The sequence below is a fragment of the Diadema setosum genome, chromosome 1 (genome assembly GCF_964275005.1).
Source record: "Diadema setosum chromosome 1, eeDiaSeto1, whole genome shotgun sequence".
NCBI lineage: Eukaryota > Metazoa > Echinodermata > Echinoidea > Diadematoida > Diadematidae > Diadema > Diadema setosum.
In genome coordinates, this window is record NC_092685.1 from 42390034 (window position 1) to 42896815 (window position 506782).

General features: G+C 38.1%; 15 protein-coding genes across 15 annotated transcripts; 7 read left to right on the top strand and 8 right to left on the bottom strand.

Moving 5' to 3' along the window:
• Positions 1-44143: 44143 nt before the first annotated feature.
• LOC140230763 (fatty acid-binding protein, intestinal-like) lies at positions 44144-46666 on the bottom strand. The gene is made up of 3 exons (XM_072310905.1): positions 46539-46666; positions 45838-46111; positions 44144-44643 (listed from the first exon to the last, which is right to left on the bottom strand). Exons 2-3 carry the CDS (start codon positions 46081-46083, stop codon positions 44500-44502), a joined length of 390 nt encoding a protein of 129 aa, XP_072167006.1. The 5' UTR covers positions 46084-46111; positions 46539-46666; the 3' UTR covers positions 44144-44499.
• A 26214-nt stretch (positions 46667-72880) lies between these two features.
• On the top strand, positions 72881-83484 carry LOC140230774 (fatty acid-binding protein 1, liver-like). Its single transcript, XM_072310916.1, has 3 exons — positions 72881-73020; positions 80411-80677; positions 82103-83484. The coding sequence occupies exons 2-3, from the start codon at positions 80429-80431 to the stop codon at positions 82247-82249; spliced, it is 396 nt and encodes a 131-aa protein (XP_072167017.1). The 5' UTR covers positions 72881-73020; positions 80411-80428; the 3' UTR covers positions 82250-83484.
• Positions 83485-90642: 7158 nt separating this feature from the next.
• Positions 90643-91108, top strand: LOC140230784 (fatty acid-binding protein 2, liver-like). Its single transcript, XM_072310926.1, has one exon. The coding sequence runs from the start codon at positions 90643-90645 to the stop codon at positions 91033-91035; it is 393 nt and encodes a 130-aa protein (XP_072167027.1). The 3' UTR covers positions 91036-91108.
• Positions 91109-111600: 20492 nt separating this feature from the next.
• On the bottom strand, positions 111601-126293 carry LOC140236238 (amino acid transporter heavy chain SLC3A1-like). The gene is made up of 10 exons (XM_072316205.1): positions 125745-126293; positions 121810-121995; positions 119403-119548; positions 118494-118619; positions 117838-118110; positions 117161-117270; positions 116323-116527; positions 115841-116008; positions 115137-115250; positions 111601-112667 (listed from the first exon to the last, which is right to left on the bottom strand). The coding sequence occupies exons 1-10, from the start codon at positions 126130-126132 to the stop codon at positions 112308-112310; spliced, it is 2076 nt and encodes a 691-aa protein (XP_072172306.1). The 5' UTR covers positions 126133-126293; the 3' UTR covers positions 111601-112307.
• A 7862-nt stretch (positions 126294-134155) lies between these two features.
• LOC140230793 (amino acid transporter heavy chain SLC3A1-like) lies at positions 134156-154593 on the bottom strand. The gene is made up of 12 exons (XM_072310934.1): positions 154357-154593; positions 147479-147709; positions 146705-146884; positions 145314-145438; positions 143053-143178; positions 142554-142694; positions 141847-141962; positions 140672-140885; positions 139643-139828; positions 138663-138800; positions 136854-136970; positions 134156-135068 (listed from the first exon to the last, which is right to left on the bottom strand). Exons 1-12 carry the CDS (start codon positions 154511-154513, stop codon positions 134772-134774), a joined length of 2028 nt encoding a protein of 675 aa, XP_072167035.1. The 5' UTR covers positions 154514-154593; the 3' UTR covers positions 134156-134771.
• Positions 154594-159643: 5050 nt separating this feature from the next.
• On the top strand, positions 159644-191285 carry LOC140230802 (methylmalonate-semialdehyde/malonate-semialdehyde dehydrogenase [acylating], mitochondrial-like). Its single transcript, XM_072310947.1, has 13 exons — positions 159644-159795; positions 161560-161604; positions 163252-163326; positions 163628-163789; positions 177429-177507; positions 179281-179404; positions 181170-181200; positions 182133-182280; positions 183989-184170; positions 186108-186237; positions 187366-187547; positions 188380-188559; positions 188965-191285. The coding sequence occupies exons 1-13, from the start codon at positions 159751-159753 to the stop codon at positions 189163-189165; spliced, it is 1584 nt and encodes a 527-aa protein (XP_072167048.1). The 5' UTR covers positions 159644-159750; the 3' UTR covers positions 189166-191285.
• Positions 191286-192446: 1161 nt separating this feature from the next.
• On the bottom strand, positions 192447-202731 carry LOC140236249 (26S proteasome non-ATPase regulatory subunit 8-like). The gene is made up of 7 exons (XM_072316215.1): positions 202614-202731; positions 199673-199745; positions 198435-198537; positions 197554-197647; positions 196195-196293; positions 195616-195801; positions 192447-194727 (listed from the first exon to the last, which is right to left on the bottom strand). The coding sequence occupies exons 1-7, from the start codon at positions 202719-202721 to the stop codon at positions 194596-194598; spliced, it is 795 nt and encodes a 264-aa protein (XP_072172316.1). The 5' UTR covers positions 202722-202731; the 3' UTR covers positions 192447-194595.
• Positions 202732-202918: 187 nt separating this feature from the next.
• LOC140236260 (protein FAM98A-like) lies at positions 202919-219186 on the top strand. Its single transcript, XM_072316223.1, has 11 exons — positions 202919-203093; positions 207120-207268; positions 210050-210184; positions 210790-210872; positions 211326-211517; positions 212250-212366; positions 212904-213003; positions 213828-213910; positions 214618-214708; positions 215642-215671; positions 216254-219186. Exons 1-11 carry the CDS (start codon positions 203038-203040, stop codon positions 216685-216687), a joined length of 1470 nt encoding a protein of 489 aa, XP_072172324.1. The 5' UTR covers positions 202919-203037; the 3' UTR covers positions 216688-219186.
• Positions 219187-223778: 4592 nt separating this feature from the next.
• Positions 223779-358027, top strand: LOC140230814 (ras guanyl-releasing protein 3-like). Its single transcript, XM_072310957.1, has 17 exons — positions 223779-224046; positions 299288-299440; positions 300651-300756; positions 317383-317493; positions 334821-334952; positions 335857-336007; positions 336667-336840; positions 339850-339966; positions 340854-340951; positions 341126-341127; positions 349471-349646; positions 350944-351024; positions 352301-352405; positions 354954-355069; positions 355864-356285; positions 356989-357323; positions 357779-358027. Exons 1-17 carry the CDS (start codon positions 224040-224042, stop codon positions 357947-357949), a joined length of 2457 nt encoding a protein of 818 aa, XP_072167058.1. The 5' UTR covers positions 223779-224039; the 3' UTR covers positions 357950-358027.
• A 9277-nt stretch (positions 358028-367304) lies between these two features.
• Positions 367305-376376, bottom strand: LOC140237814 (DNA polymerase eta-like). Its single transcript, XM_072317779.1, has 10 exons — positions 376243-376376; positions 374671-374805; positions 373622-373836; positions 372849-373000; positions 372064-372167; positions 371511-371630; positions 370408-370531; positions 369874-369939; positions 369259-369428; positions 367305-368601 (listed from the first exon to the last, which is right to left on the bottom strand). Exons 1-10 carry the CDS (start codon positions 376374-376376, stop codon positions 367305-367307), a joined length of 2517 nt encoding a protein of 838 aa, XP_072173880.1.
• A 2190-nt stretch (positions 376377-378566) lies between these two features.
• Positions 378567-386839, bottom strand: LOC140230824 (uncharacterized). Its single transcript, XM_072310969.1, has 6 exons — positions 386711-386839; positions 384707-384810; positions 384167-384226; positions 383547-383715; positions 382095-382780; positions 378567-380909 (listed from the first exon to the last, which is right to left on the bottom strand). The coding sequence occupies exons 1-6, from the start codon at positions 386766-386768 to the stop codon at positions 380829-380831; spliced, it is 1158 nt and encodes a 385-aa protein (XP_072167070.1). The 5' UTR covers positions 386769-386839; the 3' UTR covers positions 378567-380828.
• Positions 386840-392827: 5988 nt separating this feature from the next.
• Positions 392828-405339, top strand: LOC140230834 (uncharacterized). The gene is made up of 5 exons (XM_072310979.1): positions 392828-393521; positions 395874-396063; positions 397021-397123; positions 401150-401327; positions 405051-405339. Exons 1-5 carry the CDS (start codon positions 393019-393021, stop codon positions 405286-405288), a joined length of 1212 nt encoding a protein of 403 aa, XP_072167080.1. The 5' UTR covers positions 392828-393018; the 3' UTR covers positions 405289-405339.
• A 4657-nt stretch (positions 405340-409996) lies between these two features.
• LOC140230842 (lysosome-associated membrane glycoprotein 5-like) lies at positions 409997-430712 on the top strand. Its single transcript, XM_072310992.1, has 7 exons — positions 409997-410033; positions 418160-418287; positions 422072-422242; positions 423023-423160; positions 424595-424688; positions 426649-426843; positions 430549-430712. The coding sequence occupies exons 1-7, from the start codon at positions 409997-409999 to the stop codon at positions 430710-430712; spliced, it is 927 nt and encodes a 308-aa protein (XP_072167093.1).
• A 42341-nt stretch (positions 430713-473053) lies between these two features.
• On the bottom strand, positions 473054-489891 carry LOC140230853 (blastula protease 10-like). The gene is made up of 9 exons (XM_072311003.1): positions 489825-489891; positions 489257-489377; positions 488396-488465; positions 487350-487544; positions 486514-486655; positions 485537-485650; positions 480969-481066; positions 477775-477899; positions 473054-473200 (listed from the first exon to the last, which is right to left on the bottom strand). Exons 4-9 carry the CDS (start codon positions 487503-487505, stop codon positions 473077-473079), a joined length of 759 nt encoding a protein of 252 aa, XP_072167104.1. The 5' UTR covers positions 487506-487544; positions 488396-488465; positions 489257-489377; positions 489825-489891; the 3' UTR covers positions 473054-473076.
• A 2482-nt stretch (positions 489892-492373) lies between these two features.
• On the bottom strand, positions 492374-505118 carry LOC140232195 (uncharacterized). The gene is made up of 10 exons (XM_072312336.1): positions 505044-505118; positions 499106-499120; positions 498148-498201; positions 497363-497377; positions 496781-496795; positions 496178-496189; positions 495413-495463; positions 494631-494648; positions 493565-493579; positions 492374-492415 (listed from the first exon to the last, which is right to left on the bottom strand). Exons 1-10 carry the CDS (start codon positions 505116-505118, stop codon positions 492374-492376), a joined length of 312 nt encoding a protein of 103 aa, XP_072168437.1.
• Positions 505119-506782: the final 1664 nt, after the last annotated feature.

Below are 506782 nucleotides of genomic sequence, written 5' to 3' on the forward strand. Positions count from 1 at the left end.
GGCATGCCAGAGGGGTATGCTCCTCCTCGAGTTATTATTTACATTCATAGTCAGCCAAGTTCTTTGATCCTGAGATCCTATCCACATTCAAATATTGATGGTGTCATGCCTGACTAGGTAGGGTAATCAAATAGTCTTAAGGTAAAGACCACTGCACAAAGGGGGGGGGGGGGGGGGTGTTGAGAGAGAAAAAGTGTGTTACATATGTGTGTACTATAAGGGGAAAAAAATAAAACCTAGACTAAGGAGCCAAAATCAGTCTGTACATATATCCATTATCATTTGTAATTCTCTGTCATCTCCAGTTGCAGAAGGGCATTGTTACAAGAACAATATGAGCAGGATAGAGTAACATGACCTTTTGACATTCAGACTCACAGAGGATACTTGATGACAATTCTTTTTTTTTTTTCTTTCTTTCTTTTTTTCTTGAAGCAGACATTGATGTCAGGATCACAGTGGTCTGAATTTGAAGACTAGTGCAAAGAAGACCAGAAGATATTGATGAGGCTAATTAGTGACTGATACTCTCAACTATGCTATCATGATGCAGTATCAGTACGTGATTGTGAGCATGTGTGTACAGGTGTGTGTGTGTGTCTAGCTGTCTGTATGTGTGAAAAAGAATATGAGATTTAATTTTGTGCTTTTAAGCCATGATAGTGGACTTCATAGAAAAGAAAACTGTTGCAGCCATCAGAATCAAATTCCAAAATTCCGTTATGCAACGAAATAATGCAGTAAACCACAAGTCAATAAGTATGGAAAGTCTCCTTAAATGATGCAGAAAATACAACATAATACATAATGCCATATAAATCAAATACACACACAGTTTTACAGTGCATAAATTGAGATTCAATTTCACCATACCATGGAATGTAGTTATACCTCTATAGTAGTCAGCTATAGCTGACATGAATTGTTTCGTGATGAGAAGATTCCACTGGTCAGGTTTGGTCAAATAATTTGTATTTGTGTTCGAGTCCACTTGACAAATAAGTCTTCAGTTCTCTTTGCCCTGCCTATTCTTCTTTCGTGAGGTTTTCTAAAATGCCAATAATGCATGAACTTTGGCAGAAGAAATCAATTTGTCTTCCCACACCTTCGAAAATTGTCAATTTGTTTTAAATTCAAAAGATCCTTGACTGGTTGTGCCATGTGGGTGCAAGAAGGTACATGGGGTGAACCATACACATAGTCTTTGACCCGTTGAGGACGAGTCCAGTATACCCGGGCAAGTGTCTAATGGGAAATGCATGTTGTAGCAAATTCAGCCCGTCCTCAACGGGTTAATGGTACCAGTGGTGAATTGCTCAAAAAGCCCTATAAGCCCTATCCACAATCAAACTGAGTGTTATGATTCAATTTCCACCAAAAGCTACTAGTGTGGAAGTTATGTGAATATAAAGGAACAATACAAAAAAAAAAAATGTACCATGGTTGCAATTTGGCACCGCGATCTATAGGTAGCAAACATTCTTTCATATGAAATAAAGATTTTTTTTTTCACAATTTTTGATGAAAGAGAAACACAGGTTATCCCAAATTCCACAGGTGAAAAGCAAGTGATCATAATTTATAACTTCATGTAATTAAATAAAGTTACTGTGATCAGAAAATTTGGAAAACAAGACTTATACTGCAAAGAACACATATAAACAAGGAGTGTTTTACTTGACAGTTCACAAAATTAGTACCGGTATTTTCCTACTTTGTTATACATGCAAGTCTATGTGATATGCCTGAATGCATGGAAATACTTTATAGTTGCTAACTTCAAACAGTATCTCCCTAGTTTTTCTTCACTGAAATTCCCTGCACAAAAAAAAAAAAAAAAAAAAAAAAATCTCTGCAAGGAGCTCCAATTTTGCATATCAGTTTTAGGTACAAATGTGATTTAACAGCCAAGAAAACTTTTAAGATCCAATTGGTACAAAAGAGTACTGTGCATTCCTGTTGAAGGTATTACAAATTTTCTTTACCATTTTCAAATGGAAAAGACTGACAAAACTCACATGTTCATTTACAATTAACAATTATATGAACTCCCTCGTGTGAAAAAAACAAAGTAGAAATGTCGCTATGGCGACTGATGCCTCCGCCATAATGCATGATTCTCCCAATAGGCATGTAGTACAATGTCTTCACAATGCATGTGTGATCCATGACAGTTTCACATAACTGGCAAAATATTGAAATGACAGGTTTGTCAGAAATGTCTTGAACTGGGTTTGCTATAATTTTCTAAGAGTGCAGGTACACATATTTGGGGAATTTTGGGGAAGTTTACATGTATGCATTGAGTAATTTCCAAGGTATGAAGAAAGAGTGTGATGACGGTACAAAATAGTTTTTTTTTTTTTTTTTTTTTTGGGGGGGGGTATTGAAACCTGGCCTTTGACCCTTAACCTTTGACCTTTGACCTTCTGGCTGGAAATTTCCCAGAGAATCTCCATTAGGTAATGCATGTATTAAGTTTTGAAACTAATAATGCAAGCATTGCATATACTAGTATATGAGGGAAATAGTAAAATTGTGAGGAGTTGACCTTGACCTTTTACCCCCTGACTATTGACCCATGACCCCTAAATTCCCTAGATAATCCCTGCCAGACAGTACATGCATATGTACCAAGTTCCACGAAGATACATTGAACCATTTGTGAGAAAAGTGATATTGCAACATTTTCACCTAACCTTTGACCTTTTGACCTTTGACCTTATGACATGAAACTCTCTCTGGAGAATCTTTACGCAGTAGTACATGTCCACACCAAGTTTCAAGAAAATACCTTCGGGCATTGCATAGATATGGGGGAAATTGCAACATTTGTAGCATTTGACCTTGACCTTTTGACCTTGACCTTTTGACCTTTGACCTCTTGCCAATGTCACTAAAATATACTCAACTAATTGTCCCATCATACATCATCCTTGGACCAAGTTTGGTGAAAGCTGCTTCATCCAGTTTTGAGTTATCACGTAAACAGATAAATTTTAGGATTTGACCTTGATCTTTGACCTTTGACTTCTATCCGATTTCACTGAAAAACTTATCAAGTAATTGTCCCATCATACATCATCCTCCAACAAAGTTTGGTGAAATTTGCTCCACCCAGTCTTGAGTTATCGCGTAAACGGATACAATTGATCAAGGAAGCTGAATCTAAAAGTATAGTAAAATAGAAAGTATCTTTCTGCAATTTCATGTGAACTACATGTATGTGCATGAGCGTTTTTGTGACACGTGTTTGTGTGATTGAATGTGTGTGTGTGTGTGTGCGTGTGTATGTGTGCTTGTGTTGCATCTGTCCTATGTAAATATGTTACTATTATACTTGTTGTTAATATGCTTAAACTTTAGTATGTTTTGTTTTAAATGTTTATCCGGGACCCCTTTTTTACAAGCTCTGCTTCTTTTGGGGTCCCAAACCATTCATTATTCTTCATGCTGTATCCTTTTGTAAAATGTCAAATGTTTAATGAATTGGTTTAATAAAACTTGAAACTTGAAACTTGAATTTCATGATTTGACCTTGACCTTTGACCTTTAACCGAATTCAACCAAAATCTAATCAAGTAATTGCCCCATCATACTTCATACTTGGACCATGTTTGGTAAAATTCCAGTAAATATTACTCAAGTTATTGTGTAAACGAAAGCGGACAGACGGACGGACGGACAACCCGAAAACATAATGCCTCCGGCACCACTTCATGGCGGAGGCATAAAAAAGTAGCATGAACTATTGCTGCTGAACTGTTGCTCATGAACAAGGAGTGCACAAACAGCAGTACGTTCTTGCAGCCCTTTGCTAATCTCTCTGCTGCCCTCTCTTGTCCAAATACATGACAACTGACTACCAGTATCAACGGTGATATGTCACTTGGTCTACTCCCACTTTGCCTAATAGCCATTTAGTCTCAACCCACATGGTCTAGTCCTGTTTCATCTACAACAAGTTCATCTATAAATTAATGACCATTTAGTCCAATTGCCACTTAGCCTCATTACCAGTTGGTCTACTCCAGATGGGCTATGCCCATTTCATCTAATACCCACAGCTTACTAGACAAAATGAAAAAAAAAAATTCAAGGAGTCAAAATTGCAATTAGACCATCTGGTCATTAAACAAAATGAAAATTAGCCAAACTGGGCATTAGACGAAGTGAGGATTAGACCAAATGGGCATTAATAGACGAAATTGATAGTAGACCAAATAAGTTTAGCCATAGTGGTATTAGACGAACTGGGAAGTAGACCATCTGATATCAGACCAAGTGGATATAAACTGTACCAACTACAACTGTGCTGAAGGCTTCACCTAAGCAGTAAAACAATCAAGCCAAGGCAGAATGTTCATTATATCACAAATCGTAAATTAACATGATATTCCAATTAACTAAGACTGAACTCCCCCCCCCCCCCTCATTTCTCCCATTTTTCATTTGTTTGAATGCACTTCTCTGTTTGCATCATTTTCATATACTGGTTAATCATATCAGATCATATACAAATTTAGAATCATGATTCATGCATGATCAGTATCAAAATTTTCTTTATAAAAGTCTGACATCTACAGACTTGTCCTATGCCAGTGGATTGTATTAAAATAAAAGGAATAGGAAAGTGCATATAGCGAGGCCTTGCAGTAAATTCTATTATCACTCTCAATCTAATCTGAGATTATGAAAGAAAAGAACAGCTATTTGAAAATGACTAATGATGTAGATTGCTTTGCTATTTTCCACACAAAGGCACCTGATCCTTGCTGTTTTATCTGGATTTGATGCACAGCAGCTTGTGATAGAAAGGCAATAGCCTCAATCAATTTAGAATGATTGGTTCTCACACAGGTTCATGTAATAAAGAACTGCAAAATTCATCACGCACTGAATTCATTGAAACGTACTCACTGCTCTAATGAGATCGAATCCATCAAACTTCCATTCTCATTTCAAAGAGGCTATATGATTGTGCTTCCTAAAATTGCACCCTTCATTGCATTATTCCCATTTTTCTTCCTAAAAGAATGATATCTAATAAGCATATACACAGAAACACCTGTAACAGTCAACTCATGCATAACTGATGAATTCATTCATGGCCAGTCAGACTTGAAAATCACTTGATTCAAGATATAGCATCTTTCTGGTTATCCTAAATTTGATGCATTCTCAGTCAATATAGTATACGAATAATTTATGAGTTGTGAATGCATTGGGCACGAATATCGCACGAAGCGCGAGATAAGCCATTGGTCTATTCAACAAGGCACGTAGCGCCGCATTGAATAGACCAGTGACGAATCTCACGAGTGCCATATTACGCCTGTAATAGATAAAAACAAATATACTTGAACTTGACGATTAATCCTAAATGTTTATCAATACATTCTGACCATACATGAATACTTATCCCCTTTCTAAGAACTGGAAAAATCTATATAAAAATTGAGAACAATGCAATGGAGGTGACTACAAGCATAAAGAGTTAATGGTAACAATAAAGACAAAAACATCAAGCTATCATGATAATCACACATGAAATGAAGCTTTGTGTGATATCGATGAAATCTAATGCACGAGGCTAGGATATATTTCCACAAATTGAAGCTGTCTTCTATATTTTGTGTTTGAAAATCAAGTGCAATCACCCCTAGCACTCAGGGGGGCATTTCATGAAGCATTTTGCCAGACAACTTAGTCACACAAATTTGCTGTCAGCCAATCAGACGCAAGGATTTCAGTAGCATTTAACAGTTTGTCAGACGACATATCTGACAAAACGCTGCATGAAATGCCCCCCAGATGGGTAAATACCCTTGTAATTATGGCATTAAAAAAAAATAAATAATAAAAAAAAAATACTCTGAAAATCGGAACAATCTAAAGCTTCGCTGACCCAATAACACTTGATTACAGCATGCTTCACTGCACGGCTGCACACATGCCATTAATCAAGAGGGCTCCCTCACGCAGCTGAAAACAAGCAGGTTGCTGCAGTGAATGTGATCACAGCATTGTCTCGTTAGTTCTTAAGGCTGTCATGAATTAAAAAGATAAAGGAAGAAATGAGCATTGCCATATCCCAACAGAACAACATCATCAAAAGCCAAGTGAGAATGTAACAACAAGAATACCAAAAAATAACTGGAAGTTACACATATAGAGAAATTATCAAACGTTAATGTCATGATCTAGTACTTATCAAAAATTTCTCCCAAAAATGATATTGCAGGGAGAATGCATCATGGTGTGCATAGATTTTGGGGAAATTCTGTTAGCGCTTAAGAACAAATATTTGCTAGTCTTATCTATCACTGCACGTCATAAACAGGAGAGATACCATGATTCCACACTTATGGTAGAATGATACCATGATTCCACAATAACATCTAAATCAGGTATACAATCTGTCCAGAATACAAATATGTGAATTGATAGAATCACATTTTAAAAGGATGATAATCCAGGCATGAACCTCTACAGACAAAAAAAAAAAAAAAAAATCCATTCTAGACTTTTCAACAACAACAAAAATAAAATCTTTTTGTAATCATTATGGTTGTATGTCTCTACTCCATATAGATATGCCCAGGAAACATATGAAGAGTTTTATCTCAAAATGAGCTAAATCCATTCTTATTAAGTTGAGATATTTGTGATAAAAGCTGCTAAAAAAAAGACAATACTACGAAAATACAGCATATTTTTGATCATAACTTCTAAAGATATTCCTTGTTACGTCACAAGTTAGGTATTACTGGAAAGGTTTAATTTTGCTCTATCTGATGATGGACTTACATTGAAATGTTTATAAAATGCCACTTAGCTCATTTTGCAATAAAACTCTTTCATATTGCCAAAAAAAAAAAAAAAATCATATCTATCCGCATACAATGAATGAGAGCGGAGGGCCTTTGTCTGACACAGCCAGGCTTCCAGAGCGTCACTCTATGCAATGCATTCATACACTGGTGTCGCACAGAGTCAAGGGCTTAAGGCTAAATATAGAATATTTGAGCAGCTGCAAACTGGCTTCTGGCATCCCTTGACTGTGTTTCTGGTGGTTTGATCAAACATCATTGATCAGCACACTCAATATTTATTACAAGAGAGGTGGCTTACATCAAAATGGTTTATATAATTATGTACATGCCACTTCTTGAGCCAATATGGCTCTGAATGGAAATCAAACTCTTTTCATCTAATAATCTCTAATTATTGTACATACATAATTTACATGTGGAATAATATAATAAGAATAATATGCATCTAGCATAAAGTCAAATATGTTTATGATAATAACTGACAAACATATATCTATAACACTCCACTGTAAATTGTACGTACTAATAAAGTAGTATATTTTGAACTAAGATCATTCTGAAGTGTATGTAGTATATGACTCTTCTCTTTTTTCTTTTTTTTTTTTGCCTTATTGTTATCAGATCCATAATTTGCATTATTTGGCTAGATGTCAAATGATTAAGGAAAGTTCTGAAACAACTGCCAAAGAATGCAACTTTTTAATTTCAGAAAATAATGGAACATGATGTATATGATTTTACATTAAAAAAACAACAACAAATATAAGATATGTTGTTATAGGTCTAAGAGAATTTCAAGGTAGCCTGGATGCAAAGCTGAATGAGGTTTGCCTCACAGCATTCTACACCTGTTTCCATGGAGACAACAAGCTACTCTAGTAATGTCAATAGACATAGGAGGGAAGTGTGTACAAACTACAATTTGTACCTTGTTAGCTCACTCAGAGAGCTGGTCTATTTACCACAATGGTTTTACCTGGTCATAAGATAAGAGCCCTACTTCCACAGGAGTGATATAATGACACATTTTATGATCCCAACTTCCAACTAGATACATGTATCTTGGAAACTTGGTGACAACAAAGTCAAGAAGCTGTTACTGGCTGTATACCAGAGGCTGCTGTAAACAACACTGTCAGGGAATCTCTCTCATTCAAATCTCTTACAGTCATGATCTTTCCTACTGTAATCTTTTTGATTGATGCTCAAAAACTAGTGTCATGTTTCCTAACCATGCAAAATGATGATGGGGGGGGGGGGGGGAGGGTTGCTGGAGATCCAGAAAGGAAATGACTACTCATACATATTCATGTCCTAATCTTAATAAAAATAAACAAAAAACCTTACTGGTATCTACTACACTCTGACATCGCCATGATAAATTGGCATAGTGTAATGATTCTCGCTATGAATTCATACTGCACTGCTTTTCACACATTACAATTTGTCACCATCTGACACATTTGGGCATCAGCCTTTTTATCTCTATATATTCTATATATTTATATGATTTGCTATCAAGCTTTGACAGTACTTGAATGGAAAAATAACCACAATCTGACATTTTTTTTTTTCATTGTCTGATACAGTTGGCAACTGAAAATCATCAAAGCTCAGACACTAGTCTACAGTCACACAGCCAGCAAAAATCCTGTTGATGTGGGTGACTCCGATGACATTTTACAGTCAGTAACCAGTAATTATACACAGAATCGATGGATGACCACAATTTTTTAATGATAATAAGATGAAAAAACACAATGTGAATCCTCCAAGTAAACTATTACAATTATGTAAAAGTTTTTGATACTTGAATTGCTGGTGTTCTAAATGTTCTGGAAATTGTTGTAAAAAGGAAGAAAAAGTTCATAAATTCACTTTTATATTTCTACTCAGTGACATATCTGTATCCAGTTGAGTGTACTTTTCAATTTCTGAAATTCACCTGCTCAAGCCAGTAAGTACAAGTACAATGTATTGTATGATAATGCGCTTGGCAACATTTATTCATCTATGTATATGTTTGTATTTATACGCATATTTACAGACAAATTTCCAACTCTTTTCTCATTACCACATCTCACTGCATGACAAGTGGGCCTAAAATTGACTTGAATATTCAAGCTCTAAAACTGTGTTTGCTGAAAGGCACACTTATCTGAAAGACAAACTTCCACAACGAGTGTAAGACAGATGAAGTATTTATCATGCAGTTCATTGAGATGGTCTCCAGATCTTGTTGTGTGTGGCAACATTGTTTGCAGAACGGTTTCCCAGCCACTTGCTCCATTCCACCGTTGCATCAATGACAGAAGTTTTGTAGAGGGTCACATACTCTACCGATATCAAGGTGGAGCGAGATGAAGATTGTGATGGGACAATTTTCTTGCTCACAGCAACTATTTCATATTTTCCATGAAAGACGTGTGCAATTTCACATCAGATTAAAGTCAACTTTAACTGATAGTAAAATCAGAAAACTAATGGTTGAATTGCACTAGGATTGGAGTTAGAATAACAAACTTTTTTTTATAATCTTTACAAATTTTTTCACTGTGGACATTTTGACATTTCCTTGGGAATCTAGTACAGATTATGATATGATCCTGCATTTGCAATAAAGTTTACTGTTTTGGCTATAGTGTACTGGAATGACCTAATAAATGCATTATGGGAGTTTACTCTGCACAAGCAGTCAAAAAATCAATTGTTACTCATTTTATTTGCATGTTTGCATGAACCATTTGATATACAGTTGTATTGTATACGCTGTTATTTTCATGTACAGACATTTTCGCGAATGACAAGGCCATACAGTGTAGACATTTTCGCGAGATGTTGTTTTTGCGAACTGACGCCGACGCTTATGTTAATGCACTATTAACAGGGCGCATGGAGACATTTTCGTGTGTTGTTAAATTCGCGATCCAACGTTCTGTGATTTGCGAAAATAACAGCTTCAATGAGTGTTTTTTTTTTTTCTTTCAAATTCATTTGACATATTTCACAGAATGCATGCACTGCAGGTATAGATATGCCATGTGGTAGACACAAACACAAATACATGTACCTTTGAAGTTCAATATACACTGTGAACAAACATTGAATCAACAGCTTCCATGCTGTATAAAGTTTATGCCTACACTAATGAAGGAGAGAGTTCTAATGAGTGCTTCCTATTAAGTACGTGAGATCTTGTCCAAGTTTGTTGTCACGGTAAACAAACATAGTAACCAGGAACCGAGCCAGCTGCAGTGAGGTGCCCAAAGCCATTGAGTTCGCCCCAAAGGAGGTGCAATAAAAAGCACTGCATCCACTGGTGAGGGTACATGTAACAGAGTTTATGAGTCACCCCCACACACTTTTTACAGAGCGACTGCTTAATTTGCTTTGGCAATGATTAAAGACGTAAGATGCTTAATAATCGCAGCATAGAATAAGTTCTACTGATATAAACTCATTTGCTAGGTTCATACATTCTAGTAGAAGACACATTGCATTCATAACTTAAGAAGCCTTGGGTCTAGACTTTACAGTGCTCTGAAACATAAAATCAGCTTTATTATTTCATTAGCTTAAAAAAATAACAGAAGTACAGTTGTACATCATTCTCCTTCACAGTTGAGCTGCATGACATTGTAGTATTGATAGAAACATTGACTGCCCCATCTTTGAATAATCACACTAAATCACCAAAAATAACGATAAAAAATGCACACAGAATCAATATTTAGACATGATAAATGATAAGAAAATGCTTACTTGTTGCAGTGTGAGTATCAACGCTAAATAATGCACATTAATTACTAGACACATGATGGTCTTTTGAAAGAGATTTACAGATTGTACATGCTGAAAGCATGAAGCTACAAAGCTACTTTTTTCATGTGTTGGGATGCAAGGAATTTGAAGGAAATAGACCTACAATGTTTCATTCCCTCTATTTCCTGATTCACCAATGTCACTGCTCACTGGACAAGCTGAGGGAACATGCTTTGATAATGACATGTCTGTATAAACATGTGACCCACTTAAGCCAATGAAGCAATCCCTTTGTTAGCTTCATTTCCAGGCTATGATTTTTATCTATTTATTTTTTCCTGCCAAGTTCACCTCCTTTGGTCTTGAGGCTTCTTGCAACCCTTTATTTCTCTCTCTTTATCAATACTTCAAATTAATAAATACATTAATCACACATTGGAAATACTCCTTTCGAAATGACTCTATCACCTTAATGATATGCATCCTGTGGAAGTAGTACAACCTGAAGACTATTTTCCGGAGCAGGTGTATGGGTACAGAACACAGCTAGCGGCCTGGAAGGAAGACTAACTCTGAAATGTCAATCCGCTACAGACGGCAACTCATAAAGCAGAGCGCATCCCCCACACACATGCTACCTCATAATTTCTCGCTGCTTCTCCTGCATTAATACAGAGAATGCATCAAAACTAGGCAAGGCATCTTCTACACACACACACAAACAAACGCACACACACAACACACAAACATCACTCAAGTTCTCATCCAACATATGGCAAGCACATCGTAATTTATCAACGTTCTTGTAGATCTTGGTTGGGACCTTTCCTCTCTGTAATACCTCCCCCCCCCCCCTTTCTTGTACAGTTAGTGTGTTTAAGTCATTATCACCATAATAAGACTACAACCACAAAGCAGTATGCCTACAATATACAGATTAGTCTGGCTGAGACAGTGTATGACAATGAAAAATTTGCCTGAGATTTTTACTTTAACATTTGTGATGACGACAGCGATAAACATACATGTTGTATTACATTCCATTGCTGTCATATCTCCTTGCAACTGACCAGACATTGATAGTTAAGACACTGGCACAAGAAAGATGATGTATATCTGCCACTGATACACACACTTTTTCATGATAATACTGTCAGTTGATAAAGGAGAGATGATAACCCATTCCCTGCAAATTATGGCATTCTCACACACTTTGTACAGATTCCATCAGATTTCAATAGGCATGGGACAATTCCATATATGCACCATTTGGGCAGTGCGAATCCCTTTTTATTTCTCAACCCCAAAATGAAACTATTGGCAGCACATACTGTATGAATCATGTGTGCAGGTGACTCCCATCATAACAACATCCTTGGGACCAGCAATTTTCTTTTGTTTTATCAAAATTTCATTTTAGCTGAACAAATAAAGTAAATAAAGATATGTTGATAATAATTCTAGGATCTGAAATTTACTTCGTTGTCACAAAATTTTACTATAACTGTATTTGTTGTATAAAGTGCACTGTATTACTACTCACATTAAATACATACTGTATTAGTTGTGTAAAGTGCACTGTATTACTACTCACATTAAATACATACTGTATTACTCTCAACTGAGGAATCACACCTGTGTAATGGTCGAAATGTACAGCATAAGACTTGCAGTCTTTGATACATTCAATTTTTTCACTTGTCACCGATATATCTGAAGACACTAAAATCATTGAATGAGAAAAAACTGACCTCCTCATAAGGATTCACAGAAGTTTAAGAATTAACAAAGGCTGCTACTCGGAGATATTTTGAGACATTTTGCATGAACTTTTCTAAGGTCATTCTACTAAAGTACAGCATACAAAATATTTTCTTTTAAATTTTCCACAATTAAAAAAAAAAATTATTTCCAATTCAAGATGATTTGCATTTTGGTAGACCAATATAGTGTACAATAAGTATCATACAAGAAGTAGCATCAAGTACCATGACCAAGACAGCATACTTGTGATCTGAAAGTGTATGTCCCAGTTTCTGGCGACTTACAGTAACATTCAACCAGAAAACATAACTTTTTTTAATCATTCATCTGTATTTTTTAAGCAGTCTTTAGTATACCACTGTTTCATTTAAAAACAGTTTTCTCCCACATAGTAAGAATTATTCTCGTGACACAAATCACTTTAGAATACAGAGATATAGAATTACTTTGCTTTGTCCTGATGGCTGTCTGGTATTTCCCTTTAATTCTATGGAAGGGGATTTCTCAGCAGGCCTGGCCAAGTCCATGGCAGCTAAAACCATAACATGCCACAGAAATCTCTATGAGATAACAGTCCTTCCTTGGGACTGACATGATGGTATTATTGCTTCAGTGCAAGAAGGCCCTTAGTGTACAATGTACCATGTATAGTATGTATCATCGGAGGTAATGCCCTTTTGCTCCTCTATCTCACAGTCAGTATTTAACAATGTAAAGTCTACCTGTCCATTTTCTACAGGTCCTACAGCGGGAAAATGATTACAGTGATAGATCATGTCAGATCAAGTGCATGTTTCGCTTTTAGATTCTGAGAACCCATATGTCCCTTTTCCAAAAATATCTGCTCCAGACAATATGAAGTATGGTGAGATCTCCAGTGACGACTATTAGACACTGTGTGCACTGTAATGCATTCAGGATAACCACTGATGGATGACAGTGTCAATTCCAAGGAGGAAATTCATCCTGTTTGTGAAAATTACACACACTGTCACAAATGTACACACAAGTAGTTATGTACATGTATCAAGGCTGTATGCATGGTTGTTTAATGTGTATGTACACAGGGTGACCAGATTAATGGAGAACATTCTATATGATATAGATATAGTACATACAGGCTGACCAGATCAGTGGAGAATTTTCTATGTGGTATACAATGTAGCTACAGTACATGTATGCATGTGACAGGAAATACATTATAGCTCACTCAATCTAGAATGATTTAACCCATTCCAGAAAATTCTAGGAAGTGCTGGCTGAGTGAGGCGCTGCCCTTGTAACCCAATGTGATTGGTAGTTAATTTTGGCAATGATGTTATGCACATATTAGGCAGTGAGTCATCCAGGATTCCTGGAATTTGGACTTGCTAGTATGTTCAGGTATGTGGCCCCAGGTTGGAGAAAATTACAGAATGTACTAGAAAGGGGTGAATGGATAGTATATAAGCTGGAGAAATTCTGCAGTAGGCAGAGTACCCAACACCTCTGCTCTGAGAGTTACGTCACTTCTGGCTCTGAAGCGACTTGTTATAGTCAGTCCTGTGTTACCTGCTGACCTGCTATACAAACTGTGTTTGTGGAGATAAGGCCTGGGAGACATTTTGCCTGCAGAGAATTAATTTGCCTACATTGGAGAGAGACTCCATATTTTAGGGTCAACAGACATTATTACGGCAAAGCTGTGACGGGCTGGATTCCTTGCTGGACATTATAAAGTGAATCATCATTCAACGCATCAACTGGACGTGGTCGTCATAACATTTGGATTCTGCCCGTTTCCTGTGGATTCCGCACGTTTCGCTGTGGACGTACATATCGTGGAATTTACCCCGGATCTATAACGTGGATTATTGCAACCCGTGCCTCTGGATTTACGTCGGAGGAATCATTCATCGGTGCATCAAGGACCATTCATCTGTGCATCGAACATCGTAGTTAGACATCACCAAGGGACTATATAACATCGTGATTACGATTTGGGCTGTAATGCGTGTAAGTGATTTTATTACTGATTTATAATTGTTTCTCTTGATCATTATTGTACTGATGTGAAAACCGATTACGAGTCTGTACCCACAATATCACTGTTAATAAACCGCCTGAACATTAGTTGATTGTTTCTTTTGTGCGATCATTCTCAGAGTGATTTTTGGTCGTAACAACACACACAAAGAATATGGCAGATATCACTCATATTTGAAAGACAAAGATCCTCTTACATTTTCATAGTTCATACATTTTTTCATTTTTCTTTGTCTTTTATCCATATATTCACTAGATTAAAGTGGCATATCTTTCACAACGTAAAATGCACCAAAAATAGTATAGGTCATTGCATAATTTATAGTAGAGTACAATCAAATTAAATAACAAAAATTTCTTTGAGATACATATGTAGGAAATAAAGGTATCAAAAAAAAATTGATGCAATCAAGTTCTATTTCCCAAAACAGCAATATCAATAACAATGGTAACCAAATTCTCACAATCCTGCATTCACGTGGCTTCCACAGAAATATTTGGCAAGTGATTTCATTCTCTTTTTAGTGGATCGACAAATAAACAAATTATGTATTTCATATCAAATCGTTCTAGAGTTGTAATGATTATAAAAGCAATGATTCCTTAAATGCAGGGTTTCAATTGTCAGATCAATAGATTAAATCGTTGGCTCAGAATGATAAGGGCATTGACTTGCTACTAATCGAGGCAACTTAACACCCTTCTCATTCTCAGCCGACAAAACGTATCTAATCATAATATTGTACTCTCACATAAAAAGAACAATATTGAGCTAAAATCTTCAACGCAACTTCAAACTCAGCTTTTTCATTAGATGTCTGATTTGAAACAAAATAAAAATTTCACAAAATCATAATTTTCTTGATATCGCTGAGGTTTAGAATAGCGTCAACTCGAATACAGATTGAACTTTCCCTTTAAACAAATTGCAGAGCACAGATTTGCTTTGTAGCCCCTTTATATGCTTTCAGAGCACATGTGTGGCAACCAGACTCCATTGTTGGCTGGCAGGGCAGGTGAAACATTATCTCTTGAGTGCTTGCCAAGATGAGTTGGTTTCCCCTGACTTGCAACTGTTTTGGGTCACTTTACCCGCCTCCTTATTCTCTCTGGTAATGATTACTCATAAGGATTGCTCAACAGTGCAAATGCTCAACAGTACAATTTTGCAAGACTGTGGTCTTAAGAAGACCCTCCCCCCCCAAAAAAAAAAAAAAAAAAATAGAGAGATAGAGAGAAAAGAAATGCCTATCACTTTAGACACCCCTTGCAGTGGCAGGAGTCTTCACACATATAATTAATGTTAACTAGCCATTTCCTTCATACACAGAATTCGCTTGTTTGCACTGATACTGCAGCACACAACCCAAACTTAATTTTGTACCATGAGCCACAGGGTAGTAAAACTTTCTTTCAACACTGTTAACACTTTGATATCACATCTTAGTGGGGAGATTATGAGTAATTTCACTGTTTAGAAATCTAGCACCAGTAATCAATATGTCATTTGCCAATCACAATTTCCCTCCATAATGCTTGTAGGGTATTCTACAACAACTACCTAGATTCCTGAATATTACTGTAAAATGAGGAATGTTCCCACGCATTTTAATTTTGCAAATTTTGCGAGTGCCAACATTCGCGAAATTAAAATGCACACGAAAGTTCTTGCCTACACAATATGCATTGGACGTCAGTGGCAATTCGCGAAAATTTCATGCTGCGAGAAAGGTCGTCAGCTCCAATTCGCGAAATTTTCATGCTGCAAATATATCATGTTTTACAGTATTGCGTTTCCACTTCAGTGCTGCTCATATGAACTTTATTCATTGACAGCAAGAATCATTTAACTTAGAGAGAAAAAAATTGATTGAAATATAACAATGCAGACGGAGAGTTAAAAATAGGAATGTACCAAGCCACATGTTGTACCATTCATAAATTATAATTCTAGTAAACAGGCATAATATTTTAGTCACACACATTATCCCTTTGAACACATGTGCACTAAACCACAGCAGGATGCAGAAATGAGTCAAATTGTCCTAGGTAATATTCAATGAACGTACGCAATTCAATGCATCAGAAATATGCTATTACTGGCAACTATCTGCAATAACCAACACCAAAATTTCACATGAAAATGTCACATAAGATGAAGAACATCGCAGGTTGTCACTCAATACTTTCAGATCCCATGAATATAGACAAAGTAGAGCTCTGCACCGGTCAGTGAAATCTTGATGGCTTTGATTATTCAATTGCCATTCCTCACTGTTGTACAGCAGGTAAGAGATGTGCTTGATATTGGAAACACATTACTGACCATGCCACTGATGGCACCGATATAGAATGCATGGGACAGTGCACACACAGCTTGCAAGCTGCAGGAATCTTAAATGTCATCTTCTGAGATGCAACCAACATCACATTAGGTCATCACCATCTCCCCCCCCCCCCCAACCATCTCACGCACTCCAGTCAAGTTTATGACCCATCACTGTTGGATGAGGGGAAAGCACCCTATGGAGGATGTTATTGCAAACAGCAACCATTTGACAAATACGATAGATCAATGAGCAGTTTGAACAAATATTAGAGAAATCGTAATGGCTGTTTAAATGCAAGTGTGGTATTAAACTACAACGGTGTCCCATGAGAAGTATTAACCCATTGGGGACGGACTGATTTTGCTACAACACGCATTTCCCATTGACACCTGCCCGAGTATACTCGGGACTCGTCCTCAACGGGTTAATGCAGTGATTGTTATGTTGCTTGCCTAAGTCTCATTACATGATTTGAGACAAGAGACAGATTAAACGTCCCAAATGCAACATTTTCCTCTTGGTTCTGCTGTAGATTCATCACAGCCTATCTTCCCAGAAAAAGGAAATCAGACTCTTTAAAAAAAGTTTGAAGTTGGTCATTTTGTTTACATTTATATATGCACTGAACATAATTATATTGCATAATGGGCATGTCAAAATGCTGACATTTTTTCTTCTCTGCCTAGGCATACCAGTATCTGTAATACAGCCTTCCTTCTTTAAAGTTTTTTTTTTCCAAGTTACACTTACACTGTACATTATTTCTCACCATTGCACACTATTTTTGTTTCTTATTTTTTATTTGACAATGTACACATTCTTTGCAACACTAAAACATTATTAACAGAGATAATTCATGAAATAAACATAAATATTATAAAATCATCACTCATCTACATTTTTTTTTTCATTCCATTACATCCATCTCTTGATTGATTACAAATTGGTGCTTAAATGTTAATTCAAAGGCAATTTTCACTCACCTAATTAATGATAGTACTGATTTACACTGGATGTTATATCAGTTTTCACAAATCAAGCAGTTCAAGGTTGCTCCCACACCATACATCCACCTCTCTCTCTCTCCTGCTCTCCCTCTCTCTCTCTCTCTCTCTCTCTCTCTCTTTCTCCCTCCCTCCCTCCATCTTTTCCTTCTGTGATCAACAGCGTGCTACATTGTATCACCATTCTTGCATTTAATTGCTCATATCCTCAAACATTACAGTCCATACCAGCATTTCCTTTACAACACATTTACACATACGACAGGTGGAATGATTATCGTGATGGAGACATACGAACATATGCACTAATTTATGCTAAAGAAAAATATATGAGAAGTTGAGGTCTACCAGTAAGACTTCTTTCCAATGATATCAGATATCTTTGTAAATGGATACCTAACTCATAAAAACATAGACCCCACTGAGCAAATGACTTGAAACAATCAAAAGCTTGCAAGACTTGAAGTTACTATGGCAACAGGTAAACAGAAGACAATCAACAGTCAGCACTTCAGCTCTTGTTGCCGTGGTGGAAATTTTGTAACTTACACAGTACATACCTTAATGAAAAGTGACCCAGAGTATGTTGAAACTGCTCCTGAAGAATACACTAATGTCACACAAGCAGACGATATCATTTTATTCAAGTATTTTGTATTTGATTCGCAGTCCATGACAATTTGATAATAAAGAATTCTTATTTATTTTATAGCAGCCCATTTATGTTAGTGCCAGGTGGCATGATTCTTGCATTTGAATCTTGCAAGTCATCTGTATTTTAGGCATTTTAAGTTCGATCACTGAGTTAATAAATCAATCTCATCTTCTTGTTTCTCTTTGCAGTCACATACACATGGGATTATTTCCTTTATCCTACATCATAGCAGATAAACTAATCCTACAACACACAAAGAAAAGCATTATATTATTTAAGAAGTGTGCCCAGTTCTTGTTGTGATCCAACCAGAATTGATGTGATCAAAAACTTTGACAGATTTTTTCATGCTAATTTGCACCATAGGAAAAATTTTGATAGACTCACTTAAAGGGTGTGTACAGTTCTGGTCGAGGTGATGATTTAGCTTTTAACGTTTTGAGAGATTTTCAGAAACCACTCTATGAGATGTCAAAGAGCATGCAATTCTAAGGGGTATCAAAAGTTTATTTGATGAAAATTGGTTTTGAAATGGCCGAGATATCCAAAAACAAGGTGAAACAAAGAGATCCTAATAAAGTTGTGGCCTGTAGTCTTTTATCCTTATCACTTTTTTGAAAACCAATTTTCTTCAAATAAACGTTGAATCCTTCTTAAAATTACATGCTCTTTCATATTTCATAAGAGGTTTCTCATTATCTCACTCAGGAATGTAAAAAACATGAATCCCCACCTCAACCAGTTCTGTACAGCCCCTTTAAGGCTTTGAAAAGCAGATTTTGTAAGAATATGCACTTCAAAGTTATTAAAAAAAAAGGATGTGTGTCTGCATTCAAAAGGAAGTGTCAATACACAGGGATATAATTATCATCTAAGCAAATTTCCACATTTGCCACCAATACATAATTTCAATTAAACCATTGAGGATGAGTCCCCAGTATACTCGGGCAGGTGTCTATGGGAAATGCATGCTGTAGCAAAATCAAACCATCCTCAAAGCTTAAAGGGACTGTACAGTTCTGGTTGAGGTGGGGACCCATGTTCTGAACATTCCTAAGTGAGATAATGAGAAACCTCTTATGAAATATGAAAGAGCATGTAATTCTCAGAAGGACTCAACGTCTATTTGATGATAATTGGTTTTCAAATGGCTGAGATATCCAAAAAAGTGATGATAATAATAAAAGGCGACAGGCCACGCCTTTATTAGGATCTCTTTGTTTCACCTTGTTTTTGGATATCTCAGCCATTTCAAAACCGATTTTCATCAAATAAACTTTTGATGCCTCTTGGAATTGCATGCTCTTTGACGTCTCATAGAGTGGTTTCTGAATATTTTGCAAAACATTAAAAGCTAAATCTCCACCTCAATCAGAACTGTACACACCCTTTAAATACGAATACAACTCCTAGAAGCATACAAATCGCATAGCAGTAGATATCTTCTGTGAATCTCCCCCACTTACCATTCTTCCTTCTATCTCTCTTCCTCCCTCTCTCTTTCCCATACTCTCCCTATCCCCCCCCCCCCCCCCCCTCCCACTCTATCTTTCTGTCTATTTGTTTACATATCCTGTCTGGATGTCTGTCTGTCCAGGTATCTTTCTATACGTCTATGCGTTAGTATGTTTACTTGTCCATGAAATGTGTATATTTATGACAGTCTGAAGGTGACCATCCATGTCTTGCTATATCAATCAGATATTCTTCCTTCTTTTCCTTTCTCCATGGGTCAGAAAAGATCTTCCTTCGTAACCAACTCACAGTCTGAACACTTAGAGAGACACCTCTCCAGTTCTGCTCTAGACAGAGAGAGTATCATCACCATCATCATCATCATCATCATCATTATTATTTCAGTTGGCACAAATATGCCCTGCTGTAACATGGAAGAGCTCATGTTAACCTTCCCTATATGTATCTGTTGCCAAATAGGATGCAGCCAGGCAACAAAGTCCTGTGTATTTCTTAATGTTTTCATTTCAAAGTTGTTATTGGTCTACCTGGCCTCCTTTCACCTTCCTTCCACTTTCCCTTGAATATGAGAGAATATATATTAAATGATGATAAAACAATTCCAAAAAGGCAGATAGTGTACAATCCTTAATTGGATTAAAGCACACAAACAAACATATACAGCTGTAGGTACAAGGTAGTGGAGTAGGTTTATACTGTATCATGTCCCATTACATCAAAGAGCCATGTGCAGTCTAAAGCATTTAGATATTCTTGGGTTGGTTCAATGGAGTCAAAATAACATTGAAAATGTAGGAATTTCTGGCTTTTCACCATGGGTTGGATGTCTGATAACAATGAACCTACATTTGGCGGTTGAACCCTGCAATAACCACCAGCAATGAAACTGTACAGCATATCACGGTATATAAATCAAAGGGGGGGGGGGTCCTATAGGAGGCTTAATTATGTATCTAGAGTATGGATTATTTGCCACCAAACAAAAGGTGCCCACACAATGCATTCATGAATGTCTTTTCCTAGCCCATGCCCTCGCTGCGGGGCTTCTTTTGTGCACCATTATGTACAGCTGCTGAACGTGCCGACACCAATAGAAACATACATCATCACCAAGCGTCCCTTCCTTCCACAAGTCATTACTGTCTGGATTACAATGATACAAAGCAGGAGGTATATCAGTATCAGAGCTGTAAACTCTTTTGAACACAACACAACACACATATGCATAGGCAGAACAGTCTGAATGTTTATATATAAATGTTTTCTCCAGTCTACTTGATGTAATACATTGTATATATGAATTATAATCCATTTTGTATACACCAATGGCATGTAAAATGTATACATGTACATGAAAAGTTCAGGATAGTATGCTGGAAAGTAATTAAGTTTCTGTGAGTCCTATTCATCAAACACTCTCAAAAGAGGTTAATCAACATTTTAAATGTTGTCACTCCTCCAAACTTTTTGTAAACATTGAATTTAACACTCATAATGTTGGGTTTACTATTTCTGAAATGGTAGTTCATCATTTTGAGTGTTAGATCTTTCATTTAACAAAATGTTGGAGGAGTGACAATATTTAGAATGTTCATTAACCATCTCATTTTTACAGTAAATCATCACTCATGTACAGAAACACATTGTGCATGATATGCCAAACACGCACTGTACACTTATCATCCTTTCAAAATAAATAGCAGATTCTTTTGAACAAGTGACATTCTTTTTTGCAGTGTATTTGTCACAGAAGTCCTACAGCATCAAGCTCTTATTTAGCTTTATGACTGAAACTTCAACACAGCCATCAACACTTGTTCTCATATACGGCGCAATGTATCTGTGAAAACCTGCTACTGTATTATGTGTATAGATACCCACTCTATTTACACCTGTGGATGAAGTATTGATCATAATATTTTTTTTTCCAGGTAGCTGCTATGTGTTTGAACAAATATTTGACAAGAGCCTTGACTGGAGGCAGAGTCATAAGACCTTGGAATTTGCACACCATTTGTGTACAATCTTGCACCTTGAAGTAGAGATACATTGTAGTTTTACTGATATAAAATTGACAGAGTAAATATATCTAGACCAGCCCACACATCATTCATTATCAAGACTTATTATTTGCACATGTGCAAATGTAATTGAATTACAGGCCTTCGTTCCAACAGGGAGCCAGTTTATTTAATTTTGAGGATAGTGCTTCAATAACTGTACAGAGGAAAACTTTAGAACATTTTTTAAACAAAGTTCTTTTTTTTTTTTGCAAGTAAAATACAGGTTGTATCAGAAATTGTTTGTATGCAAGGCTCGACATTAGCGGTGGCCCAGTGGCCCAGGGCCACTCATAATCTATATTGGGCCACCAGATTTTCAAAAAGGCTGTCTTTTGGTGGCTTGATTGGGCAACTAAAATTCAGAGTAGATTCTTATATGTCCTTTTATTTCTGGCCACTGCATTTCTTTTTTGGGCCACCAAAATTTCAAATTCAAAGATTTCAGTTGCCCACAAGGGCCACCAGACAACAACAACAACAACAACAAAAAGTTAGTATAGAGCCCTGGTATATGAAGTCTTCCTGATGAACACTCTCACCAAAGGCAAGCCTAAAGCAAACCAACAATAGACTTGATATGGATGATACATTCTGAATGTAATTTGTAGAATTTGACAACAAATATCTCAGTTCACAAAGAAGAGTACACACTTAAGTTGATATTGGTCTGTAGTGGTATAAAACTTGCTGCGACTTGAGTGCATTACAGATGAATTATAAACATCCATGAAACTTTCATTAAAAAAAAAAAAAAAGTGTGCATGATTTCAGACAGAGTAGGTAGATCTAGACCTTTAAGAAGTCCCAAGCTGGAGGCATGCCGGTTTAGCTGTCTATTCATATTTAGGGTGAACTCAGACCTGCTTTGTGACACGTTTGCATGACGCATTCTCACATGGACAGTTGTTCCTGTCTCAACTCTCACTATTCTGAACAAAATAAAACATTCAGGCCTCTCGCAGGCAATCACATAGTATCTGCCAGAAAAACAAGCTGTAGATTTAGTCATACCACGACTGAAGTTAAGCATGGGAAATTTAGAATCATTCAAAAATTCATACCTGTACATAGTATTGTAATGTGGATGGGAGCAGCATATACTTGATGTGTTAGGGGCAGAGGAATTCTGTGCTGTTCTCAGACAGCAGTTGCAAAGTAATGCTTCATCATATTACGTCACATACAAACTCTATTTGTATGTTCCCCCATAAATAAAGTGATCAATACACTAAATGGAATGTATATACATGATTAATAATTGTTCGGCTTGGGTTCAGTCACACCCTTTATACGTGTAGATGGCTTGGCAAAGCAATTTAGTGTGGTGCACTGTCTCTCTTATCACCAGTCATGTTCACACACACCACCAAAATTAACATCATTCAGGAATCAATCATTGCAATATGATGCTTCAGAATGCATTAACCAGTCTACCTTTATTTAAAAAAGAACAAAAAAATCTTGATAATTTATCTAGAACAGTGTGTCTGAATGGCGATGGAAATAAAATGTTGTTGTTGTTGTTGTTGTTGTTGTTGTTGTTGCTTTTTTAAAACACTGTAATGCACCTTGCCACCCTACAGTAGGTCTAGATTGAGGTGGCCGGAGGGAGGCATGCTCTGGTCACTGTTTAGACACGCACAGTTAGAAAATGTAAAGTGTTTTACTTGCAACTGAATTAGGATTTTGTTTTTGTTTTTTTGCCAGATGTGAATGCTAGTGAATGAAATATTGATTTATGCAATGCAATTCAAAAACTTTTAAATCTTGTGTGTGAATAGGGTCTAGTGTATACTGGGGGGGGGGGGGGGGTGGGGTGGAGAATGATTGAACCTGTGCCCTAAATTAACCACAAGAGAGCCGAGAGCTAATGATACCACTGGGAGGAGAAAAAAAAATTACCTCTGAGGTCTGTGTAGACAGGGCTTAACAGATGAAAGGAGATGGATGGATTAAATATTCTTGAAGAATATGATAAATTATTCAGTTGAAGAGTCGAAGATTTACAGACCTAAAAACATCGCCAGAACTCGACAGGTTTTAGCTTACTACGTATCCCATAAATGGACAAAAAAGATATAGAATGAAACAAGATGTAACTACATCTGATTAAATGAAAATGAGCTATGAGAGTTCATCATTTGATCAGAATACATCATATCATTTCATTTTACATGACACTGCCAAAATTTCAAAAGCTTTTCATTCTATTTTGATCGCATGTTATGGATTGTAGTGTTTTCATTGTATAAAATTACTCACAGTTTGTTATTCCAAACATCAGCTCCGTAACATATGACATTCACTCTGTACCCTGGTTTGTGTTAAATTATCACACTCCTGTATACACCTTATATTTTGCAAACTATAATTTATTTGTATTCAGTGAATTAGAACTTGTTGGACAATTTTACTAGTGGTTGAATTCATGATCAAGAAACACAATGAAAATTGAGAAAGAAGTAATATCCCTTTTCATGAGAAAAGTTTATTCCTCACCATGGAGATGATGTACTACATCTGTGTTACAGGAGGCAATATCTTTATAAGTGGTCAATATCACAAATATTTGATGACATGCAACATCCACAAACTTAAGCTCACCATGAAATATTCTGTGAATACAGTATTTAATTTCATGGAGCTGTCCATATTTCATCAATTGATATCACAACTGAAGATTTAATTCAATCTTCTCTAATACTGAACTTTGTTTGGATAAAAATTAATTATTTAAAGAGAATTGAACAAATGAACTTGATGATCATTATGGAATTTTTTTCATTACACAATAAAATTGAATGGACTCTAAATTTCCTTTATGACCACGATATCATTAGCACGAACACACATATTGGCATGTACAAGATGTAGCTGATGAGGCACATTGTGACCTAAGATGAGAGCAAACATGATGGAGCCAATGGAAGGCTCTCGTTTGTAAATGACAAACGTCAGGAGCGTGGCGAGCGATATTGATTTTGGTGATTGCCCGTGGAAGCGGTTCCGCATTTCAAATTTAGAGAACCAATTACCAGTTTGTAAAGCACTCGAGGCTTGATGTGCGTCCACACCACTGAAGCCATTGTGATGTACATGTAACCGCCCTATCTTGGGAGAAATACATTATTACTAATGAATATGATCCATTATTTCTCTCTTTTTCCCATTACACACACACACACACCACACCCTCTCTCTTTCTCTCTCCCTTTATTACATAATGTCACACAAAAATAGTGCCTACTACTTTACTGCATCAGCAATGATTAAATTATGAATACATGAATAGTGATGGCAACCTCATCATGGAAAATAGCATCACAGATATTAAAGTAGGAAGGAAAAATTCTCCCATTATCATCTTATCTATATGAATTGAAATATCATCAGGCAATTACTATAGATTCAGATCACTCTGCAAACAGTCAGTTTCCAAAAAGTGATGAATATATATCAATAATGTATTAGTAAATTTAAAGTATTGTAAAACAGGAAATTTGTGCATGCATAAAACTTTCACAAATGGTAAAAGTAAAAAGCATGCTTTTTTTTTTTTTTTGTCTACACAATGCATTGAATGTCACTGGCAATTTGCAAAAGTTACATGCCAAGGAAAAGGCCGTTGGCTCCAATTCATGAAAGTTTCATGTCACGAATGGTTCTGGTCTTACAGTATGGAATAATATTACTTTTTTTTTTAAAGGCAAGTAAAATTTGTACATTAAATGCAATAAGATATTTTGATGCTGATAGAAATGAGGCAGAGAAGATGACATATCAAATAAGTAAATCAAATCCTCCTCCATCTCAGAAACAAGCAAAAACAACATCAAACCAAAGAAATGATACATGGAGGAGAGGGAACCATGGCAGGGATGCAAAGCTGACCTCACAAGGTCAAATTCAATCCAGGTATGTAGCAGGTTGTCTCTGCCTCCCTAATTCTGGATGCCATGGGTGCTCTCTAGCATCCCACAAAGGTGCAGGGATCAACCATGTCTATTAGAAGATGATACTGATACCTCAGTTAAGATGAGGTTTCAAGACTCTAGGCAGATGATGGGAGGTAGGTGGGTTGGAGACCCCATTCATGATTAGAAATTAGGAGTGGTATTACTGCAGGATCAGTAATGAGAACTGTGAAAAGACAGAAAAAATAAGATGTGCTAGGCCATATACTCGTAGAGGCTCTCAATCATTTTTTTTTTTAATCACTGCTTGGATGTCTGCCATCAGTAGTCTAACAATGATCCTAATGACTTAATACACAGAGTATCACATGAAGGCATGGTCCAGTTAACATCTGTTCTTTAAATCTGGAGGTCATCTCATTTTGTCATGGAATCCAGTAACACTTGGCCTCTATAGAGCAGGAAGAGCGCATGGGCTGTGCACTGCAGAAAGAGGACTCTAATCTTTATGTTATGAACAGGGTCCTATTCCCACAGGGACTTGTACATAATTTTATCGCAACACTGAGTGATTCCACAGCCTGTGGGTTTCATCTATTGACAGTAGAGGAAAGAGGAGGGGAGGTGTAATATGAGCTGAAAATCAATTTTTACTTGCTGAAAAGTCAATTGTCAGGATCCAGGAGGTACCTTTCATCAGAATTCATATTGCTTTTTGGAATGCCAACATCATATCATTTATTGCCCTGACATTAAACATTCTTATAATATGGCATACTGCAAGACATCAGATAAATCACAAAATGTTTTGAGTGAAGAGTTGATGCAGCTGAACTTTGAGGAAATGTTCATGGATCATTAAATACCACAAAAGTACCAGGACATACCGTAGGAACTAACTATAGCAATTAAATGGAGAAATTTCATGTCTTGGTTGTAAATGCACTGTCATTTTTTTTTTTTCACTGTTTGGGTCCACAAAAACAGAACTAAAGTACTGTAGGGCCTTTATGTCATTTATTTCAATGAGTATGATACTTTCCAATAGGAACTTTCAAAAAGACAATTTTTTGAGCTGTTAATTCTGCTATTGAGAACCACAGTGACAGAGTGAAATATATCAAAGAATCATCCCTTTTCCATATAGAAAAGATTAGGGATTTCCCAACCTGGGGACTATATAGGCCTACTGTGGATTTGTGTCAAGGGCAACATTATTATTTTACAACTAGTTGACTTTGCAAATGTCAAAAAAAAACACACCAATAAACAAACAAAAAAATGCACATCTCAAAACATTGGAGTACATTGTGATGTCATTCCTGAAATGAACCAATGTCTACATTTATGTATATTTCGTCACTACTTCCTGTCAAAACCTGTATAATATCAGTTATATTTCTTCCATCCACCATCTATGATAGATCATGCAGTATCTAACCAAGTATACACCTCGGATCTACAATACTATGATAGATGATGCAGTATCTAACCAAGTATTCACCTCAAATTTCTGAGGGGGAAAAAAAATCATCATTGCTTCAAACCATGCATTTCACATTGCACAGCCTCACACATCCACAACTATTGATTTTCACACACTGACATACTTTCTTGATATAAAAGCCTATCACTGTCCCAGTGGTCATGCCATGGTATGTATGTCAAACAAGTCAATGGCAATATTGTACAAGAACTTTGCAACTTTTTTTTTTTTTTTTTTTTTTTTTTTTCAGTCCAGCTTGCTACAAAGTACAATCAAACAAAATAAAATAGACCTGGCAAAACAAAACTGTTGATCTTGACAGAGTGTAAGTTGTCTATCTGATGTAGACCAGGCTATTATACAAGACAAGTGAAGGCCAAATCCTGCAGGGTCCAGCTGGTATTCTTGCATTCTTTGCTGCAAGGACACTTATTGCCTGTGACCTTACATGACCTCCCTCACACAGTGATTTACTACTTCATTGACCTTTCTCTCTCTCTCTCTCTCTCCCCATGTCTCTCTTCCATTAATGACAGCAAATCAACGATACACATACACCCTTATTTGGACGCAAGAAGTTGATTCATCCCTGTATCCATAAAGCTACAATGTAGCTTCATGCTGTATCTATAGCTTTTCTGAGGAGCTGCAGTTTGGGATTATCACAAGTAACACAAGTTGCTAGGTTACCAAGGGAATGGCTATGAAATGGCAATAATGGTCTTCGTAGTATTCTTCCTCCTCCTTTTTTTTTTATTTGCACTGCAATGGGAGTGGGTTAAACCATGGACCTACTGTAGGTCCATGGTTAAACAAACTGAAACAAAGTACAGTCATTAACTCTTCAACTTACCATATAATGGAATATTGTTGTAACCATAATTGATGGAATATCGTAGTAACACATTCTCAGCCTGTAGGCCTAAAGTAAACCCCATAAAAATTCACATGAACTGTTCTTTGAACTGCACTTACTGACACTTTGTATTTGGAAATTATTTTTATGATCACCTTGTATTGAGTTTTAGATAACTACACAAAATGCACATTAGTCGTAGACAGGCTACTCTGTGGTGCTTTCTTTCATATTAAGCTGTTGCAATTCAAATACTGTTATCCTGTTATCCTTGACCTTGAACTTGAAACTGTTATTCTGTTCTTGTCTCAGTTCATCCTGCAGATGTTCCACCAAGTGGATATGTACTTTTTAAGTTATAGGGTTGCTGCTGGAAAAAAAAAATGGCCAAGTCTAAATTCACATGCAGTGCGAACATAGAACTGAGACAAAAATAGTATGCTGATGATGAGATAGGCCCGTCCCACAAGGATGTGAAGTTGCAGGCTGACATGGTTTCACAGTTGAACAGATCCACAACCACATTAGAAATAGGTGTACAATCCTTAAAAAGGCTGTCTGGATCAATACCGACATGCATCACAATAGACGTAATGCATCAGTGATAAACAAATATCACCAGTCTGCTTCTCCATTCAAATTGGCAAGATCGCGTCTGCGATCAAGAACTCATAAAGCAATTACAACTGTGAGAACTCATTTGGGTGTCCACATTTCACACAAGCAAGGTGAAAACAGAACAAGAAAAAAAAATGCAGTTTATAGCGCAGGATTTATATGGTATAGCTTTAGTGTTTGTTTTTCTTGTCACTCAATAAAAGTGTCATGCCTACAGGAAGGCACATGTGTGAGTGGTTTGTGTTTAGTTTAAATGCTGATCATGTTTCATGACAACAGTTTCTAATAGTATGTTATAGTTGTCCCTGTTCTAGTCCTCAAAAGAGTGTTTTTTCCCCCCTTCCTCTACAAAGATAGTATTTGCAACCAACAAAATAGAACTGATAGTAACTATGCACAAGATATTTCAATTATTCTTAACAAGAAAATACATCTTTCAATAAAAATAATGAAATCAAAATAACACCTTTTGCAGCAGTAAACTCAAACTCACTGTTTGAAATTCAAGTGAATGAATACAAAAATACTATCTTCAAATCTAAGTGTTTGAAACAAGTGCTGACTAATTTCACTGATGTGAAACAAGTACATATTGTAATATTGGACTTCTGCGTTATATCCTTGATGCAAAATCAAAATCCTAACATGATCACATCTTTCAATGTAGCACTTTATTGTTTTATGTGTTGTCACAGTTATATATGATGGAAAATTTAAAACAGCAAAAAAAAAAAATAATAATGTAGTACTACACTGATCAATAACTCATGTACATAATGTTGTACTGTAAAGTACAAGTTGAATCATTAGCCTACATTATTAACACCCTCAGTAACATAAGACTGAAATGTAGTGCATACAAGGGTGTACACATCATGTACACATCAAACTCGTCATTACTCTCATTCATACATTTAAGTCTGAAACCAAGCTAGGTAAAATCTGCACCTTACCATCATAATATATTATGCACACATTGTACAATATAAGAAATGGAGCATTGGGACCATAAAATAAGCACATCTTGGCATATATGGAAGAAAATAGAAAACCAAAAAAATATGTTTCATAAAACAATTGGTCTGGTCACAGAAACACTATTATACTGTATCAAGTCACGTTTGGATCTCTTTTCAAACTGCTGGTGTCCGTCGGGTGCCACTGTCTAACAGAACACATGCCATGTTAATCTCTGTTATAATTATTTTAAAAAAAGAATAACATTATGAAGTAATATAATTATCACCACTCACCTGCAAGTTTTCTGATGGTGCTGGCTATCTCAGCATTTCGCAGTCCTGTAAAGCCTTGCGGACTCCCAAAACCGCGGTTCAGTTTCCGAGAAGCCATGTCACATAATCCTCATCACTTTTAAATCCAAGTGCAGTGGCTATCCCGTCCCACAGAGGGAAAATATATATTCCAAAGGGTCAATGAATAGATTGTGAAACAGAATCGTAGTTTGCAATCGCTGCGTGCCGAGTCACACTTCTTGACATCAAAGGATCACATATTTCTCCCACTGTGTTCCTCATGATGTTGGAATGATCACAACTAAAACATGTACCAGCGAAAGGGAAGAAAATGAAAACATGATGGCTTAAGTTAAATCTTCGAACTAAAATCAAAATCATATCAAAAGTTGTATACATCTCTTTTGAATAACACTCGACATGGAACCTTTTTCTTTGGTCAGTAATTCCCCTTCATTTCAGCATATTTTTTTTTTAATCTTCATCCAAAGGACAAGAAAGAATTTCCTGACATAGGTTTAATTCAGATGGTGTAATAACACTAATGACATCTGACTTATGATACAACAGGGATGTACAATGTAGGTGACAAAACAATCAAATTTTTCCCTCCCTCTTACCTCCACAGATGAGAAAACAGGTATAGTTCGAGCGAGCAAACAAGCTTTTACCTCAAAACTCGACCTTATGAATACAAAGGCACAACTATGCTCTCTCTGCATTCAGTACACGGGCATTAACTCACCCTGAACAATGGGGGAGAGAAAATCGCTCAAACAGGCTAAAATCAATGAAACATGTCCCATTTCTTGCACAAACAAAGGGGGGGGGGGGTTAGGGCACTCTTTCTCCCTGGGGCTTTCGTCCAGCATAACTTCACTTGAACACTGACTTTTTTAGTTAGTAGGTAATCTGTGTAAAACCCCACTAAAGCTGACTCGTCATGTACACATTTTGTTTAATATCCATATTCTGTATCAGGTACTGTAAAAGTGGAAATTTTCGCGCATTTCGTGCAACCAGAAACTAGCGCGAATATAAAGTAAAAGCACACAAATATTTTTGTCTACCATATGATCCTGTACTTGGCTTATGTTGATTTCGTGGAATTAAAGACACATGAAACTCTTCTTACCCGGGCAAGCACGAAAAATTAGTCGCGCAAAAATATCCACTTTTACAGTATCTCTTTTTGATTATCTGGGTTTCATCAAATGCCATTATACTTTCAGTCTATCTTATACAGAAATTCCAGTAACACTAATAAACTTGGCTAATGGCATGATCGTCAAAGTTTAAGCCTTTAAAGAAACCAAAATGTTTTATTAGCTTTCATGGTTTGATAATGCAACACTCTGTGCACAGTCAGAATAAAATTATACACCCTGTAAGTGTCAGAGTTGTTAACTCCACTTTACAGCTGTACATCAGAACTGTTCCCCACAGCCAGATTATCTCAGACAGCTTAAAAACTAATCCACATTTAATAATACAACATACTAAAACTAAGAAGCCAGCATGCTGAAAATAATTATGGCTTAACTAGCTCTTATATTTCTCTCTATCTTAGGCATTTATCTCTCAGGGTCCCACTATTGTTAGGACCTAGTCTGGGGTACTCGTGTGAGTACAGTGACACCTGTATGACTTCAGATCAGTCTTTGTTCCAAGAAATCAATAAAAGAATGAGGTCTAGGGTCTGTTGTCTGACCTATAGGTTTTGTGAAACCAAATTCTCTGTGTTCTAGAAACTGATCTGGTGCAACCAGATGAAAAACCAGAAAGGCATATAAAATGTAGTCATCATTCATGGCTATGTCATAATGTCCAGCTACAAAGTGTATAGATTAACTTATCATATACTGTATATGCATGGATATATGCCTATAAAGAGAGAGAGAGATAATATAGGTAGACAGAAAGAGACAGGTAGAAATATATGTCTAGCTACAGTCTAGAAACTAGAGAGATGATACAGTAGTTGATATACACACATAGTAAAATGATAAAGGGGGGGGGGGAGGTTTCCTCCCTGGGTACACAAAACAAATGCACAATGTAGTAATTAATCTCAAACTGTGAGTGTTGGGAGTTTTAGCCCATTCAAATTAAATTTCAATTGTTACTAGACCCGGAATTTGTCAAGACTGACAAATTAGGTGATCCGATTTTTTTTTTAATCAATGATTCGAGTCCTGATCACAATAGGCATGACCATAAGGTTTCATCCTTGTTTAGAGACATTGGCCGTGTGATATTTGGATTCTCATTTAGAAAAGGGAGTGAGACCTGCCATCTTTGGTACCGAATTCCGTATACACTAACGGAAATACAGAATGAAGTATATTTGACCTTTGACCTCACTTTGCACACCCAAAATGGCGTCTAAGCAAAAAGTGATTATTTTATGAAATGATTCTTGTAACATGGTCTTTGCGTGTGCAAAATATGGGAAAGATAGGACATGTATTCACCAAGATACTGGATGAAACATTTATGACCTTTGACCCTAATTTACATACCCAAGATGGTGTCCGATCAAGTAGTTGTTATTTTATGAAATAATGTACGTGACATGTACTAAACATGTGCAAAATATGGGATTGATAGCCATTGTTGTTGTTCATCTATTGCACAGAAAGTAGAAAGAAAGAAAAATAAAGAAAAAATTATGTTATTTTATAGAAATTTGAAGGAGAAGCATAAAAAATCAGAAAAAGATAAAGTAAGGAAAGGGAGATTAAGATTAACTAAAGAAAAAGAAGAAAAAAAGTGTTTAAAAAAATTTAAAAAAATATTGGCAGGGGTGAGCCTCGAACCAGGGACCTTAGGATTACGAGTCGGATGCGCTACGCAATGACCTATTTCATTCTCCATAGGCCCTGTGTATTAAGCAAAATGACGCTGCATCGAAGCCTCGTGCCATTTTCAACCAAGTTTTTCGACGTGATGCCGACATCGTATGAAAAAATGGAGGGCACATTTACGATAGCCCAAAGTCTCAGCTACAACATACTAAAATCTGGGAGAAATTCACCGAAGCATAAGTGAGCTAGTGCTCGGAAAAGAGAGTCATGTCAATTTTCACTGCCAGAAAAACTGCTCTCCCATAGAGATAACACGTACACTGGTCAAATTTGACAATATTACTTTCAATCCATTTTTACGAGGTGATGCCGTCATCCAATCAATATATTAATGAAAGATCATATAATAAGCTACAACATACTGAAATCTGGGTGTAAATTGGCAAAGGATAAGTGAGATACGCTTGAGTGAACTTGAAATTTGATGACGTCATTTTGAAAATTTACTTTTTTTACTTTATTATTGATATTTGATATCTTTTAATCATTTTTCCAGCATCGCCAACCCATGAAATAACATATTTAACTCATCAGCTTTCAGAATATGTAAAGAAAATGGGGGGTCACCGTCCATCCTGACGAGTAAAATCGGATTTAAAATTGGCGTTTTTTTGGCATCGTTGCACTGTATATCGCCATTGACGCGCGCGCGGAATTTCAACTTTGACGGGCCCGTATGACGTCATATTAAGTCGGATTGACTTGAAACTTGGTAGAAATATTCCTTGACATTTCAGGCATCCGATAAATGTAAAAAAACGGGAAATTTCTATTGCATATGAGCTGTGTGTGCGAATATGTGCGCGCGCGTACGCGTCCGTCCAATTTTTTCAATTTTTCAAAAAATGCTCCAAATGGTCTGAAACGTGTGTAAAAAAAATTTTGAGCTCGATTTGAGCATACAAATATTTCAACGCGCGCGTTTTGAGATTAAAATGAATTTTGAGAATATGAGTAGAATTCACTTGACTTGAAATATGTGTGACGTAAATTTCATTGAAGAATTCCATTCTATTAATGAGATATGCATGAAAATGTGTTTTCATATAATGACGTCATAGTGACGTCACGGTCGACTGATCACTATGATTTTACTTGCGCTGTCGTCTTTGCGACATGATACATATATGGTATAAGTTTGACATTGAGAGGCAATGCACTTTCTGAGCTAACCTCTGCACAAATTTTGTCCAGAAATAAAGAAGATTAAAAAGAAGAACAAAGAATCAGTACAGATACAGAAGGTGATCCGAGAGGATACTCGGATCACCTAATTATCACTATTATACTCACATAGGGCCTACTACTGATGAAACAAAACACAGATACAGAAATACACTTTAAAATTAGACCCCCTTGATGAATTTAGAATGTTGCTACTGTTGCTACTGATTTGAACTGTAAAGTGTGCGAGCAAATTTGTTCACTTTCAAATATTTCATTTGTCCTGATAACTGCCTCTTATATTAACTGGGTGACTAGGAAATACTACAAAAATATATAAATAATACTCTTACAGTATGGCAAAATTAAAGACCAATCGAACGGAAAACGTGCCACGATTGCAAGATCACAATTTTAGGACAGGGCAATAACATTCGGAAGACAGCAAGAGCATAAACGACCTTGTATAAATTCTACAAGAAATTGAACTCACCGGTTTTCTCGGTAATATCTTCCTTGTGTTTTATGATGCGCCAAAACTGTATTATCCTAAAAATGAATATGTAATGATTCCACGCGAAAATGATAATCCTTTGCAACTGAATAAATACGTAAAATCATTTGTAGCTATAACATCATCTCAAATCATCACGATGAAATGCAAAACACTCAACGCTGATGACGAGCCTGATTGTACTGATGGATAATGCAGCTAGTCTAGCCGGATCATCCTCACCGCATCTTCCCCGCGGCCCGGCACTCACGCTGCGACAAGCGCTCGCTGTGTGAGAAGGCCTCCCTGTAGAAAATCGCGCGTGCGACAGAGATGCCAATAATTATATTATGCTGTGTATCGTACTCTACAGTCACACACACACAACACAAAAATTATCACACACAGCGGAAGCATGCTACATCGCGCATCGCATCGCATTTGACAAGCCTTGTTTACAAATTCGCGCTTCATGTCGAGTTTTAGTCGGAAGGTAGCGCCCTTTACGAATGCGTTGCAAACATTGTTGACATTTTTGTCGTTTATATAGACATAAAAATAGATGGTGTAGGCCTAAATCTCGGACTATTCAAATAACTATAACGTTTGCTGATTCAGGTTCTATAGGTAATGAAATGTAAAATGAAGTGCTTTATTGATATATGCAGCGATAAGACTATTTCCAGCTTCAAAATGAATGAAAAAGAGTGTAACTGAATCCATAAAACGATGATCTAGATCATTGTGAGTAATTTTACTTATCATTATGTACCTGCATACAGCCATGGCGCCACCAAAAAAAAAAACAAAAAAAAAACAAACAAACAAACAAACAAACACCCAGTGGGCTTTATCATTATTGTTATTATACATGAATTGTTATATTTATTTATTATCATCATTATCATTTAATATTCATTACATTATCATTTATGTATTTTACTATCATCATTATTAGGACCTATAATTATTCTCATTGAATGTCATAATCAAGATTCAATATTCAAATTTGTTTTAATTTCCATCAAATAAACAAAGAAATTATATACAATGTATATGCACAGGATATTTGTAATAATTGCAGAATGTGATTTAACAAAGTACATATGAAAATAAGTAGCAGATTAAAAAAAAAACACAATTATATCTTTGCTAATGTATACATAAAGCGTATATTACGTCTACAAGTTAACTAAGGATGGGGATGGAAATGGAGGGTCCCACTAAGACGCGAAGCTTGTACGTTATGGGACCCTCAGAAAATACAAAAGACAGCGATACAAAACAAAATAAAACGAACCAATGTCAACTGACATGAAATCAAAATAATTGGGAAGAAAAAAAAAAGAAAGAAAAAAGAAAAAAAGGGGGAGGGGAAACTACAGGACGTGCCATCGTGGACGCAAGCAAACTGGATTCCATAATATTAAAGTAGTGATGAAATACAACCTGGATTGAATATAATGCAATTTTTTTTTTATTTTTTTTTTTTTTTTTATTTTTTTTTTTTTTTAATCCGTAATTGTACCGGTATGAATGCAGGAGAAGGAGAGAATAGACGCATTGGTATATACGGAACAATAACAGGAACATGTATAAGGAGGACTTGTGTTTTTTTTTTTTTTAAATCATAATTGTTTGATGTTCAAAGAAATGATGACTTGACTGAGATGGTAAAACGAACCTAACTCGGTTGAATGTTATAAGATTTCAATAAAAACAATTTTGATTTATTCTTGAAGGACTTCAAAGATTGAGCTGTTATAATATTGTTATGAAGTGAATTCCAGTACTTTGGCCCATCGTAGATGAATGTGTTGTGAGCCAGCAAAGTTCTCTAAAAACGCAAATGGAAATTATTGATTGCCTTGTTGGATAATTGTGAACGGATTGATTTCTTTGAAACATTGTTTCAAATATATTTGGGAGATTAAATTGTCGTAAGTAAGAAGCAGATACAAATCATTAATTTCCAGTATCTTATGCTAAAGAAAATAGCGGATCAGTATGGGGCAAAATGCAGTATGACATATGATACGGAGTGATTTCTTTTGTAATAAAACTAATTTAACTCTCTAAAAAAAGAAGAGTGAAAATGTTCACTCTTGAAGGAGTGAAAAACAGAAAAGAGTGAGTTTCGAGTGAAACAGGAGTGAATTTTGGAGTGACCTCAGGGATCACTCCAAAATCTTCGAGTGATCCATGAGGTCACTCCAAAATCAGTGAAAATGAACATTTTCACTCAAAATTCACTCCAATTTCACTCAAAACTCACTCTTTTCTGTTATTCACTCTTTCATTTCCACTCTTTTTTTTTAGAGAGTAAAAGTGATTTTCTCTCTCTCTCCTTTTGTTCGTTCTCTCTCCTTTCGTTCTTTAAAACAACAACATATTAAGGATGAACATAATGCAAGCAGAGACGATAAAGGAAAACAAAATTTAAGCTTATTAATACCAATATTACGTGAAATAATTTTACATATACTGTCAATATGAAATTTCCATGAAAGCTTATTATCGACTGTTATTCCAAGAAATTTTACATGGGAAACATTTTCGAGTGGAGTATCATCAAAAACAATATCAACAGGTAATGCCTCAGTAGAATTGCTAAAAAGCATATATTTTGTTATTTGAAGATTAAGAGATAACTTCTTTGCTTTTATACACTCAGCAACATTTTCTAATAAATTTATTGTATTTACAAGGGTAAGAGGATTTTTATGCGAAAAACATAAATTTGAGTCATCTGCAAAGAGAATAAAAGAAAGAACATATTGATGATCTACATTTTTAATATGTAAACATTAAACAAAAGTGGACCTAATAAACTTCCCTGCGGAACCCCGCATTTAATATTTAACGTTTGTGAATTACAACCATTAAAAAAAAAAAAAAACCACACACACACAAACATATTGCTTCCTGTTCGTGAGGTAGCTCCTTGAACCACTCCAAGGCCTTCCCACGCACGCCATAATGATGTAATTTGTTAAGTAAAATGTCATGATTAATGGTGTCAAAGGCCTTGGAGAAGTCCAGGAACAAACCTATCAGATGAGAAGATTTGTCGATAGCATGTGCCACTTTATATAAAACTCAATAATGCATGTGTATATAGTGCTATGTTCCTCCCTAAATCCAAACTGAGAATTTGAAAATATATTATTGGATTTAAAAAAGAAAATAATAGTTCTTTTATAAATATTTTTTCAAGAATTTTTGACAATGCACTTAACAAAGAAATTGGTCGATAATTATGTACACCTAATTTGTCTCCTTTTTAAACAAAGGGATGACTTTTGCTGTTTTCACACTTTCGGGGACGGTGCCGTTAAAAAGCGATAAATTAAATATATGAGCTAAAGGATCCGCAATTGACGATATTACCCCCTTCAAAAGATCATCATTATGTTCATCATTATCATTATTATGGGCTATTTCTTGAAGTGATCGAGTCTCAAATAATATGAATTTCATGCAAATGGGGATACTCTTCAATTTCTGCTGACTGTATCATAACTCAAGTAAACTTATGGATTCCTGAAAACTCATAAGAAAATAATGAATCCACTCAAGAGTCAAGCTGTCATATTTCATAAACAATACATGAATAGAACATAAAACAAAAGAGTACTATATCATCTGTGAATTTCAAAATCAATAGGCCATGCAAAAACTTCAAGACTGATGATTATGTCCAAAGCCCTCCCCCCCCCCCCCCCCCCAAGATGTAGTTAAACAGTGATTTTACCTCGGTACGCATGGAATAAATCATGAGCTGGATTGCGTTATCCGATATAGGCCTACTGTACCAGTCAGTAGGCTCTCATGTGTAAGATTGGTAACTTGCAGTAATATCATGTGAAATTTGCGTCAATACAAGTACAAGACAGTAGCTGAGTGCAACTCATAAGGGTGGGATTTCACGGAGCACGCGAACGATTTGCGAAGGACGCGAATGACAAAATCCAACATTCGGAAAAGTTTTTCTCCGAATGTTTTCCGACAATGAAGCCGAAAACTATTCTTGCGAAATTTGTGCGAAGTTTCCACGACGTATGTGCGAATGTCGTGTGTATCATTGCTAAAGTACAGCATGTTACGTACACGAAGAACACGCGACGGAAATGCGAACAACGAAAAATTTTCAATAATCATGGGAGAAAATGTACCCAAGGAGAGGTGGAAGCTGTCTTCAGTTGATTTTTTTTCTTTGTTCTGTTTCTCCTTTCTTTTTCTCTCATTTCTCTATCGCGTGCTTGCCTACATTTTTTTTTCCTGTTTAGGACCTATCTCCACTAGTAAAGCATTTGATTTTTTTAGCAGTTCCTCCCACACATAATCTCTATAGTTCAAATGAAATTTTACATACTTGATATTAATTTTTAGTGTATTCTGCGATTTTTTTTTGTATATTATATCAAACATTAAAGTTTTCTTTCTCTTTGCTAGTTTTTAATTTCTTTTATTACTATAGTTGTTAATAATTCTTTGATGTTTAGATGTATTCTACGATTTTTATCTGTAGATAACGTATAAGTCATACATCCCCCAAAGTGCGGTAAACGTTCGCGAGAATGTCTCAAAAGGTACGCGAACAGTTTGCGATTACGTCGTAAAATGATCGGAAAAACTTCGCAGATTTCGCGTAACATACGCGAGACATTCTCCAAAGTTTCGGAGTCTGTTTGGGGTTTCACGAACATTTTGCGAATATCGCGCGTGTCTTGCGAAGGTCTTGCGCCTATGACGAAGCTTTAAAGACACTTTCGAGAACAATTCACGAGCAAATCCCGACTAAGTGTGCGGAAAAGGTTCGCAAAAAATTTCAAACTTTTTTGAAATTCTCGCCGAAGTAAAAACGACATTCGCGAACAATTGACGACGCTTCCGAACCCTCACGTTTGTTTGGCGATCTTTTGCAGACTAAAATGCGAATGCTGGATTTTGCCATTCGCGTCATTCGCAAATCGTTCGCGTGCTCCGTGAAATCCCACCCTTACGGAGAACCCTCAGGCTGATGTATGTCTTAAAGTCCGAATATTTTCTTTATCTTCTCTTTTAATTCCATCTTCTTGCTGATCTGAAAGGGATGTAGGCCCTAATGATTAGCTTCGTCTTCTCTTCACTGTGCATGTGTTATGTGAAAATCATATAAGTTATTCTGCAATGATGATATTAGAAGTACAAATCGGCTAAAAATGATAACAGAATTCCAATGGCACAATATGCCTTCACTGAGTTTTCTTCTCACCTCTTTGACAGACCTTGAAATACCTCGGATCGATGCCAGGGTACTTATTGAAACAGCGCCATCTATCGAAGAGTTTAACTTACTTTGTTGTCGATTACTGTACCAGGGGGGTGTTTCATAAAGCTGTTCGTAAAGTTACGAACGACTTACGAGCGACTGGTGATCAGTTCTTGTGCTAAATTATGGAAATTCTGATAAGTGTAGCACATCAGAACTGATCACCAGTCGCTCGTAAGTTGTTCGTAACTTTACGAACAGCTTTATGAAACACCCCTCAGTTCCGTGCCCACCGCTTTTGTGTTTTACTGTGTTCGTTTAAATTGGTTTATTTACTTCATCGCATCAAACGTACGCTTGATACTGAGTAATTGCATGTTTTATCACCAATGCTTAGGTGTTCATGTAGATACAACAATGTACTGGTGAGTGAAGTGATATGTTTGACATTTACATATCTACAAACCCGTTACAAACGATTCGGTAAAAGCTTTTAAAAACACCGGCGATGAAAATATCAATGGTGAATTCATGCTTATGTTATATCAGTAAAGTGGGGTAAGATACTCCATATCGTCAACGTAATACGGACAGGCTGAATAAATATCCATGGAAATGGATGATCCTTGTAAATACGACATTTTAACTGTTATTCTATGACTTTTACTTTTCATATTTCAAGCTCTGACGGAACCTCTCCTGCCTTTTTTCTCCTTATCTCTGGCATTATTGTCTCTAACATTTTATTATAACACTCTTTAGACAGAGCTCAAGGAGTCACGTTTTACTTCGACAAGTTTCTGGTGCATCATAATCATGCTTTCTTGATAACTCTTGTAAGGACATAAAGAATTACACAACTATTCAATGAGTCCATCATTTTTTAATGATATCTTTCGTCCTGTCAAACGTCTGCTCGACACTCTTGTGCGAAGATTGGGGCATTTCAACAATTCATAGGGTATAAGTGAGCATTCGCTGATTACGGATGAGTCAATGCTTACTGTTGTAGGGACTCTATACCATTGCAGAGCATTATTGAGTTCAAAGACGCCCTCTACGGACGTAATTATTTCGCCAACATGCCTCGGTGAGTGTCGTCAACGGCCTGGATCTTAACACGGGTAAATAATTCCCCATAGAGACGTGTGTTAAAATTCAAATTGCAAAAAATTCTGTAAAATAGCTGGAAGAAATGAGGCGTTTTATCTTCACTATACCTGTATAAGTGAGCTATACCCTGTCATCCATCAAATTTCCAAGGCAGGTTCTTCGGCTCAAACTCTGTCCAAGGGTCCGCAAAGCCAGACTACGTGTTCTTGTCACTCAAAAAATCACCTATTTTTCGTACACACACCCAATGAAATATAGTCCCTTCAAATTCCATGAGAAAAGCTTTTATCTTCTAACCAAAATGCAGTTTGTAGAGGAATTCATACTCAATATCTGCAGCTATTCAGTTTTATGCCAAACTTTGCATTAGTGATTTTTAATTAATTTTTTTCTTCATTTATTTTGGTATCTTTGGTACGAATTTGTGAAGGGTATAAGTATAACGTTGCCATGTTTTGAATCGATTGCGTTCATTTTATAAAGGAATTCAATCCATGGAGTTGGCTTGTTTCGTCTAAATCTGTACTTGTGTTGGAGATGCAGGTGTGAAATCAATCTCTTAATGATCATCGGCACACGTTAATTCGCTTCGTCTCCTCCCTCCACTCTCTTTCTCCCAAGTATACAATACACACGATACCACGCAGAGTCACCCACACACGAAACAAACACAAAACACACTCTATTCAACATATCAGGTAGACAGTGAATAATCAAAACAGGCGACTTTGGGACGAAATTTCATTACACCCGAACAAATAAAGCAATAATGTAAATAATAATTCTGGAACCCAAATGTTTACTTCATTGTGACGAAATTTCGTTGTAATTGCGTTTATTATAAAGGAAGTGCACTGTACACACACAAGCTTCTAGGATGATGTGTACATACCAAAAGAGTGTCATCGGGTAGAGAAGGTGATTTTCACATTGATGGTATCTATAGCTACCTTTTCGCTGCGTTTTATTTTGTATATTGTAAAGAAGATGCATGTTATGTGTAGAGCTAAACAATATGCATCACCCATTGCAAAGACGACTATGTGAACCGCGGGCTGTGTTCTTCCCTTCCCTTTCCCCACCACTCTCTCTGCTCCCCTCCATCTATCTCCCTTGTTCTTCTCCCCTTTCTCCTCACCCCGTCTCTCTCCCTTTCTCCAGGCCAGTTCATAGTTAGCAATGGTTTGCAATGGTTTATTGCCACATATGGGGTGTTGCAAGAAAGTTGCAATCAATTGCAAATAATTGCTAATTTTGAAACAACCATTCTGATTGGCTCAGGGTCTGCCCTATTAAGAAGACATGCATGCAACAATGATTTTGATTGGCCAGTGACAATCAGTTGCAAGTTGCAATTGATTGCAACTTTCTTGAAACATCCCCTTAGTCTATTTGTCAGATGGTTTAGTTCCCAGTTCGTCTAACACAACTGCGGCTAAACTCATTTGGTTTACCATCAATTTCGTCTAATGCCCGTTTGGTCTACTTCTCACTTGGTCTAATGCCCAGTTTGGCTAATTGTAATTCCGTCTAATGACCAGATGGTCTTATTGCTATTTTTGTGTCCTTGGATATTTTCCATTTTGTCTAGTAAGCTGTGGGTATTAGACGAAATGGACATAGCCCATCTGGAAGTAGACCAACTGGTAAAGAGGCTAAGTGGCAATGTGGACTTAATGGTCATTGGACAAACTGGTTGTAGACGAAATGGGACTAGCTGTGTGGGTTGAGACTAACTGGCTATTAGACGAAGTGGGAGTAGACCAAGTGAGATCACCGTTTGCAATAACCTCTGAACCACAGACTCTTTCAAACGTGGATTAATCTTTTATTAGAGGAATAATTTTTTTTACTTAGAAGAGTGAATGGCTTTGTTTAAGTTTGCTGAAAAGAAGACATGTTCACCTGTTCATACATTCCGATAATCACGCACCTAGTTCATTCATATCTGAATATTATTATGTGTAATGTAGTTATCGTGAAGCCCTATCCAGGTTTTTAAATGACTCAATAATAAATAAAGATCAATTTCTAAAGAAGTTCTGCAATGACCTTTGATTATGTACGCGCTCAGATTGTAACTGTGTACTGACTTATTCGTCATTCCTCTTGACAACTCTAACGTTCCTACACATACACGTGCACATGCACAGACCTATACTGACTCATATTCTTCACGCACACACTGTGTAATACGAGAGAGTTTGATTCCGCCAGGTTTGCATTATGCAGACGCGACAGCTGATGTAAATAATCATGCTGCTCAATTCCCTCCATCTGGTTCCACGTCAAAAAAAAAAAAAAAAAAAAAAAAAAAAAAATGCGTGGTTAATTCCTGTATTCTGTATCGACAATACTTGCCCTATGCATTTTACAGTGTATATCGAAGTATATCTTGTATATCGAAGCACGTGTTCCTACCTGTACGTTTTGTATACCGATAGCTTGCACTGTGATTTGAGGCTATGTTGCTGAACTGTATACTATTATAATAGCGTGATTTGGATAAACACGAAATGGATCAAACACTCAACTGGCCTGAGGATTACTGACTTTGTACACCTTTAGCTATCACAATGTAAGCTGCCCCTCTTTTGATCCTCCTCCCTTTTTCTTCCTTTCTTTTTCTGTCTATCATCCTATGAAACCTATACGAAACCTAAGAACCTAATAATACAATATACGCATATGTATTTTGTAAATAGATCAAAATAAAATAAAATCAAACATTAAAGCGTACATTAAAGTGTACGTGTATCAATCAAAGAATGATAATGCGCTGTGCATGTCTGTGTGTGGTTTTGAGGACATGGTTATAGGTAGACTGTATCTGATTATACGCACAATGAAAAAATGGTCAAGGAATGGCAAACTGTATTCGTGTTGAAATGCAGCTTATACCCAACGCTTCATTGTTTTGACTATTGTATTTTAGCAATTAAGCCAATAATCTTACCACTGTGTGATGTCTTTCTTGTTTGATCGTAAGTAATAATACATCACTGCACACTCACCAGAGTGGACAGCTGACATGATATATTATATATTAAATATGAATATGTATATGTATATATATATATATATATATATATATATATATATATATGTATATATATATATATACACTATGCAGAGAGAGTTTCAGTATTTCAATGACAGACGAAAGCAAAAAAAAAAAAAACCAAATCACTCGTTTTGTTGTGATTATATGAAACTCGTTGTTTAACGAGCAAAATTTATTTCTATTTCTATTTACAAACGGTCCATGTCATTCGGTCACGTGGGTTTTTGTTGCTGATGAGGATGACGGCGCTGGTGCTATAAGTATCAATATTGAAAATCAACCAATTTTGCTGACACTCGTTGATGGTTGATGGTCTCGACTGAAGTGGAGACAACTGCCGGATCTATAAAGTGGATCAGTGGCTGACATTAAGAGCCCATGCCACAGTAACTACAGCGTGGGTGCTATAATGTCGATCTGACTGGAATATGATAATTTTTTTCGACAATGATAATCTAAAGAGTCTTTGTGGATGTTCGCGCTCCAACCCGACGACAACGATTTACGCCTTGTTGAAGTAGAACTTGGCCACGGTGCCGTGGACGTCGACGGTGGAGACGAGCTGGTCGCCCACGAGCTCACGGATGAGCTTGGCGCCCTTCTCGCCGGTGAGAACCAGGCGGTCGCCATCCCATGCTGCGCTCACCTAGAGAGGAACAAACATAGAATCAAAATTTAGACAGAATAAAGGGAGGCCTCACAAATATCTTCAGTGTCATGACATAGTACCATCGGTTGAGATGTATGATTATCCTGATTGCTTTCTGGCAAACAGTAAAGTATTGCATGACTCATTATTATCAAATCTGTTAGATGCAGACCAGTTTGATGAAGTTAATCAGTGAGATGCGTGTCAATGCATGACATAGATTGCGTACAACGGGCTGAGCACATAAAAATGTTGATTGACATTCATATGAGAGTTCCATGCCATGCTGGAGAGTAATAAGCCTGAGACCTTCTAATACAATCATACAGTCAGCCCTACTTTCTCACCACACCGCCACAGTTCCAATACGCGGAACGAGCACTCCGAGTACCGAGCCAAATAAAAAACAAACAAACACCGAACCATTGCACCTTGTATCATCACTAAAGGATCACTGACAGCACAAGCGCCAGCATCAATACTATAGCACTCATTATTATAATTTTCAGTGGTGTCAACACCAGCATAATCACCAGGGCTACCATTCATTTTGTACCAGCTCGTTTACCACCGGCACCTTCAGCCAAATTATACTCCGAGTATTACGGACACTAACGCAACACAATCGTCATCGCGTTTTAGGTGTAATCATCACCAGGACATCAAGCCTCAACGCAAATGATACCAGCCACAACGCAGCGGACATCGGTAACAACACATATCAGTACCTGTCCCACAAGCCCTAACAAGGCAACCTCCAGTTAGTCCTACCAGATACTATTACCACTTTCAAATCAGCACAAACACCACCATTCCCATAAACCCAAGCCTAGCATTACTGCAGCCAACCTCAACAGAACCATCACAAGCCCTGCCACTACCAGCACCACCGGTCTCGAAACCACCATCACCACCAGTCCCAACAAAGGTAACGCCATCCTTCACACAACCATGTACCTGGGCACTACTGTCTCCAACACATACCACCAGTGCAATTGCAATCGCAGGCATACAGACAATGTTATTGGAGCCATCAACAGCGCAACCGATTTTAGACCACTATCGGTATAACTTATCGATGCAACCGCCGACATCACAAACAGCATTGCAACTTCGAGCAACCACCACAAACAATGACAGCCGCAGCCATCACACTGATCGGATCTGGTTGTCGAATTGCTTTGGGCTCACCTTGAGGGTCATGGTGCCCATCATCAGCTCGGTCTCGAAGGTGGAGCCCACGGTGAAGGTGGTCTCGCGGGCGCCGCGCTGAGCCACGGTGTTGATGGTGAAGTTGTCGCCATCCTGCTTGATGTTCATGGTGAGACCGCTGATCTGCGCGGGCGGGCGCTTGTCGGCGGGGATCTGGAGCTTGTCGAGGACGGTATCGAGGGAATCGTGCTTGGCCAGAGCCCAGTTTCCGGTGAAGTTAGGCATGATTGTTTGATGATGGGATTATTGACGGCTGGTGACGAGGAAGAAGAAAAAAAAAGTACCGGTAAATAAAAAATGCGATTTCAGTTTTAGCCCTAACACACTTTTCATCTGCCCATAATCATCAGCAGACGACTATTCAGTTCACCCACAAATCTTAGTACAACAGTATAGCCTCCTTAGCTTCCACTGTACATCATAGTTCTTATAGCAAGTGAATTTCAGTCTAGCGATTGCAATTTAACATGAAGTACTCTCAAAAAAGTGAGAAAAAATAGATTGACGTGATGTGAATATCAAATCTATCGCGAACAATAAAGTAGTGCAACTAAGCAAAGCCTTGATATAAACAGAAACCCACAATCTTCGTTAAACGATATAGTTAATGAAAAACTCTAGCTCAGAGTTAAGAAGTCTAGAGTAAGTTTCTTCCAAGGTTGACGAAAGACTCTTCTCACCTGGCGAGAAATGAGAGACCGATGTACAGACACGAGGACCGTTTGTAGCAGCAGTGGGACGAGACTGAGTTGGTGTTTCTTTTTATCCTACCTAATCTTATTTAGATTCTTGATAAAAAGCGATACTGTATAGCCCTTCGCATCTCATTAAAAAAAGGGGGTATAGCGAGGTACTGGTTAAACTGTATACCGTGGTCTTGTGATGTTTTTGCTTGGCACCTGTTTGAGTATAAAGTTCAATATTTGCCGTTCGTGATGTCTGATTGGATGAGAGCAGGTCATATCGCCTGTGACGTGACCCTCTCCAGAGCGTCGGCTTAGGTGTATGCGACGCATGGTGTGAACCTTTGAGCAGCTAGTGATTAATTTGACGCTGTAATAGCTATCTCCCTGTCAAGTACTGTATGTGATTTTCAAACATACATAGAGCTACTTTCTGAATATTGTCAGGCAATCTTCTTCATCGCGATGTCACGCCCTCACTCTTAGTCGTCATGAATGACAGGCAGATAACTTTCAACGTTGATATAGTGTACTGCCCACGAATCGACAGATCATCGTGCTATCTTATTCTTAGCTCAGCCCTTCAGCTTCATCAAATCAGTTCTCGCAGAAATCAAATATTGACAGACATGTCTGAGTCATAAAGACACAAGCAGTTTGAACAAACGGGTATACTAATTTTAAAAGAGAAAAAGGTGGTCTCATGTGGCAGTTATAATTGTAGCTATAATCATGGACCTACTATAAGTCCATGCTATAATCTTGATAGCGAGAATTGGATGCTTGAAAGTGACATTGTAATGTATGTGGCTGTAGGTGGACATTATGACAGAGGGTAATAAAATCAGGGTGATACGTCTAAAATGTATAGCAGACTACCCACGTATCAACGTAGGCTTTCGGCATTATGTCGTTGTAAAATCCTTATTGACTGTATACGCATGGTGTTCATTCTACACTTGGCGACCACATTAGGTAATTTCGAAATGAGAAACAAACGTAGTCTTTAATTCTCGTCAGAATCCAACTAATGCAGATTTTGTGTGTAATAATCTGATTATTGGTTTGTCCCACCTGGGCATTGTTTCGGAAATCTTCAAGTAGGCCTATCAGGGATCAGGCTTACGAAGAGAAGTGAGCACTCAAATTAACACGATAGCAAACGAGAGATCAAGATAATCAGAATACGCGCAATGGATGTATTTTTATTGTCCACGGCCATTTTACACACACACACACACACACACACACACACACACACACACACACACACACACACTCACACACACTAAAAACACACACATTGGTGCAGATTCATGTCATCTATAGGAAACTGATCACCAGATCAAAAAGTGCTAAAGTGGTAACGATATGCACTTCAAGAGTCGTCGTGTGTATTATGTTTTGATCGAAATTATTTAAGGTGAGAATGTGTTGTAGTTTGGAAAAGCATTCAGTGTTACACAAAATCTTGTGGAGAGGTGAGATGTGGCTTACGTTCTAGAATGGTGCCTTATTGCCACCATCAGCTCTGGCTTCAGCCAAAAGGGGAAATTTCAGAACAATATTCTGTTATTATAATGTCTAATGTTTAGACATTATAATTCTGCTATTATAATGTCTAAAAATCCTTAATTCTAAAATCAATTCATTCATTCATTCAAATATCACTCTCTTCTATTCGCTTTAAAATTTATCGCTCTGCTCACTTTTTATCCGGTAAGTAATTCACTTTAAGTGTGATAGTGTATGGCGATGATTTAAGCATAACTCATAGTAACAACACTCGAGCAATGGTTTTTGTATATGGGGAAATATGTAATAGGATGCTAGAAGCAAGATATCTTAATTCACTGCTTCCCCAGTTATCAATAAATTCAGTGAAAGATGGTGATTGAATATGTATCAGAGTGAGGGAGAGAGGCAGTCATAACAAGCATTACTGATAACAAGAACAGAACAAAACAAGAGGAGAAATATAAGAAGGGACATTTAAGGATTAGTTACCCTTAGCCAATCTCAGAATTTCGTTTTAGGGACTGGATTATTAAAATGATGAATTCGCACGTATTATAGCACTATCCACGGCTTTTGAGAAGAGGCATTCGTGGTACATGAATGATAGCTATATACACGCTTTGCCGCCTCTTCGCCCCCCCCCCCCTTTCCATTACACATCTTCACCACTGATAGAGGTGTGGTACCCCCTTCCTCTCACACACAGTCTGTCAAAACTCGTTGACGAACATTTCTCTTTCATTATTCTTTTAACACCATTATACAGGGTGTAAACCAGATATGCAGTCGATCGACGATAAACTCCATTTACACGCACGGTATGTCTCGGTTGCTCAGCAGCAATGGTATCACTCCAACATTATCAGGACAACGACCATGTCAATGTTTTATCAGTTTAACTAGGTGGGCTTCCACAATTTAAATGAAATATAAAATAACAGTCATGCGTGGATAAGTTCCTCTTCTGCCCCCCCCCCCCCCCCCCCCGCCATTCGCATAGCTTCGGAAGCCCATACAGGGTATGTTTTCTTCAGCTATTTTTATGGTTTAGGTGATGTCGATGTTCACTGGCATTCTTTGGACGTTGATCAGGACTGCCCACTCACGTCGTTTATCTGGATCAACCATGTAACAATCTGAAATGGAGACATTCATTTTAAACGACTTTTTAAACTTTCTAAACTTTCTTCCGAGTGGATAAGCGCGGGAGGAGTTTTCTTGTATTATAATTCCTCGTATAGTTTGATAGAAACATCGAAATTTTCACATGATACGGTGGTTCTCCTGCAAATCAATTGTAAGTTTGCTGATGAATTGAAGTCGTAAGTTGTAATGAGAGCCTTCATGCAGAAATTTGTAAACGTTTGTGAATTTACGTATAAATATTTGTAATTTGATTATTCTAGCAGTTGATTTTTGTCCTTTAATAATATAAGTTACATTATCGACTTAATGAGTTTATCTGTAACCCTTTGACAAGTTATAATTTGTATTTTAAAGCGCTTCGTATAGATGTTGATTCTTTTGACTCTCATCAACATAATCAAGATCAATACTTTCTCTCTGAAATATGGATTTAGTAAAGTAAGCAGGAAACGTTAGAGAATATTTCGCGTTGCTCAAAACCCAGAAACAATGTTACATGAAGTCAATTTACTCTTTGTGCAAGCTTGCTCACTCACGATATCCCTTCACGTGAATGTATGGTTACAGTACAAAAGTACAATACAGGGTAGCACCGTTTTAGGGGGTGAAAGGTACTCTTTTGTGGACATGTTTGCCCTTCATGGTGGGAAGGTATCGAAAGTATCATATTATATTCACGGTGTAAAGCAGGCCAGGCAAAACAGATTGCACAATGAAATCAGAACAAGATAGAGAGGATGAAGGAGAGATAGAGAGGAAAAAGAGAAGAGAAAGAAAAGAAGAAGAGAGAGGGATGGGAAGAGAGATGGGGGGAAGAGAGATATCATTCCTCTTTTTATTGTGATCCTTGTTCCGCAGGTGCACACCACGAGCTAGATACCCACGAGTCATACCGACCGCGAGTCACACATCCCCACGAGTTATACAGCTCATCCACGAGTCATGAATACAGCCCACGAGCTGATGCCCACGTGCTCGACATCAAGTTAAATAGACCCACGAGCTTTATGATAGGCCTAGTAGGTCCAGACACTAGGCCTTATAATTGCCTTTAGTGTCTAGCTCCTGAACCCGTTTTACTTGGTACTCAATGCAATTTTAACACTTCAAATTCAGATCTCATGAATTTGGGTTCTTTATGCATGTATGTAGGACGAGGCTCGGGTAATTGAGCGTCCTACTTTTTAGGAACAACCTCTCTTATAAAAGTATATGAATAAAGTTTGAGCACAGATAAGTGAACAAGCCCATTGTTGGAGGGAAAAGCCCATTGTTGTCTTGAGATCAGTTAGGCCTACTTTGTGTTTAGTTTACTTCTTCATCCTTAGAATAAAAGGACGTCTTTGGTCGTGTGTCTCATTTAGCAACATACATGGATCACTTATCTCCTACGTTAACATTTATTGGGAGGTTGCCATAGTAAGGATGAAGACAAGGGAACTTTATTGAGCACCTCAGTAATTGTACCAACTACACTGGAATACAGAAAAGAAGACACACCCTTCCATCTGGCTAATGTATATCAACTTATAGTCTACCTTTGTGCAGACCTTACTTAATCTGCAGTTAAATCAAATATTATTGAAGTAAGTGTATCATAAAACCTTGTAGCTCCATAATGGAACTTTGTGTAAAACTTCAGCACAGGACTGGCATATACTTATCACTGTGTTTTAAGCAACTATACTAATCACCGTATCTACGTTAATGCTATTGCTTGTCGATCCTGAATCAGTTCAAGGAACCACATTAGCATTGGGCAAACTTTGTTCCAATCTGGTGTGGACTTTTTAGACTAATCAACCACATTCAGGGTTACTGGGATAGACTGGTCGATCGCATTCGGTGACCGATACTCCAACTCCTCACTAAAATAGCGCGTCCCAGGTTAAGAATCGCTTATCACCCATGTCGAAGTTCTGTTTGCGCGTCGTCTTATCGAAGGGTTTGTAGGGAACTTCAAACACTCATATTTATTCAACAGGGACTCAAGTGCGAGTAGATAATTGCGTCCTTTATCACCAATACTATATCATCACTTCAGTCTGGAAGTCATAACGATAGAGACAGCCTATCGCGCTTGTTTGCAGCTCTAATCGTTCATGCTAAATTTCCATATCGATGATTTCTAGATTTTACGAGAGATTGATTTGTCTGTTTCCGATAAGCAGTCATGAAACGTGCCAAAGTGTGGTTCGCACACTCAAACGCGACACTTCGCAAAGATCATAAATTTATTCAATAATCACGTTCATCAAACTGATGAGGAAAAAAAAAACAGAGACCGAAAAAAAAAGATATGAGTCATACTGGAGATTCTAATGTGTTCCATGTTGTTATGCACTTGACTGATGAGATAATCACGAGTTGCTGCAGTCTTGCTTATCAAATCCAATGATATGAAAGATCATCTCTCTCCCTGCCTCTTTCTTTCCCTTTCTATCTATCTATCTTTCTTCCTTTCTATCTATCTACATCTTATACCTTTCTTTCTTTCTTTCTATCTATCTCTCTATCTATCTTTATCTACAGCTATCTATCAATCTATTTATCTATCTATCACATCTATCTATCTATCTATCTATCTCTCTATCTATTCATCTATATACTACCTTTCTTTCTTTCTTTCTATCTATCTACATCTTATACCTTTCTTTCTTTCTTTCTTTCTTTCTTTCTTTCTTTCTTTCTGTCTATCTCTCTATCTATCTTTATTTATCTATCAATCTATTTATCTATCTATCTATCTATCTATCTATCTATCTATCTATCTATCTATCTATCTATCTATATATATATATATATATATCATCTATATACTACCTTTCTCTCTTCCTTTCTTACTTAAATTCTTTCTCCCTCTGCATGCTCTGACAGATCAAGCGTCAGTGTTCTGCCACGGAGAGAATACCTGTATCTACGAATAATGATATAGTCCTCATAGTACTTTCATGAATGACATTGTTAAGAGACCAGTCTGCCCCCCCCCCCAAAAAAAAAATGTACACTATAAGTCTTTCATTATTAGTAACATTATCTGACATTTTTCGAAGGTGGGGGGGGGGGGGGAGGGAGGATGATATCTCACCCCTACCCCACAGCAATTTTTTCACGTATATAGGAGAGTTCATCCTCTTGCTCTCCCCATCATAAAAATAGGAGATACTTTAAAATGTTACGTCATGCGTGTACTGCACAGCTGTAATCCAACCCCTACAGAAGACAAACTAAACATTTGACCATCATAATCATTCTGTGGTAATTTGCTGTGGGTGATTATCACACCATTAACATTCTTCTTTAATCCTCTATTCTATTTGCGCTTCGTAATCCGACATAATTACGAACAAGCGAAAAAGAGTGCACCACTGAAGTGTGTTTGACAAAATAATCAGAAAGTAGTGCATATCTGGCATATTAGGGTGTTTTATTGCCAGCTTTTTACAGCTTCTCATAATCTGACAAATATGATCCCATTTATGTGAACTTCTGATGGCACAGTAATGGCGAATCCATCTCCATCAAAATCAAATTAGTCTGCTCACGGTGATCGGGTCGAGCATAAATAGCCTAGTGCCTGATGCAAATTGCGCAAATTTGTCCAGACCCCATAAAACACTTCTGTATCTATTGCAGTTGGTTTACACAGGTGCAAACTCTGCGTTCTGTTCTTGTTTGACATGGTAAAGGCATTCACAGTAGCCTATATATACAGTATATTATATATATATATATATACATATACGTATATAACTCTCTGCAACCACCAAACCTTCAACGTCTTCAAAAACATCTAAACACTCACTTGTTTCATTAATAATTCAATTGTAAAGCACAATTGAACATGTACATGGAGAATGCATGCGCTTTATTATGTTACACCAAGGAGGTACATTGTACTATATAGGCCAGCTCGCCTAGTACCTCCTTGGTTACACGACATCCACACCTAACCAAGATGCCCTCAATCTGGCATTTACACTTCTGCAAGACGATTTTATACAGTTGAAAGTTAAAATAGATAGGTAGATAGGTAGATAGATAGATAGATAGATAGATAGATAGATAGATAGATAGATAGGTAGGTAGATATGATAGATAGATAGATAGATAGATAGATAGATAGATAGATAGATAGATAGATAGATAGATAGATAGATAAATGAATATATACATATATATATATATATATATATATATATATATATATATATATATATATATATATATCTATATATATAAATGAATAGATAGATAAATAAATAAACAAATAAATGAATGAATGAATAAATAAATAAAGGAGTAGATAAATAAAAATTGTAGATACCATAAAAACAAAACAAATTTTGAAAAAAAAAAGTGTTAAACCATATTGGTATATGGAACTTGTTATACTTGTTATGGGTTTTTTTTTCAATGCATGAATATTGTTGTTCTTGTAATGACACGTGTAAAGCCCGTACGAGTCTGTGCCGGCCAGCTTGTGCAACCACTTATGGGTCTTAACTAATGTAAGTTTGGTGAATGAAAGCTATATAATGAACTTTGATACCATCATCGGCTAATTATGTGCTGCTACCTTAAGGACGTTGATAAAAATTTGCATCACGAATACAAAGAGATGTTGTTCAGTCACGTTTTATCTGGAGCGAAGATACATCCGCAATTACGGTCAGAATGACAAGATTAACTTTTAATCCTTTACTCAATGTGATCTATACATCGAACGGCGATTGAGTTAAAGGAGCTATGCAGTGTAAATGTGACTTGTATACTGATTTATAATACCCTACTCAGCATTTATGTGGCCATAAGAATAATGTAGATAAGTACCATATATTTTATACTAATATTTCTGCTATTTTTTTTTCACGTTATTTGAATACACCCATAAAAAAACCTTCCAACCAAGGTTCTGCCACTGACGTCATCTGTCAATCATTGCTAAAGTTAGACGCTATGATTAACAAAAGACATCGGAAGACACTTCCCTCATAATCAGGCATGTAGCTTGCATGATTCCCTGCGATGTCTTTGGTCAATCATAATAGTACTTTTGATTGCAGTGATCGTCAGATGATATGTCACTGACAGAATCTTGGTTTGGAGTGCTTCTTTTGTGTTCGTGTCCATGTAATATGAAGAAAAACAGTAGAAACATTATCATAAGTTATATGACACGTATTCAGATATCCATTCACTCACTGTGATCTATCGAACGGCGATTGAGTTAAAGAAGCTATGCAGTGTAAATGCATGTTGACTTGTATACTGATTCATAATACCCTGCTCAGCACTTACGTGGCCAACAGAATTATGTAGATAAGTTCCATATATTTCATAGTAATATTTCTATTATTTTGGCCATATATGCTTATTCTTTTTTGTTGGGGGGGGGGGCAATAAATCGATACAAATCAACATGCATTTGGACTCTATAGTTCCTTTAATTAAAAAAGGACCTCGTATACGAGGTCATCATTCTAAATGTGTTGCGATCATCTCATTGTTTTGTCACAAGATGGAATTTGGTCTATTCTTATCGGAAGTGAAGCTACCAGATATGGTGGCCCCCGGACTCTTAAATCATCGTGATATCTCACACTTCAAGCTGTTATATTATTCTAGCGATGATTGGTCTTATCAGACGGGCCAAGGGAGGTGTGCTTGTGATTTGGAGTTGATTAATAATTGTTCCAATAGGTTTGATTTACAGTTAAAACAAAATCTATAAGAAATAAAGGTGAAGAAAGTGGATCACTGCCTGGACTTCGATATGATGTGTCACTGAGCATTATATACGTAATATAATTCTGTCCATGCATATACACTGGCTCGTACAGAGCAACGAGGAAAACGCTGTATAGAAATGTGATTGTAACGATAGTTTCCTTGAATATTACTTTGCGTGTTTGCGTGTGTGTACGCTAGTCACTGTTTAAAATCTTGTCAAAGATCCATGTCGTAATAATCCCAAATCAGAAAAGGACCGCCTGTATCAATCACATCATCTGCAGCTTATATTCACAGAAATTCCTGAAGTTCACTAGTGACGTTGATAACGAATTGACTGATATGATAATTCAGGACATTACACTCGCTTAGACTTATAGACCTAAATGTCAAATAGATAAAAAAGTAACATTTCAATAACGTGTTCATAGATTGGGAACAGAGTTAATTTGAGAGCTATTTACAATAAATTTGGACTGTAAAAATTTTCTCTCCGTTCCTCCCTGTTTCCCTGGAAACTAGTGTTTGGAGTGGACGGGAGTATGCTAATAGTTGAACAACCTTTAAAAATCAATGTTGCAGCGCATCAATTTCTTAGCCTGTTAGTAGCACCTGTTTTTCCCAGAGAATGTCTTTTATTGGTGAAATGAATATTCCCCGTATACATCTGAGAGACACGTCTGAAACAACTACAGCATGCAGTAAGAGCTTTGGCCGGTTTAATTAACCCTCACAGGACCTTAACACGGGATTACATTTGACAATATAAACAAGCAGACTGTCAATGGTAATCACAGGGTTTAAATGCACAAGATTTAAAAAAAGGGCAACAACGGAGGTCTCCTAGACGTAGCAACGCACAAAGTTCTACCCTAATTTGTCGGCTTGATTATTTCTTCCTTCGGTTAACGATTGTAATGAGCCCATGTCGGAACATAACATTGATTAAAGAGAGGATGCAGTTATTGGCTAATGCAAACCATTCACCCAGCGCGAGTTAATCATTAAAACCGTTATTAAAACCGGTTGACATAAAACAAACAATTAGTTATCTCGTTCACGACGAACTTCGTTGGCTCTGGTTGTCCGGGTACATACGGATCACTTTGGTGGAATACAGCGCCCATGCAATACACACATGCAATGCCATTACATCGTCACATGTACTGGAGTAAATTTATCTCTGACATGCAAGATGGTAAAAAGAAGATCGGACCTCTCTCAAACTACTAGTATCCGGATTTCGATGATTGACTTTGGATATGCATCTTAACAAATAAGCCGAAGCACTGGGCAGATTATAAAACAAATTGTGAACAAATCCAAGCTTGTTGTTTACCCCCTAGCTAGCACATAATATACGTCGTTGCATAGTGATGATGGTGCGAAATCACAATGCTTGAGATGAAAGGACAAACACCAAAATGTAGAGATTCAACTAGTAGTAAATGTTCTTGATATTCTTTTATTTCTTTTGACTATCATAATTAACAGAAGCAGCAAGAAAACAAAAGAACGAACAAACAAACTTGATACTTCCGCTAACTTGACGTGCATACTGTGATGATCCGTGTAATTGAAATTTTCTATTCATAGACCGTTAGTCTACCTCAAAGTGAAGAAGAAGAGAAGATGAAATGAATAATGGCAAGAAGATAGAGACCCAAGAAGACATTAAATCAGGATTTTTTTTCTGCATGAGAAAGCCGTTAGTAGTGTAATCGAATCTAGGCACCCTAGGTGTTGTGTGCCCGCCATTTTGTACATTAGTCTCAAAACCACATCACTTATATTTCACCCTTCCACGGTATGAATTCTGTACCCAAGATGGTACAGCTGTAGACCTGGCCCAAAATTGTCAAGGAATCACTTGGACTGGGCTTGGAAATGTTGCGAAGATTTTGTAGGTGGTGCCGCATCACGGGAGCAGTTCGCTCCACAGAGCAGAGTGTCGCATGGAATGGCAGTTAGCATAGCGCCATCTGCGATGAAAATAATTCGACCATTCCACTGATCTACCGACCTCGCTGATCCACTAGATCAACCTTAATAATATTCTGCTAATATTCTGCATTTTGTCTGTTATTTCATGTTTGCAACCACGTGTGATGCGAAAGCAGGATCTTCTATTCAGTACAGTGCATGCATTATGGAACACACACACACGCAATATCATGGCGTCCAGTGGTGCCAAAACCAAATCAATTAAATACCCAGCGACAATCAAAATGGCACAAATCATATTATGGTGCATCTATGTCGCATGATGAGCTTATATTTTGGTGCTCCCTTTATACCAAGGCGCTTCCAACATTATACCATAATCATCCTAACTACCATGGTGCCTCCGTTATGCCATGATACACCTACTAACTTTCCCACGATGTGCTCATACTTTGGTGCTCCCTTTACACCACGGTGCATCCACCGAACCACGCAGCGCTTCCATCGTACCACCATCGTCCTCTTCTCTAACTACCTTGGTGACTCAAGCAAACACGGCACTCCATTCACATGATAATGCTCTTAACATACCACTATGTCACCGAATAGTTCTACCATGTACCCATGTATAGTAAGGGTACTAGGTCTCGCGCAGGGACCTAATGATCGCGCATAGCGTAACTGCGTATAGCAAGCGATATTACGCGTAGGACTAAGCGCAAAATTTGCCGATACGCCCATGGAATAAACATACCTGACTTACCGCTCAACATGAGAAGGAAGCAGGTAAGAAATTTTGATTTCCAACAAATTTTCCACTAAATTTCCAATTTTTTACCTTGTACAAACCTACCTTCCCTTAAAATCTGTTCTAAGGATGTTGTAGCCTAGACGTGTCGTCTCGCTTGTCTCGTTCGTAGTCGATAGAATTCGTAATTTGTTCGATCGATCATTTACCACGTGACGTCATCATACACAAGAACAATGTATGCTGCCAGCTACGCTGAAATACTGTTAATAAATGTTGTTTTAAGTCATATTTTAACACAACGATTATAATATTACAAAGGAATAAATATTTCAGTCTATCGAAGTTGAAGTGTGATTTCAATTTGAATTTGCTTGTGATTTCTTGCGCTAACTTGTGATATATTTGTGACAGGGGAGGGCCATAATGATACTGAAGAAAACAAATTAGATGAGAGTGTGACAAATGGGTGACGAAAATGAGAGGGTGACGAATGGGTAAGCACACACACAAACACACACACACACACACACAAAGTATATGTTCATATTTTACTTTTTTCCATTTTATATTACGTGTATATTATTGGTTAAAGTGATTAGAAATATTGTAAGAAAACTTTATAAATGAAAATCATTAACGATTTTATGAAAATATCAATGATAAAAATAATGATAATAAGAATGATAAAACGATGATGGTGGTGGAAGTAATAATAATAATGAAAATGATAATGATGATGATGATTACTGTATGATGATCGATGATGGTGGTGGTGATAATAGTAATAATGATGATAATAATAATAACAATAATAATAATGATAATGATTATAATAATAACACATATAATAATAATAATAATAACAATAATATACACAAGTTAGGTAAAACTGCTGTTGCTTATAACAGGGACAAATTTAATATCAAGTGAAAAAATATTCTACGAAAGCCGGAGCACGTTACAGCCGCAGAGGGGCAGACACTTTCACGCATGAAACTACAGAGGGCAGCTGCGCGATCTTTACATACCCCGAGAAATTGAACGCATAAAAAAAAGTCCGACATACAAACGGCGACAGCGCACTACTCCGTCATCGTATCATCAGGAGATTCTGGGAGGTGATTTTTCTGCTTTTTCGTGATATTCATTGAGAAATTCAGGTACGATTATAGAATAACTTCTATTATAAGAGCATTTCAAATTTACGTGCGCGATATCTAGACCCCTCAACCTACTCCAAGATTCCGAAACTTGCTTATTCTACTGTATACCAGACTGCATTTTACCCGAATCATGTCATCTTATATAGGGGCCTATTATAATGAAGTCAACTTGACTGACTTCGGGTTGGAATTGCACTTTAGTGCTCTTTCAATATTCTGACGAGGTTTTAATACTTGTTGGTACTTTTTATTATCTGCGTTTTGTTTGTGTGTGTTTGTTGGGGTGTATGTATGTGTGTGTATGTGTATGAGGAAATATGTATGGTTTTGTACACGCAGTATCATACAGGTGACAAAGCGATAATTGAATGATGTGTGTGTATGTGTGTGTGTGTGTGTGTGTGTGTGTGTGTGTGTGTGTGTGTGTTTATTATCAATCCTAATCTTTTTTTTTTTTAATAACAAGGATTATTTGTGTAAAGGAAAAATGATTTTTTTTTTTGGTGAAAATTTGTATAGGAAGAATATTTATTTAGTAAAGCAAATTTTGGAAAAAGATCGTATGAGATATATATAGTTAAAGTTTGGAAAATAGGGGAGGTTGTTGTAAGAAGATAAAAATTTGAGGGAAATATATATGATTTTTATTCTGTTGATAAAGAGGAATATAATGTTTCTTTGAAAAATTGAAAATGTAATTTTATTGAAAGATGTTTTATTTAGAAAGGTGTATGAACTCTTAGTTACAAATTTACAGCAATCGTATATTTTACGAATGAAAGATGGCCAAAATGATTATTTGTTTTCGAAAAAGGAAATTACACATATATTTTTAAGAACAAGAATAACAACACTTCTAACAAAACTTAGGGAATTTCAGTATAAATTATTACATGGAGTTGTTTATACAAAGGAAAATCTTTTTGAGTTTGGTTTTGTTGCAAATAACCAGTGTTCTTTTTGTGAGCAATCGGTAGAAACATTTAAACATTTATTTTGGGATTGTGTGTATGTTAAGAATTTGTGGCAGAAAGTGATAGATAGGTTTGAGATGGCAGATCTTCGAAATATAGAGTGGAGAGGTGTTCATTTTGGTGCTATGGGAAGGGATCCAAAAGTAAAATGTTATAATACAATAATTTTCATTTTGAAATATATTATTTTTAGATCTAATAGGTCGGAGGGAAAAATTAGTACTTTTGAGGAAATTTGTAAAAGAATAATAAGTTTTCGGGATGAAGAAAAAGAAATTGCTTTAAAAAGAAATAAGTTGGGATTACATTTGCTAAAATGGGAAAATGTTTCTGAAACAAGAGCTTAAGTATTATTTTGTTTTGTTTTTCTTATTTAGTACAGTGTAGTTATCAGTGGTGAAGGCAATATAATGTGTTATTGGCCGCGTGCGGGGAGGGTAAGTTTTTGTTGGCACAAAGTTATAGGATTTTATCAGCAGTTAGGAGTTTGATGAGTTTTGTTTGATGAATTTGAATGTGAATTTGGAGCGGTATTTGGGTGCGGGCGGACGATGCTTTTCTGCATACGGTCCATTACACGCTTGTATGTTTTGCGTATCAATCAACATTTGGAAGTCGTTTTCATTAGGAAGGAAGGTGGTATCGCTTCGGGTTTGTTTGTGTGTGGTGTGTATGTGTGTATGTGTGTTGGTGTTTATGTGTGTGGTGGTTGTGGGTGTATGTGTTTGGTGGTTGTGGGTGTGGGTGTGGGGTAGGTTTTAGTGAATCGGGGTTGGTGGGGATGGGGATTTGATTTTCAATGAAATGATTTCATTCTAATTTTGTATAACGTATGTTGTTGCTTTTTTATGTATATACCCTTGTGAGTGTGAGTAACATGATTCAGTATAGTCAAAGAATATATATATATATATATATGTTTTGTACATGTCAATACCTTCTCGTGACGAAATGGTCAGTAGGATTGATGTATAATCGAGTTGTTATGTTGAAGAGGGATGATTGGCAGTATAAGTTGATAAATGGATTTGTGTTTTGAATGGCATTTGTACCGTTTTATGTTCATGTTACACCCAAAATGGGTTGATTTATGAATGATTTGAATGAAATCAATAAAATATCATTGAAAAAAAAGTGTGTGTGTGTTTAAATCAGCTTATTTGCATATTACTTAATGTCATGCCCATGTCAGTGGATAGCATCTCATAAGTTGCCATGATTGTGACCCATGCTTCCTCTCCAATGATTCTTCCTTCTCTCTCTAACTGCCTTTCCCAATTATTAATGTCTCTTGCTATTTTGTCCGTCTTTGTCTCCTAAATCGTTTGTGTGCCTGTGTATGGGCATGTGCTTTTGTGTGCTTCCATTACTGTACCTTTATTTTCTTTTGTAAGTTCAATTCATTGAGTGGCCTACATCACTCTCTACAAGCTTGCCTTGATACGTGGGCCTCTCTTTTCTGTAACATAATGATTTCAAACAAGCAATCTCATATTGATTACTCACTTGCTTATTTTCTTTTTTTTTTCGCTTCCAGAAATGTATGCTTGTATACTTTGTAATACATGTACATTGATTTGTTGTAATTGTCGTACAAGTACTTAAAAAAAAAAAGAAGGTGATACATGTATTGGGAACATCACAAATTTGATTTGAATTTGCATTTGAAAATGTGGGAAAACGTACAGCCTGGAGAGTAGGCTAAAAAAAAAAAAGAGAAAAAAAGAAAACGAAAATGAGGTGCTGATGGTGATAGAGGGGACTGACAAACACGGGGTGCCTGGCAAGTCAACACGCACCCGTCTCACACCCCCGTTCTGTTGATTCACCCGTTTAAAGTGCAATTAAGGTGCCAGTCGACCGTAGAGCAATGTGGATTTTGATTCAACCATACAGTTTCATCACAAGTTCACATGCAACACCTAATCAAACATGTTCGACGAGAAATTCAGTCGAACATAATCCCGTAACATAATCATTCAATTACGTGTTGCGAGTCGATCACTTTCAAAAACAACCGAAAGGCGATGAAACAGCTAAATAAAATCCTGGCGATTCAAAGCAATTATGAATATGTCAAAACAAAATTAATAATCGTCACAATAGTCCCATTTCTTGTTCTTGATAAGGAATACTAAAGCTTGGACCACGTCCAAAGTAAAAATACCTTACGTTATCAGAGCTGTGCGACGTTGTGATTTTTTTTTTGTTTTTTTTTTTGTTTTTGTTTTTTGTTTTTAACGCATGGGATGGAGATATATGGAATGTATTGTTTCCACCGGGAGAGGGCTCTGTCACTTACGGCTGGTGGTCGCAAGGCGGAGTGCACATAATTTTATTTGGCACTAGGATATCAAGCAAAATATTATAAAGTAAGCAACAGTATAATGAAAGAAACCCTGTCAGCAATCAATATCTATGTATCCATCGATGGTATGTAAAATTCCAGCATGTTTCTCTACATACTATTAAAATTTCTATTCCATTTAATCTGTATAAACAATGATAAATTACACAAAGAATTTTATTATTACAGTTAAACCTCCGAGGGAAACAAAAAGTTCCAAATAACAGGTGTTTATGACTAATAATCATAGTTATGATAATTACACTTTTAATATATACTTTATTTCAGTGGTTTTGACACACATAAGTAGTCTTAACATGAAGGGCGCAGCTAAATAGTAAGCTTTAATCTGGACAGCATTGCATCGTGTCAAATCCAGTGGAAGCAAAAGATTGTTACCTTGCGCAATAATCCTCATGAAACGCGAGTGTTGAGTCCCGACTACGGAAACTGTATCACTTTGTATATGACTCATTTTCATGTTGGGTTCACTTTCAGACAACCATTACCAACTGAGGGCAACCATGTTGTTCTTTTCTTAATGATGCATTCATGTAACTTTGTAATTGCCCTACGGCAAAGTATTAGCTCAATACTACGTTTGGTTTGTCGGAAGAGGGACCCGTCCTACACCTTCCACTTGTGATTATCATTGTCTTTGATTTTTTACTTTGCACTGCGTAGATAGAAACATAGATAGATAGATAGATGTATATAGATAGATTAATAGATAGATACATATGAATACATATACATATGCACATACATACATATACATACATACATACAGAGAGATCGATAGATAGATGGATAGATAGATAGATAGATAGATAGATAGATAGATAGATAGATGGACAGACATGGAAAGACAGATGGATCTATAGATGTATGAATAAATAGATATCTTGGATAAATTTTGAAGAGAATAAATAAGATAGAATGTGTGTATATGCGTCTTTGTGAGAGATAAATTTCATTTCATTTCATTTCATTTTATTTCCACAACTTGCACAACTAGTAAAAAAAAAAAGAACAATAAGAGGATAACATGGTAATCATAATTATGCAATACAGAGTGTGGATGAAGAAGCAAAGGCCATTGACTTGTCAAGGCGTCTCCCTAGTAAAAGGTAACAATTATGATTAAGACTAAGACAAAACAGTACGGAACAAAACAAAAAATATTAATATGATTATTATTATAGGGCCTATTGGCATCAATAATAAGTGGTCTATTGCAGGAAGGCATTATTGCATATAATTGTATATGATTTTACAATACATTCTTTATGTTTTCTCTTGAATGAAGGCATAGATACAATCTTGTACATATAAGGAGAGAGGGGGAGAAGAAGGTAGGGAGATGTAACAATCAATAAGTATTGATAAGTGCTTGATTCCACGTAATTATAATTATTTTATTTCTGCATAATGTTTGGAAGGAAAGATTCCATTTCGCCGATTTAAATTCAGAAAAGTGGCTGCTGGTGAGATGACTAAAGAATACCTCACCTAATACGTGGATTCATGTCAGCACTGAGCAAGTGAATTCTGGGCCTCTGAAAAAGTGAGAAAATTGCGGCGCTCATTGTCTAAATGGCTGTCAACTGGAGGAAAACCCAGCCCGCCCGAGGCGTGTGTTGCCAAGGGATCTACCCAGCTCACATAACGTCTGGCTACCCTGGGAAGATTTAGACACACTTTGTTGTTGTTGTTTTCCTCTTATGTATATCTATATCTTCCTCTCTCCTTTCTCTCTCTTACTATACCTCTCTCTCCTTCCCTGTCTATATTTCTCTTTTTTTCTTTCTCTTTTTCTCTCTCCATTTCCTCTTTGTGTGTTTTGTTCCCATCACGTCTAAAAGTTTTTTTTCCCCTTCTACTTCGTCTCAGCGAACAATGACGAATCCGATCTTGATTTCCGCCGCCTCCCACGTGAGAAAAAGGACAATTATTTCTTAGCCGAGGGAGTTCTTTGCAGACGTATAGGGAAGAATTCTTGGTTCGTACTGTTGGTACTATTCAAAGAGGATGAAAAAAAAAAGAAGGAGAGGGCTTTTCACTTAATGAAAATGAGATGAAATATGTGGATGGACAGGATAGCTAGCGAGCCGTAATAAGGGTGGTTATAAGGATGATGTTCGTTATTATGAAGGTTCGGTCATCCGAAGATGACCTATAGGGTTCGTTAATCCGAAAATAAAACGATAATGCCATGCGCACTAACGAACCTTCGGAACTGCGAACCATATTTCATTTTCTAATCAACAAACCTTGGGAATAACAAACTTTATTTTACTTTCGCAATTACGAACCAGGGAATTCGGAATTAAGAATCATAATTATCTCATTTTCGGATAAACGAGTCTTCGGAATAACGGACTGTAACCGTTGCATAGATAGATAGACAGACACACAGACAGACAGACAGACAGACAGACAGACAGACAGACACATTGCCATAAATATATGATACCGTATAAAGATAGACCAATAAATTACTCGATGAAAATATCAGGCGGATGGTGTATGGAAAGTGAGAACATTGTCGTGCTTGTAAGGCAGTACGTGTGATACTGATATCAATGTGACTGGTAGTATCTATTCTCGTGACTTTTGTTCCAGAATTTCCGATGGCCTTGTCATTTCCGGGATATTAGATATGAGATAAATTATAAGATGATATGCATTGAATCCATAAAATCATACAGAGAAAAAAAAAACCGGGTTACTACTTGTCTCTGTACCAGAAATCATGTGATCGGCTGCAGAACATTATGACGCGCCATGTGCACAAAAGAGAGGAAGTTCATTTTATCCATCTTTCCAGTCAGTCTTAAGCCCCGTTTACACCGAGCACGGTACGGGCAACACTTCGGGTTTTGCTATACATTGTATTAATATGGTACACCAAAAGGAACCATGTCTGGTTCTGTTGAAAAAAAAAAAAAAGAATCAGTAATTCGGTACAAAATCACCAAAAAAATGTTATTCTTATGTCACAATCAAGAGCAACAAAATCAACAGTAGGAGATTAATTTTGTAACAAATATTAGAGGGGAAGTGATATTTCAACAGAACCAGACATGGTTTATTTTTGTGCATTATAACAAAAACCCGGCCCGTTGCCCGTGCCGTATACTCGGTGTGAACGGGCATTTACACAGCTAATCGTTTCTTTCTCTTAAAATCAATCATTCAAAAGGGAGTCTTGGTTTGAAATAAAAAAGAATAATGGTTCTCGCAGTCGGAAGTTATTACATTTATAATGTTACAAGCCTGTCTATTCGATTGAAGATCGGACATTTTACAGAGTATGTAGGCCTATAAGCGTGTTTCCTTGTTTGGCGACTGTGAGGCGCCTGACATTGCACGAGGTGACTGATAGACAATGCTCAACGACACGTAATATCAATTCATCCTGATAATGGATTGTTAGGCTTCTTGATATGTGTAGTCTTCTTTTTTTTTTTTGGGGGGGGGGGGGAGGGCGTTTAAAGTCCATCGTCTTGTAAGGTGAATTCAAAAGAATACGGTGATAGATTTTGGCTTTGAGCTCGAAATTCACGTGCTTTTTGAGGAACTGCCCATTGCATGAAATGAATACGCTGGCATTTTATTTATTTATTTATTTATTTACTTACTTATTTATTTATTTATTTATTTATTTATTTATTTATTTATTTATTTATTCATTTATTTATCTATTTATTTATTTATTCATTTATTTATTTATCTATCTATTTATTTATTTACTTGTTTATTATTTTTTGTTTTAAGGGGGTATTTTTTTTTTTAGGCTTGAGCAATTCATTACCAACTACCTACTGTCATTAGGGTTATGTTCCATGTGAGATGGAATACCCTTATGTTATATATAGTTAACCATTAAATAAGATGAGTACATAGCCTACATACATGGGTAAATGTGAATGAACAAAAGCGAAAAACAAAATGATGATGAATGAATAAATAGATAAATGAATGGATAAATAAATGAATAAATAAATAAATGAATAAATAAATAGATAAACAAATAGCAATTAGTAAATAAAATAAAAGAATTGATAGAATAAAAAACAAATCAAGACTATGAGCGAATATATGAACTCATGATTACAGGAAGAAATGAATCAAGGAATAAAATGACTGTAATTATGTATTTCATGCTGCAAACAGATGACAAATCAATAAGTTACTAAATAGTTTAAGATTTGAAAATGAATAAAATGATGAATAAACAGGTCAACAACAAACACTTGAATAATCAGTTCAGATATGAATACATTACAGAGGAGTAGCGGATATATATTTTTACTATATCAATTCTGACCACTGAATCACCTCTTATACACGTAAAACTTGATTATATCGAAGAAGCCTTTACGATTGATTACTGTTCGTTATTCCAAAGATTCCGTTTTCCGAAGGTTCGTAATTCCTAAAATGAATATGATACAAATTGTACTATGTACTATTGAAAAAGAGAGACCAAGTAAAAGACAAGCTTGTAGAGATGTGGGCCACTCAATAAACTGGACTTACAAAAAGAAAAGAAAAGAAAAGGCAATGGCAAACAATCGTGATATCTGTTTGCCATCAAAGTTTCTCAAGGGAACGGAGAGGGGAAGGACAGGGGAGGGGTAAAGGATTTCCCCCCTCAGCTTCCCTGGATTCTCTCCTCCTTAACCGTTTACATGAATTCCCATGCCTGAGTCATGACCAAGAGCATAGTATGATAAAAGTTCGTTAAGTTCTTGTTACAGTGGGGCAGTCTGATCTATAACATTAAAAGTATCACTCCGTGTTGAAGTGATCTTCAGTGAAAATAGGGATGCACGTCACGAGTTCGACACACACGAATCATACAGCCCACGAGTTATACAGTCCACGAGTTATGCAGCCCACGAGTCGTTACAGCAGACGAGTCATACCGCCCATGAGTTCGACACTAAGCAAATAAGGCCCATGAGTCCGACACTAGGCAAACAGGCCCACGGGATCGACACTCTAGGCCCCATAGTGTAATGTTGGTCTCCTGGATCTTATTTGGCCAAGTGTCAAAGTCGTAGGTATTTTTTGCTTAGTGTCGAACTCGTGGGCCTTGTTTTGCAGCACCTTTCTAAAAAGACTCAAAGCGCCTCAATAATTTCAACAAAATTCAAGAAATCAGCAGAATTTACTGAACGAAACAAAGGAGAGAAAGGATGACAAAATAAACAAAAAATATAACAGCTTTTGAACTATGATGCTATGGCTTCATTTATTTTTTTACTTGTTCTAATTCCCTGCGAAAAGGAAGATTTGTGAACAAGACATAATGTCATCGCGAGAGGGGGACGTCTCTTCATCTGATCTTGAAGTCTTTGTTTTTAATGACAGTGACCACTTCGCTGAAACATGTGAAACAGAAAAATTTACTACAACTTTACTTTTGTTGGATTACATTAAGTCTTACACTGATCCGTTTGATTTTTAAGCCATCATTTTGACCATATCAAATCATGCCAATTTTTATGTATCCATGCGTTGAAGACGATAAATCACGGCAAACTCCGATATAGCGCACACTGTGCGCAATAACAGTGCCCATGACCTTTTTTTCCCACTTTTATGTTTCAGATGATTTACGATGTAACTGCTTGACTACGTAAGACACCGTAAACAGCATTTTACATCTTTTTCTCCATTCTGATCAAGAACTAAAAAAAATAAAGCCATCTCATCCATTGTCTTTTATCAATTCACTTTTCATATTTCTTCCACATGTCTTGCTCCTTCTTTTAGTTACTCTTTAAAAGAAAATAATAAATTTCACCCACAAACGGTAAGTTATGTCGACACATCAGAAGACCGTCAGGAGTTCATTGACCACGCAGACGCAGTTTTCAGCATACATTTAAGCATAAATGTTTATAATGCACAATGATTTTTTTCATTTATAGTTTTATAGAAAATGCTCTGATTTATACCATATCCAACATTGCATCTTATTTCATTTATTTACATATTTCGTAAGATGAATATTATTGATTTAATCCAACACAATGCATCTGAGTAATCCAACTGGACACGATGATTATAAGTGGGATGAAATGGGAAGCAAAGAAAAGAAGAAAAATGAAAGAAAAGAAGCAGTGTTGGACAAGCAAACATTAATAATGACGTTGCCTTAATCAAGTCAAGCATAGTCTTTTATCAAAACCCACAATATTGATCTCTACATTGAGAATGTATGGTAATCCCTGTAGCTAAGTGAAAACACAATATGACGATCTTGCCCAATAACCTCGCATCCCGCTGGGTACCATATGAGCAGCCTAATGACTCGACTTTTCCATAATGGGGTGACCACGAGGTTAATGAGAAGCCGAGACGTCATGAGCCAGCACATAGTTTTTACTTCACAACATGACGCCATTTTGTTCTTGAACTGACCTAGCCTTCGATCAAGACCCCTTCTCTATATCAAGTTCAGGAGAGGCAAGCACAGGGTCGTCACCCGAGATGGGACTCAACCGCGCTCGGCTTCTGCTCTCTCACGACTGTCAGGATGTGAGCGCCTTTGAAAAAAGGCTAGAACTGATCCAATTTGAGGAGTTCATTCTGTCCATGATTAATGAGCGGCTGTCTCGTTGCAAACATTGTCCTTAAAGTGTTCATCTTATATCTCATTGATGTAATGTGCACTACATTTTTGACAAAATACAGAGGTGGAAAGAAAGCTGAGAAGATATTTAGTTTCTCGGACAGTCGAGTCAAATAGCGAGAACTAAAGCTGGGTGGATACTGATTGTTATTGTTAGGCCACTAATATTGTCTTTGTAAAAGAAATTTCCCAACTGACCACCCAAACAAACACCAACAAGACAAAACAAATCACGGCTCCCCCCAGAAACGATAATACACAGTGGATGACCAATGGCATACCATGAAATTGATTTTTTTTTTTTTGGTTTTGTTTTGAAGAAGAACAGATTTTTCTTTTGGATCTCCACTTAGTTTCAGAATGGTATTTATAAGTTTATATTGGCGTCAACACATTAATTCCAATGTGTGTCGTAATTCACTACCGCACAAGTTAATATGCAATAAATCAAGGGGTAAACAAAATGCCTGTATAATGTTGGCCTTTGTTAAAAAGTTTTCTTGTTTTACGTACCCATGATTCTGTGTGTAAGTGTGTGCTGTTCTCTTTGGCTTAATCCTACCGTATGAATATATTCATACGGTAGGATCTTACACCATTCATCATGGTGTAAGAGAAATGAAAAAAAAAATTGTATCACTTTGGATTATGTCAACTTTTTCTTTTCTTTCTTTGTGATGATGGAAATAAATAAACTATTGAATTGAATTATTCGAAGTTCACGTTATTGATTTCATGTCGGTGTGTTTTGCTCCTTCAGTTTTGTATAAAAGGGAATTACAAGATATATCGAAACTGGAAAACCTTTTTCATGGTGTTGCATTTCGTAGACTTCAATACTTTTAAATCATCATTATTACCCCCTTTTTTTTTACAGTTGTTTACATCATATCTTAAAATATCTTTATTCCTTGCGCGAACCACATACCATATACAAGGAGCATGAAGATTTTAGAACGTCGTGTAAGTAACGGGTTGGTTAGACACTCTTTCAGGCTAATTTGCCAAAGGCTGTTATGGCTTAGCGAACACCCCTTAGCAAGTATTAGTATGCCTGCTTCAAATCTAAGGAATAAAATATGCCTGTACAGATATACCACTAACCCCATGCCTGGAGATATTCAAGCTAAACCACAACCCTGTGCATGTATATCGTATGTACCCCAACGTTCTTCTCCGTAGATGGCACCTCATCTTTCCATTTTTCATTTTAAAATCAATTCATTTAGAATTTTCTGCGTCGAACATAATTATATTCCAAATGAAATACAGTCATTTTTAAAGAACAAGAAGGAGTACTATCAGTACATTCGAACATAACATAAAATTTACGTTTACAATAGACGGATAACAGATTGAAAGAACGAAAGAAAGAAAAAAACCCACCACAGATTTTGAGCCTATTCAGGAAAATGGAACAAAAAAAAAAATGATCTGACTGAATTATGAAAGAATGTATTGTGTGATGTGAATGCAGAAGGCTGTCGTTAAATAAGCAAATAACTTGAATGAAAGACAGCCTGAAAGAAGAAATAAAACCTATAGAACGTACATCATGTGTACATAGAGAAAAAGACGCTAAATTTTGGTTTTATTGTGACATTCATGGTTTTTCTGCCTGTTTGATTGGTATTTTACGATGTTTTCCATAACAACGGTAATTCAAAACGAAGTGAATTTGAAGCTAAGAAATGCTTCTTCTGTTCGGAATAATCCTGTTATTTTGTTGTCCATCTCCCCGTGTCTTCGGTTTATATTTCGACACAGAGTAAATTTATTCATAATTATGTTTATAACTAACCCTCCATTTTGCTAACATAGGACTCGGCTATGACCCAGGTAAGTTCACCGTCTCAATTATAGTCAAGTATAGACACTCGTATGACGCCCTGTACCTCCACCCGGCCACTGACGCGAGCGGGAACTTTTTCTTTTGATTTCCACTGAGATGCTGCACCAGACAAGGTTCAAAGAAAAGTCATTTTCATAATTTTCCTCGCTTCTACTTTAATTACTCTACGCGGCCGCAGCTGGCAAGTTCGCTGTCGACAGCTGCGAAACAGGTTGCCGTGAATCAACGTGACTCGGGCCTATCGGGGACGCTGCGAATTAAAGGAGCAACTCTCACGCGCAACTTGCCAATTGAATATGTTTTGGGGCGTGAATCTTGAGCCTGGAGGTGAAACGATGTTCGGTTTGGATGAAATGGACTTTAAGAAACCTTAAAAAGAGCGCAACCTTTTTCACTTTATGACTCGGTGGAATCGAACGTAACCTTTTCTGCTCAATATATGTGAACTCTACAACGAATACAAGCGGCATGTGCTGAAAAGGATGAATGGCGGTCGTTTTTAACTTCAGAGGTGGTACATCATTGGTTTGCGCACCTAGAAGCAGCATTCAGTCGCAAAAAAAAAATAAATGAATCAATATAAAAATACAGGCAGAGGGACAGATGAGAGACATACACACAAACACCTTTCATACCAAATTTGTATTGATATTACCAGGCGGGGCTGCTGTTTGATCTTTCACGGTAAACAACAACACTGTGCAATACACCAAGCTTAACAATTTCCTTTTGATACCAGAGCAGAGCAGAGCTTACCTAAAATTCTTGAAGGAAAGGGAGACCCATGATCTGGAATGATGAACTTTAAAACAACTATTCAGGGAATCCAGATCAATCAATTATAAGTTAACTTCTTCAATCATCATCATCATTTTCATTCTCTTTGTATACCGAGTAGAATAAAAGACAAAGTCCCCATGAAATTGGTAAAAGTTAAATATAATTTGAACAGGTGCATAGAAAGGTCCCCCCCCCCGAAATATTTTGTAGAATCACTCCTTTAAATTATTTTTTTTTTCTGCAGAGGAAGAAGACAAAGGGAGCTCTAGCTAACCATGATCACCGCAGCAGCACCGCAGCGAGATAGACCTCAGGCTGGTTTTCGTCACCTTCGTCACCTTCGTCACCCCTCGTCGTCAGGAGACGATCCGAACGGAAGAACATGATTTAACATTAAAACAATCAAATTTCAGTGCTCCAAGAGCATGAGGAATGAGCCAGGAAGGAGGGGGGGGGGGGGGGGGGTGAAGACCACGAGAAAGAGAGGGAAGAGCATCAAAATGAAACGGAAGATGAAACAGAGTATAGCCACGAAACAATAAGACTCGAACTAGAAAGTAAATCATCTTGCACACCGAAACGTTGCATTGAAACACTTAAATATCAGCACATTTTTTATCTTTTATGTTCACGCATTCTTGAATATACGCATACTATACATGCAAACATAGTACATAGTTTTCTACATGAATATTATGTGTAATTAGCATACACACACGCGCGCGCGCGCGCGCGCACACACACACACACACATGACTCTCACACTTTTATTCTGCATCAGGGACAAGTGACTGACCGCGCCTCTGTGGAAGGACGAAACATCAGGCAGTATCTGTCTCACTTTTGAGGACAATCAGCAAGTTTCAAAAACTTAAGTATGTATTTTTGTGTCTGAAGTATCATATTGTTGCAAATTCCTAAGTTATAACTCTTCCTTTGATGGGTTTAATATTAAAGAGCAAAAGGATATTGAATGTTTTATAGCTTTATATCTTTTTCTTTTTGCATGTCATGTTTCGTACACATACATTCTTTCTTGAAAATGAAAATAAATAAATGAATGAATGAAATATAATCAATAAAACACGATAGAGAAAGGGGTTTTAAAAACTCCCCTCGGTCGTCAAGTGATACAAACCCAACTAGGTATGCAGACGAAGAACAACCAAAAAAAAAAAAAAAAAAAAAAAAAACACCAAGAAACCCAAGAGCGACTTCATACGCCCACACAAACATAACATGCACATTATACACACATGTATCTTGCTCCCTCTTCCTCCAACTACCCCAGACTCAATACACTCAATTTTCCAGGGTAGTTAGCCACATTTCCCCGGGCACACGAAAGAAAACGCCTCTGAAAGGATCAATCCCCTCCCTCACTCCTATCCCCCCCCCCCCAATTTCCCTTTACACTTACACCCTTCATTATTTGTAGTGAAGCATTCGTCACTCCGTCCCCCGTCTATGAACGCGCGCGCGTTAATTCCTTCTCCAGCCGACGTCTTGTCTTGCAGGAGGAAACCACTTCTCACGGCTCAGTCTCGCCCGCAGCCCTCGCCTAGCTAGGTCACACCGTCCGCATCTCGGATAAACGCTTTCTCCGCCAAATCATTTCCCAGGTATGTCACTCTGTTTTTGTTTTCGTTTTGTTTTTGTTTTTTATGACTCTATCTCTCTTCCCGTCACACATCTGCATTTGATGATTTTGGTTTTTTTTTTTTTTTTTGTGACTAACCATCAAAGAATCATGTCTTGCTCAGTGATCTTTTATTCTTTAAGTATTAGATCTCCTGCTCTCAGCAACATAATCATCAACATCTCAAATAGAGCGACACTTTCCGTCTTCTCGAATGCGAAATGCGTGTGCATTTGCACATTTTAAGAGACGTTTGAATCAATGCTTGAATGCATAGAGAACAACCTAGTAAGCTGAAATTGTGTGCTCAAATGCATATTCCCAACTATAATAAATTTTAGTGTAGTATGGCCTTTGTATTCGAGAACGTGCGGATCGGTCATTTTATTTCATATTCATCTTCTTTTCACATTCGAACATGACTGAGATTTATATGGTACTACATAGTGCTGGAATGAAATACTATCGGGTGAAGAAAGTGCTCCATATATCCGTAATCCGCGACAAAGTGCTATTATTACGACCAAAAAAAAAAACAAAAAGAAAAGTCGTTCAATTGACAATTTTTGTCGCGGAGATCCGAGAATGCTTGTGACTGCTGTGATGATATTCATAGTTTCATAGCATAACGACAATGGCACGGTTTTAGACTAACAACTTCAATATGTCAAAACAAAAATAATACAGAAAGGGGTAAACACTGACATAATGCAGGGGCGGATCCACGAATTCCGTAAAGGGGAGGCGCCTTTACAAAATTAAAGGGGGCGCACCTGCTCCCCCCCCCCATTTTTCTATTTATTTCTTTTGTTTTAGCAAAAAATACAGAGGGGGCGCGCGCCCGGTGCGCCCCCTCTGGATCCGCCTCTTGTAGTCTCTCATAGCAGTTTTCTTTGGAGCTCAACAACACCATTATCTTGAAGGAAAGTGTTACAGTGGGTGCTTTATTTATCCAGGGAGGTGTACTTCCCTGGTTTATCAACGAGTGAATATTCCACAGGAATATCAGGATAGCCAGGAATGACAGAAGGAGGCTTCGTCGGATACACTGTACGTAGATGTTGTCACGTATGAGAAACACAAACGAGAAACACATACACTCGACTAGACACGTCTTTAGATCACGACCTAGACTCTCATACTTATGGGGGAGACCACCCAGTGACGAGGTGGAGATATATAGGACCATGTTAAAGGTCTTGTGTAACTGCGGATAACATGTTTTTCCACCTTTCCAGGGCCCTATTACATTGTAGCATCATGAACCGAAACTACGTGTATAAAGTTTTGCGAGAAATCTTTTAAAAAGGTCGAATTTTAGCCGGAACGGGTCAGTTGTGGTTTTCCAGAGTCCTTCTAACCTAAAATCGCGAAGTGCATTCTTTCAAATTCAGCGAGATAATATTCTTTCGTCGTAGAGTCAAAAACCTCAAACATGATTAATTTTAACTAAGGAAAAATTTTATCCAGGGGTGGGCATCTTTGAGCAGAGTTTTACAGTAGAACCAACCCCTTGAAAATTTCGTGATTTAAATCAAACAAATTCGTTTATTCCCTTATCTCCCTTTAGCAAATGATCTTGGAAATGTTCATTTTAAAGTGCCAATAGAAGTCTTATTGACGCCCTTCGAAGCACTAGCAACGTTCAATTCTTTGACACGAAGAGGCATGCATCAGATAAGGTTTTATATATCCTAAAACGAACTGACTAGAAACATTGAAAGCTCTTAAATACGAGAAAACACGAGGAAACTGAGTTTTGTTTCTCCGTGTCGAAAATGCGGTTCGAATTTCTCCACATCTCGTTAAATCATAACATTACTTTGAAACCATTTCACTTGCCATTATTGTGGGGGAGGGGGGGGGGGGGGGTGGAGGGATTCAGAAGACTTTAAGCTGTGAAAAGGCTCCGTGATTTTGCGATAAATCATTGCCAAGTTCTTCTAATGTACTTCTTCTCACATCTTATCTTATCTGACATGTTATGATGGATGAGATTAGTTCTGATGGTAAAATGGGGGTGTACATTTCACAAGACGTATAAATATTTATACGTCTGAATTGTTTTCTGTGCAATGTGAGAGGAGACAGAGAGAAGACATATTAGCCAAGGATGTTATGTCTGAAGAAACAAGCTAGATAAACAGGAGAATGCAGTTTTCAGGTTCAAAACCCGTTTCCGCGATAACCTTAGTGTTTTGAAAGAATATATTATGAGGGCATGGCATAGGACTGCGTACAAATCTTGACAAACTTTAGACTGAGCATGCGGGTCTGATGATAAGTTGAAATGAAAGCCTGGGATGAGTCGTACTCGAGGACATTCGATCATTCTGACCGACGCTTCGAACGCATTCCCATTATGACCTTGGAATGATAACTTCCTGTCGGTCAGCATCAATTTTCTAATACCTGTTTCCACTGACCTCGAGGTCAGTGTCTGTGTCCCATCATCCTCTTCCGGCCTGAAGACTACGAGCGCCATCTTGCGACGTACATTATGAAATCGTTTGATCAACAGAGCAAACTGCCGAGAGGAAGAGTCATTTTGTGTAGATTTTTACCACACATATTCTCAAGGGCATGCAGTATCTAATGATTTGTTCGGTTCAGAAATGCATTGTTAGGATGGTGTTGCTTACAGGCTCCATCAATTGCATCTTTTTTTTTTTTTTTTTTTTTTTTTAGTACAGCTTGATTCTTTTACGTGACGTCCATGCGGTTGATCATGTCATAAACGCTGCCCTCCCTAGAACATTAACTAAAACTGACAAGAACAACAAAACAACAACAACAACAACAACAACAACAAACAAACCCAACATGTTAACAACCAAACAAACCCTCAAACCAGCACCCATAATATACACACATGTCTTCACTTTACATGTATTCTGCTAAAAATGAAACTCACCAGTCCTGGCGGATACCTTTTTGCTTTTCTTTCTCAAGAATCGGAAGTGAAAGATATCCTTAATTCCTTGGCTTTGCAAAGGTTGGGCTTTACCTCATTTTGTTTGAATAAGTCGCGCCGATGTGACGCGGCACTTGCATATAATAGATGAGATTATCATGTTGCCTGCTCCTTCCGCCGCAGTAATCCGGAAATGTCGGTAGATTCACAAAATGCAGACAATATTGATTAAAGGCTGGTTTGCTGACGATATGCTGACACCAAATAGATTATAATAGGTTCTCGAATTAACTTTCTCGCATAAGACATGATTTAAAAAAAAAAAAAATCACTCAAGACTTGTGGACTGAAATTGGATTTCACACTACAGTCATAGTGTAATTATTTTTTTTTCCCGGTAATTATTATAGATAAGATTTGCTTCATTTTCATTTTGATAGGTAATCACGACATTCGATCCTCTATGTGAGCTGTTCCTGTTCTCTTTTGTTCCATCTTTATGAATGCTCGGGACTATACTGTAATTTTCCCTGTAATATATATATATATATATATATATATATATATATATATATATATATATATATATATGTATACAGAGTTGTTATTATTGTCATGATGATGATGATGATGATGATAATGATCATTATCATCATTTTTTTTTTCATCAGCACCATCATCATTACAAGCATAAAGACTCCATCGGACCAAAAAGCATACAACTTATGCTGAAGGGTGTCTACGTGGCCATAGAATATGAAATTCTTTTTCTTTAACGCCTTTTCAAAATATGATGGAAGCATTGCTTTCAGACATTTTCCGGCCATAAGCCAACTTTCTTGTCGAAGTTTTAATCAGGAAATAAGTGCAATGTCTTCTTACATGTAATCAGTTATTCTGAAGAGAGAGAGAGAGAGAGAGAGAGAGAGAGAGAACCAGAATATACACAAACACAACTAACTGCGTAATAAAAGAGGGCTTTTAAAAGCGCTCTAAAGTTCTGACGATATGATGATGAGAAACTATGATGAGAAACGAATACACAATGAAGGAGTCTGTTCCGTCCATACTTCTAGTCACATTCCCGTAAATATATAGGTAATGCAGGCATGTGTTGACGTAATGGGGTGGTATGTTTGATCAGAATGTTTTACCAGGCAAAATACAGCGACGGGTTTAAATTTGCCATCGTCCTTTGCAAGAATAAAGTGTCATGCTAAAAACAGCTGTCTATAATCACCACTACATGGCAGATGAATGTTGTTGTACTCTTTCATGGCTCAGACAATGGAAGAATGTGGACAGAAGACCATTTCAAAAAGCATTGGATTAGTCATCCTTTGTCCCATGGGCAACCCCTTGTTTGCCAATGTTCCGAAATTTCACACATTTTTCACACATGCGAGTGGTTCTGGGATCAAATCACTCTCCTCGGGACTCCCTCAATCGCCACTCTAACCCCCCCCCCCCCCCTTATAACCCTCCTCTCGGTAAATATTGCCACCAGCTAGTTTCATAAAAAGTCATGGGGAGAAAACTCCGTTTCGTTTTTAGCTCACCTGAGCCAAAGGCTCAAGTGAGCTATTGCGATCGCCCTTCGTCCGGCGTGCGTCGTGCGTCGTGCGTCGTGCGTCGTGCGTCGTGCGTCGTCCGTCGTGCGTCGTCCGTCGTGCGTCGTCCGTCGTGCGTAAACTTTTACATTTTTATCTTCTTCTTGAAAACCCCAAGACCGATTTTCATCAAACTTGGCAGGTAGCATCCCTAGGGGGTTAGGAACTCAATTTGTTAAAATGGGCACCATGCCCCACCCAGGGGGCCCCCAGGGGGGCCCAAACCCCCCAAAATTAAGGAATCTGTAAAAATCTTCTTCTCTAGAACCAGAAGTGATAGAGCTAAGTTAATACTATGAGTTAGTACATTGATGACTGTAGTTTCAAGTTTGTTCATGGCAGAATCAGGGGTGCCCCCCTTGGGACCCAGGGGAGGGGGGTGGGGAGGGGTCCTAATGGGGCCTAAATTATACATTTTCATCTTCTTCTTGAGAACCCCATGACCAATTTTCACCAAACTTGGCAGGTAGTATCCCTAGGGTGTTAGGATCTCAATTTGTTAAAATGGGCACCATGCCCCACCCAGGGGCCCCAGCGGGGCCAAACCCCCCAAAATGAAGGAATCTTTAAAAATCTTCTCTAGAATCAGAAGTTATAGAGCTAAGTACTATGAGTGAGTACATTAATGACTGTAGTTTCAAGTTTGTTCATAGCAAATCCAGGGGTGCCCCTCTTGGGGGCAGGGGGGGGGGGGTTGGGAAGGTCCAAATGGGGGCCTGAATTGTACATTTTCATCTTCTTCCTGAAAACCTCATGATGGATTTTCGTCAAACTTGGCAGGTAGCATCCCTAGGGGGTCAGGATCTCAATTTATCAAAATGGGCACCATGCCCCACCCAGAGGGCCCCAGGGGGCCCCCAATCCCCCCAAATGAAGGAATCTTTAAAAATTTCGGCCCTTATTGTACATTTTCATCTTCTACTTGAGAAGCCTGGTCAAATTTTAGTAGAGCTGTGAATAATTTAGATTAGTGACTGCGTGAAAAGTGAACTTGCGATACTCAGGTGAGCGCTAGACCCGCGGGTCTCTTGTTTTTTTTCCTTTTTTTTTTTCTTTTGCGGCAGACTTCCCCATGAATCATCCACTTAAAGAGAAACCTCCATTTTATATTCGTATTTGTTAAAAAGACTCAACTGTGAATGGCACTGCGGTCGATGACATGAACGTCGTCGAGATGAAGATTTTTAAAGAAGGAGGAGAAGGAAACGACGAAGAAATGTAAAAGACCGCAAGTGTACCCATTCAAGAAAACTTTTTTCAGGAATTAGAATCTGCATAAACACAAAAATGAATACAAAATTATAGATAATTTTTGCCAGTCGTTCAAGACAATTTTTTTCTTTGCTACTCTTCGAAGTAACAATGTAGCAAGAGTAACTAATGAAGGGCAGAGGGCATAGTCAGTAAATCTTTTACCAAAGCATAATTCTTATCATAATCTTCGATGCACACATTTATGAATATGGGAAGTATTATAGGATGACATCATGGTATTGTAACGGCCGATACATATACTGTTTAACGGAATCGTCGTCACGAAATTTCAACATTATCATAGTTATAGAACGTCTCAAGTCTCAATTTTCATCCAACTTCTGTTTTCTTTCTTTGATTTACCCTTTGTGAAAGTAAACGTGGATATGGGATTGATGTCATATATTAAAAAAAAAAAAATCGAGACGCTCTTTATTTACGTTCAATGCCAACATTTTATTACTATGCCCTTTGAGTGCGGTCATTTCCCTTCGAGGCGGGCGGTCTTAATTCCTACCATTCAGAGAGGAAACGAATGTTAGCAGAGACATGCAGCCTTGAGTAAAGTCTGTTGCTGTTATTAAATATATATATATAAATCAAAATCCTCAACTTCCCCTACAGACATTTGTGCAAAAACGAATATTCTGAAATGAGGTTTAGCCCACACTGTAGAAATTTCACTTGTAAATATATGAAGCCATTTGTGTGAATATGATTATCACCAAATCGTCAACGGTTTTTAAAGCTCCGATGGCATAGTTCATTTAGGTTACTTTTCACACTTTACATTAGAAAGTTTATTGGCGTTTTAACTTTGACTTATTTCTCGAACCTCCTATCAGTTCTCTGTTTGAATTTTAAGTGAGCATGTGTGCAAACATCAAAATTAAAAAGAGAGAAAAAAGGCTGTCATGCGTTCGGTTGTAGTCAATGTTTCTCGATTCTTTTACGAATTTCGATAAAGAAAATAACAAAAAACATGTTTTTTTCCAACAATTAAGAAATATTTATTTTGCATGCCAGTATCTTGATTTTCTAAGGGATATCTAATGTAACCAAACAGAAAAAAAAAAAAAAAAAAAGGACTTAACCAAAATGAACAATCAAGTATAAAGGAGCAGACGAGGATGTAGACAAAGTTGTAATCTGTGTCTTGCCCGCGTAAAATTCTGAATGTTACTCACACACAGACACAGTCTCAAACACACACAAAAGAGAGACACACACAATCCCATGCCGGTACAGACACTAACTGTGTAAGACACTGAGATGACTTCTGATAAAAACCTAATACATTATAACTCCCCGAACGAAAACGGTTATAACGAAATTCTCGTTAGAACGTAGTAAAAATTCAGTTCCTAAAATCATCATCTACATGTCTTCTATTATGTACTTTACTGTTCGGGTATAACTAAATTTCCTTATAACGAAAGAAACTGTCAATTATAGAAACTTCCTTGAGTAACGGGAGTCGCCTGTTTTATATCGGGAATGCTACTAGCTACACTTTCATCTTGTATGGATAGCACTTTGAAGTGGATCGGACATCTGTAACAAACATGTTGTTGACCTGAAATCTCTTCCGAAAGGTAACAATCCCAGTCAAGATGCCGGCCGACTTCAGCGGAACGTGGAGCATCGACAAGCACGACAGCTTCGACGCCCTGCTCGACCTCCTCGCCGTGCCCGCCGAGAAGCGACCGCCCTTCCCCATCACCCAGCTCACGGTGGAGATCACCCAGAACGGCGACAACATGCACATTAAGAGCACCACGGCGCAGGGCTGCAACGACTACAGCTTCGACGTCGGCTCGGAGTTCGAGACCAACCTCGTCGTCTGGATGCCTAAAATGAAGGTGGGTTAATTTCCCCGAACTGGAAACATTAAAGGGTATGTTGGATGACCCAAATGTATAATGTGGATTGAGTGAAATGCAGCGATATTAGTAGATCACATCAGTGAAAGTTTGAGGGAAGTCTGACAGTCCACTCAAAAGTTGTGAATTTTTAAATTTTCAGTGCGTCCTCTGCTGGATTTGAAGACTACATCACTTTGCGATGTCAGAGCAGGACGATGTACAGAAAATATAAACGTAGAATTAAACGTGTTATTTTCATATTTCTAGCAAAATGAAAGAGCACTTGATCCGCCTATTTCAGAAAGCAGGAGGTGCAATTATGGTGTCAGTAACATGTAGAGGAAATATGTACTTTTTATTAAAAAAATGGTATTTAGTGAAATTCTCCTCGTATTTTCTCTAGATCTTTGTCCTGCAACGATGTCAGAAACTGTTTTAGTCTTCTAATCCAGCGATGGAGGCACTGCAGTGCAACATCAGAAATTTTTAACTTTTAAATGGATTGTCCGATTTTCCTCAAATTTTCACTGATGCGTTCTACTGATATTGCTGCATTCGCTCAATCCAAATGTATGTTTGAGTGAACTTGTCCTTTATAGCTAGGATTGTTCACCCTGAAAGGAATTTAGATTTCACATATTATCATTATGATAATAATTTGTGAGAATCAAATGGGGACCATTATAAGTCATATAGAGTGAGCACTGTTGTGTCAGAAATCATGTTCAGTCGTATGGTTGTGACATCAATTTGACAGAAGAAAATAAAATCTAGCTTGTTTCTGTCATGTCATTACTGTGTTCCATTTCTTGGAAAAAGAACAGTGTTTTCGGATGATGAGTTTCCGCAACGTTTTTGGATGACGGAGTCAAAAGACAGGAAATGTTCCCTTTGACTACATTATAGACTTAACAACTTCTTGGAACTTTGTGGCTGCTGCTATTCCACGTCAAATGCACGGTGCTACTTTTCACTACAATCATTCTATCCGCTTCCTTACCACATAGTCTTATGACAAGTCTTTGGAGATGATTATTAGAGGAAATGCCCGAAGGTTTCTTGGGTGTGTATGCGGCCCTGAAAAGGGCCCACTCACACTCTCGACGTGACGGCATTACAAGCATGTTCTTGCTGTTTTCAAGATAATGAATGAACATGCTTGCCGAAACGTCGAGAGTGGGTCTTTCAGGGCCACAACATACCCAAGAAAGAATACGTTGTGCACTACCACACATCGTTCTAGCCTTCTAAGATTTCATCGGAATAAATGCCAGCTTCAGTTATTGGTCTTATTTGCTTCAGTCGTTTTTTTCTTTTTTTATATCATTCTTGGTCGTTATGCTTTAGACAAAAGCTGCATCCAAACGTCACTCATAAAGCTTCATCACTCATAAAACTAATGATCTGTCCTGTGTGTTACAGGTGACATCGGCTTGGGAAGGTGACTCGGTAGTGCTGACCAACGAGCAAGGATTCAAGCTGAGCCGGTCACTGGAAGGTGGTCAGATGGTGACCACGATGGGCAAGGGCGACACCACGGCCAAAGTGTATTTCAACAAGACGTCCTAAAGAGCATACACAAGGAGTTAGCTGTCCATGTTGTCTGTGCCCCGTCCATGCCTGTATGTAAATAATTCGCGAACACGGCTACAAGTTGAGTATCCTGGAAGAAGTCCTGCCCTCTATACGCACCGACTACACAGTTAGCACGATTAGAATAGAATCCGTTCATGTCCAACATTGCCTTAATGGCAATAACGATAAATAAACCAAATATTACGTTAGACTTGTGTCTTTATATGGCACATTTTGACGTATGGAAACCAAGATAGAGCTCATTGATGTTTTCATAGTGGAAACTATTATTAACCATTACTCTATATGCGAACATGGATGCATGTGTAACGAACTGTACTTTCTCCAGTTAGCATGGAGTATAAACATTTGCTTCTGTTTTTTTCTGCCACATTGAACACGTCAACAACACATTTCTTGATGTAATATGTACATACACGATAGTGAGGATAATGTATGACGTAATAGATATAGAGGCTTAAACAATATGTACATGTATATATTTTTCGGGTTGGGGAACTAAGATCATTTCCTTTCTTGAAATTTCGGCTGTTTTGGGGGAAATCGACAAAATATTGATACCCCTGAACTGTCGAATTGTCATGATTGAAAACTATTGCACATGCTGATAGAGACAACAATTTTCGAGCAATCCTGATGGAACATTTCATAAAATTTTAATTAAAAAAAATCACACTTATATAAAGAAGAACCAATATATTCCGTCCTATGAATTTCTCCTGACCCGGTCTCGCTCAAATATGTGTTACTTCCGTTATACTACACTTTGTGTGTTTTGAGTGTTGATTGACACAGGTATTCCCAAAGCATTGTGCTCACTGTCCAAAGTCCCTGGCACGGAAGGGTAAAGCCACACCCACTCTCCCCACCCACTCTCCCCACCCACCTTCCCTCCCTGGTCCTTATTGTTTTAAGAATAATGGTGTCCAGTTCTTCCTCAAGTGCAAAAATCTGATTAAACAAGCTATGTGTCATGGTTTTAACATGTTTGTGTTAGTGTAGTGTGAAAGTGTTTGTGTAGGAGACTGTTTTGCAACTTCGAAGTCAGTTGAAGGTCGAATTCTGATTTTAGTTAAAGATATATTAAATATATCGATCCCTTTATTCTTTAAGGGTATCTGTTTTGTCATGTTTATAAGAAAAAAAAATGAGTCCCCTGTGTCAAAAGGTAGATATTCCCTGCTCAATAAATGACAGTGGTGCACCATAGAAAATCGTGTTTTATCATTATTTTTTTGCTTTCATCTGTCTTGAAGACTCTAAAAATAATTTACTAGAAATATTCTTATTTCAGTTTCATGCTCGGTTTTTTTTTTTACAGACGCACAGAAAAATTCCGGATGAATTGAATGAATGAATGAACGAATGAATGAATGAATGAATGAATGAATGAATGAATGAATGAATGAATGAATGAATGAATAAATGAATGGCTGGATGAATGAATGAATTTAATGAATGGAATGAATTGAATGAATGAATGAATGAACGAATAAATGAATGAATAAATGAATGAATTAATTAATGAATGAACGAATGAATGAACGAATGAATGGCTGGATGAATGAATGAATTTAATGAATGGAATGAATTGAATGAATGAATTTTACTGTGTATGAGACTGCAGTGAAGAAATTTACAGCTGTGCTGCTTTCATTATCCTGTCATCATGTCTGACTTATAATTCCAAAAAACAGAAATGAAATCGAAAAAAAAAAATCACATTGTCAGCTACTACTAAAGGCACCCAAACACATCCAATCCTCGAAAGATATACAAGTAAAATGAGTAAATACCACTGATTCACAATGTAATGAACTTTGAATTTCGATATCAATTCCACTGCACTCTGATGGCAATGTCATGGGCATCACTATTCTTGGACCAAAGAACTGAACTGAATCGACAGACTTAAATCCATAATCACGTCAGCTCAAATTAGTAAGAAAAACACAACCAAAAGGCGAATTTCACTTAACGTTCAATACATGAACTGAATGAACTAACAAAGTAATACGGATGATGACGATGCAAGAAGGTTTAACTCAACAGGATTTATAAGTCGACAAACTGATAAATATTTCACCATGTTAATAAAAGAAAAGCAAAAAAGAAAACACCAGAATGATTCGTGCGCTACCTAAAATTCTTGGTTGATCTAACACGGCAATCGCAAAGTAATGTAAAAACATTATTCATTTCTACAGACGGGTACTACAGACCTATAATGCTCTAGGTAAAAGGACAAGGGCATGCTTTCCAACACAAGGCCAACAATAGTGTGGGAGTTAATTTCTCGTCAAACATATCCATAAAAACCATGTACTATGGTACTTCACCGAGTGAAATTACATTACAAGACAGCAATAAAATTATGCGGGTTTGCGCGAAACGATCATTATGCCATGAAAAAGGCAGACATGGACGCGTGTAGTAAATTCACGTACTTAGAATCGACGATCGCGAATTCATGTTTTCAGAATTAATCAGTAGAGAGTTAGTGCTCGAGCTCTCTATTAATTGGTTAAAAGCGTTGAAGGTCAAATAAAGTCATTAATCAATCCTAGCGTTACGCTTTCTGCTGCGTCCTAATCGTTATCGCTCCTGCCTGCAATGTCAAATTAAAAGTCTGAAAACAAATTATTAGTTTAACATCAACGTATGTTCTCCCACCTAGTCTTCCATGTCATTTCAGCTGAAATTCTGTCTTATTTTTATTTTATTTTAATTTCTGATTCTCAAATCATGATTAGTTCCAAAGAGAAAGGCATATCTTACAAGAGGAGAATGGTGCCCTGAAGTCGCTGTCACGACAAAAATCGTTACACTGCTCCCAGTGGCCAAGCAGCTTATTGCAATCCAAATATAGAATTGAACAGCAAGGGAAGATAACTGTTGTTCTGTAAAGTAAACATTGCCTTTGGGAGCATAGCTTTTCTTTATTCAGTCATTCATTTACTATTTTTATTTTCAAACAAAAATATACATGGATAATACAAACTAGATGATAGCATATTTCTTGTTACATAGTACATGTATCACATGATACTGTAATGTATCTCGTTTCAGTAAAGACTAATGGAAATAAAAATTGAGGGGCTACGAAAAAGCGAACTTGAATAGTGCAGTCCCCTCACTTATTTTGCTTGTACATTCCAGAATCCAGAGGCATTGTGTTTTAATCCATCAGGGACAGACAGACAGACAGATAGACAGACAGACAGACAGGTAGATAGATAGACAGACAGATTGAGAAAGAAAGACAAAAAGACAGAACAAAAATCATCAAGAATAAGGAAAGTCACTCAAAAGAATAACTTTTATCTGAACAATTGCGCTTTGCAATGTTATAGGCATTCATCATATCTCAGTATAGGCTTGAAAATAGTGACATGGAAAATGATATTTTGAATTCGACATCGATGAAAATAATGAAGTTTTTGTCATTTTGTCTATTTTTGTCTTTTACCCATGTCGCAATGCACGTAACCAATAGGATAAAGAGCCAATTGAAATCTTTAGCAGATTAGTCTTGGTCGAGACTAATGCCGGTGACGACAACCCGGATGTTAATCTTCCTCTTCCCGGTCACAAATGTAGCTTGGGTGTCGGATAAAAAATTCATCGCCTGACATTGCATGCAGCACACACACAGTTGACGACCCATAATACCATAGCTCGATCAAAACACACTGCCACCATCCCCTTGACATCCAACTATCCCAGCCGCCGGCGCTCTGTCAACTGGCCCGAGCTCGCATCCCATATCATTGACGCCCTGCGGAGCTGGCTGCCTTCATCAAGGTTTATCCGCCACGCCTATAATTGAAGCACGGAGGGTCCGTAGAGGCTTTGAGAAGAAAACGACGAAGAAGAAGATAAGGGAGGTCCCTTGCTTCACTTGCATCCCCTCTGGATCAATAGTCTGACACAATTGTCATCGGTGAGTATAACATTTCACAATAATTGCAGTCCCGTCTTCTAGTGAAAAATGCATTAATCCACCCTACACATCGCAGTGCACATAATGATGGATGCATGTGTGGGAATGGAGCTGGAGTGCGTTATGCATAATCATGAAGAATCAAAAGATACTAGTACAACATGCATTTCTTTGCCTATTTTCTACCGCGTTGCGAACTCACGTAAGTACACTATTCAAAGCCGCACACTCATGAAGAATCAAAAGATACTAGTACAACATGCATTTCTTTGCCTATTTTCTACCGCGTTGCGAACTCACGTAAGTACACTATTCAAAGCCGCACACTGCAGCTATTCTTGTTTATACTAGTGGCAGATATCCTTCTAAATGCTCCCTATCTACATCTATCTCTACCGATTCCTATACTCTTCTCAAGCTGCAGCTTTTCAGTAAGTCCCATCACATTTTGTCACTGTTTGTCATTATCATCCTTTAAGCGTAAACTCAGACAGCATGTATTGAATAGCTACAACACACAAGTGCACTAACATTCCTTTTTATTATGCTCATGGCTGTTCTGTTATACTACTCGGTTGTTGCCATGTGAACAGACTTATGCATATATACATTTAGTTACATGCTCTCTCAAATTCCTGCCCATCGGTGTTTTTCCTTCCACTTCTAGTAAGACCTTTGGTCGTGTCGCATAGCGTCCACAGTTTCCCCTTCTTTCTTTCTTTCCTTTTTTTTTTTTCATGCGGCATTGCAGCTGGCTGGTATATCACATATAGGAATTGCAATTGTTCATGTTTTCCATTTTTCGAATCTTTCCCCGTGTCTACGGAAGCCGGAATGTTTAAACCCTAACATTATGTCGTATTCACAACATCACTCCCATGTCAAAATTGCTATTAGAGCAACTGCTATAGTGTGCAGCATGTGGTTGCTTGTTCTCATTTTATCACACACATACATATAATATATATGTGAGAAGAATCTTCTGTACCCCCGAATATTAATAGTAATTCTCTTTTGTTTATCCTTACTTTTTGTCTTTAATTTTTCCCGTGCTCCTCATCCTGTACCCCACACTAGGCTTTTGTTGGGACCTACACTCAACAAGCTTTGCTTTTTAGTAGGTTCCATCGTATTTCTCTTTGCATCCTTTACTTTGATTGAAAATGACACATCGACCGCTATGTATTATGTTTGTATTCCTATGTCTTTATGTATGTATCCAAGCTGGACATTCTGTTTTGTTATATCATGTATTCTTCAACGAGAAATACGAAAATAAAATTGGAATTGAAATTGAAGCATTTCTGTAACATTTTCACTTGTATTTAAATGGTGATACATTGACCGTTATGTTGTATATTTACTTATATTTCATTTGTACATCCAAGCTGAATATCGTATCTCATTTCGTTATTTTTATATAATCTTCATTAGAAATATATGAAATCAAAGAAATAAGAAATACATGAGATCACAATCAAAATACATGGTTGACGCTATAAGACGAAAATCATCCCGAAATAATGATTCATGAACAAGCGCAAGTTTCTCAAAATGATGTCGTTCCTTTCTGTCCAGTGAAAGTCCATACTGTGGTGCAAAATTACTTTTAAAACAAAATCTTTTTGTAAAAAGTAACGAAATTTGAAACATAAAACTGGACTAAACTAGCGTATGCAACTTGTCACGATGACTTATTTTAATTAAATTCAATTCAAAATTTTAAATCCCAGTGTAATTTCAATATTAACACTGGGATATTCAGAGATAACATGCGAAAAGCTACAGCACAGCAAATTAATCAGAAAATCAGAAACATTTTGCAATAATCATGTAACTGAAACTAAAAGTATGTACACTCTTTATATCAACGCGATGTTTAGTCAGCATTATGGATAGTTATGTAGAATTCAAGATTCACCGGATTTTGCCTTCGATGTTAATGTACTTAGATAAAGGATAATGCGAATTGCCATGTTTGTTTTACCTGGTAATTCTGCGGGTCTCTGGTCGGGCTTTCAATAACCTATTACCGTAGGAAGCGCTAACGTTTCCGCCGGCTGATAAGAAAACATGAACGCGGAATTGGTTGAAAGGCAGCAGTGTAACAAACACAGGATTTATGGACGGAGCTGACCCGAATAGCCTTATCGTTTTCGACAGTCATTGTCAAACGAGAAATTTATGGTTGATTGAGGTTCGGTCGTAGAGACAATAGGAATACAGCACGAAGAGTGGAGACAATAAAGTATTTATTGTTGAAAACTAAACATGGCAAGTAATGGCGGGGGTGAGAATGATCGTCTGAACAACTAGAGAGAAGGATATCATATAATTATTATGGGAAATTAAAAACCGACAGCTACAAACCTAGTGGAGTACAGATTCAGTTAAAGGGATCGTGTAGTTTTGGTTGAGACCTAATTTCAGGTTTCTAACATTTTTGGTGAGATAATGAGAAACCTCTTATGAAATATGAAAGAGCATGTAATTTCATGCGGAATTCAATGTTTATTTGATGAAAATTGGTTTTGAAATGGATGAGATATCCAAAACAGAGCGATTCTAATAAAGTGTGGGACCCACCTTTTATTACGATTGCTTTGTTTTACTTGGCTTTTGGATGTTTCAGTCATTCCAAACCCGATTTTCATCAAATAAACTTTGAATTCCTCTTAAAATGGTATGCTCTGTACTATATCATACATGTTTTCTTGGTATCTCGCAAAAAGTTAAAAGCCCAATTCTCATCTCCACCAATACTGTACCATCCCCTTAAGCCGAATGAAAAACACTATTAACTGATGTAACAACAAAATCAACCGCAACTTCATAACTTTTAGGTAAATTCCATTCCATGTTGTAGGTGACTTTACCTACAAGAGTGAAATCATACAAACAGTACAGTAAAATATTTTTGTGTTTATTTTTTTATTCAAAATTGGACATTAATACAAAAACAAGATGTTGGACTCGAATGCTTTGCAAGTTTTCACGAAACGCCATTTTGATCGAAATCTTGGAACATGCTAATTTATAGATGAGGCTTGCACAACAGTATAAATTAGATCACGTTTCGTCGAAGTTTGAAATACAATACAATCCTTTCCAGTTGAAGTTCCTCCATAATGCTACTCTATAAAAAAAAAAAAACTCTACAAGAATATTTGTGTATATATCAGTGTCATTTCCACGGAAAGACGTGTGAGGCAGTGACATCTTCACCTCACCTCATTTGTAATTGATCACGTGACTCTCATTATCCCTGTCGTAATACCGCTTCGTGAAGATACGAACAAAACGTTTTCTTGCAGGGGTCGCGGGACGGTTTTTTTTTTTTTCAGTGTGTATATTGTATATGTGTGTAGTTTGTGTGTGTGTATGTGTGTGTGTGAATGTGTGTGTGTGTGTATGTGTGTATGTGTGTATGTGTGTGTGCGTGTGTGTGTGTGTGTCTCCGGGCAGAACCCTGTTATGAGAGAGTCATATGTTTAATCGTTGTCGGCGGCGTATGTGTGTGTGTGTGGGGGGGGGGGGGGAGGGGGGGGGGGGACCCTGTCTTTTAATTTCCGATTTTTATAAACAATTATTAAGTTTCATCTCTTCTGTTTGTTCGACTGTACTGTATACATTTCAAAGTCAACTCGAACATAAAGTGGAATTTCTCTTTCAAAATTATATATAGATATTATATTTCCAAGCATTATTGCCTTCTTTTTAATTTGCCAATAGATCTTACCATTGCTTTATCAACATTTTTCAAATGCGTCACAGGTGAAAAGAGACCGACTCAAAAGAGATCACACACACGTACACACTTTAAAAAAAATTTATATTTTTTATAATTCAAATTTCGTTGAATGATTTAGAAATCATTTGCACGATGAAACAATTTCACACAAATAAAAAACAAAATAAGTGCAACATGTAATGTGCTCATTGGTGCTGTTGATCACATAAACGCCTATTATGATCGTGTGTATACTATATACATACAACTAAACCATGTGACAAAATATGTTTGATAACCCTTACGTCATGATTTGTTTTTATCGATCGAAATCTCGGGGTCTGTGTCTGTTTTTGTTTGTTTGCTTGTGTCTGTGTATGCATGTGCATGTGTGTGGTAGCATGACGTGGCTGTAGTGTGCAGATTGTCTATTGTAACCGCATGATGTGAGCCTTTTTAAGACGGGAAAGGGAAAACTATCAACTCTAGTGTAAAACGAAAATGCAAAGGGAAAATTTTCCAGTCATATTCCAGCGCTTGCAAGCCCACACGTTCAGACCGATCAGTGAAAAGAAGAGGTTAAAAAAAAAAAAAAAAGAGAGAAAGATTTTTTTTTTTTTTTCAGTAATGCTATAGTGATAATACGTAACATTGGGTGTAATTTGATATTTAACCTCAGACACATCCCCCATCATGCCGGTCGACTTCTCGGGCTCGTGGACGATCGATCATCACGATGACTTCTCGGCGATGCTGGAGAAGCTCCAGGTGCCCGCCGATCAGCGACCACCGGCCACAATCTCCCAACTCGACGTCGAGATCAAGCAGGACGGCGACAACTTCACGATCACCAACAAGTCGCCGGCGGGGACAAAGGAGCACAGCTTCACCGTGGGCGAGTCCTTCAAGCTCGTCATGATGGGTAACATGCCCGAGGTCGACGTCAGCTCTTCCTGGGACGGCGACCGCCTGGTCTTCACCGACAACCGCGGCGTCAAGCTCACCCGCGAGATCGTCGACGGCCAGATCGTGTCAACCTTTTCCATGGGAGACTCGTCAGTCAAACTGTACTTCAAGAGGGTCTAACTATGGGCCGTGTTTAATCGATTGCTGTTAAATGTATCAGAAATAGTTAATCCTTACGTATACGCTGCGAGAGAATGAGAGCATGTCGTAAAATTTTTGTATTGAACCAGTATAATGTTATGTATACAACTTTGTCTTTCCGTTGAAGAAATTTGAATCTGAAGAAGTTGAATTGGTACTACGTGCATATTATTTCCTCAAAGTTGTAGTACGGCTTGCTAATATACCTTAAAACATTTTCAGGATATTATACACCTTATGATAGACAAAACTCTGTACTTTGACAACAACAGCGATGGATACAGTGGTATGTAAAGTGGCAGCTACAGAAGAAACAAGACTTGCACGCAAAGTGATAGATACGTCTGCAACCGCAGTGATAAACGTATACCATAATATTATGAATGAATTAAAAAAAACATGAGGGGGATATAGCCTCCTATAGAGATTCAACCTGCATTAAAACACAAACCCTAAAATTCGTATGAGTAGTAGAACCTTCGAGAAAACAATGGATCAATCTATGATCAATAAAGTACCGAGGTAAACGTGAACGTACCATGGCTTGAACAAGAAAAACAAACAAACAAACAAACAAACAAACTAACTAACAAACTAATTAACTATCTAACAAATTGTTTAAACTTGCCATGTGTATCAAGTTGTAACATTAGGCATATGTGGAACAAGGATGGTGACGAGAGACTCTGGTTAGCTGAGTGATGACCGGATCGGTAAGCAGATTGGGCGCAGTCTGGCGTAGCACATTATTTGCACTGAAATAGGAGGTCCCGAATTCGAAACCTACCTGGTGCTCTCGCCCTTGTTCTGCTTCCACTTGGTCTAATGTCCAGTGCCCGTTTGGTCTTATCCCACATGACTAATTCCGTTTCGTCGACAAGCAGTTCGTCTAACATATGGTCTAATTACCGATCAGACCATGCCCATTTTTTGTCACATCCAACTGATCGTTATTACCACTCAGCCTCGTTTTAGTAGCCGAGATGGCATTAGACCATAATTAGGTAAGAATGACAATTAGCCAAAACTGATAGTAGACCAAGTTAGCGATTATTAAAATCAAATGGTCAGTAGACCAAATAAACTGCAAATGGGTTTAGTCGTATCGGTGTCAGACAATCTGGGAATTAGACCAGCTGGTTCAATTTATTAGACCTCAGATCTGTACGAAACTATCGATCGTTATACATAGAGGACAGTGATTAGACTAATAGTGACTCAACCTCTATTTAAGATGACCGCCTTTATCAAGGGTTATCTAAACCTGGGTATGTAGCAATATGATAATAATGTAGTAGCAATAATAAGACATCATGAGGAAATTATACATACACTGATATATTGCTGCACTAGCTATTAATGTCATATCATATTGATAAAGGTAGTACATGAAATTATGATGATAGCATCAAATGGTGATATGACTACAATAGCAATAACAAATGATAAGTATTAATGTTGATGATGAATATATTGATGTTGATAAAATGAAACGGCGATTATGATTTTAATTGTGCATTGCTGACATTGTCATAATCATCATAATAATGTAATTACAATACTGCCAATACCCACTTTAAATTATATACAACCATGTACGATGCACAACTACTATCACTGAAATTTTTAAACAGTGCCCATCACGGAGATTCTATGTAATTGACAAAATGTAGATTCTATTCGAATTGCGATGGGGGGAGTGGATCGGGAAAAGGATGATACACATAATAATTATATGTACTATGTGACTCTGGTTAATCTATAATTTACGTTTAAATGTCTGCATGTTTAAGCATATTGTGAAAAGTGGAACAGTAAAAAAAAAACAAAAACAAAAATGGGAACAGCAACACTGTTGATACACATAGCCTTCACTCAAGGGAACATTATGGGATCCTCAATCTGGGCCCCGTCTTATAAAGACTTGTGATTGATTCAAATCAATCAAAACTTTACGATCGAATGCAAATCCATTTTATAACAAAGTTATGATTGGAATTAAGACGGAGAACTGCAATCAATCAATCACAGGTTGCGATTGATTGCAGCTTTCAAGAGATTTGTTATTGATTGGTTTCTATCACAAGTTTTATAAGACAGGGCCCTGGAGTATGACATTTTGTTCACCATCCATGTCGATATTGCGCAAATAAGGCGTTACCATGTTATTGCGTATAGAGCAGTAGTGAATTCAAGAGACGTTTGCATTAACATTGACCCCCCAAAAAAAAAAAAAAAAAATGACCGTCATCACACTATGTAGGAAACTATAAAGGAATGGTCATTCTGCCATAATGATGTTAACAGGGAATGCAAAGTACTTCCCGAGCCTTGGCGCAAACAGTGAAGAGTTCAAATTTTACAATATTTATGAATATGGGGATGTTAACCCCTCCATTCGTCACCTTATTTCTGTTTGCATGTAGATTATGTTTGGTTTATTTATAATTCGTGTTGTCATTCTCAGCTCATTCACCGCGGTTAAGAATTCACTGTTGTTGTTGTTTTTTTTTCTTTAATTTGAGATGTCTGAATTTCTCTGGTCACATTTTAACATTATTCCATAATCAAATGGTGTTCCGAAACCTTGACATCTCAACTTTTTAGAAATGGCGCCATCAACAAACAAACAAACAAACAAACAAACAAACAAACAAACAAACAAACAAACAAATCCGGATGATGTCTAAAATCTGACAATGACAGTGAATGAGGGCCTCCTTGATGTTCTCTGATGTCATTATTTAGACTAGCTTGTTCTTTTCTTTTTTTTTTTACGAATTCATGTTTTCTTCCACTGAACACGGCAACGAGCTGTATAAAATGTATGCATTCCAGTCCTTGGAATTCCAGATTACGTTCAGTTAGTCGTTGCTACGTTGGTATCTTTCGACAAGCTTCTGGTTGTCAGGGTAAACCTTTGACGTATAGAACAACTAGGTGAAAATCGCAATCAATGATAAACGTATCTTTGAATGCGTGGATGTTCCTATAGCCCTACTGCCTGGATAAGCTGTGTGTATGCGTAATTTTCCTCGCTATGTTATTCTGGGTTATAAAAATGTCTTTCAAACAAGATTGCATGACTTGTTGGCATACGTTAGGCAAGACTTTGTCTCTCTCCCTCTATTTCTTCCTCTTCCTTTCTTTCTCTCTCGTTCTCTCCTCTCTCTCTCTCTCTCTCTCTCCATCTCCCCTCTCTCTCCATCTCTCTCTCTCTCTCTCTCTCTCTCTCTCTCTCTCATGTTCTCTCTGACAGGATTTGAAACTTTGCGTGACTATCCATCAAGTTGATGAGCTGATGTTCGCATTATTATGTGACCTATAATAGCCTGAAATGTTGTATGAGGGAAGGAAGTTCGGCTACTGTCCCAAAAGGGTATAAGCCTATATAGCATTGTAAAGATTTTGATGTGAACGCGACTGTGGTTGAATTAAGTTGTTTTGCAAACCATTTGAGCATAACAATAAAAGGATGTGATGGTTCTACTGTAGATCCTGGTCCTATAATGTTATTGTGTTATGACTTAGCATGAACTGACATTTTTTTGTTGTTGTTGTTGAAATAATATGGCAATTCGAACTGATACATTAATAACACAAGATTTTAATAATATATTTAAGGTAACACGATTACGTTTAAATGCAGCGTTGATAATATTCAATTTTTTCACGCATGTTGAAATCGTTAGACTGAAGGAAGCGGAAATCCTCCTGGTCTGATGAGGAAGGTGAATTATCGTTCGAGAGCTGGAGGGATCTGTGTAACATGTAGGATCTGGAATTGTAAGCATGAGAACTAACTGTTCTGCTAGTGAATTGCCACATTTGCCATAAGCAATCCATGATGGAAAGAAAATTGTGTGAAACACCGAAGTCATTTGGAACGGGAATAAAACCCTAAATTTGATATGAATTGAGTTAATGCGACAACATCAGTAGAACACAAAAGTTTGAGGAAAATCGGACAATCCGATCCAAAGTTATACGAATTTTTAAAGTTTCGATGCTATCATATCCCTGGATAATGAGGAGACTACAACAGTTCGCGACGCCATGCTTGATGCATGGATAACGACATAATATACATAAAGAGGATTTCACACAATTCATTTCTTTTATATTATCGTTGTCCTTGCATGACGTCACGAACTGTTGTAGTCTCCTCATCCAGCAATGGCGGCACCAAAATCTTAAAAACTGACAATTTATTTTTTTTTCATTTCTTTTTTTTTAACGGATTGTCCTCAAATTTTACTGATGTGTTCTTCTAATATTGCTGCCTTCATACTCTCAGTCCCAAGGGCGTACCGAGGGGGGGGGGGGGGGGGTGTTTTGGGTGTTCAAACACCCCCCTTTGCCAAAAGGGGGGTGTTTAACGTGTTCAAACACCCCCCTTGGGCAAAAGGGAGGTGTTTGAGCTATTCAACACCCCTCTTCAGCAATGCTTAGATGTTGACAAATGAAACAAAAGCTTTTATTTCCATTTTGAATTCCGCCTTTCCTTTCTTTTGCGTTCATTTTCTCTCTCTCTCTCTCTCTCTCTCTCTCTCTTCCTTGTTTTAATGTTTGTGTGGATGATGATACATTATGGAGTTACATAATATCATACGCACTTAAGAACTCGTGTAACAGTATACAAATGATGCACAGGATAGAGTGCATTAGTGTAGGCGTAGTGCACTCGAGGGTATTTACAATTGTGAAACATGCACGAGGCGAAGCCGAGTGCATGTTGCACTACATTGTAAATACCCGAGAGTGAGCTACGCCTACACTAACGCCACGAAATAATCCTGTGCATCATTTGTTTTATAAAATGGGTCGAAAATTCGAAAACTAACATCATTTTTCAGCGTTTTTCACGTACCTTTGTGGGTCAAGACGTCCGAAGATGTTCGTCCCAAACTTTTACGCACGTCGCACTCGCGGAAGTCCCGCACATACAGTATTTCCCGAATGGGGGGTTGGGTTTCCGGACACCCGCATGAAAACTTACTTATTTTACATAGAATATGCACCCTTTACCTTAAAGACTTGATATAGACTCCTCATATAGGCCTACTAGACAACATACTCTGAAAACGGCGTGAGAATTAACCTGCTAAATCGTTGGATTTGCTCTTCAAAGTGACTCCATGTACGCGTCCGGTCCCATAACGCTTGGTCTACTGTACTGTACAAAGTGTACGTATATGTATAGTATAGTACAGTATACGTACGTACGCCACATATGTTATGCACAAGGGAAGACAGGCCGGCCGGCCGGCAGCCCGAACTAGAAGTTGTTTACAGGATTGACAGCGCGTACGCGTATGCATGCAATTCATCAAAGGAGCCGCCGCGCGCACAGACGATCGGCAATCTACCATAGGATTACAGGCAGTGCAATAGTACTGAAGTAAAGGAAGGAGGTGTGTCTCATTTCAGAGCTTCCTATTGGCTACATTCTTGAACCCATTTTATAATACGTGTTAATACTACGTTACTACACCGCGCGTGAAGCTGACGCGCAAACAGTAGACATTCCCGATCCCTGCTTTGCTTCCTGACAGAATTGCGAAGATACATTGCGCATAATGTTCACCGTTTACCGGTATTATACCGTACGCGGTACCGTAAATTGTGTATGATGCGTAATATTATGTGTGTACAATGCATGCTGCGCTGCAGCCTATTATAGGCACATTGCATGCTAAGTCAATAGTATCAACTACCAACAGTGGCGTATCTGGGGGGGGGGGGCAAGGGGGCACGTGAAAAAAAAAAACGAGAAAACAAAAAAAAAAAAGAAGAAGAAGAAAGAAATCTCGCCCGGACGGGGGGGGGGGGGGGGGGGGGGGGGGAAGGAGAATGGGGGGGGGGGGCAGAAAACCAAATCAAACAAGATAAAAACAAAACAGGAATTCCATGAATTCCATGTTTTGTAACGCTGAAATATAAAAATTTTCGGCTCGCTCGCTGCGCCCGCTCGCCAAAATTTATCAAAAAAAACAAAAAAAAAAACAAGAAGAACAAAACGTAATGATGACGTGGAAATATAAAAATTTCGGCTCACTCACTCGTAGTAATTCAGAGTATTTTTCCAAGTCCTTAGTTCGTTGGCATAAATGGTTATCTATGAAGCCGTCACTATATCTTGATTAGAATATTGTAAGATTTAATAACCAAAAAATGACAAGAATTCCATGTTTTGTAAGGTGAAATACAAAAATTGTCGGCTCGCTCGCTGCGCTCGCTCGCCAAAATTTATCAAAATTTAACAGATTTTATATCACCCTCAAAAAAAAAACCCTTTTAAGTGCTCGAAAAAGCATATCAAGTGGACTTTTTTTAAGTCCCTACCGGGATGGGATTGGGGTTGAACACTGTTGGTATAAATCGTTATCTATAAGACCTTCACTATATCTTGATTAGAATTGTCATTCGAAGATTTAATAACCAAAAATGACAAGAATTCCATGTTTTGTAAGCTGAAATTTTACAAAAATTTTCGGCTCGCTCGCTGCACTCGCTCGCCAAAATTCTTCAATATCTATAACATTTAAAACACCCTCAAAAGACCCATAAGTGCTTGAAAAAGCACATCATGTGGAGTTTTTTTACCGGGATTGGGGTTGGACACTGTTGGTACAAATCGTTATCTATAAGGCCGTCACTATGATTAGAATTGTAATTCGAAGATTTAATAACCAAAAATGACAAGAATTCCATGTTTTGTAAGCTGAAATTCAAAAATTTTCGGCTCGCTCGCTGCACTCGCTCGCCAAAATTCTTCAATATCTATAACATTTAAAACACCCTCAAAAGACCCCTCTTCAGTGCTTCAAAAAGCATTTATCATGAGGACTTTTTTAAAGTCCCTACCGGGATGGGGTTGGGGTTGAATACTTTTTCAGAAATTAGGGGCGCAATTTTCGCGCTTGCCACGGGCGCCGTTTTCCCTAGATACGCCACTGACTACCAAGTACAGTCAGTATTGTAGCCTACTGGAAGCGGCAAGCTCTGGAAGCTCTGGGAGTAGCAAGTTACTTGCTACTCAATGTAATTAGTAATAGCACATGGACTTGGTTAACCTTTAGTAATAGTAGATATGAATCTTTTCAATGACTGAAAGTTAAAACTGAAAGATAACTGAGTGTGAGTCTACAAATTGTGGTTGGATGACTTTATTGCGCCTAAAATTCATTAGAATATCTAGGTCTAGGAACAGTGGCGTAACTACGGGGGCATGGGGGGGGGGGTACGTGCCCCCCCCCCCCCCATCCGCTGATTAAGAAAAAAAGAAAAAAAAAGAAAGAAAAAAAACTACGAAAATGGTAATTCAAGGGTTAGTAAACTGCTTTTGAAATCGATATGAAAGGATGATCAAGAAAAAAAAAGATATTTTTCTAAGATTTCTTTTAACCATATAATTAAAGAGGTATAACATTGTTCAAAAAGCCCGGAAACGACAAAAGATTGTGATTCAGCGTGATTCCTGGTTGCCATTTTGAATACAAGCAGGATGTGCGCAGTGTACTCAGAATATCGGAATGGCAAAAAGAGTCGCTGCAATGTTGCGCAATGTTTGATAGGTTGTACACATTTGCTATCAAAGCTCGATCATTGATTTTGCAGTGTTGCTTTACATACTAGTCTATATTAAAATGCCTTGCATTGCCAATAATAAGACTTGACCTTGGCTATTTCCTAACTTTTCCATCTATATGAAGCACACACACTCACAAACACAAACAAATTAGGGGATGCTCTATATAAAGTGCAGATTTTGGACATCCTTCTCCCGCTTGGTCACTTCGACGCCCCCTCGCTTGTCATACCTCCCCCAATCATGAACATAAACCGACACCCTTGACTACCAGTGGCGGATCCAGGGGGCGCACCGGGCGTCCCCTCCCTCCAATGCGAAAAAATATACATGTAGCTACAAACGACAGTTTTTGGACGGTAAAATGTAAAAATTTTCAAGCTCTCTCGCTTCGCTCGCTCGCATTTTAACTGTTATGCCATTCTCCTGATGTTACTGCCAGGAATTGCCAGCAGTTGCGCCCGGTGCGCCCCCCCCCCCCCCCGAATTTCCAAAGCGAAAAAATATAGCTACAAACGGCAGTTTGGGGACTGTAAAATGTCAAAATTTTCAAGCTCGCTCGCTTCGCTCGCTCGCATTAATCGTTATGCAATTCTCCTGATGTTGCTGTCAGTAATTGCCAGCAGTTGCGCCCGGTGCGCCCCCTCCCCTTAATTTCTAAAGCGAAAAAATATAGCTACAAACGGCAGTTTGGGGTAATGTCAAAATTAATTTTCAAGCTCGCTCGCTTCGCTCGCTCGCATTTTATCGTATGTTGCTGTCAGTAATTGCCAGCAGTTGCGCCCGGTGCGCCCCCTCCCCTTAATTTCTAAGGCGAAAAAATATAGCTACAAACGGCAGTTTTGGGACTGTAAAATGTCAACATTTTCAAGCTCGCTCGCTTCGCTCGCTCGCATTTAATCGTTATGCAATTCTCCTGATGTTGCTGTCAGTAATTGCCAGCAGTTGCGCCCGGTGCGCCCCCTCCCCTTAATTTCTAAAGCGAAAAAATATAGCTACAAACGGCAGTTTGGGGTAATGTCAAAATTTTCAAGCTCGCTCGCTTCGCTCGCTCGCATTTTATCGTTATGCAATTCTCCTGATGTTGCTGTCAGTAATTGCCAGCAGTTGCGCCCGGTGCGCCCCCTCCCCTTAATTTCTAAAGCGAAAAAATATAGCTACAAACGGCAGTTTTGGGACTGTAAAATGTCAAAATTTTCAAGCTCGCTCGCTTCGCTCGCTCGCATTTAATCGTTATGCAATTCTCCTGATGTTGCTGTCAGTAATTGCCAGCAGTTGCGCCCGGTGCTCCCCCTCCCCTTAATTTCTAAAGCGAAAAAATATAGCTACAAACGGCAGTTTGGGGTAATGTCAAAATTTTCAAGCTCGCTCGCTTCGCTCGCTCGCATTTTATCGTTATGCAATTCTCCTGATGTTGCTGTCAGTAATTGCCAGCAGTTGCGCCCGGTGCGCCCCCTCCCCTTAATTTCTAAGGCGAAAAAATATAGCTACAAACGGCAGTTTTGGGACTGTAAAATGTCAACATTTTCAAGCTCGCTCGCTTCGCTCGTTCGCATTTAATCGTTATGCAATTCTCCTGATGTTGCTGTCAGTAATTGCCAGCAGTTGCGCCCGGTGCACCCCCTCCCCTTAATTTCTAAAGCGAAAAAATATAGCTGTCAACGGCAGTTTGGGAACTTAAAATGTCAAAATTTTCAAGCTCGCTCGCTTCGCTCGCTCGCATTTAATCGCTATGCCATTCTCCTGATGTTACTGCCAGCAACTGCCAGCAGTTGCACCCGGTGCAACCACCTTAATTTCCAAAGCAAATACATATATATATATATATACATACATACATATATTATTATATATAGCTATACAAACGGCAGTTTGGGGACTGTAAAATGTCAAAATTTTCAAGCTCGCTCGCTCCGCTCGCTCGCATTGAATTGTACAGTTATGCAATTCTGATAATGCTTCCATGAGGTGCCCCCCTCCCCATGTCTTGACCCACGGCAGCCACTGAACACCCCCCTTGAAAAAATCCTGGGTACGCCTATGCTCAGTCCACATACATATTTGCCTTCCATTCTTTTCTAACAGCATGGACACAGTGTCTCACAGTATGTTCACACAATAGTCGATTCCCTGAAGACACTGTGCTGAACAGAAGGTGAATATGTAATACAGTCCTGAATTTTGACCCAGTGTGTTTGCAGAGCCGGCCAGGTGAGCACACCGTATAATGTAGGACGCTGTGTTTCATCCGGCATGGCAGGTAGAACACGATAGAAGTGTCATTTGACACTAGAGTTAAGACACCATTTTTCAAAAAAAAAAAACAAAAAAATCAGAAATACTGTAATTTTAACATAAAGACAGTAATTACAGAAGTAAAGACACTATCTTTTTTTTATTATAGCGATGATGTTGACTCTTCAGCTCATTTTATCCCTTGATTGTGACCAATAACTACTATCATGGCCGGCGGCACGGAGGGGGGGGGGGGGGGCTCGGGCCTCCTCCCCCCACTTTTTGTGCACCATACAAAGGAATACATAAGGTGTCATCACTTTGGCCCCCCCCCCCCCACTTTTTTTTTTTTAAAACCCGGAAGTGCAAGTGGCACTAAAAAGAAATAGATTGAGATTTTGAAGTGTGAGCGCGGTAAGGTTATGTTTTTCCGCTGAAACCCGGAAGTGGGCCCCCACTTTTGAAAACGCTCCGCCGGCCCTATCAGATATATTTAGTGAAAACATTAGGAACTGTAGCATTCCACAACGTTTTTCTTCTTTTCTTAATACAGTGTATCCACGAAAGTTTGTCCAGGCGGTTTGATTGTATTCTCCAAATAATAATCTGGCTTCCCGATTGGCTGGCTACCCAGTGGCTACAGCCTAGCAAGAATTGCTGTCAAGACATCTTCTATCAAATGAGACCCTGGAATGGGATCTGTTGTCCTTGTGTCGAATGGCACTTTCTTGTTTTCCACGTGAAAGTGCGATTATTTGACAACTTACTTTTCGAATTGCTCTCATCAAGATTTTTTTTCATTACATCCTACAATATTTGATATAAAAAGTCGTTATCCAGAAAGGCTTTTTCGTTTTTAGGTGTTAAGAGTGGAGATCGACATCTTCTACACATGCAGCCTCAATGTCACGTGATGGGGGTATCGGAGACTCCAACCCCAAGCACCTTCTGATCTGGCCATTCTCCCGCCTGAAACCCCTAGCAAACGGGAGACTCCAATTTGATGTGCGCTTCGCGCACATCACGAACGTGAAGCGCGAAGTTCTCGCGGCCGGAGTCCAAGCTCTAGGGTTCTAACTCGTGCTATCTAAGGCTTATTTTTCAACATACGATGACACTAAGTAAGAAATCATTTCAAGCGGGAGACACAGAGCCAGGGCGGGAGAACGGGAATTTTGCAAAAATGGGCTTTCGGCGGGAGATCTCCCGTCGAAAGCTGGAGAGTTGGAGTCTCTGGGGTATTCTGGTGTCTTGATAACATTTTGAATATCGAATGTACCATTAGTACTGTACAGTGTACCTTCATTACATTCGTGTAATGTAATTTTGTGGGAAGCGCGATGGGGAGATCTCGATTGTATCAGAGAATCCGTGAGCAACAGCGCCACCAACGATCAACTACAGAGATCAGTAGTGGGTACGCCGTGTACTCAAAACTTCTGAAGTTGGTGTAGTACACCGTCCGTTATTCATGGTGAAGAATTAATTGATCATGTTTAGTGACATCTATCACACGTCGCTTGCCTCTTTCTACATAAACCCATTTGTACATGTACTTCGTTGTTGGTTTTATGTGAGTTGATGTGTACAGTATGTATCTATGTGTGTATGTGTGTGTGTATGCGTCTTTCTTCTGTTTTGAACCGGAGCTGCCGTTCAAATTTCTGTGACATTATAAATGTACTAGCAGCACCCGTGGAAATCCACGGGTGTGAGGGGTTTAATTTTTTTTTTTCTCTTATGTATACGATTTTGCACATTTTTATCGATGAAATAAAAAGAAAAGTTTTCTGGTTCTTTCGTTACTTGTGCTCTCTTCTACCCATGACCACCATCCCCCTACTCACAGTTTTCACCCTCGCAGAACAAACAAACAAACAAACAAACATTCAGGGAAAAATCACCAAAAAACGCTTATGAGATTCTCTGAAAGTTCTGCCCACAGATTCTTCCCGTCTGAACGGGGAGACGTATATATTGACAATATGACTTTGATATTAATTATACCCCCTGCTCTTGCATCCATGCAGGCACCCGAGGGAATCCACTGCTGGTCTCAAGGCCTAGCATTTTTTTTTTTTTCATTCCTATTTCTTTTCCCACGTTATGAGAGAAAAATATAATATATTTGATCGTCTTCAATTGCTCCCTCCTTGTTTTTAATCACCAAAACTTGCTTTGATAGATCATAGAACCATCCGTTTATCTGCTTCAGACTATACATCATCATTATTATTATCATACATGTATTATTATTCTCATTAGGTCCCTATTGTTATATTGCTATTATAATTATTATTGTTATTTGGGGAGGGGGATCATAGTCATTATGTTTTGTAAGTATTAGGCACCCGTGGGAATCCACGGATCTCAGGGCTTCGTATTTTTCTTTAATGTTCTTCAACCACGTTATGAGAGAAGAAATATACAAAGAATATTTTCGTCTTCATTTGCTTCCTCATTTCTGTTTTCATAATCAAAACTTGGTTTGATGGATCTAGAACCACCCGTTTATCTCATTGATACTGTTCATTGTTTTTATTATTATAATAATTAGCATGATCATTACTATTATTATTGTTGTTATTGTTATTGTTATTTTGTGGGAGGGGAGATCATGGTGATTCGGTTTTATTATTATATTATATTATTCATTAACATGGGGATGAATCAAGGGAATTAAGGAAAAATTTTTTTATCGGTCAAGGATAGTGAATATCCTTTTGTTTCCGTCATGTCAAGGTTACTCTACGACTGATGGACGTTTCAAATAGTTTCATTGTCATTGCTATTTCATTTTAAACATCAAAACAATCCAGTACCTGTCTGTGTCTCTTCCGCCCACTCTTAAGTTATGGATCATAACACCCCCTCCCCATTCATTTGCATTGGCCTATTGTATTACAATTGTATTATCATTATTTCAGTGTATATTATTGTTATTGTTATCATCATTATTATTATTATTACTAACATTATTATTATCATTTAGGGGAGAGGAGAGAGTTAAGTCTTAATATAGGGATGATCAACCAAGGGAGGCGAAAATGTTAATTTGTTAAGAATTGTAAAAATCTGTTTCCCCCATTTTTCTGCTCTTGATAAAAAGCTTTTCTGAAGACAGTCCTGCGCAAACTGTCCAAAACTGGTTCACTGCACTAACATACGTAATCTTGTGCTGAGTAGGACTACTTCATATAGGCCTATAGACCCCTAGTGTTTTTGTTACTATTGTGCTGAGAGAAATAAAATATTTTCGTCTTCGTTTGCTCTCTTCTTTCTGTTTCTATCACCAAACTTTGGTTTGATGGATCATAGAACCACCCATTTATCTGCTTCAGACTGTACATTTTTATTATCATTATTATCATAATCATTAATGTTCTTCTTCTTCTGCTTCAGACTGTACATTATCATCATTATTGTTATTATTAGTATTATAACTATCAGTATTATTATTACTATTATTATTATTATCATGATTATTATTATACCATCCTTATAATCATTGTTATATTTGGGGAGGGGGAGATCAGAGTCATTAGGTTTAATAAGTAGGCACCCGTGGGAATCCATGGGTCCCAGGGCCTCGTATTTTTTCTTTGTTTCTTTTCCCACGTTATGGGAGAAAGAAGAAAATTTTTGTCGTCATTTGCTCCCTCTTTTTTATTTTTATCACCAAAACTTGGTTTGATGCACCATAGAACCACATTTGATGTCCACTTGTAACTTCAAAAATTGGCGGTCAGCAAAGCGAGGGTTTCCCCCGCGTCCGCTCGTCTCATGAATATTCATGTTTTACAGCAGCCATGCAGTAAACGAATGAACACCGACGCGTGTACTCTGATATGGAATGGTACGATCGGCAAGGACAAAATTTAAGTGGATCACCGTCCTGAACAGTCTGAGTACAATGATACCCGACTTGAGGGTAAACTAAATGACGGAACTGAGCTGCATAATATCCTGCAGTTGTGCAAAATACAATAAAATAACAACATTCGTTGTTTTCATTTGGGCACGCCAATGGCGAACGTCACTGCACGTAAATGCCCTTGTACGTTACGACCGCGCCGTGTATTATACCATATGAAAGTCCATATCACGGGCACGCAGATAGTGTTTCGTGTAACCATCGTCAATACATACACAGGCGCAGGCCACACAATGGCATACCGTACCCACCCGAGAGTACATCACAGAACTCAAGTTCTGTGGAGTACATTGTGTGCGTGCGTGCGTGTCCGCAGGAAGATGACAGAGATTTCGCTGCACGCCATCATCTTTAGTATCCCCACTGTCTCTGCCAGCTAAAAGATGGACGATCGAGAAAGCAGGAGTCCAGCGCAGGATCGGTGAATATTTAAACCAAAGACGCTTAATAAATAAGACACGAAAGTGCGCGCTAATCCTGTACAAAACAAATGGACAGCGCGCGGTCTTCAAGCGTATACGCACATCACCTGAGACGCGCTGCCTTGACGCTTGATAAACAACAGCAGCGGCTTCAGGGACAGCGCGTCTCAGGTGATGTGTGATTATGCGTAATCATCTACTATCTGTAGTAGATGATTACGTATATTTAGGCACAACATTCAATTATAATAATACATTTAAAAAAGCGCAGATGAAACAGTTGAATCAAGCCAAAAGAGATATGTATAGTTTGTTATTAAAATCACAGTCATTGGATCTACCTATTGATATACTGTTAGAATTATTTGACCAACTTGTCATTCCAGTTCTTCTCTATGGCAGCGAAATCTGGGGGTTTGAAGTTATACGTGACCTCGAAATATTTCATGTCAAGTTTTGTAAACAGATTTTGAAATTACATAAGTCAACGGCAAATTGTATGGTGTTAGGCGAACTAGGTAGATACAGTCTTGACAAATATATTATCAATAGAATGATCAATTTTTGGAATAATTTAGAACACTATGGAGAAAATAAACTTTCGGGAATGATATATAGAGTTTTGAAAGTTTTGTATAATGAAAATGTATATCAGTGTTTGTGGCTGAAAAAAATAAAAACTACCATTGATATGTTGGGAATGTCAGATTTGTGGTTTAAATGCGAAACAACAAATAGTACTTGGATAAAATGTTCAATTGATCAACGTTTGAAAGATTGTTTGTCTCAAAACTGGTACTCTGCTATGTATAATAATCCTCAATGCATTAACTACAGAATCTTTAAAAAGTCTCTTCAATTAGAAAAATTTATTATTGATCTTCCTAAAAAATATCGAATACGTTTTTGTAGATTCCGCTGCCAAAATCATCGTCTTCCTATAGTTACAGGGAGATATGAGAATGTTAAGAGAAGTAAAAGAGTATGCAAACTTTGTCAATCACAACTAATTGGAGATGAATTCCATTATTTGTTTGTTTGTCCGGCTTTTTCCACGGAGAGAAAATTGTATCTAGACAGCAACTTCACAAAAAGGCCAAATACTCTCAAAATGGAAAAATTATTTAATACAACCAACTTAGGCACACTTTTAAATCTGGCTAAATATTGCAATACCATAATGCTTCGTTTTAAATCTTCTTTAGTCATGTAATTAATCAAAATAGTTTGACTAATCATCAAGCAATTGTAATTTGTAATACTTTGTAATACTTTGTCGTGTATATATTGTATAAAATTTTACAATTATTGTTATTTTTTGTTTTCTGTTGCTGCTGGTGCCCTGTTACGCATCATTGTTTTACTGTTAAAGTTCACCTTTAGATGTATTGATATGCCAAATAATTTCACATTATTTCTTATCTAAGGTTATACAAATTGGTTTTCGATATACATAATGTTTTCCTCTATGTGTAAATATGTTTTATACTTCAGTGTAAATATGTTTCATCGTATTACTGTGTAAATTAGTTTCAAACTGGATTAAATGTAAATATGTGTAATAGTGTAAAAGTGTTTAAAAAGAAAAATCTGCATCAAAGTGTAAATATGTTTCATGTTAATAATTATGTTGAAATTGCGTTCTCCAATACCCTAATGGGGTGACATGAGAATAAAATTACTGTCATTACTGTCATTACTGTCATTACTGCCTGAGACGCGCTGTCTTTGCAGATGTTTTTTTTTTTTTGATTGTGAGATCATGTTGTTGCCAAATTTTTACCTCCACGAAATAATCCTTATTACTCTAAAATCTTGTTCTTCAAAATAATCCCCTTAATCGAAAAAAAGCTACGACTATAATTTTCAAATCTTTTTAAGATAATAAAAACACCATTACCTTTGGAAGTGAGTGATGTTCCTAGGTGTACTGAGTTTGTACTTAGCTCTCTTTTGTATCGTCATGTAGGGTAGCCATTTTGTGTCCATCTTTATCGCGCGCCTTCGTATCTTATATCTCTACTATCTTTGATTTAAACGCTCGGCTCTGACGTCACGCACAAAAATGCATTATGCATCTATCTCATTATTTTTTCTTTTTCGTCCTCGACGCCGACACGGAGGCGGAGAGTGGACGAAACCCGCGCCATTCGATGCAGGATACTCTCCCGCGACCGACGGCACCGGTCGCAGCTGCCCGGAGCCGACGGCTCGGGAGGAGATAGACAATCCAGCAACGCCGGAATAAAACAGGAAATACATAAGGCCGCGACAACAACAACAACTTCGCGTAATATAGATTAGTACAGTCAAACTCGGATACCTCGAATTCGTCGGGACTGAAGAAAATGGTTCGACGTACGCGAATTTCGAGGTACGCGTACGTCGAATTTTCTTCGACTTATCCGATGTTTATCGATGTTCGACGTTTATCGATGTTCAACATGGTGTCTGTTATAGTGCCTACTGATTGTTTGCATGCTTGTCAATTTGGATTGAATCAACTTTTATATGAATGAATTGAGTGAAAATCGGAAATGAAATCAAAATCTCAGAAATAAAGATTTTGGTGGCCCGATCGCGCCACCAAAAAAAAAAAAAAAAAAAAAAAAAAAATCGGATGTTTGCCTTTACTTTTGAAAATGAACAGCGGTAACAATCGGCTACGTAAGGTGCTAAAATAAATGTCAGGGGTTTGCGTTTAATTGTGGTAATGAATGACGGCAATATTCGACTCGGTATGATACTAAAATAAATGTCGGATGTTTGCTCATACTTTTGGAAATGAATAACGATAAGACTCAGCCCCGTATGGTGCAAAAACTAATGTTAGATATTTGATTTTGCGTTCGGAAATGAATAAGGATAACATTCGGCTCCGGAAGACGCTGAAATAAATGTCGAATTTTTGCTATGACGTTCGGAAATGAAAAACAACAACATTCAACTCCGTACGATGGTTAAATAAATGTCGGATGTTTCCTTATACTTTCGAAAGTAAATAGCAATAGCATTCGGCTCCGGAAGATGCTAAAATAGATGTCAGATGATCGTTTTTATGTTCGGAAGAAAATAGCAGTAATATTCTGCTCCATCATGTCCATATGATGCTAAAATAACTGTCTGATGTTTGCTTTTAAATTTCGAAATGAATAACAGTAACATTCAGCTGCGTTTAATGGTAAAATTAATGTTTGATGTTTGCTTTGACGTTCGGAAAAGAGTAACAATAATATTCCACTCCTGACAATGATGAAATAAATGCTGGATGTTTGCTTTTACGTTCGAAAGTAAATTGCAATAACATTTAGCTCCGGAAGATGCTAAAATAAATGTCGAATGTTTGCTTTGATGTTCTGAAGTGAATAACAATAATATTCAACTCCGTACGCTGATAAGATAAATGCCGGATGTGTGCTTTTACGTTCGAAAGTAAATGTCAATAGCATTCAGCTCCGGAAGATGATAATCATGTCGAATGATTGCTTTTACGTTTGGCATGTTTGGAAGTGAACAGCAGTAACATTCTGCCCCATACGATGTTAAAAAAATATTGGATATTTGCTACGGTACATTTCGAAATAGATATCAGTAACATTCAGCTATACGTTTCATGGTCCAAAATGTCTGATGTCTGCTTTGACGTTCAAAAATGAAAAACAGTAACATTCGGCTCCATGCGATGATAAAATAATTGTCAGATGATTCATTTCACTTTCGGAAGTGGACAGCAGTAACATTCGGCTCCGTTCGATAATGAAATATATGTCGGATGTTTGAAATGAATAACGGTAATATTCTGCTCCGTACGATGCAAGAATAAATAACAGATTGTTGCTTTAACATTTGGAAATGATTAATGGTATTAATCCGCTCAGTTAGATGCTAAAACAAATAGCGAATGTTTGCTTTCACGTTTGGAAATGGATTAGGATAGTATTCAGCTCCGTAAGATTCTAAAATGAATGTCGGTTGTTTGCTTTTACATCTAAAAATGAATAACGGTAACTTTCGGCTTTTTACAATGCTAAAACAAATGTCGGATGCTAACAAATGTCCGCAAATGCTCCCATTTTCTCATTTCAAACGTAAGTTTTGACCTCCTCAATATAATGGGCATCAACTTTTTAAATAATCTCTACGCCTATTTGTCAAATCTTTAAACACAGAGTAAGATGATTGAATTTTCTATTCATTTCTTTTAGACATGGGCATCTGTATCACTTCAATAATGCTTAATAATAATTTGTCTCTGTTTAGTAGGACCGATTTAGTTTTTGTAATGTTTTTCCTGATTTTTTTTTTTGTTACCAGATTTTACTTTCGACCACTAGAAAATAAAAATCAATGATATTGGTGGCCCGATAAAACTTATAAGTGCGGAACCCTGTGTATTCTATTCTTCATTGTGATCGGCCTATACTTCCAGATTTTCATAATCGCATTGCTGGGGGAAAAAAAAAAAGTTTCAGTGCTTGCGTTCTCGGGGAAGTAAACTTCGTGAAAGGCAAAAAAAAAAAAACAGTTTAAAAAAAGGCACTACGAGGGAGATTGATGTTTTGACAGTGGAGCGTGATTAATGGCAAAGATATAACTGTCAACGTAAGCAGGTGCGCCCCGACGGTTAAGAAATCTACGCGCACGGTATGACTGTCTCGATCAAAAATCAAAACACAGTGGTTAAAGAAAAGCAAATGATGGGGCAGCGCGTAGTGCTATCGTAAAGCACTCCATTGGCACGGGTGCTATGTGCATACCATGTACGTGTGTTGGTAGGTGTTGGGGATTTTCCTTGTCAGCTGTGTATCGGGTATTTCTTCTTGGGCGCGCGATTGTTCTGGGTCTCAGAATATTTACAATCGAGTGTGAAAACATTTGTGACATGTCTTCGCTGTCCACGCGCGCTTAATCGGAGATGCTGAGTGATGTTTGCAATTTCAATTCGAGCAACATGCTGGGAAAAACAATAAGTTAATTAAGATCGGGACATTAGATTTCCCTTCGAGGTAACCGAACTTCGAGTTATCTTTGTTCGAGCTACGCGAATTTTAATACACGGAAACTCCATAGGAACAATCGGGACTTTCATTTTGCCCCCGAGGTAAGTGATATTCGGCTTATCCGACGTCGAGGTATCCGAGTTTGACTGTATGTACAGTGGATTCTCATTATGAGGAAGTTCTGGGAACTGGTAGTTTTCTTTTGTTTTATCAAAATTTTGTTGTAACCGAACAAGTGAACAATAAGGGACATAGAGGTGATAATGTTGCGGCCTGAATTTCTATTTCGGTTTAACCGGAATTTCATAGTAACAGTGTTCGTTACAACAGGAGTGCACTGTACAATGTATATCCCGGGATGATATTGTGGTTTGTTGAAAAAATTGGCAATAAAAATTTTCAGGTAATTTTGATACATAGAAAAAGCAAAATGTGTGTAGACTTGAGAAAAAAAAAAAACCAAACACAAACAAATCTGAAATCAGATTTACATCTTCAGATGATCATGCCCGACACCCTTATCACTTCATTTTTTTTTTTTCAAAGTTTCTCTTGATAAGGGAATTTGCACACTGTGCAAGTTTTGCTTTTATGCAACTTGTCTGTGAAAATCTGTTGAACAAAAACCAAGCACCACAATAATACACTTGCCCAGAATATTGAATGTAAAAAAAAAAAAGAGACACTCACACCAATCGTGCTGTAGTAGCATTGTTCATATTTCACACAGATTGTGATCAGTTTTATGTAAATGTTAAACTTCAGTTACTTGAGTGGGATATTCAAGTTCACTTCATTCATCCAGTCTCAATTTCACTGTAAAAATTGTAAGCAGCACATGTGACAATCACACAACACAAATCCCTACACCACCCCCCCCCCCCCTTCTCTTCTTCCCTCACTGACACAAAGTACAGGCGGCTTGATGTAAGACAACCTGTGCTCTGAAATTGTGAATATGCAGCACCAACATCAATACACAAACACAGGGACACACACACACATTACTAGCAAACACATTCAGAAACATTCTGTCAACCTTACCTATGTGGAAATCTATTTGGACTGAAGGAATAGCTTCTACTTGCAAAAAAATTTGACTTTGAGGTAATAAAATCAATAGAATATTTAAGAGAAGAGGACTTGGTAAGACTTTCGACCTGTACTTTCACACCAATACACAGTACATACACTCGTGATGGCAACAGGAAATCCGTGCAAGATGCATCATGATAAAAATACACGCACACACACACACAAACACAACACACAAACACAAAACTCTACAAATTTCACTATCCACTCTCAGAGGCAAATCAATAAACACACACACACAAAAAGGAAGTCGATGATACATTCTGATTAAGTCAACTTCAGGGGTCTTTTTACTTGAATGTTTTAAATACATGTCAAACAACTCATACACATTTGGGGCTACAAACAATTAATTTCCACACACACATTTTGTTCCTATCTCTCAATGGGCTCTACTTATCTTAACCAAAGACGGGACCAGTTAACGAGCATCTAAGAAAATTATCCCCAACACCAATATGTGAATTGCCAGGAACGAGAACAATTTTGACAGGGGGTGGGTGCAGTGCAGAATGTCACCTCTATCTAAGACAAAGTTTGAGCTCTATGCCACAGAACAGAAAAAACGTGATATAAACTCGAGAGTGTAATTCACATCCTCTTTTTTACATGACCTCATTCTGTGGAGTCGTGTAGAAAACCCTCAGTATTTTTCTATGCTAATCTCAGAAGCTTGTAAGGTCTAATCAAGAGGATCAGAAGCTACACTGTTTGCTGACTTCTCTTACAGTGGTGTAATTATTTTTCTCCCCATCCTATCCTCTTGCCTTCTCTGACATTCTCTTGCCAGTTTTTCTTCTTTTTTTAATCAAACAAAGGCCACATCAAAGTGGAATTTAAGGCTTTCCAGTTCCATTTAAAGCTTTACTGGGAAAAAAAAGACAAACCTAAAACATTCCACTAAGAGTAGACATTTTGCAGGCACAAAAATAGAAATAAATGAATAAATAAACATGGCATCTGCAAAGATCTTTTTATATTTCTATAAGGACGCCCTCTCCTGATGGGATCTTTACACTGGACAGCTCAACTGTCTTGCTGTCGCTGTCCACCGTCGAGCCGGAACTACGTAGTAGGACCCTCCCGTGAGTGATGGATTTCTCGCCCGCCATCATCTCAAAGTCTATAGCGGCTTCCGACGCGCCAAAGTTGGCCACGACCAGGTAGCCTGGCCATTCGGGGAACTGGCGGCGGTACGCGTACACGGACTCCGAGACGTGCATCATGTCGTAATCCCCGGCCGTCATGGAAGGCTCTTTGTGGATTTCAGCCAGCTTTTTGTAGACGGCGAGAGAGGACATTTTCACTCCCTCTTCCTTCTCCTTGTCTTGTGTCTGTGAGAGATGAAAGTGGACATTGTCTTCATCTCACTCATTTGCACATGTATGGCTGCAATATTCTCACTTTTTGTTTTTAACTTCAATTCTCCCTATCACATATAGCCAATATCAAGCGATATCACCTCGCAATACCGATATCTGATAGAACACTCTTGGGATGTACACTTTCGGTTTTGCGGTTTTCCCACATCACGTCCTTCGGCTATGGATATTTTCCATAATTTTGTTGTTTTGCATCATCGTCCCAGCATTGGGCCGCTTCAAAGTAGAATCCCATTCATCAAATGTAAAGTTACTAATTAGAAAATAACTCTATTATTTGACAGATTATAAGACTGTGAATACTAGTACTTCAGCATTCAATGTGCATAAAAGTGTACACTTACACATCCAGCATTTAACTTGAAGTTTATATTCCACGAATTACAGGTTAAAACTAGAAATGTCGCTTTGGCGACTGGTATGCCTCCGCCATAATGCATGATTTTCCCAATAGGTCTAGATAGTACATGTGGACAATGTGTGATTACATTTTCACAAAATTGGCAAAATATTGAAATGACAAGTTTGTCACAAATGTGTTGAATGTTCACCTTCCTTGACCTAGGTTTAATTGGATGAATAGGAGAGCATGTATCTAGGGATTTAAGGACTTTAACTCGACTTTGACCCATTCATACATTTAGGCATTGAGTTATTTTCAAGGTACAGGTGTGGAGAAAAAGTGCAATTTCTGAATTGAATAGTAAATTGTTACCATTTTCATCTGGCCCTTGACCCTAAAATTCGTAAGATAATCACTTTCAGGTAGAACATGCATAATATGTACTAAGTTTCAAGATAACTTGAGCCACTTCCGAGATATGGAGGAAAAAGTTAGTTCAGCACTTTCACTTGATCTTTGACCTTTGAGGTAAAAAAAGAAGAAAAAAAAAAACTTTCCAGAGAATTTCTATTAGGTTACACATGTATGCATACACCAAGTGTAAAAAAAAATAACCCTGCTGGCATCGCATGATAGGAGGGAAATAGTAAAATTTTGAAGTGTTGCACTTGACCTTTGACCCCTGACCTTTGACCCCATGAACCCTACATTCTCTAGATAATCACTTCCACTCAGTATATGTATATACTATGTTCCATGAAGATACCTTGAACAATTTTCCAAGGTATGGAGAAAAAAAAAAGTTTTAATATTTTTACTTGACCTTTTGACCTTTGACCTTTGACTTCATGACCCAAACTTTCACCAGAGAATCTTAATTGGGTAATACATGTATACACTAAGTTTCAAGAAAATATCTTCAGGCATTCAATAGATATGGTAGAAATAGTGAAATTCTATGTATTTGACCCTGACCTTTTGACCTTTGACCTCATGACCCAAACTTTCACCAGAGAATCTTAATTGGGTAATACATGTATACACTACGTTTCAAGAAAATATCTTCAGGCATTCAATAGATATGGTGGAAATAGTGAAATTTTATGTATTTGACCTTGACCTTTTGACCTTGAGCATGTGCACCCAAAAGTTGATAGGCACAACTTCACCCCCTAATACACATACATGCCAAGTTTCATTAGGATACCTCAACGGGTTTTGGTAGTTACCTTGTCCACAAAATTCATTACGGACGGACGGAAGGACAGACGGACGGACAACCCGAAAACATAATGCCTCCGGCACCACTTCGTGGCGGAGGCATAAAAATTAAGAGCGCCACACGAGTTCAGATTCGGAGAGCTACATGCGATAGGGAGAATTGCACACACTCTGCAGCAGTAATCTCGCACGTACAGGACAATGAAGGGCTCAAAACCAGTGGTGGCCTGGGGCCACTAAAGATTGGTGTTGTGCTACCGAATTTTTCTCTTGATGGTCTGGGGCCTTTAAAGATTGGTGTCGTGGTACCAAATTTCTCTTATGGTGGCCAAATCGGGCATCTAAGACTCAAAATGGATTGTTAATTTTGCTTTGATGGAGCCACTACATCTTTTTTGGTGTCATCACCACTTCAAATGTAAAAGTTTAAGTGCCATGAACAAGCCACCAGACAAATAAATTGGTGTCGAGCCCTGCAATGCACTATGGGCCATTCCTCTTCCAATGAACATGGTTATCATGAAATTTGTTACATCAAAGTAAAATTTCACGTCCAAAAATCATCATGGTGAAAAATTTCCTTTGGTTATAAAAAATATTGATACAATGAAAGAAAACTGCTGGTCCCGAGGACTTTCTTAAAACACAACTCGCTGCAGGAACAACAGCAACTGACATAGATATCGGGACAGTGTATTTAACGACACATGATGAAATAAAGCAAACAATACTCTTCATTAATATGCTTTCAGTAAAGCAAAATTACATATCACCAAACGTCAAGCAGGTAAAATCACTGCCTAACAGTGTCGACAAAAATCATTGGAGAAAAACGAAGGCGGTCACTTGGAACCTACCTCAACACTGTACATCTGGTCCGAGGGTAATGGCAACCAGGCTGTGCCATTAGTGAAGTTTCCAGTGGGGGTGTTGGCCCAGTACATAGGGCCACGTTGCGGGTAACTTGATGCCTGATACCGGTGGAAGGAGATGTAAGAGAAGGTGTAAGATTACCCGATATTGGATTCGAATTGAGGGCAGAAACAAACACAAACTAAAAAAAAAAAAAAAAAAAAACAACTACTAAAACCTGGCTAACAAGAATGCGAGTACAGCCATCCAAAACAGAATTTGCCCGGCTCAGAAAGTGATAAATCACAATAAATATCTACCATCATAAGTTGCTTGAATGCTGGAAGGAGTATGTCAAGCCATACATGGCCCAAATTTTGTGCTGTGTGTCACAGCAGTGAAAACATAAAACAAAAAATATGCAAAAAAATTTATATGTCTCTGTGTAGGATCAAAACTCATAATTTATTGACACATTGTCTGATTTTTGTGAAACTTTAATCACATGTCCTGATACTACTACATCAAAGATTTGAAGTATATTCCCCTTCATTCAAACTAACATACTCCTATGCTCATAAACCATACAAAACAAAACAAAACAAAACAAAACAGAACAAAACATAACACAACACACACACACTAATTGATTTCCAGTCTTTTGAGATGCATGCACAGATCATGCACAGATTGATGGCAGATATCTTACCGTATCTAGTGACGCCTCTGAGCCGCTGAGGGTCAGGTCTGGGGTTCCCAGCTCTTCACCGTAGTACGTCACAGGGGTGCCTGGCAGGGTCAGGAGGACAAAGTTCAGCAGACGGGCAAACTTCTCGCCGGCACGGGTAGCAACACGGGACATATCCTCATCTCCAGTCTAAGGAGGGAAAGAACCAAGTGGAAAGAACACTCCTTTGTTTGTTTAGTTGTTTCTTCTTCATTTCTTCAATACTTTTATCACATTTGCTCCAATGAAATGCAACATATGAGGTGCTTTTTTAAGCTTTCATGTTTTCCAACCCGCCTCTCTCTTTGAGGAATCATTTGGAAAGGTTTCCTGTGATAGCAAGCTGGGACTTTTTTCTCTCTTTTTTTTGTTTTTCAAATCTTTACTTGCTCTAGTTCACACCCCCGAGAATATTGCGTTGATACTCCCCTAGTGCTCAAAAAACCAGCACAGCATACACTTACCATCCAGATGTTCCATCGGTTTTCAAAAGCCTCTTCTTTGGCCTCCAACCACTTGGCAACAGCTCTTTGGACCGACTCGCCGGTGGGAGGGCCATCAATGGACTTGGCAAAGCCACTGGTCATGACCAGGTCTGCCTCACGGGAGCCGTTGCCGTACTGAAGGACTGCGTTGCTGGGTTCTTGCTCGGTGACCGTTACCAGGACCCTGCGGATGGGACCACACACAGAAATATGGGATTAACAACAGGAAAGAGACATCAAAAATTTTTCACTTCTACTGCGGACATATGTTGACCTTCAGCCCGAATCAGCCCCCAACCCCCTCGATTTATCATAGCCATAAAAGCCTGACTTGTTTCGGATTAAAATCATGAATTCCGCACAGAATTACAAACAAATTTCCGATAAAGAATATCGCCAACCTGAAGCCAAAGAGAAACTTCCATCTGCTAAAATTGCTTGCAAATTCAAGGCAGTTACAAACTGAAAAACTGAACAAGCAAGGGGGCTTCTGAATACTCTGCAACCAAAATAATTATCTTTGAACATGAAATGACTCGAAAGAAAGAGTTTTTTTTTTTTCTTACCTCATGGAGAAACATCATAATAGCAATGCCTCAACATCTTTTAAGGCACGTACATAAAATATTAACACCAAACCACAAAAATGTGATGAATTTCACAAAGAACATGGTTTTGTTGACCCCCTTCCATAATGCTTTCTGTCTGTCAGTCTGTGTGTGTGTGTGTGTGTGGGGGGGCACGTGAAACAGACAAAGAAACACACACATAGACACACAAAAACAGACTGCTGGAAAGGCAGCCAGCTATGCCGTACCTGTATTTTCCAAGGTAGCTGTTGTCATTGAAGGTATCTCTCCAGCTGCGCAGAAGCATGTGCAGTCTGTCCTGGTCTGATGAGCAGCCACTTCCGACACACGAGTATTGCTGAGATAAAGAGAAGGAAATCCAACATGATCATTATTTGGTCCGTCTTTTTTGCCATTCTTTTTCTTTTAAGCAGCAAAATGAAAAAAATTTGTATTAGCAGAACTTCCTGACAATTTCGTGAGCGGTTCAATTTGTGATCATGGAGCACAACACTGAATGGAGAAATGTATGCGGGCACATCACGTTCACGTCAGGATCAGTACAGTTACTGTTTTTGTGTGCTTTTAAATTTGCAAATAGCACCAGACGGATACATGTAAAATGACTTCTCACCAAAGGCAGACCATTTAAAAAACACTTCATGAGATCTTTGTGATGAAGCACACATTTTTGTTTTACTGCATCTCAACAATTCAAAGCAGACTGCCAAAACATTGTTTCCACGTGTATGTTTGTTTCATTTTTCCATCTGAGAAGATGAATGGATAAGCCATATTTAGCTGCAGAGCTGGTCTTCCATGAGATCCAATTTGATGTGAGGTTAGACCAGTGAGAGACCACTTCACTGGGTTATGCACCCTTTTCACCCTATGCACTTTTCGATGAATGAATGGATGCACTTACCGGAGACATGGATTCTCCAGGATTGCTGGGCGTTGGCTCTGGGGTAGGTTCTGCACTAGGTTCTGAGCTAGGTTCTGCACTAGGTTCTACACTGGGTGTTGGCTCTGTAGAAGGCTCCGAACTGGGCTCTGGGCTGCTGGAGGCAGTGGTGTCATTGACCTGGCGACGGCGACGAGTCACAACGGCGGTAGCATCGTCAGTCTCAAAGATGTAGTCCACTCCGTCGAAGACCATCCCGTCTATTTCACGTCTCAGCCAGAAGTCGATTGCCTCCTGTGAAATTTGTGTGAGAAGTGCATCTTCAGAATGAAAGCAGCTATCACGGAAGAATGATCAATGCACACATCTGTTCTTTGCATCATGTTCAAAATGTGAAGTTCCAACTGATTGGAGGTAGAAGTATCAATCATACAGCGTGGTTTGTATAACGTAAGTGCTTGCACGTTTGGAGTTCTATAATGTTAGCTGGTGAGCTAAATACAAAATAGTATTTACTCCTATATATAGTCACAATAATGTTTCTTTTTAACTGAGAGCTAGAGCTTAGCAAATGTTGCCTTGACATCTGACACATATCTACAAAAGAAAATTTATGATTGGAAGAGCTGACAAATAAGCGAAGTGAACTGTCACCAGCATGGAACAGCTTTACTTACCGTGATGGCAAGTGCGACGTTGGCATTGTTGTAGTTGAGGTCAGGCTGGGAAGAATGGAGATAGTGGTAATAGCACTGCCCCCTCACTGAGTCATAGGTCCATGCAGAGTCACCATACTTGTTCAGCTGTATGTGGGGTGATGGAGAAAAAAAGTTGGGGGTGGGGTGGGGAAGGAGAGAATCCATTAAAGTGCATTCTAACACCCAACGAACTAAACCAAGTCACTTTTTAGCAATTATGACTACCGGTACTGCATTATTAAACGACATAGCACGGCTGATGTGAAATTATAACTACATTGCTACAATTAAGTACTCTTGCATGACTTACTTTCTCAGCTGAACAGTTAGACAGATGTGACTGACCATACACAAGATATGGTAGTTGCATATTTTTTAAAACCTCAGTCATTTGCTAATGTCATACAAGTAGTAATACATAATAAAGATGGTGGCACTGTGCAAGCTGCTTTATCAGGCTATTGGAAAGATGCCTTCTATGGTCGGATCAAGAATGGCCGTAGCATTAAGAGAACTAATTTTTACATGCACACTACATGAACATCACTTCCAGTTTGCACTTTGTTTTGTTTCATACGCATATCTTGTCATTCCCAGCACACCACCCCTATTACTCTACTGCATTTTATAGTGTACTAGAAGGCGCTGACTTCACTGTCACCACCCCCCACATATTTCTTTATGCGTGGGTTATCCATTCAAGGTTCGAGAAAGAGCTATGCACTACACATATTTCCCAGTTCTGATTTGCCCCTGTGCTATGACTGAGCACCCTCTGTGCCAACCCAATTGCCTTCCCCAATGCCCTACTTTAATAAATATAAAATAAAATAAATATAAAAAAAGAACACACCAGGACATTTTCAATTGTACGCTCCCAAGACATACCCATTCGTTTGGTGGGTTGGTACCGTCTCCGCAGTCTTTCCAGATGTAGTAGTCGCTGTAGTTGCCCGTCTTGTTCTGGCTTTTCAAGAACCACGGGTGCTTGTTGCTGGAGTGGTTGGGCACAAACTCCAGCACGACCTTCAGTTCTGTGGGAAAAATAGAACATCGAATTGACAGAATTGAAACAATTGCTCTCGGGGCGATTAAATTAAATTCCACTTACTACGCTACCATATAGACTCATGCTGTTCCTTTTGGCCTGCTATGTTCCTGCTTTTTAACAGTCTGCATGGAATATAAAGTTAGATTACATGTACTTTTGTGAATGCCAAGGCAGCGCAAATTCAAAGACTCATATTGTCAAGATGTTTGTTGGATTTCCATCAGCATGGTAATGAAATATTCCCAGAGACTGAGAAAGTTGCATGTAATTTGATCTACTGGCAATGGCAGACAGTGTCAAATGCTGTTAGTGGTGACCGCTGAATATTTCTTTTAAATCATTTTTTTTTTTATTGCTCTCATGCAGCTTTCGAAAATAACATTTTGCTGCCAAGATACATGCTCACTGTATTATCATTTCTTTTTTCATTGAATTTTAATTTTCCAGTATGTGCAAGCACAATGCAAATTACAGCTACATGGAAATGACAACGTTGATTATCTACATTTCAAATCATATCAGTCGTATGAAGGTTGCAAGTGATTATATTTCTGGACTGCAGAAGGTCTCGCTGCATTTCCGTGACCTTTGTGCACTAATCTCGTTAAGCAGCGTTATCTGCTGAGCCTCCCTGCTGCTAAGCTACATGTTCGTTCCCATAATGTCAGGAAATGGGAATGGGAAGACAAAGGGGCAATGCTGATTCGATTAACGACCTTCTTCTGCTCTACGAGGCCAGCAAATGACATCATCCCCGAATATCCGCACTGTGTGAGTTTACCACAGTAGCAAATTGACAAATTCTTAACAAGATTGTTATATTTCATTTATATATACATATAGATATATATATATTGTGGTGGTTTCCAAGCTACACAAAAACATAAAGACAAAACAATATCATGATCCTCCCCAAGTAGTAGATAAGTCATACGGCTGTAACTACAGCGGACAGTCTTGTCATGTTTCATCAACTTTCACAGTAAATCTTCATCGGGTACAGCAGGAGTGAAGTGCCTGAAATTCTCCTGATTCCATTACGGGCATTGTATGCAAATATTTCCCGGTATCAGTTGCCTGGAGAGAGGCACACACAATGCCGAACTCTGCCCCCCAAAATAATGAAAGTCTACACCATGGGGAGTCATACTGTCAAAGTGGTCTCCATAACCCTTTTCCTAAAGCTGGGTGAGTTTAGTTGGAGGCCAAAGGAAGCAGATAATGGGCTACTAAAACAACAGATGGAGGAACTTATCCAGATGGTTTTTGGCATGAGTGCTTTTTGTTCTTCTGCGCTTTGTTCCATTGTCTGTTTTACATAAATGGGTAGGGCCCATGGGTTAAACAAATACAGCCTTCCACAATCTCTTATCACCATGCACAATGCAACTGTGTTATCAAGTTTAAACACAAACAGTTTAATATGTCAATAACAGGTTCAAAGGAATTAAAAAGGGTAGGCACTGCTCCCCCTTCAACCACAGTACTTAACTGCATTGAATCCAATTTCCAGAACTGCCTTCAGCCAGACTATATTTTAAAGACTGATACTATTGTTTATAAGTGCAATTTATCTTGAGAAGACAATACTTAATAAATAATAATAATTAAAGATAATAATATTAAATAAAATCATGAAATAAAATAACCCCAAAAAATTCCAAATGTCTTATTGAAATAAAAAAAACCCCAAAATTCCAAATGTCTAATGCTATGTTACAATGAAGTGAATGCCCTTTTTCTCCTTGATAAACACATGTCATGCCCTAACCCTGTAAAAAAAAAAAAAAAAAGCAAAACACACAAGATAGAATGGTAGCATAGTGTATACTTGTACATGTATAACAAACAACATGCCAGTTGTGAGGCCTAAATGTAAAAAAAAATAAATAAATAAAAAAAAGTTATTGATCTGAAACACAAGAAAGGATGCACATGAATGAGTGGGAACAGAAGAACAGTCAAAATCATCTGAGTCGACCCCCATAAAGTCGATAGATTGGCTAGATTGAAGAGAAGTTCTACTACCCTAGATGGACAGAATATAAACATGTGTTTGGAAAGTCTCTTGATGAAGTCAACATCCATGTGAGTCCAAGGATTTTCTCAGCTGCTATTTTGGATTTGATTCAGAGAAGGTGGGTCTAAGTAGGAATGTTGTCTAGAACCCATGATCACTCCCTAATTGTGAGGAAAACACATGAAAGTAAAAGAAAACCATGACGACTGCACATGTGCATATACCTTTCTCTGTGGCAGCTGTGACCAATTTGTCAAAGTCATCTAAGGTTCCCAGAGTGCTGTCCACATTAGTGAAGTTGATGATTTCTTGCCCCAGATCCATGTTGGGATCACTCTGTTCATAGATGGAGGAGAGGAGGAGAACATCGGCTCCGATGCCCTTGATGTAGTCCAGTTTCTTGGCCAGGCCTGGAAAGGAGGAGGAGGAGGAGGAGGAGAAAGAGGAGGGAGGGAAGGAGGAGAAGGAGGAAGAGGAGGAGGAAGAGGAGGAGGAAGAGGAGGAGGAAGAGGAAGAGGAAGAGGAGGAGGAAGAGGAGGAGGAGGAAGAGGAGGAGGAGGAAGAGGAGGAGGAAGAGGAAGAGGAGGAGGAAGAGGAGGGGAGGAGGAGGAGGAGGAAGAAGAAGAGGAGGGGGTGAAGGATGGAGGAGGGGAAAGAGGAGGGAAGGAGGAGGAAGAGGAGGAGGAGTGATGAGGGAGGGGAGGAGGGAGGGGAGGAGAGATGAGAGAAGAGGAGAAGGTGAAGGATGGAGGAGGGGAAAGAGGAGGGAGGGAAGGAGGAGGAGGAGGAAGAGGAGGATGGCGAGGAGGAAGAGGAGGGGAGGAAGAGAAGGAGGAGGAGGAGGCGGAGGGAGGAAGAGAGGGAGGGAGGAGGGGAAGGGAAGAGGGAGGGGTTAAAGAAGGAAGAGGGGAAGGAGAAAGAGGAGAATGCAAAAAGAAAAAAGTTTTTGCAGCTGTAAAAAATGTCAGACCATCTCAAGACTTGTCTACATGTATATTACACAGCACATCAAGCATGCAAGGTTACTGTATGCTATAGACGTACATGTACAGTAGACCTACATGTACGTACATACATGTACATGTATGTACATGTACCTGTCACATGTGATGGTAAGATAGGGAAATATCTGTCATTAAACAGGTAGGGCCTACATAATGTATCTTTCAAATGTCAAAGATTCTATGGTCACCCACATTTTTCATTTGTTAGTAAGACAGATCAAGCAGCAAAAATCAGTAGTTCATCTTTCATGGTGTGTAGTACTAAAACTATATGGTGGGACACAAACATCAAAGCAAGAGATTGCCAGGGCCCTGTTTTTATGAAGATTATAATTGATTGTTGATTTCTATGGTACGTCTATGGCAGCATGTGTGGTAAGGAAATCTATAATCGATTACATCTTTTGTTTTGATAAAACGGGCTCAGGTAATTTGAACTATTGGGTTTGATTATAACACAATATTGAAAGGGGGCATGCATGGAAGTATGAAAGCAGGTGAGATAAACTTGTTTTGTTTTGTTGGTTTTTTTTTTGTCAGTAATACTTCTTATAACTTCTTTTCTATCTTTTCAATTTGCTTTATCGATTCTGAATAAATTTCACAAAGAGGATTTTTTGAGAGTTTGAGGATGATTTCAGAGCCAAGCATTTTCAACATGATAAATATATAACTAACTAAAAAAAAAAAGAAAAACTGTAGTATAAACTATTGGGAAAGTGGGGAAGTTGTAGAGTCATAGTCCTAATCTATTTTAATTGTTATGTCCTCGTTACTGATGTTAGGACCAATATATATATATATATATATATATATTTTTTTTTTTTTTACTTTTGAAAGAACTCTACAAGGCAAATCTCAATTCAACTGACTATAACAGTGGAATAAATATGGCTGATTGATGTACACTGTACTCTAGATCTAGATCTAATAGGCCTAGAAACTACATGTACAGACACCTTATCGATCGCTGTTGACTCTTCATCACATACTGTAGCTAGGCCCTGCATGTACTAAGTGTTACAAAAAAACATTTCCCACTTTTAGTTTGAAAACTATAGATCAGATAACATTTTCATTGATATGACTAACAAATAGCTGAATAGTGTGCAGTTTTGTTGGAGGTATTAATTTGAATATGAGAGCATGAATCAGTTTTGTAAAATCCATGATTAATTTTATAAAGTTGTTCCAGATTTTGGTCAAATTTGAACCCTCTGTACAAAATTGAACTTTACACAAGAACCAATGATGTGTAGTGTGTGTGCTTACAATGAATGACATGTTTACCACAAATACCACCTTTTCAGAGCTCTGTTGACTAGGCTTCTGGATTCTTGCTCCCAGGCACAGGAATTCTTTAAATGACTTTATAAATAATTTATGATGGATTGCCCTAGGCACTGCTAAAGGGTAATCTGCATACACTTGAAAAAATGAAAATAAATAAGCATGTTTTCAAATGCTTGCATACTCTACATTTTTGGATGAATAGAGTAGCTGTGCTGTGATAGAGGAATTTCTCATGAACAGTAATAAAGAATTCAAACTGTGGCCATTGCTTTATATAGGACCATTGTCTGGGTGTTTAATAACCATACACTCCCATACACACTAATTGACCCCTGTGCAACAGAGGGTTAAAAATAGAGCAAAATCTGAAAACCTAGCTGCTTGAAATGTTGAATTCATGAAACTGATTTATGCTATCAATCATCATTTTTAAATTACCTCAAACAAACTTCTTCTTCTATGCGTGCAAGTGGGATCTCATATTAACGAAAAACGGAGATTACGAAAAATAATACAATTTATTTACAGATATTTACAAGCACATTGTACACTATAGTGTACAAGTAACTTGTACACTATTCAGCTACTGCTCATGTCAATGTCAGTATTGAATACAGGGCTGCCAACATTGGAAACTAGTTGAGAGTGAGACTCCCATACTTGCTATGATAATTTAGGAGTCAAAATGAGTGAGATCAATAGAAGTGCATGCAAATGAAATAAAGTTTTAGAGTGAGAAAGGACCAAAATGAGTGAGTCTCACTCTCATTGAGTGAGAGTTAGCAGCCCTGTTGAATATCTGATCAAAAGTGGGAAATGTTCTTTTGTACGTGTAGGACCTACACCTTATAGAAGTCCCTAGTACTGTGTAGTCACGGCATTAACTATACAGTGTAACGCAGGTTCGGCCATCCATGTCGACGCGACACGCCCACTAAAGATGAATGGGCAGATTGCCAAGTCTCGATCGCTCCTGGGTCCGCGTAAAGTCGTACGAAGGCAAACCGGCGTATGAGAGACTTCGCGCGTGTACCGGCGAATCAATCGCTTGGAAACTGGTTCCAGCCGGTTTCGGGCAGAGCAATTCCACGAGTTCAGAATAAGGTTACGGAGTATGCATTGCCGTAGGAGACGCGCCATACACACGCCATACACACGTACACACACACACATTCCATGCCCTTTTGTTGTGTCGGGTGTAGTATTCAGGCATGCATATGGCGGGGAACAAGGTGGCGTGAACACGGGGTTTCTTTTTTACGAACACACACACCTCCGCTCTGTGTTTACCGGCGCGGTACATGGCCACGCCGCCGCCACGCGGCACAAGCCCGAGTTGCATCATGTTAAAAGGCAAAAAACATATGGAGAATGTAGATAATCTAGAGCTATCCTCGTACACAGGCCTGGGGGGTGTTTCACAAAAGTTAAGAAGGACTTGTATAAGTGCGACTGGTGACCAGTTCTTGTGTGCTATACTTATCAGAATCCATAGAGCTCTATCATACGATATTATACGATATGTAAATACAGCTCTATGTCAGAATCTCAATAATTCAGCACAAGAACAAGAACTGATCACCAGTCGCACTTTATAAGTCTTTCTTAACTTTAAGAACGGCTTTGTGAAACACCCCCCTGCTCGTACAGATGAATTCTATTAATCTTAGACACTAACTACTTCAGAAGGTTTCTGGACTCATACTGGCCGTTATTAATACAGAAATCTAACACAGGGGATCGGATCCCTCTCGAGTCTCGTGATCTTGTTTCAGCACGTGTTCATACTATTACTAGAACCTCTGAAAGTTTTTAGATTCTCACAAATTATCTCACAAAATGTAATTCCACTCAATACTTACCATTGAAATCACCGTATCCGTCCCCATTACTGTCTTTGAAGGATTGTGGCAACACACGGTAGAACACACTCTTTTCCCACCATTCGACTTCGGGGCATCGAGGCACTTTCACGACAATAATGATGGCAGCAACAAGCATGACGATCCATCCAACCCAGAAAAGAACCAGCAAGATGTTGCGGGTCCAGTTCCAGAAGGGTGTATCCGCCACCTTTAGCAGTTCTTCCTTGTTGAGGCCACCCCATTCTTCTTGGATCTTTTTCTGCTCGGCAGCTTTCTCGTCGCCAGCGTAACGGACTTCTTCTCCCTTCTCTGGATCGCGATCCGGGTCGGATTGGGCTGCCATTTCGTACTTGGAATCGTATTCTGGCTTTCTGTCATCCCCCATCTTGGTTTTTATAATGAGTCTTCGCTTGTCACAAAATGAAATTTGAAACCAAAGTGGCGTCTACAGGCGCTTCAACCAAGCTGGGCTGATCAACTCCGTTTAAAGTTGAGAGCTAGCGCATAGTAGTAGTCGAGCTTCGACGTCGGTATGTTTACAACTGCCGAATCTCTGTTGTTGTTGTGTGCATGCGCTATGCCAGCAGGTGTGTCATTCAGCGCGAGAATTAGGGTCGGCGAGCTGAAGCGCCGGTATACGCTCTCTCCCGCGCGCGCGCACAGTACCGTCATCCATTCATTAGAAAAAAATGGAATGCCGCTAGTCTTTCTACCCAATTGAAATGAAAATAAAAACAGTCAATATTCATTACTTTTATCAGAACTATAGTAAATATGTGTAATAAAACATATTTTTACATATGAATTGTATATCAATATTACATTTTTTCTAAGTTTGCTTATTATTTTGGTGTTGTAAGGTTATTTGTTACAAAATTGTCGACAAGCAGTTTTAAAATATAGACTACTCTGTAAATATCGCGTAGTACGCAGCTTGGAAGAATTCATGACGTCATTTTTTAAGATGACCGTTCCAGTGCTGGAGGCGGGGTATAATCACTCTGCGAAATTATTCACTTTTCATAATTCTTTCTAAATCTTAAAATTGAAATCCAAAAGAGTAACTGAAATAGTGTATTTGGATATTATCAATAATAATTCTGCACATAACACTTTTTTCGATCCGCCTTGTCACGGGTAGTGCAAATATGATGTCGACACTACCCCCTTGAAGAATGAGCTAAACCAATGTCGCATGAACTTGCGTCATTCATTCCGATTGACTTTCACGATGCACCGTACTTGGGTGTCATGTGCGCATGCACGGAATGAACTGGCACGGTATAAGGGCATGGGGTAAGGATTTTCTTTTAAATTTGTTTTGTTTTGTTTTTTGTTTTTTTTTGTGTGTGTGTTTTTTTTTTGGGGGGGGGGGGGCGAGGTGGATACGGGAGTGTCGACCACCGCAACGTTCTCATCGCTCACTTCGGTCCCTACACTGGCTCCCTGTAGAAAAACGTATTAACTTCAAGATTCTTCTTCTTGTTTACCGTACATTGCACAAATTTGCCCCTGTCACTTTCAAAAAATACTCTTCATCTTCACCAACCACCACGAAATCTCCGTTCATCAAACTAGCTAAAATTACAGGTACCTCGAATCAAGCATAATTGGGGGGATCGTGCTTTTTCATACATGGGCCCAAAACTTTGGAATAGCCTGCCAAAATCTCTTCGACAAGCATCTTCTATTGACGGTTTTAAAAAGAACCTCAAGACCTACCTTTTTAATTCAAATTGACAATTTTATTGTTTACCTGTATGTATATGTGTACCTATATTGTTTGTTTGTTTATTGTTCTTATTATCTTCTGTGATACTGTTGTAACGTGATAAATTATGTACTCTGTTCTATAGCGCCATGAGTATCTTTTTAGGTAGAATGAGCGCTTTATAAGAGTCTCTTTATACTACTGCTACTACTACTATACTACTAATAATAATAATAATGATAATAATAATAATAATAATAATAATAATAATTATTATTATTAGTATTATTATTATTATTATTATTATTATTATTATTATTATTATTATTATTATTATTATTATTATTATTATTATTATTATTATTATTACTATTACTATTATCATTATTATTATCCAACCTCGTGCAGGAGTTAAGAGGTCATTTTCCATGTAACAAGTATGTTCGCCCTAAAATTCGCTGCGATGAGCATCTGCGATGTAATGATTATTCATTGTAATCCATTATGAATGGTGTTTGCCGCACATCCCAGCCCATGTTTTTGACAATTCATTGTAATGATAATTATAGAGAAAGTTTGTTCAATGCATTCAACGCAAAGCAATGTTGTGACCGGCCATTCTAGTAACAAGTTGTCTAGTCACAAGTTCTCTTGATTGTTCGTAATACATAGCCGCCTAATAGTCATGAAGCAGTATGATCTGTCATAATACAAGAATCATGAAATGATTGCAACTTTAATGGTCTCCTACATAATAATGGAAACCTTGGATGGTCCCAGGAGCAAAGAGTCAAATCTTATGATTCAAATCTATTATTATCATCATTTTTTGGCTAACGTATAGGCCTATAATATACAGTAATAGGCCCTACTAATGATTTTATTTTAAAAGAAGTACAATATCTTAATCCAAGATTAATGAACAAATAACTTTGAGCACTTTAACTATTAGTATATTCAACATCAAAAGATGTCTATGGCGTTGAAAGTTTTGTTGTCAATTAGGCCTATATCTATAAAAAAAGCTTCACCTTTATACGTGTTGTTAACGTTTTGATTTAAAAAGATTCTTTGATAATTCATTTGTATCTTAATTATGTGTACTAAGGTTTCCTTACTTGAATGAAGTTATTTACACATGTGCAGCATTTTTTTTTTTTTTTTTTTTTGGGGGGGGGGGGTCCAGGGAGATGAGGGGTTAATTAATTTGTGAATGTACCTGGATACAAACCCGATTCATGCTCAGATATGCTCCATGGCGTGGGTTTTTTAATTGTGACGTGTGTAGGACCTGCGTGTATTCGCAAGCCTTAAGTATCGCAGGTATGTATTGTTACTTCATCCGAAGAAAATTAATGCCATCCTGAAATGGAGCTAAAATCCATTTGCACCATTGAAAATTGAAATACTGACAATGATATCGATTAATTTATGATATTGATGATGGTGATGAGAGAGAGGAAAAGAAACCCACTTTATTAGTTTCAGCGTCAGTATCATATTGATGGTGACGTAATAGCGGTAGTCTTATGCCAGCATGCAGCAGGATATATCCTATCTTACATCTTATATCCTATGTCACAGCTCCCTCCGTTTTTTCTTCCTCCCCCACCTCCCTCTTGTTTTGGTTTCTCATCTCAGCCCTTCATTCGGTAATATATCATTTTCACTCATCTGCATTTAGTAGGTCCTATTCTGTAATTTTTTAATCACCTTTTAATGTTTATTTAACAAGCTCTGCTATTTTAGGTCCCACACAACTTTCTATGTACACGATGTACGTCATTTATAAAGAAGGATGTACATGCGGATTGGATGTTTGTATACGTGCATAATGTTGTGCCATGACACATGTGTGTGTATGTTTGTGTGTGTGTGTGTGTGCGTGTGTGTGTGTGCATGCGTGTGTTTTGTTTTGTTTTTGTTGCTGTTGTTCTTTTAATATAATAGCGATTCCGTTTTCTGTTTTTCTTTTTAGTGCTTGGCTAATATGCCTATAATTGCACATGTACTTTTTTTTTTTTTAGTTAAAAAGAAATTGACCGGATAATTCATCCTATTTCTTTTCCTGCTTGATTTCTGCGTTAAAATGAATTGAATGATTATTCTTGTTTCAGAGACTCCAACTCTCCCGCTTCCGACGGGAGATCTCCCGCCGAAAGCCAATTTTTGCAAAATCCCCCGTTCTCCCGCTTGAGATTTAATTTCTCCCGCCCTGTCTCTGTGTCTCCCACTTGAAATAATTTCTTACTTAGTGTCATCGTATGTTAAAAAATAAGAAATAGACTGCACGAGAGAGCATCTAGAACCTAGAGTCGTGAATATAGTTGGAGTCTCCCGTTTGCAAGGGATTTCAGGCGGGAGAATCTCCCGATCAGAAGGTGCTTGGGGTTGGAGTCTCTGTTGTTTTCATGGAATATTTTTCGTACATGCATGAATATCTATGACAAATGTTATGTATATGATAGGCCGATGTATTTTTTGAAACTGTTATATTTTCAAAGGAAATGGAATTAATAAAAAGATTTCTGAAAAAAAGAGAGAAAAAAGTGTTGTGTCTATACGATATGACTGTGTGCACTAAATATCATACCCGCATCGCACTAGCGGTTTCATGCCCGCATTATGCAAGTCATACCACTCTGTATATTTACTACATGTATCATCGCAGCAACTGAGTTGGTACAGAATATCGATAACGCCTTGAATTTCAGGCTCATCGTATAACGTAAAGTGCTGATTCATGGATATCTGCCCTGTTGCCTTCTCGAACGATCTGAAGACGCATTTCTCAATGTTTGATTTACATAATCCTTCAAAAGTTCTTCTCGCACAGTGTATATCACTGTACGTTAGAAATTTTGCTCTCCGATCTATTTCATACCACAAATCATAATAATTGGTTTATTGTAAAATTTTATATTTTTTTCATACAAATTCTTAGGTAAAGTTATAGCTTTTTTCTATAGTTCCAAACTCCTAAACACTGTATTGGCACTGTATCGCTTTAGTTCCTTCTCTCAACTTTCCCGTTTATGCCCTTCTTGTCCCTTAAAAGGGAAATCCAGTCCAAATATAAGTTAGTCTGATAAAAAAGAGGAAAATCTTACAAGTTCAACAGTAAAATCTGATGAAAAATAAGAAAGCTACGACATTTTGAAGTTTTGCTCTTTTTTTTTTTTTTGCAAAACAGTTCTTGTATATACAGTGGATATTATGAATGATAATGCAAATGAGTGAGCTAACCATGTCTTAACCGCACAATTCTCCATTGATCGTGTACAAAAAAATAACGAAAATTCAATGTCATTGAAGTTTGACACAATATGGTGATGTTTACTCCTAGATAGCTGAATAACTTCAGAATAGTAATCAGTTAGATATACGAGGATATGAGCCTCGGGCGTAATTGCGTCTGAATGAAAAAATTGAAATTTCAAAATTTTATGTACAAACTAAAGGTTTTATGGCATGTTGTGAGGGGATGACATGCTCACTTTGCCATTTGCATATTCATTATTGACCATTCAAGAACTGTTTCCCGAAAAATTAGCGATACTTCAGAATTTCATAACTTCATTATTTTTTCATCCGATTTCGATCAGAATTATACCGTTGAACTCGTAATATTTTACTCTTTCTTATGAGATTAACTTATTAATCGGGACTGGATTTCCCCTTTAAATTCGTTTCTGTCTGGTTGTATTTCCTTTTTCGACGAAATGTCATTGAAAATATTTGTGTCATTTCAATCTGAGAAGATGGTTATAGCCCACATTCAGCTGCACTAGCTGGTCTTCCATCTTATAAATGGGGTCCAGTTGGACATGTGGATGAGGTTGGAACACTTCAGCTGCTCTTTATACGATGAATGAATGAAGCTGGATCTTCCACCTGCGTATTAAGTAAAGTTTTGACTCTTTCACACACGACACCTCCATTTTACGTCCTATCCGAGGGATAGAGTCAGAGTGCTGGGCTTGCCTCTTACTATACTTAGTCAGGGGATGGCATGATAACACACAAAATTGCTCAGCTAGACTCTGGAATCGAATCAGCATGATCAGGGTCCTTTGAATTTGGAGGCAGCGGCGCAAACGACGGAGCCAAATCACCGCCCATACGTTGAGCAAATTGGGAACTTCATACGTGTTGTTTATAGTTTTGTGTCAGGCATGTGTTTTGTTTCTTCAGTTGAAATACTGGTAAGGGACAATATTAAGAAGCCCTATCGCCCATCTAGAGTCCCCAGTCCCCAGTCAAGCGAATTACTTATCGATAGCGGTCTTCTCTATACCTGTTTGAAAGGAATAATTTACCTTTTGCAGATGAAACAAAAACGCAGCTTTAGTGCTTCAAAATAGTTCTTAAATGTGCATTAGGGATAGAAACAACCAATGTAAAAATTTGAAGCAGTATAATCAATGCTGAGTATTGTTAAATATACGAAATGTGAACAATAGTTATAATAAGATTGTTTCTAGACTAAACCGTCTACAGTTATGGTTTAATCAGAAACACAGGGATATCTCCCTATATTTTAGGTTTTATTGCAAAATTTTTATGGGATTGTGATAGGATGTTTTGTGATACAACTGACGTACCATGCATTAAATGTGATAACTTGAAAATTTTTAAAATCATTGTTCCCAAAGGTAAACTGTACCTTTAAGATGCGAGGAAATAATGATTATTATGTATAATGCCTTGGAAGATACGCATAAATTATGCGTATAAAATAGTTGGATCTTTTTTTTTTTATTTCTTTAGAGTATTGTACTTTTGCATGCAAGTGTCTTCAACTTGCGTTCAAGCCAACAAAGAGAGACAATAAAAGTTTCGCAGGATGATCACATTCGACGATAGTAGGCTGTGTATGAATATATAGATAAAGAGCTATTGGCGTGGTCTTACTGGTATAAACAGAGGTTTCCCGTTGTTGATGAGGTTTCCTATTACACTTACAGAAACCGATACATCATTGTACAGAAACCCCCCTCTTGCGTTTTAGCGGATACGTATAACTTGAGCAAAAAGAAGGTAAAAAAAAAAGAGGAAAAAAAAAGGGGAACCACCTATATACATTAGTACATAATTATTCCCCAATTCTACAATAGTAAGTACAAGTATTTTGGGCAAATAACTTCACTCTTACAGAAACCTTATATGCGCTTACGCAAACTACCTACTTGAGTGCTATAATAGGTGATAACTATTATTATTCGTATCATTATTTACGGACCTATATACTCGGAGTGTGATATACATGCACAAGCAATCAGACGGCACCATTACGGCGTTTGCATGAACGATATACACATACCTTGCAACAACACATTAAAATGCGGGGGGGGGGGGGGGGAGAGAAACAGGAATAACCCATGTGTGTCTGCATGCCTATATCCAGCATCGATAGTTATGAGGGCAGTATACACTAAGATAAACCGTACGTTAATGTCTTCCACGAAACCCTCTCACAGTGCATAAAGAAAGTAAACGCTCTCTTCATCCGTTCAGAATTCACAGTAAAGTTTTGTAGAGACACGGAAGTATATCCAGTGGTAAATTGTAATAAATTTGCAATTCCAGGTGATGCTTTGTCAAGAATTGGATTTCTATAATGTTTTAGAATCGCCTTATGGAGGGAGCTGTGATGCACAGACACATAATAGGCTACGCCAGCATGATACCAGGCACCACATAATCTATAATGATATAATGATGTTGTTGTTGTTGATGATCTTATATATATGTATATATATATATATATATATATATATATATATATATATATATATATATATATATATATACATATATATATGAAGTGTTTGAAATTGGCGCTTTGACCATTTTGCAATAAAACTTTTTATATAAAATATAAATATACGTATATGTATATAATGATGTTTGTAGTCCGCGTGATGGTACCAGTACAGAAAAGATTACGAAGTAGGGTAGTACTGCATTCAGTACAACAGTGTTATTCATTGAGACCAAATTTTCGACGCATACATACGTCTTCCTCAGGGTCGACAATGATAATAGCATAATTTTGATAATTTTTGATTTTGATAATTTTGATTTTGATAATTTTGAAGACGTATGTATGCGTCGAAAATTTGGTCTGAATAAATAACACTGTTGGACTGAAATGCATTACTACCCTTCTTCGTCATTTTTTCTATATGCATAATTACATGTCGAGCTTTCACGTATTGACTCAACGATGACATTAGAAAATAAACAAACTTGCAATGCATTTTGGCCAATAAAATATAAGTTTATATACTTTATCGGCCAGAAATGCATTACCAGTTTGTTTCTTATTTATGTCTATGCATCATTTATTAAGTTTTATGCATTTTATACATTGTTCATGTACATCATTGTATAATCGACCGACACGCCTCCGTTTGATGAAAGGAAAGTAAAAAGAAAAAGAATGAAGACGAAAGGAGAGACAGGAAGAACTACCTAATACACACACACACACACACACATACGCACACACACACACATGAAATGCAACTGTTGCATCATTCCGTATATTTTAAGTACTACTCTGAACAATATTGGTTATGCAATGAGGAAAACGTTTTTATTTGGTTTATTTATACATTCAAGGAATATCTTCCTCAATTCATTTTGTTTTTTAATTCACTGAGGTAACACGTCTGCTTCACTGTATCACAGATTTATTGTATCTTTTCATATCACATTCATAATTATTGAGAATCATGATCACAAAATGAGACCATAAGTGAGTGCAAAGTTGTTGTTTTTTTTTTAAAGTTCAGTGAGTTATGAAAATGGAAGCTTCACATATTTTGCATTTCTGGCGAGTCCTGGTCATGAGTATTTCATTTAAGATTGTTCTTGCTAAGACACCTATGATATCAAAGACTAACTATCTGTGTAAGAGTTCAAAATATTCCAGGGACAACCAGTCAGTAACATTGACATTAAGAGAAAGAAATACTGTATATTCTACGTTGCTCTTTTGTAAGCAGCCATGAAAAGATTGATGTTCATGAAGAAATGCAGGCTGTATTATCTCAAAAAGAACAATAGCGGAATCAAACATTAATATCCAATGTGCTAAGTATACCAGGGAACTGACTTCAATAGTGCAGGTCTACGCAATGCTCACCAAACACAAGAGGTACTACATCACAATGCACATCTTGTTGTGTTATACTGTACCACACTTCACTTCTTCAATACATTCACAATCAATCTTAAAACTCACGTGTGCGATTTGCAACGCATAAGAATGAAACTGAGGTCGTATTATTATTGCTTTGTTCTTTTCAATTACTCGACTCGGGTGCCGGTCTGAAGTATTGGTACCACCAGGTATCGCTCACGTATACGATTTCGTCCAGTAGCACAACGACGCCCTCTCCCGGCGCCAGGTGCAGTTTGTTGAGCTCGACCCGCGAGCTTTCGCGCTCGGAGTTTGTGGCGACGACAACGGTACCCTGAATGGGCAGCTGGTTGCCATCGTTGGTGTGGTAGTAGTCTTCTTCGCTGTCTACGTTGCCGAAGTTGAGGGCGATGAAGAAGCGTTCCCTCGTGCGGAGAACCTCGCGAACGTATGCAAATACCTACAAGCATGTGAGAGATCACAATGTGAGGTATCAAAATGACAGAATACTGTAGTAAAAATTTGTATAAATCTATTAGACGTTTTAGGTTCTTGTTCTTTTCGATATCTTCAACATCTAAATCGTACACTTTACAAAACGAAATGGTAAATTCAACATTTTAAATGCTGTCGTTCGATCACTGAACCTTTGTATTATTAGCTTTGCGCTCAAAATGTTGGATTTACCATTTCGAGTTTTAGCTAAAAAGAACGAAATTTTAAGTCCAACATTATTTTGAGGGTTAAAGTCATCATTTATTTTACAAAAGGTCGGAGGAGTGGCAACATTTTATTTTGAAATGTTGATTTACCATTTCATTATTTTTTTTTTAGAGTGTACAGTCATGTAAAATGGCAAGAGGCTGATGTAAACATGCTACACAAGCTTCTCTGAGAGCATTTGTGAATACCTGAAGACATAAAGAACACAGAGATGGAGTTTTGACACATCATACAATCGAGTGTTTAGTTTGGTACTATGACATTTTTGGCTATCTGACTCCGATCACAGAAATGAAAAATTGTGTCCAGTGAACCATTACCAATGTGAATAAAACACAGTCAAACCAAAACAGTTTCGGAAAGAGCAGCCCCTTTCATAAACTGAAATGTTGTTGAGCAGGTATAAAGCCCCCCCCCCCCCTTTTTTTTTTGGGGGGGGGGGAGGGGAGGGGGAGTTGGGGTTTAGAAGGGAGTTGGATTTATAAATGTGGCAAATTCACCGAATTCTAACAAAATATTATTATTTGTGACGAGAAGATGAAAATATGACAACAGTTATAAGCTATCAAAACAGGGTTTTTATTCTGTTTTTATTTCTATATGTCTGTATACTGGAAGAACACCCACGACATTCCCTGCATATTGTCAAAGTGTTTCGAGTTGCCTGAAAGCAAGTGTTTATAGGTTTTGATGACAAATTGTATAGCGCTGATGGGGATGAAGTTTGAGCTTTTATTTCTATTTTTTTTTTCGCAAAATACCGAGAAACCACTTATGAAATGTTGCAGAGCATACCATTCGAAGAAGAATTCAACGTTTATTTGATGGATATCGGGTTTGAAATGGCCGAGGTATCCAAAAACCAAATAAAACAAAGAGATCCTGATATGATGGATCCCACCTTTTACAAGTATCACTTGTGGATATCTCAGACATTTCGACACCTAATATCAAATTCCTTCTGGAATTACATGCTCTTTCATATTTCAATTTTTTTATCATTATATCTCGCCAAAAAAGATAGAAACATGAAGCCAAATCTCAACCTAAGTTTTACTATGCATCCATTTAAATGAAGTAAGTTAATTTGGAAATCTAGCCAATTTCACAGAAAAATATTTCGCTTGAAATTCCCTGAACATCATGAGGTCATCTCAGGAAACTACTTTCAATGCGTTGGTGTGAGAGAGACATAATCATGGTAAGTATCTTATGTCGTGAAAATATCTGTGAGAAGAAAAGAACTCTACTCAAACTGATTAAACACACATTTCATACACAACAGGCACCATTAGCCTTCGCCATACTGCACACCGTGCACCTACCACGTACAGCATAGGCTACCACACTATAACCACATCAAACTACGGTGAGATCATCACACCACACCACACCACACCACACCACACCACACCACACCACACCACACCACACCGCGCCACACCATCCACGACCACAGTAACACTACAGCACCACACCATGCTTTGCTACACGAAGCACCACGACAGGCTTACTAACAAACCTCGTCTGAAGACATAATGTAGGTTATTCTATCGGAGTGGAACGCACGGTTGTCACGGCGAAGCTGCGTCATACGACGAAACACGCGGAGTACCGAGCTTTCATCCTCCTCTTGGCTCTACACACGATTATTACAGAAAAGAATAAACAAACAGCAGTGCACTCATCATTCATTTATTTCATATTTGTGAAAACATGACTTGGGTCGTGTACCCGGTGAAGTACACACAAGCTTCAATTTATTCCAACCACTTATTTCAATAAAAGTTAAACACGTATCGCCATTCTGACCTCACTATAACCATTTTTTTTTTTTTTTGGGGGGGGGGGTTGGTAGCTGACGCCGAGAAGTAGCGCCTCTTCTTACTATAAAGATCCCTGTTTATTCAAAAGAAGTCGTGGGTTTGCCTGTCAAAAGCAATCGCGTTCTCTGCAGAAAAATATAGTATTGGAACAATATTACCATCGCAATGTTTGCAGCTGGTAACTCATATTTATGAATATGTAAATTCTCTCCGTGAAGACTTGACAATAATAAGCGAGCAACAAAGAAAAATCAAGCCAGCGTCTGGAGCATCTAGATACTATACTTTCACGGGTCCTGCCTTGCAGAAGTTACGCACAATGCTGAAAGAAACGAATGTACTCCATGGAGCCACTTGCGTATTTCTTTTTTTTTTTTCTTTTTTTTTTAATACTCAGTAATCAGAGCCCTTTCGATAGAGCTCTGTTTTTAATGAAAGTCTGCTGCCATCTACCGTTCAGTGGCGTTACAACTCGCAACTCTCCAAGTTTTACGCCGACTTTTTTTTTTCAACAAACAGATAAAAGAATGGAAAAAACAAATCAGATGAATGTGGAATAGCTTTTATACTACCATTAAAAAAGTTTCATGCACTCTTCACTGTGACAAACTTTCACCATGTGTTTATAAACTGAGATGTTGATGACATAAAATTTCATTACCTGTAGACCTATATACCAAATCTCTATATAGGAATGGTTCATGAATGAATGCATGCATTTTTCTTTTCTTCCAAATATTAGTCAATTTCGTAAAGCTTGATTTATGGAAAGCTATATTGTTCGAAGGATTAGGCAACGGTTAGAATTCCCCTATCAACAGTAAAATGTGTGCTCTATCTTTCCTTTAATAACTTCTTCTTCTTTGTTAGGTCTGGAATACAGAGATTCTATATGAATCTTTTTGATCTTGAATGAGATCACGAACTTTCTCCCGCAGTCGGAAGCGGCCGGTGGATGTTCGGCTTCTGCCTGCGCGCCCCGCTATACCTCCGCTCCAAACTAACACTTTACTGTACACCGCGCTTTTAAATCCAAACCCAAAGAGAAATATGGATTGAGTGAAGGCAGCGACATTAGTATAACACATCAGTGAAAGTTTAAGGAAAATCGGATAATCGATGCAAAAGTTTTGAATTTTTAAAGATTGGTGTTGGAACCGCTGGATGAGGAGACTACTAGAGGTTATGCGTGGACAAGAAAGAAAATATAAAGGGAATTCGACAAAAATTCATTTTTCATGAAAATTACACATTCCATCAACTTCATACTGACATGATAACAAAATGCTGAGGGTCAATAGCAATAATTCCCCGTGCTTTCTGAAAGCGGTTAGTCAGGTGCTCTTTCATTATGCTAGAAAAGTGAGTTTTTGTTGAATTTTCTTTATATTTTCTTTATATTGTTGTCCACAAAAACGTCATAACCTCTAGTAGTCTCCTCATCCATCTCGGGTAGTTTGCCGTCAAGGCCAAGACCAATACCGAGCAGGTAAAGAGAAACTCACCATCACATTCACGTCTTGGTAGTTGGTGTGCACAGGCAAGTAAGTGGACGTGTTGGAGGAGAAGCCGGCGTTGGGCGCCGACGTGTCCCACTGCATGGGAGAACGCTGGGGGTCACGAGTTTTCGACCGCCACAATTGCTGCATTGTGGGGAAGAAACGAGTTAACGGAAGCGAAGAAAAAAAAAAAAAACAGAAGAAGAATAACAGCAATAAAAACAATGCTGCTGCCGTTGATGAACAAAAAAAACCAATACTACTAATAATGATAATCACAATGATAATCGTTATAATCATAATCATATAATGCGGGGAAGGGGTATAGACGTTTTCATCACAATTTGTTGATTTGTCAAAAAGAACAACGCTAACAGCACCGGGAACATCACTGATGTCTTGTTTTCTTATCATAATTCTATTATTCTTATCAGCCATCTTTTTTTTTTTTTTTCACGTCACATTCCTATATTTTCAGCTCAACTCGTTCACAGTGGTTCAGGAATATCTGTAATGAGCACTACTTCGCCATTCCGAACTTCGATGTCAGAATTCGTAATCGGCATTATAACACTTTTAGAAAATATTGTGATTATGATCTCGTTGCTTCCAAAACATTGTATGTCCGTATAAGATAATATATCATACAGTACATCAAGCTGATATCTAACAAATGGGTTTGATTACCATCTTTAGTAATTGTCTATAAGTCAAGTAACAACACAATGGTCAGCTGAAGAAACCCGAAAGTGGAAGGGGAGAGATGAGCTGAGGAACTTTTCTTTTTTGTTTTGTTTTTTTGTTTGTTTGTTTTGTTTGTTTGTTTGTTTGTTTGTTTGTTTGTTTGCTTGTTTGTTTGTTTGTTTGGTTTTTTTTTTTTTTTTTTTTTGGGGGGGGGGGGGCTTGTTAGCTCATGAAATCCGGAAGTGCCCCCCCCCCCCCCACTTTTGAAAACGCTCCGCCGGCCCTGCAACAGAGGTACTTACCGGATCATTGAGAGCTCTTCGATCTTTAACTTGACTGAGCTCGGTCAGTATAATGTCCTCCATACCAATCTCGTCACCATAGTAACAAATGGGCGTGCCGGGTAAGGTGAGGAGGAGTATGTTGGCCACTTTGCTGTAGAGTGGGTTGAGACGACTGGCAATGCGACTAGCTGCGTAGTTTCCGAGCTGGACGTGAAGAATGGGAAGAAAACTTGTGACTGCTTCTTACTCAGTCTTCATTCGATAAAAAAAGGGAAAAATAACTTGTTGACATTGCGCTTGAGACATAATCATCACAATACCGATGCAAAAGTGTGCATCTCGTCAACATTTTGCGAGAAATAAAGGCGTAGATTCCCACAAATTTATTTTTAAAGATATATATTTGCATTTTTTTTTTTTTTTGGGGGGGGGGGGGGGGCTAAAAGTAGTGGTGATGAATGCACGATCCAAGAATACTTTCAACTAGCGTTTTTCTATGACCATTGCTGCCTATTATCTATCACGGGCCAAAGGAAGAATGACATCTTGATATCATTTAGCCTACGCGGCTTCTGCATAATATTAATCGCTAATTAGCCTTGTGAATTATGAGAATCAGGGCCGGCACTGGGGTAAAAAAAAAGTGTGTGAGAATTGGGGGGGGGGGGGGGAGTGGTTCTATACCATTTGTATTCCTATAATGTCTATGTAAAAAGAAAAAAAAAAGGAGTCGGGAGCGACCCCCGCTTCGCCGGCCCTGCAGCATGATTTTCTTCCGAGCTGATTGTGGTGGTGTTGTTGTTATGTGCTTAAAGCTACATGTTCACTATTGATAGCTGATTTAATGAAAGTTGACACAGCCTTCCTTGTTTCTCACCAATTCCACTCTGATAGCTGTGGTGAGATCTCTCCAATAGGTGTGTTAACATTACTGATTGTGAGCAAGCAAAGTTGTTAGCATCATAACTTCTTTCCCTCATCAAAGGACACAAGCGGGCTGATCCTTAAAGTGTTCCCCCGTCAATGAACCAGCTCTGCGAGTTTTACCTGGAAGTTCGGCCAGTTGCCTTCTCCCATCGATCCCATCCAACTCTTCACCAGAGTGTCGATCTCTCTACCGGTAACTTCCCCGCCGAGCCCGGATGGGTCGCCGATCTCCAAGAGGTTGTAGTTCATGGGCAAGTCGGCCTCGGGGCTGTCATCCGTGCCATAGAACGACTGCACGTAGGTTGAGTTGCTACCGCAGTCTGTTAACATAACCCTGTATTATAGGGCATAAAACGAACTCATCGGTTTGCTTTGTTATACGTACTGTTTTTGTGATTATGCAATATGAGAATAGGTACATGCAAGCACATTATTATTTCCACAATGTCATAATGTATACATACATACATACATACATAATATACATAGTACATACATATTATTGATATGAATAAACACACTTAAACATAGACACGTACAAGCAAACGTACGAAAGAATAGTCTTGAAAAAAAAGATAAATACCATTTACGAAATTCATGCGATATCATGAAACTTCGAAAGCCTAGAACGAATTTCATGAATTTATTCCAAAACTGAATGAGATAAAATGAAAACAAAGAAAGAAAAAACAAATCAACATAGATACAAAAATAAAATACCCTACATACATTCCATGTATAATGAGGCAGCCTACATGAAATTGTATTTCAATTATCCCTACCTTCATAATACAAAATCATACAATGTCACTCTATTATTGTTTTGAATTGACTACAAAGTTGGGGAATTGAATTGATAGGGCCTACGCGAAAAGGTATAGTTTCACTAAAAATCGGGCTTAAAGCTGAAAAAGTACGGATGGGATTTCAACATATTTTCTGAAGCAATGACGTTGTTGACAACCACAAAAATGTTCAAATTAGATGAGTCGACGATTTTATTGCCTCGCCCTATCTATTGTTGTTTACATGATCATAATTCAGCAAATTTCTAAATTTGCTTGCGTGAAATTAAGTATATTTGTGATATCACGAGTATTCTTCTTATTTAGAATCGTCATCATAGTCGTGAAAAGAAATGATGACATTGAAGTGGTTTATATCAGAATGGTTCATAATCGATCAAACACAATCATCTCACAACAATTATTATGAGTTTTATTTTTTTTTAGGCTATGGCGAGATAATGACGTCATCACTAATGGTTAGTGGAATGTGCTATATAACCCCATTACCTGTAGGTTCCAGCAGTCGAGTACTTGTAGAAGACATCGTTTTGCCACTTTTGAAGAAGGTCGTGAGCCTCGTTGCCATACTCAGCTGTATACACGTGCAAAGTTTCGTCGTATTGCTTAAAGAGAAGAATACAATTGTATAAAATAATAAAAAAAAAGCGTACATGTGTAATATAATTTATCATATACCTTTATGTATGTATATGTGAAGAGTGTGAAGGCAAAATTGGATAAGCGCTATATTTTCCTTGTTTGTTAGCAGCTTTAGTAATAGCAAAATGATATATCAACTTAACAAGAATAGAGCTAACTTGTTTTGTGATTAAACACACACACACACTCTCTATTTTATATATATATATATATATATACATATATATATATATATATATATATATATATATATATATATATATATATATATATATATATTTGTGTGTGTGTGTATGTGTGTGTGCATAACCATGTGTTATCAACAAAAACAGGATTTGTCCAAAACTTGAGCAATTCATAACAATTGAAAGAATAAGTTATCTGATTTTAACTAATACCTCACTGATTGTGTTCTATACTAATTTTATGCAGTCATTTTACTCAATAACATTGTTCTATAAGGATGAATTTTCTTTTCAGGTTTATTACTGAATGTTTTATATATTGACTACTGATGTGGGATTGTTATAAGCTATAGAATTCAAGGGGATTACCTGCAAGGAGGATCCAGGATTCTGGTAGTTTGGATTGGGCGGCTCGTTAGCATCTCTCGGATCCCTTCGTTCGTACAGATAATTAACCCCTCGGATGTTTAGACCGTCCACGCCGAGGGTAAACCAGGTCTCGAGCGCATCCTGTGAAAAGCAAAGGGTTAAATCTTTTTTTTTTTTTTAATTGCTCTGCTTTACTACCCTTGCCGTTGTGCTTGCCGTTGTGGTGAAAGTCATACACTGTATCAATGTCTTCATTAGTCGAAACATTTATACATTTATACATTTATAACACACATATATATATATATATATATATATACATATACATATATTTATTTATATATATTTATAAGTGTGTTCGTTTGTGTGTATGTCTTCATATTTTCTGTGACATTACTGAAAAGAAATGTGACACATGTATGAAATCATTCTGTTGATGAATATAAATCAAATCTAATCAAAACAAATTTAATCAAAGCAAAAAATAAAAGACGTATACCGATAAATGCTGCAAAACAGCCGGCTCTCGTAAATTGAAGTCCGGCTGGAACTCAGAATATTGGTGGAAGAAAAACTGTTCCTCAGCGTCATCACGCGTCCAAGCACTGCCGCTGTAGAGACTTCCCTTCAGATGGAAATGAGAGGAATAATAGATTAAAGGGATGATCGACAGCTGGTTGTGATGGGGCTTCAGATTGTCAACTTTTTAGTGAGATAATGAGAAACCTCTTATACAAAATCTGAAAGAGTGTACAATTCTTGCACGACTTCAAAGTTTATTTGATGAAAATTGGGCTTGAAATGGCTGAGATATCCGAACCAAAGCTTTCCTAATGAAAGGTGGGCATGGTGGGTTAGTAGCTCCATGGTGGGACCCACCTTAGGATCGCTTTGTTTTACTCTCAGCTATTTCAAAACTAATTCCCATTAAAAAAAAACAAACAAAAAAAAAAAACAAACAAACTTGGAATACCTCTCAGAATAGTATGCTCTTAAAAATTTCCAATGTGGTTTCTAATGATCTCGTCAAAAGTTAAAAATTGAACCATATAATCACAAAAAAGTAAAAAAACTGTATCCCCATCTCAACCAAAAATATACCATCCCTTTAAGGGTACAGACGGCACAGGAGTTGAGATCAATCATTTATAATGGTATCATAACAAAGGGTAAGGCACATTAAGCTCATTAACTCTCATTCACTTTTTTTCTTTTTTCTTCACTTCCCTCCCTTTTCTTTGGCCACTTTTTTCTTTCTTTCATCATTCTATCAATCTGTCCATCTCTCTATCTATCCATTATCCCACAAACTGTTGACGCTTTGCATATTGGGTGTGGTGCGTGATGGGCTGATACTAATGTGAGGAGTGTAATGGGGCATTCAGTCTTAGCTCACCAGATTTAGTGAAGCGTTAAATGCGAGAGGTGGTTTATATATTGACTAAGGAAATCGGTTTGAGGCCTCAAAATTCTTATTCACAAAGCCAACAAAGGGGGGGGGGGGAGGTGTTCGATATATATATATATATATATATATATATATATATATATATATATATATATATATATATATATATATATATATATATATATATATATATATATATATATATATATAATATTCTTTTCAGACTGAATGAAGCTTCGGTGTCCGCAGAACTGGTCATCTTGCATTTCAATCAAATTCCTCTCCATGACAAGTTAAAGTTAAGGTCAATGAACCAAGTAAAAAAAAAGTGAAAAAAAAATGCATTTTATATCGCCATTGAAAATCGAGCTAAGTTACGAAATTTGAAAGGTTCATATTTTTCCAGAAATATGTGTCCTAGTGATATTGTCATCCCTGTCTAATTGATCTGGACACAAATCTTTCGCAGAAATCGAAATACGTTTTAATGAAAATGAAAACAATGAATTGTGTCCCTCGATTCAAATTATGAGTTATTAAAAAAAAATCATCTTGGATGTGCTAGGGAAAGGGGTGTAGGTCAACTACCAAAACTTGTGGCTACTTTTGTACACAAAGAAAAGAAGACTGAGTAAATGACATCGCCCTCTTCTATATGGACTTTCAAATTCCAAAATTGTCTCAATTTGACGTCCTATTCAAAAGGGATTTATACCATTCTGTCGGTTCTATAGTGTACATGACACTGAAAGGGATGGTCTAGTTTTGGTTGAGATTGGGGATATTTTTTTTTGCGAGATAAGTAGAAACCACTTCTGAAATACCAAAGAGCATACAATTCTGAGAGGAATTCAAAGTTTATTAAACAAAAATCGATGTTGAAATGGCTGAGATGTATAAAAATAAAGTCAAACAAAATAGTCCTATAATGAAAGGTGGGTCCCATCTTTAACCCCTCTTTGCTTTTGGATATCTCAGCCATTTCTAAACCAATTCTTATCTACTTAACGTTGAATTCCCTGTTAGAATTGTATGTTAATATTTCATAAGCGGTTTATCGTTAGCTAACAAAAAATGGAAACGTGAAGCCCCATCTCAACCAAAAAGATACCATCCTTTAAGTGTCATGTTGCTCCGTGGTACACTAACAGACAGAATGGTATAAATCCCATTTAAATCGGATGTCAAATTGATTGTAAATTGGAATTTACAAATTCATTATATAGAAGAGGGCGATGATGTGAGTCACATTCAAACAAACACAGGGCTCAACTACCATCCAGCTTCCACAGTGAACATCGGAATGCTTTAACTTCTGTCAATTTTATTGCCAACGGCGAGTGTATACGTACCCAGTTGTTATATTCTTCGTTGGCCCAATAATAATAATCCGAAATGTCGCTATTAAGCGAGCGGTTGAAAAACTCGTGTTCGTTGCTAGAATGGTTGGGAATGAAATCCAGTATCAATTTGATGTCTGCAAGAAAAGAGAAGACACGGGTAGAATATTATTTATTACTGAAAAAAAAAAAAAAACCTCACTATAATGAGACATTCTCATACAATACAATAGCGGGGTACATGTACCATTATCATTTTTGGAATCACCTCTGTCCATTGTTTTAACCAGAAACTCTCTCTCAAAAAAGGGCAAAGCATATTTCTATTTTAGATTATCACGGTGGGAAATGGAGAAGAAAAGGGATGAACTCCGATGGTGGACGCCCAAACAAAGAGCGTAAATCTTCCAAATTTCTCTCGCTGTAACCCTTTTGCCTCACCCTATAGACGCGAATAAGACGCGCCGTGTATATACGTGGTATTAATCTACTTCAGGGCATGCATTTTTCAAAAGGATTACAGTCATAATATTATCAAACAAAATGACGGGGTCAAAATAAATTCTACTTCAATATCTACTACTGATGTTACATTTATCGACACGTTGAATTGTACAGAAAGTAGGCTGGGCGACAGCGCATATTCCTTGAGATATGAGCACTTTGTAAAGGATTAATGAACATGTGCGATGATTGGTCTTGGGAAAAATGAACTGTTACAATGATTAGTTTCTTTATCAAATTCATGAACACCAAAAGCAACCACAATGTAATATACCATCCATATTCTTTTAGATGATAATATTGATACCCTGAGAAGTCGATTGCATCACATTCGACTAAAAACAATGAGAACGATATGTGTATGTATATATATATATATATATATATATATATATATATATATAATGAAGAAATAAACTGGTAATGACTCTTCAGGAGTCTTTGTTAAGACTCCTGAAGAAGGCGGAGGCCGCTGAAGATTCGAGTCGAATAAACTCATTCTTTATCACCAAAAATGCATAACCAGTTTATTTCTACATTTCTTCGTGGAGCCAATACGTGAATTTTCAACATGTTTATATATATATATATATATATATATATATATATATATATATATATATATATATAATTATATATATATATAATATATATATATATATATATATATATATATATATATATATACGAGGGGGGGGGGGTGTTCTGAACATGACACGGTCATGAATTTGACTGATGGCGTCCTGCAGCTCATAATATTCTACTCTTCTAGGCGATCCACAGATGTGACGCACATTATAACCCTCTCTTCCACGCGGAAGATCTGAGAATGAAGAGGTGATTATTGTACGAATATAATCGTATCTTTAAGGCTACAAACTACAGCCTTTCTGTCTTACTCAAATCGTGTAGGGCCTGAACTAGATCGGACATGTCGTCCATCGTCCCGAGCTCTGCGTCGACGTCGTTGAAGTCGACGATGTCTTCGCTGTTGTCTTTGCCACCGGACTTGTAGACGGCACTGAGCATGACTGCGTCGACGTTCAAATCGTTGATGTAATCGACGCGGTCAATGATACCTGCAAAATTAAACCAGAAACGTTTCCAAAGTCATTTAAGTCTGGAAATGATTTGATGATGAGAGCAACAAGAAATGTTGTTAATCGTAACCAAATGATTATATAGCATTAATTGTTACAATGAATACAATGGCAAACATGATAATGAATGCGATAACGTGGTAGAACAGGACTCGTTCAACCAAAATTACTCTTTGTAATTCACATGATGATCACCATTATCATAATCAGTATCGCAATCAACAAAACTTTCTTATCATCTGTACGCATACAGCTTCTATAGACTTACAATGACCATGCACTGTAGACAATTTCTTCAATTTCTATGACAAGAGAATGGAAATTGTTAGTACGTGATGTACAGTGTTTGTATATAGCCTTTATCTTTAAACCGCAGGTTAGGCGAGTGAGGGAAATTAAGTCCGTCCTGTTCAATGAATAGTGAGCTTTAGATTTTAGACGCGCGGACGTTCAAAGAGAAAAAAACATGATCTGAGCGTGCGCAGTAGCGCGGATAAAGTTACTGCGCACGCTCAGATCATGTTTTTTTCTCTTTGAACGTCCGCGCGTCTAAAATCTAAAGCTCCCTAATACCTCTGATATCGCCGACGCCGTTCCCGTCACTGTCTTGAAATGTTCTGGGGAAGATCTGGTAGACGACCGCCGACTGCCACCACGGCAGACAGCGGGGCGTGGTCACGATGAGGACGATGGCCATAGCGAGCATGGCGCACCACCCGGCCAGGATGATAATGAGGCAAATCCAGCGAGCTGCTCGCCAGCCAGGAGTTTGCGAGAACTGGAGAAGTTCTTCCTTACCCATTCCTGTTGGGGTGAAAAAAAAACACACACACAAACAAAAAACATGTAGATACCACTATCTCAATATCAATAGCATCATAACCACCACAATCATCATTATCATTGTTCAATTCAATTTTCAATTCAGTTATACTTTATTTTAATCAAACAAAAAGTAATACATGTACATTTACATTTGTCGATTCATCATATCGTTTTGAAATTTTAACGGGGTAGGGCCTACAAGTTATAAAGTATTGTACATGTACGAATAATTGTATAATGAAAAAAAAAAGACCCGCATACTTTTGAATGGTGAAAAAAAAGTAAATATAGAGATGGAAAAGAGTACTGCAACGAGAGCGGAGCTTGTAAGACGTGGATCACTCAAAGCAACGACGACAACAATATACCAGCAATATGTCTGCAAAATTAAACTTTGTCTCGTTAGAGCACTAACTGATAATTGATAAATATGTTAATGATAATCCCACAAGCTTGTTGTGGACAGTACTTGTTTTAAAGTACAGAGGAAGTTTAAAGGGGACATCCAGTCCAAATATAAGTTAGTCTGATGAAAAACACGAGAGTTCGACGGTATAAATTTGACTGAAATCGGATGAAAAATAAGGAGGTTATGACATTTTGAAGTTTTGCTAATTTCTGCAAAACAGTTTTTGTACAGAGGATATGAATATGCAAGTGAGTGAGCTAACCATGTCACAACCTCACAATTTTTCATTGATCGTGTACACACACACACACACACAAAAAAAAAAAAAAAAACCCGACGAAAATTCAATGTGTCTGTCATTGAAGTCTGAAACATAATGTTATTCGTGGTTGAATAACTTAAGAATAGTGATCAATCATAATTTTACCAGGAATTAAGTCTTGGGCATAATTGCGTTTGAATGAAAAATTGGAAATTTCAAAATTTTGTGAACAAACTATATGGCAAGTTGTGAGGGGATGACATGTTCACTTTGCCATTTGCGTATTCATATTAATCGTTCAAGAACTGTTCCTTGAAAAAATAACTTCAAAGTGTCATAACTTCCTTATTTTTCACCCGATTTCAATCAAACATTTACCGTTGAACTCGTAATATTTTACTCTTTCTTATCAGACTAACTTATATTTAGGCTGGATTCCACCTTTAATTTAAGATGTAAGATAAGAATGTTATGGCATCACATTCATCGCTAGAATGAGCATCCCATTGCCACATTTCAATTGACACCGAACTGAATACCAAAACAAATGGATTTTCCGTTTGAAATTCTTGTTCGTTTGATTACCAATAATCATGTGTGTGTGTGTGTGTGTGTGTGTGTGTGTATGTGTGTTTGGGGAGGGGGTACATGTGTGAAGGTGTGGATGTCCCTTTGCTATTTCGTTTGTGTGCACGTTTTTCTTTTTTTGTTGTTGAAATAACAAAATATTGAACAGAGCTTTGTAAAACTTCAAAACATGTTCTCAACAATAAAATTAACTTGCAAACTGACCATTACTTGCATGTGAATACACTTTACAATGAATGATTATTTTTCTCTCTCCCTTTCACGTTTGATATCTGAGTGTTATTTGGGCTCCTATCTGTATGAGCACTGCTTCTCCTTGGGTTCCCACCATTAAGTTCTGCTCTTTTTTTTTTTCAAATTACTTTGTATGTAATGGGTATTTTTGTTTGTCTTCTCATTTGCACTTCTGAAATGGTGATGGATGAATTGAATTGAATCTTCTCGACTTCAGCTTTCCGACATCCTTCTGGTGCGTTTGATATCCCTTGATTGAGTTCATTCAGATTATCTTTAATCGTCATACCAAAACATTAATGCAATCTTTCATTGTTTTCATTTATCATGCACAATAATAGACCTCAGGCGAGAGTAGACGCAGATGATGGATGGATGGGAAAGAGAGAGGAAAGGAGATCTATAAAGAACATCAATACGATAGAGGAGATGAGATTTAGGAAGATGACCTGCGGAAGACGGCAGAGGAGACAGGAAGATAAAGTGCTGACGTCAGAGGGCAAACATGACGTCATGCATCCATTATAGTTAATGCTATTCCATTGGAAGGAAGACGACTAAATTTGATCGTGGTTGGGGGAAAAAAAAAGAGAAAGAAATCGATTTGGACTGGATGCCTGTTTCCTGGCATGCACCTTGCGCGATCGAATCACAAGAAGCCCGCCTAGGGGTTTTATTTCATCAAGCCTGCCAAAATTGGCCCGCCGAGTACACATCGGGCGCTCCATCGTCCGGATCGAATGCCGGCATGTATGATAAGTAGATGGCCCCGCCATAGAGGGTGGCTTCTAGGAACTGGGAATAGCTATTGCCTTGACTGCATTATGAGCAAATGTGATCTATATTGCATGACAATATTCAAATGGTTTGGGATTAGCGGGATATCAGTTGTATAGTAAATGTTCCTCATATTGTATGAGCAAAGAGTTTTATACATGAAGATGCATGCGCAGTGTATTGTATTATTTGTTTGTTGTTTGTTTTGTGGGGTGGGAATCTTTTGAGATATAAGGAGGCTTCTAATTTACCCGAATTTTGTAGAAACAAACGGATGTGATGAATAATACACGTAACAAGCTGATTACTTTTCAAACTTAAATTCGTTGAATTGTGCTTTCATGATTTGACCATAATGTTGGTGTATAGGTTGAAGTTGGATACCCTGTCACCAAGCAATCCCGTACTGTCCATATAACACGCAGTGATTGTTTTAAAGGCAGTGACCATTAATATTACAGAATGGAACATTGAATTAAGGCCAACCAAAGTGTCAGTAACAACAACACACAAACTATTAAAATAATCACATGGGATTGGTCTATTTGAACCCTGATTCTTTTGGTATTTTTTGTCAGCAAGATGGCCAGCGGCACAGAAATGAATATAGATTATGATATAAAAGTGTTTTAATGGTTACTGTTCGTTATTCCTAAGCTTCATTAATCCGAAAATAAAAAAGGTTTAATGCGAAAGATTCGACAATACGCATTTTTCGCAATTTTCGGATGAACAAACCTTCGGAATAAGGACCCCCCCCCCCCCCTCTTCAGAATAACGAACCTCATTTCATTTTCGAAATTACGAACCTTCGGTATAACGAACCTTCGGAATAATGCCACAAATATTCGTATAAACTCAATTTTCATATTTTTTCTCCATTTTCGGACTAACGAACATGTATAGGGAATTTGTATATTTCTGAATAAGGAACCTTTGGAATAACGAACATCACCCTTTTCAATGGGGGTGTGGATGGAGAGAGAATATTTTAAATGCCTTACATACACACGTTTTATTGCTTTGTCATGTCATTATTCTAAGATTATTTATCAATATGTGAGTATGCGAAACTTTATTAAGACAGTGTTTGTCAAAACAACAAACTGAAGCTGAAGGTGATAACACTCATTATAAAGAAAGTCGGATAAGTTATATCTCAAAATGATAACGGGTGCAGATGATCGTACTATGACACCCAAAAGGTACACAGTGGCTTCTTTATCAAACGGCTTATAGAACTTGTTATCAGACATGGATTTCTTATCAGAGTTCGTCCAAAATTAGGTAGAGGACTGGTACAAACCAGTCCCCCCTGTTCGTTTAGTGGTTAATGATTATACAAAGTGTTTGCGGTCCTTTGGTACGGAGTGGTATCTTTGAATTGATGATAATGGTGAAAACATAATGGATGCTCTCTTACTGTGATCGTTCGCAAAATTCGTCATAGGGAATTGTATTGATTATGCCTCTTTCTTATGTCTCTTTGTTATTCCTCTTTCTAAATTCTTTTTCCCCACGCCCTTCAAAAGTTGGTAATGACCTAAAAATGCTTTCTGAATAAAAAGTCACCTTGAAGTAACGTTTATCCTTCACCTCAGGCAATAAAGGCACAGTGATTTTTAAAGTATAATGCTCCCAATTGATACACACAATGTGATATTTCATCCCCGCCCTTGTTAGGATGTTTCTATACAGTGATACAGTGATACAGTGATTTTTATTTCTTGAACGGCCCCTTCAGGGGCATGGAAGAAATACATATGCTGTGTCATGAACATTTTAATAATATAGTATTGAAATCTACAGAGTTTTATAATCGACAGTCTCACAGTTTTGGCTTCCCAAGATGTTAATACATGAATCAATATCATTCCTCATGAGCCAATTTCTATCAAGAACCAGATATGTATAAAAGATTTAGGTGTACTCAGTTCTAATTCAGTTCTTTCGTGAATCTTTAAAAGTTTTGAAATCACCCCGCAAACTTTATAATGGACATGTGTACTGAGAGCAACTCACTCGTATGATGCATTGTAAGCGACATGTATCGTGTCAGCTTTTCAACAGGGTACTCTTCACTGGCACACCAATGCAAACACATATTATACACACATTATACTGTACACTAATTGTCCCCGCCGAACGAGTTCGAGCAGGGGACTATGAAACGGGCTCCGTACGTGTGTGTGTCCGTGTGTCCGTCCGTCCGTCCGTCCGTCCGTGTGTCCGTCCGTCCGTCCGTGTGTCCGTGTGTGCGTCCGTGTGTGATCAAAATCTTCAATTTGCTACTTCTCTGTCATTTATGAGCCAATTTTGATTCTGTTTGCTTTATATGATAGCACTACATGGGAGCTTTGAAACTTCTACACAGAATTTCAGTCGTGACCTTTGACCTTGACCTTTGACCTATATTGTACATTTTGCTACAAAATGCTACTCCTTCGCCATTTCTAACCCGATTTCGATTCCGTTTGCTTTATGTGATGGCACTAGGTGAGGGCTTCAAAACTTCTACACAGAATTTTGACCTTTGACTTCTTTGACCTTTGACCTTGATTTTTTGACCTATATTGTACATTTTTGCTACAAAATGCTACTCCTTCGCCATTTCTAACCCGATTTCGATTCCGTTTGCTTTATGTGATGGCACTAGGTGAGGGCTTCAAAACTTCTACACAGAATTTTGACCTTTGACTTCTTTGATCTTTGACCTTGATTTTTGACCTATATTGCACATTTTGCTACGAAATGCTACTCCTTCGCCATTTTTAACCCGATTTCAATTCTGTTTGCTTTATATGATGGCACTAGTTGAGGGCTTCAAAACTTCTACACAGAATTTTGACCTTTGACTTCTATGACCTTTGACCTTGATTTTTGACCTATATTGTGCATTTTGCTACAGAATGCTACTCCTTCGCCATTTCTAACCCGATTTCGATTCCGTTTGCTTTATGTGATAGCACTAGGTGAGGGCTTCAAAACTTCTACACAGAATTTTGACCTTTGTCTTCTTTGACCTTTGACCTTGATTTTTGACCCATATTGTACATTGGCTACAAAATGCTACTCCTTCGCCATTTCTAACCCGATTTCGATTCCGTTTGCTTTATGTGATGGCACTAGGTGAGGGCTTCAAAACTTCTACACAGAATTTTGACCTTTGACTTCTTTGACCTTTGACCTTGATTTTTTGACCTATATTGCACACTTTGTTACAAAATGCTACTTCCGGCGGGGACATATGTTACGCACCGCGTAATTTCTACTTTTCCTTGTTGTAAATTGAAATACCTATGTATAACATATATATATATATATATATATATATATATATATATAATATACAAATAAATAAATATATATATATATATATATGTAAATATACAAATATATATATATACATATATATATATGATGAAAAAGTAGAGTGGTAATGCATTTTGACAGTCCAACAGTGCTATTTATTCAGACCAAATTTTCGACGATACATTCGTCGTCCTCAGGGTCGACAATTATATATATATATATATATATATAATCGTATGTATACATGTCTGTTTCTGCTTATTTCCTGCATCAATAATCATTTCGATTTATATGAAACGTAATCGTCACCATGAATGTAATAATCACATGATAAAACTCCAAGACGTCAGAGCGAATGAACACGCATCGCGAGGCATCTATTCCAAGAACATGATGCGACAGAGGAGGCCATGTTAATTATCAAAGGGCAAGCTTCCAGTATTAGTTTACTATACTCAGTTGTAACCGGGCCGTGTAAACATTACGCCCATAAGCACACACGGACTTTATCATTATTGTTGTGCGACAAAGGACGAATCTCTGTTGCCACTACGTTCTTTTGGAGCATGGTACTTTGAGCCAATATGACAATAATTTTGTATATACATGTATATATATTTTTTGAATATGGAAAGTACATGACCTGAACATTTTTAAAACAAATTCGAATGGCATTATGATACATTTATCCTCATGACACAGTGATAGTCATAGCTATGACTCTGATTGTGAAATGCAAGAAGCTTGTTATCAAACAATATGACAGTCTTATGTTTGAATAGTTCGTGCGATGTAATTCGATAGTGTAATAGACCAAATACTTCAAATAGCTTCTCATTCACTAAAATCGCTCTTATTCCCCAACATGTCTCGTTTGCGAGAAGGTTATTCATGTTATTAGAATTCAGTATTTTGTTGGTAAAAACTTTGATACGGTATATACATGTATTTGTCCCAGGCGCAAAAGAATATTATCATTCATTTATGATTTATTCATTTATCTATTTATTACCATCACTATTATTATAAACAATGGTGACATACCGGCATAGGGCCTGGTGCAGAGCTGTTTCTTCTTCTCCGTTGAGCCTGATGACGATCCCTGTTCGAGGTCGTGTTCGACCTCGGTGTACGTCGTGTCTCCATTCTCGGCCTTCTTGGCCGGCGTCATCTCCACGTTCTCATACCCGTCGTTCTCCATGGCGATGTCGATCTTTTCACAGGTGAGGACGTCGTCGACTCAGATGACACAGCCGATTTTTCTTCGTTTACCGATTGTGATTTGCTCGTAGAAGACTGTACCGGAATTGATGTCGACTTGCTCTGACGACTGCTCACTGCAGACTGCTCGAAGCGGATCTTGCGACAAGCCTTCATACCTCTCTTCGTCCGTGTTTGCTTTGGAGCCTCTCGCGCACCCCGTGCAGAAAATCCAAAGGGGGGGGGGGGGGGGGGTAGGCCTACTAGAGTACACTGTATATGGCATTAGGGTGTCATGGGAGTACACGATCAAAGGTCTTCTTGCGTCAGTATACGGCAGCAGATCGGTGTATCACACCTCCTGGGCGACTCTAAGCGTTTAATATAGGTACCGTGTACTCAATTTAGACAATATTACTTATATTGTAGCTGCTGCAGTCTAGTCCAAGTAGGACCGCTTCAACATAGGTATATAAACACAAACAAAAAAAGTTGACTAATCGAATATAATAGACATACACAACATATATATGCTATTTTGTATAATCATTATACTGAACTTAAAATTTATGTTATTACTTTACATGGTCATGGATGGATGTTGAAAACACAACATTGTACGATTTGTGTGGAAACTTAATAAATGAAACGAAATGAAATATAGTTGTTTGATTACGCAGCTGTTAGCAATACGATCCTTAATAACAGACATAACAAGTAAGAACGCATAATCATATATCATCCATGACTATTGGATGCACGTGATATGTGGATCTCAATGATTTTTCGTTTTGTTTATCGAAAGCATATACATGTAGATGTTGGCGTTGTGGAATCATATTTTAAGAGCACTGCGTGAGTTCGCAGGTATTCAGAGTAAAAAATCACATCAGGAGACATAAATCTTTTAATCTATCATCACATTTTCACGGGCAATGTGCATTTTGGAATAAATAAAAGGAGAAAAAAAATCTTCTTGAGACACAAGTCTCGATACACAATGCACGGTAAATCTGGCCAATAACGAAAAAAGGTCCTAAGACAAGTGGGAAGGGGTGGGGTTGGAGGGGATAATTGATATATGATAATTATATATATATATATATATATATATATATATATATATATATATATATATATATATATATATTACAATTATATGTATATTTATATATATATGATATATATTACAATTATATATAATATATATATACATATATATATATATAGACAGAAGTATTGGAACAAGTTCACTCGGTTGACATCGGGTTCATCCGTATTTTATTGCTACTCGGAGTTTCATGCCACCTTCATTTAGGGGCAATCATCAGGCAATGATTAGATCATTAAATTATTAAATGATTTAATCATTGCCTGATGATTGCCCCTAAATGAAGGTGGCATGAAACTCCGAGTAGCAATAAAATACGGATGAACCTGATGTCAACCGAGTGAACTTGTTCCAATACTTCTGTCTAAAGCTCTTCCTTTGAGGATATCGAGCACTCTTCATAGAAGGATAGAACCACCAAGTGTGTGTGTGTATATATATATATATATATATATATATATATATATATATATATATATATATATATATATATATATAATAGTACAAGGCTGGGATTATAGTCATGGCCAACATGCATAGTCCACCACAAATAAATGTCGGGTCATTACTTTTCAAGAAATTACATGTTTCGTGGGCCCAATTGGTCACGCAGAGTTTTGCAAGTTTGTACACTGTTATTCATGCCGTGAGAATAACTCCTGGCACAGTGCTTGATAACTTCATGCAAGTATTTCAGCCAGCTCCTGCGAACATGGTTGCCAGATCGCCTCTTTATAGTTTTCACGACCAACCTCAGTCTCTTTTACCGCCAAATCTTCGGCACAAACTTTTTTTTTTTTAATCTCTCCAATTGTCAGTACCATCATTGTAATTGAAATTGTATATGTTTTTGAATCTTTCTATTTTTGAGCGCATATACAGGGACATGTGCACTATGTGTTGTGGGCTATAATAAGCACTGATTATCATTATTATAGGTATTCCCGGCGAATTTTGCACTTTTGTCAGTCCATTATAGGGTGAGTATCAAAATTGCAACATGTACGTTCAATATTTAGCATTTCAATCACTGAAATTTGCTAATGTACCTTTCGAATTCGTAAAAGGGTACTTAAATTAGCACGTATATGTATAGATTCATTCAAATTCGCCAGCACTGGACGAAAAGGGTATTTCGCGGATGGGTAGTCAAATTCCAAACATATTCATTCAAATTTACGTCGTGTTATTTCTATTTTGAAAAGATGAGAATATTCAAATATGTGTATTCAAATGTGACTTTTTGTTTTTAAGCAGTATAAAAAGGTAATGATATCTTTGACCCTTGTGTAACTCGAATTAGTTGTTCTGTTATGCCCCTCTTCTTTTATACATGTCATTATAGGCATACATGTACCAGTACCACAGATTCTAGTTCAGCTTGTTTTATTTCATCTCCAACAAATTGTCAATACAGTGAAACGTTTGAATATACATACTAGTGACACGAAATCAGTACAACAGTGTAATTTTCAATTGTGATATAATAATGAAAATTTACGTCATCACCTGACATTCATGGCAACACAAGATAGATACAGGCGTATATCTCGAGAAGACAGAGAAAGAATTATATAAAAGCAGTTGAGGATCATAATATATAATACTGACTACCTAGATCTGGCCGACACACTGAACGGCCATCCAGTTCAGTTGTGGCCACATATCTTCGGACAGGGAGACGCAATAAGAACTGAGATGATATGAGAACAAGGACAAGATGATATTAGAATAAAGAATGAAATCAAAAATATGAAATAATTTGATGCTTACATAACAATAACTATAATGATGAAAGAAAATAAAGAAAGAATAAAAGCAAAACATGCCTGCTAAATTGACTGCAGTGCATGTCGAATTCAATATGCCCCCAAATGAATTCGAATAAACGAGGGCAGCATATTATACGTGATCACGTGATTATATTATTCTAAACTGAATGAAGGAATAGCGAAATGGTGCTTGTCTTACGAATTTCAGTTGAAAAAGTGTTGATTATAGCAATCTGTAAGAAGTACAAGTCACTAAAGTAGGTCTATGATATACAGCATATATTGTGCGAATGAACAAAAAAGAAATAACTCATGCACTTTGCGTGATGATAAAAGTAATAGCAATGGGAAAAGAGAAATCTACTGAAAACCTAACTATCATCATGAGCAGAGCTTGACGTGGATGAGGCCCTATAAATTCATAATATGCAATTACACTACAACATCAATAAACCTACACAGATATGATTAAATTAACTAAATACAGTGCACATATTCATTAAAAAATAGAGGTCCCGTGTTATTAAAAGAAAGACGCAGCAATAATGACTACAAAATTGTATTTGTGTGCAAGTGACAATGCAAGACAGTTTGAATTCTAATGATAAGACGCTGATGACTCAAAGAAAACAATACGCTAAAAACATGTAGGCCTACAATGTATCTCGAAAAATTTATCTGAAGTGCAGTTTGCGCATCTGATACAACTACAAACACTTGAACATCTGTAATTATTTTATTTTATTTGATTTGATTTATTCTCTGTATGCCACCAATTCTCTGCAATTTCATTATTATTGTACTAAATAACAGAAGTATGAAATTTTTCAACGATCATCATCATTTTCATCATACATCTGTAATATAATCACACGAGTTACATCTTAATATATATACAGAACGATTGCCAAGGATAAGCACAAAGATTGACTGTGTGGCAGTCGATAACGAATAACATTATTTATGATAAATTCGGGATGATTCCCAAATGCTCACAGTAGGCCCTAATCATGCGTTTACAAATACTTTAATTTGAGCAATATATTATACATGTATCTTATAATGCTTCATCTTCATCCACGCTAGTTTCAAATATAGACCTACGCACATTACAGCTGTACCAGCAGATCCCATGCGACACCATACCCATGTACTTTCTGACCTCATGCATCTTCCTATCCAGAAAAGGCTGGTCAGGGACTAGCGTTGACCAAAACAATCTCGATTTGACTACTGCGCCATAATTCTGTGCCCTTGTCCAAGAATTGTTGTAGCTGCGTCCTTGTCTTGCTCAGTTGACACACCTTGTTCCCTTATCGATCTTTAGGCCAAACCGGATGAAAGTAGACAACGCTCGGTGTACCATTCGGAAACTCTCGGATACTAATTGATCGTCTATTGTCACACTGTCCAATCAAAATTCTGCTTTCCGACCCAGCCCATGGAGTTTAGCGAATCAGAATGGCTCTTACGTACACACCCACTCTCGATGGCACGAGTGGATCGCGGTGCCGTTCTGCGAACTGAACTCAATTCCACAAAATATACATTTCGGTTTTAGTGCCTCTTTTCAACTCAACAACTCGCGTTCAGTTGAAGCTTCTTGTACAATTAATCTGGAATAGACAGATTTGTTAAGCTGTGATAAACAATTGCGATTTCATCTGAAACATAACAAAAGATATGTGTAATTGTAAACGCAGAAGGGCATATTAAAGGGTCTGTTCTAGTGTTCCTCACTTATCCAGGGATTGTGGTGTGATTTTACTTAATGAAGTTGTCACATAGTTTTCGAAAGCATTTTATTTCCAAACTTCTGAAGAGCTTCGTTATAGACTTGCAAGTTGCAACGACCTTGTGGACCATAAAATGTATTATTGTCATACTACTAGTATACTATAGTACCGTACTTACGCGGAATATATTTTCTTCACTTAATTTATGCTGCTGTTTCTGTTTCACTGAAAGGGAACATAGAAAAACAACTTACACTCTCACATTTATAAACATGCACGTCTCTGTTTGTTCACTCAGATGGCAGCATACGTTATTCAGTAAAACCAGGGAGGTGAAAGGAAATTTCTCTCACCTCCCCGGTAAAACGACCTCCAGTGCATCGAACAACTTGTGCTTTGAGATTGGTAAGTAAGGTCGCATCCAGCTCGGCCCCGATACGAGCGTGTCGCATGAGGGAGTTCCGCTTCAGTTCCACTTGCTGCATAATCCACGTACAGTGTACATGCCCTACGCCTCGTGAGTGTGTAGTTGTGCTGCCCTGCATCTTCCTACGTGACCGTATTTGTGTGAACTGTGTGTGCTGCATCTAATAGCCCGATTTCGACAACTATCGTGAAGATGGCGGCGTCTGTTTTGCGACTTGGAAGAGCAGGACTATCGAGGGTATGTCGTTTTTATGTTGTGTGTTGGCTGTCTCATTCGTTGCAAATGGGAATTCTGATTTTTACTGACTAGTCTCAGCTGACTAAATACTGCACTGGTAACATTAACAGAGAGATTCGTTTAGTTCACTGCCACTGGTTCAGATGAATCGTGTCACAAAATCGCAATACATGCTTTGCTACCATACCTTGCTACGTGAGTACGTAATACCATGGAGCTACCAATTGGTAGCTCCATGGTAATACGTAACCAACCGCGAGCTGTAGGCTACCTTGCAATTCAGTACAGAAGTAGGCCCTGCGATCGCGACTAGCGACTGTACTGGTGCAGCATCAGTGCCAGTGCAGTGCGTGTGGTTCTTCTTCTAAGTTCTGATTAAGTCTGCCTCCTTCAATAGGCTGAAGATTCTTGCAAAAAAGTCTGCCTCCTTCAATAGGCTGAAGATTCTTGCAAAAAATTCTGCCTCCTTCAATAGGCTGAGAAGATTCTTGCAGACTGTGCTATTTAGGCCTACATTATATTAATAAAATTTAAATTTTTAGATGCAGTTTATTTGAAGTTACAGATATTTACAAGCAATTAACAAATTTGAAGAAAATAACTACACTAGCCAACACTGTGATCAACCGTTTGGAAATATTGGCCAGTATCACTGGTCAGTGGTATGAAGTGTGGTGTGAAAAACAAAAAATGAAATTTGCCTAACAATTCACATGTAGTATTGAAATTCATACAACATGCAAGTGCAAGTGCAAGTGTCTCCTGATCCCATCAGATTGCTCTTTTGCCTTGGCCTTCCATGGCTTGAACTCCTTGATTTTGGCCGGTACTAACAAAAATAAAAAGACCACCCCCCGCCCCCATACCTACCCGTACAGCTGTTGATATCATGCTGCCAAATAACTTCTAGTCCATTGTATTGTCAGGATTCTACTTTCATCCATCTTGGCAGGGGCGGATCCAGGAATTCTGTAAAGAGGGGCTGCCTTTAAGGTTATAAAATTAAAGTGGGGCACACGCACTCCTCCCCATTTTTTCTTTTTCTCTCTTGTTTTTACAAAAATTAAAGAGGGAGGGGGGGGGGGGGCGTGCACCCGATGCTCTCCACCTGGATCTGTCACTGCTTAGGGTGCATTTTCCCCTTTGCACAATGCTGACCTTGATCTCATGTTTTGACATCAGTTAAGGAAGTTGTGAGACAGGTAACTTTTTGTAACAAAATTGACGTCACACACACAAGCCTGATCATGGGTTGTAATGAAAACATATGCTGCATAGTAGAGTAGAATGGCGGAAGAGGTCTCGCCATTTTTTTTCAGTTTCTTTTGCAGTCTGATACTCCCATCACCTACTATCCCAACATGTACAAAATGTACATGTACAGTGCCATAGCTTCCTGACTTGAGCTGCTAGATGGTAATGATACCTCATCAAGTATCATTAATCAAGCACTACTCTTGACAAGCATGCGTGTGCAAATGCTCTTCTAGCTGGAGTCATTGTCAATGTATACCGGTACTAGAAGTAGTACATCTACATATTTCTGACATTGTTGTACATACAGTGTACATTGTATTTCTGATGTAACAATGTTAACATGATCAGGCACAGTGCTCTGACTTAGCAGATGACAAAACATTGCATATATTTCGGGATGTACACGTATGTAGGGTTCAATGTTGTTAACTCATGAAATAGCATACATTTGGTTTCCTCATGCATTATCCTGTACTCTTTCTTTCAAATCTTGGTTTCTTATTCCAGGCCCTGTTTGGTGCAAGGACTGGGTCATGTTATTACTCCAGTGCAGTAAGTATTTTTTTTTTCTTTTACCTTTTTTTTTTTCTCAGTGTGACGGATACAATTTTTGATGAACTTCTGTCTTCTGAATTTTGGATGCTCCACAATGATTTAAAGGGACTGTACAGTACTGGTTGAGGTGGGGATTCATGTTTTGAACATTCCTAAGTGGGATAATGAAAAGCCTCTTATGAAATATAAAAGAGCATGTAATTTTAAGAAGGATTCAACGTTTATTTGATGAAAATTGGTTTTCAAATGGCTGAGATATCAAAAAAAGTGCTAATAATAAAAGGCGACATGCCACAACTTTATTAGGATCTCTTTGTTTCACCTTGTTTTTGGATATCTCAGCCATTTCAAAACCGATTTTCATCGAATAAACTTTTGATACCCCTTAGAACTGCATGCTCTTTGACATCTCATAGAGTGGTTTCTGAATATCTCGCAAAACGTTAAAAGCTAAATCCTCACCTCGACCAGAACTGTACACACCCTTTAAAAAGATATATAATAGATAAGTAGTGTACATATCATGCAATTTAAAAAAATGCTTCATTAAACCAAACATGATTTTGAGAGTAAACATTGATATTTATGTACAACTGTATCATGTACACATGTATTTTTGCAAAGTATGCCTGTCTTTATAAGCATTTCCCAGTGACTGTGAAATTTATTGTCAGAAGGAGATAATTATGAAGAGGATGTTAGTGAATACAAACCTTTGATATTTACAACTGTACATGTATGATGGTAGTTTCAGTGATTTTGTATTTAAGTTGTGTATTGTAAGCACTGTAAATATCAACTTCTGTGATGCTGTTTTCGGACGAAAGGAATACGTTGGAGAAATATGCATGTCTGATCGACAGCGTGGTGTTCAGTAATAGATTGTAGTTATAGTTGTAAGTTGACCGCTGACAGTGTTGAAAGTGGTAATAATTCAGAATTAATGTATTTGCATGGATAAACTAACTCTTAACAAGAGCTGATGATACCAGCAACTACAAGCGAATAAAAAGGTGATACCTTTAAAAGAATTACTGGTTGTACAGCTATGATTGTTCCAGTTTGTAAGTCATTGAGGTAGATCTCTTTTATATGAGTGGACTCACATGTGGTGTGAGGCACGTTGTACAAATTTTGTAGCTCATCAGGCCGAGTTACTAGAACCCCTTGTACACTAAGTTCCACAAGCATTTCCGTCTCGGATGAATATATGAGTAAAAGCTAAACAGGAGTGAAAATGGCCAATTGCCGAGATTGTGCTCCTTTTGAAGCCTTTTCAGTTTCTGTGGATTTCAAATATTATTGGCAACTTGTGGATGAAATTACACCTTGCTTTTGCAAAAGGGAAAGAAAGCTATCCTTCAAGTCCTTAAATGCATAATAATGGTGAAAGCTAAAGATATTGTAATGTCATCTTGACTACTTCAAGTAAAGATGTTCATGTTATCATTCGGCTGTTGATTTTACATTGTGATATGCTCACTGATTAAAGAATGGCGTCAAAGATGTGCTACAATTACTAGTAGCCCACTAGTGAAGCATATCAGCTTATTGAAATGCAAAGTTTTTGGGCATTGGTGTTTTCAATTTCTTGCATGCATTAATGTATGTGCTGAAGTGTTGTTTTATCCTTCTTACCATCAGCCAACCACAAAGCTCCTCATCAATGGACAGATGGTAGATTCCACAACTTCAGACTGGATCGACGTGCACAACCCGGTAGGTTATGGATATTTACCATAATTTGGCCAATCATCCCTTGCTCTATGTCAAGTGCTTAGTATCTTCCCATTGTGACTAACCCTTATTTTGCTTTCTGTGCTGATTGGCACGCACACTGGTGGAATGGTAAATTGTGTCTCCAGATTACAGATTGTGTTCAAAATTTTCCTTATGTATGCATACCGTGGTACTCGCCATTTGTTGTTGCTGTTGCTTTTTATCTAAGCCTCGCTTGTTTCTCCACCTTTGCGCAGTTGAATGATAAATTAAACTTCATTACCTTCATTGTTTTTGGCAGGCCACCAATGAAGTTGTGACGAGAGTCCCCAAGTCGACCCAGAGTGAGATGGAGGCGGCCGTGAATGCCGCGCAAGCCGCCTTTCCGTCCTGGGCAGAGACCACCATCCTCACGCGCCAACAGATCATGTTCAAATACCAGCACCTGATCAAGGAGAATCTGGTCAGTACTCGGAAACCAGCGATCCTGTGATGATGATGATGATAATGGTGATGATGGTGATGATGATGGTGATGATGATGATGATGATGATGATACTATAGTAATGATGGTGGTGATTATGGTGGTGATGGTTGTGATGGTGATGATGATGATGGTGATGATGGTGATGATGATGATGGTGATGATGATGATGATGGTGATGATGATGATGATGATGTGGGTGTGGTTGCCACCTGGGCACCATTTCATGAAAGTTGTCTTGTCAGCCCTGACAAGTTGTGGGTATCTGACAATTACCAAGTAACTATTGGTGACCGGAGCTTCTCAGTCGATCAAAACCAAGTATTGTACTGTAATTGTCAAGAGACTGACAACTTGTCAGGGCTGACAACTTTCATGAAATGGTACCCCAGTGTGTATCAGTCTCAATGATAGTATTGATGATAAATATGGTGATGATGATGGTGATGATGTCAGGTAATGATAGTGGTGATGGTGGTGATGATAATGATAGTGGTGATAGTGATTACATACAAAGTGTATATGTGACCCTGCACCTCAAAACAAACAAAAAGTCGCCAGACATGAATTTTTAGTTAAGACCATATTCTGAAAGAGCAGACTTTAAGCTTTAAAATGATGTATAACTCAAACCAAATGGACTCTCCTAACCTATCTAAATATTGGAAAGAAAGCACAAACTCTGGAAAATGTGAACTGAGAAAAGAGGCTCTGAAGTACAGTGTCTATTCAAGCGCTTAATCTTTACCAAACCGTGCTGGCTGTGCGATGAATGGGACAAAAAACAAGAAGTAAACCACCAGAGTAACAACAATGAAGGGATTATCAGATTAAACTGAAATTAAGCATGCCTCATTAACACATTCTGTCTGTACGCGCCGAGGTCCTATGTGTGATCTTGTGTACATGTTGTCCACCATTAAATACACATCATCGATTCATCCTTCCTTTCAGCTGTTCCTTTCACTCTCGACGTTGTATCATATTCACACAGTCACAGACGGTAGGGGGGTATTCGCCGTACTTAACAGCCACACGCCTACAGGCACTTTACACGCTCCCATATACTGACATCGATGTTTGTTCCGTGCTATGTACCAGCATCCTAAACCTCTAATAGCTAGCTGTACTGCGCACCAACACACTGATCATCGTGCACCACACCGTTGATTGTCGTACTCACATGCGACACACGCAGTGATACTCATAGTAATCACAGATTTGGATCTCATCTGGCGGTCAAATGAACAGTTCCCTTCCTTTTATTTTGATCCAAACCAAGTGGCAAATATCACACAATATGAGCAATGGAAAAACAACGTGGGCAATGAGAGGTTAAAGGAAACTTGTAGGTTTCCACCCCTACCTCTGGTTCTCTACCTTCTGCTCTTCATGACTCTTTTCCTGCCTATCTCTGTAACAGCAAGTCTTCACTTCACTACTCAAGCTCTTTTCTTACCCTGGCACCTCGCCTCTCCTGTCTCTCCCTAGCAACCAACATGTGTCTTTTCTTATGTTCAACACTAGATGGCGCAAATGAAACAAATAAATGGAACGGCTCCTACATACCGGCCCCTTAATTTTCAAAAGAGGGTAACCCCTTTTAAAATTACCAAAACCTACCACCATCATTAATCACATTAATGTTTGTTCTTGCCACCCAACACTTGAACAGTCTATTGACCACAATAAACAACGCTAACTCAAAAATATGCTACATACTATCAAACTACAACAACCCCTTACACATACAACCTTGTGCGACACATGTACAAAACATGTCTTTGATGCAGAAATGGTAGTCACTTTCACTGGCAACAATGGCAAGGACAAAGTTGAATATGGTTGTGTTTACAAATGAACATCGCGTATTCATAAAGTGTCTAAACACCCTGACATTCATTATGTAACCTCTGTGTACTATTAGTATGCATGTGCCTCAGGTGTCAGCATGCATTCCAACACTCCACTTGTTGAAACTATTCTTATAAACATGAGTGCATGTCTGGAAACAGACAGTTTTGCAATAAACACTGAGACGTTAACTGCCACGCCTTTTCTTTTCTTCCTTATTTGCAACCATGAGTTTGCTAACTGTAACCCACGATACAACAAATGTACCTGCAGTCCACTTATACCTTTTACATGTATGTATGGAAACAAACTACATTAAAAAGAATTTCCATACTTCTGCAACACAACTGTTGACCACTTTAAGCTTTAGCCAAATACAAAGCCAGCTGTTTACAAAACATAGTGTATACCAAATACTATACACAGCTTGCATAAATGTGTAAACATGTACATGTATGCATCCCTGCATAGCAAACAGAGCGAAATGCATAACATCTTCAAATCCACATTGACCAACTGAACCTGCCAAATTTACATCAGCTTGAACTTGACCTGCCCTTAATCTAATCAAAACATAAATGTGTTTACAGCATGGCATTCAACTATACACCATACACATACAGTTTTGTACCATTTCTGAATGATACTGCATACATGTGCACCAATGCATATCAAGTACATGTATCAACATAAAATATAAAACCTTATTCATACATTTCTCATGAACTCTGTTAGAATAACATGCTAATTTGTAAATACCCCTATTTCTTTCAAAGGATTATACATCCTTCCAGTATTGCATTTTTAAACAATACTGTTTTGAGCAATACTGTGATAGCACCAAATTTCTGCACACACACAAAAAAAAACCAACAAAACAAAACAAATTAAAGTGGGTTAAACATGGGCAATAAAAATGTGTTTCCATGACTATTGTCCACCAAAACATCTGTCAACATAACCCAACCAACATCAGTGTACTGTGTAAATACCCAAACACTGTGGTAAAAGTGCAGACTTGGAGTTCTGACCTTCTCTTTCATTTCTGCACAAAAAAATAAATCTCTTGAAATCTAACAAACATAATCTACTTTATCTACAGCCTCATGAATGCCACAGCTATCTTTAAATTCACTGACTCACTCTAGATGGTCTCTTGATCTAGAGAGTGCAGTTGGTTTGCACTTCAGTATACCTAAATACCGGTATACAATATATACAAACAGCATTAAAACCTGTATCACCTTTCCACTGATTGTCAATACAACATAATAAAACAATTTATCTCATGCTACTTACTATACAATATGGTGCTTGTGGTGCAAGAAAATTTGCTTGCCACTGGATGAAAATGATATATGTCACCATGATACATATATAAGATACATTTTCATGCCTATGTGTTTCTCATGTCTTCTTATAACTCAAATGCAAATATATTATGTATACCTATGCGGGTGTATAACATAATACTATGCACTGACCTTTAGCACACTGTTTGCGTATACTTACAAATCAATACCATCTTTCTTTATACATGCTTTGCCAGAAATCAAAACCTTTTCCCTCGCTTATAACTTATCTTGAATTTGACAATATTTCCACTTGAACAACAAACCTAAATTTGGAATGTCTCCTTTTGGTATGCTTGGAATTCAGAATACACTGTATTCTGAAATAGGCTGAATACACAATGTGCTACTCATTACATTACTGGTTTAAAAGAAGAAAAAAAAAAAAATACAACCAGACAAATAAACAAACTCTGCTAAGCATTTGTCTGTATCCATCACATATCACCTGGCAAAATACACTGTATATGACTACACAATACCACCTGTGCATAATCATACAATTATAAAAACCTACCGCATACAAATCACATCAATGCTTTATCAAAACACATGTGATGTATGCCAGATAGCGAAACTGTACTTGCATACAAAATTCAACTCTTGCATTTGACGAATTGTTCATGTGACTAATTTGCTCCTAATTTGTTCTATCAAATTCCGTGGAGTCCAAGTCACATCATAATATCTGTTCACACAGTCCGTCCAGGCTTGACACAAAATTGTTCACGGTCCAATCACAAACCAAGCTTTACGATCAGTTCCCCTTCAGCTCGTTGACCTGATTTGTGACGAAACGCAATTTGAATTCCTGTCGGTTCGCGACACAAATTTTGTTCCATGTAAAATGCAAAAAAAAAAGAATTACTGCAAACAACTCGTTGTCAAAACACACTCTATACTAACCAGAATTTGTTATCACAATATCTGATCACCTTTACTTGCGGACATGTATCCGGATCTCCACATATGATCGCTGAGAATATCGCGAAATTCCAGCAAAATGTTCCATCACAATCGAATGTGTAGATCTGCAGAAACAGTCATGAATCTCCCTCTAAAAGGAGACACAGCTTGCTGATTGGTCGCAGATAAACACCAGTCTTGGTCTGCACCTCAACGCGACGGACAAGGCCTTCTCTGTCAGGTATGGTCCGCTGAACTCGTCCCATCGGCCAAACGTTTCGTGGTAGCGTGTCATCGACGACGAGCACAACATCTCCGACCTGAATGTTTCTGTTGCGGCACACCCATCTTTGCCTCTCCTGCAGTTGCGGCAGGTACTCCTTCAGCCATCTCCTCCAAAAGATGTCCGCCATATATTGTACCTGTCGCCATCGACGTCTCGCATAGATATCGGTCTGCCTAGTGACCGATGGGGGCAACAGGGGAGTAGACTTCAGCTGCAACAGATGATTCGGTGTTAGAGCTTCCAGATCGTTTGGGTCATCAGAAACTCTAGTGATGGGTCGACTATTGATAATACTCTCCACCTCACAGAATAGCGTCTGCAAGCTCTCGTCACTCATGACTTGCTGCTTCGTCAGGGAGAAAAGAAGCTGCCTCACCGTCCTAATCTGTCTCTCCCAGACTCCTCCATGATGAGATCCACCAGGTGGATTGAAAGTCCATTGGATGTTTCTTTGTAACAGCGCATTATTAAGCTGGTCCAAGTTCCAGCTCTCGATTGCCTGCCTGAGTTCTCTCTCTGCGCCGACAAAGTTGGTCCCATTGTCAGATCTCATCTCCTTGACCGCTCCTCTGCGTGCTTGGAAACGTCTTATTGCAGCAATACATGAGTCTGTGTCTAACGAGTCTGCCTTTTCGATGTGTACAGCACGTATGGTAAGGCACGTGAACATCACGCCATATCTCTTTACCATACTGCGTCCCCTCTTCACCTCCACTGGTCCGAAATAGTCCACACCAACATGTGTAAACGGTGGTTTGTCTGGAATCACTCTGTCTTTTGGAAGATCTGCCATTTTTTGCTGCATCAGCTGCCCTCTGCGTCGTCTGCACATGACACATCTTCGCAACATTTTCCTCACAGCTGAATTGGCACCTGGGATGTAGTACCTCTGCTGTAAATTGGAGAGAATGTAATTCCTCCCACAATGTCCAGAGTTCACATGAATGTTTCTCAGGATGAGTTCCGACACATGGTGACCCTTTGGCAGAATCAATGGGTGTTTTGCCTCCATAGGCAAGGCTGCCTTACTCAATCTTCCTCCAACTCTGAGCAGGTCATTGTCAAGTGTAGGGTCAAGCTTGTAAATGGAGCTTGACTTCTTTACTCCATTTCTTTTCCCATTGACCTTTGACTCTTCTCCTCTCAGTGTTGCAATTTCTGGAGCAAATGCTTGCTCTTGGACGTAGCGGAAAACAGCCTCCTCAGCATTTTCCATATCCTTCGTAGTCAGCTTTGTAGCTTCACCCGTGTCATCCCTCTGACCCCTCCTTTTCATTTTCAGCATTTCTTTCAATTTCAGCATCCATGCCACTGCCTTCCTCATACTCACCCAGTCGGAGTAGTGAGACAACAGCCTACCAACAGGGTCAAGTGTTTCATCACGTTCCTTTGCATTTGTCACAAAGGTGCTCTTTGTCTCCCTCAGGCATGGCTCGTCACATTCAACATCACAAGCCAAAATCTTCCTTTTCAGCTCTGGGTCATCTGTACTTGTTATGACCAAGTTCTCTGGTTGCGCTGGCCACATGCTTTCGTCCGCATGAAGAAAGTCTGGACCTTCCTTCCACATTTTCATGTTGAGGAATGGTGTAACTCTGCATCCTCTAGAGCACAAATCAGCTGGATTGAGTGCAGATTCAACATGTCGCCACTGATTCACTCGCGATCCATCTTTAATCACGGCGATCCTGTTCACCACGAATGTTTTGAACCGTGCTGTCTCGCTTCTGATGTACCGGAGCACTGTCATGCTATCAGTCCAAAAATATGTGCCATCCACAGGTACATGTACACCAAGCTCCTCCTTTACCAGCCGATTGATTCGCACTGCGACTGTCGCAGCTGTTAGCTCCATTCGAGGGATGGAAATCTGCTTCAAAGGGGCTACTCTAGCCTTACTCATCAGGAAGCTGCATTTTACTTCACCTTGGTCGTTCACTGTCCTGATGTACGATACAGTGCCATAACCTTTCTCGCTGGCATCGGCAAAGTGGTGGAGGGTGGTTGACTTCGCTGCTCTGAAAGGCCCCGGCATTAGACATCTAGGCATCTTGAATTCTGACAGATGTGGGAGTTCCTGTTGCCATGTTTGCCATTTCCTCAGCAACTCTGATGGGATAGGTTCGTCCCATCCTAGTCCCAGCCGACACAATGTTTGTAGGAGCTGCTTTGCTTGCAATGTGACTGGAGACACACATCCAATGGGGTCAAACAGAGCACAAACTGTCGAGAGAATTCCTCTTCTAGTAGGTGGTCGTTCTTTCATCTGGATTTTAAATCCAAAAGCATCATCTTCTGTGTGCCATAACATGCCAAGTGCTTTCTCGCTTGGCATTCCTCCTTCCTCAAAATTGAGATCCTTAACAACCTTCGCTCTCTCTTCAGCTGGGATCTGCTCCAGGACTTCTCTCTTGTTGCTGTTCCACTTTGTTAAGTGAAATCCCCCCTTTTGACATGTCTTTGTCAGCTCTTCTGCCGTCTCAATTGCCTTTTCTACTGAATCGGTAGAATACAAGCAATCATCAACATAGAAGTTACGGTGAATGATTTCTGCTACATCCCTACATGATGACTTCACATGCTCATCCGCCGTTCTCTGCAATGCGTAGTTTGCGCATGATGGAGAAGAAATAGCGCCAAACACATGTACGCACATACGATACTCGATCAACGGCTGTTGAAAGTCCCCGTCCTTCCACCACAATAATCTCAGGAAATCTCTATCTACCCTGGGCACTAGGACCTGAGAAAACATTGCCTCTATGTCAGCCATGATGGCGACCTCTCCCAGTCTGAATCTTGTCAGCACTCCAAATAGACTGTTAGTCAAGTCCGGCCCCTTTAAGAGTTCGTGGTTTAGGGACGCTCCATGATATTGTGCTGAGCAGTCGTATACTACCCTCAGTTTGCCTTTCTGTGGGTGCAAGACTCCATGATGTGGCAGGTACCAGACTTTTCCTTTTGTCCCTATCAACTCCTGCTCTCCTATCTTTTCAGCGTATCCGTTCTGAATTGTTGTCTCCATGCACTCCTTGTACTTCTGATGGAAATCAGGCTGTCTTTGGAACTTCCTTTTCAAATGTTCGAGTCTCTGTTCGGCGAGAGGCCTGTTATTTGGCAAGTCTTTCTCCCTTCTGAATGGGAGTCCTATCTCATAGTGCTGATCACGAAGCCTGATCGTCTTTCCTACATCTCTCAGAAATTTCTCGTCCTCTACGGAAATCTCCTCCTTGTCATTCGACAGCAGCTCTGTAAAATCTGTGTTGTATAGACTGCTCAACTTCTCTTGAATATCATCCAAGCCTTTAACCTGAGCTCTATGTGAGGTGATCCACTGTCGCTTCTTATTGTCATGCCTCTGACATCCATACACCATCCACCCTAATCTTGATTGACACGCGAATGGCCCACCATCTTGGCTGCTGATGACTCGCAAGGGCTCAAATGCCTTTGGCACATTGTTTCCTATCAATATGCCCACTTCGGCGTCTATCTCTGGCATTTCTACTTCCTGTAGATACGACCACTTCTCCAAATCCACCTTTCTCGGCATATCGTCCTTGGATACGGGTATAGATGCCCTTGTATAGACCTCAGGAAGGGAAAAGTCATCTTTCCCGTTGATGTTGCATATTTCCAGATCATGTAATACGTGTGTTCGTACTACCTTCTCATCAGTCATGGTTTGCAGATGTATCATCCTTGACTTTCCTTTAACCTGCAACTTCTCCTTCAGTGCTTCAGTGCAGAATGTCCCATTGCTGCCACTGTCAATGAAGGCATATGTGTTTACTTCTCTGCCAGTTGCCCTTGATCGCACCACCACAGGAATAATGGCTGGCTGTGCATCCATTGTTACTCCACGATTCGTCATCGAGCAAGTATGGTTCTCCACAACTCGTGTTCCTTCTCCATTCCTTGTTGACTGCACTCCAGTGTCAGATTCCCTTTCTTTCCTTTGAGTCGTTTCCGATTCAGCATTCTCTACCTGGCTCTGAGCTTCAGACTTCCTCTCATCTGAGTGTGCTGGATTCCTATGTAGCACTGTAGGATGATTATTTTGACACAGCTCACATTTCAACCTTTCTTTACAGTCCTTGGAGAAATGAGATCCTCGGAGACAAGCAAAGCATAAACCCTTCGTGCGACAAAATTGCACCTTCTGATCATGGGGCTTCTTGGTGAAGATTCGGCAGTCTGTCAGGTGATGATTGTCCTTGTTACAATACAAGCACTTCTTCCTTTCATCATTCTTTAGAACAGTGCTGAAACTCTGCCTTGGTTTTGAAGGAGTAGCCTTGGATAGGTTAGCACGTCCCTCGCCTGACTTCGGTGTTCCTGTTATATCACCATACAATGGGTTGTTCACAATTCGTGATTGCCTACTCACGAAACGCACCACGTCAGCAAATGTCAGGGGTTCTTCATGTACTTCCTGTATGGTGTCGACAGTGTACCTCCATTTGTCTCTAAGCTTGAATGGCAGCTTGGATATCACCATCTTAATGTGCTGTGTATGATTGATTTCTTGTTCAAGCTGCAAGTCTTTGGCCAGATTGCTCAGCTCGGTCACAAACAGTGAGTAGCTCTGTAATCCTTCAGCATCCTCATTCTTCACGTTTGGCCAAGCTTCAGCTTTCTTCATCATTCTGTCGAGGACCTGATGCTTATTACCAAACTTCTTCCCCAACAATGCCTTTGCCTTGATAAAAGCCTGCTGATGGTTGTCGCCATACATACAGCTCCTCACAACTTCATTAGCCTCACCTCTTGTGTACTGTTCCAAGAAGTACAACCTGTCTGAATTATCGGTAGTCTTGGATTCAATCACATGTTCAAATGCCCTCATGAAACTGTGGAAATACATGGGATTTCCATCAAAGGGTTGCACATTCCTCTGTGGTAATGATGACTTCATATGACACTCCAACAGAAGCTGTGTGAGTTGATTTTGCTGCATCTGTACCTCTGTCAAGTGACTGGCCGCATTTATGTCTGCTCTTGAATCTCCTTCTGCAGGACTGCCTGTGATTGGGTTTGGTGTCTGGCTATGAACTTGCACTGGTGTAGCCGGAATGGGATTAAAGGCTCGAGGAAATGGTCCTTCAAACTGCTTCATGGCGTCTGCTTTTGCAGTAGCTGCAGCAAGTTCTATTTCAACTTCCATTTGTTCCTTTCTCCTTAGCAGCTCTTGTTCCTCCCTTTCGAGGGCCTGTCTCCTCTTCAAACCTTCCAACTTCACCATCAGTTCTGCCTTCCTCCCAGCAGCCTCCATGAGCACACTGGTCACGCTGGTCTTTGAATTACCTGATGCTTGTGACACACTATCCATAGCATGTACCTCATCACACTTTGTTGGGGGCAGCATTGCTCCGTGTGACTCCTCAGTCTCTAAATTTGTCCCAGGGAAATCTGAATCTACTGGCATCCATGGATCCATGCTCCGAAGAACAACACTTGGTTGCAGTGAACCATCTAATAACTTTGAACTTGGAATCGGTTCATCCATTTGTGTATCTCCAACAAAGCTTACCAGTGTGTGAAATCAAATACAATGTACAGTGTAGGTTCTAGATGAGAAAGCCTCTCACGTCCTTCCTACTAGTGATCCTGCCTCTGAATGCAGACCTGATGAGTGAGATGCTTATCCTTCATCTGCTACCTCTTCCTTCTGTATTGCAAAGTTCTCAATTTACTTTCACAACTACCGGTAGAACCTTCTTCCAATCTTGCTTTATATTGTAGATGGTCCTCCTCCTTCCTATTCGTTTGAAGTCTGATCCTGTCTTCTACCTACATTGTACTTCTTATGCAATCCAGTAGCTGTTCCTCATTGCGTAGCCTTGCCTCTATGACCATGATCCTCTTTCAAGGCTAATTCTGTTCCATATTTATGTGCCTTGGTTTGCATTTCTCTAGTCATCTTTCTCATTTGTTCATTTAAATTCTATTATTGTACAGTGCAATCCATTCCACAATATGCTGTAGGTTTAACGTTACATCTGACTAGAGTGTACAGTTCTTGGGTCTTGTAGTCAAATACCAGATATAGATTCAGATACCATATCCAGACACACGTCTAGTCTCATATCCTTCTCCTTGGTACTTTGAACTCATTTTATTAGCTAGGTTCTACCCTGTGTATAGTGTATCGGTACCTAGTTCTGTTCTGGATAGAATACGATGATATTTCAAAAGAAGTACCGGTATGCCTGCCTTTATCCAACAGAGCGGAGTGTACACTGCATTGTATAAATTCTAGCGCCTGTAAGTACTCACAGTCACACTCATACTCGCAGTTCACTTAGCAAATCCAAACGCTGAAACCATTGCCATTATTGTCATTCCATTTGTTGCATCTGACTCTGTGTTGGCTCCAGTTGAACTCGCCTCAATATAATGTTACTCTGTTAGACCGTCGAGGGTGGGTAGTGACCAACGTTATGCTGTCATCGTAAATGCCTTGACTCGTTGAGAGTTGAAATGTAGATTTCTGGCAGTTCTGATCCTCAATATCCGACTTAAAATCGTAGTTACTAGTAGACCTGTCCCTTTAACTCATGAACTGTGTAGCTGAACAGCTAACCAAAGTTTCCTTTAACTAAGAAATGTACGCGCCGAGGTCCTATGTGTGATCTTGTGTACATGTTGTCCACCATTAAATACACATCATCGATTCATCCTTCCTTTCAGCTGTTCCTTTCACTCTCGACGTTGTATCATATTCACACAGTCACAGACGGTAGGGGGGTATTCGCCGTACTTAACAGCCACACGCCTACAGGCACTTTACACGCTCCCATATACTGACATCGATGTTTGTTCCGTGCTATGTACCAGCATCCTAAACCTCTAATAGCTAGCTGTACTGCGCACCAACACACTGATCATCGTGCACCACACCGTTGATTGTCGTACTCACATGCGACACACGCAGTGATACTCATAGTAATCACAGATTTGGATCTCATCTGGCGGTCAAATGAACAGTTCCCTTCCTTTTATTTTGATCCAAACCAAGTGGCAAATATCACACAATATGAGCAATGGAAAAACAACGTGGGCAATGAGAGGTTAAAGGAAACTTGTAGGTTTCCACCCCTACCTCTGGTTCTCTACCTTCTGCTCTTCATGACTCTTTTCCTGCCTATCTCTGTAACAGCAAGTCTTCACTTCACTACTCAAGCTCTTTTCTTACCCTGGCACCTCGCCTCTCCTGTCTCTCCCTAGCAACCAACATGTGTCTTTTCTTATGTTCAACACTAGATGGCGCAAATGAAACAAATAAATGGAACGGCTCCTACACTGTCCATAATCAATGTCAACTTTCAAAGCAGTAGCACTATCCTTTCAAAAGTTATTAGAGTTGAAAGTGAAGAGTGTGGACAAGGTTTTTCAGAAATGAAAAAGGGATTCTAAAGACACATCTAATCACACTGTTCTACCAAAAATGTTCGAGATAAACTGCTAAAAAACACACTTTCCTGCCCGTTTTATGATACCAAATTTTAGCATAATGTAAAAGAAGACCCGCTCTTTCAGAAATTATAAAAAATTCAAGTTCGGCTAGGTTGACCCATTTCACCTATTTTCAGTCCTCACGCAAAATCAGTGTGTGCGACTTTGTTCGTTTTGAGGTGCACGGTCACATATGTGGTCCATGGCTGTGAATAAGGTGCTTATGATTACTGGTGACATGATTGGCAATGTAATGATGATAATGATGATAGAGAAGATACTGATGATCAATGATAGTGATGGTTTTTGATGATTACTATGAACGTTCTGGGTGAACATAATCATCTACTGGTGGCAGTGTAAAAGTAGTATTTTGGGCAGGATGTGACTTTTTGTCATTACAAGACAGTTATAGAGGAACAGTTGATTTCAAATAAAATTTGCTCCAAAATGTCCAAGCCAATTTCAACCAGTCTGTATTGAGGCTAAATCATTGTCTTACATCGTATTAGAAAGTCATACAACTTTTCGTCACCCGAAACTGAAAGTTGCCTTGACAGCCTGAGCATTTAAATCTTGTGTCCCTTCTAGAATGAATTGATCTTCGTTAAATAAACAATGTCACTAATTCTTTGAGTGCAGGCCGTAAGTGCTTGACATAGCAGACACTTAATGATGAGGGCATGTATAGTGTATTTGCTGCAGTGGGCTATTGTGAAAAGTTGGCAGAGTATGGTTTCATTCATACCACTAAAGGACAGGAATACTATGGAAAATGACAATGCTGTTAAAAGGAATTATGATAAGATTATCAGTTGAGGTTTTCCTATGTGGGGAGTATAGAAACAGGTGTTTACTGACAAATACACTTGTTCTTAGAAATTCACCTACACGTGATGGTTTGTTGACCAATTTGAATATCTTGCCTACCAGTTTCTGATCACGCTGTCCACGTGATTGCCAGTACTTGGTATTGCCAATACGTGGGTGCCTTGCGGCGAGCATTGCTTTTAGAATAGATGCATTATGGGATAATTCAAGGGACAAACTTAACCGGTTTTGGCTGCATATGCACTCAGGTCATGTTCCATCTTTATCCAGGGGTATTTTTTGTTGAAGATTTCTTTCATTTCCATCATGTGACCAACATATTGAAGCCTTGCATGAACTAACCATGACTCTAGCAGCCACAAATCGGTAAAATTTAGGAGTTCTAAACTCTCTTTTTAAGCCCAATTCTAACCAAAGAAAAAATAGCAGCGAAGCAAGAAAACCAGACAAAAGTTACATCAAATCACACAGGAACTGAGAAATGCACATACACATATGTACCAGCCGGAAGCAACAATCCTCCCTAAGAATCCCACAGTGCATCTGTGACAGGGCTCTGCAGTGTGCGTTGAAGTTTTTTTGGTTATTGGCAATGCTGGGAATTATAGAACACAGTATGTAAGTCGGAAATGCAATGATTTGCAAGAGATGATCTTCATGTTTAATTTGTTAGAAAAGTTCATGTATACATGCCAATCTTATGTAACATTTGATATGTGCACTGTGCTCAGTAGCCAATTTTCGTTACATTATGGTAACTCTCTGTGACCTAAGGTATATCTATGTGATTAGTTTGCTAAATACCGCTGTTTTATTGTGCCTTCACTTATGATGGGGTGACTTTGCACAGTAGACGATTGTGTATTGAAATGATGTACAACTGTAGTTTGAAATTTGAACGGGCATTTGTGTGTTGTTGTCTTTTTAATAGAGGAAAATTGCAGAGCTTATCACACTGGAACAAGGCAAGACACTCGTAGATGCAGAGGGAGACGTCATGAGGGGATTGCGTAAGTTTGAAGAGTTTCGTACATTTTGACTGCTGCCTCCTGTCACCATACAACCTGACAATTTTTTAGCATGGCATTGGTGCAGTGGAAACAATAAAATAGAAAACAAAAACAAAGATTTGCTAACCTTTCATAAGCACCCATGCATTTATGTAAGATAGACATGTAAAGCACATATGGCTAGACATACAACAATCAGATAAAGTGCCTTACCACTAAAAGTGGTAGAATGAAATTGTCTACACAAATACACATTTTGTTTAAAAAAAAAATGATATGTAGTCCCATGTACCTATTTCTTTATGGGTTAGTTTTATGCCATGTCCTTGTGCGAAGAGCATGCATTTATACTGGGATTAGAACGTTGACTGGACTGCTATATATTAGAGTGTGTCTGCCTGTCAAATCTATCTCTTAGGGGAAGGAGGTTGAGATTATCTTTTGTATCTGCCATACTAGTTCCTGTTTAAATGCCATCCTAAAATGTACACCTCAAGTCAATAGTATAATGACCATGAACAATGTCAAACTGGGTCACCTTCATGTCTGATAATGGACAATGCATTGTGTTGTGGAGGTTTCAGTACATGCAATTAATTGGTCCCTGTTCAATATGTGGGGCATTTTGTGTTAGTAATTATGTGGTAGGGGTTTATGGTGATGGGGATGAGAGCTAGACCAGTGCAGAACATAGAGTTGTGTCTTATCTTTTCATCACTGCCAACAAGTAATGACTTTTTTTGAGTTTTTTGGCATCATGCAGTTTCAAATCAGTTTGACACCAGTATCTCATTAAAAGGCTTAGAAATAAGGGAGAAAGAAAAGAGAACGAAATCCTACCCCTATGGTCAAACAGAATTATATGTACACTGTAAATTGCTAGTGTCAAGCCAAATCACTTTCTGTAATGATTTCAAATAGACCAAAGAAGGTCTTAGAGTACCCTATATACATGTACTTTATAGGCTCTTTGAGTGTGAGTTTAGTCTTGCACAGAACAATTAATACAGAAAAGACTTGTTACATTATGCATAACATAATGTTAATACTGGGTAGATGCTGTTCCAATAAGGAAGCTTGTCCATTGTATTGGGCCACTGCCAAAAAGACTTGCCAGATTGTGAATCTGAGAGTTAAAAAGAACCTCTACATCAAATATTTGCTGAAGAAAATGTTCGGGTCAGTTAATGTTTGTTTTGTTTGCCTTAGTGACAGTCAAACATGCTGCACTGTTCCTTTCAACCATTTATGAGCTTTGAATGCCGATTGGCACAGAAAACCCCATAGCGTGTGCACACTTTCCAAACTCCATTGCACGAACAAGTTTAAGGAAATAAAGTTCCTATGATGCATAGTAAAGGCGGTTTCAACAATGCAACATTGACTTGATTTTATTTTCTTCTGCAAACATTTCTTTTTTAGCCCAAATGTTTTATGATATTGCGCTGATTTGCAAATTAATTTCTTCATCTTATTGAAGTAAGTGCTACAAATATAAGTTTTAAAAAAAGACTATATAGAGATTACACAAAAAATAGGTTTATGCACTAAATTGTAGAGCACTGCAAAATGACACTGATCCAAATCACTTTAGCTTTCTACTTATTTGAACATCTACAGTGCATGTATTAAATCCCCATATCAATCATAATGAGACCCTGGTAATATGCTTGCAAGTTTGCAGTCACTCTGCAGCTGAATTTTGACCTAGGTTGTCATTGAAATATTAGAAAAGTTTCTCCTCTTTTCTTTTGTTTTTTCCTGCCCCTGCAGAGGTTGTTGAGCATATATGCAGTATTACATCGTTACAACTGGGTGAGACACTACCTTCCATTGCCAAAGACATGGACACATACACCATGCGTGTGCCCCTTGGAGTCTGCGCCGGCATTACTCCGTAAGTGTCTGGCAGTACTAGATTTGTTTTTAATTTGTGACAGAACAAGGGAGTTTAGAGACACAAGATCTGCTATATATGGTGAACTGATAAAGTGCATGATAAACATAGCTGAAAAATACACTGCAAAGCAATATAGATAGATACTAGGTGTGTATCTCATACCAGCTGTTACCAGCAGTGCTGACTTTGCCCAGCTTTATGACACGGTCTTGACTTTTATTGTTCCAACAGTGTGATTGTTATCTCTGAACTGTGCTGACCTCCTGCTGTGAGGTGTTGTGTTTTGGTTTCTGTTTTGTTTTTGTTTTTGTAGGATTCCAGGTTCTCTAGAATTTAAAGTGTGTAGTATACCATAGTTTTTTTTTCTAACCATGAAGAGAAAAGGCAGTTAAAGGACAAGTTCACCTTCATTAACATTAGGATTGAGAGAATGTAGCAATATTAGTAGAACACATCTGTGAAAGTTCGAGGAAAATTGGACAATCGATGCAAAAGTTATGAATTTTAAAAATTTTTGTGTTGGAACCGCTGGATGAGGAGACTACTTAGGCTTGTAGTGTCATATGAGTACAACAGTATAAAGAAAATTCAACATATTTTCACTTTTTTCGCATAATAAAAGAGCACTTGACTTGCCTCTTTCTAAAGGCAATGGGAATAATATTTCCCACAACATATGTCAGTAACGAGTCAAGGGGATTTGTACTTTTTTCAAAAGACGAAATTTTGTGAAATTCTCTTTATATTTTCCTTATATTGTTGTACACATGTGACATCATACACTGCAGTAGTCTTCTCATCCAGCGGTAACTGCACAAAAACTTCAAAAATTCATAACTTTTGAACGGATTGTCAGATTTTTCTCAAACTTTCACTGATGTGTTCTACTAATATTGCTACATTCTCTCAATCCTTATGTTAATGAAGGTGAACTTGTCCTTTAAAGTGTAAGCATGTCACTATTGTCGGTTTCCTCTTGTTACTACAAAGTATGTTTATGCACACTGTGTGATGAAAGCTTCCCGATGTTGTTTACCCAGTATGTGACCATTGTACCTGCTGTTAATAAGCATAGTGTCATGTACTTGTACATTAAACAATCACAAATGCCTGAAGTGTAGAATGTAATGAAAATGAAGTGATTGAGGTCATTTTACTTTGGGAAGACAAATGAAACTTCTGCCCTGCTCCACTCTCCCTTCCCTTACAAAAGAACTTCTTGGTGCCGTAATGTAAAGTTCTGTGTCTCTTGTAATTTTTTTAACAATTATAGTGTATATCTGCTTAAATACCATTGAAATGTTCCTTATTAAACTGAAGTACAACTCCATGTAAATTGACTATAAAACAGGAATATCAGAAGAACCGAGCAGTACAAGTTTATTTAACCATGACATGAGATATCAGAAAGTCGTGGAATTTTAGAGTTATGCATGTTTTCCTATCACAGAGATGTCAAACATAAATTTCATATTCTGTAATAGTGGAAATTTTTTCGGAATGGAAATGTTTGCGCATATTGTGCGACCAGAATCTAGCAGGGAAATAAAAGCATGCAAATATTTTTGCTTGTTATACTATTACTAAAATGTTTTGAATCCTTGGAATAAAAAAAAAAAAAACATGAAATGCATCATACCTGGCTAAGGGTGAAAAATGGCTAGTGTGCCAATGTTCACCCTTATGGTATGCAAATCAAATGGGGTTATAATATCATCCAACTTATGCAAAATTTTTTATTCACATTTGTCTCTTCTCATAGATTCAATTTCCCAGCCATGATTCCACTATGGGTAAGTATAAGCCTAGTAATCTCTTTGTCTTCTCCATTAAATGATGACTCCCATTAATTCGAATAGGATATATTCGTGCGGGCATTTTGAGAAGTGCAGTGTCAGCATGTTTATGTTCAAAACTACCATCAGAACAGTGGAGAGTTATGTGAACAACTTCCAGACCTGCCAACCATTCTGGCTATGGAGAAAAGAATCTGAATTTTGACAATTCCCAGCTCTTGTTTCAATGGGAGTTTCCTGTTTCCTGTCTTTCTTCGTGATTTTCCTACACTTTTCCTATGGGAACTGCTCTTTCTTTCCTACTTTTTGAGCCAATATTTGTCCTTACTTTCAGTCAGAAAGGTTGGGAAGTGTGGACTTTACTGAATGAATAGTGGAGGAAAATGAGTCCTTGTATGTTCAGGTTTCAGACGAACTGTTTCATCATTTCTTTTCTTAAGGTGTAAACCTATAGGAAGGAATTTCATTTACAGCAGCAATCTTATCAATATTTGGGGATTTAGAGCATGTAACTAAAGTATTAAAGAGAGGCATACAAGTTGATTAGATCCTGTTCATTTTGAAAGTTTCTTTTGAAGGATTGATAAATATAATTTCTTTGATACATATTAATTCTTGAGGAGCATTGCCTGCAATGCTATTTTCACTGCTAGTACAGTGTATCAAGGAAACTGTAATTATCTCCTCCCTTGCAATGATTTTGAGCAAAGTGGATATGTAGCTCTGTATACAAGACCACTGAGATAGAAGACTGGGTAGTTTGATTCTGTATTAGGAATATAGTATATGCTGTTGTAAATTGATGAAGCACATACTGAAACAAATGTAGATTTGCAAGTGTGTAAAGCCAAAGGACCTGTGCTGTGTAGCTGGATATCTGTGTCAATGTCACTGTAAGGGGACTTCTCGCAATACTCTCTTGTGTGCAGATGTTTCCTGTGGCAGCCGTGGCAGGGAACACTGTTGTGATGAAGCCTTCCGAGAGGGACCCTGGAGCTTGTATGCTGCTTGCTGAGCTAGCCAAGGAAGCGGGATTACCAGATGGCGTTCTCAACATTATCCACGGCCAGCATGATGGTGAGATGCTTTTCAGCTATGAATTGTCGGATGCATCAAAAGTAAACTTGTGGGGACAGAAAAAAAAAAATTAATTGAGTGAAATTTTCTCATGAGCTGAAAGAAAGTTGCGTCATCAATGCCATACAGTGTCACACAGGGACTGTCTTGGCTGAACCAAGGAGGTTCTAGAGAATGGAGTCACAACCGTCTTATTTCCTTTGCTAGATGTTTGAAGCCGCCGCTCAAAAATATTTGAAGCATGTGCAGAACAGGATCTGCCGCGCAGATAGGAAGACAATGGACTCGTGTCTCATTGCATAATCACTAGCCACTTTCAAGGGAAGATATTTCTTTGTGATGGTAATTACTTTTCGCTATCCCTTCTTATAAAAGGTAGGTGGTACAGACATGAGGATGCGCGAATAGAAATTGAGCAAAAAATGCTGAAATGAAGATGAAAATTAATCGACTGGGCATATGTGGGCACTAATCTGATATATCTATCAATAAAGAATTATACTTGAAGAATATTCCATATTAGTTTCATTTGTGGAAACTAAGCGGAAAAGTGATAAAACCAGCTTTCCTGGATGGTACAGTTTTAAACATTTTCACATGATACAGCTCATATTTACACTTTTGCGCAAATTTCTGGACGGAAATGTCTTTTGTTTTACATGCTTTATCATTAATTGAAATTTCATTTCATTTGATAAGTAGATGAGCAAAATATGGCCAAATTATGATAACATTCAAAATTAATCTTCAGAATGCTGAGCACGACGGTGGCAAGGAACGTCGACCATCAAAGGCACAAGTGCACCTGTGGAATTCCTTTGTACATCAATAGCAATCTGACAACTGTTTGAATAATCACAGCCAGTTGGAACTCCAATGTATAAAACCTCCTTGGCTGAACGGTCATAAAGACCATGCGGTTACAACTGTAGGCTTCCATGTATGTATGGGGTTTTAGTCCCAGCAGTAGTGCCTTCTGGTAAGGCACTTTATCTGACTTGGCTGCCAAATCTTTTGGAGGAGACTTTGAGCCATCTGTCCTGTGTTTATGAAAGCCATGCAAAATTTGTTCCTTCTGCACATGAAAGAACCCACTTCACTTCTCTCGCAGAGAACTGGGTGAAATCCCAGTGAAGTAGTCAAAAAAAAAAAAAAAAAAAATGAGTGATATCTGCAAGAATTTTCATGACTGAAGGGGGCAGATTACCGGCGAAGAAAGAGAAGAAGAATAATAAGAAGAGTACTTTACCTTCAGTAGCTCATGAACTTCTCTCTCTGAGTAGATTTAATTTGCCAACAATAATGTCATTTGGGGTGACAGTGAGAGGTATCATCACAGTGGATCGACAGACAGCATCAACTAAAAGTTTGTCTGTAAGTATTTCTTTGCCCAAACACTCTGTCGTTACTCTGCAGGCTTCTTCATTGTCATTTATGTACTTACTGCAAAATGAACAAAAGCACGCAAACAAACCGTGTGCAGTGAATGTTTTGTAGGATTTATATTTTTTAGGAAATTGTTTAGCTCATCTTGAGAAAAGTCAGGAGGCAGTGTGCTCACAGGAATAAAATTACCACATTCACTATAAGTATAGAAATAATGAAAATAATACATAATAATACAAAATAATACAAACTATCTAAATGCTTCCCCAATGTTTGAATACGCATTTTGCAATGTTTTGAATTCTCATTATGTAACATGCAGCTGTGAACTTTGTATGCGACCACCCACTCATCCGGGCTGTCTCCTTTGTTGGCTCGGACCAGGCTGGTGTCTACATCCACGAGCGGGCCAGCAAGAATGGCAAGCGTGTGCAGTGCAACATGGGGGCCAAGAACCACGGAGTCATCATGCCTGATGCCAACAAGGAGAACACACTCAACCAGGTGGGTGTGGTCCCACTCCCTCAAAACAGAACTAAACTAGAAAAGCACTCTGAGAGCACAGACCTCTGCCAAGCAGCTCATTTCCACCACTGATCTTGTTCTTCCGTGGAGATCAGTGATTTACACCCATACGCATGCATGCTGATGATTTCCCAATATAGAAGCCTTTTGTTACGTCATCAACTTCCAGCTGCTTGGCGCTCCTTGCCCTAGCAGGAACTAGAGCATGTACTTTAGAGCATGTATGCAAACCTCAAAAAATGGGCAGCTTGAACTCTCAAGTTCATTGACCCAATCTGCAAAAACAACAAAAATCCTTCAAAAATCCTTCAAAAATCTATAAGAATTCCTGGATCACTACCAAAATTAAATCATCTGTTTGATTGTTGTTGTTTTTGTGTGTGTATGTGTCATTATCAACTTTTCATACAAGTTTCATCCAAATCCTTGCACAACTTTTTTAGTAATTTTGCACACAGACAAACAAACAAACAAACAAACAAACAAACAAACAAACAGACGCTGATGGAAACATAACCTCCTTCCTTGGTGCAGGTAACTAATAAGAACAAAGGGGAAAATATTCCAGTGAGAGACAGTCTGATGTCGTGCTCAAAGCTGCCTCTCTTTTATGCTCTGTGCTAGAAAGATGTCCGGAGGTTAGAGGAATTATGCAAGTCATTGAAAATTGTTGCTTGCTCAATTAAGAAAATAGCGTTTGAGATTCATATACTTATCACTGTAACTGTGTCGAGGGCTGTGCAAGGTCAAAAGTCAAAACAAACAGAAAACAGTCAAAAGTTAGCATGTGGTCACTGCTGGGAAAATTATTGTGAATTTAACGTTGATATGGAATAGTGTTTGCTGTTTGAACTTGGACAATGTCTCCATCATGTCCAAAAGAACAAAAAAAAACAAAACCCAACAAAATACATACAAAACCCCCGAAGTGAAGTAAAACATACACAAATTGCAAACTTATCAAATGTTATGAAGAGATACCCCTGCTATGAGTATTGTTGTAATCTTATGCGCAAGAAGGTTGATTAGATGCAAACACTCTGTACTTCCTTAATAAAACTCACCAAATGGTCCCCGAACAAAATAAACATACATTGACGATAAACAGAATTGTATTCATTCTCACAGTTTGTGATGCAGTAAAGTATTGTTCACTATCCCCTGGCTCGTGTATTCATGTTGGTCTTTGTCCTCCCTACATAGAAGCAATATTTGACTGTGCATTACATAACAAACAAAAAGTTGCAGGCCTTGATTTCATGAGAAGACTCATAATTAGGTGAAGTAGCACAACCCAGTCAATCTTGAGTTGTTCATATTTTCTGAAAAAGCAATTCCTCTACTACATCATTCTGAAATGTGCGATCATAAAATGAACTGTGATTTTGGCAGTTTTTCCGTACCACTTTTGAGAGTACACTTTTAATTTCTTAAAAACCCGTTTCACACTTTTCACTTTCAACTCTAAAAACTTTTGAAAAGACGATGCTACTTCTTTGAAAGTTGGTGTCAGTCATGGATAGATTGTGTTAATAGAGCATACTCAATCTCAGCTTAATCTGATAATCCCTTCATTGTTGTTGCTGGGGAGTTTTACATCCTGTTTTATGTCCCATTCATTGGCTTGTAAAGATTAAGCACCTGAATAGACCCTATACTTGATCAGAGCGTGTTTTCAGAGTATACACTTTTCCAGAGTGTGTGCTTTCTTTCCAATATTTAGATAGGTCAGGAGAGTCCATTTGAATTGAGTTATGTATCTTTTTAAAGCTTAAAGTCTACTCTTCCAGAAACTGCCCCTTACTAATCATCCATGTCTGGTGACTTTTTGCTGGCTTTGTGATGTAGGGTCACATGTGTGATCTTTGAATCCTTGATGTTTCAATAGTGCTTCTCTCTGTCTCTATATTTACCAGTTGTGTGGAGCTGCCTTTGGTGCGGCCGGTCAGAGGTGCATGGCACTGTCCACTGCGGTCTTTGTCGGTGAGGCCAAGGAATGGATCCCAGAGCTCATTGACCGGGCCAAGGCGCTGAAGGTGGATGCTGGTGAGCACAAACTCTTTCTTTAATACCTGTGCAAAAATTATGTGTGTGTGTGTGTATGTACTGTCCATATGTGACCCGCTACAACAAAAGGATCCAAAAGTTGGGGGAGATTGATTTTCTAGAAATGGCATGATATTATTCCCTTTCTCTTTCGCTTCAATTTCATATTAAACACGACTCATAATAGTACTCAGTTGCAGAGATATCAATGATTTTTAGAGAGCATGTCGAGTGATCTAGGAATTCAGTGTTTTGAGAAAACCGCCAGCAAAGTTTTCTTTCCGACGCAATTGTGATCAAGGGGAGGCAAGACAGTTTTTACCTCTGGACAATAGAAGTCATGTCCGTAGCAACCTCTGTGATGTTTATTCAAGCTTAGCACCAGCGGACTATGCACAACCAGTCAGTAACCAGGATTCTATGCACTGACCAATAAGATCACTCCTCATTGCTAGGGTTGGAGTCTATCTGCGGCATTAAATCCAAAACTTTGGACATGTTTCTGTTCCGTTGAAAGTCGGAAAATCCTGGCCCTAAAAAAATGCTAATTTCTTGCTTTTCCTTTGATCATTTAGCTTCGAAATTTCGGCAGATGATAGACGAAACATTAGACTACAAATTTATGGCTAAAACAGAAATTTGATGGTTTTGACTGATTGTAATGATCTGACTTTAAACTTTGCTCATCCGTCGGCAACTTTAGGATCCTTTTGTCGTGGCGGGTCACATATTCTCCTTCGCAAGTGACTATGTGTCTGTTATACACCTAAGAGACTGAAAAAGAAGTATTTTGAATAGCTGATTCATGACTGTGACATGGTGATTGTGATGTGGGATGCTCTTTTTTCTTCCCCCCCCCCCCAGCTTCAGTTTATTAATATAAGAGCTGTAACGGGAGGCTCCAGGATTTGTACCTTCTCTGTATGTGCTTATATCTAAAAATATAAATGTTAATAACTCATGTTCACCAATTAGAGATGTATGTAGAGCAAGCATCTCCCTGATTACTGTTGCCCCCCCCCCCCCCCCCCCCCCGATTTTGATGTGTAAATGTCGGCAGCCATGGAATACACACTGTCTTAAGATCATTGACCGTGTAGGGGCACTTCTTGTCCTCTGCCGTGCCAGGTGACCAGCCTGGAGCTGACCTGGGTCCCCTGATCTCGCCCCAGGCCAAGGCCAGAGTCTGTGAACTCATCCAGACTGGAGTGGACGAGGGGGCGGAGCTTCTCCTCGACGGCAGGGACATTTCAGTCAAGGGATACGAAAACGGAAACTTTGTCGGACCCACCATCATCTCTTCAGTCACGGTAAATTGCTTTTTTATTTTGAGTGCTTTTTCAGTGGTCACAGTATTGTTTTGGCTTCTTGTTTATTATGGTATCATTATTGAAGTTTTTTGTTTTGTTTTGTTTCATGTATTTGTAAGTGGTAGGACTAATGTGACCAGGTATTGTTTATGTAATACACTGGTCATGAAGATTCCAGTCTTGAGGACAACAGCACTATCCTGCAAGGTCACAAGACTTTCTTGTGTAGGGAGGTTTAATGATCATGATACATTTTCATTCAGAGTGTTCAAAGCATTCACAATAACTGACATGAGAACATTCTAGTGGCCATCCACATAATGTAGATATTTGTATATTTATAATTTATTTGTTTCTTTTTTTTTGGGGGGGGGGGGGGTAAAGCCTATGTGTATTGGAATCTAGATATTTGAGAGAAAAAAGTTCAATTTGTGTTCGGTCTCTGCAAGAGAGGCAATTTTTTAATATTTTTTTCAAACAGTAAATGCCATTTTAGGCACAACATTTGAAGACACTATAGAGCATTGGAAAAATGCTAAGTATTGGTATATCTGTGTCAGTTGTGGAGTTTATGTGCATGTTTATCTAGTTGGGAGAAAAGTGCCGTGCTGTATTCTTTGCATTTAGATTTATGTAAAAATATATCCATAACTTCCACATATACTTGTGTGCCCTCAATGTAACTAACTCCAAAAAGACCAAATGTTTGCAGTGCCAGAGTGGCTATTTCCAGAGAACTATCTGTATATTTTTTCCATGAGCACCCTTCTGATTCCACAGTAGTGACATATTTTCCCTTCTTTTCATTATCTCCATCTCTCTGCTTCTTTAGACCGACATGACGTGCTACAAGGAGGAGATCTTCGGACCCGTTCTGGTCATTCTCAATGTCGACACCCTGGATGACGCCATCGACCTGATCAACAACAACCCCTACGGCAACGGGACGGCCATCTTCACCACAAACGGCGCCACTGCCCGAACCTACACAGAGAAAATCGATGTGGGCCAGGTGAGATGGATGAGGAATGTGTGGCACTTGTGGTTTCAAATTGCAGTTATTTCATTGAGGGATCACTAAACAGACGTTCTTCAGTCATTCACAAGTGCTACATACCCCTAGCCACTAGATTCAAATTTCAATATCACCAAATGAAATCATTTAAACTCTATGAATGATTACTTTCTTACAGTAAAAGAGATGTCAGTGCAGATCACCTTTGGCCTACAAATTTAATATTATTATTATCAATTTTACAGATTTGTGTACTTTTTACCCAACTAATGTTGCACTATGGATTTGGCTACCAGTGAAGTCACTAACATTTAGCACTAACTAAACTATTCACACTAGCGTTGTAAAAGTCGAACACCCTCTGTGTTATATCTCTATACATTTCTCTGCCATGTATGCCAGGTCGGCATCAACGTTCCGATCCCCGTACCGCTGCCCATGTTCTCCTTCACCGGCTCACGGGGGTCGTTCCGCGGCGACACCAACTTCTACGGCAAGCAGGGGCTCCAGTTCTACACCCAGGTGAAGACGATCACCCAGCTCTGGAGGTCGGAGGACGTCAGCCACACCAAAGCAGCTGTTGCCATGCCAGTGATGAAGTAGATGGCGCAATCCCTTCCAGATGGAAAACAACAATCATCCGAGAGTTTTAATACGACTTTTTAAAAACCATGGGAATGGGTATATGGAAGGGTGGTAAGCTATGTCTCCTATTTCTCATTTTCACTTTTATTTTGTTTGACAGGGTTAAAGCATAAGGGGCTGTCTTTAATGTCTATTCAAGTGTCAGAAATGTGATCTTTGTGTGACTCTGAAGGGGATATGGCTCAGTGGGAGCAGTAGGCCAATATTTCGAATTGACAATGAAACACTGATGGCAATAATATACTTACATATCATTTTGGAGGTTTGAAGTAATCATGCTTTTTTTGAAATTAGAACACCCTTTCTTGGAGAAGCATACTTATGTGCATGGTTAAATCATATGGATGTAATAGTGTGTCATCACTGTGTTTACACTTACAACTTTGTCTTTGAGGCATACTATGATCAGGTGTCGATGAAAGAGATGTAGAGATTATTCTACTTTTTGTGTTTGCTCATCGTTTTTATAACAATATGCGGATTAATGTGCTGTCTTCTGTTGTTAATTACTATATAAGCCAAATGCTGTGTGGATTGATGCCAAAAGAGTGTAGAGACACTTTTGAGAACATGAAAACACCGATTTGCTATAAAGGTATCAAATGTACAGTAAGTTGTTGTTGTTTTTTTCTTCAAATGAACGAGCTGAAGTTATCATCTGTACATTTTCAGTAATTGGCCACACATCCTTTAACCAACAACAGTGAAGTTCTGTCAGTCAGTTTTATTGTCGCACATCCAAGAATTTCGTCACGTGTGTACAGCATTTTCAAATCAGGAATTCAGATTTACGTTTAACTAATCTGAAAGTGTCTAGATATCGTTGTCATTCTGTTCATCACCGATAGTCTTTTTTTCTTTTCATGGAATTCGAACTAAAAAGTGTGTGCTCTATGATCTTCATCTTCGCTACTCATATCCCAGAAAATATGTTATCTGCTGTATTCAGACGTAAAAAGTCTCTAAAATGTCTTTTTAGCAAATACTACAGAGAATGAATCATTATTTTTTTTGTTGTGTGTGTGTATGTTTGCATAGGAGAGAAATTTCCAAACTGATGTTCTTTCTCCCCCCCCCCTCATAGTTCTCATCTTCTCTCTCCCCCCCCCCCCCCCATTATGTCAAGCCTAAGAGATAAGGACATAACCGTATATACATCTCTTACAAGTCAAACTCTGAAAATGATGCATTTCATTGTTTCCACACTATCAAGGAATAAACAGTTTGGCCCCAAAAAACACTTGACCATTCATGGAGTCCAGTGAACCAAGACCCTTGTGTTGAAATGAGTACAAGCTTGTTTTGTCACTTGCAAGACAACTCAGAAACCTTTCATCTTTTTATCATCTTGCACTTCTGAGCAACTATTAATTTGAACTCTGACCGATTTGGAATGGAGGTAGGGATGGGAAATGGAAGGTGGTTTGAAACTTGTGAATTGTCTCCGGCACAAAGTGAGCTATAAGCTGTACATGAGCTCATACTGATGGCAAGGAATACCTGCACATGCTTATTGGTGTAACATGCAATATTTTAGAGCTGCAGCACTTCCAGGACAGATTAAAAGCAAATTAATACTGCATCTGTGGGCGTAATGGCAGCGATGAAACAAGGATGAGGGTGCATTGTCTTGTGACGGTTTGCTCCCGAGGATTCCTGCATGTGCGACTTGCATGCAAAAACTTGATGATTCTGGATACGTTTGGTGACAACTGTTCCATTATATTGTCTGTTTATGATGAGACATGTAGTCAGCCATTCTGCCTGCATTGGAATGGATTGCTTCCCCCAAGGAGTATGTGCCATTAATTGGCATGGATTAAATCTAGCACATGTGGTGTGAGATTTGCAATGATATTAGAGCGATACCATGTGGTTATATATCTTTCTGTGGCCCAATCATGAATGGCATCAATAATGTTGCAAACCATTTTTGTTTGTATGAAAATCGAGTACTGCCATACAACTGATTGTATTGTACATGTTATACAATGCCACAACTTGTGTCTTTTATTTTGAAGTAGACATTTATGTGCACCTATTTTCCTATGAATAAACATCAATATTGCTGAAAATGAATAAAATTCGAGTGTGAATGTGATTTTGTTTTTTCACTTTAGCTTCGAATTTCTGTTTTTCTGTTAGTTAAGAATGCACCATGGTGCACGCAAAAAAAGTGTACACGTTATACAAATAATGAATGTTTATGAGTGCAATGGAAAGAATATTTCACGAGGTGAAAGATGAAATGATCCATTCAATGAGGTGCAGCGGAGTTGAATGAATCAATAATTTAATCTTTTGCCAAGTGAAATGTTCTGTCCATTGCATGAATGAAAAACATTACTCATTTGTTTAATATAACACGTAAAATAGATCCTTGTCATTTGATGTTTTATGAATTTAGAAACAAGAGATTGAGAGAGTTATAACTGAGCGCTTTACGCCAGCACACTGTCGCATATACACTGCATACACAAGCGTTTTTCACGAGTACTGTGCTGGGCTCTCGGCATGCGTGCAATGTAGCAATTCGTATGGATCCAAGATTGCACAGTAAATGGAGCAACAATTACATGAATGATGACGTAATGGTAAAACCAAACAACCAATCAAATCACAAGGATCTATCTAGGTGTTATATAAATGTATAATGAAGTGACTTGCCCATGATACAAACTGTATTACGATGAATACAATAGTATACGAGAGATCTTTCACACCAGTGAATATATATCAAAGCCTACTGCTCAATTGCTCACATATCTAGAGAAACCTGAACTCAGTTTCACAAAGGGACATTCGAGACAATATACATTTATATAATGTCTCATCAAGTATACGTAGTACATAATTGATAGTGCCACATGTAGATTTGTTGAATTTATTGTGGTCCTTGAGCAAAGAAACCAATAATCTGACAAAGTAAGGCTCCTACTCTAATATCAATGAGTAGGTTCTGAGGGATTATCTCTCAAAATTTAATGCTTTTATCCGCTGTGTAACGGTAATCTAATGTATGTGAAGCTGCTATGTCATCATCCTTTTTAATTGTGATTTGTAAATTATGAAAACACTCTCGTTCCATATCCTCATCACTATAAATTCTGAAACTCTGTACCCAGTACGACCAATTTATAGATGTTCAAATGCAAGAGTCTGAAAGTTGTCCAGAAGTCTCCTTTTGATCTGCGAGAGTTAAGTGACTCTCTCAAATAGGGAGAGAGAGAGAGAGAGAGAGAAGAAAGACACAGTATGATTTGTCACTATAATTCCAATTTTATTCTTGATGAACAATAACAGACATATTATCCACATACAGATTATATAAAATACACATGTGCATGTGGGTTTGCTGCACAACACTTTGAAGAGGGAACTATTATTCTTTGTAAAGTATCAGTGGGACAACTTGCCAACACACTACAAAGAAGTTTGGACAACTTGCCAACACACTACAAATTGCAACACTCCATGATTATGAAGACAGTACATGTATTGTTGCAAATTGAAAACGTATCCCAGTGCCATGAGCTGTACACTGACACAATCATTTATGCATAAATCCCCAATTTTTAATGAAATTTGGGACGCACACATCTGCATCAAACTTCCAAGTAGACGGGGCAGGCACACTTTCTTTAGTTTCTACTCGATATCTCAACAGTCTCCTCTATCCGAACTCACATAACCTTTTCAAACTGTACTTGCTTGAATACATTATTCTAGAGTTGCAAAGTCCCACAATCAAGATCACTGTATTTCACTTGTGACGGGAATGACGACAGCTTCATCCTTCTGTGTTGACAAAGTCTGTCTGTGTACTGAATGCTGCCATGGCGTGCTAATGATATACTGCCACTGGTGCAAATTTCTCTGGCACTGCACAGACAGAATAAAGATGGCTCCCAGTGCAAGAGTACACACTGTAAAAGTGGAAATCTTCATGGTGTGGAAATTTTTTCGCATCTCACGCGACAAGAAACAAGCGCTAAAATAAAAGGGTGCAAACATTTTGCTTTGCTCTTTTGCTAATTGTGGTTTCTTCACATTTACCAGTCCTGTACCATGACTTTGTTGTCATTATGTGGACCAGTTTCCTCTCGAACAATATCAAGGTGTGTGTTGCCTTTACTTGCCACAGCAGCAATGATCCATTTGAAGTGCTCGTTATATGGTTGTGATGGTCTGTGAAAGTAAAAACATGCAAAATTCATCGTACTTCGCCGAGCATGAAAAAAGACTCAAGAGAAAAATTCCACTTTTACAGTAACCCTATCAGAATTAAAAGTGACCCTTTGTTCACAGTGTCAGCAACATTGTTTGATGACTACCCTTCGAGGGCACATCAGGTAACTGCTGTTTGACCTTGGCATCATACAAAAAACCTGTTATTTACTCTTCAAATTGCTCTTGTTTGCTACGATCCTCATGTATGATTAAGCCATGGCTTTATGATACACCCATTATCATCTCCTCACATGTACAGGCAGAATCAAACTAAGCAACTGCCACAACGTTGAGCTAAACTCACTTTATACAGAACAATTGGTTTCATAGCTCAACTTGGCGAGACAAATTTTGACGCATCACAGAAATTTGCAATAATCTGCAGCGGAATCTTCTCTTTTCTAAAAAGAAAATATTTGAAGGAAAAATGCACAAATTTGTTTGCCTTGCAGACAATTTGTCAACGCTAATGATACAATCTGGTCCAAAGCCCGAGATGCATATTTTTTTCTTTTTGCTGAAAAGCCTCTGCTTGGATCCATTTCTACTTTCATTTGGCCCTTCACGTTCCTTTTACGCTTGTCATTCATTGCATATGTTCTATGAATATCTTAATATGTCCTTGTGCATCATGACGTTCACCAAATGGAACCATCTCATTATTATGCCTGGCTGTTTGCCTTTTGTAAAGGTTTGGGGAAATTTAACCGAATGCTTGTCTGAACACTTCTCAAGTTGCAGCTGAGCATGCAGGCTGATGTGCTGGTTGGCGAACAGAGCGTCAGAAGGGTTAAGTGACGGAAAAATTCCACCCGCGGTTCCCATCAAATCTGATGGAGCACAACTGAGAGAGCATAAAAATAATACAAAATTGTTTTCTTGAGAGCAAGAAGGGTACAAAATACTTGACAAGTCCTTGGCTTCTCAATGGACACTATGCAAGCCAGAAACTAAGAGAATGCAAGAAGGTCCTTCCAGCAATGCGAGACAGATTTCTTGCCATGGAAAATCAACACGCAGCATGCTGCTGAAAAGCTTGGATCAGTTCAAAGACATGTGTGCGTTTGTAGCGGCACAACTCAAAAAAAAAAAATACAGAGAAGGAGGCTCTACATTATAAATACACTGTACAGAGATTCCCCAGTTTCCCCTCCATCATTATACAATCATCTCTAGCTCCTTGGCGTAGTCTATAGCCTGCAGCGCCAGTTCGTAGGACGGGATGACATCGTCCGCCTTCTTGTCTTCCTTGAAGTGAAAGTAGTTGTCGCTGCCGAGTTCCCAGCCCCTCTGTGTGTGAAGAGAGGAGTAACAGGTCAAGGGTCATGCTCAAGACATTTCCACACAATGTCATTTTAGGCAAACTTATAGGCCAGAGCTGTATAATTATCTAATCCACATACTCCCGTCATGGTATCGCTCTTGGTTCCTGGGTGACAAATTACTTTATACTCTATTCAGCACAACTTTGGTCGGTTAAGCTCTGCTAAAAAGATGCGATAACCCCAGAGGAGCAACAATGACCTTATAAAATATCATCATTTACATTTCCCTTACTGGCCACAGTAATTTCAGAGGGTTTTTTTTATATATTTTTTTTTTATTTTTTTAAAATATTGAATTGCTAATCTTTCATAGCATACTCCTAGTATATCACTGCATGAGTTTGTGGAAAACTGCATGTCTCCACTACAGAAGCAGTAAGAGGAAGGGGGGGGGGGGAAAGAAGTGCACAACTGTTCTAAGAAAGTTGCAGTGCTATATTGAGTCACATGAAAATTACAACAATTCATGTAGCAGTAAGGTAAGCCATCTCCGCTTCTGTACTACAATACAATATGAAGTACCTGGTAACTTTAAAATGATACCAACTGATGGTTTTCTATTACAGACAAGTGGCACTAAAAAGCTCTAAAAACAATCTAGTTTACACAGACTGGTAGTATATTCTTCAGAGTCATAAATATGTTCTGGATATTTCGTGTAATATTCTCTGACATAATATCTATTTCAGTGACTGTATTCACCTTGTGTACAAGCGACATATTGACTCTTTATTAGGAATGTGTCATTAAGTATGAAATATGAGATGATTCTTGTATGAACACATCTTTTAGTCACACACTGGCAAATGCACCTCAATGCCAGTCAGAATGCGGGGTACAGCGGGCACCTCACCTCTTTGGCAAAGGTCTTCACGTCTGGAAGGGAGGTGATGAACAGGAGTCTGGCGCCCTCCTGGACGGAAATCTTGGTGTAGGCCTTCTCCACGCAGGCGGCGATCTCCCGCTGGATCGTCTCCAGGAGGATGTCCATGAAGACACGGTAGCTGTCTGCCGGAACGTTGCCCTTGGCCAGAAACACCTGTCGTTGTGAGGAGAAGGGGGATAGACCAGAGGGAAAGATTGACCATCATAGATTGGAAAAAAGTAAAGACATACATGATGACACACAAATATGGGATATGGACAGCGTACATCACCATGCAGATGACAGCATTTGATTGTGGATTGTATGTGCAATATCTATGGGGCAAGCAGTCCTCACTGGCTGAGTATTGCAAGGTCTTACACAGAAACAGCATTAGTTGGGAAGAGTGCTGCATCCTTTGACTATAGGCCAATAAAAATGCATTGACATGTGAAACATACATTGTTCAATCTTTGAAGGTATGGAAGGATATCTTAAACATTGTAATACATTAGTTGAAGAGAGGAAATGAAGAAAGCAAGTGCGTGCCCACAATGGGAAACTCACCTTGTTATAGCTCCCCTCCATGAGGTACTGTTCCATGGACACAGGGTGTTTGATGTAAATATTGCTCTGTATGTCCTTTGCAGGTAATAATTCAAGCTCCTGGAGAAAAAAGAAGAAGAAGAAGATAGAAACCAAACAGGAAAAGACTTGTCTATCTTAAAGGTAGGGAATCCCATTTGCATGCCTTAAATGAAGAGTTGTGTAAACACAGTGGTATGTTGAAGAGAGTATCATTTTAGAAACTCCCATAAAGTATTGAAAGTGGAAGGTAACATTTAGTACATTTTTGTTGACCGTTAGATTTTGAATTGAATTTTTTTCGGGGCTCACCGTAAATTCCAGTACATTACTAGGCTACTTTTGCAGACCCATGCACTGCATGTGTGTCCATCATGTATATTTTGTGAATAAAGTTCATCAAAACTTACAAACATTTCTACATACATTCTTGCCACACACTCTATATGTTATTACATCAGCTCTTATACTTTTAGATTTGTGTTTATAGATAAAAAATACAGAAGACTGCAACAAAAAGGCTTAAATGTGGCTGACACACAGAACTACTGAGTAGTTGAGTTTTGTGCATTATTCAAATTGTAGATAACTGTTGACTTCCAAATTTCTAAGCAGTGGCCTAAACAAGTCCCCTGAGGTTCATATTAAATGTTTTACTGCATTTTGGGAGTTCTGTAAAAGGTATCCCCTACCTTAAAAATAGTCCATATTTTTTCAAAACATCTGTACATTCTGTACATAAATTGATTGTGGAAAACCTGAAGTGGGTAACTATGGTTTGCGCAACTGACTATGAAGAGTTTTCAAGTAAGATGAAATGACGCAATCATTACTTTAAACTGTATGTCCATGCTGTAAAAATTGACATCTGTCGTAAACTAACTCACCAACGATAATCAAATTCCAGACTATAAACACACTGTGTAACACAAAAATATCTCGCAATTTGGAGTCGAATTCAGGCAGTTCCATCTTTTATGATCTTTAGATGCTTATTAAATTATACAGGAAACACAATCAAAGATTTAATTCTATTTCAATTCTAATTCTTTTGATTCTGACTCATGTTTACTTTAGCCAATCAGCGTACGCACTGTTTTGCTTGAATGGTTTGCTCTTTTGCTTATATTGTTATGTTCGCGCTTCCTGTTTCATACGTGCGGTTTCTACTCCGAAGAGTGCACGTCGAAAACGTTCAGTAGCAGTATGTATTTGTTTAACGTAATTCTATTTTGTTATCTGGGCTTGTTAAGCAAATATTGGTGCATAACAACATTTAATGTTGTTCCTGGATAGTGAGATTGAACTCTTCGTATGTCAGAACTTTGCCTGAAAACTCACTGTGTGGAATTCTGCTAATCTGTTCTGTGCAAGCAACCTGAGGAGATTCAGCCCGAGCAGCTCGTATCTGTATGGTGAGTCTGGCATACTCTCCCTGAATGTTGAAAAACAAAACAAAACAAAACAATGACAGGAAATGATGGAAATGTCTCATTATATTGTTATCATGTCAAATACATTGTTAATGGATGGCTGGTAATCAGACAACATACACTATTTTTCAACTCCAACCTACCAAGTTTTCAGCAAAATCATCAACTAGACTGAAAAAAAAAAAAATCAACTAGACTGTGTCGAAAAATCAGCAGTACTCTGCTGTTGCTATTAGAATGTTAAGGTGTTTTTCTACCTGTTACAGTTTTCAAACCACTTTACAATATACTTTTCACTAATAAAAGCCTACTTATACATAAACATTTAGATATCAAACATGTTGTAAGTTTGAATACATCACTTTATTCAAAACACCTAAATGTGCACGGAATGTTCTTAAGTCAAAAACTCATTTGATATGTTAATTTGTCCACCCCCACAAACAATCAGTTTCTAATAAAAGTAAACATTCATTACTCTTACAAATAGCCACACAAAAAAATTCATCCCATAATATTACAAAGCCAATCCTACTACACAAAAGGCAAGTAATCCCAACTTGAAAACTCAGTAACAATAACCACATAAGTGACTTACAGTTGTAAATAATGCAAGAAATGACATAACTGACTGATATCATCTTCCTCTGGAATATTATCAATCTCATCCTTGCTTCTACATGTAAGCAGATGATCTTATACAGTAAGCAATATTCCAATTCCCCTATATCCTTACAAAGCATACATCAAAAACCAACTGTACTTATGTGCATTGTCAGCTGTACTTACCTGAAGTCAAAGTAGTATGGTTTGAGTTGTGCCATGTATCTCTCAAAGCTCTGAACGTCCCGAACGCTCACACTCCATTTGACCCCAATTTCCAGCACTTCTCCTGTCACACAGAAGAATAGAGGTTAGCATTTACTTTTTAGAGATAATTTACATGTTGTCCAGAGCAAAATACAGAACACAGTACTGAGGAAAAACAAGATGAAGAGGGAAAAAATACATTTTGCAATGAAAGCAAAAAAGAAGAAGAAGAAATGAGTAAATAAAAACAAATAGTAACTCTTTCCTAGGGCCTGTTTCACAAGGAATTTAAAAGTTACAACTGGCTCAAAATTATGGTACGTATATGCTGCATGTGTCTTCAATGATATTCTCACTTCCAATATGAAAATGACAAGTTTTGGGACTTTTTCATGCAGCCATTCATACACAAAAATGAAATTTAAGACAAAGGTATTTTCCTGCAAATTTTGATAACAATTTGAAGTCAATTCTGAAAATATTTCAAAAGTAAAAGTGAACAGGGAAACCAATGGCATACCATAATCATTACTTGATCTTAACTTTTATCTTAAATTCTCTGTGAAACACCCCCTGGTTTGTTTCTAGTCTCAAGCAAGTGAGACAATGTGCACATTTCTAGTGAGGGCAGAATAATACATTTCCTCTTCACCAAACATTTCCATTCAACTAGAGTTGGTAAACATAATTGTTTCCTTTGTTTTGTTTTGCTTGTTAGATTTGTGACCCATATTCCCATAAAAAAGTTGCTGGCAGGCTGTAGGTCATGAGGTGCTCACTCTGAAGTCTGAATTCCTCAAATTTCAACATGATCTGGCCTTAGAGAACACGTAAAAGTATACATGTACCAAACTTGAACAGGGATAAGGGTTTCAAATCATTAGCAGCCTTACATGATGTATTAGAAATGAAACTGAGCAAACTTCAACACGGAAGATGGTCCTTATTGTATATACAAGGAGTAATCAAAGGTTACAAACAGAACAGGCTACTAACTGACATCATCATGATACATGCAGAAGTATATAATGGCATATTTCCATCTGTGAAACTACATCTGCTCACATTTCTTTTTGTTTCCTACAGAGGAAAGAAAACACACCACTAGTCTATGACACACTGCTATAATTTATGTCAAAGGTCGTATTATCACTGCTCTAACAAACAATGACAACAAAAACAAACAAACACAACACAACACCACCAACATGACTCACTTGCGATAAGGAGTTCCTTTTGACTGGGTTGACTGCTGCTTGTTGGGAGAAATGACAGATTCAGCAATGCCAGCTGCAGACAGAAATTGGAAAAAGCTGTAATGTGAGCAGACTGCATGTTGTACAGAAGATCAAAGAATGACAAAGTTAGGGGCATCAACATTTTTTTCTTTTAGGTACATTTTCTAATAATTGCTCTATCTTTATTTATACTATAAAAATTTTTAATCTATGAATAGTTTGATAACTTTTCTTTTTGTCTTCATCAACAAATGAAATATGAATTTGTGTGTGAGTTTTGAAATGAGGTGTATTACAAATTAACATGTGTATTTCTTTAATGACAAGCTTTGCAAGGATACCAAATTTAAACTATGCAACTGGAAACAAGTTGTAAAATTTTTTAATACATGCACTTTGTATGTATGGCAGAAAAGAGTCATTACTCAATGTTTTGCTTTGGAACTATAAAAAAAATGTACACAAATAACAATAAAAGTGGCAAATCTTGGTCAAATCTAAAGATAAATCTGATTTATTATGCACCATTGTGTTTGTTTGTTTTTTTACAAGCTTTCCAATGATACCAAATTTCTGTAACTGCAACTAGAAAAACTAAGTTGGAAAGAAGTAACTACTGTTTGGCTATTGAAATTTGCAGAGATAAATTACAAATAATAATAAAAATTGCATATCTTGATAAAATTCAAAGACATGAAATAGATGATTTTAAGCATCCTTAGACTTTGTGCTTCTTTTTTTGATAATCTTCCCAATGGAAAGCATATGGAAAAAATAGATAAAAAGTGTGTGTGTGTGTGTGTGTGTTTTCTTTTTAATAGAATGGAGAATAGATATTAATCATCAATTGGGTATTAAACTTTGCAGAGGAAAGCACTAAAACTTGCATAGGGTCTACAATGTAGGTTGGTCATTCTGATGATCTGAGCTGACAGAAACATTGATCAAAAGATCGGTCTGTATGTTGTCGGGGATATGTTCAGTGGAGACTGCGTCTGGTTTCATGGAATCCTCTTATACAGAGTAGAGCTGTAAATGTCAAAAACTGATAAAATACTCCTCCACACAGACAGATTCTTCTGTCTATTTAGAAACATGAAGCTACCCAATGAATGATATTAAATTTCTGTAGTTGCATGTTCAGTTCAACGTAAAGTTTAAGTGAAGGATTTTCACAAACTATTCAACTTGGCTTGGATACTCCATTATAGGGTATCCAAAGTTTTTGTTTGGTTAGAAAACAGTCCTTCATTTACATTGAACTGAACAATTAGAATTCTACTGTTATATTTCACACTAATAAACACTATTAAATTGAATTTACAAGTAAAGCAAGTGGCCCTTGATTCGACAGGGTTCCATTAACAGACCACTCTTACAAATAAAAATTCACTGAAATTAATGAATAAAAAATGGCACATATCAAGTGAGAAATTCAAACTATGCAACTTTGTACCTCCACACATGTTCTGAAGAGCACAACAGTGGGCCACGTCGCCAGACCCTCGAAATCATTGTTGCGACCCTCCCGGGTCAACTCGCATAAGCAGTTCAACGGGTAAGTAACGGGTAAGGAAAGTTGCATAGCAACACATCTATATAGACTCGTTTCATTCCAAATTTCGAAGTTACTAGTCTGTTTATCTGCATTGAATCTGTACAGTGCGTACACATACAGCCATGATGGCAGCCGTTTCTGAGAGTGTTTGCGATATTTATATTTTGCATGCCACCCGCGACAGAATTTGCTGTATCACCATGGTTCGATCGCAATGTGTTGTGAATGCGTTGAATCTCTCGCACAGCGTGGAATACATGGAGTACCGCGCTCTCGTAGTGCGATGTACTATGTATGGTTGGACCTACTACTCATCGACCGCCTAATGTTTATTTGCTTGATAAGAACATTTAACACTGACTTTCACGTTAAAACTTGACCTACGTGATTGAGAAAATCCAGCACTATCAAATGCCGTTTTTCCCTTTTCGATTCGAAGTTTCAGTGCAAAAATATCACCGTCGAACTTGCGTGGCCTCGTTTCAGCTCCCCGCGGTAAAGCTCCTTATTGAGATCGACCGCTGTTTTTGCATTGACAATGCACGCAAACCGAGTTGTATTGAACACCGTGTTGTACGAAGCTTTTTAGAAACTTCCTTAGACATTACATTACGAATCGGTGAAAATATTCATTCGAAATTTTGTCCTTGATTAAAACCAATAATGAACAGTGAATTTTCGCATTTTCCCACACCATCCTCATCAACGGTCAAAGCCAATCCATTTTTATGGGCTCTGCGCGCAGTGAAGTGTGTACTAAGCGTTCTGTGCGCCAATGCATATATGCGGTCAGTTTCAAAAAGGGTGGTCGATATGTAGTAGGGCTACTATATACAGTTTCGCCCGTGCGTGGGATGCGCGCTAAATAGTACATTCACATAGGCAGGGCGAGCACACGGCGCGGTACATCGCAAATGTCAAAGCACAGACATATGGGGTCGAACAATGGGTAACTTGCTTTAATTAGATCTAGGTCTAAACTGTACCAACAACGTTACCGACTTGCCAACTTGTCTATTCAGACAACTAGACTCTAAATTTCCTGTGTTCTTTAAAAATAACAACAAACCTTGCATATCTCTGAAAAGTTTAAGTATTAGAGAATAGATTTCAGACCAGTTTATCACTCTGCTTATCAATCAATGCCATTTCAATTTGTAATCATGGTAATGATGGCCTGGCTAGCGCTAGCTTACCGTCATACCAGCAATCGATCTGGCTTGGTCGTTTCACACAAATTTTAAAGTGCATGGGACTACGGGAAACAGTGAGTCAGCTTTTCACAACACCAACTATTAACGCATATAAACGATCAGACAAAGAAAGAGAGGGGTATAAAATGCTTGCATATGATATACTCACTTTCAGCTTACTGAGAATATCGCCACATTTTGCTAAATCTGGAGATTTCTTCTTCCATTCTTTGTTCAAACTTTGATACATCGCCACTGTTTCCTTCAAAGATGCCATTTTCACACTTCCATGCACCAGTCTGGAATACTGCCATCTACGTTGACTGCACACGCAGCTTAGCAGGACAGGTACCACATCGTACATCACATCACATCCAAGTGTCGATATCATTGCATGCATGCTGCGCTGCGCTAGTTAGTTCAGCTGTCAGTCGGGGGGTATCGGTGCCGTTTTTACCAGGTCCAGTTCAGCAGGCAGTACAGTAGGCCTTATAACGTTACAGATCCTACTTTTCAACGCCAGAAAACTTGCTGAATCAACCATCTCCTGCCACCCCAGCAATTTGTCGTGTAGGCCTAAAACTGAATCAGGTATGGGATCTCTGAGCGCCCAGGAATGTGACATCTTGGACAGCTTGGACGATTTAGGGTGAGTCTAAGCTTCCAGTCCACTTCACAATGTTTAATTAATAACACTTGACCATGTTGACATGCTTCATTGCTTGACTTGTTAGGCAATCCAGTTTTTTTTTTTGTTTTTGTTTTGTTTTTGTTTTTTTTTTTGGGGGGGGGGGGCGGGGGGGGGGAGGACTAAATTATTTAGGCTTCTAATCAGGGGCTTTGGCTGTGCTAAAGTTAGAAACCTACAATAAATTAGCCCCCTAAAACCAAGGATTGCCCATAAAAATGGCATTTCTTAAACATGTTGTTACAAGTAACTGTTAGTGTTAATGTTAATCTAACACAACAACAGTTAACCAACGTCAAAGGGACTAACAGTTACAGTACTGGTTGAGATGGGGATTCATGTTTTGAACATTCCTAAGTGAGATAATGAGAAACCGGAAACCTGTGTTATGGAATATGAAAGTAGGGATGTCACAGAAAAATAGAAATTTATGCAAACCATATCAAGCTGCACCTTGTATCGATCGGTATGACCTCCTTCAGGGTTACGTTTTTTTTTTAACGATAATGAGTTTTATGTAAATTAGTGCTAATTAAATATGCGTATATATACGAAAACTCACCTGTCATAGAGTGTCAGTTGATATTCATGGAGAAAACATTCCAAAAAATTACTTAAATGGCTCGTAAGTGTAAAATAGTGAACCTTAAATAACTTGCAAGGGTAAACAATGCTAAAAAATGATCAATTTGCATATTTTGAAAATTATCAATATGCAAATTAGTAAATTAAGTATGCATAGTTAGTATTCATTTATGCTATATATGTGAAAAAGGTGACAAATGTTAGGGTAGCACATGGTTTATTAATATTATCCCCTCAAATTTAATTCAACACACAATGAGTCAATCCCCTCCCCTCTTTCAAAAATAAAAATGAGAAGAAAACATCAAAATAACAATTGTCATTATCCCCATATTAAATTCAGCACACGAGTCAAGGCCTCCTCCCCTTGACTTTGAAAATAAAAATAAAAAGTTCACAACACATCTAGGCCTATTCAAAAACTGGCCTAAATTTAATAATACCCATGATGGAATATCTAAAATGAATTATGTACATGGTGTTTCATATTCTAACTGCACCATTTCTATTAAAAAAAAACTCATTTTGGACATTATTTTCATCAATCAAAAAAATTAGTTGATATTATCATACGATTAGCACTACCTCTGCTTGTAGCACAGAACAACAAAATCAACCCCATCAATAAGATGGTACAGTCCAAAATTTATTGCGCATGCGCACAATACGCAGTGCATATGCGGGACTCACCTCTACCATTTATAATTACAGGTAACATAGTTTAAATTCAAGAGAACATTTTTTTTTTCAGCAAAAAATGCCAAAAGTATTTCCTAAATTAAATGTTTAATATCACTCGTGTTTTATTAAAATGTATCAATAATCATCAAAATAAGTCTACATTTTAATGATGCTGACAATAAAAAGCAAGAAAACAACCCTAGGATGCAGGGCAAATAATATCTATGACGATCGGTTTCCCACAAAAAGCTTCGGTTGATGCTCTTACAAAACTGCTTTGCGCAGAAATGCGCAACAACTAATTGAAAGAAGAACAACTTTTTCTCACAAAATACCATCTGAAGAAACACAAATCACCGGAATTTTTCTTTCCCGGTCCCATTTATCAAAAATAATTGCATGAAAACTAACTTTTTTCAGGATTTCTGTGGTGATCTTGAAGATTTAGATGGATTTCGATAAGGATCGTCAGTCAAAAGCATGTAAAAGTGGATGATTTCCAACACAAAAAATCTTCCTTTTTCGACTTCCGGTACCCACAATCCCCTCAAAACCACGTAAATCACGAGATTTCAGCAAGATTCGTTGCTACCCTATAATCCTCAAATTCAAAATGGCGGATCGTCAAAAATCGTCGTCTGCTCGGAACGACGTCAAAATATCACCAAATTGACCGATAAACATTCGTTCAACCCAAAAATAATGCTAATCCTGAGAAAAGGTACGATGTATTAATGCTAAAAATGTTCTCAAACATAATCTTCATGCTCGCATCTCTTCGATTAGAGCGGATTTCTGAGCATCATTAGTACAGTGACAGATTCGAAGTTTGCTCGGTGTACATATTGTGACATCGCTAATGAAAGAGCATGTAATTTTAAGAAGGATTCAACGTTTATTTGATGTAAATTGGTTTTCAAATGGCTGAGAATATATCCAAAAAAGTGATTTGTATAAGGCCTTTTAGTTTTAATAGGATCTCTTTGTTTCACCTTGTTTTTGGATATCTCAGCCATTTCAAAACCGATTTTCATCAAAGAAACTTTTGATGCCTCTTAGAATCGCATGCTCTTTGACATCTCATAGAGTGGTTTCTGAATATCTTGCAAAACGTTAAAAGCTAATTAATCCTCGCCTTAACCAGAACTGTACTGGTACACACCCTTTATCTTTAATACAGTCAATGTTCGATGTCTAACACTGAGAAGTAACGTTAGAACTCAAGCTGAACTCTGTCAATGTAACCTTAATCTATTATTTGTTTTTAAGATCTAACGTCAGGTAATGATGCTAATCTTAACCATTCAATCTAATAAAGTGTGTCTAGAAAAATCCCTAATCATTAAAATGTAGATTTATCCATGGGCATTATCATTATTCTTCTAGGGCTTAGCCCCGGGACGCTGTAACCAGAAATACAGTACGTGTTGGGGTTGCTGGTGAGGTTAGGTACGGTAATCGGTAGGGCTAAAGAAAGGCAATGGGTTCTGTCACTTTTTAACATAGTGAGCTATTTAGTATACAGTATGTGTATAGATTGGAGATCTGCGACACAAAAGCTTAGTAACCCTGTAATAGACGATGCAGCCTCACCTCCCAGGCTGGACCCTAGTTGAACAATGGAAATGGCTTTCTCGCGCATGTGCAGAACACCATTTTTGGCCCAGTGAGCATTGTTTTACTGTGTGCATCATGACTTGTATTGATATTGTAAAGCTCTCTATTGCCAGAGAATACTAATGACAATGTTAGCATCACAGTGCAGCACAAGCACAGGTAGAGCATAAGTCATCAAGTGATTGAGCGGAGGAGTATGTAGCACCAGTTGACATTTAATCTATATTTTGCGTCTACATTGAATCTACATTGAATCTACATTACATTTTGATATATGTCACCTTGTCATTTGCAAATCTGTGCACTAGATTCTAACGTCGATTACCATTAAGTCGCCAGACATTCACATCGCATGTAACGTGTGCCGCGATCAGAGATGAGCTGGGGCAACGGATTTTCGTCGCTCTCAAAAGACATTCTTTATTCACCTTTTTCCTTCATAAAAACACAAATGATTGTAATCCAAATGTTTTTACCATATGTAACAGGTCACAAAACCATTTTTAATGTGAGAATTTTTTTGATTTCGAATGAATTTCAGGTGGTAGATTAACAAAGTTTTTCAAACACGATAGTGAACAATGCATCCTACATTGAAGTGTGTGTATAACACACATGCTAATAATATGTGTCGCGCTATGGGCGGTGAACTAATTCAGTGCCTATCATTAGTTCGCCAACCCGGGAGTGCATTGGAAATACACGCAAGTGGCGACTATACGATAATTGATGTTAGACATTCAATCATATGTACAACATTTAACATTACACTATATACCTGGCTAGAGGTCTGTATTCCTGTGCTTCTACTAGTAGGTCTACTGAGTACTAGGCTAGTGCTCATTAGATTCTAATTCCTTCTTGTACTCATGTTGAAAAGGCAGTCTAGTGTGCCCACAGCAGGCTGCTCATTTTAGTTAATGCTTCATTTTCAGTCTTCCAAAGCCCTGTCCAATTTTTGAGGGTCATATAACTTCGTAAACATCTTTAATTCTACAATATCTGCATTCAAAAAAGACATTTAGTTGTTATTTATGCCATTAAGCATGCATGGAAAAAGAATTGAAGCAATTGATTTTTTATCTCACACGCATTTTTTACTAGATACGATGGGCCTCTCCTCACCGAGAACCTGTTCCTGTCAGCTGTAGAGGCTGGACCAAGTTCCCCAGACTTCACTGGTGTGGTGGCATGGCTCTCTGCACAGCTCTGCAGCCTGTGTGAACTTGAAGCATCCATTTCCCCAACTCAAAGTAAGCAAATATGCATGGCGCAAAGCATTGTTCCAATCATTGTGGGATTGTATCGAGATTGCACAAAAGTATTTCCCGATATGTGTTAGGTTCAGTTACACTGAATGTAAATTTGAAGGACAGTGAGTTGTATTACGTACTGATATATCTCTGTTGATATTTGACATCATTGCTCATTTTGATAGCACAGGTATGGCTCAGTATTCTATGTTAGCAAGTGCCTGCTTTGAGATTTGGTACTCAGTGGACCATGACTTTTTGTCTATTGAGCGATGATGTGAATAAAATTCAACATATTTTTATTTTTCTTGCATAATGAAAGAGCACTTGGTTTACCTCTTTCAGAAAGCAGGGGGAATAACATTGCCCTTTACATATCTGTCAGTAACAAGTCAAAGGAATTTCTGCTTTTCATAAAAAATGATATTGTGTAGAATTCTCTGATATTTTTGTCCTCAGTGAATTGTTGTAGTTTGCTCATCTTCAATGGTAGCACCAAAATTTCAAGAATTCATTACTTTTGAACGGATTATCCTATTTTCCTCAAATTTCACTGATGTGTTCTACTGATAGCACTGCATTTACTTGATCCACATATATTTGGGGATCATTCCCCTTTAAGCCAGATAGTCACTAGAAATAGTAGAATATCAGTCTATAGCATACTTGCCAACTAGTAAGATTTTATCAGATTCAGTAAGATATTTTACGTTAAAAATAGCAAAATCGATTTTCTGTCAGAGAAATCAGATTTTTAAAGAATATTTAGATATACCTTTCATGTGTATTTTCTGAAGATTTGACCGAAAGTAAGATTTTTAACTTCAGTTTGCATATAAAATAAGATTTTTGCAATCCACGAGTAAGATATTTCATCTTGAAATGTTGGCAGGTATGCTATAGAAGTTAGTATCATAATATGTCAGTGGTTTTATAACTTGAGGTCCTGTGGAGCTGCTTAGATACATTGCATTTGCAATGAAAACTCTTGTCTACTTTCTATGTTAATATTTCCACTATTTGTAGCATTATCTGGAACACTAACTACATGTAGTGACCTCTTGGACTGTTGATTCAATGTGACCCTCACATCCAGTAGAAAAGAAAAATTGCAATGTTGATTAATTATACTATGTATGTGTTAGTGGCATTGATCCTAAACAGATGAAAATGATTGCACAAGTGAGTCAAACTTACATCTGCATGTTGTAGGTGTATCTCAAGATGAGTTCTTTTACTAAACAAACAAACCACTGTTTTCTAGATGACGTAACTGTGGTTCCTGTTTTGTTTTATTTTGTTTTGTTTTGTTTTTTTTTCATTCCTTAGGATTATATGTCTGGCAAGCTCAGAAAAATTGTCTTTTTTTCTCCTTTTTACTGGTGCTCTTTCACTTAGATTATTAAATCAAATTCACTGTCAATTTGTGAGCACCAATCATTCATTGATTATACAAAGTAACAATTATGAACAGTGCTGAATAACAATTTGATGTGATAGTTTCGTTGTATTACATGAATGTTAATTATATAATATTGGATGGCCTTGAGATTAATACAAGGAAATATTGGACGAGCTATGCACAAATATTGGACGAGTCGAAGACGAGTCCAATATTTTGCTTAGCGAGTCCAATATTTCCTTGTATTAATCGAAAATAGGACATCCAATATTATCATTATTATCCTACAGAGGATTTTAGCAAAGAATATTTTCACTTACCCTTTCTGTCTCCGAGTGCTGTATGGTCTCCTACTGTACTTGATCTTGACATGGGGTATGGTACCGGTACACTCTTCAGTGCAAGTTAATCTACCTCATTCCCTGATAAAACAGTGATCTATATGTATCCATGGTAGTCGTCATGTTACTGTTAGGCCGAGATCTATCAATAGCTAATTTAAACCAGAATTAGATGTTCTTGTATCCGAGATCTGAGACACAATTCACGTCACATCTACCGTAGATCGTGAAAGATTTACTTCAGTAGTACTGTAGTTCTATGGCCTACTGTACTTAGTAATAACACATAATGTATGTAAATGCAAGCGGCGGCGGCCGGCTACATGTATTTGTATATCGCGCGCGGGCTATCTAGCAGTAGCGCTGAGCTGATCATTCGTCGCCGGCCTGCATAAAAAAAAATGCAACTTGTTTTCATCAAACCTAAATCTAATTTCCTGGTATGAAAGTGATATTTTGAAAAATTGTATGCAAAACAATTTCAACTAATTGATATATGAAATTTGTTTGTATAAACACAGAATTTTACAAGAAACGATATTTTAGTTAATTCGTGATTGACCAATCAGAGACGTTTTTACTTCATATTTCAGGTCATCTCGTATATATCTCAGCCAATCACGGTGCAGTTTATAAAAACTTTGGGGAATCCCCCTCTTGCCGTCCAATATTTTAAATATTGGTCACCTCGGCAAAAAAATATTGGTCGAGTTCAACAAACTTTCTAAGTGGGTCGGAGATTATGAGGTGCGTCGACAAAATAACACTTGTATTCGGGCTCCAAAAATCCTCTGTATGGATAATAATATAAAATAGTATAAGCGAATGATATCCATGGACTTTGAGAAGTACAGCTTGTAATTGGAGTCCATCAACATAATAATATGCCAGTTATGATACATTCTACACACACAGAATGCAAAAACAACTCACAACACAAACACTGAGGGTGCGTTGTAGACACTACAGTAGTTCTATTCTTTTGGTAATTGAGGAAATCCTTTCCTGATTTGAAGCTTGAATTTCTTCTTTCTACAGGTGCTGAAGATGCAGACACATTTGAGCTGGAGCTGAGCGGTCTCCTCAAGGAGCTACACTGCCCTTACAAGATCCTCACTGAAGGAGAGATGATCAACAGACTGGGCAATAAGTTCAACAGACTTTGTCTCCTAGGTAAAGGACCAGACTGGGCTGTAGTCTTTTTGTATCCCCACAGCTTCTTTAATCTTCAACTGTTGCTTGACAGAGCAATTTTATGCCTGCCCTAACTGATAGTGCTTGTATTTTATATACTGTAATTATGCAACTTCTAATTTATCAGAAGCCCATGTGGCAGAAAACGTCCGTAGAATAGGATGTATATGTGATACACTGCTTTTAAAAAAATGATGCATTTCCATTTTTGCCTTATACCCAGTCGCTTGTCACTTTATTTTTGCGTACAATATGTGCTTATCCTTTATGCGCCCAGGTACCTAGCTGAACACGGCAAATGTTTTCATGTTCATTCAGTGATTCATTAAACTTGGCGTAGATGTAAAGTTAGCAAGCCCACTCGGGTGTAGCAATGTGCCAAAGTCCATTAGGAAGGCCATGATGATACAATAGGGATTTGAGGAATGCAAGAATATCTATTCATTAGCAGTTAGTTTCCAGACATCTGTGCCATTCAGCGAAGAATGCACTCCAGTGTGTGTGTGTGTGTGTGTGTCTACTGGTAGTGATGAACCAAACACATTAGGGATTAATGACACTTTGTGCATTGTTTGTGTCTCAAGGTTTTCTTACAGCTGAGTTGCAAGCAGCCAAGATGGTCTACGCGAGGAACCCAACAAAGGCGCCCAAGCCACCTCCAGAAGATGTAAGCCCCCCCCCCCCATATTGAATTCAATTTTCAAGCTAATTAGCCAGGTTACTTTTGATGAGATCAGAATGATATGAATTTCATTAAATTCTGAAGACTGTAATTGTGATATATGACAAATCTGTCCAATTTTAACAAATGAGGACTGTCACAGCTTTTCCTCACAGAACTCTAATGGGATGATCAGTGAAATGGTTATTTTGTTATACCAATTAAATTAGCCACATTTGTTCAGAAAAAAATATGGCTATGTCTTTATAATTCCTTTGTAGATATTATATTAATGTATATATGAATAAAGATTTGTGTTCTTACACTGTAATTCATATGTGGGACAAATCTGCCCAACTTTAAAAAGTGAGGACCGCGAAATTGGTGAAATTTACGTAGGTTCTCGTCCATCGACTCTTTCTCTCTAATCTTTGTATCTTCTGTCTCTGCCTTGGCCAGGCCAACTGGAAACCCAGCAGCAAGCAGCTGAAGAATATCTGCATAGGCCTGAAGCTGTCCAAGCCTCCGCCCAATGTGACGGCCGTCCAGCTATTTACCAAGCTGGAGGCGCAGCTTAAGGCGATGATTGCCAACTCTGCACACAGCATCGGCAAGCCCCTCTTCAAGTGGAACCTGACCTCCGGCCAGTGGGTATGTGCTTGTATTACCAGTCACTTTGTATTTTCTACCAAGGGGCAGTGAAATAAACAGCATTATTAAAGGTAGGGAATCCCATTTGCATGCCTTAAATGAAGAGTTGTATAGATACAGTGGTATGTTGAAGAGAGTATCATTTTAGAAACTCCCATAAAGTATTGAAAGTGGAAGGTAACATTTAGTACATTTTTATTGACCGTTAGATTTTGAATTGAATTTTTTTCGGGGCTCACCGTAAATTCCAGTACATTACTAGGCTACCTTTGCAGACCCATGCACTGCATGTGTGTCCATCATATATATTTTGTGAAGAAAGTTCATCAAAACTTACAAACATTTCTATATACATTCTTGCCACACACTCTATATGTTATTACATCAGCTCTTATACTTTTAGATTTGTGTTTATAGATAAAAAAAAAATACAGAAGACTGCAACAAAAAGGCTTAAGTGTGGCTGACACACAGAACTACTGAGTAGTTGAGTTTTGTGCATTATTCAAATTGTAGATAACTGTTGACTTCCAAATTTCTCAGCAGTGGCCTAAACAAGTCCCCTGAGGTTCATATTTGATGTTTTGCTGCATTTTGGGAGGTCTGTAAAAGGTATCCCCTACCTTTAAATTCTGTTCTTTAAAAAAAAAAAAAAAAAAAAAAAAACATTATTCTCCACGTCATATAAATTGCATATTTTGTGTGCATTGCTTCATTATTATCTTCACACAGAAACTCCTGGATTCTATCAATGAGCAAATGAGAAGAGAATACAGCATCAGGCGTCAGATGTTGCTGAAGCGGTTGGATGTTACCGTCCAGTCATTTGGCTGGTCAGACAGGGTCAAGGCAAGTGGACACACCATAGAAGAACATTTCTTCTTTTTTTTAAGCAATCACAATGCATATACACATCCATGGTGCTGTGTGCCAAAAGATTTTGCAGTAGGTGCCTATCACTTGCCAAAAAAGACTACTCACAGTGATCTTTTTAATATCTCTTTCTTCTACCCCTTTCTCTTGTTCATTATGTCTCTTAGGTCTCTTGCTTTTATATCTGTTCTCAGTAGATTAGATGGCAGTGCTATTCCGCATTCAGCTTGACTCTAAATCAATGCAGTCAATTAGACAAACAGAGGGGTGGAAATGTCATCAAACTCAGATAAAAGGATATGAAACATATGGAATCAAGACTCACATTTTGTCCCCAAATTGTGACAATGGTTGCAACCACATATGACGAGAACATGAGTTGATACACAAGAAAAGCATGAATTCAATTGTTTGGTCAATTATTACAGCCCTGTTCTCTTCGAAACCGTACTTTGCCATGGTTATGCACTTGACATTCTTTGATGTGTTTCTTGATTGTCGTCTGTTGTACAGAGCAAGCAGGACAGCTTCTCCACGGAGTACAGAAGGCGCAGGAAAGAGTTGACGTCAGAGAGCACGGTCACCATTGCCAGCATGATGACTGCCAGAGAAGGTCAGTTATGAAAATTCCAACGTCATTTTCACATTATCTTCATGGAAGTAAAAGTAATGATATGAGGAATTTTTTATATGATCAAGGTGTAACTGTTACTGTGTGTGTCATAGCGAGATTGTGATAAAGGGACTGCACTTTGTCCTTTGCCGGTACTTTATTTCCCTCAATCTTCGTCAAATAGCATAATATGATTGAGAAGTACCATGATATGTCGTCCCTGCTTCTGCAGGAGTCTCCCTGAAAATGTCTGAGTAAGAGAATATCAAAATCTCCCTGATTTGGGAATTATTTTCCCGCATTGAAATGCATGTAACAAACAGATATCTCCCTGATTACTGTGTGAAATCTCCCTGATATGGATGTTGGAATGTTGGCAGACCTGACCATGTACCTCTGTCTGTATATGAAGAATTTGATCAGAAACGATTAAAAAGATTCCATATTTTCTTATTTTTTGTTCTTTAGCAGCTTTAATTTCAAATATCTCAACGTAACAGGATTGGAGCTAACTCATTTAGCAATCAAATTCGTTATATGTTGTCATACAGATGTTGAATGATGAGATTGATTTAGGAATCTGTGACACCTGTGGAGATGACATTGTGTTATTTCAGAGCTATTGTCCAAGTTGGATTTGGTGAAGATTCTAGCAACATGAAAGAAATGATAGACTAGTTGAAAAGTTTCCTTCTCATATTGTGTCAGTCAATCCAAAGTGACAAATGATCTGAGGTGAAAATGTATTTCTAAATTCCTAATTCAAGCATATTCTGGCAACATTGAACTTGAGTGACAAATGTTGTTCTCATGTCGTCCACCAGACCTCGCCAAGTTGAAGAAGACGAGCAGTGGGTCTGTGAGGAAGAATACACAGTCCTCCGTCAACAAAGTCTTAATGGGCAGGGTGAGAAACTGAATTCCTTATTGGGTTTATGTGTCTGTAGTCTAAGCCACAGCAATTGTCTCATTTGAATAAAGAGTTTAACTTCTGCTCTAAATCTTCATTGTCACTCTCATAATCATGCAAGATCCTTCAAATTACATGTAAATGCTGAAGACTACATCACCTCAAACATTTACTGTATACACCATATATTTAGCAAACTGTGTCATTTTTTATTTTTTTGAATTTTTTTTTGGTGAATTAAGACTTCCCAACAATTTTGCGAGTGGTGAAAATCACCATCATGGAGTGCAGCAATAGACAGACAAATGCACAAGTGTATGTTACATTCTTGTTGGTCATCATAATTAATATATTTGTGTGGTTTAAGATTTCGGAATAGCACCAGACTCTCAAAATTTACAAAAATCTAAACTCTGCAAAAATATATGATGTTTACAGTATGTGAAAGCATTATTTTACTACCCTAGCATCCTCTGGGTTCCTCTTTTGATATATACTTGATATTTCATTGATTTCTGTCTGTTCCTGTTGTGGGGAATGTCCTGCAATGTTCCTATATTGCATTGGGTTATTTTGGTTCTCTCTCCCTTTCCTAGTGCAAATGAGTATAATTATGTCATTTCATGTCTGATATTCCTCATGACAGTAGTATATCATTGTCATTATTTCTTCATATACGACTCTACCCCCTGCACCATTTCCAGGTGCCGGACAGAGGGGGCCGGCCTCAGGAGGCTACCCCACCCCCACCAGAGATGCCAGCTTTCAAGCAGAGACAGGAAGGTGGACATAGAGGTATGGACAGTGCAATGACCTCTCTCATGGCAGTCATAGATCTATCAAGCTTGACCATATCCTATGCAGTAAGCCGAAAATTGGACCACCCTGATGTGACCGAAATGATCACTCAGGGTAATCAAAAATGTTTTTCATGCCATGCTTCTGCAATCACTAACTTGAAATCCTATCCAAACACACATGGCTTTACTATGCTGCACACTGGCACTGGTCCGACAGTCCCTGACCAGTAAAAATCACCGTCGGACCAGTAACTTTTCCAGGAATAGACCAGTAAAAAATAGAAAACTGGGTACCTACTGGTCAGACAGACAGGTCGGACCAGTAGAAAAAATGGGTTAGTTTGCAGCCCTTGCTGTACACTCAGCAGCTTAGGTATTGAGGAGCCATGAAACACACCCCAAAGAGGTATTTTAATGTGCAAGGCGGTGTCATACAAGCTTTTATTGAGGTCCATGGCACATGAAAACACCAAATACTGAAATTGATGCCCCAAATATGGATGTTCTTTGTAAGAAGTATGTGATATAGGTTGCTACAAGCTTGCCTGCAAAATCCTGCTGACTTACAGATTGCCACTTGTGGAACTCCTGTCAATTATCTTCAATTCTCTCTTTTTCTTTTCCAACAATATCCAGCTGTATAGTTTGTTATGTACAGTAGGTTTTCAGACAAGCTACTAAAGCCATTTTGTAATCAAGCAAATTATTTTTCTTTTTTTTAAAGAAAATCATGACAACAATGAATATTTCTTCTTTAAGGTGGAGAAATGTATGCAGAATTCAAATAAATGTTTGATGGTCATTCATGTGATCACTTCTAACTGGAGAGAAACAACAGAGTTGAGAAAGAGTTTAGAGAAACGGTAATGTTTATTCTTCAATAAGCATCACACTGAGTGATGTTCTACTTTGTTTCCTGTCATTGCAGGCGGAAGAGGCGGTGGCAGGGTGCAGGGAGGTAAGTACCCAGTCCTGTTACATTGAAGCAATTTGGAGGAAGGAGGATTGTGATATCAGGATGTCTTATAGAATATCGTAGCATCAGCTGTTGTAATTTGTTGAAACATTTCATGTAACTCATGAGTAATGTGTTTGATTAATTTTTATGCCTACGCCTCAGAAGGGTGCAAAATTTTTGATTTCCTTTTTATTTTCAATCAAGTGGGTTGTGATGAGTTATTATATAGTTTTTTCTTCTTCTTCATCCTCCCCTTTTTTCTTCCTCTTCTGCTTTATTATTTTCTTCTACTAATTCTTCTTCTCCTTTCTTCTTCTTCGTCTTCTCCTTAGTGCAGTTAAGTGATGTAGATTAAGCTGTTGTATGTATTTCCTCTAATTATATGTAATAATATTCATGGAATGGGAGTTGAGTTTTTGACCAGGTCCTTAATTTTGTTGACAATTAGAACCTAAATGATAGAAGAATTTAAAAACGGAAACTATGAGAACAACAACAACAACATAAAGTTGAGCAAAATGTCAAATGTACAACCCATCATTCCAAAGTTTGACGGCCCACAATCTCTTGTTCGTCCTCCAGGCTGGTCAGGAGGTGGACGAGGAGGAGGAGGTGGCGGCAACTGGAACCAAGGAGGAAACTGGAACCAGGGCGGAGGAGGGGGTGGGAACTGGAACCAGGGTGGCGGTGGTGGAGGAAACTGGAATTCAGGAGGTGGAGGATATAGAGGACACAACAATTACCATGATGGAGGAGGCGGTGGCTATGGCAACCAACAGGGAGGCTATGGAGGTGGACATGGTGGAGGTGGAGGAGGAGGCTACGGAGGAGGACAAGGGTATGGAGGAGGACAAGGATATGGAGGGCAAGGAGGCTATGGTGGCCAGGGAGGCTATGGTGGTGGCCAGGGAGGTTATGGGGGTCAGGGGGGTGGAGGGAGGGGTGGTCGAGATGGTAGACGGGGTAGTGGAAAGGGGAGGGGCGGTGGTAGAGGTAGAGGGGGTGGCAGATACTGAACAAAATTACAATCATATGTTTGCAACAATATGCCTGCAAGTATACCCTAATAGACGTGGAAACCATTAAAAGCAAAATGTTTGCTAGGTTTCTTTATTTTGCTTTGACTTAAAGTTGTGAGTTGATAACTCAAAGGAGAGAATTTTTTTTTTCCTTAAAATACAAGACTGCCTGTGTCTCTTTATACTGATGTAATGCAGTGGTTTCCTAAATCTACACTGTTAAACGTAGTAGATTCTACCAATTGTATTGCACAAATATAGTAACTTATGACAGTATCTTTGTCCCTATTCTCTCACTATTGCATGGTTTACCATTTGCTCAGAGCATGATTCATCAACTCCTGTAAACTTACAGTACAGAATCATGTTCTAATAATTTATTATGTTTCTTTGCTAGTGGTGTACCATCCTGCCCAATATGAATTTCTGCAAGAAATAAACATTAACAAATAAATTGACAAATATATAAAGTGAAACAGCAAATGATTGAACTTTAGTAGCAGCATTAAAAAAAAGAAAAAAAAATGGCATCAAAATTTGTGTTTTACAGATCTGATCTGGAGAGAGGTAGACATTGTATTGACAAATTGTACCTCGTTTGTGAATCCTCTATTCTGATTGTTAAAATCTGATGCATAAATTCAACAATTACTGGCAGTCTCATAGCACTCAAAGTGCCCCATTGTACTTAACCACCTCATAGCACTAAACTGCCCTGTTTTATTGTAGGTACATGCTACGTATGTGGATGTGTTTACATGTAGTGTAAGCGCTTACCCTCCATAGTGCACGAGGTGACCCTCATCCAGTGCGATTGCCATGCAAACGTCCGTGGCAGCGCCTGCTGTGTGAACTGGGTAGTATGATGACAATCAACCAAGTAAAAATGTCATTTTGTTATATTCGGTATATAAAACAGACATGGACTGCTTTTATTTGGGGCATTGTTGATATTATTGCTCCTCGGGATCTCGACTCTGTGCTATGACCTTCAGAGCAAGCCTCCACGGGTCATAGCGTGGAGTTGAGATCTCTGGGGCGGGTTGATAATATCTATAATGTCCCAATAAGCAGTCCATACCTGTATATTGGTCCATTTCTTGAGCCTTGTTTCAATCTCCTGTCAATGAGGACCTGAAAAATTCTCAGCTGATACACTTGGAAGATAGATCGAGGATCTACTTGTGATGTAGATGTATCAGCATAGGTTTCGAATGCAACAGGGATTTAAGTCATTGGCCATGGGATACTGGTATGCTATGTACTTACTGTATGGGAAATTACAGCATCTATGAGGCAAGAAGGTAAATGTGTTATCAAGATGAAGCTGGAGGTTATTAAACAGGGTAAGTCAGTATTTACCAGTATTCAGCTTTATTTAGTTCCTGATTGTGACATATTTCGAGTATGAATGTCAGACAGCGTAAATTGTGCATGTCTCATGTGGTTTACGTGAAAATAGAATCTGCCGACATGTCATGTGGCTTCTTCATCGTTTTTTTTGTTTTTTTTTTTTTTTTTTTTTTTTTTGGGGTGTTAGCTGCTCTTTCAACACCCTTCTTGATTGTTAATCATTTTCATAAAAAGGCAGATATATTGTATTTCATACAACTGGCTTTTGTGCCCCTCCAAACCAGTGTGCCCTTTGAATGCTTGAGCCATCTTACACAAGTACTTTGGCAAAGTCCGGAGGGTAAGAAATTATCATCTTGAGGATGATATCGCTTCATTCAGCTTTATGGTGAGACGTTTTCTCTTGAGAGGCAAACTTCACCCTTTATGTGTTCGGACACTTACCTGTAACTAGCCATTCTTTTCATCAGCATTCAGCAGGTTCCTACAAACTTGATTTAAAGTTCAAGTTGTCAAGCCTAGTCGGGTGTAGCAATGCCCCTCAATTTAACACGAAGGCCATGGTGACGCAATAGTAATTACAGAGGATTAGATAATCTCTATTCAGCGGTAATTAAGTCAAGACACCCGAGCCTATTCACAAAGAAAACCCTCCAATTTGTAATAATATGCCAATTGGTGGAAAAAGCAGAGTAAAGGTTGAAAAAAAAAAAACACAATTTGGTGTATGAGCAATATGCTGAAGCAGTTCTGTGATGGATGGCTCACTATTTGTGTGAGTGAAGGATATAGCAATCATTTTGTGGCTTCATAACCTCCCACGAGGATTAAACATTCATGAAGGTCTCTGAGTCATGGGACAATGTTAGAGACAAAATGGATAGTTGTTTGCCGATACTAATGAGGCATGTTGTGGAATATATTAAATGTATGAGCTATTTTCCTGATTAGCAAATGTCCTCTGAATACAGAGCGTAAAATTATTTGCCAGTTGGGAAAATGGTTCAGCAATTGATATTCAGTTTTCTTTTGTTTCTTTGGAATACTTATTTATAGAAATTTCACAATGTATGGAATACCGCTGAAATTTTGTCTAAGATGTTGCTGGTTTAAATAAACCTTTTTTGTTTTTGAATCTTCAAAGTTTGTTTGATAAGTGTGTTCCTTGTTTTTTTCCTTTGCAGTCTTGGCTGTAATAGATTATGACAGTCACTTAGTAGATTCAGGAGTCGGCGGTATTGAGAGGTTTGTTGAATAAGTCATCCATTTTGTTTTCATTGTCTGTTATTTCTTTTTTGTGTGCAATAGGTTTAGTTGGAGAGGAATTTCTTGCTTTATTGACATTGACAATATTGAAAGAATATGACTTGTAAAAAATGTCATGATACAATGGAGTATCTGAATATAAGAACGACCCAAGTCCATGGAAGACCATTTCAAGTAAACTTAAAAAAAAACTTCATATCTTTTTTATTTGTCCAATAATATTCTATTTAACTGTGTTGGGAAGGCAACATTGTATATACAAATTAGAACATATATTATTATGATAATTAACATTTACATTAATTGTGGAGAGGCCATTTTGTGTGATGGACTTGGGTCGTTCTTTGAATCATATGGACTTGGGTCGTTCTTTGATTCATATGCATGATATTCTGCTACAGAGATGAGAGAAGGACGAGAGAGGGCGCTATGATATGAATGTAAGAATGACCCAAGTCCTTCATTCTTACATTCATATAAGATTTAGCTCATTTATTTCTGGCACTTCTGGGGGTAATTAGGATTTATCATTTAAACACAAGATGAGTCCATGCATAAGCTACAATTTCCCTTGTCGAACTGAATTTGGCCAAAATTTGGACTTGGGTCGTTCTTATATTCAGGTCTTCAATTCAAATTGAAAGGATCAGTGAGAATATGTCCTGCTTTAAAAGAAATGTCAAAACTGAGATTTGCCTTGGAATGAAATATGTATGGAGCTGTACTCAGACAAGAGCCAGTCATCTTAACCCGTTCCACACTGAATGCTGAAATGTCCATAGACTTAACCCTATTCTAACGGGGGGGGGGGGGGGGGGGGGGGGGGGGGGGGGGGGGGTCAAATTGACCCCCCCCCTCGACGTTTCGCGCCACAATTCCGCAACGCGCAAAGATTTTGCCGCGTCGTTTCATGACTTTTTTCATTGAAGTCTCCTGCATATTTTGAGACCAAATTTGCGACGTCCGGGTACACCGTTCTGAAGTTATGCATTGTTTTGCATATGCATGTCAACCCGAAAAATGCTCAAATTCATGATTTCGTGTGCAAATCCAATGCAAACTGTGTTTTTTTGTTTAATTGATATAAATTAGATTATTTCAACTTTTAACCATTGAAATAAATCAATTCTAATGTAGATAAGCTTGAAAAAGAGTCTCCAACAAATTTTGGCAAAAAAACAATAGAAAACAAAAGATCGAAAAAACAATAAAATACATAAGAAATTAACAAAACAATAAAAACAAAAGAAAATGATTTTGATTGCACGATTTTTTTACAAGAAAATTGTTTGATGTGTCTTGAGGAACTCTGACACAAAAATCTAATAATCCTTCAGTCTTTTTGATGGAGTTACAGGTGAAAATATGATTTCATGCGTTAATTTGCATAATTAATTTATTAAAAAATATGAAATCAAAATTTTTCTATTGTATGACCATGTAATCCTGTAGTTGACATCCGGCTCTATGTTCAGGCAAAATTTTGCGGCGATCGTGCGATCGGCGGCCGAGATCTGAAGGGGGGGTCAAATTGACCCCCCCCCCCCCCAGTAAAAACTTGGTCTCAAATAGCCCAGTTAGAATAGGGTTAATACACAGGCCACGAGGTTCCCATAGGAAATGGGTTAAGTGACTTTGTTTTGAACGTAAAGTTGAATTTAAAGCATGCATTTCATAGTTGGCCATTTCTCAGTAGAAGTCGTAAGTCTCACGTGGGGACATTTTAGATACACAATGGGCCCTTTTTTTTGGCCTTGAGACAAGGAATATGTAGCAGCTTCCAAACCACTGGTTGTTATTTTAACTTTTTACACTGCGACTGTTGTAGCAGATGATTTCCCGACACTTCAGGGAGGAACACTTTACAGAGATATGCAGAGCTGTGTTGAGCGTGTTGCCAAACTTTGGAAGCATGTCCGCCAATCAGTGTGCAGAGGCATGACAACTAATGCCACTGGATAAGATTGTGTGTAAAGCTTGTGGACAAGGGAACAGTATTTTAGATATGCACAACACTTTGTGTAAAAGTTCTTAATCTGTTGAGGACAAGTCCTGGGTATGCTCAGGCAGGCAAGTGTCTATGGCAAATGCGTCTTGTAGCAAAATCAGTCTGTCCTCAGTGAGTTAACCCCTGATTTTATTCAGGAGGGGGAAAAAAAAATGAACACACTTTAAGGACCAAAGGAAAATGGGGAAAGGTGGTGATGATAGGCAAGGTTGAGTCTCATCGCATCTTGTTCCTAGAATTCATAGGAGATTAGTAGAGAAACTGATTGTGAGTGGGAAAAAAAAAAGGAAGAAAACTGCCTCAAGCAGTCTCGGTGTGCGGTAATACCTTGGAATTACCATTCACATTGATCGTTGTGCTGTTGGCAGTCAAGGCCAGCACAACAGACAATAATTTGCTATGGCTGCACTTGTGTGCAAAGTTAGTAATTACAGGCTATATTGTAATAGACACAGACACAGACGCACACAAACACATGAACACTATCGTGTATATACTGTACGAGCTGAAATTTTCGTGATGGTTTTATTTTCGCGAATTTCGCGAATCGCCTTTGAACCGCGAAAATAACAACACGCGAAAATGTTCTCCTAGTAGCAATTCGCAAAAATATCTGTACGCGAAAATTTCAGCTTGTACAGTACAGTGTATGAAGAGTTTTATTGCAAAATGAGCTAAGCGCCATTTTTAAACATTTCAAAGTAAATCCATCATCAGATAGGGCAAAATTAAACCTTTCCAGTAATACCTCACATGTGACATAACAAGGAATATTCTAGAAGTTATGATAAAAAATGTCGTGTATTTTCTTATTATTTTCTTTGTGTTTTCAGCTTTAATCACAAATATCTCAACAAGAAATGAGTTAGCTCGTTTTGCGATAAAACTCTTTGTATTATGTATATATATATTCATATTGTGTGTGTGTACGAGTGTTTGTGTTTGTGTGTGTGTATGTCAAGACATATAGCCAACTAGATCACACATAACATGCTATTTGCAGTTTTTTGTCCTGACCAGTGGATTTCACTCCCACCTTCCCAACAAAAAACAACAAAACAAAAACAATAAAGCAAGACAAACAAACAAGCAATAATAATACCATGACTCGAATGTCTGTAGCTCCTCAGTGTGAATGGCTTCTCTTAAACTCTTCCAGTAAAATAATTTGCAACTCTCTAAAATTATCTGATCTTTTTGTGTCTTTCCTTTTGTTCTCTCTTTCTCTATATTTTTCATCCTTGCACCATCCTCACTTGTATATCTTTCTTCACTCTCTCTACTATATGGTTTACATGTATAATATACATATATATACATACCAGAATTACTTATTGTGATGGAGATTTTAGAGATTCCAACATTTATCTCTGAAAATATTTAATAATCCTTTCATACTTGGTCAGCAACCAATTTTATCAAGCCTAATTACTGTATTCTAAATCTTAAGGCATCAACTTTAAAACTGTTACATATTGATGTAAATTGATTGCCATCTACAACATCCTTCCACCATATCTTCACGCGTACATTCATTCTGAATGAAAATATGACCTTTTGTTTACAGAATGCATTGAGGATCTCGATTTCAGCCATCATTTAGTCAGACGATGGTATGCACGTTTTCAAGAATTGAAGAGTTTGTTTGCAAAAACCGATAAGTCCATATTTGCCAAATGGAAATATCTGCGATTAAAGGTCAGGAAAAATAAAGAAAATATTAATAAGAAAATTTGTGCTTCTTTTGACCATAATTTCAAAAGTGTACCTTTATATGTAGTGACCAATATATCATTTAAAAGGTATTATTTTGTACTTTATGACAGACACCATAACTCAAAATCTTCAAAAATGGACTTATCGGGGTTTTGAAAACAAACTCTTCAATTGTAAAAAATTGTGATAGTCATGAACATTGTTGGAGGAATATTTCAAATGTAATCAGCGCTCCTTTTCCTCACGATATGGGCAAACACTGGCTGCTCCAATCAACCCAGAAAGCCACAGTAATATGGGAAAATAGTGAGGGTTTGATGTTTGAAATAAAATATGGAAAGTATGTAGTCGGAAAGAGCATTCTAGACCCATTTTTGCAGGGTGTGTGAAATTAATTGCATTCAGAATGGGAGCTTTAAAATACTTCGAAACGCCCGATCGCTTGAAGATTCGATCTGATGCCCAATTAGTGAAGCGCGCCAGCTACGGTGCAAATTCGTTTCAAATCTGTAGCACGCTGAATGATGGCAACATGATGTCGTATGCTTCGTCTGCTCAATTATCTGGAAACAAAGGACGTCCATGATCCCTGTCAAGTTATGTGTATAGTTAACAAGAAGAGTAATCTACAAGTATATCCTGTGCTGGTGGGCAGATTCATATTGGTATCTGATGTGTGTTCTATCGATGTAAGGTCGTAGAAAGGTTTAGACGAGTGCTTGAGATGCGAAGACGTGGAAGGGAATCCCATCGCGCTCGCGAGCCGATTACTGACTGTTTCGAACGCCTTAGCTTCGGCTGAGCCAGCGACCCTAGGACCGGATCCTGCACAAGTGCGGTCGTGTTCCGCTGAACTGTTTCTCGAACAGTGACGGACGCGACGAACGGATAGTATTGACTGTGTTAATACTCTTACCGCATCTGCGGAAAACAACCCGGGAAAAGAACCAAAAAGCAGCCATCCGAGGGAATCTTTGCAGAGGACATCAATATTTTTTGACACCGAATGTCTGGTAAGAAATGTTAAGACAGTCGTTTATATAATAGAGTATTCTACATCCTAACAACAAGCTTAACAACCATTAACAACAGTTGACACTAACACTAACAGTGAGTAACAGCAACACTAACACTACAATACAGTCTTAATAAGTTGATGGTGACACTCATTTTTTAACAGTGAGCAAGGTCAAGAAGGTACAGTGTTACGTGTCACAGACATACGTCTAGACACCGTAGGTGATATATCACATACGTGGTCGGACCGGACAAGTTGTGGGACCGGACTAAAAATTTTCTTCCACAAACACAATAAAATCCCATAAAATAAGCATAAAATACAATGGCTTTTGAATAAATATTTTATACCAATTTTTTAGGTAACTTCTCTAAAGCAGAATTCGGTGATTTGTCAACCAGAAGAAGTGCGCAATATTCTATCACGCGCGATGTGAAACTTGTGCGCGTGTTTAAGTCAGAAACAACAAACTTCAGTGTTAATCCATTCCCATAGACAATACACAGAGGCTGGCTACAATGTTCAAAATATATTTGCAAGGGTTTCAGTTAAGTTCTCTGATTACGACAAAAATTGATTTTGTTTGTTTTGCTTTGGAAGAACTGTTAAGTATCATTTTCAGAACCTCATCATTGTGTATTGGAATATTTTTATTGAGATATTTGGCAATGTGAAAAATTCATCTAAATCTCAACTTCTTAAGTGTCCGGGTACACAACCCCCCATCATACTACACACAAACAAAGTGTAGCCTGCGTTATTGCATCGTTTAAATTGTTTCCTGAAATCATCAATGCAGCCGACCAGTACCAGTTTTAAATATAAACAATACATGTAATTCTAGACCTGGCCTGGTTTCTAAACTCCTCGATACGAGTTACGACAAGAATAGAAGAACTAACGTTAAAAATGCACTACCATGACTGAACTCCAGGGGTTGGGAACCCGGAAAGCAATTGCTTTGATTGATATTAGGCTGCCCTATATCTCAAATGCTGATATTTCCTGTATTACATTTATTTCCTCTAATTCCTCCATGGATTTGAACCATATTTATTCAATATCCCTTATGTTATAGTTATTTATTGATCAGCTGATATTGAAATGTGTGAGCCATGTCTGCTGTGCATTCTGTATAAAAACATTTAAGATATTAGTTTTGAAAGTGTAATTGTGCTCACCTAGCTCAAATCCCACAAAAAGTAATAATAATAATAATAATCATAGTGTATACTTGTATAGCGCAACAATCCATCAAAAAGATGCTTATGGCACTTTTAGGCTTTAAGGTTAAAAAAAAGAAGAAGAAAGAAATGTATGACATCTTCACTTTTTTTTTTCCTACAACATATTAATCATAAATGTTTTTAGAGATGTTTTATGTGATGTACAGTGATTCCACTGAGGATGACTAGTGAACAGTGACAGGGATATCATTCCAAACTTTGGTCCATTGTGGGAAAAAGAACAAGTTCCTCATGAATGCTTATCTTTAGGTATCTGAAATGTAAAAAAAAACTAGATGATCGAAGTCTGCGAGGAGGGTTATAACAATGCAAAGAATTCTGAAGATACTTGGGTGCAGTTGAACCACATGATACACAAAAAGAACAATTTTGAAAACAATTTGCTTTTCAACAGGAAGCCAATGGAGAGAACATAACACTGGTGTAATGTGAGCAGTTTCCTACTGTAGGTCAGTAATCTTGCAGCAGAGTTTTGAAGACGTTGTAGAGTGTTGATTTGTTGTTGTGACAGGAGTTTAAGTACCAAAAAAAAAAAAAGGAACGAAGAAAAGTATACTAAAATGAATTTCAACCTCCCAATACCGTTTGAAAGAGTAACCTCTTTGAAAGCTTTAACTTATTGAAAGCAGACCATCCTAACCCATTCAAAAATGATTGAAATAAGGAAGAGTTAGGTGCAGTTTCTTATTAAAAGGGAGAAAAGAGGATTTAAAGAAATAGGATTACTCAGGTGTGCTGTGCCGAAAACAAAAACATACTAGTATTTCATTTCCCAGTGAAGGCAGTGCCTGTCAAAAAAAAAAAAAAAAAATACGGTCCAGAAAAAATGCTAATATCTTGCTTTCAGTACCAGGTATTGTTTTAAGTCAACAAATTTTGACAGTACAGGTTAGGTAGAGAAATGATTAATCTCCCAGGTAAGATAAACTTCAAAAATTTGAATTGGTCGACCGAAACGACATTGCGGTCCATTACAGAGAATCCTAATCAGAGACTATTTGCAGGTTTTGAGCTTGGAGGTCACAATTCTTTTTTTTTTTTTTTTTTTGGCATTATCTGTTTGTCTGAGGAATGATATTTCTTCTCCAAAGGCGGTGCGACCTGAGAGGATGCCCCCACTAAATCCTGATATTGCAGTCTCTCTTGCTTTCTCTTTCCTGCTTTCAATACACCTACCGTCAGCTTGTCATCGATTCACCGTAATTGGCGCCTGGCCAAGGTTTGGAGTGCAAACGAAAGAGCACCCAGTCGTGAGAATTGTTTGTGTCTGGTGTTTCCAAAGTTGCCCTCGATATGAGAACAGGCCACTACACCCTTGCAGTATATTTCATGCAGAGCCGATCTGGTAGGAGTGTAGTTTTACACGTTGTAGTGAAGATACACTGTAGAACTGGTAGCTTCCCAGTTATTTCTCCCACACTTTGTTTTCAGCACACCGTGAATAATAGCTTGCATTCTCAGCTACGATCAGTAATCATTGAAGTCTGACTTTGAAAGCAGGATGTCAAGCTGTTTTGATGGGGTACTGACTTGAAGACCCAAACCGCCAAACAGCTGCGGTCACTGATGTATATTACAGCTGTTCTATTGCCAAGATACTGATCAATGTTTGTGAGAGACAAATACACATGTTCAAACATGAGACAGAGTACTAGTAACATGTACCCAATGTAATGTTTTGAACATTGTTGTAGACCAAAGGAAAATTTGTGAATAGTGCTGAGGTTCTGAAAGTATCTGAGTAACTTGGCAATGGAAAGTAGCTTTCACACAGCTAAAAAGCATAATCAAGTTTAGCATGGTTAGTAAACCAGCAAAGCCTCCAGCTGTGGTAGTGTTTCTGCAAACTGTCAAATTCAAGCTGCTAGAGGCATTTATTATGGGTGCACCGGGCTTGGTACTTCTCATGAAAAAGTCCTCTGTATTTCCATACTTCTTTTACATGTAACTTTATAATAAGATTTATAATTCCCACCCATTGCTCATGTTTGTGAAGTCTTCATACACACACACATATGTACATGCTGCTGATAACATCAAGAATATGTGAGCATGTCTTTCTCAAAAAAAGAAAAAAGAAAAAAAAAAGATTAGAAGTGATAACTTCAACACAGTATGATAGCTTGTGATTACATTCAACATCACTGTTGTAGTGCACAAAACTATTTTTTTTTCTTCCCTGGGGGAGGGGAGTTTCAGGTTTTAGAGGGTGTTTCTCAGTTGGCATTGACCCCTGGGACCTAGCCAAGAAGACATTCTTCTAAATTGAAATGCCACTCCATGTTCAAGCTGACATAAAGAAATGGAGTAAAAAACAAACCAATTGAAAATAGAAATGCCATTAAAGTTGGAAATAAAACATGAAGTACATGTACTGTTGTATTGTGATGACACCAAAATATGGGTCATAACCACAGTATTCATATGAGATTCAAAGCAGTGATGCTACTGCCTCACAACTACTGTAAAACCAGAAATTTTCCCATGCATGAAATGTTTCACAAATTTCATGAGGAGCCAAGATTCATGCAAGTAAAATGCTCTCAAAGTTGTTGAATTTTTTCCCCCCCAATGCAATACATTGAATGCCAGTGGCAATTCATGAAAGTTTCATGCTGCAAAAAGGCCGCCAGCTCCAATTTGCGGAAGTTTCATGCCATGAATGTTTGGGGTTTTACAGGATCTCGTTGTCTGATGGTACAAAAACATTTAAGAACATATAGTTTTGTTGATGATAAAACTGCAATTCCTTACCCTTTTTAGCTCACCTGAGCCAAAGGCTCAAGTGAGCTATTGCGATCGCCCTTCGTCCGTCGTGCGTCGTCCGTCGTGCGTAAACTTTTTACATTTTCATCTTCTCCTTGAAAACCCCTAGACCGATTTTCATCAAACTTGGCAGGTAGCATCCCTAGGGGGTTAGGAACTCAATTTCTTAAAATGGGCACCATGCCCCACCCAGGGGGCCCCCAGGGGGGCCCAAACCCCCAAAATTAAGGAATCTGTAAAAATCTTCTTCTCTAGAACCAGAAGTGATAGAGCTAAGTTAATACTATGAGTTAGTACATTGATGACTGTAGTCTCAAGTTTGTTCATGGCAGAATCAGGGGTGCCCCCCTTGGGACCCAGGGGAGGGGGTGGGGAGGGGTGGTCCTAATAGGGCCTAAATTGTACATTTTCATCTTCTCCTTGAGAACCCCATAACCCATTTTCACCAAACTTGGCAGGTAGCATCCCTAGGGGGTTAGGATCTCAATTTGTTAAAATGGGCACCATGCCCCACCCAGGGGACCCCCAGGGGGGCCCAAACCCCCCAAAATGAAGGAATCTTTAAAAATCTTCTCTAGAATCAGAAGTTATAGAGCTAAGATAATACTATGAGTGAGTACATTAATGACTGTAGTTTCAAATTTGTTCATAGCAGATCCAGGGGTGCCCCTCTTGGGGGCAGGGGGGGGGGGGGTGGGAATATCCAAATGGGGTCCTGAATTGTACATTTTCATATTCTTCCTGAAAACCTCAAGATGGATTTTCGTCAAACTTGGTAGGTAGCATCCCTAGGGGGTCAGGATCTCAATTTATCAAAATGGGCACCATGCCCCTCCCAGAGGGCCCCAGGGGGGCCTAATCCCCCCAAATTAAGGAATCTTAAAAAAATTGGGCCCTTATTGTACATTTTCATCTTCTACTTGAGAATGCCTGGTCAAATTTTAGTAGAGCTGTGAATAATTTAGATTAGTGACTGTGTGAAAGGTGAACTTGCGGTACTCAGGTGAGCGCTAGACCCGCGGGTCTCTTGTTTGTTTTACCATGCCATTGATACAATCATAGTTAAAATTGTATCCATTTCCATTGAGTTATTGTAACTCTTCAACAATTTGCTGAAAAAGTATTTTACAATTTGCTCTCTTTTGAAACTTGCCGAAACTTGTTGCATGCTATACTGGCCAGCATGCAACAATACTCTAGGATGCAGTGAGGCAATTATCTCATCTATCTGATCCAATCTATGTGCGAACTCAGGTCCAATATCGCTAATTTATGAAGACATGTGATATTTTTGCATATATCATATTTAAGTGTCTTTTTTAATACTCTATTTATCAAAGTCAACTCGAAAAATAGATCAAGGAGTGACATTTATCTCTCAGTAGCTCCTGGAGCTGAGCCAAGGAGAAACGTTCCTGGTGCTGGCAAGCACCGCTTCTGGTTAAAAGTGAGATGCACAGCCGAGGGAGATTTAAACCCTGGCCAGGAAGTGTCGGTGGAGATCAATCAATTAGCAGGGGCTAGTCCCAGGACTTTGACTTCTGGTCGGCTGCAGCGAGGATAGAATGCACGTCGTGAAAGCTTTGCCGATTGCCGTTTTGGGCCGTGGGGCTCCGGCTCTGTCAGCTGGCAAAGTAATCTTAAATCAAGTTTTGGCCCTCAGTTCAATGTCTTCCAAGTTTTAGCTCTTCTGTTACAATTCCTGAAATGGTCATTGGTGCCTGACTGGTTAAAGGCATAATTTACCATTTGCAGAAGAAACAAAAACCCAGCATTAGTGCTTTAAAATAGTTCTAAAATGTGAGATTGGGATAGAAACAACCACTGTAAAAATTTGAATCCGTATAATCGATGTTAAGTATTGTTAAATACACAAAATGCGAACAATAGTTAATATAAAAAAAATGTTCCCAGACTAAACCGTCTACAGTTACGGTTTGATGAGAAAAATACTGATATTATATTTTAGGCTTTATTGCAAAAAAAAAAAGAAATCTACATGGTAGGATGTTCTGTGATACAACAGACCTCCACATATATTCATCAAATGTGATATCTTGAAAAAAAATTTAAATTGCTGCTCCCAAAGGTAAACAGGACCTTTAAATTCTGATGTGATTATGCATGGAATATATAATATATCCTTTTGTTTTTGATACTAGAATTCTTATGAATTACATTGTTTGACATGACTGACATGTCACATTGGGATTGTTAAATTTATAAACTGTTTTTTTTTTTAAAATTAAACTTGAAGTGTAATGCTGAGCTGAGAAATTAAGTTTTATCACAGATCATCAAGCTGCCGTTCCAATTGATTGATTGTATTTTCTGAAGTCACTGTGATATCAGTTCTAAGCAGTTTCCTTTTCTTTGTTGAAGTGTGAGTATTTTTCAAATTGTATGCCTCCAAATTACTCTAGGCTGTATCAAATGCAATTTGAAATGTTCCCGTTGGCTGCTAAGTAAAATCAGAAATAGTCATTACAGGAAGAGAGAGAGAAAGAAAAAGGAAGCAATATGGTCCGTGCACTTTCTCTCTCTATTTTTTTTTTCATTTTTTTATTTTTTTTATTTTTTATTTTGTTTTTTTACTCCATGCATTCTTGTCTGTTGAAATCTCATACACATATACAATCTGAGTGTGCTCTGAGGTACTACAAGTATCTTCCCTAGAACATATATTACTCTGATGTATTCCCATGACATAAAAAGTTTTGTGTGGCTTTCTGTGTTTCCATACCTCTTGTTTTTGGTCTGGAAAGGAAAGAAAATCAATCGTCGTAGGTAGAGTTAAGCTTGGTATAAATCTGTTTTGTTGAGATACACCTATTACTCCAGAATTTTATCATTAATTTGTTTTGCTTTGTTGAACTGACTGCTGGATTGATCCACTTAGCATACTGATGTAATTTTCTTATAAAGACTAGTTCATACCCAATTTCACAGTTCCTAAGTTTTGAAGCATAAGGAGGTTTTTTCTTTTTGTGTATATATACATTTCCTAATCATATTAGTCTTTTGTAGACCTTTTTCCTTTGTTTGAACTGTATGATGCAATGTGGGATATTAGAACTATTTTCTTGGTTGCCAAATTCAATTTCTGTGATCTTCATTTGTGAATTTGTCTGAATGTGATAACAAATTAAAAAAAAAAAATCATCTTATTGTGCAGATTTGGGAGAATGTGCTATTTCGAAGAAAAAGCCGGTGTGTGTTGTAATGCTCTTGCCATGTGTGTAATCTACCAACTTGGGTGTTGTTTATCTATTTTGCCAATAGGGAAAGGAAATTACATCAGGAACATGTATGACTTTGATCTTGCTCAAGTTACAAGGCTGCTATGGTGACCCAGCAAGGATGTGGCATTGTACATTCAATGCATTTGACAGTATTTTACCACAGAATTGTGAAAGTTATTCTGCTTTTGCAGCGGCAGAACCGTATTTTCGTATTTACACCATTGTGGTACCATACACATGTTCCTCTCGGGTGTTGCTGCCAGTGGTAAAGCACATCCGTTAATATCTGGAATGATTTTATGATTACTGCACAGCTGGTGTGTGTGTTTTTTTCTTTGGGAAAGTTTGCCCAGGTTATCTTTGTATGCAAATCCTGATGATCCGCTGACTTCCCCTTTTGGTTTGCCGAGAGAGACCAGAAGTCACTGCAAACAGAGCCAGTGTGCTACGGGTGCACAGCGGTAGCATTCTGACCAGGTGCAGTGTTTTCTGTGGAATCCCAGCCAACTCTTTTGGAATATATATCGCAATGTCGCGGCGGGCGTGCGAACGGCGAAAGCAGTTGGAAAGTGGTATGTTGATTCTGAGTACATATTTGCTTGGTTGACATCGCAATGAATGACATGTGTAACTCTTAAATTACACCATGCATTAACGTTGATTCATGCCGTTTTGGTTGAATCATTATTTACCTATTATGTCTCAGTATGAACTTTGCAGAATCAAATTCCTACTTTTTTAAAAAACATTCTCTCACTTTTTCCCCAAAGGAGTCGATTCTTAAACTTTATTCTCAACCTTGATCAATTAGATATAAATAAGCTGAAGCATGAAAAGTGTAACTATGTCTCTCTTCCACAGGTTTATTTCAGTGAGCAACCACTTTCAGAATTTGTTGCAGAGTAGTCCCCAAAAATCTAAAATACCAGTCATGACTGATAGTTATTTTCAAATCCAAAACTTATTTGAAGTGGTGGTGGCATGACTCAATTAAGTACTATCAAATAGAAGGGCTAGACAGTATCCAAATATCAGACTATTTATTCTTTTAACCTGCGAGCCTCATAGATTTTGGACAGGACCATGCAACCAACGATCGATAGCAGACCTTACGGTGTCTGATACTAGTCACAAATTAAAGGTAGTGATCAGAATGGAGCAATAAAGTTTGAAGCACTAATCTTTGAGTTGTACATTTATCGCATGGACTTTAATTAATTTTACTTTGAAAGCTGTGAGGCCTAGTGCTAATAATACAGAAGTTTTCAAGTCCAGTAGTTACCCATTAAGTCCAAGAAATCACATTATGTGGTTTCATGGAAACTATCATTTCAATACAGTTTTCATCATTCATTGTTGGTGTTCATACAAGAAAATAAGTAGTTTTCCATCATTTGAGCCCTAGTTTTGCCATTCATACAGACTATAAAATGTATATTTTGGTTGAAGAATTATAAGACTCTCAGTAGCTAAACTTAATATGGATCATACTATCAGCAACATATTATAGAGGATGTTTCTGTCTCAAACTGACATTTAAAGAAAGAAAAAAGAAATTAATGTTATGCATATTTAATTTATAGATTTAGTCATTTTACATTCATTTTACTCAATTTATTTCTCCCAATTTTGAATATACATTGAAATTCAGAGTTGTCAGATTCAATGATGACGAAGTGATAATTCCTACAACCATATTCCCCCAGAACTTGATGGGTTTTACCCTCTCAGGGTACTACTAACCCACTAGCCCATTTGCTCAGGGCAGTCGAAGCTCAGAGTTGGGCAAGTAATAAAAATGGTTCACTTGTTGATAAAAAACTTGCAAGATGGCATCATTAATCCATTGAGAACAAGCTGATTTTACTTTAACACCCATTTCCCCATCTAGACACCTGCCTAAGTATAGTCTGGACTATTATTCAATGAGTTTAATTGCCCCGAATGCTCATTTGGGCAAGAAATTTTGTGTTCCATGCCCGATAAAGTGTGAAGGGGCTACAGTCAGCATGTGATCAATCAGTCAGGTGGTCAGTCTGTTGCAAATTTTGTGAATCAAACTACTTTTTCAGTTTTTTAGCGATTTGACTTGAACTTTGGCATACATGATCCCAATGACACTATTCAGTTCTGATGATTTGTAAATAGATAATCAATGACATTTAGCATATATTGTGCAGCAATTATGCCAAGTATAGTATTTGGCTTTTGTTTGTTTTGATATACTGTACATGAATTGTTATTGTATACAATAAATAGATAATAAATGCCATTGTGCATTTGGTATTGTGTATTTTAAACTATTGTTTTGATATGTACATTAATTGTTGTTTTGTTGTGTACATTTTTCATTGTAGTAATTTGTTATCACAGGAAATGATGCTACCTTGACTTGATAAAGTGATGTTAAAAAGATTTATTAACCCCCTTCCCTTCCATGGAATACACCTAATGATGGCTGTAAAATTCATTACGTTATTCATAATATGTATACCCTTTAGTTCGCAGATGTATTAGCAATTCTTGAAAGTTGAAATAATTGCAATTATCGTAGCAGCTGCTGCCAGTTCTCTCTCTTGTCTCTCTTTTGTCTTTCTGTTGCCATGGTTACTGCAATTACCGTCAGCTGTGATTGTTGTAAAGCCCTTCAAGAAAGGGTGCCATGATATTACAATGCACCTAATCCTCTAGCGCTCAACATCTTTTGTCATTTGTGCATTTGTAACATCCTCCACACTTCTGTCTTCTTGATCTCTCTCTTTTTACTTATTATTATTATTTTTTTTTAACACAGAGTACTTTCAGTTATTTCTTCCTTCCTTTTACAACATGCCATGGTCTTGACTGGTATATCACCATGTTTTTCCTCTTTCGTTTCCTTGGTGATAACATGCATGTACACCTACCCTATTTGCCGGCGATGAGTCTGCACTACTTATAACAAAAAATAGAGAAGTAAACTCAGGGCGCAGCTTACCTTTGGTATCTACGTAATACGCAAGCACAACCAAATCATGGTCTAAACTGACCCAGTGAATCATTTGCACTATAGTAACCAACACACATAATCACGCATGGGACTATGCAGTGTGCCAGTGAGCAACTCACTATAATCCAACGAATTGATCAGTCTTACAGACAGCTCTATGTTCCATTGAATCTGTTGTTCTGATGTTATAGTACGAGGAGACATTTACACTTTTTTGGGGGGCACAAGTTTTGGATACTGATAGCTCGAGAAAATGTGTCAAGTACAGGTATGCAACATTTAAATGAAATGTGAGAGCAATTCTGGTTTTTCGTGTATGTCTTGAATATATATTTCTGGAAATTAACTTTTTATCTGATTTGACAGTCTTTAAAACAACTCTTTGTAGAGTGTTTTTCTTCATTCATAATCTCAAGCACTTAGTTCATAGTGTCAGATACAGAATCAGGAAAGTGAAAGAACATTTTTGATAAGTAAGCTAGAGATGATTTTGTCATGAGATATTTGTACCAAGGAACTTATGATAAGATTTTGATGTCACCTGTATAGTTGAAAATGTTTGTGTGTGTGTGTGTGTGTGTGTGTGTGTGTGTGTGTGTGTGTGCACGCATTTTTGTACGGGTGTTTCATTTGTATCATTTGATATTTGGGCAACAGGTTGACTCCATTCTGAAGTGGTGATTTACTCTAGCAATTTCAGAGGCTTCTCTAGGGACTGTGCCAAGTACATAACATGATGCTTTCGACATTTTATTGGTAGAAGTGTCAACAACAGCAGTTTGTCAGGAATAGCAACAGATTATGTTGCATGACGCAGTCTTGTATGTGGGGTAGCCACAGAGAGATGTCACATTCAGATGTACCAGTTTTTCACATTACATGCGAGGCAAACTTCGTGCCATTTCCTCCCTAGAGACTGTGTCACCACCACCTTGTTTTTGTCAGATTATCTTGTCGTGACATTCTTGCCACGACTTGTGTGATACTATTTTCTGTCAGCTGTTTACATGGTGTTTGTGTGAGCAGCATAAAATCTTCCCGGCCGAACAACATTTCATGATGCAGTGCAACATCGTTAACTTCCAAAAACGTACAGAAGGATAAAAGTATGTCACAATACATTTTATATGGGAAATACTTGTCATTCTTTTTACTCTGAGTCATTAAGTTTCTTGAATTCCAGAATCATGACAAGACTTTATCATAAGGCTGCTCTTTTCATATCTACCTCTGCCAAGGAGGAAATGTTATTGCCTGCATAGGTTTGTTTATTTGTTTTTTTGCAAAGTAACTAAAAAAAATTAGGTACGGATTTGGATGAAACTTACAGGAAAAGTTGATAATGACACAAGGAACAGACGATTAAATTTTGGTAGTGATTCTGATAACTGAATCTCAGATGCTTTTAATTTTTTTCAAAGCATTATCAATGGGCAAACAAGGCCAACGAACGAGAGAGTTCAAGCTGTGTGTATTTGAGGTGTGCATACGCACAACGAGCACATGCTCGAGACTTAGCGTGCAGTAAGCTGTCGATGTGGTATGTAGCTCAACAAAACAGAAAGTCTTCTCTATAAAATCATCAGGAAATAAAGGTGACTTTCAGTGTGTGTGTATCATTTGTTGGTATTGAAGAAAAAAATTAGAGTCTATGATACTTGAAGAAAAAAAAAAATTCAACACCCTTGATACAATGCTGAAAATTGCTGTACATGTATCACATTTACTAGTAATAGGTCAATAACAGGAAATTATGTACAAGTATTAACACACTAGTACAGAATAAAAAGGATAACTTTTTAAGTGATATTGTCCTTTAAAAGTGCATCATAACACTATCTGTGTATCTGTGTAATAGTCCACCGTGATTAAAATTCCAAACGAGGATATTGGTAGAACACAACTCATGATCATACTTTTGTATTAATAATGCCATTATAATGCCATTTTTCAAGTATAAGATATCTAAAGTAATAAAGATCTGATCACAGGATGCAATGTGCCATTGCTTGCACCAGGGAGGTGGAAGAAATTTCTTCCACCTCCCTGCTTGCACCAAGCACAAGTGTGTACACACACTGGCCACACAAGTTTGTGGATGCTCGGCTGTGCTGGCCGTATAACCAGTGGCTTCCAGAACCCAAAGTGCCATAAGTAAGTTGCCATATAGACAACCACAAAATACCGGTATGTGGGGACAAAACCAGGCACTGAGCCTATTGAAAGTACTTCATTTCAGCTCCTGATGACTAAATAGACAGTATGCTATCATTATATTAGTCATATTTCAAACATATGAGAGAATAAAATACACAATAAGAGCTAGTTCTGATTGCTTTTTAATTTTTTTTTTTTTTTGCTCTATGTATGCGAACTGAAGTTTGAGGTTGTGTCTATTATCTTTATAATATTTGAGGTTGTGTTTATTATCTTTATAATTTGAGGTTGTGTTTGAGGTTGTGTTTATTATCTTTATAATTCCAAAAATTACATTTTTGGAAGATAGAGGAAACATATGATATCATAATACTGACTGTTTGTATTTTGTGTCAATTTGGTCTGATTGTCACATACTGTACATACAGAGCATATTTCATTTTTTTGTAACTGTTTGAGACCTGCAATTCTGTTGTTGTTAATTTTATGTGAGCAGAAGGATTATCAACACTATGGCATATTCCTTAATATTGTACACTCACAAGTTTTAAGGGTCAACGTGACAGTTGATCATAGCAAAGTGTTTTACTTTCAATAGGTTTGTGAGTATCAAAATCAGTCATAGTCGCATCATGGTCAGGTCATTAGTCAAGTCACAGTCAAGTCATGGTCAAGTCAGCATCCAGAAAATTAGAACCAAGGGCAAAAATGTGACAAAATGTCAGCGTTATAACTCGAGCCTGCACGAAATCTGCATAATGTTGTCAAATCATTATATCCAGCATGAAGTGATTGTGATGGAAACCTGTAACAGTTTAAGTGTTCAATCGAGACAATTTTATCCGAGCTACTGTAAACCTAGCATTGAACATGTTGGTATACACTAAAGTTACTATGCAAATAGAAAGAATATCAATATGTTGAATTTGTGTGAAATTATACATGTAGACAGAGTCATGCCAGTGTGAACCACTACATGGATTCTGATGCTTTGTATGGCTTGCATAATCGGGCTTGCATGCCAGCAAGCAGCGGAAAAAAACCCCCAAAATTGTCAGCTGATGTGATATGATGCAAACCTTGCCAACTGTCTGACTTCCTTTATTTCAAGGGCATGATCTTGACTTGATTGTTTGGGTGTGTGTAGGATGAGAGCCTATTAGAACTGAAATATGAGCTTCTGTTTTTAAACACATACTGTATCTACCTCTGTACCGAGGCATCACATAACTGCATGTCTACGTATAGTCTTTGTTGTGCTTTTCAAATGACTTTAAATTGAAATGGTATCTGTATTCTTTACAGAATTTTGGTGGCCATGGGATTAAATGTGAATGTTCTAATATTATAAACTTTACTTTAAAAATGATCTAAATTTTATACATAAAAGGAGCAAAAATCTTATCAAAATATATCACTAATCTTAATGCTAAATAAAGTCCATCAATCATTAAAGTTCAACAATTCAACCTGCCACATGTTGCTACGGAAATAACGAGTCACCATGATTATTTCTGTACTGTGTAAAAAGAAATTACAAGACCTTAAGTTTTCCTTGAAAACTATCTTGAAACAAAACAAAAGCAACGGCAAAAAGCAGAAATGTTAAGTCAGTCCATGTGATCGTAGGGTCACATTTCAGCCAGTAGTAAACCATCATGTGGAAAATTACTGACCACAGAATGACTTCATCGCTCCTTTGTACATATAGAAAGATTAGGTGTATGTCTGTGTGTCTGTCTGTGTATAATACTAGATGTATTTTTTTTTTTTTTAATTTAGCCATGCCTTTCCTGTCACTGATAGTGAGAAAAAAACCCCAAGCAAACATTGGCTCTTTGTCAGTATTAATAAAAAGTCCATCCTCAGACAGCGTAAATGTCTTGTTTTGTAATTGTGCTTGCAAAACACATTTCCAATCTGGTGTTGGACTCTCCAAATGCTCTTCCCCAGACTGTAAATTCTAGACCAAGGCCGTGTTAATGCTTCCCCTTTTCGGGCCAGAATCAGCGTTTTGAAACGTGATTAGTGCAAAACGCTGTTGCGTTCATGCTCACTTCGATAGAAACGCTGATTCAAAACGATGATCCAAAACACACAAAAAGGTGTGTTTACGATCGGCGTTTCTGACTAATCACGTTTGACGGGGAAGCATAAACGCAACAGCGTTTCTAAACGCGTTTAGAGTGACGTCATCTAAACGCCTTTCCGGTTCACGTGAAAAAGCGCGCACCCGGCCAGCCAGCTACCCTTGCCTGTGCAGTTTTCCCATGTACTGTGCATACGCATGTCTTTCCCAGCTGCTCTCCCAGGCCAGGCCACCGATCGCAGCGCGCGCCCCAATTTGACCTGCCTCTGCTGAGGTCAGCGAAGCAATCGCAAACGCTCTTTCCAAGACTCGAAGAAAGTGAGCATAAACAGTGCTCCCATGAACGGCGTTTTGAATCAGCGTTTCAAAAATCAGCGTTTTGAAAATCAGCGTTTTGAAAATCAGCGTTTTGAAAATCAGCGTTCTGATTCTGCCTTCGCAAATTGAGCACAAACACACCCCAAGACCAATCAAACATGCAACCATCATTGCACGAAGTCCATCAGAATATGCAAGGGGTATTTAGGGTACTGTACATCCTTTTGAGAGGTCGAACTTTGTAGATGACAGATGTTTGCCCAGAATCCGGTGAAACAAAGCTGCAAACACCTTCGAACTACGATAAGCCAAACTTTACTTTAGAAATGTGATCCTGTAGAACCAGAAATTTTTGCATGCATGTCAATTTCACGAATTTCTCGAGGGCCTGAGATTCATGAAATTAAAATGCACACAAATGTTCTTGTCTACACTGTGCGTTAAATGCCAGTGGCAATTTGCAAAAATTTTGTGCCATGAAAAATGTTGCCTCCCTAAACACTGTATATATGCAAAGAGATTGTAGGGTTGCTATGCCGTATTTTGTAAATGTACACCCTGCTAGTAGTAAACATTGTATTTTTTGAACCTTCAAATCATATGATCTTTGTGGTTTGATTGGTTTGCTTATAAATGTCAACACCTTGAAAGAAGCTCTAGCCAAGAAGTGATGTACTTTGATAAGCTCATTTTTGTGATCCTGCTTATTCCTCAAATGTCCGTTCATTATACCTCCTCAGTGAATTTTGTGTAGCCCTGATACATGTACATGACCTTACTGCTGAGCTTCATATCAGTGCAGGCGCAGATATCTCTGCGGACAAAAGGTGAAATGAGTGCAGGCCATTGCTGACTGCCTCAAGAGAACTTTCTGCTTGTTGACTTTGGGGACAGACAAAGAGAATCTTGGACTTGTTGGACACATGATTCATTATGCTGTAGTCCAGCCAGGAAGTCCTGTTTCCTCTGATAGTTACCATGGAAACCTGAAGCAGTTCCCCCCTTGATACTGCGAGAGGAAATGGGATACCCAGGTGGGAGAGACTAGGAGGTCAGCCTTTATTTTTCTTTTTCTGATTTCATTTCATCTATATATTGGGTAGGGGGAGGGTCACTGGAGACCCTGCTCCCCCTTTAGCATGTCATGAACAGCAGATAGAATTGTGAAACAGCTCTCAAATTGTTTACTCTGAGTGGCTTAAAAGTTTGGCCATAAGGCGTGCTTGGATTGCTAGGAGTAAAAAACGCTCGGACCTTTTTAGCAGATTGCCTCGAACAACATTAACAGTCTGTCCTCATCTGTTCAGCATGATTAATTCAAGCATTACACCTGAGCTGCTTAAATTCATAGATAGTGATTATTTAGCCCTTACAATTTGACAGCTGTATTTTGTGAGTACCTACATGTAGGTAGTGATGTATTCAGTATCTTACCATGCAGTGTTTGTGAGTGTTTTATTTATTTATTTTTTGTTCCATAAGGTGTGATTTTTCATGTGGTGTTTTAAAAAATCTGTTGAATAGCGTTTGTGACTTAAAGGACCCCCTTCATTTGCTAGGCTCAAAGTCAAAGCAATAGCATCTTTCTTTCTTTTTTTCTCACGTCCACTCGGCCTGATCAAGCAATTCAACATGTATCCAATATCAGGAACAGGCAAGAGTCTGCTCTGAACTTGACCCCAAACAGAAGTGTCTTGGTTTCCCCCGGAGATGTGCATGCAGGCACTAGGCGTTTATGACTGTATATGACTGCGGTGCAAGTTGTAACATTGTTTGAACTGTTGATTTTCTTAATGGGTCATACAGATCTCAGTTGTGATCAAAATGTCACTGCCAACTTTTGCCAGATGATGATTTAAAATTAAAATTGTGATATTTGCAATGACCCTAGTATGAGCGGCAGTGCATTTGCATTATTTGGGAGGTTGACCTGGAAGCAAAAAAAGGAATGGGCGACCGCGGAGAGGTCACGCTTACCTACTAGAGTTGCTTGATTTTCTTGTCCACATGATGCTTAACTTGAAGTGGGACACCCCCCCCCCCCCCCCTTTGGGCCTCTTGGATAAAGCATAACCTCAAGAAATTTAGTGGTTAGAGTAGAAGCTCATTTGTATTGGAAATTCAACTGAAAATGGTGTAAAAATGTTGATCTCAATACACGATATTTACCTCCGGAATTGTCAAATCTATTGGTTCTTATCATTGAGTTAACTTTAATTTTCCATCGAGTGTGTCTACACGGTAGTTAACTACGAACTTCACTTTGAATTTTTAACTTGAAGTTAAAGGATCACCATCTGAACGTAACTAATATCATGATTCCCACCATCCCCAAACAGTCTCCTGAGAGCAGTTTGTCATTGCAATATGATATCAGCTCTTCATATTGAAAAGCATCATGCACACTGCTCGTATTACCAATTGCTCCCCCACTTTCTCCAGTGACTGGCTGAACAATTCAATGTGGTTTGATTGTCTGTTGAGCAAGAGGTGGTTAAAAGTACAATGTCTTCATATGATAGTGGAAATGAAGACGACGACTCATAAAAATGTTAGAAAAAAGAACAATTATGATAGATATGCAGGAATCAACTTGCTCGTAACAGAATCAAACCACCACTTAACTTGCAGATTGGTTCTGGTGTTTAGCCAGGTATACTTGCACAAAAGCCGCCGTAAATGTATCTGATTTCCAACCACAGTCAAGAACCCAGATCCATTCGCCGATATACCCTTGATGTCGTGGTGAATCTTTGCTTGCGCCGGACCAGCTGGCCACTTGGTGTCTCGCTGCGCTTTTTTTTTTTTTTGTCTGTGCGTGTGTGGTCCGCAATTGATCAAAAGTCATGAAATTTGGGTTGCCGTCAAGACAGTGTTACCCACTTCTTGGAAATGTACCAACTGAAGTCTTAACCCTCTCCCTGTCAGATTTTGAAATCCCCATATACTTTGCACAGACCTGGCTAGGGTCCAGAAGGCAGAGGGGTAAATGAAACTTGTACAGTCGTCTCCGCTTAATTGAGTACCACTAAATTGGATGCTACGCTTACTAAGGCGAGATTATGCTCTGCCCGACACTACATGATTGTGCGGAGACTCTTGTATTGGCCATCATGTGTTTTAACCTTTGTGATACAGTTTGCTTTGCTGTTTACTTTTCGAATACCGGTAGTCAGATTTCCTTTCAGATGGAGCTTTCGTGGCCTTTAGAGCTGTGGAAAATCACTTTTAATCTGTCAAGAAACAGATCGTTAATCTATTATTAATCCATTGAAGACTAGTCCCAAGAATGCTGGGGCAGTAGTGTCTATGGGAAATTTGCGTTATAGCAAAACATGCTCCTCAAAGGGTTACAAGATGTACATCCTAGTGCTTGTGTGGTTGTCAGCCATCACATTGACTTTAAAAAAAAATAGAATACGGCAGTTTAAACTTCTAATAAAAGCGATCTACGTGTACCAAGCTTGTACTCCAAGTCAGTTTTTTGTTGTTGTTGATGATTAAAGGTGCTTCATTCTGTTTTGAATATTTATGCCTGCAAGTCAGTGCTATAAAAAGATGTCTGTACATGTAAATGATCCCTCTATTGTACCAAGTGTTTAGTGTTCAATCAGCATTTTTAAGTGGCCTTAGCTACTCATGTGATCTCCATCTAGTTTGAAGTTTCCCCTGCATCAAGGCCAAAGCAAGAGTGCAGATACCGTGATCAGAGCAGGGTAGAGTTATTGTTTCAAAAAAGTAATTGCCATTACCTCATTAATGACTTAAAAAAAATCATATTCCCTGGCTGTAGATGTACCATAGTGATGCATATCCTCGGCTAAATGGTTTTCAAAGCTTTGATAATTGAACAAGTGCTTGCAATGTGCCAGTTGTGTGCATATTTTATCATAATGATGTGATAGAGGTTAAAGGGATCGTAAAGTTTTGGTTGAGACCTAATTTCAGGTTTCTAACATTTTTTGGTGAGACAATGAGAAACCTCTTATGAAATATGAAAGAGCATGTAATTCCATGAGGAATTTGTTTATTTGACGAAAATTGGTTGTGAAATGGCTGAGATATCCAAAACAGAGGGATTCTAATAAAATGTGGGACCCAACTTTTATTACAATTGCTTTGTTTTACTTTGTTTTTGGATGTTTCAGTCATTCCAAACCCAATTTTCATCAAATAAACTTTGAATTTCTCTTAAAATGGTATGCTCTGTACTATTTCATAAGTGTTTTTTTTTTTTGTATCTTGCAAAAAGTTAAAAGCCCAATTCTCATCTCCACCACTACTGTGAGCCAGGCGATGATTTTTTTTTTTTTCCCCTCTGTCAACACTGTCCCAGCCTTGTGGAAATCATGTGGGACAATAGGGAAAACTCTCCTATAAAATTCACCAAGTCACATGATAAAGTAAGGACAGACCTCCAGGGAAGCTATCACACTCCTTAGTTATTCCAGTTGTTCATTGACTCATGACTATAAATGAACATAATTCACCCACACGTTAGACAAATTTTACTACTTTACTGCCAAACTATGTGTGTGTATGATGTGTATGTGTGTGTGTGTGTGTGTGTTGCGTGTGTGTGTTTTTGTTGTTAAGCCAGAGGATGACAGTTTGTCATGTTGCTAAGCGAAACAAATGCCTCAAAGCATTCTAAACGGAAACTTTTAGTATAGTTTTGACAGTGCACCTAACTAATCACATTAAAAGTCAAAACTGGACAATCATTGTTCCATGAATACTGACATGCTCTACCAATGTCAAGAATAGAAGGTCAACTCGATGAAGTACAATTTACTCTTTATACCAAAGTTAATTTCTGTCAGATTACAGTTGATCATAAGAATATGATTTAATGGACAGTGTCTGGATTTAGCAATATGCCTATGGTAATAAACCACATAATTCAATTCAATTCAATTCAATAATTGTCTCACAGACCCAGCTTCAAATGTGCATTTATGTTTTGTCGTGAAATCTAAGTTCAGGATGAGCAGCAGGGCTTTTGCATTTTAATTTTGCCAAACTTGGCTCTTCACAAAATTTGTGAAAGTTTCATGGGTACAAAAATGTATGTTTCCTTTATATTTTGCCATTTCATCTATTGTATTTACACAACTAGAGTCACAAAATCAAATATCAAATATATAAAAAAAAATGCTCCAATTAAGCAAAAGAAAACTATTAGAAAATGACACATTATTTATGCACAGAGAAACTTTGACTGTATTTCGATAAGCTGTCTTCAAGTCATAATTAGTACAGTTGCCACAACCACTTTGAGGTCTTGGTAGATAAAGAAATTGGGGGGGGGGGGGGAGGGGCACTAGGAGAGATAAAAAAAGGGATGTAAAATAATGCTTTATCTCTGCAATTAGTCTGCAGGTGTTTTGTGTTCCTAAGCCGTAGGCCATACTGAGGCGTTGTTTCCATGAGGCGATTGTGCTGTGGTTTATTTGTCATTCCGTCCATGTGACACCAGTTTAAAAATACATTTTTTCAATATCCCCGCCCCTTTTCCAAAGATGAGACATCCTACGTGACATGTCACCTGAGAGAGTGATTCATGAAAATTCCGCGTACATCCTCATGTCCCTGCTTTTCAGCTTCGCTATGACATGAAATGAGGGGATTAAATTCTGTGCACCTTCCCGGCACCTGCCTTTTGATCTGTCCGTCTCTTTCTTGGTGTATGTTTCTCTGTCTGTCTATCATTCCATCTCCCACTGTATTTACTTTAATCTAATTTAATTTAATTTAATTTAATGTAATTTTGGTTCATTTCATTTCATTTCATTTCATTTCCATTTCACTTCATTTTATTTCCATTTTTCAAAAAATAATGTTAAAGTGTACTAAACATCATGCAAGAAAGCAATATACATACCAGTATTCTACATAATCTGCATCAAAATTTGATATGAACACAATAAATTGTAAAGCCTAGATGTATGATATTTACTGAATAGTGTTGAAAATGTTGAAAATGAGGGAGGAGCTAAAAAGCTGAGTTTGTATACATTCCCCTCAAACCCATGATTATTGAGGTACAGAAAAATATTACTGTGTACCCATGTGCAGGCAGAGAAATGTATGTAAAGTGACAGCAACACAACAGACATTGACAACAAAAATAAAAACCCTACAAAGCCCTTTGGAGAACTGTCATCTGTCTTAAAGGTTACTACCATCATATCTGGAGATATCCAGTATAGAATGATGGTTTTTCTTTTCTTCCCCAATGGAAGAGGACTAGTATACCTGGTAAGTGTCCTCAGAGAAGAAACCGTTATGTGGAGATGTGTAAATCGGTACCATATACCATTATACCTTACTCATCATGTAGAATAACTATTGATAAAGATCATAATAAAAATGCTGAGAGCAGTAATGATTAAAATGGTGATGATAATGATGACGATAGTAATGATGGTGATTGTAATGAAATTGATAACAAAGATAACAAGAAAACTACAAAAGCTAGATCATGGAGATTATTCCAAATCATATTCATGTATTCATCCTATTCGTATCATGTAATACGATCAGAGACTTGTGTTTTTTAATCCTTAAGGATACTTAAGAGAAATGAGCTCTGAGGAATGTGAAGTTTGAAAAGTCGATGACAAAGACAGTAGGGATGACAAGGGCAGCCAAGGCTGTAATTGACAAAAAAAAAAATTAAAGGAGGGAATAGAGATTAAGTTCGGCGATCCCATCATCATTTTAAGATGCCGACACATGGCATGCAGTTTCTTGGTTCCATGCTGCTGGATATCAGATATCACAACATATTTTTGGCAAGTTGCAACATGAAGTCATGACTCTTTCAGCTGCCCAGACTGGGCACATTCTCATCTGACATATTATACGGCCAAAGGGCTGTAGACTTTTACGAAATTGTATCACCGTCTAGTATAATAATACTGAGATTTGATGGATGTTCGAGACGACTTGCCGTTGACGTGATGTCAGTGCGTACAGCTGTGGAACGGGATGTTTACCAACAATCAATCACTGCAACTGTAGTTCCTTTTAATGTAAACACGCAACTTTTTTCCCCGTCTTCTTTTTTTTTTCTTCGGGTGCAGGTGTTACGGTCAATCACCGCTAGCGGCATGCGAATCTTGCACATTGTTGACTGGCTTGCTGTCTGGGTGTGCGCAATCAGCCACGAACTGTACCGCTCCTTTGCGGGCAGATAATGCTGGTGAGGGAGGGGGAGGGGGGGGGTTATGGGAAGTGCAGGAGAGGTGATGATCTTTTTTTTTTTTTTTGATCTGCCTGCCAGTCGTTTCAGAGAAAACAATTATGCCGAGTATTGTACACAAGAAGGATGATGTATCTATGTTGTGGTACAAATTATACAGATATCTGACTCAAGCAACTGGACTTTCTTCTCAGGATTTTGGTGTTGTGATGGTGCTTGTGTCTTGCTTCATCAGGGAAGAAAGGACAGTGATCCCAAAAATGAATGGAAACAAGATTATATGAGAACAGTTTGTGTTTGTCTCTGTCTGTCTGTCTGTATATACATAGGATCATATGATGTACATGCATTTGGAGAGAGAGAGAGATGAAAAAAAAAGAAGAGAACACTATATATGTTGTAGATGCTTTTGTCTTGTTCCTAAATTTGGTTAGTCTGGTTTATACTGTAAAACACGATATCTATAATGCGGCATGAAATTTTCACGAATTGGAGCCGACGGCCTTTTTCGCGGCATGAAATTTTCGCGAAATGCCTCTAACATTCAACGTGTATAGTGTGGACAAGAACTTTCACGTGCATTTTAATTTCGGGAATCTTGGCTCGCGCGAAATTTGCAAAATTAAAATGCACACGAACATTCCTCGTTTTACAGTTAGTTTGTTTTCTCTTCTTTTTTGTTCCCCTATATATATTATGTGTTGCGAGTTACCCACATGAATCAGATGAAACCCTGGCTGGCCCTTGGGGTGCTGGAGCACTATGTGAAATGTAGCACCTTTGCCCAGACACGACATGACAGGACAGGGCCTATTGTCGCCGGCAATCCGCGCACAATAGAGGGAATTGGAAAGGACAGCGTCAGACATGAATTGTGCAATGGCTCGGCCCAGTACGGGGTTCTTGAGGTATAAGCGACTATATCCTGTTCTAGTGCTCTCTCTCGATATCCCGTCGGTATGCCTGCCTGGTATACTACTCTAAGTACTGCTGCTGTGTACGAACTGTACGTGCCGGGTCCTTTGTCACCCGCCACCTGACATTGGGCGGTTCTAGGCCAGTTCGCTCTGTCAGTGTGCAAGTCATTGTGGTTTGTCGTAGATGCTGAGGTTCTTTCTCGGGGGTTTTCTTGCCCAGTGAATGTCTATAAGTCTTCAAGGCAGACAACCTGTAAGAAATAACTTCCGTGCTCTCTCTCTCTCTCTCATCTATCTATCTATCTATCTATCTATCTATCTATCTATCTATCTATCTATATCTCTATTCATCTATTCATCTATCTATTCATATATCTATTGGCATTTTGATCTGTCTGTAGATCTATCTGTCTATCTTGTATCTGTTTGTTATACGCTTATGTAATATGAAAGATAAAATGAAATATAAATATATGAATATATAAACATATAAACATAAAATATAAACACACAGGAGGTGCATATATACACCCAAATATACATGGAGTGCAAATGTGTGTGTGTGTGTGTGTGCACGCTAATTGTGCAAGCTGCGAGCTGCAGGTCTTTGTGCACATGTTTGTGGAGTCTCCGACTAGGAAGTGCAGCTTAGTATTCTTGATTAATCTCATTTCCTCTTCCACATAAGTAGGACATGCTACCTCCTTCCCAGATTATGGGGAGGCAGGTTAAGTTGTGTTTTGACTTTCTGTAATTGCTTGCCACGCGCAAACAATGGCAGGGTGAACTAAATTTCGCCGATGTCCACCTTGCATACCCCCCCCCCCCCTTGGAGCGATGTTATCTCATCGCATGTATATTGCTATGTACCTGGACAAGTGTGGAACTAACTGGAAGTTGATTGGGCGAGACATTTGATGTGACTTTGGTGTTATCGGGAGAAAAAATCAAGGAGCAGACTTCCTACTGCAGCCAGCTGGCTATTGGTGTGGAGTGATTTGAGCAATGGCTTTTGGTGTGGATTCCCTGACTATCAACATCAGGCGTCCATTTCAGGCAGCTTGCTCAGGCTTAGCAGAGCGCAGGCTTGCAGCATAATTTCTCTTTGTCAGGTGGATCTAGATGCTAATCGGTCTCCACGGAAATTTCTGTCATGTCTGAATAATGTTCTGAAATTTTGGATCGTGCAGTGAGTATATGACACTTCATAAATTCATGAATTTCATCAGACCAGTTCATATGAAAGGGTCCACAAGAACTCTGTGAATGCCATATCCTGGAATATGATTTGTACATGAATGGGAATTTTGTAATATCATGCTGCGAGTGAGTTTTGTCTGAATATGTGTGGATTTTATCATTGGATTACAAACAAGTTTGTGATGGAGTAGATATGGAAAAAAAAAACCCAAGGATGGGAGGCTGGACTAGAGACTACTGACTTTTTCTGTTGTTTTCACACGTCTAGACCAAGAGCATGTTACAAGAGCCTTTATTGTATGCCACTTCCCATTCTTCTAGCAATACTGATTGGAGATTGCCATGACAGGTGGAAGGAAATCTCCCAAGTGCATGCTCTTCCAGATCACAAATCAACAAAAATGCACATGAATCCCAAATTTCTGTAACTTGGGGTCAGAGGTGAGCTTTCAAGTGAACCTGATCCTGAGATTGGCAGTGGCTGATAACCAGGCATATACTCCCATTTCATCTGTGACAACTCCCCCCTTTTTTTTAAAGGTTCCCTGAAAAACAAATGCATGTTGATTTTTGTTGATTTATGGTACCCTCAACTTCACTTTTGCGATGAAACAAATATCTAGAAACATTCCATATATTTGTAACTAATTTTTCTTCTATTTTTCTTCAGGTTACTTGGATACGACCACAAAAAAATTCTTCCAAACCAATATTCCTGTTGTGACCTCATCTGTCAATCATTGCTAAAGTACTGAAATGTTTAACAAAAGACATTGGAATGCACCTTTCCCTCGACTCAGCATAACTTGCATGTTTCTGTGATATTAATGTAACTAACAAATGACATGGAGAGGGAATGAATCAACATGCATTTGTATTTAATAGAAACTTTAAGGGGGAGGGGGAGGAGACGTTCAGTCGCAATACCTGGGAATACTGAGTGCACCATACATGTCAGCAATAATTTCGACAGAGTTTAGGCACACCGATCTGCCATTGTCATTCATCAAAATTTGCCCCAAATGGGTAATGATCCCTCTGATATATTGCATGGGCAGTTGAATATTTCCTGCAGTTTGTGAACAAAACAGGGCACAGTATCATAAGAAATTTTTGTGTTAGAATACTATCCCTTTTGGTTAGAGAACTGCATTGCATGGCATCAAACGCAATTTATAACTTGATCGATAATAGGATAACTACCATGGGACAGAAAAAAGAAATGACAAGCTGGTCAAGTTTTTTTTCTTTTTTTTTCTTGAGGTAATACAGTAGATATGAGAGATAGTGATAAAAGTCTGTTTTCGTACTTTCATGTGATTTCGTTTAAGCTTATAAATCAATTTCCACAGGTAGAGATGGCTATTTTTTGACTGCGAGCAAAACTGAGGACTTTTCAATGCGTAAAGGAGATATTTATAAACGCCCAATTACAGTTGTAGGAGACTCTAATCTTGCCACTCTGTTAGCGCAGCATATTGTCGTAAAGCCCATCCCCAAAGTTTTTCATCCTTGATAATTTCCCCATTGTCCACATCTTTTCTCCCCAATTACTGTTTGTCAGTATGTATGCACTTTGACGCACATCTCTCTGTTCTGTCTTCTCTTCTGCGGGCAATGATTGGCGATATATCCTAGATGTATCTTTGGATTACGAAGCATTTATTACATTTTCTTTTCTTTTTCCTTTTCTTTTTACTCCTCCTCATCGTGTGTTTCACATCTCTTCAGTATAATCTGGAGTGCATTGTTATAAATGCAATATATAAATATATATTGATATATATATATACATACAGGACCTTGTATCTACAAAATGTTAAATGTTCAAGAGAGCAAGAAAACATGGCAGCCAAAGCACTATATCAAATGGAATAGCCTTTCCTTTGATATGCTGTGGTGGCTTCATTTTGGGATAAGACAGCTAGGATTTGGACAGGACACCACTTCAAGGGACTGTACAATTTTGGTTGAGGTGAGGATTCAGCTTGTAACGTTTGGCGAGATATTTAGAAACCACTATATGAAATGTTAAAGAGCATACATTTCTAAGGGGAATCAAAAGTTTATCTGATGAAAATTGGTTTTGAAATGACTGAGATATCTAAAAACAAAGTAAAACAAAGAGATCCTGATAAAAGTTGTGGTCTGTCAATTTTATTGGGATTGCTTTTTTTGATATCTCAGCCATTTCAAGACCAATTTTCATCAAATAAACGTTGAATCCTTCTTGAAATTACGCTTGTACATTCTCTTTCATATTACATAAGAGGTTTTGCATTATCTCACCAAATAATGTTATAAACCTGATGTGAGGTCTCGACCTAAACTATACGATCCCTTTAACTGATTATTTGACCATTAATCCAAAAAAGTCATTTTTACCAAAATTTGATATACAAGGTCTTGTCACCTCAGCGACAATATGCATGTAGACCTTTAGTGGTGGCTACATCATTTTGCATTCGAGTCAAGCAAAGTGATTCGGACAGTCGAGGTCGGTCGTGAGTGTTATGTATCAGGCAATCATGAGTTATAAATTGAAGATTATGCATGCTTACGTGGGAATCTCCTCCTTTCGCCTGGTAATACAAATGTATCTCCAGTGGAGATTGCAGTACTGCTTACATACAGGCTCCTTTGCAAGTTGTGTTATCTGTTCCGCTTGTGTGCATTGTTTGTCTACCTGTATGTTGTGCGTGGGGATGATTGTCATTATTATGTCGACCATGCTTTTGTATATATCATAATGATTACCTTCAAGGTAATCTTGTCTACTTCAGGCATTTTGAATTGATACAATTTTATAACATCAGTCGCAGGAGGGTACTTGCAGCATTAGGGGCACTGTAAAATAGCCCTCGTTCTAACGATAGGGATAAAGAAAAGGTAGATGACCTTGTCATTTCCTGTTTACTTTGTCAACATGCTCTATAAACAGTCCAGTCTTCCTGCTACAAGGACAGTGCATATTCATGAACTTAACCTGTTGCTACTAAGTTAGGAGTCCTCATAGCTTTTAAATGCGTGGCAAACTCCTTCACCATGTATGCAGCAGTTTCATTCTGCATGGCTACAGAGCTGCTTTAACATTTTTTCTCCTTTGCTTGGAGACTCATATAGAGTACCAGTTGCAAAAATCTTCTTAATTCAATTTTATTTTCTTCTTCTTCAAAGACAACCTAAGGTTATTGGGTACTGTGAGAAAAATCAGTTGTTATTACTCCGGCTTTTGAATCCCATGATGCTAAAAAAACCAAAAGAAGATATTTCCCAAAGTAACTTTCAAGCAAATCACCTTAACCCGTTGAAGACTAGTCCCGAGTATACTGGGGCAGGGCGTATATGGGAAATGCGTGTTGTAGCAAAATCAGCCCGTCCTCAACAGGTTAAGATACATGTTCATGTACAGCATCCTGTGACTATTTCAGAGATCTTGCTAATCTTCAAAATTGCAGAGTATGTACATGTAGAGATATTACTTAACTAACCCCTGTAAGGGGTTTGCCCTCTGATCACGCAAGTGATTATTAACCCGTTGAGGACGGACTGATTTTGCTATACAACATGCATTTCCCATAGACACCTGCCCAAGTATACTTGGGGTTAAAGCCAGCTTTCAGACCCACACCCTGTCTGTGCCCTAATTGCCTTGTGAATGATTCTGATGTCCCTTAATTTGTTATCATCAGTGAGCATGTTGGGCTGTTTTTCTCCTGATGTGGCCCCCTGTGAGGGGGTTTGTATGTGAACCCTGTATTTTAAAAAGCAGTCACAAGGCAGGGTTCTTAAGACCACACCCTTGTAAATGCCCTATGCTGTTCATGCCCTCCTCACATCTCATGGTCCAATAAGGCCCCCAATTAGTGGCAACATTATGTTGTTACCTCAGTCATTCAGTTCAATCCATAGGCCCATTTATACTTACAGATTCCACACAGTATTTAGTATCAAGTGAATGTAAATACACCACAAAGTACATCTCATAATGGTATTTATTAGGGTTGTAATTCAAACTTTGCACAAAATATGCATGCAGACTTTGAGTGTGAATCTTGTTACAAAATGCCACCATTTATACAGTAATGTGTTTTTCTTGTAACCCGACACACTTTGTTTCTTTTGTGTGACCTGACATACTTTATGTCTTTTCCTGTTGGAGATGTGTATGTGCAATGCTTACCAGAAATACCATGGTATTTCATTGATAAGAATGGTACCAGGTGAATTATCATGGTATCTATTACCATGGTACATGTATATGTCACCAATGAAAATGGTGTCAACAAATTGCTGTGCTATTTATTGCGCAGCAATTTTAATGTGAATGCACCTTATGATAAAAATGCTACCACTGCAAGCTGTGATCAGTATCTTTCTTTTTTAAACGTTGTAATGCTTCTTGGAGAAGAATTCTTCCTGTTAAGCATGTAGGCCCCCTACTTATGGTTTTTACATAGATGTCTACATCTATCTCTTACTTTCAATGTGGCTTCTTTTTTGGGGGGTGATCTAAAGATTCTAAAGTAAACTGTTTCTTCTGAATGTCTCGATTTGTGTGGTCTGTTAAAGTTTCAGAGAGTTATATTTCCCGAGGTCTTTAATATGGAGATGGTGAAAACGTATCTTTTTTTGTTTTATAAGCTCAGTTCTCACAAAAGATGTGTGAGCATGTAGCACTCCAGAATTAAAAAACATCCTATGATTTGGCTGTTGTGATGAATATCGCCTATAGATGATGATGTTGTACAAGTTAGTGACTGCTCCTTCCTGCCTTCAAACAGAAATCTGAGACATTCGGTGGCTTTTTGCATCGGACTTGTCCAAAATAACAGCTTTGTGTGCATACTGTGGATATCTGTGTGTGTAAGTAGACACACCCAAAAATCGCCTCAAGTGGCCAGTGGACATCATTTGCAATCATCATATGGAGGCTAACAGCTATAAGTAGGCTTGTTGCATTCAGTGTAACAACTTCTGTGGTTGACCAACCGCTCATTCAATCTATAGTCGACAGGTAAGCCTCATCTTTCTTCTTCCTCTCACCAAATCAAATTAAATCTTACTGTGTTGAGAAGGTTTAGAAGATGCACCAAGCATCTAAATGAGATAAAATCAAAGCCACATAATTTGTGCTTTTATTGCTGCTAGAATTATAAAAAAAAAATGTAAAAATCAGCTTCAAGTTTGAATCATACTTTTACCACACAAAAAAGAAGTTAAAGATCACGAAGTCTTCATGATCTTTGTCCTCCGTCCATACTGGCAGCCAAATTTCTTGACGTTTGAAGTTCTTAAAGTTTTATTCACTGGCACGCTTGCACAAGAAAGAAGAAAAAGCATGCCGTCTGATAGCTGATGATTGGCTGGTGTAGCAATGCACACCTGTACATCACAATGACTGCATGCCGTGGAGGCACCGCCCACAAACAGATGGTGGACTGGTCATATGACAAACTTAGTGAAGTGTCAGTTGCTAGCGTACACATTGCCCAAAGATCGAGAAGATTGGCGGGGGTCCGGAAAATATTGTTAGTTTGCGTGGGAATTTTCACAAGAAGTTTCACGAGAAGTTTGCAGTCACACTGGCAAAACTTCAAGATCTCAAAGATTGCGATCTCTTGCTAGTGTGACCGCGGCTAGAGCTATATAAAGTGAGATCAAAAAGACAGACAGTCCTCTATCTTGCACATATATGGAAAGCTTGAAATTTCAGTTGGTGTATGTTCACAGAGAGCTGGCAAAAGATTAAGCGCAGAATAGACAGAAACTGCAGACAGATCTTATAATGGTGTAGAAAGAAAGGTAAAGGGGAACAATAAAACCACAAATAAAAACCAAACTAAACCGAAACACTGATGGAGAGTAGAGGCTGAGAGAGATATTTGAGTTTCCCAGGCTCTTCACAAGGCGACGCCAAGAATATGAGTACCGATACGGGTCGGGCATCTCTCTCCATTTCACGTTGGTGTCTGCTGCATCACGATTAAAAGTCCACCCGCCCTCTAGCTCATTTCCCAGGGTAGCCGTTTTCTCTTTCCATCTCTCTCCCCCTCCTCCCCCTCTCTCCCTTTTCTCTCCATCTCTCTCCCTCTCGTTCCTTCCATCTTGCATCTCGTACACATTTGCATCCCCCCCCCACCCCTCTTCTGCGGGGTGTAATTACCTTGGAGTAGTGCCAAAGCAGTGTAGTAGTATAGCCTGGGAATGGGTTGCCTGGATGGCTCCCAAAACATGGAGACAGGGGAAGAGAGAAAAAAACAGCAACAACAAGAGGCTGCTTGAAATGTGTATACATGAGAGAGAGAGAGAGAGAGAGAGAGAGGGGGGGGGGGTGGGGAGGAGACATCTGCCAAATGTACTACCACCAGTACGTGGCTGATTTGCATTTCGAGGGAAACTGATAGACAATGCTTTCCGTGTATGGGGTGTATGGCCGAGTGCCATGTATGTGTGCTGAATGTAGATGAAGCGGTGAGTCACTTTTTCATGGGAAGAGGTGTCTGTATGTGTGTGTGTGTGTTTTTTTTTTTCTGTCGATGTGTTTGTGTGTATGTATTAGGTGGGTGTTGATGTCTGTCTAGATGTGCTGCAGCAGTAATCCATCTCATCTGCCTTGGAGCTTAATTCTATGATCATCGAATACATTTCCCAGCTTATCATTATCATTACTTGTGCTGAGGCAAAGTCATTTTATTGACTCTGAGAGTCATTTTGATGATTTCAAAAGCCCATTGACTAGAATAGATAGGACATAAAAAAAATATAAGCTCCCATTGTATCTACTTTTTAACCCTAGGTTGCATCTATATGATCTACTCCTGATATGGACACACTAATGAAAATTCATTGTTGATTGGAAAGCTCAGTCCCATGTGAAGGACAATATTAGGAAATGAAAGACATGTTTGATATATAAATTGCAATTAGAAATCATTTATCATTCTTTAGCAGCGACAAAGCCAATGAAATATGTACCCATTATTTTCTGAGTGCTTTAACATAAGGGGGTATATCAAGCCGTTGCAGGCGAGTCTCAAGAATATTCGGGCAGGTGCTTATGGGAAATGTGTGTCATAGCAAAATCACTCCATCCTCAATGGCTTAAAGATTATGTGATCTGTTATTTTTCTATTTTAGAATAAAAATCAAACAGAGTTTGATTTTTTTTTATTCATGCATTCATGTTTCAATCTAATTTATGTACTGTACGAGTTGAAATTTTTGCGGTGGTTTTATTTTCGCGAATTTCGCGAATCGCCTTCGAACCGCGAAAATAACAACACGCGAAAATAACAACACGCGATTAACTACGTTCACTTAGACCCTCGTAACCGCGAAATTAACAACACGCGAAAATGTCCTCCAAGTAGCAAATCGCGAAAATATCTGTACGCGAAAATTTCAGCTCGTACAGTACTTATTTCAGTCATTCATTTCGTATCGATTTTGCATGGAAGAATACTACAGCATGCAGATTTAGTATTCAAAACTTGGTAGACTTGGTAGTGAACATACGACAGCCCAATATACAGGGCATCAGATATTGCAAAACAAATAATCAAAATGATATGCATGAGAACTCCCGCTGAGCTTCACTCTAGACCTTTGAAATTCTTTTCGTACTTGTTCAACAAATTGTATTATCTGATTAAAATGATAGAAGAAATGGCAGTGCTGAAAGAGAAAAAAAGACTGAATTTACGTACCTGGCAGTAGAATAAACTTGAGAAATAATAAAAAAAAAGAAGGATGAATAGGAAAGAACTGAAAGTGGGAAGATTTTATGAAGAAGGGGGGGGGGGAGCACCAGTAGAAATTCAGACTAGGATTTAGAATTCCAGGAAGGTACGAGCCTTTCTCCCTGTGTAATGGGCACTACCAAATTCGTGGTAGTGCATGTATACTGTGCTTCTCCTTAAGACTAGGTAATGTAATTCACTCTTCATCGCTTTGTGGCTTTTTGCCAACGTTGTCTCTGTACGGTTCACCACACTTTTGTTATTGTTTGCATGATGATGTATTAAGATAACAACCACATCTCAATGTATCATGCAGTAAATGCTAGTGCGTCCTTGCCCTATATGTGTTGACATTTGGTAGCATTTTTTTGATGTCAAAACAATGGAATGATGTGTTTTTCTAATTCTTTTTCTTGTGGGTGGCAGAACTTGTGTAAAGAGGCCATACAATTGATGTGCACCATGCATGTTTTGGATAGATATGAAGAGTGTGATCATTATTTAATGGGTTAAGCACCATGTAAAAAAATCTATTTTAAAGTAAGTCTGTCATCAGATAATGCAAAATGAAACCTTCCCATCAATACCTAACTTGGTACATAACAAGGAATATTCTCGAAGTTTTAATAAAACTCCACATTATTGTATTATTTTCTTTGCTTTTTAGCAGCTGTAATCACAAATCTCTTAAGTTACTATAACACAAATGGAGTTCACTCATTTTGTGATCAAACAGTATTTTCATTTTTTGTACATTTGGAGTGTTTATTTTTAAGGCAGGGAAAAGGAAGTATTTTTCTAAGATCACTTATTTATAATATTTTCTGGAAAATTTTGTTTTCACACTTTTTCTTTATACATGATAAGCTTGTTCTGCCTTATTTAGATATTCTTTTTTTTCTGTGAAGAAAGTGACTTTAGAGATATAAAAAAGTCATTGGCCATTATAAAGACCCATTTGAACATGAATTGATGTTATACTCATGGTCACTTTCAAGTTTCCTTAGTTCCACATTCATTATGGATGCAAATTTATGTTAGTGAAAGCTACAGTTGCAAGCAAATTATTACAGGAAACACATTCTCACATGTGATCTAATGTTCAGAGTTGGTATTGAGACAGACAATTAGCATGGGCCATTGATGGAGGCAGAACTTTTCTGTACCATTTTGATTTGAGAATTCACGTGAAGTAGTTTGGCTGGCCGCTATATAGACAGGTTTGACTGTACTTTCGCATGCATGATATGCCTAAATTTCTCTGCATCTGAAAGAAGGGCTGCTCTACCCCGCCCATCTATAATAAACAAGACCAGTCTGGTACTGTAGCTCTGTAGTTTACCTCCTTTAGGTTCTTGTTGTGGGATGATGCAAAATGTGTTAAGAACTGGTCTTTTATTTTGGAGAAGCTCCATATGTGTGCTTCCAAATTTAATGTGGCCACACATCGTCTGTTTAACCTGTTGAGGACGGGCTGATTTGGTACAACATGCATTTCCCATAGACACCTACCCGAGTATACTCGGGACTCGTCCTCAACAGGGTTAAGATATGGTAAGAAAGTCACAGAGAATCTTACACGTATGTACAGACAAACTTGGCCTCATGCACATGCACGTCAGTGCTGAATCGGTCCCGACAACTTACTTACCTTTCTGGTGCGAAAGGGATCTTTGTTAGTGCTAGCCCCGTCTGACAGTCTACCCCTGGAGATGATGGCAGGGTGCCTGGGAACGCGGACCCAGAACGAGGAAGGGGGAAAAAAAAGAAGAGGAGGCTTGAATGAGTTGATGGAATAGTCGATGTAAGCTCTATGTCGGTCTATCAATCACTCTTGTGGCTCTCAAATTGTCAGACTTTGTCATTAAAATATCTCTCTCCGTCCGTGACTGAGGCTATACTTGTCCATCATGATGACCTGGAATAATGTTGATTTTGACAGCTGAGTATAAACAAAAAGAAAAAAAGGAAGAAAGAAAAGGCATCAGACTTGTGTTTCAATATTTTTTTTCATTTGTTGACAGTGAGATGCATGATGATTATTTATGTTTTGGATCCTACCACAAACTTAGAAATAAAAACAGTTATGACCAGAATCAATTTCCTGTATCCCTCTTGTCTTATAAAAATCACCCACAAACGGAAGTTGCAAATTCCTTGTTGTCATCTGAAAGGGCTACACTATACAAGTGAAGAGAAAGAGTGAAAGAGAGAGATAGAGAGGGAGGGGGAGAGAAAAAGAGAGAGGGGTAATGAGGGGACCCCCCCCCCCCAAATGTCAAACTTTTACGCATCAGACTGTGTGAAGAGCAATGCGACATGCCAAACGTGAAGGTGAATTTCATATTGTGCTACATGCCAACATGCAGTGTGCATTGAATATGATATTAATACGGTAAGTTCGTCTGAAGACCATGTGATGCACTAGGGGTTCGTTTGATCACGTATGCATGGCACATTGTTCTATGCTTGTCGGTTGCATCAATTGACATTAAATGTAAGAGAATACTTACGAGTGATAGCTTTGATAACTGAATGGTCAGATGCAAGCATCTTTCGTTATATATACACGTGGTGTATCAGGGTTATTTTGCATCTTATGGATGGTGCGTTTGTTGTAATCTGTACACAAGCCACAAGTACACTCACACACAACAACAAAACACACACACACACACACACACACACACACACACACACACACACACACACACACACACACACACACACACACACACACACACACATGTACACACAAACATGGATACCAGCATGCATAGTATATAACGATTCATAATTTGACCTGCTTCTTTTTTGACACCCCATATCAGTGACCTGCCTAAGCTGGTATCTCAGTTTACCCACAAATTTTACACGTGTGTCATAAGCTATCATATGCATTGTAAGACACACATATGCACACACAGGCATACTCTATACGTTTCAGTATAAAGTGTTATATGCTGGACATGTATGTTATCCAAGGACCGTCCTTGATTTGTGGCTGAAGGCAGTAAGCATGCTTGTGTTTACTGGCTGTAGTCCCAAACACAGGATATTATCTTCTGTAGCCAATTGTGTATCATTTCAATAATGCCAAAGTTGCACTGTCTTCCAGATATTCTATATCCTAATTTACAAAAGCTCTCCCCATTTTTCTTCCTTCCCACTTCCCTCTTGGTTTCTTATCTCAGGCCTTCATTCCTTCTAAATTATATCACTTTTACATGTACTTATCTGTGTGTAGTGGTTTGTATTTTTTTTTTTTTTTTTTTTGGGGGGGGGGGGGAACCTTGTTGAACAAGCTTTGCTCATTTTAGGTCCCACACAACATTCTATGTAAACATAAACCTGCTTCAATTTTGTGATTGATGTGCATTATATCAACAATTTCAATAATGTGTATGTGAAAATGAAGATTATGTTAATGTTTGTGAAATGAATTGAATTGAACTGAATAGAAGTGAATAGAATCTACCATCTAAATTTTTCTATAAAACTGAGACAAGAAACTTAGTGCAATTTCTGCAGTGTATAGATAGTGAGTTGAGATCTTAAGTTCCTAAGAAGATGAGTCGAGTACCGGGAATGTAAGCATGAAACCAGGGAGATCAAAGATACATGTATTCCCCCCCCCCCCAGCAAATGTTGCTTAACTCTTTGTGTTCTCTTTGTGTCTATTCACACAAAAACCCCATTGTATTGTATGCACTGTCCAAAGTCCCTGGCACAAAAAGGGTTAACATGTATACATGCCCATGTAAGATGTTGAACTGCCCCCACCATCTCTCTCCCCTTGTCCCCTATCCCTTACTCCTTCCATTCTTCCCTCCCCTCCTTCCCTCAGTGCCAGCCTTCAAATTCTGGAGCAGTGTCCATCTTTTCGGGGGCCCACATTTTAAATTGACGAGGAGAGGCTCCGTCTAGTGTTTTCTAAAATGGCTGTACAGTTTAGCAGCCTGCCATCTGATAGGTAGAGACCTCACGCTTTATATCCCCTCCAGTTAGCGCCCAGGCATTTAATGGCTCGACGGCACTCCATGCCATTTCACGGCCGCTGGTCTAGCTGCCCGGCGAACTGACCGAGTGGAGCCTCTCCATTTGAATGAGAAGCGCAGGAGTGATGCCACTAGTAAATGTATAATGAACTCAAGCTCGGGCTTTTTTTTTTTTCTTTTTTTTTGTTGCCATGCTGGTGTGGATGTAATGCTGTACTCTTGGTCCAAACTGGGGAGGGGAGAGGGGTGTAGGGCATGAGGAACTGGAAGCTTGAAATGTGAACACGGTGCCGCCATCAACTGAATGCTGTGATGATTTTTAATGTGGTGGTATCTGATCAATGGAAATTCCGCGGACGGGCACAGATCTTTTGGGAGTGGTATGTGAGTGGGTAACACAGGGAATCAAATCATTTTGCCGGGGAGGAAGTATTTATGGAATCCACTGCCCTCTAGCAACAACAATTCGAAATCACATGATGTAGTCAGACACTTCTTAAAGGGAACTTCCATTATGATACCCTGTTGCTTCCTATGAAAAGAGAAAAATCAGATAAGTAGATCACAGAATTTGAGGATCAGATCTTGTTTCCACTGCTAATGAAAACTAGGGGCGTAGGGCGATACAGTTTTGTAAAAGACCGGCTCAGATGTCTGATACTGGCAATAGAGAATATTCATTACTTTCACTAAAGTGCAGAAGTATCTTCTCTGAGAGATGATATTTGAAATCATTTGATATTTCCATAATAATACCATGAGATTATAAAGGTAATTATTGGTATTTTACAATGCGTATTCCTCTTGAAACACTCATTTGTTGGAAATATGTGAGCAAAAACACCTGCAACTTTGTGCAAGATCCTTATCTCGCACAATAATTCACAGTGATTAACTTTCAATATACTGTTGGAATCAGTGCAATCATTCTTATCCAGATTACTGATATGTTATAGTACTGAGCAAGTTGAAAACACAAGGTGCTTGAGATTTGATTGTGCCAGCACGGTAGGCACACTATTGTGTGAGAAAAGTAGTTTTATTATGATGAGGTCAAACCATGAAGAAGATAGGAAATATGAAGTCTTTTAGCTCAAAATCTTCTGGAGGATCTACAACATGTTTGTTTTTGTTTCATCGGTTACATGATTGTGATGTTTACCGGGAGCTCTGATCTTTCTTCTGATTGCGTTTCTTGTGTAAAGGATCTCTAGGTTCCACATAATTATCCTGGGGTATTCCATTTTGTGATTCTCTGGATTGTAAACAGCTTATCTGGCTTTCATCTCAAATGATCATAGCAGATTAAAATCGTAGCAATCATTATAGTTTATTTTGTTGGATAATTTTTGTTTTTCTTCATGTTTATGAAGTGCCATAGGACAGTATAAAGTAGTAGTTAATTTAGACTAAATACAGCACAGTAGTTGTCTTGACCTGATAAGTACACAACAATCTTTTATCTAACCAGCATTTATTACTTTAATAATTTATTACTCATCTAGTTTTATACTGATGTACAGAAGATTACAAAAGTTTCCAGCACTGGCCAGGAAGCTTTTGATGATTACTGTATGCGGCAAATATTTTGCGAGGTTTTTATTTTCGCAAATTTCACAAGTCAGGTGCCATTCGCGATATTGAAGACACGCGAAAATATTGACTCTGATCCCGACATGAATGTGACTTACACGTATCTCCGTTCAGTACAGGACTCAACCATCGCGAATTTAACCACTTGTGAAATCGTTGGGAAGTCCGGATTAACGAAATTTTAGACTCGCTAAAGATATGGCATATACGGTAGATGAATGCAGCCATACGGCAGGCATGCTCAGTTTGTGATTAACTCTTTCTATGCCAGGGACACGGGCAGTGTGTACATTGCTATGGGGGTGTTTGTATTAATCGGCACTCAAAACACACAAAGGCTTAATGCCTCTGGGAGCAGTGTCAATGAGGTAAACATAATACTGTAAAAGTGGACATTTTTCGCTTATTTCGCACAACCAGAAACTAGCGCGAAAGTAAAAGCACACGAATGTATTTGCTTTCCGTATGTTCTAGTAGTTGATGTCTTGATTCCGCGGAATTAAAAACTTGCGAAACTCTTCTTACCTGACCGAGCATGAAAAATTAGTCATGCGAAAACATTCCACTTTTACAGTATTGCGTTTTATTGAAAGTCAATGTCATTGCACAAGATTGTTTTATATGCATGTATCTAATGATCTTCTGTTTTACCTTCCCAGTGATCAGTACAGTGTAGCTATGAATCTATGTGTACCTGTCCAAGATCATGATGGGTTGTCAACAAATTAATCATCACGTCTGCATCAGAATTAGAATCATGATTGCTATGACATTGATAGACAGTCTTTACGAACTAATAAGAAATGCTACGGTACAATGTTGTGTATTGGTGTACTACTATGGTTTATTTGTTTTCTGGTTTTGTAACATTGTACAATCTGAAATTGAGTATATTTTTGCTGTTGTTTTTCACTGTCCATATGTGTGTCCTCCAATTTTATGCCACCCAAGGATTGATAATGTTCATTGAACTCGTTCTGCTACCCTGTGTATTTGACTAATCATGTTTTCTACTTCATTAGTTCATGTGCTCAATAGTAGGGATTGTCAAGTACTGGGGGGGGGGGCGTGGAACGGGAGAGAAGAGTATCTCCCATGACATTCATATGAATATAATAATATGTTGATATTAAATTATCTCATTCTTGTGGAAGGAAAGCTAATGGTGATGAGATGGAACATCTGTAATAACCATCTAGTCATTCGTGTAATTCATATTCCTCGCACTGGCTTCATGCCCCATCCTACCCCGCGTTCACATTGGTCCCCGCGACGCGGGGACAGCCACAAGAGATCTTATCTTTTTTACGACTGACCGTTCACATTGGTATCTCATCTGTCCCCGAGCTGTGGGGGCATTTTGGGGCTTGGAGCGAGCTCTGCCACTTGAATCCAGGCAAAGCGCATGCGCACATTCGATGACCACAGCTGGACGCTATCAATTGCGCCCCAAGGTCACTCTCCCCTCCAAATCTTGTCCCCGTACCCGACTTGCTTCGCGGGGACGAGGGGACAAGTCCCAGCGAGCGTTCACATTATGGTTTTTGAGGAGAAAGTCCCACAGCTCGGGACTTTCCCCGCGTCGCGGGGACCAATGTGAACGCGGGGCTAGTAAATTTGCCTTGGCAGAATTTCTCCTCCTATCCCACCCCTCCACATATTCCCACCTCCCTGTCACATCCAAAGTATTTTTTGAAAAAAAAAAGATTAAAACAAAAACAAAAACACACACACACACAAAAAAAAAAAAAAAATGGAAAAAGACCCTGTCCCTCAGGCATGCCAATCACTATGCTCTGGTAAACCTGTCAAACACATGACCAAATGTGGAATGGGGTAGAAACGCTAATGAGGAAACCAGTTCCTGTGGAACGATTAGGGGAAAGAAGCAAAAAACTAATAGACAAACAAAAAGAGGCAACCATGGAGCTACATTATTATATATTAGCATGTAGAAACCTGATCTGGAGTTGATGAAGATGACGGAGGCAGAGATAATAGATGCAGATGAATATCTCTCGGTGTGATGCCGCTAATCACTTTATGCACGGGGAATCTACAATGATATGCATCCCTCTGAGTGATGTCATTATTCTTGAAATCTCCGAGAGAATTTTGGCATTTCATGTCATGTTCACAATTGATGATAAAGAAAAAGAAGATTGGTATAACTTTGTATGAGGGGCCCATCTTCAAGGGAAGAGTGATTTTTTTTGTTCCTTTTTTTAAAGACATTTCTTTAGGAACAACCCTCCTTTACTCCAAAATTCTATACTGTGCTCCTGCTGTTCAGACAATCCTATAAGCTTTAAATGGATTCTCAAATTTACCATTCATGTCAAATGAAGTGGTAGTGATGTTTCAGATAAGAAAAAGGTATTACAGTGACATTCAGAACATAAAACAACTGATTTGATTTCTTAAAGTAGAAGTTGTCTTTTTTTGAAGCCTTCTTCACATTGCATTTGATTCATTAGTAGATGCTACCTTATGCAATTACATAGGATTTGTGAAAAAGATTTATTACACAACCACCCATTTGATTTGAAGAAGAGGAGCTTTTTCTCTCGAAAGAGTTATGACATCTTTTTCATCCCCTACAATAACTAGCCTACATTGATTGGAATGGTTGTAGTGCAGGTTAACCAAGGAGGTACTAGGCAAGCTCGCCTAGTACCTCCTTGGGTTAACAAAGGAGAATCCATTTCAGTTTGGTGTCATGTCTATTTTGAGTCTTAGATTTCATTTTTTCACAAGCTCACTGCTGCAACTGATTGACAAATTGCCCTACATCGACGTAAATAAGCACTGAATTGATCAGTGTTTTAGTAGTAGCCATGATAAAAAATCATGGGCGTACATACTCGAGCAGGATTCGAACCTACGACCTCCTGATCACCGGACAGGCGTCATCTCCACTAGACCACCGAGCTTTCGCCCGACAGCAAGTGTTGGTTCTAATCCTTATAGCATGCAGCGGGTACTGCTTTGTTATTCAAATTCATGAAATTCTTCCGTCGAGATGTTTTCATTGCAACTGATTGACAAATTGCCCTACATCGACGTAAATAAGCACTGAATTGATCAGTGTTTTAGTAGTAGCCATGATAAAAAATCATGGGCGTACATACTCGAGCAGGATTCGAACCTACGACCTCCTGATCACCGGACAGGCGTCATCTCCACTAGACCACCGAGCTTTCGCCCGACAGCAAGTGTTGGTTCTAATCCTTATAGCATGCAGCGGGTACTGCTTTGTTATTCAAATTCATGAAATTCTTCCGTCGAGATGTTTTCATTGCAACTGATTGACAAATTGCCCTACATCGACGTAAATAAGCACTGAATTGATCAGTGCTTATTTACGTCGATGTAGGGCAATTTGTCAATCAGTTGCAATGAAAACATCTCGACGGAAGAATTTCATGAATTTGAATAACAAAGCAGTACCCGCTGCATGCTATAAGGATTAGAACCAACACTTGCTGTCGGGCGAAAGCTCGGTGGTCTAGTGGAGATGACGCCTGTCCGGTGATCAGGAGGTCGTAGGTTCGAATCCTGCTCGAGTATGTACGCCCATGATTTTTTATCATGGCTACTACTAAAACACTGATCAATTCAGTGCTTATTTACGTCGATGTAGGGCAATTTGTCAATCAGTTGCAATGAAAACATCTCGACGGAAGAATTTCATGAATTTGAATAACAAAGCAGTACCCGCTGCATGCTATAAGGATTAGAACCAACACTTGCTGTCGGGCGAAAGCTCGGTGGTCTAGTGGAGATGACGCCTGTCCGGTGATCAGGAGGTCGTAGGTTCGAATCCTGCTCGAGTATGTACGCCCATGATTTTTTTTTTATCATGGCTACTACTAAAACACTGATCAATTCAGTGCTTATTTACGTCGATGTAGGGCAATTTGTCAATCAGTTGCAATGAAAACATCTCGACGGAAGAATTTCATGAATTTGAATAAGCTCACTGCTGTTTTACACCAAACAATGCTTCAAATGAATTTTCTGCTGATTTCTCCAGCATCATAGTAATCTTGATTGGGCCAAAACTTTTGCCTTTTGTGTGATGCTGCCAAATGAAAGATAGCTTTTAAGACGGAAAATTTTCCCCAAAGAGAAAATAATTTTCAGTGATAGGATCGAGCCAAGTAGTAGGTGACTGAACAGTCAAGTGATCTTGAATACCCCTATTACCATCTGTGTAATGGCAGACTGTTGATTTGTTTCTTTGGTTTCATGTTTTACAATCTATTAAAGCCGATAACATTTGATCCAGGGCAAGAGGAATTTGTTAAACAACACAGTGATGTATCAGTCATATGAAAACAGTGCAAATCCTTGTAAAAAAACAACAGCAAGCAAACAAAAGACAGAGCTGGTAGTTTTTAGTTCATGGCAAAAAGAACATAAATGTAACAGTAGATCCTAGAGGGGAAGTGTATCATACCAATATATTGTTACACTAATAACTGATCATTTCACAATGTGTTTATGACTGGATGTACACTTAGGGCTTTCTTTGTATGCATGTTTGTTCTGGTGATTTTTTTTTTTTTTTTTTTTTTTTTTAAACATGCAGCGGCTGTGAGGATGGATGTGGAGTGCACATCTGTTACTTTGGAGCCCCGGCAATTGCACGGGTGCTCCTCTGCCCATGTGTTTATTTGTCGTTATCCGCTCATTACTGTTTCCCCGCAAATTGAATCTGTCAGATGTTCGCTCTGACCCGGCCTGCCTCCGGCCAGCTTAGGGTCCGCGCACCAAGCGTTCGTTATACCATGCGCACCCTGGCTTACCTAGATCTAGATGCTGGGGCGGGGGGCCACGAGCCCATTTTCTTCCGTACCAAGTTCACAATGATCCTTCTTGTTAGGGATGTTTACAACAGGAAAAGTCATCCAACTCTTGCAGTATGAAAGATCAAAGAAAAAAAAAAACCCACAAAGACAAAATAAGACTTGCAGTGTAGAAACTACTTGATCTATGCAAGTGGTTTCATGATTAGCTACTCCTGAATATGGCATTAGCATCATCAAATTATGATTTTGAGCTTGTGAAAAAAGCAGTTTTAGCTTCTATAAATGCGATTAGGTTAGTTGCCTTTGTACGAATATTTTTTTTTTTGCTTCAAAAAATAAATCCTTCAAGCAAAAGTCTCTATTTATTTTAGCACCTAATATGAGATTTGAAGAAAGGAAAGCAGCTGCTACTTTGTGAAAGTAGTGACCTTTCGAACATCCTTTATTTTTTGCTTACTCAGAAATATCTAATTTATTATTTAAATAGTTATCTAATATGTATCAAAGCAGCATTATGTTGATTAATGCTGTTTAAAAGCAAGTAAAAAAAAAAAAAAGAAGGAGTAGAAGGAAACAAAGAAAGAATTGTGACTGGGTTAACCTCCAGTGACGCAGGTTTTCCTTGAAATCTGAACAATATTACTCCTATTATGCTAATTGAGGAGTGGCTTTCTAATTTCGTGAAGAATTCTAATGTGTTTCGCAGGACTGCATCTATTTATGGCAAGGTTAGTGGAACATGCATGCTGGGGCACTCTGAGTTTTTTGTTGTTGTTTTTTGCATGTAATCAAAGCTGCATACGCCATAGTCAGCAGAGACTAATGCTAGATGGTGTTAAAGGGACTTTGCTGGGACTTAAGTGATGGTAGTTTTGTGAAGTTTTGAATGCAAGCAATAATCTTCTCAATTTATCACTGTAATTGTGCAATACCCTTAAAGAATGCATTTCAGTTGTGCATTCAGTGTATTTATCAAAGGAGCAGTCAATATACATCTCTTCTTTCTTTCTTTCTTTTTTTTTTCCCCTCATTTTTTCATAATGCTGTATAACTTGTACTCCCAAGGTCCTGCTGCTCCCTTAAACTTGTGTAATGTGAAAACCTTGTGGTTGTTGTACTTCATTATTATCTATAAAAGGCAGTCTATCTAGTGGCACATTGAATAATGCAATTTTTTTTTCTACTTAAGTTGCATGTGCAATATCCAAGAATATATCATGCAACACAAAGGCTATTGTGTTAATTCCCCATAGGTTACCGTAGTGAAGTGGCTGTGCAATAATATTCCATATTTTGTCTTGTCTGTTGAGCTTCCCGAGTGCAGGATCCCTTGTTTAGTGCACAAACTTGCTACAAGTGCAAGTCACAACTTAGTGCAGAGCCTACTTCACATTCTAGTAACTGCTTTGTACAGTTGTTTGTGCCTTTTCTGAATATTGATTCAACATAGGTAAAAATAATTGAATTGGATGGCTTTATTTCAAGGAAACTTGTACTTGTTGGAGCCAATGTTGCCCTCATCTTCAATTTGTGCAATATTGGCCCCAACTCATGCAATATTACTATGTACCTAGCATCCCATTCATCACCATTTAATTCACTATAATGCATTTTCCTTTTCCAGACAGGCTAAGAGCATTGTTTTAATTTCGATTATGAAATAAAATTGAGTACCATGACATGCTCTTTCCTTATATATTATAGATGTTCGTATTTTAGTGGCTTTGATAATGAAGATCGTGAGGTAATCAATAAAACTTGATGAAGGTGCTATGAGTCCCAACACCATCTTCCCTTCATTATCACAGTCCTCTCCTTAAGTAACATTCCTACAAAATGAAATATGGTCTTTGATATATCAATGACATATCATGGAATTTGTGACTGTGCTGATAAGATTGATGAAAATTGCATCAAGATGACAGATGCTGGTATTAACAATGCATGTTTGAGGGCAATAGGGGGGGGGGTGCTGCAGTTTAATTCATAGACAGAAGTTGTTTTTGTGTGATCTGCTAGCCATATATCCACATAACAGAGCACCATAAATTTTCATCTTGTGCCATTATTGACTTGTAAATCTTCTCTTACATTGTAATTCTTTTGCTCATGGGGGCATCGTAATAGAATATCAACGAGCAATTTAAGATGGCTGTCCAGAGATTGTTAACTTGATTCTTATTGTAGCAAAATAAAGTGCAATTTCATGCTGGTGGAGGAACTCCATCACCTAATATTGTGTGCCGGCTGATGACCATCAAAGTTCAATTCAATGACTGCCATCCCTGCTGTATAACATAAAATTGTAATGCACACTGATTTTAAACTCTTGAAACCGATTACTTTATCTGCAGCTTCTCTGGTTATTTTATGTATATCCTCTACAATCTACGCTGGTTGTGTATATAAATGTTTTAGACCACCAGGGCCCTATTTTACAATATGTGACCCTGCATCACAAAACAACCAGAAAGTCTCCAGACATGAATTTTTAGTAAAGGGCAGATTCTGAAAGAGCAGACTCTAAGCTTTAAAATGATATATAACTCAATACAAATGGAGTTTCCCAATATCTATCTGAATAATGGAAAGAAAGTACACACTTTTGAAATGTGTTTACTGAGAAAAAAACCTTTCAAATTTAGAGTCTATTCAAGTTAATCCTCATCAAGCTGTGGTCTATGTAATGAATGGGACAGAAAAAAAAAATGGGATGTAAAACTCCATAGTAACCACAATGAAGCGATTATCAAACAAAGCTAAAATTATGCACAGTAAGTACATTCTGTTCATATCTACTTCCAACTTTCAAAAGCAGTAGCAGCATCCTTTCAAACGTTATTAGAGTTGAAAGTGAAGAACATGTAGAGACTTTGTAAAGAAATGTAATGGGTCCAGTAAAACATGCTTAATCACACTACTCTATATTAATATGCTATAGAAAAACTGCAAAGATCAAAATTTCTCAGTCATTTTATGATCCCAATCTGTACAACTATATAGGAGAAGAATTGCTCTTTCAGAAAATATTAGAAATTTAAGATTGACTGTGTTGACCCATGGCAACTATTTTGAGTCCTCGTGTAAAATCGCGGCATGTGACTTTTTGTTGGTTTTATGATGCATGGTCACTAATGCAGATGCTGACTATTACTGAGATTTCACTCTAAATGCAGCTACCGTGCAAGCAGCTAGACAACAAGCAGTCTGCTGTGAACATTCAAGGCACTGTTTAGCACTGTTTCCATTTTGAAATACATTGGTACAATGTAGATCTCGTATGTGTGGTTCACAGGGAATATCATACTTTTGTAGGGGATGGGATAAGGCATCATACCCCATCTTAACAGACCACAAAACCTGGGGTAGCCTCCAGAGAATGTTGGGAGAACAGAATACCTTGTGTCTGTAAAGATGCAACAGGATGGACAGCCTCCGCGTAGCCCCCAAAGGACCTCGAGGTAAATTTTACCCTAGGCCATCCAGGGTAGACTTGGGGTAGCTGGTCGCTGTTGGCATCAATGCGATGTCATTTAGCTTCTCAGGGTAAGATCATTACAAACTGTACTTCAAGAGCATCTTAACAGACAGCTTACCTGTAGGTTTGCTTCATTCCATGCTCATGCATGCATGTTCTTACGGTGATCTGTTATCTATTCTTGAAGATTTTACCTGACATGGCCAGTGTGATTCAGAGCTGCCTAGCTGGCTATAGTTACACTGTATGGTTATCAGGTAGAAAGACAAAGATTACATTAACACGTTGAGGGCGGTCTGATTTTGCTACAACGCACATTTCCCGTAGACACCTGCCTGAGTATGCTCAGGCCTTGTCCTCATCGGGGTAAAACTGAAGCCTTCTTTGGGGGTCATCCTTGACAATTAATATCCATAACAACTAAACTGTGAAAGTCTAGTCATTCAATACAGCTGCCTAAGTTGCTCATGTGAAGTTGTCGATGATGAAAAACGGTGAACGATATTTCCTGTCAATATGGGAAAATGAGCTTTCTGTCTTTCTCCACTTTAATGCATTATTCTTGGACTGAAAATTGCATTATGCCTCCACAGCCATGATGCTTGCAATTCTCCCTATTACATATCATAACTGTAACATCTCAAAAGAGGGGTGCTATTTAAGTTTTGTAACAAAGTTGAAAAGAAACCCAAACAAAATCAGGGATGATATGGTTATGGTTGAGATGGGGGTCAAAATTTAAACATTTGGGAGATAATTAGAAACTACCTATGAAATATAAAAGAGTCTTAGAGGAATTCATAGTGTATTTGATGGAAATCAGTTTTGAAATGGTTGAGATATCAAAAAAAAAAAAGAAGAAGAGTAAAACAAAGTGGTCTCAATAAAAGGTGAGTTCCAGCTTTTGTTAGGACCTCTTTGTTTGTTTGTTGTTGTTTTTTTGGATATCTCAGCCATTTAAAAACCGATTTCCATCAAACAAATTTGTTAAAGGGATAGTATTATCTTGGTCAAGATGGGGGGGGGGGTTAAGATTTTAACTTTTTGTGAGATACTAATAGAAACCATGTGTGAAATATGAAAGAATATACAATTCTAAAAGGAATTCAAAGTGTATTTTATGAAAATCAGTTTTGAAATGATTGAGATATCCAAAAACAAAGTAAAACAAAGTGGTCGTAATAAAAGGTGGGTTCCAGCTTTTATCAGGCCCTCATGTTTTTGGATATCTCAGCCCTTTCAAAAATGATTTCCACCAAACAAACTTTGAATCCTTTATAGAATTGTATGCTCTTTCATATTTCATAAGAGGTTTCTCATCTCACAAAAAGTTAGAAACCTGAAGCCCCTTTTCAACCTAAATTGTACAATCCCTTGAACAATGGTATTCAGGCTTTTGTGATAATGGATCATGCAGGTCTCCTAGTCTTTTGGTCACAAAAAAAATATATAGTTATTTAATGGTGCGCAAAAATATGCACTGATGGATGTTATGAATTTGCATGCTATCAAATGGAGTCAAATATGATTTTGTTCATCCAATTCTTTAGCATGTACACAGCATAGTAAACCCACTCTGCCTATTTTCTGTAGTACTGCACTGAACAAATGCATTCAATGAGAGAATCTTAATCATATTGTTGCAACTTTGTTAAAAAACAATCGACTTCCGACTTTCCACCTGGCCTGGTGGCATACAGGCATGTATAGTAGGCCTGTGAGTGAAGCGTTGGGGACGCGTGCGAGAAGTTGTTTCATATCTGCAGCTGATTATTACCTCCATCAAGGAGGCTGTTTTTGTTGCCATTGTCTGTCTGTTTGTAAAATAATTGAAAAGGTTGTGAACAGATTTTGATGAAACTTACAGGAATGACGCAAGGAACAGATGATTAAATGTTGTTACTGATCTAGGAATTTTAATGAATTTTGAAGGATTTTTTTTTTTCTTTTGGCAAATAGAGTCAATGAACTTTGGCTGTTTGAGATTTGGATATGTATGCGCACTAAAGCGCATGCTGTGCTCAAGGTGCCGTGTAGCAGGCTGATGAGGTAAGCACAAGGCTTCTATATCATTGGGAAATTGGACAATTTTTCAGCATGCATATATGGGTGGAAATAGCTGTTTGGCAGAGTGTCTGGTCTGTCTGAATGCTTTTCTAGTTCCATAGCAAGTCTCACATGTAAATTCATGGTAGAAAAGCCTGTCTTGCAAGAATTGTAAACTTTTGAGAACTCTGTGACCATTTGTGACCTATTCTCATCCTGAGCTTCAGATGTTGAACATTTAAGAACATTGATGAACCCTACAAACCATTAGATTCATGAAAAGAACTTGCAATTTGTAGTGTACTGGTTAGTAGCCCTTTTCAAAAGCAGGCAATGGTGCTGTAATGAAGAAAACTTTGCTTTATGTTCTCTTAGTTGAATCTGTGTATGTGTGTTTGTTTGTTTGTTTGTTTATTTTTTGAGTGCTTTGGTTAGTAGCCCCTGGGCAAAGCGGGGGAAACATTACTTCTAAGAAGAGAACATTGAGATGTATTCCAGTCCACACTTATAGTTGAAAAGATTGGGATTCCAAGCTGAAACACACCGGACTTCAGCAGGCTCATATTGGTCATTCTAGCAGAAGCAGTGCGTGAGAGTGCAGTGTCAGAAGTGGGAGGATTTTTAACATTTTAGACGTTGGAAATTCTCGAGTGGAGTGAACGCCCTTCTGGCTCCCAGTCAAGGAGATCCCTCCGCAGATTCACGGTTTCCAGCGTACCGTTCACGCGAGAAATTCATTGAGGTTTCTTCTCCCGGGGATTCCAAGAAGCCAGCGGAACAAACAAAGAAGATGAGAAGAAACAACAACAAAACCAAAAGAATCAAAAGAGCATTTGCATTTGTCATGTCCAACGAAGTGATGGAAGTTTCATCTGAGCTTGGCAGTCTTCTTCTGATGTTTTATTTATTTATTTATCTATTATTTATTTGTTTATCCATTTGTTTGTTTATTTATTCATTTCTTCACTCGTTTCCTGTTTTCTTTATATTATCCTGCAGGGCTGTCCTGTTCAGTTGTACATGGCCGGCTTGATTTTTAAGGAAACTTTAATTTCTCGTTAACTGCTTCCCTGAAGCCTATCACATACTGTGTATTCTAACCATCTGTACTCTGTACTTTGTCATGATTATTAATCATTGCCATTATTTAATTTTTTATAATCTGCTGAAGAAATAAATTCAATTCAAGTGAAAACTGCTTTGCAGCTTTACATCAATTTATACAACATGAAAACATGTGGAATATACATGCATGAATTACACAAATGAAGTTATACAACTGGAGAAATGACTTTAAACAATATACATGTATCAAATATCATAGTTGAAGAGGGAAGAAACCCAGATATCTGCATACACTGAACAAAGGCAGAGAAAAAAAATAGAAAAAGAAGATGAACACATGTACATGTATGAATTCATTAAATGCGCACAGACTTGTGCATTTATGTTTGTTTATTATTGTCTAGTTTGTTTGTTTTTTCCATCTACTGATTATTATTATCTTTTTTTTTTATAAGAATCTGATCAGGCTTGCTTGGAAAAGGCTCTCTCTTTAATGATGTCAAGCTTTGTGATGATCACCAATCAGGTGGCCTCCTTCTTTCTCCCCTAAATTTTTGATGATCGTGGGAAATGTTAAAGGGAGAGCGCTTAATCTGATAAACGTTAGCGCGGTCATTTGTCACCACACCTGTCTCTCGTGATGTGAGGGAGTCTGCATCAACGACAACTTGGGTCAAATCTCTTTCAACATGTCCTGTGAGTCCAAGTGTACGCAGTTTCCTCGACCGGAATGAAACGCTTACTTGATCAAAACAACAATTACTAAAAAACAAGGGGCCACGCCATTATACTCCCTCCATTGTCAAAAGAAATGATATTGTAGCTTCATATTATTAGCATTCTCTTCTGCGCTCAGACATACTCGCCACACGTTCACTTCGCAGTGTCCCTCGAACGGCATCATCACTACATCAGAAATTTCCCACCGCGCTCATAACCAATACATGTCCCTGGATTTAGAATGAGGCATCGGCTGGCCCGGGGAAAATTGCGATATCAATTTGAGCACAGAAGACGTGGCCTCACAGAGTCCAATTTATATATTTTTTCTCGTCTTGTTTCAAGTTTCCTCGTGTAAATTGAGATACTGTGATATCTAAATGGATATCGTAAGATTATCTGAGTAATAAATTCCTGCCCATGGGCTCGGCCATTTACAAAATAGCAACAGAGGCTGGGCTGTAAACTAAGTCTCGTCATAATGGAAATTTTTTTTTGCTACTCGTCTTTCTCTTTTGCTGACGGCACATACGAGTTGGAGATAGAAATTAGAATGTCGAGTATTCATCTAGAGTGTGTTTAGAAAGAAGGGAGATGTACAGGAGAAGAAGAAATCAAATGTTTATGCTTCATATTTGGACAGTTTTGAGCGTGAGGTGAACGCTTAGTCTGTGTGTTCACAGATGCCCACCGTATTGCTATTGAAGTGTGAATAATGTGCCTGGGATAGTTGATAGAGATCTGTAGTATACAATCTGCAGTATATATCTACATACTCATTCTTGATACTATTGGTTTCTCCGAAATTAATTGCTTAATGGTACAACATTTTAGTTTGCTTTTTATGGTTTGAGTAGGAAGCACCTTGTATTCTTGCAAAATTACCATATTAAGCCACTTGTACATTTTTTTGTTTTATTCATGAAGAGAAGGAATTGGGTAGTTTTAAGCTCATTTCCTTTCCCCTGTGTGTCTTCCAGAAAATTATTAACAGAGTTTGAATGGATTGGTGTGTGTGTGTGTGTGTGTATCTTGTTGTATGACAGAAAAATATAATTCGTATGTTTACTGATAGGTCCTGGATGGAGAGTTCTGCCCTCCCGATGGATGGGGGCCCCTGCACTGTTCAAACAAAAGATTTTAGACCCACAGGAGAAGAGAGAGAGAGGGAGTCCTGTAAAAAAAAAAGAAAAAAAAAAAGGTCGGCTCAATAGCTGTATTCCAGGGAAGTGGGCTGCTTGCAGGGACGCAGGGATGTCCCCCCCCCCCCCAGTAAACCACCGTGCAAGGACTATCTTGCAGTATATACTAACCATTACACTATGCGTTCTGCATCCATAACATTCTTCACTCCGCTGCGCAGGCCACAATGTGTGAGCATATGCACAGACAATGTAATTTTGCCATGTTTAGCCGGGGTGTAATTCAGAGCGCTGTACATCAAATTGCGAGTGAGGTTGGGAGCATTTTTAAGTGCTCGGTTGCGCCGAATGAGAAGAAGGAGGTGGAGGAGGAGGAGGAGGAGGAGGAGGAAGAAGAGGATGGGGGGGGGGGGAATTGGCAGCAGGAGGAAGCGAAAAAGGCTCCACAAGGTTGGATGCTCTCGCCTCAGTCAGTGTGCAGCCAAGCGATACACAGCCAAATCATAGGGTGTCATTAAGGAGGCATGCATTATTTCAGCAGAGGGTCCCCAAAGAAGGGGCGCGAGAGAGAGATGTAGGGGGCGCAGGAGAGAGATGTAGGGGGGCTTAGCAGTCTGTATAGTCAGCCTTTCTCCTAGTGCTTAGGGAAGACATCCCTTCCTTTGCCGATGCAGAGCGCTTATTGCCAGAAAGGCTCAAAGTCGGTGTGATGTTTTAGCTTCCAAACAGCTAAGTTGAACCATCACTGGCTATGAAACAGAAGTTTAGTAAGCTGAGTGGATATGACACCTGTCTAGCAATCAGGAGGTTGCGGGTTCAAAGCCACCAGAGTATGTATACCCATGATTTTTTTTTTTTTTTTAAATCATGGCTATTACTCAAACACTGAATAACTAGTGTTTATTTACATCAATGAAGGGCAGTAAATTTATCAATCAGCTGTAATAAAGTTGATCATTTCAAATCCACAGGGGCTCCAAAGGCAATAATTTGAATTGTTAGAGATGTATATATGTATGTAAAGCAAGTAATTTCTAATCGAAGGTATACATTTTTCGTGAGGATAAGAGTAATATTGTTAAATGACATTTTATTTCATAGTGCAACTTTCATACCTAATGTCATGGACTAATGTAATGCAGCTGATAAGATGTAGTCATGCAGTAAAGAGTTAACTAACTTTTGCCACTATAATTCTGTATAAGCTATACTAGTATGTTATCTATTTTCCAGTCTGTTTAGAGTATTCAAAACAAATCAAAAAGCACCAAAGGCCCTTTGGGTATATAATACACCTTTCCATTCTACATATTTAGGACCTGTATGTAGGCTAATAGTTTTCACACTATTCCAATGGGGAAATTTTAATGTTTTTACATGTATCCTCAGCTATTGTGTTTATAGCTATGCACTATGTGAAGCCTTATTTTTTAAAATTTTTTTTTCTTACTATCTATACTGAATAAGTATAGTTTTCTCTGGTTTTCAATTTTAATTAGTCAATCTGTCATGAAAAAATTAGAAACAAATGATGGAATATGGCTGCTTACGGTGAGCAAACTATCATATCCCAGTTTGAGGCATCGTGCGACAATGTGTGTATGTATGTCTGTGTGTGTGTGTGCATGTGTGTGTGTGTGTGTGTGTGTGTGTGTGTGTTTGTGTGTGCATGTGTGTGTGTGTGTCTTATGAGATGACTTCTCTTTTGTACTGTACATTGATGAGCTTTCGCTGCAGACGTGCAAGTGAGAATCTTAATTTGATGACCTCGCGTGTGATAGAGTTTGTCCACACTGTTACAGTCGGCAGGTGCATTTTGGGAAGGGCATAAATGAGTTTGAATTTCACGGCTCGGCGTGCCCTCGTCTGCCCAATTTCCCTCTGCCAAAGAACGTGATCAACAGAAGTCTGCCTCTCTATGTCTTTCTCTCTCCCTCTCTTTATATATCTATCTCTTCTTTTCTCTCTCTTTTCTCTCACTTTCTTTTTCTCTCTTTCTGTCTCTTTTTTCTCTCTAGCTCTTTCTTCTCTCCATCCTTTTCTCTATCTGTCTATCTTTTGTCTTTTTCTCCATTAACTTCTTTTTTGATTTCCCTCTTTATCTCTTCTTTCCTATATTTTTTTCTCTCTTTTTTCTTTTTCGCTATCTCTTCTCTCCCTCTTATGATGAACACCACACAATCATGCAAACACATAATTTGGTAAATCTATTTTTCGTGGCTTTATTATTTCTTTCTTTGCAACAGACACAATGACAAATAAAAAAGCAGATGTTCAATATCTGACATTTTTTGCCCAAATATGATCCTTGAAAATTAGAGCAAGTGAAGTGTAGGATTTAGTATTTGTCAAGACAAACTGTCAAGTGTGAGCGCTATTTTGAAAAATGACCAACAGGTACAAATTGGTTCTTATGGTCATACCTTGTTAGCAACTTAAAGAAGCATTCTGTTCAATTAGATACACTGCATAGTCGACTGCATCAAAATCAATTTCTTGAGGTAGGTTAACAAATTACCACGTTATCCTAAGTCTTACTGGCAAAATTTCCATGAATATCATATTTTTTGATATGGCTTTAATATTTGATTGCAGTATACTCCACACATCAAAGTTTAATATCAACTTTTCCTTGAACTTGACAGGAATGGTAATTACCCTTACATACAAATCACAACTTCTCTTAGCAGTGTCGTACCAAACATATCTTTTGAATCATCACTCAGTTGGTATGGGAGAGAGAGAGAGAGAGAGAGAGACAGACAGGCAGACAAATAGAAAGATAAATGGAGGGAGAGACGATAAAAATAAAAATCTTCAACTGTTAATGTGATAATGTAATATGTTTGCATGATTAATGATAATCCAAAGATAACAGGACTCACAACTTTAGACCCCCATTAAACTTCATAAATCAGTCAGTCAGCCAGCCAGTCAGTCAGTCAATGAACCAATCTGTCAATCAATCAATTAGTTAGTCAATCAGCCAGTCAGTCATTTAATCAGTCAATCAATCAATCAATCACTCAAACCAGTCAAATCAATCAGCTAGTCAGGCAGTCGATCAATCAATCAATAAATCAGTCTATCAGTCAGACAGTCAATCAATCAGTCAGTTAGTCAGTCAGCTAGTCACTCAGTCGATCAATGAATTAATCAATCAACCAACCAATCAGTCAGTCAGTCAGTCAATCATTCCAATAGGTTTGAATCCTCTAGATCCTGGAAAGTTCTTATCCTTGGATCGTAGAGATCCATGAATAAGATCTTTCCAGCAGTCTTATGTCTTTCATGATCCCAGCGATGTCTTTCGTCTCATGGAGACCATTGTGCATCCTTGACAACTCAGCATAATGTCCTCCGTGGTTTTCCTCTTCTTGCATAGGATCCTTTGAGGAGCTCTCATAGAACCACTTCATTGGTGCAGCATCAGCTCTGGATGCTGTTGAGTATGACTAATACATACATATATTCCCAACATCAAGTACTTCTAATGCTCATTTTTTTTTTTTTTTTGCTTGATTTGTTTTAGTATTTGTACAGTCTTGTGTAATTCTCCCGAAGAAGGAAATATCCAGTTTTGTTGTTATAATCTTGTGCTTTTCTTTGACTGTTTACAAGCGTGGGAGCAATCTTGTATGTGTCCTTGTATTAGAAATATACTATTTATAAAATGTGCTTATATTGTCTGCCATCTTCTGCAAGAATGAATAAGTTGCTGAAGCTGATTGCTCAGATCCCACCAGATATTACTGCTGTGGACGCAAGCAAGAACCACTGCATTTTCGTGTTTCTGGGTTGCGTTTATCCCCGTCGTTCACTCCCGGTCTCACCTCCCAGCAAAATAATCGCTGGCGCTTGGGAGCCGCTGTTCTATTTTTGTTGTCGGCAAGTGCTGGGCATTAAGTGAATTAAGGCCGAACATGATTGATGTTAGTGGTTGTAACGTGACGAAAATATTACCAGCTCCCACTCACGCAGCTAGTGTCCTGGGCTTGATCAGAGGTATACTGATGTGTGTGTGTGTGTGTGTGTGTATGGTGTGTGTGTTTTTTGCATGTGAAAAGAAACTGTGTGCATGTATGTGTGTGTGGTGTGTGTGTATGTTTTTGTGTGTAAAAAGAAACTTCAGCCATTTTCCTGGCTTGGGGACAAGCTATGTACAGCACATCGCAAATAGTGATAAACATGTTGATCTAGACAGTGAAGAGTGTCTACCCTCCAGACAGAAATAAATTAGTGTGGTCACAGTATTTGTTGTCATATAATTATTGTGTCTATGACTTTAAAAGCAGATACATGGTATCAGGTATATTTGTGTTCTCCAGATTCATATGCAGGGCTATTTTAGGGGGTCTTTTACTTTTGCTGTTGTAGTTTGATTGAAATGCGTGTTATATTTTGCAGTTGAAATAAATCTGTTTTGTGTATATTAAAAAAAAAAACCTTGTAAATTAGGACAATGATGTTAAGTATTGTAGTGTATTTTGTATGACTGAAGCACGCTAAGGTATTGATTCTGAGGCTTTGGGTCTGATTTACAGCACTTTGGAATACTCACCTATGTATTTCGTGTCAATCATGAAAGTATATTGTGGTATAAATTATATGTAAACTCTGCAGAATATCATCCAACCAGTAAACAAATTTCCGTATTGGATGATTAATGCGATTCATTCACTCACTCATTCATTCATTCATTCATTCATCCGTCCGTCCATCCATCCATCCAGGTACTGTACTCTGAGATGATAAAATCCCTTCATGCTGTGACCATAATCCATAGAGAATGTGTGGTGAATTCATGAAACCGTGTTAACCCTTCCTGTGCCATAGACTTTGGACAGTGTGAATGCTATGGGATTTCCTGTGTTGATCAGCACTCCAAGTACACAAAGTATCAAAGCCTTTTGTCTTCAGACTCAGTAAATGCAACATTTGATGTCTTGCAGAGATGAGAATTGAATAGAATAATTCATTGTGACATCATTCTTGATGCTCTTACATAGAAAAAATGTATAAGATGATTTTTTTTTTTTTTGCTTATATGTGTAGCAATAGATGAGAAAATGTTAGACTTTTCTTTTAACCAGACCCAAAATTTGCCCTGCACTATACTGTCTTCCTCGACAAGAATTGAATAAAATGTAATAGGATGAGGCCAAGGACTTTAATAAAACATGTAAGATTGAAGTTAGGTTTCTTTGCAAGCTCTTTGATAACTTTTTTGAAACATGAGTGTTGTTGGAGTGTGTACTGCAGAGATCTATGTTTGCAGTCAGGATATGGAATCTTGAGATACACCCCATTGTAAACCACTGAAAGGCTCGTTCTATTGCTATATATTTTGTTCTTATCATTGTGTATGTTAATGCTGTCATTATCACTGTCATTCAATCGTCATTGTTCTGGTTAGAGAAATGAGAAGAGAATTGCTGATGTGTTCCACAATTCTCTCCTTCAAAGTTTTGAAGGATTTGAATGTTCCTTATATATTTGTTCATGCAGAAACAAGCTTACCCTACTAGTGTAGGCTCTCAATTCAAAACACGTTTACGAACAAATTCTCCCGCTAATCTGAAAGGGGTTCTTTGTGGCTCATTCCCAACCCCGTGCCCATTCATGCACGATTGGTATCCGCATCAGTCGGGAGTGACGTACCTGCGTGAGTCTTTTGTTTGACGACGGTCTGGTGGAGAGCTCATCCAGCCAGGGAGGCTAGCTTTGTCACTCCCAGGCCAGCTGGGTAGCTTCGACAGAGCTCGGCGGTCTCCAGAAAATTTCATGCGAGCAGAACAGTCTAGACTACATACATTTTGTGCATACACGGTTGAAAAACTACCAATCTGTATGTCTGCCTCTCTCTTTTACTTTTCCACCAATCCTGGGCACTTTCACACTTTGAATGGTACTAAAAGAACAGCGAAAAAACAGAAATTAGTCAAGTCTGGCGAGTTCATCACTCCCAGTGAATTGAGGTTGTGAATGATTCTGCCTTCTGCATGTTAATGTCATATCATCGTGAAAGCATATACGCGCACACCTGCTTCTGCCGTTTATACATTTTGTATTGTTTCAATCTATAAAATATGTTTCATGTGCCAGCGAACGCAAACGCATAATTGCAAACTAAAGCTTTTGAGTCCAGACAACACAGCTGGTCTGTCCACAAGCCCCCTTTTATTTTTGTATTGTGTACATTATTGTTGCACAATCACAATTGTAGCTGTAAAAGATGGTGCCATTCAGTGGGTATTGTATCGAGCAACGTCACTAAGAAGTTGATAGTGATAATTTCTTACTTAATTGAAATATTATTCAATTGGTGATGATGTAATCTGCTGCATAATATTGACTTGTTTTCACTTCACCATGACATCACAGCTGTATTATGATATTTGATCAAGTAGCAATGTGCGTAATCATTCAAATGCAATGATTTTTAAAGTTGTATCTTTAGAGTGAGCAAAGTGTGAGTGGAAGTATGTTTTATGTGTGTGTATGATGTGTTTGTGTGTGTGTGTGTGTGTGTGTATGTGTGTGTTTGTGTGTATGTGGTTATAATTATGCAGACTGTACAGAGCAGGTCTGAGCAAGTTGCCCACCCACTCATTCTGACATGCAGAGGGTTCAAATTTCGCATGAAACAGTTTGGTAATCACGCTTTGAATTTGGGCTTCAATCGTTGCTCTTTTTTTCTTAGCTGCCAGATCGGCTTGTCCAGATTGGTGATGATGGTGATGATGATGATGATGTTGATGATGATGCTGTGATGATGATGATGCTGATGATGATGCTAATGATGATGCTGATGAAGATGACGATGATGAAGATGATGATGTGGAGGAGGAGGATGAAACAAGTGGAAAAGGTCAATATAAGGTCAGCTGTTGTACATAAAGGAAGCCTAGCGTTAATTGCTCGTTAAACAAGAGCATGCTATCAGACGAACATGCACACGCACACATACGCATATGGCTGCTTCCAATACCCTCACAAGCCTGTAGTGGTGTGACAAATGCATCATTTGCTATGAACAAAGGCAATTAGTGGTGCTTTACCACAGAGGGCTGGGCAGCCTCTCAGAGGGGACAGTGATTACGTCCGTTGATTGCCTTGAATCTTCAACCAATTGTGTTTCTCTGCTGAATGCAAACCTACTGCATGAAATGGTAACCCTATAATCGCGTCCATATCACGATGGCCGCTCGTTTGTCCTTTTTATTGCTTCGTTGGAAGAGGCCGGAGAGTGTGGTAGGCTGTATCAAATTCATGTACCAGCAAAAAAGATCACAGGGAGTAGACAGACTGTGTGGGCCTTGCAGCACTCTCAAAATTTGCATATTCAAAAGATATATGTGATTTCCCCCAAGTTTACCGTAAGTTTTTTTTTTTTTTTTCTTCATTTCGACAGTGAGTAGTGGGATTTCTGTTTCGGTTTGTCCGCCTATGTATTCCCCTGTTTCATGTGAAAATACATATCTTCTACCCTGAGACGACTTCTGTAACGTCAAAATCTGTTTACCTGAGATATGTTTGCACTCTTTTGGTACTGCCCCATATACTGTATACATCATCGCATTACCATCATAAATATATCAATAACATTCACGGATGTATACGGAGGATCATGCGCTCATGCACGTTTTGCAACATGTGACTACATCTACTGTGTGCGACTATTGTTTCAAGCTCTTTTGCCTATGTTTTACAAATATAATGAAGTCATGACACCTTTAAAGGTAGGGAATCCCATTTGCATGCCTTAAATGAAGAGTTGTATAAATACAGTGGTATGTTGAAGAGAGTATCATTTTAGAAACTCCCATAAAGTATTGAAAGTGGAAGGTAACAGTTAGTACACTTTTTTGACCGTTAGATTTTGAATTGAATTTTTTTCGGGGCTCACCGTAAATTCCAGTACATTACTAGGCTACCTTTGCAGACCCATGCACTGCATGTGTGTCCATCATGTATATTTTGTGAAGAAAGTTCATCAAAACTTACAAACATTTCTAGATACATTCTTGCCACACACTCTATATGTTATTACATCAGCTCTTATACTTTTAGATTTGTGTTTATAGATAAAAAATACAGAAGACTGCAACAAAAAGGCTTAAGTGTGGCTGACACACAGAACTACTGAGTAGTTGAGTTTTGTGCATTATTCAAATTGTAGATAACTGTTGACTTCCAAATTTCTCAGCAGTGGCCTAAACAAGTCCCCTGAGGTTCATATTTAATGTTTTGCTGCATTTTGGGAGGTCTGTAAAAGGTATCCCCTACCTTTAATACTCTTCCAAGTCTTCAGGATGAGTGGCCTCCTGCAAATGATATGCACACACCCACTCACACACACACACACACACACACACACACACACACACACACACACCCACTCACACACATGCACACACCCCCCCACACACACACACACACACAAATACACACATCCATGTGCAGAGGCATATAGAATTCACACATGAATACCTGATACACATTTCCCCCTCCCCTTCTATTTGCATACTATATGTGTGTGTGTGTGTTTGTGTGTGTGTATCTGTGATCCAATTTCTTTCCTCCCATAAATCCTCCCCCCCCCCCACCACCACCACTACCAACTCTCTCTCCCTCTCTCCGTAATGCCCCCATCCAGGCCAGTGCCCTATCGGCGTCGCTGATTGACATGACCTGCCAGCTCTGGTTGCACTCGTTATACTAATACGCTGTCGTCAGTCAGTTGTAGCAGTGATAGTATTGAGTAGCGGAGCGGAGCGAGTCTATCTCCCGACAGTGGGATAGCGTCACCACAGCCTCCTGCTTGTTTGCATTCACGTACCCTGCGTAGATCCTCCGTCGCTGGCGCGGTGGTGGTGTGTCCACCCTGTCTTCTCTCAGTGTGTCGTGGCCTGCTCTATCTCCAGACAAGCTCTGGCCCCCCTGCATTTTTGAACATCACATTCGTGGATTTAAGATGTGACTGCACTGGGTCATTTACTGATTTGTTGCACAGTAATGAACATTTTTTTTTTTTTTGGCCTCTTTGTGTTTTGGAGTCCCCCTGGAGCTTCCCAAAGAAAAAAAAAAGATAACAGTTATGTATGTGTTGGGAGTTTCCAGGGTATGAGGGATGCATCATCGGTTGCATCGCCAAGGGAGAGGAGAAGTAAATCCCACTGCATCATCGGGCAAAGACACGAGTTCCTCGAATTTTTGATCCTCCGCAACAGTGATGTGTTCCCACATCTCCAGGTTTTTAGTGTGGACTCATTCTCACACCCCGTCTCCGCTTCTGTGAATCACCCATTAGCTGTTTTACCAGGCCGAGAGCTCAACCGCTTACAGGGAAAATTACAGCCCAGCTTGATTTAATGCACCTTTCTTCTTCTGGAAAATTTGATGTCACGTGTTATTCCTTTGTTTTGAATGACAGAGAGTGGATCAAGGAAACTTGCTAATCAAAAAGATGATGTTTCTGTGATATCACAGAAAACGTGGTGTATGGATGGATTTATGTGGGACAAGGCTGTAAGTATTCTGCAGGATTTATGACAAAATCATTCATGCGATGTCATACTTTCATTCTGTGTTGGCACATACATGTTTGAATACGAATACACTGAATTCCTGTCAATTCTAACCTCAGTGAGCAATTCTGTGCAAGAACTCATTAAATGTGACACATTGATCGGGTTTCAGAGTTCTACATCAGTTATGAGTAGAGTAGTTTCTTTTGCCTTTATTAATGACTGTCACATTACTCTGATTATATTGTGCATTATTGCATTAATTTTCTGCATTAAAAAAATAAACACATACAGTAGCTGTGTAACCAATCATTCAGCACATCTCAATGGCTCCACAGTTGTTCATAGTGTCCAGATAAAAAGTACCGGTATGTAAAGATACTGTGCAAGCTGAAATTTTTGCGCACAGATATTTTCATGAATTCTACTTGTCAGACATTTTTACTTCTTAATTTTGTGGTTTGGAGATTCTGGTTATTGGTTTTTCACCTTTCAAGAAATGGATAAGAATGGGTAATAAGTAACAATATTAGTACTGAATGTTTTTACTTGGAGATATCCCCTGTGTCCTGCTTGCATTCAAAGCACTATACATACCAGCATGTAATGTAGTGATACACCAGCTATCATGGCCCATGCAGCATGCTACACCTACAAGGAGTTACTAATTGTGCGCGACCCAGTGCTTGCATGGCTTAATATTTGTTTTCTGATGACTTTTTCACATGTTTTTATGTCCACATGTTATTATTTTGTGCAGTTCAAGGGTGATTCACAAAATTCATGAAAATAAAACCACAGCAAAAATTTCAGCTTGTACATTATTCAAGTGATACAGCAGGCAGCATCAATATCATTGAAATAACACTGATATGTACTTTTATCATAAGATCTAAGAAATGGCAACCACTTATAATGTCACACATGTTCACATACAGGTATCAAAATCCTAATGAGGTACTGTATATGCCATCTATGTTGTGAATGTTGTGAGTTGGCTGCTACTTGGGATTTTACAACATGCAAAAATGTTAACTCTGGTCCCGACATGAATGCGATGTGCATGCATACATTTCTCTACATATTACTGCACTCCATGATCCTGAATTTAACCACTCACGAAATTGTTGGGAAGTCCCGATTCACGAAAATTTAGACTCGCAAAATTCATGGCTTATACAGTGTATGTACATGTGTCATGGAGCATGCCAATAGATCTCGGATGAGCAGCATCCTAATACCACTCAGCAATTCAGCAATAGGCCTTCTTTCTTATGCTTTCCCACATTCGGCTGAAGGATATCAATAGTTGGAACACAGCATCGTGGCAAACTCAAGCTGACACATCTAGTGCGTTCAGCGGAAGACAGCAAGCAGTATGATACATATAAAATGTTTATCGATTGGATGTCTTTCCTGCGGTATTTCAGATTTAATTTCAGAAATGCCATGAGCTCTATCCATATTGGAATATAGATTACTTTACACTGCCTAAATACTGACTGTTTGGTGGAGTAGCATCAGTGGCTGTTGCATATATTTTCTCATCACAGTTCTTGTTGAGAGCTTAGACTTCATTCTTTCTCGTGACATTTTCATGTAGGTATGAATCCCACACCTTTGTTTGAGATGCAATACTGTATATGCCATATTTAGCGAGTCTAAATTTTTTCCAGTCAGGACTTCCCGACGATTTTGCGAGTGGTTAAATTCGCGATCGTGGAGTACTGTACTGAGTGGAGAAAAGTATACGTGTGCGTCACATTCATGTTGGGATCAGAGTCATTATTTTCGCATGTTTTTAATTTCGTGACTAGCACCTGACTTGCGAAATTCGTGAAAATATAAACCTTCTGAAATATTCAGCGTATACAGTATATCCCATCGTGCCTCTTGTTTCGGGCCATGAGAGAGGGAAAAAAATGTTTCTTAAAGCGGGCATTTTCTTTACGAGCTGACAATAATGTGTCCATCAATCAGATGCTTTGATGAGAGCCGTTGTGCATTTCATCGTCATTTTCGGACGGAATGACCCAATTTGTCATCGTGATGCCTCTGGAGATTAATGAATGATGATCAATGTTGGTGGCATAAGAAATGCAGAGTTTGAAGGCATTTCAACTCGGTGTAAAATCAACATCAAACAGTCTATAGGTCAAGGGTGCTGTGGAAACCAATGGACCCATTGTAATTTTGTTTGTTTGATATGAGAGGATTTTTTTTTTTTTTTGCCATTGTCTTTTTCCTTCCGTAGAGGTTCTTCATCAGACAGCTTTCAAATATGCTGTGTTGTCAGAAGGCCGAATTCATCGTGCTGTTGCAACCAACTGACCGTAACATCAAACGTGTATGACATGTAGAGAGTAGATTGGTTCCCCAAGCGGAGAAGAAAGATGTTTAAAGTCGATGCGCAATTGCCCGGCTAATGAGTGCTTGTGTCTTTGAGGTATTATGGGGGGGGGGGGGGAGGGATAGGAAAAGAAGAGACATATTGATAATGAGTTGTGGCAGGAAAAAAAGCGTGATGATTCCACATTGAGCCTTGTGATGTCAAAGCGTGCATTTTGGTTGTCTCATTCCGTGCACTGATCAATCAATATCACACCTTGATGTTTTCATAATGCAAACACCATCAAGCAAGCTGCACGTTGCAAGCAGCAGCCACGGAATGAGGTGCCATCGCATATGAATTCTTAGAATGCTGGTTTGAAAAGTGAATCGTTCTTTTCCCTTTCCTTTTCTTCCTCCTCCTCCTTTCCTCTTCACCAAATTTGCTTTCACACAGCTTGTATCACCTCCTTCAAGGTTAGGATACTTCACGATAGGGGCTAGGGAGGGGGGGGGGGGATTTCAGAGATGAAGAAAAGACTTCATCAGCTTCTGAGGGGGAGGATGTAACAAGATGGTGAGATGGAGTCATTATTTATGCATGTATTCCAGGATTACACGATAACTTGTCTGTCTTTATTTTTTTTTTTTTTATCTCGCTGAGAGTTTGCGACGAGACGTATCTAGAGTCAATAGGTTCCCAGTGCCTGCAGGTCTCTCATGGCGTGTCGTTATTTCACGTCAGTGTGTAATTGCCTCCTTATCCAATTATTTCAAATGTGTTTGATGGATTGCTTCAATTACTGAAGCCGTTGGCATTCACAGCAGTGGATTTTTTCCCTGCATTGTTTTTTTCTTTTAAATCTTCCCTTTGCTCTATGGTTTGCTAATGCAGGATGATAATATCATGATTAAGTGCATGTTATATCCGCCTGTATAATTGCCCAAGTATGTTTGGGAATTTCTCTTGGTGGGTTGGCTTTCTTGCTCGAGAGTTGAAGAGCTCAATCCACGCTATCTAGGTGAGCTGAACTATATCTTTAAGCTCATGATCGAGGGAGGAAAAAAAAAAAGATGAAAATGAAATTGGAGATAGGCCAGACAGCTTAGCAATCCAACAGCCTAATGCGACACCCTTGTTCTGGTTTCTTCGCCCCCCCCCCCCTCTCTTCTTCTGCACAAGTCGGGCCTTATAATACTAGCACCATTAGGGAATTATGGCTCACGACCAGGCAATTCATTGTTACCATAGAGACGTTGTTTCCAGGCTTGCAGCCGGGGCTGCCTGGACGGAGCGGTATAGTAACCTCACAAACGAGATGTCAGGAAAAATGGGCAATTCATGCATGGCCAGCTTTTCTACTCAATGGCGGGTGATGGTGGTGGGGTGGGGGGGGGGGCAAGAAATGTAATTACCTAATTGTTTCTCCTTACAGCTGAGCAGGAGTGAAACATGCACATAAATGCTTTGAGAACCTGGGTAAGAAAGAGAAAAGAGAGAGAGAAGGAAAGGAGAGAGAGAAGAAAAAAAAAAGGAGAGAGAAAGGAAAGATGGAGAGAGAGAGAGAGAGAGAGGGAGAGAGAGAGAGGGAGAGAGGTTAGAGATAGACCAGGGAATTTTTCACATGAGCGAATTAGTGTAAATGGACCCATGCACATTAACCAGGAGAGGCGCATTACCACAATCCGTGTACATACCACCCACTTTATCAATGACTGAGTTTTGTTTACATTGATTGTGTGCTGAGGTTGTGGACATTCTGTTTGCCATTAATATGAATTCTTCACAGAGATTTCCTTGTTTGCTACATGAAACCTTGTTTTTCATTCCCTCTAATGATGCTATTAAAAACAGACAAATTGAGGTCACAGCCTTTTACTTACATTGTTGTCAGGAGGAAAGTGTGTTTTTTTTTTTTGTATCATGGGGGGGGGGGGATTCTAAGAGACAATTCCCATGTGTGGATTGCAATAATGAAATATATAACTAGGATGATGATATGGCATGTCTGCATATAGACTGTGATACAAGTACTCTTCTTTTTTTAAAGACCCCCCCCCCCCATGAGATATTTCTACCCTGTTACAACTTCCAGAGCTTGTTTGAAGTACGTATATGTATTGGAGAATTGAATTAGTTTTGTGTGTGGTCAAAGTTTTGCTGCAACCATTTTGATTGGAGTTTTTTTGCCATCTTCCATCATTCTACAGTAAATGTGATAATATTACACATGTCTCCTGTCTCTTGTGTGTGTGTGTGTGTGTGTGTTTTAGTGAACCTCTATGAACTGAAATAGTACGCTTATTGGAGTCTGTTATGAATCCTATTTATGACTGAAGGGTTTTTGGGAGTTTTGGGTGTTTTTTTTTTTTGGGGGGGGGGGGGGCTGTGTGTACAGCAAACTATGGAAGAGGATTTTACATCAGCTTGCTATCGCAATGCGAATGATACTATTGTGTGACGACATGGGAGAGAAGATGAACTATTTAGGTGATCCGAGTATCCTCTCGGATCACCTTCTGTATCTGTACGGATTCTTTGTGGTTCTTCTTCTTCTTCTTTCTTTATTTCTGGACAAAATTTGTGTATCGATTAGCTCAGAAAGTGTTCTTTCTCTCAATGTCAAAATTATACCATCTATGTATCATGTCCCAAAGACGACGGATCAAATGAAATCATAGTGATCAGTCGACTATGACGTCATTATATGAAAACACATTTTCATTCATATCTCATTAATGGAATGGAATTTTTCAATGAAATTTATGTCACATATATTTCAAGTTATGCACATTCTACTCATGTTATCAAAATTCATATTTTCTCTTAAAACGTGCGCGTACGCGTGCGTTGAAATATTTGTATGCTCAAATCGAGCTGAAATTTTTTTTTTTGCACACGTTTCAGACCATTTGGAGCATTTTTTTAAAATTGAAAAAAAAAATCGGACGGACGCGTACGCGCACACGCATATACGCACGCACAGCTAATATGCAATAGAAATTTCCCGTTTTTTCACTCGGATCGGATGTCTGAAATGTCAAGGAATATTTCTACCAAGTTTCAAGTCAATCCGACTTAATATGACGTCATACGGGCCTGTCAAAGTTGAAATTCCGCGCGCGCGTCAATGGCGATATACAGTGCAACTACGCCAAAAAACCGCCAATTTCAAATCCGATTTTACTCGTCAGGATGGACGGTGACCCCCATTTTCTTTACATATTCTGAAAGCTGATGAGTTGTATATGTCATTTCATGGGTTGGCGATGCTGAAAAAATGATTAAAAATTGATAAAGAAAAAAAAGTACATTTTCAAAATGACGTCATCAAATTTTAAGTTCATTCGAACGTATCTCACTAATCCTTTTGTCAATTTTCACCGAGATTTCAGTATGTTGTAGCTTATTAAATGCTCTTTCATTATTGTAATAACAGTATTTTGATTAGATGACGGCATCACCTCGTAAAAATGGATTGAATGTAATCTTGTCAAATTTGACCAGTTTACGTGTTAACTCTATGGGAGTGCAGTTTTTCTGGAAATGAAAATTGACATGACTATCTTTATCGAGCACTAGCTCACTTATGCTTCGGTGAATTTCTCCCAGATTTTAATATGTTGTAGCTGAGACTTTGCGCTATCGTGAATGTGCCCTTCGGTTTTTCATACGATGTCTGCATCACGTCAAAAAACTTGGTTGAAATTAAAGCTTATCTTCGATGTATTGAAATATTTCTTTCTTTCTGCAACTTTCTTTGCAATAACTCAAGAAAAACATATCCTATCACCCCCATATTTTGCACATGTTTAGTTCATGTCACGTACATTATTTGATAAAATAACAACTACTTGATCAGACGCCATCTTGGGTATGTAAATTAGGGTCAAAGGTCATAAATGTTTTACCTGTATCTTGGTGAATACATGTCCTATCTTTCCCATATTTTGCACACGCAAAGACCATGTTACAAGAATCATTTCACAAAATAACCACTTTTTGCTCAGATGCCATCTTGTCTGTGCAAAGTGGGTTCAAAGGTCAAATGTGCTTTTTTCTCTATCTTCGTTATGACGTATTATCTCTATGGGAGGAAATTTTTCTAGATGTGAAAATTGACATGATTGTCTTTATCGAGCACTAGCTCACTTACCCTTCCGTGAATTTCTCCCAGATTTTGATATGTTGTAGCTGAGACTTTGCGCTATCGCTTTGTGTCCTCTGTTTTTTCATACAACGTCCAAATCATGTCGAAAAACTTTGCTAAAATTAAAGCTTTTTGCTCAGATGCCATCTTGGCTGTGCAAAGTAGGATCAATGGTCAAACATCTATACTTCAGTCTGTATCTTCGTTAGTGTATACGGAATTTGGTACCAAAGATGGCAGACCTGACTCCAGTTTCTAAATGAGAATCCAAATATCACACGGCCAATGTCCCTAAACACAGATGAAACCTGTATGGTCATGCCTAATGGGATCAGGACTCAAATCATTGATTTTCGAATACATCGGATCACCTAATTTGTCAACTTGATGACAAATTCCAAGTCTAGTTTGTATTGCATCTGATAGGTTGTTGCCAATATCTTTAAATATTTGGATTTTTGAAAATAATTCTAAGATGTGTGATTATAAGGCAGCATTGTATGTTAAAGAACCTTTAAATAGCTTCATCAGCACTGTTCAAATATTGATACAATTTTGGAAATCTATGTAAAAATGCAAAAACTTATTTCCAAGAAGCCATATTGTTCAGTCATGTCAGTATAAGATAAAAGTTTGACAGCACTTCACTGATGAACATAGAGACTTAAGACTTTAAGAAGAAGGAATTTGAATTCTATTTTGACTCTAGCACTGTTAAGGTAGTGCTGTTTGAGGTGTATTGCTGTAAAGACAGTCGCCCACAGATTTGACATTAAACACCTTCAGTTTTCTTGGAAATGTCTGGGGTATGGATGGATATGGCGCATGCAAATCTCAGAGACAATGGAACTTTGTTTGCGTGTGTCTATTGATGAGACATAGGTCTAATCAAATCACAAAATGAGAGTATATTCCGACTTAAAAACTGAAACAGCAATACTTCACTCTGCATAGAGTTGACTCCCATTTCATCCCAAGTCGCCTCCATACCCTTTAGAATGTTTTTTTTTTTTCTCTCGCCCGTTCTTACTCTTCCCGTGCCGACTCACTTTCTCCGTGGCAACAACATCCACTCGAAGTCCTCTCTCTGTGCCCTTGTGCCGTGAACGGCATCTGCCGTAAATGGACCCCTCTGTGTACATAATGGTACATCAATATATCACTTTGTAAACATGCAACTTATCCTTCTGTGTATACAGTGCAGGCGCTATTCTGGTGGTGGTGGGGGGGGGGGGGAGGGAGGGGGTGGGGAGAGGGCACTAAGTATTTTTTTGCTAATTCACTTGCATGCATATTGGCTTGACCTGGTTAAAATGAAAACGTGATGAATTTCTGGGTGTGGGACTGCAGAAATTGTTCCAGAAATATTTTCAAGGCCGCTCTTTCCTCTCTTGGTTCTAATTTTCAGTGATGGGAGACTGATATCCCGATGTAGTTTTGAACACTATATAATGGTTTGATTGGCTGCGCCTTACTTCAGTATATTATGCCTGGATCCTCAATGCTGTCAGTTTGTCATGATATGTGACAGCAGTGATTGCTTGTTATTACTCAGTGAAATTTGAATCGTCGTGCTCTCTGCTTGGTACAGCAGATATCAGCTGGGGCAATAACAAAACAAAACAAAACAAACAAAATAAATACCAAGATGCCCACTGTTTTTGTTTTGTGTGGGTGTGTGCTTGCAGTACAGTTCTGTTTTTGCCCAAAATACTGCATTTTTCACTTAAAATACTGTTTTTTCCCCAAATTTTGTTATAAGCACATATCTATTGCAGGAAAGGTAAAAATACTGTTTTTCTACCAAAAATATGCCCTTTCAGCCACCAGAATTTGCAATACCGTTTACAAGGTTAACATCCCTGTAAAAGCATTTTCAAACAGTCATAGTATGAATGTGCTTTTTAAAAGTGAAGTTATAAGTGTGTGTGTGTGTCTGTGTGTGAATATGTGATTGTGGGGGGGGGGGGTTCAGGGTTGTGCGTACTGTGACGAAATAGAGATACCATGTGACATTTGCAAGACGGATTTGTGTTTGACCCAGTGAATGATCACAATCTCATCAGTACAATATGTACTCTGAGCTGACGTCACCAGTATTTTAGGTCCCTTGTTCCTCCTGCGAACATTTGGCTGCGATAATCACCCACTGCGGCTTGTTGACTCTTCCTTTCATTTCTTCAATATTTGCCGTCCTAAGGCTGTCAATCTTCCTATTCGCTGTTTGCAAAATGAATTTTTAGTTTTCACTTCATTGTCAGTCGCATGATAACGAAGGCTTTCACTAATTCTGTACAAATTGCATTTAGTATACTTTCTAATCTTTTTTTTATCCAATGTGTGTGCCTTGTAGTAGTTGAGCTGTATAATGCTTCTTGATGCCAGGTTGTGTAGTCACCTGTTTTTATCATTTTATGTCTTGCACACGCACTGCTCCTCTGGTCCGCAGATCTGGAATGGTAGATTCTAGATTGGGTTGTATCAGGTTACGTGACGGCTGGTGAAATGGCTTAAGCATTAATCGGATTAATGGGACATTTTTCCACGAAGAGGCTAGTTTCACTTGCATCATGTGCTTTTTCCCTCGAACCCCCCCCCCCCCCCCCCACCAACTACTGGCACCACTTCTTCTACTTCTCTACCCCAAAGTGCAAGAGTCACTGTGTAGCCATAGTAGAGTACCTGAATGTGGGTGATATGCAGCTTATTATATGGTGATGGCTATAGTACCTCGCTCTTTTCTTGGCAGCGCGAAAATTGGATGAAACATATTGAGATTTAGTTTCCCGTGTTATTGCCGTCTAAAGGGCATGTTCATCACGCGCCACTATGAAAGGGGGGCAGGAATTTTATGAGGGCCTGACGTACACGTAGGACGTGATGTATCAGTGGGGAATTTCATAGTGCAGTGATTTTTGGCGAATTTGGCAATCAGTTTCTTCCTCTAAACTGTGAAAATAAGTCTCACAGTTTGCAAGTATATGGGGGTAACTTCATTACACCGTTTGTGGAGGAACTAGCAGAAGATTTGACCATTTTGTGAAATTTCCTGTCGAATTCAAATCAGATTTTGATATAATATTGAGCAAAAAACATTGGTCTTCGTACAAAATGGAACACAGAATGAAGGAAGCAATGGTAGTCATAGCTGTTACATGGAAGTTTGGTGCCACATGAAATATTACCTGTATATCATTCAAAAAATTCTCATGGCATATTGCAAATGATAAAACCACTCTATACATACATCCGCATTTCACATGAATTTAGGGACATTATGTACATGTGTAAATTTCATTTAAATGCTAAACGAATGCAGAGTGAGAAACTTAGAGCATATAATTTTCATGAAATAGAATGTGTGTACCTCCAAGTTAATGTATTTTTGTGATTTGAACATGTAGAAAATTTAAAGGAAAAGTGAGATATATGCACTTCCACAAATGCATATATTAATATATTCATCTACATGTATAAATACACTTACAGTACATACACATGCACACACACACACACACGCACACACACACACACACACACACACACATACTGCAGACAAAAGAGAAAGGTGTGTATATGAAAAGAGATATAAAAATGAGGGAAGGGGTGATGTGACATGATCAGAACAAAGAAGTCATTTAGGGTAAGAGAACGAACTTAATTATATGCAAAATTGGATGCAAATGAAGATACAATTGACTACTATGATCTACAAGCTCTATATATACTAATACTATATATATATCACAGACACATACATGTACATATACACAGTACATTGTATATATATCTATATATAGATATCTTTATATATGTTTCTCCATTGGTCAGAAATGTCCATCAGTTATCAAGATAAGGCCTTAATGTGTCTTGCATACATGTGAGATGCGAGTCGTAATTAGAAATCATGCAGAGGACACTGTATTCGACTTTTTCTTAACCTTCATTTGTATGCCGTCTGGAGACAATTACCAACTGTGTGAGATGCTTTGCACTGTGCCTGTCTCTCGTAGTGTTGCCAGATTACGGCATTGTAATGTCGTGGGTCTCCTCGGCGTTATTTCCGTACCGTGGTTCCTATTTTCAGACGGGGGCCGATGTTTATGGGAGTTAAATTGCCACCAGAGAGGAATATGATCGGTAGCGCCGCGTGAGTCTGATTTCGGCGGGAGTTTGTAAGGCATTGATTCAGCTCACGAGAATTGAGTCTAAATAGCTTCCCTCTGATGTGATATACAAGATGAACCTTATCTGGCTTATTTGCTCACACACACAGACACACAACCACGTACAGACACACACACTCAAAAATGCACACATACACAAAAATGCGCACATACACACACATGCAATATAAACAAGTACAAACACATGCAGTTTACGTACTCGTATGTGTACATAAAGTGTCTGTGTCTTATAATTCTGCCCCATTGCCATTCCTACATGCATAATTGTTGCATGGGATAAATATTTGTCATCATTTAAGCCTCTGTGGAATATCAGAGATGTTTTTCATATCATTGCTGTACAGCTTGATATTGAACTTGCCCCTTACACTCAGTAAGCAGCATTTGCAATTTGACATGAATTTTGAAGAAGTCTGAAGTAATGCTGTATTTTCCTTTGTTTGTTTTTGTTTCTTTACTGCTCTTCTACCTGTGTAGGATACATCCACATTCTCTCTCGTGTAAACTGTGGAACTTTATGTGGCTAGTGGCTTTTCTTCCCAGCGTAGGTAGCTGCCTTTTGTTTATGACTGCTGTCAGTGACCCTGTTTGCAAGGGTCACCTGCAAAAAGCCGTCCAGGTGGCAGATATGGTGCATTCTTGCATGATGTCCTGGAAAATGACCATTGTCCAGTCATATATATATATAATAGTTTTGTTTTGTTTTGTTTTGTTTTGTTTTTTTCTGTCTTTTTCTTTGGGGGGGGGGGGTATGAAATATGAAGAAAGAGACAGAGGCTTGTGTTTCAAAAAATGCCCAGGGGAGGTGGTGTATGGCTGTGGAATCGACCACCGCAGAGAATCTCACAGAACTTAGTCCGCATTTTATTTTATTTTTTTGTGATCACGTGAAGATGGCATCAAATGACATGGCTGCAGGTGAGATGCGGTCAGAGAAATGAAAATTGATAGAATACCGCACTGTGGACAATCAAATAAGGGAGATAATTGCCAGGCAAAGAAAAAGAAATTATGCCTCTAATAACCCCTATCATATACCCATATCTGCGGTAGTACATAGTGGTACATAATAGTGTTTGGCAAATGGTATGATTGTGTTTAAATTCTTTTCTGAATGTGGGGAGGGGGGTGGGGAGGATGGGGAGAATTACTGTGGATTATAAATACCATTGTCAAAATAATGTACATGAACATGAATTCCCTAAAAATACTGTTAGTCCCAATTCCACAAAACTTTGTGTAGTGTTATTCATTCACATAAACTTATTAAACTGTCCACTGTTAAGTTTTTTTTGTTGTTGTCAGTTTTGATGAATGGTTATGGCACAGGCCCAAAGTTTCTTTTTTTTTCATTTCATTTCATTTATTTGATTTCCAATGCAATTGTACATAAACATTTGAATACACATGGGCATATGATATCAAAACAAAGTTGTAATCAATGAAAATGCTTTGAATTGAAATGTTGAAAAGTTGAAATTGTCATTGGTAAATGCTAATCCTGTTTTTATTTCTTTTTTTTTTAAAGGAGAAATAAAATATTTAACCCTTTCTATTACAGTGCTGAATAAAGAAAAAGTGGGATCAATCTGGACTCTGTACCTTTTCTAGAAGTAGACACTGTAAAGAATGCAAAGTAGAAATTGTATTGTTTGTTTAAATACAAATTGCAAGTGCAACTTCAAAAGAGCAATGTACATCTGATTGTCAAAGCCACAATTACCTTTGCAGAACAAACACAAGCTACATGGTATGTGGTGGAAGGCAAGGATTTCACCCGCCAGTGGAGATGTTGAAATGCCACAGAATTTTGTTCTAAAAATGGCCTGAATATCGACTGACCAACTGTAACGTGTGCGCCGTGTATGTGGTGGATTGTGCGTAGATGTGACGTGACTGTCGGGGCGAGGAACTCATTCAGGTGAAATTGACGTTCTCCTGCGGGCGACCTTGAAAATTTTTTGTGACTTTTCGCAGGCGGAGAGTACATTTCCTCGTGCTAAGTAGCCTCTACTCAAGTCTCAAACCCCTCTTGGGTGTTAAATCTCATAATCTTCTGTGGTTTCATCCAAATGCAAGAGCAGCTCATGCAGGGATCCAGTGTATTTCCCCCCTGGTGCATGGAAGATAGGCTCGGACATGATCTTACGATAACTACCACAGCAATCTGCAATTACCTTTGCAGGGATTTTTTCCCTGCTTGAATGTGTGTCCCCTACTTTTAAAAAATATGAATCTGTCCTCACTAGAGCTGTATCTTCCATTGAAGCTGAAGTATTACTTATGTCTTTTGAAGAAAGAAATGATTATTGAAGGATTGGCCTTCCAGAAATGCTGTTTTCAAACTCACCAATGTTGTCTGCACTTACTTGTTTGATTTGCCTATTGAAAATAAACTAGACAAAAAAATTGAAAAAAAAAAACAACTCTGTACATGTCAATTATGATTCTGATGAAATATCAAACAGATTGATTCTTGCCATCTAATGGTACTAAAGTGCATCATCCCTGCTTTCTGCAGTCATGTTTCATTTGGGTTTGTCTGTCACCAAGCATCTGAAAATGCCTTATCAAGCTCTTAATTGCAGAATTCAGCCAGTTTATCTCGTTGCCCTCTCATCATTGTAATGAAGCAGTGTTCAGTAACTTTTCATGAATCTATGTTGCTTGGATCACGGCCTTTAAGTTTTCATTCTCCCATGCTGACTTCGCTTGAATTCTGTATTCACCGAGGTCACTGAGGTAATGAATTGTATTGCAAGGCTTCTCTCTTCCCTCTCTTGAAGGGGAGTGCCAGACTAGTTTAAAGTTGGTCTGATAAGAAGAAGCAAATTTTTATAAATACATCAGTGAAAATTTGATTGAAATCGGATAGATATTATAAAAAAATGAAAGTTATAGAATTGTAAAGTTTCGTTGATTTTCACAATACATTTCTTGAGCAATATTGATATCAATATGCAAATGAGTGAGTTGCTGATGTCATTACTCTGCATTTTGTTATAGAGTTCATGCACAAAATTTTGAAATTTCATTTTCTTTTTGTTTAAACACAACAATACCCCGATATCATGATATATATGATGATCATGATTTTGAAGAACTTTATTCAGCCAGGAAAAACAAGTTTTATTCTTTTTCAGCAGGAAAAATGGAATTTTGTTAGTTTTAATTTGTATACGATCATTGGAATTGTGAGTTGATGACTTTAGACAGCTCACTCATTTGCGTATTCACATCAACTGTTTGAGAACTGCTTTGTTAGAATTGGCAAAATTTAACAATTTCATAACTTCTCTAATTTCTATCTAATTTTTATTAAGTTTTGACTGTTGTCCTTGTAAAGTTTTACTCTCTCTTTTCAGACAAACTTTTAACTGGTCCAGAATTTCCCTTGAAAAGTACAAAACCCAAACCAGACAAACAGAAAAAAAAAAATTGAATGATGCGTTCGTACCTAAATGTACAATGAATGTCCCCCAGTCAATGCTACAGTGGATCCTGTTTTGAGGCCTCTGCTCATTTGTAACCGTAGCCACTGCAAGCTGCTCGTACTTGCTGATGTGCAGGATTCTGCGGCGATGTCCGTCATATATATCGGAGATGAGAATGTGATAGTTCGACCCCTCCCGCCGCCGAGTCACCACGAATTCAGGACACTCATGCCTAAATGCCATGGCGGGATCACGCATCCCTACATGCTGGGGAAAAATGACATCAGCTCACTCGACCGGGAGGGCGGTTGACTGCACCGTTGCATGCATACGAAATTCATACATATGCACACCCCTTTTTTTTCCTTATTTCTTTTTAAAGCGGTTTTGCTTAGCGCTGTTATCAAAACAACATCTTAAGTTGTGCAGAATGCAAACAAATGTCGGATAATTGGAGGTGCCATTCATGTGTGAGTTGTCTTTTCGAGGCGCTTGTCTGTGAAGAGATTTGTGAAGTATTGTTTTTGAAAGGTTTTTTTTTTTTTTTGACAACTGAATGTTGATATCATTGCAATTCAATTTTCTCCCCCTAAGAAAATATTGTGCCCTGTCTAATCTTGTTGTGCTTTAAAAACATCTTGAGCAAAACACATACATGTGGTTCGCGATGTCTGGTAAAAGAAAGTGTGGTTTAGACTTCTGCATCGTTGGACAGAATTGAATGAATTTTAATCTTTTATAAGTTTTCATGACGGGCATGCCGATTTCCACAACTACCTTTTTCATTGAAACATTCTTTATGCTTGGTTTCTTTTTGTGTATGTGTAAATCAGTGCTCTTTTCATGTGCATTTTTGCTTTTATCTTTGCACGGCAGGAATGATGACGCAGGAAGCAAGCAGTCCCCGTCGCAAAAAGCCGTTTTCTCCAACATTTGAGGCCATGGAGGAGGATAAGGCACCCATTCCGGGCCTGAGCGTCCGCAGCGTGCCCATGGACAGACTGGCCTCGAAGTGTGTGGATTGCTTTGGTAGGTTCATTCATTTACTTCTCATGAATTCAATGCTGGCTCATTTCCATTTGATTCGGCTTTTATTCAGTGCAGTTCATCTTAGTTCATTTCGGTTCACTTTGGTATGCTTCAATTGTATTTAGTTTATTCCAGTTCAGCGCCATTCAATGCAGCAGGCTTTATTCCAGTGTAGTTCAGCATAGACACCTGCCCATAGACACCTGCCCAAGTATACTCTTGGTGGGACTAGTCTTCAACAGGTTAAGATGAACCTGTTCTTTAAAGAGGACATGAAGAAAAAGACTCAAACTAATTTATTATCTCTTAAATGAGCTGGTATTGTGAAAGGATATTTTATGAAACAGATGTTTATGACGTAGACACAGAATGCCTTTAGTGGGAAAGTCTTCATCTTATGATTTGCTCTCCATATACTATGATTCATCCTACAGTTTAGCTAATGACTATTTTGTCAGTGATTTAGAGGGGCTCTGCCAGTAATCCCTCTGAACAGTTGATGGCTGATTAAACCTCTGATGACGTGGAGTGTGACGCCAGTGTGACAGGCTTGTTTTCCCAGGAAGAACTGGGCTGAAGGTGGGGATGGAATGTTTAGACTACAAATGCTGGTGATGCCAGCACAAATGACGGCACAATCCCACACACTGATGAGCATTAACACACATGTTAACTATTCAAATGCCGATACGCTGGGTGCAAAGGTATTGTCATTTTGGGATGATTATTGTGATGTACACCAAGTGACTTATGGCCAGTAAAGTTCTGCTGGTTATTAAAGTGACATGATGCTGATATTCAATGCCAAAATGCATTGTCCTTGATATTCTTCATCAGCACATGGAGCTACAATTGTGCAAAGTTCTCTTTTTAACATGTTTTTTGTAATCTTTGGTATGTTGGATGAAGAACTCATCTGCACATTTTGTTGTCACCAATTTTATCAGAAGACTTCTACACGTAAGTGTGGCTTCATCAGTGGTTGTCGTGTCAACAGTTTAAAGGACCTAGAGTGCATCCCACATTTGCTGGAGAAATAAACTTTCTGCTCTTCCAGCGAGGTGGCAGTAATGCCGAATATCCGGTGGCAGGTTGTGCGTGCATTTTCTGGAGAGACCTACTGTTTCACGTACACTGTCAAAACAAAAACAGAACAAAACGAAAATGCTTAATTCCTTCTTGTGTTTTTTTTTCTTCTTTACATCCTCAGATGAGCACGGTGAACTAGTGGAGGATTCAGCCTTTCCAAGGGTCCTATTTCTCATGCACAAATGGTTCATGACGTCAGAAGAGCTGGCCAAGCAGTTCAAACTCCTATATCCTTTTGAAAAAAACAGAAAAGACACAATCAAACAAACAACAAAGCTAAAAACAAAGACGGGAGAAGGAACATGACCAAACATGTTTTCATGCATTTTGCTCATCATCTCGATCCTAAATGTTACTGTTGCTACTGTTGCAGACTCAAACAAAAGATTTATCAAAGATCACATTTTTTTTTTTTTTTTTACTTTACAAATGGATGCATTTTCCAAAACAATGAATACTTTGTATAAAAGGTTCTTCTGCTAGTTGCAGCTCATGTAACGTTAAGACATCTATGAGTAACCATGAGCATAATCATATTAGCAAAATAGTGGGGATGACATGAAAATATTACATTTATAAAATTACAATATTTTAAGTGTCTGCTGTTGTTTTTGTTTCCATTTTTTTTTCACGACAGTGATATTTCTCACAACCACAATGCAAATAAGATTATAGATGATGACGCTATCACCTCATATTTCCCTCAGTGACTTGCACTTGATCCATACTACTTCTATCTTGAAACAACAAAAGATAGGCAGTAACACTATTGCCTCATCTAATTTGCATATGGAGGATATTGTTAAATGTCATCACTGCTTTCTGAAACAGATGAAACTTTCAAATCCAGTAGGTTTTTTTTTTTTTCTTGAATTTGAATTTTATGACTTTTCTAAGTCTGTTAACCATTGATATGCCCAGGCACATACCTGAACTGGCAAAGCTCTTTTTCAATTAGCATTCAGTTTATTTCTCCAAACTTGACCTTGTTTTTAAAAGTTAACAAGCCCATTCATATAATATGTGGCAATGTGCCTCAGTCAAATGAGGCCCCCTGATCAACTATCGACAGAGTTGATGACCACAACAACTCGAGAAATGTGATCCGAAAGGCATTTGCACATGCATTTTGATGGGTATTGAACTGAGTTTCGAACATGGGAAAGTTGATAAACGCAGCCTTAGATTGTGCAATTTTTTTTTTCAACCGATGCAGAGCCTCCTGCAGAGTTTTGAGAATTTGTATCGTAAGGTGAAGCCCTTTAAAAGAAATTTAGTGAAGGGCATTGTACCATTGGCATGGATTAGGACTGCCAGCACCTAACTGAAAGGGGCAAATATTCATCAGAAACAGTTTTATGAATAGTCACGATCATTCTATAATGCATTTTTTTATTACTCTACATGATGTCATGTACATCTTGCATTTTCAGTTCTATCTCTGACATTGAGATAATGAAATATGGGAATGCAGATTCTTTCTTCTTTTGTATTTGTTACCCCAAAAAAGAGAAACATGCTTATTCTGAATATCTCTTATTAGCTTACAAGGGAGTCATGTACATTCCTTTTTAGAATGTGAAGAGGGTTCTTCGTATAAAATCATTTGTGTAGATTATATTTGGCTGCGATTCAATGTATAAGATCAGTGGATCTGTTGCCGGCTTGACGCTGGGGATCGATAGCATGTGAACATGTATGGGAGCCTCGTTGCACTCAAAATCAATAGTCATTCAATACATGTTACTTAAGATTGAATAATGGCGCCTTATACATTCACAGGCTGTAGAATGATTTCATATTTTGTTTCTTTGACTACCTGTGTACCAGCTTGATCATGAAAAGAATTGAATGCATTCAAGGTTGTTAGGATGAATTGCATGACATAAACATTTTTCTTTTTTTGATGTAGAAAAGTTAGCAAAATTCTCAGAATGTACGCCTACTTTTCTCTGCTGTGAAATGTAACAAGTGATTAAAACAGTGTTCCCCGCCCCCATCTCCATCCCAGCCCCACCCCTCAGAGAACCTCGGCCAGCTACCCTGGATAGCTACAAGTGTAGATGAACATTAGCTACATTGTAGTATGCTCATAGGAGGGTACTTCTCAAACAGGGTGAACTGCATACATATATTCATAACAAAGAAGTTTGTTGAACGCTTCTCATCAGTTACACACAGACACACTCATACTGTAAACGCAGATATTTTTTGTGGTATGTTAATTTTTCCTATTTTGTGCTAGTTTTGGGTAGCTCGAATTGTAGAACCAGCAAAAATATCTTCACAATTTTCTCTGCACATTTTGAATGGGTTTAATTGTGGGCTTTTTTGAAAAGGAAAGTTAAGTGCAAAATATCAAATGTGTGAACCATCACTGGAATTTTTTGGGTTTTTTTTTTCCAAATAATGACTTAGAAGTTGTTATCATATGACATTCCACAATGATATTGTCAAGAATTAGGCCATAACCCTGTGATATCTTTTTTGGTTGTCTGTACTCCTTCAAGTCTTACTGGTCAGGGCATTGGTTACAATTGTGTCACTAAAGAAAATTTTAGAGAGGTTAGGCTTATGATATATGAGCAGAGTAGTGCGAAATATATTAGCATGCACAAAGTTAAAAAAAAAAAAAGAAGAAGAAAAGGACATAGATCTAACTCTTTATGTGCCACGTTGGCACACCCGACCCGACATTCAGCAGTGTGTCAAGTTTGCATATGTTGCTCAAATGCACAAACCAGCCCAAACCAATCCATAAATCACCAAATGCCACTTACAGTACAATGAAATCGTTTTGCAGGATTCCATTCTTGTCACATTTAGCTTGCATTTCATGTGGTAATTGACTTTCAAACCGTGTTTCCGACTGGACTTGCAAGTAAATTCTGAGTTTCTATCACTGTTTTGTGTGCAAAGTCGTGCCTCTATAACAATGTAACTTTTGATCATTTGAAAGAAAAACAATCATAGATTTGTCATACAATTTACATCAAAGCAAAGCTTGGCATAATCTCTACAACTTTGCTCATTGCATGTCCAGGGTAACAAAAATCTATAAAGTTACAATTGAAAAACAATGTTTTCATAAAGGATGACCACTTTGCTACCTCAGAGTAATGTGGCACATAGGATGTTTACACCATGGCACGTAAAGAGTTAAAGCAATCAATGTTTCAACCAATTGAATGTCATTGTCAGTTCAAGTGGGAGACAAAAATATAGATTTGTGGTTGTTCAAATGTACATGTATTTTTTTAATATGTGTAATAAATTTGAAATAAAGATTTTATTTATAGATTGAATTGAATTAAATGTCAATATCACATTGATGACTCTTTTAAATAGGGAGCTCCACTATGGTGCAATTTTCAGATTTATGAGGATTTCAGAGAGCATCGTAAAATAAAAGCTTCAGGTTTCCTATGACACCACATTGTTCTCCTAAGCCAATAGTGGACAGGACAGCGGCGGAAAAAAAAAAGAAACAACAACAGTCAGTGCTGCTAATTTGGGATGTCAAATATCTGTCAATTACCGTAACTCATGTGCCTCAGCCTAATGATATCATTGATGACCTGATCAATTGGTGCCATGCCGGCAGCAGGTACATAATGTGCGGTGATTGATGGCACCGCGGCAGCTCTTCTACAGCTCTCGCCGTGTAGCCAGAGATCGCGGGAAAGATTGGGGGGGGGGGGGCGGTTATAGTGCACACTGGGTGATTATTTGGTAAATGAGATGGGACAAGTGAAAATAGAAATGGGAGACAAAAATATACAGATTATCGGTTACCATGACAACCGTACAGATCATCTTATATATGTGCCAAACAGCAAGGATGCCTTTTCTTTTTTGAGTTGTAGGTTGATGGTATGGAAGGGGGAGGGGGAGGGGAGGGGCAGATAGGAAGGGGTTAGTCAAGACTTCATATGGGTTTAGTCAAGACTTCAGATGGAACTTGCTAGGAATGCAAAGTTTGTATTCTTCTGTGAGGACTTCCCTGAGTCAGGAAGTCAACATAGAATGGGAATGCAGAGTTTTCGGGGAAAGGGGGGGGGGGGGGGGAGGGGGTGGAGGGGGGGACGAGGGGAAAGGGGAGGTTGACATCATTAAAGCATGTCAAACGATATTTCATTTTACCTATCCCTTGCCGGAGATGTCCAGGTAGGTACATTAATAGAGGAACACTGGGACGGTTTGCCCCCACGGCATGGAATTGTCGGAATGCCGCGTGACGCTACCGTGTGAGCGTGCTTTTGTGTGTGTGTGTGTGTGTGTGTGTGTGTGTGAGTGTGTGTGTTTCAACATGACAGATCGATGAATGAGTGTGCTGGGAGGAGAAGTGATTAATGCCCGATCAAGGGTAATGAAATTCTATGAATCCCCTAACAGGTGCAGGCCACAGGTTTGGCTGTGACTGACTGGGCAGTGGGGATAGTAAGTAGGGAGCTACGTAGGTGTCGGCAAGTTCATGTACGTAGCGTTCAGTAGGTGTGAAGTCCAGGTCAGGAGGATGACGAAAGCAATTTATGACCAGATTTTTTTCTTCATTGGATTCATTGATCTTGCATTTGGGATCTACAGTATAGGGCCTATTTGATAGTGAATCTTATGAAGGGAAATCATTGCTCTTTTTCTGTGTAGCAGTAGAATAACCATTTACTTCACAAAAAGAATGATAGAGAGAGATTTTGTTGTTGTTGTAATGAGAGCAGAGAAGCTGATGCAGCAGCTGAGAAGGAAAAAAAAATAGCGCAATCAGATGTTTGGTAAGAATGTCGTACCAGAGTAAATGTCGTCAACTAAATATAGTGTAGAGTGATACAGCAAAATGTCACCTGAGTTCACATGATAGTGATGCTCTTTCCTGAACCAGTAATCTTTTTTTATTTTCCTGCAAAGAATAACCTCAAAAGAAACATTTCCTGAATGACAAAGCTTGAGATATGTTAAGGATACTGTGTGTTCATTCTTATTCCTGGACAAGATGAAATGAGTATATATTCATGTTGATTTAAAAAAGAAAGTGATACTGAAATGATTTTGTGTACAAAATGTAGACTTGGGGCAGGGAAGAGGCTGGTTGATTGAAAGATTGTGTATATATCATGCATGTAGTATAATTCTTGGCATTTTATTGTTCTGAATTTACAAGTTGACTGATATTTGTGAAATTGAACAACTTGTAAAAATATTGCCTTCTGTGACCAAAAAAAAAAAAAAAAATAAAAAATGCACTATGTGTTGTTTCCGAGGTTGGAAGTCAGTTTTCCTCGAAAAAAGGATAATTATTATTCTTCCATTCTCTCTCTGTGGTTCTTGATCATGAATTCAATGAAGCGAGAATCGTCTAACACATCCTTACAACATGGAATACCACACTTGCAGAATATATGGCACAAACAGAAAAACTAGGTGCAAACATATGTTGAGTCATTCATTCTGTGGGTAAGGCTTCAATAAGATTCTATAGGAATAGTGTCTAATTTCTTCCTCATTCTGACAAACCGAAATGACAAGTAACAAATGCTTAATGTCTATGTCTAAATGGATTTTCATTGATTGATTCTTTTGTATGTGAAATATTATCCAAAAGTCAGTGTTTATTTTTCCTTTGTCGTCGCTATTATTAGCATTATATCTGTTTTCGTATGCTCCTCTCAACAAAGTCATCACGTGATGAAATGTTACCTGTCTAAATCTATTTTTCATTTTCCTCTATGATGTGTAAAACATCCTGCTGTTTTAGAAAAAGCAATCTAATAATCCAATCAGTGAAAAGGGAAAATCGTGTCAAGGGTTGTGTCAGATTTTTCTCTCTGCAGGGAATAATTTGACTTCTCAAATTTGATTAGCAGTTTTGATCAATGGAAAAATACTTTACACAAAGTTCTGTACAGTCTTATGCTAAAAAAAAACACCCTACTACACACAAGAAATTTGTATAGCACTTATATAAAAAATTTATATAAATTGTATGCTATTACCAGGAAAATTATTTCATGCTTTGTTAAAATTTTGATAACATAAAGGTTACCGCAAAAAATGTTGCTCTATGTGTGCAGATATGCCAACCATGCTTTCTCCTCAACTTACTTTTAGTACTTTCAACTTAATTGATCACATTCAGTCTGTTTAGACACCAATGCATGTGTGCATGCCGGCTTCAATCGCATCCCTGAGCATACTATGCCATTGAATGATAGGATTCTAGGAAATTCATGAATAGAGATTCAAAATTCATCGCACCGACATCATAGTGCTCTTTGCTCTCAGATGTATATGTCGAAAAAGATTAGAATTTTGAAAAACTATCCATCGCTATATAGATTCGGTTGGGACTAGCGCTGGATGCTTGAAGATTTGTCAAGACAAATGCCATTATTAGTTCGTGGCTCGCATCACTGAATGCTGCCAACCTGTTATGCATTGTACCCTGCTACTTGGAAGAGCAGACTCCCTCAGGGGGGAGTTTCTCAACCCAAGCCGCGAGTGGTCCCTGCGCTTTGCGAGAAAATGGTGTGATTAACAGGTAATACAAGCATAAGTATCTTGGATGTGATGCGAATGTGATATGACCAGATGGGAAGGGGCCGTGGGTAGGAGGGTGGGGGGAGGAGGAGGTTGGCATTGTGGGTAGTGGCACATCTGAGGAGAGGGGGGGGGGAGGTGGAGAGGGAGGGGGAAAGATGAGCTTAAATGTGGCATGAGTCGATAATCCAAAGGGAAAGAAGGAGGGCATAATTTTAGTAAGACCACCTTGCCCGGGCTCTTCGCTGAATTGTGGGTGACTCATAGATGCGGTGCAGGCGTCCCGAGCGAAAGATTCCTGCTTTGGGCCAAACACACCTCAGACTGCAGCCCACAATCCCAGAATATCCCTGTGACTAATCGGGGATTTCTCGGGCACCGTCGAAATTTTTTCGCACTCATCTCAGACACGTGATCTCATTCAGGGTGTATAACCTTGTTGTCAATGAGGAGGAAATACTCAATCTTGTGTGAGTGGTTTTGACGATGCAAGTGAACTTGAGTGAATATTGGGGCCAATATACCTTGAAGTTATTTTCCGCTCTCAGCTCTATTTTTCTCGCTAGTTTTGTGTTCTCAAAATGTAATGTGAACGTGATGATTGACAAAGAAGACACTCTGTGGTTACTGCCATTTATGAGGTGGTAAAGGGATGTCAGTCAATTCAGTAGTGTGACGTTTACTCATTGTCATAACTCTGAATGCATAATAAATTAATGCGCTTTACAGTAACGGTGTCTGAACGAATTGAATGAGTGCATTCTGTATAAAAAAGAACATAAGGGCATGGCGGTTGAAGTGGAAGAAAAAAGTCTTCTTTTTTTTAAGTCTATGTGCATGAATGTTACACTAATGGAATTAATAATTCAGATTGAATAATTCCAGATTTGTCAAAGCAGTTTCTTAGATGTCAGAACATTACACCAATTAAATCAATATGTGTGATTCTACAAAACACTGAAAACTTATGTTTTCTGTGATAGTCAATTTGTCATGAATATAAAGTCTGTTTGCGATTTTGTATTGGGTTGTTAAGGTGCACAAATGCTGTCATATCTTGAGACATTGCATCACTTTTGTGCTGTTGTTGCGGCGATACTTCACGGACTTTGCAGAGCCGTGACGATGCAGTATTGCTTCCTTTCATCTGGCCATCCCCTTTATGCTGCAAAACTTCGGCATCAATGACGGAACCTGACGCTGTACCTGGTAAAGAAGTGGAGTGGCATTTAGAAAGTAGGTTGCCCATTCATTCATCTGCAACGAACATTCGTCCGTCGTGGTGGTGGCTCACACAAGATAAGAGAATGTCATGGTCTTTTTGTTGTTGTTGTTGTTGGGGTTTTTTTGTTGTTGTTGTGAAATGGAAATGTCACCACCAGAGAAGTTTTGCTTGTGTTGCCCATAACCTGTCACTCAGTCGCCATTGTGTCATGCAGCCACATTGCAAAGGGGGTAAGAGTGAAGCATTGAAGGCACAGTATCAAAGAGTGAATTAGCCCCCCGAAAATAGCAAGCATTCAGATCCTGATGAAATAATGTATTGTCGTTCCAGCTCGGCAAAGCTATGAATGTAGTTGAAGGGGCTGAATAATAAGAGGGAAAAAAAAAACTAGGGGAAAGAAAACAGAATGGAAATGGTTCAAGCATGATCTCTTCTATATTGATTTTATTTTATTATTTGTATTAATATTTTTTTGGGCAGCATTCACAGTGAAATATAAGTTAGGAAGCTGAAATAAGTTAGGAGGTAGAAAATAGAAGAAAAAGAGAAAGTCAGAGCTGATGAGATAGAGAACACATAGAGCAATCCGCACAATTTTTATGTGAGATAACGAATCCGCGAGTGCAAACTAGAGTAATCACACTTGATAATCGACCTGGGAGGCTTGCTCTGTGTTATGAGAAGAGGTGGGGGATAAAGTCTATAAATAGATCATCGATCACAAGTGCATCAAAAGATTACTGCCTGAGCCGAGCCCTTGCTCGCTGTGATACTATTTGCTGCGGTCTCTGGCGAGAAGTCAAAGCAATGCGATGTGCGGAGGGGGGAGGTTTTTGTTTTTACATCATTTTTCCCCCCAACCCCCCCCCCCCTTAACTCTGCAATCTGTTCCCAGGCCGTCGGACAGAGCACTCTCCCATTTTCCGCTCCACTCAAGCGTGGCGTTCATTCCGGCTAAGCGGACGGGGTGTGTGGTGCGTCAAAGCCTTGACCTTCTATTCCAGTGAAAGTCACAATCATATTACAAATATCCCCCCTTCCAGCTCTGCTGTAATATAGCAATCATCAAAGACATTTCAAACTCATTCCCCATCTTCTGCTTTGGCTTGGTCAATATACACTTGGAGTGTACTTGTACTGCAAAAGATTTCTCATGCAAATAGATCAAAAGGTACAGGAGCATGGTAATGTAACCATAATTCTGGTGTGTATGATTGAACATTGCAGATCTTATCACCAAGCAAAGCATTCCACTGAGGAATATTACTTGAAGTTGTAAACTGATAGCATGTACCCTTTTGCCAAACTCGACCTTCCTCGTGTAACTATTCACAGTGAATAGGTGCAGAGAGCATGAAAGTTTTCCTCAGACTTCTACTCAAATTTGGCACCGATTCCAACCCAGCATCAGATTTAATTGTGTAGAATTGAAGAGGGTTATATGATGTTAATGGTTCCATGACATTTGCTCATGCAACAATAGCTCCCGTGAAATATCTGCATGCTAAACCAAACAAATTCTACCTGCAAACATAACTCTAACCCTAATCCTAATCCTCATATCAAACTAAACCTGAAACCCTATCACAACCCTAACCCTATGTCCTCAGAGAAAATAAGACTAGTGTAATTGTCAAAGGAGCAAATGTCTTGTCACCGACGTCAACATCCACCTATTCTCTCATGAGTTATGAAATATGAGTCATCTAAAGATTGCCTATAGCACTGGTAGGGAATGCTCCACACGGCTGGTCTCATATCATATCCCTATCAATATGAGCCAAATATATCTATCAGCGAGGAGATATAAGTGCAAGTAACATATAGAATGGCATGGGGAGTGCAGGTAGCCTGACATGCACCACACCTTCTTAATGAAGTTATTGTGAGACGCAAATTGCTCCCGTGGCCGTGGGATTGTGGTACGTTTTAGAGATGCGTCATCGGAAATGTACATTTGTCGATCTTGTGCCCTGGCTGGCAGTGCCCGAGTTCTTGGAGCCTGTAAATGTCAAGGCTGCTGGACCTCTGGTGAAAGTGACTGTGCGCCGAGCGTTAAAGTCGAGAGATATAGATGAGAAAGAAGATGGCCTGGTGGCACCCCCACCCCCCATTCCCTGCTGGGTATTTCTATATTTGTGTGTATTGCACGTTAGATAGAAAGAAAGAGATCGTTAGGTGCGCATGCTGGCTATTTGGTGCAGTTAAATATCTCTCTCCGACAGTGAAGACGGCCTTCTGGGCTGGAAGCCTGAAAAAGCCATCATAATACAAGCCTGGAACACACTGTAAAGTGCAGCTGCTTTTAATGCAATAAAGGCACAACCTCCATTTTTCCCCTGTTACTGTCAGCCATGGTTTTAATGCGATAAAGGCTGAATTTGCAATGCGGCACTGTTATTGTTATCCAAGAATTAAATGCTTGTGGTTGAGAAACCATGTCAGATGACTCAAGGATCTGTAGAGTTAGTCAAATGCATGTTGTAATAAGTGACTGCATAAATATTAGTTCACATTCAATTCTGAAGTTTGCTGAGAGTTTTACATTTACTGCTCTCAATCAACATAAAAATGTCATTTTTGCCCAGAGTTTGTTATAATAGTTTAAATGATAAAATGTTGCTTATTAGTTTCAACTTTGATTTTTGTTCTTTTTACTGTTTCTTGTGTGTGCATAAATCCTGATGTGATTGGGCCATGTGTTGAAATTACCTCTTTGCATATTACTCTATTGTGGCTACCTACTCTTCCAACAAAATGAAGAAAGAAAGAAAGAAAAAAGGCTCTACCCCTCTTTGCCTCTCTTCCACGTCACCCGCAGCCGATCGTCCAACCTTGCTCCCAAAACGAAGAAAGGTAACACGTCCCGGGATGCCGTATCTCCTTCAAACTGCTTGCCGTGCACGCCACCGTACACCGGTCGTAACCCAAGTCGGCAAGAGTAGGGTAGCGATCGCGGGTCAAGTTTCACCCTCGATGAGGTCATGCAATTCCAAGTTCGCTGGGGCTTTTTGTCTCACCCCACCCCACCCCCACCCCTGCCTTCCATACATGTACAACAAGTGGAGGAATGCACAGAGCAGGTTACCCCCTGTTCTATATCCATGCTTATGACTCTGGAGTATGCTTTGATATAACACCTAGTAGTCTGCGAGCCAATGCTTTAACTAAATGGTCACTACTTGTGGCCAGTTGTCCAGCTTTGATGAGAATGACTTAAACTTGCTTCAAAGGAAAGTGAATAGTGACATTTTCATATCCCATCATTCACTTTGAGTCACATCTCTTTAAAAAAATAGCTCTTTGTTAATGATTATCTACACACATATATGTAGACTTAGGTATATATTCATGTATATACACACATAGGTAGATATATAGGTAGATAGATAATGAAGATCTAGGCCATGCGTTAGTTCCAGCACACAAAAGATGAACGAAAGAGATTTTAATACAATATTAGTGTCCAACAACTTTTAACGGTTGCACCAAATTTTCAATGCGTCACACGCATCTACTTCATGTTCTTTGACAGCCACTATATGTATGTTTGGTATGTGTATCTTTGAGTATGTATAGTACAGTTGTCTGATTCATGGAAGAGCCTGTTATATATACAGTATATGCACAGGGTATATAGGCTATACTTTCATTAATGCTATTCGCAACTATCACTATGATACCAGCTCCTAAAATTGCAAAATTAGTTTATGTACCTCAAGTAGTGATTCAGAGCTCTCCATCCTTTGTAGACCTGGCAGGAGAAATTTGAGTAAAAAAAAAAAAAAAAAAAAAAAAAAAAGATGCTCTCGATAATCATATGTTGTGAGTGAATCAGAACTTTTGCAGAAAACTCCATTCTGCTACATACTAACCTTGGTATCTTCTTGTCTCTTGCTCTTTTTTCCTTTCCTTTCCTATGCTGTATGTTTGTTTGTTTGTTTGTTGTTTTTTTTTTGGGGGGGGTGAAGGAAAGGAGTTGGGTGGATTGGCGAGGGTTGCTCAACCTCTGTAATGGGAATATGTCATTGAACCTCACCCGATGGAATTAAGAGCGCTGGCCTTTAATCAGATAAGCCCGCAATGCGATTGGATTTTGGGCAGGCTAAGAATCGAGGTGTCTGACGGAATACGCCATTGAGCAACTGAGAGTTGAGGGGAGTGTTTGCAAGGAGAATAATTGATAGATGAAGCAGGATGATGGGGTCAAAGGTGAAAAGGACATTTAAGTTGATTGAGCATCTATTTACTTTTTTTTTTGCATGAATCTTAATACCTGAGAAGGATCCATATAGAGAATAACATGAAGGAAAGTTTACGATTGATGCAATACTATCATTTAACAAGCTGTTGTATACAAATGATTCACGGGTCTGAGTGCGTCAGTAGGAATTGTGTGCATAAGGTAACTATGGAATGCTTAACCCACAAATTGAAGCTGAGTCGGTTTAGTCAAAATTCCATAATTACTGCATGCATACACGAAAAGACATGTGCATCATTTGTGTTATAGAACAGTAACAAATTTTGCCTGAAAGCCATTGTTTTAATCATATTTCTGACAATTTGCAAATCTCTCTTTTTTTTTGGCTTGCCATAGATGAAACTATGTATCACTTTTTACTGATGCATGGTGCTGATGTGTGGCTAGCCATCTCTTGCCAAGTGCACAAATGCTTGCAAAGTGCCCAAACCCAGTCTACACAGGTACGGCAAGCCACCTCTTGCTAAGTGCATGAATGCTTGTAGGTGCGTGACCTCTTTCTCGCAAGTATTCGTGATAACATGTGTACTGTGTCTATCGCCAGTGATCATGCGTGCTGCCAGTAAAAATTGATACATGACTCTCGACCAATGAACTTACAGGATTTTCTCTACCCATTCTGTAATTGCTACCAGCACTACCAGTGTATCAGGGCTGCTGTTGTTTCACCTGTTCTACCATGTCTTTGCAATATAAGAGTGCTGTGGTGTAATGGTTCAGTGTCTAGATACTTTAAAACAAGTTCTTGGTTCAAATCTGACATGGTACGTACATGTACATTATCAGACAAGATCTTTCATTTGCCATATTATGTTCTCTGAAGTGTTCTGGATTAATCTTAAAGGGACTGTACAGTACTGGTTGAGGTGGGGATTCATGTTTTGAACATTCCTAAGTGAGATAATGAAAAACCTCTTATGAAATATGAAAGAGCATGTAATTTTAAGAAGAATTCAACGTTCATTTGATGAAAATTGGTTTTCAAATGGCTAAGATATCCAAAAAAGTGATAATAATAAAAGGCGACATGCCACAACTTTATTAGGATCTCTTTGTTTCACCTTGTTTTTGGATATCTCAGCCATTTCAAAACCGATTTTCATCGAATAAACTTTTGATACCCCTTAGAACTGCATGCTCTTTGACATCTCATAGAGTGATTTCTGAATATCTCGCAAAACGTTAAAAGCTGAATCATCACCTCGACCAGAACTGTACACACCCTTTAAGTGTATTGAGGCCAATAGCATGATGGACCCTAATGGTAATTAAAGTAATGATGTCCATTTCTTTGTGGGGATCTTGAATGAATGCAATGTCATATTGTTGAGCCTCTCTCCATTCATTTCCCTCTGAGTTTGATGGTTGCCCTTGTTAACATGTTTTGGTGATGAAATTGGAAGCTTTTTGGTCATTTATTTATTTCATTTTACCGTAGTAGAGAGCGTGTCTGAAGTCTTGCAATGCCAGCTAGAAATGTGTAAGAACTGAGTAATGAGAAGAGTGTGTTGAAATGTAATTGGTAAATTAAGACACCTTTGGGAAATGTGGGGGAGTGCACATGATATAAAGATGAATGTGTATACCAAAATTGACTAGGGGCAAAAGCGTGCAAAATACAAGGATTCCACATCCCTCCAATAAAACCAGTAAAAGCTAGCGTCACATGTTTGTACCTAATGTGTTTCCTGAACCGCCGTAACCTTGCGCACATTTGCAGTCGGTAACATATTCCTTGGTCTCTCTCCATTGGGTGAACTAGATCATGTCTCAATGCTCTTGACGATATCATTGAATGTTGAACCAGCGGATTTACTAGGGACATTCATGGCCACAGCAAGCGTAAGCACTTTGTGAGGGAGATAAGAGGGGAAAGCGTAGACGAGAGAAGATGAAAATTATGCGGGGGGTATTTATGAGCCATTTGATGCCCGAATCCGCCTACACATCTTTTGCTGCCGTAATGCTCTGCCAGCTCTTGTTGTATCATCCCTCCCAGGGCAGCGGGCAGGCCGGCGTGGCACATGGCTCGTCATCTTGACGTGCCCTTATTCTTCGGTCGCTGCTCGTCGAACAGGGTTACGAGTGGGCGTACCTCGATGAATATTGCCCACCGTTAGAAATACTTGGCAAGAGGCAAAGCTGTGGGGGCAAAATGAAAAGAAAAGAAAAACAAAAACAAGAAGTGAGAAAAAAGGATTTTTGGCATTTGAAACATTCAAAACTCCACTCCAGACAGTGTGGGAAACTCAACCCCCGCACCGTTCACATTTGAAATTCATTGTGGGCCATTTATTTGAAGCGACAGATGAGACATACCTCGGTCTGCTGTGTGCTGAGTTTGGGAAAGCAGTAGAGAATTTCATCATCGACATTCCTCCTACACAGATTCACTGTTTACGATGGATGTATTAAGTGTGACAGTCTTGAATCCTTGACAGCACTCATCTGATCGTATTGAACTGTATGAGGCTGCAGTCTCATTCAAAGCACTTGAAAGGCACAGACATCTGTGTAAAGGGTGTCTTAGAATGCATGCATGTTATTCAGACATGGGTTGCCATTGTTGAAAGGGAGTGATCTTACATAATGGGTTAGTTTGTTTGTTTTTTCCTCAAAACTTTTATTTTAAAAGTCTTTAAAACTCCACACATGAAACTTGTGAACAAAGCCCTCTTAAGCCAGGGAAGTGTGAGCAGCAGAATTCTTATGTGATGTAGTAATATTTGAATTTCATATGCACCATTACTTCAGTATGATTTACAGAACTAGAAACAAAGCAAATTTAAACAGAAAAAGAATTCCAACAGAATATGCCTAAGAGTGGTGTGAATGTGAAAAATAACTTAAACTTAGGAGATTTTAAAAAAACACTATTTTTGCTTGGAGTTTTAGATGGTACAAGGCTACTTATACTTTCATATCCATTAAAATCATGAGGAGATAAACTGTCATGATTTTGTTGTTGTTGTTGAGAAAGTGTGATATTCCATGCAATAATTTGTTATGTGTGCAAAAAGAGGGGAAATAAGTATTTCATGAAACCCCACACTTTTCTTCTTTATTTAGATACATCAAACTTAATCTAGGGTAGATGTGGACTTATCAAGTGCCCACAATGAGTGATTTTGTCCTAATAAATTTGGCATACAGGACCTACTTGTCCTGTGTGTATGAAGACAGTGAGATTGTTACTCTGCATGTCATATTGTACAGTGTATACACCACACTTTCAACTTTGTGCAAATAAATTCTAAATTACAGTCCCACACACCGATTTTCATGTGGTTTGGATCAGCGTTACCAGAGCATTACATTGATAGATGTGTAACTCCTGCAATATTGGTGAAAAGAGATTAAGATCTTTGATGCTTTAAAGGAGACCTCCGAATGATTTTCAGACTTTTACATTTGAACAACTGTAAATTAGTTATACTGAGTATAGACTTGTAGAATTTATAGTGATTGGGATGAGAAATATGAATGTTTTCAATCTTCATAACAAATTGCAATGAAAAAGGATGATGACATGGCAGCCTCACCATAAGAATGCATGAGTTGAGGCTCAAGGAAGCTGAACAAAAGAAGAAGGCAAGCATAGATTCTGCACAAGTGAACTTGTTAAGCAAACGGTATTGTAATGGAATTACACTTCTACATTTCTGAAATATGTGAGACTCCTTTGTCAGCAACACTGTTCAGTGTCATGTGTATAAGATTTTTCAGAGTATTGGTTTCTCTGCTCAAGGACTACAATAAATTCCACAATATGCATACACTGTATATGGAACTGTCAATTTATGTACCAGTACTACATGATGTGAAATTATGAAAATTGTCTGAACTGCCCCTTTAAGATGTTAAACACGCACATAGGAGCAGAAATGTTAACTCCCGGTCCAAGAATCACAGAGTCATATTTTTAAAAAGTCAGCACTTTTCTTACAATCAATGACATTTATCATGTATATCCTCCTATGATGCACTGTGTTCCAAGTTAAGGTAGAGGTCATTCACCTCTCTTTCTATATTCAGGGCACACCTGACGTTTCCCTTTAACCCGTTGAGGACAGACTGATTTTGCTTTAACATGCATTTCCCGCAGACACCTGCTGGGGCTAGTCTTCAAGGGGTTAAAGGTGTGGTTTGGTTGTGTGGGTGGCATGTCGGACTTAATGGGCGGTGTAATGAAGAATGTCGCTTCACATGATCTGTGAAGCAAGGAGCCACGGTTTGCGGGGTCTGTAATCATGGGATATTTGTTGCTGTACTTAATGACAGACGTGTGTGGAAGATGGCAGTCTGTGAAAGTTTTCTTTTTTTCTTTTTTTTCTCTCATGCCGTCTTCTTGATGGAGCTGTTCATGCAGAACAAGTATGGCATCACAGAGCATTATGAACAAATGATACATGTTACATAAAGCATCACTGAAATTAAACATCAGTGCAACTTTTTGCCTTTTTTTTTGCAGATTTGCTAGATTTTTTTTTCCATTGGTTTGGCTCACTTTGCAGGGCAATTTATTCAAGATTCTCTGCAGTATAAACATGAAACTGGCGTGTTATTAGAATATTTTCCCTGTATTTGGCCCTATTGTTGTATTTATTGATGATATGATGAAAGTTTATTTCCGTATAGATTAATTAAAAAAAGGGCAGTAGTATTCAGCTCCATTTGAGCTTTCGAGCATTCTACCTCCATGAAAGGTTGTGACCACGTAATTTGTTGTGGTGTTGTTATTATTTTTCCTCATTTTTCCTCATTTCTTTTATAGGAAAGTTACCAAATGCATGTCATTCGAGTGTGTGTATTTCCTTAACCCCAAAGCACATACCAGAATTGCACGAAATCGACGTGCAGCCGCAAGTCATGCAGTCATCTGGCGAGCGACGACGACTGCCAAGTCAACATCAAGAAGAGGCGGATATGCCATGCTCTAAAGTAAGTTTCATCGTACAGATTTTTGCTTATTCTCGCTATCGCCAATGACGTAAAAAGTACCCGGATGTGGCTTTTTCGTCAAGATTTAGTGCACTTCGTAGCAAGGGCACTTCCGGCGCGGGGCATAATTTGCACAGCGCTAGCGTGCGTGTACGTGTACCTTACCTGTAGCGCCGCGCCGACCACGGATACTAGTACAGTATATAGGCGGCTGTACCGCCCGAGCCAGCGAGTGGCCAGGCCTGTCATACTCGTACGCTGTAGTCCCCGCATGCATTGCCCTAGACCGGCGGCTGGCCTTGCATTAGCATGCACCATACACCACTGCCCGCATAAGCCAACACATACCGGTACAGCGTACTACTTGATCATGCGATCGATGTGCACATCACAGATCAGTCATCTCTGCATACGCTGAAAATATGCTGGAAAATATTCACCCACCTGGATATCGTCATGGAATGCCCATCTCTTTTTTAAATTTGTTCTCTGTCGAAATGTCGCAAACACAATCGGGAACGAGCCGTGATCTCAAACTTATCCTGTCTCCGAAGCAACTTCTTCCAAGTAAGTACGTAGGCACTAGGCCTACTACCACTACTACTAAGTCGTGCGTGCACGTACTGCGCTGTGGAGTCACCCGCAAACTTCACCCACGCGGCCACGTCACGTCTCGCATGCCAGTAAGGGTCCTATTTCTGCAGATTTTTATGCCTCCGCCACGAAGTGGTGCCGGAGGCATTATGTTTTCGGGTTGTCCGTCCGTCCGTCCGTACGTCCGTACGTCCGTACGTCCGTACGTCCGTACGTCCGTACGTCCGTACGTCCGTCCGCTTTCGTTTACGCGATAACTTGAGTAATATTTACTGGAATTTTACCAAACTTGGTCCAAGTATGAAGTATGATGGGGCAATTATTTGATTAGATTTTGGGTGAAATCGGCTGAAGGTCAAAGGTCAAAGGTCAAGGTCAAATCATGAAATTGTATCCGTTTACGCGATAACTCAAGACTGGATGGAGCAAATTTCACCAAACTTTGTTGGAGGATGATGTATGATGGGACAATTACTTGATTAGTTTTTCAGTGAAATCGGACAGAGGTCAAAGGTAAAAAATCAAGGTCAAATCCTAAAATTTATCTGTTTACGTGATAACTCAAAACTGGATGAAGCAGCTTTCTCCAAAATTGGTCCAAGGATGATGTATGATGGGACAATTAGTTGAGTAGATTTTAGTGACATTGGCAAGAGGTCAAAGGTCAAAAGGTCAAGGTCAAATGCTACAAATGTTGCAATTTCCCCCATATCTATGCAATGCCCGAAGGTATTTTCTTGAAACTTGATGAGGACATGTACTACTGCGTAAAGATTCTCCAGAGAGAGTTTCATGTCATAAGGTCAAAGGTCAAAAGGTCAAAGGTTAGGTGAAAATGTTGCAATATTACTTTTCTCTCAAATGCTTCAATGTATCTTCATGGAACTTGGTACATATGCATGTACTGTCTGGCAGGGATTATCTAGGGAATTTAGGGGTCATGGGTCAATAGTCAGGGGTCAAAGGTCAAGGTCAACTCCTCAAAATTTTACTATTTCCCTCATATACTAGTATATGCAATGCTTGCATTATTAGTTTCAAAACTTAATACATGCATTACCTAATGGAGATTCTCCGGGAAATTTCCAGCCAGAAGGTCAAGGTTAAGGGTCAAAGGCCAGGTTTCAATGCCCCCCCCCCCCAAAAAAAAAAAAAAAAATCTCTTTTGTACCATCATCACACTCTTTCTTCGTACCTTGGAAATTACTCATTGCATAAACTTTCCCAAAATTCCCCAAATATGTGTACCTGCACTCTTAGAAAATTATAGCAAACCCAGTTCAAGACATTTCTGACAAACCTGTCATTTCAATATTTTGCCAGTTATGTGAAACTGTCATGGATCACACATTGTGAAGACATTGTACTAAACGCCTATTGGCAGAATCATGCATTATGGCGGAGGCATCAGTCGCCATAGCGACATTTCTAGTTTTCATTTAATGTTGTGCGAACAACACATGGCAGCTTCGCAGCAACAACCAATAGTCGTATTAACAGCAATTTCTTAAGAATGGAGAAATTTCAAATCATATTAAAGCTGTAATTCAAGTCGAGAAAACAGGAAGTACACATAGAATACAGTCGGTTGTGTGTGTAAATAGCATTAGTCACGTATCAAGCGCGTACGGACGGAAGTGACTTTGCTACTGGACTATCCCATAATGCACCGTAAATGACGCGTAAATCAACATCCGGGTACTTTTTATGTCATTGGCGATAGCGACAATTGCACGAGTGTGCACAGTATAGAGTGTGTTCATGTAGGTACTGCACAGCAGGTATCCCTGCACGAAGTCATTTTTGTTTTCTTGTTTGTTTTCATTTTCCATCTGAAATGATGGCTGTACTCAGCTGGGCTAGCTGGTCTTCCATGTGTATGGGGTCCAGTTGTATGTATTGTAGTTTGGGCTGGACCACTTCAGCGGGTATACCCCCTGCTTCTTGCAATTAATGAATGAAGTGGGATACTTTACGTGGGTGAGATGTAACTCTCTCACACACGGGACCTCCATTTCATGTCTTGTCTGAGAAAGAGTGTTTTGCCTCTACTAGAGGGGACAACATGATAACACACAACATTGCCCAGTAAGGCTCAATGGGATTCAAACCCACCCCAAACCCGAGCCATTCCATTGAAAGGCAGAAACGCCAGCAACTGCGCCACCTTCCAACGCCACACTCCATCTTCATTTTGATGCGGTAAAGTTCAGAAAAGCAAATGTTTCGAGTAGTGATAATTGTGATAACAAAAGGACAGGTTCAGTGAAAAGCATTCAAAAACAAAATGTAAATGCTAGAAATAGTATTTGTTTGTGTTTGGAAATGTAATCAAAGTACTTCATTATGGAGAGAAGATCTTTCCAGATTTGGGGATGTAGTGTGATACTGCCAGCAATTTTCTGCCCTTTTTTCGGTGAAACCTACCACTGATTTGAGGTTTGTTGTGTGTCCTCTCGCTCCAGATTCTCGGAATCCCATCGATGCGGTCACATAATGTCACTAGCAGGGGGTCTTAAAATGAATCGTTCAGTCGTTGCTTGTATGCACAAGGCTACTCAGAACGCAGCTGAGCAAGGGATTCTATGCCATGCCAAATGATGAGTGCCGTTGATGATGATGATTGCCTTCTGCGTAAATTGTAAACTACGGTGATTGAGTGGGTAATTAAATGCTTGAAACGTGCATTTTCCTGTGTTCCCCCCCTTTTTTTTTATTACCCCCCCTCAATACTCGGGCATGTATGATCAGCAAACAAACACAGTCATATGTCACCTCTCGCACAGCTCCTGGATTTTGTAAACAAGACCAAATTGTCAATTAAAACGGAGAAGAATGACCATCAGATTAATGAAACAGTCCTGAGGGGGTAGCGGGATATCACAGCTTGAGAAAAGGGGAGGTTAATAGAGAGAGAGAGAGAGAGAGAGAAAGTGCGACTGTCGTGAGGGGGTGTGCTTATTAGACGTAATTAAAAGTGATAAAAGACCGTGTACCACCGTCACAAAATATTTGCCCAGGCCTGTTGATGTGTTCTCCTGTCGAATGATGAGTGTGCTGCCGTGTTTACTACTAGCAGCTCTATCTGCGTGCTTGGCAAATATATATACATTTCATCCTTTTCCAAGATTTTACGTGTGGGCCATGCAGGTGGCAGAAATTCTTGGAATTTGTCGCCTCTTTCTCTCTCTGTGTATTCCTTGTAACCCTTGAGTCTTACTGCACGTAGGGCGTAGTGTGAGGAGGGGGTAGAGACGAATCCTGTCATCAGTATATTCCCATCTATTGAGGACGAATGGTCATTAGTTTCTCTGTTTATGAATGGTCAAGTGTTGTTGGGAGCAGCTGTACCACGATGAGTTTGCCCGGTTGGTCGTATCGCCGAGGATGATGAAAAGCAGGCCGGTGGCATCCATGGGGAACCAAAAGTGAGAGAGGGAAATAAGGATTCTAAATTTTTACGGAGAAACTCCGCTCCATGCCCAAGTTTAGAAAAAACAAAAAGTTGTGAAAGTCAAACAAAATAAATAGAGCAGTAGGGTTTCCCATGGCACGTTTCTCAATTCATGAGAGGTCCTCCAATGTGTTCTTCATTTTCTGCCTGAATTCCTATAATGGGATCCAAAGGCTTTCCAAGAATGAAGCCCATTTTTCCTGCACTTGCCAAGTTTTTCTGTGAACTCTCATTTAAAATTTTGTCATGTTCAGCCATAAATTATCATTGAGTGCTCTCATTTAGCCTTTGGCCAAGCACCTTACACTGGAGAAAAATGTATACCAATATATACTTGTATATTTAATAAAAACTACATCCATTTGCACTAATGCAGCTTAAAATAGTATGAATTTAATGTTTAGTCAGAAATCAAGGTTTAACATTTTCTTTTTGTTTTAGGGCTACCATATGATGCCTTCACATTTTAAAATCATGTGAGTGTATATGTATAGTAATTTTGAGTGACATGAGTAAATTTGCTTTCTTGGATATACTCGTGCAGCACATTTGCAGGATAGAAAAAAAAAAGGAAAGAAAGTTAAATCAAACATATTTCAAGACCTTCTGCGAGGTTGAAAAGCTTGTCGTCTGCTCGAGAATGAGGTTAAGATGACGACCTACTTCTCTCTACTCATTCTTTATTTCCCGCTGCCGTCTGCATTGCCTACGGCACACACACACACACACACACACACACACACAAACACATACGACATTCATGACTCTCTCCATAGCCCGCAGGTCCTCCAAGCTACCAGAGGAGATTCAGGAAAGCAGAAGTAGTTTTCAAGCGTTGCTAGGCTCTTCTTTCACTCTCTGGTGTTGGTTTCTACTTGTGCATTCAGACATTGTGTCCCGCCTCGATCAGTCAGATCTCATAATTCACGATAGGGTTTTTTTTTGGTTTTTTTTTTTTGCGTCATATTTGAGGTCACCACACCCCCACTTCGACTCGGCGCCCTTTCTCAAAAGTCTGGGCCAAACACGTTTGAGCCAAACTGTGTTAAGCTGTGGAGGAGTGGTTGGATTGTGTGTTATGAGCAAGTGACATGTATAAGGAGGTGGTATTAACAATTCATGAGTGTCTGCATGGCCTGTTGTGGATGCTGGGTATTGAACATTACTGCTCAATAAATGTCACAAATGAGATTATGCATTAACTGCTGGCAGTGGATGAAAAGTGTGCGATTGTCCTCATGCAAGAAATGCAGCAGCAAGTGTATTCACATTATTGGTATATCAATTACTAATTTGCAGTACTTTAACTTGGATAACTCCTAAGGTATGACTGTGAATGTAATTAACATTGTTCGTCCCCACTGGGAGGTTTACAGACTCTGTGTAGGTAGGAATGAATTAAAGTTATCTTATGCAGATGTGAATATCCAGTGATGACATACAAATTTGGCGAGTGCAATCTGCAAAAGGCTCAGTTTTCCATTTTTTTTTTTTTTTTGAGGACGCAATGCTGATTAACAAATTGCCCTATGTCGACACAAATAAGCACTGAATTAATCAGTGTTTAGTAGTAGGCATAATAGAAAGTCATGGGCAATCATACTTGGGCAGGATTTGAACCCATAATCTCCTGATGATAGGACAGGTGCCTTATCCACTAGACCACCGAGCTTCCGCCCAACAAGCAGTACTGGATCTAAATCTTAAAGCCTGCAGTGGGTACCGTGTATATGTTTAAATTCATGAAATTCTTGTGCCAAGTTGTTTTTTTAATTGCAACTGATTGACATTAATTTGATGAAACAGTGCTATTCTCAACCTTCTTCCGAGCACAAGCTATACACTATCCAGCAGTGAAGGAACCCTTTTTTTTCTCTCTCTCTATAAAGACACATTTGGGAATGCATTAGTCATGTCAGTAGCACCCATTCTTCTCTCAACCCTCCTTCTGATTAACTTTTCTGGAATTCTTTTATAGGGGAGTGCATTCTCAGTCCACCCCTCACACCCCTCCTCCTCATATACAATGCTCCGACACATTCTGAAATTCCCAGGACAGCGTACGCCCAACCTTTGACTTGATGTCTCTAGTTTCAGGTAATGTCATTCTCTGTCTGCCCATCTCTACGACTCTTTCTCTCTTTCTACTTTCCTCATCCTTCCCTGCCAAGGGTGTGAAAAAAAAATGCCATGGGACACCATTCCATGTGTAATCTATCCCTCCCTCGTCAAGCCCTACTCTTTCTGGCCGTGCCCGGGAGTGGAGAATTTCCCAGCGTCTCTCGGCCTAAGCGCCCGTCTAAACCCCTAAATCTGTGGGCAGAGAGGGAGACACGACCCAGAACTTGAAGGTGAATTTGTCCCCGCCAGCAATTTGCAGGATTCCTTTGCTACCTGCCCCACCCCGCCCTCGCCTCCTTGCCCCCTCGCCCTCACCCCTCTTCCTCCCCCCACCCCTCCCTCCTGCCTGCCCCTCCGACAGCGGAGAAGAAAAAACGTAAGGAGACGAAATGGGAGCAAGCCGTCTGATGTGACGACATTGCAAATCCCAGGGTAGCTGGCCAATTGATGGGGATCGTTGTTTAGGAAGTGTGTTTGCGGCCCAGACTCGGAAATTCAGTGTGTGGCAACTTGATCTCTTTCTCTCTTTCTCTCTCCTTTATCTCTTTATCTCTCTATATCTCTTTCTCTCCTCTATCTCTCCTCTATTTCTGTATATTCCTCTCTCTGTCTTTCGTTCCTCAACAGCACAATCCACTTGCATTCCAAAATGGAGTAGAAAAGACAAAGAAGATGAGTGTGATGTAACGTAATGACAGCACTAATTCTATAAAGTCAAAGAAGATGTCCTGTAGAGGATAGACTTGTAAGTTATGAAATCTAATGGGAATACATGTGTATTTTAGTGAGAAAAACATGATGTATAATCATTGACATAAGCATTTACTATTCTTATCTATCAAAAATATTGTTCTCCTGATTAAATTGGAGCAATTTCTTAAAACTATTCAAAACTTGAATCTTTTCATCATTACCATTATTCTTTTTCCTTCTTGCCGTGTAACACATCCCATGGCTTAAAATTCCCCCTTTTTTTTAACGAAAAAACCCCTGCAAATTCATGCTTATTTGTGTAATGAAATCTTCCAGGTAAGTCTAAGTCATTATGACATGGTAGTAATGAAAATGAGCAATTTAATCCAAAACTTTCCCCACAAGCAGTTATTACCTAGTGCTGCTAATATCACTAATTCCAGCAAAATGTGTGCATTTGTGCATAGATATGCAAGATTGCAGAAACTTTGCTATCAAAATACACAACCTAACTGAGTCTTGAGTACAGCTACTATTCTTAAAGAATTTAGTCTAAAAACCAAAACCATATGTGGTTGGAATAAATATGGTTAAGAAAAGAACATCCTTTGATGCAAGTCCAGTCATCAAGAGTAAAACTGATAAAAAAAGAATAAAATAAGAATAGTCATTTCAAATGTTATTCTAAATCAACAATTTGTGGTTTGCTGGTTTTGCACCTTTGCTTTAGGAGGCTGTGGAAAAATTGGTGTTTTTTTTTTTTCTGCTGAACTGCTAGGTATCACTCTTCAAGAATTATGTTGTGCTTTAAATGAAATATCTGATACCGATGGATGATATTTATAAAATATTTAAGATATAAGCTGTTATAAGTGAAAAGAATGTGCACATGGTTATTTTTGAAGAAGAAAGATAAGGTATTCAAATCATCATTTGTCAACTACAAAATCTTCTGAAAAGTGTTTGCTGTGGGCAAAAAGATTGTTCTGTTCAGAATCGGAGATTAGAATTCATTTCCTCGTGTCCCGCCTCCCTTCCTCGCACTCTGCCTCCAGCGAGCTACGCGACCTACAAGGTACATGCAAAATTAGTAGACAAAAGATTTCATTACGTCTGTCCTCTGTTTGCCAGATTGTACTCGATTGAGCGGGAATTGACCGAGCGGTTATAAGAGGCCTTTACTCCTCTCGGTGGCCAGAGGGCTTTTGTCGTTGCGGCGCTTGCGCCTTGCCGTAATCCCGGAGCTAAAATTGGCAAAGCTGGCGAGCAGTCAGTCTGATCTTGATTGTCCCCTTGATACAGATATTAGAATTACCATATTCGTCAGTGATAAGGTCACACTATTTTTCACGGTCCTTCTCCACATTGCATGCTCAATTATTCTCCAAAATCCTAACACAAAGCTAGAATCATTTCGTTGCTACCTGTAAAACAAGCAAACAAATTTTAAAAAACAGAAGAAAAAGTGGATAGCACGATGGTGGGAACCCAGCAAGCAAAGTCTCTTTTATCGACCAAGCAACTTATTTCATATTCCATTGATGCACAGTTTTATGACATACATTGTACACCTTGTGACATAAACAGACATTCAGACTGTCACAACTCTGAAAATTAGATTTCTCTCGAAATTTGGCTGCTTTGCATTTAGATCAGAATAACTTTTTCTTTGAGAGAAATTCTCCCTTCAGGGCACTCGCTTGTGACATGATACGTTTACGGTATGTAAGGAAAATATCCAAAAACATACAGACAGCTATCTATACTTCTTGCTGTGAAGAATCTGCCTATTTCTTCTTCTTCTTCTTCTTCTTCTTCTTTTTAGATTATTGCCATTATTTGCCATTGATTGCACCTCTCTCTTGTTTCATAACACCAGTCTGTAGAAGAAAAAAAAAAAGGAGAAAAGATCGCTCCACTGGCTGGGGTGCCACCTACTTTGGATTTCCAGCAATCCTGAGAACGTCTCATTTAAGATTTCAAGTAGTGCTTGAGTAAGTGGGGCATCTTGGCACAGAACTTACAGCATCCTTTTCCTCCCCACACACACACTCTCTCTCTTTTTCTTTCTTGTTTCCTCCTTTTTTTTCTGTTTCTTTCTGATGGCTGCTTCGATATTCTGGCAAATCCCCAGGTCAGCCGACGATGGTTTCTCTGCATAGTCTGGAATGATGTAAAGCCACAGGATTTGATTTGTTCTTTTCTTCTCCTTGGGGGATGTTGAGGAGAAGAACCAGCCTGGGAAGGGGGAAAAAAATCCCCCTCCCTCTCTCTCTTCCCCTCCCCTTCCCCTCTGGTAGGTCGCTGGTAGATCATTGTAGCATGCAAAGCTTCTGTGAAAGTGGGGGGGGGGGGGAGGGTTGAGGATGAACGACGATCTCTTCTTGTCTCTTCAATTTGCATCATCAGATGACCACATGCGTGAATAAAGTTTTGCGTTAACGCAGAGATTACACATGGAGTAGTTTTGAGCTTGCTTGCGTGCATAAAGTGCTTTGCCAAAAAAGGAAAAGCAAATGCTGTATAGCATCTTTTGTGGAAACTTTGGCAAGAGTACAGATGGAGGGGATTGATTTAGCCGCGCTGGGTGCACAAACTTTCTATTTCTCTTAAACGTGATAAAAGAAAGACAAGAATCTCAGCAGCATATCTGTCTTTGACATGTAAGTGTTTCCTGGCAACGCATCAATGCACCCAACGCTTCAAATTTTCACAGACGAAGAACTTGTGTGATTACATTGTGTAAGTATGGTGTAGGATATATGAGGAGATGTCACGTTTGGATATTGTGATATGAAAACGCATTTTCCACAATCACCTCTTTTGTTCGTGTAAAGGTAAACCGCATCGATTTTTACAACCGAAACTCGGTTTCCCGAAAATTGGGTCCCTGAGGTCCAGCGAGCAGCGTGCCCTGAAATCCATAGGATTGTAGAGCACTCTTAATCAATTTTGCTCTGATTGGCTGGTGGCTGGAGTACTTAGCAAAAAAGGAATTGAGCTTGACTGGTGTTTTTAGGGAGCCCTTCACGAAGGTGAAGGTCGTGTTGATTAAATCTCCAACTTGCTGCCTCGGAGTGAATTGTTTACGTCGTGTTCATCGATTTTATGCGTGGGGACATCAATTGAAAGTGTGGCTTCTGTCGATTCCTGCGAAGTGTGGGATCACTGTGCTCGTCTTCTGTTTTTTGTTTTGTTTTTTGTGTGTTATTTTGTTGTTGTTGTTTTTTACCCTGTGAAGAAGAGTCAGAGGAGTGGGTTTGACCCTGATGAAGAAAAGAATTGAAAATCCAAGACAGACCCTGAGCCGTTGACCATGCCATTATGTTCCCATATTCCGAGTTTGGGCAGTGGAGTGACTCGTTCCACAGCTTTCTGTTGACCTCAAGTGGAAGTGATTACTATTGTTTTTATCATCATGACTATCTCGCCTCATTTACCCCAACATATGACACTGTTGTTAGAGGTGTACCCAAGCCACGGCCATGGATCTCTATACCGCTACACTGTCTGCTGCACATCCAGTCAGCAGACTTCTCATTGAATATATTTTGTGCACTAGATTGGCAATTTCATCGGCAATTTTGTCCTTTTATTTGTGCTCCAGTTTCCTGTGAATGTAGAACCAATAAGGTCATTCTGATGTGAGGCATAGAGACTCATCGTCATACAGCCATTGATTTTAATAGGAATGTGTGATGCTAATTAGATGTGTATAAATCTACTGGTAGCACAACAGACAAGAGCACTGACCTTGGTTTGATACTAGACTCCTGTAGTTTCCATAAAAGGGCTCTTGTTTCAAACTTATCCTCTGTGTGTATGTGTGTGTGTGTGTGTGTGTGTTTATTTGTTGCTGATATGCATATTCAGTAAGCTCGTGGAAAGAGTACTCGTATTACTACACAGACATACAGACGAGCACACATGGCAAGTAGCTCTTGGATTAGTTCAAGTGCACTTTTTTAAAACCGTGGTCCTTACCACTTGTGAAAAGACCAAGTACAGTTCGACCTCGATTATCCGGCCTCCTTTTACCTGGAAATCTCTATTATCCGGACGCGTTCACGCAGTGAAGGACTGTTTTTTTTTTCATCCAAAAATTGAGAAAAACAGTGACTTTCATGGTTCACCGTTGTGGGGTACGCTACCTGCCTAGCTGCCAGTGCACTGGGACGGCAGCTTGGACGGCAGCTATATACATTAACATTGTGTCTCCCATATCCGGCCAATTCGCTTATCCGGATGAGCGCCGGTCCCGACATGGCCGGATAATCGAGGTCGAACTGAAGTGTTAAAGTTTGTATAGCCTTTAAAGCCCAAGTTTGGCAAAGAAGCCAAATTTTGACTGAAAGAAAATGAATTACTCTTGTCTAAAATGTTGGCAACATGAAGGCTTAGAGAAAAAGACTCATACATTGTAAATGTTTGAATTAGTAAAAATTGGATGCTTTTTACTGACAAGAATTTCAGGAAGGCATTGTTTGTCAGAACCTTCCAACAAAGAAACGAATATATAGGACTAAGATGAATTTCGTTTCTCATTAGTTTCTAGGCACAGACATTCATATCAGTTGTCCATTTCATTTGTGGAGGCTTTAGAGTGATTGCATGGGACTGTGAGAAAACTGCAATAAAAGTGACAAAGCTACAGCTAAAACAGACAAAGTATGCCCACATAAAAGAAGGTTCTTGTGTACAGAGTGGATATAAAGTTGATTAGTTTGCTGTTTTATAATTTTAAAGGAGAGATTTGAACGTGAGAGAGAATGGAGGAGGGGTCAGATAAAGAGAAGATGAATAATGTGTCATTGTCCTTCTGTACTTGAATGGACAGAAATGCTGTATTCAACAATTTTGATTCACTGGACTGCTGTTCCCGGCTAGAAATTTTGAATTCAATATCGAATGTCATCATAAATTTCTGTCAAAAAGCGCACATCATAAGCAAAGAAAAGGGAGGAGAGAACAGGATATCGACACAGACATGTATGACAAAGAAAGAAAAGTAAACCAAAAATATGGCAATAAAAAGTGTAAGAACTGCGTTGTGCTTGTCGGAGTGGCTTTCCTCTATGTTGGTCCCCCTCAGGAGACATTTTCAGAGACTCCAACTCTCCCGTTTTCGACGGGAGATTTCCCGCCGAAAGCCCATTTTTGCAAAATCTCCCGTTCTCCCGCTTGAGATTTGATTTCTCCCGCCCTGGCTCTGTGTCTCCCGGTGGAAAGGATTTCTTACTTATTGCTATCGTAAGTTGAAAAAATAAGCCTTAGATAGCACCAGAGAACATCTAGAACCCTAGGAACTTCGTGGTTCGCATACATCAACTTGGAGTCTCCCGTTTGCTAGGGGTTTCGGACGGGAGAATCTCCAGATCAGAAGGTGCTTGGGGTTGGAGTCTCTGCATTTTCATGTATTCTTGTTACTCTCGTGGGACATCTGAAGCTTTTCTGGAATGGTGCTCCTTTCCTCCTCTCTAAGAGATGAGGTGAAGGGCAGTTGCTGAATTTCACGTCGGAAATTGTCCGGAGAGAGCAGAGAGGGGGAAACAGTGTGCTTACAGCTGCAAATTGGACATATATTGATTCTGTTGACTTTCACCCCCGTCTTTAAGGCGGCGTCCAGTGTATGTTTGACCCTTCCTACCAGTTTGGAAGCAGAGGAAGATTCTGCTACATAGCAGACAGATGGTATCCAATCCGTTTCTTCCCAAGATGTGATTATATCCCATTTAATGTGTGGTACACCCTGGGTCTGGTGCTTAAAGACCCCATTCCACTGACTATCAGAGGCTCATCTGATCTCCAAAATGCAAATATTTTGGTGTACCAATGAGTTCCCGATGAATTCTGATCTGACAAGCTCCATAGGCTCGCAACAAGGCTCACCGAGGGTGATACCAGTGCCAGAAGATCCCCAGAACCAGGACTCAAGGTGGCCTGTCCGATGACAGTTAAATCATCGGAAACTCAACTGACAGTCATAGGACACCGGCTGGACATGCCCGATCACTACACAACACTAATCTGACGCATATCCAACTATCTCGACACTTACTAGACTGACACTTATCCGACACTGACTCGAGCCGCGACTGCAAATTGCGTCTGATGGCGAACTAAGCTCCGGTGAGCTGAGTTCCTTCAGTGGACGATCTTGCCTCATCGGATCATGCCCAACATGTCTGACACTGACCTGATAGTCGACCAAGACAAATCGTATTCATCAAACCGTGATCCCACTCACTTCGATGGGTGGCTGGAAGCTTAAAACCTGCTTCCATCAGTGACCGATGAGAAAAAAAAATCTCTGTGGAATGGGGTTTGAAGAAATAGGTTGATTTTGCAGAGTGCTTGCCAGTGTGAAATACACCACTTGAGAGTTGAAGGTGAGGGCGGAATTCCTGGCACGTGAAAGGTCGATGCACACAAGGCGTTGACTCTCGAGGTATGACACTGCCAAATAATTTCTGTGAACGTTAATGATCTCTGTCAGCAGATGTCTATGTCACATGGTATAACCATGTGACAACAAGTTTTGATTACAGGCTCACAAAAGATGAAGTCGTATTTCTAGACTGTACGGAGTCAATTCCTATTTAACATCCATCGTGATCTGAGGCATTGCAAACAAGGATTTAAATTCTTTTTCTCCATATCTCTCTCTCTTGTTGTGAATGTGAGGAGGACCACCCTCCAATCCCCGGACTCACAACTCATATAGTGTTCCCTCTTGTTTCTCGTCACACAAATTCCGCCAGCACATACCTGGCAGTCCATGTACACATGCTACTGTGTGAATTCAACTTTGAGGAATGTGCCCTGTACACAAATGTGACAGGCCCTGCTCTATGGCGGGTCACCCCCCTCTCCATGCTTAGAATACCTGTCTCTTATGTAGACATGTGCAAACAGTGCCTGTATGTCATCGGCATCGATGCGGGGCGGTTAGACATTCGCATTTTGCCTCTCCCCTGCCTTCCCCGAGTCAACGCTCTCTGATTGCTTGAGCTGAGCCGCGGAAGGTGGGGAAAAGCTTGCTTGCATGCTCTCTAGCAGTACCGACAACGAAGCCGGTCATCTTATTGCTTGTCGCTAGTTGCTTGGGCATGTCTCGTATTCCTTCGCCGGGTTCACGGTGTAATCAGGCGAACGAGACATCTCCGCCGGGAGTAGGATGCTGTAAACCATCACAAATTTCCTCTCTTTCTTTCTTTCTTCCTTTTTTTTTTCAAATTAATGCACAGTGGCATGTTTAAATGCATTGTGGAGGAGAGAAGAGAGATGATTTGAAACATGGTGCAAGAATGAAACTTAGGACACCAGGGAAAGAGAGAGAGGAAGGAGTGGGAGGGAGTTAAGTAAAGATAAATTTTGAAAGGAGGAAAGAAGAAATTTCAAACTCAAAGCAAGCATAAAACATGGAAAGAGTAGGACAGAGAGAAAAAGAGATATAAAGAATTCCAAATGAATGTAAAGACAATTCTAAACAGGGTGCAAGGATACTACAAACTGTAAAAGCGGAAATTTTTTTGCGAGCAATTTTTTTTTTTTTTTTTTTTTTTGCAGCAGGCCAGGCAAGATGAATTTTGTGCATCTTAATCTGCATAATCAAAACATTGTGTTACACAATAAAATATTGAAATGCTCTTATTTCTAGCACTAGTTTCTGGTTGCATGAAATGTGCAAAAATTTCCACATGGCAAGAAAAAAAAATGTCCACTTTTACATTAAGGAGTTAGAGATATGGGGAGAGCAAGGGAGTGAAAAAATGGAGTGGATATGAATTAGATTATAACACAGATGGAGGTTTTGATGTAGAAACAAGATTTAGAAGAGTGAATGTGATTGAAAGGATTAAAGTCAGGGATACTTACTAGAGAGGTTTGAAGAAATGTAGAAATGTTTTCTCACTTCTAGTCTGCATTTTCCAAAATTCAAAGAAAGTTTGAGAGTATGGCAGAACAAGTCAAAGGATCACCTTGGAATGTCATGCATGGTGCGATGAAAAGAACCATTCGATTGATATTTTGTTAAAGCCTACTGAATGTGAAAAGATAATAATGGCGTGGAAAAAAAAATGCTCATTCAAACAAGAAAGAAGTAGAAGAAAGTAAAGAAGCATGTCAGTACAGAAAAAGGCCACATTGAATGGTGGCTGATGCAGCTTTTTGAAGACCATGTTCGAACTGAGGTGTGGTTTTGCGTGGGAATAAAGGAGCCCCTGGAAAGAAGACAATTGCGTGACTGTTCATGCAGTCTGCCCAGTCAAGCTGCACTGGGCAAAAAAAAAAAAAAAAATTGTAGTGTTTGAAAAATAAAAAAACCTCTCTATTTTTTTTTTCTGGCACTTTGCATCTTCTTTACTTATTGTTGTGGGAATTTCATAGAAATTAGATTATCAAAGTGTCTTTTTTTTTTTGTTCACTCTGTCTCTTATTCTCCACAACCTCTCTCTCTATCTATCTCTCTCCCTCTGCTTTTTTTTTTTTTTAAACCCCAAAGATTCAAAGAAACCTCAGGTGTAACTAGGGCGATGTGAATGTATGGAGACTACAGTAGAAAGCAATTTCTTTATTTTTTGTGTTTCTCTCCCCACCCCCTGCATTTTTTTCATTTTACTTGCAATGTCTCTCTCCTTGTATATCGCTCTTCTATCTATTCCTTACTCTCTCCCTCCCCCTCTTGAAACAGTCAATAATTGAATGACACCAGCAAGCCTCGTTTGTCCTAAGATGTCTACCCATTTAATGTTGCCATTTGTTTTTCTGTCTGTAGCATTAATTGTCCGCATATTGCGACAGTATTTTGACCATTTGACTTAAATGTGAAGGACAACACAGTCAAAGAATGTTGCATTTAATCGAATGCAAATTTAGGCAGAGTTTATTGTGCATTGCATACACTAAAAAAGAAAAGAAAACAATAATGGAACAGTAGCTACATGTACGTAAGGTTACATCTGAATGGGGAAAAATATTCTGTTAATAGTGTACTTCTTTATGCAGTTATAGTTTTGTTTTGTTTTTGTCCTTTTTTTTCTTTTTTTTTTTACTGTTAGTCTCTCTATGTAAAATTGCTCATGAATGCAATCTTTTTAGTAGGACAGACCAAGTAAAAAGTAGAGAACTAGCCTGGGATTTGAACCCGTCACCTTGTGCATACCGGGCAGTAGCACTTTATCAGCTGAGCTGAAGTTGGTTCATGGCAGTGACATGATGCAGTTTGGACCTGATACCAAAAATCATATCTCCTCTGTTTCTCCTTTGCTCTCTGGTCATATTGATCATTCACCAGTCTCCAGGGAGACATGTTACACATTAAAAAAAAAAACGAATAAGAATAAAATGTTTAATCCAACATTATAAATGTTGTCACTCCTCGAACCTCTCATTTGTAAATATAAACTTTGACACTCAAAATGTTGGATTTACCATTTAATCGTTTAGATTGTACACTTAAACAAAATAAAATGGTTAATCCAGCATTTTGAGTATTTTTTCACCTTTACAGTGCTTCTGGTGATATTGAAATGTCTGTTTTGATTTTTTAAAAAAAATGAACGTTTCTCCCTGGACTACATGCTCACAAGTTCACTTGCTCAGGGCAACTAAAGCTCACAATTGGGCAAGTTAATGTAAAGCACATGCGTTACTGCAGTTGTAAACAAGCTTGCCTGAATGCTTGTTCAAGGACCAATTCAGAATTACATTTGTTATTTTGCCCCACTGTTTCCAATCCCTGCTGTCTGAGGGTGTAAAGAAGCCATCTATTTTCTTTATTGTGTCATCAGATTTATTGTCTAGTCATGTTTTTGTCTGTGTTGTTAGGGTATCTCCCACTCGTCCTTTTGGTGCCACAATGTATCAAGTCTGTTTTGTGCAGACTTTCAGAATTGTTTTGGCCTCAAATTACCTCAGCTTACAATGTATACTTGCATGTCTTGGCTAGGATTCTTATGTGATGTTTTCTTTCTTTTATTTTACTCCATGTTTACATAGTATTGTTTTGATGTTTATGTGGCCATATATTTGTGTCTATCTTGCTGTTAAGTAACAGTTATCCAACTCTTCATCTTAATATGTTTTTGTTTTCAGCCATGTATGGTATACGCTGTTACTTTTGCATACAAATATTTTAGTGAATGAGGAGGTCATACAAAAATGTAGACATTTTCGCGAGATGTTGTTTTCATGAATTAACCCTGACGCTAATGTAAATGTGCTATCACCCTAGCGCAGGGAGACATTTTCGCTTGTTGTCAAATTCGCGATCCAGCTGAGATTCGCAAAAATCAAACTTGTGAAAATAACAGCTTTATATACAATATATTCAGACATGTATGCATTTTAAATGTGGCATGCCTTCATTGTTATTTCTTATGCTATGTAGCCATATTCCCAAAGAAGTAGATAACCTCTTTATCATGTTTCACTTTTCTCATTCTCATTTCATTCACTACAGATTTTGGATCATGAACTTTCCCATGCACTTTGACCTCGACCAGGGCCTGGCAGGGGTCATGAGTCAACTGCAAAAGATTATCCAATCAGAAGGCAACACACATCTCAAGCATGTCGTTGACATATCAAATGTGTAAGTCATGTTTGTGTGTGTGTGTGCCTGTGTGTGGGGTTGGGGAGGGGATGGGGTCTAATGTTTAATGCTGATTTTAGTGTGACAGAAGTTTATGAATAAAGTTGGAAAAAGTACATGAAATTGGTTAGGCCCATGCAGACGGAGAAAAAACAAATCCACAAATTATTGAGTGAAAGTGAACAACATAGCACTAAGCACAGCACTATCTAAAATGACATATTTTCTACGTGCTTGTATGGTGGTCTCATAGTGATTAAAAAGTTTCTGTTTCACTGAAACTGTTGCATCATATTAAATCAAATGTATGGTGAAGAGGAGTTTCTGGAAGAAGTTTTATAATAGCACTTTCAATCCATGACATTTCAGTCATTTATGTCCAGCAAAATACAAACATTCATAACCTATCATGGTACTGCAAGTAATTGTGCTTGGGATGTATCTTGAAACAGCAGCAACAGAATTGTATTTAAAGCAGCTTGAGATGTATACAGGTACCATGTAGGTATGTATGAATGCAGTAGATGTACCATGGTAGGGTATCTTCAGATCCTAGAGGTCTTCTGTTTAGGATGGACTTATTTTGCTACAACACACATTTCCTGTAGACCCTTGCCCCAGTATATTCAGGACTCATCCTCGATGGGTTAACCCTCTGATTACGATTGGTAACCTTTTTGTACACAATGTCAATGGCAATAAGAGATAAAGATGAAAGACTTGATGCATTAAGAAAACAAATCACAACAGCAAAAATTAGGAAAAACTGTATGCACAGGACAAGAAAGAAAAAAACAATTCAATGTGAAATTGAAAGTTGTTACTTACAAATCAAGGTGGTGCATCTGTAAGATGTATGATTACTGGTTTCTTGAGAGCATTCCCATGATTCCTTTTTCCTCAGGCCATCGTACGACTGGATGAGGGTCATCTCCGTGAGGAATCCGTCGGTCAGGACCAACCGGAAGGTGTCCCTGGTCTTCAACCACCTGGAGCCCAAGGAACTGGCCGACCATCTCACCTTCCTGGAGTATAAGATCTTTAGGAGGCTCAATGTAAGTGGAAGCCAGGTGTCTATACTGGCTTTGAATACTGTACGAGCTGAAATTTTTGCGTACAGATATTTTCGCGAATTGCTACTTGGAGGACATTTTCGCATGTTGTTAATTTCGTGGTTGCGAGGGTCTAACTGAACTTAGTTATTTGCGCGTGGTTATTTTCGCGTGTTGTTATTTTCAAAGGCGATTCGTGAAATTTGCGAAAATAAAACCACCGCGAAAATTTCAGCTCGTACAGTAGTCCCTTGCTGTGTGTTTATGTGTGTGTGTGTGTGGGGTGTGAGTGTGTGTATGTGTTTGTGTGAATGTGTGTGAGAGAGTGTGTATGTATGTTTGTGTGTCTATGTGTAAATAAAGAGAGTGTGTATGTGCTTGTGTGTATATCTGCGCCTGTGGTAAAATGTAAGCAAAGGTGCCTGTTTGTATTTATAAGAGCAGTGAGAGTGACAAACTTAGAGATTCAGTGTCAGCCCAGCTGTCTTCTGGTTAATATAGTCCCATGGATATCTTTGATTTTGTGCTTGTTTCTTTTCAAACCCTTTTGATGGATTGTTACATGTATGTCTGTTCCCTCCCATGCCAGTCGTCATCTATATTATGTGATAATTGCATGACGTGTGCCAGATTTTTAGGCTGATTTCTTTTCCCACCCCCAGTTTGCAGACCTGAAGAGTTACGCCCTCTCTGGCCAGCTGAAGGACAACCTGAAGTTGGAGCGCTCCATCGGTCTCTTCAATGGGCTGTCGCTATGGATACAGTGCATGGTCCTCAGCAGGCACACGCCCAAGCAGAGGGCGGAAGTCATCACCAAGTTTGTCCACGTTGCAAAGGTGAGAGTCTAATTTGCATAGCCAGTGCTAGTCTTCCATCCATGCATCTCTTAAAAATGTGTCAGAATCTCTACATTTTGATTGGTTGCTTGGCACGTTTGGATGTTTTTATGACTCAGCCCCGCAGAGCGCTAGAGGCATTATGTTTCCAGGTTGTTGGTTGCAAATCTAATGTATTTTATGACCCATGTTCATAAAAGCCGGATAAAAGTTCCTGAATGTTGATTTCCCAAACTAGTATTTTGAAAGTCCATGTAATTTCTGGTCCATTCAAAAAGACATTGCTTGTCCCACTTTTTATCAGGAAACTAAGCAAATAAGAAACCCTGTCACCAAATAAATACAGTCAAAAAAGAATTATTGCTTTTGAATTTCAGATGAGTACAAGGTTGCAGGAGGTCAGGTATTAAATCTAATACACAAATTTAATTTAACTTAGTATAGTAACATTCTTCATGATGAACAGGATGTTGACAATAAAAAGAAACCAAACATCCAGAGACCTTACTTGACATTGGGACAGCAGGTAGTTGGGATATTCAACTTTTGACATTTTTCAAGTCAGAAATGTCTTTCTTTGAGCCCCAAAATTACCTCATGTTGTAATCTTCTCTAATGCCTATGCTATTATCAGGATAATGTATTGAGAAATTATTTTTATGCTTTTGTTTGTTTGTGACCTCATGATGAAGTGAGAAATTTTATCAACTGCTGCCTTACTAACAGAAGACAATTTGTCACAAAATGAGTTTTGCTTCTCTTCACACGAGTGTCCCCGATCTTTCGGGATCAGGTTCCTATTAATCTAGGGCGTCGGGCAAAGTCACTCACAAACTACAAAACGCGTGAATGTGTGCGTTGGGAATCGCATGAGAAAGGAACTGAGGTACATGGTGATGGATGATTGGGGTGGGGGGGGGGGGGGTGGGAGGTGGGGCCCAATGATGAGCACTAAACCCAGATTGAATTGACAGCAGAACACAAGACAGAATATATAGATGAGTAGATCTATTAAGACTAATATCGAAATGTTTCTCAAACAGTAGGTCTAACTTCATGTAGATGCTACGTATGCTTTGTACTCAGTGAACAAAGCAGTTGACACTCAACAACGATTGGGTTGACATAAATTAGTTCATCTACTTTCGTCTCAAACCGTCTCATTTGTGAAATTCAAGAAATGCAGTTCGAATTTGTGATCAGATTAATCCATCGCAATGTTTGGCTGGAGAAAACTATTGCTGATGTTAAATGTCTTCCCATATTCCATGCATGCTTGATTTATCTTTTCAATTCTTGTGTTACCACTCAAAATGATATCAAAAAATTGTTATCATGCAAATATTGATGTATGGATGATTGTTCAATAGTTGCTATCTGTTTGCAAATGACTTGTCAAGCTAAAAAGTATTTTGCCTCCCCAAATCACCCGCATTATGTTTTGACAATGAGAGTCTCTAGGGTAAATGTAAAGAGGGAAAAAAGTGAATACATGGAACCAGGGATTTGGAATGTGAGACCATGTTTGTGTTCAGGTTCTCGGTTTACGATTCTCACGGGGAATGAAAGATGGCATTTCTTCTTGCACCTAAAACCATGACTATAAACAGAATTAAATGCTTAATGGCTGAACTCGCAGAACACAGGATGCGAGAATGCCTCCGCATTCGATGTGACAGTGTCATGAAAATGATGCTTCTTCTATTCCAAGATGTGTCCTGTTTTCAGGGAAGTACCAGCAGAATATGAAAAAAATTATAGCTTCTGATTTATTTATTTATTTATGTATTTTATTTTATTCATTTTTTTTTTTTTTTTTTTTTTTTTCCTTGGGGGGGGGGGGGGGTTTGGGTGGTTAAGTTCTCTGATATTCAGTCATTCCAAAGAGCACCCATGTAAATAAATGGTAGTCATTAATAGGTGGTTGATTTAATGAATACTGACTGTGACTTGACATTAAGGGCCTATCATATTTTAATGATAGTATTTCTGTTTTGAGAGGATTTGTGGCATGGTATGCCGAAAGATGTGACAGTTAAAGGCTCACAGAAGATTTTATGGAAGTGTAAGCTTTTGAGCCCAGATACAATGCTCACAGCAGTTATATGTTAATCTCTGCAGGGCTTGTAAGAACCTTTCCCAAATGCTTTCTTTCTTCTGCTTGAAATCTGATTTTATGTCGTGGTAAACTACTGTATACGTCGTATATTTAGCGAGTCTAAATTTGTGCGAATCAGGACGTCTCGACGAGTGGTTAAATTCACGATCTCGGAGTACTGTACTGAACAGAGAAAATGCATACGTGTGCGCAATATCCATATCGGGCTTGAGAGTCATTGTTTTTGCATGTCTTTAATTTTGCGAATAGCACGTGCCTCGCGAAATCCACGAAAATAAAAACCTCACGAAATATTCGGCATAGACAGTACTTAATCTTGCTGTGAGTATTCTTATGAATTCACTTGTTATTTTTGGATTTGCCATGAAAGGGATATTGTGAAGCTATTAGGCCTGCAGTACAATATGAGTATTTTATGTTGCTGTTTTGCTTCAGTTTTGGCTCTCAGTAGACTTGCAGTATAAAATATGTGACCCGCTACAACAAAAGGATCCTAAAGTCACTGACGGGTGCGCGGAGAAAATCGAGTTTGAAGTCAGATCACCAAAATCTGTCAAAACGTTCGGATTTCTGTTTTTGATATAAACATAATTTTGAAGTCTAATGTATCTTCTATCATCTGCCGAAATTTTGAAGCTAAATGATCAAAGGAAAGGCCTGAAAATAGCATTTTTCTGGGCCATGCTTGGCTCGCCCGTCAGCGACTTTAGGATCCTTTTGTTGTAGCGGGTCACATATAATCTATTATAAGGCTTGCAGTATGAGCATATACCGGTAAGTGTTTTGTGTTAGTTTTCGTGGAAATCACATCTTTCAATTGTTGCAAATTTAAAACCATTTATCTCTCCCTGTCCTTCTTCTCTCTTGTTTCTGATTTTCAAACTGAACAGAGGTTGCGGCAGCTCAACAACTTCAACACCCTCATGGCGGTGGTCGGCGGCCTGAGTCACAGCTCGCTGGCGAGACTACGGCAAACGTACGCCCACGTCTCGTCCGAAACGCAAAAGGTGAGATCGTCCCCGTCCTGTCCTTATGAGCAACCTGCGTATGCACTGCTGCATTCTCACTTAATTGACAGGTTTACTGGAGGATTTCAGATTAGCGAGTCTGGTCATGTCATTCTCGTAATCTGAGCTTCTGTGGAAACTCATGAGAAAGCGATCATCATCATATCATACGCAATTCTTGGGGGAGGGGGAGGAGATGGGGATTTTTTTTCTATGTATGTGTTCTTTTGACTTAAAAAAAAAATTACTTTGACCTTTGTGGGTTCCTGAGGAGATGTATCATTTCTAGGTAGTATCACTTTGCTCAACTTGTAAAATCCTTCAATGAAATTGTACCTTTGGGACGAACCATGACTTTCCTTGCTCTTCTCTTTTTGGTCTTGATGAGTTACATGTGCAATGCAAATGGTATTTGAATTCTATAAGCACTTGTAGGGGATGACATGAATGTAGTTTCTTTTTATGTCTATGTACAGTACAATGTTATTGTAGGTATGTATTATGTATGTAAGTGTGTATTTATGGATGTGTGTATGTATGTTTGTATGTATCCATCTATCCATCTATCTATACATCTATATATAATCATGCAGCTGTAGATATGTATGTCATTGTGTATATTATTTATATTCAATAATGTAATACATGTATATAATATGTGCATATGTTTGTATGTAATGTGCGTGAAGGTGTGTACTGAGTATGTTTATTTGTATGGGCAATTTACTTTCTGTATGTATATGTGCATACAGCATGTTCTGGTATATATATTGTATGTAGGCATACAGTGTTTATATTCATGTTCATATCTTCCTATCTATTTGTTTCATGCTTGATATCTGTGTATTTGATACATTCCTACACAATGTCTATTTCTCATTGTGCAGGTCATCTCAGAGATGACGGAGCTACTGTCGTCGGCGAGTAACTTCAGCAATTATCGCAAGGCCTTCCAGGAAGCAAGGGGCTTTAAGATCCCCATTCTGTGAGTACTGCCCTCACTTGTTGACATTTGCCGAACACTGATTAGACTGTCTGTCCCCCTTCGAGGACAAATGTGTGAATCCTTTTGCTCCAAGAATGTTTTAAAAAGTGTGCGTGCACTATTAAGGAGGTACCCCGTTTCATTAAGATAGGCTATAGCCATTGTCAGTTGCAGTGGTGTTGCTACTGTATTGTGGCAGGAGTCAAAAAACATAGTCTATGTCTTGACAGTATGTGCGTCTGTTGTTGCTGCAACTGATTAGAGTTGCAAGCATCCATTTTGGATAGACAGGAGACCTCTCTAAAAGCAAGGTAAAGGGAATTTTTGTTGTTGATATTTTTTTTTCTAGTTTTGTAGAAGTTATTGTCACTTCGAGCATATATAACGATGTGTATAATTATTTGCATTCAACTGAATATTCAATTGTCCATTCAATTCTCCAATAATGGAACTTATTTAAAGATTGAATTAAGCACCATAATTTACCACATATTTTACAACATATAAAAAGATTCTACCTATCTGATTGGCCAATCGCTTCTCATGTGACATGCACTTTGAAATACCACTGAATGCTGTCGCTGTTGAGCCATGCACTTTTGTTCGCACACACACACACACACAAAAAAAATGGATAGAGCACAGCTGATGTCACCAATTTACAATGACTCCGATGTTAAACTCATTTATCAATTCATACTTTTTGCACCATTTTGCATGCCTCTATCATCACAATAAACATACCTTTACTTAAATTCTTATAAGATAATGCTGTCATGATGATTTGGACGGAAGTCCTTGCAATGAAAAGATATTCAAGTATGAAATTGGATATTTCTTTAGTGTCTTTGAAGTGGATGAACAGTATTGCACTGGGCACTGTATGTGAGCACAGACCAATGATAGGCAATGTTGTGATTGCTATAAAAAGGAAAATACAGAGCCTGCATGGATTTAAAAGAGATTTGAAAAGAGAAGAGCATGAGTTCCTGACTCTAATGCAAATAAAAGCTGCGAATAATTTTGTTTTATATCATGACATGGGCATATTGAATTATGGGTGTATGTCAGTGGCAAAACCTTCTCACAAAACAAATTTGATTACCTGCATTTTTTCCTTCTTTTTTTCCTTAATTTTTGTCCTTTTTGTAAAATGTAATTACAGTGTGACGTGCATGGATTTTGAGTTTGGAGTAAGGGAGGAATTTCGATGCAGCCAAGCTCATAAATATGTATAGATCATGCATAATTGAGAGAAAAGTCTTGGCAGGAAATCAATACCACTTGACATGTTATTGCATCCATTCATCCATACTAAACATGGAGCATGATGTTCACTTGTGTATTTATCTATTCATTCTTTTTTTTTTTTTTTTTTTGCTGTATATCAGGGGGATAACCAAGCTTAGTAAAACGATTTTAAGAAGGGTACTCCATGTGTACTCTGTGCTGAAATTTCTGAGGCATTCATGAAGAAGTTGAAAAATATGAACATACAGTGTAAACACAGCCCTAGCTATATTGTGGTTTCCTACTGTGTTCATACATAGTGTGCTACATTCCTACCCACAGCTACCAACTATTAGTAAACTTTAGCAATTATTAGTAATGTCAGGATATGACTACTTTTGTGGCATCGTAAAATACTGCTTTATTGGTATTTTTATCATGATGAATTACTGTGTGCTTCTACGCAAAACAGTCCACTAGTAGTAAATTTTATGAGAATGATTAGTAAATTGTGCATAAGCTTACTGGCATCTTTGTGTGCCACCTAGGAGAGTGTTTACACTGACTGCTCTACTCATCCTTCTACACTGGATTGCACAGCCTATGGCTTGTTCACACTCACACTAGCAGTACTTAATCCGAAACTAAATCAGCTTAAGTAGCAATTTTAAGTCTTTCAGAATGAAAAACTGTTAAATCACTACAGAAATCTAATAATGACACATACACTCATATATTCATATAATCACTAGCACATCATAATCAAGCAGACATATATCCGGCATTAAACAATAATAAGTAACTAATCAATAACTTCACTGAGAACATCATATGTAGTCTTAATTCCTCTTTTACTGAGTGAGGAACAATGCAATTGAACTTCAACCAATAAATGTCATAGAATTCGCCAAATTTACCAGTCAGAAAGAATGATTTAGAATAATTGAACGGAAGTAGAAGTAAGATTTCTTACGTGAAGGAAGGGAAAAATGACACGTCTAGTCACGATGGATGCAGGGATGAAAGTGTGGAGCTCAAAACCACATCCATCATGATGAAGACATTTTTCTTAGAATTTGAAGGGACTGGGTAAACTCCACTCTGATTTCAGGGGTGGGTGGAATAAACTTGTGAGGGTAAATTTCCCTATTTATACCAATGCATATATCTAGAAACTTCTAAAAAATTAGGGGGGTCTATTTTCTTGGGGCCTTTACATAAGTACTAGTATTCTTTAGGGTATCTTCTTGTCTGTTTTTATCAAGAATAGAAAATAGATCCAAAAGGGTTCCATGTCTGTGTTCTCTCTGGAAGAGTGACTTCATTCTATGTGCAAAACTTCAAAGGAAATTTGAGGAGCCTTTTAAAGGAGCAGTATCCCACCCTGTGTCAGAAACGTGTTCTCTGAATCTGAGATAGATAATCCAAGATATTGTTTACCATTGGGAAGAGTGTTTTAAAATTTGTTTTTAATAGTTATAGGTCTGTTGCATCACAGAATATTCCACAATACAAAAATTTTGCCTTAAAGCCTAAAATATGAGGAGATATCTCTATTTTCCTGAGTAAACCATAACTGTTGGGTATTTAGTTTAGAAACAATTTTATTATAGCTATTTATGTTCACATTTTATATATCTAACAACACTAAGCATTAGTTATACTGATGAACATTTTTACAGTGGTTGTTTCTATCCCTAACTCACATTGTAGAATTATTTTGAAGCACTAAATCTGAGTTTTTGTTTTATCTGCAAATGGTAAATAATGCCTTTAATGCGCAGCGATGTTGATTAGTAGTGCTTAGGCTACCAGTCTGAGCACCAGTCTTTTCAGGAGCAGTGAAATACAGTAACACCACTCTGTGTACCAGCCTGGCCTACGTCAGAGGGATCGAGGGGAGGGGATGATTTATGCCCTTGTTTTGATCGCGGCACACTCCCGTCGCCTTGCCTCATTGGGCCCTCCTTTGGCTGCTAATGATTTGTTGTCATTTCCCGGCTCTGTTTATGGAAAGTGCAACCGTCCCTTAAAAAAAAAAAAAAAAAAGAATGCGAGCCGTCACGGTCGGGTGGCGAAACAAGAGCGGGTCATTGATGCTTGCATGTTCCTGCTCAAATGCTGCTGGCTCGTGTGACAATTTTTTTTGGATTAACATGGATGATATGTCCAATGTCAAGCAGGCATAAGGCAGCGACAGATTTAAGGTGGAGTTTTGGGATCTTTTTTCTTCCTAGCATTAAAAAGTTATAGTGACACGATTATTGTTGACGTTATTGTATTGTTGATGATTATATGTTTGTGAGACAATTGTTCATCACCTGTTCAAAAGTGCTTGATATCATGGTATGGAAAATCTTTATGTTGTATGTAATATACGTGTATGTGTATATATATGTATTTATGCCAACAATTCAAATACTGTATATTGTTAATATATTTTTAATGAATTACATGTAGGTAATTAAAAAAAATGAATGGGAACGTCATTTTCATCATGTTTTCATTCTGATAAAATTGAGGAGTAACCATTTTTTATGATTCAAAGGAAGATTTGCTCCATGTTACACATAACCCCCTTGGTTCCACTGACTGAAAACTTCCATCACTGCCAGTGCACATGATAGTCTTGCCTATTGAGTATATTACGGATAATGACACAAGAAATAGCAGGACTTGTATCTGAGCAAACTCTGCATTCATGTAAAGCAATTCTTTCTTCCTATAATCACCTGAACAAAACCAGCTCAATTTTGTACGGGGTTGAGTGATTGAATTTCCTTGTCTTTTACTGCATCAATACTATCTAATAGAAATACATTTATAATGTCATGATCATCTGTTTATTTTCATTTTTTATTTATTAGTATGAATTTTACTTCTACTACAACCACAACTACTACAATTACTTTGATAATTCTACTACTACTACTACTACTACTACTACTGCCACTATTACTACTATTATTATTATTGTAATACGGCTCATACTACATACTACTACCAATATTACTACCCCTCCCACTACTGTTGCTAACACTACTACTGCTTGTACTTCCACTTCTAGTACTACTACTACTACTACTACTACTACTACTACTACTACTACTACTACTACTTCTACTACTACCACTACTACTACTATACTACTACTACTACTACTGCTACTACTACTACTTCTACTACTACTACGTCTACTACTACTACTACTACTACTACTACTACTACTACTACTACTTCTACTTCTACTACTACTACTACTACTTCTACTACTACTACTGCTACTTCTACTACTACTACTACTACTGATACTACTACTACTGCTACTATTCCTACTTCTAGTGCTGGTACTAATAGGACTACTAACCACCACTGTGACTACCACTACATGGTTGCATCTGGTAGTCATACGAGGTTGGAGAAACAACAATTTTTGAAATTGTGATTGTCATGATGATGATAATCATAATAATTGCCATGATATTGCTATAGATGAGTGGAAATGATGAGCCAAGGATCTTCAATCTCACAAATAGTCTGCAATTTCCCTCATGTTGAGTGCCAACTTGGTAATCAGGGGTCACTAACCTTTGGATGGGGTATACTAACACTTCTTTCATCCTTTGTTGTTTTCCTTCTACTTTCTCCCCGCCATTGACATTTTTGCGGTGTTTAGAGGTAAGTCCCTTATTTCTGATATTGAGAGCATGGAGTAGAGTAGTATTGTCTTCTGTGCCAATCTGTTGTTTTTTAAAGCTGTTTAAACCTACTTATTGCATGCTAGCAATCTTCCATTTCAGTTGTTTTTGCACTTTAATTCACTTTCCTTTATTTGCATTTGCAGATAGACAAGTGTTCGGGTGCAGAAGCCTATGAAATTGTTTGGTTTGTGATTGAAAATATGTAGAAGATTAAAAAATATGTAATGACACTGCATGAAAATGCACACTCAAGCTTATGCAAAGTTAGTTCATTGGTTGAAGAATGTAGGCCCCACCTTTATGCAGTAATGGAGTTAAAGATTAAAGTAAAGTGTTGATATGGAGCACAGTCAGAACCGAAATGGGGTGTCAACTAAATAGTCCATTTTTGTACCCTTGCGTGTTGCTGTAACCCACTGAGCTGTTATTCCAGCACCCACTTGCAATTGGTTCCTCCTCAAACTTTGGCTTTATTAGAACTTACTCTGTATAAGCTGTTATTTTCGCGTACAGATATTTTCGCGAATAACGTGGTCATAGACATTTTCGCGTGATGCTGTTTTTGCGAATCGACGCTGACGCTTACGTTAATGCTCTATTACCACAGTGCATGGAGACATTTTCGTGTGTTGTTAAATTTGCGATCCAACTGTGATTCGTGAAATTCACGAAAATTAAACCCTTGCGAAAATAACAGCTTATACAGTACTTTAATTATAGCTTTCCCAGGTTAGATTTCCATATACGTATTATATTTTGTGAGAATGATTTATTGTGCAAATCTGGACTTTCAAACAATGCGCATAAATCAGGACTTGAAAGACATCTTTGCAGATGGTTGAATTCACAATTCATGAACCGCAGTGACAAAAATTTGACGAGAAATAGATGTCCCATTGCAAAAAAAAAAAAAAAAAATGGATACGATACAGCATGCATGCATGCATTTTTGCAAACTTTTAATTTATTGAATAATGTGTCATCTTGCAAAATATGCAAAAATTAGAAATACCACCAAATGTACCTCATACACAGCATGTGGTAGGCAGCTGCAATGCAAGAGGAGACAAATAGGTCTGTGTAATACACTGTACCTCTGTGTGTTTAGAGGCGCAACATCTGTGTTATAGCAGGGAGGGGAGATGTCTCACCTCCCTGGTTATAAAGATCTTTCACTCGGTATACAAGTTTAATTCCAAGTGTGTGAAGATGATGTACCTGTCTGTATGATTTCATGTATATCTTTGAATGAGGAGGAATCATAAAGAATGCAACTGCTGCACTATCGAAAAGAAAATGGCTGCATGATGAAGAACTACTATTTTCTATGTAGCTTCTGTGCAGCACATTAATGCATTCACACCCCCATACAGATTTGGAAGCATTTAAACAGTTATAGAAGAAAATTATCTACTGTAGTCTACTAACAGCATGTCTTTAATAACTATTCTTCTTACTATTATTACTTTCACTTTTTGGCTTTGCGTTTAGAATGGTCTTCATGAGAATTCATTTCATAGGAAATAGCCTTGGGCATGATGGTTATTTTTGTAAAATTTGCATGTAAGTTAACAGCTGTCTATTGATATTGAATTATTTTGTCTTTTTGTTGGTTGTTCTTTAAATGGAAAGTGGCTTACCTGGTGGGTATGCCAGATAGCAATGATAAATCTTCAATTTTGTAGTCCTGAGGTAGACGGCCTGTGTGCTAATAAGTAATATAATTTCTGCCCAGCTGCTGTAATAGCACATTCTCAGATGTGAGTTCTGTCTATTCATATGCTGCAGAAAAAGAGTTTGGTAATTGTGGTTTTTTAGCTCACCTGAGCCAAAGGCTCAAGTGAGCTATTGCGATCGCCCTTCGTCCGGCGTTCGTCGTCCGTCGTCCGTTGTCCGTTGTGCGTAAACTTTTTACATTTTCATCTTCTTCTTGAAAACTCCAAGACCAATTTTCATCAAACTTGGCAGGTAGCATCCCTAGGGGGTTAGGAACTCAATTTGTTAAAATGGGCACCATGCCCCACCCAGGGGGCCCCCAGGGGGGCCCAAACCCCCCCAAAATTATGAAATCTTTAAAAATCTTCTTCTCTAGAACCAGAAGTGATAGAGCTAAGTTAATACTATGAGTTAGTACATTGATGACTGTAGTTTCAAGTTTGTTCATGGCAGAATCAGGGGTGCCCCCCTTGCGACCCAGGGGAGGGGGGTGGGGAGGGGTCCTAATAGGGCCTAAATTGTACATTTTCATCTTGTTCTTGAGAACCCCATGACCCATTTTCACCAAACTTGGCAGGTAGCATCCCTAGGGGGTTAGGATCTCATTTTGTTACAATGGGCACCATGCCCCACCCAGGGGGCCCCCAGGGGGGCCCAAACCTCCCAAAATGAAGGAATCTTTACAAATCTTCTCTAGAATCAGAAGTGATAGAGCTAAGATAATACTATGAGTGAGTACATTAATGACTGTAGTTTCAAGTTTGTTCATAGCAGATCCAGGGGTGCCCCTTTTGGGGGCAAGGGGGGGGGGGGGTTGGGAAGGTCCAAATGGGGGCCTGAATTGTACATTTTCATCTTCTTCCTGAAAACCTCATGATGGATTTTTGTCAAACTTGGCAGGTAGCATCCCTAGGGGGTCAGGATCTCAATTTATGAAAGTGGGCACCATGCCCCACCCAGTGGGCCCCAGGGGGCCCCAATCCCCCCAAATTAAGGAATCTTAAAAAATGTGGGCCCTTATTGTACATTTTCATCTTCTACTTGAGAGTGCCTGGTCAAATTTTAGTAGAGCTGTGAATAATTTAAATTAGTGACTGCGTGAAAGGTGAACTTGCGATACTCAGGTGAGCGCTAGACCCGCGGGTCTCTTGTTTCTTCTTCTTTTTTTTTTTTTTTTTTTGGTTGTCATCCCCAGTGATCCCCTAGCTCCCTTCCTCGTACTGCTTGCATGGCACTTAATTGAGTTGATAGTGATGTGATTAGGCTGATTCTAAGCTACATGAGATGACTTAGCAGTGTCGCATGCAAATACCAAATTTTCTAGATCGTGCCTTCAGTCGTTGAAATTGATGCTAGCGTAACGCTCTCTCTCCTTCATAATCTTTCCGTGGGATCACTGTGGGATTATTGGAATCAAATTATGATAATCAAAGAAAAAGGGATCACAGAATATCCAAAAACATGTACTGTTTACTGAAATGTTAATCTATCCACCTCCACATCATTACTGTAGAGACTTTCCTATGTCTGTTGAATGTAACTTTTCCCCTGCTGCCTGCTTCGAAGTACAATTTTACTGTTGTTCTGCCTACCGGTATCTATTGTAAAAGAAATATGCTGTAAACAAATTAGAAGAGTTCATTAGATGACTCACAAATAATTCAGTCAAATTTTATTCAAACAAAGAAGATGTTGATTGTGCTCATACTTCAAAATTCATTGGTGTGAGACAACTTTAAATTTACCAGCCAAACAGGGACAAAACTAAACCAAAAGATCCATGTGGGGGGGAAAAAAGGATATCAGTCACAATCACTGTAAACGCCGCCATGGCAATTCAATTTTTCGGCGGATTCTCTTTTGCGTCTGCAGGGGTGCATCTCAAGGATCTGATTCTGCTCCACACGGCGCTACAGGACAAGATGGAGGACGGTCAGCTGAACATGCGCAAGATGGCACAGCTCTCGGTCACCTTCGCCGAGCTGATGCAGCTCCAGAACGCCAAGCCGCCGCTGGCCGCCAATATGGACCTGGTCAACATGCTGAGGGTGGGTGACCAACTTGATTTTAGTTTAGTGTTAAGTTTCTTTCTTCTGATGGAGCAGTACTGTTTGTAACCTCGATGGCAGTGTTGCCCAAAGGGTTGCATGGAGCAATTCGTAAGATTTATCTCGAGTTTTTTGAAATAGTTTGCACCAGGTAAAGCGCTGTGAAAGTGAAATGGGGGTGAAAGAGTCGACTGTGTCCTATCATTTTGTCTGTGAAGTTTTGCTTTTGTGTGGTTTTAGTTTATATCCATTTAACTCTCAAAAATTGTAATACAGCAGTGACTCAGATATGTTTATTAGAGTAAGCAGACACTGCTGGATTAACGGTTTGAAAATGAGAGTCCTGCGTTTGGCACATAAATTTGAAGCGAAACAACTTTGAGATATTAACCCAGATCATCATGTCAAAGGCTTGCACACTCTCAGATGTGAATGTGTGGGGGATGTGGGGACCACGTGGATCCCAAACAATCTGTCGGCCCATCAGAGAGCCTTGTAGCCTCAACAGTCGCATCTCACTCTGCGTTTTTGTGGAATCCCACGTGAGAGTATGTGGCCGCAACATACTGTTTTATGCCCTCTAGAACAGCCCAAATCGATTCCATTTTTGCTGAAATGTGTTTGCTGTCTGCTCAATGCTGTGTTTACACAACTGTGTAAACGTGTCATGTGTGGGCTGTTGAATAATATTTCAACAAGCCGACTGGATTGTTGTTACAGCGTGTCCAAAACCACATTCACACGTGTGTCCTTACATTTGTCATATCAGAGATACAAGGACAGTATAAGGGTAGAGGGCATTAAACTATGGTGAAGTACATCATTGTAATTCTCATTCCCATTAAAAACTATATGCATACCCCTACTTAAAGTATACATGTATTTTTAAAGGTGCCTTAATTCATAGTATCATCGTCCATGTTTGTACATACATTGAATATCTTAAAGGCACACACTCATACAAACTTATAGTACACAATAAGACAAATATCTATCTATCTATTTATCTCATTCTATCTATCTATGTCTATCTACCTATCTATTTATCTATCTATCTATCTATCTACCTGCCTACCTATCTATCATTCTATCTATCTATCTATCTATCTATCTATCTATCTATCTATCTATCTATCTATCTATCTATCTATCTATCTATCTACCTATCTACCTATACCTATCTATCTACCTATCTATCTATCTATCTGTCTATCTATCTATCTATCTGTCCATCTATCACTATTTGACTGCAGGACATAATACATTATCTGTTGTGGGGTTTTTTTTTCCTCCACAGGCATCACTAGACCTGCAATATACAGAAGATGAAATCTATGAGCTCTCCCTAGCAAGGGAACCCAGGAATTCCACTAGTACGGTGAGTCAATCAAATTTTGGTCCCTTGCACTTTGCTGCTTGTCGCAGATGAGTAGAAATCATCATTAAGCTCTTTCTAATATGAGGTGTATATTAAAAAAAAAAGTGAATATATTGTAGTAACAAAAAGTATATGCTTTCATCTTGTATAGTGTGTGTACTTTATTTTGTCTATTCGTTGTGGGTTGTTGACCACTGTGGTCATTTTAATCAGTGACATTTTCAGGAATTCTCTGACAAAGTCACTTTTTTTTTTTTTGGAAGTGGAGAATAAGACAATAAGCCAGTTCATGGTTTGTGTATGCCTCAAATGGCCCCTGCACCACAGACTTTCAAATAACATTGAACGGTCTTGTAGTGAAGCATGCATACGCCATTTTTGTAATCATTGTAATTGAAGTGCATGGAGAGCTTTGTGAAACATTGTTGATGAATCACTTTCACCTACATGTATGTTCCAACTAGTATCAACATACAGTGCACTCCTTTCGATATAACAAAAGAAAACTGCCGGTCCCGAGGACTTTGTTATAATGGGAGTATACTGTATAACAAAACAGATAGATAGAGCTTGCCTGAGGAATCTTTCCATTTGGAAGTCAATAGCAAGTTAATCAAAAAAACTTTCTTCAATGACCTTCATTTTTCATGTGCGCAAATCACATATTCTGTGAATCGACTTTGGCATTTGCTCATCTAATTTTTTTGTTTTTTCCGCAGCTGCCTCCAGCAAAGTCAGCAGCAGTGCATATATTAATGAGATTCTTGAAATGTGGTCATTACAGCTACAGTTTAGAGATAAATCATCTGGATCTGAATAGGAAGAGCTAATGTCAATGACGTCAATTAGTCTATTCGATGAATCCACGTCATTTGATCATACGCAGTCCTGATCATTTTATGGCTATTTCCGTTATATAGATTTCATGAGATTATGCTGAACTGCAAATTGCTTTTACTGAGAAGAGTACATTTTATGTACACTTTAAGGGCAGCAGCATGCTAAAACGTTGGATACTGAAAGTGTGAAATATATTTGCAGTGTTCACATTTTTGCAAATTTAATTCTCCACTGAACCATCCAAGAAATGACAATGATTTATTTAAGCCATCTTCAAATTGGCAATAATGATCAGGATTGGCAAAATTTTCTGTCGAGTCCACATTTTCTGACATTAATCTTACAGACATCTACAATCTCATTTTTTCCTCTTCTTTGCATGATTAGTATAATTATTATTATAACTTTATTTTATTTGTTGACATTTTTTAAATAGCCTCCTACCCCGACCAAGCCAGCGATATTTCCAGAGTGGGCAGCCGGAGGGTCAAGGCACGCCGACCAGGAGACGATAACTAAACATGTGTCTGCCATGGTAGAGGTAAGTCACACCTTTGGAAGATTTCCTTGACGAAAATGGATTAGTGATGACAATCCCTTTAAAATCCGTTGATTGCTTCAGTAGAAACTGCCATAGGCTTTGCACAGGATCCACAAAGTTTCAGTCAACAGTGGGTTAAAGGAACAGTGCTAGCCTGGCTTTTTTTTTTTTTTTTTTTTCCTCCCTGCATTTTAACAGCATTGTGGGGTATCAGATTTGATCAGACAGTGGGCCGGATGCATAAACGCTAGCAATTGCTTGTGCTAGCCTTTTACTCGAATCCGTATGCATAAAAACAAGCAATTGCTTGCGAGCAGAAGCTCTTGCTAGCAAGTACAAGCAATTGCTTGCTGTCCGCAAGCAATTGCTTAGAGACCAAGCATTTGCTTAAAAACGTATGCATAAAACATACCTTTCGCTAGTTCTTGCTAGCAATTGCTTACGATTTTCCAAGCTCTGTAAAATGAGCTTGAGCTTTTGCTTATCTGGGACGTTCCCTTTTAAGTATCATTTTCATATTCATGGAAGAAAGACAACAATTGTGAAGGAGTGGTATAAATCTACAAGAAATTACTCTTAAGTAGAGTAAGAAATTTTTCATTTCAACAATGGGAATGTCCAGTGGTTAGCACGCAAAATTTGATGAAAAACAGGTAGGATGTCTCACTTCGGTGGAGAGCAAGGAGACGTCTCTCCACGTGCGATCTGGCAGATGCGGGCTATTGTAAGCAGTGATGGGAATCAGCCAGTAATACGAGTGTGTGTATATTTGTGTGTGTGTGCGTCTGTGTGTACATTTATGAGTGTCATTTCATAGCTCTTCTGCTATGTCAGGAAATGTTTCTGCACACACATGCCCTTTCAAATGCATGCTGCCACACTCGCCTTTGTTCTTGTGTTCGTACAGGCGTGACGTCCCTTTTGTTGAAAACGCAAGCAATTGCTTGTGCGGGACAAGCAAAAGGTATAAGCGCGCGCGTGTGTGTGTGTGTGTGTGTGTGTGTGTGTGTATTTCATATGAGCGTTGTTATGATCACTATATACTGCTATGTCAGGTTCCAGCTCACACATGCCCCTATGAAATACCTAATACGAAACACGCCTTTGTTCTCAGACGTACAGTGTTCGCACAAGCGTGACGCTATTGTTCGAACCCTAAGCAATTGCTTGCTGAATGCAAGCAAAAGGTATGTGCACAAGCAAAAGATTATGCATATGTATTTAAGCAATTGCTTGAGCTACACTTTTTACTAGACGAGCTTGTGCTTTTTCTTGAAGCAATTACTTACAAGCAATTGCTTGTTTTATGCATTCGGCCCATTACATGTGCCTTCAGAGTCCATTATCATATCATGCATACATAGTGGAGGATAATGTGCGCATAAGATATATGAATATGAGTAAGGATTTTATGGATTTTACAAGAAATCTAGGTCTTAATGGCGGTAAAGAGAAACTCACTTTAGGCAGATTTGAAGGAATCCATGTTCATCAACTTGTGTATTACAGGCATGTCCATGCAATTCTGTTACCAGTATATAAAAAGTGGTCCTCTCTCGGCTAATAGCAAGTACAGATGAAATATTGTTTAACCCGTTGAAGACGAGTCCCGACTAAACTCGGGCAGGTGTCTGTGGGAAATGTGTGTTGCAGCAAAATCAGTCTGTCCTCAACGGGTTAAAGAAACAAGGAAGAGGTCTCCGAGGGACCTCCATGAGCTCTGTCCTATTTCCTAATCCATCTGGAAAAGTTGGAAAAGCAGATCATCGTTCTGATTTAAAGAAATCATGAGTCGCGCCGCCATGTAGGCCCGAAGTCTTACAGCTGTCTGTGAGTGCTGCAAAGAAACGGGGACGTCCAGTGACCCTTGGCAGCATGATATAAATCATCTTTTAATGACGGCTCGTGGAGAAAAACCTAAAATTGGCGCTTGTTCGTCTCGCTTCCTGCGCGGCGCAATCACGCCCCCGGGATGCGCAGGTACAGAAAGTGGGTTGAGGCCGAGAAAGTTCAAGTATTGTAAGCTAATGGGAAAGGAAAAGGTGACTAGATTTGGTAGAGGATTCCCTTCATCTCAACATGCAGTTGCAAAACACACACACACACGCATACACACACACACACACACACACACACACTCACAAATTTTGCCCACTAGACTCTTGGCCCGAGGGCACAATAGTCTAGTGTAGTAAATTTACTTCCAAGGCTCGATTCAAAGAACCCGGTGACCTTTTATCAGAAGGTTTCCCCACCTCATAATACAGAATTTACCGCCCCCCCCCCCATGCATAAAAAAAAACACCCACTAAAACAAAACAAAACAAACACACAAACAAACATTGAAAGCAAAAGCACTGAAATAAAAGTTACAAATCATCATCAGCAGAGGGAGTAAATATCAGACAAATAAAGGAATAGTTGATATGAAAATTATGACTATTTGAATGTCAACGATAAATCAACCACCAGGAGCTTGAATATATGGCTGAAGAACTGCGCATACTCCATTCAAAAACTGTCAGTTGTTTTTCTCCTGTGTGTGCAGGGTGTGTTCAAGAACTACGACCACGACAAGGACGGCTACATCACCTACAGCGAGTTTCAGAGCATCGCGAGCAACTTCCCCTTCATGGAGTCCTTCTGTGTGCTGGACGCCGACAGGTGGGTTGATTCTCAGTGTCATTATTGCAGTTAAGTTGATGTTTGTTCCAAGCCTCGCCCTCTGCATGGAGACTGCGCCCTCTGTTGATGACTTTTCAAACATGACGGAGACAATATCGTAAAATCAGAAATATTTGCGGCATGAAACACTTGTGAATTGCCCACCACAACAAAATATGTACTTCTATGCACTTACGTGAATTGTAGCTCCTTTCAAAATCTGCAAAATTTTCATGCACACAAAAGTGTCTGGTTTTAGTGGTCATGACAATATTTACACCACAACTGATCTCTTTAAACATCATTGATGACAGTTAAAGCAATTAGTCTTCAAACCTACATTTCTGTAGTTTGGGGATGAATCTTCTTTAATACAAATGCTACTGCTCATTGTAAATGTTTCATAGGGTGAGATATAAAAAACATTAACAACAACAACAAATCTCTTCAATTTGAGCACTTTTTGTTTGTGAATAATTGTTCAAGTTACAAATCTTTTCATTAGTCTCTTAATTGTTATGTAAAGCTGATCCATAGGTTGGCAACACAATAAAGAAATTCTCTCAAATTGGCAAATTTTTGAAATGTAGTTTTGTCTCTATGAAGGAATTTATCCAATTCCACCTAATCTTTCTCCAACACATTATGTGAAGTGAAACTCAAGAGTATCAATCTAGTGATTGCAAATATCTGTAGCAAAATTCCCCAAGGTACCCTGTAATATCTTCAGATCATTCTATCATTCATCCCTAAACCATCTCCGTTCCCATCTCCTCCTTCTCCACCCCCTGCAGGAGAGATGGACTGATCAGTAAATCAGAGATGCAGTCTTACTTCGTGCGGGCCCAGAGCCTGGCCCTCAGCACCAGCTTCAAACACAACTTCAGCGTGCACACCTACTTCAGCCCGACCTTCTGCGTGCACTGCACGGGCCTGCTCTGGGGCCTCATCAAGCAGGGCCACAAGTGCAAGATCTGCGGCATCAATGCCCACAAGCACTGCAAGGACCGCGTTGTCATGGAGTGCCGCAGCAAGAAGTCGCAGGGCCTCAACGGCAGCGTCATCGTCTCCTCCGCGTCCGCCTCAGCAGGCCTCTCGCAGTCCTCGCCCAACGCCGGAGCGCTGCAGCGCCGCCACACCATGGACGGCGGCGGCCCCATCGTGAACGGGGTGAACGGTATGAACGGGCTGAATGGTCACAAAGAGACAAGTAATGGTGGAGGTGAGAGATCGGCCTTTGTATTCAATATTGTCTCACACCCATTTATGCTCGAATATATCCTAGAATCTCTCTTTATATCAATATGTTTTGTGGAGAAAAACAATAAGAAACATGTATATGCGTGTGTGTATATATTATATGTTTCATTTTCTTAATCTCTCAAAATGTATGTATCAAAAAGACCAAGGAAGAATGTATGTCAATTTCATTTAATTGAAATGTTGAAATTTCCACGGAGTACAAATGAATGATTTCATTGTTCTATTTATATATGCTTACATCTCTTGTTTTTGGATAGAGTAAAGGAGAGACAAATGTGTGAAGCAAACCATAAAGTACTTGCAGAGAAATGAATCAGTGGAATATGTCAGCTTCATTTCATCGTTATACTTTAGCATGCTAAAAAAGTTACTAAATAAGTTGATAATACCTGTATGAACACAAAATGTAATTACATTTAGAATTCTGAATGAATTTTCACTTCTCTGTATCATCTACAAAAATATTTTGCATTGTGTAATTTTACAGAATGCATATTCTTTTCACACTTGTGCATACTTGTTTATAACATGGAGAGTTACTTTAACAATTTTATCCTGACAACCATATGCTCCATGAAGGATCAAATGGAAGAGTGTTTCATTACGAATACCTCTTAAAAGTATGCACAAATTCCATGCCTCCTTTGTTTTTCTAGTGGTAAAAGTAAAGAACATGTCGTGGGAGGACAAGCGGCGGATCTCCCTCCGGCAGAAGTCGTCCCGCCTCACGGAAACAGCGACGCAGACGGAGGACCTCATCCCGAACACGCCGCCGGAGTCCGACAAGGAGAGCGACGACCACGAGATGGACATCGAGCACCCCCACGAGCACGGGGGCATCATCTGCAATGGCCGGCGGCTGAGCGAGCTCAGCGAGGACGACAGCAGCAGCAGCTTCGGCGACCACGGGAGCACCGCGGGCTCCGACTCCAGCGTCTTCTTCAAGGCCTCGAAGACGGACCTGAGAGAGAAGCTTGTGGTGGCCGAAGGGGTGAGGGTAGCCTCATTTATCCAAACTGCGCCTGTTAATACAGGAGCCATGCTTCTGGTTATCATTATTATGCAGTCTTGCAATCATTGTACGCATTGATGTGACACTGCCTGTGGAGAAAAAACATTCCTCCCACCTATTTTTTTTTTTTTTTATTATTCATGGGTATAGAATGAAAGGGTGTGTAATTAATGGAGTCAGTTTTGTATTTCCCACAAAATGTGCAATGGCATATCTCTCTTGGCTTGCCTTCAGAGATATTCACTCATTGAGAAAATGTGTGACTTGAAACAGTAGAAAGAATGCATGATTTTAAACCGCAAATTGATGAGGAGTATGACATGAAGAAGGGTATACACTGTAGTTTGAGATGCCAATTTTATGTTAGATAAGTGACACCATTATTTCTCAGTTGTCTTACTGCTCTTTCTTGCTCACTGTTCTTTTCCTGTCAGGACCGTGACGCACTGAGGGCGGAGAACACCAAACTGAAGCAGGAAATGTGCAGCATGCAGCAGCGAATTCAGCAGCTAGAGCGCCATCTAGAGACGATCAAGAGGCACACGGTGTCCTTCATTATAGACCAAATGGACTCGCTTCATGTGCAGAAGGACACAACAGTATAGACGCGAACCCCAAGGCATGGGACAGTAATGTGATCTTGACAATTTCTGCGATGGAATTCCTCAACTCAGTGGCTGAAAGAACAACAACAACAACAACAACAAATAGAAAATACTCTTTTAAGGTTACAATGCAAATATATATATATAGATATAAATATATATATACATTCATGTACAAAGTGGTGGAGTGGACCTAGTTTTAATGAAGACATTCCTCACCCTAATATGGAACTGAAACCCAAGTGTGCTGTGTGTCATGATGCATTGGCTAGCAGCATTAACGGCTGATCTACTGACAGATGCTGTCTCATGGAGCAAAGGACAAAAACTGCTCTTTCATTTCGTCATTTTTTTTTTAATTCTGGTCTTTTTTTCCCAGAAAAAGAACATTTATTTTGAATGAGGCTGAACTTCTCTTTGTTATTTTGTTTTGTCATTTTTCGTTTTCAAAAATCAGTGTACTGGAGACATTGACAGATGTCTTGTAGATAGAGAAAAGCAGAGATTTTATAACACATATGGAGAACCAGGCAAACTCTACTGGAGGAGGGAATATATGCAAGAGATGCAACCATGCTACGATCATTCCTTTCGATCCGAACCTTGCGAACTCTCGGACCTTGATGCTTATCGGTGCTGGAGGTGCATCACTAGATCCCGTACAGACCACACCCTCTGGCTCTGAAGATTACAGCGTACTGTTGTGCCTGTCAAAAACAACAAAAGCAGGCAAATGAACAAACCACACTCATAAAGAGCAAAATGTCTCCCATGGTGCATTTATGTGGACTTTAATGGAGGTTTGTCGACAGTCTACTTCCCAGTGCGCTGTCTTATGACAAAAAAAAAACACAAGAAGAAGACTAGTTTAACCATTGGATGCAAAACATTAACAAGTGTCTAAGCTCTCAAAGCTTTTACCATACAATGTATGAAGTCTCTCTTTAACCTTGTCTTCAGGCTGACTCTGAGATATTTTTTTAATTGACCAGGGTAAGAAACACAAGATGTGAGGTGTGGTGTATAAAACTTGATGAAATGTCTTCGTAAGTTGTATCGAATCTCAAGAGCAAAAATTTGTGCCAGTAGATGTCTATTTTGTAAACGGAAGGTTCGTTATTTCATGTTTTTGATAATTTGTCATTTGAAAGATGCTGCGTGTTAAGAAGACCTTTAATTTTCTGAAGTTGTGTGTAAATACCTCTTCTATGGACAAGTACTGCTGAAGGAAAGATGAATTGAGATTTTTTTTTTTTTTTTTTGTACCTATTTATGAATCGCGCTCGAGTTCCAAGATTGGAATAATGAGTATTATTTTCTTCATTTGGCAGGGGATACAATGGCTTTTATCAGTTCCTTTATCAGCATGAGGGACACTTCGACTTGATTTTAAGGCATCGGTTTGCTGGGGTTAGGTAGTTATTGGAGTTGATCGGTTTTGCTATAGGACCACTTCACAATCTGCTTCAGCATCACAACAGATTATCTTGGGCACAATGTCAGCACATGTCACAGCGGAGCCAATGCAGGAGTGTGAATTTCTTACAATACTGCCCACATTGCTTTGTACACACACTCACAATTATAGCTCTGCATAGCTTTCTTCTCTCAAGGTAAACTGCCTACACTTTTTAGATGCTTTTGAATGAAGCAAATTCCATGTAGTTAACATTTTTTCACCGGTGTTACTTTATGTAATAACATTGATTGTACTACACCATAATGCTGCGAAAGAGATGCAATGATGAGCTTTACGAGAAAGGAGAGGTGGAAGGCTTGTACTGGCTCTTCCGTGAATAATATCCACCTGTTATGTAAAAGGCAGAAGGGCACTAATGCAGAAGGGCACTAATGCTGTGTGCAGTTTTAAGAGATGTCCTTTTCCTTCTCACCTGATCATGTCAGTAATTGTTGTTTTGATAGAAAGATCACTTCATTTTACAGCCTTTACTCTTTCTGTTAGGCAGTTTCTATAATGCCGCAGGTTCTGTTCGAGATTAGGGTTTGCAAAGTTATGTTTACCCTTATGCATACAACATACATATGCAGAAAAACATGAATAAGATCCAAGCATCTAATTTTGATTCATTTGTGGTCATGGTAATGTGGATAGTGGGTTCTTTACGGCTTAGTATTTCAATCTGTTTGACCTAAACAAGACAACTCAAATAGTGTGGCTGATACCATACAACCAACAGCCTTTGTATCGGTCTGCAGAAAAAAACAAAACAAATCAAAACAAAAAAACTCTACAGAAACAAAAACTTTAAAGCATTTATTTATGTCGGAAGTGTACTTTGCGTGGAGCCAGATTCACAGCATATATACCATTGGAAGTTTTATGCCTCAAACTCACTGCCAGGTTTTTTTTTTTTTTTCAGTAACATCACAGCCCTTCTGTCAACAGATTCAGATCTGAATCTTTTGGGGCAAATAAAAATGAGGGAAAATACCAAAATTTAATCCTCTGTCTTCATCCTTTTGGAAAGAACACCACATTCATTGACATTCATTCATTCATTCATTCAGGTTTTTTTTTTAAAGTACAGTTCACACAAAAATGAAAAGAAAAAGGAAATGCATTGAGACCAAAATTGCTTAAAATTTTTAACGAAATCATTTGTGCGTGAAAAATATCTGTTGGAATCCCACATTCCTGAATATATGTTAGTACATGAAATTTTTGTGTCAGTGTTTTATGACTTTTTGAAATTGTTCACGTCACTGTGGACCAACATTCAGAAAGAAGAGAGGTTCCCCCTGCTAGATAATAATCTGTCACCAAAACTCTCCTGGGGGCTTTGATATATATCATCATTTACTGGATCCTGAAAACAGCACAAAGTTGCCAGTGCTTATTATATTGGGTATCTTGTTTTAATAGTTCAGGGTTAAAAACAAAAGAATGCCTAGTGAATGGGGCCTGCAAAATTACCTCGCAATATCAGACGTCTCGCTGTATCTGACTTTGTAATAACTAGACTGCACTGTAGTGGATAACGGGGCAGAGAGTATCAGCAACGTGTCCGTCATTCTTTCTTGCTTTGGGTGCAGATTTTTGAAACATTCCAGAACTCGGTGAATGCAATGCAATGGCAGATGTTGACAAATAACCATCCCCTTTTTTTCTCCTACTTACGAGATAAAGGTTAATAAAGGGATGGTACAGTATTGGTGGAGATGAGAATTGGGCTTTTAACTTTTTGTGAGACTACCAAGATAACACTTATGATATAGTACAGAGCATACCATGTGAAGAGGAATTCAAAGTTTATTTGATGGAAATCGGGTTTGGAATGACTGAAACATCCAAAAACAAAGTAAAACAAAATGATCGTAATAAAGTGTGGGTCCCACACTTTATTAGAATCATTCTTTTTTGGATATCTCAGCCATTTCAAAACCAATTTTCATCAAATAAACATTGAATTCCTCATAGAATTACATGCTCTTTTATATTTCATAAGAGGTTTCTCATTATCTCACCAAAAAATGTTAGAAACCTGAAATCACATCGCAACCAAGACTATATGATCCCTTTGGTGTTCAGAAAATAATTGGCAAAAATATTACCCCACGTGTTACTGCCCGACACAGGCAAATGTGTAGAAGGCAAATACAGTCAACCTTGCCTAAGTCGATTCTATTTGGACTGAAGAAATTGCTTCGTTTTATAGAAAATTCGACTTATGAGGGGTTAAAATCAATAAAATATGAAAAGAGAAGGACTTGAAAAGACCTTCGACTTAGGCGATTATTGGACTTTAACAAGGTTGACCGTAATCAACATGCCTCCTGTCCAACTTGTCGCTGGCATAATTGTGGTGGAAAGAAGATGCTCGCACACTGGTGATATCAGTGGTCCCAGCTTGGCATGACTATGAGATAGCAAGATTCATACAGCGTGAACTCCATGTACCTACATAGCCTTTTGCAAAGGCAGCTCACAATGAACTCGCACACAGCGAGCGGTGAATTCGCACACAGTGAGTGGCGGACTCGCACACAGCGAGTGGCGGACTCGCACACAGTTGGGTCGGAGCGAGCGCGCTATGCCCGCCCGCTCGCAGCTCGCCACTTGCGTGCTGTGTGTGCGAGTCCACTGCTCTCTGTGTGCATGTCCTCAAATCATAGTGAGCTGCCTTAATTGCAAAAGGCTAGTACCAGGTACCTACAGGGAAACCTCGATATGATAAGCTTGCTTGCATTGAGGTACAGCTTTTAATGACGTGAATTCAGTGGTCCCGATTTTCCTTGACTATAATTAGCTGATCCCTTTTTTAAAGCACATTTTCAATGTCGTACCTATTGTAGTGAGGTAAAATCACTGATTATGGTGACTTTGTTATAACAGACATTTCCTGTACATGAAATTTCTGATCCGGCAGAAAAAAAAAAGGAATGCACTAGTCGTCCACTGTGTTGTAGATCGTGTGCCAGGACACTTTGTTGGGGTCGCCCCACTTACATTCAGGGATTAAGGCACCACATGATGCTCAGGCATGTGAAAAAGAGTGAATTAAAGAATTGTTGCTTTTTGGTTGCAGCAGATCTGGTTGAGGTCAGTACTACTGATATGATAGTGAAATGTGGTATTGTGCAGGTCTGTTTGGGGGACAGCTTATCATAACATGCACTCTCTGGTTGCAAAAATAGAAATGAGCATTTCTGCATTTTTCAGAATCTTTCCTCATGCGCTGGTAGACTACTGTACGATTGATCTCATCCATAGAAACTATTATTATATCAGGTGTACAAAGGTCGACTCATTTTTCTTGTTTTTGTTTTGTTTTTTGCACAAACTCCACATGACTGTATATGTGAGTGTATATGAAATGAAATGAAATGAGAGGTAAATATTCAATGTCTTCAGCTGGCCTGAAGAGGCAAATGGCTTCTACATTTATGAAAAACAAAAACACTGTCTTTGTTTATGTGTTATGTCTTATATCTGTGTGAAACTGGTCAGATCTTTCTCCCCCCCCCCCCCCTTTCTGTTCAAAGTCTCGGTGTGCTAGATCTGGGAGGGGGAGGGGCTGGTTTCACAAACTCATCCGTACATATCTTGTGTGTGCCCAACCTCCGGTTTGTTCTCCTGCGGGGAATAATAACGTGTAGTGGTTTCATGATGGGTCCAATATGACCAATGTCAGAAAGGAGATTTTTCTCTTGGCATCAGCTGTATGTGTAATACCATAAGACAGATAGAGAATCATGTTGTCAATGGATTTATTATTTGTATTTGTTTATCCTTTTTCCTTTCGTACCATATTGTTGTTGTTTTTTGTTTGTTTGTTTGTTTGTTGTTGTTGTTGGTTTTTTGTGTTTTTTTTTTTTTTTTTTTTGGGGGGGGGGGGGGAGTTGATTGTTTAAATTTTGACATATATTTATGTACTTGTATCACTGGCCATTTTAAGGTGAAGACCTGGGTCCTATTTCATAAAAGATGGTAGGATAACAACTCTTGCTGGAATGGCAATTTCAAATCGCAGCAGTCATTCAGGAAGCTTGATTCTTGTCGTTACCATGACAACTGCCATTCCAGCAAGAGTTGCTATCATATCAACTTTTTATGAAATGGAACCCTGCAGTTTTAAACTAATTTCTCTCCAGGTTTTTTATGTCTCTTACCCACTCCATTGTACCAGTACTCACTATATGCCGGCCTGACTGTATGTTTAGATACAGAAGTGAGGCGTAAAAGTGCATGGAGTTTGGAGGAAGATGCTTTAAGTTTCTAAAATAAATTTCAGTTCACCTTGCAAATCTCAAGCTCATAGCAGCAATATTAAAACAACCACAAAGACACTGCTATAAAGGTCTAGTCAAAGCCCAACACACATTTTTGCTAGCATATGTGTTGTAACTCCACCACGGCTGTAAAGAAAGCAAGCAAACTCTTCATTCGCACACACCGTTTACTACACACAGTGTATCTTTCAACCGAAGCCATAGTGCAAGGTCTCAGTGTAACGCTAACTCTGTTTTTGTTCAAGCACACATAATGATACACAATATCTTTGTGCTCTTAAAGCATGATCTTCTGTAAATGTACGTTCTCCATAGAATCAAAATAAGGCTCTTGACTCCCTTGACATATAGGGGAATTGTAGTGTGACTTTTCACCAAAGCAATTGAACATTTCATTCATGAATCTTCGTCAAGTGGTGAACAAAACAGGAAAAAAAAAAAAAGAAGAAAATGTTATGGAAAAACCCTTTTGATATTCAGGTGGTGGAGGATTTGGTGTTTTTGCAACAACTCCCAATATAAACAAATTCTGTAGTCTCTATCAACTCATTTCATACTTTGAGGTGCGAGTAGATTAGCAGTTTGGGGAATGTAGTGAATTCCAAAACAGAGATACCGGTAATACTTTTCCTTTCCTGTTCTTCTTGTAATTGCTGAACTGAAACAAGTGTTGGCACAGTACTTTACCATTGGAGACCCACAAGCGTTAAATGCCGCACAAGTCACAGAGTTCAAGTTTGTAGCACCACATTACTATGGTGCAATTTTATTCGTAAGAAACGAGAAGTACATTTCACTGCAATACTTCAACTTGCCATGATTTTCATTAGGGTCGTTTTTATTTCAGGGTAATACATTTCCTCTTTCACAACTTTATTTTTATACTCTTTAGATTTGTTTGCCATGTATCCCGTCTGTATTGTCGTGTTCTTTTATTTCAATCATACATTATTTATACATGTAAATGAAATATTTCAATAAATACTATAAAGTTCATGAAACTATGGTAAGCTTTGGTCTGAATATGTCAGAGTCTTTGTGCATTGCATAACAGGGTTTCTTTTTTTTTTGTGGTATACATGTAAATATCTTTTTAAAACTATTTGCACTTCACAAGCTTTCAAGAGTCTATTGCACTCTGTATGTCAAGCACATGTCCTTGAACAACCATTCATTTGTCATCATTTTACACCAAACTTTAACCCCCCAAAAACAAATATATATTCTCATTTCAGAAGCAAAGGGCTGTAAATGCTAGTGTCGCCATGGCTCAAAATCGCTCTCTGGTTCCCACAAAATGTGTAGCCAGAATTTTCTGAAACAAGCAACATCATGGCAGAAAAGTGAAAATGTACTCCTGAAACATCTGGATGGTAGCCTCACATGCTATTAAAACAAACAAGGAATTATCACTACATGTACTACGTCAAAATATGCCTTTCAGTTAATGAAAGAAACTTTTTGACATCAGTGGAAAGAATGTACATGTATAAAACAAGGGAGGTTTGGTACATTTGGACTAAAGAAAAGAGCGCTGTATAGCACCATTAGATACATGTATCTTTATACCAAATTTACGTTGTACACTACTACTGAGATACCACAACTCACACTCGCCAATTCAATTCATGTCAGCGGGCTTTCAGCAAGTTTTATTTATGGTAAAAGCAGGAATAAAACTTGTCCTCATTCTAATCTGCAGTTGTCTTTCAATCAAAAAATATTCCATTGATTTGATTAGATGATAGCAATAACTGCAGACACTGAAATCTGTGTTTGACATGACTCCACATCTGAAGAACATTGCTGTTATGAATTCATTCCCTCTGCAAGGCCCCCTCGGGGATGGATTCTGATACAGTGTAACAACTTCTGTACAGTTAGTCCTCCAATGGTGATCTGATAAAATTCTTCCGCTTCGTAGAAATGCTCCTAGAAAGTGATCTTCGACTTGTGTTGTCCATTTTGCCTGGCTATCAAGAGATGCCAACTGCTACTTTATACTAAACAGTCTTTGTATTTTGTACTCTTTTTTTTTTGGGGGGGGGGGGGGATGAGCAAAAAAAACATGTACTGCAGGTTTTGTGAAAAATCCTGATTTTTCCAAAATGTATTACTGCAAACATCTATTGCAGGAGAGGTAAAAATACTATTTTTCCACCAAAAATACAACTTTTCAGCCCTCAGAACACTGCAATGCATCCATGATATTAGCCTAAATCATTATAAATTTAACAGTAGTCACTAGTGCACCAAATCATGCTATGCATGATATGACATCTTTTTTTTTTTCAAATTAAATCATTGCTACACTAAATGTTTGAAATAACTTGACAATATATACTGTAATACGCTTTCGTGAGTCTAAATTTCCACAAATCAGGACTTCCCAACAATTTCACAAGTGGTTAAATTCGCGATCATGGGGTCCAGTACTGAACGGTGAAATTTATACGTGTACGTCACATTCATATCTGCACGAGAGTCAATATTTTCGTGCGTTTTTAATTTCGCGAATAGTAGCTGACTCGTGAAATTTGCGAAAATAAAAACCTCACGAAATAATCGGCGTATACAGTACATCACGTCAGACAGGATATTACTGTGTCGGGACTGAGCAAGGAATGACTACTAATTTTGATTTGATTAGCTAGTACTGTCGCAGAATTGCATGACAACTTTCAGAGTGACTACAAGAGTTCTTAACAGCTCCGGATTGTTCAAGTTTGCCCCAGTGTCTCAGCAAATTGTAAGAGCATACCAGAAATTTCATTTCCATTGAATATACAATGCACATGATAGAATGGTGCTCGAAGGAGGTAAGTTTGGCATTGGCATCGCAATCATGGTTTGATAATTTTGTGAGATCAAGAGGCATGCACTTGTCATTATGAAGAAGACTACTTGCCTTGGTTCAAGCTGGGTTTTCTAGAATGAAATATACAATAAACAAAGCCCTGAGAAGAATTGTGCACAAGAATTCAGACTATGTTTTAGAATAAAACCAGTGCATACCAAAGCACTGCAAATCATAAATATGAACCTTGATAATTTCTACAATACTGTAAAAGTGGAAATTTTTGCAAATTTGGTGCAATAAGAATCTCACGCGAGTACATAAACATGCAATTTTTTTCTTCTTTTTTTTTGTACTCGTTGTATGCAACACAATTTCATGTTTTGATTCTGCCAAATTCTTCTTACCTGGCTGAGCGCGAAAAACTTCTCACGCAAAAATTTCCCCTTTTACAGTATCAAATATTATACTACACTCCACACACCCAAATGCAAACAAACACATATTTATATACATAATATACTTTAAATATACACAGAGATAGATATACATACATATATGCATACATAAATACACACTGTATCAAACTTAGTTCCTGCTAATCAGTGTTTGCTGTAGTTACATAATGTGACAAAGGAAATATTAAATATTTCATATCATTGAAAGGATAAATATCATTTCAGACTGGAATAAATCAGACATTGCAGATTAACAATAAATCTCTCCCAACATCACACGCATCAAAAATCAAGAAAATTAAATTGATGCGAAGGACCAAGATGTCAAAATTAAACTTGGGCTCCATCTCTATTTGGGTTTGAAAAAACTGTGCAAGGTGCTGGTGCCCGGTCCCGAATTATCTGTGCCGGGTCTCGCCTTCTTTGTGTTGTTCTTGGAACCGGGCGGTCTACCTCTTTTCTTCCCGATCCTGATCGGTGGTCCAGGCCTGGGCTTGGAATCGGTTGCACCAGCGGATGCAGATCTCCCTGCGGGTGTCCTGACACCGGCTCTCTCGCTCTCTTGCAGTTCCAGGGCTACGTGATAGTCCACATGCTCGGGGTAGTCCCACACGGGGACTATCTCGTGGCACTTTTCACACCGGATCTCATCTTCCGTTGGTTGAGTGCGTTCCGCAGCTGTCCTGGTCTTAGAGGCTGCAGGGCCGCCATCCTCCTGAATTTGGAAACTCGCACTGTCTTGCTTGCTGTTCAGATCAGTTGAACTTTCGTCTGAGTAAGCTTCTGAAATATCCCATTGCCTGTGATGACCGCTGGCAGCATTTTTATTATTATTTCCCGAATATTTCCCTCCAACCACAAAGTCGTCATCACTTGATAAGTCCATGGGTTCTGGGGGTTCGTGATATCTCGTTTCGATTTCATCTACTCCAGCACGGTTAGCCTCTGTTAGACCCCCCTGGGGATTTGACAGGGCATCTGTAGTTGCAACCTTGCTGATATCCTGGGAAACACAATTTCCATGTCTCGTGCTCTCCTTACGAGCCTTCTCCCTTTCTTGCTTCTGCTTGAATCTGGCGAAAAATGACTTCCCTTTAACGGGTTCATCGTCATGAGATACCTTGTCTCCCGATGTGACGTTTTTACCGCAAAGACTGTTGGCTTGCACCGTGTCCCCACTCACCCTGCTCTTATCCATATTCAAATCTGACACATTGTTTGCCACGCCAAGACGCTCCTTACTTTCTCCATCATTGCTCTTCATATTGCCATCCTTAGAATTGAGTTTTGTTTTGGTGTCACTGCTATCAATCCCTTGACCTGTTCTTGGCGAGAAGAATGTCTTAATGCTACCTCGCCTTGGGCTTGCAGGCTTCCTTCCCTGCAATGTTTCCCCGGCTGCATCCCTGGGAATCTCCGTTTCCGCCTCCCTGTCTTCTGGCTTGGGCTGGGTTAGGAACCTTTCGATGGAGCTCCGTTTCCTTGATGATGCCTTGGACGCGGTTCCCTTTGGTTCTTCTGGCTGATCACTTGACCCGCTTGGGACGGCTTTAAGGAAAGTGTCAATGGATGCGGGTGCAGATTTTGAGCCGCGCAGGTCAATAAACTTTGATGCTGAGATCCCCAGGCATATAATGGCAGGTGACCTAAAATGTATTAAAAGACAAGAAAGGAAAATCACATACTGCCAATTGTTCACTGCAAACACAGAATATATCACAGCATGGTGTTTGTCACAAATTTTGCAACCGACAACACAGAAACAACAACATGCACAATTTTTGTCAGATGTTAGTTTCTGTATTGAACCACTCATCTGCAAAAGTACAAAATACAGCAAAGTTAACTGTAATTGACTCATATTATGTAACAGATTTTACTACTGTGGTAACATGAGCTGAAATGTTGAAACTTTTAGCAACATGGGGCAATAATGCAGTTCAAGCAGTAAACTTCTCCCAAGCACAATCACTAGTTTAACAGTGATAATTCTACACTCAATTATGTGCCAAAACTTCAGTTGTTAGCAGTGCAAAATGAGTGCAAAATGAGAATTATAGGGTTGAAAGCAGATGAGCTGACGTTTCACTATGAAATATGTATTCGAAGACTTTGGATATTTGAGTCCAATTCAGCAATACCACATAAATTGATCAGACAACAAAATTTCACAAGTGTCTTTAATTCTTCTGTAGCTAATTTCTTAGTACCATACTTTTCGGACATTATTCTTTCAAGAGCCCCCGAGGAAGAGGTCCCCCCCCCCCCCCACCACACACACACATAAACACACCCACACTCACCATGCAGCCTGATGATTACCCGCCTGGTTGAGGTTCTGAATGACCATGAAGCAGTCTCTAGCAATGGCCTCACTGCTGATGTGGCAGATGGCGCATGAGCGACTAGCGGAAGTGGGAGGAGTGCCTGCCTGCCGCACATAAACTGCCAGGTGTTTGGCTCTGCGGTCATTCTGAAAGGGCAATGTTATTGAATTGGAGTTTTAAAGAAACACAACTTGAAATACATTAAATCAACATTCTGCAAATTCAATCATGCCTTAGTAATACAGTGCAACCATACCCTCAGTTATGTTTCTGTTTCATTTTTTTTTTTCTTTTAAACTGCGGATTTTGAATGTCAATGACCTTGAAACTTGCAACAGCTTTAAAGAGCTGGCGCTCTTCACAATCTGTGTCTAAAGGTTTGCTTTTTGGCAAAACTCTGGTGTTTCTATGTGTGTGCAAGGGTGTGTGTCTGTCAGTCTGCCTTTCTGTATTTTTTGACAAAAAAAAAATGCAGCCTTTGCATTTACACAAGGTGTGAAGTTGAATTGTATTCAAAAGACACTGGTACTTCTGATTGTAATTTGGGAAACTATCAGGATAGAGGAAATATGGTTCCCTGTCTATACTTACCAGTTCTTCTTCTCTTTGTAATCTATGTTCCACTTCTTCAGCAAGCGATCTCAACCAGTGCTTGACCTATTGGTGGATTGAAAGTAAAAAGAAACCTTACATGAGAAGCTATGCACATCTCTTCATTATCTTCTTTTTCTTTCCTTTCTTTCCTCAAACAAGTTGAAAACACAGAAATTGTTCATAAAAAAACCCACCATGACACTTTCCAAAGAAAAGATATGCCGAAGTTTTCGCAAACATAATTTTTGTCTTTCCTATGTTTATAGCCACGCTTCTCAACCGGTGGGTCATGAATCTCTCGCAGGTGGGCCGCAATGTCAGCCAAAAATAAGATTAAAAAAATATATATATATATTGGATCTAACTGGGCCTAAAAAAAATTGCAAGAGTCAACGTGGGCCTTGAAAAATTTGAAGGAGCTAAAGCGGGCCTTGAAAAAATTTGTAGGAGCCAAAGTGGGTCCTGAAAAAAAAAAAAAAAAATGTAGGAGACATATTTATGGCAATGTAAGAATGACTGCCTGTGGCTCACTTTGTCTTTGGTGTCGAGGGCATTTTTGCCGGTGAAGTTCTTGCTGCAACCCGTAGACTTTGGCAGCTGCCGGGGTCTGACAGGCTCATCATCAACGCCTCTGCATATACCAAACAGCCAGGAACTAAATTGGGAGGGGGGAAAACATGAATACTAATTATTGTAATTAGCAGCACCATCATGCAGCACAAAGATTTTGCGCAGTACTTCAACACTCTATTCCTTTTGACCACCCTGTGGATACATCACATTGAACTCTTTAGGTTCAGGATTGGATCCTTTGAATGGCCCTCTACATGTCTTTGACTTAGGCATCAGCATAGGTAATGCAGGTAATGCATGCAATTTAGGTAATGCAGGTAATTCAGATAATTCCACTTTTTGAAGGTCTAAAAGGAGTTTGCATCTCATAAATAGTTGAAATGACAGAGTGTGCGATGTTACAAAACCTTGAGATTACACATTTTGCTCCCACAGGAGTCAATCAATTGTTATTTGAGATAGATAAGCTCCTTAGTATGTAGCATGTAAGCACCTTCTTCATCCGTCTTGATGAGTACCGAATCAAGGAAAACACTGCAACTCATCCTATATCTAGTATACATATATGACATGGTATGTCAGAATAAACTTGGGGAACTGAAAAATCAAAATCAATGCTGGACACTGTCAATGATTTAATAAACTCCCAAATGGAAAAAAAAAAAAGAAGCTTCTAACTTATAATGGTCTATCTATGCTCCCTTCATTCATGTAATCATTGGATGACCACATTACAGAATATAGAAGCAAAATGATATGTAGAAATAAGTACTCTGACTTGTGAGGTCAACAAATTAATTAATTAATCAAGTCAAATAATATAAGCCTCACATCCCCAAGCAACCCATTTGACAAATGCATTGCATTCTTCTTCTTTTTTTATGCAGTGATAAGAAATGAAATGATGACAAAATGTCAATGTCAAAGCCACACCATACCTTGTGCTGTCTCAATATCTAAATGGCAAAATTGATGGCACAAACGAGCTGGAATGCAGGAAAACAGTGTATCACAAACCTAAGCTAAAACGGAAGAAGTAGTCTTCTTTCATCCTTCCTTACCCTGTTTTTTCTCCATATCTCATCTGCAATTGCTTCTCTGTGTACCGCAAAAGGTCACCCATGTACTCCACGCCAAGATCCTCCGACAATGAGTGGCCAAGTTTCCCTCCGAGATTACGACTGCAGGACAAAATTTCATCACAGCCACATTACGGGTAATCAATCACATAATGTGCAAAATGAAAAATTCACACCCTGAAAAAAAAAAACAACAACTATGTACTCTTGTACATCTTTCTTCCATTTAAACGAAAATGGATGAAAGAATAGACTTGCTAACAAACAGTTTCACTTTTTTTTTCACATTTTCTTGATAAAGGTTACTCCTGACAACCAGAAGCATGCCAAAATCTTGTTGAACAATTATAAAAACTGGATGCAGAGCATCGCAACATATTTTGTGATCACAAGTCGACTGAAATCTTTCTGCTACCAGATTCTGGAATGGGTAAAAGAGCATGAATATTTTGAATACCATGGTAAACTAAGGGCAGCAGAGCATGAAGTACATCCTGTAGGTTACAAAAATGGAAACAAATACAACAAGACTCACAATTTTCTGACAGGAACTGTTTTGAACACTCCCTCTAGAGCGGCTGGTGGTAGAACTGACTGCCGGTTGGGTTTGTGGAATCCACAAGCAATCTTTGCAAGCATCTAGACGGAGAATCAAACATAAAGTATTTGTAAACTTCACAATATCAGTGCATGACTTACGGTAGTAAAAATCAAGGAAAATCACGACCACCAATATGCTGAAGGAGTCGCTAAACGAGGAAATATCACTTCAGAGCCTATTTCCTCATGAAGTTTTAGGGTCATTAGCCATTTTCACTGGGGTTTGTAATGCTACATATAATATGTCATTTTCTTGCAGGGTGCTTACTTTTATCAGGAGTAAATTGTTCATAGACTTGGGGTGCACATGGTAGGGGATTTTCTTTTAGGCTAAAGCCAATTTTATTGTTGTGTTATGGGAATATAAAGTAAACTCCAGTGGTCAATCCCTTTAAATATACAAAAGCATCATCAGACTTGCTCTTCAGTCGTATGAAACAATCTGAAGTAAAGACAGCTGCACTACAATGCAAAACTTGTTTACAAGACAAAAGAACAAACCCCCCCCCAAAAAAAAAAAAAAAACACAAAAAAACAAGGAAGCACACACACAAATAAAATCAAACAACATGGCAGTCACATTTATTGTGATTTCTAAACAACATTATTAAACATCTTCTACTGATGCTACACGTTGTGATATGAAGGTTTGTGTAGATAGAATTATACAAACCACACCTCTGTTGAGTCCTTACTGCATCTAAACTGTCCCAAACATACCTTGTTGTGGGAGATGCCAGCTGAGCAGTGGAATCCTGTCTCCTTGACAACAGCTGTTCTCATCTCCTCTGCTATCATGGCGCCAACAGCCAGCTTTTTCATCTCAACATCATCCGTTTGCAGCCAAGTCTCAAGCCCTCTTCTTCTTACATCTGCACATGATATCCAAAAAAATCCTTTTTCTTTTATCATGTCACTCTGCTTAGACATTCCCCCAACACATGAACAGGAAAATAATGCAAAAAACAAACAAACATACAAATACAAATTTGAGCACAATTCACAGCCTTTTCCATCTTACAACACACACAAATGAACATTCACTGGTAATCTCTCTGCGTGTGACTAGTGACTTCATGTACCCTCAAACCAAGCTTTGATCAATTTCAGGATCAATGCGTAAATATCGATCAAAATTTCAACACCAATGTTCTCAGAAAGATGACCCTACAGATGTGCGCATTATTTCCATTTCTGCAACTGCTCGTCCATGCAAAAAAAAACATAAACAAAAAATTCAACCAAATAAAGCTGAAAAAAAGATGATGAAATAATGCCTAAATTTTTAATGTGTAACAAACTTTTGCCAAATCAATATTTCAAAATGAACAGAATCATGTGTAATACATTGTAACACCAGAAAACAAGATGCTTGTCCTTGTCATACCAACTTCAGACCTAAAAAGAATGGCACACATCTAGAAATCTCCTGTTGCCTATATGATTTGTTGGTACGACAGCAGCATCGCTCTGGAAGTGGACATCTGCCTCACCTTCAATGTCGACTCCATCTTCAGCAGTGTCGTGGCCTTTGATAAATGTCTGAGGGAGACTGGATGCCTCGATGCCCCGACCTTCCCCCATGCATGATAGCCTCTCCTGCACCTCCTCCGTGACATCCACGTAGGCCTCGTCCACGCTAGCCCTCTCCACGCTCTTGCTGTACTTGCACAGGACCGTGATCACTTCTGCCCCTGCTTCACGGTACCTGCAGAATAAAAAAAAAGTGGTGGGTAGGAAGGGGGTGGGTGATGATAATACCTGTATATTAAGGTACAGCGTGTGCGCGTGTGACAGCTTACAGAGTTTTTTTTTTAAAAGAGGATGCAAACATGCCCATCCACAGAAATTTAAACAGCTAACAAATCAGGATGGAGCAGGACAGTCACTGTTATGAACTCTCCATGCTGTAAGCCCTATCGTCCAGAATTGAAAGCTCACAGCTATTATGTCAGTCAAGGAACAATTTGGTTTCTTCCTTCCACTATGAGTACTCCATCAAATATTTGGCTCTACTTCCTTACACCTCTAACTCAGCAAAAAATTTTCACTCATTCTGATGTTCGTGTAGGCTCTCCTTGACTGGCAACCGTTTCTGATTAGCTGTTGCTAAATCTTCACTGAATCTACATTTTCAACAACTTTGGCATTAGATAAGGCATCACACAGAGACTATTCTCTAGGTTTTGATCTAGGTCTGCTATCAAAAGTCAGTACATGTATTTCATCATTTACTCTTGTCCAACTCACAGGCACCTAATTCCTGTAAAAGGCTTCTTTAATACATACATGTAATCTCATTTTCTTATCAATTGCAAACACAGCGACTCAAAAGTGTAGTATACTTCAATCTATTCTGCAATATTATATCATTAAGAAATATTTTTGTATCATCACAAATAATCACTGGTGATAAACTGTAATTCTTTCAGTCAGCTGCTTAACAGAGAGATGGAGAAATTATAGCAAGAAGAAAAGAATCAAGAATGCTATTTGTCAATTTGATATCTGCAGTTATGTGTAGGCATCATGCAAAACTCACCTAGTCAAGTCTGCTTTCCCTCTACTCTCTGGCACCTTTACCAGCTGGATGTCGGGACACTTTTGACGCGCCTCATCCCCGCGCATCTGACGGGTCACACCAAATTTCCGTGCCTCGTAACTCACTGCAATAATCCTGTCACAAGGAGCAAACTTACAGTAGACATCACTAACGTTAAATACATTCAACATTTCAGAGAAACCTTACACTAAACCTCATTAATCACTTTGTCTGACACACACATGGCACACATATCCCCGCGCATCTGACGGGTCACACCAAATTTCCGCGCCTCGTAACTCACTGCAATAATCCTGTCACAAGGAGCAAACTTTAATACAGTAGACATCACTAACGTTAAATACATTCAACATTTCAGAGAAACCTTACACTAAACCTCATTAATCACTTTGTCTGACACACACACGGCACACATATTAAAGAATTCAGCATTCGCTACACACAGTGTAGTCTATTTGTGTTTTCTTCTTTTTTTTCTACCTGTTAACACTAGACCCCCTAACAGTTACACTGCTACAGTATAAATGTTGCTAATGTCATGTGAGTGCTCAATTAATATGCCTTTAACATTAGCTCCTCAGATCTACCCCCCCCCCCAAAAAAAGAAGAAGAAAGAAAACCAAAAGCATCATATTGAAACAGAAAGGCTAGTAAGAGAACTCTGAACTAGAAGTCTGAATTATATCAACCGTAGATCTATTTTCTAGACTATAACACCAAGGTATTAACATACAGTCAATAGTGTAGTAAAAACAATAAATAAGGCAAAATCGTGAAATCGGCCCCACCGCAGTGTGCGTGCACCCGTGCGTTTAATCCAAGCAAGTTTAGGTTAGGGATAGGGTTAGGTTAGGGCTGTATTTATTGTTAAATTTGCCATTGAATTAGTCGAGGGACATTAGGCCTTAGGAAGTCCTTCCGAGAATAAAATGTTGAAGAACAGAAAAAATGGGAGAAAGGGAGGAGGAAAGATGCTATGCTGTGGGAATCGGCCCCGCCACTGTATCAATCTCGCGGAAACGCCGTTTGGTGGGGCCGCATCGTGGAAGAAAGCCCCACCGCCGTGCTTATCTACCGATGAACGCCACATGACATGGTGGGGATGAATTCACGAGTATAAACAGGCGAGTAGTATTACTGATTAGTACGGACACGTCGACACACAGTCTTGGCAGTGGTGGGGCCTAGATTCTATTTCACGAGTAGGCCTAGGCCTAAATTTATGCCAAATAAATTCATAACGGGGATCTATCTAAAGTAACGTTAGATGTCTAACGTTACGAGTAAATTTACTGTGTCTGTAGCCCGACCAGACGCTGTTAGTACGCTGTTGCTACGTACAGCGACTGGGCTGTGTATAGTTACTGTGTCTGTAGCACTACAATTATTTTAGACCCTACACGTCACGTCTAACGTTAGCTAGACTAGATCTAGTCTAGTTACTAAACAATAATCTGATAATGTTGGCGATTGAAATTGACGACACCAACTTCAACGCGTGGGACTATACCATTCTTGGATCTTAATTTGGATGTAAATATAAGTTCTCACCCTCCACCTTTCCAGGCATTATACTGGACAACTGCGGAAGGCTTTCCTTTGATGTGAGGATTATGTCGCTGCTCAACCTGTACGTAAAAGCAATCCATGTCAATCAGGATCACTACTCGAGGTTCTCGAGCCATCTTTCGACGTTTCGTAACTTCGATCTTGATTGAAATTGCCCGCCGCCCGCCGCGCGCTCCTAGTGATCCTTGTGTTCATAGCGCGCGCTGGTTCATCGTAAGTGTAGCCGCCGGTCGCATCAATGCGAATGCAATGGGCATTTACAAGCAGCCTCACCCCCGGGCGCCACGAGAGGGACGTGCCCAACCGAACCTCGAAAATAGCATCCACAACAACTGATGTACTAGTATATCGCTTTAAATTATTGTGGAGTTTTTGCTGTGTATTTTTAAAGTCAAAATTAAGTACGTACGTAGTGCGTGATGCAAAGGTACTCCTTATTTAGACCGTTATTGGTTTCTTCAACTTTCTCAGCTGCTGTTTCTGCTATGCACTCATTTATTCATACTGTATCATTAATTAAGACATTTGTAATCTATGTTCTATTTGTTGTAGAGACATGACGTACTACATGTAGTACCACATTAAACTTCAGTTGCAATTGCTGATATTGTCAGCTTTCCGCTCGTTTCTTCTTTCTTCTTGATTTTGCTGTTTTATGTTGCTCTTTGATGATAGGGCCTCTACTTAGGTCCGCCTTTGCTATGCTTGCACACACACACACACACACACACATACATCCACACCTGCAAACATACCCACATATGATAATCAAGCAGACATGCATAATTTATTTGCATACAAATATATGACTATGTATGTATACTGTGTATGTATGTACTAGTATGTATGCATGTATGTATGTATGTATCTCTCTCTCTCTCCCTCTCTCTCTCACTCCACTTTTCTACATAGTTCAAAAAGTAAGCTGTAAGCTGTAAAATGAGACATTAATTTTGCCATCCTATCCCATTCAAAAAGTGACTGAAATGCGAGTTCGGAGGTGCAGTTTCATAGCAAAGGGAGAAATGTAGATTAAAGAGTATATAACTTGAGCATGCTGTGCAGAAGCATCAATGAAACTGTATTCTATTTCCTAGTGAGGGCACGCCTGTATAAAAATGAATGAATGAATGAATGAATGAATGAATGAATGAATGAATGAATGAATGAATGAATGAATGAATGAATGAATGAATGAATGAATGAATTCATTAATACAAATTGTTTTAAAAAAATCAGTTTTGTTTCAGGCTGCCATGTTTTGACAGTACACATATATAGCTGGAAAAAAGATCAGTCAACCCTAATGACATATCTTGGTCCATCACAGTGAATCCCAATCTGTCACTGGTCACTTTATATCTGCACATACACCGTATACCATAATATAAATATACATAACAGTACCCTGTATAATATACTTTGTTCATGAAATAAAAATACAGTATATGTATGCATATCAAAATGCTCTTGTTGAAATGTATGACATAGCTGCTTTGCAAAGCTATGAGAATTTTAACATTTCTGTTTCCTCTCAGCATTTATAAGATAAAAAAAACGTTAAAGTTTTTTAAAAATGCTCTCATTCCTCATGAAAGAGATATTGAAAAAAAAAAGAAAGAAAGAAAGAAAAAGGAAGGCACTTCAAGGTTTCTGGACAAACTATTCCAAATCGACTTCCTGGCCTGAACCACTGTACTGTACATGCTGATATTTTGGCCTACTGATATTTTTGTGAATGGCAGATGATCAGACATTTTTTTTTTGAGTTGTTAATTTTGCACTTTGTGGTCTTCTCATTATCATGATATTGTAACAGCAAATACTACTACTACTAATAATCATCATCATCATCATCATCATCATTATTATTATCATCAAAAAATATCACACATGATGGATGTTCAGAAGAGAGTGTGACATCTCAAACATACTGTTTTGTTAAGCAAAGTAAAGCTATGTTAAATTGCCACAGCGGTACTGCTAGTAAGTGTACGTAGACTATGCCAGGGACTGTTATCAATAATTATGTCTATGGCATTGGGGCTCTATTACTGTATATACTGGCAGTAATAGCTACTTGATACTACAATGCTAGTGTGCTGGCCTGTGACAGCGCATGCTGTGCATATTTTTGTTTTCCTTTTTGTCAATTTTTTTTTTTATTTTGCAATTGAGAGCCTACACGTATTTGCCAAATTTGAGGTGAAAACTTCAGCAAAGGCAAATACATATATCACTATTACTCTATTACTGAGGACAGTCTAAATGCAAAATATAGATACATTGTACACAGTACATAAACATTTGCTTTTATGGCACTCCTGACTGCACAATTTATTGTCTGACGGGTATTGTGGATTTCAAGCTATGTATATACATTACTATGTACAACTACAGTACATGTATGCATGGCGACAACGCGACACAAGGTGACGGTGTAACCCTTTCTGTGCCTATTGGTAAATGCTTTGCATCACAGAAGTTACCACATGCTGAAAGTGGACAAATGTAAAGACACTGCCACACCTCAAACAAATCCTCAAAGCTACCAGTGATGATTGGAAGATGCTGGGAGAATCACTAGATGATGAAAATCTCTCTCACATTAGCAAAACGGAAATTAAAAAACAAAAAATGTTTTAAGACATCAAAAGAGATAGAGTGACATCTATGGCCTTCTACACTGCACGCAATTCTGCCATGTACAAGCAGTACTTCTGACTTGGTACATATGTTTATCATTACTACAATAAATACAGTTTCAAATATGATTTCATCCTTGATCTTGAACAGAGAAAATGAAGCACAAATGATATGACTTGAAAAAAATTCTACCTAATAGTTAATGATGTAAAGTTGCTTTTTTTTTTCTTTTACTTCTTTTCAAATAAAACAACTATGAATGGAATAATTCTACGAATAAAAGGATAAGAAATTCTCAAAAGTAATCGTCACCAAAAAAAAATGTGAAAGAAAAGACGATTGCGCTATCATCAGCGTACATCTGTCTCACAAATGAAATGTGGCATCTCATATCTACACTTTCTATCCCTTCCCTAATTGCAAACAGAAAATAATCTGGAATATCTGTATACAAGTCCAACATGGAACACTGGATAGACTATACTGATACTTCTTTCTTACTACGAGTGTTATCTGCAGTGCATACAATGCATTGACTAAGCCTGTACATATCTACATTCTCTACTTGCTCATAAAAAATAATGCCATACATCTGATGTCTTTAAAACTAGAAAAAATATAGTTCATACCAAACATCTTTCTTGGTATTGCATGTACTTCAAAATCCTCACAAATTGAGCTCTTTCATTTCCCTTAATTGCATAAGATAGTGCATTTATATTTGTAAAAATGATCACCAAACATTTGATTCTGCAGATGTTATCATGATTAACACTCTGATTTTCCTCAACTTGAAATCATTGCATAAAGTCTTTTCTTCATCACTTACAAATGTACCAAGAAAAAAAGGCTCACAAAACAGGCAAATATTTTTCTTCCTGTGCCCTCCAAGAATCTCAGCGCACAAGGTCTGATCTTCATTGCTGATAAAATAAGTTGGCATTAAAACAAATTACATGATCCTATAATCCTTTACATGTAAAGAAAATGAATACTTCATTAGTGAAGTAAATATACTATGATATGTACAAAAATTTACAACTGTTCACCTTCCAGCATCAAAAGGAACCCTGCAATAGACAAAGTAGCCCAAGAGAAAATTAAGACAGATGATCATGGGGTTCTGCACACATTACAGTATGTGAAGAAATCCCCAGAGGTTGAGCTTCTGACCACAGCAAGAACAAATATATTGTCATATTGTTCTCCAGAACTCTGGCTGCAAAAGCGTGAACAAAGCCCTGTCACGTATTACATGGTACTGCCTTGTAATACTATGTACAAAAAGCACTCTGCAAATGAATATCACAATAATGGAGGCTTACAGCGTCCCCGCTGTCTTCACGGCAATGCTAGGATACGGAAATAATCAAGCAAGCACATGATATCATACATACACCACATAAAGCAGCCTTGGGACAGTCATTGTTGGCCCCCGTTTTACCTCCATTGTAGACAATAGTGTACAAAATCACTGCATATCATACCTGTCCGTACAATGGATTTTGTTGGGAAAATCATAGACACTGGACTCCTCTTCAATTGCTTTAAAAAAAAAACACACACAAAAAAACCACAAAAAAACATGTGCCAGAACACAACGAGCAGCAACTTGTGGCAGTCCATAAGGTAAATCTTTGCCATCATTGTTCTTCCATACTTTGACACAGCAGCACTACAGTGCAAGAAAGTCGTCTCAGCATATTTCAAAGAGTGATGCATCAACATGTGCATCACAAGCATCCCCGATACGTCAGCAGCATCCAGAATTAGGAGCAAAGCATTCTACAAAGCAATGTCTTCTTTGCAGAGGGAGTGCAATGTAGCTCTTTGTTCAGATCAGCCGCAGACAGGTACATGCACACGTACATTGTGTCCCTATTGGTCCATACATATTTTTTTTTTCCCAGAAGACTTCTATATCACTCCACGGTGAGTTCAAACATTTCGATGTCATCAAACTCAGTGCTCATCTTCAGGGCCCAGGCTTCCTCCTCCTTTTGCTGGTATGGAGAAAAAATTAAAATAAATGGCTATCAACAAGATGACATCATAGAGTGCATCGAACTACAGCTACAATTTGAACAATTAAAGGGGCATTCCATTTTCACAACTTCACATTTTGTAGTACATAAATCGATAGCTCCATGTATAGATTTGTGGAATTTATTGTGGTCCTTGAGCAGAGAGACAATACACTGAAATATCTTAAACAAATTACACTGAGCAGAGTAGATAACATAGGAGCCTCATATATTCCAGAAATGTAGCAGTGTAATTCCATTACAATACCACATGCTCAATAAGTTCACATGTGTAAAATGTATTCATGCCTTCTTCTTTTGTTCTGCTTCCTTGAGCCCCAACTCATGCATCATCCTTGTTCAATGCAATTTGTTATAAAGTTTGAAAGCATTCTTATTCCTCATCCCAACCACTATAAATATTGAAACTCTGTACCCAGTATGATCAATTTATAGTTGTTCACATGTAAAAGTCTGAAAATCATCCGGAGGTCTCCTTTATAATAAACAAGGTTGCTACTTATTCTAATAGTGGCCCTATGCATGCAAACCCACATAAAAGGCATCATAAACTTACCTTTCATCACAACAAATCTCTAAAAGCTTTTCTTTCAATGTCATGTAAAATCATTAAGGGCATAAAGTTTAAAATATGAGGGTATGATATGAAGGTTAATGATATGAGTCCCGCTACAACTAAAGGATCCTAAAGTCGCTGACGGGCGAGCCAAGCATGGCCCAGAAAAAATGCTATTTTCTAGCCTTTCCTTTGATCATTTAACTTCGAAATTTCGGCAGATGATAGAAGATACATAAGACTACAAAATTATGTAAAATCAGAAATCCGAACGTTTTGACAGATTTTGGTGTTCTGACTTCAAACTTGATTTTCTCAGCTCACCCGTCAGCGACTTTAGGATCCTTTTGTTGTAGCGGGTCACATATGGATACATGGTAAAGTGGTTTATGTGTTTACCTGTGTCAAAAACAACAAGATTTCATTCGACTTTGCATAGAAATGTTGCACAGCACTTCAGTGCAGATATTCCTACTGTAAACCCAAATTTCCAACAGATTCCATGATCAAGACCCATGGATTATTTGTGTAGCAGAGTGGAAGAACTTTACAAAGACTGATACAGTAGGTTGACCTGAAGTACATACCTTCTTTTTCTGTGGTTTCCTCTTTTTTGAAGCTTTCTTCGGAGGACCTTCCTCATCGTCCTTTGGCACGAGGCCGGTCAAATCGATGTCCAGTCTCCTCTTCTGACTGACCCTCGATGACTGCATTGAGGCTGACGTGGAGGCGACGGAAGAATACATGGTGGACATCGACGATCTTGTGTCGTGATCAGGAGAGGGCGGCTCAGGGGATGGCGATAACCGGAGGACCAGGTCTGGTGAAGGTGATGGCGATGGTGACCGGTCCTCAATATCCAGCCGAGTCTTTGACGCAAACGTTTCACCCTTTTCGGCGGGGAAAGAAGGGGAGTCTGGTAGGACAGGGGAGAAGGGCAAGGCTGGCTGGGGAGAGAGGAGACCCTCAAAGCCAAAGCATGAGTCATTGGCGTCCGACTTGCTGTCTGCTATTCCCGACAATGGGGTAGAGCTGTCTGAGCCATTGGGATTCGGAAACAGGTGCATCATTTCCGGCGAGGTGAGGAGCGCGGCGGTATTGGCAGGGATCGCAGGCTGGCCGACAGAATCCAGGCTGGCGGTGTCCCTTTTCAACTTACGGTGTCCACGCACCTTGACATCTTTCTGACAGTGGGGTGCTGGACTGCACTGAAGGGAATCTTGCGCCAATGCTTTCTGACATCTTTTCAGAAGTGCTGCTTTTTGAAGTTTCCCTGAATACAGGAGAAAATTTTGGTGAAACAAACAATACAGTGTGTGCATTACACATCACATAAAGCATTTTCTTGCATATCACAATTCATGTGGGGAAATTTCATTTTTCTTGCTGTGATTCATCATGATTTTCTTTCCCTTCTAATGTCACTGTTCTCTGTGATACCGCCATTGTGCACCGATTTGCTGAAAAATCTGAAGAATTAAGCTGACAACATTTCAAACTGCAAGTCTAGACCTCTTCTGAAATCTAAGCAACACATACACAACACAATGTTATGAACCAAAGCTTTTCTTAAAGGCATAATTTACCATTTGCAGATGAAATAAAAACCCAGCATTAATGCTTCAAAATAGCTCCAAAATGTGAGTTTGGGATAGAAACAACCAATGTAAAAATTTGAATAAGTATAATCAATGTTTAGTATTGTTAAATACACAAAATATGGACAATGGTTATAATAAAAATGTTTCCAGACTAAACTGTCTACCGTTACGGTTCACTGAGAAAAATAGTGATATCTCCTTATATTAAGGTTCTACTGCAAAATTCTTCTATGGTAGGATGTTTTGTGATACAACTGACCTACACATATGCATTAAATGTGATATTTTGAACATTTTTTAAATCACTGCTCCCAAAGGTAAACAGGCACTTTAAGAAGGAAGCTGGTAGAAAAACAGATGAAAAAAAAAAAAAAAACAAATGAGAGAGAAAAAAAAACATGAGATCAAATGCTGGAGCAACTTTACATGGCAGCTTACCTCTACTGCTGCTCTTCTCTTTCTTGTTGCTGCTTGGGTGTGCAGAGAGGACAGATCTTGAGTCAGCTACCTTGCTGAGGTGGGGTTGGGTCTGGCAGTCCATGTCACTACCAGCTGACGTCGCATCAAACTCACTGGTCTCAAAGTCTGCATCATAGCCATCGCAACCCTACATGCAATGAAATGTAAGTTTATTAGATCATTCCCTGAAAGTATCTCAATCCATCCCCAATGAAAACAAACAATTACCAAATACAACTTCATATCCTTGATTCATTTTCAAGGCTATGCTCTATGTTTTTTGCTATAAGATATTTGCACACAGTTAACACTTTCAATATGAAATTTTAAAAGCGAAAATACCATTTGTAAAGTACAAAAGTGACCCATCAACAGTTGAAGGGAAATCTAGACTCCAAATCTGACATTCTAGATTGTCATCTTTTGAATGCCGAGACAGAAGCAATTCAGTATAGCATCACACAAGCGTTTCTTTTTTCTTTTTTTAAACACAACTAAAAAGATTACATGATCTCTCTGCCTCAGACGGGTAACGGTCATTTCAGTTTTGTTTTTTGTTTTTTTCTGAGTAAACATATCAACAAAACAATTGGACTTACATGTCTCTTGAAATTCTCCTTCTGCTCATGTTGCTCCACCTCAGTATCTGTGCTTGATTTCTGCCAGGACAAATGCCACAAAATAAATCCAGTTGAGAACAGTAATACAGACCTTTGTAATGAAAGCATGAAACACTGTCCAATTCTTCTTGCAAAATAAAAAACAAAAGAAAACCATACCCCCCCCCCCAAAAAAAAAAAAAAAAAAAAAAAAAAAAACTCGTACATATCTTATCAAAAAACTTCTTCCATGCACATACATTGCATTTGTGAGTCAAATTATATACACTACAATATACCTGGTAATGTATACCAGAACTTAAAAAAAAAGAAAAAAAAAGGTAAACTTGTCTCCTTTAACCCTCCCTGTACCACTGAGTCAAATGCACACACATTTCACTCACAAACAACGGACCTATGGTCATGGACAGGAAATGAATATGGCACACAGAGAGTCAACAAACTTGAACATTGGGAGTGCACGTAAGCATGTGAATAGAACTCTGGTTCATACATGCAGTGTGTCTGAGTCTGACTCACCACCAGTCTCTTCTTGGCAAGCTTGTCTGTGATATCACTGAGCTGCTTCAGTGATTTCTGACTCGTACAGGAAGGATGGGAATCCATATCTTCTGAAGAAACATCTGCATCAGTGGGGGGAGGTATAACAATGAAAATTAAGAAACAACACTTCAAAGGCAATCACTGAAAATAAAAGAGTCCTAGAGTACATGTACAATGTATAGGGCCTACAGAGACAGGATTAGGGTTGGGGTTGAAGTTTGGGTTTTACTATGTGATAAAGTCTAAGTCACATAAAGTATGTAGCCCCCCCCCCCCCCCCCTTTGGTCGGGCTACACTTGTACTGATGCAGCAAGTGGGTCCACAAATCATGTCATCTCTCTCCATCACATAAGTCATTGATCATGCTATCAACAATTGGCTATAGACTAACTTATACTAATACTAATAGTAATACTAAGTCATGCAATCGTTAATTAGTAAAATAGTATTTGGGCCAAATTTACACTGTGTTAGCAAGTACCGTACTAACGTTAAACCAAAACCTAAACTACCCAAAAGAATCTAAAGACAGCAGATCAGATCGATCCCCTGTATACCACCAGTCCGGCATCCACATTCTTATAGCTGAGGCTGAGCTAACCGCACCAGCGACCCCAACATGTTCTTGTCGGGGTCACAGGGCAACCCTATCGTTTTTTTGTGTATCTCCTGATATGGCTTTTTCTTTGTACCAGGGTGACCACAGACCAAAATACAGGGTTTTATACTAAAATTTGTAACCGTAATGTTAGATAAGATACTTACAATCATTAGTGAGGGGATCAATCTACAATATGATCTGCTATAAGAGCCCAGCACAGTGAAAGATTTTATCAGTCTTTCAGTCCTTAAGCACTTCCTTTTGTTGAACTGGTTACACGACGCATGCGTGAACAGCCCAGTTGTTGTCAATCATGCACTTAGCATGCATATGGACTGACAGAAAGTATGGATAAAACGTAGCACACATTATTAATATTATACCCGTATACGTACGTATGGAAAAAACATGTAGGGTGTTGAATATTCTTTTGTAATTCTTACTAAAATGGCGTATTGGTTGAGAATGGGTATCCCGCAGACTGTCTCAAAGATGATGACAGTTGAACTTGTTTTTGGAGGTAATAGTAATAAATTACTAGAAAATACATTCAAAACCATATGCTACAGAAAGACTACTAGACGTCTAATAATACACTGTATATGCGGCGTTTGGTCACATTTGAACGATGAATGATCGAAAGAGTTGCAAGCGTCGCAATGCATTGCAACAAACTGCACGCAAGTCATGTCGGGGCGCTGTTACGACTGGTTACAGCGCCCCAGCCCCAGGGTTTAACCCTTGGGGGCTCCTTGACCTTTAACGTTAGTTGTTGTAGTGTTCTATGTAAAATTAGATTCTAACTCAGTAACTGTGTTAGTGTTACCATTATAGAATCTACCGTGGGTTCGGGCTGGTCGCAGTTTACCCGGGGAAAGCTGCGGCTGAGCATGCATGCATTTTAATTTTAATCACTTTAATGACCATATCAAAGCATGTGTGCCGGGGCCACCACCAGCCTAGCCCGACCAGGCGCCGTGCACAGGCAGGGCTGGCTGTGTAACGTTAACAGTGAGTTAGATCTTTTCTTGACTTTAGTTACCACCACTTACCACACCAGCCATGCTAGCCAGTCTGATTTTGCTAAGTAGGTAACCTAATGATTGATTAGATCTATGTTTTCATAATTTGATAATACCACACACACGTCACGGTTTCACTATGCACTAATCCATCGGAAGGCCTGACCGCTTTTTAAGAGTAAGACAAAACTATAAACCATACTAACGGCATACCTAGTTAATGGGACCGACTGATAGTCATCTTTTGAACTTCAACCCTGCTACTGCTAGGCCCTATAACCATGCTAACGTTAGCGTTAGAAGTTTATTTACAGTGTGCTTATCTTGCAGATAACTTGAAAAAAGGAGAGTCTCACCTTTACTGCGGCTTTGTCTCCCACGTCCTTTCCCTCTCTGTCGTCTTTTCGTTGGCATAATTATAGTTTGTTAGTGGGTTTTTGTCAGAACTTCAGGCTGCTGAACGGTGAGGACCAGACTGCGCCGTGTGTACGTTACATATACACGTACACAATGCACGATCGAGTAGACGGGGCCAGGGACCGGGAGTAGACTACCATACAGTATGCGAAACCCAATCAAACCGAACCGCCTTTCACCAATGTCTATTTTTGATTGGTCGTTGAGGGCGTTGCTTCTGGGGCTTCTGATTGGGGGTTCGCGAGAGCGGCTGGAATTTCAGTAGCACATCGAGGGGGCGAATATTCTTCTAAAGTTTTTCTTCTTCTTCTCCTGCAGTTATTTCACGACTGAAAAACTCGTACGCAGCAGCTAGTGACTATGTTTGTTTGTTTGTTTGTTTGTTTGTTTTTGCACTGAAAGAATTCTGAAAGTATGGCTCTTTATAGTATATACATGCTGGGATTTGCATCTGAAAAATCGTCCACTGCCGTATATTGTTCGTCATCTCGACATCAACGATTATAAACGTAAGATTAAAAAGTTGGCCTACAAACTGGGTAGAAACACATATCTTCAATTAATTAATTTTCAATACACACAAGTAACGATTAACAACTTCCACTTTGGGAAAGTTGATTTTCCTTGAGGTCTAGAGAGACCTAAAAGTGGTTGTTAGCCCATGATGCTTTGACTATGATTTCATGTCAATTTCAAATATTTTACACCATGATCATTTTGCGTCGCTTCTTAAAGAATTTATTTACATTTGAAATGTTTTTATTATTGATAACATCGACGGCAAGTTCTGAAAACGTTAACATCGTTTCGTATATGGCAAATCCTTTAATATTCAAAGTCTCTTTAAACGCAGACACATCATTCCCTTCTGATTCACTACAATAGCATAACTGTAATGTGGATTATGGCAAACTCTGGCGGTCGTGAAGTATGCTATACTATGCAGAGAGGCTTTGAGATTATACACGACATTATAACACACAAACACACACAATAACACACAAAGAAAAGGCACACACACAACACACATACACACTTAACATAAACACATGCATGCATGCTCACAACCACTTAATACCAGAGGTATACTAGTATTCATACGATCATTCACATCCATACAATACGTTCAAATTGATTTCTAGTAATGATAAAAGCACACTTCATTGCGCTTGTCGCTTTTTCTTTTTCCTTTCTTTTTCCCCACTGGCGTCCCCTTGCGGACGCCACAAAGGTAGCACAAAACATTTCAATGGGAAATCGCCCATTTTGTATATGTACTATCATGTTTCTTATTTCCTTTTTGAGACTCTGAGGCTGCCATCACTATCATGCACGCTCCTGCATTTTTTTCTTCCTCTTTACCTGGAAACGAGCGTATTCGTCGATTCCTTTGATCTCATTGTCGTTATGTTTAAACTTTAAAGATTGTGATTATCGTACTATGAATGTAATATTATTTTTTCCTATTCTGTTCAGTTTCAGTTTAGTTTATTTCCACAAGTTCAGTTAAAAAACATATAAATATACAATTAATCAACTCAAACATATACATATACAAACCAAAAATGTCAGATACACGTGTTGTTATTTTCATATATGATTTCCTTGAACAAAATGCAGAAATAAAATCGAACTGAACTGAACTGCTGTGTTTTCCTTTCCTGCATGCGAGCTTTTATTTCTAACGAAGACGAAAAACAAAATGACGGGGGTGGTGGATCCAAATGAGAAGTTTTCAAAGGTCAGCGCAGAGTTGAAAGAGAGAGAGAGAGAGAGAGAGAGAGAGAGATAGAGACAAGGACTGTATGTGTCTGTGCTACTGGTATGTCTATCTCCCCCCCCCCCCATTATATCCACTTGTAGTCGATGTCAGGAGCGATGTTTTACAATTATTGAAGTCAATAAATCATGTAAATCATGCAATTCCATGGCATTCCAGTGTCCACTATACAGTCTGCATTCTTCGTCATTTCTCTCAAAACAACCTGTCCATCACGTTGGCTTTTGAAAACATTTTTATCTAATCGAAATGACATGAGGTCAAAAGGTCATTACCTAAATAGAGTAGAGACGCTCTTGGAGGTCTACTGCAGCGGAGAGATTAGATCGGACACCAGTCTGGAAGGCGCACCTCATTTGGGAGGGAAAACCCCTGGCCTATTAGGGAAGCCTCACTCAGACGTTCAAGTTAGCCTTAAAGCAGGGCTCCACACTAACTTTTATTTTTGGTGGCCCAAAGGCAAACATCCGACCTTTTTTGGTGGCCCGATCAGGCCATCAAATTTCTCATTTCTGAAATTTTGGTGGCCCGACGTGCGTTTTTGGTGGCCCCGGGCCACCGGGCCACCGTTAGTGTCGAGCCCTGCTTAAAGTGTAGATCAGAATTAACCTTCATTAATATTGGACAAAGTAAAACGTCTTTGATTCCTAAGGTTTACAATACTGATAGTTGCGAAACAGTGACACAATCTTACATGCTAATAGTCAAGGCGCGATGATTTCATCTGTAGACAAATTTGATTCCTACTTTGGGTTTGACAAGAACACAATCATCGCATTATTCAAGTGCGAAACCGTCGAAGCTTTGGAACAATCTAGAATATCTGATGCAGACTAAGTTTGTGTATTTTTCTTTAAAGGAAATCAAAACCCAAAGAGAATTGTGGATTGAATGAAAGCAGAAACATTAGTAGAACACATCAGTGAAAGTTTGAGAAAAATCGGACAATTGATGCAAAAGTTATGAATTTTTTAAGTTTTGGTGTTGGAACCACTGGATGAGGAGACTACTTGAGGTTATGGCGTCATGTGTGGACAACAGTATGAAGAAAATATAAAGGGAATTCCACACACACACACACAATAATTTTTCATGAAAATTACACATTCCATCAACTTGAAACTGACAATAATTATCATATTCCCCTGCTTTCTGAAAGCGGTTGTCAATTGCTCTTTCATTTGAATTTTTGTGGAATTCCCTTTGTATTTTCTTTATTGTTGTCCACACATGACATCATAACCTCTAGTAGTCTCCTCATCCAGCGGTTCCAACACCAAAACTTTAAAAATTCTCATGAACTTTTGCAACGATTGTCCGATTTCCTCTAACTCTCACTGATGTGTTCTACTAATGTTGCTGCTTTCACTCAGTCTACATTTCTCTTCGGGTTTTGGTTTCCTTTAAGGGGGAATTTCAGAGAGAAGATTTGTAGACAAGAGAGTCGAACGCGAAGCGATGGCGATTCTGGAGTGGCATCGACAGATCGTTCTTTCTTCTTCTTTGCCCCTTCTTCTTTCTTTTTTGTTCTTCGTTGTTTTATACTGTCATTGTATTCTCTCTTACCAGTTCTTGGAAAATGTTGCGTCTTTTATGCATGTGTGCATGTGGCATGCGTTTTTACAAGATGTGTAGGAAATTGTCTATGTGTGTATGTATTATGATATTGCTTTTGACACCATTATTGCATGGACATAAACTATAATTAAACTGAATTCAATTGATGACCCCATCATCAATAATAACCGATAAAATATGTGAAACGATAACTTCCATATGACTTTCCTATTCACTTGCAATCTTAAAGTCCCGTTTATATTAATTTCTTCCACTTATCAATGAGCCTACACTTGAACATGAATTGGATTTTCATTTCAAGGTTCTGGAAGCGAATTGGTACAAGAACAACAACCGCCAAAGACAGTCACGTGAGGTGCTGGTATCCGCACCTCGTGATGTACAGCGACCAATACAACGTGCATCACTATTTTTATGAAGACACGTGAAACCTTGATCAGGCACAAGTTTCATTTCCAGCTGGATAACATATTGTCATGTTTATTTGACTTTATTTCACATATCCAAATGCTGGAACATTCTTGAGCCAAAAAAAGTATCCAAAATCAAGAGTGTTCCTACCTTTACAGGAATTTTCGAAGGCAATCTGAAAACGTTACGGCTGAACTACCGCCTAGACGGTTCTTTTTAGGCTCTGTTTTGTCTTATCATCTTTATAAACTTGAACTGCATGGCAGGTTGAAGATGAACCCCAGCATGTCAATTTCGAGAATAATGGTGATTTCTTATGTACACCTCGTGAGAGGCTGTACCCACCTTTAACAATACCATTACTGTATGTACTCGCATGCGCGATAATGTTCATATCTGGCGTCTGGGTGCTTCTTTAGTGTGGTTCTCTTTTTTATTCTTTCTATGACTCTCTCCACCCCCCCCCCCCCCTTTCTTGTGATATAAGCCAGTGGCAGCCCACTCTGAACATTACACGTAAGCGAATCACTTCAACCATAAACTTTCTCAGTTCAAATACATCTATTCCATTCAGATCAGATCAAGTCACAAAGATACATTTACATGGAATGCAGTAGCTATACAGAGATCTGATGAGGACATGTCCCGAGAAGATACACGGATAGGTATTGTGTGTTGGGATTTCCTGATATCATTATAGTGTGAATAATAAAAAAAAAATGAAAAAAAAAAGGTTAGTCATTATGAAGGTTCGTTGATTTGAATTATGAAATAAAATGATTTTCGGATTAATTAACGAGCCTTCGGAATGACGACCCTTTGGAGTCACCTGTCATTTTGCGAGACGTTTTTTTTTTTTTTTTTTTTTTTTTTTTTTTTTTTTGTCGCACTCCGCCTGTCTGCCCGTGTGTGAAGACAGAGACTGAGACCCTGCACATGAAGTTGAGCGGTATCGTATCTACAGCTGATCTGGAATATGGCTGTATTTGCATGCTTGGTATAAGAACAAGTGTGCCGGAAAAGTTACAGCCTGGCTAGAATGTTTCCGCTTCTTAGAGATATAGGGCATGTATAAAGAGTGCTGGGTGGAATTTGGTAACCATGTAGTGATAGGCTCCTACTGTCGAATGAGAAGATGGATGTTGATTCCAGACTTCGTGAGTTGTCAATGCCTATCTTGCATGCTCTAAGCTGAATATGCGTTAAACACAACGCTTTGAACATCACACCATACACGAGGAGGAAATGAGCCACGCAAAAATAGCACCACACTGTAGTGTTTTTTTTTTTTTCTATTTTGATGCATCGTTGGTTATGTTTGTTTTTCTGCTTTGTATAGTTAATCATGAATCTATTGCATGTACTTGAAAAGTCAAGACGTAGAGTTCAGGAGTGGTGTGCAGTAATGACGTCTTCGGGATCAACTAACCAACGCAATTATTGGTATAATTTTGTGGTAATGTTGATACATTGACCGGATTATTATGCGTTATACTTTACAAAACGTTATGGACTCTTTTTAAGGTTTGGTGACGCCATTAATGCGAAAATTTCTGAAAAAATACGTAAATGAGTGTTTAATCCTTCTTGTATCTTAACATTATCAATTTCTACCTTCTGTGAGGTGACATGAATACAAAAAGGGGCCTAAACATAAACATTATTTTACAGTGATTCTCTATCAGTCTGGGATCATTATTGTTTGCAAGGTGGAGGATTTATTGTAATATCAAGTGAAATAGTTGATCACGCAACTTTAACTAATAGCTGGAATACAATCTTTGCACCCAGATTTCTGTTGAAATTGTTGCTGCTGTTAATGCGGCGCTGCTGTTCTTAAACAAAACTTTCTAAATGATATAGTCTATAAGAACCCAGTCAAAGTAACACACTTGTAAGGAGAAGCTATACAATGAGTTAATCTTTATCAAGGCTAACTCTAATACTTGTCAGTATCATCCCGGACGAACTGTGTGTATGCACAGGTACGAGGTTTCATCCGCCAAAGTAAACAAAAGGTCACACTGATGGCAACACGTATGATATCATCGCCAATCCAGTCTCGAAAATACTTGTGCAGACACACACTCATTGGTTCACACACACACAACTAGTCCAAACACAGCCTTTACACATGACTTGTATTATTACCCATACAGCATGTAGACGCACACACGCGAGCGTATATGCGGCTTCTGAGCTGCAATCTTAAGTACTCAGTATATACCGGTATCAGAGCAATTTTCATTTTGGAGTGCGACAGGCTCAACCTTGTGGTCTGGTAGTGAAGCCCATACAGTTCTTAAAGCCTGTATAAAGTCCCAACTTTGCAGGAGCAGAGACAGTTTGTCCCAGGAGGTTCACAAAACACGCTGTTCTTCCTCTTTTAACACTGAGTAATAATGTTTTGTATATGCTTTGACGACTCTGCCTTGAGCTTCCGAATACTGTAATAACTTCCCCCAAAAGTCAACCAGAATGGCACTACTTGATCTGCCGTTGGTACCAATGCTCTTGTTGGTGGCAACTTTTATCACGCCAAACTTCAGCGAGCACTCGCGTCACGACAGACCTCGCCGGTCTCACGGCTCTGGCAACGCCATATTCCAGCAGCTCCTCGAATCGGCAGGCGATCAGGTGATTCGTCAACGGACGGCAGACGCTCTCGGGGAGTTGGACGATCACGCTCTTGATCCATCACCTGATCGGGACGTTTCCAGGCGGCTGGCCAACCTCGAAGCGAACGTCGACCAGCTTTTGAAGCAAAATGATCTCCTTCGTCGGCAGCTGGCGGAAAGCGAAAGCCGCAGTCAGAGACTGGGTGCTCTCGTGGAAAAACTAGAGCAGATCTTTGGGGGTGATCTCAATGAAAATGTTGTCAAGGGCAACGTTAGGGACGAAAACGGACATGGAGACAGTGGTGGAAAATATGACAAGGAGCAGATGCGAATAAACTCCCTTTTGGAGTATCTTGGAAACAGGTAACAAAACTAGTTTATTGACGTGATGCTTTGTCATGTTTTTTTTTTTACTTCATCAAACATGAAAAATTATACATTCTTATGTATATACATTCGTATATACCCTTGATAATGAATGGCATGATTAATGATTGATTGAAAAAAAAAAAAAAGAATCATGTTTCAACCTGCATGTCGTCACCTTTTGGAGACTAATATTCAGTGATTTGAAAGCCAAATCAAAAGGACAAGTCATGCATTATTTAAGCTTCTTCCATCACATAGGCCTATGTCTTGTATTTTTAGGACATTTGCTGAAAGGCTAAGAGCTTTAACGCAATATTTAGTTTGCGTGTATAAAATATAATAGAATACATGACATATATATATATATATATATATATATATATATATTTATATTTATTTATATCATAAACGTATATAGGATATAAAATGCAGATGAATACTTGCAGAAGGCTTATGTATAGGAAAGACCGAAAATGTAATTTTGTTTGACCGTGCAATAGACTGCAACTGATAACTGTGCATAAGATTTCATGCTCAGTGATGTCGAAAACTGTCTCTTCTTTCGTGCTGTGTAAATACTTTTTTTTTTTTTTGCACTTGTGCTCTGTACTGAATAGATTTGCAGCTGGACTGAGAAAAAGAACTTACTCTACTCTGACGGCTTCATTTTCTTTTCCCTGGTTTGGGTGATTGATGTCTTATCAATCTGAGTGCTTATCAGTCTCTCACACAAAGGACGGAAACTACAGAGGAACGACATTTTTCTGATTTTTACTTTAGTTATTTACAATATACGTCTCATCTTTCCATACGTTCCTTTCAGAATTGACAACGTGAACCAAGCAAAAATCTCACGCAGGACCTGAAAGGGGGGGGGGGAGGGGGGGGGGGCAGAGAAAAAGAAAAAAAATTAACCCCAAAGGGCGAGAGAGTTTGAAAGGATTATGTATAATGTATGAATAAACAAAATCGCTCTCAAAGATCAGGCCGCGACGCAAACAAGTGGCAAAACCTTCTATATTGTACCGTGAGCATTCCGATACGTCGTAAAAGCAAGGGCGCGAGTATTTAAAGAGGATCTTCAATACTGTGTTAAGTCACGATGAATTTGCCATAATCCGTCTCGGCGCATGTTGAATCCTTTCTTTGCCAAGGACTTTGGACAGTATGTACAACTCTATGGGGTTTTTCTGTGCCAATTGGCACCCAAAGCACCTAAAATAAAATGAATACCAGGTGACAATGATGTATAAGTGAAGTAATATAAGCCTCGCTTATTATGCCCGGGAGCTCATGAAACATTCTCCTAAATTCAGGGCCCGTTGCATAAACTGTGGATGACAACGTCACACTTCATGGCAACTCTGCAATCAATAGTATAACAATCAGTGATTTCTTGACTTTGATTGGCTCCGGAAAAGAGTTGCTGTGGTACACAATATAATCATAGTTTTATGCAACGGGTCCATGATGTTGGACCAGAGTTCATTAACTGCATGGCTTTGATCAAAGTTTACCCGTGTTCATAAGGATGCATGTCACGAGTTCGACACCCAAAAAATCATTCAGCCCACGAGACATACAGACCATGAGTTATTCAGCCCACGGATCTTATACAGCTCACGAATCATAAAGCCCATGAGTTCGACGCTATTAGCAAACAAGGCCCACGAGACCAACACATTGTAGGCCCCCGTGTTGTATAATGTCGAACTCGTAGGTTGAATAGTGTCGAACTCATTGGCTGTGTGATTCGTGAGCTGTATGACTCATGGACATTTTTTATTTCAAATTCGAACTCATGGGCTTGTGTGACTCGTGGGTGTTGGTTTCGTATGACCCCGTTCATAGTATAGTATACATGGCGGCTTATAGGGAACAGTTTTATGATTAGCTTGTAACTATAATAAGTGAATAGCGATATACATCTCTTTGCTCTTCAAAAAATCAACACAGTCTGCGATTAAAACAAAAACCTCTCTGAAGATTTAAATGTGGCATTAGGTCATGAGAACAATGCTGCCTACGCCAAAAACACAGATAAATTTCCATGTGCTATATCTCTGCAGTGCTTCAGTTAAGATTAGTATTTCTCTCATTTGTTGAGGTCTAATTTTTTGTCATCATCTTCATGTCGCCTTGTTCTAATTAGAACTGGATGGTTGTAGTAAAGAGAATTCTGTTGCCTATACACCAGTCCATACCATAGTTTTGGTCACCTTTGGCCGAGACTTACGCGGGTTTTTATCAAGCAATTACTTCTTATACATATTACTTATAATTTTTTATTCAGTTGATTTTATCAATTTTCGTATCCATTCATTCGTTCATTTACGCTTGGTTCAGGGAAGCCGAATTGGTAGCCTACAGTCCAGGACATTACTTGACATCAAATCAGACTTCAACGGTAGACGACCTTCGGGAGGAACTTTCGAATGGCGGCCGAAAAACTCTTGATCTCCTTGGCAGGAGTCTAGTCCAGCTGAGTGAAAAAGCTGATTTGATAGAAAACGATGTCAGGAGCGTACAGTCTCAGGTAAGGTTTTTAAGCTTGACCATTTTATTTGAAGAATAGTATAAAAAGCCATAATGACGAGTGTCATAATAGGCACAACATCAATAACTAACGTAAATTGTCTGGGAAAAACAACGATAACTTCTATCAAACATGAAAATACTTATGATGATGATACGCATAATTTACTATTCTCATTGAGTTTTATCTGAAGCAACAAATACGCCATTACCCCCGTTATTCATGTGATGATGATTTTCATCCATTACTAATAACATAGCCAGCATTATTTACTTTTAAAGATTTCTACTATTTCTACTAAATTGAAATAAGGACGTGAGATAGAACTAAGTTTTAGAACGTTTTGACGTTTGATCTTTGGGGGTCAGATATTCACACTGCCGCCTTCCATCAGCACCAAAATATGGAACCCAAAAGATGAAAATGACATATATATGTCGAAATTTCTGAAAATAGCACCAGTCAGAGAGATTTCCGGAGGATAAAAGGTCTATGAAACGTATAAGGGGTGCTATTTATTCTGTAAAAGCGCTGCATAAACACTTTTAACTTTTCAAGAAAAAACAACAACAACTCGATGATTATAAACGATGTTGTGTCCATAGGCCCCTTTCGGATATGAGAGAACATGATGCATGCTTTAACATTGCCGTATAAGGATGGAGTAGACAACGTGCTTAATTACGTAACCAAGAAACAAAAAAAAATAACGACTCTTAAACACTCTGACAGCCACACCAATAACTTGTAAATTTGATGTTTTGTTGAATACACAACAGATGTGTTTGGTACAATATTATGTGCCACGTGTATTTCTTGAGTAGACTAGAGGCAATTGTTTCTACGTGCTCTATCTAAATTCCAGCTCGAGTTTATATGTCAACCTTGTTGACCTCTCACAGTTTGACATCTCGCAAATTTACATTTTTGAAATTCTTTCCAAAATGTCAAGTACAGATGGAGCAAAGGGGTGCTTCGAACTCAATTGCTGCCGAGGTTCCACGTCGCTCAAGCACGATAAAGACAACAGCGGAGCAACCTTTGGCCAACATAACAGAATGTAATGAATCTCTCACTATCAGTACCGCCTTTGTTGAAATATTGATCACAACCATTATTTTCATGTATGGTTTCCTTCTATATCACCATAAGAATTGCCATGCTTTCCTCCATGCTATTCTTATTATAACCACTGGCGTAGCCGGGGGGGGGGGGGGGCGATGGGGGTGGTCGCCCCCCCCCCCTAAGATATAAGGTATCCCCCTCCCAAACCCTCCCCCCTCTGTGCCTCTTTCCCTAGCTTAGTACACTTTTTAGATTTACAAAAAACAAAAATATGAATAATTCTGAGTGCACAAGACTTATCACTTATATTCCGAAAACTCAAAATTACCTCATGTACAAGGGGAATTTCACCTTTTAATAGACCCTTTCCTCCCTCAGTCTTCCCCCCCCCCCAATCAGTTTTTTTTTTCTTTTTGGTGATTTCCCAAATATTCCATCAAATATGCGTATACGAGATATCTCAATTTCAACCTTAAAAAGGCAAAAGCTCCATAGTAAGGGAAAGATGGAGATAACACTCGCCCTCGCCTTCTCCCTGCTCGCCCGCCCCTCCCCCCCCCCCCGCCATGCATAGAAGTAGACTGTGGCTATACACTTTGAACATAAACAGTTTTCCAAATATGACACAAAATGTGCGCACCAAAACGTTAAACTGCAATCAGAAAATTATACAGAATCTCCTTCCACAGACACTTCTCTTCTGATTGACAAATTTCCAGATATTCCAACAAAAGTGTGTGCCAGATTGTTGAATTTCAGTTCTAAAAGCTTAAAACTGAAAAAAAAGGCTCCCTTGAATATGGGAGAGGTATCTTGCCACCCATTCATTGTTACCCACTATAGACTTGGTACATTTTTGGGAATGACAATTTCCGAATTTTCCACAAAAAGTGTGTCCCAGATCGCTTTATTATTCTAAAAACGCAAAAGCTTCGCGAGCGGGAGGAGGAATCCCCCTTCCCCTAAGCTCTACCTCACTAGACTTTGTACATAGACACAGATGATGCACATTCGGAATAAGAGCTAAATTCCGTGATTTTAACACTTCGATGAAAAAGTATTGCACCAAAAATTTGCACCAGATCACTGAATTTCAGGTCTAAAAACGCAAAAATCACTTTCGTGTGGGAAGGGATATGCCCCTATCTACACCCTCGTGTGCATGCTTTTTCTGTTTGATTGCTGAACAGACAGCGTTCATGATATTCAGTGTAAGAATTAATACAAGAAGATTATTCAAATGATACCATTTTATAGACAAATTGTTCAATTATAATCTACATCAAAATATACTGCTATCTTAAACAAGTGCAACTGTTTCACGTCGATAAAACGCGCAAAAACATGCATAAAATTGCACCATTTGCAACATCAAAATGCAAAAAGTTCTCACCGTGGGAGGGGGGACACCCCCCTCCCACACCCTCCCCTCCCCCTCGCTCACTCCGCTCGCTCGGGTTCAGTCGCGGCTTTCATGATATTCAGTGAAAAGAATCAATTAATACAAGAAGTGTATTTAAACTATGCCATTTTATAGGCAAATTGTTCAATAATAATCTACATAAAAATATCCACGTGCTGCTCAAGTGGGACTGTTTCACGTCGATAAAACGCGCAAAAACATGCATGAAATTGCACCATTTGCAACATCAAAATGCAAAAAGTTCTCACCCGTGGGAAGGGGACACCCCCCCCCCCCTCCCACACCCTCCCCTCCCCCCTCGCTCGCTCCGCTCGCTTGGGTTCAGTCACGTTCATGATATTCAGTGAAAAGAATTAATACAAGAAGTGTATTTAAATTATACCATTTTATAGGCAAATTGTTCAATAATAATCTACATCAAAATATGAGTGGGACTGTCGATAAAACGCGCAAAAACATGCATAAAATTGCACCATTTGCAACACCAAAATGCAAAAAGTTCTTACCGTGGGAGGGGGACACCCCCCTCCCACACCCTCCCCCCCTCGCTCGCTCCGCTCGCTCGGGCTCGGTCGCTTCGCTCCCTCGCAGACTAACCGCCCCCCTAAGATGAAATCCTGGCTACGCCGTTGATCATAACATGTATGTTTATACATTTTATATTACATTGATTTGTTGTCACATTTACATCTGCAAGAATATGTAATCTTTTAATAGGAACTAAGATTTGATTTGAATTTGATTCAATTAAAAGCATTTACTCTTGCTATATATTTTCTTATTAATCTTGCAATTTTTTGTTGTTGAAGACATTACACTATTTCTTCATTCCTAGACTGATTTACCAACATTATCTCAACAAAATCTAGACAATTGTAATTGCTAACCGAAGTCACTCGTGTATGATGATCTAGAACAAAGATATACAATTATTTATTTTCAGTTTAACGCCATGTAGTAGAGTTCTAGTAATCGAGATTCCATAAATAAATAAATAAATGGGGAAAAAAAGCTGAATTATACTGCGAGGGTGTATTCCTGTTGTGAGATCGTGAAACAAAGATTGAATCATGAAACTAAATGAAAGTGTCTGTATAAGGAGGATAAAAAAAAACAACTTACTGACAATATCGATGTAATGTGATATTTTTATTCCAAAGAACTACTTCAAATTTGATTGCTAAAACATCTTTTTAATGATTAATCTCTCACTACTAAATCTCATTGGCATGTATACTGTTACATGTATGTTGTGTTTTGATATGTCCTTTTGAAGCCTGATCGTGTGGGAAACGAGATATCATTATTATTTTTTTTTTATATATCGTGGAGGGTTTTAAAGGTTGCATTATACCTGGAATCCACTGGAAACTTCCCACATGAGAATAACCGCGAGCGATAGTGGAGGAAAGCCATAGTATCAAAATGATCCTTGAGAAAAGTTCCAGGTGGTAGCAAGCACTGCATCCATACAGGATGCGTCTCACCTTTCCCATGATTTATGTCAGCCTCTTCGACAGATTTTCGTTTTGAGGACACAAGAATACCCTCAATAATTAATCTTATCCTTCTTTTGTCAGGCAAAAGCTAGAGCACACACACACACACACACACACACACACACACACACACACACACACAGACACACATAATCATAAGCACAAACGCATGCTTGATATACTACATAATAGTATTTATGAATATTCATAGCAGATGTCTAAGTAAATATACATTATGTGTATAAGAACATTATTTTGTGCATTTGTAAGTTCAAAATTCAATTTATTCAGTATTTTCTGTGTTGAACGTATATTACAAATGAAATAGTCATTTTTTCTTAAAAAATCAGTACACATTCGGACATAACTAAAATTTATGTGTACAATAAACTGATAACAGAATAAAAAAAAAAACACGTTGATTTTTAGCTATTCAGGAAAAAATTGTGCACTTATATTTTCCATTAAAGGGACATTCCAGACGATTTTTATATTTTCACATCATGTATAGATTAGTGAAATTTATTGTGGTTCTTGAGCAGAGAAACGATATTTTGAAAAACCTTAAACAAATTACACTGAACAAGGATGGTGACATAGGAGGTTCACATATTATTTCAGAAATGTACCAGTGTAATTCCATTGCAATACCGCTTGCTTGCGAGTTCGCCTGTGTATGATCTATGCATGCCTTCTTCTTTTGTTCTGCTTCCTTGAGCCCCAACTCATACATTCTTATGGTGACTCTGCCATGTCATCATCCTAGTTCATTGTAATTTGTCCTTAATTTTGAAAATATTCTTATTCTTCATCCCATTTATTACAAATTCTGAAACTCTGTCCTCACTATGAATAATTTATAGTTGGTCAAATGTAAAAATCTGAAAATCATCCGGAGGTCTCCTTTAAGGGCCCGCTTTCACAGCGCAGAGTTTTATGATAATTTTTGATTGGTGTTTTTCTTTTTGGTTGTAATAAATGATAGAAACATTTACTGGTAGGTTACTGTTTTTTTCAAAGATCTTACTAGTTGTTTTTTTTTTTCTTTCTGTAACAGCCTATCTATGTATCTATGACATTCTATGGTTTTACGTTTCAGTGGATGCTTCCAGAAAAGTTGCCTTCTCGGTGGCAGCAACCCGGTCGCAGTATGGAATAATTGGCGGGCCGCAAGTAGTCCAGTTCCAGGATGTGATGGAAAACAAGGGCGGTTACTACGTGGCATCCAACTACACCTTCGTGTGTGCCGTGCCTGGCTGGTACTACTTCACAGTTAGGTAATGAAATCATATCAAAATATATTATGGACATGAAATTGCTTGTTGATTGCTTGCAAAATGGACCTGTTTCATAAAGAGTTGCGATTGATTTACGACTACGCTCGTTTTATGGACATGATTAAGGTAGGCCTAAGTCCTGTTTCATAGGACTTATGGCTCGGTCACAAATACAAGAACTGCTACGAACGCCGTACGAACGATTTTAGATAATTTTGTAAGATCTTCTTATGAAGGCCGTATGAAACCAGCGTTCGTAGACCGTTCGTAGACCGTTCGTAGCCTGGTCGATGGTCTTGTCCAAGATTTTTTTTTTTTTTTTTTTTACCTCGTACGAAGCCATTCTTCGTAAGGCGGCCGTACGAGCGTCGTACGAACATCGTAAGAACTACGCAAGATTTTGTAGGGTCGAGAGACAAATCTAGAGGCCTTAAATTCTTACGATGATTGTAAGAACGCCTTAAGTCGTTCATAGAGGGCTCTTACGTCTTTCGTATAATGCCTTACGAACGGAGATTCGTACGGCGTTCTTACAAACAACTCTTCGAGTTTGCAAGGCGTTCGTAAGGGACTCGTAAGGCGTAGGTACACTTTGTGCACTGTTGAGTTTTAGGGGGTATAAAGCCAAATGCGCGAAGTTCAAATCCTCATTCTCTTCTAGGTGTCCGACCAGAAAGCATCTCTGTTAGATATGGGACCAAAAGGGAAGACAATCAAAGGGAAAAGGGGAAGGGGAAGAAAAGAAATGAGGGAGATGAGGAGGAATCTTCTCCTTCTTCCTCCTCCTCTACTTGCAGATGCAGCTGCACTCAGTTGTAGTCTCCTTGACACTACTGCCATCTTGAAGTATAAAACTTTCAACTGAGTTACAGAATTTTCGACAGGACACGGCAGCGTCTTTTTAAACAACCAGACAAAATATACCCCCCCCCCAAAAAAAAAAAATAAATAATAAATCGTAAAATCTTCTTACGATTGACATGAGAGTGCCGTGAGTTGCACGTACGACCATCTTACGACAAAAAGAAATCGTATGATGGCCGTAAGTCTGAAAAACGTACGAATTCTAGGGCCACTGTATAACTGAAAATCATTTCGTTTCTCTAAAAGGTCGAAGTTCTTCTTGCGAATTAAACAGCGTTCGTACGAAATTCGTAGAGTAAGAAGGCCGTTAGAATCTGTGCCCCACCTACGAATCTCTACGAACTCCAGAATTCGTACGAACAGTGACATTCGTACGAACACATCGTTCGTACGAATCTTTATGACCGTAGCTTTATATACGCTTGATCTCACTAAAAATCAAGCGCAACTTTCAGTAGATTGAGCGTTACTTGGCATGCGATGCGACTTGCTTATGAAACGCACTTTGCGTTTGATTGCAACTTACGCTCAATCTTTATGAAACAGGCCCAAGAACAATCATACTATAATACGTAATATGTTTTGTTATGTATGTAATTACAATCGTGTTCATGACAACTCTATCATAAATAAATATAATTTTTATGATAAATGACGTGTCACTGGTGCGCCGCTGCGTGTGCGTGTGCGTGTGTGTGAGTCTCCATGCGTGGGCTTCCATGATCGACACTAACTTTGGAATGGGCATTGTAAACACATTGCATAGAGATTCTGTAAACCATAACAGGTAAAGTATCGGGCTAATGGTTAACTGCATGAAGTGCAAACTATAGCAAGCATAATTTTATGGGTGCCAAGCGACATTCCAACCTCACCTATGTTTTCCCTCTCTTCAATGATGATCACACTTGGCAATTGAGCCGATATCATTTCGATTTGATTTCATATTTTTAGATACCAGTTTTTCATAATGCTGATATACATAAATATACATTCATTTAAAAGAATATCACACATCATGAGTGCATGTACTTGTGCGTGCCTGTGCATACAATTATTTGGAGATAAGGCTTTGAGGAAATAAATTTTTCTGTAGTATGTATTCTGTGTACCGCAGTTTCCTCAAGGAAAATTCTAAACGGACGAAATTCAATAAAAGGTGCATGCCTCCATTCTATAGGATTTTCTGCTCTATACAGCAGTGTTATCCACTCTCCCATTGTACTCATGGGAGTCGGCATTCTTGAAACACCATTCCCAGTATACGGAGGCATGGTTTGTTATTCAGTCGATAGGTAGAGAAGAACGCAATGTTTTATCTCATTACAGGCTAAGGCTTTCTTGGGGTAGAGATATGATTCATTGAAATCAAACGGACTTGTAATGAGTATAATGCTCCAATAGACGCACGTGAGTCATCGTATCCGCGTGATGCTATTTGTACCACCAGGGGTCGTATGGGTCAATGCACCCTTGGAAGGGCCTTGGAATGGTTCGTATTGATAGAAAACAGTATGTTTATTTGAATAATGATACCTCTATGCGTAATCTTTCATGTGGAGTGCCTCATGAAAGCCTCCTTGGCCCAGTATTGCTTTTTAATATACATTAATGATATGCAATATTCTCTCGCGAAAGCTTTCACTTGTTTTGTAACAAATAAATTATCTTTAAACGTGCAAAAAAGAGACCTAAATATATGTTATTTAGTAACACTATTACTATTCGTTCAAATGACATTTGCTTAATTTTCTACTTAACCAAGTGAATTTTACCAAATTTTTATGTTTGATAACTAAATATGACTTACGACCATACGACTGACAGTCTTTGGATCCGAAATGAATCGCAAGTATAGCCTAAGAATAAGCACGCTTGTTTATTTCGGATCCAAAGTCTGTCAGTCGTATAGTGGCGAGACGTGGGACCACCGACTGAAAGTCAAGACTCCTATTCGCTATATACCACGGTACCCCCGCTATGAAAATGAAAAAGCTATAGATCCGGGTTATGAACGGGAGGGGGGTGTTAACTGTCAGGTGTCATTGCTACCAATTATACCCCCCCCCCCTACACACACACAGAGGTCTACACACTATTCGATACCCATTACACTCCCACACAACTGCCCCTTACTGGTCCTAACGTGTTTTTTTTTTATGGTGGTTTTTCTTTTTTAACTTCTTACCACAGCACAAGACGTGGGATCACCGACTGAAAGTCAAGACTCCTATTCGCTATATACCACGGTACCCCCGCTATGAAAATGAAAAAGCTATAGATCCGGGTTATGAACGGGAGGGGGGTGTTAAACTGTCAGGTGTCATTGCTACCAATTATACCCCCCCCCCCATACACACACACACAGAGGTCTACACACTATTCGATACCCATTACACTCCCACACAACTGCCCCTTACTGGTCCTAACGTGGTTTTTTTTTTTTTTATGGTGGTTTTTTTTTCTTAACTTCTTACCACAGCACAAGACGTGGGATCACCGACTGAAAGTCAAGACTCCTATTCGCTATATACCACGGTACCCCCGCTATGAAAATGAAAAAGCTATAGATCCGGGTTATGAACGGGAGGGGGTGTTAACTGTCAGGTGTCATTGCTACCAATTATACCCCCCCCCCCATACACACACACACACAGAGGTCTACACACTATTCGATACCCATCACACTCCCACACAACTGCCCCTTACTGGTCCTAACGTGTTTTTTTTTTTATGGTGGTGTTTTTTTTTAACTTCTTACCATAGCACAACTGTCTTTTCGGGGTATAACTTGTCCTTTCAAAAGTAAATGCTCCAAATTATAAGGTGGCCGTATTTTCCTCGTCATATCTCTTGCAGTTTGCGTACAGTGGACAACAAGTACCTTGGCGTTCTTATGATGAAAAACGACGACTATCTAGTGGGCGTGTCCACCGATGCAGGTGCCCGCAACACCATGGAGTCGCAGAGCACGATTGTGGAGCTACAGGCAGGCGACGCGGTGTGGCTCCGGCTGGCACCTGGAGAGAAATACGGCATTTTCAGCGACATCTACAGATACTCCACATTTTCCGGCTTCCTCCTCTTCAAATCGTAATCAACTGTTGATGGGATCTTTAGTCGTTTACTCTCGTTTCTTTCCAAATATCCGTCTTAATAAGAGGGTTGGGTGAGGGAGGAATGGGGAAAGGGAGCTCTGACGTTACACTGCAAAATGCAGCGCACTTTTTGACCCTTTGTTGATTGGTATACTATTATGTAGCTTTCTCGCATCAGAGTGTGTTCCTGTCTTTCTGTCTGTCTGTCTGTCTTTCTTTTTTTCTTTCTTTCTTTCCAATGATCAGTTTTCCATTCTAAACGATCATTTCATGGCTTGCTGTACTATACAGCTTGGCTGAATTAGCAGATTGTTTCGTGCTTCCATATTGACAAAAAATATATATATATATTTAAGAAATCTAGAGAGACGGACAGACAGACAGTCAGTGCCAGTGAGACAGACAAATGTAAAACGCAAACGAAAACGCATATGTTATAACCAACTTTGGAAATATCAACCCGGTCTTTTCAAGGAATTAACGCTAAATTTATGTTGGGAAGCGTATACGCATTATTTTCTATTAAACGTAAAAACAAAAACAACAACTGTGAACAAGACAGTTTATGGGGCTATGAATATAGAGATGTAGAAGATTAACATCCGGGTCATCGAAGAAAAAACAAAACAACAACAGTAAACATTGCTTCATTTGGACAAGGACGTCCATCCAGCTCTGGGCGAGGAGTGTAATTCTTACCTGTAGGCAATGCGTTATTCTTTCCTTTTCTACCTCTCTCTTCCGTTCCTAATCCTTTTCAAGTGAGGTGAAAGAACATGACAAAAGGAACTTTTCAATCCTTTAATGGGATAATGTATTTCATAATGAAATTTGAAGCTTTTTATGAAGCGTATAAGGCCTGAATCCGACAGATTGTCCTACAGTTTAGAAATCTTTACTCTTGTCGTGACTTGTGTCTCAAGTGAACGACATAGAAATGAAAAAAAAAAAGAGTTAATAATCAGATGTGAATTTGGGGCAAGATTATATGTCTTGGATACATGTAAAGTGACGGTGCATTAATTCTATGACTTTGGAGGTGCTGTTCATACACACACACAAAAAAAAACCCGCCTGATTCAAGTGCCTTAAACAGAGGAATAACAAAATAAAAGATGTGGTGTTTTACATCAAGAATGATTCTATCTATACATCACAAGACAGTTTTCATAAGTTCATCTGAATGTAGTCTAGTCTAGATGATTGAGTATACTAGTAGTATATCGAGCTCCACTGCATCAAGCTGGACAGGTCAAAGGGTAAAGAGGCCAGACGAAAAATGATCAGTGGTCCTCCACGTTAAGGAATTAGGCTCAGGGTTGACAACCATGTCTCGTAAAAAGACTCTTGTTAAGGAAACAACAACTGCATTACTTACTCATTGTTAAAAATGGTAGCATGTTATAAGCTCATGGTTTCGGTAGGTTTGTCGCATGTTCTGATAATCAAATCTGAAATGTATCATGGACAGTGCCAATGACAGCTCATGATTCCATCATAAAAACCAAAAACATAAAGTTCGAAAGGGATAAACGTGAGAAGAATCTGCCTGATGAACAGGGTTTGAATTATTATGGACATGAGAGGGGAATATTTTCCAATACAAAGTTTGTAAGAACAAGCTCTCCCTCTACAGTTACTTATAGATATTTTTAATGATGTAGATATTGAACTTCCTATGAAATTGAAGATAAATAGACAATGTAAGCAAGCATACCATACACGTAAAGAAGCAAATGGGGGAAGTCTCGACTTCCGGAGCACCAAAATGGCACTGAAAGAATTATGACGAGAGCTACGTCAAAGACAAAGATATTGCTGTAAATCATACCAAATCAAGCGAAATCGTAACGACGTTGAAAAGGTAGTACCAAAGCTTCCTCTATACATGTCTGAGCATCTGACCAGTTAACGTGATTATGATATTCTCGTTGTCCTTTCGGTCCCAGTGAGGTCTGATCTTATGCGTGAGTTATCAAATGATATTAAGAATTCCCCAATCCCCTCCATGATTTCCAGTCCCAACGTACAGCAAAATTTAATCAAAATGAATATTATTGTTGAAGTAGGCGTATGACATAAGTGCACAAGTGTAATCATGAATGTACATTCCCTTTATTAAATGTGTCTCCGGAGCGTGTTGTATGTGTCAGTTCTATTATGAAATCTATAAGGAATAGGACCTGTTGTGTCTTCTATATGTCAGAGCTTACAGGGATCACACTCTAAACTTTTTAGGGTCTAAACTCTGACTGATTTGTATTTTTCAGTTCTAAAATGCAAAAACAAAGTTCCGACAACATAAATTCACAAAATGTATACGCAATTTTTGTGTATGCAACATGTTTGTATATATATATATAGATAATGATATAGCTTTAATGAGAAAAAAAATAAATTATATGACAGGTATGGATTTCTAAATGTTATTATGTATGTTTTGTCTACCTTTCAATTGTGCGCAAGAGTCCATAAGCCCTACAGTGTGATACAATTTTCTCCTTGTATACAATGTTCCAAATGGCGTACGATACTCCGATATTCGAGTATTACACTTCCGATTTTATGAAATGAAGGGCGGCCCAAAAGATCAAGGACCTTTCACGAAGGCCGGCCTTATAAGCGGTTTACCACGACTGTCTTTCCTGTGCTACTTACCCTTATTTTAATGAAATCTGAACACACTCCTGTTTCCCAGAATACGGCTATGGTACTTTGGTGTTGTTGTCATAATCTATGTTCTGTTCCTTTCTCCTTGTGTGGTTCATTAAATTCACATTCACATGTGAAAAATAAGCTGAAGTGATGAAGAAATTACACGAATGTTATGATATTGACTCCAGTTTGACTGTTAAAGCCTCGTTAAGATATTTCTCTTCCACAGGCATACTGACGACCCTGACGTGCTCATACAGAAGAATTGCTAAGTTTTGGTGAATTGCTTGGCCAAAAATATTAATAAAACTTCCCAGTCCGCGTGTTTTCAATTAAGAACTATCTTTTATATTTATGTGATTTTCGATTTTAATCATTTCTTAACTGTGAGATTCTATTTCCTGAATAGAACTATCAATACTTGAAATGATTTCATAAAAAAGCTGACTTCATAAAAACTTGTACAGAAAAAAAATACAGCATTAACCGTCATCATTATGATTTCTTATACTTTGTTTCACTTTTCAAAACTGAAATGAATTTGGAAAGATTCAAAAATCCATATATCAATAATTTTTCGTACGTGTAGTGATTTTTCATTTGCATAGTGATATAAACAGTCGACCTAATTGGTATTAGCATGACCAAATGATCGTTTATTACACATAAAGCATGTGTCTTTGCTTTATAGTCCTGGTAAAGATTGTAATGAATATCCGCACATAAACACACGCGGGCGCGCGTATACACAAACACACGCACACCACTTTTCGTGATATTCCTATATTTGCATTTCGTTCGATATCAGCATCATATTCACAATGAAACGAAAATTAACAATAAGGGTTATTAGTATCTTCTCACTTTTTTGCTTAATCACTTTTTTTTTCATGTAGAGAAATAACATTGAGGTTCATATCTAAAAATGAAAAAAGAGACTTATACACAAACCATTGATGCAAAAGAGATGAATTATTCGACATAAATCTTACAATACAAAAATTAACCCTTATATGCTTGATCAAACTCATCAATATCTGATTGATTGTACAATATACACACATGAAAAGGCAGCATGACGCAAAAGCTCGCAGTAAACTAAAATTTCATGAATCATAATTCAATTTAACGTATTTCCAACACATCATCCTATCCCCCTATATTACTGCCTTCTGATTTTATTGTGCAAAACCAAATCAATCATCACGTGTGTGTGTGTGTGTGTGTGCATCTAATTACACACACACACACACACGCACACACACACACACACACACACATACACACACATTCTCACACCACATAAGTGCATCACAACATAATGTATACACTTCAAGATATCGCTTTTTATTTTTCTTCTTCCGATATTTCAACAAAGCTCTTAAATCCCATTAAGGTGGTGACCACCAAAATGATTGCAATGGTATACCCATCTCCACACAGAACACACCGTGGTGGAGGGTCCGTTGACTGAGGGCGCCAGTCCATAATGCATCCTCCCATGGACGTGGTCTTCCTGTCCGCCTCACTCATCCCCAACTTCGCACGGAGGTTTTCAAATGAAGCAAAACCCATCGATCGATATTCCTCCCTGTTTATAACCCATATGGCTCCATCAAACGCTATTGCGGGATATTATTCTAAGCTGCCCGCACCGACCATTGCATCTCGGAAGCTCCTCCGCAAAGACAATTTTTGACGTCGCAAGATCATCGATCGAGTAGCGGCGAGGATAACTTGTGTGTATTACGTGCTTTGTGTGCGAGTGTGTCCGTGTCTTATGTATGGTGTTTGAGTGTATGTGAATTCGCGTGTATGCCAGTAGGCGCCAAGTATACATACTTTCACTATGCGCGTGAACCCTGACATAATGCAATCGTAGGCACGGGGGTTCTCCTAGATCGTCCGCCGTGCAACTTAGCGTACCTCTTCACGTTGCTGCAGGCATCAGTGGAATTGTCATCGCGAGATTGTAGGCGGAAGGTGGACTTGACAAGAGCAATCTGCCCGCTTTATTGAGACAAGGTGACGAGAGCTTACCGGCATCTTACGATGTATCTGAGACTGGCCCTGCTGCTTTTAATATCCGGTGAGTAGATGACTGTTAAGGACAGCACTCTCGTATCTTTGAAACCAATTGGACAGAATGTCGTGTTCCATACGGTAAAGGAATTTTGTATGGTCACTGTAAAGGTTAGCATCGAACCATCGATGTCTAGCCACGTACCTTTAAGTTAGGAACGAGCGACCCACGCACTTGATTAAAAATGTGAATGAGAATCACACCTCATTTTGTGTGTGGGAAGAGAGCTAGAGACAGAGAGAGATAGAAAGAGAGATAGGGAGAGAGGGAGATAGCATAGCTAGCGAGCATTTTGTATGTCAGAAATATTCGGGGGCACGTGTACTATGAAAATGATTCAGCGAGTAAATTCCAGCATTGCTGCATTATTTGATAAATTTGGATTGATGATTCGTGGATTCGCTGACTCCCTGAATACTTTCTCTATGTCTCTATAAAAACATCCCTGCCCAGTGCTTGCAGGGTTTCGAAGAACGATCTAGACTGTTTGTACGCCAAAAGCAAACATGGCGGTAGTATCGAAGGCATTCCTCCACACCATTATTTGCCGAAATGAGTGTAATTGAAGGGATTCTCTGCTCCATATTCAAATTGATTCGGCAATAAAAATGAATTTCGTCAAGCAAACGGCAGTACAAAAGGGGTATGAATAGAAAAGAAAATCAAATTCCACACCACTTAGTATTATTATGCAAAATTTACAAACATGATTTGGGTTACTAATCATTTAACCATAGCTATTCAGGTAATATGCAACTCAAGAATCTCTCATTTTCTTTAATTTTTGTTGATAGTCATTGTTTTGTATGAGTGCTTTGAAATCCATGTGTTAAAGCCTATCATGAGAGACATTTCAGCGCCACTAAAGAGATACCATTAAATCATGATGATGACATACCGCCTAGTTCATGAAAACAGGAAAATCATTTTAAATTCGTCATCTTTTACTTACTGATTATTGATACTACTCCACTTGATGCTCTATTCTTCGATATTTTCTTCATCATGGTGTGGGATTCACCATTATTGCGAGCCGTTTGTCAACAAGAAGAGGATAAAGAACTATAGCCATTTTGGTGTAGCTGATGAGTCATTATAGCATGATCTCTCCTTATTTCGTAGTCCTTTCGTGTAGCTATCCAGCAAATCAAGGGGGCCTAAAAGAAGAGACGAAGATGGTTTTAATAAGCACACTACCTGTACAACAGCCTTCCATGTAGAATATGGATTCATACTAACATACTACTCATACTACTCCCATGACAACTGGGAACACATCACACAATTGGAATATTGTATGTATTTGTATAATCTATGTTTGAGCGCATAGGGACATTATGCACTCTGTGTTATGCGCTATATAAGCACTGTCAATTATTATTGTTATTATTATTATTATTATTATTATTATTATTATTATTATTATTATTATTATTATTATTATTATTATTATTATTATATTAAACACACATGACATTGTATGCACACACGTGTATATATATAATATAAATATACAAAATATGAATTAATATATATACACACACACGTATGCGGATATACATGTCACGTGCGTGTTTGTGTGTGTGTGTGCGTGTGTGTGTGTGATTGTGTGCTTTCGTTCATGTGTGATAATGGACACCTACATGATTATCATCCGTGATCATTTTATCAATAATTACCTTCGAGTATTCTCATTCTTTGTGGGCAGTTCACCACGACAACTATCTTATGAGACAATTACACTATAGGAGCCGAGACTAATCATTACTCTTAGTATCCATACATTTTCCACAGATATTTTTTCCCCCCACAGTTTAAACGAAAATGTAAATAATAATTAATATGTATACGTGTATTTTGTAATAATTTTGACTGGGTGTTTCTTTTGGTGTATGCTTCTGTGGTTGTTAATATGCGTGCTCCTGCGTTTGAAGGAACGAAATGAGATGCAATGTCTCTACATGTACTGTAGGCCTACATGATGTACAGCATTCAAAACGAATGGACTATAAAACCACTATAATTGACGACGTGGTGACACAGTGCATCTTTATCAAAATTACTAATTACTCTGATCCCTCTTACATATACAAAATAAGAAGGTGTTTCTTTGTGTTTCTGTATTTGCCTTGTGGATTATGTATAACATCCGTATGCAAATACACACATCAAGTTTTACATGCGTGTGTACAGATATTTTGTGTAAACACAATGCAACTGTGCATATTATATACATAGTATAACCTAATATACAAATACATACATACATGCACGCATTCATAATATGAAGGCATTTGTATATATACATTTTATCTCTATACACTGAGAGTACGTACGTGTGTAGAATATGTAGAGCTAGGACATAACGAGAATCATACCCAAAAATAAATTACAACGGGAGCTCCGCAATGATATCTTTAGAAATAGAGAATCAATCTTAATACAAATTCAGGGTATGAAACTATAACTCATTGCCCACATCTTACAGAAAACCCCATTCGATTTGCTTCAGTGGTCAAAGAGAAATGAGGAATTTTGTAGAGGATGTCAGGAATCTCTTCCCTCCATGTTTTGTCTATTGTATTCACACACAAGAGCATCGAAGTGCTAAACTTGGAAGAATCAAACTCATGACATGCTTTACAACAATCCACATTTCTCTGTGACCGCTTTACCAAATTGAATGGGGTTTTCTGCAAAATAGAGCTAAGATGTTATATTTTAAGACCTTGAAGTAGCATTTAGACAGTTTAATCATATTGGGTGTTATCAATGCGAAAATCTGATTGTATTTTCTTGGGGACATACTGTATAATGAGATAACTTATCAATTATACACCCACATGTCTCCAGCGTCGTTGGACATTTTCCCACTGCGGTGTGTTATATAGGCGCAATTGTAATGGAATTGAACTTCCCTCGAAGCAGTTTGACAGTATGCCCAATGAAAAAAATTCATTTCCGGCGATATTTCCATACAAAGAAGAGCAAAAAAAAAAAAAAAAAAAAAAAAAAAAGCACACTGTAACGTTTCCTGTACAATTCTATGCACCGGATTTTGCTGACGCCACCGATGCACTGACGCTCGTGGGCGAGCGCGTAGACATCGCTCACCAATTATTCGCGGAAGAGAAATTCACTTTGGTGAGGAAAGAAAGAGAGAATGCAGGGACGGAGAGGGGGAGAAAAAGAGAAAGCGAGAGCGTGATATAACCTATATTCATTTGGAGAGACGGTGCGAAGGGAGGAGAGGGTTCCGAGTCCGATTTATTGACACAACGTAGCATTAATTGACAGGCTCCTATTAATCACATAGAGATATTATTTACTTAGAAAACTAGAAGATGGTATGCCCCGATCTATCACTGTTTCAAATTCAGTGGTTTAGTATATCTCAGTTTCCACGACTGTGTGTCTATGGAATTAAGTGTGTCGATACTACGGGAGCCGAACGTCATGGGAATTATGCGTCAGATAGGACAAGACATTATGTTTATACATAATGTACACACACACACACACACACACACACACACACACACACACACATATATATATATATATGTATATATATATATATATATATATATATGTATATATATATATATATGTATATATATATATACAATATTATATATATTATGTGTATCATAGTGTTGTTACTTTCTATTTTTTTTTATTTGAAATGAAATAGATGAAATGAAATGAAACGAAAATATATACTCATATACATGTATTATAATCATATTACCATATTTATTGCCTGAATGCTGTATTCCGTTAAAGCGATATATGCATTGTACAATATTATATTTGTTATTGTGGTATGTTAGGTGATACAGTTAGGATTAACACAATGAACAAAATTTTATATCTATAGTCACCTACGGTTAAGCCTGTGTCACACTTCATAAATCACCCGAATAGCAAATAGTGACTTGTGTCTTTTAAAACCACCCAAGTTTTTCCTTGCATACTTAGTAGAAGTACTGTCGTGATACGTAGCGGTGTTTTCCCATTGTGCCGTACGCGCATGTAAAATCCTGCTCTTGGCATTATACATGTTCATGAAATTAGGGTACAAATCTTATCCTTATAGTCAGCCCAGTCAAACCTTTGTCAAAACTGAAATCATAATGATAATGTGTGAACATTAAAAAAAAAAAATCTATCCAAGGGAAAGAAATAACTTTGATCTATTATACTAGGAGATGGATGTATCATTTTTTTAACGGTTAAATGGAAAATGTAGGTATGTGCTAATTATCTTGACACTGCTCTATGCAATCATTTATTTTCTCAAGCATGTGTTGATATTATATGTGTGTATATATATATATATATATATATATATATATATATATATATATATATATATATATATATACAACAAGGCGAGTGTGCTCTCTTTTTGGGATTCCACAGTGTGTCACAAATTGCTGTGAATATGTGTTCACTACGGGCTCTGAAACGGTAATTTTATATATTAAAGTACACAGCATAACACGCAGGTAGGCCTATCTAAATCTGTCAATGTAAGTAAGGAAGGGTAGGGAAAAAAGAACGAAGGGAAACTCTTGACCTTTTGATGTGGGACCGAGCAAACCTCACGTCACTTGTTCCAAGATTACCAACCCTTAAACTGACGATTTCAGTACTTGTGGGTGCTTCATGGCGTCAGCGAAGATGCACTGGAGTATAAAGAAGACGCATGAATAATCCTATTTTTTTTTGTTGATGTTACGCCCGTAACCGAGGGGAGGGGAGATTGGGTAATAATAAGAGAGAAAAATAATGATAGAATGGATGTGGTTTAACAGTCACGTCATTCTGGCTTAATAATTACATGGGTGTGGCTCCCCTTTTTTAATCGTGTGATGTTTACGTGAATATGAATAGAGAGGTGATACCATTATTGGTTTTTGATGTTTTATCACGCATTTCACTGCTCGATTTAAAGTCAGGATGATTATGCAAATCCCCGTCCATTTTTATTTAAAAAGGAGGTTTGATTTTATTTGATTTGCAATTAAACTGAAGTTGACATTGAAATTTTCGAGGGTATATTCGTTTACGTTTGCTTTGCCTATATCAACGTTTACAAAACATTTCGCTTGTGACACGACGTAAAACTTACTTGATACATATTATCACTGTGTTGTGTCTTCATAATTTATTAGTACAGTCACTGCACACAAACCTGTTTACGTTAACTTTAATTTGTTTTTACTTTTGTTTTAATCATCATGTAGCGTCTCAGATCTGTCACTGACATAAACGCGTTTAAAGCAAAGTACATCCTGAGTAAGATCAGTTTGGGGAATCCAGGATAAAACATAATGAATGTGATGAATTTGGGTTCCTTCAGTAAAGTTTGTTACCCCTCTCAATTTTGTCTGATAACATAACTAGCATGATGCAACTTACAAAGGAACCCCCTTTTTGCAGGCTTTTTTGTTTCGCAGCGGGGAAAGTGGTCATCAGGAGGTTATCCGTTTAAAATCATGAAGAATCAATCTTTTCTTGACAATTCAACAAAATTTACCCTCTCTCCCGCCTACCGTTTTACTGCTAAATCATTACAAATGTCAAACAATATAATATAAAGGATATCATTCTTCTTAAATTTCTTTGAGAGAGTATAAAGTATATCTCTGCTGGAAAGAACACATTGTCTCATAATATGTGTACACAATATAGTCGACTAAGTAAAAATCCTCAAACTTAACAGTGTGGAGATGATTTCACACTGTGGTATATATATATATATATATATATATTTTTTTTTTAACAGAGAGTTCACATAGTTATGTTCTTTTTTCTGTATCAAACCTTGAATTGATGACTCACAATGTGCTCACATTGTTAAAACCCTCAAATTCCACAGTGTGAAGAGATTTCACACATAATTCAGGGCATTTCCTCGTAAAAAACTGTGATCATTATGAAAATTTAAACTTACGTAGTTCTTAATATATTACATTAGTCTGACGAATGTTGAGTTGTACACTTTATGATGAAACGTTGTTGAGCAGTGTCGCGTAAATGTCTGTGGTACTTTGGGGATGGCCATATCAATTTTTCTTCTTTTTTTTGGGGGGGGGGGTTGGGTGGGAAGTGGGGGAGGGTGGACTGATCAGATGCGTTGGCCAAGTACCTCGTGAAGATCCGAGGGAGAGGAAGAACGCATGGTTGAGGAAAACAGGATGTTGACGTCTTGTTTTGTATTCAGGAATATTCAATCAAGTAGGTAGTGACATTTTAACAAAGTCGGTGGGATAGCATTCGACAACACGATGAGCGTTGGCAAACGGTTACTCATTAGGTAATATCACTGACGATAAAACGTGACGATCTCCAAATTACAGTTCTTTCATGTGATTTCACATTCTCTGCGCACAATAAACATAAAAGTGATCTCCCCTGCATACGCTCATATACATGCAATGTATACATATATCTATAATGTTTTATATACATATATATATATATATATATATATACATATATATAAATACACACATACACAGTGTACTCACGTTATACTTACGTTATAACGAAAACGGTTATAACGCCATTCCGGTTACAACGAAATAAAAATTCAGGCCGCAACATTATTTACTCTTTGTATTCTATTGTTGTACTCTATAGTATATTCACTATAGTTCTTGCAAAAACGCCTCATTTAGGTAGACCTTAAACGAAATGATCTTAAGATCGTAATAATCGCAGAATTCCTATCACAAAATAACATTGAAATTATTGCAAGATGAAAATGTCAGACTGCGTTATTAACACATGTCCCAACCAGCTCTATCCAAGTCACCAGTGTCCTATTTTCATGAACAAGATGAGTTCAGTTTAAATGGGATAACTCAAAATGAACTCACCTGTAGTGTATAAGTTTCCTATATGCAAAAAGTAACGATCAGTGATATAGATTATGTGTGATAACACCTACTCGTCTAAAGTTGACTGGAACCTTATACAGACAGTCCAATGCTTTAATTCTCCATTATCTTTTTTTTTTTCTCAGCAACTTTTCAAGAAATCAATATACAAACGAAACTAAAACAATAGCAATGATAATAAGTACATATTTTTGTGCAAAATCAAGTTTTATCAAAAAGTTAATAGAAATTATAATTTGGAAATTTTTAGATGTAAGATAACAACTGTAACCGTTCTAACTACTACATGTTTTTTTAATACTGCTTTTTATTGATTTAATCATTCCTTTCATGAACAATCTAACATACGTATCTATTTATTTGTCATAATTTCTTTGAATTTTCTCGTAAAAGTTTTCCAAAGAAAGATGTAATTGATGATAGATTGATAGATGTTCAAAGATTTGGAAAAGCATTCCATATATATTAGGTCCATATTGTCTTAAGGATTTGTCAGCTGATAGAATTCCTGGGTGAATGTAATTGTGGGTATAAATTTATTGGGTAAGAATAAATGAAATTTTAAAACATAAGGTAGCCAGTTTTGTTGTTGTTGTTGCTGTTTTACTTAAACATTGCTCTTTAAGGAAAAAGCGAGTTAAATGCATTTTCTATGTCACAGGGAACTTGTAAATCTTTATCTAGTTCAAGTTCAAGTTCAAGTTGATTTATTTCATTGATAAAATCAAAATATTGATAAAATCAAAATCGTCATAAAAGAACCATGGATTCTCTTTTAAAGGCACTATTTACCATTTGCAGATGAAACAAAAACCAAGCCCCTGTGCTTTAAAATACTTCGAAAATGTGAGTTTCGGAAAGGAACAACCAATGCAAAAAATTTAGTCATTATAATCAATGTTAAGTATTGCTAAATATACAAAATATGAACAATAGTTATAATAAAAGTTTTTCTAGATTAAACCGTCTACAGTTATGGTTTAGTGAGAAAAATAGTGATATCTCCTTACATTTTAGGCTTTATTGCGAAATTTGTATATGGTAGGATGTTTTGTGATAAAACTGACCTACACACTGTCATATGCATCAAATCTGATAAGTGGAAATCACTGCTCCCAAAGGTCAACTGTACCTTAAGATGGATAATAATCAACTATAGATCTGTACTGCAATGCCAGTCTTTGTTTGAAATTGACTTCTGTCGTTCTCCTCCTGCTGCAGCTGGCGTACAGTGCCAGGCTCCCTCAGCGTCGGAGGACAATGAAGAGTCCGACATCGGCCAAGGGGACTTTGGCCCGCCGTTCCTGGACCCTGAGACTGGAGCCGTTGAAACAGCTGCAAGTAGCGAGGTATAAATTCCAGTGATATCGTGGATATGATACATGAGGATTTTGATGTTGCTGTTATTTTGTGCGTTTGTTTGTCTATTGCGATTTTCAGTTGTGTGTTCGTTGCTTTGGATTCCATCAACAATACACCGAGCCCTTACAAAGAAGGAACCAATTGGATTAATTTTCTGCATCCCACATTAATTTCTTGTCCATTTAGGTGTATGTGTGAAATTTGAGCATATCTGACTTTTGGCACGAGAAGAGTTAAATACACGAAATGTTGGCAAGAATAAGTCAAGTACACAACGTATCCTTCCCTATAAAATTGACGTACAGTGTAAATGATGCTAAGCACAGAGGAGACACCTCTCTTCATCAACACGTGTTTTCTAAAACTATAACTTGTATCGCTTATAACTCTCTTTACTATAGAAACCCGCTGCAAATGAAAAACGTTCAAGATAGCTTCGGGCTTTTTTTTTGGACTTTACTTCTGTTTTGTTTTTTGTTTTTTTTCTCAAGATGTGATGGAAAGTTATACATTGGATTATCTACTTGCCTGGCAGGTATACAAAGGAAATTTATTCTCTAAAACACAATTACATTTAAGCTCCAGACTTGCCTTCAGGCTTCCCAGCCAATTGAGATTGTAAGCATCAAATTATTGAGTAGTCAGCGATAGATAAGGGTCCCTTTCCTAATTTGTTTACGAATTCTTTTGAATATTAGGCTAGTTTGATTTGATTTTAGCGTATCATGTTGCTCCATTTCACGAGGAGAGAATGAGAAATCCTGTTACTTTTCGTAGTGCAATAAATGTAGGGCTCTTCTTCTTACCTTTTTGCAAATAAAGCCAATGCCCCACCCCTTAACACGCAAACACACACACACACACACACACACACACACACACACACACACGCAAACACACAGACACACTCGTCACGGGACATCGGTCAAGTCGCAGATACTACGAGGCGGATGTCTCTCAATAACTTCAGAAAGTCTTCCCTCACCCCCCACCCCTCCCTCCAAGAAAAGACAACCCCATTTCCCGAGAAGAGGAATACGCAGACGATGCAAACAATCCGAATATGACAACTATGTTAGGCACACCAGCATCTGGCTCTAATGTTTTCTTTCCAATGAGACAAGCCCCTTACCCAAATCTCTCAGTGTGTGTCTGATGATGCGATTGTCCCTTTCGTTTCTCAACTGAATCCATCACAATCAAACATAACAACCTGAAACAACTCAGCCACTCAAGAAAACGGACGTCAGATGTTATAGTGCTACCACTTCTGGCAAAGAAGCATGTACGTTAAAGAGCGTAGGTAGTCTGAAGAGTTCAACGCAATAAAATATCTCGTTATGGATCTGACCGTAATTGGAATTCTGTCATTAGTATAGTTTAAGCTGCAACCCTTTAACTGTATACTGCCAGGTTCAGTTTGAAAATGGACACTGCAAACTGTAGAAACCTTGACGCTGCATTATTTTAAGAAGCGTTCATAGTATATACACACGCATACACACGCATATATATGTGTATATATATATATATATATATATATATATATATATACATATATGTATAATAATAATAATAATAATAATAATAATAATAATAATAAGGTCTTATTTATCCAGGGTAGCCTCTTCAGTGTTGCCACTGCTCTACCAGAGGGCCCTGCTATTATTATTACCCTAGCGTTGCCAGGTACCCATTTATACACCTGGGTCGAGAGGGACATGGTGGGTAAAAACATCTTGTCCAAGGACGTAAGCACTGGGCGGGAATCGAACTCGGGTCCTCCGATCGGGAGTCGAGAGTCTTATCGACTATGCCACAGCGCCCCCACCGAATATATATATATATATATATATATATATATATATATATATATATATATATATATATATATATATATTATTATTATTATTATCATTATTATTATTATTATTATGTATATGCACACTATATAGAAGCAAGTGGTTTTTTTTTTAAAGATCTCAGGACGTTTGGAATAATATCTATGAGATGCTGACATTAATTTGCTTTGGAATACAATGCATTTTGCTGGTGTCATAGGCATAATCATACACATGCAACATACTGTAAGGAAATGATCAACACTGAAGTAAGAAGTGCTGAGACATTATATTGATGTCTTTAATTCAAAGTCCTTCTATTTTCTTTATCATACCAGAATTGCCTGCACATTGAACACTTCAAAAAATGCTGTGATTAAAGTTGCATTCTATATATTATGTTGATAAGGGAGAAGCTTGTTATCAAAGAGATAGTAATGTTTTGGCTACTTAATAGTAGGCTCAGGTTTCTTATAAGAAGGAAAAAATCGTTTTAATACATAATCAGTACATTAGTGACAAAAAATAACAATGTAGACCTTTTTTTTTCCCTATGGCGCCACATGGCGTGTAGCAGGTTTGAATGCAACGCAAGTTAAAATATCTTTCTACAATCATTTTGTGATACATTTTCTAGCCTGCTAAATTTCAAGCAAAAAACAAAAGCAAAACAAAACAAAAAAAACCCACCCAAAACAACAACAACAACAACCACCAAAATGTATTCAACTCAACAAAATAATGTAATAGTAAATCCTGCTGTACTCATGTGTCAATAAAAGTAGATACATTTAGCAATATGAACGTTATGCTTCATTGTTACAAGACATTCCACTTTCTGTCTGAATATACCAGAATGAATTAATAAGATATGTTTACATATTGGCCCAGAAAGAAGCCGACTGTTTAACATTTGAAAATTATGTATTTGAAATTGTACAAACAAGTTCAATTTGTTGCTAAAAATGTTTCCGAGTATACTGACTGATATTTGACCTCCGCTGCAAAGCGTTTGACAATGGTCATAAAAATCGCTCTTTTTCGGGCCCTCTGTAATATTCGTGAGGTAAACTACTTTATCATATCTATCACTTGAAGAAAAAAGTAGCATTATTTCTCAAGCAGTCATTTTGAAATATCCACGTTGTTCTTATTGTTGAAAAAAAAAATTCATGGTGTTTCGATCATTTTGCAATTGATGACGTATATTAATTCATAAGCCAGTTTAAAAAAAAATATTGTGTTAATTGTCTGCTGGTTACGATTTATATTTCACTACACGTGTAACAAAATGATTGTAATTAAAACAAAAAATATCAGTACATAATCAAAGTTAAAAACGACAACGCAAGCTGGATGAAACATTACTCAGAGAGGGGAATGGAATGTGACCTTTTCTAGTGGATAAAAATGGTGCATGGGCGGAAAGAAAAAGAATTGGATGGATCAAACTTTTGAATGGGCTTAGTTCAACTATTTGATTGAATTTTAAAAGTTGAAGAACACCTCTGACTACAGGGCAGACTCTCAGAATCTGTAGTGTAACTACAATGGTTTAATTACATATTGCGAGGTAATAGAAATCCCTTCATCAAGTGTTATTTACAAGAAATGTTGGAAATGCTATAACATGAATTGCAACAGACTTTTACCGCAAGGTAGACAAGCAATATATTTTGTATTTTTCTTTTTCTTTTTTTAATTTAATCTTTTTAAGCTTTTTAAGTTCAGCAAACAACCATGATTGCTTGTTCCAATTACACACAATTTGTGTCTTGGTGTGCGTCATTTGAAGATATGGCAGTAAGAGCTCCTTTTCCATAACATTGTTTTTGTCCACCCAGTAAACTGACTTTATCTCGATAGTAACCAATTTGCTACCTTTTGTTTCTTCTTTTCTTTCTATAATTATGTTACCTTTTCGCTGCAGGCGCCCCAGTCTGTACCTGAACCGCTGAACTACAGCATTGTGACACAAGCAACCACAATAGCGCCCTCTCACGCCGAGATAGCTAACTTTACTGTTCGAGATGGTGAAGGGAACGCCTGTATTCGCGCGTGCTTCTCAGCTGTGCTCAATATATTTTACAGCAACAAAGAGGTTAGTTTAATAGAGAGAGAGAGAGAGAGAAGGCGACCACTTTTAGAATGCAAACAAGTTGATAAAAATGTGATCACAAAACGTGTTACTTCCATTTTTGTCAACTTGAGAAATTCATAACCGCGAAAAGATAAGGAAAAATCAAATGATAGTAAAATGTGTGGTATTTTCAATAACTTAACAATATTTCTTTTCATGCAACAGGTGAAATATCAGTCAAAATGTTTTATGTTGATTTGCGCTCAATCCATTTTGCGATCAAACTCTTCAAGTAATGTTCAATTTTCAGACGTCCATTTGCAGCCGTCTTTTGATTAACTCCAGTTAGCGCGAAGTGTTAGCTTGTAGTACAGTAATAGTGTGGAAGATGCAGATACCTAGCTCTTGAATAGCTTTCCTCGTATTGTGAAATCTTGTGAGGATATGTGAAAATGAGTTATGTATATTGGACTGAAAAAAAAAGAGAAAGCGACCTTTAAAGCACAATATACTGTCACCGACAGTATCCGTAGCATCATATCCAGAATTGGACTTTGCTGAGTACCGACGTACATGTAGATGTAGATGACAGGAGTAATTCAGATAATTATTACTATCATTATTATTATCATTATCATAATTTTCATCCTCATTGTAACCTTGCTCACAGGCAAAATCCACCAGTTCTCTTTCTCTCCATTTGTAATGTTCTTTGTACGGAAATTAGCCGCTCTACATAGGCAAAACTATAATAATTCCTCAGTCTTTGTGAAATTATGATTTTGTTGTAATTTTCTGTAGAGCGAAGAAGAGGAGGTTACCGTCCCCCTGCCTCGTAAAGCCACCGCCACTGGGTCCTGCGGGTCGGCCGCCCTACCCGCCTTGCTGTCAATCCAGTGGAGCGAGGGAAAATACAACCTTAAGTTTACCTTCGAGAACGTAAGACAGATCTCTCCTCTTCCTGAAAAGACGCATTATGTATATTATGTTATGCACCATTTATATCTACGTATAATAATATTGAATCCTAGTATGAGAACACTTGACCATAATAATTATGGTACAACAATGCACAAGTATACAATTCAGAATGTGGTAATGCCACGAATTCTGTCAGAGTGAGGGATGCAAATCACGTTGAAAATATATACATGATACATAAAATACCAGCCAATTCATTACTACATTGTATCAAGGTGAGAAAGATGTTAAAGATATTAGCTTAACATTCTTTTTTTTTGTGGTCATTTCGGCCCAGGTTAAAGTATATAAGTTACACACCAACATATCCCTCGTCCATCTGTCCAAACATCATTTCATGCAAATTATGTATCACTCATTTATTGAACAAAACAGGCTATGACTGCTATGAATCGAGAATGTTTTTGAAATACTCTAAAGAATTCGTGACCTAGGATAAAAGTTGTCATTTTTTGCATTAAAACAAACAACAGCAACCAAGTGGAATTTCCTGAAATGTTTGAAGACAAGAATGAAATTCTGCCATTATCATACCGTACTGACTTGGAAGTGAAAAGGGAAAATGTGGTTTACATTTTTCTAATTCAACAGATTTAGGTACAATGAACATATCATAATTTAGATTCAATTTGAATTTATTGCTGTAACTTCAAAAAATTGCAATACAGTACCGACAATCAATCAAACAGAAATTAGAACGGACTGACAAGACTTTTTTTTTATGTAGATAATTTGATTTAAATATTTTGAAGTCTGTGACATGTACTTGGATATTGAACATTTTTCTAACAGTAAAAAACGATCAAAGCTTGCTTGCTCAGTCAAGTAAAGTTATAAGTACATATTCATGTGAGTTAACATTGAAAATATGAGTTGCTATCATTTATGTAAATTTAACTTCGTCATAATCTGCAATAGTGATTCAAAGCTGTAGCATGTAGAATCGTTTTCAAATATCAGTACACCGTGGATGATTGCAAAAGACATTTAGAATACAAGGTAAAAAAAAAGGTGACTGTGTTATCACGTCTCAAAGATTATTCATGATTTTTTTTTTTTTTTATTCGAATTCAATTCAGTGCCATAGAATTCACATTCACAAAACAACACAAAACATCACACAAAGACAACAACATTGCATTGATCGCACGAATGCACAGCACACGCACACAAACACACACACACACACACACATTCTCTCTCAAGATCTGTTTGAGATTAGTGTAAAATGTGTAAGCATGGAGATAGCTCCATGGTGTAAGTGTTAAATGAAGCATGATCATACTTGCAGCAATTGATCTTTTCCCCAAGACTTTGGCAACAGAGCAAAACAAACAAAACCAATAAATCAATGTTATGCCACCTGCTGCTATTGATGTGATTTATTCGCAGACGACAGCCGATGGCAAGGAATCTTGGAAGGCGCGAAAAGTGCAGTTCACGTATAACATGAGCGACCCTACATACTTCAAGAACCCGGCAAGAGGTAAGAGTGATGACGCAGTAAATTTGTATGTTTTATAGGAGCTTTCTTATAATAATAAAAAAAAAAGAGAGAGAAAGGTAAAGGAAAATTGCCTAAAACGAAATGGTCTTGGTACAAACATGACAAAATGTTTCATTCCTCTCTGTTTATTAAAGTCATAGTCATTTTTAGCAGCGGATCGGGGGGAGGGGGCATGGGGCGCGCGCCCCTCTTTATATTTTGTTAAAACAAAAGAAATAAAAAGAACAAATGGGGGCGCGCTGGCGTCCCTCTTTAATTCTGTTAAGGCTCCGCCCCCCTTTCACGGAATTCCTGGATCCGCCCCTGATTTTATGCTAATGTGACTTTTCGGGTTTCCCGCATTGTTCACATTTCGTTTAACTATCGACACATAGTTCTCACACGAAATGATTGGCGTATAGAGATGCTCTTATATAACAGCGCAATATTGGAATTTGGAAAATGGGACCATCGCAATTTTTATATGTGAAAAAAAAAATTGTATGCCAGTGAATTTGATATGCCATTAAAAAAAAGAAAGATATTACTTGATGGATGCATCAAAAGAAATACTGGACAATAATGAGATCGATAACCTTATGCTGATTTGCATAATACTTTTTTTTTTAATTGGACGACAAGCTGGCTTTCTAAAACCAAAATGCCCATATTTATCTCTTAAATAGTCTCAAACTAACTTATAACCGATATCCATTATCGTATGATATTTACACATAAGCGGTATAACCTTCCGTTCCATAAAGCAAGGGCAACACGAGAAAAAAAAAAAGTACCAGACAGTCTGCAATAATGATATTTTATTCCATACGCCTACATTTGATTTCGAAGTAAACTAACTTGTTAACAGGGAAAAGCGTCAAAACACTTGTAGGGTGAGTGTTGTATGAGTCAAATTAGACTCCAATAATGTCTTTCATTGCTAAATATAAATATGTCAGGATACATTTCTGTTTGAGTATAACGTTTCGAACGAGGTTCCGTGTTTAATCCTGCAAAGTGCTTTCGTCCTTGGACAAGATGTTTTTCCCCATGATGTCCCCCTCGACTTGGTTACCTGGCAATCCTGGGATAATGAATAATAATGTCAGAGCCCTCTTGCCAGCTTGCAGAGCAATGCCAACACTGAAGAGGTTACCTTTGACATCAAACCATTTTCATTGTCAGATTTTTAGATGCCATGCAGATACGTTATACATTGCAGATGGATTCCGAGTATTTAACTATCCGAGGATTTAAGTTGTAGCTTTGATATAATTTCAGGGAATGACGGTCATGCAGGCCCAATAAATACAACATTATTATGTTGTCCTCCTCATAAATCCCCATTTTGTACCTGTATGACTGCATGTTTAGGTCACTGTGACTGATACAATGTAAGTGCTATTTTATGTACAGATTTCTACATAGTTGATGGGGTGTGTGGTAGAAGACGTGTGGGTCATGGCAATTAAGTTTACCTTTTCCTGCCCCTGGCAGCCCTGTTTTCTATGTCACAATCTAGCCTTTTTTTTTTCTTTCTCATTTGTGCTTTGTTTCTGTCTTATAATTCATCTTATCTTTGTTATGCTGAATCAAATGTGTTTTGTGTTTACCCATGTACACATGTCGAAAATGCCGAGTAAATAATAATAATAATAATAATAATAATAATACTAATACTAATAATAATAATAATGATAATAATAATAATAATAATGATGATGATGATAATAATAATGATAATAATAATAATAATAATAATAATAATAATAATAATAATAATAATAATAACAATAATAATAATAATAATAGTATTGGCTTGAGACATCACAGTCATCATTAGCGCAATTGTTCAACACCGTACAACACTGTTGTTGTTGCTGTAGTTTTGACAGTTGCTATATAACAGCACCGCTGATTATCACTATTGTTCTCTCTTTCAAAATGTCGTCCCCAACAGCTGGTGTCCACACGGTGCGCAGCGAATCCGACGATTCGTTCTTCAAGACCCCTGCCAAAAAGTCGAGAAAGTGCGATGCCGAGAGCGATATTCAACTACTCGGCGGAAGCAATAATGACACCTTCAAAGTCCTGCTAGAGTTACGTAATTTACAACTCCAACCTTACAACGTGGTGGATGATTCATTTAGTGAAGGTAAGACAACATTCCACATTTTTTTTTTGACGGACTTGTAATCTTTTACAATAAAAAAAAAAAGAATAATTAAAGAACCGGTCATTAAGGAGATAAACTGAAAATGATTACATGCAAAAATGTTTCTCGAAATGGCAGGTTGACGGGATACTGGGTATTTATTGTTAGCTTTTTGTTGTTGTTTTTTTTTCTCGTCTCTATCACAACACGTTCATAAATGGCCGATTTTCTTTTTTTCAGCATAGTATTTTTGTGTACAGTTATATTTTCAGTTGAAAATGAAAGTGAATATATGGAATAAAATGAAGTGAAATGGCTGTTCAGGACACAGAGATCTAAAATCGGTATTTGAAGGATAAATCTTTCGTATCCCCAATAACTACCATTTCTAAAGGACTCTTTTTACGACTTCATTGCTTCCTTTCAACATGAAAGGTATTTCAATAACAGCCTGCCGAAACTCGGTTGTTATTATTTACATGAAAAGAGGAAATGCTTAAGCATTCCCTCTCAAAGCTGAAGAATGCATACATTTAGAAGAAGAAAAGATATTCATTTGCTTTGCAAGGTACTATCTGTAAATAATTCTGAGCGATAAGCTAATTGTTTGTTCTGATCTTGTGTTTGTGTGTGTGTGTGTGTGTGTGTGTTTGTCGGTGTTTGTGTGCGTGTTGATGAAAGAAATGAAAATACATTTGCAACTGAAAGAAAGTGATCGTTATTCTATGGATGGTGAAAATGTTTATCGATTTGATTTGAACTGATTTTACTTTTATACACATGAACATTGTTGAAATCATACTAGTTCACACAAAATGATAAATAGTATACAAGTTCAAGTTTGTTTCAAGTTTCAAGTTTGTATAACATTTATTTTCCATCCTTTTTTCCATGTAGGAAATCACATGCATGAAATTATTGTACAGGAAGGCAGTACCTATTCAAGTTCAAGTTCAACTTTATTTTCATTTCCATTAAATAAACAGGAGAAATTATGTTCAATGCATAAACAAAACAAATTTGTAGTAATTTCGATAAACGTACGTCAACAAGATACATGCGATGATGATTAACAACATAATTGTATTTATAAGGTATATACATATGCATATTACACGGATGGGAATGGAAATGGAGGGTCCCACTAAAAAGCCAAGCTTGTACAATATGGGACCCTCAGAAATACATGTACAAGTACATAAAAAGCAAATAATGGCTTCATGAAACTACAAACAAATATATGAAACAAAATCAAAGAAACCAATGTCAACTGACATGAAATTAAATAACAGGAAAGAACGAAAAAAAAGAGAAAAGGGAAACAAAAGAAAATGAAACTGCAACACACGCCATCGTGGACACAAGCAAACAGATTTCCAGGATGTATAGGAGTAATAAGGAGTAATATATGAAGAGAAACCGAAATTTATAACACAAATATCATATCACGCAGGCACAGTCTCCATGCTTTGGATGTGACCTTGAGTTATAAATTATAGTATTTATTATTTGTGTATACATCGAAAGTATATGATAAACATACTTATATAGATATATGAATATATATGCATATAATTTATATATTTACATTATATACTTGTACGTATGTATAAGAGGATATTACTTGTAGATAATTATGACGATATGCTCTAGACAAAAGAATAAATGAAAGATCAAAAGCAACAGTAAGAAAAGAGAGAAGAGGAAACGAAAAAAAAAAAACAGAGACAGCAGTAAGCTAACCACGTCAAAGTGTCACCGCAATGTAGCCACATATTGTGTATTGGCAATGAACAGTTTGATGCATATTGTACACATGTTGAAGGTATATGTACATGTATTTCTATCTGTCGTATGCTTCTTTCCGTTGTTATCAAAATTGGGAATGATCATAATTAATACGAAAGTATTATTTATGTGGTTTGCACTTAATCATTGGATGAAGAATGGTGTACTTGTATTCAACATGAGTCAGTATGAATCAGTATGAAGATTTTTAGAGTATTGTTATCATGGGGGGGGGGGAGGGGGCAAGTAGAATTCTATAATATGGTCAGTGTTTGCCTATAGGATATTTGAACATAACATCCCAACTTTTGGATGTGAGATGAAAGAATGTCTATAAATTTTATACACTAGTATAAAACACGTCATTAAGCATCATAAAATCAGACAATTTATGACATTCCATGTCTTACCATATATTATACTGACATGACTCATTTATTTTTTAGTAGTTATAAGTATTGTATTCTCAAATTGGATCTTCTGAAATTGATGTACCTATGATTTAATGTCTTTAACAATTTCATGCTAATGTACATCACCGATGGACAGGAACATTATGAGCTTTTATCTGCACAACTTTCTGTTCAGTGAAGGACGGGTACAACATTACCGCGGCCACGCGTATGAAAGAACTAAAAGCATTAGTCATCTCCAGCAAATGTTTTACTATTGAGCATACATCATATAAAGTGTTTCTCATTGTGCAGGCAACGGAGCTGTCATATTAGTGATATTAACAAGGCCTTCAGCACAATGATCACGATTAGGCTCTTTTACCTGCTAATATTTGCCTTACTTTTCCTCACATCATAATCGTTTTCACAGCACAAAGAACACGGAGTAGATATGCCACTAACTGCATAATATTTGCTCCGTTTGAGCGCGAGTAATTAGCTAAAAAGCGACGCCGGGGATGCCGGCCATGTAGCATGCTAGTCTTGAACCAATAACATTTTACAAGAATTCAGAGAGTAAAAGCAAAGCTCATTAAATGAAAGTGGTATATAGAATATATAGAATATATAGAATATAAGGAAAGATGTGGGACGACCCCATTATTTCCATGCATTGTTTGAGTGAAATATAGATTTTTCCATTTATTTCTTTGGTCTGTTGTATTTTTTTTTCTCTTTGTCGCGGTGGGGGGGGGGGATTTTATTTTCTCAAAACGTAGACTACGCGCCACGAGAAGTCGTTTTTAATGGATCATCACTGAGCCCGCGTACGCCATGTGTAACCATGGCAACGCATAAATATTTGTGATCTCCCATCAGATTGCATTTCTTGGAGTCCCCGCACTTGATGCACAATAATTTGCGCGATGTAATTCATATTGAACCTTCTTTCTAAATTTGGGATTGTAATGTCAATATCAGAATATAATCTGATGAATGGCTCTAGCTGCCGCTGTGATCTTCATTTCAAGTTGTCAAAAACAAAGGGCGTGTTCCATCTCAGGTAGTATAGCTGACACACCTAGGAAATGTATTAAAACGATATATACACGTACATATATGATTAAAGTGGAATATCTAGAAGAGCGTAACCAATATAATTGAAAGCCGTGGCTACTTACTCAATGGACTAACTTAAAACTTAATTACACCTATGTATCTACATGATTTATATCGTATAATGTTATTCTGCTTGTTAGTTTGGCAGTCAGTCCATTAGTTAATGAAGCATTTTGGATAAGCATGAAGTTGCTTCCTGCAAATACACAATTCAATTCCAAAGGAGTTGGACGACGTGACTCGTTGTGTACTCGTTGTGTTGTGTACGGGAAATAACATTCAAAAGAGTATTCTCCCTTGACCACCCCCCCCCCCCCGGTCGTCGATGATTCTTAATTATAAACAGTATGATGCCACTTTGAGGCAACGTAGGGAGTTTTCACTTTCTTTCTTGTCTTTTTAGCCGAGGTTTGCAAGAACGACAAGACCGCGGAAGGGACGAACATGGCGTCGATAGCAGTTGGCGCCACGCTAGCCCTGGTCATTCTAGTGGTCATCGCCGGTTACGCAATAGGCCGAAGGATGGGTGCCATTACGGACAGGACTTCTTACAGTTCAATGGATTAATTTTTCCCCTTTTCCCTCGCTATTTTTTTTCCGCTGAGGCTTTTAGTTTGATTAAACATACCCTCATACTAATGACTTTCCAGGGTTGTATGGTCAATTATGAATGAAAAACAAAGAAGCGAATAACACTCAACCTTTCTGTGTCTTTGGCAATTACTCCGTGGGCACAGTAATCTCAGTCTGACCAGGGGTGTGTTTAATCAAACTGCACACTGCCCGTAATTTCCCGTAGACGCGAGAGGAGAAAGGAGGTCAACAATTTGACTCGCCCCCACGCTGTAGTGATGGGCACGCAGATGTGTTGCCTCGGGGTGAGAAACCAGTTTTCTCGCACTGTGCCTATCACGAACTGCAGTTTAAAAAAAAAAGAAAAAAGATTAATGCCTACGGCTTCCGTCATTCTACATTTTCATGAGATTCTTGATTGTTATCTCCCTAAGAAAAAAATGCACTATTTGGCGAATGATTTTTACATCTCAACTTGGGATCGAGGGTAGATTTATAAAGAGAGTGCATTGCAAAACAAGAGTAGGTTTAATCAGATGATTTATAGAGTTAATGTTCTTATAAGAGCCTTCGGAAAGACCATGAAGTCAATGTCAAGTTTTCATAATTTGTGCAACGTCCTCCTTACGTCATGACAATGCGACATACGAGAATCATCCGTTTGCAACGGTCTGTAACCGGCCTTCAACGTAGCTCACAACTATAGCATCTATTACATTTTCTACTAAACTTTACAAATAAACATGTTAAAAAGAAACATCGAATCAGTTATCATACTCTGAGACAGCATTCGTCGATTTGAAGAAAAAAGCACATTAAAGTGTCTGTAGAGAAGTTTTTTTTTTTTTTTTCTTCTCATCAGCGGGAAAATCATGGGTCAGAGAAAGAAGATTACAGAACTCACGTACCCCAAGCCTATTACGATCGCCAAGATTATCGCCTTGTTGGTTGGCGATTTGGGGCTCTTGAAGTAGCACTTCCTTTGTCAGAAAACACTTAGTGTCAATGTCAACACCTGGTGTAATTTGTGTCTCTATTACTTCGGCAGTGTGATAGAATTTTACCATTGTGAGTCAAGTTGTAGGTCAAGATAACATTATATGATACACTCTGGCTAGAGTGTTACAACATGATGCTCTTCACCAAACCAATACTGATATAGTGGGGGCAGCTTCTAATGTGAACGTTGTAACACTTTTTCGTGTTCATCACTTTGCCTCACAGGTCTGACACTTTACACTGTGTGATGCAGTGCTGTACACTTTGAGAGAATCTCAAGTGTGAATCAAAGCGTGGAATCTTCACACTTTCTTTTTAATGAGTGTGACTGAAATGTCTTGTGTGGTCTAACCATGTGTTTGTGACGGTGTATTTGTAGACATTCGCTTCCATATGGTGTATCATACATTTGGTTATACATTGGTTATACAATTTACTCTGTCCAGAAAGTTACACTCCTATCCTATATAATACCCTGATTATGCCAGTTCGCACTGCCTGCACAATCTGCAAACAAATTGACTCCTGAAAACTCTTTGTATCCACCTCGGGTAGCAGGTGTGTCAAATACATTTCAAGCCATGGCCGGTGATTGCAACATTCATTATTCGCTTTACTCAATTATTTCCATTCGTTTACCAGACCTGTGCCTGCCACACTCGTCAACACGCCTGCTGATGAAAACACCTCTATACACATTTCGAGTAACTGTACACTTCAGTATCCGTATGACGTTTTGCAAAACAAAAGACCTCGTTGTAACGTATACACAAACTGTATGCAACAGGTTAGCAATTTCGTTTTACTTATTGCTATAGATCCATACATATTTACCCGGCCATATTGCTGAGCGATACGCGGTGCTGAATGAAAGGCAATCAAATAACCCACTACTACAGGTTTAGTTATTGACGGACACCATGGTGAAACGCCTATGTAATGCATTTCAAAGCAGACTCCAACCAAGGTCAAAGCGATGCGACGACAATAAATAGATGACGCTATCTTGCCAGTTCATACACGGGTACCTCCCCATCCCCAAACATAATATGGCCTTCGTGTTTCTGCTCTGTATTATGATTGTCATGGAGTGAACGCGACCTTTTTACGTGAATTACTGGCCTCTGAATTGCAAAATCGATTAAAAAAGAGCGACCGCTGACTTTCGATCGGTGCGCGCAATTTGGCGCATTTTTAATTCGTAGATGGCAAATATCTTATGGCTGGAGGTTTCATAAAATTTCAGAAAAGTAAACCAATGTAACGTACAAGGGGAGTACTTTATATAATGGTGATGATAAAGATGATTAATGTGATGGCAAAATGAGAAGCATTCTGTGCTTGCAACAACAAATATATTCACACACTCTATACTTATACTCTATAACACACACACACACACACACACACACACGCACACACACACACACACACACACACACATTCAAACAGACAAACACATAAAAACTTATAATTTTGCGTCCACGGTCCATGCACTTTTCTCTTGAAATTTCACAGATAGAGTAAAGCATCGAAAATGGCTCCAAGGAACAAACGCTTTGTCCATCAAATAAACACAGCACGTAGGTTGCCTATTTCTTTATAATATCTCGTATTTCCCTAAAACACACACACACGCGTATATATAAGGGTGTTTAGGTACACAAGCAATGTGTGTATATGTCATGAGAGCCGGTCATTCCTTTTGAGTTGGATGTAGTCATGCAGTGTGAATGTACTGTTTCCTTTTCGTCACACTCTTTGCGTGTAATATATTCTTTTTTTTTTTGTACATCTTGCTAATACAAATTTATATTATTTCATTATTCTGAAAGTGGATAGTGAATATGCCTCCAAGGCCATCAGATAACAAGGACAAAATTATTAGATACATACCTACTTTCATAATGGTTCTCTGTCAACCACAGCTTCCACTGTAAACGCACACACACACACACACACACAAACACAAAGACGAGACATTTCCATCAACAATAATTCAGTCAACAACAGCAACAACAACAGGCAACACACACACACACACACACACACACACACACATACACAAATACCTAGAGCTACTTTAATGGATTACTATAGTTTTGCATAGTGGCGAAGAGCGGTATTGGTATACATTGCACTGTTGAGTCAGTTCTAGTTTTCCCGTCATACTGCAGCAGTACTTTCAGGCAATAGAGCACGTGTTCTAAAATTGAAATGTAACCTAGGTTTTGTTCTCTTTTAACGTTATGAAATAATTTAGATATGATATGTGCAGGGAAGCATGTTCGTCGCGCGCCAAGTGTAACAGATTTGTTGTTTTAAGAAAAACTGTTATACGTGAAGTTCACTAAATTTTCAAGTCGTCGATAGGCAATTGAAAAAAAAAAAATCTAATGTATTGAAAATCAGAGGTATAGACAGTTTTTCTTTAAAAGACCAAATAAAAGTCACTTTTTACAAATGCTGCTCATGTTTAGATATTAGAAGTGAACAGCAGCTTAATGTAAAAAGCACGAACTGGCAAGTGTATAGCATTTTAAGTGCTTTTTGATTACTGCATATCGGTAACACAAGCTATTGACATCATTAACGATGCTGTTGTTGTAACATGTATTACGATAACTTTTTTTCCGCTATCACTAATACCTTTCTACTTATTTTATTAGTATTGCTATTATCACTATCATATTTCGATCGTTTTTTTCTTCATCATGTCATAATATTCACTATTGTAATCTTTATTCTGTATTGGTCTTACAGCTAATGTCCATCTCGTCGTGATATTTGGGTTAACCCTTAATCGTGCCATGCAATACATTTGAGTCGATCTGAAATTCGTGGATCTGGTTTGCGGATCACCTTGCACAATCTAAAAGACCAGGGCCCTGTTGCATAAAAGTTATGATCAAACGCAAGTCAAGAAAATCATACGCAACTTGATTTTCAACCAATCAGAATGGAGCATTTGGGACTAACGTTTGATCTTCTTGACTTGCGTTTGATCGTAACTTTTATGCAACAGATCCCTGAGGACTTTGTTGCTACAAAAAAATAGTTTTTAATTCCCAAAGATCAAAGGGAATGCCGCTTTCTTCACGGAAGCCTGTTACTGATTCAATCGTACTGAAATCAAAACACGCATGCGTGCATGCGTCTTACTTTGTTGGTGAGTGTGATAGGTATATTTCACTGAACTAGGAAAAGATAATATGTCATCACCTTTTTTGTCAATAATTAGACTCTATATAGATTGTTAGATAGATACAATAACACTGGTTTTGATTCCATCCATGTTTGTACAGTATATAGACATCATGCTTATATTCTTGTGAAGTTTTAGTTTTCTAGTTGAATGTGCAATATTTTTTTTTCGTAGACTGTTTAGAGCTATTTATGATACATACAACATTTATAGTTGTATAAACAATGACGTTATCCACAACTCAGTACAGATGTCGCTTGTATCTTAATAAGATAGTTGTCGCGTAAACCGGGATCAATGTTTCTTGTTCATTTTTGACGACGCGAAACTACTATCATGCATGCATGTATAATGTGTACCATAGTTAATGTGTGAATTATTATGAGTGTATTCATTCCATTGCAACCTTGTCATACTTGTACATGTAGACTTTCCATAGAAATGGTAATTGTATTTAATTCATGGAAAGAATATCATTGTATTGCATTTTCAGATTTATGACAATATCATTGTCTTACGAAGTATATATCATTCACTTCCTTTTTCTGTCTCATCTTTTTCTCTGCACCTCTCTCTAACCCTTCCCTTCCGTGTCTTTTCATTTTCCTGTCTATCACCTACAGTATCATCTTTTTCAGTTTATCTTTCTTTCTGTCTGCACTCTTTTTTTGAACTCCTCTGTAGTCGTGAAATAAATAGTTCTATTATTAGAAATATCCACAACTTTTCGACTTTGCCACGTTTCTTTTTATTCTTGAAAGACCTCAGTCTCGGAAATTGTGCTTTTGCTCTCGGTCGTTAGACGGTGATTGCTTGATTGCTTGTTTGTGTAGGGATTAACAGATTATATATATATGTATATGTATATATATATATATATATATATATATATATGTATATATTATATACATATATAATATATATGTGTATATATTATATATAATAATAATATGTGAATGTGTGTGTGTGTGTATGTGTGCCCGCGCGCGCGCGTGTGTGCATGATAAATGTATTTATTTTATTCGTATATAGGGACTTGCATAGAACCTTACTGATCAGAGATAAGAAATGACATGACCGGGATATTGATGAGGATGCGAATCCAGTTGTGTGCTTGGAATCAAATTTTCTCGTATAACCATTATTATTACATGACATTTCAATCAACATAATCATGATCCTCTGCGGGCTTTGTACCATATATATATATATATATATATATATATATATATATATATACAATTTGTTTATATATACTAGTATGTGTGTGTGTGTATGTGTGTGTGTGTGTGTGTGTGTGTGTGTGTGTTACAACCACTATTTAACATTGGGAGCAGTAATTAAAAAAGCTGTTCAAATCATAACATTTGCTGCATAAATTATAAATGTATAGATCTGTTGTATCACAAAACACCTTAAACCGCACAAAAATTTCGCAGTAAAGCCGCAATTATAAGAAGATACATGTATAACTAGTTTTCTCAATAAATAAACCATAACTGTAGACAATTTATTCCGATAACTGTTTTTAATTAAACTGTTGTTTACATTCTATATACTTAACAATTGCTAACATTGTTGTACTGATTAACATTTTCATGCTGGTTATTTTTATCCCTAACTCACATTTTTGAACCATTTTGAAACACTAAAGCTTTTTATTTAATCAAGAAATGTTAGCATAAGGCTTTAAGTAATTCGTAATAGTCTTTTTGATATATATGTATGTATATAATATATATATATATATATATGTATATGATATATATATATATATATATATATATATATATATATATATATACATATATATATACATATATACATGTATATATATATACATATATATATATTTTATGTGAATGTATGTGTGTGTGTGTGTGTGTGTGTGTGTGTGCGTAGCTGTATGTATATAGGTTCGATCGCACAACTAACAAGTGGGGAAAGGACACGAGCATTATCTGTTAATAGACATTGCACATTAGTCGCTGCAGGGTGTATAGACCTTAATCAGCCCAATGGTAAGAGCACCATATTAAATTAACGTCGCCACTTTATGACCGATGTGATGTTGATGGGTGGGAGACAGTTAATATCCAGTCGCTTTTTGTCTGCTGCTCTTTTCATACTCGGGTTTAAACTGATCTTGTTCAAGAACGGGTTGATTCCTTGAAAAAAAATCATATATTTTAAAAGTTTACATTACGTTATTGTCCAGATCTTAAGATATATTCAAAGAAAGAATAAAGCATATTTTGTTGATTGTTTTCTCCTAGAAAGAGTGTGTGTGTGTGGGGGGGGGGGGGGCGAATGAGAATTCCGTTAACTTTACTAATACTCAACTGTCTGTTTTGATCAGTACTCATGATATCGATACTCGCTGCTTTGATCATCCTTCTCACAAAAAAGAAAAAGAAAAAAAAAAAGAAGCTAATCTTTAGCATTCAGGAGTGACCTGCTTGCATTCTCGGTATATTTCCTGGAACACTAGCTCATTTGATAATGATAATTACAAGAAACCATTTTAATTTAGCGTGTATCCGAAAAAAAAAGAAGATAAATTAACTTCTCTAGGTACGATATGCTCATTGAAGGAGGAAAAATATGAACAAGGAACGAAAAAAAAAAATAGAGAGAGAGAGAGAGAAGGGTAGACAAGTTGAGATGAAAAGTGACAAAATTTTGACAAAGAACACAAAGCTTCATCCAGGAAGTTAAAGACATGTGATTTTCAAAAGATTCTTAAAGCATCTATACTATGTCAGCATGTTTGCAAGGTAATTTGTTGCATATTCTATGTCGGTTGGAAATATCTTGCACAGTAAAAGAAAAAGACTTGTTGATGCTGTGGGTGGCTAAAATTTTTAACTGAGAGGAAACGTTTCTCGCCGACTGTGAAAATCTTAAAGTCAATACGCTGCTTGACAGGGCAGCCGGAGCAATTTCCTCAAGAGTGGATTTACATGCTCGTAAGGTGTGTATTAAAGGAACCTGGCAGCAGTATTTTGTATTCATTGCCATGCACTTTTGGATTTTATTGTTTGGTACATCTTATAGAATACCACTACCATGTCTGCCTTACTGGTAGAACTGAGCTTCGTAAGTGTCAAATTATATATATATATATATATATATATACATATATATATATATATATATTAATATATACATACATATACACATATTTTATCCAATACAGGCTGATGTAGTTAACTGTGTGGAGTTCTGAATTGTAAACATTTTAGTTTACGTTAATTTTTTTTTTGATTAAACGATGAGTATCACAGGAGTTTTCATTAAAGTAACACGTGATAAAGAAATAAGAAACAGATGAAACTCATGCTCAGGTTGACTTAAAGAGAGTGAAACAAATAGTCCGAAATGTAAAAATATTTTTTAGAGATAAACTTCAAATAACGAAGGTAAAAAATTATATATATATATATATATATATATATATATATATAATTTGTTATATATTTATTATATATATAATTTATTATATATTTATTATATATATATATATATATATATATATATATATATATATATATATTCAAGATTCAAGATTCAACAATACATGTTCTATTTCACAATCAGCACTAAATTGCACATGCTGGTAAAATAATATCTGGCTAAAGATAATCTAGCAGAGGAAAATGTATATCATATTATCTTATATGTACATAATGATTTATCCATTAATTCATTCCTTTTTATTTTCGCACGGTAGGCCTGTTGGTAAAATGTAATGATTTACAAGGGATCCATGCATAAAGGACAACACATTATTCAACATAATCTATTCACAGTTTTAATAATTTGAGAATAAATCTTGTGTGCAAGCCAATGACACCTTCAGGAAGCATGACAACAGAACCTATATAAATTTAATAGCATATGTTATTTTCCACAATATTGCAAATTCTGGACTATCAAAATTCAATGATTTTATCTTCTTCTTCTTCTTCTTCTTCTTCTTTACATGGCCTTTACGGATTTTTTTCTCTCTTCTGTTTTGTCGAATTTACATAATTAGCACGGTAAAATTTAACGCAGATTGGTAAGACATTTTAAAGAAAAAAAAAAAGAAAGAAATAATGATGATAATGATGATACCGGTCCTTTTATTTTTACAACTGCAATTGCTAATGATAACAATAACAGTGCTTCAAATACGAATAATATAACAAACCATAACAAAAGTAACGGGAGGTCTAAGATGACGATGACACAATACAGATACATGTAAGGATGAAAATAAATGACTGAGTAAAACAGTCTTGAAGTTAGGCTAAAGCTCCATGAACTATGCATGCAAGCCTCATATCACGGACAATAAATCATCGTACGCTTGCTTTGACGCACCTGCAACACGCATTGCGTTTGCTACGAAAGCTCATAACCACAAATATTGGAAATCCATAACAAAATACAAACAGCCATACGTCATAGACCGGCTATAAGGTCTTTTTTTTTCAGGCGAGCAAAATCGGCATAAAGAAATTAATTTAGCTCAAAGCATTATCTTCATCACGTACCAAAACCCATGCCATATGCTTATCAAGTTTGTTGCTCTTGAAGACTTTGTTGCACGCGATTCCAAAATGAATGGGGGTGGGGGTGGGGTGGCGGTTGGGAAAGACAAAGAGAGTCAATTTGATTTGATTTGATTTTTCACATTTTCTTGACAAATGATTAAAAAAATAGCCTAGTGTGAAAACGTAATGAGTGATATATGAATACAGTGGAACCGGTCTATTTTTATAAAACTGTTCATTCAGAAAATTTGCACACTATTTCATACAAAAATGTATACATACATATAGTGAAGCCTCCTCGCTCCGTTATTCTTAATATGCATTAATGATACATATATCACATTTTTAAAGAAATCCTTTCCTTTGTTAAGGTTGTTGATGATTTGAATTTACTTTTATGTCATTCTGACTCCCCCCCCCCCAAAAAAAAAAAAAATACACAATAAGCTGAAGAACTAACAATATACTTCAAATTGCACAAATCCAAACACATATAATTCAGTAATATCATTACCACACTCCCAAGCAATAATCTTTGCGATAATACGCGATCAAGTAAATTCCACTAAATTCCTACGAGTAACAATTGATAATAAATTCTCATGGCAAGAACATTTCTGATAATATTACAAAATCACATCTACAAACTCTGGAGTTGTAATTCCTTGACCTGTCTAAACCTTATTCTACTTTGAATGGATTTCCAAATATTGGAAATCCATAACAAAATACAAACAGCCATACGTCATAGACCGGCTATAAGGTCTTTTTTTTTTCAGGCGAGCAAAATCGGCATAAAGAAATTAATTTAGCACAAAGCATTATCTTCATCACGTACCAAAACCCATGCCATATGCTTATCAAGTTTGTTGCTCTTGAAGACTTTGTTGCACGCGATTCCAAAATGAATGGGGGTGGGGGTGGGGTGGCGGTTGGGAAAGACAAAGAGAGTCAATTTGATTTGATTTGATTTTTCACATTTTCTTGACAAATGATTAAAAAAATAGCCTAGTGTGAAAACGTAATGAGTGATATATGAATACAGTGGAACCGGTCTATTTTTATAAAACTGTTCATTCAGAAAATTTGCACACTATTTCATACAAAAATGTATACATACATATAGTGAAGCCTCCTCGCTCCGTTATTCTTAATATGCATTAATGATACATATATCACATTTTTAAAGAAATCCTTTCCTTTGTTAAGGTTGTTGATGATTTGAATTTACTTTTATGTCATTCTGACTCCCCCCCCCCCCAAAAAAAAAAAAATACAATAAGCTGAAGAACTAATAATATACTTCAAATTGCACAAATCCAAACACATATAATTCAGTAATATCATTACCACACTCCCAAGCAATAATCTTTGCGATAATACGCGATCAAGTAAATTCCACTAGATTCCTACGAGTAACAATTGATAATAAATTCTCATGGCAAGAACATTTCTGATAATATTACAAAATCACATCTACAAACTCTGGAGTTGTAATTCCTTGACCTGTCTAAACCTTATTCTACTTTGATTCTTCTTTATTTAAAATTGTGGACTTTTGGCATAGGGTATAGTTAAGGCAAACATTTGATTGACAGAAAGGTTCTCTGTGTCATTTGTAACACTGACTTTTATTCACTTACCAACCCTTCGTTTTGTGATCATAAAATTCGTACAGTTCAAGACTTGCATAACTTTGATTTATGGCAAATCATGAATAAATTCAATTTCAATGACCTTGCAACAATATCATTAAAAAAGTTTACGAAAAAAAAAGTCGGTTCATAATCTACCATCAACACTGTGTAATTCACTGCACTTGCCTTGAAATAAGACGTGATTTACCAACAAAATTTTAACATTCACCGGATGTAAAATTTAATGAACCCAAATTCAAAAGAATTATCAAGTCTGATTAGTTTTAAGACGCACTTCAGGAATAGATTCGTGCAAAGATGTCCTATTTTAAATGATCAGTTCCCCTGATTGTTCTACCCTCATCTTTCCATATCAGCATGTCTTGTCTACTCCCTTTATTTCTTACTCTCTCTTTTTAATCTAAATTGTTAACGTATATATATTGTAATGCGTTAATTTTTCGTCGGGACTAGGTCTTCTTCTTCTACTACTTTTTCTCGAGTCACTACACTCCATCCATCCAGTACTCCACACAGGTTCTGCCTTAGTTGTTGAGGACATTCAGGTTTTTACAAGCTGTGTTTTTAATTCAGAACACCCCTTCCACTCTCACTTTGTATTACCTTTTGTTGCTATAATGAGTACCGGTAAGTTTATGTTTTACGTCAAAAAACAAAACAAAACAAAACAAAAACAAAACAAAACACCATGTTATTGTATTGTAACTATCATTGTAATTCAGTCAGTCATGTTTGTTTCTTCGTTGTTGTGAACACAGAGTTGAAATAATTTCAATCAACCAATCAATTAATCAACTAATCAATCAATCAATCAATCAATCAATCAATCAATCAATCAATCAATCAATCAATCAATCAATCAATCAAATTCTGTTTTGGCTTAACAAATCTTCCTTTCGGTTACATAGAAATCTTTACAAAATGTCTGATAATATAGGCCTAAATGACATGAAGTTGAGACAAATAAATCCAACTTTCACTTCAAAAATATTTTTATAGAGGTTTAATGATTTAGTTACTACGGCTCTGTGAAGAGGGTTGTATACTTTGATTAAAGGCACTGCTTACCATTGGGATCAGCGATTTAAAAAAATGTTCGAGATATCACATTGATGCATATGTAGTCACTTGTATCACAAAGCACCCTACCATATAAAAACAATCGTTGTAAATCTTAAAACATAAGGAGATATCACTATTTTCCCACTAAACCATAAGTGTACACGCTTTAGTCTAAAAAAGATTTTAACTTTTGTTCACATTTTATATATTCAACAATACTTAACATCGATTATACTGATTTAAACTTTTACATCGCTTGATTCTATCCCTAACTCACATTTTAGAACTATTTTGAAGCACCAAAGCTGAGGTTTTGTTTCAGCTGCAAATAGTAAATCATGCCTTTAACTAGTCATTAAATTGGTAATTGTATGATTCCATGAACTTACAAGTAGGAGAGTCTTGAGGTGATGACATCATTTTGTCTAATTTGAATACGCGATCTTGACAGATCGCACTGCTTTCGTGAAAATTTTCCAAGACTTCCTTTTTCTTTTTTTTTTGACCAGTTAGATGAAACTTTGTCACCTTTCGGTTCAATTCAGTTCAATTCAGTTTCAAAGTTTATTTCATTTTTCGACAAAACGTAATATACATTTCACTTTCTTTGATAACAGAGAATAAAAGACTATACAATAATTGAGGAAACTTATAATAATCATTTCATTTCATTTATTTTCATATTTCTCAATGAATAATAAAAAGTGCATCAAATGTAACAAAACTGAATAATAAATGATGTCCAGCTAGGAGACATACATAGAATACTGTAAACATATAACACATAGTGATCGATCTGTAAAAATTGGAATATGGGAATGAATGCTGAAGAAATATGAAGGAACCTACTAAAAAGAAAACTTGTGGAGCGTAGGTCCCAATTAAATTCGAGCTGCAGATTGAGATGAGGAACACGGGTACAACAGATGATCGAAACATAGAGAAAAAATACACACACAAAAAAAAAATACAAATGTACAGGGATATTCCATATTTGTCTGGATTTGCAAGTGCATAACTGTTCTCTTCTCTGTATTTCCCCGTCTCTTCTGAAGACACGAAATGTATGATTTTCTAAAACTGTTTAAACCGTATGCATTGTCATTATACATTGATTCACATTTTTTTTATTACTGCCAAAATGATAACGGCTCATCCGTTTACAGCATGTGGCTTATCCGACCCCTAGCCCTGCATGAGAGAAGAATATGATAATTATACATTGTGAAACTTAAAATAATTATATATTGCGATAGTTGGTACGATTTTACTCTATTTACTGAAGTCCATAGACTGGATCTTTACTTTAACGGAATTGCGCTTAATCTGCGACAGATGATTCCCCACAAAGTGTGTGGATTTTATTTTCCATATATTCATATAACGGAGACAATGTGTGATGCGCTCGATGATTTTGACGAAAGCAACAAACGTCATGGTTCGGAATTGAATGGAAGAGCAAAACCGTATAGTTTGCCAAAGTTAAGTATACCATGTCCGTTATTATTACAAATGCACTTTTAGACAATGGTTACCAGGGTTGAGTTTTGAGTGCACCTGCGACTTTGCCTTCTCTTCGGCATTATATGCACACATGATTATACACACACGTACATCCTCCCACACACAGACACATTATGACACGCATTCACACAGATCTAGCTTTGAGAAATCGGCGCACAAAATACCCGCCTGCCACGCCTTTAACTTGCACTCTCCATTTGCATCAGGTTTGCGATATTCACACACTGCGTCGAGCATCATCTTTCCCTCTCTCCCTCTCCCTCTCTCCCTCTTTCTCGCACGGTGTGACATTTTCGCGGTATTGAGCAACAAGTTGATGATGTCGTCTGCTCACTATGGGACTGTATGACATTTCCCTGATTGGCGTCTGGCTGCCATCAGAGGACACTGGTTTAGAGCGGATTATTATAATGTAACATTTGTGATTTGCAAGGCCCAGTTGACAAGGTTACCCGGCTAACCATAATCCCCGCAGAAGACGTACACAACACATGATATAGTTGTTTGTTTGTTTTTTTTTTCTCTCTCTCTCAGATTGGATGATAGCAGAGGACATTAATACTGAGCGGGTCGCATGCCAAAGCTGTGATTCGAAAGGACTGGTTACCTAGGTTACAAGTTAACCATAATCCACCCTTAGATAGAAACACGATCAAAGAAGACAAATGCGGTTTTCTTTCCATGCTTTCCTTTTCTTGTTACTGAACAAAACTTGGACAGTTTTGTGTCATAGCGAGCATTAATGATATTAAATAGAGAAATGAAGATGGAGGAGGATGGGGGGGGGGGGGGTGGAGAAGGGGGGAGTTCGGTTCCGAACAGACATTTGATTATGTTCCTGAATATCAATCCATTGTGCAGTTCACATCATAAGATAACCTTCAATTCTGCGCTGCGTGTGAGCTAATATTATACACAGTGTATTGTTTTACCACGGTATCTCACCACGCTGTTACCACGTTATCTGGAGAAACTCGCATAATTATCATGTTAAGCTTAATCAAAGATTCGGTTGAGTTTTTGTTCCCAAAATGAAAGATATTTGACCTGAAGTAATCTCCTGTCCGAATTTAAAAATCTTGAAATGATGGGAGATATGAACAGTGTATGCCTTTAACGTTTGTGTGTATGTGGTCTGGTAAGAAGTTCGACCAAAGTAGGAGAAAAAGAAATCACGAAAAAATATTGAAGGCAATAGCAAATCCAATCTAAAGCAAACGAACAAACAAACAAACAAACACTGAAATTCTCTCTCTCTCTCTCTCCACACACGCTCGCACGTATATTTATATGAATATATATATATATATATATATATATATATATATATATATATATATATATATATATATATATATGTTTGTGTGTGTGTGTGTGTGTGTGTGTGTGTGTGCGTATAAGCGTGTTTATGTTCTGTTCTGTCTAATTGAATCATGTTTATTGATTTATTTGTTTCATTTCTTTTTTTTTTGTGAAAATCGATTTCCTATACCATCATCAGAAACGATTAGTTTCTATTTTGTCAGATTGAAACACTGAAAACTGATGATGTGATAGGAATTCAAGTTCGCACTGGCCAAGGTCTATACCGCGTCCATGACTTTGTGTTTCAAGCAGGTGCGCTGTTCTCAATCCCGTCTTCAATATTTGATAACGTCTTACGTTATTCATGCAGTGTTAAATGTCACGTGAGTGATGCAAACCAGTTACTATGGGTAAGTATACCAGAGTCGTTGCTGAAGTGCGTATAATACTATTCATGATTTCATTGCATTCAATCTGAATCAAAACGAACATCGTACAAAATTCTATGAAAGACCGAAGCTGAATCTTTTTTTAAATATAGAGAGGATGTAGCAAGATATGACTACATAACTGATTGTTGGCCTTTAGATTCGGAAGAGATATAATTTCTACCTATGGAAATCAGAAAGAGCGTGGTACTACTATATTATGCCTTTTTGTTGTTGTTGTTGTTTTTTTCGTTATGTCATTTACCGTTACATATAAACGTATAGAATCCGCACAATTTCAGAAGTGGCTTTATGTTAAATCCATAACCTGATAACTCATCAGGCCTTTATACTCGCTCATATCGACCAAAGGGCTTAACAGAATAAGTATCGGATCTGTGCTTTACAGTAGTTGATTCAATCGTTTACTTCAGCATTCAGCTCTATTCCGTTATTGGAATGACACTGTAATTATGTGTGTATTACGAGGTTGTTATAGCAATATCTCCGGTAATTTTCATGACTACATCCCACCGTAGAGGGAAGGCTCATGACTTTTAAAGTATATTAATATATAACTTGGCTAATCTGGGTTGAAAACAAATTATACATAACGTTGACGACATGCACTATTAAAAATTTGCGTTGCGTCAGAACCTACAAACCTACAAACCAGAATCCGCGATTTTATGTTCGTATTTTTCTCTGAAATTCCTTTCAAATACGGGAATTACGCATAAAAGAAATCATAATCCGGATCCCCCCCCCCCCCACGTTGGAAATACAATTTACTTTCCTGATCTCCAGCTTACTTTTGATCGATCAAAAACTGAAAAAAAAAAGAAAAGAAAATGTCGTTCAATTTAGATTCACAACAAAGATACACAATAGACCGTACAGAGACAGGGGCCTTAATTGTCCGGTAACATATCGACTATGTCGTTCCGAAAGGCTATAATATTCCTCATTCCAGGAATCGAGCAGTCCTACAACTCCGAGATATTAATGGTCGTAACATTATTCATGTCTACCACACGCTAATGGGCGAGATGCTGGTTGTTGGTTTTCAGTTACATCCGTTCCATTCCAGTGATGAAGTTCAACACATTACAAATGTAGGATTTTGTTTGATCGTGATACTACACATCAGTGTTGTTGTTGTTTTTTTTTTTTTAATTCGAATTTATTTTTATACATCCACTAAGCTCCATGCACCCACAACAAATTAAAAGAAATAGATTGAATAAATCTCTGTGATATTTGTTTGATTAGAAATTTATAATCTGCGATTTACAGACGTAATTGCACAGTAGATGTCAATATGCAACGACTGTCAAGGGAGCTTTGATTAAAAATGTTTATATGCATGCGGGGTAACGGGAATTTGATTATGTTTTTCATGTTCATGAAAGTATTTCTGCTGTCATGGCTGTAGCGACATAGCTACGAACTGGCTGTAGAGATACCCTCAAATATTGCATAAACAATCCTTGTATGCGCCAGTTGCTAAGCAACACGTGCATCTTGTTCAGTAAGCCGAAAAGCGGACTTCCCTATTGAGTGAATTGACAGGGGGACTGAATGTGTTCTCTGCAACCAGATGGATTAGGCGGCGGCGATGAAAGGAAATCAAAACAAACATAAACCTTAAGTCTGTTTGTAATAGTTGTGTACACTGCAAGCTAACCGTGTTCAATTTGACCATAAGTTCCTTTCTGCCTTCGCCCTCCACTTTTTTAAATCTCTCGGTCACTCCTCCTCCTCTCTCTCCCTCTCTCTCTCTCTCTCTCTCTCTCTCTCTACCCTCATCTCTCAAATGCTCTTCTTTCTTCTATGTTTCTACCCTTCCTCGCTTGTGTTTCTATAGCATCCCCTCATTTCGTATAATTAATTTGCGGCGATGATTCAACGTCGAATCGATGGATTGCGCTCCATTATACCTGCCAGCATTTAGGCGACTTTGAATAACCGTCGTGCAATCTCACAGATGATGAGCTTATCGAGATATGGGGAAGGGGAGCTAGGGGGACGGTAGCCATGGCAATCCCGCTTTCTTTTCCAGCCTATTATAATTTCTGGCTTGCCCCGACACTTGATTCCGCAATAACAGTCTTCCGCCTGCGCAGGTATACTGTATTCCTGTATTATTTGTTGTATTGTGTCACAAGACGGAAAGTGAAACATATTGAGTGTTTGATGATTTTCCCCTCCCTCCCCAAAGTCATATTTGCACCTGTGAACAGCGTTTGAAGCCTTAATTACATTTCGGAACCTTTTTTTTACTTCCTGAACTCGTGTTTCCATTGACTACTAAACATGCCTCGTAAAAAAAAAAAGAAGCTCCTTGTACTTTTATAGCTCTTTTCAAATTTACATTAAAAAAAAAAAGACGTAAGAGCCTATCAGCTGTAAGAAGGAGCTTGTTCTCCTTGTTTAAGGACGGTTTCCATGACGATGAGGTAACTATGCCACGTCATCTCGAAGCATATCGCTCAATCTGTCAATGCTTCAGATTTCTCACACGGTCCATTATGTTCAATGACCGCGCAGTCCCGCATTTTAATTGGTCAGTGTTGCCAGTACTACGGCGGATGACTACTGAATGGAATTTAAAACTGAGTCAATATCGACCTAAACTATCGATCATAACAGAATCTCCGGCAGAGGCAAAGTGACAAACATGAAAAGTAAGCATACACTTAACTCAATTTGACTCCAATGGCTTGATATTTTCCGAATGTAATTTCATGACTTTAGCTGTTTTTGGTTCTTAGGAAGAAACCGCGTTAATTAAAACCGAACCCGAAACTGTTGTTCTCGAAATCTCAAATCATTGAAAGAGTTGTATAATCAACATGCTGGTTTTGATAGTATAATTTTATGTCTCCTGAAATTTTCCCCTCCAAATAAGTGCTGTAACAGAAACCATGTTTTTAGTAATGTGTGGGAAAATGCCATATGACATATTAATCGGGTTCTCACAGATGTACATAGCTTTTGAATGTTGTGCCCACCACACGTAAGATTTGAACCTCATCTTTTTGACAATGGGCCACTGATTATTGCAGAAGACCGCAGTGATGTTTAACGTGGATATTTTGGCTTTGGATGCAAAAATGAGGATCAGTCATCGCAGATGTTGTGATTTGGCTGTCTGAATCATTTCTTAGCAATATTCTGCACTTTTGATTTAAAAACGTTTGTCCGCTTTTTTTTTTTTATACTTTCAACGTCAAAATCACAACGACAGCTCCAGTGAATTCAGTTGCGATGTAGGATTCTCTTTCTTTTATTCGGGGGCATTTATCCTTGATGAAAAATTAATATTTTAATAAATCGACCGAAACTGAAATTGGTTTCCTCTACGTCAAGAAAATTTGAGCACAATTAGCCATGCAAGGCGTATAAGGGATAGTGATACTAAAGCGGAATAATTTCTTTATACTCCAAAGGCAAATGCCATTATTGAATTTCTCGGGGCAAGCTCGAAGGCAAGTTATCTGCTCCCTGCAATGATGCTTAAAAAAAAAACCCACAAGGAGAAACAAACATAAGTCCAGGGAAAGGCGTTTTCATTGGCATACTACCATTACATCCCAGGAGAAGAAACAAGGCAATTAATCTCTTATTTCTGTGTTGTTGGACAAAGCTGGCGAGAGAACGTCTTTAGGCATCCAAGGTGTATATAATGAGGAGTCTGTGGCAGAACAGTTGATATCATGTCCCCATTTGAGCTTGCAAACAATAATGTCAAGGAATAAGCACTGTATATTTCCCAGCTTTTGATGAGTCTGTTATCGTTGTTCACACTATAGTGTATCGCTTCAATTGAAGATACACCCCACTGACTGGAATCATTCAGACGTTCATAACCGCTATTATTCTTTCGCTGGCTCCGCTTAGGTGATGCCAGCTCCACACATTCACAGTATCGCATGCTTATAGCCCAGTAGCTGTCGCCCCCTGAAAAGGCATTCAGTTTCCGTGCGTTCAACAGCTTTCAGACTGATTGAAATTTACAACGCTCCGGATCTGTTTAGCGAGTTACCATGACAACAGAATTCACAGACTTTCATGGTTTGTTTCACGGGCTTTCGCTCTTCCTCCGCCTCTCCCTCTCTCTCTCTCCCTCTCTCTCACAATCCTTTTATTTCATTCGCATTATACACTTCCTTCTGATTTGTGTCCATGGCATTCTATAATCCGTAAGAATAATCTGAATTATAACACACTGCCCATGTGATTTATAATTCCCCATAAAGTCGATACGTGGCGGGTGAGCTACTGCTTACCTTCAAAATACCAATGACACTTTCAGAGGAAAATGCCCTTGTGATTACAAACATGCCACTTCACGGTTGGGTCGAACAGTTTTTATACCTGCCATACTCTAGAATGACTCTTCATTATCTCTTATTTTGGACATCATTAACCCATCAGCCTACTGCGTTATACTATGTAAACGCCATTCGTACCGAGCCATTACAGACAAATATTTGCACTCAAAGCATTTTCAACTTCACATCTCTTTCAAAGGCACAAAATATAGAGGAAAGTTGACAAATTATGTATTAAAAAAAAAAGCATAAAATTGCCTTTTTATGATATAAATTTCCATGCATTTTTACCATTCAAAAAATACACCATTTGACAGAAGTCAGACATGATTTATGAAAATATGAAAAATAAATATCATGTTTGATATTTATTCATAAATCAAAAATATTTTCTTCCTTTGCATGTAGATTTGAATGTCATTTTCAAAATATTCAAAGCAAGAGCTTTACAGTGATGATATATGCATATTGTGATTTCTAAGTAGGAATAATTGGAGAAGTAAATATATAATGCAATCGCTCTGTTTATGACAAATGGGTTTTTTCCAGGTAAAAATATCATTGACTGATGTAAAGAGATTGTTCTTTACAACCTACTCTGAAATGAGATAACACATCCATCCCAATCAATGCATATCACTTCGGGAGAAATAATATCAATTTGTGACCAAAATATCACACAAATGCATGTATTTATATAAACAAATGTCATAATTACAAATGTAAAAATGACGTGAAAATGACGTTAGAATTGACGTTAAAATGACGTCATTTCAGCGGCAAGCTCGACTACGGAATTTTCCGTACTCAGGTGATTGCAGCGTTCGCGGCTTCTACGGGAAATCCCGTAGATCGGCGGATATGGGTTAATTTTAAATCCTCATAACAATTAGCATTTTTGTTTTCTCACCTTGAGTATTGCTAACTTCACTTTGATCACTCCGTTTCTCATGACAATGCATAATTCCTATATGGTTCAACAATATTGCATGCACTTTCCATTTTACTTTAAATAGCCGCTACCAAAGAAAATGTACTGCATAAGTGTATTATGTTCTTGTCGAAAAATGCAATGAAATTTGAATGGAAAAAAACTTCTTTTTTTCTGTTTCTTTTTTCCTCTTTCTTTTTTTTAAACAGATCTCACTCTTGCACGGATTTTAAAGTGCAGATTTGGAAAAAGAGGTTATGTGCAAATTCATCTTATGCATATTTCTGCCAACAAGGTCCACATGATTGTCTCATAGTATTCGCACTCACTTCTCGCAGTGCATTTGCAGCAGATCTTTCTACAATGGGTGTGGGGGGGGGGGGGATGGGGGAGAGAGTAATGTTGAAGCCTCTCACGACCCCCCCCCCCCTTGCGGTGTTTTTTTTTTTTTTTTTTTTTGCACCAGCGTGGGATTAATGATTTTTTTTTTCTCTCTCTCTCTTTCCCGCGTCTTGCATGCATTATAATATTGCGACTCCTCTGCACGTACAAGGATAGGATTGCGGCTAATATTATAGTGGCAGACGATGCGATACTGGTATTAGGTAATCCCGTATAAGGACACCTATGCGTGTGACAAGCCATGAATAAAGAATAAAGAATTATTATTGCCATTATATACAGCAGGTCTTTGGTACTGAATGGCTTAGTTCTGTGTTCATAATCTTTTGCAAGTCTCTGTGACATGGACAAAACAACGTGCGTAGGAAAAAAAAAAGAGGAAGAAAAGCAGAAGAAATATTTATAGATCTCTGCGTCTTAAGAATAGTCATATCATGCGCTAAATCTCTTTGATGATGATATTGCCCAGTTTTTGTGTATATCGCGTATATGCATATAATTAATAAGAACACACTCACGTATCTACTATGCACATCAATTAACATCAGAAGGTAGCAATGTGTGGCATTCAGCTGTAGTACCTAAATGAGAATAATGTATATCCACGGTTCGCGATAGCCTCGATATTGAAAGAAAACCATTGGTGACCCAAGTGATGCTTTCACATCTTCTCAAGATTCAGCTACATTCACACTTTTGTCGTTGTTCCATCATCTCTGGTTACCCCAAACTCTACCGAAAAGTCTGGTCTCATGGACGAGTTTTTTTTTTTTTTTTTTCGAAGCCCAGCACTCGATTACCGACAGTGAACTTAGTTTTGATCACTCGTTTTGCAAATGTATTCTCGAAGCATTACTCTATCGCTTTTTTCCCCTTCCTCTAATCTATGTGTATATGTGTGTGTGAGCGTGTGTGTGCGTGTGTGTGCTGTGCATGTGTGTTCGTGAGTGTGTGTGTGCATTGTGTATGTGTGAGTGTGTGTATTTCCTGGGTTTATATTCAAATATCGCTTTTCATTCTTGTTGCGGGTTGACAAGATGAAATCAGCACTATCGTATAATTTGATTGGCATGGTGGTATATCATAAGCCGACATGCAATAGTGACTACTCAGCGCCATTCATACTTGTGCGTTGCAATCAACAACATAACCCTGGGATATCTTATTTTTCATTTGCCACAGTGAGTGCAATTCTGCAACCACTGACGCGCCTGTGAGTCATCGCCAATTCTTGACTGAAAAAAAAAAAAATAACCTCACTCACGACACATCCACGTTTGTCGACTTTGGTCATGCGCTCTTCAGGATGAGTGGTTCCGTTCGATTTCAAACTTTTGCGACTGGGTGAACATCATTAACAGTTATATTTGTTAGTCAGGGAAATACCCGACTCCTTGCCGTAGTCACGACTTGGCCGTTCCGCCTGACGAGTGGAGTGAGACCTTCTCACGATTTTTTCCCCTTGCCTTGTTATGCTCCGCCAACCCCAGGAGACCTTCGCCGTTTCCATAGCAACAGCTATTTACCATTCGGTATATGGCAGGAGGATTAAATGAATTGGAATTAAGAATTGGAACCGTGGAAGTGTATAAACACGTGCCACTCAACGTGCAGGGTGCAGGGCAGATGCATGATATTATTGACAATAATAACAGAAAAAGAAAGTTTGTTGATGCAATCAATGTTGGAATATTGGAATATTGATGCCATTGCCTGCTGCAACACTTAGGGGTTCAGCTGTTGAAAAGAAAGCATCATAATAAGTATGAACTTGCTTCTTTGATTACTTATTAAGGCACCATGTAGTTGATCCATGGAAAGTTGAATAAAAAAGAGCAACACACATAAACAAGGTATCTGCTTAGCAACGAGATAATTTCCGTCTGTCTGTGATCCCCACGCAGTATTATGCGCAAGCAGGCCCCATCATATTATGTGTGTGCATGCGAGGATGAATAGATGAAGGAGACTTTAATAAGTGTGTCCACATATTGGCGGTGAAGTACGAGTTTTTGTGTTTTGTGTTGCTACGCATAAATCGAAGTGTTGTTAAATAATGCATGTGCCTGTAAGCCTACATGACGGAAAAAAAAAAGGTGCGAGATGCGTTCCGTGCGTGTGCACCACTATACCCCCACTTTTTCCATTTCCTCACAATCTACAATGTTTCTGGGTTTTTTTTTTTCCATTCCTGAGAACCTACACAATACAAGCTTTCAGTAACTGTTGTTCCGTTGATTTTTGTTTCCAATTTCAGCGAATAATGATAAACACTTTTACAGCGTGTGAGTTTCCAAATCTTATAGTGAACAGAGTAGACATCTTAAATGATTTCGTACCAACCCCGACAATTATTGAAGGTATCTTCTACACCGCATACATTTTCAAACACTTAACGACTTACGTTTACTCATCGACTGCCACTTTGTCTTTCAAAAACTGAAACTGCATTCTATGTAATTCTATATCATCCTCTGTGTCGCACGTACTTTGCGCGATATCATTAGTCAAATGATTATTTCCAACAAGCTTCTTGTGTGCTTTCTATGATCCCTCCATTCAAAATGTATAAATGGTACCAAAGCAATCGGTTTTGATTTTTGTAATTGTTATGTTTTCATATGGAAATAAATAAATGAAATAAATGAATGAATGAAAATGATGAAGTAAATGGAACAATGTAATCAAAGAAAAGCTGCGCTTCTGCCCCCTTCCACTTTGTGCAAGTGTATTGGTCTCAACAAAGGGAACCAACGTTCTATTTGCCAAGCCCGTGAAGTTTCGCTTTATCTTTATTACCATTTTTTGATTAAATTCAATTCTCTCTGAAAAAAAAAGCGTTATTGAATTTGTTTTTAATGTTATTCTGTCACTCTCTAACGCATTACAGTTGTTAAAGCAGAAACTTCGTTTTTCTTGAATTTCTTTTTGTAACACATCTTCTCGAGTTGTAATTTTAAAGTAAAGTAAAGTTGAAAAAATATTTATTACAAAAGTTTATATCAGATAATTAGTTTTTTTTTTTATAATCAGGCTGAGTTATTGTGATATGTGTGCGTGTATGCGTGCGTATGTACAAATGTCTCAATGTTCTTGATATGCATGTCAATGACAACTTATACTTTATATGATTGTTGTTGGATCTTCAAGTTATAAGTTATTTTATTACTTTCTGGAGATCCATCCATTTGCCATTCATATTGTCTCTATTTTTTTTCAATTGTCTATGTAAATTGTACTTTTACTTGTGTGTTAATGATATGTATCATGTCTTTGTACTTGTTCATGTTGTTCGTGTTGACATGGAAATGGAAAATAAATTCAATTCAATTCAATCCTGACAGCGATTTGTTGAGACATATAGGTCGGCGTACGTGTCGCACAATTTAACATGGTCAGATGGTATTGCCATTTTGAAAGGCATTGTTTACCATTTGCAGAAGAAATAAAAACCCAGATTTAGTGCTTCAAAATAGTTCTTAGATACGAGGTAGGGATAGAAACCACCAAAATTTGAAATCAGTACAATTAATGTTAAGTATTATTGAATATACAAAATGTGAACTATAGTTATAATCAAAGTTTCTAGACTAAACCGTCTACAGTTATGGTTTAGTGAGGAAAATAGTGATATCTCCTTATATTTTAGGCTTTATCGCAAAATTTACATGGTAGGTTGTTTTGTGATACAAGTGACCTACACATATGCATCAAATGTGATATCTTGAACATTTTTTTAACTCACTGCTCCCAATGGTAAACAGTACATTTAGTTATACTTGTTCTCTAGATAGAGTCAGACTTCAGGTTCAAATATCACACGTAAGGACCTCTCATAGTGTGAAAAGAAGTCAGTCACGTGTTTCTTCAGCAATACGAGTTTGTATGTGTAGGTCAGTTGTATCACAAAACGTCCTACCCATACCATAAATATATTTGCAAGAAAGCCTAAAATATAAGGAGATATCACTATTTTTCTCGTTAAACCGTAACTATAGACGGTTAGGCTGGAAACATTTTTGTTAAAAATTGTTCACATTTTGTGTACTTATTAATACTTAACAGCGATTATACCGGTTCAAATTCTTCACATTGGTAGTTTCTATCTCTAACTCACATTTAAGCCGTGGAGGACGAGTCCCGCGTATATTAGTGCAGGGGTCTATGGGAAATGCGCGTTAAAGCAAAATTAGCTCGTCCTCGACGGGTTAAGAACTATTTTGAAGCACTAATGCAGCGTCTTTGTTTCATCTGCAAATGGTAAATTATGCCTTTAAAAGTAAGTTTACAAGACAAGAGTTGTGACTGAGCCTCTCAGACTAGGCACTCCTTCACAGTACTCTCTGTTCTACCTTGACATTTGGCTAATAATCCCATTTAAGCTGGCTCTGTTTGCCTTGCAGTTTATCAAGCTCGCGTTCCAGCCATTGTGGTTAATGGTATCTTAGAGACGATGAGGACGCGTGGCATTCAATATTCCTTAACCCGCTGCCTCCGACGTTTGGTAAGTGTCCACAGAGTAAACATATGTCGTACTCCGTTCTGGTAATTAATGGGAGGACACAATATGGGAACAAGGTGAATAGCCTTAGTCTCTGCGTCCTTTTCTTCTGGACACAACGCTCTTATGATTCCATTTGGCATTATTATAGGCTTGTGGGGCGAAACAGAATTATTTAATTTCCCCATACAGATATCTTGTACATGTTTTTGAAAAGGATAATGTCTAAATATTCTTTCGAGCATTCGGTGACGCTTTAAATTGACGTAAATGGAGTTTAGATAAGAACGTCTGTCCCCTCTCATTGTTTTATGACGTTTATTGATCGTGATAGACGCATCTGCGGTTCTAGACTTTGTAGTACATTGTATTAGGCTAAGCAGTATGATTTGTAAACTAGACAAAATGATAATCTGGACCATGTTAATGTCATAAAGCAATAAACACATTTTATACAACGACAAACCTGGACAGTATCCTTTGATGTCATTGTCATCCATTTATTCTACTGCATTTTTCATAAGAGTAACTTTGATCAATTCGGAAATCGGCTTATCTCACCAGCACCTCATCTTCTTCTCCTTCATCGTCTTTCCTCTTTTTCCATCTAAGAAAAAGGCTGGATAGCCCATATTCAGCTGGACCGTAGCTGGTCTTCCATGGGCTCCAGTTGGATGTGGGACGGGATCATTTCTCCGGGTTACGCACGCTGCTCTCGGAATCGAACCCGGGTCCTTGGATCTGGAAGCAGACACGTTACCGACTGAGCCAAACAAATTACCGCATCCGTCACACTCTCCAATGAAATGTATCATCCTTTGCCAGCTATCATTAAAATCATGATAATCCTATCAATATACCACCACTGTCAGGAGCCAGCAATCCTCTACGAGACCTGCACATCGGATGCAGCTCGAAGTAAATGCTGTCACGTAAACAAACATTTATCTGCATATGTGCTTTATGTAAAAATTTATGGGTTCTACACTTCCAGGAAGTGAACATTGGTGACAAAGAATTTGAATTGAATTAGATTAAATAAAGAAATTACGAATTTCCTTATTTCTCAATCATAATTAATGTACACGCACAATATATCATTACATCATACTTTCATCCTATTTATTTCATTGCAAGCAGAGGGAGAAAAGTCGATCATAGAACACAAAACAACGCCTCAACCCTACCCATTTTGATATGTCAATAAATCATGAATGCACGTTACGCGCGTGCTCGTGTGTGACCTCATCAACGTTAAGTTCTCTGGACAACAAAACAGCACTATGGCAAATAAACAATTTGCCCTGCATTAGAGTTGATATAGTGTAGCGCCATTATGTAATTGAGTTCTTATATAATTTGATTACGACAGAAGTGCTTTAACAGATATAATATATCTATGTACTGTGAATAATATATATATGTATATAATTATATATATACATACATCATATACATATATATATACACAACATACAAAATTATGCATCCAAGCTAATAATACTGAAGCACATCTACACGTTCATGTGATAAGCGCACCTGCACATACAACCCCCCCCCATCTCTCTGTCTCTATCCTTTTCTCTCTGACAGATTTTGATGTTTGCTAATGCGAGGTAAGCCGATGACGTGCAATACTTAATGCACTTCGAAATCCAACACTTTATAGCGTCCATCGAGATTGCTGTAATATCCCGCGATGCTTTTACATGTGAAACCTGGGCAAACATTTCCAGCACTAAAACTCAGTGCCTACTGCCTTTCCACTGGAGTAAACAAAGGCACTCATATCATTATGCTATCCGCGGTACGGACAGAGACTGTAGTGGCGGAGCGTGGCGTTTTAATGTAATCATGTTTAATCGCGTATAACCTTCTTTCGCAGGAGCGTAACGTAATCATTTATAGCCGTTCGGGAAAAGCATTTGGCGCCCACTCACATTTGCTGACATATTACATGCTAAGGTTGGGCAGACGGCATGCTCTTTGACACTTCAAATGTTTAAAGGAAACCCAAACCCAAAGAGAAATGTGGATTGAGTGAAATTAGCACCATTAGTAGAACATATCAGTGAAAGTTTGAGGAAAATCGGACAATCGACGCAAAAGTTCTGAATTTTTAAAGTTTTGGTGTTGGAACCGCTGGATGAGAATCTATTGGAAGTTATGGTGTCATGTGTGGACAACAATAATAAAGAAAATATAAAGGGAAGTCCACTTAAATAATTTTTTCACGATAATTACACATTCCATCAACTTGATACTGACATATTATGTTTAGGGTAGCAATTATTCCCCCTGCTTTCTGAAAGCGGCTAGACAAGTGCTCTTTCATTATGCTAGAAAAGTGAATTTTTGTGGAATTTTCTTTAAATTGTCTTTTTATTGTTGTCCACACATACGACTGTCGTCATAACCTCTAGCAGTCTCCTCATCCAGCGATTCCAACACCAAAACTTTAAAAAATCATAACTTTCGCATCGATTTTCCGATTTTCCTCAAACTTTCACTGATGTGTTCTACTAATGTTGCTGCTTTCACTCAATCCACATTGCTCTTTGTGTTTCTTTTAACTTCAAATCCCATGCTTCCAAACATATTATGATTATTGTCATGTTTTTTATTAACTAATAACGTTCTCATATATAGCATTCTCCCGGATACACTAATTAGAAAATGTCTGATACCTCTATAAATATAAGATCACAAAAGATTCGATCGCCTTTGGGAACTCATCACTGCTAATTATCCTGGACTTGAGGTGTGGCCTTTGTTTGAAGTGACAAAAAAGTAATGAACTTCCACGCTTCAGTTTCAGCAATACTACAGCAATACGAGGAATGCTGAGATGATGCAAATGTATGATTTTTTCTTTTATTATATATGGTTTTTCTTATGTTCAGGTATTCATATGCATGAATAGATAGAGAAATGAATATATATATATATATATATATATATATATATATATATATATATATATATATATATATATATATATTGAAATCAGTACATTTCATTTGTTCTATCAGATGCGATATGTTTGCTTAGTGACTAATATCATATTTGTTGTCATCGTAAAATTTTATGACATTTGGTATGAGGACAACAATGAATGATTAACAAAAATGTGTGGGATGATGATGAAGATGATGTGTGTGTGCGCATTTTCTTGTTAAAATTAGGAAAATTACACCAATAACACCAAGCAAACCACTGATATACAAATTAAGGCCTTTAGTTAACATTGCATGATCAAAATTTCCCAATGTCGTTATGATACTATTCATTTTAATTTCTGATTACTGAGTGTAATTCTTACACAATTACGCACGACAGACAGAATAAAACTTCATAGTTTAGTTCTTTTAATGATCCCATAAACATTCATTCAATATACTCGAAGTAGGCAATAGGCAATTCATCACAAAATTTGTTCTCGAACAGTTTTTCTATATGTAAATGATATAGATCCAAGCGGCATTACAATCATCATGAAGACCTTAAGTATTACTCTATCTCTATTCATTGTGGTATATACTGTAGCTGTAGAAAATACAAACATTTTACACAAGATTAAAGAAAATGTTCAGATGTATGTCGTCAATGCAACCATAAATTATATCATGTCCCAAAGATGGTCATAAGGTTACTCGTGGAAAGTAATACTGTTCCTCGCTACAAAAAAGCTCTCTTTTGCTCTCGCACACAAACACACACACACACAGACACAGACACACACACACACACACACACCCACACACGCACACACACACACACACACATCATTTACCGTGACATGCTTTATAAGTGTATTTCAGCGAGTTTGAGCCTTCGACAGAGCGAAAGGAGAAAGGGTATACATGAACAAGCCGTGCGTATCTCGTCATCGCCGTCAATGGGTGTGCTGCGGGGAAAATGACCCTTGAACAATGGTCCACAGCAAACAAGTGGGAACTTCCAAGATGCGCAAATATTGGACTCAGAGCGGCCCCTGTTTACACTAGCCACTGTGGGAGAAAGTTGTTCAGCAATGGCGGATTATTGCACTGTTGTGGTAACAAGCAATCAAACTTTTGTTCTCCTCATAATCACACGGCCCTTGACAACTATCTCTTCATCCCGTTTGTACACATTAGGTAGAAACACAGGCACCAATAATCACGGATCTCTTTTCACAATAAATGAACTATCCCAGTGCAAAAGCACTGGGCTGCACACACACATAGACGCAAACAAACACACGCGTTTCCCGTCCACCGTTAACACAAACAGTTAGCTGAAATATGCCTTGACCCTTATGTTAGAGGCAGCACACACTGATATAATGATAGTAAAGAAAAAAAAAAACCACCAACATTGTTCTCCTGTGCTTGTTTCCTGAACATCCTGATAACATAAACTGCCCAATTTGACCATTTCTGTTTCTTTGCTCAAAATATGAACAATTGAACTGACGTAGAAATATTTCAAAATAAAATATTTTCAAAACGTATAGATTCAAAAACCTTCGTGGGGTGGAGTATAACTCCAAGATGGAGGGTATGATATGGATTAATTTCGACCCTGTCTGTTTAGCAGCCCCTATCTGACGTCCGAAACCATCGCTATCTCGAATGAACTATATATTTCCTCCTTTGGTATTGGATCACTGCAATGCCATTATGACAAACAAACGCTAAGACTATTCATTCCAATATCTTTACATTGTCGCTGAATTATTGCGCCTGGAAGGATCCAACTCAAGTGCCTGGCAACAGATCAGTGAAACAGTTTGAGTTAAACTGGTTAACATTTCAGTTTCACATTACACAAGAAAAAGAAAATGTCAGTGCTTTCTTTTTTTCCTAAGAAAATTGAATCAACTAGCCATAAAACAGACCATTACTGAATCATAAAAGATCACAAAATATTGCAGTGCTTTGTGATATTCATAAATTTGTTTTGTAGTTACTCGCAGTGAAAAATGAATTGCATTTTCTTTTAGCTCTTAAACGTATTTCAGCACATTAAATAGTGTTGAATAATTACTTTTGGCTAGATAAATGCGCTTATGGAGTTATCATTTCCATGCATGACTCTGGGCATTTCTTCTCAATGCCCTGGAATATCTTACAGGAAAAGACATGTCAGATCATTGCTGTTTGTCTTAACGTGCGATATTTCCCTCGACGATGACATAATGGCACTTGTTAGTAAAAAAAAAATAAAATAACAATAACTACCCGTTCGAGTCCAATGATACCAGTAAGGGATATTACTGAAAAGAATTAAAAAAAGTAAGCATTAAATATTTCTACAGGCATTGTTATTTGAATATCTCTGAGTAAAAGACAAAAAAAACAACAACAAAACAAACAAAGCAGTTTCTCTACTGTCATTCTTCGGGTGCACGTCACGAGACCGACACCCACGAGTCATACAGCCCACGAGTCATACAGCCCATGAGTTATGCAGCTCAAGAGTCATACGGCCCTTTACTTCGACACTAAGCTAACAAGGCCCACGAGACCGACACATGAAGCCCCATGTTGTATCTGTTGAACTCGTGGGCTGTTTTTACCTAGTGTCGAACTCATGGGCTTTATGGCTCGTGAGCTGTATGACTCATGGACCTGCATGCTTTCAATATCGAACTGGTGGGATGTATGACACGTGGGTGTCGGCCTAGTGGGATGACCCCCATTCTTTTTGGTCATGTGACATCCCTGATATTTATAGTGCTCTTTTGTTTGCATTGTTTTGTCAGTTTCGTGTATTTTAAATCGCCTGGTGATTAATGATATACAGAAATGTGACGGTCATGTAAAAAACAAGAACGAATACTATTTCGGGTTTAAAAAAAATAGGCGATATTCACTTTGATCTTTACCCTCTATGATTCCGTCTTCTCAAGGAAACATATAATTATGATTAGATAATCATTTCCACTTGGCCAAATACAAATTCTTCACTTATAGAATTCGATCGTCAAGATAAATTATAAGACTGACAGGCAAGTTTACATATTGATTGTATATATATATATATATATATATATATATATATATATATATATATATGTTTTCAAGTCGTGCTTTTCACGGTCAAAACGCATATAGACTGTATTATGAAATAAATATAAATTATTACATTGTTACTCTTTGACCGCATTCGTGGTTGTGTAGCAACCATGCACAATCTGTGTGTCGCGTACGGTTGAATACATCATTGGGAAATAATAGACTCCACAATGGCTGGTGAAACCTTCCAGAAACTCCCCGGATGCCAATTGCATCAATGCAAGTTGAAAGGGTTATACAACTAAAATCAAGAAGTCTTTTGCAGCTGAAGTCTGCAGTCTGTTCGCATTGTCTCACGACGAATCCACCCTAATCGAACACAGCCTCGTCGTCACTAGTTATGGCGCAGGGACTCGGGGGAGTCGGCGCGCTCGGTCGAGCAATATCGCTCCCTGGTCGAACGGAATAATCGGAGAAACCGGACTCCGATCTGTCGCTCGGAGCAGGCGGAGGCTGTCGGGTCCGACCCTTGCTGCTTTTCGGTCGGCTGGTGATGGACGTCGGTGTAGGACTGGCTGCAGTTTGTTGTCTGCTGTTCAACGGTAAGTGCCTCCGATTGTATTCGGTTGACCTGGAGGCTCTAAGAGGTTTATGGATGATACGTGGTTCATCCAGGGCTTGTTGATAAGCAATACTCTTAGATGCACCTGCTGCACAGTGATTAGATTCCACGTCAATTATTTTACTCGCACCCCTTTTAATCATTGCGATACCGTCTCCAAGTTGTTGGGTTACCTCACTTGTTGATCGCGACCTTCTCCCATATCCCGTTCTAGGTCTGCCATCAGTTAGCGATGATATCGACTTGTTCGTGTGATGTACATCTTTAGCAAAATCCTTTGACTCCGTCGTGTCCGAGGTGTGGGAGTTGGCCTCTCCGGTTTGATTCACCTGCGCACGAGTCCTCCGGCCGTATCCTGTCGACGGCCTTGCCTGGCCCCGCGAATCTGATCTCACCACGGTCCGACCAGGGTGTGTTTTAGTTGGATGATTCTCAAGTCTTGTCAAAGGCGGTAGCTGTTGGAACGTGCCCTCTCGCTGCAGTGGCGCACCGAACGAATCCACCTTTTTAGCAACTTTCAACGCATCCTCACTTTGAATACGCGCATCACTTTGACTGCTGATATAAAACCGCTCGGTCGAACTGGCCAGCTGTCCACATTTCATGGCAAAATAGGAGCTCTCGGCACCTATGGGCGATACTTCACTCCCATAATTTTCGTCACGTGAGCCATCATCTTGGTGTCGGTGTGTCATGACTACTCCCGTCTTTATGGCTGGCAAAGGAGCTCTGGTTTTCGAATTCGTAAGATCGCCGCCCTGCCCCGATGTAAATCTTGGAGAATGCTGCTGCTGTACAATGTCGAGGACCTCCTTAACAGACTTTTGCGATGGCCGCTTGTTATAGGCTTTTGTGACCCCGTCCTGGCTTTCCTCTCCCTCCCTCATAGTTTTCTCGTCTCTTCTCGCCCTCTGTAGAACTATGGATCGTGTAGAGATCACCATATCATCCTCAATTTATCCGGGAGTTAAAATTCGTCCCAGACTCATCTTATCCCTGGCAAACAAGCTAGGTTATTGTCAGAAAACACGAAATTAACTGACGCAAGATTATTCCAAGTGCGGTTATCTAACAAAAACCCTGAGGCATTATCACCAAGCAGTCAAACGCGTAAGCAATCCGTGGCGCGCTAACCACCACTCCACTGGAACACCCAGGGCAGTTATGTGTCGCTGTGTGATTATCCTATCAACTAAAGCGTTTCACACGACGCTTTGCTTACCTCAGCAGTTGCAGAGCCGTTGAAACCTTTATCAACAACACCTGACATGTCTTGAACAGTAGATGGCGCTCAGGCAAGTGTGGGCTTTTTTCAATCTTTTTTTTTTTTTTTTTTTTTGCAATTGCATTTTCGAAAATATTCCATACACGTTTACACCTTGTTCCCTTAGCAGTTCTAATCTCATAAGAGAATAATCTCCGGAAATTATAGATTTGGAGAGTTTTCAAATACATGTATCTGACCTCGACATAAAACTACTGTTGATATCTTCTCCAACCACCTTTCTCTCTTTATTATATATATGTTCATCTTCGAATGTTATTAGTGTCCAGTACGCCATTTGTAGTTCCAACAAGGATTTGACTAACAAATATTATTTTTGGTCCGCCTCGGGCCTTCGTCAGTATATATATATATATATATATATATATATATATATATATACACACACATTATACATGTATATATGCATGTATATAATAGTTGTATGTGTATATTAAAACATATTAATATTTACTAACGTTATCACCGCATCAATATTCTGAAGTTGGTAAACAATTAGTTTGGCATTGACACCGACGCATGTAACATATCAATCATTGTTAACAATATTTGAGTGCACGATGGTGTTTTCTATTGTCAGATTGGGAAAAATGGTCTATCGAAGACGATTTGCCGCAGTCATTACTAATCACACACACACACTCACATATGATATATATACACACACCCTAATGTATGAAATGTTGTAATCGGTCACGCTAACTCCTAAATATTTTATCTGTATTGGAACCTATTAAAGGGGAAATCCAGTACAAATATAAGCTAGTCTGTTAAGAAAGAGTAAAATATTACATGTTCAATGGTATAAATTTGATCGAAATCGGATGAAAAATAAGGAAGTTATGACATTTGGAAGTTTCGCTATTTTTGGGGGAAACAGTTCTTGAAAAGTCAATATTAATATGCAAATGGAAAGTGAGCATGTCATTCCCTCACAACTTACCATATAGTTTGTACATAAAATTGTGAAATTTCCTGTTTTTCATTCAATGCAATTATGAACGAGGCTCAAATCCCATATATCTTACTAATCACTATTCTGAAGGTGTTCAACCAGGAATAACGGCATGGTCCAGACTTCTATGAAAGACACATTGAATTTTCGTCATTTTTGTATACACGATCAATGCAAAATTGTGAGGGTATGACATGGTTAGCTCACTCATTTGCATATTTATACCCACTGTACAAGAATTATTTTAGAGATATCAAAACTTCAAAATTTCATAACTTCCTTATTTTTCATCCGATTTCAGTCAAATCTTTACCATTGAACTTGTAAAATTATATTTGGACTGGATTTCCTCTTTAATAAAAAGATAACCAATATGTTGCTTTGTTGTCAATAAGATTAGTATAGAGTATCGAAGCTTATATCATGAAGTGCGTCATGAGGGAATACATAGGAATAAAGGAATTTATGCAATCATTAATCGTCTCCACATGGGAACTCATGAATAAGAACATTTCTGTGTTTTTTTTTTTTTGAATGTTATAAATGTAAATTCTGAAGGGTTATATATCAGGTGTAACGTTGGAGCTTAATCGCCTGTGATAGTGTATGACAAATACATTGCTTATAATATGTACAAATGTATTACGTATTCCTAAACATGGGGGGATGGGTGAACATGTATTGCGTACCAATCATCTCATGCCATCATAAAGCCAGCAAGCAAACGTGTAAATGGGAACACAATAAATGATTCAATGGTGTCGCGAATCGATCAAGTGCTATCACCATGAGACAAAGTTTAATAGTATCCATTGAACCCAAGCACGAGCACAACTAAATATGACGCTTCAAAGAAAAACTGAAAGGGGAAGTACAACAAAGTATATGGGTAAAATAAGGAAAGATTTGCTTGTAGATAACGTGACATGTATGCTAACATAATGAATATCGAAAAACGTTATTATAATCCAGGCTATCAACTCACTAGTACAATGTATATCCTTTTATTTCTTTCCGTGTGTATGTTTGTGTATTTGTTATCACTTTTTTTTTCACTGAAATTCACCACCTTTCGGATAAGTACGCAAACGATGAAGCAAACTTATTGTTGTGCTTGCTAGGCTGATTTGTTTAAATGTTTATTCAAATATCTGATGTAGTATTATGTGACTGCATGCGAATCATTACGAAATCTGGGAAGAATAGTTGAAAATTTGACTGTTTTATAGCTTCTCATAGTCATAATATACTATATCAACGGTTTAACCCTATAAAACTCCTAGGGGATGCACGTTGTGCCCCTACCATATTTTCAATTGTCACTCCTACGCCCTTAACCCAATTTCAACCAAATTTGGTGACTTTTCCCAATTTTTTTTTTTTTGCAAACATTTTTGACACATAAGTAAGCAATGTCCGATATTGCTGGTTGCCATGGCGATCGTAAACTGACAACCATGTCCATCTGATTTTGCATGTTTTTCCTTTCCAATATCAGTTGACAATATGTTACTGGATGAAATGGGGTTTTCTTGGGTGTAATTTGCTGAAGAACCAAAATATGTACCTACATGTATAGTTGTGAATGACCCCGAAATAGTCTTCTTATTATTTCCTTTATTTTTCATGTGATATAGGCATCAAACAATATATTATGTAATAGAGATAAGTGAAATACACTATATTACAAAGACTACCCTTTTATTTTGTGTCATCTTGAATCTTTCACACAAGTTTGCCCGTAGTATCATTTATTTACCATATCATCAAACTGCAAAGTCGAATTTTCAACGTTATGGAAATGTTCTGGAATAATTAGGACCCTATCCCAAACAATACATCATAGGTCTCACGTATTTCTTTATACTAATTGTAACAAAAGCGCCCCATATATTGACCTTGAAAATGACGGGAGAAAAAGGGGATGTAGTGAAGTTTGACTTGCTTTGCCTTGGTGTCAAATATAAAAACGATTGGTCTAAAACAAAGACTTACATACTGGGGGTACGGAAATTATAAAGAAAAAAACATGACATGATGATTCTAGCATATTTCCTATGCTTTCCTTTATATATTGGTGAGGCAGCGCTCTCAATGGGTGACCCTGAGAAATTTTGCAGGTTGAGTCATGTAGAGTATGAGTTGCTCTACCCATGTGGCAAATATGGTGTTGACACATCATCAAAAATAATACAGAAGTTATAAAGTTATTGTGCCCCACTTCCGGGCCTGGAAGGGTCGAAATAGCTTGGGCTTTTTGGGGTTAAACGCACGGAACTGTAATAGTATACATGTACCATTGTTTATTGTTTCGTGAATGGTACTAACCTGAAACTTTCAGATCGTATTTAAACCAAACATACATTTGCCCCGACATGATGAGAAAGGTTTGTTGGTGATCAACTGCTCAAAATAATTTGATAATGTTCACACGATTTTTTCATGCTGAATGAAATATTTGGTAAATTTTAACATACCCATACAGTCCATTGATGAAAAAATACATTTATTACTTCATACAAAAAAAAAAAAAAAAAAAAAAATGAGGATGCTGAAAATGTCACAGTTGACAGAATCAGAAGTCACCAGAAAAAAAACAAAAGTAAGATTTAAGAGTATCTACGTACCTGAATCACCGATTTTAATTTTTTTGTTTATTTTATTTTTTCATAATGCTGGTTTTATATATGTAACATTTCGAAATGAATCTCAAATCCTTGGTCACTGAACAAGCCGTCACTGTGGAAGAAGGCGTAGAAGGAGTACGATTCCTTGACCTTTGACCCTCCTGAGAGATCTCCACCAATTCTGGAAGTTTGAGAGGTGTCAGAAGCAATTAGTTTACCTTGAAAGGGATAGATAACTACTGTTTTAGAAAAGAAGCTTGGGCGGAGTACTTTTGACTGACATTCTATAAAGTCAATAGTAATTATACGTGCCATTTTTTTTTTTCAACGAAAGAACAAAATGGGATTTCAAAATGAGCTTCGAATGAATACCAAGGCTCTGAAATTATGAACTTGAATATACTTCAAGACGGGCGAGCCTTGTTAGAAACGAGAGGAAGAGATTATTCATACAGAAAGGAGAAAATGCGTCACGACAGATTTTCATCAAAATTATACATACCACCTCTGTATGTATGAGATCGCAACTGCTCATCTACATTTCAACCCGTTGGTGACTAGTTCCGAGCATAGTTTGGCATGTATCAATGGGGTCATCCCACAAGACCGACACCCATGAGTCATGCAGCCCACGAGTCCTACAGCGCACGAGTTCGAAATTGATATGCAAATAAAGCCCATGAGACCGACACTAGGTAAAACAGCCCACGAGTGGCGACAGATACAACACGGGGTTTAATGTGTCGGTCTCGTGGGCCTTGTTTGCTTAGTGTCGAACTCATGAACTGTATGACTCGTGGGCTGTATAATTCGTAGGCTGTATGACTCGTGGATGTCGGTCTCGTGACGCGCACCCGTATCAATTATGGGAAATAAGTGTTCACTATTTATAGGAAAATCTTCCTGTCCTCAGTATGGGTTAACAAACATGTCGGGAAAAGGAACCCGTAGGATTCGATCCCGTCTTCTTCTGCTCTCCGGGCAGCGATATCTACCACCAGGCTATTCCTGGTACCGAATGACAGGTTCGACATAAGGTGCAGTTCAGTTCAATTTATTTCAATTTCGTCTTCTATATACAGAACATAACATGATACACGTAATGTATTCGAAGAAATCCCCAAATGATCTTCAGTACACAATAATTGACTGCACGATGAAAATTATAGTTAATTAACGAATTTAAGACATGTAAACATATTGTACACGTAGGTTTCAAGCCAAACTTGTTTCATGTTACGTTCTCCATGCTCCACGGAAAAAAAAAATAGTGTTCCACCAAAAAATTAGAGCTTGTATACTGCAAACAACTCATACGATTGACTTAGATACTATATCAAATTATTATGAAGTCATTACAAAATGACTGATGTTATACAGAACAGACAGCACAGAAAAAAAAAATAAAACAAAAATACTGATACGAAAGCACATCACCATGGCATGCCTGCATAATGTCTATACACGCTGCTATTAAGGAATCGAAACAAGGAGGATCAAGAAATTGCTAGAGTGGCTTTATGTTATCAGTATGGCTTTAAAGCTCTGCTGATAACATAAAGTACGCATTTCATTATCTGGGGATGATGGTGTCGAAATTTACCAGAGATTAATTAGAAATATTCCCTGGGTATAGGAATCAAACAAACAAAAGTTCAACTGGCGCTCAAAAGAATTCAGTGAAAAAGCGTTTTTCGTTTCGCAGCTAATTAAGAGAATTCCGTAATTCAGGGCCAGTGAATATGAATGTACTCTAAGCTAATACAGTCCCTAAAGGAGCAGAGGAAAATGTCCAGACTGGCAAGCCTACTCAAGTCCGTTGAACCCACTAATGTAGAAACGCTCACAAATATAGAAATACATCGCCCACAAATAAAGGAAATCGCCCACAAATGTAGAAATTGGACAGCGCCCACTTATTGTAGAAACGCCCGCTAATGTAGAAATGATTCCCAAACGTCGCCCGCAATGTATAAACGGCAAATTGGTTGATAGACATACTTCTTATCTAGCAGGGCTGCGTTTATAGTAAAATAATGTTGTGGACGAGCACACTGACGAGTGTATGTGTGTTTGGGTGGGGTGGAGGAGATGTGTTTGAGTAAGCATGTGTGTAATGTGTGTTGCGTGACCGCATATTATTGTGCATGCGTGTGTGTGTGTGTGTCTCAGTCTGGACAGGCTTTCATGCTTTTTCATGAAAATGTTATTTTCTTTAAAAAGAACTGTTAATATGGCAACCAACATTGTTATGACGTAATCATGACATAGGATGACATAGGAATTTTGTGTATTTTGAAATATTATGGCTTCCACAGCACGTTCTTTAATGACAAAAAATACATATTCTCTTGAGCAAATATTTTTTTTTTTTTTTTTTTTTTTGCATGGCAACGATTAAAGACGTCATTTACAAAAATGGCAACAGGTGGATTCGTGTTCATCACCCCCAAAATAGGGATGTAAAAAAAAAATCCTCAAAAATGTTAAAGACAAATTAAGGAATTCGCCGCTGACACGTACTAAAGCCGAAATAAACCACGTAGAGTTCGGTCTACATAACATCTACATCTAAACAAAACTTGATTTTTTTTTTGGTGAAAACAAAAGAAATGATAAAATGGGGGGGGGGGGCGTGTGCCCCTTGAATTTTGTAAAGGCACCCTTTTTTAACAGAATTGCTGGACCCACCCTTGTTCAGTACCCCCCAAAAAAGAAAAAAAAAAACCAACAACTTGAGAATAAAATATCGCCGTATACACGTAGGCTACTATAGCTGAAATAACGGTCTTCATAAACGTAGAAATACGTCAACCACAAATGTTGAAATTTTCTACATTTATGGTTGATGTATGAGATTTGTTACCCCATTAGTGGGCGTTTTCTACATTAATGGGCGCTGTTCATTTCTACATTTGTGGTTGAAATTTTGTTCAACCACAAAATTTGTGGGCGATGTTTTCTACATAAGTGGGCGTTTCTACATTTGTTGGTTCAAAAGGGTCCCTAAGAAATGATTCGTTTCCCGGAAACATACAGTACATGTAGAGTAAATAGATACGTGGAAGTGTATCATAACTGTAATTTCACATAGGTTGTCTGAATGAAACAGACACAAATCTTTAATTTCTAAAATTCGGTAACTAGACAATAGTGCGATAAAATAGGAACATGAGGCGAGTCCGCAAACAATTTATCACCTTCTTTTTGTAAAAAAAGCAATTAATGTAACAACTTTTGGTGGTTGTTAATTTGCCCGTGCAATATTTTCATTCAAGTACAATGAGATCAAAAAGGCATATCAAGGCAGCAAGGAAGAAGAAGGAACATGCAGCTGGTGTCTGTTGATGATACGAACGTTAGGAGAAATTGTTTTACAGATGTTGAGTGTATGTGGTCTCCAAGACAATGTATTATCGACAGCGACACCCAGGACTTTAATCTCAGATACATTAAAGGGGCCCTGAAATCCAAATGCATATTGATTTGTGTTGATTTATGATACCTTCAACATCACTTTTGCGGTGAAACGAACATCTGGAAACATTCCATATATTTTTAACAATTTTTGTCTTCTATTTTTCTTCAGATTACTTGGGAACGCCCACAGAAAATCCTTCCAAACCAATATTCTTGAGATGACCTCATCTTTCAATCATTGCTAAAGTACTAACATGTTTAACAAAAGACATTGGAATGCACCTTCCCCTCGACTCAGCATAACTTGCATGTTCCCTAGCCATGTCTTTTGTTAGTCGCATTAATATCACAGAATTACGAACCTCCTCTCGTTTTCGGATTAACGAACCTTTAGACTAACGAATCGTTCACTTCTAATTTTCTGGTTAACGAGTGTTCCGAATGCAGAATCTTGTTTCATTTCCGGCATTACGAATCTTCGGAATAGCACAGTTAGTAAGTTAACGATTTACATAAAACGTATCACAATAAATGACATATCTATGAAAATATCATTGTCTTTATAATCCAACTTCTTTTAACTGCATTTCTTTCTTTTGTGTGTGCATTCATTTCTTTATGGTTTTATCGTTACTTGTCATGCTTATATTGATATTATTTCTTCACTTTTGTGTACATTATGCGTACACATTATCAGGTTGAGATGAAAACGATAGAATAACGTAAACTTGAACTTGAAACTTGAGTTTGAAACTTGAACTTCAAACTTGAACTCCATGCTAGAACTTCAAGCTAGAACTTCAAATTAAACACACTTTAGAAAAGTACTCAGACTATAGAGCAAACTGTCCATTTCCTGCTTATTTCAAAATAATACTCAAATATCTGAAATGATTATCACGTGACTGGATATCCACCATTATGAAATTAACGAGAATTGTTGTGTTATAGCTCTCAAAAATCCGATGCCATATTCCCAATGTTTAAACGGAAGGAATTGTCACAGTACTAATGTTTATTGTTTCGTGTAATAAACTCGAAACTGTCAGCTTGTACGCAATGTCTATTTTCCCACTCGGACGAGAACCGTTTTTGGCATTAAATTCTTCTGATCATAGTAAATTTTAACAAGAATTTTGACGCTTGAATAAAGTATTTGGCCAAACTAAGCTTAGATAGGTTATAGTCTATGACTGAATAGATTCGTTCATCCCTATTATACAATTCGGTTCTCCAACAGGCCGAGTTTAATCGCGAAGGGTCGTGAGACATGCGATGACATAACATAGGGATAATAATCACGAGATGTACGTGTAACACAGTGCATACGGTTGCAAGGATCAATGAGCTTCAAACACGAAGCTCCTTTGCAAGGATCAAGACTTTATTTTCTATAGTTCAGCATGTCTGCTCTGGAGCGGAGCTGCTGACCAACTCTCTTCCTTCCCGGCATGCCTTTCAACTTCTTTTTCACAGTGTCTGCTTACATGGCATGAATCAGCATGTAGCTGCCACAGGGTCAGCAAGGCCAGACACATAGATCAGACCAGTAATGCTAGAGTCACACACGGCCGGATCACAAAACGGATTTGATATGAATGTTCTAAAGCCTTTATTAAATGTAAACCTTATGCTAGAGTCACACATGGCCGGATTTCGTACCGGGTCCATAAGGAATTAAAACCGTATCGACCCGGTTCGAGCCGTAGACCCGTAATGACCCGTATCGAACCCTATAAAAATTCGTTTGATACATCCTTAACTGAATCCTTTTCGACCCCCATCGACCTGTGTCAACCCGCTTCGACCCTTACCGTAAACCTTGTCAACATCCATGCGGTTTTACGCTGCCGGTTGCAGCGGGTCGATGCGAGTCAGTGCGGTTCCAACCGGGTCAATTTGGATATCAATACGGAATTGAAATCCATGAGAAAATTTTGAACATGACCAAAAATTTTTCACCGCCATATCGTAGCCTCCGGAATCCATGGTCCGGAGGTGGTGGACTTTACTCTCTCACAATTGTTAAAGTTTCACTCGGTGATTACTACAGGTTCATCAGGAATTGACATGGGTTACGATGAGGGACAACGCGGGTCTCTACGGCTCGAACCGGGTCGATACGGTTTTAATTCCTTATGGACCCGGTACGAAATCCGGCCATGTGTGACTCTAGCATAAGGTTTACATAAATAAAGGCTTTAGAACATTAGAATCTGGAAATCTTTGAGATCCCAGAATGTTAAACATAATCTAAGTAGACTGCCAGCGGAAGCCGACTCCCTGACGGTCGCACGAAATGCTGCCCTACCTTGGTATACTGAAGTTTCGAGTAAACTTTTGCCTATGTGACATGAACAATGAACTTCCCTGCACCTAACAAACCATACCCTCAGAAAAACATAAAGTGCTGAAAAAAGGTCTCAGTGGACATAACCAGGGGTCATCAGAAAGAACAGAATTCACTGATACACATACCTGTATCACTTTCTTGAAAGTTTTTTTTTTTTTTCATATTTATTTACCTTTTTCAGACTTTCATTCGTCATCCACGTCATGCTACCACTTCGAAGTCAATCACAAATCCTCTTTCATTCCAGTAGTCATCACTATGGAAGAAGGCGTAGAAGAAGTTGGATGACGTGACTCCGGAGAATCCTGAGTGATCTCCACAGATTCTGGGAATTTGAAATGTGTCACAAACAATGAGTATACATCCATGGCAACGAATGCACGTTATCTTTAGGTTAGACGTTATAACCTAAGGTATGGTACGACACACAATATTCCCATGTCAAGCAAACAGAAAGAAAGAAGAAGCGCAAATTCACATCACAAAATATATCATTACTCATTACTTACGATTTAATCACGGAAACATGAGGTGATGTATTACTTTGCGCAGACCCAAGTGATGCGTTCTGGAATATATTTCTTTTTCTTATTTTGACAAACATATGTCCACAATTAAAAGTAATAGAAAATTCAAAATCTATGGATGACAAAAGGAATTTTCCGATCAATCAAGAAAAGAAATAATATGTTATATAAATACAATTTACGGTATCCTGATAATGATAATGTTAATCGATGTAAATCATATTTTATAGAAATAAATTGACACGAACTATAAGGCTTTCTCGTAGGATGTTTTATACAGACGCCTTTCAAATTCTACTGGAAATATGTCAGCCATTTGGAAAGTTATTAATGATATTATTGGTAAGCAAAAGAATGTGTCAACATTTCAAATTATGCGTGACGGACAAACGCTCTGTAACCCCAGGGATGTAGCATGTTGTTTTTATAAGTATTTTGTCAATAAAGGTTCTAGTCAAGCTGAAAAATAGATCCCACAAAAACTGATTTTTCGCAGTATTTAGGTGCGTCAAGTTAATGATACTTCATTATTTTTTAAACCAACGAATTATGGTAAGATTCTTGACACTGTGCCCTCATTAAATCAAGTTATACAAGTGGTCATGATGAAATGAGCACGTATCTTTTAAAACAGATTGTTGGTAGTATAATGAAGCCTTTAGTACATGTTTGAAACTTGTCATTCTTAACTGGTATATTTCCGAATGCATGTAAAATTGCAAAAGTTATTCCAATATATACAAAATATGACTCCTCTCTTGTAACAAATTACCGTCCTATCTCTATTCTTCCTGGTATTTCTGGGGTAATAGAAAGGCTTGTTTATTAGAGACTGTATGATTTTTTTTAAACACAATGTGATATATTTAACCAAGACCAGTATGGTTTCAGGAAATTTCATTCTACAGATATGGCACTAGCCCAATCATACGATAGAGTGTCGACTGCCTTACCTGAACAAAAACATGTTTTCATGGACCTAAGCAAGGCATTCGACACTCATGACCACACTATCCTCATACGTAAATTGCAGTGCTATGGAGTTCGTGGCATTCCAGTTGAATGGTTAAAAGATTACTTGTCGAATAGAAAGCAATGTGTGTACTATGAATCTGTTAACTCTGAAGTATTACCTATACAATGTGGAGTCCTACAAGGATCCACATTTGGACCGCTATTATTTCTAGTGAAAGTGAATGATATTTCAAACTCGTCTAAGTCACTGCAATATATTATGTTTGCCGATGACACCAATGTATTCTGTTCCAATTCTGATTTTCATTCGCTCCTAAGAACTCTCAATACTGAATTACCAAAATTATCTACATGGTTTAAGAGTAATAGATTATCACTCAATTTGAAAAAGACAAATTTTATGTATTTTCATAATATGATGCATAAAAATGAAACGCAACATTTAAATGTTATAGTGGATGGTATATTATTGGAACAAAAAGAAAGTGTCAAATTCCTCGAATATATATAAATGAAAATATGAAATGGAACGGTCATGTGCAATATATATCTGATAAGGTTTCTCGTAATGTTGGTTTACCTCATAAGTTAAGGTATTTATCCCTCAGAATATTCTATTTATGTTATATAATTCGTTGATATTATCGCGCATTTCATATTGCAACATTGTATGGGCAACTTCTTTCCGCCATGTATAGCTCTATAGGCATTGACACAATGCTGTACATTGTGTAAAGACAACGAAGAAAAAATATTTTGTTAACAACTGATGATCATGTATATGTATGGCTCCAACAATGTATGTATATATACATGTACATGTATGTTCATGTACAATGAAAATACAGGAATCAATAAATCAAATCAAATCAAATCAAATCAATGCCGTCAAGTACACGCAATGCTTACATACAGGCGCTAATACATATTTTCACTAGTAAGACCAGCATGAAAGTCTCGAATTCAGAACAGAATATTTTAACATTTAGAAAACAGAGCGGAGTCTGGTGGCTAAAAACGGAGTGTTAAAAGATCGTTGTAAGATTAATTTTCGTGAAGCTATAGTTGGCATGATGTTTGTTTGTTGTTTTAATTGTTCCATATTTCACATTTCAACAAATGAATAAATCATAAACATAACAATACACAAGCATAGATGAATTGTCAAGTACAACATTTAAGACGATTTAACATGTGAAATATGAGGAATCTACATAGAAGCATTGCTTGTAGGGTGTAGATTCCCAGATGGCTGACAATGAGATGAATTCTTACTTGAATTTACAATTGAAAGGAATGACAATTGTGAAATGGGGAAATATAGACGTCGAAGAACGAAAAAGACAAAGAAAAAACAAAGAAAGACAATGTCCGCGTCACAAAACTTTTGAAGAGTTGCGTGATCACCCGAGCGAGGTTACAAGTCAGATACAGTGTACAATAGCAAAAATGCAAAATATGCACAAATAAGGTCCAGGAGATAATAAGAAATCGCGAGCGAGGCACGTGTTGCATAATCGATGAGAGAAGTTAGAAGTATGAGCAGAGAATATCGAGGATTAAATAATAGCTATAAATATGAATTCAGAAACACTAATTCAAGTTTATGCTTAAATTAATTAAGAGATAGGGATTGGATTAATTCTCTATCCAAAACATTCCAAAATTTAGGTCCTGTTGTAGTTTTTGTTTTTAAAGCAGATACAGTCTGTACAGGAGAGAGATGAAAAGAATCTTTTTGTCTCTTAGGGTAAGAATGAACTGCAGTATTTTTAACAAGCATAGAAGAAAATATATCGGGGAGACCACCTGAGTTTAACTGATACATAAATGATCCGATATTGAAATATCATAGATCCTGGATCTTAAGAATTCTACTTGAAGAAAATAAGGTATTAGTATGTTCCAGGAATGTGGCGAAGTTGATTATTCGTACAGCTCTTTTCTTTATCAAAAGTAAAGAATTAAGTCTAGTTATACAACAGTTCCCCCATGCCAGGATTCCATAACTTATATAGGGCAACAAAAGAGTAGAATACAATGAAAGCAGAACATGCTTAGGAAAATACTGCTTTAACTTATACATAACACCTACATTTTTTGATAATAATTTCCGCAGAGAATCAACATGAACTTTCCATGTCAACTTGCAATCAATATGAAGACCAAGGAATTTTAAATATTCAACCTGATTCAATTCCACGTCGTTAACAAACAATTTACCCGGTAAAATATTGATTATATTACTAAAAAACATAAATTTTGTTTAATCAAATTCAGTGACAATTTATTAGCCTGAATCCACTTAAAATACTGATTTCAATTCAATATTAATGGTATTCTGTAAAACATGAGGATTTCGATTCGAATAAAGAATGCTGGTGTCATCGGCAAAAAGTAGAAAATGGAACAGAGAGGATGAACTGCGAAAATCATTCATATAAAGAATAAACAATAGAGGACCTAAGTAGAGGACTTGCATTGAGATGTGAAAACGGCTATTAGAAACGAACACTTCACAATCATGATCAGATTGACAAAAAATAAACAACAACTGCGGAAGAATTTTAGTATGTCTTTAGTACGAAAACGAGAGCAAAAACACCCCACCCCATTCTCCATCATACATCATGCAGAGACCATAACTTTGCTGTCGGGCATGTCGGGTCAGAAATTAGTCTATGTAAAATGCACGTGAAGGCCATTAGATAGTATACCACTACGCAAAGCAACTGGAATTGACACAGATTATCTTCGCGTTTATAATAGGTCTATACCAGTGACATTATTCAGATTATTTTCCTATGACTGCCTTATTGCATTTTTGCATATTTTGGTGACAGCTGGTTATTTTATTCGGAAGTCCTTTATAGCGTATGATCTATTTATCGACTGATTTTCTTTGCTAAGAGTGGAATTATTAATTGCATCCGCCAACCACTTGTCAGAAGTTGCACTTCTGTGGTTTTCCTAGTTCGATTCTTTCACAAAGTTATTCACTTTTTATAAAACAAGTAAACAAAGGCAGATTAACAGTAATTTGACGTTCAGTCATCGATTTCCTCAGTCATGTTATTTATGCTTTTGTTATAGCTTTTGTATCAGTATTTACGCTGTAATCAATATATAAATAGTGAATGGTCACGAGTGTGATTGTACAAGATTTCGCACGAGGTGAAAGATGGATGCGCTCTATTCAACTTTAATTTTGTAAACTTACTAAGGCGCCTGCCCTTAACGGAATTATTGGATCCACCTCTGTTTCTCCAAGATGTTACTTCACACTGAGCGAACAAAATAATTATGAAAGCGAGAGGGCTGATGTTTTCTTTCTTACTGTGCATTCATTATCGTATTATGTCAACGCAATGAGGAAAAAAGAAACAGTGCAACTTACGTGTAGGGGCAGTACAGGACGCTTGTATTCACCCAGTAGTTGAACTGATCCCAATAACAGTCAACATCGTCCTCGACTACCATTTCTCTGAAAGTGTACTTGATGTGGAGACTTTCATCTGTACTCTGAGTTAAGGGAACGATGGAAGTGGAATCAGTTGTACAATACTGATGTTGAAAGGAGCAATGGAAGTGATATGTGTTTAAAGGGTGTGTACAGTTCTGGTCGAGGTGAGGATTTAGCTTTTAACGTTTTGCGATATATTTACAAACCACTCTGTGAGATGTCAAAGAGCATGCAGTTCTAAGGGGTATCAAGAGTCTATTCGATGAAAAGCGGTTTTGAAATGGCTGAGATATCCAAAAACAAGGTGAAACAAAGAGATCCTAATAAAGTTGTGGCATGTCGCCTTTTATTATTAGCACTTTTTTTTGCTGTCTCAGCCATTTGAAAACCAATTTTCATCAAATAAACGTTGAATCCTTCTTAAAATTACATGCTCTTTCATATTTCATAAGAGGCTTTTCATTATCTCACTTACGAAAGTTCAAAACATGAATCCCCACCTCAACCAGTACTGTACAGTCCCTTTAATGACAACAGTATTACTCTTCAAGTTTATGTATGAACGAGATTCCAGTGACGTCATCAAGCCATGCTGAGGGGTAGAAACTGCGTATGGGGGGGGGGGGGGGTGGGCTGAAGCGTAATCATGTTATGTACATCCCATGGTCAGTCAATCATATAGGCATGCGGTTATGGTAATGGTGGAGATGAGGATTGGCTTTTTGACTTTTTGCGAGACACCAAAAAAAAAAAAAAAAACACTTATGAAATAGTACAGAGCATATCATTCTAAGAGGAATTCAAAATTAATAAAACGAAAATCGTTTGGGATGGCTGAGACATTAAAAAACAAGGTAAAATAAAAAAAATTGATAAAAGGCTTGTCCTACCTTTTATTAGGATTGCTCTGTTTTGGATATCTAAACCATTTCAAATCAAATTTTCATCAAATAAATGTTAAATCCCTCTTGGAATTACATGCTCTTTCATATTCCATAAGAGGTTTGTCACTATACCATCCCTTCATATATAATATGCGAAACGCGTATCGCCCGCCAGAACTATTGTATTTGCCCCCCCCCCGCAACGGTTCATTTGACGTCACAGAACCTCGTCTACAACTACATGTATATTAACAATTCTTAGTGGTTGAAAGAGCCGTTATTTATGATAAAGTTTATTCTACAATTAACGATCATCCTATATCAGTTTCTGAAAGTTTGTATTTTGACATTTAGTTCAATGTAAAACAAAAAACAAAACACACACACACACACACAAGTTTTGTTTTAATAATACAAAAACAAGGAATGTGTATTATTTTCAATTTGATGCATTCTTGCGTCGAGTTGTCTCTATCACAACTGATTGACTCCTTGCCCTTCATCGACGAAAAGAAGCACTAATATATCAGCGGGTTCATCAATTTAAATAATAGAATAACAGATTATTTCTTTTTTTATGTAGCGCATTTGATACTTGTTAAGTATCTCGATGTTATTCACAGACTGTATCATGATAACCTGCGATCACCATGGTCACTGGATCTGTTATTTCCAAGCAGCACTGATGGTGCTCACTTTCCACTCCCGTGTAGCATTCCAGCAAGTTGCAGCCATTTCACAGGCGCGCACGTGCTGATCAACCAACATAAACTTTCTCATCCTACCGGGTACCCATTTATACTACTTGCAGGAGAGCAGCAAATGTAGACAAAGTGCCTTGCTGCAGGGCAAACGTGTCGCGCTTGGTATGAATCAGGATATTGAAGTACCATTCAGTGACCGGTCGACAACTGGTGACGAAAAGTCGAATATTGCGTGGAATTCCTGCCTCCCGTCGACTATTCTAGCTGGACAATGAATTAAATTTCATTATCCTATTTTCAACTGAAAATGGAACACAGGATGATGGATTTGCTCTGAAATCCTGTTTTCCGTGTTTTATTATGACGAAATGGCGAAAAAGGACTCAAAAATCCTATTTCCTCATTATTTCAAAAAATAGACGAGCGCCCTCAGCCACGACACCGCCACGATATGCAGTAACAGCTTTTTCATTTTGGTGGAACTTTTGTGAATGTAATAATATGTTGAACGTTTTCCTGCAAGGACGCCATAAACACATCTAATCGTCTTCCCATAATTTCTGATGGGTTTTCACCGCAAACTCTGCATTTCATTCATAATAAAGTAGGCCTACATAACGCGTTAATGGCCCGATTATCATCCTGAAATCTCTAGGCTCAACATAGCCCCTATATCATAAGAACATCATGGACCACATATGCCGCGAATTCTCTGACTCCAGACCTTAAAGGACAAGTTCACCTTCATAAACATAAGGATTGAGAGAATGCAGCAATATTAGAAGAACACATCAGTGAAAATTTGAGGAAAATTAGACAATCGATGCAAAAGTTATGAATTTTTAAAATTTTTGTGTTGGAGCTGCTGGATGAGGAGACTGCGACAGCTTGTGATGTCAAATGCGTACAACAGTATAAAGAAAACGTAAAGAAAATTCAACATATTTTTACTTTTTTCGCATAATAAAAGAGCACTTGACCTGCCTCTTTCTAAATTCAGGGGGAATAATATTACCCATAACATATGTCAGTAAGGAGTCAAGGGAATGTGTAATTTTTTCAAAAGATGAAATTTTGTGAAATTCTCTTTATATTTTCCTTATATTGTTGTACTCATGTGACATCATACGCTGCAGTAGTCTTCTCATCCAGCGGTGACTGCACAAAAACTTCAAAAATTCTTAATTTTTGAACGGATTGTCTGATTTTCCTCAAATTTTCAATAATGTGTTCTACTAATGTTGCTATATTCTCTCAATCCCTATGTTTATGAAGGTGAACTTAAACATTGTACCTTTTTTTTTTTAAATGAAAAGAAAAACTATTTTGCAAGTACATGGCCCGGGACATAATGCAAAAGCGCTGACGAAGGGGCTTAGGTGAACAAGATTATTCCTTTCACTTTTTTTTTTTTCTTCACACAGTAGCACTATTCTTGTCAGTAAATATAGATGTTGCAAATAGGGGGAAAATATACTGTACATATTCAGTGGGATTTCCGCCTATCTTGATTCATTTCCGACCAAATTAGGGAACTTACGTAAACCATGTAATTCAGTTGCTGGTTTTCGTCGTACGTTAATCCGCTGGTGCTCAAGGTATGTGTTTCACCGCTAGCCAATGCGATGCCTGTTGTCCCTGGAAAAGGACGAAGAAGAAGTAATACAGTGTTAGAGGAAAGAAGAAAAAATTGATCCGAACTCATGGAGGTAGTGTGAATCTATCTCACGCATTATGCAAATTTTGACGTTATTAATGCGAATCTTAGGGTACAGCGTATACGCCACAAACCGTCCCATGATTCACGCCAGATGACAAGTGGATGGGGTTATGTACACCTGCATATCGCCTTCGATGTTACAGTCCACATGGGATAAATCTAAACCATGGATCTGAGTGGATTTCTACCACGATATACATCAACGGCGTTAAATTTAGGGCCCTGTCACACCTTTCCGGGCGAGCCTTGCGTGCGACTTGCGAAGAACAATTTTTTGCTATCCGGAGCTGGTCCCCGCAGATGGACCTCACATGACAGTACCTAGAACCTATCTCAACCGTAGTTACCCGGAGTTGCGCACGCAAGTCCTTTTCACAAGCAGTCAAGTTTAGGCACTGTCACACCTTTCCGGGCAAGCTAGACCGGCTTGTTGCGTGTGGGGATTTTCCAGCACGCAGGACAATTTTGCAGGCGGACAAGGATTTGGGCGACTTTCGCATGCGTCTTACCTGCTGGACCTGTGCTACTTACGTTCTACTTACGTGCATTCCGTGTGACCAGGCGCATTGGTGGCGGGTGAGGACTGACAAATCGGTGAAGGAATCCCTCTGAAGGAATTGGATATGGCAGAAGTTCCACAGAATGTCATTATCTTGGCCGAAACCGAGTCTAAACTAACCGGCAGAAAGGCAGTAACTGACACTCAGCATGCACGCAATTTGCGATATAGCTCCCTCCATCGACGTCCGCAGAACTGACCAGCTACACGTATATTGGGAGTTTCGACACCGTTCCTTGCCATACAGTAAAACACCCGCATTACTGTTAGTATGCTCGTAGAATGTCCGCAGATGACACGCTCTTCCATCGCATAAGCATAGATCCACGGGCAACTTACGTACTTCAAGCGGGGCATTTCCTATTGTTGTTCTGCGTGTATCGCTGTGGGCAACCCCCGCGACTCACCCGGAAAAAGTTTTGGTCATGCTCAAAACTTGACTGTGGGTAAATCGGACTTGCGTGCGCACCTCCGGGTAACTACGGCCGAGTTACGCGCTATTACAGGTAATGTCAGGTGCGGGCCAACTTTTGGGAGGTCCTGGTAGCTAAAATTTTTCCCCGCAAGTCAACCCTCAAGGCTTCCTCAGACACGGTGTGATAAAGCCTTGAGCATGCTCAAAACTCGTTCCGTGTGAGTCGCGTGGGTTTGGACGGAGAGGTACACGTAACACCAATAGGAGCCCCTTACCGGCACCACCTCGCAGGCAACTCCCTATAGCAGGTACTTCGCAGTCCCCGTATGCAGCTCGTAACTGAAAACGGATCGGTTTCGAAGCCCTCACGCAGGTCACACGGAATACACGCAAGTAGCAGGTAAGTAGCACGCGTCTAGCAGGTAAGATGCAAGTATGGAACCCGCCAACATTCTTGTCCGCCCACAGACAATTCTCCGCGTAGCTCACCCGGAAATGTGTGACAGGGCCTTCAGGATTCAATATCAATGTGCGGCTTATAGACAATTAAAGTGATTGTTCATGATGCAATTCGTGCCGTTTTATAATCATCTCATGACGTTTGGACAATATCAAACATGACCAATAATGTCTAATTCCCTCGGATTCTTTCGGAAACATTTTTTCTTTTTCTTTTTTCCTTTCTTTTTCCTTTTTTTCTCCTTCTCCTTCATCATTTTTTCTCCTTTTTCCCTTTTCTCTCCTTCTTCATCTTTTTTTTTTTTTTCGTGCCTTCATTTGATTTTATGTCAATTGACACTGGTTTCTTTGATTTTTGTTTCATGCACTTGTTTGTAGTTTTACGTAGCCATTATTTGTTTTGTATTGTATTTGTATGTTTTTCTGAGGGTCCCATATCGTACTTTTTAGTGGGACCCTCCATTTCCATTCCTATCCTTGTAATTTGTATAATGTATAATAGTTCTACCTTAAAAAATGCGATCATGTTGTTACTCCTGATCACATGTATTTTGTTAATTTACGTTTTCAAAATTATTACAAATATGTTCTGTTGATGTATTGTACATCATTTTCTATGTTTATTTAATGGAAATGAAAATACAATTAAAAGTTGAAAATTGAGCAGAAAGTTGTTTTTTGTTTATCCGAGAGAAAGACAGAGAGAGAGAGAGAGAGAGAGGAGAATATCATAATGCTAGAGTCAAACACCGTATCGATCCGGTTCGATCCGTACACACCCGCATTGAAGTGCATCGTAATCCGTGTCAATTCCTGATGGATTCCGGGGGCTACGATACGGCGGTGAAAAAATTTTGGTCATGTTCAAAATTTTCTCATGGATTTCAATTCCGTATTGATATCCGAATTGACCCAGTTCGAACCGCACTAACTCGCATCGACCCGCTGCAACCCGCAGAGTAAAACCGTATGGACCTTTGCCGTATACCGCATTGCCTTCATGCAACAATGATGACAAGCGGGTTGACACTGGTCGATGGGGGTCGAAAAGGATTTAGTTAAGGATGTATTAAGCGGATTTTTATACGGTTCGATACGGGTCAATGCAGGTCTTTACGGCTCGAACCGGGTCGATAAGGTTTTAATTTTTTTATGGAACCGGTTCGAAATTCGGCCGTGTGTGAATGTAGCATCAACTACCCACCATTCCGGGACTAATTCGGCTCATTTTCACTCGGATCAAATCCGTTTTGTGACCCGGCCGTGTGTGACTCTAGCACTGGGGAATCCAAAGCCTCTTTTGATGAAGATACTCGGTACGTTATTACAAACAGCTGTTGCCTGCTAATAATGAGAGCCGAATAATCACAACATGTCTTATTCCCTTTGAACCTATGCTTTTTCCATCAATTCAAAATATCTAAAACCTCGGTCACACAGCGCTTTATCACGGCCAAAATCCGTCAAAAAGTGGTCTCCCGTGAAGCAGACTATGTTGTTCGCGTTGATGTCGAGTTTAAGACGAGCTACTGTCGATTTAAAGCCGTGGCAGGACGCGGGGAAAAATCTGAACGGCGTCGGACGCGGTAAAAAATTTTGAACTGCTCAAAATTTTATTCCGCGGACAACCAGGGCGACACACGTGGTAAAGCCGTGCAACACACGTGAAAGACACGTGATAATCCGTGATCCGGCAGTGATTAAAACTTTGGGAAACGTGGTAAAGACGCAATAGTCTAGCGGTCTGTCACGGGCAGAGCACGGTTATCTGACGCGTGTTACTCGTTGGTGTCACGGGAAATAGCGTGTGTTTAGCGGCTTATCGCTGACGAAATAAGAATGAATTTTTTCCGCGAACACACACGTCGTGGCTGGGCGTGGTTAGCCGTGCTTAGGCAGTGCTTCAGCAATGGAACAGCCGCCAGCGGCCATACCCCGTATACAAAGCACGGCCAAACCAAAATTGACCCCAAAAATACCACTTACGACCACGTCCACCAGATTTTCATAACTTTTTGTACGTGATTTGGACGTGGAGTGCTGTGTGACCGGGGCTTAAAGTAGTAATGTGGTCTGTTACCTCACAGATAGGAAGGCAACCGATTCATGTTTTAGTGCATTATGACCATGTATTTATGATGGTAGATTCTCTTTGCTATCCCTTTTTTTTTTTAAATGAGCGATATACGACTGTAGCTAGAATTAAGGGGACGCACCAATAGAAATTGCGCAAAGATTAATTTCATAAAGATAGGAATTACTCAATTGAAGATATCCGGACACAAATTTGACATATCAATTTCAAGAGAAGTATACTTGAAGATTATACCATATCAGTTTTATTGTTAGTATTAATCGGGGAGGTGTCAAAATCGGCTTTGGAGAACAGCAGAGTTCCAAGCATTTTCACAAGAAACAGCCCTGATTTATACTGATACGATTTACACTGATACTCGAGCTATACAGCTCACAAGTTATACAACCACTAGCTAGATGCTGAAGTGAACAAACGTCACGAGCTCGACATCAAATAAAATAAACCAACGAGGTAGACACTATAATAAGCAAATGAGACCCACGAGCTGGGCACTCGGCAAATGAAATCCATGAACTCAGCAGTAGATAAAACAGGCCCAACCAGCTCGACATTCCATCATGGGACATTATTTCTCGTGGGTCTGTTTTACGTGATGTTTGACTCTCGGGCTGCATCAGCATATACAATATGATATAAAAATGACACTTACAAATCAAATTAATATTTTCTCCCTCTTAATTCAACTATTAAGCAGTTTCTCGGTTGATAACTGCGACTCTATTAGATTGTTACCATACGGTTCAATATTGCAATCGACGCGTTTTCGAAGTAGGCCTACTATATAAAGTTAGAAATAACATGATTTTCAACTGACTATCGGTAATTATTGGCAAATGTTCTGGTCATAATACTCTTACCATCTTGGAAGGTTCCACAATCAGACCCAGTTAGGCCAGAGGCACACATACAATCGCAAGCGAACTCCCCATCGAAGTCAGTCCCAAATTTGCAGCCAGAAGGGGTATTGCAAACTATTTGAATAATGAGATGAAATTCAATTCATTAATATCAAGGAAAAGCGTACCTTCCATAAACTTGTGTTCGGTGAATAACGTTTTTCAGTATTTGCTGTTGTTGTTTGTTTGTTTTTTAAAATAAAATCACCAGTTACAGTGATGATGTGATGGTCACCTGTGCAAGCGTTCAACTGTTAACACGAGAAATTCTATAACAACCGCAGAGAATATCTTAGGCTTTGACAACGCCTCCCAGACAGAGCAATGGCAAGGAAGAGGCATCATCAGTTTTAGAGCTATAAACTAAGTTACATGGCAGGAAATACAGTAATCTAGTGCTAGTCGCTTGAATTGACTCTTAGACTGAACACTTATGCTGATCATATTTGCACAGCATAATAGCAAGTTAGAAATGCTTCGATGCTTCGATGCTCAGTTGTCCCGACCGCACTGACTGACACGTCTTCTAGATCCTTTCTTCATTTTCTGACCTGGAATTTCCTCTTGATTTCTGATTTGTTCTGATTTTATAAACCCCCGCAATGATTGCTTGCATAGTTCCTGCAAGTGAACTTTATATAGCTAACATGGGTATTTGATAGCAGAGTGGTAGGGTATGCATGTAACGGTGATATGGAAATGTTTCGCTACTATTCATTAAAATAAGAAGATATTCGAGCAATTGATAACCGATTCAATCTGCCTACTGTATATTGCTACAAGCAAAACTCTTGGTTGTGTGTTTTAACTTTGCACTATCTTCTGTCAATCTGCTTTGTATCCAAAAGCCATATTGATTATATATATATATATATATATATATATATATATATATATATATATATAAACACGATTTTACTTAGTGTCTCATTCCTCACTTCTTGCGTCAGTAATCCCATATTCTCTATTAATTGTGCATATATCATATGCAGTCAGCCCTTTCTGGATCCCCATCGTGATCCGGTTCAAAGGGTCCCTGGGCTCGAGTGTCGGAGCGGCTCCCTTGCTCACACTGAACGCCTACAACGACAAGAAAAACGAGAAGCATGCAAATGTATTGACGATATATACTTCAAGCTCATCTCGCTATAGCGATTGCGAGAGATCAAAAACCAAGGCTACCTCTGCTTATCAGCGGTTTTGCTTAAACAAGATTGTATAAACAATGTGTGATAAATCTAGTAACACGGGAAATATCTATAATAGCATCTTGGTCCGAAAATGTAATATTATCACCTGTATTTTAAGCCTATTCTTTTAAAGAATAATTAGTACAAAGAGTGAATAACATAAAGAATGATATTCATTTTGAGGTTGTACGAAAAGTTTCTACTTAATTATCTTCATAACATAGATTCTTTAAATTTAACTTAAAGGTAGAACGTCACTTTTGTTTTTATACGTCAAGAACACAATATAATGTGGCAGAAACAAAACAGAGGAACATACACAAAAAAGGAAAACAAACTTAACGATTTTTTTTTTCGGAGAAGTAGTTTTGAGGGTTTTTGTGTTGTGTTCTTGAATGATAGCAGGAACTAGCATTTGATCCCCCCCCCCTCCCCCACTTGGTCCTCATTATGATAGTTTTAAAAATGCGGTCTTATTTATGGGAAGTACAAACAACAACAACTGGAGAAAAAAATCTATTAAAAAATACATTAGAATAATGTAAGAATCTTGTATCTTGTAAGAATAATATATCGAATCTTACGTAGGCGCCGTAGTGCATGACGCTGCAAGGTAAGTAAGTGCACTCCAAACACATGTCTGGGTTGGGTGCAAACTGGCTTACAAAGCCGTCCATTACGTTTGCTTCGATTTTGTTGACGTAGTCGGCGCTGTCACTCCTCTGCTGCACGTGGGACATTCCCAGTGTATGTAGAAACTCATGAATGGTGACGCCTACCTACACCAACGAAGTAATATAATGTGATTGCAACACTTGATAGTGGCGATTGCGTCCAATGAATTATATACATAAAAACCTACTAATATCGCAATACATGTATTGCCCAAGTACTTGTATTCGGGATTTGATTGTTCATCTTAATTCAAATCGACTATTACTTATTCCAAGGACAATGTGAGATAAGTCCTAAGCTTGAAGGACTTATCTCACATTTTCCATTACAATTGCACGCATTCCCAGTGCAATAAATTGCAAAGACACATCATTAGATATCATGAAAAATAATAATTTTTGACCATTGTTTTTTTCAAGCGAAGGGATTGCAGTCAAATATCGTGGTGACTGATAGATGAAAAAGGTTCTGAAGGTAGGGAAGACAGACAGAACCAAACTGGAAATGGAAACCTCCAGAATAATTGTGCTTCTCGTAATTTCTCTTTTTTTAAAATCGGATATTATGAGATATTACTGACAGTTACATTATTTTCCCATCTTGCTATAGTTCAACCAGAGATGTTAGGAGTGTGACCATTTTTTCCCACCATGCAGAAATTAAAATGGCATTTCGAGAATCCTCCCAATCTTTCTTTAGCCACAAATATCAATATTGTCAATCGTTTACTTCTTATACTTGAAGGAATTATCCGTTATTTGATGGGTTAAAATGAAAGGCAATCATAAACATCATTCACAAGTTTGAATGAGTTTGAAGATCGAATTCAGTTGGCGTGAACAAACACATTCGTGTTAATTCTAACCCCCCCCCCCCCCCACGCAAAAAAACCCCAAAAAACAACAACAGCAACAAAGAACAGGAATGCAACAACCGTCTGCTCAGCGTTACTTACAGTTGTGCACGCAGTTGTCTGAAGGTTAACCTTCTGGTCACCACATGTCCGTCCAATATGTGAATAACACCTGTTAAGAAAAAAAAAATCTTTTTGATGATAGTTTCAAGTATGTTATGTGGACACCGCGGTGTAACAGCGCCACCATATAGGCAATGCCGAGTAACCGTTAATGTGAGTCACTTTAAAGGGGACCTCCAGAAGATTTTCAGACTTTTATATTTGAACAACTACATTCAGCAAAAAAAGAAAAGAAAAAAAAAAGAAAAAAGAAATAAAGAAGTAAATTTTTTTCGAGTTCAAAATTTTCATAGATTTTGATGAAAATTAATGTATTATATACCATATTAAAGGTAATTTGATTGGCTATCAACCAAGTAGGTAAATATAAAGGGAAATTTTACTCATTAGTGAACACATTTGCTTGTGCATATGACAAAAATTTACATATTGTCTTTCCTTTTCCAATGCCCTTTAAGATTTTTATATTATACCATTTTACCATTACCATTTTATAATTTTGATTCGCAGGAGTTTGAAATTGACTGGGAAATCCTATGTTACCCAAGTGACAAACAAAATCACAAGATACACGTATAATTTGCAGTGCCCGCATCACAAATAGGGCCATAATGGGAAGAGCAGGCAAATATTAAAAGAACTTCTTAACCATTATTTTTCACTTCCTCAGATGAAAACATCACAATAAACGGAAATCGGAAAGGAAACATAACCTGTCAGCCGTTTAATTTTTACATTTTATCCCGTGTAAACCTGTCATTATCTACATGCAACGGTCTAGCTTTTCAACAGCAGTTAACGTTTACACATGTAAACATTTTTACATTCATGTGAAATTACCCTGAAGCGGATGACTGAACACTGACGTGATGGGTTGAATCAGAACACGTGGTTTCCTGGAACGTAACATCCGGGACCTTGCTGGTTATTTCATTCACGGCTGCCGTCACTGTAGTTTTATCTGGAAATCAAAGATAATGACAAGTATAATATAGCAAACGTCTTTTCATACAACCTTTAAAAAAATAAAATTATGCAAAACAAACCAACAAAAACAACCAACCAAATCAAATAAAATGAAACAAACAAAACTGCTAAACCGAAAAGTAAACAAAAATAAAAACAACAACAACCCATGAGCGGACCACCTGATAAGAAGGGACATTAGATAATACGAACTGAAAAGAAGGACTAACATGATATGCAAGACGTGTAAACATGATGTTCACACAACGTAGTGACTATCTATCAAGTTTATCGCTGATCGAAAAAAAAAAAAACAATGGGTATACGGTTCAGTCATTCACACGCTATATGTTATAAACATGTAAAATCAAAATTATATGTATTTGCCTATTATGCACGAGTGATTGCACTTCTGCATTGGAAAAAGACTGACGAAACTTACCGCCATTAAAATCGCAGAAGGCATACCGAATAGCATTCGAGATGTCCCAGACCTTGAGGTTTGTAGAGCACTGAAAGCAAGTTATTGGCAAATGGCGTCTTCAGGTCATTCATTGCTTTAACACTTTCTATGATAATGAGTCAAAATGTAATGTGCACAAATTTCACACATAAATCTATGAACAGGTAATATGTGGCATGTTATCTTTGATTGAAAATCATTTTACTTTAGGGAGATTATTATACATTATTCTTGTCTCTGATATCTAATCAGGTGTTGCGACATAATAATTATTACAGAAGCAGACTGAGGGTAATTTGATTTTCAGGCCTTTCTATTTATTTATTCATTTTTTTTTTGGGGGGGGGGGAGGAGGAAAGAATTGTTATCAGATCTGGGTTTTTTCCCTGTAATACTGTATAAGTGTGCCCTGCAAAATGGGGAAGGGTAGCAGGGATCTAGGAATTTCGTAAAGGGGGGGGGAGGGTGGGGGCGGCGCAAAGAATATTTTGGGTGCTTCTTCCGGGTTTCAAAAAAAATAAATAAAGAGGATTCGCTACTGGGGTAGTAAGCACAATCAAATGACGGCTCGCACTTTTCTGCCGACATGTAAAGCGCAGCTAATTATAAACCGAGCTGGACATAATGACGGCGAAATTTATTTGAATATAATTTCCTTCAAATCATGCATGTTAAAAAAAAAGTGCGTTGCCAGAATTGTTAGGCATAGTATCATACAGTATATAGTATGATAATGTCAACCACCACCAGACAAGCCTGTCAGACGAAGTTCATTATTGTATAACACGTTGTGGTACAAACCACTATGCACTTTACAGGTTGGAAAAAGCATTCGTCGATTGCTTACCTGTGCCTGAAGATCGCAGAGCAAATTCCGAGGCGCAAGCGGAAGCAGACAAATTAAAGTGCACAGAAACATGAAATATGAGTTTCAATAGGAGACACAGTTCTATAGAAGGAACGATTGCCAGTTGCTTCAAATGGAACCAAAAAATAATCTGCAAAAGTAAAACAATTCTGGATAAACGTGGTAATGTTCACTGGCGCTCTTAAACATAATTACATTGTATGTAAAACCCCTTACTTTCAGTAAAACTCACACCAAGTGCTACATTGACTGTAAGTATATCTGCACACGAAGCTACTGAAGAGTTTGGTTGCAAAACAAGTTAACTCCATTTTCTGTTGATTTGAGACATTTGTGACTAAAGCTGATAAGAAACAAAAAATTATATATATATATATATATATATATATATATATATATAAAGCATTTCAATCATACCTTTCGGAATATATTAGTTATGAGAAACATAATTATTTTTCTATTGTAATGCATCTTAACTAGAAATCTATATCTAAATAAGTATTCATGCTAGGCATCTATGTAACAAGACATTAGTGACATATCTATGGAAAGATTTCTTGTGCTCTGTCATGACATTGTCTGTCTGATGATGGACTTGCTTCAATATGTCTTGTTAAGAGACAGTACAATGTATACGGTTAACGGGATTTTTAATTGTGGGGGGATGTGGGGGTTATATGGAATTCGCTTAGGAAAATGAAATGATCAATAAGTTGAATGATTCTCACTAATAAACAAATCTACAGTTACGTTTTTGCTTTCGCTTATGTCTATAAGCCCCTTTCACAATCGGTCTGCGACCGTTTACGCCCGTTTGGGCGCACGAGAGGTTCCAACAAATTTCAATCGCCATTGATTTCATCATGTCACATAAAGGCATTCACAAATTTGAACAGTTGTTACACAACAAAAACGACTAGAAAAGACCGTTGAACGAATAAGTCGCATTTGATCGCATATGCTTGTGCAAGTGGTCGCGCGTTCATGCGGTCGTACGTTCACGATCGCTCGTGCAGCAGTCTCAATGGTCTTTGCACAAACGTACCCGTTCGCAAAACCAGTGTCTGGAGGTCGCTAGCGCACATAGAAGTGCTGTACGAACTCCAGTCTAAACCCAGAGCGACCATCGAGTCGTGCGAACTCTCCCATCACACAAGTCGTGCAATGTTGTACAACACTTGTACGGAATCGCACAATGATTGGTCATAATTATAAATCTTTATATCGCATCTGGGTTTTGAGCATGCATAAGATTCAGATGCGACCAGTTACTACCATCTGCGACCGCCTGCAGAGATTGCGTGCGCTTGCTAGACCCCACGCAATCGTTCGTTCAACATCCCGGAAAACAAACAAACAAACAAGCAAAGAAACTGTTGCAGACAGTCTCAAACTTGTCGCAGACCAATTGTGAAAGACGGTTAAAGAATTTGGCAATCGTTTCCAACCGCAACCTCTGAAAATTTCACATTTATTTGATATTTATTATTAGAAAATTCAATATTGCAAATTGCATGTACAGTAGCTTAGAAGTTAACTTTCCAGAGACCGGAAATATCATTTGTAATGTCAAAGTCTTTTCTCCTCGCCACAGCTTATGTAATCACCTATAGACCAGTCAGAAATAATGAGGCTGAAACCTTTACCCAACCGCAGTGTATCAACTTACGTCCACGCGGTCACCAACGGAACAAGTAGTCGACTGTGGATAAGAATAATACTGTCAGTTGGAAGGGATCCATACACACCCACACATACACACTCATACATATACATACAGATTCTGTTCGGTTGCGATCAAGTTCATTAAGTTCCTTTAAGCAAAATCTTAAAGCCAAATTTCTAAAATCCTACGTTTGATTATTTTGCCGTGATCACTTGAAAAATTTCTGCATACTCAAATGATGCCTCGCTCGGATGACTTCATTAGTTTGATCAACTTGCTACTTTTCTTAGCATTGATACCATAATTTTAATCATATAACATCATACAATACTTTGTACATTCCGTAAACTTTACAATATTCTCGATATCTTTTTTTTTGACATTGATATACTGTACCAAAAGCCTGTTGGAACCCACATCCTACAAGCTTTGCTTTTTAGAGGGTTCCTCATATTACACGTCAATTAATACGTCCTTATACATTGCTTGTGCAATTTTGTTTCAAACTGACCATTGCGTTAAAAAACATTTCTTTTTCAAAATCAAATGAAATATAAAACTTGTATGAAATATGGAATATGGAACATGAATAAAAATATACACATTACGTAAATAAACATGTGTGTGCATATTACGTCTTTTGTATAAAATGCATACACAGGCACACACACATCACACACATAGAATAGAGCGGTATATACATAATGAGGTATGTATCACATACCGTATAATGTATACTTGGTATTGACATATAATCTACATTACAACATTATACATGAGAACATGTCACCAATATCAGTCCATTTCAAGTTATCATTAAGAATTATTGCTTCGTATTTGTGATAGAATGTGTTGCTTCCTCCTTTCATCTATTCATTCTCTATTTGTCATCTTCTCTTCACATATCTTTTGATTTCTTTAGCAGAGCTAGATTTCCTATTTCATGATGGATTATGACTTTCGACATTGCGTTGACATAATCGATAATAGATGAAGTCATCTTATACACATAAAAACCCACATACAAACTGTTTCAACGTCTTTCTTAAACACTCTTTCATCAAAAATTCCTTTGAAAAAAAATCAGTGGATTACTTTTTCCCAGCTTCATATCAATGGACAAAAGACAGAGATACACTGCAATCTATGACAGTATGAATTATGTATTACTGTAAAACTTCTTACCGATCGCTTGTATTCCTGTAAATTTCAAAATAAAAACGAAATGAGTGAGTGTACAAAATAAATATCACGGTTGTTTACATAGTACATGTGTGCCTTAATTACAGAACGTTTAAGCAATTAAGATAACGAATTAATTCAAAAGAATGAACCTATCACCAATATTACTTACGCAAGCCATACACTGAAGTTACTTAATAGGGTATGCTATTTGCAAAGTTGGATGACATTGCGTTGTCACGATGAATTCAGGACGGTTTGATAAAGATGAATGTCCCAAATATATCATCAGCATTATACAAATAGAATGGTGAAAGTTTCATTGAAATCAGGCGGAACATCAAACTATTAAATGGAATTTCAAGGCTCCAATTAATGGTGTCAAAAACACTGATCTTGGTCACAATTGCACATACATATTACGATGTCATCTCTCACAGCTGACCCAGTAGTCATGATTTATGGTAGTGCTAAGGTAGAAACATCTCAGTACCCGTTGGTTTCGATTTATAAGTTTACGACAACGATCCATTCTTCCTGGCATCCACCGTTGCTGAATAATAATTGTAACTCTACATTCATGACATTGATTTACTGCAAGTGATACAGGTCATTCTCTCTCCATTTACTTTTAAACAAAATGTCCAAGATACATTAATGCCTTGTGAACGGGCAAACGAACATTTGGGGGAAAAAGACGGACAGTATAAAGTACTGAGCAGGAATGAATGTGTGGAGTTGTTTTTTATTATTGTTATTGTTTTGAAAAGCGATTGATTACATTATTTTTCTAGTAAACCGGCTTTATTAAAAAAAAAAAAGATGTCTTCATGCACTAACACAATCATTATGATGACGGGCGTACAAGACGGCACTGAAACGCAGTGTAAGACCTGGCATGACTTTATGGATGTATAGGTCTGTTGTATCTTGTTGGTTGCTTTTTGCTTTACATGTACCGTTCTATTCTACTTAAAAGTATTGTTTTCAAAGATAAAATCGGAAAAGTAATTGAACAACGATCATGAGGAGGAAAACACACTGATGGAACTTTGCATTAAATTCTTACCGTGTTCTCCTGTCCTCGCTGTAAATGAATTGAATGAAACGAGAGACAGTCTTTGAGTTTAATAGATCATTTATTCTCCTTTCAAATTGTTCCTGGGATTATTCTTATAAGGTAGATAATTTTAGCATGGAAATCAAGGGAAGGATAAAATTTAAATTTCAGTGTATGAAATAATACCAACAAACTGATTTGTTGAAAATGAATTGTGTACACACACACACACAAAGATATATGTTTGATATTATGTATATATATATATATATATATATACATGTATATATCCGTGTGTATAGGTACATTCATGATGAAAATGACCAAAATGAAAATAATTTGTATTCCCTGTTGTCTGTCAGCAAGCAGCAAGTTCCTTTCCTTTTCTTTCTTTTCAGCTTTTTCAAATACAGAATACCTTGGTGTTGGTGGTCTTGTTGTTGTTGTTGTTGTTGTTGTTGCTTTTTTCTCTTCTTCTTTTTTTTTTTGGAACACCAAACCTTACACTTAGGCAGCTTTAAGCATGAATATTGACATAAGTATTTTTGATAACATTCACAGCGATGGATTCTTCCGGATAGCCAATGCTGGGATAGGACCTTTTTTTTTTCTTTTTTTTTTAAGAACAAAGTATCTTTTGTAGGTACTTTATTCCGCAGAGTAGCCCATTTAAAAAAAAAAAATGGAGACATTTTTCTTCAGCAGTGTTAAGTAGGGTCCTCTATCATATTGTCAGTTAATTAATCTACAGTTATATAATCAACAAGCCTAGTGTCTAAAATACATCTTACCTTATTTAATGGGTTACCATCTTCCTCCTTTTCCTTTTCCCTCATTGCCTCCTTTGTTGAAGAGAGAGAGAAAGAGAACAGGGTCCAAAAATAAATACTCCGTCAAACATGACAAATATACACCCATTTAAACCATATCTATGAAGCAGTAACAACTTACTGATTTCACAATTTTATGCCATCCTTATATCCTAGACGCAGAGGCTTCAGTGAATCTTCAGTTTCTTTGATATGGACGCCGAAACAGACAAACGTTGTGTTTTCCCACTCTGTTACTCATCATGTTAATTTATTTTTCTCAAACAACGAGGCAAACCGACCTACAGAAATGTTTTGTTGTTACTTGATGAAATAAGTTTCCCTCTTTACGGCTTGATATCATTCATTCGCTCAATCCTGTCATGAATATGCATTTGTGCAAATTGGGTGTGGCCTGTCGGCTCACGTTGGAGAGGATGGATCGAGACCGGGGACGATGGCGCTTGAGGTGAGGGAAGAATTAAGTTCTCTTGTCACTTTAAGTCTGGTATAATGGGGGTGGGGATTTGTTTTGTTGTCAGAATGTATAACATGTGATGTTGTGCCACCATTACACCTCCCTTTATTTTCATCAGATAATTACAAACTAAAAGATATCACACACACGCACGCATACACACACACAAACACACACACAACAACAACAACAACAACAACAACAAAGTCTGAATCATGGAGCATTCTGAAGAATTGCTCATGTGAGCAAAATGTAACAGTTGAACTTACTATTACACCGTCCTCCAGGCAGAATCATGAAAGAAAGAAAGAAAAAAATATCGTCAGAGCTTCAAAGTTTCACACTTAAGGCGTGGGATTTACGTCTCAGGGGTCGTTCTTACGCTCACAGTCTTGCCTGACAGTTTTTTGTTTACCCCTCACAACCCACCTCCCCCAAATAATAACTAATATGAGACAAAACATTAATTTCAGTATGTAGGCCCTACCAGATCGCACGATTATGTTTAAGATGCTACAGCCACCTAACGTTAGAGGGGAACGCTCACTCCCATAAACTTTACGCATAAATGCTCTCTTACTTTAAGGCATCTCTGTATAATAATTGTTTGAGTGGTACGTCATGTACATAACACAGAAATGCCTATCATAACGTGAAATGGATACGACCCAGATTTTAAGTAGGTTGTAGGAAACAAGCTCTTAAAGGATTCTAACAACGACTAAACTTCTGCTACACATATTTACATTTTTCATATTTTGTTTTGTGTTTAGATCAATTGTAACGTAAACTGGTAATGTCATTCAAGATGTTAGGGCAACTTGATAATGAATATATACCACAGTATATAATAAGAATGTAGGTCTTCTTACCAAACGCTTGTATTCCTGCAAACAACAAACAAGACAAAATAAGATTACAACCATGTATATTATCGATTACTAGTAATGTTATCTTGGTCAGCCTGTAATATATTCAGATATAAACAATAAGATATGATTATTACTGTAGTTATCATAAATACTCCATGTCAAAATGATTGTAAAGTATGATTGTGTCTCGGGGACATGAGAACATTAATATAATCATAATGACAGACAATATTTTGAGTACTAGTTTACTCATTATGAAAACAAAATTCATACATTTTCTGGTATAATACAGTAGTTTTCACAAAAAGAAAATGGAAAGGCCTTCACGAAGCACTATTATTTTGTAGTGTTATAGATGACACTATAACGTTACGGCTGTTATAGGGTTGGTATGATATGACATACTGCTGTCAGGTGTGAGGATGTATTGTTTGTCGTATATCATGGTCTCAAAAAGCACTGTACTATCTATCATATTGTAACTTTCTAAGCTGCTAACTTTCACGAGTTATTGCGGAAAAGTAAATGAACAACAATCATGCGAGATTTAACAAATTATATAAATTTGTCTTTAGCTCTTACCGTGCCTTCTGCTCTCTGCAAGTGAATTGAATGAAACGAGACACAGTCACAGACTGATAGATCAGGTCCTTCTTTCAAAATGTATCTGGGATTATTTTGTGAGATGGATGATCTTCGTAGATAAAACAAAAGAACTGGTATATGACATGTTTAAGAGAAATACATTTAGTAGTATTACCTCCCTCAAGGAAATTATGTTTTCGTCGGGGTTGGTTAGTTTGTCAGTCTGTCGTTTTACAAAATAATTCAAAGAGTTGCAAACGAATTTGGATGCAACTTACAGGAAAGGTGGATAATGAGACGAGAAATACGTAATTACATTTTGGTAGTGATCCAGACAACCGTCTGGATTCTTGAAACTTTTTTTTTGAAGGATTGCAATCGGTAAATACGGTTAAAGAAACGATGGAGTTCTTATGAGTTGATATTGAGAAAAAAGGGCGATTTTCAGCATGCGTGTATGGGTGGAAAATGAGCTGCTTGGCGGAGTTGTGTGCTATCCGAGTGCGTTTCTACTTAGTTTTCAATGACATACAGAACAATGGCTCCTTCTATATATCCAGTGTGGAAATAGAAGTAGTTTTCTTTTTGTTTGTCTTTTTTTAAGGACAAGGTGTCTTTTGTATGTTCTCTATTCCGCAAACACACAAATTTGACCACGACACCGAAAAAAATGAGCCACTTTTACCAGGTAGACATCTTGCTTCAAGCATATACTGCACACTGCCATGTAATGTATGTATAGTTATACGATTTACAAGCCTAGTACCTACAGCACATCTTACCTTGAATGGATGGCTTTCTTGATCTTCCTGCTTTCGTTCTTTCCTAAGGGCCTCCTTTATTGTCAAAAGAGAGAAGAAGGTAGTGTTCCATAGAAACGTAATAAACATCAACGCTTTGTAACGCCATTTGTAACGCCATAAGAACCAATTTTTCAATTTTACAATCCATGATTTTGAGACTAAATAACTTTAGTGGTACTTAAATTTCTTTCATTTATACTCTGTAACATACAAAGAAGATGTTTTCTTGCTTCAGTTACTCTTTCACCCACCATACTCTTCTATTTTTGCAAGCACCATTGAATAACAATCTACAAATCTTTAAAGCTTAAAGGGATAGTATATTACTTGTGAAGATGAAGATTCGGCTTTAAAATTTTTGCGAGATACCACGAAACCACTTATGAGATAGTTAGGAGCATACAATATAAGGAGGAATTCAAAATTTATTTGATGAAAATCGGTTGTGGAATGGCTGAGACATCCAAAAATAAAGTAATCAAAGCGATCGTAATAAAAGGTGCACGGTCCTACCTTCTAATAGGAATTCTCGGTATTGGATATCTCCGCCATTTCAAAACCAATTTTCATCAAATAAACGTTGAATTCCTCTTCTAATTACTAGCTTCTTTCATATTTCATCAGAGGTTTCTCATTATCTAAAAAACAGATGTTAGAGATCTGGAGTTAGGTCTCAACCAAAACTATACGATCCCTTTAAGAAAATTTGACAAGCTTCCCGTTCCTGGGTTTTTATTCCTTCCTTCCTTCCTTCCTTCCTTCATTAATTAATTCACTCAGTCAATCTATCATTGTTATCATGACAACACTACAGATTGACAAACATAACATAAACATACGCATAATGAGGACTAAATCGTGTATTCTAAGTATATTCTAAGTATTCTTAAAAAAAATAGAATTGTCCATGTGAAGAAGATGTAAAAGCAAAACTTACTATCTCCTTGTCATTCTGGCAGAATCGTGAAAGGAGGAAAGAAAAGAAAACAACATGTGGGAACTGCTTCATATACATTCATGCAAGCGCCTATCGTAATGTTATATAGGTCCGAGGTAAATTGGTTACGGTAATTATAAACACTTTTAAAATCTGCGCCTCTATAGCACCAGAGAACGAAAGCATTCTTACGGGACACTCACAGTAAAGTTCAAGCGATAAGATACACTTGTTCGCCTTAAATTCACGCACTCAACATAGTTCATGTTTTTGGTGTTTGTCGTTAATTTGCTTTTTTTTTATGTTTCATATGGGGGTTGTTAAACGTCAACAAAACAAAGTGTAAATGTGGAAAGAGAGAACAATGGCGTGGGATACCATATAAAAACACGAATGACATGAAAAAAAAAAAAATCAAAGGCTGTTTCTGGGCGCTGAAGAAATATAGCTCAGCCTTTTTGCCAGATACATTTTGAATTGGTATATAGAGTACAGCATTGCAATAGATTCGAAACAATCTTATCATTTGCTTTCGAAATTCCTTGCGCAGGGAAAAGTCAAATTATAAAAGTGATCAAAACAGAAAATTGACAGGTGACCAGAGACAACAACAGAAAAAACAACAACAAAAAATAGGATAGTCAAACAAATCGCGACGGATTTCGCACACACTGACCGTTATAATGATAACAATGTTTATATACGACTAAAGAAAGCCGATTGACGTTCTTGAATTTTCAACGAATGCTAATACTTTTTTTTTATAATATTCTTTTATTTGAGTTTCATTCAATGTAAAATCCATATTAACAATAAAATTAATACATCCACCAACAAAAGAAGAAAGCAGCTGTATTCTTCTTTCTTGTGCTGCTAAATCATTTTTCAAACATACAGTACAATATATTTGATTCTTTTTACCAAATCATATCCTGTTTTTATAAGGGAAATGACATAAATATCTACATAATTCTCAGAAAAAGCTATTTTGATCAGCCTAATCAAGCCAATCCGAATGTGCCTTATCACTCACACACCGACTAAGAAATGTGTGCTACTCAATCACTTTTTCACTTAACTTCCTTTTTTTTTTTTTTTTTCTTTTTTGGCAGAGCACGCACTATATACATAAATATATCAGATAAAGTATAACTCTTAAAGGGAAAAAAATCTTGATCAACTTGATCAGATTGCTCAATATCCACTTCATTATATAAATTCTCTTACACTCTTTTGAGAATACAGCAGTTCCTAAAACATATAAAAAAAGCATTCTTTACTTAACCGAACCAAACTCATCATTTTTTTTCCATCTAACCTATCAACCACCCCTCCCCCCCCCCGTACAAGCACAAAATAACCATATGTGTATATCATCAAAACAAACCATATTCCTGCCTGACCCCTTAACCATTATTCTACCATTGCCTAACTACATCTACCTAACCCTAACCATCCCCACCTATTTCCCCGCTAACCATTACTCTACTCTAGCCTAACTACATCTACCTATAACCCTAACCATCCCCACCTATTTCCCCACTAACATACCCCCCCCCCGTAGCCTTCCCTCAACACACACACACACCCATATATGCACTAGACATCAACCAAAACAACAACAACATACCCACCAGTGCGCACTCACAAACACCAACATTTGCACGCCAAATCACACTACATACTTGTGGTATCTTGGTTACCTGTTTCTTTGACAGTTAAACACACACCAAATTAAAACCGAAGCTAACTAAACATTTTACATGGGGGAAAAAAAAAGTGACCAGCATAATGCTGATACATATACCAATTCCTAAACATTAATACGGCTGAAACCTAAACTGACCATACATCTGACTCTATGAAAGTTTCAACTGCTCCCATTTTTGCAAATGAAAACCGAGCTTACCTGCTTTAACCGCAACGTTCTTTTCCTCCTCTATAAAATCCAGAACAAATTTCTTTATCTTTTCCCTCTTAGGTAACTTATTTTGTTCTCTTGACCGAAATATTACAATTTTCATCAAAATTATCAAGGCATTCACGCATTTGATTCGATTTGAACTACCTCGTAAACCTAAAAAAATATCTCTCCATTCTAATTCTTCTAACTCAACTAAATCATAAAACTCAATAAGAAACTGCCATATCGGCTTTACTTTCACACAATCAAAAAATATATGTGAATAAGTTTCCCTTTCCAATTGACAAAAAGAACAAAGATTATCATTCACAAAACCAAACTTAAACAAATGTTCCCTTGTATATATCACCCCGTGTAACAACTTAAACTGAAATTCCCTATGTTTACTAAGTAAAGTCGTGCTTCTAGGTCTAAGAAATAAATTTCTAATTTCCTTATCACTGCAATCATACTTCACTTCACCATATCTTATTTCCAGAGTATACAATTCTTGTAAAGCTGTAACAAAATACTCATACACTATTTTTGATTTAATATTTTGAAATTCTAATATTTTACCAAAAATCTTCACCTGTATATCATAATTTAATACATCAATTTGCTGAAACTTTACACTCCCTGCGGACTCTTTCCACTTTTCTGGAAGAACATTATAAATATCATTTATCTTAAATATACCATTTCCCATAATACCTAAATTTCGAAAATACCCAACGGGTTTAATAAAACCTCCTTGTAAAATATGATGTACATTATAAACACCTTTTTCATATAAATCACAATCAAAAATACTCTTCCCTTTTATACATACTTTTCTATTATTAAATATAACTGGATTCATCACTTCATCTTCAAAATTCCTACATTTATCCATTTCCTGCCATACCTTAACCATTTCTAAATAAAAAGATGGAACTGGATTTGTCAATGTCAATCTAGACCATTCATAGTCACATAAAAATAAGAACCTTCCTCCTACTGATCGAAAACTAAAATCAAAATACATTTTCCACCCAGATTTCTTCTCACCATACAATAAACGTTTCAGCCACATAATACGTTGCGTTTTGACAAACAACTTAAAATTTATCATTCGCAGTCCCCCATTAACATAATCTTGATACATAATATTCCTTTTTACCCGGTCTTTACCATTCCACAAAAATTCAAAAATCATCTTATCCAATTCAGGAAATATCCATTGAGGAACAACTATGAGTGATGAAACATAATTTAACCTTGATAATGCATAAGTTTTCAACAAATGAATTTTTCCCATGAGTGTTAAATCACGCTGTTTCCACCATCCTAACAACTTTTTTATTCTACTCAATATTTCTTTAAAATTGATCTCATTCATCCCCCTCACATCTCTTACAAAATTCACCCCCAAAATTTTAACTGCATCAACATATTTTCCAGATACAGAAGCACACAGATACACAAGCACACATACATAACACACACACACACACACACACACACACACACAAAATAAAACTTGTCTGGTTCTACTCTAAAGCAACGTTGATTGTTAAAAACAATATCTAACAGTTGCAGATATCCTTAGTTTTAAAATACTCTTCTCTTTGCAATGTTAGAAAAACAAGAAAACTCTGAAAATGTATGATATATATGTATATAAACACTGAATGATTGTTTTGATTCTGCCTCCCTCTTAGGGAAATGGAAACATATTTTAGAAAAAGACACTCTTTAAACAAAAGAAAAATCCCCTACTGTCTCATTTTGCTATCTGTAATATTTAACTTTGTGCAAAATTGACGTTCAATGTAATTCAATATAATGATTTCCAACCAACAAAGCATAACGCAAAGTATACAATTCACAAATCATACTGTTTTAACAATAAAAAAACAAACAAACAAATATGTTAAAACAATCTAGATGGCTCACAGTATAGATTCTTGTTTAAATGCATTAAAAGAGAGAATTAAATCCTACTTTGCAAGGCTGACAAAAAGGTATAAGATAATAAAAATACGATGGAAAGAGCGATCCAATCAAAAGTAGATCTGGTAAAATGTGGATCACAAAATTAATACATGTATTATGCAGATAACAAAGTATCCATCATCTTTGAACAGCAAGGAAATACTTGAGGTTTGAATTTTCTTCAGTTTGTCTCCCTCTAACAAATGAAATTTGTAAGATCGCAACTGCTGATCTGTAATTTCAAAAAACATGTCGGGAAAAAAAAAGGAATTTGTTAGAAGGAAACAAACTGAAGAAAGTTCAAACCTCAACCTTCGCCCCTCTACTTGAAGGGGAAAATCCAGACCAAATATAAGTTAGTCTGATAATATATAATGGTATAAATTCGATCGAAATCGGATGAAAAACAAGGAAGTTGTGACATTTTGAAGTTTTGCTACTTTGGAGGGGAACAGTTCTTGAACAGTCAATATAATATGCAAATGGCAAAGTGGGCATGTCATTCCCTCACAACCTACCATATAGTTTGTACATAAAAATGTGAAATTTCCCGTTTTTCATTCAAACGCAATTATGCCCGAGGCTCAAATCCTCATATATCTAACTGATCACTATTCTGAAGTTATTCAACCAGGTATAATGTCATGTTTCAGACTTTCATAACAGAAACATTGAATTTTCGTCATTTTTTTGTACATGATCAATGGAAAATTGTGAAGGTATGACATGGTTAGCTCACTCATTTGCATATTCATACCCACCTTACAAGAAATGTTTTGGAGAAATTATCAAAACTTCAAAATTTCATAACTTCCTTATTTTTCATCCGATTTCAATCAAGTTTTTACCGTTGAACTCGTAAAATTGTACTTTTTTTTATCAGATTAACTTATATTTTGAATGGATTTCCTCTTTAATATTCTCTTGCATTTAGGGAAATTCTTGTTGAATGTGATACATGTAAAAAAAGTAATTGTTGATATTAATTCTTTTTAGCGCAGCGAATATACAAAAAAGGAAAAGATATCAATGATCCCTCCTAGACAGTGTTCACTGAAGCTTGAATTCCCGGAAAATATGGTTGAAAAAGTACAATACATCCCTACATACACAATTGCCTACACAGGTATATAAAGCATGTATATGTTAAAAAAAAAAACAAACAAGAGCAGAGAATACAATAGCATTACCACAAACGAAGAATAAGAAAAGGAAATGAGCAGAAAACAAAGAGAAGAGGTATCGAATACTCTACTCTATCCTCACGACAGGTTAAACGTCAATGTTTATACACAGGATATTAGATAATGTAGTGCATTATGCGCGCCGCAAAGATTTCTTTTTAATTCTATTTTGATGTGTAATATTGTTGCCTTGTTTAGTCTGACCACACTCTGAAACTATAGAGTAAGGCCAGTATGACTAGCTCTCCTAGATGTTTAGCTTTACAAATGACCCAAATATTATTTGATTATTAGCTTTAAAATGTTTCGTTTCTAAGTGCACAAATCCTTTGGACAGATGAATGAAACCAGTAACTACAGCAATATTTTCACGTGGTACATGACAGTACACTGTACTAACATTTTTTTTTTGTCCCGAAGATGAGCTAAATCCACGAAACCCAAGACATATCATTTTTTTTTTTTAACTACGCGGACATGTAGATTTTTCAGAGTCACATTTTCTTTGCCCAGTTAACAGTCCAAGTCGTTGGAAGAAAACATGTAACTTTTTGTCCTTACCATCAACAGTGCATTTAACATCTTTTGGAAGCATATATATTTACTAATTTGCTGTATATGTAAACACACACACACATAAAGTATATATATATATATATGTTCATACATATACAGAGCTCGATATTAGTTGCAGTCCGGTGGTCCGGAGCCATTCAAATTTATTGTACGTGTTGATTGCCCGATCAGGCAGTTATTTTTTCCTTTTATTTCGGGCCACGAAAATTTCAGAATTCAAAGATTTCTATTCAAAGATTATGCATAAATGTATACATAACCATGATCATATCTCATTTCTATAATTTCACGTACTCACCTCCGGGAAAGGCAAGGCGAGCACAGATGCCACCACGGCCACGACCAAGACGCAGGTGATGAGAGCAGCTCTCATGGTGACTACGCGGCAGGAACTTCGAGTTCGTCACAAGTATGGCAATTGGATGACTGGATGGAAGGTGGTGAGGGGCTTGTATCTGATAGTGATTGGACCGACTTGACGTCTGAGTCTTGGATTGGTGTCCGCCCAAGATCTCACCCTCTTTTATACATCGAGAACTGGTGCTACAGAATGACGTCAGTGACAGGATATTATATCTTCCTGAAACGCGTGATGGGGTTCCGGAATATACGAATATGAAGCATCGATTTTTCCTATTGTGCAAAAATGTAATTACCGCGTTCAAATATTGATTGCCCTGTCAAAGAAAATAACACTTCAGTAATACTCCTGTCATTTAACGATCCATTTTCCTTTCAGATTTCAGATTCAGATTTCCCATTTAGATGCTATCAAAAAGCCTTAAGTTGAAAATGAAGCGAAGTGGATAAGGTAAACAAACAAAATGTGTATACTATCTGTGAGGACGGTTAGGTATTCAATTAGACCTTTTGAGACGTGGAATTCCGAAATGTCGGTCGCCCATTGTCTCTCTGAGTATATTAAGCCGAAGTTCGCTTTTTAAAATAAAGTAATACATCTATGAATGAAAAACATTCGCTTAGTCATTCCATCAAACATGCTGATTAAAACCCGACTGGTAATTAAAATCTGGCATGAAGGCTGACAATGTCCATTTTGATATGGATTTAGCTTTTTCTTTTTCTTTGCACTTGAGGTTAAGAACAGTTTTGGAGTTTGTAGATAGAGGGCTATTTTTTAACATGATAAATGGAAGAAGAGAAACTATTCATGAATTCAGGCATGTCATAAACTGGGTACATTACCCATTAAATTTCAGATAACATGCTCGAAGCATTAAGTAATTTCAAAGCAATTTTCTCAATTTTTTAAAAATCTTATGTTTGCATTCACCTATGAATCATAGATTTTTTTTTTCTTTTGATTACACAATAATCTTAAAACATGATAATTCAGATGTTGTAACCGTCGATATTTTTCTACTGCACAAACAAATTGAATGTACGGGCTGCCCCCCCCCCCAAAAAAAAAAAAAAACAACAACAACAACAACAACAAAACAAAAACCGTTCAAAATATACAGTATGCCAACTTTCGCTCAAATGAATAGTATACTAGAGGGCACATCCACACACACGCAATCGCACCAGATTGCATCACTGATAACTCCCAGTATTCAACACGATCAAAATGTGCACAGAAAATTCCTTTATTTCATCATTTCTACATCCCACATTTCAGCACTTATTATCATATTATTGAAATAGAAAGTTGATTATTATTGACTTACCATATTTGGGTCCTCCTTCAAGAACCACGCACGAAGGGAAGCAATAATGATTAAAGTGGCAAAACTGTGTCATGTTACACGAATCTTATTTCCAAAAGAAGAATTATCCATGACACTATTCAGTTATTGCTCATATCAATGTCAGTATTCTGACATGTTATGATTTTTGACCTATTAAGGATCAAAAGTGGGAAATATTTCTTAAACAGCTAGTATGAGACGTGACGTCATTGGATGACAACGTGGTGACATAAAGCATTTGTCCTTACTATCAGAAGTGGATATTATCACCTTTCGAAAATACATGATATGTGGTTACCTATTTGCTGTACATGTAAAGACGCAC

Coding starts and splice junctions, on each gene's coding strand:
- LOC140230763 (XM_072310905.1), bottom strand. CDS start 46,083: ATGCCTAACTTCACCGGAAACTGGGCTCTGGCCAAGCACGATTCCCTC. Junction 44,644..45,837: donor TGGGCACCATGACCCTCAAG/GTGAGCCCAAAG, acceptor GTTCCTCTCTAG/GTGAGCGCAGCATGGGATGG.
- LOC140230774 (XM_072310916.1), top strand. CDS start 80,429: ATGCCGGCCGACTTCAGCGGAACGTGGAGCATCGACAAGCACGACAGC. Junction 80,678..82,102: donor TCTGGATGCCTAAAATGAAG/GTGGGTTAATTT, acceptor TGTGTGTTACAG/GTGACATCGGCTTGGGAAGG.
- LOC140230784 (XM_072310926.1), top strand. CDS start 90,643: ATGCCGGTCGACTTCTCGGGCTCGTGGACGATCGATCATCACGATGAC.
- LOC140236238 (XM_072316205.1), bottom strand. CDS start 126,132: ATGGGGGATGACAGAAAGCCAGAATACGATTCCAAGTACGAAATGGCA. Junction 118,620..119,402: donor CCAACCCACCAAACGAATGG/GTATGTCTTGGG, acceptor CCCCACATACAG/CTGAACAAGTATGGTGACTC. Junction 117,271..117,837: donor CTGGAGAATCCATGTCTCCG/GTAAGTGCATCC, acceptor TCTTTATCTCAG/CAATACTCGTGTGTCGGAAG.
- LOC140230793 (XM_072310934.1), bottom strand. CDS start 154,513: ATGGAGAACGACGGGTATGAGAACGTGGAGATGACGCCGGCCAAGAAG. Junction 143,179..145,313: donor ACGAAGAATATAACAACTGG/GTACGTATACAC, acceptor TTCCATCTGAAG/GGAAGTCTCTACAGCGGCAG. Junction 136,971..138,662: donor ACCAAGACGTGAATGTGATG/GTGAGTTTCTCT, acceptor AATCGTGTGTAG/AGCCAAGAGGAGGATGAAAG.
- LOC140230802 (XM_072310947.1), top strand. CDS start 159,751: ATGGCGGCGTCTGTTTTGCGACTTGGAAGAGCAGGACTATCGAGG. Junction 163,327..163,627: donor GGATCGACGTGCACAACCCG/GTAGGTTATGGA, acceptor TGTTTTTGGCAG/GCCACCAATGAAGTTGTGAC. Junction 184,171..186,107: donor AGGAGAACACACTCAACCAG/GTGGGTGTGGTC, acceptor TATATTTACCAG/TTGTGTGGAGCTGCCTTTGG.
- LOC140236249 (XM_072316215.1), bottom strand. CDS start 202,721: ATGGCATCTTTGAAGGAAACAGTGGCGATGTATCAAAGTTTGAACAAA. Junction 199,746..202,613: donor ATATTCTCAGTAAGCTGAAA/GTGAGTATATCA, acceptor TTCTGTCTGCAG/CTGGCATTGCTGAATCTGTC. Junction 194,728..195,615: donor TGAAGACCTTTGCCAAAGAG/GTGAGGTGCCCG, acceptor CTTCACACACAG/AGGGGCTGGGAACTCGGCAG.
- LOC140236260 (XM_072316223.1), top strand. CDS start 203,038: ATGGGATCTCTGAGCGCCCAGGAATGTGACATCTTGGACAGCTTGGAC. Junction 210,873..211,325: donor CCAAGCCACCTCCAGAAGAT/GTAAGCCCCCCC, acceptor TGCCTTGGCCAG/GCCAACTGGAAACCCAGCAG. Junction 211,518..212,249: donor ACCTGACCTCCGGCCAGTGG/GTATGTGCTTGT, acceptor ATCTTCACACAG/AAACTCCTGGATTCTATCAA.
- LOC140230814 (XM_072310957.1), top strand. Junction 300,757..317,382: donor GCCAAGCAGTTCAAACTCCT/ATATCCTTTTGA, acceptor ACCCCAAAGCAC/ATACCAGAATTGCACGAAAT. Junction 352,406..354,953: donor ATGTGTCTGCCATGGTAGAG/GTAAGTCACACC, acceptor CTGTGTGTGCAG/GGTGTGTTCAAGAACTACGA.
- LOC140237814 (XM_072317779.1), bottom strand. CDS start 376,376: ATGGCTCGAGAACCTCGAGTAGTGATCCTGATTGACATGGATTGCTTT. Junction 372,168..372,848: donor CTGGCATCTCCCACAACAAG/GTATGTTTGGGA, acceptor TTCTCCGTCTAG/ATGCTTGCAAAGATTGCTTG. Junction 371,631..372,063: donor ACAGTTCCTGTCAGAAAATT/GTGAGTCTTGTT, acceptor TTTGTCCTGCAG/TCGTAATCTCGGAGGGAAAC.
- LOC140230824 (XM_072310969.1), bottom strand. CDS start 386,768: ATGCCAACGAAAAGACGACAGAGAGGGAAAGGACGTGGGAGACAAAGC. Junction 384,811..386,710: donor GAGACAAAGCCGCAGTAAAG/GTGAGACTCTCC, acceptor CCACTGATGCAG/ATGTTTCTTCAGAAGATATG. Junction 380,910..382,094: donor GGAAACCACAGAAAAAGAAG/GTATGTACTTCA, acceptor TCTCCATACCAG/CAAAAGGAGGAGGAAGCCTG.
- LOC140230834 (XM_072310979.1), top strand. CDS start 393,019: ATGGCACTACTTGATCTGCCGTTGGTACCAATGCTCTTGTTGGTGGCA. Junction 393,522..395,873: donor TTGGAGTATCTTGGAAACAG/GTAACAAAACTA, acceptor CGCTTGGTTCAG/GGAAGCCGAATTGGTAGCCT. Junction 396,064..397,020: donor TCAGGAGCGTACAGTCTCAG/GTAAGGTTTTTA, acceptor TGTCAAGTACAG/ATGGAGCAAAGGGGTGCTTC.
- LOC140230842 (XM_072310992.1), top strand. CDS start 409,997: ATGTATCTGAGACTGGCCCTGCTGCTTTTAATATCCG. Junction 422,243..423,022: donor TATTTTACAGCAACAAAGAG/GTTAGTTTAATA, acceptor AATTTTCTGTAG/AGCGAAGAAGAGGAGGTTAC. Junction 424,689..426,648: donor CTTCAAGAACCCGGCAAGAG/GTAAGAGTGATG, acceptor CGTCCCCAACAG/CTGGTGTCCACACGGTGCGC.
- LOC140230853 (XM_072311003.1), bottom strand. CDS start 487,505: ATGTCCCACGTGCAGCAGAGGAGTGACAGCGCCGACTACGTCAACAAA. Junction 485,651..486,513: donor TGGGATTACTGACGCAAGAA/GTGAGGAATGAG, acceptor TTATTCAAATAG/TTTGCAATACCCCTTCTGGC. Junction 481,067..485,536: donor TTGTGGAACCTTCCAAGATG/GTAAGAGTATTA, acceptor GTCCTTTTCCAG/GGACAACAGGCATCGCATTG.
- LOC140232195 (XM_072312336.1), bottom strand. CDS start 505,118: ATGAGAGCTGCTCTCATCACCTGCGTCTTGGTCGTGGCCGTGGTGGCA.